We start from the raw sequence: 526163 nt of genomic DNA on the forward strand, positions 1-526163 counted from the left end.
TCAGTTATGCTAAAAAAATGTCGGAAGACACCTAAGCACTTCTTATAAGTTGTGAATCCGAAAGATTGAATGTCCAATGGAACGCCGCGGAGTGCTCCGCGGAGTTTTGTGGCGCGAGTAATGTGTTTGAGTTGTGGCAGAAGCACTGGCGACGATGTGGATGCTAGAGGCGGCGCCGTGTTCGTTGGTGGCGAGACGAGCAGAAGCACCGCCTACGATGTGGATGATGGAGGCAACGGCATGCTCGTCGGCGGCGAGACGAGCAGAAGCGTCTGAGCGCGCGCCAACGTGTCCGTCTTAACCGGCGCGGGGCCCGTAGTGGCATGGGGCTGCGGCGGTTAGTTTTATCGGCACGCTGGCGCAATGCCTCCTGTACCAAGATGCCTGTCAGATGGCTCGCTCTCCCATTGCGGCCGGTCTGCCATCGTAGCCAAACGCCATGCGGTGGCGCTCGCCTCCGACACTATTTTTTTGGCTTGGTACGAGCATGGTTCGGAACCGCCTGATTCAAAGGGAACACCTACATCATCATCATCATCAACGACAACAACTCGTGCTGGGCTCTCGGACCTCTTGGCGCGGTCGGCCGCTCACAACTGAGCGCTAATTTAATTTATATTTAACGAATTTTAATTTTAGTTTTTGGTTTACGGTTTAGCATCCTATTGTAGAAAAATACCAAATTACTCTCCATGGCCCTAGTTCATAATACCAAAAGAAGACTAAGACAAAAGTGTAAATATACCAAAGAGCTGTTAGTCAGCGCTGCTTAAGTGTGTCTTTCTTTTGTGTGCGGGGACTTGTGTAACTGTTTTGGGGGTGCGCTATTCCTCCAGTACTGCACAACGTCATCCATAGCCGATGCAACTGGCTCTCTTATTGCTCTTGATGCTAGGGATGACACTGCGCTAACTGATTCGAACCACTATTTGCACAGCCCTACTGGTATCACAATAGCAGACAACAAATATCTGCCGCGGCCGCAATAGGGACAGTTGGGAGCGCCCCTCGCAGTCGTTTCGGTGAAGGGGGAGAGGAAAGAGGGAGAGGGCACGGCAGGATGCCCGCCGCTCTTATGACAGGCATCTTAGTACAGGAGGCGTTGGCTGGAGGCACTAGGGAGCCTTCATACCACGACCAACTTTATAATGGGCGACCAGCTCACCTCCTCCTGCCCCAGCGCGCCGCTTTTTGTTTTGCTTGTTCAGTTCTTTTTAGTTCGCCTAGTTCCCGCTGCTCCCGCTGGCGCTGCTTAGAATCTCCACTTTCCCCGCTGCATCAGTACGCTCGGGAAGCCTGGGGAGGCTAGTACAGGCTGTCTTTTGGCACGGGCACGCGTGGTTGCGTGGATTTTTGGGCTGTAAAATAGCTCATGTTAATGGTAAAGTGGAACTCAACGACGGGCTGTGAGGGTCTTCTGCTGTGTGCCGCTGTGCAAGTCAAGCACGCGGACTTCGACGGGGGTCGCTTTCCACGAGTTCCCGGTGACGGAGATCCGGAACGACTGGCTGAAGAAAATCTCTTGCCAAGAAGAAGGCAAATCAGTTACCCACCAAACTATGTAGCATAAAGAGAAAATAGGTTCTCTTCCTGTTCATAACACAAAATAGGTCGTGATTCATATAAGTTTACAGCGTCATCCTTTACACGCCGTTTTGCGAATGTTGGACGCTGTATTATAAACTTCCTCATTTTGAGCGTTTAGTTAAATATGCAGTGATGCTGATACACCTACGTACCGGATCAGCCGTCATTCATCGGAAGGAATGATGTTCACGTGTTAATGTTGCGAGCTCGCGAATTTCCGATGACGCGGAACTTGCTGGCAGGCTGTATATTTTAATTATGAGCATGTTAGACGTCGCTTGTTTATCTGATACTGCTTACTCTATTCGTTACTGTTTTCGAGTTAGTGCGTCACTAATAGAGAAGTTAGCTGTCTGTGTCCTAGTGAAAATAAAAGAATAATAGTAAATATACAGCTTGTCCCTGTCTCTCCTATTTTAACCATTGTTATGAGTCTGCCCGGGTCTATTTTAAACATTTTTACGCCTTTTGCCTTTCCTACGGCATTATTTCAAGAGATTGAATATACGTTTTTTTTCATGTATACAATATAATACGTTCATTACTGGCCTGGCAAAAAATTTACGAGCGGACAAGAGCCATACCTTAAACCGAAATCTATTTTTATTGAAATTTTGAGTATTTCTGGGTGTGCATTCTTCACAAAAGGTATCAAACTAAAGCCGGTCGTATTAAGTGAGAATAAGACTGTACGTGTGGCCGCGCTATAGGACTCGAAGTTATACTGATAAGCAAACACTCCTTGAGGTCTCCGTTGGCTTCACATGAACTTAGCTCTTCTCAAAGGAAAAAAAAAACAATTAATAGACCGGCAATAGAAAGCGCTGTCGCTTTACTCTGTTTACAGAAAATGTCAAGAAAGCTATGCGGTTGTCGACAGAAAAGGTTACAGTCAAACTCGTGGGTTTTGTCAACACAACCGCCGCCCGTCGCGTGTGACCGCGCGCGCATTTAGAGATGATACGTGGCGGCGCCTGGTGGATTTCGCTGTCCCCAGCCGTGGTCACGTGGTATTTTCCGGTACACGCGCTCCCGTAGAGAGGGGAGAGCTGACCTGGTCGCCCTTTATAGAGTTGGTCGTGCTTCATACACTTTCGCCACGTCTGTCTTAGGGTGGCGGCATCTCGGCCATTTCTATGCCCAGAATGCACGCTTCGATCTCGTTCGGAGCGAGCACTTAGCTCTGCCCGGTGCTTTGGCACCACTTAAGGCCCATTCGGCACGTGCAGGCAGTTTTCAATGCAGCAATGGGTGTCTTCAACCTATGACAGATGCACATCGAGGCACCCTAGGCGGCACGGACACGCAGCGCCATCTGGCAGCAGTCGTTGAAACTGACGCTTCATCAGTTGAAGCGAACGCTGGAGAGGAGGCGACCTCCTCTCCTCCGTTCGCTCTGCTGAAGTAGGAAGGGGTGGGAGGAGCTTCCACTTCGTTCTTGACCGGTTGCCGAATATATGTACCGTTTTCGCGCTTCAAACTGATGACGTCGGCTCGCTCCAAGGGACAGTTAATGCTTTCGCCTTAATAAAATAAACTAATAAAAGCTTATGCCACCTGAATCGCGAACCTGAGGGAAAAATTGAATTGCCCCTGCATCTTTCACTTTATTATTAGTTTTTTTATGGACGATCACCAACTGAGCAGTTGCGACCTTGAAGCTCTCAACTAACCTCTGTTGCCTGAATAAGAGCACCATCGAGCGCTCCTTGAGAACATCAGTTTTCTTTTTTATATGGCTTCATGTTACCTAAACATATATTCGCGACTCCAACTGTCTATAGGTGGCACCACTCGTTTTTCAAAATGGCGGTTATAGTGAGGGTAGGAGGTGCGTGCTGGTGTACCAGTTGCTGAGCCTGTCTAGTGTGCCGGCTTCACTGAGTGACACAAATTCCCGTGTATACAAGGAAGCGAGGGTGTTATGCACGCAGGTTACCTCTTTATCCTAAAAACAAAACCAGTGTTTAGAGTAATATTTACGTGCAGAAGTTATGTTTTAATTCGGGATCGAAACCGAAACTACCTCCTATTTTGGATTTCAGTTCTGAATATAAGTCATAATTCCGGTTCCTCTCCTAGCTCAAGATGTGTCTCGCAGCGTAATAAACTTGAAGAGATTGTTTGCGGAAGCTATATTTTGTGACATGCTTGTCTGATCAAGGCACTTCAATATATTTTGGAGAGTTCAGTGTCGCTTTAAAAATAAGGTGTTTCATGCACATTAGAGGTAACATAAAATATTGTATTTGTTAAAACATTGTGCTGATATGTGTGTTTTGATGAATTTTCTCACTCAAATAATTGTCATGTGGAATATTGAACTGCGGGTCGTTTAATGGGTTTTGTGAAATTTGGATAATTGCTTTAGCATTATTCCCAGCCCAAGCCTAAGAGAGTCTAACCAAATTTTACAAAATATTGCCCCTGGTGATGAGTTTAGAATATGTTCACAAAACATATAAATGAGGAAACGCTGATCTTACTACAAAAAAATAAAAAAACGGAATCAGAGTCTGAGAACGGAAGTGTGTGTGTTTTTTAAGGCAATGCGTGATGCATATGACTTTATATTACATCCTATGTTTATGTCTGTCTTGATAACAATGTCAGAGTTTTCTATTTGCTAAAAACAAAACCATATGACACCTTTCTGTAAAGACTGTTACGGTTAGATGACATTTTAATGATGGCAGCGTTTATTGGAGGCCTACATTATGCAGTTATGTATTATTAATAAACCAATCAAGCTATTATAATACATAGATTTCAAGCTCTAATATATTTTGTTATGATATAATTTCAAACGTGCAAACAGCTATGGCAATCCAAAGTTGTCAAATTGTCATCACTGATGCCAATTCCAGTATTTTTAATGAACAAGCCATGCGATAAAAAATAGTCTAAAATCAATGAAAACATTCTAGCTAGTCGGAGAAATCCATGTAAAATAATATTAATTGTAGGTAAAGCATATGGTGCAGTCAAAATTGTGACTTGACAGTTGGCAAAACTTCAAAATTTGCCGCCAATCTTTTCGTATCAAATGCCCCAAAATAAAAAAAATTATACAAAAAAAAAAGAGAATTTCGCTTTTTTCATTACAAAATCTTCCAAAATATAATAATTTTATTTTATTTTTATGCGCCATAATTTTGCCAATCTCAGCCTTCACGGTTTGAAGGGACGCCTAGGCGATTGCTTGTCTGCTCACTGCTGCACATTTTGTTGGCGTTGGAAGACTGGTGAAACAGTAGTATTTTAGTAATGCGTATACGAGCGAACGCAAGCACTGTGTTTGCATTAGCGTTGCGTGTTCCACACTGCGCGTATCTGGAGCCCAAAAATTTTATGGTCTTAAATTGGCGCTGGGCAACGACGCGCACGCGCGGCGTTGAGCACAAAATTCTAATGCAAATGCACTCCGCTTGCATTAGCTTCTATACGCAATACTAAGACTCTCTAATAAGGTACAATCCCATACCGGCTGCAGCACCACATTGGGACAGGGAAGACTGCTGCTTGCATTCAGAAATGACATTTCGCGAGCCATGATCGCGAGCAGTTCCGCCGTGCCCGCTGAGCAGGAGAACCGGGGGACCCTCACTAGAGCGCTTCCCAATTCCGCCGCGAGAGGGCGAACAACGAGCTGCAGACGCGATATAGAATGGTGATGGCTCAGGCGAGCTTGTGTAAGTTTACCGTTTTCTTTGAGCACCCGAGACTAGGTGAAGAATGTGAAGGATCCAAAGTGATAGGAACAGAAAAATGAGGACAGAAAGCAATATCTCAAATTAGGCTGACTCATTTATTCAGATGCCTCTTCATATAACAACGTTCTCAAGGTCGTCGACCAACCAGCCACAAAAAAAAGTTCAGTTTCGAAATCGCTGCACAAAGGATTTGGACTACCTCTTATAGCCTTGTCCCACTAGAGCGACAAACACCGATTTTTGTTTGGTGACGCCACAAACTTTCGTGTCGCTGATGCTGTCCCACTGTAACGACCAATTGTTTGTCCTTGGATTTGAAGCGCAGCAAGCAGTCCCACCGAGGAGCATCTCTCGGAGACAAATCTATCCTCCGCTTGTACCCTCTGTTGCCTCTCTTCCCTCCTTCTACCCTTCCTCCGGTTTCTCCCGTGGCTCGCTCTGCCGCTCGACCTTCAGAGAAGGCTTTGGTGGCTGGCCACTGATCGTTCCCGCGGTTCCCGTCGCTCGATTGCTCGTAGCGGTCGTAACTTGCTTTCTGGCGGCCGTGTTACGAAAGGGAATTTTCTCTGGCTAGTTTCTCTCGCGAAAACCTGGTGTGCGAGGTGGTGCTTAAAGACGCCGAGGTCTGTGCCCCTGCATCAGGATGGATACACCGATGTTTGAAGACTGACCAAAGTAAGACCGCTCTTTGCGAAGTAGAACACGACGTTCCGACAAGCCATTCCGGCAGGCGAGAGACCTTTCATCACGTTCTGTGATAATCGAGATGGTCTACTTCCCCAAAAAATTGCCTGCCCTCGGTTATTTGGATATAAACGTCCTAGAAATCGGCGTGAAATTCCACGGCGCCCACCTTGAATGCCTCGAACGACTGAAATAATGAACGATTCGGGAATTCTAGTTCTGAGAAAGTATGATGTCAACTGTCACGACGGTTTACGGAAAGTCGCCAATGCGAAATGAAGACTAGCGGAAGCTTTAATTAAGAAATAACGTAATCGTCTCCACTTTCACCCTGCTTGTCTGCACACTTTCTGCCCAAAGAGCGAAACACGAAAACTATGTCACCAGACTCTGTTTGTCTGTGTATTTTGGAGTGTTTTGTTGGCAACTTCAGTTCCACTAGGAAACAAGTTTCACTGTCCCCGTGTTCTGCGTCGTATCCTCCAGGTGGAGCGGCGGACTCCGACAAACAGGTTGTCTGTCTGTCTGTAGCTCGTCGTGCGTCGCTGTCGTGTGTTACTGTCCGTTGCTCTAGTGGGGCGCTCCTATTAGAAAACTAGTCATCTTCCAAAAAACAAAAATAAACCAAAACAAAAACCATTCGACCCTTTCTATTATTACCATTTAACATGAAGTTGCTCTGAACGGGCACGAAAGAACCGGCCTCTTATTTGCTATTTGGACCCGGATATTCCTTGCAGGCCAACTACCAAATTTAAACAAATATAACAGTGGGACAGGTAATCATGATGTTTAAAACCAGAGATTGTGGTGAGTAAAAAAATGAAAAACTTCCAAATCAAAGAAGGCAACAAGAGAAGCCTTGTCAAAAGCAGTTAAATTATTTGTCTCGCTCCTTATATACCCCCGAATGACACCAACAACTCCTCTCCCAGGCATACACTTCATTCGCAATGCACCGATTGGACTCTTAGATCCAGCCATCGAATGACCTCTTAGAGATGTCCACAGTCATTCTCGATACAATCGTCACCAACGTCCTTCCCAGACACATTCTTTGTTCAGAACACTGCGATTAATCTTTAAACACAATATACATTAAGACCCTTCGTTCACACTACACGGAAAAAAATCTTTGACACATCCAACCATAAACCACCCCAAAAGACATCTATGCGCGACACACCTTCAAAACTTTAGCGCGGCATCGGTTCTTGATCGGTATTCAAGCGTGCAAGGCACAGAGACTTAGCACTTCGGCGTACCAAGGAAGCCTTGATCACGCCGCGAGACTGGCGAAACTTGCCTTCGATGAGTTGTGCCTCTTTCCTACGGCACTGCGCTTTCGTAAAAATTTCTCTGTGTAATGGCAAGTCTCGCCGCTTACGCAGGGTTTTAAAAAAACTTCTTTGGCGAATGACGACGAATGAGTAGAAAATGTGTCTTCAGGACACTGCTCCTAGCCTCTGCAGCGCTAGTAAGCACATGATTTCGCCGCATGCAAGATGTCCGTCCAGTGGCCGCACTTGCGGAGCGGGGAAGCGCGATCCAGCAATTGTCAGAAATCAGTGAGCACGCGAAAAACCTCGAAAAACCAAAACGCGAAAAACCTCGGAGGCCATGGCTCAGTGCGCGGAGATAAGGATCATCCTGCTGGAGCGCTGCCATGCTCTGTGTACTAGAATACGTGGTATAGTGTTGGGTCTGAAGCGGCTCTTGGTGTGGTGTAGGTCAGATCGCAATAGGTGTCAACACCGGTGCTTCGGCAGTAGCCCCTCGATGTGTTTGCGTTTGTCTTGCAAGTAGCGTCAAATGCGCGAGCGCACGAGGCCCATGTCTCGAGCGGCCCTTGGAAGGGCGGCGCAACACTGAAATGAGCGGGCCTTGGAAGCGAATGGCGGCGGAGCACCCGCTCATGGCACGTGTCTCGAGCGCTTCCACAACAATGGTTGGCGGTACTTGTAAAAAAAACGCTTTTATCAAGGGGCTTTAAGTAGGGTCAGTATGGTGGAGGTTGTGCCCGTGCACCACGTGCAAGTGCATGTGTGGCGGCACGTACGGACTGCAGCGACTTTCTGCTGCTTTGTCGACTGCAGTGCCAAGATTGTTGTCTACACGCGCAGCCTCGCAAGTTCCCATTGTTGAGTCACGCCGTTCCAAACACTACCCCGTATTCTAGTACACTAGCCAGGCCGTTAACACTCGCTCCGCCAAGAAAGCGAGCATTGTCGTCATCATCATCTTAGGCGCAGCGGGTAGCCGACTCGATGGGGGCTCTAGATAGGCAGTCGGCATCGCTGTGCTTTCGGCCCGACTTGTAAACCACGGTCCCATCACCATACTCTTGCAGTCGTAGGCTCCATCGCGCAAGGCGTCCCGATGGGTCCTTAGGGCTCTCTATCCAGCCTAGAAAGTGGTGGTCGGTGACCACTTGAAAAGGGCTCTTATATTCTAAATTTTGGGCGAGATTCCGTGATATCCCGGACTAGGGGTTCTCGAACTAGGTTCCATGGAACATGGGTTCTGCGAGCTAGTCTCACGAGTTCTGTGAGCACCCACATCACAGTGCCCCCCCACCCCCCTCCCTAATTAGTTTAAGCTTCCACGGATGAGCCATGAATTGAGTTGGTGTTGCGGAGAAAGCAACCTCACCCTTCGCACTAATATGTAGATACAGGGTGTTTCAGGAAACTCAGGCCAAATCGCTCCTGCGGAAACTAAGCATCGCACAGAAAAAAGGTTGATGCCGTGTTGGTGTCTGCCCAAGAGCCTATTTAGGAAAAATAAGAACGGTTGAAAAAAATAGTTTTTGTTTTGTTTTTAGAAAGTAACTTTTTATTTATTCATTTTACGGCCATAGTTTCAATTAGAAACTTACTCGGCATCATCAATACGCATTATATCAACCCTTTTTAGACAACTAAAGGATGCCGAGCGTTTTACTATAATATAATATAATAACTTTATTCACCATATCACATATGGTGGGAGCTGGAGAAAAAAGCTGACAAAGCTGCTTGACGGGTCTCCAGCCCCCTGAACAGGTACACAGCGGGGCCAAGTTACATACAAGCAAGAAAAAAAAAAAAGCAACAGCAAAATAAACAGAAACAACCACAAAACGCTGTTATGGTAAAACAAAAAGATGACTAACAAGCCGTCAACTTCACAAAAGAAAAAAAAAATTGCATGAAGACTAGACGACTGATAAACAACATATTTATATAAAAAGTAGATAGTCACGTAACTCACGTAGGGTCAGTGTGGTGGTTGAAACACCCTTCCCTCTTTCGTAAAAAACAAAAGTGAAACGCGCGCGCGTGCGATTCGCCAGGCGATAAGGAACGCCTCGCTGTTCGAAAGAGAAAGAGCATGCCATTGCAAGATTGAGCTTTGACTTTTTGGTTCACCTCCGCCATGCGAGGAATGACTCGAGTTTCAAAGTGCGATGTCACCGTGACTCGAGTTTCAAAGTGCGATGTCACCGTGACTCGAGTTTCAAAGTGCGATGTCACCGAAAGGCGTCCGATACGCGCGCCCCAAAAGAGTGAAAATTTATTCTATTTGTTTTCAGCTTCGACTTGCGTCAGCAACTTCAGTACACTCAGACGTCAAAGGAGCTGTGCAACGATATTCAGTTGGAATGTTGTTCACTATACACGAGCAGGCTGGCACTAGTGGGAGTCAAGGATACTCGCACGCAACTCCGCTGGCCAAGAAACTCCTTTGTTGCGGTGTAATTTCAAGGACAAAAGCGATAATTTTCATTCAATCTCTCCTTTGCAAAATTTCATGACGTAACGTGGGGATCGCAGTACACCCATATGACGATATTTGAATGCTGTTCATAGTTTGGACCCGAGCATTGCGTGGGCACTCGACTTGGGCTCGTGACAATTGCTAGCTCGAGAAGCATTCGGGTTGTGACCTGTGTCCAATCGCTGCAACGACGACAATGGCTGCGTTTACATGTATGCGACCGTTGCGCATCGAATCGAGATTCGACTATTTTGATTGGTACCAGATAGTTAGAAGAGGAAGAAGTAGGAAGACAGGCTGCGTGCGATTGGTTCCTGCTCGGTTCGATGCGCTACGATCGCTATCCATGTAAACGTAGCCAATAGCCGAGCCATAACAATATCTGGAACTCAGCGCGTGCCCTGTGCTTTGCCAACCCCAGCGCGTGGCTATGATCTACATTGGCGGCATATAATCGGCTCCAGATCACGTGGCGCACAGCTTTTGCAAAGGCGAGGACCCGAAACATGCACTTGTTCGCTCGAGAGAAGTGTGTTTCGGCGTCTCGCCGCAGCGGGGCGCCAGTCACTTGGCTCTCCTAAAGCCCCTCGATGTGCTTGCGTTTGTCTTGCAAGTAGCGTCAAATGCGCGAGTGCACGAGGCCCATGTCTCGAGCGGCCCTTGGAAGCAAATGGCGGCGCAGCACTGAAATGAGCGGGCCTTGGAAGCGAATGGCGGCGGAGCACCCGCTCATGGCACGTGTCTCGCGCGCTTCCACAACAATGGTTGGCGGTACTTGTAAAAAACGCTTTTATCAAGGGGCTTTAGGCTCTCCTTTCATTCGTTGTCTGCCATTCCACCTTTTCCATTTTCGCGGTCGTTTCCGGTTTCGATCTGCCAGGCTTTGTCAGTATATAGGAGGCTATGAGATAACATAAGAGACCGTGTGATTTTTTCTTCTTTTCGTACGCAAATGTTTGTTCATAAGCAAAACCAACCTCTAAATTTCGAAAGTACTTTGTATTTTCAGCAGAAATCCATTGAAAAAGTGTGTAAACTACTGATTACCGAAATCAAAATGTAATTTAGAGTTTCTAAATTACCCGGAAAAGTAGTTAGACTGCAGTTGTTTGACAGGAGTTGTTGAATTACGTACAAGTCTGGTTTAAAGACTGTCGAGTGGCAGTCATTGGGCACGATGAAGTGATGTCAATTTAATGTTTTACGAGAGACGAAGGCGATTTTTAGCTGATTCAATACAACAGCTCTTACTAGAAAAGAAGTAGGAAAAACGTGAAAGCAACAGGAACATCGGTTAATGACGTCGCCGTTGTTTCTACGCCTGACCACGTCATCGGGTCGGCGGAAAGGTAGAGTTTGCAATTAATTAAACTACATAGTACTTTATTTTGGCGCAATGGAAATCCATACAATTAAAACGGTATGTGTTGATTTTGTTTTACTCCGTATGGTAATTAAGTAGTGGATACATTTTTTTGAAGTCTCATCTCATTAACGTATTGGATTTGTCTGTAGGCAATAAAATTGCATTAATTGAAGACATCCAACGACCACCCGAGGTTACCGAGGGGGGGGGGGGGGGGGAAGGGGGGTAGAGAAAGGTAGTTTATTTATTTGAATGAAAAAAAACATCGCTGTAGGGGCACAAAGAAGCTAAAGAGATGCCGCCAACCGAAAAATGTTGCACATCCCGACACTCAATGGTGACATAAGTCGGAAAAAAAACACACACACAGAAAAGATAACACAACCAAGTTTATTGAGCAAACGCTTTCAGTTGTAAACGAAAGCCTAGTTTTACAGCACATTATAAACACCCAAGAGCAAAAAGAAAACAATAAAAATACAACAATGGATAAGCAGTGTAAGAAATTGACGCTAATAAAACAAATTAGAGAGGAAAACATAGGAGAACAAAATAAAACGAACGCTGCAGTCGTGTGTGGCGAAAACAAGACACACAATCGAGGGTATACGGATGGTTGTTTGCGCGAGTAGAAACGAATAACTGGTGGGTAATATCACTCGATTATCTGTAAGCTATTAAGAAAAAAAATGAAAGCCGTTTACAACTCCCTGTAACCCCGAATGGGAGCGCAGCCCTTGAGGAGGAGGAGGGAAGGGTACTGAGGGTTACCTGTTCTCGGGGCGGGGGGGGGGGGGGGGGGGGGGGGGGGAGGTCATACGACCTTGGGCACGTGACCCCCAGAAAAATTTTTCCGCTAAATCTAGCGGGGAAATGTTTCCGCTAGATTTAGCGGGGAAATTTTTCCGCTAGATTTAGCGGGGAATATTTTCCGCTAGATTTAGCGGGGAATTTTTCCCGCTAGATTTTTCCACTAGATTTAGCGGAGAATTTTTTCCGCTAGATTTAGCGGGGAAATTTTTCCGCTACATTTAGCGGGGAATTTTTCCCGCTAGATTTAGCGGGGAAATTTTTCCGCTAGATTTAGCGGGAAATTTTTTCCGCTAAATCTAGCGGGGAAATTTTTCCGCTAAATCTAGCGGGGAAATTTTTCCGCTAGATTTAGCGGGGAAAATTTTTCCGCTAGATTTACTGGGAAAATTTTTCTGCTAGATTTAGCGGGGAATATTTTCCGCTAGATTTAGCGGGGAATTTTTCCCGTTAGATTTTCCCGCTAGATTTAGCGGGGAAATTTTTCCGCTACATTTAGCGGGGCATTTTTTCCGCTAAATCTAGTGGAGAAAAATTTTACGCTAGATTTAGCAGAAAAATTTTCTGCTAAATCTAGCGGGGAAATTTTTCCGCTATATTTAGCGGGGAAATTTACCCATAATGCACCGCGCGGTTACGCCGACGGCGACGGCGACGGCGACGCCGACGCCGCTCAAGCCGGAAACGGGCCCCTAAGAGCTGCGCTCTAAAACATGGAATGAGATCCGTACATCTTGAGAAGAACATATGGAGGAGACACAGCGGTGAAAAAGCTACTGCTGCAAAGCATGAAATCACGGCAGTAACTGTACGCCGCCAGAACTCGATGTCATGAAAACATCACTAAGACAAACGTCGTCATTCACAAGAGCGAGAATATAAATTAAAGCAGTTCAGGCAACTGAAGCTCATCCTAAGATTCAAAGACGTAATTACACTACGCGTTAAACGAAATCAGGCGTCGACGTGCGTTAAGCGCGAAACACACGTACGACCAAACCGTCCGATCCGACGTCCGACCGCGCAATACGACGGTCGGAGGCGAGGGTTTCCAACGCTCTCCGATGCTACGGAACCCCCTCGCCCCCCAAGGTCATTCCGGCAGTCCGCACGTCGGATCGGAAGGTTTCGTCGTACATGTGTTTCCCGCTTTACTGAAAACGTACACACGGCATAGTACAGCTGAATAGACTTGCGCTTGAGGGACCGCGACACCTGGTTCCAAACACCGTCCAGCTGGCTGATCTGGATATTAGAACGGTCAAGCGCAGTGACCACTGTACGTGTCGCTTCTTGGACACCACTAGTCCCGGAGCGCTGACACCGAACGAAGGTGTGCTCCACGTACAACAAGGCTGACGCAGCGGCCGGGTTTCGCTGCTCGACCTGCAATAAGCAAGAAGGATATCAGTGACGAGGATAATTCAAACGAGATGCCACGGGTGGCCAGACGGACATATGCAAAGGGTCAATTTTAACCCAAGAACCGCAATAAAAAAAGGGGGTTGGCGTTTTGTTTTATGATTTTGTTGATCTCAGAGCGGTTGCTCATTATGTCACTGACCCTGATGTTCGTCATTCGATGGGCCGAATGTGTGCATGGCCGCACGAGGCCGCCAGAACGCAAGTTATTTTTTTTTCTTTTATTCCATCTTCTCTACTGATCTAGCTAAGAAAAAGAGGGCTACGCGTACCAGGGAGCCGCACTTGGACCCGCCAAGAGCCGTTGCCACCTCTAATCTAGACCCACGAAAACTGGAGCTAAAGCGTGCGGATGTGAGGTCTGCCGCGACATGGAACTTCGAAACACGGAGTGGCAAATGATTGCTGTCGATCTGAGACGTGCATGTACAGATCTGACGGGTGTGTCGTCCCGCTGTGCGCATTGTTTACAATATCCAGTGACGAATTATTAAAACTATATAGCACTGTGTTTCAGTGCGCTTCCACCAAGCTCTGGCTTTTTGTAACAGCGAGCGTTTGGACCGTATGTCATAAACCTGCGTAGCTCTAGATGGTCCCGACCATAACGGCCCTGGGCAATGAAGTCCTGAAGCTCAAGCTTGGACAAAATCGTCGCAAGTGTTTTTGACACTTTTTAATTGTTTTAGTGAATCACAGCTCTGATGTTTAAATCAACGTACCTTGGAGGTACTTTCCTGTCACTCAGTAGGAAACAACGCAGGCAGCGACGTTTTTCCCAAGACTATCTATTATCGTTCTCACACAGCTTCTATCTAAGGCGGCAAATATCTCGGAAAGCCTCGCACGTGTGGGATCGAAATAGTCACAGCTCGTGACCGATCATGTCTAATAGGGAGTATTCTGGCGGCCATATCTGTGTGCGCGAATCCTGAGCTCGTGCTGATGGCGAGCTTCCACAGTTCTTTTGCAACGTGCATTCCGCACCATCGAGAGTGCCGGTCTTAGCGGCCTATTGATGTGAGCTCGTTCTGAGCATGCGCTTTAAACAGCACCCACAAATATGGCGTCCAGTGAATACTTCCTTTTTTCTGAAGTGTACAATCGGCGCAATCGAGCTTCAAAAAGACGCCCGGAGCAAAATGCAGTCGTCGTGCACATAATGGCACCATTCTGTCCCTATGGGCGCGTTCAGTAGCGGCCCCGGAGTCAAGGAGTCACAGACTCCTTCCACTGGACGGCCAAAAGTCACTTCCGGTGCACGTAACTCCGGGGCTTCGGAGTCAAGCTCCGAAGCACCGAGTCCGGAGACGGTGCACGTAGAGTCAAAGGAGCTAAAATGACGTCATTTTCTGACTGGTGACGATTTCCGCCGCTAAAAGAGAAAGAAACAAACACGATGGCGGGACAAGCTGCTTCGCTTCTGTCGCGGGTGTGCGGTTTGCTCGCTTTTGTTAATGAAAAGTGTTCAAGGTAAGACAAATAACGCGTTCGAATTTCATTTTGAGGTAAGGCTCTTTCGGAAAATGCATTGGACCTTATTTTGTTTGGTTTGAATATGCTAATAAACAACGTAAACGTTCATTTGACGCCGTGTCTTGATCGCCGTTGCGCGCAGACGCGCTCAACAGAGCAAGGCAGGTTATGACCGCGACTTTGGAAGCCGGTTGGACACTCACGCAGAGCATGATACCGATTAATGTTTTGTTTGCGTAGCTAAATCGGGGTGCACGTTGGCTGAGGCTCGCTTCGGACGACAAAACCTTGATCGCCGAGCGCGGCCGAACTTCCCGTGTGTATACGAGTTCGTTACGAAGGGCAGAACAAACGTACGGCCGTATAAGAGTATCGCAACCGGCGGCGTAGATTCGCCGAGCTCTATATTTTGCGTGTGCTGACGACGTTTTTCGTTGGCTTTTATGACAGTAGCTGCCTTTGCACCGCCAAGCGAAGGGCTCGATCGCGTTGCATCGCTTCGAAGAGCAGCGCTGATGTGTACAATCACCCGCTTTTTCTTCAACGACCTTGTAAAGACTTAATACCGGCGTCAAACAAAAGCGATCGTGCTCGCCATCGTCTGCTTCCAGTTTATTCGGAGACCGTCTGGCACAGGGGAGGAAGCGGAAATTGCGTAGAAGCAAGTTCGGAGCCGCGGGTTTTTTTGCCGTTCAGTAGGCGCTCCGATGACTCCAACTCGAATCACTCCGTTCGGAGGCAAGGGAGGCGCTACTGAACGCGCCCAATGCCGTCACAAAACATGGACGCTATTGTCCCGTGCATGATATAGTTTTAGCAGTGTGTCGAACCGAAAAAAATACGGGTTCGGTTACGGTTCAGGTTCACGTAAATTAATTTTGTTCCGGTTCAGTTCCGGTTCGATTAATTCGATCCGCGAACCGGTTCGGAAATTATAAATGACAAATTGCAACATCAAAATAAATTACAAATAAAACATCTGAAATTAGCACATACGAAACGGGATACATCGTAGTGTAAGGCTCAGGAATTTCTACCAGGAATAGTTTCTTTATGTGCACTCAAAGGTTACCTCACCGACGTTTACGCATTCGGACTTCATCTAATTGGGTCCGACGCAGTAGCTGTAAAATCCGCGACCTCCTTACAAACCCACTTACAAGTAGAACTCGCTAACTATCCTGCCACCTCGGCGTGTAAGCAATTGAAAGAACAGTGGGGAGAAAATACAGCTTTCTTTATTTGAACTAGCCTTCGGTAACTCAAATTAGACCCTTAAAGAAGTTTTCATTAAACAAGATACGGAATATGAAAAACACTTCACCGAACGCAACGCCAGAAGGACGTAATAGGATAAATATTAAAATAGAAAAGTTCGCTGTCTCACAAATATGTTAGCTTCTAAGTGCCTATACAAAACCGGATGCATTATTATCAAACTCCGCAGCCTTTTCTTTTGTCATTCCGATGGAAGCAAGCTTCAAGAACTCGCGCGTTCTAGAAACGTGTTATGAAATGAGCACACAGCAGCATTTAGGATTTACGAGATTGTAGGAAAGTAAAATCCCGTGACGCGATTTTTTTTTTTTTTTTTTTTTGCACAGCCTTCACATTCTTTTTCTTCTGTGCAAGCCGCGACCAGCGCAATAGACCCTTCCCGAAATTCAGTGCCATCTGGTGGTTTGTAAAGCAGTTTAGGTTTTGCCATATCAATGGCGGAAATGAACTTGTATCGGCACCGCCACATTCGCAAGTCAACGGCACGCGAGGAATTGTTCAGTGTGAGTTCTTTCTCAATCACTTTCAGTTCGATGGTGACCAAGAACCTGCATTCAGAACAAAGCTCCAACCCGCTCAGATGCCTCGAGAAAATTTTATACACCAAAGTGCTTTAAAGCCGATTGTGTGCCGCCCACAGATTGACTGGATCTGAGTTATTAGAAATAAACGCTTACGTAGCTCTTCCGTTCCATTCCTACGTTGCGTCGTACTGACCCCCCGAATGTACAGGCCTCACAAGATCCGCTTTGGAGCTTCTTCAACGTCTTCCTTTATCAGTCACTAGAAGGCCGCCATTGGTATGGCACAGATGCCGTTTCACAGATGATGATAGTGATCAAAGTGGCCAGACTGAATTTCGGAAAGGGTCTATACTGGTTCCTATGTCAAGATTCATGGATGCAGCGTTTGTCAAGATTCATGGATGCAGCGTTTATATTCCTAAGACTGAGTGGAGAAGGAAAATATGTAAGCGAGGTGTGTGTCAGTTGACGGCACTTAAAAAACAAATGGCATTGATAGCACATTCATTGTCAACAGCGCGTGGCCGAACCGTTTTGACATGAGCCGGTAACCGTTATTTTTTTTTCCGGTTCGGGTTCATCGCGATAACAATATAACGGTTCGGGTTCGGGTTCAGTTCCGGAAAAAATACCGGTTCGGTTCCGGTTTTCGGTTCGGTTCGGTTCCGGTTCGACACCCTGAGTTTTAGTTAATTACAAGATAAATGTCAGTCGACAAGCTTCCTAGAACGCTACGAAAATAAAAAGCGCGAAAGACAAGGACCAGAGGGAGGCTATACACAGGACAAGCGCTTACTCTCAACTGACGTTTTAATTCAGAAGATGAGGAGGACGAAGACATTCAAGACCTTAACGTTGAAGGTTACAAATATTTATGAGGAAGGAGCGAAAGGATTTGAAAAGACGGAGAATTAAAAAAAGTAAAAAGGGAAATTGGTAAAAACAAAAGGAAATGGTGGGCGTGATTAAAGTAACAGTGAAAATAAATTAAAAAGAAAGAGGAAGGTAAAGCAAATTTAAGAAAATTTAAGGAAAATATTTTATGTACTCTAATTCTTTTGATGACAAAGTTACCGATGGAGCACTGATGCAGGCTTCTCCTTTGGTCGCAATGACTTCAGCCTCAAAAATCTCGTGAGTTCGCTTATCAGGACACCTCTTCAGAATCCTTTTTCTGAACAGTTGCGCGTCGCATCCACAGTCTTTCACATGCTTTTAGAGATAGTGAATGTTCTCTGAGCCTTACGTTGATGCATCTTCCCGACTGTCCCGCATAAACCTTCCCACAGCCTGAACGGGATCAAATACACTACTCCGCTCCGACAGTTGACGTATTTGTCGTGGTGTCTAACGCCGCATTTGTCAGGCTTTGTGCTCGGGGTGTTGACTTTGGGGCAGAGCTTTTTTAGCTTGTCGGGGTTAAAAGCACAACCGGCACATCGTATTTGGAGGCAATTCTCTGGAAGATATGAGAGATGCGATGAATAAAGGGGACGACCGCCGGTCGACTTCTTTTTAGAGCGCAGCTCTTAGGGGCCCGTTCCCAACTTGAGCAGCGTCGACGTCGGCGTAACCAAGGTCACCCCAAGGTCACGCGGCCTCCAAGGTCATCCCAAGGTCATGTGACCCCAGACTTGTACCGTACGCATTACAAGTAATCAAATTACTTGTAATTGATTACTTTTTGGAGTAATTTTGTAATCAGTTGATTAGTTTTATTAGGCAGTAATCACGAGAGTATTCTGATTACTTTTTGAAGTAATAAAATTACTTGTAACCGTTACAATTTGTCCACGCCCCCCCTCCCCCCCCCCCCCCCCCCGGGCACACGCCTTTTTTTAATGAAATGACAAAAATAAAATTTGCTTTTTTCCGAATGGAAAAAAAAAAGATTTTGGCTGAGCTGCAGGAAACGAGGTCAATCTCTTTCTGCAGTTTCTGTGGAATGTCCGTTTTTTTTTTTTGTGTGTTTTTTTTTTTCGATCTGAGACTGGGAGTGGGGAGCCCCAGTGCGTGACAAAGGCCATTCAGGGCGAAGTTTGAGGAAGAAGAATGTAGCTTTGTGAGTCCTTCGTTCAAACTAGCCCCCTCACGCACACACACACAGAAATAAAAAAAAAAATAAAAAAAAATCATGCTTAGGGTACCTACTCGCAGCCCGTAGGAGAACCAGAACCGAAGAATGCCTAAAGCGGATGCAAAATATAACGAAGGCAGTTGAAATATTTCTCCTGTTCCCCTACGTGGTCTTTGTGACAAGCAATGTTTCGAGTTGAGAACTGGTCGGGGCGATCTCTTCCGCTAATGGATACTACACATGATCCATTTCAAATCCTGGAGCTACTGCTCGTTTGTATAACATGCGAGCTCATCCACATGTGAATAATAAAATGAGCGACGCAAACTTTGAGCGACAACCCTTGCTCAAGCTTAACAAGATCTAGAACCCCCTCCGCCCCCGCGCCCCCCCCCCCCCCCCCCACACACACACACACTGGCGAACGCCCAAATCATTAAACGCCTTCAAACGAATTCTAAGCTTGTGTCCGCATTGTGAAGGTGCAACGACCACGAAGAGGGAGCCAGTTTTTTTTCTTCACTACTTGTGCAAATGTGAAATATAGGTTGGAAGTAGTTAATTGTTATGAGCGCTAAAGCTGTGTCTTCACACAATAAAGTAATCGGAAAAGTAACGATTACTTCTTTAGGTAATGTCCAATTACTTTTGCCGTCGAGTAATCAAGTAATCTAATCGAATACTTTTTAGCCAAGAGTAATAGTAATTGTAATCGATTACTTTTTTTTAGTAACGTGTACAAGACTGTGTGAGCCCCAAGGTCACGTGACCCCCAGAGGTCACGTGATACCCAAAGTCACGTAACCCTCCGAGGTCACGTACCCCCCCCCCCCCCCTCCCGAGGTTACGTGACCCCCCGAAGTCACGTGACACCCCTCCCCCGAGGTCACGTGACCACCCCCAGGGTCACGTGACCCCCCGCCGAGGTTACGTGACCTCCCCGATGACGTTCTCGTCACTGATGACGTCACCGGCATCCGCATCGTCATCATCACTGATGACGTCATCAGTGACGTCACTGATGACCTCACCGGCATCCGCATCGTCATCGTCATCATCACTGATAACGTCATCAGTGACGTCACTGATGACGTCACCGGCATCCGCATCGTCATCATCACGGATGACGTCAACAGTGACGTCACTGATGACGTCACCGACATCCGCATCGTCATAATCGCTGATGACGTCATCGGAGTCCGCATCGTCACTGATGACGTCATCAGTGACATCACTGATGGCATCATCGGCATCGTCACGTGACCCCCCAAGGTCACGTGACCCCCCAGGTCACTTCACCCCCCCCCCCCCAGTACCCTTCCCTCCTCCTCCTCAAGAGCTGCGCTCTAATTCGGTGCTACAGGGAGTTGTAAACGGCTTTCACTTTTTCTCTACTTTTCTTGCTTCTTATGGTTGGTTTTATCATACATTCAACAACGTCAAACATATTTTACTTGATTTTTTTTAATTGATCGAGTAAAAGAGAAACCATAGAAATTAGCCGGGAGGTATCGACTGACTGGCTACTCTGGGGTGGGGAAGAGAGGTAAAAAGATGTGAAGAAAAGTTCAAAACACAAAAAAAGCAACATAAACTTATTTTACATTAAAGTTTCTGGATGAGACCAGTCGCGGTCAGGAATCGCAAAAGGGACTTTGTCACATGTGTGGCGGTGGCTTCGTTTCTCCACAGTCCCAGTATCTTGTCGAGGGTAAGGTCTTCTTGAGGGAATAAATTAATATCTTTTCTTAGTTGTGTCCCTTCAGTTTCGTAGTCGGGACAATCCAGCATAATGTGTATCAAATCTTCCAGAGTGTTGCAGTTGGGGCAGTCTGGCGAATGGACCTCTTCCTAGAAGCGTTCTGCGCACGCGCGAGCGCCCGATGTCAAGTGGCGGAAGTCGGCACGAAAAATCGAGGAAATTCGGAAGGAGGCTGTGGATCAGCGAGTAGAACACGTAATTGCAGCACATATATAATTGTGTTACACACACGCACAAAAAAAAGTGAACGGAAAGAAAAACACGACGTTTGGGTGTCCCTTGATCGGTGGCGTCGTCCCATGGACGTTTGTTTATGGTCTTCCCCAGGATGTTCACTGTTGTTTTTATATCTGATCTTGTATATGGGGCTTTTACTTCATTGATGGAGTTACGGGCATCTGCTGCTACAGCGTCGGCTAATTAATGTCCTGGGACGCCGCAACGACTTGGTATCCACTAGAGGCATACTGAATGACCGTCGCGTATCGCGTCCCAGTGCAGTTTTAGGATGTCCAATAACAGTATCTGTTTGGAGTCTTGAGGCTTTGGAACTGGAGTGATAGAAGAGATGATCAGAGTCAGTGACTATTGTCCAGGAACGAGGGGAAATTGCCTGAATGTGTCTTAACGCTTCGCGAATAGCTGCAAGCTCAGCAGCTGTCGAGGGCATCCCATGAGAAAGTTTGTAACTAATTTTAAGCGAAAATGCGGGGATCACAATACCAATGGAGGACTGGTTAAATGCCGTGGACGCGTCGGTGTATACATGACACGTAGAGCGGTGCTCATAATGTATGTAAGATAAGGACAGTTGCCGTCGGAAGACAGCGGGGAGCATTGATGTCTTGTCAATTCCCGGAATAGCACTGCAGATTTTGATTTGAGGTATGTATTGTCCATGGGGAATGGCGAGTAACTTATGACATTGAAAAGATATTGGGAGAACGTGCTTGTGGTTAAGAATCACTTGGGCAATATGGCTGTAAAAACATCTTTCGGAGATGTTCGCTAGATGGTGGGTCTTATGCCGTGCTAGACGTCGCAAATGATTCCGGAGCGTCTCCTGGGTGCGAAGAGATATCATGGAAAGACTGTGGGACTCTGCTATTGTATCTGTGGTGGATGTGTATTTTGGAACGCCAAGCCATACTCTGAGTGCCTGCACTTGAAGTGACCGGAGCCTTTTCATGTTAGTCGGACTGAGGCCATGTAGTACAGGAAGGCAGTAACGAAGAATGTCAGCAAGCAAGGTGCTACAGAGGCAGAGAAGTGCACTTGTTTTAGCTCCCCAGGTCGTGCCACTTATGAACCGTCCAAGGTTAGTAAATCATGACAATTTGACTTGAAGATGAGCTAGCTGGGCGTTCCAAGTCAGGCCACGATCGATAAAAATCCCCAAAAATTTGTGAGAGGATATATAGGGAATTGCAGTACCGTTAATTCTTAACGGGATCGGTCTGTTTTCATTCGCGTAGAGGCGAGAGCGGCAGATGCTTTAAGTGACCGTTCAAGCCCACGCTTTGTTAGAAACTCGGACACGCTTGTGAGCGCACAAAGCAGATGAGTCTGTATACACTTAAGGGAAATAGCGAATGTCCATAGGCATATACCATCGGCATATAAAGTAATGTGAATAGATTTTGAGACAACCACACTAATCACTAATACGAATGAGGGAAATGTTAAATAGAACGGGACTCAAGACCCCACCTTGCGGCATTCCCTTTATAAAATGTTGGCTTGTATCTCCTTCGTTCTTGTGCATGAAAATCACCCTGTTATGTAGGTAATTAGCAATCCAGTAATAGAGACGACATTTTACGCCAATTGATTGAAGACCTTGCAAAACTGCTGAATGACTCACGTTATCAAAGGCTTTCCTTACATTAAGAAAAACGGCTGTGGTTAGTTAGCACGAAGTTTGTGATTTTCAACGTGGCTAGTTAGATTCATAACATTGTCAATGGAACTTCGGCCCTATCTGAAGCCGGTCATTATATCTGGGTATATTCATTCACACAATCAATCAATCAATCAATCAATCAATTTTATTTACATCATCGTAAGATAGTGATGTGGGCTGCAGAGGCAAAAAGTCCAAAGTTTTGACTTGACGAGGCCTCTGCAGCCTTACAATTGGCATACGGTAACAAACAACAGCAACCAGGGAAAAACAAGCGACGGTGACATGGGATGAAGAAAAGAAAAAAATAAGAAAGCACTTATATACTGTATTTGCTGCTAGAGGAAGGATTTGGCCTTATACACAAAGAACGACAGCCTCTAGTGACTGGATGTATACAGGAAACAAAATATATAAAACGAATGTATTGACAGCTCACAAAGACAATTTACTTTTATTTGTGAAAACAAAGTTTTCGAATTTCATTTAGATGTAGGTTTTCAATGTTTGACTAATTTTGTTTTTCAACTTTAAGACAGACGGAAGATTATAGCTTAACATTTGAAACCCATAGTTCGTGCGATTTAATGGAATTTTCCAGCGCTCCCTTTACCTAGCGTCATGAGGTTTGGAAATGGGAGTTAAATTTGAAATACAAATAAAAAATGGTTCATTACATCGAAGGGTGGATCTATATCGTGTGAGGAGAGTATACTCATATGAATCAAGAATATATGTTAGATGCATCTCTTTGAATAGAGGAGGAGTGTGTGTGTCAAAAGACACATTTCGTATTATGCGAACAGCCTTTTTTTGAAGAATATGTAATTTATTTAGGTCGAACAGGGTTGTAGTGCTCCACACCAAGCTACAATAATTTAAAAGGGGTTCAAAAAGAGCTTTATATATAAGCAATTTTAAACGACAAGGCAGTATGTTTTTAAACTGGTACAATTTGCCCAGCACTTTTGAAAGTTTTTTTTCGCTATATTGATAATACGATCATTCCAAGACACGTGGTTGTTAAAATAAACTCCAAGCGTTTTCACATTTTGAACGAGTTCAATTTTAGAGAGGCCAAGAACAATATTGAAATTGGAACTAACATTTCTATTCTTAGGTCTGAAAAAGACCGCCTTACTTTTGCTCATACTAATTTCTAACGAGTTTACTACACTCCATTGATATAGCTTCGGTAATGTGGTGTTTGTTTCATACACAAGTTCCTGTATCTCAGTGCCTGAAAAAAATAAGCTAGTACCATCAGCATAAATGATGAAAGAGGGGGTCCTACTGATGTTACCGATATCATTTATATACAAGTTAAATAAAAGAGGACCTAAGAGGCTACCTTGTGGTACTCCAGATCTGATAGGTTGAACGGTAGAAGTTTGACCATTTATTACAACACATTGCCGCCGAAAATTAAGATATGATTTTATAATATCGAGTGTTACCATGAACTCCTTAACATTCGGGCTTTTTAATGAGAGTAATATGCTCGATACGATCAAACGCTTTAGAATAATCTATGAAAACACCTAAAATTAATTTTTTTTTCTTCGAAAGACTTCAAAATTAGCTCCTTCTGTTGTAACAATGCCAATTCCGTTGATCGGCCTTTACGAAAACTGAACTGAGAGTCTGTAATTGGTGCAAATTTTTTACAGAAACTTGTTACTCTATTATGAATGATTTTTTTCTAGGCATTTAGAAAACACAGGTAATATTGACATAAGGACAGAACGAGCGGGTTGGTAGGGATAATTAAACTTGAGGAAAAAAACGAGAAGGGACGGACAAACACAAACTTCCAACTGGCAACAACATTTAATGACACCAAGAGTTTGCTATACAGAAAAAGGGGGGGGGGGGTGAAAAAAGTGGTGGAAAGGAGGAGCACTATGCCGTCAAGGGTATGTCGCTGTCGGGAACGTGGGGGGAGAAAGCTCCGAACTAAGTTATCTTATCTCTTTCCCCGAAAGGGCAATGAAGTGGGAAGCGATGTTGTTCTTGGATCGACACATGGTGAAGGCTTCTAGAATCTTCCGACCATAGCTCGAGGGGTGACCCCCAAATCTTGTAGTAGAGGGAAGGACCGCCGAGCATGAAGTACATTCCAATGCGTGTTTGGCGATCGGGTGGTGAATAACCTCTGAACCGTTGGAGACCGCTTTTTTAACCTCGTTCGCGTGCTCGCCCCGTTTGGCCGATGTATCGGGTACCACAGGACATAGGAATTGAGTAAACACACACTTTTCGGCAAGAAACGTAACAGGTTTTGTGGTTCTTTTGACAAGGGGGCGCCGGTCCGGGGCTGTTGACTTTTTTTTTTCAAATAGATGCCAATTTAAACTTACACGAAAAAACTACGTTGGTGTTGAAGCCCTGCGCTATTGATTTCAGTCGATACGAAATGTTATGATTGTAAGGGATGCACGCGAAGCGGGAGTTTGGAGGCGGCTTTTTTGATTGAGGCCCTGTGACAAGTCTTTTGATGGTAAGCTCGATCAAGTCGTTTGGGTAACCTGCCTTGAGAAGGCGGCCTATCTGATTGGACAGACTAGTTGCGGAAAGGTGATGACACAACCTGGATTTAGCAGCAGCAATAAGGTTTCGAGCAATACCAGTTTTTACGTTTTTTGAGTGCCAGCTGCTGAACGGCAGAACAGGCTTCGCAGACCTCCGCTGATTGAACCAGCAGATCCCGACACTGGTGGGGACTGTTTCAATGTCGTTGGTTGCGGACACGTTTAACCTTTAAGAACTGTTTATTGAATGCTTAATGACGAGTTACATTGTGGTGCGTACTTCGCGCCCCGCGTCTGATATGCCTCTGCCTTCGGCCCGGAGGTGGATGGCGCCAAAATACATAGGAGGGTGGCGCCATCTAGCGACATGTCTTGTAACATCCTCTTTTGTTTGAGATGATTATCCTACAATAAAGTCGATAAAGTCCTGAAGTCTCTTGGGGAGAGTAGTTGACCTTTTCGGTCGTACTGGTGTAAAACTTGAACTTGGCTGAGGGCCGGGCTCCTGCGACTTCTGTGTTGGCGTCACCACTGCTGGTTCGAGCTGTGGTAGGCTTTTTGCTTGAGGCGTTGCATGTTGATCACAGCCATCTTGAGGTTCCGAGGGGGTCTCGGCATCAGGTTGTTGGTAATCTGGTATGCCTCTAATGTGCACTCTGTTGCGCCGCAGTACGCTGTCACCAACTTGCACCTTGTATGATCTATCACCACATTGTTCAGTCACGGTTGCTTTTGTCCACATCCCATCTTTGGTTGGGCGAACAGTTACTTTCTGTCCTTTCTTTAACGGATGAAGGTCTTTGGCTTGTCTGTCGTGGTAAAAAAATCATCCTTCGTTTCTTCTCTTGTAATCGCTTACTGGCATTGACAACCCGTGGCTGCAACAGCTTCGTTGTCGTTGGCAGCGACGTTCGTGTACGTCGGCCCATGAGGAGTTGAGCTGGGCTTGCCTTCATGTGTTGCAACGGCGTGTTGCGATAATCCAGGAACGCCATTTGTGGGTCACTATTGCTGTCGTCAGCCTTCTTCAAAAGCATTTTGACGGTCTTCACTGCGGACTCTGCCATGCCGTTTGATCTTGGGTATGCAGGGCTTGACGTTGTGTGCTCAAAGTTCCATTCTAATGAAAACTTGTGGAATGCTTCACAGGCAAATTGTGGGCCGTTGTCCGTGACAAGGACTCTTGGGATGCCATGCCTTGCGAAGTGTGCTTTCAGTCTTCGTATTACATGAGCTGATGTTAGCGAGTTGAGTTGGTCGACCTCCCAGAAGTTGCTGTAATAGTCCACTGTGACTAGCAGGTGTTTGCCTTTGTGCTCCAGTATATCACATCCAACACGCTCCCAGGGGAAGTTGGGTTCTGGGTGAGGCTTTAGTGTCTCTCGCTGCTGTGCTGGTGTATGCTTCTGGCAAATCTCACAAGCTGAGATGTGGTCCTTTATCTCTGCATTCATGCTGGGCCAAAAGATGCTGTCCCGTGCACGTCGCAGAGTGCTTTCAACACCCATGTGTGATGAGTGCAGCTTTTCTTTCATCTCTCGACGTAGTGCTTTTGGTACAACCAGCCGTTGTCCTTTGTACACTATACCGTCTTCCACCACGAGCTCATCTCGGAATGGGAAGTACATTCTGATTTCTGGTGGAATGTTGTTCCTGTCCTGCGGCCATCCTGCCAGGATCACCATTACCAGTTTCTGCAAATTATCATCCTTCAACGTTGCCTTGCGGATCTGTTCTGCAGTTTCTTTTCGCACAGGTAAGTGGTTGATCATGTTGATGTCTTCCAGTTGCTGCTCACAGCCACCGTCCTGCAGAAATGCTCGTGACATTGTGTCGGCCAAAAGAAGTTCTTTCCCTGGTCGGTATTGAATGTCGATATTGTACCGTTGGGTCTGCAATATCATTCCTTGCAATCTTCTCGGGACCTGATCCAGCTGCTTCTTCATGATGGCTTGCAGAGGCTTGTGATCTGTGATCACAGTAGTGAGTCTTCCAAAAGTGTACTGGTGAAACTTGTTCAACGAGAAGACTATTGCAAGCATTTCCTTTTCAATTTGTGCGTAACGTACTTCAGTTGCGGTGAGAGCTCTGCTTGCAAAAGATATCGGCTGTCCCTCCTGAAGAAGTGCAGCTCCTAGACCACGCTCACTGGCGTCGCACTGTATCACAAGTGGTTTCTGTGGGTTGTAGTATGCCAACACCGGTGCCTTTACTACCAAGTTTTTTGCTTCTTCAAAAGCTTCAACTTGCTCCCTCTCCCATACCCATGGTGCATCCTTGATGACCAACTTTCTTAGTGGTTCTGTAACATGGGAGATCTTTGGTAGAAAACGTGCAAGGTAGTTGACCATCCCACAAAAGCGCTGCACAGCATTGACGTCCGTAGGTGGGGGCATCTCTTGAATGGCCCTGACCTTTTCAGGGTCGACTCGTAGTCCTTCTCTCGTCAATAGGTGTCCTAGAAAAGTCACACTTGAACAATGAAGCTCAGTTTTGTCTCTGTTGAGTCGCACGCCAATCTTCTCACACCTTTGTAGTAGGCTTTCAAGCTTTTTGTCATGATCTTGGCGAGCTTCACTTTCAGCTTCCCCAACTCCAAACACAAGGATGTCGTCTGCGACACACAATACACCATCTAGTCCATCCAGCGCTGACTGCAGTCTTTTTTGAAAAATTTCACTACTGACAGCAAGTCCAAATGGAAGGCGTAGCCAGCGGTAACGTCCCATTGGTGTCTGGAAGGTGGTGAGTACACTTGACTCTTCGTCCAAAATGCACTGCCAATAGCCGTCACGCAGGTCCAGCTTCGAGAAGACCTTGGCTTTAGCAACTTCGGGCAGAATGTCGTCCAAGATTGGCAAGGGGTGTCGCTCTCGCTCCAAAACTTCATTAAGAGCTTGAGGATCAATGCAGATTCTTATATCACCATTTTTCTTCGTGGCAACAACCATTCGGCTCACCCACGGGGTTAGTTCGGTGACGCTTTTGATGATTCCCCTTTGTTCTAGGTTTCTGATTGTCTTTTCTAGCTGCGGTTTAACACTCACTGGCACCCGACAGCCTGTCACCGCCTTTGGGCTTGCAGCAGGTTTAGTCACCAGGTGTACAAGTCCAGGTAATGAGCCTAAAGACTGTCCGAAGACGTCGGAGTGTCTTTCCATGATCTGTTCCAGTGCACCCTGTGCACCTGCAGCACTGATGCTGGCAACCAGACTGTAATTCACTGTGATCAGTCCCATCTGCTCGGCTGTCTTTCGTCCGATAAGGGGTCTGAGGTCATCACGCACCACGACAAAGTCAACAATGTGCTTGTGTCCATTAGCAGTGGTTACATTCAACCTCGCCTTGCCGTATGGCACTACCTTGGTACCATTCCACATTCTCAGCGTTGTAGACGTCGGCATTATCTGATCAGGCGACACATTTCTCTTAGTGATGACATTTACAGCAGCCCCGCTGTCAACCTGGAACCTTATTCCTTTTTGGTTCAGATTTAAAGTCGCAAACAGTGGACTTGGTTTGCCGCTTTGCACCATCAGTATTTCATCTGTGTCGTCTTCTGGCTCCAAACTGGCAACAGTCTTGCTGTTTTTACACACAACTGCAAAATGGTTCTGTTTTTTGCATTTGTTGCATGTTTTGTTCCATGTTGGACAAGCATTTCTAGCACGTGCATGATCGCTTCCACAGTACTTACAATGCTGTACTGCTTGATTCGAACTTGTCTTTTTATCTTTTGCTCGGTCAACAGGTGGTAGACGACGGCGTCTGTCTTTCACTGCATGAACTTCCTCAGTTGCTGGTCTGCCTTCCTTGAAAACTTTAAGTTGCAGCTTCGTTGACTCATGCGCTAGACATACCTTGACAACCTTTTCAAGCGACGGTTCATCAAGTTTTAGAATGTCCGCTCGCGCTTTCTCGTCATTCACTCCGCAGACGATCTGGTCTCGAATCATCTTCTCCTTTTCAGGTCCGAAGTTGCAGTCCCGAGTCTTCAATTTGAGATCGGTTAAAAACGTGTCGAACCTCTCGTCGGGGAGTTGTACTCGAGTGCGAAAGATGTAGCGGGAGTATACTTCGTTTTGCCTCGGTAAGAAGTGTGCATCCATAAGCCTCACCACGTGCTCAAAATCATACTCGGGGTGAGGTCTTTCTTGCGTTGCGCTTCCAAAGTCTAGCGTATTATAGATGTCCAGTAGGCTTTGTCCACCGATTGTCAAAAGGAGAGCAACTTGCCTTTCGGAGGATGTTCCACTGACATCCGTAGCTTTCATGTAGAGCGTGAAGGCTTGCTTGAAGGTGCGCCATTGTTCGGCAGCGTTGCTGTCGTTCTCGAACTTCGGCGGCGGCGGGATCCTTTCCATGTCGTCTTCAGTGGCTGCACTAGTGGACGAGCGCGTTGACTTCTACCACTTCTGACACCCTTTTTTCAATGTCGTTGGTTGCGGACACGTTTAACCTTTAAGAACTGTTTATTGAATGCTTAATGACGAGTTACATTGTGGTGCGTACTTCGCGCCCCGCGTCTGATATGCCTCTGCCTTCGGCCCGGAGGTGGATGGCGCCAAGATACACAGGAGGGTGGCGCCATCTAGCGACATGTCTTGTAACAGGGACCAATCTCAGATCAGGAAACTGTAATCCCTCAGATGAGGGGGTCTCTTTCGTGAACGTGAGCCCGAAGGAGTTCTTCTGGAAAACGCTTTCAATCGCTGCGGTATCTGAATTAGTCGAATGAAGGGTAAGATAATCATCTACGTAGCGATAAACCCTGGCTTCGGGAAATTCTTGCTCAAGGTTTGATTGAACCTTTGTGTCAACGTGAAACATAAAGAGTTCGCTTAGGATGGGCGCTAGGCACGACCCTATGGCTATGTTCCAAATCTTACCCGAGTAACCTGCCTCCTACGTCAACGGGTAATACCACGTGACATCGCGAGTAAACGATCCGCGACTCGATTTTGGAACGGCCAGGATAATCACCTGGATACTACGCGGATTGGCTTCGTCTTGGGCGACGGCAAAACGAAAACACAGTAGCGATGGCAGAAAATAGCAGACGATCCTTTTGATCATGGAGAAAGCACCCGAAGAACGGTAATGTTAATGACGACGCGGTGTATTTTGAGGTGAATCCACCAGCTCCTTTTACTCACCTTCGTTTTGAGATGCATATTGAGATCAAAATTCCTTACTCCTTACAGCTAGACATAAAAAAATGTGTTTTTATTAATCAGCGCGATCGCTGCAATTCTAGTCACGGTGCCCTAAACGCATATATTCCACGCATTGTAATTTGCACCGATTATATTTTGCGGAAATATATTCCACACGGTGTAGCGGTACAGCGCGAGGGTGCTTTCTCCAGAATGATGTGAAACTCACGTTCGCTTTGACGCGAATGTGATTACAGTGAAATTTTCGAAGCCTTCACTGCTATACAAACGTTATCCTCTCATTACACACACTCTGGAGGAAACAAAAATACTACATTATCATATACCGAGTTCAAACATTTTCGGCCTTGAACGTGAGAATACGGCATTCCCCCAACGCCGAGGACGACGATGCGGAGAAGCTCCTGTTTACGCTCGCACTCAGATAATAACAAGTACACGTTCCCGGGAAGGTGGACGGTCTGGATGTAATGCAGTCAATTCCTGCGTTGACAACACCAAACCGCAATAACCACACATGCTGCACCTAATTCTTTGTCATTTCGAACGTCCGCCACCAAAACCAACGGAGCAAGCGAGCTTTGACGGCTGTCGGCGCAGAATGCAGACGACGAACAGATCACGTGACGTATTTACTCGATTTGATCCGATTTTACCCCCCGATCGAGGAGGGTAGCGCGAGTAATTACTCCGGAGTAAACAACCCGCTTTTGAAACGCGAGTTCTGACGTCATCGAGTAAGCTCGAGTAAGTTTTGGAACGCCACGGTACGAAACTTTTACTCCGGAGTCGGATCGAGTAAATTTTGGAACACAGCCTATGTGTCGTGTCCAGAGACGGAAAGAGGTCTGGCAACACTGGGTCGAGGAGAGACGCCATATTAAAAGAGCGGGAAACAAACGTTCGTCTCGATCTCGTCTTTAACGTTCTTGGAGGTTCGCACACGGTACACGACATGGTGGCAGCGGTGGCGTGATCGACCACGAGACCTCGAGGACGCCTGGAGTCGGTTTCCGATGGCAAAAAACCAGTCGGGGCCTTCTAAAGCGGGAGATACCGCGGCACAAGCGGGCGAGGCTTCGTTCTTCAATAGCGCGGCACAAGCGGGCGGTGTTCCGTTCTTCAACCCGTTTGCCGTTGAAACTCCGGAGAAGCTCGACTTCAGAGACCCAAACGACTGGAGGAGGTGGATCGCACGATGGGAACGCTATCGCATCATCTCCGCGCTCCATCTACGAGACCAAACGACCCAGGTGAACACATTTCTCTACGCGATGGGACGAGAGGCCGAGGACGTTCTATTTTCACTGAAGCTGTCAGCGGACGAACTAAACGTCTACGATACAGTGAAAGACAAGTTTGAAGCTCACTACATTCCTCATACGAACGTCATATTTGAACGGGGAAAGTTTAACATGAAGAAACAAGAAACGCACGAGACAGCTGAAGCATTCATAACAGACTTGCACAGGATGGCAGACACCTGCGACTACGGAAGCCTCAGGGAAGACCTGATCAGAGATCGGCTGGTCGGGGGCCTCCTAGACAAGAAGTTGAGTGAAAAGTTTCAACTGGACGCAAGATTAACTCTACAAGGGGCGATTGCGGCGGTTTGTAACTCCGAAACAGTTAAGCGTCAACAACAAGAACTGCGTGGTCACGAGGCAGCGCGTGCCGACGTCGACGAAGCTCATAAGCGAGGAGGCCGTTATTGTCCACCGTACCGCGAACATTCAAAGCTACCGACAGTGACAGAAACATCGTGGTCCTGCAGGTGGTGTGGCGGCACTCTGAGACATAGCAAGGCGCAATGCCCAGCAACGGGGAAGAAATGCAATGGATGCTAGAAAACTAGCCATTTTCAAGCGGTATGCATGGCCAGAGAACGTCCAACACAGCCACGCTCAAGCAACAACGGGAGGCAAACTCCACTGTGGAGGAGCTATTCGTGGGACAGGTGCTACACTCAACGAACGGACAACCATGGACGGTAAGAGCCAGAATTGGACAAAAGACGCTGATATTCAAGGTCGACACCGGTGCGGATGTCACGGTGATTCCAGCCACGGAATACGATGAACGTGCCATGGGTACCCTGACGTGGCCAATGATAAGCTTCTCACGGCAGGAAGAGCACACCTCCCCACCCTTGGACAGTTCATCTCGACAATCCAGTGAAACAACGAGACAACCCAGCAGAAAATCTTTGTTGCTGAAGGTCTCCACTGTGCGTTACTGGGACGTCCAGCGATTCAAGCCCTCAACATGCTTCCGGCACTGTATGAGGTCAGCACTACCAGCAGCCATTGTCCGAAGGAATACGAGTCGCTTCTGGAGGATCGTCTAGGAACAATGAAGACGACGTACAAGATCGCACTTCACCCTGATGTCAAGCCCTTTGCGATCACATATCCTCGACGTGTGCCTATCCCAATCCTTCCAAAAGTTCGTCAGGAGATACAGCGAATGCTGGATTTGGGAGTGATCCAACAGGTAGAGCACGCGACGGAATGGTGTGCGCCTATGGTAGTCGCAAAGAAAAAAAGACGACAGCCTGAGGATCTGTGTCGACTACACACCTTTCATGATGTTTTCGACATTTTCCTTCTCAGACATGGTGGGGTTCACACGTTTGCAAAGCGCCAGAATGTCCTGAACGTAGGTGGTGATGGACTCAACTGAAGATTGGGCTCTCGTTGCGAGTCGCTGGGTGACGTTCTCCTTGCGGCTCACGGGACAGCCGAAGACGTCCGATAGCCGGGTCTTAAAGGCATCCCATGACGCTATCTGTTCTTCATGATTGTCAAACCACACTTTCGCCGTGTCGCGGAGGTAGAACACGACATTGGCAAGTTTAAGTGTGTTGTCCCAAGCGTTATGCACACTGACTCGTTCGAATGTGCGAAGCCATTCGTCGACGTCGTCGCTTCCGAAGCCAGCGAAGGTGGGGGGATCACGCTGACGGTAGGGTATGGAGCCAGTACGGATGGTCGGAGCCGCCGCTTGCTCACCTTCTGCCTTGGAAGGCGGTGTAAGCACCCGATGACTTCGAAGATGCGTGATGGCAGAGCTGTAGATGGCTTGGACGAGGGACCCCCGCACCTCCACCAAGTATGTTACGGTGCTGGAAGGAGCGATGGGAACGGGATGCCCTCCGAACGATAGTTTTAATTCAAAACTGCCCGCTGCAGCGCCTGTGTGCACGAGCCACTGCCGATGGCCTGTCGTTGTCTTCGTCGCCGTCTATGTATCAATATATATATATATATATTTTTTTTTTTTTTTTGCTTTTCAAAATCGGAACAGGGAGCATATGTGGTTATTCCGTATCTTAATTTCGACTCACCTCGCATTTGGTAGACTGTCCGCCTCAGATACGGATCCGCGTAACTTCGCAGCCTACACAGGTATGATGCGATTACCCTCAATTGGCTCATTAAGTGATCTATGTGCACATTCCAATTCAAATATTCGTCGAGATGTATGCCCATGTATTTCGTTTCTGTAGCGTACATTAATGGCGAGCAGTGGCAGTTCCTACATTCTGCTGTATGTAAAAAAATCGGTTCCCTAAGATTAATACGTTTTTGATGGGCCCTGAAGCACATGAGAGTAATTTTTTTTCTTGAAAACCAGGTCATAAGTTGGTTGATATCCCGCTGTAGAGAGGACACTGCAATATTGTAGTTTTCGCTTGCCAATGTTAGAGCCGTGTCATCAGCATACTGATAAATGTTCGAGTTCAAACGGAGCAAAGCGAAGTCGTTCACATATATATTAAAGAGCATCTGGCCTAATACCGATCCCTGTGGAACACCGTAGTTAAGGTCTACGGCCTCATTGACATTGTTTCCAATTTTGACTCTGAGTGCGGTTGTTTGAGGGCTTCTCTTATAAAAAGAAACCCTCAACTCCCAGGCACGGAAATTATAATGATATAATAGAACCATAGAAATGACGACGTTTGAGGTTTTGGTACATACGGAAGTGTTACTAAATAAACTTTCAGCGGAGCTTGAGACGACGCCTTCTGTCTTTCTGGTCCTGTCCCTTCTATTTTTGGTTCTTCTAATTCTCCACCCAGTCTCAGGTGCATGGTTCAAGAAAATGACCTTATCTCGTGTTTATCGGACTCTGGCTACACACAATCCTTCTTTAATGATTACACTTTCGTACTTATTGCTTAACACGTGCTTTACTGAGACAGCAATTGCCATGGCGGTCGATGCATGGGGAGCCAATCGTCAAGATGAGCGTGAATGGGCCGAATCCCGGACAACCTCTCCCCGGGAAAAAGCTTAGCGCACAAAAGCTTATCACTTCTTTTCTGTGATCTGGACTCGTTACTTTAGGACTGTACCTAAACGACGGTTAATGAAAGGAACGCTGTATTTTATTGCCGGTTTTGATACGAGGATCGAATTTCTGTTCCTCCGAACCGATAAGTCCGATCAAAAATGTACTGAGCTTTCACCTTCGTTTAGTAGTCCTTATAAAACATTACTTTTAAGCGAAATTAGTGGCTGACTTTGAAAGGGTCGCATTAAGAGCGGAAACAACGACACCTGCGCGGTTTTCTCTTAAAATTAGTTGGCGCATGAACGAAATACAGTAATTCAAATGACCGCTACTACATGCTCAACTGCCACAATCCACGAGCATAGTGTTAATTGTATTCGGGAGGATTGACAAAGATACCGTCAGCGGCGCACAAAAATAGCCATGCATTCAAAAACCCTCTACCGAAACGACCACGTATCGAAATGACCGCCATAGCTATAATTAACCATTAGAAAAATAAATACCTCGTAAATTATATGCACGGTTCATTCCATATCTGTCGGATCTTCCGTCTCGTTGAACATTCAGGCTGATTAAACATTCCGTCCCGCCTGTCACGTGACCGGTTGGACATCCAGGCCATAAGCGTTTTTGTGTGTGTGCCGGCTAAAGCAATCAAGCACAGTGAATACGTCAAGGTTCAGGGGCTTGCCTTGTATGACGGCATACAAAATCTCTTCGAAGGCAGATACGCACACATGCATGAAATCTGGGTCCGGACATTTCATCGAACACCGTTTCACCGAAGCCGTTTTATCGAACGCAGTTTTATCCAACGCCATTTCATCGAAGCCGTTTAATCGAAGGCCGCGTACTTGAGCAGTAGGAATTCTACTGGGTGTATCAAGGAGTGGCCAGGCTCTTTAAATCGACCGCAAAATTCGGTTTCTTAACCTATCGCGCTACGGCTTTGTGCAGCGTTGCCCACAGATGGTGCATTTTTTAGAGCGCAGCTCTTAGGGGCCCGGTTCCGGCTTGAACGATGTCGCCGTCGCCGTCGGTGTCATGCATGCGGCATGCATACATGACACCGACGGCGACGGTGTCATGCATTACATTACATGCATACGACGGTGTCATGCAACGGGACATACATGAGATCGGACTTCGCCCGATCTCATGTATGTCCCGTTTAGACTTGGTAGCAATGCACTTGATTCTGCAGGGAGTGGATACTTTACTGCTCTGTGCTGTAACCGAGCAGCTTGCCGGAGAAGTTGACGCACTACTTACACCTGAGGATTTCGTAGCTTTAAGAGGAGTAGAACAGGAAATGCCCTTGGCAGATCAGGTAGATCTTCCTGGTGAAGCTGCAGTCTTGAAGAAGGTCCTGTGATAGAGGCATGTGTGGTGAGCGCACAGTCGGAGGGAGAAAACGGGACTGTAGAGTCTGAGGACGATCGGAGTGACGTACATGAAATAGAATCTGAAAGTTGCCTTCAGTTTCGAACAGAACAGAAGAACGACGAGTCGCTGAAGCCACTGTGGCTACAGGCGAAAAAAGGGACTCATGGAATGCAATTGTGATCGATGGAATGCTGTTCCATAAAGAAAAAAAAATAAATGTCAGAACTGTGAAGCAGTTAGTTTTACCTGAAAACAGGCGGAAGACAGTGTTAGAAGTAGCCCATGACAAACCAGTTAGCGAGGATTTTGCTGGAAAGAAAACGCAACAGCGAATTAAGAATTCGTTTTGCTGGCCGAACACGCAGGAGCGGATAAGTAAATACTGGAAAGAGTGCCATTACTGCCAGGTGAACGCGAGACCTAGGACCGGAGACCGTGTGCCTATTACCCCGCTGGTAAGACCAGATATTCCATTCCAGACCGTTGTAATGGATTGCATTGAACCGTTAGATTCGGCGTCGTCGAGGGGGCACAAATATGCCTTGTGTCTGGTCGATGTGTGTACGAGATGGCCAGAGGTGGTTTGTATAAGATCGCCAACGGCGAAGGCAGTGTGTGACGCACTGGTTGAAATATTCGCGCGAATGGGAGTGCAAGAGACAGTCTCGTCCGATCAGGGCACAAACTTCACGGCTGAGCTCACACAGGAGTTGTTGCGTAGGTTGGGGTCGGCACCGAGGTTCTTCACACCGGAACACCCAGAGAGCAATGGACTAGTTGAGCGATGGAATGGCACGCTGAAGAGGATGCTCAGACAAGTGATCGCGGAACATGGGCGGGGATGGGTTCGCCTAGTTCCTTATTTACTTTGGGCCTACCGCGAAGTCCCGAATAAAACTACGGAAATGTCGCCATTTGAACTAATGTATGGACGCGCGCCGAATGGACCACTGTCGGAGGTCGAAATTGGCACCGATCATAACCCTTTGCAGTATTTGGCGTCAGCAGCACCAAATAGTTCGAGGCTTACTGGTTGGGCGCTTGCGTTGCAAAAATTTAACTTGAATGTACGGTATGTAAAAGGGACGAAAAAACATCCCTGCTTATGCGTTGTCAAGGCTGTAGTGGGGTGGAGTTTTGTTTGTGGTTAAGATACTTTAGACGGTCTTAAGCAGTAAGTTTGTCAGTTCTTGTGATCATTTACGCCGAATGGACGGGAATGTGCGCGCAGTTCGCTTGTTGTTCTAAATATTACGATTGTAAAGGGATACACAAATTATGATTTTCTTTTTATTGGAAAAGCAAAAAAAAGGTAGGGGGGCGAGCCATGCATGCATCATGCATGAGGCAGCAGATTCAGCGCCGTCGTCGACGGGTTATCGGGTTGTGTGATTGTTATATTTTTGTTACCCGTGGTGTGCGCTGATTGGCGCGTCGAGGAAAGGCGACGTGACGACGGAAGGAAGAATCGGCGAGACGAGGAGTTCTGGGGCTGGAGCTGGTTCAAGCAACACTTATAGCTCGAATAAAGCGCTTTCCCCCCAAAGGCTGGCTCCCTGCCTTCCCGGGTCCCACGGCGCCCAAACCACAAGCCGTGACTGTCGGCGTAACCGCGCGGTGCATTATGGGAAATGTCCTATAATGCACCGCGCGAGCCTCCCCCCCCCCTTCGTGGTCACGTGAACTGGGGGGGGGGCACGTGACCCCTCATCCGAGGTCACGTGACCCCCCCCCCCCCCCCGAGGTCACGTGACCCCCCGAGGTCGCGTAACTCCCCTGAGGTCACGTGGCCCCCCCCGAGGTCACGTGACCCCCCAATGACGTCATCGTCACTGATGACGTCACCGGCATCAGCATCGTCATCATCACTGATGACGTCAGCAGTGACGTCACTGATGACGTCATCGGTATCCGCATCGTCATCGTCACTGATGACGTCAATGGCATCGTCATCGTCACGTGACCCCCAGGTCACGTGACCCCCCCCCCCCCCCCCCCTCGAGGTCACTTGACCCACCCCCCAGTACCCTTCCCTCCTCCTCCTCAAGAGCTGCGCTCTAATTCCGCGTTACAGGGAGTTGTAAACGGCTTTCACTCTTTTTTTGTAAAATTTGCAAAGAGTGAGCTTACCTGAGGAAAATATATCGCACAGGACGAGCCAACGAACGAGCATACGGCGCCGAAAGCCGGCGTCTTTAGCAGACAACCTTTTCGACTCAAAAGCGGAGTGCGTTCCGCAGGCGGCGACGGTCGCAGAAACAAAAACAGGCGCGGTAACAAGGAACTGCAAAGCAGACGACATCGGTGTCCCCAAAAAACAGTCAAAATATTCCAACAAACCATTTTTCTAATCGATAATCTGTCCATTCAATATGTTTTATTCGTAAGGATGATCAAATAATGCATCGGCAACTGATATCAGAAAAGTTTGCGCCGCTTTTGAGTCGAAAAGGTCGTCTGCTAAAGACGACGGCTTTCGGCCCCGTATGCTCGTTCGTTGCCGCAGTTGGCGTCGCGACCGCTTGCGCCATCTTTTGTCTCCCGTGCGAAACGGCGCCGTATTGTTTGACGACCTTTGGCTTCGCCGCATTTCCGTAGAAGCTAAGCCTTTTCCTTTCTTTACCTTTTCCTAAGATAAGTAAGCTCTTCGCAAATTTCACAAAACAAAAAAAGAATGCACCATCTGTGGGCAACGCTGCACAAAGTCGTAGCGCGTCGTAGCGGCGTCGGCGTCGCCGTCTTCGTAACCGCACGGTGCATTATGGGTAAATTTCCCCGCTAAATTTAGCGGAAAGATTTACCCGCTAAATCTAGCAGAACATTTCCTCGCTAAATTTAGCGGAAAATATTCCCCGCTAAATTTAGCGGAAAAATTTCCCCGCTAAACAGCGAAAAAAATGTCCCGCTAAATCTAGCGGAAAATTTTCCCCGCTAAATTTTCCGGAATATTTTCCCCTAAATGGGAGGAGAGCAGGAGAGGAGGAGGGGTATAGCCTCCTTTCCTTACCTTTCCCTCCTCCTCCTCAAGAGCTGCGCTCGAATTCGGCGTTACAGGGAGTTGTAAACGGCTTTTTTAGTAAATGACGATCTTTAATATGGCCAATAAGAAACAGGAACACTTACGGCATTTTTTTTTAAGCTGTGATCATCAGGTGCAGTGATGAACGCACGTCCGTTCAAGAGCGTATATATTCTCGTCCTTGGAGAGACCTTCAAAACGAAGCCGTCCTTGGAGCTGTCTCCGTGTCCCGTGATACGGGGAAAAAAGACGCGTCTCGCCTCTTTGTTGATTTATTGTAACTGACAGAACCATAGACCTGCCGGATATTCGACATACAGTATATATACTGCATGTCGAAGATCCAACAGGCCCACGGTTCTGTCGCTTACAATAAATTAACGAAGAGGGGAGACGCGTCTTTAAAAATAAAAACAAAGCATATATGTTCTTAAAAAGAAAGATATTCTCCTAGGATCAAATGAAAACACACATAAATCGACAAATACAAAATAAAAAAGGCGATGCGGAGAATAGCTGTTTCCCTCTTACGAAAGTACCTTTCACGCGTGAATAAATAGAGGAATGAAGTGGGGAAAAGTGTGTGACCGAGAAACGCCGCCTACCTCGCCAGTAAAGAATAACCGCCGAATTCAGAAACCTCACTCAAACTACACTCAAACTGAAGGGCCCCTCCACTTCCTCGAGGGAGACGCGAGGGCCGGCGCTGGCCAATCGCGAGGACGGATCCGCCGTCGCGATTGGCCAGCGCCGGCCCTCGCGCCTTCCTCGAGGAAGTGGAGGGGCCCTTTAGTTTGAGTGTAGTTTGAGTGAGGTTTCTGAATTCGGCGGTAAGTATCCACTCAAGTTTTGATATGATAGCTACCTTCTATGATTCAGTAGCCAACGTTTAGGTGGACAAAAAAATGAAGGCCGTTTACAACTCCCTGTAACGCCGAATTAGAGCGCAGCTGTTGAGGAGGAGGAGGGAAGGGTACTGAGGGGAAGGTATACCCCTCCTCCCTCCTCCTCACTTCCTCATCCTGTCTGCTACTCCTCCCTCCGAGCGGCGTCGCCGTCGCCTCACGAGGGTCACGTGACCTCACGGGGGTCACGTGACGTCACTGGGGTCAGGTGACCTCACGGGGGTCACGTGATTTCTAGAGGTCACGTGACGATGACGTCATCAGTGCGATGACGATGCCGATGACGTCATCAATGGCGTCACTGATGATGTCATCGGTGACGACGATGCTGATTCCGATGACGTCATCAGTGACGTCCCTGATGACGTCATCAGTGACGTTACGCGTCCCATAATACACCGCGCGGTTACGCCGACGCCGACGGCGACGCCGCTCAAGCCGGAAGCGGGCGCCTAAGAGCTGCGCTCTAAAAATTGACCGGGTACTAATTTTATTTCTGGTTAATTTAAAGCGGCGTCGAATCTCTTTTAAAAGCGATAGTAAATTATGTGAACAATATTGTATTACTCCGAAATTCAGTAAAGGAAAATTCAATGAAACGGCGTTCGATAAATCGGCGTTCGATGAAATGTCTACTTATTCGATGAAAGGGCGCTCGATCAAATGGCGTTCGATCAAGTGTCCGGTACCCCATGAAATCAACGTGCTTTGGAGAAGCTCGAGGCGTGGGACTGCCATCAGGCCTGCAGCCGTGTCTCTCGTGTGATGTGTGGGTGCAACAGAGTATACAGACGCAGGACTATATATATACGCACGCACGGTTGCGCCTCCACCTGTGCGCTCCATGTAAGCCAAGTGCCCGAAGAATCGTTCAAAAACGGCGGGCGTTTCCGTCGCTTCGAGCGACCGCCACCGAACGGCGCGCCCTGTTGCCGACACCGGCCGAGGTCCAAGTCCGAATCCCCGGGGAGCCCGAGTCCTCTGCTCAGTAACACGTGCTCTTTCGACGGCAGCGAGCGCAGTGCCCAGCTTCCCCGTGGGTTCAAAATAGCGGCCCGCGCGCTCCGTACCGCGTCTCCGTCAGGAAGTCCCCTCCCCGCGACAGACCAGAGACAATGCCGGAAACGCTGACGCGGTTCGCCCGGTGCCGGCGGTGCGCCCGCATTTTCCTGACGCACCTGGTGTCCCAGGTGGGACTCTGTCTCCTGGTGGTGGCGTACGCCATCGTGGGCGCCCTCATCTTCCAGGCCATCGAGTCCGGCAAAGAGGTCAAGCAGCGCCTGGAGGTGTCCCAGCTGCGGCGGCAGTGCCTTTTCGCCATGTGGAACGTGACGGAGAAGCTGAACGTGCTGCACGACGTCGAGTGGATGGCCAAGGTAGGCACGAAACTCAAGGAGTTCGAGGACAAGGTGGTGCTCGCAGTGCGCAACGACGGCTACGACGGCAAGGAGGTCTACGAGGAGTCCATGCAGTGGTCCTTCTCGGGGGCCCTGCTCTACAGCATCACCGTCATCACTACCATAGGTAGTACGGGTACACTTCTTTTCATATGACACTCTCGATGTTTTTCCTTCTGTATCCTCATTCCTCGCTTCGTGTGTCTCAAGCATGCGTTCGGAATCCGCTACCGCGTTCTATGTCAGGGGGACGACTGTTTCAGCCGGGATGCACCTTCTTGTTCATCGATTTATTTTTGATCAATTTCGCGTTATAGAGACCGGGTTGCCGACAAGCCCCGCGATGACGAGGAAACCTGACGTGTAAGACACATGTAATTTGTGACTTGGCAACGTGCCCGAGGCTTCAATAGATATAGATGCTCTTTATACAGCAACTTCTTTCTAGAGTCTCGCAACTCTAGCTACGTTTGTATGCACGTGTCTTTACGCAGTTTTAGTATAGCGTTGCCATAAGGAACGGCATTGCTACCGCGAGCTCTCACCGGGACCCTGGGGCTCCAAAGCATGCTCTTTGGCTTTCTAAGGCTTCCTTTCAACATGGTGACATTCAGCCGCTTCACCACGCAAGTATTTTTTTTTTTTTTTAATTTAAGCGTCATCATGCTCGAGTACAACCGAGAGCGGTTGCACAAAAGGTGAATGTTTTGTATAAAAACAACTATAGCAAGAATATCACTTATGCTGGCAGAATCGTTCTTTAAAATATTTATCGAGCGAGTTCGAATTCAACCAAGAATGCGCCGTAGATTGGAGAAGGCAAATACCACTGTGTACCGAATTACCTTGTAAAATGTTTTATTTCAACTGATTACGTTCGAAATTATATCCCCACACTCTCAAGAAAAAAGGGTGTCAAAAGGTGCATTCTTACACCCTTTATCCCATATAATACACCCCAGAATTTCAATTCGACGTACAGTGCCCTACAGTCGAACAGAGGGCCCGAAATTTTACGACCGGCTTGATAGCCGTGTGGTACAACATTTTAAATAGCTAAAGTACGCATCGAAGACCACTGAAAGAAAACACCGTTTTTTACAGTAGGGCCAAGAAAACCCGGATTATTTTTTTCGTGTTCAGTAAAACGTACACTAGCTATTTTAATAAGTTATACCACACGGCTATCAAGCCTCTCGTAAATTTTCGGGCCGTCTGTTCGACTGCAGGGCGCTGTATGTCGAATTGAAGTTTGGGGGTGTATTATATGGGACAAAGGGCGTAAGAATACACCTTTGGACACCCTTTTTTCATGAGAGTGCAGGGCTCCATCCGAGTGGCGTTTCTATTTTGAGTAGCGGCATGTAATAATAATAATAAATAACAACAAAGGTTTGTGACCTGACGTAACGGCAGTTTTGGCTCATAAGTTTATGACTTTCACTGCGATGTTGGACTCATCTGGCGTAACTCTCAGAAGCATCTTCAAGCTGATAATTATTGGTTTTCTTGTAGGGGTAAGCAGAGTGAGGCCGATTATACGCTGGATGTTCAGACAGCGAGAGATCGGTCTACATTAATATGGTGACACTGGTTCACGCTGTAGATGAAAAAAGTAGCCAGGAGTCCGACTGCTATAGCCTAGGTTCTTTTAGGTGCTTCACGCACTACTGACACCCGAACGCACGATAATACGATGCTTGACGAGCCCTCGGCCCCCGTTACATTCGACAGCGGCGACTCTCTAAAATAACTACGAAAACATAAAAACTAACACTCGCGCACTTAATGCACAATATGAACAAAATCAAAGGGAAAAGAAGTACACATTCACACCACATACATAAATCAATCAAGCACAGATCACAGAAAAAAACAAAAAACAATTTCATCACTACGTAACCACTGATAACGAGTGTTGAAAATAAAATCAGCCATAACAAAAATCGTACACTAATGAACGTATTTCATTCATTGATAGATTCTCTGAAAAAATAATATTGGAACAAAAATGTTTAGGAGTTTAGGTAGCCTGAATGATAACATTTCCTTGCCGATGTTCAATCGACAGGTAGGTACGCTCCAGCGCTCAGAGTTTCGAAAGCGATAATGGAGTGTATGTTCTCTTAAATGTGATAATTGGGTTAAGTAAGTATTAGCAGTAAGCAATTCATTTCTAAAATTTACTATAATTATACATTTTGTGAATTAATAATATATTATACATTCAGAACAGAAAGAAAATAAGAAAACCACAAGCGCGACATTTGGCCCAAAAAGAAGATATATTCGTACATGTAGGGATATTGAAACATTGTGGCATATTTGAGCTTCGCTGATCTACGAACGAATAAGCAATAACAGCTTCTTTTTTTTTTTTTTTTGGTAACGATTGTAGTCCGTTTCAGCGTAGGTCGAGCAGCGACAACCGTCACGGAGCCCCTGTTTTTTGTACGTCTGCTATCAGCGACTGAACGAATCGGTGAATGAGATCCTGCCTTGATGCCTGATTAGTTTAGCCAGCGACAAGAAAGAAAACGGGACTGGTTGTATTGGTGCTGTTTGATTGACTCCATCGGTTTTGGCTGCTCTCGAACTTGAAGAGAAACGACAGCTGCAATAAAGCTCGAGCTATTCTCAGCGGCGCCTCACAATCAGCACAAAGAAATGGAATGGCCATTGTTTACTTAAAACCGAAGCGGTACTGTATTTGAAGAAAACATTTATGTCGTCCGCATTTCGCCTCCAGGATCGCGACCATCGAGATTAGTTCTCAATGGGTGCACGGAGGCTGCAGAAAATCATTTTCCAAGTACCACCGAAGTCCCTCCTTCACGGAGCGTGACGTCATATCCCGAATATTCGGAACCACCGCTTCGCGTGTCTTCAGCGCTTATCGAAGCTACGCGCTGGTGCCAGTGCGGGGAAAATACTTGGCAAGCTCGCAACGGACCATGGAAGTAGGAAGCTTATGGAAGTGACACGACGCCAGCAGAGGTGAAGCCGGAAGTGTGGAGGAGCACGGCCCCAACGATGACCAGAACCACGGCTGTTCTGGTCGTTGTTGGGGCGTTTCCCTCCACACTTCTGGCTTCAACTCTGCTGGAGTAATGTCACCACCAGTTGCTTCCTGCCTCCGTGCAATAGACCGATCTCACGCGCCAGTTGGACTACGCCGCCGCTGTTCGAAGTTCCAACCCCGTTCGAAATTATCGAAAGCACAGGGTGCGGCGTTGCGGCCGTTTGGACCACCACATTTAACACGCAAACGTTGTTAAAAAAAACAGGTTTCTTTTTAGAGCCTAATTAAAGCTAGAAAACAAAAACAAAATGTGCGCTCCCAGGATGCGTGCTGTAAAGCCCATCTATCCTGGGAAAAGTGGCGCCATTCATTTTTGTGGAAATGCTCAAGACACGTGCCGCGCGCTACTTCTGGGAAGAACTAGGAAGAACATGGCGTCTGAAATCTAGCTCAGTGCTGCGCTGTTCCGCCATGATCCTCCCTTCTGCCAGTCAATAACCTACGCTTCAGAGTAACGACACTCGTCCATATTGTGGCTTAAAGTCATGGTTGCCAGTTATCTGAAAATGTATATAAAATCATAGGAAGCGCTTTTCTCCTCCACAAATATTTAAAGGAGCTGTGCAACAATTTTTGTACTTTGCGCAAATACCGCTTAGAAGGAATCTCTGAGATTAATGACCTATGAAACACGCGTTCGTTTTTCATCCCACGCAATAGAAGTCCCAGAAAAAAATTAAAGAAAAACGAGCAGCGTTCACCCCCTCAACTCGCAGCCAGAACAAGCGGCCACGTGATCTGGAGCCGATTATATGCCGCCAATGTTGATCATAGTCACGCGCTGGGGTTGGCGAAGCACAGGGCACGCGCTGAGTTCCAAATATTGTTATGGCTCGGCTATTGTCGTTGTTGCAGCGATTGGACGCGGGCCACTACCCGAATGCTTCTCGAGCTAATAATTATCACGAGCCCAAATCGAGTGCCCACGCAATGCTCGGCTCCAATCTATGAACCGCATTCAAATATCGTCACTTGGGTGTACTGCGATCCCCACGTTACGTCATGAAATTTTGCAAAAGAGAGATTGAATGAAAATGATCGCTTTTGTCCTTGAAATTACTCCGCAACAAAGGAGTTTCTTGGCCAGCGGAGTTGCGTGCGAGTATCTTTGACTCCCACTAGTGCCAGTAAGCTCGTGAATAGTGAAAAACATTCCAACTGAATATCGTTGCACAGCTCCTTTAAAGGAGCTATGCAACAATTTTTGTACTTCGCGCAAATACCGCTTAAAACGGATTCCTAACGTTAATGACCTATGAAACACGCGTTCGTTTTTCACCCCACGCAATAGAAGTCCCAGAAAAAAATTAAAGAAAAACGAGCAGCGTTCACCTCCTCAACTCGCAGCCAGAACAAGCGGCCACGTGATCTGGAGCCGATTATATGCCGCCAGTGTTGATCATAGCCACGCGCTGGGGTTGGCAAAGCGCAGGACACGCGCTGAGTTCCAGACATTGTTTAGGCTCGGCTGTTGTCGTCGTTGCAGCGATTGGACGCGGGTCGCAACCCGAATGCTTCTTGAGCTAGCAATTGTCACGAGCCCAAGTCGAGTGCCCACGCAATGCTCGGGTCCAATCTATGAACTGCATTCAAATATCGTCACTTGGGTGTACTGCGATCCCCGAGTTACGACATCAAATTTTGCAAAGGAGAGATTGAATGAAAATGATCGCTTTTGTCCTTGAAATTACACCGCAACAAAGGAGTTTCTTGGCCAATGGCGTTGCGTGTGAGTATCCTTGAGTCCCAGGTGTGCCAGTAAGCTCGGGTAGAGAGAAAAACATTCCAATTGAATATCGTTGCACAGCTCCTTTAAACACTTCGCGACAGAGCAAAGCAATATTACATGAGCTTCCTAACACCAAATCGAATGCTGAGAAAGTCGAATTTTTGAATCATGATGATCGGCAGTTGTGTCTGCTCTGTACAAGCACCAAAATGGCGGCGCCCACAGCAATATTGGGGAACAGAGTGCCGACCCTTAGCATAGCTCATTTAGTGGCGAGGTCCACACTTCTGCGCGGCGAGTCAAAAGCAACAAGAAGCAACCGTTACCCACCCGTGAACTGTACCAAGGAGTTCTCTGTCTGAGCATGTGACGCGGCTCTACTACTCGTCCACAATCGCGCGCCAAGTGCACAGCAGCTGACAACATTGGCAATGGGTAAGACAAGAAAAGACACTTTACGTCAGTCTGCCTGTCAGCGGAAAAAAACCACACAAATACACAAAGTCATGTTGCACTCGAGCTATCCTCGTAAAGTCCAATAGTTGAAGGCGCTGCCGGCAAGTGCAGCCTAAATTCTTTTGATAAAATTCCCGCTTAGAAGTACTGCCAACCATTGTAGAAACGCGCAAGACACGTGCCAGGAGCGGGTGCTCCGCTGCCATTTGCTTCCAAGGGCCGTTCATTTCAGTACTGTGCCGACAACTGCTTCCGAGGGCCGCTCGAGACATGGGCCTCGTGCACTGACGCATTTGACGCTACTTGCAAGGCAAACGCAAACACATCAAAGGGCTTTAGTCCAGACCACGTGGTCCAGACAGATAAAGGGGGATCGGCGGCCGAGTGCAATGAAGACAAAAAAAAAAAAGAAAAAAAAAAAAGGATCGGTGGCAGAGTGTGCTAGCGCACACCAGCTCGAAGCACGTGGAGCGAAAGCTCGCGCTGCGGAACCCAGGAATCATGGGTTCAATCTCCACCCCCGCCCGTGAAACGACGACGAAGTGATCTGGTGGAAAGACGCTGATTGTTCTACTCCGGCTAATTCCGGCAAATATAAAAGATTACAAGCTCAAGAAAGCCACCTAGATCAACCCTTGACGACTCTACGATGCCCGTGACTGGCCCGGGTCCAGATGTGGCTGAATGTGAAATGAACGACAACCAGATGGAAGATCTGACGGCCTCATCGAGCGCCGCTTCATCCTGCGCAGAAATGTCTGGTAAGCTTGAAGACTCATCGGAAGCCTTCCAATTTCCAAAGCGCCGCAAGAGGCCAAGTACCGCCATCAGCTCCGTATCATCTGGCGCGACCATAATCACAACAGCACCGCTTCAGCCTACCCTCACCGTGATTCTGAAGCCCACAGACACCGACAAGTCACTTGCGAAGATCAATCCTCTAAAGATCTCTGAAAAACTCGAAATGACCGCACCAGATGGCGTCATTCTTGTTAGACCAAATCGAAGACTTAACCTTCTTGCAATTGATTGCAGAAACACAGAATCAACGAAAGCTCTACTTAAACTTGAAAGCATCGGAGGAATACCTGTGCAAGCCTACGCACCGCACTCACGTGAAGCAGCCAAGGGAGTAATCTACGGAGTGCAGGAAGACATCAGTGACGTCCAGCTAGAATCTTCGGTTCGGGCTACAGCTCCCGTTCTCTGCCTTCGGCGTCTTGGGAAGTCAGAGGTTGTGAAACTAGTATTCAGCACTAACACCCTACCTGCCTACGTCACCATCGGGTACACGAGGTACAACGTTGAGCCCTTCATTGAAAAGCCTCGACAGTGCCCGAACTGCAGTTCGCATGGTCATATCCGTGGCACCTGCTTGAAAACAAGTTGCTGCAGTCGCTGCGGTGGAGCTCACGACAGGAGCAAGTGCGACACAGAAGACCCTAGATGTATAAACTGCGGAAAAAACCACGAATCAACATCTCGTCAGTGCCCCAAATTCAAGCTTGAACAAAACATATACCAGTACAAGAATTACGCTGGAGTGGACTACAAGTCCGCAAGATCAGCCATACTCTCCTCAAATGAAAAAAGTGGAAGCAAACCCACCTGACACAACTGAACGTAGGCACCATCAAAACCACGTTGCTAATAACTCAACAGAAGTGGCCAGCACATCCTCTGTTAAGGGTAAATACCAATTGAGAAAACGTAACACAGAAACGACAGGTCGTAGTACTTCAGATGACAAATCAAACACGTCTAACACACCAACATATAAACTCAATGACGCTAAGGAGTTTCCAATCCTTCCCCATCGGGAGCCTCCAGATAATATTAATTCCAGAGACCAAACTAGAACATTGCGAGAGAAGTATCCAACGAGTCCCTCTCCCCCGAGCTTGGGACACACACTGAACACAGTAGCCACGTTTATTCGTAGCATTGTTCTCACTTGGCACTCTCCTATAGCAACAGCTTTAATAACACTTCTTGATTACATCCTTCCGCTCATTCAGCTATGGTGTCAATAAGTACACGTCAATTGCACGCCTCCGCCGACATTATCACACAGTAGGCCCATGCAGTCGATTGAAAGATTACGTAGTCGAGCAGCTATCTTTCAGTGGAATGCAAGAGGTCTACGTAATCGCTTATCAAATTTTCGCCAGTTTGTTTTCAAATATCGTTTTCCTGTTATAGCAATATCAGAGTCACGAGTCGGCTCAGGCATAAGACTATCAGGTTATGAGCTCTTTTATTCCCAGAGAAGATCGGGTTTAAGCAGGGTACTTCTTGGAATTAGGAAAGATCTCACCTTCTTTTTGCATACTGTTTCACCACACCAAACTAACGAATACATTGCTGCAAGTTTCCGCAAAGGAGCGATCACTTTCACGATAATTGCGGCATACATTCCACCAGGTAAAGCATTCGACAAGCTTAGACTAGAAGAAATAATTAAAAAGACACCAAGCCCACATATTCTGACAGGCGACTTTAATAGCCATCATCCAATGTGGGGCGGTAAAAAAGCTAATACTCGAGGAAGAGCATTAGTTGATCTGGCCGACAAATATAATCTTAAGGTTCTCAATGACGGAAGTCCCACGTATTTCAAGGGGGTGACGATGAGTAGCCCACTAGACATTTCACTGGCATCTGCCGGTCTGGCCATTAAGACATCATGGTTAGCCGACATCGAAACCCACGTAAGTGATCACGTCCCGACCTATATCACAATAAACAAATTTTGCTGCGTAAAACTGGGTACAAGTTTATCCTACACTAACTGGGAAAAATTTCAAGAAAAACTAGAAACAAAGTGTCATGAGATCGCTACTACTGAAGACCTTGCGCACGTCATTGCGTCCGCAAAATCAGAAGCTACAAAGTCGTACAAAATGGCGAATTCGCAAGCTGCTGTTGATAGCGAATATGAACGGCTTCGCGCTATTCGCCGTCGTGCAGAACGTAGAGCCCGAAAAACAGGCAAATCTGAAGACTTGAGAGCATCACGGCGAGCGCAAAACCACGTTCAACGGCATTTAGACAAGCTCTCAAAGAAACGATGGAGAAATAAGAGCGCAAGCCTAGATCCCAGGAAGCCTTTGACACGCATTTGGCCAATGATGAAAAGCCTTCGTAATAAACCGCAGCAATTACATCCCTTCCGATCCATAGCCTTGAGTCGAAAACTCACAGAAACCGCCGTGGCAGATGAGTATTGTGCAAAGATCACCTGTTACACGTCAAGCTCTAAATACAACATCAGTATCAAAGATCAAATAACACATGCTTGTAGCCTAATTAATGTCCCCTTTACGCTAAAAGAGTTAGAAATCGCGCTTGCATCATGCAACACTAAGTCATCTCCAGGGCCAGACGGAGTTGCTTATTGTGCCTTAACTCATCTTGGTGAAAGAGCACGATGTCTTTTACTGGACTTTTATAACATATCATGGGAATCTGGCACTATATCAAATGAATGGAAGGTAGCTCGTGTCCTGCCTATTCTCAAACCTGGAAAGTCGCCTCTTGACATTGATTCCTATCGACCAATCGCACTATCAAGCTGCATTGGAACGATAATGGAAAAAATGGGGCTTACGCGGATCGAATGGGACCTTGAGAACAGGGGCCTATATCCACCCCAGATGTCCGGATTCCGCCGCGGAAAAAGCAGCATAGACAATGTACTAAGTTTGGTTTCTAGTATCGAAGAGCTGAAAATGCAGAAAAAGAAAACAACCGCTCTTTTTATTGACATCAAAGCGGCATTTGATACAGTGGAACACGATGCAGTACTTTTTGACATGAAAAAACATGGGATTCGAAGGACCTGTAGTGACGTGGATATCAAACTACCTTAAGGGAAGAAAAATTTACATTTCAACACAAGACGGTGACACAGGACACCATGAAGTAAAACGAGGGGTGCCCCAAGGGGGTGTTCTTAGTCCAATTCTTTTTAATATATCGCTCATTAGTCTTCTCAAACTTCTTCCAGACACAGTGCATATATCTTTATATGCTGATGACATTTTTCTTTGGGTATCGAGCAAGTCTTTATACATAAATCGGGCACGACTACAGAAAGCGATTAACATTGTCATAAAATATCTCAAGTCTCGTGGGCTACATATATCTCCCATAAAGTCAGCCGCTGTTGCCTTTACAAAAAAGGATACCAGCAAATATCCCATATATGTGGAAGGAACACCGATACCCTATGTTCCTGAATATACCTTTTTAGGTGTAACTGTAGACAGATATCTCACTTGGGGACCTCATATTAAACGGCTGAAAAATAAATTAAACTCTTTCACTCAAATAATCCGAATGATAAGCGGAACAAGGTGGGGTTGTTCCGTCTTAGCAACGATGACCCTGTATAACTCTCTCTTTGTAGGACTCTTACGGTACACCTTACCAGTTATGAACGGAGCCTCAAAGACTGTTATTAAAGATCTTGAAAGTGCCCAGGCACAAGCACTGCGCTCTTGTCTGGGCCTGCCAAAATGCACATCGAAGAACGGCACACTCGCTGAGGCTAGGGCACTTCCACTTTCAGCCTTAAGAATTCAAGAAACAATCAGAACTCACCTTCGACATGTCACTCGCAATACACATCACCCCCTTAGGAATATTGTTCAATCCAAACCTTCCTCTAGCTTCTCCAAAATCATTGCGCTCCTGAAAGACTATCTCCCCAACTTATTTGAGGCTGCATAGAATCCGACACTTCCGCCTTGGATGTATCCCCCATTAGAAATTATAGTGAACATTCCAGGTATAGGAAAGAAAGCAGAGACATCAATCGCCGTGATTACACAAATAGCCTTAGAATATATATCGAACCTATTCACTATCTGTGCATATTTATACGGATGGGTCTACCACTCTAACTCCTGATGTATCGGTGTATATATTCCATCAACCAAAACAACTATTAAAGCAAAACTAAGTCATATGACGTCCTCGACTGCTGCAGAGCTTGCGGCGATCAGAACAGCCATGCAGCATATTATTCTCCAAAATCCACACCAATGGGTGATATTCGTCGACTCTAAGTCTGCTCTTCTAGCTCTTTCTTCACTTCGTAAACAAAGTCCAAACATACAACTAATTCACGCAATCCGGGAGATCCACCAAAACGCTTTGGTTAAGGGGCACAATATAGTTCTCCAGTGGGTGCCAGGGCATTGCGGGATTACTGGAAATATTTGTGCAGACAACGCAGCCAGAGAAGCTCACAAGGAAACTGCTACTTACCTCATTCCACTTTCAAGAACTGATTCCAACACCGTCACTCGATCAATCGGCAGGGAAATAACATCGTCGTTATGGACAGACCCACATTATTACTACAAATACCTAAAACACATTGACCCCAAATTAGAATTTTGCATGCCACGAAACCTCTCAAGAGCTCAAGAGACAACACTTCATCGACTGCGTCTCAACGTCGCATATACGAAGAAATACCTCCATCTTATTGGCAAGGAAGAATCACCCATGTGCTCGTCATGTTCTTCACCCGAAGACAGTGACCATCTATTGTGTATATGTAAGAAATACGATTCTGAAAGAAAGACGTTAAAAATACAGCTAGGACTAGGACCAAATGAAAAACTTGAACTGCACCACCTTCTTGGGCCGTGGTCAACGACTGGAGACGCACATAAGGCCACGAAGGCACTAATTCATTTTCTCTCTCATACTCGATTATTCAAGCTGCTATAGAAGTTGTTGTATATAATGTAAATACGCACTATTTTATATAATTTTTAAACTTTTCTTATTGCTCTGTTTTTTTCTTCTTTCCTTTCTTGCCCCCCCCCCCCCCCCCCCCCAACCCTACCCCCCTCGCCTTTACGAAGTAGCAAATCAGCTTTTAAGCAGGTTGACCTCTTCGTGACTGTAAATAAACAACTATTCTCTCTCTCTCACCCCCGCCCGTTTAGATTTGGATGAGCATCGTACCGTCGTGCCGTCGTGTATCACTACTGCGTGGTTCACGTTAAAGACCCCAGGCGACCGGTTGTACTGCACTCGCTAAATTTCTCATCTAAAGCTGGGAGACAAGTCGCCCGTTGAGGCAGACTATGTTCTAGGCTGTCTAAACATACACACACCCCAATTTGTTTCCAGACAGATAAGGTAGCACCGATTCATTCCACCGTGGCATAGTCTGACTCACTGTTGAAAGAGGTGTTCATAGTGAACTCCCGAGGTTATTTATGAAGACGCTAAAGTTATTTAGAGGTTCCTTTGTTTTTGCCTAAAAATTAGAAAGGTGAAAAAAAAAGAAACGTACGCCTCATTTTTGGGTAGAAACGTATTTTCTACCTATTGATGGCCCGTTTTGTTTTCTTACCAATCCGCAAAATGGGAAATGTTAAATTTACAAAAAATTTTTTCGGTCGCCAAAACGCTAACGTCAAAATTCAATTGGCATCTCAGAGTAAGCACCTGTTTGTTGGTTAAGAAAATATGTTGTAATTGTTCAAAATAATAGAAATCATGCTTCCTTTTTCCATATCTACTAGCCACCAAACCAGGTCTACAGAGAATGAAAATATCTGAAATAATGTTTTATAAAATAAATGTTGTTTGGAATAAGTAGTATATCCTTCTTTGCAATGCATTCAAATATATATATATATATTTTTTGAATTTCCAAATACATATTCGGTTATCTCTGTTCAACGCTGCACGATCTTACAGTACTTACGAGCAACGCTTGTAGCGTATGCAAGCGTTTGACCACGCGCGATAACATAGCACACACAAAAAAAAACAACAAAAAAATAGACTCAACAAAAGTCTCGCCTTCAGGGCCTTATCAGGCCTTTCGCTAGGAGTCTGCTGACGTATAGTTACACGTGCAACACGTGCTGGCGTCTGCATTTATAGAACTGCTTGAAAAGAAAAATCAATTCTTTCTATCTTATGTTGATTATGTACTTCTCATTACTCATATAAAAGAGATGAGCGCCTGCAGTGCATGCACTTAGTAATGTTTTTGATAAAACTTGTTTTTTGGCCCGTGTAGGTAATTTACGCATTGCGGGAAGATTAAACTCTGAAAATGGGACGCAAGCAGTTGGAATAGAATGCGAAAATTTGAGAGGAGGAGTTAAACTAGATCAAAAGATTAAAACGAGAGAAGAAATTTCTCTCTCAACGACGTCTACCTGAGCCTAATATTGTCAAAACAAAAACGTACGTTGTGGACACCTTGAGGGTTTATTTAATTGAAAAAGAAGCTGTCAGAAAAAAATAAGACAATGGTCTTTTTTTTGTTTGCTGCCAAGTGTGTTTTACTTCTATATAGATGTCGCATGCGCCCACAACGTTAGTTCTATTTGTTTTGACAATATTAGACTTAGGTGGACGTCGGCTGATCCACTGCACAAGGGCGGAACAACCGACATTGAGAAACGTTAGATTCTGAAACTTTGGATGATAAACAGAAATGCTGCGAGCGCAAGATTGTTTGTACCTTTGGCTTGATCTCCCGCTGCACGAGTACTGTTGCAGCTGACGTGCAATGGAACACAAAGAGCTGACGCTTGTATCCATAATTATCCAGGGGTTCCACAGCTTGCAACAAAGGTCAAACTTTCAAAGAGGTCCACTGAACTTGCCAGAAGCCCTGTTCGTAGCTTCAGCGTTACATGTGACTCCTGTCTTATGTTTTGCACTCCCGTACACTGAAGGAATATTTCCTCTGGGCGTCCACTTCCGCTACCAAATAAAGCGCGAGACACTTGCTCGAAAAATCCATCCGATCCGACGTCCGATCCGGCAATACGACTGCCTGGTCCGAAAAGTTTGGTCGCTTGAGACGTCGGATCGGCGATCCGGCGTGCGTCCGACGTGCCAGATAGTCTCGCACGGCGGACGGACTGTCGGAAGCGTCCAGCCAATGACAGCACAGGTAGCGCTAGCGTCATGATGACGTAGTGAGTGCTGCGGGACGAACGAGAAAACGGGACTGACCTGGGCGACGGGAAGCCTGACGCGTGAATTCCGCTGACCCATTTGATCAAGATGGCCCCAGCAAAGAATGCGCGCGCTAGCGAGAACGATCGCTCGTTTGAGCTGAACCGTCAATCTGGGACCAGAGACCTGCCCTGTAGCAGAGCTGGCCAAATTACTCATATTTTGTAATTAAATTACATTACTAATCACTTTGCTGAAAATTGCTGAAATGTAATTAAATTACATTACAAATTACCACAGCCAGAAAGTGATTAATTACTATTACAAATTACTTTTAAAAGTAATGACATTACTTTCGCATTACTTTTGTATACTTTTAAATATAAAGGAGGTATTGATAACTTCCTTTTACAGATAACTTCATTTACATTATTTACACAGTTCATGGCACACAGCTAGAACTCTGTTGCATGTTTACCGATGGACAGAGGAACGCAGGCGACTGATCCGTTTCCCACCCCAACCCGGACAACTATTTTTGGAGATGACTGAGTATTCTACGCGGATTATCTCTGGGTGGGGGGAGAACAATTGTCATTGTTCGCAAAATCGCGTCGAGGCCGTTCTACCAGGGGCCTTAGTTCGACCTACTTCCCCTCCTTCGTTTCCCGAGAATGTCGAGCAGAAAAGCTCGAATGGCAGGCACTTACCAGCCCTATTTCTCACAGTGGAAGTTAACATAGAGAGGGTACGCAGCATGCATCAGAAAAAGTACGCGGAAGCTTTCAAGAGGGGCCAGAAAACGTCGAATGCAAAACCGCAAAGCATAGGTAGAGAATCGCGCTGAGTGGGTTTTCACAGTTCAAGAGAGTGGCAAAAAATGTCTAGCTGATAGCGGGCGCGAGACTCGCGCCAGCCGCATTAGCATCAGCAACATAGCGGCGGTCGAAGAGCGTTTTTTGGAAAGGTGTAGAGGAAAAAGAAAATGTAAAATAAAAAGAAAAGCGCTCTTGTGTATTGTGGGCAAAAAATATGCCTGGTGCGAAAAAGTAATTAGGTAATTTAATTACAATTACCGTCGCTGGAGTAATTCATTACATTACTAAATTACCTACTACAAAAAGTAATGAATTACATTACTAATTACTGGAACAAGTAATTAAATTACAGTAATTTCATTACAGTAATTACATTACTGCCAGCTCTGCCCTGTAGAGGAACGCGGACCTCTACTGGAGCGCTTGCCTGGGCGGAGCCGAACGGATCGTCGGTGTCGCATGGAAGGTCGAATTCGTCGGAAGCGTGTGCCTCGAACTGTCGCGTGCGGCAATTCGGAGCGGCGTTCGGACTGTCGGATCGGACGTCGGATCGCACGATTCTGCCGTTCATGTGTCTCGCGCTTAAGATGACATGATCAAGTAAGGAGAAGCCCAAAAATTATTCTCACTCGACTTCCCAGATGGAGTTGTACACACTGGTACAACTTGTACCAGGAGCAGTACACCGTGGCCGCGGTAGGCAGCGGTAACGATCTTCTAAAGGTCCATAAACAGTTGCGTTTCAGAGCGTTTGGTTGTGTTTGACTGCGTTGCGGCTGCGAAAAATAGGGACATCCCTGCTTCGTATGTCGCGTGCCAAGATACTCCTTGAATTGAATTCCACGCTTCATACGAAGCATACATGTGCTGGTGTCTCGCTTCCGTTTCTTGGCGCAGCGCAGTCAAACGCACTAAAACGCAACTCCGTGTATCGGCATTTAAGCAACCTATTATGCATGGCATTAATTCTTATTGTTCTTCAGACTCCGGTTTCGGCAGCACTTGCAAGCATCAATATTTTCCCCGGGTCATCAAGGAACACGACCGTTCTCACTGATGTAACACATAAAACCAAAACATTCGTTTGTAGGTAGGTTGGTATTAATTTGTGCTCGTAAGCGCAGGTGCTACAGAGAGGCACGTTGCCCATACAATGAATTCCGGAGAGGTTCGTATAAGGGGTGATAATGATAATATTGTGCGATATAATGTGAGGCACTGAGAATGTTCAATGAGGCATCACGAAGGAGGGGTCTAAGTTGATCGCAGGTGTGTGGTGGCTTCGTGACAAAGTTGGGGAACCTCGGGTCGGTCACTAATGGGCACGTTTGTTATTCTTCTTTGCAACTTCTTAAAAAGTGCCGACCAACGGAGCCATCAATTGTAATTCTGTTGTGTATATGTTTACACAGCGGGAAGTTAGTCAGCCCTGAGGGCGTCTGGTCTCTTCGTTGGAGATGAAAGACAGTGCAGTATACCGCTGCTTGTCTGAAGTCTTCAACGTGCATCACGCAATAGTGATCTATGACAGCACGCCGGTACGATGCTCATCCAGATTGAAACAAACAGAGGCGGTGGATTGAATCCACGATCAGTGAGCTTTACAGCGCGAGCTTTCGTTACACGTACTACCGATCCACGAGCAACGAGACATCGTGGTCGAATTCGAGCTCGAGACAAAAACAACAACAGCAACAGCAAGAAAATCTCCGGTTTGAGGCAGAGCCGCGTATTTAGAGAGTTTGGTCAATGGGAGGCGCGGTCAGAGCCAGGGCGTGCACCAGACTCGGAAAAAAGGCTTGGCGTGCTCTCTTGACCAACCGGAAGCCGAAAAGAATTCCCTAGCGGTGGTAGCGAGAAACAGTTCTGACCAAAGGTTAATGTTCGTATATGGTTTTATTAAGCGCGTAAGAGTGAAGTGTAGTAACTCTTCGGGGTTGAAAATAGGATGCACGTGATGTTTTGATCAGGATCATGGAGGAAGATGTAAGAAACGAATGCGCCGCTCAACTCGCTCGGACAGAGTGTGACGTCTCGGACGGCAGATTCCCGGCCCTCGACGCTGGGCGTAAGGATTATGTCGATCGTTCCGCTAGTCGCACTCTTCCACCATCATTTTGGATGAGCGCGATTGAAACATCACGTGTATCATATTTTCAGTCACCGAGAGTTACTCCGATGCAGTTATCATGTTTGTTTCTCACGACCACCGCCAGGGTATTATTCCCGGCTTCTGGTTGGTCACACTCGAATTTGTGAAGACGCCCTGGAACACGCCCAGCTCGCTTTTGGCCAATGGCGCCTCCTCATAGGTCTCCTATACTTCCCGACGAATTGCCAAACTTTCCACATATACGGCTCTGGTTTGAGGCATTTAGTACTAGTGTCGCCATCTCGTTTAACAAGTTGGAAATAAAATTATCGTGATTTTATTTACACAAATACACAAATACAACAATACTTTGTTTTCTCGTCGTGGTCTTACAACTAAGATTAGAGGCACTCCTAGTGCGTACGACCAAGCGTTTTGTCACGTTTGTCTTCTAAATAATTGTATTTTCAAAAATGCCTCAAAACGCGCTTAAACAGTCAAAACGGTCATATTTCTGGATTTTATTAAAAATCTCCAGCGTTCTCAGGAAAAACTCTAAGGGCCGTACAACCTTCGTTATGTCTTGATAAGTAACCTCCAAAAGAATGAATACTCTCGTACATTCCTGAAACTCAGGTTTGTGTAGCGAAATTTGCCCATTGAGTAGCGAGCGGTTGAATCCCCCTTAAAGCCCTTGACAGGCAGTCGGTGTCATTGTGCTTCCGGTCGGACTTTTGCACCACGGTCATGTCGAACTCATGCAGTCGTGGGCTCCACCGGGCGAGGCGTCCGGAGGGGTCTTTCAGATTCGCGAGCCAGCAGAGCGAGTGGTGGTCCGTGACCACGCGTAAAGGACTTCCATACAAATATCGGCGAAACTTTGTTATTGCCCAGACGACAGCAAGACACTCCTTTTCAGTCGATGAGTAGTTCCTCTCCGCCTCAGGCAGCGTCCGACTCGCGTCTGCGATGACTCGCTCTTCCCCGTCTTGCATTGACTAGTACCGTTCAGAGTCCGGTGTTACTGGCGTCCGTGCGGATCTCTGTTTAAGCGAGTTGGTCGAAATGGCCAAGGATCGGGGGCGTCTGGAGTCTTCGTTTGAGCTCATCGAATGACCGCTGTTGTTCTTCTGTCCATTCAAACATTACGGCGTCCTTCGTGAGGTGCGTCAGCGGTGCGGACAGCTTGGCGAAGTCCCGAACAAACCGTCTGTAATAGGCACAGAGTCCGAGGAATCTTCTCACGGCCTTCTTGTCAGACGGCGGCGTAAATGCAGCTACGGCGCGGGTCTTCTCGGGGTCAGGGAGAACCCCCTTGTTGTTCACGACGTGGCCAAGGAACTTTAGTTCACCATTGGCGAATCGACACTTTGTCGGCTTGAGTGACAGGCCGGCGGTCTTTATGACTTGAAGAACGGCTCGAACTCGTCTCAGGTGTTCGTCGAAATCCCGTGACAATACCACGACATCGTCCAGGTAGGCGAGGCAGCTCTGCCGTTTCAGATCTGCCAGCACGGTGTCCATGACACGATGGAAGGTGGCTGGTGCTGTGCAAAGTCCGAGCGGCATCACTTTGAATCGTACAGTCTGTCGGGAGTGACGAAGACAGTTTTCTCACGGTCACGTTCGTCGACTTCAATCTGCCAATAACCACTCTTGAGGTACATCGACAAAAATATCGGGAGTGGCGCAGTCGGTCTAACGTATCGTCGATCCGGTGAGCGGATAGACGTCCTTCTGAGTGACAGCGTTCAGTCGACGATAGTCCACGCAGAACTTCAGGGTTCCGTCTTTCTTCTTTACAAGGACGACTGGGGACGCCCACGGACTTCTTGAGGGTTGAATGATGTTGTCGAACATTTCCTGGACTTGATCTTGAATCACCTTCCTTTCCTTTAAGGAGACTCGATACGGCGACTGGTGGACAGGGAGCGCGTCGTCGTCGGTAATAATGCTATGTTTCGCTATAGTTGTTTGGCGAACTATTGGCGACGTGGCAAAACAGTCCCTGTATTCGGCGAGGAGTTCAACCAGTTGCCGGCGCTTCGAAGCTGGGAGCTCGGGGTTGATGTGGAGCTGCGGCGGCGACGTGCTCTTCTGCTGTGACGACGAGGTTTCCTCGGAGATGGCGGTGACCACGGCTGGCGCCTGAATCTCTTCGAAGTAGCCCACGGGGGTACCGTTCGTTAGATGCTGCGGCTCCTCTCGGAAGTTTGTCACGAGAACAGTCGTACGCCCTTCTTGGAGATCCATTACGCCTCGTGCGACGCCAATTCCTTTTTCAAGGAGCAGTTGGACGCTGCATTCCAGAAGAGCTTCACCTTGCATAGCTGCGTCGGTTATGACGGTGACAAAAACACTCGACCGCAGAGGCAGGTTCACATGGTCGGCAATAACTCGGATCGCGGTCGACGCCGTGGTGGTCTCCACCGGCGGCAGAACAGGCTTTCGCAGCGTCAACTGGTTTGCCCCGAGGTCGATGACGGCGCCATACTCGCAAAGAAAGTCCATTCCGAGGATAACGTTCCTCGCACAGTCACGCAGAACGACGAACTTCACAGGGCACGTCTCACGGCGGATCTCGACGGGAGCAGTGCATCTTCCGACTGGTGTAATGAGATGTCCCCCGGCGCTTCGTATTTGAACTCCGTCCCACGGCGTCATGACTTTTCGAAGGCGGCGGGAGAGCCTTCCACTCAGGACTAAGTAGTCCGCTCCGGTGTCCACGAGTGCTGATGCGTCGTAACCGTCAATGACGACGTTTATATTGTCGGACACCGTTGCAGGGACGTCGCTGCGATGCGTGGTGTCGAGAAAGTTGGAGCGCTCCGGCGTTCTTGGAGGTTCTTTACTTCGGTCGTCTTCGGCAACGCCACCTCCAGGTGTTGCCGCACTTAGTTTTCCCGGCGATGCAGCGGAGACAGGCTCTCTCGGTGAGGTCGGGGCGCTGGAGACGCTGAACGTCGTGGCGATGGGGAGCGGGATTCACGGCGGAGAGACGGTGCTGAGGTAGGCGAGCGTTGGAGGTACTCCTCGATGTCGCGAGTGCGTTCCCCGTACTTCGGGCGTGGGTCGTTCGGGTGGAACCCACGCAGTTCCATTTGCCGATAGGGACAACGGCGGTAGATATGGTCGGCCGCCCGCATTGGTAGCAGATGGGTCGTCGATCCGCTGTGCTCCACACGTCGGTTTTCCTTAGCGCCCGCTGGTATCGGCGGTCGTACTGACGTCCTTCGTCGTTTCGTCGGGGGTACGCCTGCGTTGGTGAGTCTCGTCGTGGCGCCACCGTGTAATGTTGAGCAGTTGGCGGCGGTCATCGTGCCACTGCGACGTAGGTCAGCGTCGGCTCATCGGCTGCGGCCACGCTGACAAGGGCATCCGGAAGGAACGCTCGCTGCACCTGGTCCCGAACAACCTCGGCAATGGAGATTGAGACCGGGCGCTCAGCAGACGGCAGAAGCTTCTTAAGGTCCTCCCGGATGACGTCGCGAATAAGTTCTCGAATGCCCGGAATGCCGTGGGCAAGGTCGCAAGGGACTGCAGAACCGCGCTGACGTCGGGTATTTTCTGGTAGTGGCGGCTCGGGCTTGCACAGCACGCTTGATGTTCGATGCCTCCGGAACCAATCCTTGAACGGTCGTCGTTGGGTTGCGTACGAGTTCACCAAAGATGTCGTCCTTCACGCCAGGCATCAAAATGCGCAGCTTCCTTTCCTCGGTGGCCTGAGGGTCGGCGCAGGAGCTCAGGCGGAGCACGTCTTTCACAAAGCTCGTGACGCTTTCATTGCGGTCCTGGGTCCTCGACTGCAGCAGGTCTTCGGCCCCCTCCCTTTGGTGTTGACTGGCGATTGTTCGCTTGAGCTCGTTTTGCAAATGTCCCACGAGGTCATCGAAGCTTCATGGTTTTCGAACCAGCGCCTTGCAGTTCCTTCAAGTGAGAAATAGGAATTTTGCAGGCGCTGTTTGTCACTCCACCCGTTGTGGCGAGCCACACTTTCGTACTGATTGATCCGGTCTTCGACCTCCTCGTAGATCTCGCCGAGGAAGAGACCAGGGGTGCTATGTTGCGCTTTTTGCACTCCCAGGAGACTTGGAAGAGGGAAGTGACGTCAACGACACAGCAAATGCAGATTGGATGTTGACAGAAGAAAACGAAATCAACACCCAATCTGCGTTTGCTGTGTCGTTGACGTCACTTCCCTCTCCCTAGTCTCCTGGGAGTGCAAAAAGCGCAACATAGCCCCCCAGGCGTCCGCGGAGCGACGAGCAGGACGACACGGCCGGGATGTTGTTCTTTCGTTTCTCGGACAAGAGACCAAGTTCGGGGGACTGACCTCTGGTACGACAGCTTCTTCGGGCTTTGGCGTATTCGGCGAAGGGTAGCCTTCCGGGGCTGAGCACGTCGCTTGGCCAGGATGTTTTCGGAAGAGTACGCTCAACGGGCATAGAATGCACTACCCCGCACCTCCACCAAAATGTCATGAATGACAAGTGATGAGGCGACGAAAACTGAAGTAAACCAAACGTTTAATGGGGCAAACTTGTGCCCAAACCAAAAAGCGAAAACAATAGAGCGTCGCGGGCGTCGATGGCGGCGTAACAGCCGGATCGAACGCGGGGGCGAGACTGACTTTGGTTCGTCACGCGAAGCCCCTTATGTACGCGCTTGGGCTTCTGGAATAATCAGCGTAGAAGGTTCGACGCGTAGACCATTCGGACCTAGAATGAACAACAATGTTCTCGAATTCACCAGAACATTGAACTGAAAGAATAAATAAAAGACGAGTAACTCCCAGGAATCGAACCCTGGCTCTTCGCGTGGGAGGCAAGCACGATAACCGTTTGTTCACGGACGCGCTGCCTACTTGGCGAGCTGCGCTCGCGGCGATATCACCATAATTAGGAGCGAGGAAGGAAGAAGAAGAAACAGAGCGGCGCGTCTCCCGCGTCGCTCTGTTTCGTTTCGACTGGCTGCGACCGGTTATCATCAGCCCTGCGACCTCCAGCTCTCCTGACAATTTCTGAAAGTCATTCAGAACCACCTCTGGTGAGCCGGACAACCTTTAGTTGCCCACAGCCTCGTCTTTCGGTTAACCGTGGGGCGGGGTGTCGTTAAGCCTAAAGTGCACGATCAAGATGGCCTCTCAGCAGCCATCTTCTAGCCCTCCGGCAAAGGCGCTGCCATCACATCATTCAGTGGAAAGCAGAGATGACCTGGACCTTTTTAACCACGTCGCCGCGGGCACTGTGGTAGCCATGGACGTCAGCGCTACTAACCCGGAACATGGCCTGCCCGCGCTCGAATTCCCTAGCACCTCAGCACACACAGTGCCCGGCACCAGTCCCGCGACCACAGCCACAGCTGCTAGCCCGCCTTCAGTTGCAAGCACTGACTGGAGCACCCATCTTGCGGCCGCAGCCGATGACGCGGGAAATCCGTGGCTCTCGACGTCTCGTAAACGCCGACGTCAGGCACCTTCGGGGACAACTACCTCAGCCTTCGTCGCCTCCAACCAAAGAGTTCGGCAGACCCCCTCTGCAGTCCCCCGTGGGGAACGACGTACCGTGATTCTGCGCCCATCGCATGGGATCAGCGTGGCGTCACTCCCACACTCGCCCATCCAAAAATGCGTCGTAGAAGCGGCAGGATCTTTGTCGCACAAATGCCGAATACGGATACAGACTCGGGCCAATCTTATCGCGGTCGACACCTGGGAACCGGAAATCATTCCCAAGTTACTGGGAATTACACAGATAACTTTTGGCACTAACAAGATGGTCCATTTCCGACCATACGAACCCCTGCGCGAGGGATTGTGTCGTGGCGTCTTCCATGGAGCAGACCCATCAGACTCGCCCGAGGACCTCTTGGCAGAACTATCATGCTCCACGCACAAAATCCTGGCAGCCAGACACATGGATGGCGAAGGGAGGACAGTCATGATCACCGTTGATGGTTCCACACTTCCCAAGGAAGTGCTCTATCGCCTCCACCTTAAAAAAGTGTTCCCCTTCCAAGTGAGGGCCATCCTATGCACTCGCTGCCACCAACTGGGCCACCAGCATGATGTGTGTCCAGCAGCGCAGGCCGTTTGTGCCTGCGGAAGACCACCACACCGCCACGAGATAGATGGGTGTCACGAGCCCCATCAATGTGTGTTATGTGGAGGCTCTCACCTTGCGACTGACGGTACCTGTCCTAAGGTGAAACAGGCTACAGCGCAACGCCGCAAGCGGTGGGCTCCTCCGCCGCAACGCAAAAAGCGACAACGGAAAACGCTGCAAGCCAAGCCCCCTCCGCCTCCCTTTGCCAAAGATCACGGGGATTTGGAGACTATATGGCCACCACTAAGACCATTGACGCCAACAAAGCAGACACACGAGACTACAACCCTCCCGCGCGCCCAAGCATGGTCGCGGCCACCAGTCTCACGAAGTGTCCAAGTCATGCCCAGACGTATCCCTCCGCCCAGACCACCACCGCCATCGTCAGAATCCATCGCGAGGGCAAGAGCTGACACTACACGTTCTCAAAAACGTCCTCAGAAAACCCAAGGTGCGCAAACCACTCTTGCTGCAGACGACCAACCCGCAACCCGTATCGAGCTGTCACTTTCACAACTCGTAAAGCTAGCGACTGCGACCATCGAGAAACTCGACAACCTCACCACTCTTATTGCAACCTCCCTTCTCGCCACCCACAATGACGTCGTGCCCGACAACAGGAGGCAGCGCAGACGGCGCTGATTGTGCGCTTACCGGTCGGCCGTCAGATCCTTTCGGCCCAGGATTAACAGTTCTGCAATGGAATTGCCGCTCCTACCGACAGCACGGTTCAGAACTCAAGAGACGGCTGGCCGCAAGCGCCCATCCCCCCGACATAATCCTACTACAAGAGGCCAGGGTGCCAGAGCCCAAAATTGTAGTGTACCGGGCCTTCAGTACCCCTACCATCATCGTCGCCCAGAAGGGCCCACGTCGGAAAAGAGACGCACAGGGAACCATTCCTGTGCCCCAGGCACATGCCCATGTGCTACTGAAAAAATCGATCCCTGCTGCCCAGCTCGATACCTCGTGTTACAGTTCCGAGCAGCGCGAAGTGACGGCGGTATCTGCGCGCCTCGGAGACAAGGATATCGTAGTCGTCTCTGTGTACTGGAGACCGCATAGTACCACCAACGACGAAGATGCAGAATGGCTCAAGCTCTTGTGTACCCGCACTATTCACCCTTTGCCTGTGCTGATCGGAGGTGACTTTAATGCGCACCACACGTCGTGGGGGTCAAAATCAAACACCGTACGAGGCCGAAGCGTAGCAGACAACGCACTTGTGGCAGGCCTCGTGCTCGCCAATTCGCCTGACGCGGTAACCCGTCGGGCCGATAGTCAACAGCAAGATTCTACATCGCCAGACGTAACATGGCATTCTCCAAGCCTTAGGTGTTCATGGGCGGTGGTAGATGACACCTGGGGTAGCGATCACTTCCCAATTATCATCGGCCTCGGTGGGAAATCTCGCGCTCTTGCTACACGCACCGTAAGCACAACCCGATGGGACGACTTTCGCGAGGTGCTCGCAGAACTACCGCCTCACGAACCACTTTTCAATCGTATTATTCAAGCCAAGGAGATCGTGACGCGGTCAGTGAAGGTAAGCGCCGAAGCTCCGACTCCTGATCAGCACTTGCTTAATTTATGGGAATCAAGGATTAAGGCCCAACACTGCTACCTAGAGGGCGGCAAACTCCCGCCCGACCGCACACGCTTTAACCGTGCATCAGCAGAAGCAAAACGCTATTCTCTCGAGCTCTCGCGGAAAGAGTGGCACGACCACTGCACGTCTTTCAACGGGCGCACATCACCGGCCAAGGTCTGGGCGACGATGCGTGGTATGACAAAGAACCAACGTCAACAAACAACTGGAGAAGACATGGCCCTCCGGTTGGCAATCTCCAATGAAGAATTCGCGAGCAAAGCTGGCCCCGTATTTTTTCCACAGGAATGTCCAGCGAGTTATGACCCAGCCAAGGTTAGATTTTCATTCCCTCCACCTCAAGAACCCATGGACCCATGTATGGAGCGGCCCTTTACCATGGCAGAGCTGCAGGGCGCACTTTTCTCAATCACAAAGCTGCATGGTGCTCCGGGGCCCGACATGATAACTGTCCCGGCCCTTCGCAACCTTCCGGAGGCAGCGATGCAAGAACTTCTGGACATCTTCAACGAGTCCTGGGAGCTGGGTCAACTTCCCGCCATCTGGCGCCACGCCTCGGTTATACCAATCCCAAAACCAGGCCGAACTCCAAAACAGCTCACAGATATGCGACCCATCTCTCTGACGTCACATGTCGGGAAGCTTATGGAGAGGATGGCGCTGATGCGGTTGGAATGGCACATTGAAGCAAACAACGTCCTCCACCCGTGCCAGACTGGCTTCCGCCGGGGTCTCAGCACGCAGGACTCGCTGGCCCTCTTCGCTGAGGATCTTGCCGGCAAGCACCCGCGCTACGACATCAAAATAGCGGTTGCTATAGACGTGAAGAAGGCTTTTGATAGTGTTCCACATCCTACAGTGATGGCCGCCGCATCCGCGGCGGGCCTCACCGGCAAGCCTCTCCAGTATATCAGGGCGTTCCTCAACGGGCGCACCTACAGTGTCTCAGTAGGAAATGCACAAGCTCCTGCGGCTCTCTCGAGCTAGGAGTCCCACAAGGCGCGGTGCTTTCCCCGCTACTGTACAACCTAGTGATGGCGGATTTGAGCCACCGCCTCGACAAGATCCCAGGCATCCGCCACACAATTTACGCAGACGACATCACAATCTGGACGACGGGTGGCCCAGTTGGCCCTCAAAATGATTCCGCCCAAGAAGCACTGGACATCGTCGCCGGATTTTTGATAGAACGCGGTCTAACTCCGTCACCTGATAAGATGCAGTACGCCGTGTTTGGAAACACCAACGCACGCCGAGAGGCGACCCCGTGCATCGAACTCAAGTTCGGGGGCTCAGCCATCACCGCCACAAACGTGCTGCGTGTTCTTGGTGTCGACTTTTCCGCGCACGGCCCACCTGTGACGTGGCTGAGCAAAACCAAAGCCTCCGTAGTACATATGCTGCACCTTATCCGTCGCACCACAGCTAAGGACTGGGGCGCCGACACCCACACATTACGCATGCTTGTTAGGAGCCTCATCCAAGCCAAGATGCTTTACGGGGCACAGCACGTAGGCATCACCAGGAAACAGCGTGAGGACCTAGAGGTCCTTAATCGGCGTGCCATGCGTATCGTCACGGGCCTGCCGAACTTCACGCCGGTTGACACGCTGCAGGCCCATGCTGGACTCAACACCATTGGAGACCTGTTACACGAGGCATGCCTAAAGCAGCACATCCGCCTTTCAGGGTCCAGACCGGGACGATCCATTCTCGGGTTGCTGGGCCTGCGACCCGTTGAGGGAGTTCCACCACCAGCCACACCCCCTCCACCTTGGAGTCTGCCATGCCTGACCTCCGGCAAGCCGACGCCATCCCATGCTGGAGGCGGCCATCCGGGCCGCCGACGATCCCAAGCTGCGGCGCACGAACGTGACGTCAACGCCGACGGCCCCGAAGTACGCAGATATTACTGTGACGCGGCCGCGGATTCCGAATCCGGATCTACTGCCGCAGCAGCCTGTTGCCTGTCCTTGGGATCGACCACTGGTGTCCGGCTTCCACCGGGGCTTGACTCGCTGGAGGCTGAGCTCCGGGCGATCCTGCTGGGAGCGGAACTGGCGCTCCGCGACACCGCCACCAGAGGGCTATCTCCCACCGAGATCATCCTGCACACAGACTCTGCGGAAGCGGTCAAGGCATGTGTTTCTTCGGCCCCCCCTCGCTCTCCAACGGTCTGCTCCATCCGGGCGGCTGTAGCGGGAATCGAGTTGGTCCTGGGATCGGCCGCACACATCAGGGTCGCTTGGGTTCCGGGCCACGCGGGCATAGAGGGCAATGAAGCGGCGCACCGGCTGGCAAGGGCGTTCTTGTCTCTCCCCTCGGCTGGTCAGCCGCTTCAGAGACCCTTGGATGCGCCGTCTGGCTCCGACGCTAGCACAGGCCCTTCACCACCACAGCACCCGCGCACCGAAACTAAGCGGCGCCTGTCCACCCGGCTGCCTGAGTGCCCGACCTCCATCCCTAGGGGATACCCGCGGGCGGCCGAGGTCCGGCTACGCCGAATCACAACCGGCTGTGCATGGACACCGTATCGCCTGGCCCGCTTCGGGCTACGTTCGCCAGAGTATGCAATATGCGACCGGTGTAGTTCGACTTCTACATCGCCACCTCAAGCCAGTCAAACCGCCGGGCTAATCCCCGATACTTCCATTAACACCCAGTCTTCAGCGCATCTCGCCACCCTACGCCACCTGCTCTGGGAGTGCCCGGCAAGGCGAAAGGAAAGGGACATAGCACTCGCGCAGCTCGGTCCACCGCCAGGAATGACGTTCGAGGCCTGGACGGCACCGACAGGCCCCACAGACGTCAAGAGGCGCGTCTTCAACTCACTCTTGGCTTACGTGAGGACGGCCGGTCTGGCCAGCCTTCTGTAAGCCCTCTCCCCCTCCCGCCCTCGCACCCCCTCTCCCATTCCTGCATCCTTATTCCCTTCCCCTTCACGACAAGGCATGAAACCGGTCGCGTCGTACCCCTTCTAAATATGAATAAAACGTACCCAACAACATAATTCCCAAATCAGTTTTAATCCGTTAGCGTTAGAACGCTCGTTTTGACGAACACCCGGTGGTGTCTTTCGTTTGTCAGAGCCGGGGAGAGGGGGACGAGGAGGGGGAGAGGGTGACACGTGTGACGCTTCCATCGGTCTGAAACGCTAACGTCAGCACGAGTCAAAGTCTCCCTCTGTTTCCGGCATTAACAAATTAATAGACACCGCCGGGTTTGCGTCAAAGTCTCCCTCTGTCGTTTTCGTCAAAGTCACGCGCAACGCCGCGTGATTTTAATGAGGAGGAGGTGCCGCGCAACGCCGCGGCGCAGTGGAATGCGGGCGTGCTCAGTTGCCGCTTTGCCATCGTCGGTTGTTCTTAGCTTTGGGTTTCCGGAGGGCCGTATATTGGGAGAGTCTGGTCAGTGGGTGTGCCGATGAAGGTGCTGGATAGGAGAAAAGGGGAGGAAAGGGAGGAGGAGCGCCGAAGGAGCGAGTGAGGAAGAAGGGAGCCAAGGGGAGACGACCGCCATTTTGACGCAACATGCTGTCGACAGCAGTCGACGCAGAGCACTCTTGAGGCTACGTGTCGTCTGCTACGGGCTTATTTCTTATTCGCCTCAATAAGAGTTTGCGTTCAAATGCGGAGGAACTTTATTCGTTAGCTTTGTAAGCCACCAAGGAACAACACCATATCATTTTTGTTTCGTTTTCGCTAAGTGTCCAGACTAGAGCTCCTGTCACGTTTCCTGTGTCGCCGGATGCCGCAACAGCACGGTGAACACAAGAGGCAGGGGGACACTTGTCCACTTTTATAGGTTCTTGGGATGGGAGGAGAGCGTGTGGGTCGCCGCGGTCCGTCGAATCAAACGAGTTTCTTTCAACTGAAATTTGTGTTCACAATGACATATTATCACTTAACGCAGAATTGTTTTATTGTTAATTTGTTTTAATACCTTATCGGGTCTTAGAACTCGCAATATGCGGCATTTCACAACCCTTGGTCGATGAAAACAGCAGCGTGCTTCGCGGTCTCTCCTCATCGGAACTATGGTTGTTTTAGTTCTCAAAGACGATCACTCTTGGCTCATGAGCCTTCAGCAAGAGGTTGTAATATATCAAATTAGTTCAGACTCTTCCGATTAAAATCGTTATACTTACCCTTTTTAGATATTAAGATTTCTATCAGTGGCAGTGACACTCCAGCAACTGAGCATGGGCATGCATATAAAACAGAGAAGGGGAACCGGCAGGGCTCGCGTGGAGAACGTGCATTAACAAAATGGTATGTTGTTTTTGTCATTTATACAGCTAACGGTCGAAATACTAGGTGCCATCTTGACCCACCGATTACTGGCCCACTTGGAGAAGACATCCCGGCTGATCCGTGGACTGATTGCTCTTCTTGCGCTTTTTAGGGCGCCCGTTTCGGGCTTGAGTGGTGTCATCGTCGCCGTCGCCGTCGGCGTAACCGTAGCGCGTCGGCGTAACGCGTCGGCGTGACGCGTCGGCGTCGGCGTAACCTTAACGCGTCGGCGTCGCCGTAGTTGTAACGCGTCGGTGTAACGTGTCGACGTGACGCGTCGGCGTCGCCGTAACCGTCGGCGTGACGCGTCGGCGTCGTCGTAACCGTAATGACTGGCCCACATGGCGCGTTTTTCCGGGCGTCTAGACGCGCGTCTCGGCTTGGAGCTCGCACGCGTGCGCCCAGTCAAACCACACGCAGCGCTACCGGGAAGCGCTTCGCGTCTGCGTTTCCGAAGCGTGTGCCCAACGTAGCCAAACGCGCTTAAGAAACTGAAGCAAATTTTAAATAGAAATCGCGCGTTAAATGATGGATACATGTCGTAATATTTAATTTTAATAGTAAGCACGAATATCTATTACAGCAATTGCAATGAAGCTCAATTTCACTCATTTTCATTATTTTTAGTGCGTACGCCTCATATACCTTTAGGTATGCCATCGGCATCAGCATCTCCCGCGCCAAAACATTTTTACAGCTGGCCGCTGCAGAGGGTGCCTTGTTGCGGTTGTTGCCGGTAGCATTAATTTTGTACCCTTGTCTCTCGGTTGTCTCCGTGTCCTTGTATTCTTTACATTTCGCCTGTCAGAGTGCAGGACGTTTTTGTACTTTGTTAACTCCTCTTTGTTCCGCTGAAGGAGCGTCAACCTCTCCCGCGGAGCAGGGAGCAGTCCCTGGACTTGTGCAAAAGGTGCGGTAAACGTCCGCGGGGGAAAGGACGTAATTATCCAAGTTCACCCTGCTGCGAGCGCTGGCGTTTTTATTCAAGGCCGCGGCCGTGCACATTTTGTAAACTCCGCGCGCGCGCGTGCGTGCGCGTGTGTGTGTGTGTGTGTGTGTGCGCGCGTGCGCGTGCGTGTGTGTGCGTGTGTGTGTGTGTGTGTGTGTGGGCCCGTGCGTGCGTGCGTGCGTGCGCTTCGTTTTGGAATGGTGCAGGTTTGTTACCCGTTTTTGCGCGTATATCTGTGGTCACTGGTGATCACTGCAAGCTTGTGAAGGGCCTCCGCTCGGGCTTTGCGGCGTTGAATATGGAAGGTCGGGGTCATGTTCCTGGGTAAGGGTGGGATCCTGAGCCGAGATCTAATTTCGGTTGGTATCGGCACGATTAGAGATGCGGTATTTAGAGGGGGGTGGGGGGGGGGGTAAGCCAAGCCTTTCGAGAACCGCTCGTCCGGTTCTGGTGCCCGCCAGGCGCAGCATCTGAGCGGAGCGGTGCGCCTCAAGCAGCTCGTCTACTGTGTTGTGTAGTCCTAGAGCCATGAGGCAGACAGTTGGTGTTTTGGGGGGGGGGGGGGGGGGGGGGGGGGGCAGGCCATGTGCCGATTTGTACGCCGACCGGAGAAGCAGATCGCATTTGTCCCTGTCGGTCTTTCGTAATAGTAGATACGGCAAGGAGTATAGGAAGCGGGACTCCACGAAAGCTTTGATGAGTCTCACAATGTCTGCTTTCTTCACTCGTCCGCTCCTGTTGGATATGCGTCTGATTAGTCGAACAGTCTGGGTGGTGATCGAGTGTAATTTTAGCATTACGTCCGTGTTTGGTTTGAAGCAATGAAAGATTAAGCCCTGTATTCGAATGGTTCTGACCCCCGGTATGGGTTGGTCGCCCACCCTCAGGTCCAATCGCTGTACTGAGCCTTCTGTGTCCGTGAGACGTGTGCTCTCGTCCTTGATTAACTGTTCCGATTTATGCGGAGAGATGTCGAGCCCTGAATTCGCGACATATTTATATGTGACATCTATGGCTGTCTGAAGCGTCTCCTCCATGTCCGCGTCACTGCCCTTGTTGGTCCATAGCGTGATGTCGTCTGCGTTAATAGAGTGACCGAGTCTGGGTATTGCAAATGCTATATGACTTGTTGCAAAAAAAAACAAAAAGCGCCAAGGGCTGTAGAAGACGTTTTATTTGACTTCCACTTAGCTAGTTTATTTAAGAAGTTTCGCGTTATCAATATACATGCTCTATTTAGCTATAGACTTGTCACTAGTCTAAAACTACAGCCAATTAGGGGTACAGACTTTTTGATCAACCTTAGACAGCTCTCTGAAACTGTTTACGCGTGTTCTACCCGTCGTGCGGAATGTTGGGAGGTGGTCACTGCAAGAACGAACTATGGCACACAAATGCTTAAACGTACTATCCCAAAAATACTTAACCTACTTCAAGATAAGAGATTGGAATTCAGTACATTGTCTCTTAGAGAAATTCGACTAATTTTCTTTACAAATGAATCTGAGTATGAACTGAACTTTTGGGGTCTCATTACTTCTTGCTGCGAATAGGTCACTTTCCTGTTATAGCCGATGATAAAATATATTATCTCCAAACACGCTGCGTTAAATTGTAGTAATCAAGATTGGTTAATGTTTTGTTTTGTTGACTTGTCAATGTTCCGTCAAGCTGTCCCACACAGCTTTTTTCCTTGATCGCCATCATCAACGTACGATGGAAATAAACTCTTTATTATTAATTTTATTCAAAAGCATTTAATTCTGATCAGTACTCAAGGTGTGCTTGAGCGCAGCGCCACCCGTTGCTTACAGTGCAATTGTTTTTACAATTTAATATTCCTTACATCACTGACATTCTTTTATATTATCGCCATGCGTTCGTTTTAAAATGTTCGGTTTGGTTTGATTGAACTTTGTATTTAAATGAGGATAGTTTGTTATACTTGGCCTTGAGATTGCCATCCTTCACCCCAAAAATGTTTCGAAATATCCGTTCTCTATATATCGAACATAGAGTTCCGCATCCCACCAAATAAGCATGAATCAAGAAATATTGACTATTTTATTTATTTGAACATTTTGTACCCCACAAACATTCCTCCCGAAAGCATATAGGTTGGAGATAGTCCGCGCTCCCCCTTTGCTCCATGCCCCGTGCAAAACCAACTGCGTGTGGTGCAGGGGAGCCAGCGGCCCCCCCCCCCCCCCCCCCCTTTTCCGGGGGGGGGGGGGGGGGTATAGTTGGGCATTTCGGGGGGGGGGGGGGAGGGGTTTCGACCCCCCAAACTCCCCCTCTGCCTACGCCACTGACGTCAGGAAAGCACTTATTATTACGAAAGATTGGGGGAGGTATCTAGAAAGCATCGTCGCAGCACATATTGTCCGGAACCAGAGCTGCCGCTAGAACAATCACGGCACGTCGCGGAAGCCAAAGCTCGGCGAGAGCGGCCATTGTAATGTCGGTGTTGATAAGATTTTCCTTGTCTCTCTCTCTCTCTCTCTCTTGAATTTGTGCGAAACGTTAAAATTGTCGTTTTTTTGCTCTAAAAACAAAACAAAAAAAGGAAGTCTATTTTTTGAAGCGTTTACAATGAATGAAAAGTTCGCATATAATTAATTTGCTTCGCTATTTAAAAAAAGATAATATGACATCAGTTGTGGTTTAGTTTCGGTTTTGACTGTGTCCCGGCGCGCATCTCAACTGGGGTTGCTAGGCTTATATACTGTGTAACACCGAACAACTTAGTTAAGCTCAATGACAGATGAGAGCTGTCAAGGATCGTTGGCTTATCTACAGTTGAGAGCACTAGTGAACTAGGGTTTAGGGTGCCTTCATGTGCGCTTTGCTTAGGGTGATGACATCTGGCCATTTTGGTCTGAACGCTTATATTTCTTTTTTTTTTTGTTTGTTCTGAAGCGCGTAAATTCATATTCATCTCACGGATATGAATGGGTTCAATGCAAGGAAGAACTTCATTTTCATGCAGTGCTGAGACGAACTACTTCGTCAGCGGGGCGACCGACACCTAAACCATGTTACACCCCTCCATGGCCAAGTGGAGTGCGGCTGCGGCATGCGGGGATTTTCTAGAAATAGTCTATTTCCTCAGAGAATCGGGAGCGATCCGAAAGCTCTCCAAACTCGGGCCTTTAGAATGGTGAATTCAAGCGCGTGCTTGCGTGCTCGCGCGCGCGAGAAAATACCCACAAAAGAGCGCTCCAATACCGCTCCAAATCTACCGAGGGAATTTCACATGGGAGTGAGCTAAGTGAGCGGTGCGTTTTTAGTCGGCGTCCAAGAAGGCTGTCGAAATAGGACTTTTACTTTTTTGTTGTTGTCAACTGGTATTTTATTTCCTTCATCAAAGAAACCGCCAGACGATATCACGTGACCCCTGTTTCTTCCCAGACGAAGGTCTTCCTTTTTCCGATTCATTAAATTTAACCACTTTATTCCCCGTTCTGCGCTATCCCTTCTTCGTTCGTCCCCCCTTCTTTTGTCTACTGAGAAACGTTCTAAATGTCCCCCACTTGACAAGTACTGCGCAGTTGGAGAAATTCCTCCCCGGCCCTCATTTCTTCTTTGTTTCCACTTGGCTTTAATGCCAAGAACAAAGCGAGGTCGTCGTGGAAACACAAGCGGACATTGTACATCCTTTATGCGAAGGGCCGACAAGGGGCGACAAGGGGCTTTGTGCGAAGCACTGCTGCGGTCATCGACCCTGGTGACGACCGAGCGCGCGGGCACCGAAATAAAGGCACCCTCTTTTCTTACTGCTCGCTTTGGAAAGATGGCTCCGCCAGGATTTTCGCCGAGATCTAGATTCGCAAGAGCAAGGGGGACGGAACTACATGTACTATCTATATATTTTGTATCCACTTTCGCTCCACTTGGGCGCTCGCTATGAGGCAACGAGCCTTGTATTGTGCTGCGGTTTAAGCGTGTTTTTTTAAATGTTTTTCGCTTTTGTGTTGTGGCTTAAAGCCGAGGTTTTCCTCGAAATTTTAAACGTCGCGGGGAAAGTGATTTGGGTTAGTGCTGCCTCAGCTGCGTGCTTTTGTCGTGTATCCTCGGACCCATAGATGTTCGGGGTCCGAGTGGCGTGACGGCCGTCAGTGTTGCCAACTCAGAAATAAGAAAAAAAAAAAAGAAACCCGCTAAAATTGTTAAATTTTACACGCACACAATTTATTGCTATAATTAGCCTAAAACAGTACGATCACTAAAATAACAGTACGATGATTAAAATAACCTTATTAGGAAGCTTTGTTGTTCGATACTGGTTGCTTCTATACACAGAAGAATGTCCATTGCATGATCTTACTTCAGTGACGTAATTCACATAATTTGAAAACAAAAAGTCAAAGCCGTTTACAACTCCCTGTAACGCCGAATTAGAGCGCAGCTCTTGAGGAGGAGGGAACGGTACTAAGGAGAGGGTATACCCGTCCTCCTCCTCCTTCTCCTCCTCCCCTCATTACTCAATCTCGTCTGCTCGTCCTGTTCGCCTTCCATTTTTCTCCTCGTCTTTGTTAGCGCTTTTAATTTTTATATCATAAACTGACTCACCTGCTTCGCCACTTTAGTTCACTTTTCTTCAATCTCCTCCGGGGGGGGGGGGTCACCCGACCTCGGGGTTAGGGGGTCACGTGACCTCGAAAGTCGGGGGGGGGGGGGGGGGGGGGCACGTGACCTCAGGGGGGTCACGTAACTTCGGGGGATGGGGGGGTCACGTGACCTCGCGGTTACGCCGACGGCGACGCCGACGCCGCTCAAGCCGGAAACGGGTTCCTAAGACCTGCGGTCTAAAAGAACAACATTTATGTTCCAGGGTATCTGAGTCCTCTAACGTTGCTTGGAGCCTCCAATAACCGATCTCAAAGCTTAGAATCCTATTACCCTCTTGGCTTCTGAACTGTGTGCATAGTTCACGGAGCCCATTTCATCTGGAAAACTTGGAAAATGAAATCATACATTCACGCACAAATGGACCTTTTTTCCACATACCGACGGCACCAGGCGGTGGCTGCACGAACTAAAAATCGAGGAAGTGTCCTACCTGCGCTACCAAACGATAATGGGAGCTACACTACCAGTTTCTTCGCTCTCTGACCTGCGGCGCGCGTGCCCAACGCTACTTTAAAGAGGGGCATCCGTGGCGTCCACCTAAACGTCGTGTTTTTCTTTCCGTCCATTTTATTTTTTTTGTGTGACGAAATTATATCGATGCTGCAATTACGTGTTCTACTCGCTGATCCACAGCCTCCTTCCGAATTTCCTTGGTTTTTCGTGCCGACTTCCGCCGCTTGGCATCGGGCGCTTGCGCATGCGCAGAGCGCTTCTCGGTAAAGGTCCATTGAGGCATGCTTTGAGGTTTGTCAATGTAATTTATCAATGGCGTGGCTCGTTACTCTCACTGACAACAATTTTGCTGCCAGTTAGCAAAAAAGAACGACCACATGTCTCTAACTTACCACTGAAATTAAGTTATTTATGAATCATAAATATAGATATTACTATATCTAAGGCCACCAGAAAAAAGTGCTAACATGACTTAAACATCGCTAAAAATTCGGCCGCCCGCAGGACAGCTATTTCTCCTACTAGACGACTTCAAAAACCACTAAAATTAGCGGAAAATCCTCTTAATCGGGAAAACAGTATTTTTTTTTTCCCGAGCAAACTGCTCGGAGGGGGAAACGGGGGAAATTCGCGCTCACGCTAGAAAAGTGCTCGTTTCAAATAACACCAGGGTACCCAAACGTTTTGGCTGAGGGGACCGGATTGGGAACCTGTTGCAATCTCGAGGGCTGGAAATCAGTATAAACGATGCAATACTAAATAAGTAAGCCTAAAAAAGATAAAGTGGCGAAGCAGGCGAGTTGGTCCACGACTTATAAAATTAAAGGTACTAACAATAGACAAGGACAATAAGAGAGACAATAAAGCACTGGTCCTGTCCGCCTCTATTATAGTCCTTGTTTATTGTTAGCACCTTTAATAGTCTAAATAAGCATTTAAATACAAAAAAATAAAGGTAAAAACTTAAGGTTGATAAATGCATATACTTTATTTTTAAGTGCAATGTTTCATTATTTATGACATTACAATATAATTGTGACCCCCATATCTCAACAGATATAAATCAAAGCGCATAGGGACTCTGGCATATTCACACAGGGCAGAATACTAATAAAAATGGTCGATGAGATCAGGTCACTATGCGCGATATGGACGAGAAAGCAGAGGAACATTTTTATAGTTACGCCTACATGAAGCAGAGAACTACGAATAGTAATTCTGGTGATGAGAAATGTACAATAAATATTATGCCTTGAGAACCGCCGTTTTGATGCAGTTTTCTAGGCATGTGCGAATAGTGTATTTTGAGTTCGAAGACATCTGGAGTGAATAATGGTTTTTGACAAATATTTTTGAATCGAATATCGAATAGTTTTTACAAGTTTTTTGTATCGAATACTTGTGATGAGGAGTGACGAAGACTCGGAAACCATTTCATCGTAGTTGTATACTGATGTTGCTCATTTTCTAAAACTTTTGTTTACTAAAGTCACGATGGATTCGTCAATGGGAGAAAGTACGTCTTTTAGCTACTAATTTCGGATGAGATGAGAACTGTCCTCGAGAAAAAATGTAGCTCGCATCTAAAATGTTTTCATCTAAATATGCAATCCGCAGTAAAAAAAAAAAAAAAAAAAAAAAAAAAAAGACGTTGAATTGCTTTTTGATCAGTACGGTGTTCTCTTTGATATCATAATTTTTACTGAGACCTTGTATAACGGCAACTCGGATGTCTTCGGCTTACCTTCCCATGATACGGATGCTTCAAACCGCACTTCGAAGCGCGGCCGGGGGATTCGCCATTTTGATTAAAAATGATATCGGCTGTGTACTGGTTAGAGGCTATTCTCTAATCTCGAGATATCTAGAAGTGTTGTACTCACGTAGCAGTAAAAATATTGCCGCTGCCTTTTATCGCCCACCTTACGGTAGCATGCAATCCTTTTTTGCATTTCTTTTCGTTTTTCTTTATGTTTGCAAATGAAAATCAATGCAACGTCATTTGTGGTGTTGATGTTGACGTTGATATGTCTTCTGACAGTGCTTCAAAAAAGAAACATGGGAACTTAGTTAGCATGTACGGATGTGTCAACACGATTGTACATACCCCAAAAATTACCTCACAGTCATAAACTATTTTAGATTTGTTTATAACTAATTTCCATACAGATCGAGTGAACAATGAAGTTGTAAGTTGTGACCTGGGGGTCCGTCTTCCCATCTTTTGTGTTAAGCTTAATATATTTCGAAAGCTAATGGAATAACAACCTGCGGCTTTCCGAAATATCGACAAATATCCTCAATGGTTTTAGACGGGACATGGCAGCTGTTGTTTGGGATACGGCGCTTACGCAGAAAACTGTTGATGATGCCGCAAACTTATTTTTTAGAACAATTTGACAAGCTGCATAAACATCGCTTTTCATATAAATTCATAAAATATTAAAACACAATTCACAAACCTTTGGTAACCTTCAGTTTGATCAAAATAATCTTAAAAAAGGTGTACTATATAAACGTTTGTTAAGACGCGCGACCCGGATATTCTAAAGGAATTAAAGTCTTATCGAAAGAGCTTGACCAGAGAGCTAAGGAATGTAAAAAAAAATTATTATTCTTCCCTGTTTCCGTCGGCAAATCGTCACATTGACATGATGTGAAAACATCTCGGTTCGATAGTTAAGGAGACTCCTGTAACAACTGTCATGAAGACATTGCAGTATGGAGGTGTAAGTTTAATCGGCCAAAATTTGGAAAATGTGTTTAATGACTATTCGGTAAAGATATCTGGTAGTGCCGATATTAATGACCCTTGAAAATATACTTGTCAGAGGAACAGAAGATCCATTTTTTAGAACCAATTGTTAGTTCAGGAATCACTGATGTGATTTTGCACGTAAAGACATAGCGGTATCTGTGATGCTGATGGAATGCAAATTCGCCCAATTAAGCACGTTTCCGACCTGATTGATATCGTGTCAACCAATGTTTTTAATCTTTCTTTTGAATCGTCTGTGTCTCCCAGAAGAATGCAAGTGGCGCACGTGTCTGTACTGTACAAAAGAGTAGATAGAAATGAGTGAAGTAACTGAAGGCCTATTTCCATATTGCCCGTATTATTGAATGTTTTAGAAAAGTTCCGCTGTCACCCTCTAGTAGACGTTTCGAATAAATGTGGTCGCATAACTTCATGGCAATATGGTTTTACGAAACACGGTTCAACAGAGACAGCCACACTTGATCAAAAGAAATTTATTTTTTAGAAGTTTGAAAGCAAACAATCGGTTATAGGAGGGCTCCTAGATTTTACAAAAGCATTTGACTGTCTTAGTCACGAGGTCTTATTCGAAAGCTTAAGATTCACGGCATTAGACATGCCCTACTGATTTACAGTCATACCTACAACGTTGCCAGCAGTATGTTAACATTAGTGGTCATTCTTCCACTGTAAGGTATATTGCCTCTGGTGTTCAACAAAGAAGCGTATTGGACCTTTTCTTTTTAATTTGTACATTAATGATATCATCAACGTTAATAATAAGGTGAAATTTGTATTATACGTACTCAATAATTTTGGCGCGTAGTTGATTCAAGTAGTCATCCTGAAGTGTCTCATCGATAACAACGGCGTTTCAGTTCCACAGTCAGAGTGTGCTCAGTTCCTTAATTAATCCTTTTCATTGGTGTTTACTTGTGAAGACACTACGTCATCTCCCACCTTAAACAGGCTTCCTTTCTTTTCAACACTTCTCTCTCTCTCTCTCTATGTCCGAAATAGTCACTGAAGAGGCTGGCATTTTGTCTCTACTCAATAAACTTAAATTAACTTAAGTGCCTTCCTCAAACGGTTGAGACAAACCAGAACGGGAATCAGCAGGAAAAAAATGTAACGTCCTGATATTACTGCCAAATTTAAGTGAACGCAAGTAAACAAGGGCAGTTTTCTACATTTTTTACGTTGTTTGCGCGCGCCACAAAATTATGAAGCGAAGACTTTGTCAAGGTTCCCTCGTCAACAAAAGCGGATATAAAGGCGCCGCTTCCCTTCCTCTGCGCCCTCACCCTCACCTACCCATTTTTCCCAAGTGAACTTTTCCTGCATGAATAGCTGACCTCATATTTAGTATCAGCTTGTTTCCCGTCCCTTCTTCGTCGTGTTGAAGACGATTCTGGTGTCCGAGGGATGTGTTTTTCGTGCAAGCTGACTGTAGCTTTGGATGATATCATACGCAGTTGCTGGTGCTCGTTCTTGTTGATTGAATGCGCTGGTATTTTTGACATAGAACACAAATAAATGCCGCATGGATAACCTTTTCTCGTGGGGTACGGAAATCTTTTTTAGACTGTTTTCTCGCAGCGGGGACGAAGTTAGGTCCTCATAGACACGGGTCAAAATACAGAGCAACCAACTTGGGTAGCTACGCGGTCACGCTTAAGGCGCAATTGACAGTCCGCTCTGAAAACGGCGAAGCGGAGAAAACGCTCACTCCGGTTCCGCTCAAACGTCCACGAAACGTCGTTCTATCAAGGTATGTCCGCGGAGCAGAGAGCGATGAGGGTGTCAAAGGACTTATATGACTCTAGATAGTCATCGCATCGAATCCAAAGACAACACCGAGCGCCGAGCGCATAATTCCAAATATTGAGTAAACTAGTTCATTTAGATATCCATCTCAAGTCAAGCAATCGGAAGGGAATATTTATTTTACATGTTTTACAGCATTCATTAATCTCTGACGGCTTTGTATTTCCCACTTCCTGCTAAGCATTCGGGGTTGCGACATTCCGATACTTAACAGTGCCCATACCTTCGACCTTTTCTCTTTTGCGACATCCGATAGCAATATTAAGAATAAAAGACCAACAACGCACAAATTAACAGCTTCAAACTGATGCATGAACAGCCTCCACGAGCAAGCAGGCTGGATGGCGAAAGGGACTTATGTTAGCAAATATTTTGAGCTAGATGGCGCAACGTGTCACACCAAACTTGATTGCCCTGGCGCTATAAGGTAAAGTGGGGCAAAATGAGACAAACAATTTTAATTTCAATGGTGATTTATATTTTTGCTTTAATATATATAAAAAACACACACACAACCTGGAGATATTCTTAGATGTCTTGAATCTCGCTCAGTAAACATTTCTTAACTGGAGCAAGCGAAGCATCAAACAAAACTCCAATATCTTGAAGTCACACAATGTCTCATTTTGCCCCGCCCTGTGGGGCAAAACGAGACAACGTAATGGGGTACAATGAGACACGCTTAAAAAACTTGATATGCGTTCACTTTTTGCAATAAAAACACTCGAAACACACTGTGTGAGCTTCAGTACACTGTTCATGAGCCCACTCCTTTCATTCTATGCGCTCGATCCATACCAGACTTGTGAAGTAATCCGTTACTTTTTAAAGTAATTTTGTAATTCCCACGTTGCTTTTTTCGAAAGTAATTTGTAATATAATTTTGTTATAAATATTTGTAACTGATTACTTTAATTACTTGTTGCTTTTTAAAAAAAAATTTGAGCATAATACAGTAAATGGCGCAATACGAGCAGAACATTTAGCAGCATAAAGAGAACAAGTTCTACAAAATAGAAAACATCAGGAAGGGGAAAATATCTGAAACGAAAACACGATGTTTTGTTTGACCGGTCACTAAAACCACTAGAAAAAACGGGCAAGGCATGTACAAATATACGAAAGACAAAGGTCAAGCGAGACAACGCCGAGTAGGCTCTTCGTCGCCTTCCATCGTTTTTTTTCTTCTTCTCCCGGGCAGGAGAAAGTTCTTTGTGTTTATTTGTTTCTGTTCTTTACACCGTTTCACCCTTTCCAACTTCTTCGACGGCTCCCGCCACCTGCACAGACATCAAACGCAGGTCCGTACCACCTCGATTCGCGGGTTCACAACTCGCGTAACAGATGATGTAGCCTCGCGTGAGGGGGTCGAATTCACTTTGTCTTTGATGCGCGCTACTGTATTCTAGCATGCTCTTGAGGCACGGCTGAAAAGCGCCCAGGGCGAGGCTAAAAGCACCGTCTTTATGGGTAGGGACTATACTGCCTTTGGTTTACTTGTCTGGACATGGTGGTTGAGTCCACTCCTCACATTACAGTCGACTGTCAATATAAAGGGGGGGGGGGGGGGGTAGGCCATCTAAGGACTGCTGACAGAGAGAGAGAGAGCGAGGACGCGTAAAAGTGGTGTGATCCTCTATTGTTTTGTGAGACCGACGGCTACTGCTTCTGTCGCTCTCTATACCCTCCGCTCCTCTGGCCTCCACGAATATTAGTATGAAAGTGAGAACCGATGAACGATCGATAACCCGTAACCGCCACTTTTTCTCTGACTGGTAGAGTTTTCCGTCATGGAGTGTCCGTCGCCTCGATGGCCATCTCTTAATGAGACGTTCAAAATTCAGGGCATTAATAAGAACAGAAACCTAGAGCTTCAGTGCATACTTTGCTTGCCAAAAAGAAAGACACGCACACATTGTCATCAGCAAGAACAACAGACTCAAATCTACGGAAACACATCAAGGTAAGCTGGGATACCTGCATTCTGCACTGGCTATACATTGTAACGTTAGAACCAAGTTTTTCTTTTTTTTTCTCTTGTGAATAACAGGCGAAACACCGGAGTCAAAAGAGAGCTTTCATAGATCGCGTCTTTAGCTCCGAATCTCGTAGCGGAGGAAGACGCTGCTACTGAGCATGCGCACCGCTAGCTTTGTCCGCACAATTCCAGGGATCATCATCCGGAGTCCGTAAGCCAGTGGGATGGCGGGTGTGGTAGCAGCTTCCGGTGCCTTGTCAGCTTGCAGGTGAACGGAGTGCACCTACACTCTTTCTCTTCAATACAACATTTTATTTTTACAAGGACTACAATACTACCGGCGTATGAGAAACGAAAGTAGTGTTGCAGAACATTTTTGAAAAATCTCAAAATTGTTTCTATTACTTCCTTGATAAGTGTACGGAAAAAGTAACTTAAAAGTAATTTGTAACGTAACGAGTAAAGCAATCCCTTACTTTTCAACGAAAGTAATTTGTAACGGCAGCCCATTACATTTGGGGCTCGGTAAATTGTAATTGTGATTCATTACATTTTCAAGTAACGACCACAAGTCTGCCAACCAGGGTGCGCATCTCAAAGCGAAACCTCGCGCTCAATTTTGCGCATTTTTGGCGGGGGGTAAACACGTCAACCTCAACTCAATATTTGCTGTCTCCGGAAAGCTCGTGCTCAAAGCTTTGATATTTTACATACGCAAAGTCTGGAGGTCAGGACACGTTTCGGTGAAGGTTGAACGTACTGAGATTGCTGGTCTAGGAGACAGATGGCACTAAACACAAACTGTCGCTAAAGCCCCTCGATGTGTTTGCGTTTGTCTTGCAAGTAGCGTCAAATGTGCGAGTGCACGAAGCCCGCGTCTCGAGCGGCCCTTGGAAGCACGGTAGGGGTGCAGCACTCCAATGAGCGGACCTTGGAAGAGAATGGCGGCGGAGCACTCGCTCGTGGTACGTGTCTTGCGCGTTTCCACAACAATGGTTGGCGGTACTTGTGAAAAACGCCTTTACCAAGGGGTTTTAACTGTCGCATTTTGCCCCGCCTAAATAGGACCAGCCTAAGTGGTACAACTAGTGCCAGGTACAACAACCTGTCGCGAATGTCGGCCAGCAGGGGATTCTCAAACGTTCGTGCTGGTGTCGCATCGGTGGGCGCATGGATCATATCCCGCGCGCCTCTCTTGAACTCCTGTCCGTCATTATCCTTATCTTGAATGTTGCAGACGGGATAGGAGGAGGTTCCCGGAACCTCACAAGGATTAGTGTCGGGAGGATGCGGTGCTTTTTAGGCAGTTGCAGGTGATGTGTGTGTATACCCCGGTGTTGGGGAGACATGTAGACCCAGGGAATTTTGAGAGTGACTTGTGCAGGGTATGTAAGGACAGTCGGGCAACGCTGCAGCATATTGTGTGGGACTGTGAACAACGGGGGCATGAGGCATCGGGGACCCAGGACTGGCCGGAGGACTTCAAGGATGGTGTGATGTGTGCGGACTTGGAGGGACAAAGGGGTTTCGTCCAGCGAACCCGGCGCTTGCTTCACCGGCAGACTGTGCGTAGGTGTGTTGGTGAAGGGGTGACGGAGGGGTAGGGGTTTTCGCAGGACCAATAAAGAGGTTTTCCACCACCACCTTTTTCCTCTTCGTTCGTCGATTCTCTAGGCGTGCAGAAAAAGCAAGTGAGAGAAGTGTTGAAAAAAAAAAAAAAAAGGAAGCAACACCGGCAACACCTTTCTCTCTCTCTCTGCACTCCTCGAAAATCCATGGAGGCTTCGAAGAATAGACGCTTTCAAGCAGCTGTGCGTGGGCGCCGCCATAACCCACCTGCAGTTTTTGTTCCCTGTTATTCCGTTCGCTCCACTTAATAATTACCTCAGCAGGACAGGTTCTTGCCTTTTAGATGTTACTGTGTCCTTCTCCCTAACATAAGCCTTTGTGGAGGCTCGTCAAAGCCCGCTTCAGTAACTCGGCATCACGGTACGACAAAAGAAGGTCGGCTATGGCGGCTCAATCTGGCGCGTGTTGAAAGCGTCTATACACCTATCTAACCAGCCTGTTTGATTTTGCCACCGCTGCTGCATTGCACCGAGGGAACTTTAGAGCTACAGAACCAAGGTATCCTCGGTTCAATCCCCACCCCTGCCCTTTCCGATCTGGATGAGCATCGTACCGGCGTGCGGTCTTGTATCACTACTGCGTGATGCACGTTAAAGATTCCCAGGCTAGCGGTTGTAGTGCACTGGCTAAATTTCTCATCTACAGCTGGGAGAAGAGTCGCCCATTGAGGCAGACTAAGTTCTAGTCTGCATAAACATACACACAGATCAATTTTTTTTTCGAGGGAACTTTCGTCTTTCTACACGTGCGACAACCTCGCCGGAGTTCCGCGTGTGGAGTACGAGATGCCACAATCCCTCGCATGCACGGCCGTCTGCCTCGTGTGAACTAGTTATGGTGGCGTCACACATGCGCCGAACATTTAGTGATATCGGTCTATTACGTGTTGGCAAACTATGCAATCCAACATGGACGCACCTCCACGGTACTCCCCCTCCAGTGAGGAGGCGGACATTTCCTTAGCACCGTCACATGATGCCCCGGGGAATCTTGTGGGTGATGGGCGACAGCAGGTAGCGGCGTGTGTTTGAGGATCCGCGAGGCCGAGTTTTGCTGGCCAGTGTACATGTCGTCCCGAACGTGTCCTTGTATGTGGTTGTTGTGCGTTCTTGGAGCCGTTGTGCAAGCCATCGAGTGGAGATTGAGGATGTAGGTGGTGTGGTGGAATCGGCGTTGGAGCTGACGGCGTTTCCGGTTGGTGTTTGACACTTGGCGGTGTATTAGGTGGAGCGCTGTCCAAATGGGCATGTTTCACGCGGTTCAATGCAACAACTTGCTGCCGTCCGCCATTGTCCAATGTTATTGTCTGACCCTTTTGGGAGCACCTCGTACGGGCCGTCGTAGGGTGCTTGTAACGTCTTCCGCACGGCGTCATGTCTCAAGAAGACATGAGTACCTTTAACGCCCTAAACGTTCCTTTCAAAATACGCCTTGACAAATCGCTTGTTGGTAACAAAGGCTGTTTTTGTTAACAGAGAATCTCAATCTGTCGTCGAGCTTTATGCCCTCGAACCAAATTCGTAGCAAACAAAACGAAACGGGTCTTTCAATTCTTGTCGATTCAAACATCGCGACAAAAACAAGATCCATTCAGTCCTATTCGCTAACATACGAAGCGTCATCCTGAAACGCGACGAACTTCATGGAATCATAGAGGACAGCTAATAGGATATTGTTATCTTAACAAAAACATGACTTAACCCCGGTATTGGCGATAGCGAGATTTTAACGTGTCATGCTCAACGGAATATCTTTCGTCATGTACAGATGCGCGAAGAGGGGGTGGTGTGCTTATCGCCATAAAAAGAACATTCCCTGCTTTGATGTCGAAATCATAGATAGTAGCATTGAAATTTCCGCAGTATGTGTCTCTACCCCTTCAAACAAGATTATTCTTGCTGCTTGCTACAGACCACCTGACTGTGATGACCTTTTTTCTGCCAACCTGTCATCCATTTTGGTTCAGATTAAACCTCGATTTCCCAAAGTTGGTTTGTTACTATTTGGTGATTTCAGTTTCCCCCAGATTGACTGGGCAATTTTATCAACCAAATGGTCTCGCGCATCTGCATATTTGCTTGTAATGTGCCTCACGCTTAACTTGACGAAAGTTGTAAACGAGCCCGCAGGCTCGTCTAACATTCTCGATCTCATATTAACGACATCTTCTGACCTCTTAAAGTAAATCCAACTCTCTGAAGGTTTGAGTAAGCACAACATGCTGCACGTTATTCTTTCATTACTTGTTGTTTTGAATAGTCCGATTTTCAAAACTTTCACGACTACAGTAAAGCCAACTATAAAGAAATAAACAACGAATCAGAAACAATTAAGATGATACCTTCCAATCCGAGTTTTCTCTAAGAACTGTCGAAGAAAATTGGAATCTTCTCAAAAAGAAAGTTAACATGATGCAAACATATGTGCCTACTATACGAATTCGCACCGACTCAGTTAAACCATGGTATAATAACACATTAAGGTCATTATGTAACGAGAAAACGACCTTTCATGAAAGTTAAGCGAACTAACCTACCCTGGGGTTGGGAGTCTTACTGCGCTGCTCTCAGAAACTACACGAAAACCCTTAGAGCACCGAAAACAAAAAAATGATTTCTCAAAATTTACTGACCATTTTTCGCCCTAATCCGACAGATTTCCGGAAGCTTATCTCACCAAAAGCAGTCCCAGGACCATAAATCTGAACGACCGCAACAAGCAACCAGTCAGAGAGAGTGACTGCCCCGAAGTGTTAAATGATTACTTTTCTTGAATATTTACAAACGAACACCCGTTAAATATTCCAACCCTACCCCAAGAACGTTATAATCTTATGTCACCGGTCACTGTTAACACAACCAGAATAACTAAACTCATTGAAAAACTTAAACTTACGTCCACAGCAGGCCCGGACAACATCAATGCAAAAGTTTTTAAAAATACAACTGCTATGTCCAGCAACTTTCTTAATCTCATCTTCAACCAATCACTCTCCCAAAGCTGCCTACCCCTTGACTGGAAGATTGGTAAGATTCTCCCAATCTTCAAGCAGGGAATTCAGTCCTTAGCCTCTATCTATCGTCCAATATCTGTAACCTGCATATCGTCTAAACTTCTAGAGCATATTTTGCATTCACGTATCATGACTCACTTGTCCTCAAACAATTTTCTTTTCAGTCATGAGCGTGGCTTTCGCAGTGCAAGACCCAGCTGTGCGAATCTGTTCACGAATTGCACACGAACCTTGAAAATCATGTAAGAGCAGACGCCATTTTTTTCGTACTTCCCAAAAGCCTTCGATCGTGTTCCTCATAAACGTCTTCTCAACAAGCTATCATCACTGCAATTAGGCCCCTTCCTACTTTCCTGGATTAGTCATTTTCTCGTACATCGCGTTCAATACAGAGTCACTAACAATCACGAATCGAGACTTACAACTGTTACGTCTGGGGCTCTACAAGGTTCCGTTCTTGGCCCCATGCTTGTTTGAATGTTCAATAACGATCTTCCGTGTACCATCTCCTCTAAAATTCCACTTTTTGCAGATGATTATGTCATATATAACAATATTTCATTAGTAACAGACAAAACTACTAGCTTCAAAACGATCTAGAGGAAATTGGCCACTGGTGCAGAAAATGGTTGATGTCGCCCAATAGATCCAAGTGCTAATTAATCCAATTCACTAAAATGCAACCCCTGTTAGCATATGAGTATACCATAGGCAACGAAGTTACCAAACCCGTTTCCATGCACAAATATCTTGGCATCAGATTAACTACTAACCTTTCTTAGAAAACCCACATTGAAACCATTTCTGCAGATGCACCCAAGACTCTTGGATTTATCAGACGAAACATATGAGAGACCCCTCCACACATTCGACAAATGGCTTATGGAACGTACATCAGACCTAAACTAGAGCATGCAGAAACGATTTGGAGCCCCAATCAATCATACTTCGCCGATACCTTAAAAGCAGATTGATTGATTGAAAACACGTTTATTGACCTTATATTGCGCGGAGCGCGCTGCGGAGGTCAGTTAGAAGGAGGATAAGGGATTAGGAAGCGGGGGCCAAAGAAAAGGAGAGGAGGAGGAGGGCAACACTTCATGGCTTCAAGGCCTTCGTCGACGAGGGAGGGGGAGGCCGTATCCTCTTGGCTGTAGCCGGAAGGAGCCGGTCCCCCACTGGAGGCGCAGTTGGGTCTTTAATGAAGGTGAGTAGTGCCTCCCAGAGCTCCAAAGCATGCTTGGGGGATATGGTGGTGTCTGGACATGCCCAGGCGTTCAGGGATGCGGGTACTGGGGCGTTTGTGATGAGGTCCAAAGCCTGTGTTCGTGGAGTATTATACAAAGGGCAAGACCACATGAGATGGACCAGGTCTGCCTTAGAATTGCAGTTCTTGCAGATGCCAGAGGCTGTGGAAGGTCCCGCCCCGTCGTTCCCGCGAAACCGCTGTAAGAGATGCGGTGTCAGCAGGGTCCCTGTCTGAATTTGCCGAATCATGACGGCTTCCCTACGAGAGAAATGTTGGGAGGGAATCTTAGGGATGGATAGCGGGTTAGCGGCCATGGAGAGGTAGGTAGCTCGCTGGGCTTTGGTAGAGCGCAAGTCGTGCCAAGGGTTGGCAATTTCCTGTGAGGGGTAGCCTAGAGATGAGGAACAGGAGGGCGACTCGTTTTATTTTATCATCATATGACCGCTTCACCAGTGTTTCTACGTTAAAAATAAACTCAGTCTAACCACTTTGGACTACCAAAGGAGACCCTCCCGGCTCTGCCTCTTCCACAAAATTTATCATCATTGCTCCGACCACAAGGACTCAATTCTATTCTTCCCAGAAAGAATATCATCTCCCATCAATGACTCCTGTGCTATCAAGCGAATTTTCAGTAAGACCAATGCTATTAATGAATCCTTTCTACCTCTCACCATTCCCGAGTGGAATCACTTGCAATCATCTGTAGTTAACATTAACGACTCCTACTGCGTTCCTAAATGCTCTTCAAACCCATCTTGTGTGAGTGCTATTTTGCTGTTTCATATTATGTATAACTTTTGCTGCACTTATTTATTTTTTCTTTGTATTATTCTCTATTAGTGTGTTTTTTTTTCTTTTATGGTATTAAACTGCCCCCTTCCCCTTATGTAATGCCCTAACTGGGCCTTTAAGGTGAAATAAAGGATTGAATGAATGAATGTCGCCAATTCATCGCTGATATATACACAGACTGGCGGCGGCTTTGGCGAGGTGCTGTGACGCGGAGCTGCTTCGTAGTTTGGTGGTGGAGCTTGCGGGGTCAGGACAGGTATCGGCTGGGTCTGACGCATAGATACTGGAGGTCACGTAGACCAGCTCGGCCGCGCTGCAGCCGAAGTCCCTTTTAAGTGACGTGCGGATGCCAAGGAGCACGAGGGGCAGCACCTCTGCCCAGTTTTGAAGTTGGTGGGCCATGAGATAATCCTTATTGCGTATGAAAGCGCTCCACCATGCCGTCGCTCGGGGGGTGTGGTCTGAGGTCGTTCGAATTCTTCGTGACCACAGGAACCTCACGAGCTCAGAGAAAAGGTTGGATTCGAACTGTCGGCCTCGGTCCGTGGTGATGGTTGACGGCAAGCCGAACCTTTAAGTCCTTTGCGCCATGAGCGCACGTGCCACGGTCTGCGTGGTGATGTCAAAAAGCGGAATCGCCACGGGCCAGCGTGTAAAACGGTCAATTCCGGTTATCAGATAGGCTTGCCCCTGTGATGGTGGCAGCGGTCAAACAATATCTATGTGGATGTTGTCGAACCGCGCGTCTGGGTGATCGAAGATTCCCAGGGAGCTGAATCTTGGCGCTTTAACACCGTAACCAGGTGCGGGCCCACTGACGTCCGTCTTTATTGATACAGGGCCACACATACCGGAAAGTTAGCAGCCGTTGTGTAGCTTTGAGACCGGGATGGGATAGTACATGAAGAGCGGCGAAAATCTGCCGACAAAATTGCTCGGGTACGTACCGGCGCGGCGATCCTGTCGACGTGTCGCATTTGACGCTGGATGCATGACACAAGGGAAGTGGGACCTCGCAGAACGCGATCCGGCCGGGTGATATGTGAAGCTCTCGAAGTTCTGCGTTTTCGCGCAGCGCGGCAGCGAGAGGGGCTACGACATTTTCAGTACCGTGGAGGTGACGGATCTCTTTCTGGGAATGACTCTCTTCGTCTGGCCTCAAAGACTGGAACTCTTGGACGACAAGCTTAAAATGAGTCAACACACAACAAACAAATTGTCAACCTTCCGCCATGTCCTGGAAGTGTCGTAGAGACAAATACGCACGAAGGAGCTCGTGACCGAAGGTAACGTAGCACTGCTCCGTGGGTGTCAGCTTCAGGGAGAAAAAAGCAAAGCACTGTCCTTTGTTCGTTCATCTCCTGCTGAAGCGCCGCACCAACGGCGGTATCCGAATCGTAGGCGATTACCGAGAGATGGCATGGTGTTGGTGGCAAGGAGTTCACGAGCACAATCAAAAGCCGATATGTGGTGTACTCGTGTCATGTGAGTTAGGTTGCTGAGCTGCTCCTGCCCGAGAGCATGCCTTGCAGCGGCGCAAGCTCGGCGGCGTAGCCCGGTAGAGACCGGCAGTAAAAGTTTACAAACCGTAGAAACTCCAGGAGTTGCGTAGTTGTTGTGGGCTTTGGGAACTCCTGAATGGTCTGTACCTTGATGGGGAGTGGACGGATTACCGCCGCAGAGTTGACCGTGTGCCCCGAGAAGTCGAGTGCCAGCTTGCATAACTCGCACTTCCTTACATTGACTACGAGTCCATACTCGTTAGTATGGCGTAAGAAAAACGCCAACGTTAAAATATTTATATAACTTGGCACTTATAAATACACAGACACACACAAAAATTGAAGTGTAATCTTGGAAGTATTTGCAAGAATATGTAACGAGTAACGTAGTTACGTTACGAGTAACGTAAGTACGTTACACGTTACTCGAAATAAGTAACGTAAGTACGTTAAACGTTATAGTTTTGAAAAAATGTAACGAGTACATTACAACGTTACCAGAAAAAGTAACTAGCTACTTGGAACGCCGTTACTTGTAACGAGTTACAACCAACACTGGGCATAATATTGTTGAAATCACAAATATCACAAAATTCAAAACATCATCTGAATTACTACTTTACAGTACTCAGAATTGAGGTATGTGTCCGTGGTATTTTTTTTTTGTATTGTATTTATCGATATTGCTATTGTTCTTAATTTTTCTAGATTCATGTTTTTTGTGTAATAAGTGCGCCATTGCATGTTGCATTTTGTTTCATCAAATTCTGTATTCCCCCTCGTATAATGCGCTAACCCGGCAACTTGAAGTATGTTATATTTTTTTAAAAAAGACGTAGAAATCCACTGCCGAAAATAATCCCTGGAGAAGGGGAACAAGAGGCACAAAGGAGAAACACAAATCTCGAAACACAGCTAGGTTACTGGTGCGCTACCGAATAATCGGTCCTGCACCAGTCACCTAGCTGTGCTTTGACACGGCCGTTCGATTAGGACTCCCCTTGGGAGCGGCCTGCCGTATGCTTCACTCCGCCGGTGAGAGCGATAGTTCCACTTTACCCCGCAGCGCCAGCCGTGGCGCTCGTTATCGGCGAGACAGGAGCAGTCCGCCCGGCCCGGACCGGTGTGGCTATGAAGATTGTTTTTCGTGAAGCGGCAAGTCTCAATTGAAACGAGTGCCAGGCTGCATTAGTGATGTCACAAATCTGTGTAGAATAAAAGTACACGATTCTTTCTGCGAGGAGCTCACGCAGCTGCAGGCTGCGCGTTAGAGCAGCATTCAGCTGGCAGTATGAGCGAATAGTCGTTTAATTGTTCCCGTTAACTGTTGCCCCGTTTCTTTTACCAGTTATAGTTGGATATAGCTAGGCCGTATAATTCAGGTTTGAACCGATGACGGAGCACGCTTGAGCAGTGCCTTTTATTTATCTGTGAAGGACAATAAGAAACGGACTTCACGTGCATTACTTCAACAAAATAGACTTTATTGTTCACAAAGAGATCAATGGAGTTATATAGCTCACAAGCGGAGTACCGTTCGGGAAAGTGGCTTCCGCGAAAGCTTCAATATATTCTCTAGAGAACTGTTTAGGTCACCAGCCCAGTTTGCCAAAAGGGGTCTGAGGAGCTTCCTGAGAAAGAGCTAGCAGAGCTCTTCGCTGTGGTACGGGTCTCCGCAGTTAGTGCACCACATCAGCGGGCAGTCCATAAGGTGTGGAAGCACAGCGCTTGAGAGGACCTTGCAAATCCGTCTACAACGACGAATCCCTGCCGACTGTAGAGCCCTCTCAACAAAGGTGCAGACGAGCTTGCACAGCCAGACAGCTTCAGGTCGTGGATAGCTGAGTATTCCTTGGTCAAGGCTAAACACGAACTGATATGCTCCGTCACGTGATGCATTTCCCTTAAGTTGCAGCTTGCATTCAGGACACGTCACCTGCAAAGTTGAGCGGGTTCTACATATCAGCCTTCCTTTTTTTCACTCAGACATTTCTATCGCTTTGCTAGGCTGAATGTTTCAGCTAGTTACTTTGAAATTACTACAATTTCTACAAATAAAAATGGTCACCTATTGTTTGCAAACGAAGGCCACGTAGCCAGTCATGTAAGTTAACGGTGCGAACTCAAGTTCAGAAGGGACTTCATTGTAGTTCATCAAGTGCTGAATTTTCCAAAGCACACCAAGAGCTGTCTCAGGAACTGCAGAATTTCCTGTCTCACGAGTGGAGCTGGCACATTTCAGCGCTGTCTGGCACTCAGAACTAGAGGGCACATCTCCACTTCTGGCAGCCTCCAAAATGCCAACCTGCGCGCCGAAATTGAGACAATTTAAGAAACTTGATCGGTGTGAACTGAGAGTGTTTTCGAGAAGTTTAGCGCCGGACATAAGATCAGTTAAATTGCAATATAACGAACGAACCTTGAGCAGCTTTTCTGCCGTGAAAACTGCTGCTCTGGCATCAACTTGGTCGATACCACCGTTGAATTGGCGGAAGCAGCTGAACAGAGACTCAACCGGGTCGCTGTTGAGAGGTCGCGTCAGAACGTACTTGAAGCTGAAATGAAAAAAAAAAAAAAGAAGTGAGCAAAAGAATACATTCTAGAAGCAAGTTTTTGTCTCACTAGAGCACTATTTTGCTTAAAAAGTTTGTGCTCACTTGAGGTCAGTCAGGAGATACTCAATGACGGCGGCCGTTGACCTGGTTGTCATTATGGTTGCCTCATATGTCTTTTTCGTGAGGGACTTGACCCAAGACTTCGTACTTTCGAGTTTAATATCCTCGAGGTAGCTGATGAAATCAACTTCAAGCAATTAGAGCCGATCGTCTTCTGTTCTGACGAAAGGCATTTGTCTGGATTTCCAGCCAGAGATATCATGAAGGTCGTACCACATTCCAACCGTTTTCATAAATGTGATGGTTGACCTACAATCCTGGAATTTTGGAGCCCTCTAGTGGGACTGAGGATTCTTCTGCAGGTAGTCGAAGGTGCTGATTACTACTGGTGAAAATATTAACGTTGCGCGGCACACTTTCATCATCTCTAGATTGTTTGGTTCCACATGAGCTCGGCTCAGAAGTCGCACTAGATTGACCAACAGATTCTTCTGAATGTTGTAGAGGGCTTTAAAAAAAAGCCACCTTTGATCATCTGTGTTCCGTCAAACATCTCTCTTTCTAGCAGATTCGTCCTGAGGTTTTTGATGAGGTGATTGGGGTCAAAAGAGAGGAACAACGGTTCACCTTCACGTACCGGGTGCGGCACAACATGCTGGAGCGTGTTGTCGTCAGACATCTGTCAAAACATCACGGTGTGGGTCTGGTGGTTGTCAGTGACGATGCGAACTATCCGAAATCCTGCCTTTTCAACCGCGTTCATGACACTGAGCGCAAAAATCCGGAGCTGGCCGTGCTTCAGATTTCTCGTAAAGAAGTAGCCGACTGAAATCACGTAAGCTGTGGAAAGCCCACGTAGCACGAAGCAAAGGAGCCTGTTGGCTACTTCAGTGGCTGTTGATCGAGCTTCACATCTGATGTCAACAAGCCCAAAAAATTATGTCAACTTGTCGATCATAAATCACTTTCTGCTGGATCGACACTTCGTCAATGATGAGGCTGCAGTAGGGCTCCTTCTCTGAGCGCAGAGCTTTTCTCTCCACTTGCAGCCGTTCTTTGATGAGGCTCGTGACCCCGGTCTCTCCCGTGGACGACCCGACAAACCTCTGCAACGTACTCGGGCAGGGCAGTTTAAAGACATTCCTTGCGCTTACGTGGTCATTTCCTTTACATGATGTCGCTTTCCATAGTACGCATTCTCTCAGCGTTGGTTCTTGCCATGCTGGTCTCGCCTCGTCAAAATTCATTATTTGTTCCATGACAAATTTTGCAGTCTTGTCACCTTCCGATGCGGCTTCTGAAACATTCATAAAGGCCTGCACAGCTCTGTCCTCTTCATACTACTTTAATCTCTCTTGAAATTCGTCGCAGATTTGTCGCTGTTTTTCCATTCGCTCCTTCAGCCGTTTGGCTTGGATTTGAAGGCGGTGCGCGTTTTTCCTGGCATCTTTCAGGAAGCCTGTCAAATTGAATGACGTCTGACATTCTTCCACTTTAAACTCTTTTTGCAGGCAGGGTTCAATAGCTTCGCACTCGTCAACAGCAGGTCTTATTTCTGCAGGGGACTGCATTTGCCTTGTTGACTTTTACCGCCCGCATTCGACGTGGACGCGTTAGATGGAACACGAACAAGCGTTCTGCGTTTCTTTGAATCTGCTGGTTGCATGTACGACGGATACAACAGCAAATGAGTCGGTACCGCTGTCGCTCGCAGCAACTTCCGCTTCATCCCTACCTTGTAGTCCCCCTCCTTAAAATGAAGGGAGCACACGACGCTCCTGGAGCTTGGTTCCCACTGGCTGGCCTTCTCGCTGCCTTGTCGTGAAATGTTCTTCAACCAGGCATCCCGGAAGTTCTCTCTAGAAGGCAGCTCGTGATAGCAGAGTTCCGGATTTCTCGCAGCATTTTACTTACAAAGCGGAACGCGACAGTTTTTAGACATCGCGGGCTCCGCGACCCACCTCCACACTTCAAAAACTGTGGAGAGACAGGCAAAAGGCGGCTGTCTACGTCTCTTCTTCTTTCTCATCCATCAGTGGCTATCGCCACAAAACTATACTCTGTTTCATGCTAAGTGTGAAACGCTGTCAAAGCTACTGGCGCGAGCATGGGGCTTGATCTCCTTGATCATTTGCACGCGTTCTCGCGCAAACAAGACCATAGATGAAGCCACGCGCTCGCGCCAGTAGCTTTGACAGCTGTGCACATTTAGTATGAAACAGAGTATATATAAAAACGCGCGAAAAAACGATCAAAAACACAAACTAGTACAACACAGGGTGACACTACGATATTTACTCCGCACAAAGCGGTGCAAAGGTGGGGGGCAAGCGAGTTTTGCGGCCTTCTGCAACCGCGGCAGCGCCTCGGTATCAGCGAAGCCAATGACGGGCAGATATTTTCTCTGGGTCGCGGAGCAAGAGCGCGTTGGGCGCCTTTTCTAGCTTTCAGCTCACGAGACCACTTGCCGATATGCAGCGCTTCTGCGGCACATGGGAGAGGTTCTCCTCTCACGCGCGCTCTTTTGTTTTCGAAAAAGAATCGCCGGGCCGCACCAACAGGGGGGATCAAGCGGCCGTGGTTTGGAGATTTGTGTTTGTTCTTTGTGCCTCTTGTTCCCCTTCTCCAGGGATTATTTTCGTCATTCTTGTTCAGCTCGCTTGCACCTTGCATTTAATTGCATTATAAAAATACTCTCTGCCAGACTTCAGTCACCGCGATAGCAGTGGCTCGAATGCCGCGTGCCAAGTTTCTCCTTGAACTCGTTGCCACGCGGCAATAGACCTATCGCTAAATAGACCCTTTTCAAAAGTCAGAGTCCTCTTGTGGCAGTCCAAAAAGCTCCAATATTGCCGCTCTAATGGCGGTGATAGGAGATCAAGCGCGACTAAATCAAGCACCCTCGATTTCGTGTATCGAAGATGACGTGAAACGACCAACATCTTTTCCTTTTGCTGCTCTATGCTTTCGAAGACGTTCGACTTTTCTGGTGTGGAGAAACGGTGTAGTTCCGCCATTAGAGCGTCGGGTCGGGCTCTGCACAAGGTGGGTAGACTGACTTTCAGAAAGGGTCTATTACCCAAGCATCAAGGAGAATGCAGAGAAGGGTGTTCCACGCGCCGAACGTGCCGGCGTCTGCAGCAGTAACTGTTCTAAAGCAAAAGCCTAAAACTAGAAAGTGAACATATTCGGCAGAGGTCTGTCTGGTTGGGTGAGAATTAAAGTTCGAAAATGTGGCTCCAACCAAACCTCGCAAGGAAACCCGACGTTTCGAAACCAACTCAGTTTCTTATTCAAGGGTGCCTGAAAGCATGCAGAACAGCAGCAGCTGCTAACCTCTTCGTCTTCAAAAAAGAAAAAGAAAATGAAGTTATAAAAGGAAACAAAATCGGAAATTAAAAAAAAAGTAAAATAATTGTTTTAGTTATAAAGACGGTCATCTCTTCAGCTTTCTCGTCAGGTCACGGAGGTAATGTATAGTGGCCCAATGTTTTAATAATATCAAGCGAGCGTCGCCCGCCGGGACGGCCAGCGCCGTGCCGCGGAGGCGTGCGGCGACACGGGAGAGATTAAGCGCGTGCGCACAGAGCCCTTTCTGGTGGGAGCGTCGTCTGCTATAGGCTATTCCGTTGATCGCACAGAGCCCCTGGGGCCCTATGTTGCACGTTTTGGACTCCCACGGCTATTATGGAGAAGGAAGTGACGCCAACAACGCAGCAAATGTAGATTGGATGTTGATTTTGTTTTCTCCTGTCAACATCCAACCTGCGTTTGCTGTGTCGTTGACGTCACTTGTAACGTGTAACACGTGTAACCGCGACTGTTGTTACTATATTCTTTTGCGTCATGCCACCCATTGACATTCTCACAGCACGTTCCGGTGTTTCTATAGGCACTCGAGGAGGCATAGAAATTTGCACGCGCCCGCTGGTCAAAGAAAAGCGCGACTACTCGGCTACGTAAGCTATAAGCTAGATGGCGACAGCAACAACGCAGTTGATAATACAAAACACTAAGCGGAAACCCTGTCGATACTCCGTTTCACTTTGTGTTGTACCGCAGCCGACGCTACGAGCCATCTTGGCCAGTCCATCGCTAAAAGTGTGTCACGTGGCCTTCCCGTTGGGTACACCCGCAGGCGATACGAAGGTGAACGCCGGACCGTCGACCGGTCCGTGCTATCAGCGCCGTGACGCGGCTGCCGTGGCGACTCGCTTTCTTATGGCGCGCTTCACCGAGAAGTGCCTGGATCGAGCGCTGTTCTCAGCTCTGCTGCCACTCCCCGCAGAAAGCGCGAAAATTGGGAAAGGAGCCTTTCAGACGCTATCGGTAGACAATGTGATATAGTAGTTTTTTGTTGTGATATGTGCTAAACCGGAAGGCTGCGGAACAAATCAAAATGTAACTTATACTTTCCGTTTGTTGAAAAAAAGAACACGATTTTGTTTTATTTGTGTGATGTGTCAGCAACCGCGTCGAACTTGCGACGACGTTATATTAGCAACATTATAAAGAGGACATCATTATTAATATCTTGTGCATGCAAGCCTCCCCCCAATTAATTATATATGATTTGCGATATATAATTCACGTTACTGCATACTGAGGGCTATCGTGGCACGATGATTGTTTTATTCACTTTAAAGCACGTGTGCTTATGTCACACGAGCACACGTCGATCGCGAACACCATTAAACAAAGGGTAGCTCGCAATTTCAACCATTCCTTTAATGGGATTCGGACTTCCGGCTAGGCAAAATATGTGGCAGGAACCAGGTCCCCTTTTTTCTTAATTCTTGACAGTTCCGGTTTGACGTCCGACAATCTTTGTCGGATTTGAGCGGGGCCTTAGTAAGGGGCCCTGCAACAACTTTTTGATTGGTTTTTAATTAACACCGAACTTGAGCGCACTGAACGTAGTAACTTGAAGAAACTTTTCTCAAATTTTGCTTTATTTTAAAAGTTATAGGTAAATTAGAATGACAAAAACAAGCAAAAGATAACCTCCTTCATGACGTCTTAGGTCTTGGCTTGAGGGGCCGTGAACTAGAGGAGTAGTGAGCTCATCGAGCGCTCACGGCTGCCGCATCGAGCGCTCACGGCTCGAGAGGGCGCCACTAAAGCACATGTTGGATAGGCTGTATGATGCGAGCGGCCAGGGCGGCTCGCATTGCATTTCTTGCGCGATTAAAGACTAATTCGGCATAACACTTCATTGGCCACAAACGACAGCAAACACGGGGTAAAGATCAGTTCAGAAAGGGATCCACTTCGCGCTGATATACCGCCAAATGGCCAAATCGCCAGCCAAACCCGCGCCGAAAGCCTTCGGAACGCTCGGAACCGGTGGGATCCTTGAGTCGGTATACGACCGCAGCGCCGCCGCGTTCATCCGGGACCTTTCTACGCTCGCCGTTTGTCGGAGTCTCATCCCACTAGCCCTTTCTAGTATGCGCCGTTTTTTCCGCCGCTTGGTGGCGGGTTTGTCGACGGGTCTTCTGAATATAGATTTCACATTTAAATATTCTAAGCTTAAATGGTAAAACAAAATGGCTAGGTGGCGTAAGCTACCGCCCGATCCAAAGGGCTCAGCCGTATTCATCCATCCATCCATCCATCCATCCATCCATCCTTCTCTTGTTTCCGTACTTTATAAACTGCATTTGTTTCTTTTCTGATCTAGAATACTGAACAAAAACTACTTTCATACATAATTGAAACGGTTCGCGACACTTATATTTTATATCTCAAAAAAAAGAAAAAAAAGAAAAGCTTTTAGCGACTTTGACCAGTAGTAAGCCCAGGACCAAAGACGTCACATATTGTGCGCTTTCGGCAACGCGGGTCGCCCTCGTAGGTGGAGGAGGTTTCCGCGTCGTCCGGTTAAAATATGACTCACTGATATTGCCACGCGCAGGGTCACGGACTTGTAGAAGATTCTTGTTTATTTTTGCTGCGGACGTACCTTTTATCGTTCATCCCTGCTTTTGTTGTTCTAGAAAGTGCGTGTTCATTTTCGCCCCGAGCGCGCTACGCTCGAACCTTCTCCGCCGAATCTTCAAGATAGTGACTCACTCTAGATAAGAGGCCACCCGCAAACTTGTCGAATCAGTTTCGCCTCAGCGTTCGATCTTGCTGCTTCGCCGCCTTCGACGCCCGAGACGCTCTGTTGTTATCTTTCTTTTTCCCTTTATTTTTGGGCACAAGTTCGCCCCATTAAACGTTCAGTTTACTCAGTCATTCGCCGCCTCGGGACTTGTCGTCCTTGACAATATTTAGTTACTCCCTCCGTGCCTGCTGGCTTGCCCGAACCCCAAGAGACGTGGAAACCGCAAAAAAAGGTAGACGCTTAAATATGACTGCAGGGCCCCTTTAAGAAGTTTCCCTCTCCGTGAATTAAAGATTGAATCCTGTGCGGCAGACTTCCGTAGAGGTGGAGCACCAGGTCGTCGTTGTTGCGCAGGTCGTTCCACTCTCGTTGGACGGCTTCCCAGAGTTCGTTTGGAGATGCTCTGTGAAGCTCTTGAATGACCAGTTTCGACTTTGTGATGCCAAAGACGTTTTCGACGATATTGACGTCAGCGCCTTTGGGAGGCTATGTCGGTCCGTAAGAAGCGTCTTGATGGAACGGGAGGTGTGGATGGGACTCAGGTCGTGTTGAAACCAAAAGTCTCCATCAGGAAAGGGCCCATCTAGTACGCAGGAGATCAAGACGGAGTCAATTATGTCCGATTGAACTTCCGACGTCAGGCGCCCGTCGATCCTGAAGATGGGCCAAGTCCTTGGCGGGATATGGCATCCCAGACATTCCCGCACCTACGACCACTGGCGGCCACTTCCTGGATAAAGTGGGGGTCGTATCTGCAAGGCAATGGAAGCGTTGTTGTGTTTTTTAGTCACCGCTGAACTTGGCTATCACTGCTTTGGGTAAGGCTAATATTTGTTTGTAATTTTCAAGCTTTAGCGGCGGGCGGGAAGCTTATAGCTGGCCACTGATGATTTCTCAGAAAGTCTTGGTCACTAATCGCCTTGGACGTTGGAGGGGGAAAGGTGAATCTATAAAGGCCCGTTCACACTCTTGCAACCGAGTACGACCGAGAGAGACCAGACCGGTTTTTAAGCCTCTTGCGATCTCTTAGGACCAGCTCCGCTGCATCGCATCCGGTCTTAAGAAGTCGCAAAAGGCTTAAAAACCGGTCTGGTCTTTCTCGGTCGTACTCGGTCGCAAGAGTGTGAACGGCGCTTTAGTCTATTAGCTTAAAGGGGTACTCCACCGATTTTTTGAGCTACCTCAACTAACTATATTTGCTGACTCCCCGGCCTTTACTCTCTCCGGTATGCTATTTAGAATCGCGAAATTCATAATAGTTATTGCGAAATCGGCAAATGAAAATGATGCAAAAACCAACATTCAAATATACGCGCGCTTTTCAGGGCCGTGACGTCAGTGGCAGGCAGGCTTGCCAGTCGAGCAAGCAGCCAAAAAATAGAATATGCCAATCATTTGTTCCGTGCTGGAGCGCGGGTACTGCAGCGAGCTTCCCAAGCATTCATTTGACACCATGAAACTGCTTCGAATCAGTTTAAAACGAAATCTACAGTCCAAAGAGTGAACCCTGCCTTCCAATGACGTCACTTTTTCATTGTTGCCAGTAGAGACTTCGAGCTTGAAAAACACGGTGAGGACCAAAACTGTAAATTCAATAACTTCGCGAAAAAACAATATTTTGACCTAATATTTGGGATACTATTTTCGCGATGTTTGTTGGTTAGTTTAGCAAAATTTCAAGCAAATCGGAGACAATGAAAAAATCGGTGGAGTAGCCCTTTAAAGGCCTGATAAAGCTTACCGGAAGTTTTCAGGCCTCCAAACTCGCCTCTGCTTGTCTAACTGGGTGCAGAACGTAGACTCGTCGCTTAAGATGACGTGGGTCCAGTCCTGCACAGTCCAATTCCGAAGAGAATGGGCGAAGTCAAGCCGCAGCTGCTTGTGCCTCTCCGTCAGCAACGGCGACTGGCAAGCTACACGGCTGTGTAGGCCAGCATCGTAAAGGCGACTCCGAACAGGAGTGTCGCTGATCTCGAGTTCCAGTGCGTCCCTGATATCCCTGGCAGCGCGGAAAGGGTCGCCCAAGGCTGCCTCGAGGATGTGATGGTCCTCTGTTGCTGTAGTTGCGCGGGGACGGCGACGGTGGGGGGCATCGTCCAAGCGTCCATCGTCATCTCGAAATGCTGCAATAATCCTTTGGACGGTTTTGACGGGCCTTCCAACTCTGCGCGATATTTCCCGCCGTGTAAGTTCTTCCTGAGCAAAGACAATGATCTGGACGCGCTCATCCTTTGGAACTCGAGGCGGTATTTCTGCTGAAGCGCTCGAAGACGAACACTGAACTGAAAAATAAAGGTTTAATAGGCGAACTTGTGCCAAACGAAATAAGTAAACAAAGAGCGTCGAGGAAGCAAAAAAGCAGGCGGCGATTCGGCGGTTCCGCGGCGTAACAGAGAGCGAGACTGATTCGACGAGGTCGCAGGCAGCTGCTTATCTACAGTGCGTCACTATTTCGAAAGTTCAGCAAAGAAAGTTCGAACGTCGCGCGCTCGGGGCGAGGATGACCTGGCACTTTCGAGAACGAAAGACCAGGGGGAAAGTTGCGTCTGGCGTGAGAATGAACGCGAATCTTCTAGAAGCCCGTGACTGAGCGTTGCTTGCTCGGCCCTGCGGGCGGCAATATTTATTCCTGAATCACAGCCCATTTCACATTTTTTGCAGTTTTTAGCGATCGCTCATGAATGAAGAAAGCGGTTGAGTCACGTATAAACCATGCCAAACAACGTCCGCTCTAGTTCACGTGCAATGTGCAAATCATATTCCGGCAATGACGTGGGCACGGCGACCACAAAAAGCCATGCCGAAATCGAAACACACTTCCACGCTTTCAGCAGGGAGTAGCAGCAGAAATGAGAAGAGCGCTCGATCCAGGCACTACTCTCGGTGAAGCTCTCGATAAGAGAGCGAGCCGTCACGGCAGTCGCGTCATGGCGCTGATAGCACGGACCGGTCGACGGTCCGGCGTGCACCTTCATGTCGCCTGCGGGTGTACAACTGCATGGGGAAGCATGATGTCACGTGGCAGGGTGAAAGCACTGGATTGGTTTTGATGGCTCGTAGCATTGTCTGCGTTATAGAGTTTAATGCATCGTTGCATGCAGTTTGTCGCGTCACCTTATTTTTAATTTTTGTTGGAGTTCGCAAATGTAAACGTAAACGTGAAATGAAAAAAAAAAGTATTTAAACTCGAGATGACGCGCGGTTTATGCCACTCCTGAGCAGTATCACGCAAGGAAGCGCTGTTCAGATCTTTGCTCAAAGGCGGTTAGCTATGCCAGGCAGATAAAGAAAAGGGGCTGTGTGCGGTCAACGGAATAGCCTAGCAGACGATGCTTGCAACGAAAAGAGATTTTTGCGCACGCGCCTAACCTCTCCCGTGACGCCACATTTCTCCGCGGCACAGCGCTGGCCGTCCCGGCGGTCGACGCTCGCTTGATATTATTAAAAAATTGGGCCACTGTACGTACACGAGTCGGAAACCGAGAGAAAGAAGGAGAAGAAGACTATTATTGAAGACCTAAAGATAATTGGCTACTCTAATAGCTTAATTGAGCGCATCGCCCGACGCCAGGGTCTTGCCATACAAAACCTGATGCCAGTAGAAGACACCAGCTCCCTCGAATCGCGCGCATCAGCGTTCCCTACGTAAAGGGAACCAGTGAAGCGCTCGCACGACTACTGGGAAAGAGAGGTATCCTGGCGGCACACAAACCCACGTATACACTGGAAGGTTCATGCCGAGACCGAAAGATCGTCTACGAAAAGAAAGAGCGCAGGGCATGGTTTACACCATTCCATACGCGGAGTGCTCCGCAACATACATCGGCGAGACGAACTTTCTAGAGCAAATCCGCCAACGCAAGGACGACGTGCGGAAGTTTGACTTAAAGCCACCCCATCCTGGAAAAAGTGGCGCCATACATTGTTGCGGAAATTGTCGAGGCACGTTGCGCGTGCCACTTCTAGGAAGACCATGGCGTGTGAAATCTATCTCAGTGCTGTGCTGTGCCGCCATGATCTTCCAAAGGGCTGCACGTTGCACGTGCCTCGTGCATCGGCGCACCTTGTGCAACTTTTGAAACATGAAGGGGTTTTAGTTTGACAGTGAGCGCAGCGCAATCGCAGATTATTGCGATACCCTAGGCCAGGCGTGGCCAAGCTACGGCTCGCGAGCCGCATGCGGCTCTTCGCATGTTAAGGCACGACCACATTGGCGTCGCGGAGCCAATTTTCGGCTTCAACGGCGCGACGTACAACGCTGCAGAGCCAACCGCTCCTTGCTCGGTTCAGAGCTCGCCGCCGCTTGCCGCAGAAGAGAGGAGCCAATGGGAGGTGGCGTAGATAGTGACGTCGCGATGCCATGGCAACGCTCAAGCCGGTCCCCCGCGCGTCTTTCACGTTCCGAAGGACGTGTTTCGTGTCGTCTACTCTCCGAGAGTAGACGACACGAAACACGTCCTATCTACGCCACCTCCCATTGGCTCCTCTCTTCTGCATCAAGCGGCGGCGAGCTCTGAACCGCGCAAGGAGCGGTTGGCTCTCCCTATTTCCCCCCGATGCCTTCCCCAACGGAGCGGTTCCTTGAAACAGTGCGACTGTTAACCGCTCGGAAATTATAGGAGAGGAATTCGGAATTACAAGTGAGTTTCTCCGTGGCACTTGTTGCATGTCGTCTGTGTTGTGACGGATGTCGTGTTGATTTAGTAGCACTTTCGAAAGTAGCCTTCATCTCTGGCGCGCCGCCGGGTCAGCAAAGCCCCGGTGGCGCGCCAGACCTGTCCTGTCCTTCGGTGTTTCGGTAGAACCAACTCGGCCGGACCCAAAACCTGTACCTCCTTTCCTTCAGAGCGCGGCGACGTCGCAAGATCACCGAGCAGGCTAGGATAATCACATTCACGCTGATCACCAGGTCATTATGGACTCCTACCATGTAGGCAGCGAGTGCGGAACGGAAGAATCTAACGAAGAGCAGACGACGAAAGAGCGGGAAATCCGACGGGAGGCGCGATCCCGGGATCCAGTGCTGTCACGTGACGCCCGCAAAACGCAGGCCAATGTGGACCCCTCGCGTTGGGACGCCGGACGGCGGTGCCAACCGGCGGCGCCGTTCACGCTAGTGTGGTCAGGCCTTTAAAGTGCGGCTCGCGGCTACCTCGCCCCCCATCCACACACACTCGCCCGCATAGCTCACACAAGCACTTCCCCAAAAAGAAAAATAGAACGCATGTTATATAGAAAAAGGTTGCGGTTCGGTAGTCTTGTTCTACTGCGACCTTATGTACAGTTGGACAGCTGTTGACTCGGATAGATTGAAAATAGTTGGAGTTTCGTTTACTGCTCTAAACAAAAGTCCCCCCCCCCCCCCCCTCCCCCGCGGCTCTTGGAAGTTTCGTGGTGCTGTTTGCGGCTCTTAGGACGGGTCAGCCCGGCCACCCCTGCCCCAGACCATCGCATTGACTTAGCGAACACGCACGTGGTGGACACAGAGCCCAATTTCCGAAGACTTTTCTTGGAACCGTGGCAAATCCAGACATAGCCTCCTCTTTACTGAGAAATCCTGGCAGGTCGCCATGAGACGTGGCCGCCGAAAGTGAAAAGGTAGAGTGGCATGCACCGCATGCGAGAAGAGTGTTAGGAGAGTCCAGAGCCGTATATTGGGAGAGTTTGGCCAGTGGGAGTGGCCTGGTGCGGCGACGAAGGCGCCGGAGAGGAGAAAAGTAAATGAAAGGGAGGAGAGCGCCGAAGGAGCGAGAGAGAAAGAAGGGAGCACAGAGGAGACGACCGCCATTTTTTAGCAACGCTGTCGGAGAAGAGCACTGCTGAGGCTGCGCGTCGTCTGCTACGGGCCGACTTCTTTTTCGCCTGAATAAAAGTTTGTGGCCATACGCCGAAAATTCTTAATTTATTAGCTTTTTAACCCACCGAGAAATAAAAGAATGTCATTTTCTTGCCAGAGCCAGCGATATAAAAGGCAATAATCGAGATTTAGGTGCCGATCCCACGCATTCCGCCGGGAGAATGATCGAAGATGGCGGCCCTCCCCACTCAGCTGGGAGCAGTCGGGAGTTCACGCGCATGCGCTCATGCCTCTCGCTCTGCGCCGCGTGCTGATTGGCTCACTCGGGAGGAGCGCGTTACGGCGGCGAGATCATAGACTGACCAAACTCTCCCCATATACGGGTCTGGGAGAGTCTAAAGCCCCTTGATACAAACGCAAACACATCGAGGGGCTTTAGGAGAGTCATGTAACGGGCGCCCCGCTGCGGCGAGACCCCGAAATACGCTTCTCCCGAGCGATGTAATGTCCGCCCATACTCCTCGCGCTCTTCGCGCGTCCTCGCCGCTGCAAAGGCTGTGCGCTCACTACCAGCTTCCCCGTGATATGCTGTGCTACCAGATCCTTGCGATCCAAATCTGCGACTGGGCGCTCATGTCTCCGTCGTCTATCTGCCAGGCTTTATTAGTATAGAGGTTGCTATAATCCAGCATACGCTAGGAAACCTAAACAGGTCCCTGGGCGCATTGCCCGCTGTGTACGTACATGGCCTCCGTGAGCTGACGAGAAAGCTGAAGAGATAAGCGTCTCCATAACTAAAAAAAAATATTCTACAGTTTTTTAGTTTACTATTTGTTTCTTTTTTAATTTTTTTTTTTTTTGGGGGGGGGGGGGGGGGGGACGAATAGGTTTGGAGCTGCTGCTGCTCCGCGTGCTTTCAATCACCCTTGAAAAAGGAACTGAGTTGGTTTCGAATCGTCGGATTTCCTTTAGAGTTTTCGTTGGAGCTACTTTTTCGGATTTAAGAGCCTAAAATAATATGCTTTTATTTTGGTTATTTAATTTAAATCTATTTTGCGGGAAAGGCTTGCGCGTGCGGCGCGTGGAACATCATTCCCGGCATTCTCCTTGATGCTTGGATAACTTAGCAATAGAAGCCTTGCAGCAACTGGGCATGGGCGCCACCATAACCGACCTTCAGTTTTTGTTTCCTCTTATTCCGTTCACTTCCCTTCGTCATTACCATAGCAGGCCAGGTCATTGTCATTTTAGATTCTACTGCGTCCTTCTTCCCAGCATTGACCTTTTTGAAGACTCGCAAACGTCCGTTTTGGCGGCTCGGTATCTCGGTAAAACCAGAGAAGGTCAGCAATGACTGATGTGTTCTGGCGCGCTTGTAAAGCGTCTACAGGTCTATCAAAGCACGGATCTCGTGATGGCTTGCGCTTGAATCTGTTTGCACACTGTCTTTTGTATGATGTAAAAGCAGTGTGAGCCCGGCTTAATGCTACCACAAAATACATTCCCTCAATCGGCAAGCAGGTATTGCATGTAGCGTCTCGGAATCCTCCGTGAAGAGACGGCGCAGGCCGAGGCGGCTGGTCCTCGTGCGGCGTACTTAGGCGGCGGTTGGCTCGGCCGCTTGGCCCGGATTGTCTGACGCCGGGCACGATAGGAGACAAGGCCTGCACATGACGTCATCTTAAGCACGCTCGACAAGAGCGTCCGTCTCAGCGTCGCCACGTGCTGGCGTCGTGAACGTTGTGAGACGCTGCAACACGCGCTGTCGACGATCAAGCTATACAGACGGCGCCACGCGGATCCACTGGTAATGACGTTTGGGGGCATGTATTCCAGGTGGTATTGGTCGTGGCCACCCAAATACCTGCGGCGTGTCGAACGAAGCATGTGCTCGAGCAATAGCGGCCGCCGGGATGGCAACGTGCCATTGCGCCGTCCGCCCTAAATAAACAACCGAGCGCTGCCGCGAGATGCGCCGCTCAGACAAGCGACCACGCCGTTCATTCGACGCGGCGCGACAGCCGTTTGCCGAGGCTCCTTCCGGGACCTCCTCTGGGAAGCCGCCTTCGGAAAGTGCGTCTGTGCGCCACCAGATATTTCTGGGGGGCGACCGGATCAAAAGAAAGCGCCTAAAGGAGTGTTTGCTTTGAAGCTGAGTGTATCTCGGGAAGCTTCTTGCTAAATCACCAATTCACCAAAACGACACGGAGTATCGCTTTGCAGCAGCTGTGCATTAGCGCTGTCATAACCAATCTGCAGTTTTTGTTTCTTGTTATTCCGGTTACTTAACTACATCATTACCATAGCAGGCCAGGTTATAGCCATTTTAGATTCTAAAGTCCTTCTCCCCAGCATTGGCCTTTGTGGAGGCTCGTCAACGTCCGTTTTAGTGGCTCGGGATCTCGGTAAGACCCATGGTAAGACCTCAGGTAAGACGAGAGAAGGTCAGCAATGCCGGATGTAATCTGGCGCGTGTAGCTTTCTGCGCACACTTCACGAGGTGAAAATGCGCTTGCACAGCTTTAGTCTACGTTCGTGCACGCGCTCCCGTACCTTTGACTACAGCCACAGAAAGTTGTCCAAGAGTATGAGGGCCGTCGAGATTAAAATCACTGGATCCTGGGAAAGTAGCGTCATTGCCTTCTCTAGTTGCTAGCCAGACACAAACGGATACTAGCATACAGACGACCAAAACCTCGCAAGGCGATTGCCTGTTTACGTTGCCACGAAAATCGCCATCCCGGTGTATTCATATCTTCGAAGCTTCCAGAGGGTCGTTCAAACCAGTCGCGCCAAGATCACCATGGAGCATCATCGTATTGGAAGCGTTCCTCGCCAGTATAAGCGTCTTTGGCACTGTGTATGCAATCAACTTATCAATCATGCCTATCTCCACGGCTCTCTTACAATTAGATTGCCCTTCTTGCGTATTTCAAAACAGTAAACGTATTTTTCAGTGCTTCCAAGCACTGACGCAGCATGTAGTGGTTGAACGAAGTACGCTTGTTTCGCCGGTATGTTGATAGCAAAATCTCGGTATACAAGAAGCATCTCCATCAAGCTATCCGTCACTAGTGAATTTAGGTCGGCTCAACAAGAACGGAGGGGTCAGTGAGAAATTGCTCATTTCACGGACCAAGATTGCGACTACACGGGGAGCTTGGCGCTACCTTCCCAGGATCCAGTGACTTTAGCCGAGATAAATTTGGACTTTTTTCATATTTGGTCTCTCAACAATACTGTGAAGCGAACCTGCCGTTTTTAACTTCTCTGCCACTTGGTTTGGCAGCGGATCATCGCATGATGAACGATTGGCGACTTGCTCAAAACTGAGCAGGGAATACGACCGGACGGCAACAATACTCAAGTCAGTTCGCGCCGGAAAGTCACCTAAGCAAATCATTGCGTGGCATGGGTACCTGAAAGCAGAAGTTTACAGAATTGCCAAGAAGTTCAGATAATCTGTCATCCAGGAAGACGTTACGGCAGACTGAGCAAAGCACAAAAACGGTCGATATTCGTTTGAATTTTCCAAATTTATCTTGCCGACCCTGTAGTTACGCGAGCCGCACACGATGACGTCTGCCACAGTAACTGTTCTGAGACGGGAGGTGAATCGCAGGGAGAAAGGGGGGTTACTGCTCGTGGAAGCAGCGTCTATGAGCAGTTCCGTAACTGAGTTGATCTGCTTGCACGGGGTGAATGACGTCACATCGCCGAGCCCTGATTGGAAGGAAAGTGGGTAGAGGGAGGCAAGCATTGCCTTTCTTTCTACTCGCTGTCTTCCACCAATCAGAGCGAGCGAGACCATCGTCTGCTTGTCACCCAGAGGGAGCAGAGGCCGGGTCAGGAGTTCGGGCGCCGAAAGCCGGCGTCGTCTGCTTGTCCATAGCAGGGGCCGTCGTACTTTTTTTTAACGGCATTTGAAAAACCTACAGCCCTTTATGAAGGAAAACTTCCGAATTCAAGAACGCTCCTTTTCTCACTCGTTTGCAATCCACCGTTTTAGGAAATCACCGGTTCGAGATTTTTGGGCAGAGAACGCGCGTGCACACCACGAGTGCTCTCACGAGATCTCGCTTGAAAACATGCCATGGTCGCTCGTGAATCCATGGAACGCGAACATGTTTTCATACCAGAAACTCTAGAACCATGATTTCTAAAGATGTCGAATAGAGAATGAAGGAAGCGACGGGGCTACCTTACATGCTTCCTTTCCTTTCGCTTCCAAGAGGGCGACGTTCTGGGTGATCGGCGACGTTTCCCATGTCGTCGATTACTGCTACAGTGTGGAGTGATCGAAGGTGGCGCCTTATGACGGCTGGCACCGGAAGTGGCCAAAGAAGCGACCGCGCTCTCTCGTCTACCATTCAACGCGGCCGCTTTGGATAGGGTTAAGCACTGCCTCTCGGTGTTGTGTCAAGTTGGGTCTTGGGACCCTGTCCAATTAACCAGTAAGATCCCAGACAGTTCATCGACGGTACTACGCATCAGCGAATTCCAAGAAACGTCAGACCTACTCTTACGCTCTGAATTACAGCAAAACGTACGCCTAAAACAACAAAAACAAAAAACAAAACCTCTATCTTGTTTTGAGAGATTATGCACACCGAATCAACAGTGAGTGATTCGAATTCAATGAGTCCCCACGGTGTTATTAATCGTTCCGGCTCATCTAAGCAAGCGCGTGTCTTTTAGGTGCGTAGCGAAGGAAATAGAAGATCAACGCAGTCGCCATGCCTGCAGACGAACCATCTGTGGAGTGAGGATGAGCGATCGCAGGCGTCGTCGCGTTGAGGGAGGACGCACGGTGCAACAAGCATTGGACGCTTCATGAGGTTCACGACTCCAAAGGAGCTTGTTCTACTCGGTGTTATTGAACCAACGCCTCCTGTACTAAGATGCCTGTCACTACAGTTTGTGTTCACATCAGTATCAATCATGCCATCGAAGTTTGTAGTGACTAAAAGGCTTCAGAGATTCTTATAATCTAGTTTTTTATACTATATATTAACTCGTTAATAAGAGTCGAGCATACGAGTTCTGAGGTCAGAAGAACTACAGGTGAACTGTCAATCAGGAAGACATCTATAACGCGGTATATTCTACCCTATATGCAGTCATGGGCACGTTACTGCTAAAGTATAAGTGTTGCAGTTATAGTTACTTAGGGAAGGAAAGTAACCCTGCTACAGTTAGTTACAAAATTGAGAGTAACTTGTTACAGTTACAGTTTGTTAAGTAACGGCGTTACTACGTCTTTACTTTAAAACAAATATTAGAAAACATTCAAAAGGATTTTTCCTTAATATGAATTCAAATTGGCATATATATTTCATAAGACATTCTGTTGTTCACGGTAGTAAATCAAATTTTGTGAGAAACTAAGATTTCCCCAATAATCCTATTAACATGTTTAGTTACTCATATTTCAATTTTTACCATGAGGAGCTCCTTAAACAAGATCACAATTTAAGAGTATTGGGGTAACTCCGCTATATGATTAAGCATTTATAGTTTCTTCTTTATCTGAATTACGGGCGACTTCAGTTTTTCAAATTTTTAAGCTAGCAGATACCTGCTGATGATCCATGAAGAACTTTAAAATAAGCAGGACCGCCATAAGGTATACATCAATAGAACATCACGCGTCTAAATCTCGGGAATATCAAATCATGGGGTGAGTTTACAATCGGTTAATTCTAATTTCAAATTTATTTGGTAAGGCCAAATAGGGCGGAAGCAATACAAGTCGTGCAAAATGGGAAGTCAATACTAGTATAATACCCCTGTCAGACGGGCATTTTAAAGGCCTTTAGAACAATCTCCTTTATAAAATCGGCGAACCAACGCACGCCGTTGGGCACGTGCGCACTCAGCATCGTGAGCTGTCTGGCTGATTTTATAACGGAAGTTAGTGAAAAAGAGCTTTAGAACGCCGTCTGACAGAGGTATTAGAGGCTTGCTCTCAGATTTGTAGAAGTTTTTTGATGCCATTCCAATCCAGTCGTCCGTCGAATCGTTTCTACTGCGTACGCACGATCTTTCATGAAGTACAAATCTTCCCTTAAAAACTTGGAGAGCAATGCTGCGGCAACATCCCTCCGTTAAACCCGCTGAACACGGCAGCGGTGCAAAAGGAAGCACTGATCGAGGTACAAACGACCACTGCGCGCAGAATCCCAAACGGCTGTTGCGATCTTTTCATTGCCACTTCCTAACGTCATCGGACACGTTTGTGCTCCTCCATTTCACCACCCCAAACCAGAAGACCACCCTGAAAGTATAGGACGCGAATATCTGTTTTGCGATCTTTTTTTTATAAGGTTATTGATTTCTGTGCTTCTTTTTTCTATTGTGGTTGATGTGAGTGGAGGGGCTCGTGCCTCTTTTTGTGACACTAAAACATTTTTTTTGTCTCGTGTTTGGCTGCCTTTGTGCAAGTGTATATTCACCTGTGAGCTTGTGTTTCTGCTTATTTGTACATTGTGTACACAAGTACCAAGTCATCTTATACTAAAATGTACTATACCCCCCCCCCCCCCCCCCCCTGCTATAATGCCTCTGGCGCTGCGGGGTAAACTGAAATAAATAAATACATCAACTGATGCCAAGTGCCCCTGGTCTTGGATAAGGGCGCGGTCTTTCGATTTCAAGAAAACACAGAAATAAGGAGGACGACACAGACGTTTTGAGTGAACACCCTTTCTGAAGTGACGGGACCCGTGAAGCAGAGCAATGCGGGACAATAAGTTGGTGACGGAAAGCAAGGCCCGTAATTGGGTTGCGAAAAAAGAGAGAACAAATGGGCCGAAAGTCGAGACCCCGAAAGAGTGTATCTGGGAGTTGGACAATTTAAATTAGAGAGGAAAGAAACGTATGCTCGGCGGCAAAAAGACGAGGTTTGGAAAATCTGCTCTGCCGTAAGCCTGCGGGCGGTGGGGACGACAATCACCAAAGACTATCCCCCAAGAAAAACACTCACTCCCTTTGCCGGTCGAAGAAAAGAGAAACGCTTTAGAGATACCGCGCTTTGTTACATCTGCGTGCACTGTGGGCGATGTATCATACACGGCGGGCACGGAAACAAACGTCATCATCACCCCAGTTGACGGTACCAGCTTGGCCAAGCAAGGTCACCCAAAAGTTAGTTCATTTTTATTTTTCCCTCGTGCTCCAGACGGTTTCTGCAGCAGTTTTGCTGTGCCCTTTCCGTAAAAGTAATTGGGACTCTTTCACGAGTTGCGAGGCAATTTGGTGGTCATGTTCGCCACGATTTTGCACATAAATCTAAGCATTAACTGTAACAAAGTTACCTTTTACAGTTACTTTGGAAAAAATAGTAACCCTGTTGCAGTTACAAGGTGTTTCTACTTAGCAGTAACGATTTACAGTTGCAAAGTGTCTGAAAAAGTTACTAGTTACCGATATCGCGTTACTAGTAACTAATTACTGCCCAAGACTGCCTATATGCTAAAATTGCATAATGTATGATCAATAGCTGAAGCTGACTCTGCACCAAATCTAGTTATACCCGTGCCACACGGGCAACTCAAATGCCATTTACAACGAATGACATTAGAGTTTGTCTTGTCTTTCGTGGGCACGCAGTGGACCACACCTACATCTGAGCCAGCAATCTGAACTCCCATCTTCCTCTCGATCTCAGTGATTATTTCAGCTAGACGTTAATCTGGGTTGTGCTTAATCCTGTTCACCTCCAGATTTATGGGACTGTATAGCTTGATTTCAACGAGGTTGCGCTTTACGTCTTCAAACTATTTGATACGATCCTTGTTTTCTTTTTTTATTTCCTCTTGTTCAGTTCTCAGTTCTATTATTTCTTTGGTTACGTTAGCCATTGTTACCTTAAACTCTTCAAAAACTTAGTTCATGTTATCTAATTTCATCGTCAGTTCAGTAAAGAGTCTTGCCACTTCTTTTATAGTGCCAGGTTGTTCAACCGCCATTCTGATCTTGACGAACGGTTCAAGCTAACACTGGAATTCAGCAGGTGATCCAGCCAAAAAGAAATAGGCAAGAACAAACGTAACAGTACCTCCAAAATACAATGCGTAAGAGTGCGGCCGATGCTGTCGTGGCTGGACCGCCCGTCGAAGTGTTGTGGACAGTCCAATATCGCCTCTTATATTGGGCTGGGCAAGGAAGTCGGGTGTCTTGCGTGGACCGGAAGTGAATGGCGTCAAGGGGCGCTTTTTCGGTAGCTCGGGTTTGCTTTGTCAGTGACAAACATTTTGAATGAATGATGATTTTACAGGCCGTGGCTACCAGAGCATGGGAAAGGCTGAGAGCGAGTGCTCTTAGCATTCTATGGGAGCTGCCTAACTTATTTGCTACCACATTTCGCTCTCCGAGCTTTGGTAGTGTTATCAGAGAGTCAGGGAATGTCTACGCTACATTTCGTTAGAAACCGCTCTTAACACATTCTTGACGTCTATAAATTACAAAACGCGCATTACGTCGCAAGCTTTACAAAGGAGAGACGAAAAAATACTTCGCTTCTATATTTGAAATTCAACCGGGTCAAATATGCTTCTGGCTGCGTGTACATGGCGTTGCGTGTAACCTTACGTGCGTCACGCTTGCGTCAGCGTTCTCGAGAAAATTTCTAAAGATTCAAAGCTGGTTTCGCTGCATGACTCCTTTAAATGGAAGTAATAAAACCCATAGTTCCCACCTTCTCTATAGCGAAAGTAACAATCAAAGCTCAAGATGCTACAGCGAGCACTAAATAATCTGAAAACATTACAGACATCTATGGAGCGGAGTTTTTATTTCTGATCGCTGCGCTCCACTCATCACCCATTCTTTTGTCTAAATATAAAAGGTGGCCGTCGCGGGAACGAATAATATATCACGAACGACCACCCATCTGCATAGTCTTGAAAGTAAATAAAAGAAGAAAAAATGAAGCTTGGAAAAAAGGGACGAAGAAAAGCGAGGTGGGGAGGACGGTCATTCAGCGTCGACCAGTTCGCTGCAGTTGAGGCTCTTCGAGTCCGGCTCCTTGAGGTGCTGGAAGTAGTCCCGTGCAGCGGTGAGCCTGGCGTATCCCTTCCACTCGTCCTGCGGGCACAGTTCTTGCCAGTCTTCGTAGTCCACGTCAAAAAAGGCAGTGCCGAACGTCGCGTTGCGAAACTCCACAAACGCGCTGCACAGCTGCGAGGATAAAGGAACCGGACCAAACATATTTCTTAAGATGGATGATTGGTCAAATTGGCTATCCATACTTATAATGTAGAGCACACAAGAACAACTCACACTGAAAGCGCTGAATGCGTGGTTCCTTTTCACTAGCGTGCCTGTTTCAGTCTGAATTTTTCTTGTGCGCTCTACATTGTAAGTATAAAAAAACATATATATATATTGTATACGCCGTTTATGTTCCAGCTTAGCTCAGTAAAACGTACTTAGAATGGGATTAGGCTCCACCGTATCTTTGTGAGCGCTGCAGGAATATTCGTCTACGGTGTGCAGCGGGGACATCGAGTTTTTCCTTACTCTATTCAATTCTTATTTAATGAAATATTCCATATATGCTACCTGGCGCCCGGACCGGAAAAAAGGCTATACTCTTACACCCGTTGTTAATGTAATACACTCAAAAATTTCAGTTGGATGTACAGCGCACTGACTTTCAACTGACAGTACAAACTTTCGTGAGCGGCTTGATAGCCGAGTTGTAGAACTTATTAAAATAGTTAATGTACGTGTGACTAACTGCAAAATAAGCAATCGGGGTTTTCTCGGCCCTACTGCAAAACGTCAGTGTTTTTTTTTTGTAGTCCATGATACTTGCTTTAGCTGTTTAATCTGGTGTAATCCACCGTCATCGAGCCTCTTGTAAGAGCTGAAGCCATCAGTTCGACATCAGTGCGCTGTACGTCCAACTGAAGTTTTGGTGTTTCTTATATGGGACAAGGGGTGTAATAGCTACACCCTTTTTGTTTAGAGTGCGTAGGTATTACATAAGGGGTGGCGGAAACTAGAAATTCACAAGTTTAAACGACGGAGCTCGAACCATAGAAATGCACAGGCAATGCACAAACATTACAATTTAAGAGAACAAAAATCGCATAGTATAGGGTGGAAATTATTTCTCGAGCTTAGGGGGTTCTTCAGCTATGCATTCTTTTGCCTGTCAGTATGTTTTCACTCTATACGTGTTGAGTTACTCGCACTCACTGGTCGTCCTTGGCTTCAGAGTCTTCAATAACCTCGCGCCCACAATTGGTCACGTCGACTCACCTTCCAGAGTATGGTGAGCGTGTCGTCGAAGGTGGCCGTGTATCCGTTCTTGTCAGAATATGCTTGCGTGAAATGTTGCGTCTCCACGGTCTTGTAGGCCGAGTAGTCGTCGGCCAGCTTGCACAGCTGCGATCGAAACACGCTGCGAGTGAGCGCCAAGGTGCCGCCGTCATTTCAAAATTTTTGTCACTAGGGCGGTCGATGGTGCATGCATCAGGTTAATAATTGTGTCGATTTCCCGCAATATTGTTTCGTGGAAAGGTCCTGGGAGTGTGACACTGCTCACGATGAAGGGTCAGCGGGCGAAATAAACAACACGGACGTATAGCGAGGTAACTCAGCCCAGAGCCATCAAAAGGGGGACAAAATGATGCTTGGAGTGACGTCCGGCAAGCTAAATCACACATACTGGTGACGATCCATAATGTGGTAGTCTATTTCAGTCCTCCCTTTAACAGCGTAACTGACCCGGGATTTCCCACGCGTCATTTGTTTTGCCGCTCACCCTGAACGTGGCTGTGCCAGCTCTTGTTACCGCATCCCGTACAGCAGCGTGACTCCGAAAATGACACTTCAAGGACGCGTGAAGCCACACAACTCTACTATATGGCGTGCGACAGTCTGCCTTTGTCCGTTCTTTTTATCCGGGCGGAAAGCTTCCCTCAACCCACGTCCGCTTCTCTCCGCGACGGAGGCCCAGAACGTGCTCATCACGTGGGTCTGGACAGCCACTCAGTTGGCTGTCAACAAGGCCTCCTCTGCTATTCGAGGTCGGAAAGGATACGAGGACGAGGAGGCAAGGCCTCTTCCCTCTAGCAGAACCTCAACGGCCGGACGTATACGGCGGCCGCGGGCTGAGGCACACCGTTGACGGAACGTGTGACGCCTAGTCTGACGAGCACTGACTCAACAGAAATGCGTAGCAGGAGAGAGAAAAGCAGTGACGTTCGCGTGGTTGATATCCAAATAGAAGACGGACGTCCCAACTTGGACTTTTACTTCATATGCCGCTGAAGTTCTGAAGCATCCTGTTTGGACAACCTTTTAGGCTAAGGAACAACGTCGTTCGACGCATTGGGATGCGATTATGGAGGATCGTGCTCTACTATATAATCCCTGACAACTGAAGAAAGGCGGGGCGTGCTTTTTATCGTCCCACTTAATGAGATGATGGCCTAGAAGAATGCCCAAGAACGAAGCGAGAAGCGTGCCACACGCTGCTTAATCTCTAGCGGACATCTACGTAACTCGTTACTAGTCACGTCAACCTAGTTCCTTTTTTTTTCCGGTAACGAGTAAAGCATCTAGTTACTTTTCTAGATAAAGGTCGAGTAACGTACTTAGTTACTTTGAAGGCCAAATAACGAGTAGCCGTATTTCACAACTTTTGAGGAGTTACGTGCGCAACGCGATTTACTGAGGCTCATTTTATTTCTAAGCTGAGTATGCGTCTATTGCGACAAAGGCAGAGGAGCAACCTGTAAAACAACTAAACAGTATGACGGTGTTTCAACGTTTATCGCTGAACACATAAATCGAACTCTACGGCTGGGATTGTTCTTCACCCTTCTAGAAGGTTGAACCTTCTAGAATCATGTACAGACCGAATGTAAACCCGGAGGTTGCCGTTACGGGAAGGCACAGAACTTATTATTATGGCGATAAAACCCGAGACTCAGGAACACAGAAGGGGACGAACACAACACAACGACTTCTGTGTTCCTGAGTCTCGGGTTTTATTACCATGAATCATCACCAGCTCGCTTGTTTTTTAAGTATTATTGCACTTACTATCACCTTGGAATTTTAGAAGCAGAGAAAACAAAAGGAAGAGAAGAATACCAGATTCACCATTTTTTTTTAACCACAACACTGCCGTTCCTGCCTGTGGCGTAGCCAGGAATTGTTTTCAGGGAGGAGGGGGGGAGGGGGGGGGGGGTTAAGCCCCATAAGTTTTCCCCCTGGCTATGCCACTGGTTCCTTCGGGCGCATCAGTAGAACGACTCTTCAGCATCGCCGGAAATGTACCTAGTCTCAAGGAAGCGGGGAAATATAACTAATAAAAACTTGCTACTGCTGGAGTGTAACGACTACTGAAAAGAATACAATAAACCACGAAACCAAAGCAGCTGTGTATTTGGTCATCAAAGTAACAATAAAAGTAACTTGTTACTTTGGAGGTAAAGTAACGCGGTTTTTTTAAGTATCGGGAACGAGTAACGTATTTAGTAACTTTTTTGGGTAACGTGAACATGTCTGCTCTGTAGGCATTGCTAAAAAGAAGAGGCGTTGCTTGTTATGTTATTCTTTCTTTCTTATCGTCTAATGATTCTCTGATTGCCTGCGGAACGATAAGAAGATGCCTCACCAGGCCAAATGTTTCTTAAGCAGTGACGTTTCCCGGCCCACTATTTACGCACCGGCAATCGGGGGTTTTCCGACGCTGATATGTCGGCCGTTCTGTCGTACGCACACATGTCTGGCCAATAAAGAAACACTTCAATAAAAAAAAAATTTTTTTTTTTTTTAAAGAGTATAGAATGGACACACATTGCTTTTCAAGCTCTGCTACCTTGCGACCTATGAAAAAGCAACGCAGGTGATTACGACGTCTGCCGTGTCCACCTGGGTTACCGTGACGCCGCCAGAATCTCGGCAGGCATGATGACACGAGTATGGCGTCATCAGGCGAAAATCGAGGTACCACATCTTTGGACGCGCTAAACGCATCAGTCGGAGACACGCTTCAGGCAGTGCACTAACACCGAAAACTTAGCCTTGGCGAAAATGAAGCGGGCCATTGGCCCTCTTACCTCATTAGCGCTGGTGACGTTCGTATTGGTGCTTGGCGCTCCGGCGTCGAAGAGGTTGTTGACGGAGTGGTACCAGCGGACAGACATCGAAAATGACGTCATGATCGTGGTCTGTCGCAGGAGCCTCTCGTGTTGGAGAATGTAGTGGAGCGTCTCAACCTGGGGCCGAGTGGCAGAGTGTTAGCTGCCTATAATCTTAAGCGCGCAACTTTATTTTCTCCAATACTGCCGTATAGACTGACTATCGACAAACAACAAGAAACAAAGAATGGAAGAATTTTGTAATTTTCGCTAACGCAACCCCAAATGTAGCGGTGACGGAGATTTGCTTTTTAAACTTGGTTTTCTCCGGCCCGGGCCCCTCACACACGCACATTTGATCCGGAAGTGTCGTTGTAGAGACATTCTGATCGCGAGTTCTGGTAGATCGTTGATACCCGATACTCCGGCGACGCTTTTGCGCATGCGTCGTGTCGTTATTGGGTATCGGTATCGGAGGTAGCTGAGCGACCTACTAAAACCCCCTTGTAACGCAGTCTTTCGAATACTTAGCCTCACAGTGCGGTTTTTAATTTATACCGGTGCGAATGCACGAACCCCGTTCACTTTAAATCAGAAATCACGAAGTGAAGAGGAAATTGGTTTCTGGATTCACACGCCGTGGCTGGCTCAGCGTGTCAATATCACAAATAAAAAAGGTCCTGATTCATAGAGGCGCTTCTTTGTCGTGTACGCACTATTCCTGGCTGTTCGTTGGAAGGGGGCTTCCGGTAGACGCTAGGTCCCGTGAGCGTGGCGTTGGCTCTGGAGTCCCTCTCGATGATGTGGGTCCTTGCGACCAGGCCGTCTGGAGTGAACTTCCTTCATGACACAAGAGCCGGGAAAAAATCATAAATTAAACGAGCGAAACCTGGACGACACAGGAGGATGAGGCACATGCTAGATGGCGAACGCTACATACGGTGACATTACAGCTGTTGCCCTGTCTCAACTTTTTTTTTGTCTCGAGATCCTTGCTTTTGGAAGCTGTTATTCGTATTATGTTCAACTTTTACCAACTCACCGACTTCACCACTCCAACTTTGACAAGAGTGAAGACAAGTAAAACAACAACAACAACAGGCGGACTCTTGCGTGCTGCTTGCTTTGTTTAGATTACGCTGTAAGATTGAACGTGGAATTATAAATCGAAATAGTTCGTTTTCATACCTGCAACGAAGAGCGTGCTGGTAATGGTATTATAAATAATAGGAAGAACATAAAATAAAAACGGACAAGGCTTTTTCCCATGTCATCTTGTCTGTCTTGATGTTTTAGGTTCTCCCGATTATTTATATTTGTTTTTGTTCTTCCGTGTAGCAGTTGAAGATTAAAGAAAACATAAAAATACTTGTAGCAGGAAGGAATAACTTAACAAGTAATCTCATGAAAACCTCAAACTGGTAGCCGAACGAGCGCCGCACCAGGCGTGCAGAAATAAAGTTTATTCTGTCTCTCTCTCTCTCTCTCTCAAAGTTGTAGCCGAGGTTGGTCTACGAAGTATAGCCCTGAAGATGTTATTACCCGTTTTTTCATGGCGGCCGCCATATTCAATTTTGACGTATACGGTATACTCCATCTTACAAATGTCTGCAGTAAAGACAGAGGCACAGGCGCGTGAGTATAGCTCAGGGGGATTCTTTTGTTTGAACGAAACTATATCACAGCTTGCCAAAGCCACACCCCCTTGCCCATGCCTGTGTCTGCGCTGCAGATGTTTGTGAGATACAGTATAGCCGAGTTGAGACAAAATAGCACATCACTTTATTCACCGACTGGAAGGCGCCAGAATTCAAGGGGTTGGCTAAACTTTTATTTATTGTAATTATGCCTAAATTATTTTATTTAGTCTTTGTCGCGGAAACGGTCTGTTGGCGACGCCTGCAAACGAAAGCGTCGCTGAGGTCGGCTTGCCACGATTGGTCAAAGGCTGACTATAACGTCAGCAAAGGGTTTCTCATCGACAGAAATAAGAGTAATGTAAGACCGTCAATCTCGACGGCGTTGGCAGTGTTGGTTTCAGAGCGGAATGATTTCAAGCTGCCACCTTGCTCCTTACAAACACCATCAAACTTGTTGTTCGCAAGGTAATAACGTCATGAGAGGAAATCATACGAGGACGCCACCAAAACAGCTCGCCGCTAATACCTTGTTGAATCTGCTTTGTGCCACGTTGGCAGAGCGAGCATCATCCTTGCAGTGCCTCAATGCTGTCCAAAACACGTGGGCGAACACAAAGCCATTCATTTGACGTCTTCTTTGCACGAGAGCGCGTACGAATGAGACGCGAGACGAACATACGTTCTCTCGCAGCAGTGTGGCGCTAAAGCACTGTGGGAACTACGCTAGCCTAGGCAACATGGCATTGAACAATTTGGCCCCAACGTGGACTGTAGCTGTGAGGTTTCTAAAGTCACCGACAGAGAGAGGACGGCTGGGCGTGTCTTCCAAATGCCTCCAACACGCGCCTTATGCCTTCTGCCGTGCTTCGACCGTGCGCGCGCGCTCGATTGTGCACGAGGGAGAAAAACGAAGGCAAGAAGCTCGCCCTGGAGGAGAGACGAACTGAACAGCCTCCCTGCAGTTCTCCCTTGGCAGGGAAAGATTTCTTTTCCAGTGTTTCAACTGTCTGAAATTAGAATGTCTTATTTGTAGCACCCACCCGCACAGTCATACTGCAGGGTATGTCCGATACTTGGCATTTACTGAAAAATACCGATTGTCCGAGGTCAAATTGAACTTTGGCGAATCGGTGGTAAATGTAAGGAACGTTAGGTTGACTGCTCGGTGTTTATTTTAATTTTATTTGTTTACTGTTTAGTTCGTATGAATAGCTCGCTTTTGTGAGAATAAGCAGTCAGAAAGAGCCTGAAGCTACCAAGGAAACCGGATACTTTGTTAAAGGGATTGTCCGGTAATATCCGCAGGTTACTAAGCTTTTGCGCTGGCCACGTAGAGAGGGTCTAATTATATTCGTACGTAATTTTTCGTACCTAATTTTTATTTTATTAGGCAAAAGCCCAATACTCGCTAAATTAATTATGAACATCAATACGAAGCTTCACGCCAAATTTTGCCAGTAGGCATGGCTGGTCGTGTCGTGACGTCACAAGAGAGATGTTAACGTCAGAGTCGGGATCGATGACTTATTTCCGGTTTCGATCAACGTCGTTGACGGTGCGTACAAAGATCATCGTCGAAGAACTGAGCTTCCCTCAATACCGCAATTTTTGTTCTTCTTAAAACGAGGTTGTTCTACTGAGACAGAAATCAAAAGCTGATGTGGCTCTCTTTGCCTGATGTTACGTCAGAGTTTCCACTGTTGTTAAAGAAAACGCTGTGTGTTTTGCAGGTGCAATCTGAGAAGTTGGACTATGTTTAAAACTGAATTACTTGTGCGGCGGAGGATTAAAAGTTCGAATATTGTGCGGATGATATTCCTAAAAGCAATGATAATACAATTTAATTATTTTCTGATCGACAAAAGTTTACCGGGCAATCCCTTTAAGCCGCAAGTCTGGTGTACTTCTTTCTTCGTTCACTCTTCTTCGCGTTTTGTGTTTTTTTTTTCACACTACACTACAAAAATAGTAAGCATAATTTCATGCGATGCATCTGGGAAAGCAATCTATGGAAATCTACAAAAAAAATGATTTTGCAAAACAACAACAACAGCAACCTCTTGGGCTTATGTCAAAGATATATCAACGTCAAATACAACTCACCGTGATAACCCACTGTAGTACAAAATGTCTATAATCTAGATAATATTTTGGGTTATGAGAAGTGAATTTTGGTAGTTACTTGAGGAGTGCAATCAGTTTCTTGTTTGGGACAGAAGAATATGGGCTAAGAATCGTGACTCCTAGAACGAGGAAGCCTTGTCCGCCCGGTTTACGTTTGTTCGTTTGGCTGTAGTGCTTTTGTAACTCTCTGAAGGCCTGCATTGAAAGAAAACAAAATGCTTTATACCCTACCCACTGATTTTGCCACAGGTACAGATACATAGATATACTGTGTAACTGAAAACTTATAAAAAAACATAGAAATAACGGCGTTTTTTTAGTCAATTTAGGTCAACGATCTTGTGGTCTTCATTGGGTTGTAAGTTCGTGTCTAACACACTCTCACCACTAATTGAAGTTATTCTGTGATCATTATTATCTAAATCACAACATCTATTGGTCGTCACAACGAAGAAAATATTGCGAAGTGTTTAGCACCGTCCCAAATAGCCACGTCTTATTGATGTGACCTGCCTTTATATAGTGTGCAGTCTTCTAAGCTGTCATCTATTATGAGCCGTACAATAGTTAAGCAGCAGGTCTTTCTGTAACGTGCAGAATTGTTTTATTATTTATTCAACGCACGTTTTTATTGGCTGTCATTGATTATATATTGTTCAGCGTTGCAACATGTGCAACACTAATTATATTTTAACACATCATGTGCTTATGGGCTGGATTCCCTGCCAAAAGCGTTACACGCCGGACAATACGAGAAAGCATACACATCTTATAGCGTATAGAATCATTTAGAAGCCATAATCCTAGTAAATTTGTTTTGAAATGGCGCGATAGTTTCGTGGATAAGTCGATTTATATGCGGATCCCTTGGATCCGCCCCATTCGAAAAGCCCCCCCCCCCCCCCCCCCCCCCATGGCTAAGACTCACAGACGTGGCTCTCTTGGCGTCTCGAGATTCAGCTTCCTCGTTGGCCTTCCGCGTTTGGAGCATGCGGTCTGTGACGATTACGTCTACGGCATTTCTTGCCTTGTCAAAGTGTTCGACATTGATGGCAGCAGCAATGATAGTGATTGCTATCAAGAGATGTTGGAAGCTGATCATTTGGACTGCGACCCGCTCCAGCAACGACGAGTTACAGACGAATTTGCCGTGGTGTTTGTCGGCGGGAATATCTCGCAGGCGCATGCAGGGTGGAAGGTCAACGGGCCAGGGGCGAGAGGGAGAAAAGCGTTCGGGTTGCCGAGTTGCGTGAGTGGTTTTGATCGTACCGCGGCGAGGGGGAGAGCTTGGGCGATTATGGGGGCGCCTAGAATGGGACAGCGTCCTTGGTCGCGGGGTTTATGGACACCATGGTGTGATTAACCTGGGCAGTGTTAACTGGTCGCCAGATGAAAATTATAAAAATTTGTAAATTGATTATTGCAATTACCAGAGCTCTAAAAATCGCGTAACTCGGTGTATGCACTAAGAAGCCTATGAAAATTTCGTTTCAAGAATAATCTATCCTTTTAATTTTCGTCTCCTTGGGGATACTTCAACAAAAATTAAAGGGATACTTCAACGACATTTGAAATATACCCGTCGTGCTCAAAAAGTGGTCGAATATGATCCACAGAATTCGTAAATGACAATCGCACGTTTGTATTTTGAGCCTGATGTCTTTATTTTTTGTTATAAACGGCCCACTCTGGCAAGGACTCGGAGAACAGCCAGTGGAGACCGCGTGACATCCAACCCATTCGTGACGTAGTTCGTCTCGGGACGAGCAAAGCTACGGCGAGGCTGACATCGAGAGGATGGCCTAGTCGTTCCAGCCACCGAAGCGACTGCTTTTGTACAAATTTTGAGTGACAGGTTAATTTTTTATAATATCTAGAGAGACAATAGCGACTTCTGGGACACACAAAAGGGATTCTCGGGAAGAGGGGAGTTCCTCCTTCACCTAATCTCTCGTCGTAGCCGGAGGCGAGACACTCACCGTCACTAGCTATCAAGGTACCTAGACGGGCATTACAAACGAGGCGTTAGCGACATCCACCAGGTGCACTGTGCTAATCGTTTAATTCGTTTTAAATTTCCTTTTCGTGTCTTTTTTAACAAGATATTGGTGTGTCCGATGTGATACTGCTCCTTTGGACACATATAGACCAAAAAATAAGCGCCGAAATTTTGTTGTAGTATCCCATTAAGGACCGTAAGAACGGCATCTTCTGACAAATGTGGCATTCCGCGGAAAATGCGAACATTCGTGCCGGCGATTAAATGGACTTAGCGCCGGACTTTCAGATTATATACTGAGAATCGGAACACAATTCGTAAATTACACACGATTTATACCTTGTCTCCACGCTGCAAGTTTTTTTTTCATTGTTTAGTTCCCTTCTCGTCTTGTGCGACAATGACGCCTTCTGTGCTGCATTTATGCAGGGTAGAGAATAAAATTACTATGAATAAACTGTGATTTAAATAAGATTAGTTTCACAATGATGGTTCAAATCAAACCATGGTCGCAAAATTATTCCCGGAAATGTTTTTGTTTAGTTTTTGGTTGTCTGTCATTCGATGGTTTTGACGTGCAATGGTTTTGCATCTAAATCAACGAATTATCAAACAAGAAAGATTAATATTAGGCTAAACACGGGCAAAAAAAAAAAGCGCTATTTTGAGTAAGTCGGAGCGTTAAGCTTGATTTTTTCCTTCCACTTAGTTCGTCAGGTACGCAACGTCCTATTGCAACAAAATCAAAGTAGAAAAGAAAGACTTTATTCAAACTTGAAATATAAAAAAAAAAAGCTTCTTGGGTAACTAAAAATCATTATGCTGTGTTTGTTCTAGTATGGCGGGGATCGCATAGCAATAAAAAGTTGCGAATTGAACTTTGAATTTATAATATTTTTTTTCTTACACACTGTTATCAGTGATCCAACGAGTTGCTCGATCCATCTGCCACGTCGGAAAATAGATTTAGTTGTAAAGACACCTACTTCTCTGTTTACAGTGATTAAAAAAATAATCTGACTTAAATCAAATACCTATGATTTAGATCGAATTAGTCTGACTTATAACTAGCAAACCTGAGATAAATCAAATAACGCTTATATAAATCAAATAAGCTTATTCTAAAAAAGAACAATCATTTAAAAAAAAAACATTTTATTTTATTTTATTTTTACGTGATCCACCCGAACTCCGGGCTCAAAACAGTAGTTCACGAGGCGGCTAGTCATTCACGCATAAACCAAACAGATATTCGGAAGAGTAGGCGACGAACCCGCATCGAGAGTCTCGCAAACAATCGACGAACAGGGCAAGTTTCGCCAGACAGAGCCGCGCGAGACGGGAGAAGTTTCAGGAGGAATCTGCTGCAGCGGCCCCAGCTAGCGCTTTCGACATCGGCAGCTTCAACGCAAAGCTCGGAGGAGAGAGAGCGCTGAACCCACTACCCCCTCTAGCCCACTGTAGAACCAGGCTACACCCTCCGAAGCGTTACGTTACGGTAAACCAATCAAAAGCCAATAAAAACAAAAAAAAAAGCAAAATGAAGAGTCACGTACTCTCCCTCGCTCGTCAACCACAGAGTCACTATAATGTACACTAGGGCTGTGTTCCAAATCTTACCCAAATGAATCCGAGTTACTCCGGCGGGTCGTATTACGTGACAGTACAGATTGAAAAACGCTGGACGGGGGTAGGTTTTAGAACGCCAAGCGTACAAGACCCTTACGCTGGAGTGAGATCGAGTAAATTTTGGAACACGGCCTAGAGGTCCAACTGGCGCTAGTGTGCGGTTTCGAATTGAAGCAGTCAGCAACAACTATGAAATAGACGGATCTCACTAGACAGTTCGATTACACCCCCGCTGTCACAATGCATCGAGGGAATTTTAATCTTTTTGCACGTGCGACAACCTCGCTGAGGCTTTCGCGTGTGGAGTACGAGACGGCGCAAGCCTGAGCATGCACGGCCGTCCGCCTCCTGCGGACTGAAGTGATGGCGGCGTCACGCATGCGCCGAACACTGAGTGAGATCGGTCTATTATTTTTTGGCAATGGATTTCTATGTGAAATAAGTGAGAGCGTTTTCTCCTCGCGCTTGATTATAAGAGCAAATATCATAAATAATTCATATGCACTATATAGCCTGGAACATTTGTCAGTCACGTAGACAAAACTATTGACCAGTTACGGCGTTTTCCTTTCAAAATCACGCCATTAAAAGCGATGGGAAAATGACCATATTTATGAACACTGTCGGACACAGCGCGAACACGGTATCGGCGCTTCTCTGCAGGGGGCCTATGTGCCAAAGCAATGGATGGCATCACGAAAATCAAGAGGGAGACGTCAAGATCTAAACACTGGATCAGTACCCATCTGTGCATGCAGGCGATGAAAACAAAGCGAAAGCCAGGCAACGAGAGCGACTTGCAATAAATAACATTCGTTTTATTCTCTCCGCTGCGTGTGAATGGGTGCAAAGGTAAGTAAGTTCCTGCATTCAAAACTCATATGTCTATGCTTGAAAACTTTTAAAATAGGGGAAGGAAGAAAACTCTTATCGGCCCTATAAGGTCAGCGCAATAATAAAGAAAGTAACATCGTTTATAGTGCGCGTACTTTTACTGTTTTACGGGGTCATTTTATTGGCATATAAATTTCGCACATTACCAACACTAGAGTCATCGGGACTTTTGCGCTTGAACGAGCCGTACGTTCTTTTCGACGGCTATCCTCGCTTGTCGCTTGTCTTTATACACTTTCTGTAGAACCTAGGACATGGCCCTGAATACTGGGAGGGTAAACACCACTCACTGATCGAACAACATATTATACTAAGTGAAGCAATCCCACTTTCATAATGATAATTATGAAATTATCATTATGAAAGTAATTATCATTAGTTACTTTCTATTCGCTACGACCCAAGTAACGAAGGTAATCCCTGTTATTCTCGGCAAAGATACAAAATGCACGCGTATTTTCCATAGGAATGCACAGGAGCACGGCAAGAGTGGACTGGTTGCTGTCTGCTTCAATTTCAAACCGGAAGTCCCATAGGCACTAGCACCAGTAGAACCTCTAGCATACATTACTTTATGCTGTCATGGACGCGCATCCGGTTCCCCGTTCCGTTTGGAGACAAAATCTTGTTTTTACTTGTTGCAGAGCGGGGGAAAGGGGGGGGGGGGGGGGGGCAGTCGTCTTAAAGCGTAGCTCTTCACATCATCCCACTACCTTACGGAGCGGAACTCTACAGTCAAGGCCATGGCCGCGCAAGCGCGGTAGCGGCTTCTTCGTTGCGGAGGGCTTGGTGGAGGGAGAAACGCGGTCTACGAAAACTCCCTAACGCAGCAATGAATAGCGCATCGGGTTTATGACGTCAGGACTTGGCAAAGCGGCCACTGAATGACGTAGCGAGCGCGATAAACATTCTCCCCTCGCGATCCTACTACAGGGGTCGCCTCGCAATCCAAGGGCATTAAAATCTCAATCGCTACTCGCACTGTCGGAAGAAGTAGAACTCACGGATACTTTTCAATGTAGCAGATGTACACATCCAACACTTCACTCCTGAGTAAATTTAAAATTCTCTTGAAAATTCTGAAAAGGGAGCACATGAGTGTGCCTTGTGTGTAACGCATTCGAGACCAGCCAAAGCACCCCGTAGTCAAGCATAGCAGATAATTACGCATGGGATAATCACCCATTCTGTGCTCCCCGGGTTCAGAAAAATGGTCGAGGCAACTTGAAATATTTCTATAGCTCTTGTCTCACTGTACAAGGTGGGGATAACTGTGATTTAAAATTCTTAAAAATAATTTCACTCTAAATAATAAACACCCGTTTAAAATACATGATCCAATCAATAATAAAAAAATAAGAAATACGTTATGCTTATGCTCATGACTGGAATGTTTATGCTATTGGAATTTCGCTTCCTTCCGTAATATATATCCCTAGACGTCTGACAGTATCAGTAGGTATAAATATATATATGAAACCTTGACATAGGTAAATACATTCGCGACCAAAACGAAGCCTCCGAGCTTTCAGTCATGATCTGATAATGTTTCGTTATATCGAGGTTTGACCATAAAAGTAATCATGGACACAAAAAAGTATGAATGGCCACTCACTCGAAGCAGATGGAACACTGTCTCTAAGTGTCCCGTGCCGGCATGTTTCTTTGTGTGAACGTCCAGCACTCCATAGTGGCGGACCTTCATATCCCAGTTTTTTTTCATCGTGCGACGGCCCCTTTGATCTGAGAGGTCCTTAACTGCGTGATGTTCCTTCCTGGTATAACGAGAAACAAGCGCAAACAACTAACATTATTTAGAAGATCTTATACATTGACATTTTCTAAGCTGCACCATTACGAATGACGAGAATAATCCCTGAAGAAGGGGAGCAAGGGGGACAAAGTACACACATAAATCTCTGAATACAGCTAGGCGACTGGTGCGCAACCGAAAACATCCAAGTGGTCCTGTTTGCTGTACTGACATCCAACTCCTGGTTAGCTCAGTTGGTAGAGCGTTCACTGGAAAGGGGGAAGTCCCTGGTTTGATACCAGGACCTGGCGGATTTTTTTTGGTCACGCACCAGTTACCTAGCTGTGTTTGGAGATTTGTGTTTGTCCTTTCTCCCCCTTGTTTCCCTTCTCCAGGGATTATTTTCGTCAATCTTGTCCAGCTCGCTTGAAACTTTGCATGAAATGCATTATCATCATAATCATTACGAACTCGGAACTCGAGCAGGTTATTTGAATAAAAAAAATAATAGAACAAGCTTTGACCAGGCTTTTTCAAATTTCCCATCATACAATTGAAAGAAACATTGAAGTTCTTTTTGAGATCCCCTCTTTATGGTAATAACTCAATATACAAGTTCTAAGCATCCTAAAAGAAAAACAAAAACAAAATTACGTATTCCGCTGCCGATTTCTTTATTAAAAAGTGACCAAAGTTCCCGACAATTACCGTTGGCGCGGAACGACAGATGGCGCCACCGAACCTTGCTGAATGTGGTCGAACGACGGACGACGCTTATCCACCGCTTGCGAGCAGTGGGTCCCCGCGTGGACGAGCGGTCGACCAGTACCACTCGTACACGCAGGAACCCATCACTCGCGAGTGGTTGTCAAGCGCCGTCCGTCGTTCGACCAAATTCAGCAAGGTTCGGTGGCGCCATCTGTCGTTCTGCGCCAACAGTAATTGTCGGGAACTTTGATCACTTTCTTAATATACAAATCGGCCACGCGTAAATGTAATTTCAGGTTTTCTAGGATGTCTTGAGGTGGCAAATTCAGCTATGACAATAAAACGAGGATCTCAAATGGCACTTGAATGCCTCTTTAAGAGCTTGTAACTTTTGCACTGACACACATTAGAACGAATGACTAAAAAAAAAGACACGAATACTTTAAGCAGCCTAGAACTTAAACGTCATAGACTACAAACTGACATTTACCGGTACGACGATTCTTAAAGAAAAAAAAACACAAAAACATTACACTTTTTTGTTAAACATAACTTGCAGATTATGTAAATGTATTTAATACTTTCTTCTAGATGTATATTACACTCACTCTTTCAGAAACATTATTGTGGGTACTGGGTTTTGGCTATATTTACTTAACATTTTGATTTACTTTAATATATGCTGATAAGCCCAACACAGATTGTTGTTGTTTTGTTTACATAACTTTGTACAAACGGGTATATTTGTATATAACATATGAGCACGTGCTGTTTATTTCTATATGCATTTCGTACTATTTCCATTTAGCAGGTTTGTACAGATGTTTCGATGCGGACGGTGCTCGTTTGGCGTGGTTCATAGTGTTATGTCTGTATGCGTGTGCAACTGCTCTTTTAATTTTTATTTTTGCTTGATCGGAGCTCTGTACAGTGGCGTGTTGCTGGTGATGTTAATGCAAGTTGGGCTTTTTTTTATTTCCACTACTGCTGGACCTTCCCTCTGGTGTTTCTTGTTGCTTTCTTAGACAAGTATAGTTGGTGACAGGTTAAGAATTCAGGGGAAGCTCCTCCCATTTATTTCCACTTTAGCAGAGCGAACTCTGAAAAGGAGGCAATCTCCTGTCCAGCGTTCGCTCCACCAGAATGGAAAAAGGTATATGAATTCTTAACCTGTCGCCAACTATAGTTTGCTTTTTGCACAAATGACCATTCAAAAAGAGCGTTTCCTCCCTTTATCTCTCTCTCTTTCTTTCTCTCTTTTTCTATTTCTCTTACGGCGAATTCGGGTGTTCAATCGCCGGCGAGACAGAGCCGGCGGAACCGGCAACCAGAAACGCATCGGCGGCACACCACGTGACCCTCAGCACCCGAAGACGAAACGCCAGACGGTGGCAGTTTACTTCGCCTCTTGCCCGCGGGGCAGCGTAGCGAGAGGGTGTCGCCGCCGTCACCTACGTCCCAACGGCTTGGATTGACTCGACTAGTGGCTGCTAAGTGACTTCAGATCAGTTTCGTTCTTTCGTTCATTTTTTCTCATTGACCTTCTCTCCCATTTCGGAAGTGACGACACCGGATACAGTCTGGCACATGCTCGCCCGGCCGTTTGGAGCTCGGGCGGAAAAAGCGCCGGATAATTGCCGGTGCTTGCCGGAGAACCACCACCCGAACGGTGGGCGCCGGCCGGAAACTGACCACGCGAATACTATTGCCGGTTTTCCGGCAAAATATGTTGCGACTCACCAACCGAATTTCCCATTAAAATAGATAGGTTGATTTAAAGGTTGATTTATCGAGCATACTCCGTATTTTACGAAATTTTGTCTCGAGAAATATTGAGACTACCAAAACTTTGGAATAACTGTGGAATGTGTAAATTCTCACCGAGAAGGGAATAGTTTCTTTCAATATTCATAACAAAACAGATTTTGAAATACAAAGAGCCTTAAATTATATCAAAATAGGCTTAGGGTTTATACTGAGTGCTTGCAGAAAGAGAACTCTCAAGCGCGAGACACATGCGCGCAAATCCACCCGATCCGACGTCCGATCCGGCAGTACGACTGCCTGATCCGAAAAATTTGGTCGCTTCAGACGTCGGATCCGCGATCCGACATGCGTCCAACGCGCAAGGTAGTTTCGCACGGTGGACGGATTGTCGGATGCGTCCAGCCAATGACAGCACAGCTAGCGCGAACGTCATGATGACGTGCTGGGCCTGTCGGGACGAACAACAAAACGGGACGGACGACGGGAAGCCAGACGCGTGGATCCCGCTGACCCATTCGAGAAAGATGGCTTCGACAAAGGATGCACGCGCTAACGAGAACAAACCTCTACCTTCGCTCGTGCGAGCTATACTGTCAATCTGGGACCAGAGACCTGTGAACGGGGACCTCCGCTGGGGTGCTTGGAGCTCGTGAAAGGAGCCGAACGGATCGTCGTGTCGCATGCAAGGTCGGAAGCGTGTGTCTCAAACTGTCGCGTGCGGCGATTCGAAGCGGCGTTCGGACTGTCGGATCGAACGTCGGACCGGACGATTCTGCCGTCCGTGTGTCTCGCGCTTCAGTTGTCGCGACGACGTTTATGGCGTGCTGTCTCCTGCCTTGGACAGTTAACTTTAACTTTAAGTTGATAAACTTTCGGAAACAAAGAGTGCAATTTGGACACGCTATAAATCAGCAATTCAAATGAAAATATATGCGACACTTCAGTACAACGATATGCAGTCACATGTAAATCGACACTAAAGAAACGGCGTTTTCTCAGGGTTAGTTGAATAATTTCCTGTTTAAGTGCTTCATGTTCGACATAAAAAAAGACTGCGTTACGATGAACTGTATACAGGACTTCGTGCTATCTATTTTATTAAGCAATAACGCTTCATAGAGAACGGCATTCATGCTACGCGAACACCGCCAAATACCACGCAGAAGAAAACACCCGTCTGTTCACCATTCCACAGGAATCATCCTGGCAGTTGCTATTTGGATGTTGGAGCGTTTTGTGCGTTCTTCTCTCCCTTGACATATAAATGAGGTAATCTGACGTTTTGTTTGGACTGCTGTGTTACGCAAAAATAGGTGTACCTCCACGCGCGCCTTCTGGGGGTCTGGTGTGCCGCCAAGAAGATCTATTGGGTTCGAGCAGCGGCACACAGCACGCGAGTAGCGCTCCATCTGAGCCACGAGTCGATTAATTTTTGCGTAATATCATCCCCACCTTAGGAACTTGTCATAAATCATTAACATCTGTTGGTTTGAATATCTTTGTACGTCGGGCTGTTTATGATCATCGAAACTGGTCGTATATCGAAAATGGCATGTTGTGTCTATCGTCACTTTACAGTCACAGCGAGCGCTAGCCTTAGGGGCCATTTAAGCACCCTCATCCAGGTCCCTTTACAAGTGGCGAAAAGGAAATCAGGAGGAAAGGCGGGGACGTTAGCAGGCAATCAGCGCTTTCGGAACCACCTTGCAGCTCGTATTGCAAACGGGGCCCATGATACACGCGACCCCAATCGAGCAGTTGGAAACTCTCTGTTATACAGGCTCCTTAAAGTGTCCAGGCGCTTCGCCTTATCCGAATGAAGTTTCTGCGCAGGGTGTAGTGCCCACACCTGACATGGGCAAACGCGGGCATGAAATGCGCCGAGAAAGTGTGGGAGAAGAGGAGACGAAAGAGTTCACGTCACAGCGCCGAGCTCTAGTTAAAACGGTTAGTGGGTAGACCTAAAGCTAGGAGCCTCAATCTTCACTGCCATAGCCTCCTATATACTGAAAAAGCCTGGCAGATCGCCATGAGAAGCGGCCGCGAAATGGAAAACGTGGAGCGGCAGACAACGAATGAGAGGAGAGCCCCGTGACGGGCGCCCCACTGCGGCGACACGCCGAAACACACTTCTCGCGAGCGAAGAGGTGCGTTTCGGGTCCACGCCGCCGCAAAAGCTGTGCGCTCACGTCCAGGTTCCCCGAGAAATGGCTCTTTGATGCTCTGTGTTACCAGATCCTCGCTCTCCAAATCTGGGACCGGGCACTCTATGGCTCCGTCGTCGAACTGCCAGGCTTTGTGAGTATAGAGGAAACTATGCCATTGCACTCGTCGAAAGCGCTCGAACGCAGGACGCCGGCGTCCCGCGCTTAGCTTTCGCACTCGAACAAGTTCGACGAGTGCAGTGGGGACAAAGGCTGGTAGTTTTAGTCTACCCACTAATTATTCCAATCAGAGCTAGGCGTTTTGATATCCCCGCCAGCTCTAGTATCCTCTTGTCCATCACTATCTCGGCGCATAGATCAACGCGCGGCTGACGTCACGTGGCTGCGGTGGCGCTGCTGTAGGCAGAGCATATAGGAGCAGACGCTTCAGCTCATCCGAGGTATCTGAGCAGGCGTCATGCCCACACCTGGTGCAGGAAAACACGGGTTTGTTCGCAAACAGCGTGTTGGAGGGGTTTGCGGTGAGTGGCAGGCCTTCTTACCCGTGAGCCACGGCTATCCCGTATTGCGTGCTGAAGGAGTCCTTGGCGGACGCGAGGAAGTGCTGCGTGCGACCGCTCGAGTCGTCGATGAAGGTGTCCGCCCTCCTCGTGTAGTACGAGTCGTAAAAGAGGAAGTCGCACACGCCGTCCTTGGGGTAGCTGCCAGCGTCCTCCGAACGCCGGCCCAGGGTACACAGCAGGGCCCGGCTTCCCATCGGCTTCGCTGTCCGATGCCATCAGAAACACATACACACACAGACAAAAACAACAGCAACAACGTGTCTTTATAAAAAAAAAAATACTTGGTTCTTTTTGTTTTTACACGAAACATTCGGAGAGTCAATAGACGGATCTCACCAAACATTTGGCGAATGCGCGAAGCCGTCGTTACTGTAATTTACAGGAGGCAGACAGCAGTTCCGCAGACGTCTCGTACTCTGCCATGAGGTTCTCACACGTGCAAAACGACTAAAGTTCCTTCGATGCCTTGCAGCAGCGGTGGCGCAGCCAAACTGGGTGGTGAGATCGGCCTATTGTTGCGATCTCCAGAGTGATCGGGTCTCGAAATTCTCCGTGTTGAAACTTTCCGACTTAAGAATGATATCTGTGATGTGATACTGCAAGGTATGACGTCACATGCATGCGAGTGTAGGGTCATGAGGGCGATCCTTAGAGTTGAGAAGTAGATTTAAAGTACAGCGCCGCAAAACTCGTAATGCGGAAGCTAGTTAGTTAAAAAAAAAAAAAAAAAAAAACAGTGATGAAGTAAAAAAAAGTTTTATTGCGTTGATATGTCGGTATGATGATAACGTTTGTGGGAACTCGGTACAGACACTTGAAGCAAACAAAAACAACTTGACAACTGCGACTGCTTTGTAGGTTCATTATCATTGTTTTGAATAAAATGGCTGGCCTTACTGCACAGTCTGTATCGGGGAAATGTTTGTTTTAATTTATAGTAATCTTTTAGAACAAAAATAATGTAAAAAAAACTTGAATTGGCGAGGATGCCTGTTTTAGAATTTCACCTAATCTGTTTTAATATTTATTTCCGACTTCTGTACTTCGTTTCCAGATACTTACACATTCCTTGATTATAATGTACAAGCAGCGCAGAAAACGCGAACGGAGCAGAAAACACAGAAACAGGACGAACGCAGCATTTGTCCTGTTTGTGTGTCTATTCTGCAGCAGCAGTGGCGCTACTTTATGATCTATATTATGACCAACGAATACCGACTAGCTTCACTGTCGACGTTACTCCAGGAATTCCGGTCTAATACAAACAGATAAAGGGATTTGCAACTATAATATTAGAACTAGAACGCACAGGAAGAACTTACTTTATATCGAAATTAATGACAGCCCTCGGATTGAAGCGTTGCATTTAATCTCTCACTACCCCTGCACAGGTCGCACATTTAGTGATGTCACATACCCTTCGTCATTAGCCAAATGCTGCCCTTAGATTCTTGTAATCTGCTGTCCGCACATTACAAACAGAAATAGCTGTACAGAATTTAAAAAAAAAAAAAGGTGCTGGGAATAGACCCTTTCCGAAATTCAGTGCCATCTGGTGGTTCGTAAAGCAGTTTAGGTTTTGCCATATCAATGGCGGAAATGAACTTGTATCGGCACTGTCACTTTCGCAAGTCAACGGCACGCGAGGAATTGTTCAGTGTGAGCTCTTTCTCGATCACTTTAAGTTCGATGGTGACCAAGAACCAGCAATCAGAACAAAGCTAGAACCCACTCGGATGCCTCGAGAAAATTCTATACGCCGAAGTGCTTTAAAGCTGATTGTGAGCCGCCCACAGATTGACTGAATCTGAGTTATTAGAAATAAACGCTTACGTAGCTCTTGTGTTCCATTCCTACGTCGCGTCGTACTGACCCCCCGAAAGTACAGGCCTCGCATCATCCGCTTAGGAGCATCTTCAACGTCTTCCTTTATCAGTGACTAGTAGGCCGCCATTGGTATGGCACTGATGCTGTTCCACAGATGATGATAGTGATCAAAGTGGCCACACTGAATTTCGGGAAGGGTCTATTTGTCGCTTTCAAGGGGTACGGAAACGAAATGACGTGAGCTCGAGCTCTCTATCCCTCGTTTCAAAGTCGGCCAGCGAAAAGCGCAATGCGCATCGCGCTCGTGACGTCAAGAGTTCCTGCACGGCCAAGGCTACTGTAGTTGCGAGCCTTGGCGCTTGGTGGCGTCAACGCGTCACAATCTCGCCTAGAAGAAATATCCGAGGACTGTACGCCCCATGGCATAGACATAACTTGCCCGTAACGTCATTCGCGGCCATGCCGGTTTTTAATGGGCCAGTATTAGCGGCGAGATGTTTCGGTGGCGCCCTCCTATGGTTCCCCCTTGTGACGTCATTACCTTGCGAACAAGTTCGATGGTGTTTGTAAACAGCATAATGGAAGCCTGAAATCATTGCGCTCTCAAAGCAACACAGCCAACACCGTCCAAATTAAAGTTCTTTCATTCCTCTTATATCCGTCGATGGTATACCCTTTCCGACGTCATAATCAGCTTTTGGGCCAATCGTGGAAGGCCGATCACAGCGACGCTTTCGGTCGCGCACGTCGCCAATAGCGTTCGGTTCAGCGTGTTAGTTTCGCACCGCAGAAGTAGTAGCTCGAGGGAACCAGTAAGTAGAAATAACCAGTAATGGGCCGAACTTTTTCCGAATCTTGAGATTCGGTCAAGCCGATGTTTTTCCGAACTTTTTAAAGATTCGGAGAAGAAATACAACGTTGTTAGGCTGAAAAGTTCATCTATTGTTTTCTTAAACCAAAAAAAAAGAAAAGATTTAGGTTTCTTTATTGCATATTGACACAGTTATTACTAAATAAGGTGATATTCTACAAGGTAATAGTACCAGTGCCATTTTTGTGTCTTTACTGGCAATTTTGCAATGACTTTCTGCAGGAGTGATGGGACAATAGAGAGTTTTAGAATAGCGAGCCCCTAACGTTTGGGTTCCCCTAAGAAATTGAGGGTCCCAAACGCAACGAGGTTGTTGTCGACTGCTTATAGACTAGGGGTTTCGCAACGCAGCGCAGCGTGCTTACATTTCCCGCTTGCAGCGCCGATGCGGCTAAAGAGCGTAATAATAAAAAAAAAAAAAAAAAAAAAAAAAAAAACTATAAAAAAAGTAAAACATATGCGGTTAGCACATACATTTTGTTTACAAATAATAGTTAAGATGAATACCGATCTAGCCGGTCAAAACAAGATACAATCTAAAATGAGTATAAATGTTGTTGGCTGTATTCAGCCAAAACAACCCAATCAGTTACGCGTTCTAATTTGGCGCTCGTTCTCAGATTTTTTGGGCTTTCGTGTGCGCTTTGATTGTCTGTCGACGAAGCTGGCCTTCAACTATGCTGCAACTGAGACGAACGCGAGCGAGCATACTCTGCGAGAAGCTCCTATATTTATATTTGAGCTGAAGCAACTTTGAAGCATGTATCGTGCGTGCCGCGAACAAAATCCACTCGGAGGTGCACGGAGTGGCAATACGTTGCCATGTCAAAGGCTACCGCGTCTCTTTAGGCTTAGGAACGGCCAGAATCAGGGACGATCTTTAAAATGGGACGAACCAGTGCTTATTCTTCGTGACTTGAGCGAGATACAGCAAAGCGAAAGCCGGTAGCACCATTCATTGACAATGAAATTCGTTACTACTGCAGCACTACTGCAGCGACCATGAAGAATTTGCTCCGAAGCGAGCGGAAAGGGCGCCGCCATGTTTGCCGACGCAACCCGGCCGCAATGTAATTGGGAACCCAACGCTATTTCTCGAGTTCTGCGTTGGGGGCGAGTGCCAACCCAAAACACCAAACTGAGTTTGGGTTCTGCGCATGCGCACTGGTGAGCCCCTATTTCTTTGGGGCCCCCAAGCTTTGGGGCCCCCTATTTTAGAACTCTCTAATAAGGTTATATAGTAAAAGAAAACGAGAAAGGACGGACAAACACACTTTCTCGTTTTCTTCCTCAAGTTTACTATCCATACCAACCCGCTCGTTCTGTCCCTACAAGGTTATATAGTAGGGGGCGCAGTGGCGGAGTCACGATACTCGAGTTTCGGTTTTGAGGCCTCCTGAGGGCAAGCCTACAAGCATGTACTATCGGGGAAAAATGAAATGCGAACAGAGGAGCGCGTGGCTCACGGTACAGGCTGCGCCCCCTGGAAGTGAGCCTAGAAGCGAGGGTGCGTGGCCTACTTCGATGTGTTCACGCCCCTCGATTGGCGCTCCCCCAGCTTCGGCAGTGCGCCTCTCAGTGCGCTGAGAGCTGTCACCGCTATCTTTGCCTGCTCGGCGAGTGCGGCGAGCTTCTTTGCACCGCACGCGCTGACCCAGCAAAGATAGCGGTGATAGCTCTCAGCGCACCAAGAGGCGCACTGCTGAAGCTTGGGGAGCGCAGAGGGAGGGGCGTGAACACGTCGGAGTAGGCCACGCACCCTCGCTTCTAGGCTCACTTCTAGGCGGCGCAGCCTGTACCGCGAGCCATGCGCTCCTCTGTTCGCATTTCATTTTTCCCCGATAGTACATTGGTGAAATAAAGGCGGTAACGCTGTGTTCTAACTTTCTCTGCGAGTCACCGTTTCGTGCGCGAAAATGAATGCAACTGCTGTTGAGCCTTCACCAGAAGAGATAAGAATGTTAGTGTAAATATGCATGTTTTATTTGAATCTGACTTACTTACACTTACTGCCAGCTTTGCATGAAATTGTGTGTGTCACATATTCGCACAGTCTCGTTTATAACGTTTAAAATGCCGGTTTCTGATGTAGGACACAACCGGACGTTTCGGAAGATGGGGAGAGTTAGGAATCTGGGAGGCGCAACGTCGAAAATGATAGTTTTGTCTTGTTTTATGCGGATACGTGAAAGAAGCGAAATAACGCTAATTAAAATAAAAAAGCAATAGTATTTTGCTGCGGCACAAAGTACTTTTGAGCCGAAAGCAGGATTGCTTTAATTGCGAGGTGTGCTTTAAGGTACTTGTCAGTCAATCTTGTAACTACCTCGTTGCATCACTGGAAATATCAAATGAAAATCATGTTATCCGGAAAGTACCGCATCATTTTCACTTGCGCAGTGAACTGCGTTTATTCCTGGTCGATCTCCTGTTCTTGAGGCAGATAATATGAAAAAGAACCACACTCACAAAGACTGACAAACACAGTTACCATGTCGCCTACTCCACACCTCGCCGTAACCGCTGGGAGTGCTACACTGCACAATGGTAACCGCACGATCGCGCGGCGACCATGTCCAATCCATGGCCCCGTCGCGTGCTAGCGCGTGCGCAGACGTTTGCCGAAATTTTGCCGAATTTTTGCCGAAATTTCCTTCAAAAACACGTGCCGAACTTTGCCGAATTTGAGTTTCGGCAGATTCGGCCCATCACTAGAAATAACCACCATATGTTTGAGCGCGCTATTCACAGTGCCGAGCAGTGGGAAGCTGCGCTGTCCAGCTGGGATCCGGACGACCAGAGTAATCTGGTCTCGCGGGCCCGAACCGCAGCGACAGCTACAGGGGCCCTGGAACGAGGGCTCCCTCGTCTCGGAAGAGCCAAACTAATTGTTTACTAAAAGTTTTTTCTCTCTCTCTCACAGTGTATCGAGGGGGGGGGGGGGGGTATGGTTGGCCTGGCAGAGGTTCTCGCATTTTCAGATCAAGCTCCTACCTAACGTCTGCAAATAACGGCGATCTAGATGGTATGGAATACACGTTGCGGAAGCACCCTTGAAGCTCTACTGGCGGCCATAGCTGTGAGCGGACTGCTGAGCGCGTGCTGATGACGAGCATCCAGAGTTCTTTTGGAACGTGCATTCCTCCCCATTTAGATTGCCGCTCTTAGCAACCTTTTAATATACGCTCGTTCTGAGCATGCGCTCTAAACAGCGCCCGCAAATATGGTGCCGAGTAAATACCCCCGTTACAACGTAGTAAACGCGTTAGCGTTCTCTGCCGACTCACATTCAGGAGTATGCAATTCCGCGAGCGAGCCATACTGCCGCGAACTGGCGTTGCTTCGAAGAAACTCATGACGTGGCGGCATTCCAGCGGAGCTTCACAGAACGCCACCAGACGCACTTTTGAAATCTGTTATGTCATTTTAATTTTTTTTTTTTACTTTTTTGTTGGCGGTTAGGAAACGCTATAGTTACAGGTCAAGAAGGCAGCGGCAAATGCCCCTCAAAGGGAATCATATATCCCTCCGCCACCTCCGCATCCAATAGCGTCCCATCGTTTTCGTGACGTCGCGGACAACGTGGGAGGAGGGTCTTGCCTTCCTGTAAATATTTCCCTTATCTTTCGACTTTGACTTAGCCTGTGAAAGCCGCGAGAGGGAGATTGAAGTTTTCCCCCTCCGATGGGAAGAAATACGACTTTTGGGGGGTGAGGTTCCCCGTCCGATGAATACAAAGGCTACCTGAAGGGGCTCGATTCCCTCTCCGATGAATACAAAGGTCGCTTTCTTAAGAAATAGGGGTCAGAGACAACCTGGCATCACTCTATAGCCAATACCTATCCATTGAAGCGGAGCAAGGGGCGTTTCCAGTGAACTATTTTTTCGACTGCGGAGAGATTTGAAACCGGCGCATCACGCTTGTGGGAGGAGCTTCTCTTACCTTCTTGACTTGTAACCAACTTAGTTTAGGCTTTGTTTCTGAATGCCGGCACAAGATATAAGGTTCTTCGTTTGCGGGTAGAACCCGATTTTGCCCGATTTTTACACACCGAATATGTTTCTTGAAAATCAGGGTGGACTCGATTTCTCCCTGAATTCGAAGATTACTCTGCTACCCAAAGTTTTTTATTTTTTTTTTTTATTTTATTTTTTTCAAAGCAAGGAGTTCGCGGAACACATGCTAGCTCCCCGACCTCGTGGTAACGTTGCTAGATCCCATTGGCTTAAGCGAACTCCGGTCGGTGACGTAGTTCGAACCCCCAAATATTTCACTGATGTGAGCCTTTGATCGCGAAGTTCCTATAAAGCGGTCTTTTCCCTTTCCTTTTTGAGCGCACACAATAGAAGGAAAAGGGGGCGAGACTGCGCTCCAAACTGTGATTTGGTAGGAACAGCGAATATCCTGAGACAGGCGGCATTGTTTCAGTGCCACCTTTTGGGGGGGAAGAAAGGAGACTGAAAGAATGTCACTGGGACGCGATTAGAGGTTGAAGGAGGGAAGCTCTTGTTATTTGTGAGAGCGACAGGGCAAGTAAAATTTACGAGTTGGGGCCGTAAGCTCGTCAAACACAAAGTTGGAGCCGAAAGTTTGCAGAGCGCGCCGATTGGACGCCGGCGATAAAAGCGCAAAGTCATCGTTGTGATGGTCCAATCAGCGCGCTCCGTGAACTTCGGCCCAAATTTTGTGTTTTGACGAGTTTAGAGCCCATGGAGAAAAGGAAGCGGCCGGAAGCTTGTTCTAAACAAACCCTGAATTCCAGAATGTTTTCTAGAAAACCCTCATCTTTCCCCAATTACCAGCTTAAAACATGGTCCTAACTTTTACCCTTTGATTTTGAAAACAAAAACAAACAGACAAATGTATAGATGAATAAATTTATAAACTAAACCCGAACTTAGGAATTGTTCCACATAAAAACCCTATTTCTCCCTGATAATCAGCTAGAAATATAGCTCCCGATTTTTACCCTGCCATGTGGTCTACCCTAAAGATAGACCACATCTGAGTGAAGAAAGCAGTGCAAAAATTTCGTTTTTGTCCTTTAAAGGAGCGGTGCAGCGACATTCAGTTGGAATGATTTTTTCGCTTCAAACGAGCTTATATTGGCACTAGTCTGAACCAAGTATACTGGCACGCAACGCCATTGACCTAGAACCTCTTTGTTGGGGTGTAAGCTTAAGAATTAAAGCGAGCTTTTTTCTCTAATCACTCTGCAACATTTGATGACGTAATTTGGCGGTCGCAGTTTTGGAATAGTCCCCCAGTGGCGATATATGAATGCAGCTCATAAACTGGACCCAAGCATTGCGTGAACACTCGATTTGGGCCCGCAGTAATCAATAGCTCGAGAAGCATTGGTGCAGTAGCTCGTATTCGATCGTTGCAATGACGACAATAGTCGAATAATAACGTTGTTTGGAAGTCAGCGCTTTGGCGGCATGTAATCGGCTAACGATCATGTGGTCACTTTTTCTGGCTGGGACTGGGAAAATGGAGGGGAGGCGGCTGCTTTTTTCTTTTTAATTTTTTTTTTGCGACTACTATTACACCAGCGAGAAATTTAACTCGTGTTTTGTAGGGTATGAACGTCGGGGATTCATTCTACGTAGTAATTACGCAAAGAACAAAATCGTTGCACTTCCCCTTTCTCATCCTCGCAACTTGTGGTCATTGAGTCAGAAGCTACGGCAACATGAAATTCGACATTAAAATGTCTTTTTCGCGAGTGCTCGGAGTGTGAATGACGCATTTCCAGTGATGATAGGAGTATTAAAAGTTCTGAATTCCAAAGCTCTCAGCTTTTAATAGTATTCCTACCGGCACGAGAAAAACAGCCTGCACACTTCCAGTTTTCACAAGGAAGATAAACATTAAGGGTCCGCAATTTTGAAGCGCGTGCGGTTGTCACCGTTGTGCTTAAAGTAAATAACGAATTACGCGTTAGTTCAATCAAGCACTATTCTAGGATTCGAACGGCAGTAAACTTCTACGGTATTTCTTATGACTTTAGGAATTCTCGTAAACCGGTCTACCGTTACTCATCACCACTGGCACCGTTCATGCAGTTCCTACAAGCTAGTCCTTTGACAGACGGGTGTTTCCTTATCAGATTGTACAGTGATGGTGCGGGTCATTATTTTAATATTTATGTAAACAAATATATTGTAAAGTCATGTCCTTGGGAGGAGCCTTTAACTACATGCGAACGCTGCAGCCATTTTTCTCCCGAGATGTAACACTTAAGGCTCGAGGCCTTGAGGTTGCCTAGGTTTCGCTGTTACTTTTTTTCCACAGCCGTCAATTTCACACCGAAGCCTGCACGTAGTAATACTTTTTTACACTTGTTTTACGAAACGTTTACTACATGTAAACATATTAAAAGTTACAATCAGATGCAGGTGGAAAACAATGTACAAAATACGTTAAATAAATACGTTTTAGAGACACATTAAAATAAAATTATCATGTTTAAATGAATCTTACAAATACACATGTAAAATATGGTTAGCCTTTATTGCAGTTATGTTATCATTGCGGAAACGCAGTTCATTTTTCAAAATGGAGCAAACTTGCACGCCAATATTAAAAAAAAAGCTCAACTTTTTTATTTTTCTTTGAAGTCTCCTTACCGTTTACAGTGACTTGAACTAAATTGCAATGGCAAAGCATTGAGTTACGTATGACCTCCCCAAAAGAAAAAAGGACAACAAACCACTCAAATTGAACTAGCTGATCATCGTTATTGGTCCTTTGCCGCACGATGCCGGATCCAAAGAGACATTTTCTAAAACTGCCAAAAGCTGTACAGCGGTGCTATTCTATCGTAGGTTTTAGAAAGTCATGCTCTTCCTAACTTAGTTAACTTCTATACTGGGAAGGCGTGAGCGTGCTGCGCGTGCGGCGTAGGGAACGTGGAGTTTTTTGTCACGCACACGAAAAATCCACGGAACACTAGCCATAAACAGCTTCGCTGCAGAAACGAGCCTTTCGAATCGCCATGCTGTCTGATGAATGTTGCTTCCTACACCGCTGACGTGTAAGAAGGTATACATCGGTCAAAGAGGCCGTTGTATAAATGACAGATGCCGTGAACATGCGTGCTCGATGAGGGCTTCACCGTCAGAAAACTTGTCAGTGCACTGCGATAGGTGTGGGTTTACTTCCGTTTTAATCGAGACCAAGATTCTTGAAAAGCATCGTCAACAGACGACTACAGAGATTACAGAAGCCTCTTGTATTTCAATGAACAAAGAGAAGTAAGTCAGTGCTCCCTCGATAAGTTTATATTACTGTAGAATTGCGTTCATCAGCAGTTTTCGACCTGATGGCAGACTTGTACGCAGTTCAACTACTCTACTGAAGTTACTGTAGTTCAACTACTTTTCTGAGCAGTTTAGTAGCTTTCAATTACATTTTTATTTCGGTAATGAGTAGTTTACTTTAATTACTTTTTCCGAGTAACTTCTACTCATTTTACAAATTACTTTCGAATTTTAGTGGTTGTTTTGCCTATCAACAAACATTCCTGCACAAAAGAGATGAGATGTTGGAATGTCAGCTGCTATTTGCAAAGAGGGGGAAGCACGTGGCGCAGGGAGGGGGGGGGGGGAATGTGGTTTGGAAAGTCCGAGCCCCACGAGCCCCCCACTGCAACAACACTGCTACGAGGCGTGGGGAGTGAACAGACACGACACAAGAGAGGCCGAGTAACTGCGGGATGGGCGCCGAAGACTGGCGTCTCTTTGTGTCCCGAAGCTCAAGGAGACTTGACCCATTTGAAAATGGGGCTGATCTCCGCTTCTCCCCAACGTAGAAACTCTCGCCCACTACAGGAGGTGTACACACTGCAGCCTCAAGGGGGCAACAAAATGCAGCACCCGCTCTGAAGCTCATCTGGTGCTCTCGTAGTTTGTGCTGTACTCGAAGAATCGCGTCCTAAAGGGCAAAGCAGTGATGCCCTTTTTGCGTTGCCTTTCCTCCGAAAACTCAGAATATGCAGATCTTCAAAGATTCGAAGGTCGTTTGAGAAACCTTAGTAATCCCCCCAACGTGTTTATATAAAAAATAATGAACAAGCAGTGTTGGAAAGTACTCTAAGTACATGGTGGCTCAAAGTACTACTGTTTAGAAAAGTGGTGCTTTACTTGAAGTACATTCTCTGAGCATGTACTTGTGCTTTCCTAAAGTATTTTTCTGGTATTTTCCGAGGAAAGCAACACTCCAGACTTCATTGTACATTCCCCGAATTCGAAAACAAAAAATGTCGTATCGTCATCCATGGGCGTATCAACCGCGGGGGGGGGGGGGGGGGGGGGGGGGTCTGGTTGGTTTTTTACTTAGAAACAAGTTGTTACGCAACTGTCGCCATGTGAAAACGCGCACTTTCGAGACGTCATCGGGTTATTTCTCCGAGTGAAGTAATGGCGTCTATGAGACCGACACAAATAAGTGCCTTTTAAGTTGATTGTGTCAAATAGCTTTTCAGCGAGAGTAAAACTCCTCTGTGACAACTTGACTTCATACAATATTTGCTGCCATTTCCGTAAATAACTGATGCACCACCGATTACCCCTGGAGCAATGCATACCAATTAAAAAACACTGTATAGGGAATGGAAGTGCATCATGAAAGATAGTGTTAAAAGTACTTGTACTTTACCTTGAAATATATTGTATTTATAGTACGTTATTTCAAGTACATTGCACTCGGTGTACTTAATACTTTACTTGAAATACTTAACCTCTCATTTATTTTGTACTTTACTTCAAGTACTTTTTAAATTTACTTTACCCAACACTGTAAACAAGCAAACACTGAAAAAAATGAAGCTCAGGCAGTGCTCAACCTCAAAGTAGAAATGACGAATTCGCAGTACATCACTGACCAAACAAAGAAAAAAAGTACAAAACAATTAGGCACGCAGAAGCAGAACCAGCTATTAAAGCATTTCTGTGAAAAAACAAGCCGCTTCATGTTTGGCTAGCACAGTATCGCTAACAGATTGAAACCTATGTGTTTTCTTGTTACCATAAAAAAAGAAAAAAAACATAAAAATAACTTCGAAAGTAATTTGCCACTTTCTTACGGTAATTAGTAGTTCTCTCAACTAGTTTCCATTTGCGCAATTTCTACTCTACTCAAATTACTTTTGTGGTCAATACTCAGTAACTTAACTTAATTTCTTTTTTTTAGTAACTTTTACATGTCTGCCTGGTGGTTAGGTGATGTAATGTGACGTATTTGATTGCACGTGACCACGCCGGTGGGCGTTTTTTTTTTAACAAACAGTTGAAAGTCAGCGCTTTGTGCCTGTACACGTTCCCTGTCCGTGTCGTTTTTCGCGCAGTTTTTTTATCCTTTTGCAATGCTACACCGACTAGCCCAACTTACCACTGTGCTGTGATAGAGTCGTGGTCCGTGTCATTTGCATATTTTCGTAAAATATTTATGAAAGTCTCAGGAAAAGCACTTAGCAATATATAGAGGATGTTTGACGAGACGCGGGTCAAATCTTTCTATGAAAATGAAGCATCGTACAGAAAAAGGGGCTTTACGCAATTTTGGTTCCAGCCAACAGGCAAATTTAGGGAAAAAAATAAGTGTTTGATATAATGAGGTAATAACTACTTTTCGTAATTAGCTTTATAATTAATAAGGTGAGTGGTACTCTTTGAATTACATGCATGGCGGGCATAATTAAAAACTATTAAACCAATCATGTCGTTTAACACCTCACACTGGGGTTCAGAAAAGAAAACATTTTTAGTCGAAGGCATAGACACAAAAGGGCACGTCTCAAGACGCTGAGGCGTTCCCTTCTGTGCCTGTGCCTTCGACTAAAATTGTCTCCGTTTCTGCGTAACAGTGTGAGGTGTTAACCGACATAATAAGCGACCACCAGCTCGCCGGTGCACCTACAGTCTTTTCACTGTTAAATCCACCCACGTTCTAAAGATAGAAGTCATGCGCAGCCTTTTACGGCGCTTCGTAAAATACACTCAACTCGGACGTTTTATGAAAATGGAGAGCGGGGGGGGGGGGGGGGGGGGGGGGGAGTTAGTTTCAGAAAGCAACGCAAGGAAACGCAAATATAAATCTAAATTGGGTACACCGCGACGGTTTACACCCTACGATAGAGCAGCATCACTTTAGAAATTCTCTTTTGAGTCGACGTCGTGCGGCAAAGGCCCTAGACGGATACAAGCTGGCTCAATTTGAGTGAACGTTTTTTGTTTTGTTTTTTCTCTTAAGGAGGACATATTTTACTCAATGTTTTGCCATGACAAGTTAGCTGAAGTCACTGTAAGCAGTTAAGGGGAGTTTAAAGAAAATAAAAAGTGGAGTTTTTAAAATAGTGACGTGCAATTTCGACACCTGTAGAGAAATGAGCTGCCTTTCTGGCGCTAATAAGAAAAATACAATAATGGCTATAATCATGTTTCTTACATAGTCATAAAATTACTTTAAAAACGATTTGTTGGTATATTTTGCGTCGAATTGTATGAAGCAGTTCGTTGATAAATCATTTATGAACTAATCTAAAACATGTTTCTATGGTCTGTTTCGCAATTTGGTTTATTAAATTTTTTATGATTATTTTTAATATTCTGTGAACATGTATTAACCGTTTAATAAAATTAGTCGAAAAAATTGTTACTACGTGCATGCTTTGGTGTGAAATTGACGGCTGTGCAAAGTACGGTAGCGAAACCTTGGCAATCTCCACGCCTCGAGCTTCGAAATTTTACATCTCCCAAAGAACATTAGCTATGGTGTTCGCATAGAGAAAATGGGCTTAACATATATTTTTACATAAGTATAAACAAAAAAAAAAAAAAAAACGATTCGGACCATCATTGCACTATCTGACGTGGAAACACCAAGAAGTAAACCCTTCCATAGTTTTGCTCTTGTGAGATAAATGATCAGCAATTTACCTGTTGTGGTTGTCATGATTGTTGAAGCCTTGGGATTGTTTTTTGTGGTAAGTTTCGAAGCGGCTTTCAAGGTAACTTTGGCGGTAGGCTTGGAGGTGGCTTTCAAGGTGACCTTGGCGTTAGGCTTCGGCGTGGCATTTTTGTGGGCTTGCTTTATGGGTTTTCGTGTAGTCTTATAAACGAGTTTGCTGGTGGCCTTATGAATAAGCTTATCAACTGCCTTCGTGGCTACCTTATTTTTAATGTCCTTAGGGTTCACATTAGAAGTGACTTTTGTGCTAGCCTCATCTTTGATTTTCTTGAAGCTCGCCTGTTGAGTAACTTTCTTGGTGCTCGCCTTATGAGTGACTTTCCCTGCACTAACCTTATGAGTGACGCTTTTCGTGGTCGCCCTATCAGTGAACTCCGCGGTAGTTGGCTTATGAGTGGTGATTGCCAGCGTTGTGTCGGTAGCCTTTGGTGACACTTTGTTGACAGCTGTCGTTGGAGCAGGTTGCGGATTTTTCGTAGCAACCTTGATGGAATTAACAATAGGAATTAGAGAGGCCCTTGGTGTGGTCCTCGAAATAAAGTAAGCAAATGTTACGCTTGCCTTTGATGGCGTTCTTTGAGTTGAGCCGGGGGTGACTGCTGTAAGCACATTCCGCGAAGACTTCATTGTTTTCTTGACAGTTGGTGTTTTCTTTAGAAGCATATTCTGGGTAGCAGTCGACCCGCCTTCAGTGGTCTTGATGGAAGTCGATGTTTTAACAATCTCGTTTCCAACGCCATCTTCGTTCGTTGAGGAGTTGAACTCGGAAATGTTTGTTTCAGTGGTGTCCAGATAAGTTTGCCTTGTCCTGCGCATTAATCGGCTTCTTGTACTATGTTTTCGAAATCGGTACGCTTTTCGAGCTGTCATGACGACGTTCGTTGAAGCTCCAGAAGGTTTGATCTTCAGCAGCTTGTCCACGGTTTGATCATCGAACTTGTTTTTATGGGAATCGGACGCTGACAGGTTCGTGACATCTTCGTGTCTTCTTTTGGGTTCACTCTCTCTCCACACAGGTTCTTCGTCTCCTTGCATTTCAGTTTTACCTGAAAGGTCGGAAGATTAGGAACACGAAAGAACAATACTACGTTTCACCTTAACTAACCGCAAAAGTTAAAATTACTAGTTGGTAGCTATGACTAGATCTGCTCGATGCGCGGCTACGAGCAGAGGGGGTCATCTAAGGTTCGCCGAGGCCTTCAATGGGTTGTGCAACGATATTCGCTGAAGGGTTTTCACTTTACGCGAGCTTACTGGCCCTACCGGGACCGAAATATACTCGGACGCCACGCCACTGTTTAAGAAACTCCTTTGTTGCAGTGTAATTACAAAAACAAAAGCGAGCGTTTTCTTTCCATTTCTTCTTCGCAAAACTAAGGAGGTAGCTAGGGGGTCGCCGTACCCCCCCAGTGACGATATTTGAATGCGGCTTATACATCTTTGCAAGTGGGATCCCGGCTTAACCTCGAACCGCGCGCCAAGGTGAGGCGGACCTACTCTCCAGCCAGGACGTTCGCTGGTTGTCGTACAATGTTGCCAAGCGTCTCTCACCGAAGCGCACACCACTGAGCGCAGAAAGAAATTTAAAAAATAACTATAAAACGTACACGTGTCGTCTTCGACCGCGAAAGAGCACGGATAATTAAATAAAATGCCTAAACCGGTAACAAATCGAAAAATTTCAAAAGATCTGAAGTCTTAAGGCGCTCTTCAGAATCCGCCACAAGTCGCATGGCCTTTGCATCAACGATGGCTGCGCTCAAGGCAGCTCTGGCTTCCACAACATGCAGGAACAGAGGCTGCGATCGTTATAGAGTCAGCTCCAACCCTTAAAGATGCCCCGTCCTACAATATGTGATGCTACGATTTTGCGTGGATACCTCCTCCTGCGTTCCGAGACAGTAAGTGTGCCGCTAACGTTGGCCATCGGCGATGCAGCAAACGGCACCATCTTGTCATCGCGCACCCCACTGACGTGCCCCTGGCGCACCCCAGCATGGCGGAAACGGTACGGGGCGCCAGCATTGCTCAAAATGGCAGCGCACAGGAGCCTTCCTTGCAAACGTGTATAGAATGGACCCGAGCAGTGCGTGAGCACACGATTTTGGCTCGTGATATTCAATAGCTCGACAAGCCTTCGGGCAGCGGCCCGTGTCCAATCGCTGGAATGACGACAGTAGCCGAACCACAATAATGTCTGTAACTCAACGCGTGTCCTGTGCTTTGCCAACCCCAGCGCGTGGTTACGATTAGCATTGGAGGCATATATTTGGCTCCAGGTCACGTGGCCGCTTGTTTTGGCAGCGAGTTGAGGGAGTGAACGCTGCCCGCATTCCTTTGATTTTCTTTGCGACTTCTATTGCGCGTGTGATGAAAAAGGAAATAACGCGTGTTCTACAGGTTATTAACGTGAGGAATTTGTTCTAAGGGGTATTTCCGCAAAGTAGAAAAATCGTTGCATCGCCCTTTTAACTCAGTAGAGAGATTTAGTACACCGTACACGGCTGATCGTGGGTAGAGTGGGCGCATGCTCAATCCCCGCTTCATAGTGGCGGCACGAGCTCCCACTAGATACGCAAAGTTTAGCGTACGGTATACTAAAAGTTCATATTACCGGCGGGTAACCGTTAACCTTCGGTAACTCTGACAAGTAGAGTTGCTTGTTAGAAGGGAGAAACATATGTAATAGAGTGCGCTTATTTTTGCTTTATTTCCAAAGGTCATGTTCACTGCCAAAGATACGCATAATGGGCTGTTTTCGCTGAACACTACTTATACTGACTTTTGTCGGGAACGATTTCGCACCCAAAATAGGAGCGCATGCAAACCTGCCCTTAGCACGTTCATCCCCTCTGCGTGCACGCACATGAAGCGCGAAATTGTTTCTACGAAAAGTTGAAGGGAGTCGCGTTTTGTAATGGCCATGTCCCAATACACTCAGTTCACCCCTAAAGGGACACTGAACCGAAATTTCGAGCAGGATGGATGGGTGGAAACAAAGCTGGACAAATAGGCGGGACACTGCAAAACCCAAAAACATCACTCACACAGCGATATCTCTAACGGATCGCCAAATTTTTGGAAAAGAAGTGCGTGATTGAACGCGATCGACGAGACCGACGAGACAAAGGACGTCAGGATTCTCACTCCTCCTCCTCCTCACTTCGTCCCGTCGAGCTGGTGAACCGAAGCGAGGAGGAGAGAAGCGAGGCCGCTTCCCTTCATTCTCAGATTTTCCCGGAAAACAATGACGCCAAAGACCTCGCTCGATCGCGCCCTTCCTTTCTAAGAGTACGGCCATCCGTTTGAGACATTGATGTATGAGTTATGTTTTGTAGTTCGTAGCGTCCCGTTTTAACGCTCCTGCGGCCTTATTTTGCAAAATCAAAATTTCGGTTCAGTATCCCTTTAAATGATACGATATCGGGTTGGAATGTTCATCAATTTGCAGAGGCGTACTGGGCCTTGTCTTGCCCAAGCACACGCACACATATCGCCACTGATTCAAAGCTTCTTTGTCGCTGTGAAATTGCGAGGATAAAAGGGGACTATTTCTTTCAGTCTTGCCTTGGCAAAGCTTGACTACGTGATTGAGGGATCAAAACCACCCGCCTGACGACAGTTGAGCGCGGCTCAAGTATTGGCACGAGAACTGCGTGAGAACTGGACTTCGGCTCGTAACAATCAATGCCTCGGCGGACACTAAAGGTAGTGACTCGCGTCCAGCCACTGCTGTGATGAGAATAGCCGAACTTTAACAATGCCTAGATTTCGGCACCCGTTTTTTGCTTTGCCGACCCCAGTGCGCAGCTATGATTAACGTTGGCGGCATAGGATAAGCACCAGGCCACGGGACCGCTTGTTCTGGCTCCGAGTTGAGGATTTGAACAATGCTCACATTTTTCGAATTTTGTTGGTGACTGCCATTGCCCAGTAAGAAAAATGAAAGCAAGTTTATTCAGGCATTAACGTTAGGAAGTGATTCTAAGTAGTATTTAGCGAAAGTAGAAAAATCGTTTCATGGCTCCTTCAGGCCAGACTGCAGCCAATGCCATAAGCACGAGAGTTCAAGGTCACTGCTTTCAAGGGGCCCTGCAATCATATTTAAGCGTCTATATTCTTTGCGGTTTCCACGTCTCTTGGGATTCGGACAAGCCAGCGGGCAAGGAGAGAGTAACTAAATATCAGTGCGTCATATTTTAACCGCACGACGCGGTAACCTGCATTTACGGGGGCGACCCGAGGTGCCGAAAGCGCGCGATATGTGAATTCTTCGGTCCTCGCCTTGCTCCCAAGCAGAGCTGCTCAAAGTTTTTTTTCTTAGTGGGAATACAAAATATCAGTTGCGCGATCCGTTTCAATTATTTATGAAACTAGCTTTTGTTCAGTATTCTAGATCAGAAACGAAACAAATGCAGTTTATAAAGTACGAAAGCAAGGAATTACCCGTCAACATACCCGCTACTAAGAGGTGGAAAATGCGGCGCATACTAGAAAGGGGTAGTGGGATCAGTCACCGATGAGCGGCGAGCGTAGAAAGGTCCCGAATGTACGCGGCAGCACTGCGAGGATCCGACGGGTTCCGAGCGTTCCGAAGGCCTTCGGCGAGAAGGTTTGGCTTGCGGTTAGGCCCTTTGACGGTATGGCAGCGTGAAGTGGCTCCCGTTCTGAACTGATCTTTACACCGGGTTTGCTGTCGTTTGTGGCCAATGAAGTGTCATGCCGGATTTGTGTTTAATCGAACAGCAACGGCAATGCGAGCCGCCCTGGCTTCCCGCTTCATACAGGCTATTCAGAACATGCTCTAGTGGCGCCCTCTGGAGCCATTGACACGGAGTGCGGCAGCCGTGAGCGCTAGATGAACTCACTACCCCTCCTCTAATTCACGGCCACTCAAGCCAGGACCCAGGACGTCATGAAGGAGGTTATTTTTTGCTTGTTTTTGTAATCTGTATTTGCCTAAAATTTTAAAATAAAGCAAAATTCGAGAAACGAAAAGTTTCACTAAGTTACTACGTTCAGTGCGCTCAGGTTCGGTGCAAATTAAAAACCAGTGAAAAAGTCGTTGGAGGGCATCTTTAAGCTTTCTTCCCAAGAACGAGCGCTCGCGTTAAAAATGCCTGTTTCAAAGCCAGGTGCGCGGGCTAGCTCACGCTTGTTCGTTTGTTCTTGGTGATAACTTATCTTACCGGCTCCAAACATCCTAGAAATCCAAAAATTACGCTTGTGCGACGTCGATTTCCATACTAAATGTTAAATGTGATAAAGGTTCGTACTACCGCCCCTTTCTGAGCGGAAAAACACCTCCACTGCCGGCGCCTCCACTTGCGATTGGCTGACGCGCACCCAACGTCAAGCCCCCAGCGCCTCCGCTGAATGCTGTGCTCCAGATTTTACAGCTCAGGGAGGGGCGTGGCACGATCTTAGATCACATTTTTAGTAGAGAGTAGACGTCACAGGGGCATAATTTTTCGATTCCTGGGCCCACTGATCTCTATTGTAGTAGGCTGGATCGCGGATGGGGAGCCCGTAGGTGTCGCCACCGGCGGCCATTGCTTGACACCAGGCAATACACGCAAGTCAATGGGAGAAACGCACAAAAGTAAAAATATTGAAGCATGTAGGCTGTGCTCGGGGGCGAATTTTTTGTAGCGTGCTGCGACTCTTGTGTCGGGTGTTTGGAGGTCGAATCGGTATTTGTCAAACGTTCGAACGCCGAATAAAAAAATTCAAACATACCGGAGCACCCACGGCTGAGCTGGCAAACTTGCTCTCGTTGTGAAGTACACAAAGAAATTTGCCGTCAACAAGACCGTCCTCGGGGAAGCCCAAAGGTTGATGAATGACAGAGAAGTTCCCTCTCGACAGCGGCTTTCCGGTAGTGAGCGAATTCCGCGTAGCAAAGCCCTCGAGCTTGTCGTCTGCTAAGCCCAACTCAACGAAACCGCCATCGACTCCGCGGTAACTCTAGGTAACTCTCGCCTCATTGAGCTGCACTACAGCGGAGTCACTCTCGATCACAAAATATTTATTTATATAAACTGCGAGGGCTGTCAGTTTTTAATTTTTGTACGCAATCTATTTGACGGGCTTATTGAAAAGCATCCAAAAAGTTTCAGTGCCGACAACAGCTTAGAAACGGGGGAAACGGCACTTTTTCTTGTTCTTCCCATAGAGTCCCATGCTTTGGGTGGTGTCAATCAATGGCCGCCGGTGGCGACACTCGGCCCCAGCTACCGAGGCCGCGATCCGCGATCCAGCCTACTACAATAGAGATCAGTGCCTGGGCCCGTTTGCTCGAAGCGCTAACCGCAGCTAAAGTTAGCCGCAGTACCTAAGAGAGCGATTTTGAAATCACGTGACTGTCTCGGTAGGGATGCGGGGAAACATGGCGGTGCCCCGGTGAGTGAGCGCCGCTCGCTTTGGAACTAGTATGTAACTGTAGCTGAAATATTGGGTGCGTTAGTCAGCCATGAATGGTGTAGGAGGCTTTCAATTTGCCTTACCTCACTTAAATCGCAAAGCATGAGCAATGACCTCGCCGCATTTTTTAGATAGTCTTTTGATTCTGGTCATTCCTAAGCCTAAATGACCGCGACAATTGTCGGCATGGCAACGTCTTTGGAAAGCGGATTGCCTTGACTCAATCGGACGGGTATTGATAGCACAAAAAAACAGACAGCATCCCAATAGACCTTTTCTAAGTTACCAAAGCATCGAGGAGGAGGAGGACAAAACATATTTATTAATCGTTTTACGCTGTGGGGTGGATCCTCAATTCAGGTACCCATGTGCCGTCCTGGCTCGATCGGCCCTCTCCACCAGCAAGAGCTGATCTTGAGGGAGGGAGCTGGACAGCAGTGTCTCCCACTGCTCGGGGGTAGGGGAAGGAAAAGGGGGTGACATGTCTGGGTTATTGTCGCACTCCCATATGATGTGTCTCAGGGTGCCGGGTTGGTTGCAGAATTGACATTGGGCATCGAATTGTGGAACGCAGGAGGTGTAATTCTACGGTCCGCGCGCGCTAGCGTTCCTCTTATAAAAATTCGAAGTAAATAATCAATATAAGGCTTGACGAACGCGCGTGCAAGGCAAAATTTGTTTTAGACTTTTTGCTTTAAAACAATTACTACTGGAGACGCCAGCACGTGCAACGCGTGTAACTACACTCGTAGCATGCACCTCGGTGCTTGGAAAAGTTAGAAAAAGGTCTATTGGGACGCCGTCCGCTTTTGAGTGAATCAATACCCGGCCGATTGAGTCAAGGCAATCCACTTTCCAAAGACGTTGCCATGCCAACAATTATCGCGTTCATTTAGGCAATTAGGAATTGCCAGAATCGAAAGACTATCTAAAAAATGCGGCGGGGCCATTGCTCATGCTTTGCGATTAAAGTGAGGTAAGGCAAAGCGACAGCCTCCTACACCATTCGTTGCTGACTAACGCGCCCAATATTGCAGCTACAACGACATATTAGTTCCAAAGCGAGCGGCGCTCACTCACCGGGGCACCGCCATGTTTCCCCGCATCCCTACCGAGCCAGTCACGTGATTTCAAAATCCCTCTCCTAGGTACTGCGGCTAACTTCAGCCGCGGTTAGCGCTTCGAGCAAACGGCCCTGGGATGCCAAGATCCCGTAGAATGAGTTATCACCAAGAACAGACGATCTCAAAAATGTAGTTTGTTCGCGTGTAAAGGTGAAGGACATATAGAGCGAGAAACATAAACATCCGACACTGGCTGGGTTTATATGAATACGATCGTAGCGCATCGAATGGAACAGGGACCGATCGCACGCACCCCTGCCTCCCTACTTCTTCCTATTTTAGCCATATACTGACAATCGATATAGTCAAATATCGAATCGATACGCTACGGTCGTATCCATGTAAACGCAGCTTATGGGTGGGTTTACATGGATGCGATCGTAGCGTATCAAATCAAGCAGGGACCAATCACACGCACCCTGTCTCTTTACTTCTTCCTCTTCTACCTATCTACTACCAATCAAAATAGTAAAATCTTGATTCGATGCGCTACGGTCGTATCCATGTAAATGCAACCACTGGCTGCGTTTACATGGATGCGACTGTAGAGCATCCCATCAAGATAGGACTATTTTGGTTGGTAGTTGATGGGTAGAAGAGGAAGAAGTAGAGAGACAGGGTGCGTGTGATTGGTTTCTGCTCGATTTGATACGCTACGATCGCATCCATGTAAACCTAGCCACTGACACGCCTCGCACGTCTAGCACGTGAAAGTATTTTAGGCAGGCTTGCAATCATTCGTTTTTACTTAACGAGCACCGAAATACGGCAAACATGCCAAAGGTAGCTTCGCGTGCGTGCTGCACGTGTTTGCGAGTTGTCGTCGTCGGTTGTTTCCGCTGATCGCTCTCAGAAAGTTATTGTAATGCATGCTAGAGGTTCAACTGCTGCAAGAATCTATGCTACTTCCGGGATGCCACTCGAAGCAGATAGCATTTCAGTGTATCTTTGCGGTGCTCCCGTGCATTTCTAGGGGAAAACAAGCGTACATTTTGTTTCTTCTCCGGAAAAGAACATAGATAGCCTTTGCTATTTGGGTTGTGTCGAATAGTATGCACCCTTATTAACATTATAAAAGTGTAATTGCTTTAGTTACAGCACTTTTCGTTATCGGTGAACGATGTCAAACTTTGCTTTATGCAAGGCCCAGACCTCTGTTCATAGCAAGTGTGTAAAAACGAGCACGTTTCTGAGTAAAATACCAATCGAAAAGAATGTTGAGTGTGTTTAAAGTTAGCCTGCAGTGCGATGTATGCTTATGTATTTCCACTATTCGAGTTCTGTCAGTATATTGTCACGGGTGGTGACCAAAAGAAAACAGGAAATAAACAAGAAGAAATAAACGTTTAATGTGGCGAACTTGTGCCAAAAATAAAAGAGTACAAAAGATAATAATAGAGCGTCGCGGGCGTCGAAGTCGGCGTGGCAGCAGAGTCGAACGCTGGGGCGAGACTGACTCGACAAGGTCGCGGGCGGCCTCTTATCTAGAGTGCGCCGCTATCTCGAAGATTCGGCGAAAGCGGTTCGAGCGTCGCGTGATCGGGGCGAGAATGAACACGCACTTTCTAGAAAACAAAAGCAGGGATGAATGATAGAAGTTACGTGCGGTACATGAATAAACGGGAACTTTCCGGAGGACCGTGACCGAGCGTTGCTTTCTCAGCCTTGCGCGCGGCATTACTCCCCCCTTTAAAAGTGCATCGCCCCGATGCAGTGTAAAACAAATCAAAATAAAAAAGAACGATAAACTAAAGAGTCTTTTGGAGCACAAAAGGTCCACAGTCCTATCGAGCGTAGTACGGCTTCAGGCGCACGACGTGGACGACCTCAGGTCGTGGTGGGCGGCGTGACGATGTTCGTGTTCCGTCGGGCATCACCTCGTAGTTCAGTTCGCCGAGGCGACGAAGTACCTTGTATGGTCCAAAGTACCGTTTCAGCAGTTTCTCACTGAGGCCGCGGCGACGGATGGGCGTCCATACCCACACCCTATCTCCGGGCTGGAAGTGGACGTCCCTGCGACGAAGGTTGTAGCGGCCGGCGTCGACGCGTTGCTGGTCTTGAATCAGGAGTCGGGCGAGCTGGCGAACTTCTTCGGCGCGTTGAGCAACCGCCTGGGCGTCGTCGTTCTCGTTGTCAGATGGCTCATGGGGCAGCATGGCGTCCAGCATGGTCGTTACCTTCCGACCATGTACCAGCTGGAAAGGGGTGAATCCAGTGGTCTCTTGAACCGCCGTATTGTAGGCGAACGTGACGTAGGGCAGCACCTCGTCCCACGTCTTGTGCTCTACGTCGACGTACATAGAGATCATATCGGCGATTGTCTTGTTGAGTCGCTCCGTCAGCCCGTTGGTCTGCGGGTGGTACGCTGTGGTGCGGCGATGGCTGGTGTGGCTGAGACGAAGGACTTCTTGCGTCAGCTGGGCCATGAATGATGATCCACGGTCTGAGATCAGGACTTCGGGAGCGCCGTGCCGGAGGACGATGGATTCAATGAAAAACTTGGCAACTTCCACAGCAGTTCCGGAAGGAAGGGCTTTCGTTTCGGCATACCGCGTGAGATAATCTGTGGCGACGATGATCCAGCGATTTCCCGACGTCGACGGCGGAAAAGGGCCAAGTAGATCCATTCCGATCTGCTGGAAGGGTGCTGTTGGCGGAGGAATTGACTGCAAGAGTCCGGCCGGCCTCGTCGGAGGTTTCTTTCGTCGCTGGCATTCATGACATGATCGCGTGTACAGGTGGACGGTTTTGGGGAGCTTGGGCCAGTAATACTTTTCACGAATACGTGCCAGGGTCCGGCTGTAACCAAGGTGTCCGGACGTCGGGTCGTCGTGGCAGGCTTGAAAGATCTCCTCCCGAAGGTCGGTCGGGATTACCAGCAGCCATGGCTAGTTGTTGTTCCCGAAGTTCTCTTTGTAGAGTACACCTTGTCTAATGGCGAAGGTCGGCAGCGCTCGTGAAAAAACACGTGGCATCGCACTCCCGCGCCCTTCCAGGTGCTCTATTAGTGCGCGCAGCTCAGGATCGTCTCGTTGACGCCGGGCCATGTCGTCGATGTTCACTGCGCCCAGAAAACACTCGTCGTCATCGTCGTCGCTGCTGCCGGAAGGTGTTGCGACGGGAGATCTGGACAGGCAGTCGGCGTCGCTGTGCTTGCGGCCTGACTTGTAGACGACGGTCATGTTGAACTCTTGTAGTCGGAGACTCCACCGCGCGAGGCGTCCTGACGGGTCCTTGAGGTTCGCAAGCCAGCAGAGCGAGTGGTGGTCCGTGACTACCCGGAACGGGCTCCCGTATAAGTACGGACGAAACTTCGTGATTGCCCAGACGACCGCAAGGCATTCTTTCTCAGTCGTGGAGTAATTTCTCTCCGCCTTGGTCAATGTCCGACTTGCGTAGGCGATGACTCGCTCGGTGCCTTCTTGTACTTGAACCAAAACCGCGCCAAGCCCTGCGTTACTTGCGTCCGTGTGAATCTCGGTTTCCGCATCCTGGTCGAAATGTCCAAGAACAGGAGGAGTCTGTAGTCGTCGCTTCAGCTCGTCAAATGCCTGCTGCTGTTCATCGGCCCATTCGAACTTCTCGGCGTCCTTCGTGAGGTGTGTGAGCGGTGCGGAAATTCTTGCGAAATCTCGAACGAAGCGCCGATAGTAGGCACATAGCCCAAGGAACCTTCGGACGGCCTTCTTGTCTCTTGGCGCTGGAAATGCTGCGACGGCACGAGTCTTCTCGGGGTCTGGGCGGACACCTTCGTTACTAACCACGTGGCCGAGGAACTTCAGTTCGTCATAAGCGAACCGACACTTTGACGGCTTCAGGGTGAGTCCGGCGGTCCGTATGGCTTGGAGAACTGCTCGGAGTCGTCGCAAGTGCTCGTCGAAGTCGCTGGAAAACACGACGACGTCGTCGAGGTAGACGAGACAGCTCTGCCACTTTAGTCCTGCCAGTACGGTGTCCATGACACGTTGGAAAGTTGCTGGCGCCGTGCACAGTCCGAAGGGCATCACTTTGAACTCGTACAGTCCATCCGGCGTGACGAAGGCTGTCTTTTCTCGGTCCCTTTCGTCGACTTCGATCTGCCAGTAGCCGCTCTTCAGGTCCATCGATGAGAAATATCGAGAGTGGCGCAGCCGGTCTAGAGTGTCGTCGATGCGGGGGAGTGGGTAGACGTCTTTCTTCGTCACCGTGTTCAGCTGCCGGTAGTCTACACAGAACCTAAGCGTCCCGTCTTTCTTCTTAACCAGTACGACTGGAGAGGCCCAAGGACTGCTTGAAGGTTGAATTATGTCGTCGTTCAGCATTTCTTGAACTTGCTCCTGGATCGCCTGCCTTTCTTTAACGGAGACTCTGTATGGCGATCGATGCACCGGGCGCGCGTCGTCCTCGGTAACGATGCGGTGCTTCGCAACGGTGGTTTGGCGCACCTTCGACGACGTGGCAAAGCAGTCGCGGTATTCGGCGAGAAGGTTAATCAACTGTCGTCGTTTCGGGCCCGGGAGTTTAAGGTCAATGTCGAGCTGCGCTGGCGACGTACTGTCTTGCTGAGGTGGCGAGAATTCGTCAGTGATGGCGGCGACAGCGGCGGAGTTTTGGAGTTCCTCGACCTGGCCCACGGCTGCACCTTTTGTGAGGTGTTGCGCTTCCTTTCGGAAGTTCGTGAAGAGGACCACAGTGCGGCCATGCTGAAGTTCAGCAACTCCTCTTACGACGCCTATTCCTCTTCCCAGAAGCAACTGGAGGCTTCCTTCGAGCAGAACTTCGCCGCAGAAATCTTCGGTGATCCCGACGGGTACGAAAACACTCGACCGCGGCGGTAAGTTCACGTGGCTGGCGAGGACTCGAACCGCAGATGACGTCGCTTTGGGTTCCTCCGGTGGTGAAACAGGCTTTCGCAGCGTCAACCGGTTTGCTCCGAGGTCGATGACGGCGCCATACTCGCAGAGGAAGTCCATTCCGAGGATAACGTCCCTCGAACAGTCTTGCAGAACGACGAACTTTACAGGGCACGTCTCACCGTGGATCTCGACGCGAGCGGTGCATCGCCCGACTGGTGTGATGAGGTGCCCACCGGCGGTTCGTATTTGAGGTCCATCCCACGGCGTCGTGACTTTTCGAAGGCGGCGGGAGAGCCTCCCACTCAAAACTGAGTAGTCTGCTCCGGTGTCCACGAGTGCCGATGCGTCGTGGCCGTCGATGATGACGTTTAGGTTGTTGGACACCGTTTCAGGAGCGTCGTTTCGGTCTCCGGTAGCGTTCGAGTGGGGGCCCTCCGACGTTCGTGGAGGATCTTGGCGTCGGTCGTCTTCGGCAACTCCACCTCCAGGGGTTGCCGCGCCTAGTTTCCCCGGCGTGGAGCGAGGGGTGACAGGCTTTCACGTCGGGGTCGGTGCATCGGCGAAGCTGGACGTCGTGGTGACGGCGACCGGAACTCTCGGCGTGAAGCAGGCTCGGGGGACTGGGGTCGTCGCAGGTACTCGTCGATCTCCCGAGGGCGTTCACCATACCGGGGGCGCGGGTCGCTTGGATGGAATCCGCGCAGGCCGAGTCGTCGGTATGGGCATCGGCGGTACACATGGTCAGCTTCCCCGCAGTGGTAACAGAGCGGGCGTCGGTCGGCCGTCCTCCAGACGTCTGTCTTCCTCGGCGCAGGTCGCTCTGGGGGAACGTGCGCCTGATCTTCCGGCCGTCGGGGGTACTGCGGCGTTGGGGCGTCTCTTCGGGGTGGCGCCGTGGCTTGGCGGGAAGCTTGCGGCGGTCGTCGGGCCATGGCGGCGTAGCTCAACGTCGGTTCCTCCGGTGCCACCCTGGTGACGGGAACCTCTGGTTGGAGCGCGCGATGCACTTCTTCTCGGACAGCCTCGGCGATGGAAATGGTTGGCGGACGGCTGGTGGTTGGCAGCAACCTTCGACGCTTGGCTGCCGCTGGTAGTGGGAAGCGCGCGCTTGGAGGGCGCGCTCGATGTTTGTCGCCTCGCTGACGAAGGCGTCAACGGTTGCCGGCGGGTTGCGGACGAGGCCTCCGAAGATGTCGTCCTTCACGCCCCGCATCAAAATGCGCAGCTTCTTTCCCTCGGTGGCCTGAGGATCGGCGCGGGAGCTCAGGCGGAGCACGTCTTCCACAAAGCTCGTGACGCTTTCATTGGGGCCCTGGGTCCTGGTTCGCAGTAGGTCCTCGGCTCTCTCTCGGCGGTGGTGGTTGACGAACGTAGCCTTCAGGTCGGTCTTGAAGATGTCCCACGACGTCAAAGAGGACTCATGGTTCTCGTACCAGTGCTTGGCGGTTCCCTCAAGCGAGAAGTAAACGTTGTGCAGGCGTTGCTCGTCGGTCCAGCCATTGTGGCGGGCAACGCGTTCATACTGGTCAATCCAGTCTTCGACGTCTTCGTAGAGTTCACCGTGGAAGGGGGCAGCCGTCCGCGGTGCGACGGGCATGTAGACGACGGGAGAAGCGGCGGGGGCTTGCGACTGGTTGGCCATCGTCGTCTTCTGAGGCTTGGGCTTGTCCAGGAGCAAACCGTACTCAGGATCCTCTCCCTTGGTGCGGCGGCTGGTCCGAATTTCAGGTTCTGTGGTGAGTGGTCTTCTCACCGAGCCGGGAATCGGACTTGCACTGCGGTCCCTTGGAGGAGAACGCTGCACGGGCATGCGGTACCCCGCACCTCCACCAAAATGTCACGGGTGGTGACCAAAAGAAAACAGGAAATAAACAAGAAGAAATAAACGTTTAATGTGGCGAACTTGTGCCAAAAATAAAAGAGTACAAAAGATAATAATAGAGCGTCGCGGGCGTCGAAGTCGGCGTGGCAGCAGAGTCGAACGCTGGGGCGAGACTGACTCGACAAGGTCGCGGGCGGCCTCTTATCTAGAGTGCGCCGCTATCTCGAAGATTCGGCGAAAGCGGTTCGAGCGTCGCGTGATCGGGGCGAGAATGAACACGCACTTTCTAGAAAACAAAAGCAGGGATAAATGATAGAAGTTACGTGCGGTACATGAATAAACGGGAACTTTCTGGAGGACCGTGACCGAGCGTTGCTTTCTCAGCCTTGCGCGCGGCAATATGAAATAACACTGTCGTCCATCATCACAAGCGGTTAAATACATTCAAATGTATGTAATAATGCACGTACGCTGCGAAAGGTATCTCCTTTTATTATTTTCTATGGTCTGAGATTAAATCAATAATTATTTATATCCAATGGGACTATATATTACTTCGCCTTCACTTTATTTTAATTGACTACATGCACAGGGAGTTATTGATCCACTGTTACTGCATAGTTCTCGCAGTCTCTTTTGGTCTTCCAGACGTCTTCCGTTCGTTTGGCACGTAAATTCCCCATGCAAAAAAGTGCCTACGCCGTGTTCGCGCTAACAGTGTCCGACGGTACACATAAATGCATGTATGAAGCTGATTTACGGTTGTGTTTCTTGCCATGAATTTTCAAGAAAAACACAATAATTGACCAATATTTTCATTTCCATGCTTGAGAAATTTTCCAAGCTCTTTACTAGATTATAATTATTTGTAATGTTTACTCTCATAATCAAGTGCAGAGAAAAATGCACTCGTTTTCCCGCATAAAAATGCATTACGGGAAATCAATTTTCGGCTGGTTGCAGACTGCTTCAATATAAATAGCGCACTAGCGCTATCTAAACCTCTAGATTACAATAAATTAAGTATATATGGTGGCTTTAGTGGGACGCGGTACTAGCGCGAGCACTTGATCCTAACAATGTATGCAGGAGTTGACTACGGAGAGCTGCCCCGGTAACCGTTGGTGCACATGCCATATGGCCTATGCCATATGAACTGTCGTGACTAAGTACAGTCATCGACCGATTTTTCGGACTCAGAGAGGACCCCGGAATCGTCCAATAATCAAGTGGTTCGAAAATGGATTTCTACCCCCCCCCCCCCCCCCCCCCCCCCCACAAATATCAAATTTCCTCATATATTCCGCTACGCATTGACCACTTTCCACTTGCTTGATGGCAATTTTAAGTTCTCGTGGAGTTTCCGCTTTATATTGGTCACTTTTCACTTCTTTGATGATCTGTTTGATCACAATGCTGCGCTTTGTCGGCGCCTTCGTTGTCACAAGCAGCGAAGTTGAACTTGGCGCCATTTGGCGCAATTTGGAGACCGCGTTCAGTCCACCAAGCTCGCTTCAATACTAAGCCTATCGGCAAAATACCTTCGCGCTCAAGGACCAAAAGAAGGGCAGACGGCCGTTCTTATCGCGGTCGCACTCGAAAAACACAGACCACGAGAAGAACTTGAACAACCATAAGTTTGGTGCCTTACCATAAGAACGGGCAGACGGCGGCCGTGTTGGCTATAGTGGAACCGGAAAACCCGACTATAGCCTCAACCCAGCTTGTTTATTACGTAGGATGTGGTATCGAGGCTGCAGGGCAAAATCAAAACAACCAAAATGGCGGCGACTAAGCTCGCGGCGCAATCGCGGCGGCTATTTTGTGGCTGTAAACTGAGGGGATCACGCAAATTAAGTTTCAAGTTTCTTTTATTCTCTTCAAGCAAGAAGAGAGGGAGGAGGGAAAAAAGCAGTACAAAACTGCTTGACAGTGCCCTCTCCTCCCCCAACAGCAACAGCAGAAGAGGCACTCAAGACAAAAAACACTCTCAAGAGTACACAGTCAGATTTCTCACGAAACTATTAAAGATAATATGCGTTTGTTAGAACAGTTTTCAATTGTAATATTACGCGACAAAAAATAGTTTAACATTTTGGGCAGCTGGTATCTCACCATCTGATTTCCATAGTTTGTTCTCGAGCGCGGGACCGTCCAGGCGTCAGCATGGCGGGTGGCATACGAAGTGTTTTGTGAGTGAAGGCAGGAAAGAGAAAGAAGACTGTTTCCCGGGTGGTTTATCGCTGCTTTATATGCCAGGGCAAGTTTATACTCATAATGATTCGTGATTGGAACAATTCCTAATTTCTTGAATAGTGGTGCCGCGTGGCTATCATGTGCTTCGTTACACAAAATACGAACTACTTTTTTCTGAAGTATATGAATACGATGAATATTTGCAGAAGTAGTATTTCCCCATACCAAGAAACAGTAATTAAAACAAGAGTAGAATAAAGAGTTATAAAGAAGTCGTAGTACAGACTGGGGTAATGTTTTTTTATGTTTATAAATTATACCCACCACCTTCGATAGTTTTTTCGCTATCATCTGAACTGTTTCATCCCATCGCATGTATTCATTAAACATGACACCAAGGACTTTGACGCTCTGCACAATTTCTATACCACGTGAATCTAAGGAGAGAATCTGACTTCCGCTCATTTTTACCCCCTTTGACCTGAAAACAACAGCTTTCGTTTTATTACTATTTATCACTAAAGAGTTCTGGACTGTCCACGTATAAAGTTTTTCTAAAAATGTATTACCTGTCTTCATAATGTCCGAAATATCGGACCCTGCAAAAAATATACTAGCATCATCTGCATAGATTATCATGTTTGCTTCATCGTCAATGTTAGCTATGTCGTTAATATACAGGTTAAATAAAAGAGGCCCTAAAATACTACCCTGTGGAACACCTGCATTAAGTTTTCTAGACTCAGAACGTTGGCAATTTATTACAACTCTTTGAAAGCGAAACTGTAAGTAACTCTCGAGTATTTTCAGGGCTATTCCCCGAATACCAGAAAGTTCTAGTTTTTGAAGAAGAGTTTTATGATTAATGCGATCAAAAGCTTTTGAAAAATCGATAAAGATTCCCAATGTAAGAAGTTTATTTTCAATGTTGTTTAGAATTATCTCTTTTTGGTTAAGTAACGCTAACTCTGTCGAGTACCCTTTCCGAAACCCGTACTGCCGGGGACTCAGAATTGAGTGTTTCTCAAAAAAAGTGTAAAGTCTTTTATGTATGATTTTTTCCAATCCTTTTGAAAATATTGGTAAAATGGACACTGGCCTGTAATTACTAAGATCGTTCCTATCACCTGCTTTATATATGACAGAAACTTTTGCTATCTGCATTTTACGCGGAAAAACACCAGTCTCGAGACATACATTAAATATATGAGTTAAAATAAAAGCAATAGACTCTATAACATATTTAATGGGCTTTATTTGAATGTCCTGAGAATCGGAACTTTTGCTGTTTTTTAGACTCATAAAAATTGAAATAACTTCTTCCTCGCTAGTTGGAGAGAGGAATATGCTGTCAGAAAGACATTTAACATATTTTGAAGCTTCAGCAGAGTGAACGCTGTTAACTAAATCGACAAAAAAATTATTGAACGCGTCTGCAAGAGCTTTACCTTTTTTAATATCCCCATCAACCGCAAGCTCGGTTGTTTCTCCAAACTGACGTCCTTCATGCAATATCGAATTTAACTTCTTCCACAAAACATCCGTTCTCTTTTCATCCCGAAAAAGCAAAAAATAGTATGACCGTTTGGCTCGCCGTAGCTCACTTGTTATCTTGTTTCTTTGACTCTTAAAACTTGACAATACAACTGGATCTCTTGTACGCATAAATTTTCTATAAAGTGCATCTTTTTTCTTCATCATTTTTAATATTTCAGCTGTGACCCATGGTTTTCTACACTTTTTATGAACTATATGCTTTTTGTACTTAAATACACGGTTATATATATCACAAAACGTTTCAAGAAAACTCTCGTATGCCTCGTCTGCCGACACCTTAGACAGAACCACACTCCAGTCTGTTATGTTAATTTGTTCTTGAAAATATTCGAGACTTTTTGTACTAATATCACGGTAATGAAGGTTAGGCACACATATTTTCTTGTGTTTGATATCATCTAGAGTTATGAACATAAAAATAGGGAGATGATCACTTATTGTCGCCCCTATAACACCAGCATGCGCATGTTCCTCGGATACATTTGTTAAGAAAATATCTAACAATGTTTCATTCGCACTACTATAACGAGTTGGTTGACAAATGGTACAGATATAACCATACGACTGATAAAGCGTGAGAAATTCTGATTGCTGTGTTGATGGCAAAAGCATATTGATGTTAAAATCACCCCCCACAACAAGCTTCAGGTTGTTCTCACCGATAAAAAAAAAGAGTTCATCTAGATATTTTAAAAAACAAGACATGCTGCCACCGGGAGGGCGATACACGACACAAAAAACGTTATGCGCGTGCTGCAACGTCAGAATTTCATAATCCTGGGTAATTACCGAAAATTCATCTATAATACTGCAGTGCAGGGTATTTTTTACGTACACAGAAACTCCCCCTCCTCTTTTGGAATTTCGACATAAACTATAGTTTTCATAGTTACTTAAAATTTCAACAGTATCATCTGGAGTATACCATGTTTCCGTTAACATGATAACATCAAAAGAAAAATCGAAACTCTGCAAAAATGCATCTAACTGATCAAATTTATTACGCAAGGACTGCGCGTTTAAATGAAACAGGGAAAATACAACGCTGGTTTGGGACCTAAACACGTTCCCAACCTCACTCGGCAAGAAACTGATTTGGTTAGCCATTTCAAAAAGAAAAATCAAAATAATGACAAATCTTCAATATTTCTACTCCAGTTTCCGCAAGTCATCTTCGTTCCTGATTACGAGCACGCGCCCTCCATCTTGTTTCCTCAAGAGTACATTGCCATTCCTGTACCAGGCATACTTGTAAGCGTTTGCCCTTGCCCATTCTTTTGCAGTCCAAAGTAGCGATCGTTCGTGCCCCGTCAAATTTTCCAAGAGGAAAACGTTTGTTTCCGCTTCTTTCAAACTCAAGCGCTTACGGAACCATAGATCCCGTGTTATCTGGCTTGCGAAGCGCACGATAATTCCAGGGACCTTATCAGACTTCGAGGCAAGTCTGTGCGCTGACACCATATCACTAGCGGTCAACTCTGGTACGTTCATCATTCTTGCCACACTGTTTACCTTTTCCAGTACGTTCTCTCTCTCAGTCATCGGTACATTATGAAGTTCCAGGTTTTGTCGGCGTGACCGCCATTCAAGTTCATTCACCTGTTTCTTTAGTTCTTTGATTTCTGCCTTTGCATCGCTTTTTTCAACTGTTTCAACTCTTTTCCTCAGTTCTTTTATCTCCTTATCGTGTTCGGTCATGTGGCTTAGCACCGCGTCATACTTGTCTGACAGCATCTGAATTGAATGTTCTATTCCATCCACTGTGTCTTTAAGATCTAAAAGGGTGTCTAGCTTTTTGTTCATTGCTGCGAGTGTCATCATGACCGCAGAGGGATCCAGATCGAAGTCACTTTTTTGTTTAGCGATCTGTCCACTTCGCTGCCTATTTAGCCTGCAGGTTTGACAGCGCCATTGTTTATGCCAGCTATCACCTTTCGATTTAAACGTTGATTCGGCTATCCCAGAGCAATCACCTAAGTGGTACGGAAACTCACACTCGGAACACACCATTTTTCTATCTTTGTCTGAGACGATAACTTTACATGACATACAAATGTCATCGGTACCGTTGGCCATTTCACACGTGAAGTAGCAATTAAAAAAAAAACAAAAAAAAAAACAAAAAAACAAGATCACTGACACAACAGCAGCAGCAGCAGCAGCAAAGGCGACAAATAAACAAAAGAACAAGTATAATAAACTATTTCCAACCTGTGATATAGCAGATGACTGTTTTAGTGACGAGGTTGTCTCAGCGCCACTGCTGCTGCTGCGAAGTGAAGCTCCCTGGTCGAGCTCGTCTTTTTGTAGCCTGGTCCCCTGGTGGAAGGCAGCAAGTTGACCAATCCCACGAAGGTTGCTGTTTCTGCTGGCGTCCTCTGCCTTGTGGTGACTTGCAGCTTTCGTTTTGTGCCTGTGATATAGCAGATGACTGTTTTAGTGACGAGGTTGTCTCAGCGCCACTGCTGCTGCTGCGAAGTGAAGCTCCCTGGTCGAGCTCGTCTTTTTGTAGCCTGGTCCCCTGGTGGAAGGCAGCAAGTTGACCAATCCCACGAAGGTTGCTGTTTCTGCTGGCGTCCTCTGCCTTGTGGTGACTTGCAGCTTTCGTTTTGTGCCTGTGATATAGCAGATGACTGTTTTAGTGACGAGGTTGTCTCAGCGCCACTGCTGCTGCTGCGAAGTCCTAAATATCGAGCACTAAGCTTCATGGCGTCCAAAATTTCGATCAATGTCATATATTAACTCGATGGGGTGAGTGGCGGTTCGGCAAAAACGTCCGAATAATTGGACGTTACCTAAATATCGGCGTCCGAAAAATCGGCCGGCGGCTGTTGTCACAAACTCGGAAACGGAGAGGTGGTCGAAGACATAGTAATGATTACAAATGATTGTACTACTTCTAACATTTACTTTTATTACTACGTAATAAAAGTAAATTAGCAAATGACTTCAAAAATGAATTGAATAAAAGTAATTACTTGTGGTGAGTAGCGTAAAAGTAGCGGTAATCATTCGAACCAGAGATCTGCCGTCTCCTCCTCTTCTACAGCTTATGCGCGTACTATACTTATAAACTCAAGTTACATAAAAAAAAAATGGGTTGACTATTCGTTAAGATTCTCATTGAATTTGGTCCTGCTAATATTTACCAGAGTTCACTTACCTGACCCCATGAACATGTAGACACAAAATGCCATTAACAGGACCGATGCAGAAACGGCTGATAGAATGATGACCATTGTTTTATTTGACCTGGAATAATCACATTAAGATTTTCGATCTCCAACCACAAGCATATTTTGATATCTGGAATAATCTGGGCAGACCATGTGAATTTCGTAAAGGAAGATGTCAATTCCTTAACGTTTGATCACTCCAGAATATCAGGGCAGATGACTTATATCGCATTTTGCGAACCACACCCGTGTACACCCACCCACCCCCCACCCACACACACACACGCACACACACCCACCCACACACACACACCCACCCACCCACTCACAGACACCCACCCACACACACACACACACACACACACCCACCCACTCACCCATGCACACACACACACCCCCACCCGCCCTCCCACACTTACTCACCCACCGACACCTACCCACCACCCCCCCCCCCACACACACCTACCCATCCACCCCCCCCCACACACACACCTACCCACCCACCCACCCACACACACACACACATACCCACCCACCCACACGCACACACCCGCTCACCCATCCACACCCATTCACCCCCCACACACACCCACACACCCACACCCACCCACTTACCCACCCACGCACACACACACACCCATCCACCCACCCACGCGCACACCCACACCCACACCCACGCACCCATACACACACTCCCCACACACACACACACCCACACTCACACACACTCGCGCACACACACACACCCACACATAACCACCCCCCCCCCCACACACACACACCTACGTGCACACACACGCACACACCCACACAAACACACACACACACCCGCACACGCATGCACACATACACACACATACAAAAGCTTTTAGGAGCGTGGTTATCTGGCAATGGTCACAAGACTTTCGGTGCTACTCTACCGATGGTGGAACAGTATTCTGCCAACCCTGCGGGAAGCAGGTGAAAAAACTCGTTTGTGCTCAGTTGCGCTGAACTGCGCTAAAACCGGGTTTTAGTCGGTTGTGGCCGCTTGCGACCGATTATCTGCGCCTGCACAATCGGTCGCTTCCGGTCACAACTGGTGCGAAAAATGGTTTTAGCGTAACCGAGCGCAAACGTGTAAACCAGAGCTTCAGGTTGCACTCACCGAAAGAAACGAGAGTAAGGTTTAGCAAAGCTGGCATCTCTAATATACGCAAGTGGGTTTACATGTGCATTTTACTGTTCAGCAGGAATCTTGCCAGACAACAAAACCTGGTTCATCATAAAAAGAAGGACGTTTTTGATGGTTTCAGAATTTCGGCACGGGTCTCCAACAAGAATACCATCGATACCAGATGACCTCCTTCACTTGATAACGAACAAAATTGACCGTAATATGTGTTCATAAATGGCTGTAAGAAGCAGACGCAGATACTCTGGTGGTCTGATTTGTATCGATTGACGTTGCTCCGGAATTCCAGACGATTCTCGATAAAGCGGCAAAGAGCTCATTAAAATATTGATGAATTAATTGCCAGTCAGAGTCGAAAAGTCTTTCTAAGAATTCAAGTGTTGGTTGTCTAGATGCACGCCCCCCCAAAAAGTAAATTAGGTTCCAGGTTTTGCGTGATTTTGCCATTGTCTAAAAAAAAAATGTTTCTGAAAGTAAGGTCGTTTCGAAAACGAATCATCGCATTCACGATGTTTCTTTCGCAACAAAATCTGCTTTTAACTCCAAGTTATTAGTTGTAAGACGAGAGCGAATGTGCAAAGCCTCCTTAATCGTAATGGCTGTCAGAATAGTGACGTTAAACTAAGGCTTATTTGAACGTTGCTTTAAATGAACTAGTTTTCTTGAGGCAGCATGAAAGGGACTGCAAAGTTCTAATGATGCATTGTATATGTTTCAAGAATTTTTGGACTGTAGGAAGTCTTCTCAGTTGAAAGCTGCAACCAAAGCGTCAAACTTAATGGTATCAGCAATAGTTACGGATGCGCAGTTGCCTGTGTTATTTTTCTTTCGAGCACCTTGATGTTCCAAAGAACAGCCTACAAAGTAGTGATCGGAAAGCTTTTCGGTGATTACTGCAGATCGTACAAGCACATCTGAGTCACGAATGTTGACGTGATCTATGCAAGAAACTACGAGTCTACCCGAAAGCAGCTCTTTTTTGTTGGGAGGCTAATGGTACTTTGCATTCCATAATCCAACAAGAAGCCTAAATAATGACAAACTCTTCATTTGTGAGGCTTCAGCGTGTCAATATTCAAAATCAAAATACATAATAATAATAATAAAATAAAACCAGCACCACAGCCTGATGCTGCTGCAGAGAAAGAACTCCTATTTATGGACTTGCTTACTTTCTAACAATGCTTTCAGCCATTACTGCGAGGTGTTGCGCGCGTACCTCGATGATTCTGCTTCCTTTGGAATAATTCATATTTTTTATCACTGCACAGGTTTCCTGGAGCAGCTGAAGACGTGTGTGTGTATGCTTACGTTTCATCTGAAAAGAGAAGAAAATATCAAGAGATAATGATTGGGATGACTTAGTTTTTAGTATCAGATATTGTAAGGCTGACGGTGTGCTGTTCCAAAACCGTGATGGATTTTTTAATTGAGAAATAATATTCCCTGCGTATCGTTTTCCAATACCGTGGTGGAAACTAAATTTTTTCGTTAATTATGATTCGCTAAGAGTATTGGAGTGCCAGCTTTAACCATTGCACTCTAATACGTAATCAAAATCTCCAACATCCTCAGGAAGAAGAAAACTCTCTCGCACCTCACGTAGGCAAAACAATGTGACAGCAAAGTGGTCACTAGGTAGTTGAGGAAAATGGGATTGGTTAGACATATCACGACAAAGGCAATTATTTGTGATCCGCGCACCTAGTGGTAAAGTATACGCTAAGACATGTCTGGTAGAGCCTTATGGTGTTTCTTCGTGTGACCTAATCAAAATGAGCACCTGATACATTCGCGGGAGAGTTAACATACCATTTCCTTGCGTGGCGTCGGAATCTGACGGCTCTTCCGGAAAGAAGACATCTGCGTATAAGAAAACTTAGTAAATTTTCCTCTTTAAAATAGCTATAAACTTAAGACAATTCCGAACTTGTTTTGGTGAGTTTTCAGTCTGGTGTGGCTAGTCCGGCGGAAGCAATCTTCCACCGGACTAGCTTTACAGAGCTCTGTACACTTTGGCTTTTATATTGGATATTATATTTTTTTTAAGTTTAGTATGTGCCCTTCATTTCTGTCGCAGAGTTGCTTTGTGAGTAGATGCGTTATTGTAACTATATTTAAGCAAAAGACTGGTTTCGGGACTATAATTTTTCTCGAGTATTCTAGTTTTTTTGTCTGAGAGAAAGAAGGTTTGAAATCGTCATTGTATATCAATAGGTTACATGAAATTCGTTTTCAAATTTACGACATGTATATTGTTTAATATAACACAAGCCCACTACCTTATAAAAATACTAATTATCCTTTAAATTATTACTAATAACGAACACCTAATATTCAATGTGAAAAAATACAAACAAAGGAACGCTTTGTTTTTTTCTTTAGAAAGTTGCCTAACCTTATTTTTACGTCGCATGAGGTCCCCATCAGGTCGGGCAGTGACGTACTCAACACTGCACAAAACTTTTGATAAACCGGCTGGAGCCTGACAATTTCAGATTGGATTATAATTAGAGCCTAGAATGTGCGAGCTAAGGAATATTTGACCAAATAAGAAATCGGAACGTTCCAAAATGAAGCCATAGCTAGCAGCAGATATTATACAACTAAATTCTGCTTCCCAATATTACTCCATAGTTGGGAACTACGGAGGTTAAATAAGCCCCATGTTTTCTTTCTTTTTTATAGGACGAACAGCTAGAAATAGCAAAATCCTTCTGATAGTTACGTGCCGATAATTGAAACACCTGAATATTGATCATGCAGCTCAACAAGCATACATGAAGACGGCGTAGTGGAATTAGTACCAATGGGACGGATGAGCTCCCTAGAAAAATATTTCCTGATGTCCGGGTCCCACTAGAGCGACAAACGGAAACGACCGACACCTACCAACGCGAAGGCATATTTGGAAGGCTTGTAATGATTATTGCTTACTTAACTAGCACCGATAGACTGCAAGCATGTCAAAGCTACCTCAGCGCGCTTCATGCAAAAGCGGTGTTCATTCTTTCTTTTTTTCACTCTAGTGGGACTCGGGCATTATCGCCTGTATAGACGATTCCACCAGAAAGAACGGAGAGGAAAATGTCTTCTCTCCTCTCATCCCTGCGCGTCGTCTGCTCCATCGACTGGGCAGCACCTAACTTCCGGCTGGCGTGCAGCCACGGACGCAAAAGTGCAGATTTAGATATTAAGGTTATCTTACTTTGTTATATCCGATAAAGAAACTAACCGGTCACAATGATGCAGTCACCTGCCGCGCAAGTAAAAGGAGAGAAGTAAATACTATGCTGGCAACAGTGCAATCGGTATGTCGTCTCCGGCAAAAAAAAAAAAAAAAAAAAAGTCTTAGCAATAGCTTTTTGCCAGTTAGAGTTCGGACTGATTTAGGACTTTAGCAACTACCGGTGGAAAGTGTAGAATAAAAAAAAAAAAGAAAACATGCCTAATAAGTATAAATCAACAACCGCGCGATATGTTTTTTTTTTAACGAACAATAAATTTGCACCGATCTCATTGCCCGATGGCCGTGGATAGAGAGACCTTATAGGGCTTACATTATCTCAGATGCTTATAGTGGTGCATTTATAACCGAAATTACGTTTTGTTATATTTACGTCTTGGGAAGCGACAAATGCGTACGCAATTACGCACCACCGTAAACCCAATGACGCGGGTGCGTCGGCATCGTGGATTGTGCAAAAGTTGTTTATTGTTATTTATAAAAGATAAGAGTAAAGCAGCTAACTTCAACATAACGGCGCATTCCTGGCTAACAAAAGCCCATCACATTTGGCTGGGAACACATAAGGAAAACCGCTCTGGGTTTCAATATCTCCAATCCCGGAGTTCGTTGTTCGTTTTCCTAGTGCACCAATACCTTTGTTAGGTCATTTCAACTATCCTTCCATAGATTGGTTTAATCTGTATATTTCCGTTAGTCATTTTTCTTCAGAGTGCAGTGAATTAGGTAATACTTGTTTCGATTTCAATTTGCCTCAAATGGTAACGCAACCTACATGCGTTACAACATCCATCGCTTCTCTGCTAGACCTTATGTAAACAATATGGTCCGAACTTATCTCTTCATTAACGCACATTCCTGCTCTTACATACCATTTTCTATTGCCTCTTTTGTTAGATATTTCTAAATGCTATAAATCTGAGGAATGTAAGAAATTTAATTATTATACGAGGGCTGACTTTGATGCTCTTAAAAACGAACGAAACCTTTTTCTGGGTGACTGCATACAATGCTTTGAGAAGTGTTCAGTGGAAAGTAGCTGGTGCTTATTTAACGAAAAAGTAACGCAACTTATGAGTGCTCATGTGTCCTTCCGCGCCATATCATCATCACCTGAGTCACCATGGTATAGTGTATCATTGAGGAGATTGGCAAATAAAAAGAATAAAATACTTCGTGCTGTTGCTCTCGAACGACGAACAGCGCTGGGCAGCGTATCAGCTTACTGCCGAGGCGTATAAAAAAGCATTCGATGCTGCGAAAGCCACTTGTTTTAGTGTTACGTTGCCATGAATGCTATTAAATAATCCCCGGCAGTTATGAAAATTATTTCCCCGCCCCTAGTTACGATGTAACGCTCAGAGACAGTGACGGAGCAGATGTACCGGGTAAGCGGTGCCCTTTTCTACTCAATGATGTGTTCGTTAGGTTTTCTTTTTCAGTACTTCCTGTACAGTACTTTCAATCTGTGAATTTCCCAAATGCATCCTGCTATTGTAGACTGTGGAGGTATAGTCAGCAATATTGAAAACATAAGAACGTGAACTACAGCTGGGGATAGATAATATTAGGCGGTGTTTTGGAAAAATACTAAAGTGTATTCCACCATTATATTATCGAAAATATTCACCCAATCACTTGAAGAAAAAGTAATACCAAGAGATTGAAAGATGGGGAAGGCGATTCCTCTGCACAGAGCTGGCGATAAACATGATCCTGCTCATTTTCGTCCCGTCTCTTTAACGAGAATTCCATGCAAAATTCTTGAACACGGAATTTATTCTAATCTTGTTAACTTTGTAGACTGAAATTCGTTTTTTTCTTTTAAATTCAGCGCAGTGTGTCTTCCGAATTTTCATTCTTGTGAAACTCAACTTCTAACATTTACTGGTGACCTTCACGTCATTCTCAACCAGGGTTCCAGGGTTAACTGTATGTTCCTTGACCTCTCAAAAGCTTTCGACAAGGCTCCTCACGTACTTGTTTTACATTAACTTCATGACCTAAACATAGACATTAATGTAATCGCTTGGATAGGATCGGTTCTAACGAACGGCTGTCAATTTGTTTCTCGTCAAGGGAGCCAGTTCTTCATGCTCTCGCGTTAACTCCGGTGTCCCACAAAGAACCTTCCTCGGTCCACTATTATTTTTCCTCTATATTAACGACCCACCTATGCATATCTTTTCCTCTATTAGCTTTCACGCTCACGACTGTGGTATTTATAGAACATATATTAATAGCGATTTCGACATCTCTGTCCTTCAAACTGCTATGAATTACGTAACCCCCTGGTGCATAGAATGGCTTATGGAACTTAACATTTCTTAACCTAGGTTTATGAGAATGTCTCGTGGAATAACGCTACACCATTAATCCCCTACTACATTAATCAGTCTATCCTCCTTTATGGTTCCTCCTATAAATAACTCGGTGTTCATTTGATAAATTTCCTTTACAGGAATGCTCATGTTGAATATGTCACTAACAACGCTAATCTCTTATACGTTATCTAAAAAAAAAAAGCTCAATTTCTTTTTAAAGGAATTTTGTACAAACTATAATTAGGGCTCCGTGTTTTCGGATTAATGTGAAAAACTCCGAAAAACGCCCGCCGGTAAAATTTTTGACAATCCGGATTTATCCGATAAACTCCGACTTGTTATGTGCCCTGCGACCCCCAGCAAAAAAAAAAAAAAAAAAAAAAAAGATTTTTTTTTTTTTTTTGCAATTTTAGCAGCGCAGGATTATTGGTTCTGGGAAAATGACACCATATATTATCTTTCAAGCCTCGGACCGTTGTCAAAAGGGGGTCTTACGGCTTGTCTCGTCAAGATTGGTTCAGGGAAACAGGTCATCGTACCATTCGTGTCACGACAAAAGTCACTCTTTTGGTTTCCAGTTTGGGCCATGAGATTTGGGATTTGGAGAAAGAAGAGGGTATGTTTCTGGGGGTAACAGTGAAAGCTATGTATCATAGAGGTTGTATAAAATAGGGAAGAGGGGCAGTTAAAACTTCTCTATTACATCCTTAACCACTCCACCTCAAGCGGCCGCGGGATAGATTATTGGGATGACTACGAGCTTCCTTGCGGCTTCCTCCGGCAGTTTATTGATTTTAAGGTATCGACGTTTATCGAAGCCACACTTGAGTGCGACTTTTGTCGTGGGACAAATTAGTATTACCAATGACACCAATGCCAAATTCATCTGAAGAAATCTTAATTGATACAAGCGCGTTTTATTTTTTATCTGGCATACGCTTGCATCCGGTTATTATTTATTATTTTTAATGGGAAACACTGCGAAATTAACCTCCGAATTTCGGAAAATTGAGAATCAAACAAATAAAAACTCCAATAAGCTCCGACTCTTTGGCAAAAGATAAACTCCGGAAAACACCCTCCTGGTTTGACGAAAAATAAACTTTGAAAACACGGAGCCCTAACTGTAATCCGTACGAAACTTTAATATGCAGCCTCTATCTGGGACCCTGGAATCACCCTTACATCTGCTCTTGATTCAATCCGAAATAGTTCTGCTCGTTTTATTTTTTTAAACTATCACTGCACAGGAGCACCATCTATATGAAATCATCTCCCTCCTTGTCTAGCCTCTCTTTTTATAGAAAAAATATATAGTTTATGTTTATTTCACAAGGTTTATTGCTATAACCCGGCACTTCCTCGAACGTTATTTTTAGAACCATCTTATATATCATCGCGCAAAGATCACCAACTAAAAGTAGGCATATCCCATTCTAGCACCTGTATAATCGTTGCTTCTTATCTTCCCCAGATATCTATTGATTTGAATCGCCGTCCACCATTAATAGTCACAATAACTGACACCGCTGATTTTAAAACTGCAATTACAATTTTTGTAAATAATGCTCCTTAGCGATGTTTGTACTTCTTTTGTATTGGCGTATTTCTAGCCTTCTTCATTGGTATTAAATATTAATGCATTTTTGCCTCGTTATCGTTGTAGTCCAGTATATTTTTAATACTCCTCCTCTCTGTAATGTCCCCGGGCCCTGAAAGTAAATGAATAAATAAAATAAAATATTTACGCTTGCATGGCGTTTCACAGAAACCAAGCAAGGCTTTTTCGAACACAGTATACTGCACAATGAGGATTCTGTTGTCTGCTGACATAATCTATGCAGCGGTTGAGGGGAGTATACTGCCGGTGCAACTCACCGAAGATACGCTAGCAGATAATTTACTGAAATAAATAGGCAGAGAACATAAAACTGATCCAGGAATATTGAAAAAAAAAGATGTTCTAGAAACGCGAGTTACTTCATAGCGGCAGCAGCGAGCGAGCGTTAGATGCTCGGTACAGTCAACGTGCTGCCTACGGGTACTGCCCAAACATGGAGAACCGCCGGTGTGTCGTCTGTTATTGGGATCGGGCGCGTGCCCTTTCTCTCTTCTACCCCGCCGAATTTCTTGTAATGCCCGAATGTAACAAAATGATGTCGCCCTGAGAGCACTTAATGAAATGGCATATACGACACACAAGTAAAGAAAATAATCGTACCCAGAAAAAAACGAGTTAGCGCACAGTTTACGTCCGCGAGACTCAATGGAGCGATTTGAAACATGCTTCTGCATCAGGGTAGATGTCCCGAAATAGATGCATCTTCAGGAACCGCTGCTAAATGTAAGCGAATATCGCACTAAACTTCTGTTTGTTCGGCAACTTTTTGCGACATAGGTGTCCCTCATTATTCGGGCCTTTAACAAAATGCTGTTTCGGGAGTTCCGTTTTTTTTTACGAGCGATTGCGAAGTATGCGTTTATTTCGGGGTCGACGTCTTGAAATGGTAGCATGTTTAGAAATTTCCCCGAACTTAAAGTGTGTTGCGCGACGCAAATATTGCCTTAAAGGGCCAAAGACAACCCGAGGATAGATTTTTTTTTTGTCTCAAACGCCTTAAAAGCGCAGTAATGTAGACAGTTGGGCAAGTTGGTATATATTGAACATAGTTACAGTTGCGCACAAAAGAACAGGGACAGAGAAGAGGAACAAGTAGACGACATACAAGCCTTAAAAACGTCTGACAAACCACTAATAAAAAAAAACAAAAAACATCGCCAAAAAATTCCGAAAACTTCTGCCGCGCGAAGGAGTTCGTCAAAGTGCGTCTTCCTCCCTGCAATTCGAGCTCCTCCTCGCTTTTTATTCTGGTGGCGTAATAGACCCTTTCCGAAATTCAGTCTGGCCACTTTGATCACCATCATCATCGGAAAAATGGCATATGTGCCGTGCTAAGGGCGGCCTTCTGTTTACTGATGAACGAAGAAGTTGAAGGTGCTCCTTAGCAGATAATTCGAGGCTTATACATTCGTGACGTTAGCACGATGCGAAGCAGGAATTTGAAGCAAGATTTGCGTAAGCGTTCATTTCTAGCTCGGGCCCAGCCAATCTGTTGGAAGCATTAAGGTGCTTCAAAGCCCCTTGATTTGTAGAACTTTATCAAGCCGTGTACGTGGGTTGACGTTTCGTTCTGACTGGTTGCATCTTATCTGTCGTCACTGAAAAAGATTGAGAAGGAAATGTACTATGAAGCGCACCCTGTCGTTTGCCGTTGACTTGTCAAAGTGACGGTGCCCGACAAAACACGGCAGACTCCATTTTCATTGCCGCCATTAGTACGGCAAAAGTCAAACTTCCATTATAGCCACCAGATGTCACTGAATTTCGGAAGGGTCTATTGGCGAAGGTATTTTGAAAGGTTTAGAGGTGTCGCAAGTTGCATGTGTGTAATAATTGTTAGTGTAATTCATAAAATACGTTTTTTTACGACAAGTGTAAAGGCACTAGAATGCTGACTTCAAACAATAAAAATCAGAGACCGGAAGTGCTATTGACGTAACGTCGGCCGTCTCCTAGCTTTTCTTCATACTCTCAATATGGCGGCACCCGGTGGCGGTGCTGAGGGCTTTGAGACGGGTGCTCACGATGGAAAATCAAAATCGGTGCGAACAAGCTTTTTTTTTACTTTATTGTTTGCGCCGGATATTTTTTGTATAACCTCTCACCTTTTCAACATCGCCACTCACGTCGCTCACCAAGACCTGCTACACATCGTTTTCTTCCTTTCTCGAAATCGTTTCTGATCGACTAAAGGGGTATGCAAACAAGCGCCGTGCCCGTGGCGAGCCGGAGAAGGTTTGCTGCAAAGCCGGGGGGACTTCACTCCTCGCCACGACACGTTGTGTCAAGCTACGGCGCCTCGCCCCGTGACGTGTTCCATGACGAAACCACTGAATGCTACCAATAACGTTCACGAGCGGGGTTGAGAGGAGGTCGAGGCTCTTTGGCAAGGCTTTAGTGGAGTCGGGCGTCGGCGCAATACCATCTAGAGGACAAGGCCTGCGCGTTTCCACCTCTAAACGTTATCACTAGCAGATCCCCTCAGCGCCCCCTAGGTGGCCCGGACGAGCACCATCGTCTGCTACATCGTCTGCGACATCATTTGCTCTATCGCCTGCTTCTGTGGTCCTGCTCAGAACGAGCTCACATTAATAGGCTGCTAAGACAGGCAATCTTGATGGTGTCGCCCGAGCTCCCATTAATAGACTGCTAAGACTATTAATGTGGTGTTGCATGCAAGTACCTGGTGCCGCATGCATGTTGCAAATGAACTGTAGAAGCTCGCTATCAGTTCGCGCTCAGCAGTCGCGCGCACAGCTGTGGTCACCAGCAACGTTACTAGATTACCTCAGTTGTGGAACTCAAGCGGAAGGGGGTACCCCCCCCCTTCCCCCCCCCCCCCCCCCCTCTCACTCACTTCAATCCGCCTGGCGTCGTTCGAAGCGCCATCTAGATTTTCGTTTCATAACTGTGCGTTCCAAAGAGCAGAACTGAAGTGCTATCTAGACGCCGTGCTTCGAAACGTACGTATCCCGATTCCCACAGAATTCACTGCAGCTACCAAAGCAGCCGTCCGGCGGGGCATCGAATGACGCCAGGCGAGTCGTGGTGAGTGAGGGGGAGGGCTACTGTTCGTGCCTGCACCGTCAATGGGCAGTTCTGTAACTGAGCTAATTTAATAACGTTGGCCGCCAGTGAATGCGACGTAGTTGTGTCGTGGCCCTACTCTCCTCAAGCTTCAGCGTGTTTTCCGCTTGGGGCGGGTCGACGATATAATAACCATGACGTAATGCGCAGGCTTTGTCGCCTAGGTTGTATTGGTCGGCGTCCCCGGATCAGCCCGAATTCCCGGATGCAGCGAAACGCGCAGAGCACGAGGACAGAGGGTCGGTCAGTCGCTCAGTCTGGCACGATGGAAGCAGCTTTAAACGCGATGGAGGATAGCTTTAAATGGACGTTTTGATGCCCGTAAAACTGGTACAATTATCATTCTAGCGTTTAATGCCATTAGAAGACGGCGTGTGTTTGGGTCTTCAAATCATTTCGTTGATCTTTTTCCAATGGTTTAAAACGACATTTTAATATTTTTTCCACGTGACTCGCTCGTGAGGTATCGAAGGTAAATATTCATTTTTATTTTCTAGAAAAAAAAAAAAGCTTATACGAATAAAGTGTCACGTGTAACGCATTAGACTATCGTCTTATTGTCATTCAGAGCGTAAGAAAAACAGGGCTTATCATGTTCAGGCTTCCTGAGTTGTGCTTTTGTTGGCCGCAATGTGGCTGCGCTATGAGATGTTCTGAACTGGCCGCGCTCGTTTCCTAATTAAGCTTCGAGTGGCCATAGGCAGTCGGATCAACTTACCCGAAGACATCATCATGGTTGCTTCGCTCTTGTCCTCTTAAATAGAAGAAATGGGTATAAGTTAATGATGTTTTTATTGAATACACTTTAGCATTAAAAACTGAATAATTTACTAAGTCACACGTTTCGACGCAGTCAAGTTGCAAAAAATAACCCAACCTGTTACGCGTTGAATCCTATGGATGACGGAAGTATGCCATTTTTTCGCTACTTGTCACGAGCACGCCAACCCGATGGTAAAACTATTTATTCTTAAAGTTCGTCTTTTTTGATATCTGTTCGCGAATTATATAAGCTGTCAGCTATTCCTTGGAGCAGGCCACTTTGCTTAAATTCTTTTTTCTTCGAGTAATAACACCGCTACTCGTAGTTCTCCACGTGCGTAAAGAACGCCCCATACGGAAGGTTGCGCACACAACAGCAATGGGACGTCTGAATGTTAAAGCTGGATAGGAAGTGACCCACCTGAAGACGCCGTGACCTCTTCACTTTCGTAATCTAAAAATAACGAACGCATGCGTTGAGTGAATTGTGCATTTTAAGCGAAGATCCACGTAACATAGCTGGAATTAGTGAATACAAAATTTGACGCAATTTGTCACGAGGCAATTTAGTTTTTCTTATTTTCTTGTTACTCACCTATATTCCCTTCCATAGAAGATGTTGATTTCAAAGACCCCATCCGACCGGATAAAGACTACAGCCTGAATATGGCTAACCTATTAGATATTAGCACTGTTCTCGCGCTCGATTTCTGCTCAGAATCAATCAATTGTTAACAATTAACGAAGCAAGACCCCATGGCTAGGCTGGAATATATACAACATCGAAACAGGCCATGAAAGGTAAATGACGCATTTAATATCAACAGTTTCCAATTTCGTGTGTTCGCATACCAAATGTATGCTTTTCACGCAGCGTAATAAGTTAAAACTACTAAGTAAGCTACGCATGAGAGTAACGACCCCTCAGTCATCTTAAAGCTTATGAAATTAGTGTTTTCAGTTCTATAAAACTTCATTCGAAATGGCAGAAAACGCTTTTCTGTCTTCCGGAAATCTCAAGACAGACTGGAACAGAGCTGAACGATATTTATAGGGAGTATTCATGCTGAGCGCGTGCTGATGGCGACCTTCCACAATTCTTTTGCAACGTGCATCCCGCACCATGAAGAGTGCCGGTCTTAGCAGCCTATTGATGTGAGCACGTTCTGAGCATGCGCTCTAAACAGCACCCACAAATATGGCGTCCAGTGAATACTCCCTACACAGAATCTAAAGCTCAGATTGTCGTATTTGCGAATCGTAACTAGCTTGTTGCGTTCGCTCTGCACTAGGCAACAAAATGGCGGCGGCGGCGCCCGCATGACGGTCGGGATATAAAGTTTTTGATACTCGAGAACAAGCTGTGAAACGCAGGTTGTCGTCTGTCGTGTACAGCCGTTTTGACAGTGCGAAACAAATCTGCAGAAGGCAAGCCGCTTTCTGACTTTGAGAGCCCTTGGGCGTCGGCGTAATCACGCTCTGCACGAGCAAGACGCAAGACATCTAGTGCACAGAAACGCCTGCGCACGGAAATATTTTTGGGCTCAAACGATCTTCCACGGAAAGATGATTATACCAGATCTCTCTTCAAACGCTGTGCACTGCAAAGTGCTACGACGAACGAAAGGCTAAGGATCCCAACAAAAGAAAAATCCTTCAATTACGTTCGAGTCTTCAGGTGTGGCACCTGAAGTCTCGAATTGCGTATTGCGTCTTTACTCGAATTGCGTATTGCGTCTTTACTCGGTGGCTTTGGATCGCCATAGCATGTAACTCAATTCTTCGGACCCACTGGAAACGGTTCGCTGCAATCAGTTTGTAAACGTATCGCGCTGCGATTCACTATAGGTCAGGCTAGGTGGTGGAATGTTGGGGTCAAAATATTACCTTATTTCTAAAGAGAGAAAAAAAAATAGCTGTCTCTCTACGACGACATTTCGCAGACGGTTTCACGAGGGTGCTCCCTGATTTGTGTGTGCTGCCGACAGACGGGGCAGCGTGAGACACGAAAAGGTTAGTGTGCCCAGATTTCAGAGTGTTTTGAACCGCTGGATATGGGCCACGTGGAAGGGTGGTAAGCTGGGCTAGTTGGTACGAAGACACCTCGTAGCATCCGGGCGCAGCCGATGCTACGAGCCATCGAAGCCAATCCAAGGCCATGTGATTGTCACGTGACCTCGGAGAGGGGGCACAGCGACTCGTGGAAAGCGTATCACGGGCTACGGCCACAGAGCGGCATTAGGGGGTTTTCGTAGACCGCGCTGCCCCTTCCGCTAAGCGTTCCGCAACGAAGAAGTTGCTACTGCGCCTGCGCGCCGATAGCCTTGACTGTGGAGTTCCCGCTATCGTAGCGGGTTGCGGAGGGCCTTGCGGGACGGCGAAAACGATCTACGAAAACTCCCTATTGGCTGGGATAGCTCGTAGCATGCGCTGCGTCCGGACGTTAGGTGAAACGGAGTATAGAGGGACTCTCGGTCCCGCTGAAGAAAGCGTAGTCAAAACTTACAGAAGATTGTCTGCTGAGCTGGGCGCCGCCGAACCCTCGACGCTTTTGATACCCGTCGGTGTCATTTCCCAGAAGGCACGCATTGCCTGCGAAATGCCGCCGTAAACTGTTCGAAAAAGGCTTGTTTTTGCTTAATTTTTAAGCTAATCCGTTGATATTTTCACGCTTAACTTCCACCACCTAACTGCAGCTCTGAAGGGAATCGCAGTGTGATAAGTTGAGAAGAGAAATTTTACGGACCATTTAAAGTGGGTTCGAAGCACTGATTTAGAGGCTGTAGAAAGCTTGCATTTACGTAATTTGATCCGCTATGCCGGTGACCTACCTTCGGCGAGCGATCTATCTACCGTGTTCTGTTTACACTTTAGAAATGATATGCTTCGATTGCAGCGATAGGTAGAAATGACAACCAACGTACACTTTCGCATTTCGATCATATTGACAAGCACGAAATCTCACCGTTCAAACGGGCACAGACACATCCAAATACAGTTTATACTTTGTTTACCACATGATTTGACATGGTATTTAAAAACCACCATCAATATTTGAAGCCTTGAAACAGCGTATTTGCAGAGAAGAAAAACATATATTTCCAGAAAGCGAATTCCAAGATCCCGCTCCTCAGTAACGTCAAGAGTGGTTTATGACATATTTTCCTTTCTTTTTTTGCTCCCCATTAACCGGAAGTATCGTTATTCTTGCCCTTTTCGCTCCTTGTCGTCTCAGGCATTGGTTGGCATCAGGCGCCCGCTCTCTGATTTTCGCTCCACGCCCACAATGTGAGCGTAAGCAACGACGGGTCAGTAGCGAGTTTCGATCTATCAGGATATTGGCCAGCTTTAGAATAACGTCCGCTAAAGCTTTGCGGGCGCAAACAATAGCGTCGTCGCTACTGCGCATGCGCCGAACGCTAACCACGCTTCGCGTGCGCTATTTTAGCGTACGCTATTTCTCGAAAATGGCGCGCGTGGGCGCGCAATTTCTGAAAGTCTTTTACGCCCCGCCCCATCAAGGAGGAGTCGTGATGAGAACTTGGCTAAAGCCAAGACCAGCACAGTTAAAAAGTGAAAGACGTTTACAAATCTTCGTAACGCGAAACTAGAACTAGGGATGTCGCGAACCACCCTAGGTTTGATATCGAAAGGTTTCGATATTTGCGAAGCGAACTGAGGTTCGATTTCGAAAAATTTCGATATTTTCGTACCGACCGAGGTTCGATTTCGAAAAATTCGCAACTTTTGACCACAGCGGAGTTTCGAATTCGAAAATTTCGAAGCTTTCAGGGTTTCCAAGATTTCGAATTCGATATTTCGAATATTTTTTTACTTCAGGTTCGATAAATTCGAAGTTCTCGAAATTCTTTGTAAAAAAAATTCGAAAACTTCGAACGCTTCGAATTTTTATAGACATGAAGTTCGAACAATTCGAAGATTTCGAATTTCTTTTTGCATAAAGGTCGAAAAGTTCGAAAGTTTCGATTCTCTTTTAACGCTAAACTAAAAAAAATAAAAAAAAAAAAAAAACTTCGAAGATTTTGAGATTCTTTCTAGTCCAAGTTTTCAAAGTTCGAAGTCCGATTTTCAAGTTTTTCCACAGTTTCAGTTTCAAATAACGTTTTCACGACTCACTGGTTTTCACGAAATCAAGTTTAGAAAAGTTAGGGTGTGATATCTAGACTCTGCGAAGTTGGTCACGCAATTAAATGAGACGACGAGTGTCCCGGACGTGCTAGAATATTTGCCAGTGCAGAATTGTGACCGCCAGCCCGGGGGGGAGGGGGGGTCTTTAACCTGCATCACGCAGTAGTGATTACACGAACACACTGTTTTAGGAGAATCTTCCAGTTCGAAACGGCCAGGGGCGAGCAGGAGGTTGAGGTTGAAAAAAACCTTGAAGCGACCTGGCAAACTAGCTCGCCACCCCTTGCACGCTGGTAGTAATCCGATCCGCTGAAGTTTATAATTGTCTTGGAGGTTTATTTTCTGGGACGGAGGAATCGCCTCGCAAAAAGCACAAAAGCCGACACAACTCGAGGTCGAGGAGCGTTCTACCATACAAGTGGCGTCGGAAGAGGAAAAACGGGGGGAAAGAGGGTAGCAGGGGGGGGGGGGGGGGGGGGGGGCTTCAGCCTTCTTCTCCCCCTTGCAGGTATTTCGAACTGTTAAAGAAAACAATACGGGGAAAGAGGGCGTGGTCGAGCTTATTTTAATCTGAAATTATTTATGCATATGTATAGCTACTGTCGCTCTTCACTGCATAAAAAGTTGCGTAGATGGTCATTGTTAGAAACTCGTTGTCAGAAGGCACTGCTCGTCACATGCTTAGTGGTTCGGAAGTTCGAAGCTGTCTTTTCGACCTAAACACCTGTGCCGATAGTAACAAAAAAAAAAAAAAAAAAAAAAAAGAAGAATAAATGCGGGAATAAAAAGCAGGAGAAAAAAAAAACTATCAAGAATTCGTCGGAAGTGTTCTATTCTTGCATATTCAGAGGTTCAGAACTTCGAAACAAGTTTCTTTTACCAAAATGTGTACAGGCTAAAAGAAACACGCCCCAGGAACGTGAAGCGAAAAAAAAAAAGTTTCCTTTTAATGACGTGCTGAACTTGAACACTATTAGAAATCTTCTCCCATGAGTTAATTTATTCCTTAACGTGAAAAAAACAATAAATATATTATTTCGTATTCTGCAGATGGCAATGATATGTACTGTCTGTGGTGTTAATTTAAATGCGATACCTCAAACAACTTAGACGAAAATAAATATCAAGTTTAGGTTATAATTGCATGCAGATACATGTTTGGACATTTCTTCGAAACTCACGTTGAATAACAATAATCACATCTTAAGACGGCACTTACCTAGGCTATACATAGATCATTCTTTAAAAAAGTATAACATATCTACCATAAATAGCTCCGGCTGCAACGTGCTTCAAATCTGGCACAAACGATAATCGTCAAAAACCCGTCGTCCTTCCTCGCCCCTTCGGGGATTTATTTCTTTAAACCTAAGCACGCCAGAACATTGAAATAAACGACATTGTCTTTCGTAAGGAACGCAGCACCGCGTGTAAAAGTTCGAGAAAAAAAAATTACGAATGTACCCCACTACTTGAAATCAAATGAAACCGTCCCCCGGTCTTTCGAAGTTCGACGAACGTCGAACTTTTACCCTAAAAGTTCGAAGTTCGTCGAACTTCTGACTTTCCAGAATCCGAAAGTTCGAAACTTTTCGAATTCTCTTGATAAATAAGTTCGAAACTTCGAAATTCATCGAATTTTTTGGTCAGTCAAGTTCGAAAGTTCGACGAGCATCGAACCTTGCAGCGCAATAAATTCGAAAGTTCGGAAAAGATCGAATTTTTTAGCGTAATAAGTTCGACGGTTCGAAAAGCGTCGAACTTCTTAGCTTAACAAGTTCGAAAATTTGACCTCCGTCGAATTTCACGATATAGACAATTCGAAAAATCGAAATCTTTCGAACCTTTCGAACCGCTTGATTCGATCATTGAAACTTCGATTCGAAAAAAGTTCGCGGCATCCCTAACTAGAACGCAGCTCTTTAGGAGAAGGAGGGGAGGGTACAGAGGGGAGGATATGCCCCTCCTTCTCCTCTCCTCCTCGTCCTCCTTTTTTCTCCTGCTGCTGAATTTGTTCATGGGTCGAAGATAGGCGCCGAAAAAAGACAAGGCAATTCGGGCCAGTTGGGGCATGATCTTTGATCATGAACGAACTGGCCCGAATCGCCATCTTAATGTTGTTCATGGGTGACGTGACACGAAGTCGTGACGTCATTTTTCCCGCTATATTTAGCGAGGAAACTGAATTGGTGTTGAGGTCACGTGACGTCATTTTCTCCGCTAAAGTTAGCGGGAAAACTTAACCCACTAAATTTATCAAGGAAATATTCCCGCTAAGGTTAGCGGGGAAATGTTGCCGGTAAACTTAGCGGGGAAAATTTTCAGCTAGATGTAGTAGAAAAACTTCTCACTAAACTTATCGGAAAAAATTTTCCGCTAAATTTCGCGGAAAATTGTTCCGCTTAATTTAACGCGAAAATTTTTCCGCTAAATCTAGTGGAAAAATTTCTCCGCTCTTTAGTGGGGAAACGTCCCATAATGCAACGCGCGCGGTTACGCCGACGCCGACGCCGCTCAACCCGGAAACGGGCGCCTAAGAGCTGCGCTCTAAAAATGGCGGCTCCCAGGATCGCGGCTGCGGCCGCTTTGACGTCGTCGCGAGCGCGACGTCAGCGATCGCCGGCCACTTGATGCTTGCGACGCGCGAACATTTGTCGGCGAGGGTACGATGTGTGCATGGTCGCTACACGACCTCTGTTGTCGAGGCGACGCAAGCGGACACGACCGCTCCCGTCGCATTCTCATATTTGAACGAATATAAAATGTTACCCTGGATAAAACAAGATTTTTTTTATTTCTCAAGTTAGAGCATTTCGTGTGTGAAATAAAAATGGTTACTGTATATTGGTGGCGTTGCAAGCGCGAGATGCTTGGGCTTTTGTCCTTTATGGCATTCTTTCTGTCCCAATTCAAAAGGTGTAAGTTTGCATAACTTGAAATCGGATGGGAACACAGTCTCCACGCCAAACGTCTTCGCAGACGCCTTTATGCTATGAGAAATATCGTAAAATTATGAGATAGCAGCTCGTCGGTTCCTCACACTCGGTTTATTCCGCTTAGTTCTGAGTTGAATGAAAACTGATCGTTTCAGAAAAGTTTCCTCATACCCTGCGCTCACCAACCTTCCCCAATGCCTTTTTAACGCTTTGCTCATGAAAAGCGCACAATACCTTTTCAATGCATTACTAATCAATGATTTCGCAACTCCCGCCTTAGCAATCTTTTAGAGTGACGACTCTGTTAATGAAGCACCGGTTTAGCCATTTTTGTTTTACCATATTCACAAGAAAAAACATATTTTACCAGAATGCGCAAGTTCAAAAACTGCATCAATTCTCCTTTCGTTTTTCTACCGTGAACTGCAACTCCGGACCGTAAAACTTATTATCTTCTCAAGGTTCTCCGAATTGCCATCTTCAAACGTGCCGACAAAAATATGATCGATATAACTTCTGATGAAGTCCACGTCCGGTTTCAACTCAATCATTTTGTCAAACAACACACTATATATAAACTGTTGAGGTATTTCAGCTAACAACGGAGCGATCGGCGAGCCTATGCTCCTGGATCAATTTTCTTTCTGGATGAATGTTCAACTGTCGTACTCGAGGACTGCTGATTGCAAATAGAGATGTCGCGTCGATGCTGCGTCAAGGACTGTTCCAGCACTGGCCCATCCGAAAGTGTCCTCTGCAAAAGCTTTCAGAGAATGAAGTGGAAAAGAAGGCGTGGCTGGAGGCGATTCCTGCAAGGCAACTTTTCGGTGTATGGATCGCGATCTTACGAGTCTGTGTTGACGAAGCGCCAAAAATCTGAAGCAGGCGAAAGTACCCACGACACTGCGAGGTCCTCATCGGGATCTTCCGGCTCTGGATAGGGCGTGTCGCACGGTTCCAGATGCCAGCTCGTCTAGTACCGAAAAAAGACACCGGACCTTTCGAGCCGACTCTAACATCGCGCCCGCTTGCGGCACAACCATCGGATCTTGCCATTTTGAGAGATAAATGCAAAGATGGTAAAGAGACGACAGGAGCCGACGTTGACGCGTTGACGTCACAACGCGGCAACTTCCGGAATTTGATTTTGACATATCAAAACCAGCGTAGTCGGGCTCAAGTCACGTTCGTACGAAATATGTTTCAAGCACGCCATTATTAAATGTTGTCAGAACGCAACTTATGCAACCTCGAAATTTATTATATTCAATCATTGATGACGTCGCGGCACGTGACAATAAAAGTGATCGCAAAGAGCTGTCTGGTAGGAGTCAAGGACGCGTTTTTTTTAAGGGCGCGCTCGCGCGCTGCAAATGTTTTGTTTTTTACGTTGCAATTTTTGTTTTGTTATACGGCACCATTCAGAAACGTTCAAGGCAGTAAAAAAAAAAAATGATTTTGGGGTGTTGTTTTTATTTAATTATTATCCTGCTATCCTTCGTTTCATCCTACGATGGACTAAAGGCCAAAGCCACTGGCCGCCAGGTCCAATCACGTTTCACGCTAAACTATGACACGCTTAGCATCGATTAGGTTTGGACGAATAATGCTCCAAATCCAAAAACGCTGCGTCGTTTTTTTTATAGCTTCAACACTGCAAAGAGCCAGTACGCCGTGGTTTTTCTTGTGATGTAAAATTATTGAGTCACTCATTGCTCGATCCGAACCACTGTCGGCCAATTCCCACCAGTTATCCGAGATGCGGGCACCGATACGTGCTTCGAGGCGAAATACCACACAATGTCTAAGTGGCTCGTGATTGGATCTGGCGGTTCGTAGCTTCTGCCTTTAGTCCATCGTGGGGTGAGACGAAGTATAAGCAATTCCACTCTAATTTCATTGACGTATAGTTTTGATAATGTCATTTTAGTTATATGTGGCGAACAGAAGAATAATCCCAACATTTTCTCTGACATCAAGTTAGGCCGAAAGCACACCAATGCGTTGATCAAAGACGTCACAAGCATGTCTCAGAGCACTTTTATCAGGAACAGCGAACGACTCAGATGGAAGGAGAGACGTTTTGGCTTGCGACGCGGAAGCATCGCATGCCAACATGGCATGCGATGTTGGCATGCAACAAGATGCGACGATTCAGCTGATTCGATTGGTGATATGTGCACGGAGTTCCCGATATACGAGAACCGTGTTTTTCGGCTCTGGTTGCTAAACTAAGCATCACAGAGCTCGAACTTCGTGAGAATGCGACGCTACCGGTTGGGATAGAACGCGAGCGTTTGAGTACATGACGTCACGTGGATTAATAGATAATTGAGAAATACAGAGTTTTTCTATGAGCCAACGTCCAGCTAAGGCTAATATCGTCAAAACAAGAAATGACACTGTGGGTGCTTGTAGGATCTATTCCAGTAAAGAAAAATTGTAGGATCTATTCCAGTAAAAAATTTTTAGCCGAGAGGTTGTTTTCTCTGGATGAGATGCTACTTTGTCCTACAGTGTCACTTGTTGTTTTAACGATATTAGGCTACAGGTGGACGTCGGCTCAAAAAGAAATTGTGTTTTCCTTTGTTATTTTCTTATCAAGTTAACGTCATGTTCTCCAACTTTGGCCTTCTATCTCAATTGGCAGCGTCACATTCTCACGGAGTTTGAACTTTCTGCGCTGTATAGTTTATTTGCCCGGGCCAGAAAAAGACGGTTGTCGGTTCTCGGAAACTTTCTGTACTTGGCAGCTGCAGTTTGCGAAACGCTTATTTCACGCCGAAGGCTGGAACGGTTATAGTAAGAGAAAGGGTTAAAGTTGAAAAATGTCGGCGATCTTTGGTTCGGGCTACCTCTGTGTCGTCGTGCTCCCGATAAAAGCCCTTAAGTGCATCCATGCCGATTGCTGGACCATTTGCGATCGATCAGATATTGTGAAACGGTAGGAGCACTCACCGCTGTCTCTCATTTTTATGCCCTCTTTTGACCTATGACAAGTCTGCGGAGATGACGGCGATGTATATCCAGTGGAATACTTGCGGGTGATGAGAAGCCAGCCGGTTGGAACGAACGTGGATGGTGGGCTACTTTGTCTTCGTCCGAGTGTGCGTTCTGACCCCGTGAGATTTGCACTGCGGTAACTAGCGAAGTACAGGCGCGAGGTCAACGCTCTTGATGGGGCTGATCTCGCGCGGCAGTTGGAGCCGTAGAATCATTATGTGTTTACCCTCACTAAGAAGCAAAGTCACCTTATTTATAACTATGTTTTTAACAGCATTCTAGTTTCCAGAGCCGACCACGTAAAGTACTTGGGTGTAACGCTCAAGTTTGCACACAGATAATATATGTTCATCTGCCTTTCAAAAGCTTTGTTTTGTAAGGAGCAAACCGAAACTGGCACCAGCATCAACAAGGTCGACTGCATACAAAACTCTGATTAGACCAGTGTCGGATACGCCACTGCGATATGAGATCCGTGTACCGAAATCGACTCTTCTAAAATTGAATGTATTCAGGGCCGTAACCAGGGGGGGGGGGGGGGGGGGGGGTTCTGACCCCCCCTCGAAATTTTTTTCTGGGTACGGCCCTGGTCGGTGCACTGGCAGCCAGCCTCTCCACCTCTGCGCACGCGCAGTGGCGCCGGTCGGCTACCGGGTACCCAACCGGGACCGGTTCTCCGGTTTGCTGTAACTCTCTATTATATGCCACCGATGCACATGATTCATAGGCGAAAATCAGGTTGTCCCCGAAACCCCCCCCCCCCCCCCCCCCCCCCGAAATGTTTTTCTGGGTACGGCCCTGAATTCTATTCTTCTTTACGGTATGTAAATGTTAATTCAATATGATTCGATGGGTTTACACACGTACTCATCAAAGTAGGCGAACTAATATAAGCTGTAGAAGGAGGTGGAACTGCAGTAATAGGTACTAATATTGGTATGTTTTGTTATTTTTAGTTATGTGTGCAATAAAAATGCAGAGGCTCCTGTCGCGTCCCACACACAAGCCATCATTGGCTTATGTGGGCTTTATATTGTATTATTTTCAAACAAAGTAAATAAAGATGGTTTTTGTATTGTATTGTATTATTATTGTACGTATTCAAAACCAGAGTTTGCGTTTTATATATGGCAGACACAAAAAACCGATTCTGCTTCTCAAATGCTGTCATATTCGAAAATCAAGTCGTTGTGTTTCCGATGTAAGCTATCTAAACTAAAGCTTTTGCTTTGTATTGGGAAGAGGCCAACTGGGTACCGACTCTTCCACGTACTTGCTCCCTTCGTTCAAACTCTCCACAAGAACAAACAATTTGCGTCACATCCGAGCCTTTCGATCGTCGTACAATGTGTTTAAATAATCATTTTTTTCTAAAACCCTTTTTAGGGTGCATTACTTGGCACATAAAGGGTGTAAGACAACACCCCTTTTTGTAGAGTGCGAGTACTGTTGACCGCTTTCAGCACCAGATGATACCAGCACATGCGGCGACGCGGCAGAACGCGTGTGGTTCTTGACAGGAGTTTTGATAAGATCCGATGGCAGCTCCATCTGCCGAAACGGGCAGAAGTGGGTATTGAATCTGATTATTCAACAACAAAAAAATAATTACTCGTTAGTTGCTTATTTAGCCGGAGCATAATCTGCCAGAACTTGGCGACACGGTTACTTACTGTAGAAGAGCAATTTAGCCAATGCAGTACGACTGTTATAGCCCGGGGTCTTTAACGTGCACCACGCAGAAGTGATACGCGACCGCACGTCGGTACAATACTCATCCGGATTGAAACGGGCAGGAGTGGAGATTGAAACCTGCGACACTTCCAATGTATATATGCTTCAAAACCTCCAATATAAGCTTCGCTTATATATACGCTCTAAACACGCGTCAGATTGAGCCGCCATAGCCGACCTTCTGTTGTCTTATCTAGATGCCGAGCCACTGAAGCTGGCGCTGACAAGCCTCCACAAAGGCCTATTCCATGGAGAAGGAAATAGTAGTCCCTAAAGTGGTAATAATTTCTACTGCTGTGGCAATGATGCAGTGAAGCGAACGATATAAGAGGAAACAAAAACTTGAGGTCGGTTATTACGGCGCCCATGCACAGCTGTCTGGAAGCGTCTATTCGATGTGAGAAGCTCGCTAAGGGCGCTGCTGTTTTCCTCACTATGGGCAGGGGGCGTGCCATTCACGTGGTTATGTTTTAATTTTTATAGTGCATAGAAGCTTGGCCTTGAACGCGCTTGCGACAGCAGAAAAAGTTGATGTGTCTTCACTCTAGCTTGTGAAACAAGTCCACCAGGTGGCGATACTCAAATGTCTCGCCGCGCATAGGAAGCTCTGACCCAGGATCCCTGGAATATGGTGACTATAAGAACTCGAGCTTTCGCTCCACGTGCTCCGAGCTGGTGTGCCTTTCCCGTATAAAAGATTCAAAGTAAATAACCAAAATAAAGTGTTGACTAACGCGTGTGCAAGATGCCATTTGACTTGGAAAAGTTACTACCGCCGAGGCCAGCACGTGCGGCGCTTGGAACACCACTCCCGGCATTCTCCTTGATGCTTGAGTAAATTAGCAATAGGTCTATTGGCGTGTTTGTGGATCATGCCGTTTTAACAACAGCAACAACAACAAAAACGAGTAAGTTAAAATATGAATTGTTTTTTGTGTGTGTTCCACTGCGAAATATTTCAAAATCAACATGCTCATTTTCCTAACGCACGTCAAGATCTCTGTCATCTATGATATGGTCCTGCCCTGGACGCTTCGTATCTTTAACCAAATAATGTATTTGATCAGACTGACTAGCGTCAGCCTGCAGATTCCCGGAAAATCCTGGAGAGTCTATCCACATCTCTCCCTCCATTTTGAGACTACCGCTCAGCCATCTATAGGGCGTTCGAGTTGCGAATACTTCGTTAAACCTTAAAGGTGCACCGACAGGGTACTTATGCTCGCCGAGGTTTTTATTCGAACACTACCTATAAGAGCGCTACCATCCAGAACACAATTTGTGGCTCGAAATTGGTTTTCTTTCTGCCCGAAAACAACTGGTCGAGAATTGAGCAGTTTCAGTTGCGCTCACTCTCGTTTACATGGCCACGTGCCGTTCAACAAGCGTACCAAATACATCCGAAGACGTGGGACATCTAACGCGCACATTTAATATTAAAAATAGAAAAAAAAATAGGAACCCTGTTTTTGTGGCCTCCAAAAAACTGCAAATACGTTGATCGAAAAAAAAAAGAAGTTCGCTCAGGCAACAGAAAGTACATGTACTACGTCATTCTCAATATGGCGATGTACCACGGGCTGGACGACACGATTGCGGTGAGCGACGGGCCAACTCTGCGACGGACGTGGGGCCGCTACTTTGGAACTGTCGTACCGGTTAATCGATCCTCAAGCGGAGAACATCGAGGGGAAGGGATAGAAGTGCAAAGCAATCGTGCGAAAAACGGTCCACGCAACATAGTCACTTTCCTCCGCTTCACGCACCAAAAAAGCGGAGGGGAAAAAATGCGCGATCGGGTGTAGTTATGTGACTTCCGGCAATTCTCCACTCCTCTACATCTTTTCTTCCTCCTCGGCACACATCGTCCACATGTCGAGGTCATGAGCTTGCGTGCACATGTTTTTGTTTCGGTTTCGAGCAGTTGAGTTTTTTTATATTTTATTAAATATATCAGTGACTGTAGCAAAAACAGTTGGAGGCCGCTTAAGCTTCGCCTTTAAGAGCGGATTGCGATAGCGTTATCGAGCCCCGTCTGCATCGCCTTCCCATTCGCTTATCTTGCTCTTCCTGCCAACGAGCAGGAACTGTGGCGGACTACATGGCCTAGTGAGCAGTGCGTCTGGCTCGCAACCGAATTGTCGTGTGTAGTGTTCGATTCCCACCTAAAATTCTTCAAATTTTTGTTTAAGGCAAATGAATAACTTTATGAAGTGAAATCATTTGAGACACGCGGCGAAATTTAAGTGGCAATACATCTTATGTTCTTAATCACTTTCATTTCACGCGTGACGTCATGAAAGATGTAGTTGTGTTGTCCCTGCTTTAATTGTTTATTCTTTCTTCATCCATGTCATGTTTCACGTGTGCTTTGTGGTTTGTTTTAAATTCCAGCGCGGGGTCATGTGGCTGTGACGTCATGAGACCTATTGACCAGTCAGGATTTTTTGGTCGCTCCGTCGACTTCGGCTTTTCTGGATCACGAGCTCGTTAAGGCTATCGCGTTAATACAGACCCTTTTCAAGAGTCCGCGCCAACGACTGCCCGCCATTGCTTGCTCACATACTCTGAGCTTGTATTGGACACGAGGGTAACGTCAGCGTTCGGCGCCAACTCGGCTCAGCTCGTGTTGGTAACGAGCGCTGACGTCACCGTTCAGCGAGGCCTCGGAGCCAATCACGCGCTTAGTGAGCAAGCAGGGGTGATCGAACAATGTTGTTCGATGGTCTTTTGAAAGGGGTCTATTGATTGGGTTGTATCCTGAAACCGTAATATATCGCCAGGCAAAAAAAAGAAAAAAAAAAGAAGGGGGGGTATTAGTGTGTATTTAGGTCAGACTCAGCCGACCCCGCGAGTTGATGGGACAATCAAACGGCGTCGAAAGCCCACCGCCATGGTGTTCGTCGTATTTCTGTACGTGTTCTGTCATCGCTGAACCAATTGTAAGCAGCTAAAAGCCCAGTGACTTGCGCTTTTGACGCTGCTTGATTGGGTCCCATTACCTTGTAGTGTAGGCTGAGGCTCAAGTTCGAACAGCCTGTAAATTTTTCGAACTTGAACGCGAGATTTGATAAATGGTCGAACGAAGTTCGGCTAATATGCGCATGCACGGAAATTGAGACACAAACGTCTAAACTCGGCTTAAGAGACATCGATCGTCACAACCCGGAAACAGGCTACCGGGGACCGACCCAGCAAAAACGGAATTACGGTCAGTGAGCAGTTACACTATCTGTCTCGGCGTTGTCTCTCCACGGAGGGAGTTTTTTTGCGTACCATCCGCGAGGCCCACATTGTCGAAAAAGCAGGAACAGGGGTGCTGCGTTCCGTGACCTTGCGCCCGCACCATTTGCCAACCATCCATCTCCGTCCGAAACGTATACACGTTTACAGAGACACGTACGGCGAAGCTGCAGCAGCAGCATCGCGGAGTTGAGGGTTCATTGTGTTGTCCTTTCAGGCTGCGGGAATGTGACGAAGATTGAACGAAGTGGCCGATGGTCGCCGAAGCGAGCTCGGGGACTATGGGAGAATCTTCCGCACGGAGTGTTTTTACAATATGACGGGTTTGTTTTGAAAACGCGCACCACAGAAAAATAAAAAAAAGTGTGTGTGTGTGTGTGTTTGGGAAAGGGGCGGGTGCATCGGCAAAGCAAAACTGCATCTCAATGGTGCTCCCGCGGCTGGCAATGGGCCAGAGTCCGTGGTTGCTCGGTCGCGTTCTGGTCGCGGAAACGATTGTGGGCTTGCTCGCGAGATCGTTTCAAACTTACGAACTTTTTTTTTCCTTGTCAGAGGTGTTCATTGAATTTCATGTTTCGACAGCATTTTGGCGTGACTCCGAAGGATTACTCAATGGCAGAATGAAGTCAACAAAAAATGCGATTCATCTACGCAGATGATTGGTTGTGCATTGGCGTCTTGGTTTCGAGAAAGGGCAAATAGTTAATGCAAAATTCAAAACATGACGTTGCGGTCAAGGCGCTGTATGCCTTACATTGGACCCAGTCTATTTCATTGAGCTGTCTGGAAGCGGACTTCTGCTTCGTTTTTCAATTAGTGTTGCCGGAAGTCGTCGTGTTTTTTATACAAAACTTTAGCGCCTCAAAAGGATCATATTTGATCACCCATGGTTAAAATATATAAAAAAAATATGGGGTTTCCACTGGACACCATATTTGAGTGCTCTGTTCATAGCGCATGCTGAGAACGAGCTTGCACTTCTGGGCCGCTAAAATTGGAAATCTCGTTAGTGTAGAAAGCACGTCAGAAAATCACAGTTGAAGCTCACCGTCAGCTCGCGCTCAGCAGTGACAAACACAGCCATGGACGGCAGTGAATACCACCTGGCCGAACGCGTTACAACGCGGAACTCCGGTGTCCGACGTTTGGCTTTCGCCTTCGAAAGGATTCGACGAGTGCAGCGGAGACAAAGGCTGCTAGCTTTAGGTCTACCCACTAATCCTTCCAATCAGAGCTCGGCGTTCTCACGTCCCTCGCTGTCGTCTCCTTTTTTCTTTCTTAGTTTATAGGTGCCTAAATTTATGATCTGGAGAGAACATTTGGTCGAAGCGTAGCGCCGCGGTCACTTCCAATGTATCATACGAACGACGGTCCGCAGACGCTGTTTCTATCTTGTGTAATCCAAACACTGTCTGGAGGCATGTTAGAAGCTTGTGGGAATCAAACATGCTTGGAACATGTTTCATGCGTGTAATTCTCTAATCTTGTCTTATCTATGATGTATGAACTGTCTGAGTGTGGCTAAACGCGTGACATTCTGACCCTTTAGTCTAGACTCTGCCTTAAAGGGTACCTGAAGAGGTCGTTGAATTTCAACAAACAGTAAAAGCGGCAATGTAGACGCCTTAAAAATAATGTATATTATGTCTTATTTTGATGATAAAAAGGTACACCCGCCGGCAATATGAAGGTGAACGCTGGGCCGTCGACCGCTCCGTGCTATCAGCGCCATGACGCGGCTGCCGTGGCAGCACGTCATGGCGCTGATAGCGCGGAGCGATGGACGGTCTAGCGTTCACCTTCATATCGCTCTAAGAAAGCGAGGCGTCACGGCAGCCGCGTCATCGCGCTGATAGCACGGAGCGGTCGACGGTCCGGCGTTCACCTTCATGTCGCCGGCGGGTGTACATTGTAAACAGACGGGACAAAAGAGGGAGAACACACAAGCTCAAGCGCTCAACTTGCAACTGCAGTTTAATCGTCAAGGTGCCACCCTATATACGACGACCAAACAAGAAAAGCACACATGCACCCAATGACGTAGATTAGATCGCAGCATAATCATCGCGAATGTGCGAATGTTGTCGTTGTGCAAGGTATTTCCACTTTTAATCAGATAGCGAAACAGACCGGGTGCTTACACAATCGTCCTTGAAGGGCGCAATCCTCTGCACTTTGATAATTTCTCTGATCAGGGCATTGCCGCTCCTTCCAATGCCTCAGGACCTTTTAAAAATGAATACTTAAAATGATAAAACATCGACGACAGGGACGAAAAAAGGACTTCTCCCATCCGGAACGTCGCGATACTACGCTGTTTACATGTTAACAGTGGTATCTCAATCTATCGTTCAGACATCTGCTCGTCTGCCCTACGTTTTGTTTACCATTGGAAAGCGGAATAAAATGAACAACTTCTTTTTGTGTAATCAACAAATCGATTTTGAAACTGTACTTTTTAATCATCATACCTTACCAATACAACCAAGCTTCAAGTCAGAACAGTTTTATTTTGATCTTATTAGTTAGAGTATCGTAATAGACAGTTAAAATTTCGACCGACACCCGCCCGTTTCGGCGCGCCGACAGTAGGACAGCGCAGACAGGAGAGAAGAAAAAACTCGCCGCAGACCCTTAAGACTGCTTACGTGTAGGAATACGAAAGCATTCCTACACGCAGCGCATTCCTACAAACAGCGCGCCACGTCTTCCCTTCGCACACGGCGCACCGGCGGCGACATCGCGCTCAACCCCGCCGGCTTCACAACGGCTTCCTTGACGAGGCATCCGGGTTGCTGTACTTTTCTTTGTTTTTTATTTTTGAGGCGCGTGCATCCTTCGCGTATTGGTGCGACCATCTTTCGGGCACAACGCCGCCGCTTTTTCGCGTAATGGGACAAGTAAGGCTTTCGTCTTAAAATTGCAAACACTTACGCAACCCGTAAGGTGAAACATAGCGACAGCTGAGATGCGACGTCGGAGCCACTAAGGGTCTTATATCGGAGCAGATGGACTGAATAAACGGGAAAGGTGGGAGCGCGCACCACCGCATAGGCATTGGAAGAAAATTGCATAGCGATTTCGAACCAAGGGTACGGTTGTCGAGTTTCATTAATGCAAATAATCCCGGTGCAGTCTAGGCTTTGCTCCATTTTATCGCCACAGCCGCCTTTTCGCGTCGCCTACCTCGCGTCTGCAGCGCGAGTGGTAACTTCAGCGCATTCCTGCGCTTGCCACGTGCTTCAGGTCGTCCTAAAATTGACTGGTTTGGAAGTTTTTGTTGATGCTGAGCGAGCTTCAAATTAGAATTATGTTCATTTTTCACGAATAAAACAATAATTAGAACATTTTAGGAAATGATTTCGCGAATTAATTTGCTTGTTTATTGTTACACCAGATAGCCACCATGGCTTAGAATTTTTTAATTAAGAAAGTTTATTTTTTCTAGAACACTCCATTTGTAGGAATGTTTTAAAATATTAGGAGAAACACCCGCTGTGTATAGGGGTGTCGAGAACCTGCCGTGGCTCGAAGTGAGTCAAAGTTCTTAACTTCCGATTTGCGGTTTGGAAAAAGTATGTTGGAAGTTTGATTACCATGCGCATGCGCGCAAATAATAATATATAAAAAAACCAAACGAGTAGGCACCGTTTTGGGGATGAAGGATGCACTTGTTAACAAGTCAACTAGATTAGTAAAGCGCATAGTTTTGCTTAAAAATTGCGTTAACATTGGACATTATTCTTCAAAATGTAGGATGGGTTACTTTAGAAATATTGTTTTCGGAATATTTTTTTTTCGTTGAATTCGGACAAGAAAGTTTAAAAGCTGGAACTTGGTCGATTTCTACAAAGAGGTCGAAAGGTCGCCGAACCAGTCGAACATCGAGTTTCGACATCAAACTTACGACATCATTAATCCCATATAGTTTACAGTTTACTAACTGCAGGTTTATAAATGCAATGAGAGAGCAGCACAATACAAGTAAGCGCGTCTACGACAGCAATAATATAATGATCCGGACTGTACTAGTATACGACCAAGAGAGTCCCGCCGGGAAGATTTCGGAAGCGGAAGTCGATCGGCGCTCTGCACTTGTTTCCGGTGTGGCCTAGTCGGCGAACCATAACTTCCGCCATCCGTTCCTGCGACCTTGCCGTCGCCGTCATTTCTGTCGTCATCATCATCAAGATCACCGTTATGGCCTTTTGGTTACAGATCTCCGCTTTCTTCCCACGGCTCGAAGTGATGTGGCGTTATAGAACGTACATCTGACTTTCGGAAGTTTCGACTTACCGAGGGTTTTTCTTTTTCCTTTTTTCTTTGAGAGGTATCCAGGGGCGATCGTACACTTTTTCTACTTATTTATAGATAGGCAATTCACTGATAGCATAAATCATGGTTTATACAGAGTCTTGCTTTGTTAGGCTTATTGTGCACTTGCACGGCAGGTCTACATCTCCGGAGAAAACCTAGTACGTCGTAGAAGGGCAAGGAGAAAATGCCGTGAGAACGAGACGTCGGTTCAGGAAATCCGAATGGGCATTCACACGACCGAGTCGGATGTAGTCGAGTCGGTGGAGTTTTTCTCTCCTTGAAAGTGCTTCTTTCCTTCGGGGGCTGATTGAACTAAACACGAGGAAAGAGAAAAAGAAAGGCAGCCCACATGAATGCTTCTGACCATAAAGGCCCGTTCACACTCTTGCGACTTCTTAAAACTGGGTTCCTTAAAACCTCTTACAACGAGAGTGTACATTGGCGCCATCTATTGGGTAGCAGTGTAAACTTGGCGGTCCGGCATATTTTCGATTTCTCTCGAGCATTATCTTTTCTTTCATGGCTCGAAAACCTTTTGTCAACGTTATAAAAGAGCCTTTCTTACAGGTATTCCGCACATTTGACCTCGGAAATCCCGGAAAACCTTTGCTCTTGTGAAATGCAGTTCCAGGGTCACCGCATAGATGGCGCCAATGTGCCAGTGTGTTCTCTCGTCCTAAGAAATTTTAAGAGGTTTTAACAAGTCTCGGTCTCTCTCGGTCGTACTCGGTTGCAAGAGTGTGAACGGGCCTTTTTCCTTTCCCAAAAGAACGGGGACCGGTCGCTCCGACGGGACGACGGGTATTAGCCCCGAGAGCGAACACGAGCGTCGCCGCGGTCGCTGCGCCCTGATTGGGTGAGGCGTACCGTGACGTCAGGGCGATGACTCCGCTCCGCGATCTCGCATCGGCTCGCTTCCCAGCACCGGTTTCCTGGTTTGGCGTTGTGTGCCGCAAGCTCTTCAAAGCGCTGGACTTCGTTTACCCGGTGTACAAGTGTTGCGTACCTAGCAACCAAGCTGTCGCCCACACAAACCGGGCAGCGCGAGCCATGCTCTCGAGCAAGGGCAAGCGCGAGGCAGCGAGCACTAGGAACTGATCTGGGCGCCATACCGGTCCTGCCCGTTCCGTAGCAATAAAGAACGTGATGAATATAACAATTGGCGACGAGGAAACGGCACGAACTCTACGACGGTAAAGCCAGGGAAGCATGGCGACTCACGGCTCCGTGGAGGAATTCTCCGGCAAGGGATGGTCGTCTTGGGCAGAGCGACTGGATTTCTACTTCCAAGCTAACGGTATCGCCGACGGCGGCAAGAAGCGCGCTATCTTGCTGACGCTATGTGGACCGAACACATTCGAAACCGTCAAGGCATTAGTGGCACCGGCGACACCGAGCGACCACTCATTCGAAGAAATCGTCAGTCTGCTGCGTGCCCACTACGATCCCCGCCCGTCGGAGCTGTTCAGTCGCTGCAAGTTTCAGCGCCGGGACCAACTGCCGCACGAAACAGTAGCCGCCTACGTAGCAGCGTTAAAAGCTCTCGCGGCAGATTGCAACTTCGGCACGTTACCGGCCCAGCCTCCTAGGGTTCCAACGTCGGAATCCACAGGGGTGAGTGCGACTGCAACTCCTACCGTTCGGCCCGATCTGAGATCAACGATGCTACCCATCGACGTAATGCTACGTGATCGTTTTGTCTGCGGACTGCAAGACGACAATCTGCAACAAAGATTGTTTGCCGAACAAGACCTCACGTTCATCAAGGCATTCGATATCGCTGTGCGGGCGGAAAACGCGAAAGACTATCAAAAGAAAATCAAAGCTGACTTCAGCGAAGTCAACAAGACCGCGCGCGCACAAACAGCTCCACCAGGGCAGCGCACACCCTGTTACCGCTGCGAAGAACTCCACAATCCCGAAACGTGCGAGTCACGCACCTCGAGGTGCAGGTTTTGCAAGAAAGTCGGTCACGTTGAAAAAGCCTGCTTCAAGAAGAAAAACAGCAACAGCTTATCAAAGGCAACTAGACGATTGCACGTTTTTGACTCCTCAGAAGAGCCACGCGATGTCGCGATTACGGAAGACAGCATTTTGCATGACCTAAATGCAATGACAGGGGTGAGGAGAGCACCCCAGAAACATATGGTATTGTTGGACGTACAAGGCGTGCCACTGCTATTCGAGGTGGATTCAGGGGCAGCCTATTCTATCATCAATGAAGACACGTATCGGGAATCATGGCCCCGTGATCTGCCACCGCTTCACCCCGCCAGCATCGCGCTGCGAACATGGTCAGGAGAAGGGTTGCAGCCGCTGGGGACAATTAATGTCAGCGTGCGCTTCAAGCAGCGCAGTGAAAAACTTCCTCTATTGATAATGAGCGGCCCAGGATGCAACCTCCTTGGTCGTAATTGGTTCGCCCCGCTAGGCATTAGCCTCAGCGGCATTCACCAAGTACTTCACGAACAGAGCCTGGTAGTCATACTTGAACGTCACTCAGCAGTGTTTGATGGCAACCTAAATGGCTTCAAGGGACCAGCGGTTACACTAGAGTTGCACGAAGGAGCACAACCTAAGTTCCTAAAATCACGAACGGTGCCATTCGCACTCCGGCCAGCCGTTGAAGCTGAACTACAACGTCTAACGGACCAGGAGGTGATTGAGCCCGCTCAACATTCGGAATGGGCCACTCCGGTCGTCGTCGTGCGCAAAAAAGACGGTAGTATTCGACTCTGTGGCGATTACCGCAGCACTGTGAACGCTGTAGCCCAAGCAGCATCTTACCCGTTGCCGACTGTCACAGAGGTCTTGGCGAAACTACGCGGCGGAAGAATTTTTTCAACAATAGACCTGACACAAGCATATCAACAGCTCAAGGTCACTGACGATACAGCCAAGACTCTGACTATTAACACAGTCAAGGGGCTTTATCGTGTCAACCGACTGCCTTTCGGTGTTTCCGCCGCTCCAGCAATATTCCAAAGGTGCATGGACACGACCCTTGCGGGGATATCAGGTATCAGTGCATACCTGGATGATATCATCGTCGCTGGGTCCACACAGGAGGAGCACAATCATCGACTAGGCATCGTTCTCTCAAGACTTGAAAATATTGGTCTTCGTGCCAACAGAAAAAAATGTTTCTTTGGAGTCCCGGAAGTAACTTTCCTCGGTTTCAAGATCAACTCAGCAGGCATCCATCCAACGGATGACAAGTTGAAGGCGATTCGTGATCTGCCAGAACCGACTTCAAAGACGACGCTACAGTCTTTTCTCGGGATGCTCGCCTTCTATGACAGGTTTCTGGAAAACCGAGCAACAGTAGCGAAAGACCTGTATACCCTTCTAGAGAAGAACAGGCCGTGGAGCTGGGAGGCTCCTCACAAGAGAGCATTCAGAAAGCTCAAGGAACTCATCTTGCAGCGGACCACCTTGGTCCATTATGATGAGTCTAGACCTCTTCTACTCTCCTGTGATGCCTCACCGTACGGTGTTGGTGCCGTTTTGGCACAGCTTGACAGCGCAGGGCGAGAAGCTCCAATAGCGTTTGCTTCAAGGACTTTGGGAGACGCTGAGAGGAACTACTCGCAGCTGGATAAGGAGGGCCTCGCCATTATATACGGGGCAATCCATTTTCATCAGTACATTGCCGGACGACACACAATCATCGCCACGGATCATCAACCACTCCTCGGCATCCTGGGACCACAGAAGCCAGTACCTCAAGTGCTGTCTCCACGCATGATGCGATGGTGTGTCAAGCTGGCTGCCTACGACTATGAGCTAGTGTATCGGCCGGGAAGGAGACACCAGAACGCCGACGCGTTAAGTCGCCTTCCCTTACATGATAGGGAGGACGAACCCTGCCCGCCCGGAGACGTGCTGATGATCGAGGCGCTGCCGGTTTCGCCGCTCACGGCGAAAAGAATCGCAAAAATGACACTTCAAGACCCCACCTTGTCTCATATCTTCAAGGCGTTGCAACAAGGAACGCTTGACCGCCTCAGGGGTGAAGAGTTTGCTCCCTACAAGAAGAAAGTGACAGAGCTGTCCACTCAACGAGGATGCGTTATTTGGGGCTCGAGGGTGGTCATTCCCACACAGGCACGTACCGAAGCAATGGATTTGCTCCATGCTGGACACAAGGGCATCGTTTCGATGAAGACGTCAGCCAGGAGCTACTTATGGTGGCCAGCTATCGATAAGGACATTGAACATGCAGTCGAAGCATGCCGAATCTGCCAGGAATCCAGGCGTATTCCGATGAGAGCCGCTCTGCCAAACTGGGAACATGCATCTCAACCATGGCACACCATACACCTTGATTTTGCCGGCCCGATGGAAGGACACATGTTCCTCGTAGTTGTGGACTCATACACAAAATGGCTGGAGGTGAGAGCGATGACCTCAGCCACGTCCACAGCTGTTATTAGAGAACTGCGTGCTATCTTCGCGACATTCGGATTGCCACGGAAGGTGGTGTCGGACAATGGGAGCGTGTTTGTGTCAAGGGAGGTACTCGATTTCTACCAACGAAACAGTGTGGAGCCTGTGACAAGCGCACCATATCATCCGGCTACCAACGGCCAGGCGGAGCGGATGGTCTTTGAATTGAAGCAAGCACTTCAAAAAGACAAAGTCGGCAGCTTGTTAGTGAGACTGGCAAGATTCCTCTACAAGCAGCACACCACTGTCACATCCTCCACCGGGAAAACACCCGCGTTGCTAATGTTCGGCCGTGAACTGGCATCAAACATAAGCCGAGTTACACCAGAACCAGAAACATGCAACAAAGGAGAAAGCGAGGAAGGAAGAGAGGTGACGACCCCTTCACGCCGCTTTGTTGAAGGGCAACCTGTGTTTGCTATCAATTTTCGCGGAAAACCGAGGTGGCTAGAAGGAACACTACTCAAGCAGCTCGGTCTTCGATCTTGGCTTCTCCAAACGCCGTTTGGAGAAATCCGCAGACACGTCGACCACATTCGAAGACGACTATCTGGAGTTACGCCTCCAACATCTGGGCCCCATAGTCTCTTGGCAAGAGGCTTATGCGAAACGATGCCGCCAGCACCGTGGTTCACAGCAGCAGCAGCTGAGGCCAGTGCCGCCACTCCGACTGTTGCTGCTGAGGAGCCGCCTGCAAGACTACCGGCACAGCATCCAACCGTTGCTGCTGAAGAGCTGCCTCCACTTCTACCAGTACAGTCTCCAGAAGGAGCTGCACCGGATGTTCCCGTCCAAGTTGATCGGCGCACCAGCTCTCGGGCTAGGCGCCCACCTTCAAGATATGGACACTCCATCTAAGGGGGAAGATGTGTTGCGTACCTAGCAACCAAGCTGTCGCCCACACAAACCGGGCAGCGCGAGCCATGCTCTCGAGCAAGGGCAAGCGCGAGGCAGCGAGCACTAGGAACTGATCTGGGCGCCATACCGGTCCTGCCCGTTCCGTAGCAATAAAGAACGTGATGAATATAACAACAAGACGTTGAGTTAGGCCGATATTGACGTGCTTCCGTACATTTTATAAGCCTGCTTGTCCCCTTTACCTTCAAAACTGGATTACAAATCCCGAAAGCTATCGGCGGAGGCAATTCCGCCGATGAACCTCCCCGTCCGTCCACACGACACAAGGCAATTTTGCGAAGGATCGGTGAAGCGGTGGCGCAAGTGTTTCAGACGCTGGAATTCTGTTCCTTGCGGGTTCATGATTTAGGACGATATTACATCCCGCTTTCAAGGCATTTGAAGTGGCATTTATATTATGGGCCTTTGGGTGGTCGGCAAATTAGCTCGTGACTCCGACTTTGCGCTGCCACTCTGCATGCGCTGGTTCGCAGATTTTTTAAAGGCCCTGTGTCTGATTATCTTCGAAGTGCTCGTGGAACAGGGCTGTTTTACATTAATGTAGCTTCTTCGTGAATTAATTATATAGTTTATACACGTATGCAGGCATATTTCTTAGAAGATGCACAATTACTGGAAATTAGATTGTATGGTAGCAGCAAAAACGGCCGAATCGCCCGCAGTTGCCTGTATGATATGTATTGAACTGCCCAAAATATGCACAGCAATAGTGCCGTAATTTGGAATGTTTATACGTTTTCCTGAAATTTTTATTCCAGCCTTGGGTATTCGGAAAATATACCGTTTAGTCTGAATTGTCATTTCGAATTAAAAGAGACACTGCTGCAGGTCTCCAAAAGCTTCCTCAGCCTCCAAACTCCCTACAGCTGGACTCTCTGACAACAGAGGAAAACAGGAGTAAAAGCAACCATTCGAACATCTGTCCACTGGTAGATGCAGCACTAATAGCAGAAAATGTGGAACCCGTGAAGGGCGACAGTCTGCGTGAGAAAAGCTTCTGGTATTTTAGCTTCAGCACAATTCGATTAAAGTGAAATCATAATTTTAGGGCTTAAGGGACTAATAACGAGCTAGACACCTTCGCTTACGTTTGTTATACATTACTTGAGGGTTGATATAAACAAGTTTACAGATACCACCCGTGCAGTCCATTGAAATACTATTCGAATCCAGCAAAAGTCAAATGCGAGCAATGTATATAATAAATGTTCCTTGTTTTTTTTACTTTGCCCCTGCACTTGGGCTGTGTTACTTGTGATTCTCTCCCCATGGCCCACACTGTATTTAGCATGTTGCCCGAGCAGCATGCAGCTTTTGTGCTTCGGCGATCTTGTTCAAAAACAGATACAAAACAAAAAATAGCATACATAACCTGCCAATTCATTCAGACAGTCAGCAGCATTTATTGTGCGAGATGTAGATCTATAGTGATGCTCCTGCAATTGTGGCCATATTTCTTTATTTTCATATACCAGCTGCGATTCATGCGTTGCCTGCCCTGTCAACCATGCCTAAATCGTTGGCTGAAGTTTCGCCTGTAGCTACAGGCCCCATACCTCAATACAAGCACATAAAAAAAATTACACTTCCTACGACAAACACGCAAAAAAAAAAATTAAATGGAAACGAGCGCGTCGACAGCTAGGGTCGTCACAGAGCCTCCACAGGGTGAGCGGGGTGAGCCGGAGAAAAATTCTCTCCTCACCGTGACGTCACCCCGGTTTGCCGTCAGGAGGCGCCACGCGAACTTCTCGGGGCTAATACTATGCGCTCGGAGAAACTCAGGGGAAGGGAGAGACACGTTGGTACGTCATAATGCCCGGCTCTGATTGGAATGATTAAGACCTAAAGCTAGCTGTCTTTGTCTCCACCGCACTCGTCGAACGTGCTAGAACACGGAACGCCGGAGTTCGGCCTTTGGCTCTCGCAATAGAACGCCTTCGACGAGAGCAGCGTGGACAGTCGACTAGCTTTAGGTCTACCCACTGAACATTCAAACTAGATCTCGGTGTTTTAACGTTCCCGCGCGCTCTCGTCTCCTACCCTCCCTCCGAATTTCGGCACTTAGAGCCGTCAGAGATTCTCCGCGCTGCTCGCGGACTCGGTGGATTAGCGAACATCCATGATGTGGTGCACGGAACCTCAAACCCCGATGATGTTTAATCCTCTCCTCGCTGTGAAACTCCGTCGTGAGGGTTCATCAGCTCTCACAAACGTTGTATTCTTAAAGTCATGGCTTTACTAAAGGGAACTACATTAAGGGTGATACTACGAGGACTGTAAGTCCTTGCAATATCAACCTGAATCTAGTGTGCTGATCGAAACTATGTAACTGAATGTAGTGTGCTCGAAACTATGTGTTGATTTGTGCTGGAACTATGTAACCAGCACAATTCAATGAAAGGGGCACAGTTCACTGAGGGAACTTCTAACATAATTGAATGTCCCATACTTGCCCGCCATGAATATTCGTGCGCGGTCATAGACTTAGCCGCCCAAAGACGTTCACATTTAATTTACAAACGAAAAAACGAAAAACAAAACACACAAAAAAACAACGTGAAGCACTTGGAGAATGTCGTTTCGTCATGTTTGGTATATCAAAATAATTCTTAAACTAAAATTGTTATGGAGGTTTTTTCTACAAAATGCATTAGGCTATTTGACCAAATGCAGTTTTAATAATGAAAGCCTTTTACAACTCCTGTAACGCCGAACTGGAGCGCAGCTCTTGAGGAGGAGGAGGGAAGGGTACTGAGGGGAGGGTATACCCCTCCTCTCTCGTGATCCTGGGGATCACGTGACCTTGGGGGTCACGTGACCTTACGGTTACGCCGACGCCGACGGCGACGCCGCTCAAGCCGGAAACGGGCGCCTAAGAGCTGCGCTCTAAAAGGGGGAGAGAGTATTAACGTCCCCATATAACAGCGTTCATTTTGTTATAGAAGATGCTGTGGTAATTCAAGCCGACATTTGTGTTGTAATGTCCACTTCAGCTAGTCCATTCAAAAAACTAGCCGCACATCAAATGTTCTTATTCGTAACCTGCGAGGTGCTCTCGAAAAATTAAAGAAAACAGCCTACTGCTGCCTAGGAGACCGGCACTTGAATACGCGTGTTTGGTTGGACCCGCACGAACTGGAAAAACTCGAGAACTGTGCCGTAAGGTTTGTGTTGGGAAATAGTAATGGAATTGCAAATGTAATAGAAAATGAATACATATTTGAATGGGAATCCCTAATTGTAAGGAGAAAAACCTACTCTTCAAGTTTTTCTATTTTTAAACACTTAACGAGAACAAGCAAACATTTCAAGTCGCTTAGATTATTCAATAAAAACCAAAGAAATGTTTTAGCGTACCAACTATGAGTAATATTTGTTTTTTCCTCGCTCAATCACCAAGGGAGGGCATTGAATGAGCCTGCCATTATATGTGCTCACATGAGATTCACTCTTTCAGGAATAAATTCCGATTTTTAGCTTGAGTGGTTCTAACTTTATTTTTGCGTTTAATTAAGGACCGTTCTTGTTTTGTCACCTGTTCATGCCTATGAAACTAGTTTTTTAAAATTATTATTGGGCTGTAAATGCATTGAATCCCACGGCTCCGGAAGGTGTTGATGTAGATGAGCAAATTATCAGTAATATAACTCTCTTTAACTGTAGTCACACCTCTTAAAATCACAGTTTTTTTTTTTCATGCAATAAGTTAAGGTTAGAAAATTATCACGCAAATCTAAGCAATATAACCGCATTCCAAAAGTTTAAGCTCTCTACACTTCGACACTCGGATCTTTTCCGCTCACTTTGTCACCTTTCGCTCGGGAAAACCTTAACGTTGCTAAAGTTGAAGCTTGGGCGAATTGGTACCTACTTAAGAATCTGGCCTCTCGTGCGGTTTTAATTCGCAACTTTAACCCTGGAGGCACAATCACATCTGGAGCGTCTACTTTCCCACAAAGCATTTCGATATTCAATCGCTGCAGTCTACGGGTGGAGCTCGAATAATCTCAAAGCACATAAACTTAAACAAAAAAACAAAAAAAAAAAAAGAAGGAAACTGCAGCGTCACTCTGAGCATAGTAACATGTCATGCTCAGTGTCAGGGCGCAGAAGGTCTGAAGATATAATCGCGGTCACAACAAGCGTTTTGCAGGAAAAAGGATGCTCCAGACGTCATAGACCCGCTATAAACCTTTCCAGCGCTAATCGCTCGGGCGAAGAATGCTGAGTCACTGAGGGGTAGGTGCATGCGCTGCGTCACATATTTCGTGGAAGGTAGCGCACGCCGCCTTTCACAGCCCCGCTGGCAAAGATGGCGGTACACTGAAGGCGATTAGTAGAAAGGTTTATATTCCATTGCAGGTTAGAGAAAGCGGGACTAGCTCTTCCTCAAAAGAACTATTTCCTCCTTAGGGGAGCGACTGCGGTAGAGGAGGAAAGTGGGCTGGAGGCCAGTCAGGGCAAGGAAAGAGCTTTGTGCAAGAGACTTGCCCTGGTATTCTAAACTGGCAACAGATTATAAAGAACTAGAATATTCCCCACACATTTCCTTGGACGCCAGCGTTTCAACTACACTTTTGCTTTGCCAGCTGGTCTGTTAAACCTCCTCGAAATCCTGCAATCGCTAGGCTTTTCGGAAAATCCACTTTCACTGCGAAGAGAAACATTAGGAAACAATGAAAACACAACGGAGGGGTCCTGATTTACGGTCGCTGCAAACTGAGATTTCCGCGCATTGCCCCTTTCCTTTGTATTGACAAGCTGCTTTTTCGTTTCGGCGAGCTTGCCTCCCTCTTCCTACTCTCTCAATTTTTTTTTGTGCAGTGAGGATGCGGTTGCTACTCTCATGCGGTCGACAATGTTCTCGTTGCTTGCCACACCCTTCACATAAGCGCGGGCGACTTTGCCACCGCACTTTCTCTTTCCGAAAAGGCAGCCTTTCGCCGTCGTCGTCCCCCCTTCCTAGATTTTTGCTGACTGCGCTAAGCGTCCGCTCGCCACTTTTCGTTTTCTAGGTTCCGAAAATAACTGGGACCCGTGTGAGAACTACCCGTTCGCGAAACGGTGTGCCAGACCTGTCTCCTAATTTGTCATTTCGGGCTATTTTTTGCTGCGTTTTAGGGGGGCTTGTTTGTTTTCTTTGCAGCCTGCATTGAATTTTTGGTTGCTGCGGAGTCTCGCGAGCTTGAGCGATCGGAGTGACACGGTGACTGAGTGAGAAGACGGAAAGAGGGGTGGGGAGGTGATCCCGTGGGCGTGCGAAGTGACTGAGCGCTTCATCGGAGCTGGCAGACGACGCGCTTCCTAACGGTCGGCGGCATCGTCTGCTACTTCCGTTTCTTAAGCGCCGTCTGCTATGCGTTTGCCGCGGCGTGCCAGACGATGTGCTCGCTGTGCCAACGACCGCGTCGCCTGACGTCAGGGAGCTGGTTTGCGGCGGTAGAAGCGCGACTCCGAGCTGCCCGGACGCGCTTGACTGATGAACTGCCACGTACGTGACCCGACAGCAAATATTTACAGCAACAGAGAAAGTGAAAAAGAATTAAATAAAAAACAAGTTTTTTTTGGAACTTAAACGGGCCTATTGATGAAGCCCCTTTCGTTTTGACGAGACATTCCTGGACGATGGCGACTACCCGTTTTACTCGGGTGCGGAACTCCAAATCTCCTGACATTTCGCTTTGACGCTTTGAGTATGCAGCCTGGCAGATTTGGTTTCTTACAAGATTGATGGCATGAATTGAGCTTTTTGCACGCGTTGTTTATTAGTTGGCGTGTAAACTAACAAGGCGGATTCCTTTGCTAATATACTGCTTCGGGGAGATTACCGCGGGCCTGAGAGCCACTCAGGGACGTGAGCTGGAATATGGACCCTCTGAGTCAGAGTGCCTCGTTTCACAGGAATAGCTACCCTGTTTACGACCAGAATGTTTGGCGTCCGCATGCTTGTTGATGACGAAACGTCAATGAATGCTTGAGTTCTTTGGTTTTGTTTTAGTAGGGCTTTGCTTCGTACCTTGTTTTTGGCTAGGACGACTGAAGCCTTTAAAGGGTCTTGGTCTCAGTCGAGTCTTACTGTAGCGGTTATATGGCGGCCGCCTATGCGGATGTCCTTTTCTGGGTTTTAAAATGGAGAGAGAAATACGTAACAATCAGTATATTTGAAAAATACAACGTAAGGTGTTTGGACATGTTTAAATAAGGAGACATGGTTACGTAGGAGCTAATAAACAAAATATATTTTAATGTTTCCCTCTCTTTCCGATTTCGTAATTACAAAAATACAAAAAGACGATGCGATGAGTCCATGACGTATATATAGTTTTGTACTCTCGTTTTAAATTTTTTTAACTTCTCATGAGCCCAAAAAAATGACGTACGTTTCGCTACTACTGGACCAAGTATAATCTGTCCTAATTAGGTTACATTTTTCTTCTAAAGTACGTGATCTGTGCTGTAGCTGTGTCACGATTCAGAAGCACCGGATAAAAAAAGGCTGTGAATAAACAAAGAAACTTTACCTGGATTTGTGCGCTTGCTTCGCTACCAAGTTACAGTCTTTAACAATATGAAAGACCCTTCCGACGGTGAAGTTTCAGGCGACTATGCAGGATTCGCTTTTGCCAGGCCTACACCAGTTTAGGTAAGGAATCATATCAACCTTCGTTCTATTTTTCGTTATAGATATGAAGGGAATACGATCAATGGGTGTTTATAGCACAGACGAATAAACTATTTAGTCGAATTGTTTTTTTATGCAGTTATGCAGCTAAACCTATTTGTTGTATGCAAGCTTAGACAGCGAGAGGATGATCCATTTCAAGGGGCGTTTCATATCCCTCATTTGCAGGGCCGCCAACCCGAGGGAAACTTCCCAGATTAAGGTAATATTCCGGTCTATGCGGGAAGGAGGTAAATCTCGCTAGTTTGAGAGAAATTACGGGCACCGTATATATCAGAAATTTTATAGGTCAATTATGATTTTATTTAGAGATAATATTGAATTTGAGCGGCTTTGGCTACATTTAGGCTATTACCTCCTGCCATTTAGCGGTTTGTTGTGCAACCATTTGGAAACACTGAGGAGCACTCGAACAAATTTTTTGGGCAAAAATAACTTTCATTCATTTTTATTACCCCCGTGAAAGCTATGGGGGAAGAGATCAGCCTAGTGTAAGCTCCTGAGAGCGCCGCTGTGCCTTATCGAAAAAGAAAGCCTGAGTACAAGAAGCAATACTGCGATGTCTGGAGACTCTAGACTCATTATCACTAATATTATTTCGTGAAGTGTCGTGCACGAAATGGTAGTTACTGCGTGTCGTGTTCCCTGTGCTCGAGTTCAAGAACCGTCGATTGTGTTACACCTTTTGATTTTGACTGACTGTTGTAAAAAATCGCTATGGAAGTTTTTAAGCAGTACCATGTTCTGACGGCGTGCATAACATCTGAAATGAAGATAGGGTTTCATTCGTTAGTTTGAATCTCCCGGTAATTCTTCCCTTTGCCAGATTTGCTTTGGTCGCGGGTTTTGGTCTCATGAACTCATTTTTGTGAAGCGTACGGGAGGCGTAAAGGTTACATAATATATCTCTCATCGTAAAAATAGAAGTGAGGCAAAAAACAGAAAACGACAACAACGAATTTTTAGTAATATGTAATTATTTGGGCAAGCGAGGAAAAGGTTGGCAGAAATAGGGAAAATTCAGGCGTTCACTATAAAAATTGTGGCTTTCCGTGTTGGCAGACATGCTCAGTTGTAGGTAAGAATTGTAGCTCTTGCAGTGCATCACGGAGTAGTGTCGCGCTACATCAGACGGTGCTGGCGAAGCCGAAGCTACAAGCACGAACATGTTGCTGTGCGCGAACCCGTGTCCTCCTCAGTCAACACCACCTAGAATAACCCAAGCATGTGCAGCAGAAGTTTGACGTCATCAAAAGAGAAGCCAGAGGTTGGCCACCAGTGCTGTCTCGGCTTTCGGCCGGGGCTCGTTTCCAATCAACGCGTCGCATGATGCTCGGTACTTGACTCGGGTCCAGGAGCGCAACTTCGTCTGCTTCCTTTGCAGGGGTTGGGGCGACATCGCAACACCAAACTCTGATTGGCTCTGGATGAAGGATAGCGGGTAGACCTCAAAGCAAGCTGCCTTGAGGTCTACCCACTATGTTTTATTCAGGGCCAATTAGAGCTCGGCGTCGTTTTGACGTCAACGCAACTCCTGGGCAAGAAGCAGACGAAGTTGCGCCCCGCATAGAAGGGGAAATGTGGTGCCTCCGACGTCTGCTGGACGCATAGTGACGTTCGGACGTACGATACGTGAGATCATTCAGGAATAGAAGACCAAGTTGATGTTCGTTTTAACATTTTGCGACTTTAGAACTCGGAGAAGGCAGAAGGAAATCAAAACAAAGCAGGGGATGGCCTCCTTTTGTGTTCGCTTTTTTTATGCGTTCTCGACGTCGTATAAGAAGAGAGAACTTATCGTGATGCTTTCGGGATAAACGAAGCGTGCGGGTCGGCACGACCGTACACCGGAGCAGCCATGCATAATTCCTCTCGCCGCGATATGCCCTTAGATTTACTCCATAGATGTGACGTCACTGCTCCGAACAAACCGTTACTAGGAGCGTTGTTATTGCCGAATACATGGGGCTCGATTTCGCTCCAAAAGAACGATAGGTCAAAAATCGGAGGTGGAATTGAAATGTCTAAAAAGAATAGATATAAGAGTAGCAATAATGATCCCTGGAGAGGGGTAACGAAGGAGACAAACGACAAATACAAACCTTGGCTTTAAGGGCATTATCAGCAGGTATAGAAAGCCTTTCATACTTACCACGACAGAATTTTGACGAAAGTCGGTTGTTTCTGAAATATTTGCGATGGCGACTTTCGGCCCTCGACACGTCTCGGGATGCCTGTTGTAAACGGCGAACGCATGACGAACGCACACGGAATGACTGAAGTATTCCGTCCGCAAGAGTTTGAATTGCTTGCATAATAATACCACTTTGATATCGTATTTATTGAAACATGGCTGGCCCAAGAAAACGCATCTCGTTTATAATAGCGAATTGTAGTTGCCTGCTAAACAGGATACTATCTGACGAAAATCATCACACGCATGAAGATGTGATACAAATACAACGAGAAAAGTATCTGTTTAGAGCATGATATCAAAGTAGCTTCGGGCCCTTTTTTTGATTTTGCAGTTGACGTGCATTGTAATAAGGAGAAATTAGGCTCATAATTTGGGTGTGCGTTTTGTACCTGCAGGATGACCTCTACGTGATTGTAAATAAACAGCTATTCTCTTTCTACCTGCGTGTAATCATCTCACTGAGAACGAAAGATAATCCTACTGAATCTTCTAAAGGTGCCCTGAGGAGGTTCCTGAAATCACCTAAATATGGCGATGGCTGACTATGCATGCTCTAAGCATCCTAGAAATCTATAAATCATATAGACGCGCGGCCGATTTCACTATTAAAATCGCGATTTAAGGTCAAACACACCGAGGTCCTCTCCGGTGATGGGAGGAGCATTGTGCCGGCAGTCAGGACACGTGACCAATGGAAACGCGATATTTCGTTGAGATTGCAAACGCTTTTATTGCAAAATGAGTATGCTTGAGTATATGATAAAAGCAAATAAGAACAGCCAGCAGCCAAAAATTTTAATTTTCCGCGGAGAGGGAACGTAATACTCCAATTAATTGTCTCACAAACAGCGCACTAGGTTGTTTTTTTTTTTTGTGTGTGTGTTTCGCGGGAGTGATGTGTTCGTTTATCAGCTCTCGAGCGCACGCTCGCTGGGTTGAATCGTAGACCGGGCTGTATGGGAAACGAGCCACGCGCATTCAAGATATCACTCCGCGGTTCCACCCGTCGGTGGCGCGAGAAGCCCCCCCCCCCCCCCCCCCTCTTCCACCCAAAAAGAGAAAAAAAAATAGCCGTTAGTATTTATAACGAGAGATAAAATATCACGTAACGCTAGCCATTCCTACGCAGGACTAGCCGGCGATAATTCGTCTGCTGCGCGTAGAGTAATCAATCGTTTTCATCGCAATACCGTGCAGCGTCTCGCTGCCGCCCGTCACGCTACTACCCCTTCTAGCCTTCATAAGGTCAGTATTCAGGCAAAGCAACGCGTTATTTTTCAAATCATCTAAATGTGGATGTGCTCGTATCTTCGTTTTACTTTAGCATGGACTAACTAAAAAAGGCTACAAGCGCGAGCTTCTTGCGTCTGATGGCGCCTCGGCTGCACAAATGCTGATGAAGCACAAGGACCAGCCAGTTTTGGGTAATGTATATCTCAAAAGTACTTCGAGTAAAGCACAAATTAAATGAGAGATAATTTTCTTCAAGTAAAGTAGTAAGTACACTGGGTGAAATGTGCTTGAAGTAAAGAACTAAAAGCGCAATGTACTATCAGACTAAAAAGTACAAGTATTTTTTAACACAATCTTTCACGATGCCCTTCCATTCCCTTATACAGTGTTTTTTTTTAACTGGTATGGATTGCCCAAGGGGAAATCAGGGGTGCGTGGCCTATTTTCGGAAGCGGCGACGAATATTGGATAAAGTCAAGTGGCCACAGGGTAGTTATTTTCAGAAATGGCGCCAAATACAGTAGACCCTTTGACGTCTGGATTTGGCGTCGCTTCCACTAGCTTGTTGCACCCAAGCGGGCTAAATGTACTAGTAGAGAGCATGACGTCAGCCCTGTAACTTCCGTGGCCAATTCGCTCGTAGTGGAGTGTCCTCTCCTTAATAAAAAAAATACAGTGAGTGTGCAGGCGAGCTGGTGATATTTATATTATAATGTGACACCTGGGGGCCTTAAAGGCCGAAGACCAGACCCGAGATTCTGCAAGGCAGAAGATCCTCCTCGCCATGATGGAGGAGGAAACAGGCAACGGTGGACAAGGTAGAAGGGGGAGAGGAGGAAGAGGGGGGAAAAGGGGAAAGCGCGAACTGGTCGTCGGTCTTTAAACTCGTCAAACACAGTCTGAGCCAAAAGTTCGCGGAGCGCACCGATTAGACGTCGGCGACAAAAACGCGAAGTCATCGTCGTGATAGCTCAATCGGTGGCTTCGGCCCGAACTTTGTGTTTGACAAGTTTAGAGGCCCAGAGATTGTGGTGTGAAAAATGAAGGAACTTTCAATTCACAGGAAATGACAAAAGAGAACGTCTGAAAACGCTGTGATGTTCTCCTCTGTTGTTTTTTTCTCTGCCACTTGAAAGTTTAATTGTTCCGCACCACAGTCGCATGTGCTACCTTATGATTAATTTTGCTCTCTTGATATTTCTTAACCTCCTCGCTCGCGCTGACCGAGCGAGAAGTGGCGAGAGTTTGATAAGCTACGCGAAAGACGCCGTTTAGAACAAACGGAGCGATGCGTCGTCTGGTCACGTTCCTGATGAGATTGGAGTATCCCTCCCAGTATTCCTTCAGAGTTGACAAAGCGTCATTTTGTAATACAAAATTAACGAAACCAAATTTTGGAAATGTATTTTGAAGTCGGGAGTAGTACTTTCCTCGGAAAGTACCAGAAAAAGGCTCGAGGTTCACCTAAGCACTTCTATGAGTTGTGAATGCGAAAGCACGCACACCCATTTTCGCTCCCTTCTTTAATCTGCGGCGTACAACGCGCTGACCTTGGGCGTGGAACGGTGGAGCCGCTGCCTTGCGGACACGCAGCGCCATCGGGTGAGCGATCGTTCAAACTATCATGTGCCTTGCGACGTGAGGAAGGAACACACAACAACGTAGTTGTAAAAATATTCCAAAAGCCGGGAATCATGATGATCTTCATGTTTCCCGCATGGGAAACGAAACGTTCGATTAAATTGTTTATCTTTTTATGTAAAGTCCGCGCAGTTTCTTTGATCACCAACGTAGTTCCCTGCAGAACGAACCCCTAGGTTTATTCCATGCGCCGTACATATTGCCACGCGCCGTATCACCGATAAGAGGCGAGCGAACACGGTGATCAGTGATAACACAGCAGTGTGATAACCCAGGGGCCCTAATCTGGACACTTGGCGGAAAAGTCGGCGACAAATTCGGCGGCTATGATTGGCCGGCGCCAAGGTCAAGTGTGGCATTGGCCAATCGCGGCCGCCAGATTTCTCGCCGTCGTTTTTGCCAAGCGTCCAGCTTAGGGCCCCTGTCAGGATGACACCACATAAAGTGACGCGCAGCGGCCAATGGGAGCCTCGCCGACGCGCGCCAGCCAACGGGACTGAAGTGTAAAGGGAGGCCTTGGGCTAGCTTTGCGCGTGGTTCCATTAATTTGCCGCTTTGCATGGTTTCAAAGCGGATGAGGTCGGCTCGCTCCATGAGACAGGTAATGTTTTCGCATTAAAAATACATTGGGGCTCCAATCCACGCTGTGAAGGCGGTTGGTCAGCAAAGCTGTAGTATCACCTGCAACGATTGTCTACTGCACTACACGAAATGCCGCCGCCGGACGCAGCACGCCGCCGCTGGTCGTGTTGCCGTTTCTTTCCCTTTGCCGCTCCTAGTGTTCACGCTGCTCCTCGGGAGTCCTAACTATGCGTGGCTTATTCGTCGCGGTGCTGCAGCAACGATAAAATCTGTTGATATACTCCGTTTCATCTTACGTTTAAGCGCAGCGGATGTTACGAGCCAATCGGAGGCCGTGTAAGTGTCACGTGACCTTGGAGAGGGGGCACAGCGACGCGCGGAAAGCGTACCACGGGCCACGTCCACAGAGGGGGATGGGCTAAGATAGCTCGCAGCATCCGCTGCGGCTGGACGTAAAGTGAAACGGGGTATAGGCGGGTTCTTCTTTCTTATATGAAACCCTAGTGACGTCACTTCCCACGTCGCAGGCTGCCATCGCCGCGGCAGCGGGCGCCGTTATCATCCATTATGCGGTTCGCACTTCACACGAGGGCTTGGAATGACGTCAACCCCTTTTGAAGAAGCTGCAAACCTGATCTTTACCGGAACGCGTGAGAGGGTGTTCCTATTGGTCACACGCGCCTCATCATGCATCATGTGGTTTTGATGCTTGTTTTGTGGTTTTCTTTATTGAAACGGATACTGAGCTGTATGCTGTATGCCTGATTTCAAAGGAGATAGTCTGTTCTGCCTTCAGTTTTTCGCCGGGAGTTTTTGCTTACAACGACGACACGAAAATTTCCTTGGCTGGAAGAGGTGCACAGCTTCGCTGTAAAATACTTTACGTAATGTACAAGTGGATACTCAGAGAATGCGCTTCAAATAAAGTACAAGGTTTCTAAACATACTTGAAGGAATACTTTTAGTACAATGTACTTAAAGGACTTCTAAACACTGGTACCAGTACAATACAGTGAAAGTAAAAAGTAACAGCTCGTACTTGTAGCTTTTGTATCTGCAGATACAAAGGCTACAAGTACGAGCGGCGATGTGAGGAGTATTGTGGCTCTTTGACTGTATTTATTTGTTTCCTTAAGTTAGCGTTCTAGATAAGGTGTCGTGGTTAGTACGTTCGGGTATTGTATTTAATTATCTTAAAGTAGCTACGACATTTTAGCAACAAAAAATACGAGAATATAAAAAAACAATAAACAAAACAGTATACCGTTCACGTATCTATGCATTGGTTGCTGCGACCCGAATAAAAATTATCGAAACATTCTCAGTACTCGACCAGAAGCGATACATTTACTGTTTTTGGACTTTCTGCGCTTCCAAATTTGACTGGAGAAATAAGTCGAAGAAGTTCACCTTTTCCGGAATTTGTGAATTAGACGAAAGGATAATTTCCGCGCTCGTTCAGTGAGTGTGTTCATCCGTGCGTGAGTAGGCGTTGGTGACTGCGACATCGCCCGCTTAAATAGCCGAGGGCTGTCGTTCCTGCCTTTAATTAAAAATAATCTCCACTAAACCGCGTGGCCTCGATCAATGATATTGGCCACGTGTCTTGGGACTATAGCGGTAGTAAGATGAAAAAAAAAGAAAGAAGCAACAAACACTTATCCGGGTCATCGTGTTAATAAACAGACAAATTAACGTCGCTCGCTCGCTCGGCCCGTTTCGCATCCCCGGAAATCTATTCCTGTGCACCTCCCCCCGGTCCCCGCGAAGTACCCTTTTGTTGCAACGACAAAATGAAAACAAACAAACGGCCGCACCGCTTCCACGCGCTTTTTCTTTGGCGCGGAAACGACAGGGGCGGAACATGAGGCTTCACTTAAACGCGAGCAGACGTGATCGCTCAGCGTTATAAACCCACCCCGTCAGTCCAACGCCGAAGGAAGTCTGACGTTTTATTATTTCAGCTTTCGACTATCGCGGAACTATATTATTGCGACGTGGGCGTCATTTTTGAAATGGCACAAATCAAAACGTTTGGCGGTCACACGAGCGCTTATTATCGAATTTTTGCGTCGCGCGTATGTTTAGACAGCCGGAAGTTAGTCAGGCTTCGTGGGCGTCTGGTGCCTTGGCTGCAGTGGCGTCACAAGAAGGGGGGGGGGGGGGGGGGACCGCCCCGGGTGCAGCGCTCAGCGGGGTGTCGCGGCGGGCCACGAGAAAGCGGGGGGGGGGGGGGGGGGGGGCGGGGGGTCGCGGCGGTCTACCGCCCATAGAGTTATTATAATGTACGCTAGAGGTTCAAGTGACGCTAGTGTGCTGACGCAAATTGAAGCTGACAGCAACCAATCCGAAATTGACTTCCGGTAATGCATTTCTATGGGAAAAAACGAGTGCATTTTCTCTCTGCGCTCGATTAGAAGAGTAAATATCACGAATAATTCGTGCGTACTAGGCGCATTGGAACATTTCTCAGTCACGCAGATGAAATAATTGGTCAGTTACGGCGTTTTTCTTTCTGATTCGTCGCATTAAAAACCCTGCTAAAACGGCTTCGTACGTGTGTTTATGCGCACTGTCGGACACTGTTAGCGCGAACACGACGTCGGCGCTTTTCAGCATGGGGGATATACGTGCCAAACGAACGAAGGACATCTGGAAAGCCAAGAGAGACGGCAAGAACTACTCGCTAACACTGGATCAGTAACTACCAGTGCACGCACGATCAAAATAAATTGAAGGCCACGTAATATATTCCGATTTTAAGTAAGTACCGCTTTATTCTTTCTGCTCTGCGCGAAGATGCTTGTTCTACATTTAAAATATCACCCGAACGCTCGAAACCTTTGAGAACAAGTGTCTGCATGCAGGCTTAAAGGTGCCCGGCAGATAAAACAATACGAAGGGGCACTTTTCACGGCCCACGTACTTTATTGTTAACGTTTTGAATGTCTTTATCCGCTCATGCACGAAGGGGTCATTTTCATATAGTGAGAGGACTGGCTTATTAGCAGTATATAAGCGTCACCGGGATGCTGGCGAGCCTTGGACGCTACTCTATATTCCTTTCGGTTGTTATTTTGCTTCGAATCGTCGCATGTTTTTACACACCTGCTGCGGTATACATGTTTCGGACGGAAATGTAGCGAAGTTAAACTTCGTTCACTTATGAAGAAAATGCGCTAACTAAAGCAATTACACTTTTACAGTGTTAATCAAGGTACATACTATTCGCTACGACCCAAATAACCAAAGCGTTCAGTGTTGTTTTCCGTCGAAGAGACAAAATGCACGCGCGTTTTCCCATAGGAATGCACAGGAGCACCGCAAAAGTAGACTGGTTGCTGTCTGCTTCAATTTGCGTCCCGGAAGTCGCACAGACACTAGCGCCAGTTGAACCTCTAGCGTACATTATAATAACTCTGCGCTACCTTCCCGGGTGCTGCTGACGCTCGTGACGCGACTGCTCGGCTGTATGCGGAGCGCAAGTTCGTCTGCTTCTTGCATAGGGGTTGCGGTGATGTCAGAACGCCGAGCCCTTATTGGCCGATTGAAAAGAAAAGGATTGTGGGTAGACTTTAAGGCATATCAAGCATTGAGCTCTACCCACTATCCTTTCAATCCAAGCCAATCAGAGCTCGGCGTCGTTCTGACGTCACCAGAACTCCTTCGCAGGAAGCAGACGAACTTGCTCTCCGCATAGACCGTTTTACTGAAGGAGGGCGAGAGAGAAGAGGGGAAAGGGCTGCCGGCGCTTTCCAACACCTCCTAGAAGAGAAGGCCGCAGCGCTCTTCTCGTGACGTCGCAAAGGAAAGGCCATCGAGGGCGCGCGTCGAAGCGAAGCTAACGCTGGTGGATCGACCGCCGTCACGCGCTTTTAGTCACAGACGCGTATCTTATTAGCTAAAACTAAAACTGCACGTAGCAGCGGGTCCAGAAAACATTTTATTACACGGGCAAAGCGTTACACCGCCAAATAATCGGTACAAATGGCACGAGGTTCGCATATAAGGCGTCTTTTGAAAAATGAGATTGTTTTAAGTCGAGAACATTGAGTCACGCAATTATTGCTGTAGGAAGGCATATTTTATGCAGAAATACTTCGACAAAATGGCGAGACACGCAGCGATTGGACACAGCAAAACAGATCATTGTTAAAAATCAGGTAGACGTAGTCAACACGTACGCGGCTAGACGAGTCTCACTTGCGACACTTGTCTAGCCGTGTCAACGCGTGCAGTCACTAAATTCTTGCATTATGCCCCGGCCACATGAAAAAAAAGTGATGCAATTTCGACGGAATGACATTATAGGGTCGACAAATCAGCTTACGACGCTCGCATCACTCAAGACCGCTAGCTGGTTAAATCCCGTATTATTTAATGAAAATGTGATAACCTTTCTGTGTGGCAGGTGTATTAAACTTACTTGTTGCAATCAACTAATTTACTTCTCCCTATAGGCTCGAGCTGCCTTAGGACAAAATATAACTGATTTCGTATACAATAATACGATTGTCTTAATAAAGTTAAGATTCTAGTAAAAACCCGGTAAGGCAACATTAATATACATAAACACATAAGCACAAACAACCCACTTTCAATAATCACACAGACTTGTTATTAACCATCCAGTTAAAACTAGAATATCACCACGCTTATTTACAAATTTCGACGCAACTACACATGGATAACGACGATGAACAAAATTCCATTATATCACAAAAAAAAAAAAAAATAACGACTGCACCACTTTAATTGTGTCCTACATGACATAGAAAGCCCGTAAATAAGTAGTTTCTCACCTATCGATCGTAACCATACGCCCCTGGATATCCGTCACGAAACCTTTTGAACACCAACTCCAAAAGTCTATTGTCGGGAGAGATATCTATTGATAATCGCCCAGTGTCATCGTTGGCTAGTTGCCACACATGTCATTCAAGCCATAGCAGGATTTGTTCTGCGAATCCACGTAAATGCCGTAGCATCAAGCGAACACAGAAGAACCACCCGAGACTGCGGCGACGACAGAAAATACGACGGGGAGTATAAAAACATCGACACACGAGAGTAGCGGCAGCAGTGGGACGAAAGGCTTAACGTTGTCGTCCCATCTCTTGCTCGTGTGCGCTCCCTGCGGCGATGATTCGATTCGTCTTCGGTATCCTTCCCTTCAGAACTGTCTAAGCGTCCCTTTTCAGACAGTCAGCAGCTCACACATAACGTAAATTTACCAGAATCGGAACCCGCATAAGGGAAGAAGCTGTCGTATCGGATACCCGTTCATTTGAGAAGTGTGGGGAGCTGCGGGACAGCGCGTAGTCACGCGGTTACGAGTGTAATCATAAATATAAATGTGGTACTTTCAACCTTGGTAACACGTTGTATATTACGTTTATATTATATATATAATAAATTGCACGAGACTGCGTTTTTAAAACGTATATTAATGTCGGATGAACGCACACAAACACCACCGCACCACTGGATAAGAATCTTTTTTTTTTTCACTGTGATACCAGATATTTTCTCACGTTCTTGCGCAATGGCCTTCCTTCTCCGACATTGTGACGTAACCACTCGGAGCGCTGCGGCCTTTCTTCTATGAGGTGCTTTCACTCTTTCTACCGCTCCAGCACGGGGGAAAGCGCAGGTAGCCCTTTACCCTCTTCTCTCTCGCACTCAAAAATGTGGCCAGTGTACCCTTACAACCACTGCCCCGGGGGTATTTATTGTGCACCGCGCACGCGACCGCACACGGATGCAATTCTTGTAGAAATCTAAACGGACAGGGGTGAGAATTGAAGTTATACCCAAAGGGAATATAAGCCCCGCACGTGACCTCATCATGAGTAGATCCCCGGCCCGTCCAAAGCGGCCAATAGGCTTGCCGAGAGTAGCCTCCACGCGTCTCACAAAGCGTGCTAGCCTCTCACGAACGCGACGCTACGAAGGACGCGTGCGACGCTTAGCGGCTACTCTCGGCAAGCATGTTTGTCGCTTGGGGCGGGCTTGAGAACCACCGAGGATGACTTCATGCGCGGAGTTTGTCTTCTAGCTCGTGTTCATCGATGCGTGGGTTGTGCAGCGCGGGCATTTTGCTCCACGCTCCGAGCTACCGACACGAGGCGCAACCGAAAGCCGACGCCGCGACGCTCGCGGCCACACTATGGTTCCTGGAGCGCGTCTTCGACTGGTGTGTTTAGCGTCCTATCCCGCCCATACATCAAAAGTGGCCCCAAAGTGGCAACAAATGACGTCACAGAAGCCGAAGTGTCATGCTGTTGCATGTCGCGATCCTGGCGGCTGGTTGTAGAAATGCTAACGAGAAGGCTGCGAATAGTCATGGCGACCCAACTTCTGGGTGCCAAAACTTCCGTGGACCGCCACACTTGAGAGCGACTGGGAGCAGATCAGGCATCTGCAACAAACACCACCGCTGTTGGGACGCCGCCAGGATCGCGACCGGCGACAGCATTACGCTTGTTTGACGTCATCAGGCGGAAATCGAGGGACCACTTTTTGGGGCGCACTGAACGTAAGCTGAAACGGAGTATAGGCACGAACGAAAAATGAAAATTGATGATTTGTCGAAATCGATCGGGTTGAAAAAACAAAAACATATATTTATACGGGGTGTTTATTTTTAAGCTAAACAAACTCGTTTAAAGAAAGAAAGAAAGAAAATATCCGCGAAAGCTATTAGCGACGTGCGCGGCCAAAAGCGCCGCTGTGGTCAGCTTTCCACGATTGGCCAAATCATGGGCATATGAGGAATGTCAGATTGTCAACTTTGACGGTGTTTGTTTCGGATTGCGATGGCTCCTAGCTTCTACTGTGCTTTTTAAACACACCATGGAACTCGTCGTCGCACCCGATGGTAAGTAGCCAGAATAACAAGTGGTGACGTCACGGCGAGGCAAATCCCAGTCGTGACGTCACGGAGGGAAACCATAAGAGGGCGCCACCGAAACATCTCGGCGCTATGGCATGGAGGACAAAATATAAGGGGCTAATCATTACGATAAGTCGTTTATTTCGCTAATTAACGTTTTAATTAGTGAAAATTGACCTGTAGTTTCAAACAGAAACTTGATGAGCGTTATCGAAAACCACTAAATCGGTAATTTATAGAATGTCTTTCAGCGCGACGGAAGTACTGTAGCGCGCTAAAGTTACCACTCGTACAACAGGCACAAGGCGGGTGCTACGATAATAGGGAATATTCACAGGACGCCATATTTGTGGGTGCTGTTTAAAGTGCATGCTCAGAACGGAGCTCACATCAATAGGCTGCTAAGACCGACACTTTTGATGGTGCGGAATGCACGTTGCAAAAGAACTGTGGAAGCTCACCATCAGCACGCGCTCAGCAGTCGCGCACACAGCTATGGCCGCCAGTGATTACTCCCTATAGACGCTTTGCAGCAGCTGTGCATGGACGCCGCCATAACTGACCTTCAGTTTTTGTTTCCTCCTATTCCGTTTATTTCACTTCATCACTACCATAGAAGGCCAGGTTATTGCCACATTAGATTCAGCTGTGTCCTTTCCTAAAGCATCGGCCTTTGTAGAGGATCGTCAACTACCGTTTCAGTTGCTCGGCATCTCGGTAAGACAAGAGAAGGTCACCAATGGCGGCTGTAATTTGGCGCGTGTGCAAAGCGTCTTATAGACGCTTTGCACACTTATAGACGCACTGACGTCACGCCACTGGGGTGGCGCTGCTGTCGGTACTGCGCGTGCGCAAACGCTTCACTCGTCCCGAATTCGGTTTCTGCAAACGCGCCGTGCCCACCCCAGGTCTGGGCAAAGCGGGCTTGTTTGGAAACGCTGTGTTGGTGTATAGACGGAACAACAGGCGAGGAGGCGCTATCACCCGCGTAGCCTTGCTCCTGCTCCTCGAGCGGCAATAATAGCGCTCCGCAGTGCTTCCCGCCTACTCGATGTCTTTCTAATATTGACTGATTTAGTGGTTTTCGATGACGCTCCACGAGTTTTTAATTAAAACCATATATTTATTTTCAGACAGTTAAACAGTAATCACTTTTTGGTCAATTAGCCGTCTGTCGTTACGACCAGCCCCTTATATTACGTGTCCCTCGCCGTGTAACTCACCTGCACAAACCGCGTAAGTGTAATTTTCGTAGCCTTATTGTTAAGCTTAAAAAGAAACACCCTGCTGATATGAAGACCCAGGAACAGCGGCAGCTTCACAAAATCGAAGAGCTTTTATTCCCAACGTGCGTTCGATGCGATAGAAAAAATGCTAATGGTAAACAAAAAGGGGAACGAGGTCCACGCTCGCCGTCCACGAGCGCAGGCCCCGATCTTCGTTTGCAGGCTTGGCATTCTGCTGGTCACCTCTTCTTCGCTGGTAGTCGACCAGTTTGATCTATTTTCAACACTATCCCTACCGCGAGATGTGTCACGTGCTCACTTGCAGGGGATAAAGGCGTTGAACTGGTCGGTCGCTAATCAATCCATTTTGCAGTTTTACCTGGCAGGACCGTATGTTACCGTCTCTTCCTCTGTGGGTCTTCAGCACTCTTCCCATTTGCCACAATTGCCTCGGTGCATTACTATCATGCACAAGAACAACGTCGTCTACACTTAGGGTTGACGCAGAAGCTGGTTGCACATGGTGCGCCGATCGAAGCTTCAGCAAGTATTCGTGCTGCCAGCGTTTCCAAAAATGTTCCGTTAAGGCTGCGGTCCCACGGCAGCCATCTTGAACAAGGCGTTAGTTCAACCAATAGATGGCGACACGTACCCGTGGGGTGGCCGAAACATTGGTTCACAGTGGGATGGCTCGAGCACCATCACGTTCCCCTCGTGGCCTTGCTCGCGCCGCTGCCAGCTGTGCTCAGCTAGCTCGAGTAGCGTGGCCCAGCAAACGAATGTATGCGAGAATGTCAGGCTGGGTATAAATTGTTCTCTGATATAGGGACATGCGGTTCGGCGGTTGTAACGGGCTTTCGGAATAAATCTTACCAAGAAGGAATCAAATGTTGATTGACGTGTCAATATTCTATCAATGAAAATTTCCTCCGCAGGAATGCACGCTCAGTAGACTCAATCTTCCAAGACACCAGTGGAAGCGGACGTCAAGTAAACTGCTTCGCGATTTACGGTACTTACCTCACCATTTTATTGACGACTAAAATAACGCCACGAAATATTGTGTTTCACGGGGTCCGGAAGATGTTGTAAAGGTTGTTACACTATATTTCCCAGAAAACAAACGCCGTTGCAATATTTTCGGAAGTACCGACAGACATAATGTTGTAAGTACAGCTTAGGAGGAATATGATGAAAACCACCAGAAGAAATAGGAAGACGTTTATTTGCAATGATGACGCTATGAATGAGCGGCGTTTAGCGACGGCAAGTTATGAGCGTTCGGGAATTTATAAGTTCACGTGATTGCTAACTATGAACATGCGTCTTTATCGGGAGATGGTGTTGCGGTGATGACCTGATATCGGACGACTCATGGCAGACGAACAAGCAAGTTTCTTCGCAGCGAATGGTAAGTGTCCAGTGTCAAACACAACACGTGGCTACCGACGTTGTCGACTTTTCGAACACTTACCGCTTTCGACAAAAGTCCTGGCACCTGGGCTAACTTTCTGGAAAAACTCGAAGTCTTCCTTGAGTCCAACGCCATCATGAACAGTAACTGAAAACGATCCACTATTTAATCGGTGGGTGGCGAAACGTATCCGCATCTGCGGAGTCATGGGCGACGCGTACTCTAGGTGGTTCTTTTGGATTGATGCTCCGTCTTCGTTGTTGGGTCGGGCAAGCAGGTCAATCTTTTCCCAAGCAAGATATCTCCTGGAGTTATTGGCTTGGGCTCCGTGGTGTCTGTGGTGTCCATTGTTAGAGGTCGGGAGTTGACTATCTCTTCAACTTCGGTCAAAACAGTGAACAATTCTTCAGAGGTTAGACATGCCCTCCCTAGCATTTTCCGTAGGGTGGCCTTTACCGTTCGCACGAGCCTCTACTACAGGCTGCACCAAGATGGCGCTCAACACGTTTACTTGTGCTTCAACTCATCAGTGCAAGAAGCGTCGTGTAGTGGAGCTTGAACTTAGAAGCCATGTCAACATGGACGGATTCAAGATCGAAGCGATCGAGATCCCAGTGATATGTCAAGACATATCTACGTAAACGACGGATTCAGTCTTCGTAGCTGACATGGAGAAAAATGGAGAGTTGATTGCCGATCGCCTCATGTTTCCAGCGGTTACCGCACAACCAGTCATTAGTATTTTGACTGGCTCCGACCAAATGTGGGGCTTTATGACTGGTGAAGTCAGTTGAAGTGAGACCTGCAGCACCCTTGTTGCATTAAACACCAAGCTTGGTTGGACTCCAAAGACGGACATTCATCCTGAAGTCGCAAAAAATCCACTCGAGCTTGGTCGTCTCTGTCCTGCAGATCAACGGTACAGAACAGGTTGACGGCGCTCTCCGATCATTCTGGGAGTTAGAAAGCCTGGGAATCACAGATTCAGAAGACTAGAAGTTCGAAACAGGCCAAGTGATGCGCCATTGTGAGCAGAATATTTGCAGGTCTGGCTCACAGTACGAAGTGGCATTACCGTGGAAGGACAATTTAGGTGTCCTTAAGGACAACAAGCAAGTAGCGATGACAAGACTTCGGAAACTAGTAGGTCGACTCTACCGAACTGACTCTCTAATCCTTCATTATGCTGAAGCTATCAGAGAGTATCTGATAGCGGGTCACGCTGAAGTGGTACCGAACGAGACAACTGGTGCAGAAGGCAGACTATTTTACATGCCACATTGAGAAGTCATCAGAGAAAATGCACTGACGACACGACTTCGAGTATTTTTCGATGCATCCTGGCACGCAGCTGGGTGCAAGTCTCTGAACGAAGGTTTAGAGAAGGAGACAACATCTATCAAGACCTTCTTGGAATTTTTCTGCGATTTCGGGTGAGCCACTTCGCCATAACCTCAGATATTCAGAAGACATTTCTTCACATATTTGTCACAGAAAAGGACAGAGGTGCATTCCGTTTTCTCTGGTTTCAAGATCTACCGTCTTTGACCTTTAAAAGTGAAGAGGTACAGACGTGAAGGATGACGAGGGTTTTGTTTTGTTGCAACCTGTAGTCCATTTGTTCTGACGGCTATGATCCTGCAACACCTGAAAAATCTGCCCACTGAAAAGAAAAAAGTGGCTGACGTACTTCGTAACTCCTTCTACGTGAACGACTTGGTTACTGGCACAGCTGCCGAGGAGGAAGCCATCAAGTTGTACCATGACGCCAAATCTATTATGCAGAATGCAGGAGTGACTCTCCGAAAGTGGACGACGAATTCACAAGTGCTGAGAGATGTGCTATTTTGTGAAGAGGCAAGTCCGGAAAACACCACGCCTATCCTCGAACAAAGTGTCACAGGAAGGCGGTAGGCCTCCCGAGTAACGATGTGAAAGAAGGGGACCGCTGACCGAGCGATAGGGCCACGCTCTGGTGGAGAGTCTTACCAATGAAGAGAGACGGAGGCGTGTGTCGGATATATAAATGACGTTTAATTTGACAGGGGTAGAGTAGATATTTAGGCGCTATATAATATGCAAAAAATCACGTAGACATCAAACGGCAGAAGCACAGGTGCGCACAGTATAACAGTTACAATTTCATGCTTGGGGTTGCCTAGACAGCACTAGAAAAATACTAAGTTTAAGAGAGTCCAAATGATAAACTAAAATAGAAGGCTAAGTGAGTGCAAAGGAAAAGTCTCATCTGGCGTAGAGGTGCTGGCGTCTCCCTGCGCGGTCCGTCCGAGGTGGAAAAATTCCGGCGGGTGGCTTGGCACACCGTGGGCGCGGCTCACTGGCCCCGCACGCCCACTTTTTGCGGTCGCACACTCACCGGAAGCTTCGTCCGGTGCCTGGCGTGGGGCCGTCGACAGGGTCTCGCCGCATCCTTCGACGTCACGATGCGTCCGTCCGCCTTAGAGTTTTCTCTCGCACTGTCAGTCCTGGCGACCCCGCGGTTCCCGCACTCTCTTTGTTCCCACGGTAGGTTGTTGCCCCCTCAGTCTGACCCCTGACCCTAAAGCAGGGTTCTTCTAAACACTAAGACCCGCCAGGCAATTCGAGCGCTGACGAAAAACACATTCCAACAGCGAGCCGCCAGCTCGCCTCGTAAATCTGGGGCTGCAGAGACGCGTGTAACCCCCAAAACCACTCTACGTTGGGTATACCAAGAAACACCGAACATGCGGTCGCTTCAACGAAGCGCTCCCTGCGTAACCTGACACGCGCCTGGCCGCGAGCTCATCCGCCGAAGGCGGTCGTTTACTTCCTTAGACATTATTCTTCTGCAGACGTCGGCTCGACTCCTGTCGGTTTCTGGAACAGCCGGTTTCTGTGACACAAAGAACAATGAAGGTTCTGGGAATTGTCTGGGATCCAGAGAACGATGTCTTGAAGTTTTCTTTGCCAATTTTACAAAAATTCCTAGAGTTGAATAATGGCACTAAACGATTTGTTCCACGAGCAGTATCTAGGATTCTCGATCCCCTGGGAGTCTTGTCGCCCTTCACAATCCATGTGAGGACATTGTTTCAGAAGCTATGAGCGAGAGGAATCACTTGGGACAGTGCTCTACCCGAGGATCTGAAGAACGAGTGACAAGAATGGTGTCGTGACCTGCCAAAAATGGATGCACTTCTCATCCCCAGATTTGAATTCCAAGGAGGACAGGCCAAGGACACCCGGATTCATATTTTCTGTGACGCAAGCCCAACTGCCTATGGAGCTACAGCGTACGTAACAAAGCAGTCATCACCACCTGAACGGCCTAATTTTTTACTGGAAAAAGCTCGGGTTGTTCCAATCAAGAAGCAGACTGTTCCTCGCCTGGGACGTATGGGAGCCGTCATCGCATCGAGGCTTCACAAATATCCTGAGAAGACCATCCCATGCATTCCGCATGACTATGAATTGTGGACACTAGCATGGATCAAGAGCGACCCCAGCAAATGGAAGACTTTCGTGTCCAACTGAGTTACAGAGATACAAAGGGACACCGATCCTTCTCATTGGAGGTACTTTCCGGGAAGTGACAATCGAGCGGATTTGCTTACCCGTGGCATCACAGCTTCTCGACTGGTGTCGAGTGATTTATGGTGGTCAGGACCAAGGTGGTTTACTGAACACGAAAATTAATGGCCTGTCTTGAGGTCGAGTAACGAAGAGGACACTAACTTGTTGAAAGAAAAGAAGAAAAGCAGTCCATGTGATCTTGCAAACAGCACCACCTGAGCCACTGTTAGATCTTACGAGGTACAGCGAACTTCATCGGGCTTTAAGAGTGACTGCATGGTGTCTTCGATTTCTGAAGAACTGTCGAAATGGCAAACCGTTAAGTGGACCACCGAATGCGAAGGAAACCACTGGGGCCGAACTACACTGGATCAACAACGTTCAGAACAGTACTTACTTAGGCGAGATAAAATATATCTTGAAGAAAGAAAATGTTCAGAAACAATCGTCTCTAGCAGAGATGAGTTCATTTTTGGATAAAGACAATATCATCCGGGTTGGACGCCGGCTTCAGATGCTGCCAGCATCGGACAATGTGAAACACTCAATCATATTGAGTGTGCCAAGTGAGCACTACTTCACAACCCTGGTGGTACAGAACGCCCACTGCAAGGTTCTTCACGGAGGAGCACGAGACACGTTGGCGCAACTCCGAGAACGATTTTGGATTGTGAGAGGGAGAATGTTGGTGAAGAAAGTCATCTCCAGCTGCTGTTTATGCAAGAGGTTCCGCCTCACTGCTGACACAGCCCCAACGGCTCCACTTCCCCTTGACCAACTGAAGCAAGGCGCGCCCTTTGATGTTGTAGGCTTAGATTTTCCAGGTCCTTTGTATGTCAGGGCAGCAAGCGGCAGCATGAAGTAACACGTTGCATAATAATAATTGGGTTGTGTGTGTGTTTATACAGCCTAGAACTTGGTCTGCCTCAGAGGGGCGACGAGTCTCCCAGCTGTAGATGAGAAATTTAGCCAGTGCGGTACAGCCGCTAGCCTGGGGTCTTTAACGTGCATCACGCAGTAGTGATACACGACCGCACGCCGGTACGATGCTCATCCAGATCGAAACGGGCAGGGGTGGGGCTCGAACCCAGGATCCCTGGGTTCTGCAGCACGAGCTTTCGCTCCACGTGCTCCGAGCTGGTGTGCGCTAGACCACTCGGCCACCGATCCCCCTAACACATTGCACTTTTCACTTGTGCAGTGTCTCGCGCCGTTAATCTTGAACTTGTTTCTGCGATGTCCACAGAAGCTTTTCTAATGGCCTTTCGGTGTTTCACGGCACGGAAAGGATTGCCAACAACAATCTATTCTGACAACGCACTAACATTCAAGAAGGCATCAAAGGATGTATATGCTTTGTTTAGAGCGATGCAAGAAGAAGATTTTACGTCTCATCTTGCCAACAACCGAGTAACATGGAAGTTCATTATTCCCAGTGCCCCATGATGGGGGGCTGGTGGGATAGGTTTGTGCGATATTTTGATGCGAGCTCTTCCACGCGCCATCGTCGTGAATTACCACAGAACCGCTCATTTGTCTGCGGCGACTGCCATGCCTGGCCCCAGCACTCAGCTTGACCGCTCAGAACTGGATCGACTACTTGATTTTCTATCTGTCGAGGTCGAAAGTCGGGAGAAGAGAGAGTTTAAGATCACAGAAACGAATAACACAAAGACTACGAGATACATGGACGACATAGCTCGACGTGGATCGTCTAGACCGACCTCATCGGTGCTCTACAAAAGACCCTCACTACAGAAAACGAGATGTTGTTTCTGAAACGGAACAAGCCATAGTTATGTAGACTGTTTCTTCTGGTCCAGGGGAAGAGACCGTCGAGTCGTTCTTTTAGTCTTCAGCCTTTCCATGGGGATCCACTGCGCTGCCAAAGCTTTTCGTGTGGTATCCCGGTCTTGATTCCCGGGTTTCGGCACCACATTTGTTGATATGGAGACCCAGGAACAGCGGCAGCTTCACAAAACTGAAGAGCTTTTATTCCCGACGTGCGTTCGATGTAATATAGAAATGGTAATGGTAAAAAAAACAAAGGGGAACGAGCTCCACGCTCGCCGTCCACGAGCGCAGGCCCCGATCTCGTTTGCAGGCTTGACATTCTGCTGATCGCCTCTTCTTCGCTGGTACTCGACCAGTTTGATCTATTTTTAACAAAGACAGACCGAGTGCTCTAGCGCACATCAGCTCGGAGCACGTGGAGCGAAAGCTCACGCTGCAGAACCCAGAGATCCTGGGCTCAATCCCCACCCCTGCCCGTTTCGATCTGCGTGCGGTCGTGTATCACTACTGCGTGGTGCACGTTAAAGACCTCAGGCTAGCAGTCGTACTGCACTGGTTAAATTGCTTACCTACGGGGGGTAACAATGTCGCCATGTTCTGACAGACTAAACTCCTGCTGTATAAACAACTAACGGCTAATTTGTTTTGTTTATATAGACAGATGAGGAAGTGTAGATGTCGGAATCCAGAGTTTTGCCCAGCAGTTTGGCGAGGGCATGTTTTGGGGTGTGGCCCTTCGAGGAAGCTGGGCTCTTCCGTGCATTATACCAATTGCCCACCCGCCAGTCAATCATAGGGCTTCTTGCCCGGCCCTTCTTATACCTCGCTTCTCACTTTATGACTTCTTTGTTTGGTTTTTATGTGTCGTTTGTTTTTGTAAACTCACTTTGGGGGGTTGAATCTTCTGTCGCGGATTCTCTTCTTTATAATCTGAGTCTGGGAACTCGCGAAGAATGCAGTACTTTTATGATTTCACTTTGAATACCCCGACAAACAAATTAAGACTAAAGTTACTAGAATATCGGAGAACAGCGCCTTGGAGATAGACTTTACCCGTTACTCTGAGTAAGTTATTTTATTTATTGTTGGTAGCGCTTTTTGTTTTGTTTTCATATATATTTGTTTTCAGGCGCAGTGGAAGTGCTTGTAAATCTTGTTTGCGAAACTAGCGTCTGGAAGTTTCCTCACATAACTAAACGCGGGTCGTACTCTCTTTTTATGTTAATTTTTTATCTTTTATTGTGCGTACTTTGTTTTGGTTTCTAGATGCTTCGGTCATTTATTCATGTAGGGGTAAGATTGCCTCAAAAGCTTAGGTTTCACAAAGTGTTATTGCCTCATTCGTTTCAATTTTTTTTGGTTACTATACGTATTCGTTTTATACACAAACGTACTTTATGAAGCATTGCGAGCTCTGTCTCTCCCTTACAAATACTGCGCAGATTGCTCAAGTGTAGCAGTATTCGTTGTAACTGAGACTAATATTGCATTTATCTGGGGTTCGGACTCGATCAAAATGTGATTCAGAAAATATGCTTTAAGACATCAAAGGTGAAATAAGCCTAAAAACAAAAACAAGTCTGTAAAAAAAAAAAAAAAAAATTGTGCGAAGTTTGGAATCTTTGGAAACCATCTTATACTATTTTCGAGAAACGAAAACATTTATTGCGCGCAAACAAGAGTGACCGATTTAAAGCCAAACTTAAGCATATTCGGAATTTCCGTATTGCAAATCCTGTCCCGCCGTTTATTTAAAAGAAACTTGACTGGAATTATTTCCTCAAATTCCGATTTTCGTGCACCCTTGGTAGATCATTTCTTTTTGGTTTGCACTCCTGTTTCACCCTTAATTAAGCTAGTTCCTCATCAACCTAAGTATAGTTCGGGATCGAGACTCAACAAAATGTAGGCTATTTCTCTCTGGCCCAAACATAAACGGGAATAAATAGTTTCGATACGGCTGATGTTTTAGCTAAAGTTGAGGCTTGGGCGAGTTGGTACATACTTCGGAATTAAAAACAGCGCGGAAAGACGAGGACCAGACAAAGAAGCAGACTTGTACACGTTACTGAAAAAAAGTAACTGATTACAATTACAATTACTACAGTCAAAAAAGTAACCGATTACCGTTACTGATTACTGCCTCCCAGAAGTAATTGAACAATTACTGCAAAGTAATTGATTACTTTTCAAGTTACTTTCACGTTACTTCTTATTGCGATGACAGAAATACACAAATACACAGTAAAATATTGCGTACACAATTTTGTTTGGTTATTGTTCCCTTTTTTGTTTTCAGACCCGGACCTTGTCGTGTAGCTGACGCGTCGACCTAAGGAACAAAGCTCACTAAAAAGTCAATAGCGAGTTCCCGCTTCCCGTCGACTTTATCAGCAATCTGCAACGAGATCCGGAACTCCCCAGCCAAGGCTGGTGGCGCGCTGGTGAGCGTGGCGCAAAAGAAAAAAGGATTTGCCGACTAATCCTAGTTTTATTTTTTTTTAGATGTTAAAAAAATGTCAATCATTTTTGCTCCATGGCTGAGTGACTATGTTGATTTTTGTGAGAAAAAAAATTGTGGAATGAAAAATGTAATTGGTAATTGTGTAATTCATTTTGTAATTGATTACAGAAAAAAGTAATTGAATTACTCCGAGCGTTACAGCTTGACAAATGTAATTGAAGCGTTACAAAATTACACTTAACTGTAATTGATTACAAGTAATCAATTACTTGTAACGCGTTACGTACAAGTCTTCAAAGAAGTGACACGGACGTAGCGCTGATGTTTTAGTTTCGGTTACCGGGAAAAAAAAAAAAAAAAAAGCAGCGCCAAGCACGACGGGACACGTCATTTTAATGTATACACACGGAGCGCAGTAGCCTCGAACCTCGTACATGTACCTCCTGCACTGGCGAAGAAAAGTGTATAACGGTGCAGTTGAGGCTGTATCTCGATACACATGTCGGGACAGGTGCAGGTACATAAAAATCGAGCCCTGCGAGTGCAATTAATATTGAATCGCCATGGAGAACTTGCTCTTCTTAGAACCTAAGGGGCTTCTTGCATGGAAAGACACAGAGGGAGAGGCTGAAATGATAGCGCCCAGGGACGTCAGAGCTCTGCTTCAATGACTGGGGAGAGACGCAAAGGTCTGTGTGTCTCTCTGACCAGAGCGAACAAGAGCGTCGTCCCCTCCTCGCGCAGCGCCTCGCGTTCGGACGCGTAGTCTTCACGTCTACCCACGAACTTTCCAATCAGAGCTCGGCGCTTTATACCCAGCCGACGCTACGAGTTAATGGGACCAATCAGATAGCGTAAAAAGCTCTCCGTCCTTCCTGTACGCGATTGGTTTGGCGATAATAAAACGCGCGAAGAAACGCGACGAAGAACATGATGATGCGCTTTTGACGCTGTTTGATTGGTCACGTCTGCTCGTAGCGTCGGCTGCGTCTTGACTTAAGATGAACTTGCCCTCCTCACCTCCTTTCCTTTTCTCGGTATGCGAAGCGCCAGATCTTGTGCATCTTGCACGGGAGTTGCAATGATGTCAAAACGGCAATGTCTTATTGGCTGATTAAAAAAAAAAAAAAATAGTTGGTAGAGCTCAGTGCATCTTGTATTGATGTCTACCCACTGTCCTTTCAATCAAAATCAATCGAAGCTCGGCGTTGTTCTGACGTCACAGCCACTCTTGCGCAAGAAGCGGATGACTTGCTCTCCGTATAGCGTGCTGCCAGATTTGCTGGCGGTATTTTTAACGCCACGAAGACTTTGAAACGACCGAACCGCAGATTCAACAAAAAATGAAATAAGGTTTTTCCCATCATTTTACGGAAGTGACAAACGCGTATGTGATGAATCATTGACGATCACAAATGACGAAGTCACTTTTATTGTAACATCTGGCACGTGTACGCGCGACGTTGCATGTATACGCATGCACGAAGTTGCTTTTGTGTGCACTATTAAGGGAGTGAGGCTCGTAGAAGATACTATGCAAAAATATTTGGTTGTGGGGATATTTATACAGCGTGTAGTTGGTCAGCCATTTAAAGTTGCGACGAGTCACACGCTGTAGATGAGCAATTTAGCCAGTGCAGTACAACCGCTAGCCCGGGGTCTTTAACGTGCACCACACAGTAGTGATACACGACCGCACGCCGGTACGATGCTCATCCAGATCGAAACGGACAGGGGTGGGGACTGAACCCAGGATCCCTGGGTTCTGCAGCGCGAGCTTTCGCTCCACGTGCTCCGAGCTGGTGTCCGCTAGCCCACTCGGCCACCGCTCCCCCTAAGATACTATGCATGTGTTCCACAGACCAGCAGACACAGGTGGCAGCGTGAAGTCAATCATTGGAATGCTGCGTAGATCTGTGTTTTCATTGCGTTCAATGTTGGTTTTTCCACGGACATTATTCCAAAAGAAAAACCCCGTTAGCGCTCGGTGCATTGACTTCCACGTTTGTTTAGCTGACGAAGTTTATGACGAGTTTCAAGAGCCTTGTTCTAGCCAACCAGTGCGTGAGAAAAAAAAAAAAAAAGTTAGCAGGAGATAAAAAGCTTTCCGTTGCTTAAGCTGTGAGTGACTCTAGCTCTACTTGATTTCACTTTAAGCGCTGCTAACGCTACGAGTTGATTGTACCCATCCAAGAGATGAACCAATCACCTACATTATTGGTTTAGCAATCATAGAACAAGTAGGACACTTAGCGAACACCATGGCGTTGAACGTTTGACGCTGTTTGGTGGTCTCATCGGCTAGTAATATCGTCTGCGTCTGGATTTTCATTGAAACGATGTATAGCCCCTATTCATGTCTCTTCTGTCGATGTTTTTTTTTTTTTTTTTTGGTTTGTTTTCGTCATGCCGATTACCCGCGTAAGCCCCGGCGCCTATAGATGTTTTTAAGCAGCTGTGCATACGCCTCCCAACACCAAACTTCAATTTTAGTTTCGTTTTATTCCGTTTATGATTACCGCAGCAGGACAGTTCATTGCCATATTGGATTTTGTTTTGTTTTCCAGCAATATCCTTTGTGAAGGTTCGGGAACACCCGTTTCAGTGATTCGGCACCTCGATTAGACGAGAGAAGGTCAGCCATTTCAGCAGTAATCTGGAGCGTGTTTAAAGCGTATATATTACAGTTTCTAATTTCTGAAAACAAAAAAAGACGTCGTTTGTCACAGTTGTAATACCTTCCGAACGTGGGATACAGACAGTGCCGAATTTTTTAGCGCCGAAATATGCTGCTGCGCTTTCGTGACATTGGTGATCTTTTTAAGAGATTCGTGTCTCGACGACCAAAGAAGGCTCTGCTTCCGATGGCGACAGGTGAAGGCCAAGGCGAGGACGGACCCAAGGAAGGCCGTCGCCACAATTCGTGAGGGAGAAACTCTCACCATAAACGGTGGGTAGAGGCTTACAGGGCTTCTCTCCAGGGCGAAAAATGACGAGGGCTATTACGGAAGCACACGCGGCGTCTACGTATTCAGCAGGAGAACTGGACGTTCTTTGAACGCGTTTCGCAGTCCAGTACACGGAAATGATATCACGCACAAGGCGAATATTAGAATAGTCTATAAAAAACAAACGCTTTTACTGTTTAGCATTGTTCATCAACACGCCTACTTGCCGGAGACTCGAACAATTCACACGTTATTGATGTGAAGACATCTTAGATGAGACACGAGAATACAAAACCGTAGAAACCTATCTCACGGGAAGTAAAAGTGCAAAGTCATTGTCTGCAGCCATAAGCAGTGGCACCGCGGCGCGAGCGCGTCCGTGTTTGTGGGATAACACGTTTCCGCTTAAGTACGTTCGAGCGTTTCACTTTTTCATCACGTGCGCCTACGTTGCTCGTTCCTGGACCAACTTGGCAAATCCAGGCACCAATCAAATTGCCTCGTCGAACTGCATCCGGTAAAAGAAAACTACAAAACGACCGAAAAGTTCTCAAACGCCTTTTTCAACGATAAAAGCATTTCCCGCCAATGAGACAAACCGACGAATCTCCGGGACCATCTGGCTCCCTGCATACTCGGTCTACCGGTGAGCTGACAGCGGCGTGAGAGCAGCGCACTCCCCGGATCGATCAACCGCTTCCTTTCGTCGCCTGACCCCGCGTTCTATGCGTGTGTTTTGGCATAACCGCCTCTATACTCGCAAAGCCTGGCAGTTCAACGACGGAGTCATACAGTGCCCGGTCGCAGATTTGGAGCGCGACGATCTGGTAGCACAGAGCCTTTTCTCGGGGAACCTGGACGTCGGGGCACAGCTTTTGCGGTGGCGAGGACCCGAGACAGACTTATTCGCTCGGGAGAAGCGCGTTTCGGCGCCTCGTCGCAGAGGGGCGCCATTCACGTAGCTTTCCTCTCATTCGTTGTCTGTTGCACCACCTTTTCCATTTCGGCGGCCGCTTCTCGTGGCGATCTGCCAGGCGTTTTCAGTATATAGGAGGCTATGGTTTTGGGTGGAAGCGCGATCACGTGGCGAAGGATTGACGTATGACTCATTCAACGCGTACATGGCGTCCATCGCCCCCGTCAGCTTAGGGGGGAACCGAGTATAAAAAGCGTCAAATGGATTTGCGATCTCCCAAGACTCAATCGCAGAGCGGCAGAATGAGTGGATTGCGAGCACGCCGTACAGATTGACGACAATAGGGAGTTTTCGTAGATCGTTTCCGCTGCCCCGCCACGCTCTCCGCAACCCGCTACGATACCCAGAACTCTACAGTCAAGGCCATGGGCGCGAAGGCGCAGTAGCGGCCTCTTCGTTGCCGAGGGCTTAGCTGAGGGGGAAACGCGGTCTACGAAAACTCCTTAATAGCGAACAAGATGAACCGGAGTCCGTTTTCTCGTAACCGTAGCAACGGCTCTGGTCGGATTCCGTTTCCCTTCATGTCTGACCACAGCCGTGGCTAAGGTCCAATGGAGCCCAGAGCCGTGTATTGGGAGGGTTTGACCTTTAACTCATTTGAATAGGCGAGTATCATATGGTCAACCACAGGCTGCGAAACAGCCCGTAGCGGTGTTCGTGAGTTTTAAAAGTGCGACTCGACTAATTTAAGCTGTTTTAGAGTCGCTAGAGTAAGAAGGTATAACTCTTGGTGACTGAAAACTTGACGCATGTGACGTTTTCGCCACGAGGTAGAGGGGTTTAGAGCGATAAACTGGTATTCCGTTCACCGGGCAAAAGTGACCCCACTTGGCTGCCGCCATGTTGTTCAATTTGGACCACCGTACCAAATCCTGAGGCTTTCACGCAAAACTGAGCCGAGATTCGTATTGCGATCGCTGTAAACAACACGACAAACTTTTTGTCTTTTTATGCTCTTAGCCCCAGAGGTCAGTGTCTAGCACAGATAAAAACCCAAAATACAGCACCGCGGCTGACGGCATCTAGCGGAGGAATTGCGAAGCTGCCCGACTTTTTGTCGTAAAGTCGGTACTGTTATTAAAGATGAATAGGCTACTATTTGTGAGCGGTACTTCGTTAAAGTCTAGACGTGAAACAGGTCACGTCTCTAGTGGTAAAAAATGTGCAACATGGCGGCGCCAATCGGGGGTTACTTTCAGTTGCCCGTTTATCTCTCTAAGGCCCTTTACCTCGGGTTTTCGTCACGCCCATATTCAACGGTAGAATAAACAAACGTGCGCTTCAAACCTGAGCTAATGGCGTACAGTTGCAATTATTGCTGCCAATTTGCTATTGACGCCATTGTCTCCGAGACGCCGAGATGAAACGCTGCTATTTCAGGCTTTAAATGTCGTTTTCAATATTGTGACGTCGCGGTCTGCTGATTGGTCGAGGCTGTGTCGCACGCTTAGTTCACGCTCTAACCGCGGGGGAAAAATCCGGCGCTGGCGGCGGCCTTTTCCTCCGCCCGTTGGTCAAACTCTCCCAATATACGGCTCTGATGGAGCCAGTCTAGCAGCGCCCAAAGCATCTCCCTGTCGTTGCCGCTTCGCTATCGCCAGCTAAAGCAAATGACGCTAAGGAGGAACCCAAAATAATAATTATTTGCGAAACAAATGAAAAAAAAAAGTTTGTGAAACGTTTTTATTTAGACAGCGTGCTTTCAACTGCGTTCAAATAACCTGAGGGTTGACTGAGCGCTTCGTATAGGTATTCGAGCCTTGCCAACATAGTTTAGGGTGCTTCTTTCCTAGCGGAATGAATTCAGCGGATCTGTGATCAACGCGGATAGAAAGGTTGAGTCAGGGAGTCACGACGCCTTTTGAACCCTAGCGCCGAGTTCGAAGTGGGCTCTTGAAGCTTAGTTACTCAAGGGAGCGAGGTGCATATAGATAACAATCGGGGCTGCCGCGCCGTATTTCTACGTCGTCTACCGCAAAACTGTACGGGCGCTCGGTCTATGGCTGTAACTCGAGCTTTGGTTTTTCCTCTTTTGCAAGACTCTCTCTCTCTCCCAAAACTGTACGGGCACTATGCAGTAGAGGAACGCCTAGTAGGAAGATTCGAGTCGGTTAGTATATAGGCGGAATTAACTTACGAGCAACTCGAGTTAATATAAATTGCCCGCAAACGACTATTTAATCTAGAGTACTAAATAATGAGTAGAGGATAGGAGTTGCGTACGATGTCCGGCATAGTTTCCTGAACAATGCTTGCACAGCAAGAGCGCGGGTGCTTGTCAGAAACGCTAAGGACCCGGAGCTCGCTGAAGTAGCTTCTGTTGCGTCGAAAACTCTTTAAGAAACTTGATTTCTTTTTTACTGGATGAGCTCAGTACTTAGGCATATTGTCACGAATGACAATTGATGAGGCGACGAAAACAATACAATACAATACAATACAATTTATTTTTCTTTTTTGAATACATTTCGCTCTGTACCCGCGTAAGCCAAGAAGGCTTGTGTGTGGGACGCGGCAGGTGACAAACAACCATCATTTTTAGAGTTTTAACTCTTTCTATGAGTTTAAGCAAACCAAACAAATTATAAGAAAAAAAGCAGCTCATACATACACGTGCATTATAACTGGTGGAACAGGCCTCTATTAGTCACATAGTGCTATTTAGAAATATATCTCAAAGCATTGTTTCAATAATCCATATAATTCATACTGTGGTTACGGTCGTATATTGGCACTTTTTATTAATTCGCACTTTGCTTAATTTTTCTTGTCATTGACCATATTCTTGCCATTTTTTTCATTGCATGTGGATTTTTGCACTCAATCAACTAGTTCGTTAAAAAGTTTAGGCACATAATATTTTCTTGTAGACTCTCCATACTTTGCCTTTATTAATGGCTCAAAATATTTCCTATTTGGTCGTAATATTCTTTCTTTAACAATTTCTATTTTGTGGTTGTTGATTTGTGGTTGCTGAAGCAAACTAAACGTTTTATGGGGCGAACTTGTGCCCAAAACAAAATAGAGAAAGGCAAGCGTCGCGGGCGTCGATGGCGGCGAAACAGCAGGGTCGAACGCTTGGGCGAGACTGACTCCGGCTCGCCACGTGAAGCCCCTTATGTACACGCCTAGTCTTCTGCAACAATCGACGTAGAACGTTCGGCGCGTAGAACATTCGTACTTCGATCAGACGACAAGGTTCTCGAACTTACGAGAATGCTACATTGAAAGAATAAATAAAAGAAGCGTCCACTCTCAGGGAATCGCACCTGGGGCCTCCGCGCGACAACCAAGCACGGTAACCACTCGGCCACGCACGCGCTCGCTCGCCGACGGGCGTGGCAATGTAAACACCTGTCGAAAGCTACAATGGAAAGTTTAAGCTACTGCTGACAAAACTGCTACACTTTAGTCTAGCCGCGGAACGGAGGCTATCGGGCAGGAGATCGAACTATAGGGGACGCTTTATCGAGCTTCTTGTCCCCACAGCCCGGTGTTTACTAACAAAGCATAACAAAGCATCTCGAAGAGGACTATCTGGCCACAGGCGCTTCGCTCTGACCAGTGTTTTGGTCGCGTGAAGCGAGGCCTTCGAATCGTCATCTTTGCTTTCTCTGATCAAAAACAAACATGAAAATTCGGTTTGTTGTCCCTACAGCTGAGGCGGGTCACTAGAGGCGTGACGACTCGATTTCCTTCCCAATAAAAGCGAGTGCTCATGAATTTAAACGCCATTCCGAAGCTATGCTAACATGCCGCAAATACTTGCGATAAAAACGACCTTTAGAAAGCGTCTCATTGTATCATAGAGTTATTGTAATATACGCGAGGGGTTCAACTGGCGCTTGCGTTTATGCGACTTCAGGGAGGCAAATTGAAGCAGACAGCAACCAGTCTATTTTTTCGGTGTTCATGTGCATTCCTATTGGAAAACGCTCGTGCATTTTGTCTCTGCGACGAAAAAGAACAGAGATAAGTTTTGTTATTTGGGTCGTACCGAATTGTATGTACTTTTATTAACATTATAAAAGTGTAATTGTTTTCGCTACCGGATTTTTTTTTACCACTGAACGATGTTAAACTTCGCGATATTTCAGGCCCAAACCTCTGTTCCATGGCAGGTATGTAAAAACGAGCGACGATTCTAAGCAAAATAACAATCGAAAGGAATGTAGAGTGTGTTCAGGGTTAGCCAGCATTCCGGTAATGCTTATATATTGCTAATATGCCCGTCCTAGTGCCACTATGTGAAAATGACTCCGTCATGCATCTTTACGAGCGTTTAAAAACCATTTTTAAATGTAAAGAATCAACTACGTGGGCTATGAAAGCTGTGTCTTTTTACTATTTTATATGTCGGGCAGCTTTTTTCGGGCACCAGTTCTCTGGCTTTTCTCTATTTTCAACGATTTCGAGCGTGCGGGTTATGTTTTGAACGCAGAACAAGCATCTTCGCACACAATAATGAGCAGAAAGAATAAGGCCGTACTTATTTGTTGCAAATTGGACTGTATTACGTGGCTTTCAATCTATTTTGATCGCCTGCATGCACAAGGAGTTACTTATCCACTGTTACTACGTAGTTCTTGCCGTCTCTCTTGGTTTTCCACATGTCCTTCGTTCGTTTGGCACGTATAACTTCCATGCTAGAAAGCTCCGACGCCGTATTCGCGCTAACAGTGTCCGGCAGTGCCCATTAATAGATGAAGGAAGCGGTTTTAGCACCGTTTTTCATGCCACAAATTTAAAATAAAAACGTCGTAACTGACCAATTATTTCGTTTGCCTGACTGAGAAATGTTCCAAGCTAGCTACTGCGTTATATTTATTCCTGATATTTGCTTTTATAATCAAGTGTCGAAAGAAAATGGACTGGCTTTTTCCCATAGAAATGCATTACCGTAAGTCAATTTCCGACTGGTTGCTGTCGGCTTCAATGTGCCGCCGAACCTCCAGTTGAACCTCTAGCGTGCATTATAATAACTCTATGCATTATATGAATGGAGCGCGTGGGAAACGCAACAAAAAAACAACAAAAAAACTAAAGCTTGTTTTATATGACTCTTTTCCAGAGCAATAATATTGCGTTGTCGCTTGACTGTAAAATGAGAGGTCGAGAAATATTGCAACAGTCTGGATGGTCCGATGTAGCTGAATAGTATTTCTTCTCTTTTCAGTGAATATGTTTAGGTAGCCGTTCTTTTGCGCAAGCAGGAGGTACTTACTGGAGATGGAGACAGCGCTCGCTAAGCAGATTGCTCAATCCAGGAATGGACTGCTTCTCCCAAGTCCTCCCGATACGTCAGCAGGAATTGCGTTTTCGTGCATCGCGCTTGAGATCTTGTGTTTTGCTGTCGCTTACTGCTTTCTGACGTTTTCTCACATCCATTGGGAAAATCACTTTTCTTTTTCTAGTTCTCGACATACGAATAGGGTTTAAGGTAATCGAAGTAGGTGGGAATGTCTCGGAAAATTTCTCCCGGGAATGCTTTCCCAAATGATTAAATTTGAGGGCTAGGTGCATTGGTCCCTTTTGGTCGTTTCGCGCGATGGGCTTTCAACACGACAGCCTAGTCAACAGAACACTGGAAGCAATTCTTCGGTCTCGTATTCGTAGCAAAATTTGTTATTTGGCACGAACATCGTAAAATACAGGGAAAGGAAAAAAAAGAAAAAAAAGAAACGCACTCAGTCGGTGTGTTTATTTTCTTTCGTTATTGTTATATTGCTCAGTGGCGAAGGACGATTATTTCTGGGCAAGACTGTCATTTCGTTTTTACTTTATGGCATTTATTCTCTATGGTATTTTGGTTCTAGTGTACGTTTACACGTCTTTGTAACAAAACACAAAAAACAAAACTTTTACAAGCGAGAAAAAGAAAAAAAGGTCGCTGAAGTAAGAACCACAGTTGTAGTATATTTTGTATATACGTTTGATCCCGTGCGACGCTTGACGCGTCCCTGATGTACACGTAGAGAGCCTAGATCTAAGAGATGCAGCAACTGAAATCACGGAGAGCGATTTGTGTTTAATGGTGGACGCTTCCTGCGCAGATTGATCGCCAATGCGCATGTCTTGCTTTGTCGTGTGTCGAGGGGAGAAGCGGGCAGAGAGGAGGCGATGCTTGCAGACGCTTTCGTCCCTTACTCGGATTGCAAACGGGGCCCATACACCACGTGGTCCCGATCGCGGAGTTGGAAACACTCAGTCATCCGGGCACACTATGTACACGTACAGTACGGCCCTTTCGCGGCTTCCTGAAATTCTCTCGCCTGCTCGCCCCGCTCTTCTTCTTATTGTTTTGCTTTTTTCCGCTGGTACGAGCCAGATTCGCCGACCCTGAAACAACCTTGGCGAACTCGTCTCCTTTTTTTAAAAATTTATTTCTTACATTTGTGCGTCTTTGTGCGTGGCCATTTGATATCTTCTCAACATGGCAGGAATATATCACCATCCCTCGTTTTGATTTCCGCTGCACACGAACTCTGACCTTTACACGGACGTTTTTCGGGAAACGTTCAGACTCCTCGGCATGTTTCTGCAAAAAGCATAACGGCACGCTATTGCATATCCGTCGACTACTTGGCATTCGCATGCATTATGCTCACTGGGAATATGTGTCTGTCCCTTTCCACCCCGGGTTCTTGGATCTTTTTCGTTTGTGCAACGCACGTCTTGAAGTCAAGCTGTCCTTTGACCTCATTTCGTAGGCAGATTAATGGAAGGAATTAGACGTTCTTTCCCTTTTTTGTTACGAAAGAAAACAAATTAAGCTGGATAAGTTATGGATACGCAACGATATAATAAAATAGCTCTACCGTTGCATTACAGTCTATTCGCTTCAACTTTCGAGCGTTTTGTAATGCAGATGACGTTTTAGGACCGGTTCCTAGGTCTATAACGTCACTAAAAGTAGTCACGAAATCCTGACAATACGGCGAAATCACGTGACATAAATTTCGTGGGAAAACGTGAATGGGGTTGTGTATCTTGACGACGTGAAGATTCCCCGCTAAATTTAGAGGGAAAACTTTCCGCGCAGATTAGCTCATGTGATGTCACTTGACCCCACAAGGTGAAGACACGTGACACTGAATCATGTGACGTGACGACACGTGGCACCATGACGTGACAGCATGACGTCATGCCGAGGGACACCGCGACCTGCATCCCAACGTTACTAAATTACCTCAGTTGTGGAACTCCCGCGGAAGGCGGATCCCCCCCCCCCCTCCCCCCTCACTCACTTCAGTCTGCCTCCCGCCGTTTGAAGCGCCATCTAGATTTTCGTTTCAAAACTGCGTGTTCCATAGAGTATGGTGGAGCGCCATCTAGACGCTGTGCTTTGAAACGTGCGCATTGCATAGAGTACACTGCGGTTACCATAGCAGCCGTCCGGCGCCTCGAGTGATGGGAGGCGAGCATCATGGCGCAACATGGGCCCTGATTCAACAAACCTCGGACATTTCTCAAGTCTAAACGATACATGCACGAAAGGCAAAAACGGAAACCGGCACGTTTTCGAACGATAGAGTCCGAAAATGACAATTCTTTAGTAACTCACAACGTTAGTAGAACAACTTAGTTGGGAAACTGCCATAGAGCCTGTTCTGAAAAAGTGGCACCGATCCCTACTCGAGAACCGAGCTAATGGCGATCGTGACGCTGCCACTTCTCCCGCAGCGGCCACTCGGGGAACTGCACGGCTGCTTGTATTGGTTCGACAGTATCGCACTCGGTGGATTCCGCTGTGCCTGTTCTATTTTGGCCTTAATCAGCCATTTTGGCGCCGAAACATGTACGGTGGATACCCCATGTACCGTATATGTTTCGGCGCTTCAGAGAGGTCAGCCCCCGCCTCCCAGGCGGACGTGCCGCGAATAACTACCGAAGTTAGGACGCCCCCAGTACGGGACGCGCTACCTCAAATCACCGGCGAGACATGGTTGTATAAAAACAATATTAATTGTTCCGCAAAACCTCTTAAACTAAAGATTTTAGAAAAGGTCCCGCTTGTTATTATGCACTAATCTCCAATAAAAGTTCCTACAAAAAGAGTTCTTTTCCGTTGTTTTTTAGGCGAAAACATGCTTTCTGAAACCTCAGGGTGACCACAGTAAAGAAAAAAGATTTAGCCGCCATCTTGGCACCTCGAGCAGGGGAGTTTCGGTACTCTGGGAACATTTAGTGACCCTAGCAGTAGCCACATAAGGCAACTTTTATGTTTCAACTCGTCACTAAAGGGTGGCGCTGTTATCGTATTTAGCTCGGTATCGGTGGACGCCGGTAGCCTAGGTTTCAAGGTTGAGTTTCCGAACTGAGTGTTCTAGTAACGTTGGTAACTCATCACAAGTAAGAGTATGATAATCTAGACGGCGCAGTTACAACGAATCGCATGGAACGATGCTGCGTGTCTTCAGTATACGAGTGAAAGATGCCTACTACTATTTGTGCGTGGAGAACATGCTGTAATTATCCTGTAGGTGGACCCCGGCGCGCACCAGTTCACGACTCGCGTTCGAAGAGCTTCGTCAGTTTTACGCGTTAAAACAACTTGAAATCGTTTCCTTATATTCGATCAGCGTATTGAAATCTTTCAAAGAATCTAATCACTAACTTCTCTCCTACTCTTTATGCACTTTTCCAAGCTTATCGAACTGTAAAAAAATACTGAGTTACTCAACTGTGGACGGAGGTCCAACCCCTGATGTAGCAGAAGAGAGCTGCGGCACATGCCCAGAATGTGCCCGATACAGCCCTCTAAACAAATGTGACTGCAAGCAGAATGCAATCATTCCATGTGTCGATAAAACATCCCAGCAATCGACTTCTGCGGATTGTAATATATATATATATTTTTACCGTGCTTTGACCCATTAGATTAGTCAAGTTACAACAGGTCATAATTGTTCTGAATAATGATAAACGCTACAATAGTATATAGAGTCGCGTATGGTACGGCCGGCCCCGTGCTTATTTTAAAAGTTCGGTAACAGTGCTCGTTTCAAAGGCTGATTGGTCTTGTTGAGGCTCTTGACGCTCGAAGTGACACGATCGAAGTTGATTGGCTAATCGGGACGAAAGGATAGTGAGGCGGAGCTCTCACATCAAGCGAAGGGGTTGACCTAGTTTGCTAAGTTAATGCTGATGACAAAAAGAGTGTAGAAGTAACAAGTAAAAAAATAAGCGGTTATCTTTTAATGTTTTCATGAGGAAACGTTGGAATCTGATCTCGCTGAGTTGGGAATAAATAACAAATCACTTTATTTGCCGATTGGAAGCTGTCATAGCCCAAATTCAAAGGGCGATCGAGCCAATAATTCTACTTTATTTTTCATGGCTATATTTTGTAACGTCCCCCGCCCTTCCCCACCAAAAACAAAAAAAAGTAAAGGCGCATACATCACCATTTTAATACCCTCCTTCCTTATTTTCTTTTCTAGACTTAGCGCTTCATCGTCTTCTTTTTCTTTGAGGCTTTCGCCGCTCTCCCTCACTTGGGAGTTCATTCCTCCCGGAATAATATTTATAGACGTTGGTGATGGCTGCCACTTCTACTGTGTTGTTGGGTCCAATGTACCACAACGTTTTGAAAAGCTCTTGTTGCACTGCTGTTTTGATGACTTGGGAACACCCCTTAAAGGCCGACGACAAGACACGGGATTCTGCAAGGCAGAATATCCTCCTCACCCTGGGGGAGGAGAAACAGGAAACGGTGGACAGGGTAGAAGGGGGGAGAGGCGGAAGCGGGAGAAGAGTGGGAAGCGCGAACTGGTCGTCGGTCTTTAAATTGCGAAGCAGATCTTTGCAAGCTTTTCCGTACCAAGACCAAGTCACTGGCTCGTAGCCTTAAAAACTTATTATTTTTTCGCATATCAGAATGCTTTTTCATCGGACACCGATATTTTTCTTGTTTAGCTACAGTCTTTTTGCATTCTATGATTGTCCCACAATCCCGATAAGGTTGTGAGCCTTCAGCAGCGAAGACTTTCCTGAGATCACGAAGAGAGGGGTGCACCCTAAACCTGCTGTGTAGGACCAATTATGGTGGACTACAACAGCGTCAAGCGAACATTTCTAGCCACATGGGAAGTTGGAATACATGTTCATATAATGTGTGACGTCTTACTCCGCTAGGCCATTTGCAGAACGATAGTATGGGCTGTGAATCGCGGAGGATTATCCCACGGCCCTCTGCCCAACATTTTAGCTTGCCTCTATGAAAAGCTGGTCTATTGTTCAAGACGACAACCTTGACGTTTTTAAACCTATCTCTGCTGAGCGAAAATATCGCACTGTTAACGTCTTCGCTACCTGGTTTTGCCGCCACCATTTGGGTGCACTCATCGATGCACAGTAGACATGCTTGAGGTTTCTTCACCCCTTCGTCTTTTTTTATTGATCTCCATAAAGTCAAGGTGAAGCACTTCGAACGGTGTCTTGGAGTGTTCAGGTAGCCGTCATTTGGTCTGTAGGTTGTACTTCGCTTTGTTCATCTGGAACTAATGGCAGGACCTGAGACGTATTGTCTTGTGCGTCTTTCATATGTCGCTTGGTAAGCTTCATATAAGTTGATCAGAACTCGTCATGACCACTTGACTCTGGGATTGTGTAGTGCAGCTCTAGAATCTGAGGAAGCTTTATGGACGGAACCTAAAACTTTCAATTTGTCCCCAGTTTCAGGTGTTCAGCTTTTTTCCAGAGTTTTAATGAATTCACCGCTTCAGGTGAATCTGTTGGGGCTGGAACCAGAAGTTGTGACATCGCATCGACGCCTTTCAACGAAGCACCACACAGGGACGATGAGATACCTGGAAATTCAATTGCTGCGGCTCATTAATCCAGAGAGCTAGCTTTCTTTTTGTATAGTAGGAAAGTGAGTGCTTGATGGTCTGTAAAGAGTTTAAATTTCAAACGTTCCAGGCAGGAACGAAAGTTATGGGCACAAACAGCGTTAAGGACGAGGATTAATAGAAGCATTGGACATGACGGACGCTGACTAGCAACTCACGTTTTAATGCACAAGAATAAGGAACGAAAGTACCTCACCGGCTTCAGCAGTGCTTTCTTTTGAGCGGTAGTTTAGTTCACTTCTATCTTCGTAAAAGTTGAACTTGTGTCCCGCGAAGTAAAGCTGTTGAGAAGCCGGATTTTCGGGGTCAGGTTGGGTAGAGCACTGCACCTGTTGAATAAAGGGAAGTGTTTGTGTTGAGTTAGAATGGTAGCTTGAAATCAGGGAAGCAGAGAACATGGTCAGATGAGATTATCTCAACCAGGTACTGATATGCGCATTGGCACCCCTGGTGTCAGTCACACTTTGCATTCCTCTGAGTTAACGTGGCGAGGCAGCGACAGTTTTAAGCATAGTCTTGAATAAATCCTCTCAAGTGTCCGGAAAGGCCGAGAAACAGATGGAGAGAGTGCACATCGTAGGGCCTCATAAGTTGTGGAATCGGGCTACCGACACTCGCTTCGTATTTTGGGCTGTTCCGTCCAGAACTTTGCCTAGAAATATAACTTAGGTTTCGAAAAAATCACTTTTCTTAAAGTTGACGTTGAGCTTGGCATCACAGAGGGCGAACAAAACTTGTGCCATATGCTTCTTGGGGTGCCTTTCTCCCTTCAAATATATGATGATGTCATCAACATAGATATTGCAGAACCTTCCAATGGAAGGGTGCAAGACTGCGTTCATCACCTTTCGGAACCAGCTGGGTGAATGTTTCCATCCAAATGGTAGGCGCGGTTGTACTAAGTGTTGAATGGCGTTATGAACGCCGTAAACTTTTCGGTGGCCTCTCGAAGAGGTACTGGCCAGTGCCCTCTGCACAAACCTATTCTTGAAAAGTACTTACAGCCTCCTGTGTCATCAATTATACTGGCGATGCGGGGCATTGGAAAAGTAATAAGTGATGTTTGTTGGTTCACTGGTCGGTAGTCCTAGCAAATGCGGAATGTGCCTTCGACCTTTTGAGCGATAGTGATGAGAGATACAAAAGAAGAAACAGAAGGTCGGATAATGTCGGAATGTAGCATGTTCTGCAACTCGTGCTCTAGCGACATCTTCTTTTATCGCGTGATGTTGAGTTTTTTTTTTCTCACTACAGACTATTCTTCAAGCTCGAAGGGTACTTGAAACCTGGGAGTACAAGGTATATATCTCTTGCTCCGTGTTTTCGGAGTTTATTTTTCGTCAGATTCGGAGGGTAATTTTCGGAGTTTATTTTTCGTCAGATTCGGAGGGTGTTTTTCGGAGTTTATTTTTTGCCAAAGATTCGGAGTTTATCGGGGTTTATATTTGCTTGATTCCCAATTCTCCGAAATTCGGAGTTTAATTTCGAAGTGTTTCCTATTGAAAATAAATATGTAAATATTAACCGGATGTAAACATATGCCAAATAAAAAATAAAACGCGATTCTATCGATTAAAATTTCTTCAGTTTAATTTGACGTTTGTGCCATTGATATTGGCAATATTAATTTGTCCCACAACAAAAGGCGCACACAAGTGTTGCTTCGATAAACGTCGATACCTTAAAATCAGTAAACTCCCGGGGGCAGTCGCTACGAAGGTCGTAGTCATTCCATCAATCTATCCCGCGGCCGCGCGAGGTGGAGTGGTTAAGGATGTAATAGAGAGTTTCAACTGTCAGTTTTCTCTATTTAATACAATCTCTATGGTCCATAGCTTTCACTGTTACAAAATCATACCTTCTCCTTTCTCTAAATCACAAATCGCATGGCTCAAACTGGGAACCAAAAGAGTGGCTTTTGTCGTGACCCGAATGTACAATGACCTGTTGCACTGAATCAACCACGACGAGACAAGCGGCAAGACCCCTATTGACAACGGTCTGAGATTTGAAAAATAATTATAGCGCCATTTTCCCAGGACCATTGACGCCGTGCTGATCGAAATGTAAAAAGAAAAAGTATTTTTGCATTTTTTTTTTACTTTTGGGAGGGGGGGGGGGGGTGGCATTGGCACATAAACATTCGGAGTTTATCGGATAAATCCGAATTGACCAAAAATTTAACCGGCGGGCGTTTTCCGGAGTTTTTCGGATTTATCCGAAAACACGGAGCCCTATATATATCTCACTTCACACACCAGTTCTGGACAAGCTTTAGAAACATCGTCAGTTGACTTGATGGTGCGATGTGGAGTGGTAGTACCTTATGAGTTTGTCGGGCATCCACGTGGTGGGTCAACCGAGTCCGTATCATTCCAGTAAAGATTTAGCTTCTGTTGTTTCAAGTCTGGGCGTGACAATAGGAAATCGTACTCCACTTTGCCAATCGCCAAGGCTTAGATACACTTTGCCAGACAGGAACATGACTGTCACGTCCACCCACTTTGAGTGTTTTTTTGTGTGTTGCTATTATAGCTTCGAACACTGACTGGCCTTCCTTTGAATATATGGCTTTGTTCAATCTTGCCTTTCTTTCTTAAGGGAATGGAAGCTCCAGTATCTACAAGAGCTTGAGTTGATTGTTTATTGATTGAAATCTGAATATGTAACAACCTAAATAAGCTAGGCGTACAGTCTCGATTGGGGTCTTCGGGTCGAACTGCCAACTCTTCTTTATAATGTTTTTTTTTGTTGCGTTCTCGTTGTCAGTGACGGATATGGATTGAGACACTTGACCATCCGAAAAGTGCACTGCAGACGAGTGAAATGGAGCCTGCGGAGCAGGCTCTGTGGATTGTCTGCGCCACTGATCCCCTCTTCCAGGAACAGAGGTTGTTGGAGAGCTGGTGCCGGGCTGTCTGCGCCACTGACCATTTCTTTCAGGGACAGAGGCTGATGGTGCTGGGGCGTGAGGGCTTGCTACCGCTCTGTCATCTTGGCGGGTAGAAAAAATCTTGCAAGGCCTGCGAGTCCTCGATAGCCTTGGGTGCTCTAACTTGCACTTGTTTTTGCGAGGCAACCCATAGATAGTGACCGCAATAGTAGCGGATGTTTGTAATTTAGGCTTAGCAAGCTGCAATAATGTTTTCTTTAAAATATAATGGGCCAAAATCGCTGCTGCCGCCATGCTGTTTCTCAAAGAACTGCGTTAGCATTTCGCGCAGCGGTTATATACAACAAAGAGTAGTGAATGCAGCCTCTCGGCGCTTCTTCGTGGGGTGACGATTCCAGAAACCCCTCTCCTTTCTTGTGCAAGCAGGTCAAATCACTTAGCACGTGCCTGAAGGACGGCGTCCGCACAGGATTGACTGGTTATAGAGGGGACGGCTCGACGTAACACCTAGCAACCGAGGTGCAGTCGGGGGCAGCGGGGCTAGAGCGTTCTTGGGCAATACCACCTAGAATGATCAAAGTCTGTGCAACAGAATTGTGACGTCATCGCAGTGATATCGAGTGAAGACAAAGATTGCATACGAGTGCAGCGTCAGTGCTCGGCTGGACCTCGTGTCCAATCAACGCGTGGAAGGACGCTCGACATCGGGCTGGGGCTCAGTTGCTGAGTTGGCGCCATCCGACTGGGATGACGCTCCAGGGAGGTGGAGTGGGGCGTTTGGACGCCTTTATTACTCTAGATGATGTTGACTTGGGCCGCCGGCGGGGCGCCGCTAGGCGGCTTGTACGGGTGGCCCAAGCTGAGTTCATTTTTCGTAATGAGCTACCCGCAGACTGTCGCAGCGAAGCGACGTGAACGGGGGTACCTGGGTGGGTTAACACGCGCCCCAGTGATACACCCGCCGTCCCACTCTGCGCGGCGCCAAAATCGGCGTACAGAGCCGTACATTGGGAGAGTTTGGCGGATAGGCGGAGCAAAGACCACCGCCAGCGCCGAATGTTCCCCCCGCAGTTAGGCCGTAAACAAAAAGTGAGACACGGCGTCGACCGTTCAGTAGACCGCGACGTTGCAATATTGGAGAGGACATTTAAAGCGTGATATAGAAGCGTTTACTCTCGGCGCCTCGGTGACTACGGCGTCAATAGCAAATCAGCAGCATTGATAGCAACTACGCAGTTTACTCAATTTACTCTTGTTTGGAGCGCAGGTTCGTTTATTCTACCGTTTAATATGGACGTGACTAAAACCTCCGGTGCGCCAAGTTTTCAGTCACCAAGAGTTACACCTTTCTACTCTAGCGACACTAAAACGGTTTAAATTAGTCTGTGTCGCATTTTTAGAGCTCACGACCACCGCTAGGGGCTGTTTCACGGCTTGTGGTTGGCCACGAGATGCTCGCCTATTAAGACCAATGAATGGCCATGCTCTCTTAATACACGGCTTTGTTCAAATGTATTCAAATGTGCACCCTTCTGCCATCTGTCGGAGATTGCGGAAGGTGTTTCCTAGCCAGTTTCCATTGCCAGCGGGGCTGTGGCGCCATCCCGTGGCGACGTTGCGAACTTTATATACATGCGCTCCAGACCAGTTCAAGGTCAGCGCATGAACCAAAGCGCGAATGCTTCTAACGCAATAAAATACTCTAGGGCAGTACCGAACACGAAGCGGAAGTGCACGACGTGATCCCACCTTTCTACCGCATTTCCTTGGAACTTGTCAAAAGGTTGGATTTCCATTCGGCCCAAGACTCCTCTGCGTTGTCAGTCAAGCCCAACGTTACTAAAGCACTCAGTTGGGAAACTCGCCGTCGAAACCTGGGCCGCTGGCGTCCACCGAGACCGAGCTAAATGCTACAACAGCGCCACTCTTTATCGTTTGTCTGTACTCTGGTCACCTTGAGCTTTTTGAAAGCCTGTTTTTGCGTAAAAACAAACGGAAAACACTCTTTTTGTATGATATTTATTGGAGTTTTGTACAAAAAGAGGGGCGCGTTATGTTTTTAAAATCTTTAGTTTGCAGGGTTTTGCGGCACAATTAATATTGTTTTTATACTACCATGCCTCAGCGGGGCTTTCAGGTAGCGCGTCCCGACCTAGGTGCATTTTAACTTCGGTTGTTGGATGCGGCGCGTCCGCCGGGGAGACTGGGGTGGCACCACTGTAACCTCTACCGCTGTATCTGTTCCTAAAGCCAAAATAGAAGTCACGTGCAGTTCTTCGAGTGGCCGCTGCGGGAGAAATGGTAGCGTTGTGTTCGTCATTAGCTCGGTGCTCGGAGACAGATTGGGGCCACTTTTTTAAAGCTGTCTCTATGGGAGTTTCCCAACTGAGTGTTTTAGTAACGTTGGTCAAGCCTAACTCGGTTTCTTTGGTTTGGAGCCATTGAGTGGCTCCAAACCAAGGAACAAGGCGCATGTTTTGTAGGCTGTCTCGTTCGGAGGTCCAGGCGTTTTTCTCGAAGGCGTACTCGGCTGATTTCATCTGATATCGTGCAAGAAAAAAGTATAGGTCCCTCAAGGACTTATAGATATATGGATATATCTATCTTATTGAAAAATGTGTGACTAGAACTACGGACATCTTTCGGTCTTTAGGTTTGGGCTTCGAAAGGTGGAAGGTAGGTCTTGCCGCTTTTGCAGTTTTCATAAGGACACGTTTTGGAGCCTCGAAACTTTTAGATTACTTTTTTCACAACAATTATAATTTCTTTTGCTGCTTTAAAACCTCGCACAAAAAGGTTAAAGTTCTCTAGAAGGTTTTTTTTATATTTTCTTTTGCATCTTGCACGTTTGACAATAATGGGCCAAGTTTGAGCGAAGCTATCTTTCGATGTACTATTATCTAAGGCATAATAAATATATCAAGTCAAAACTTGTATCTAAGCCTATGTAAAATTTATAATCTTGTTACTTTAAATATGGTTATATATACAAAGCACTGTAAACTTAGAAGAAAAGCTAAAAATACAAAAGACAACGTCATTTAAAAAAAAACATTTTTTAAAGCTGTGTTTTGATATGAAGAGCATTTGGCGTGTTTTATGGTTTTATGGTTGGCGTGTTACATGGTTTCGTCATATTACGCGGTGCGTTAGAACGGAAGACATATTTTGTCCCTCCATTCAAAGACGAAGCGATATGAACCGTTGCCAAACTTTTTAAGTAATTGTTATGTATATGCTTGGAACGTGACTTTATATAGTATTTATAATATCTAAGTTTATGTGTCATTTAGTAAAAAGGAGGCATGACTGGTATGTTAAGATAATTAAAAAAAGTCCATGCGCACGTCCAGTTTACTTATGAAATCTCAAAAATGACAACTTTCATTTAAAAAAGCTAGTTTATATATTTTTTTAACAAGCATATAATTCAGTTTTACATACCTTTATGTCAGGCAATGAAGGGGCCAGATGAATTATTTTCAGAAACCCAAAAGGCCGAGTGCGAAATTTTGCTTTCTTTTCATGCGGCTGCATTTTCACATATATGCGAGGCTGGTTCAGAAGTTATTCCTTTTTATTTGAAGCAATAAAAAAGAATAGAAATAAACCGTAAAGATGAATAACATGACATAGCTATTTCAGTATTATGAGGTTCCAGTAACGCTTATGGTGATAGAATAAAAAAAAATGGATTTTAAGTGAGGTTAACTTTACTCTTGAGGATTCGCATTTTTTTTTATCACAACCCTGAAAGACCCGTCTCTATTTTGAGACTTCATCCACAAATGGAATTATTGAATGTTTTTAGCAAGACTAAAAAAAATTGCATTTCTTTTCTTCTTTTTTTGTGTGTCACGTTATTGGGCGAGGCACGCTGCTTCACGTTTGAGCAGTAAGGTTTCAGGGCACCAGTGGTCGGCATTTTAGGTCGCCCTCACTCACCCTCACCCTCACAGCCACACTCACCTAAGCCCCTCACTCACCCTCACCCTCACAGCTACACTCACCTTCAGCCCCTCACTCAGCCTCACCCTCACAGTCACACTCACCTTCAGCCCTTCACTCACCCTCACTGAACCTCACGGCCCTCACGCACTCACCGCCCTCACGGCCCTCACGGCCCTCACGCCCCTCACCGCCCTCACGGCCCTCACGCCTCTCACTCACTCATGGTCCTCACGCCACTCACCGCCCTCACGCCACTCACCGCCCTCACGGCCCTCACCGCCCTCACGGCCCTCACCGCCCTCACGGCCCTCACGCACTCCTAGCCCTCACGCCACTCACTGCCCTCACGGCCCTCACCGCCCTCACGGCCCTCACCGCCCTCACGGCCCTCACGCACTCACAGCCCTCACGCCACTCACCGCCCTCACGCCACTCACCGCCCTCACGGCCCTCACCGCCCTCACCGCACTCACGGCCCTCACCGCCCTCACCGCCCTCACGGCCCTCACCGCCCTCACGGCCCTCATGCCACTCACCGCCCTCACGCCACTCACCGCCCTCACGCCCCTCACCGCCCATGCGGCCCTCACACCCCTCACGCACTCATGGCCCTCACGCCACTCCGGCCAGCTTCAGATGGGGCAATTTCGCCCAGAAACTTTACGTCGCAACACCAGCAACGCGGGCCGCCCGCGAACACACGCAGCAACCAATCGCTGCAATTTGCTATCGTCATCATAACATTTTATTTTTCTTGCACTATTTAGACACAATTACGCGTTATAAACGTGTTTTTATGCATTTAAACCTCGTTAACAATACTAATGCACCTTTCTTAAACAGTTTATTTCCAAAAAAAACGATCGATTTCTAACCAGAATCAAGTCATTCGGTGTCATCATCACCGGCACGAGGTATCGCGTGAAAATTTTGCGTCCCTGATTGGATGCAGCCGCATCAAACGTATTTGAACTGCTCCGAGTTGCTTGCTTATTTCGAGCCGGACCCGATCTCAGCAATTCGTGTCGATCTAGGGAAAGCTAGAGAACAACCCGCCATCAACACCGAAATTGCTGAGAAAGATGCTCGATCTGAAGGGGGCCTCACGCACTCACCGCCCTCACGCACTCATGGCCCTCACACACCTCATGCACTCACCACCCTCACGGCCCTCACGGCCCTCACGCCTCTCATGCCACCCACTGCCCTCACGCACTCATGGCGCTCACACCCCTCACGCATTCACCGCCCTCACACCACTCACGCACTCATGGCCCTCACGCCACTCACCGCCCTCACGCCCCTCACGCACTCATGGCCCTCACCGCCCTCACAGCCCTCACGGCCCTCACCGCACTCACGGCCCTCACGGCCCTCACCGCCCTCACGGCCCTCACCGCCCTCACAGCCCTCACTCACCCTCACACTCATGAATTTTCCTGGTTCAGAAACTCACTCACCCTCACCTCACCTGTGAAGATGAGGGTGAGTGAGGGTGAGTGAGGGCCCTCATGAGTGAGGTTTGCCGAGGTATGCAGGGCACACGTCCGGGGCCTCTACACGAGGGAAGTCATCAGCGCATCAAATCGTGTCTAGTTCTGATGACCTGAGGTTGTTCAAGGAGGCTTGGTGCTTGAGGACTCCTGCCACGACATCACACGCACTTTTGCCGTGCTCCGTAGATGAAAAACTCAATTTGGTCACCTCCTGTTTCTTCGCCATCTCGTACAGTTGAAACCCATTTTTGAAATGACTAGCTTCCCAATCGGAGATGTGGGCAAGTTTTTTAAATATTGAGATGTTTTCCTCCAGCCACTCTTCAACTGTGCGGAGAGCGAACAGCGCGTGTGCTGTATTGTGTACAATGTGGCCACTGACGACTCTGAAGCTATAGATTTTGCGCTCCGTTGTAGTGACGCGGGTGAAAATAGGCACCATTTGGTCCTTTAAATGAAAGCATTCTACCGCTCGCGGGAGGACGACGCTACAGTTTTCTGCAAACTCAAAATGTAATACGATGACACGAACCTGGAGATGTGACTCTTTTTAGCTTATAGCAAGCCGCTGAGCATGTGGAAGAATTGTTAACGGAAGCACTTTCTTACGCACTTGCTGACATCATTGAAAAGCACGTTACTTTTCATTAGTTTTTTTAGCAGTTGACCAGATTCACAGAAAACTACTTCGATTTCTTTGACTTTGATGCCAGGGTTACACCATTTCCTTTTTGGCACACCTTGCAGGTCAGCGAAAGGCACCCCTCAGTTGGGTTAGTACACAGTCAAAGTCTCTTAATGTCTTAGAGACTGAATTATTGGCTACCTGGGTTTGATATTGCTGCAGGCAAAGAGATAGTTTCTTCCGCTTTTGGTTCTAATACACAGTGTCTAACAAACTGAGATGCGATATCGGACATGTGGATGGCATAGAATAAGATGCGAAGCAAAACGAAGGGAAAGGCTGCCGCTCTCGCAGGCGGTGGCACGAGGGTTTTATTTAGATCTGGTAGCGCCTCCAAGTAATCGCATGTTATCTATTGCTTCTTCCTTTTTATCACGTCCGTGGTTCCTAATATGGTGGTTGTTTTTAATGTTCCTAGTGACTCTGCACTAAATAAGAAAATCACGAAAACTATCTACCATTAGCGAAGCTAATACCTCTGAAAGATGGCCTAATGTACTTCGAGTGTATTTCGAGTATACATTATAGACACTAATTTACTTTAAACGTGCTAATTATTTTTAATTGTGCACTTAATACGAAAAATTTATTTTCGTAACTATTTTTTAGAACTTATTCATTAAGTGTATGTGTCAAGTACACTTTAAATACACCGCACACTTAATGCAGACACTATATTCCAGATATTTCAGTTGTATTTTGTAAAGAAAAAGCGAATACTTAAAATTACACTATTCATTTAATAAAAGTATAATTTACGAATATACAGGTATTTTTCAAGCTTGAATAGAACCATATGTTTATGTTCACTGATTAAAAAAGTTAATGAACAAATTTTGCTTTATTAGCCAAATGATCATTACAATTAGCCCCCTATACTATGTCCCTCTGGCTGTATAACTCGCATCTACAAACCGCATAAGTGCAACTTTCATGGCTTTTTCTAAGCAAATTTGTAAAGCTTAAAAAAAAAAACACCCTGTATACTTTAAATAGACTCTAGTGTTTTTTAGATGTATCATTGTAAAAATAGAATGAAATACATGCAAAATATTTTTGAACACCTAGAAAGGAAAAACGCCAAAGAAAGATCACTCGTTTCTGTCCCACATCCCCGTCTTTCGATCTCGTCTTTGGCAGCACAGACAACTGTTAGGCAGAGCCTATTATACTAGGATAATTTGGCACTCTATTAGACATGCCGACAGCACAACTCGAGTCGGGTAGCCGTCAAATCCGGCTGATGCCGTAGAGTGGCATCGAAGTTTAGACCCACTGTCAATTAAGGACGCCCGGCATGCGGTGACCTGTCATCGTAATCAAAGTGTTATCGTTAATGTAAGCGTCTTTTGTGCTGTACACACTATCAACCGCTCTAAATTACTCATCTGCCACAATCTCTTAAAGTTATATGATCATGCGTTATTTCTTTTTTTTTTTTGTCAGAAATAAACTATCAATACTTTGTTTATTATGTCACGAAACTGATCACCGCAAAAAATTCAGTGCAACGGCGGTCGCCATCTAGCAGAGGCGCTGCGAACCCATTCGCACGATCGCCAGGTTCTTATTTGTTTGAAAGCACCATTAAACAAAATCTTATGTGTAACGTATGGTTTTAGAAATAAATGAAAGATGACCAGTTGTTGGTGTGGGCAAACAAGGGGCTTATTTGTATTTAATGCAAAGGTGCAGGCGAGCCGGACAGATTAAGCGATAATAATAACCGGAGACGAGGAACAAGGGGGACAAAGGACAAACTCAAATATCCACAGAAGAGTTGTGTTTGTGTTTTGTGTCTGTACTTTCACACGTTTGCCACGAATCAGTTCTTTTTTTTTTAATATGTTTTTAAACAGGAATGCGAAAGCGCGGAGGCAGCATCATCTTCGCATTTGATATGACGATGATGATGCCCGTGGAGCTTCGTGCACGCGACATCTCAGGAAAGATGCCTCACAGCGACTTTTGTGGAACCTTGTTTCACACAATGAATTACGTCCTATTCGTAGGTACACGCGCAATTTATTCTATTTCCTTCGTCCACGTGTATGCTCACACAACGGTGCTCGGGGCGATACGCTCACTCCAGATCTTTTTCCAAGGCCACGGGCAGCCCTTGATCTCCGTCCCAAAGTGCTCACCACGGCAAGCTTGCTTCCCTCAAAGCCTCGCGATAAGGCGGCGAAGCTATTCATAAATTATCACTGCCCTCGCCGTCTGGATGGGACGCTATAAAGGTGTTGCGCAAGCCTGATTCGCAGACGGCCACTTTTTCATTTGCGTATTCTCGATTTTCTCTATATCTCTTTTTGTTTTCTTTCTTCACGCGACAAAACGTCCCGTTTAACTGTGACGTCATGGAACACCATGTCGCCACGGGGCACTGGGACGTCACTTGGCACCATGACGTTGTAGTGAAGCGAGATACGACGTCACGTGGTTTCGTGTCATCGGGCGAGACGACGACGTGACATTGCGTCAACGTGATCTTATCTGACACTGTGACGTCAGGTAATAGAACGACTTGACATCTTGACGTCCCATAACACCATGCTGTTACGTGGCATCATGATGCCATGCAAAGTTATCGTCATTACGAACCAGCGCACAGGTAGGCAGTTACTCCAACCGTTTACTGTGCGCAGGTAACTGCCAACCTGTGCGCTGGTTCGTAATGATGCCTTACCAACTCGCCCAGTCTGCAGTATTAAAAGTTATTGTGTTACTTGACACTGACGGCCTTATATAACTATTCACAAAACCCTCGCAATCTATCTTTCGGTAGCCTCCTTAACATGACGCAAAAAAAAAAAAGAAAAAAAAAGAGCGAAGAGGCTTTAAAAGCTGCGCATTTAGAAAGCCTTTGAGAAATGCCAAAAACAAAACAAAAACACCAGTCTTTTATTTTAAGTATACTTTTGCCTTCAGCAAACGTCAGCCGAGTAGAGTAACTGATTGCAGCTACATAGTAATTCGGCTTCCTGCTTCGTGATTGGCTCTTCGGGCTTTTCATCGGCTAATAGCGCAACCTCGTTGGCTGTGGAACTCGAGACTCGCCACGAATCCAGCTTCTTAAATTTGTTTACAGCTCATGGCATGGCAAGTGTATATTGACGGCACCGGAATCATAACTTATGGCGTCTAGGTTATACGTACGATGAATTGCACGCATAGTGAAAGAAGGGAATAATGCATCTAGGTTTGCTTAGTCCGGATTCGAATTAAAGTAATCTGCTGCTCGATGATAAGCGTAGATGTTGTTTACCTTCGAGCTCCGATTCGCTGGAGCAGTCGATTAGCGGAATTCGAAGGTTTGTTTATGAACACTCCGGAGGAAGTTCTATTCTCTCCGGAGTTATGGGCGGCCTTGCCTCATAAACTGAGCAAGCAGTGGCTCTGATAGGGTTTATTTATATTGGGCGATTTGGGAGGAGACTCTTCGTCGCTTAATGGCCTCGGCTTCTGGAGGCCCCTCGCGTCCTTTTTAGTGCCAGAAGTGTTTATCTCATTTTTCTACGACGGAGACTGTGTACGTGAAGCCTGCTTCCAGGTTAGACAAAACAGTATTTTTTTTACCATAGACGTTTTTTTTTTTTATTGTCTATTTTTTTTTGTAGACTGTGAACGCGCGGTACTAAAGGCGATTTAAGTAGTCCGAATTGTTTGCATGACATATAAAAATGTCCGAGAACTAGAAAAAAGACATCGAATTGTAGTAAAGATGTGACAGAGATAGGATGCATGCTTCTGAGTAGTGTCTAACGTGCTTTTTTTTTAAATTATTTTTGTAAAGGCGCGTACGTTTCGGCGTGACATCTAACATTTGTTGGACTCGTTTTGCCTGTTTCTCCAGGCAAAACTAATGTCTAGTATTTCTTAGATTGAGCGTTACTTTACTTCAGGATAGCGACAACCTTCGTGGAACGATCGTTGTCTCAAACGTTTGGCCAGCCTCTTCTTTTTTTTTTACATTCTTAGAAGTGCACGAAAGGGTTATTCACTTGGTATCCTTTGGGAACAAACGTAAACTTCATTCCTAAGTCATAAAAACAAAATGTTTTTTTGGGCGCTCCATTTACATGTAAGACACGATCAGAAACAGCCATGCCTTCCTCTTCGTGTACCGTATGCGCCATGGGTGTAATATTGGGGGTATTCACGTGAAGTTAATTCACCAGTTTGTTATTTCATGTCAGAGGGACGAGAAGTTTGTGTATCGCCACGTGGTGGAAATTTTTCACAACCCAGATTGAGGATACATAAAATTCCCCAGCATGCTGGTGCAAGTACGTGGAAGGCCAAGCTTTTATGCCCTATGCACTTTAAAACATAACCGCGACGGTAGCACGTGTGCTGCCTAGATTGAGAAAAACGATAGCGCCCATAAAGAGCCTCTCACCGCGTATAAGCTTCCGTGCACTACGCATTTGAGTGCTTCGCTTGGACCTTCGGAATGCTAGGCCCCGGCACGCGCCAGACAGCTCATAAGAACAAACTGCAGCGCGAAATTGCGTCAGTGAAAGACTATGACGCAACCCTGCTTCCGGATCAATATCTCCGGCGTAATCCATGTCGGTGACATGCGTCCTCTTTCGTCCTATGTCCGCTGTGTCCTGATATGCGCAGGAATATTTTTTTTCCCGATCGTTCGAGTTCTTTCGTGCCGTGATCGACTGAACAACCCATAACTGCCGGGGACATTAAAGGAGCATCTGTTTTGACTCGATTCTCATACAAAGCGATCTCTGCTCGAACTTCACACGAGCCGGTGCTCGAGAAGTCGGCTTGTGGCCGAGTGAAATCGCCCCGGCAGACGTTTCGGGGTGTGTCCGAAGAGAGAACAAACGACGTAAGCTCGTCCTTAAGCGTCCCAAATACGTTCCCAATTGCACTTCTTCGGTCGGTCGCCTAATAAGCCGTCTGCTTGCCTCTGAGTTTTACTAGCGACGAAGATTTCAGCGCTTACCTACATACACATTACCGCCAAAGCCGATGAGGAATCGCTTACGTACACGCAAATTGAGGAAATAGCAGAACGTGTTATCGGCCAGGTTGTTTGAAGTTGGATTTGGTAGTTTTCCTACACACTGTTTGGCGGCGTGTCAGGAAGCCACGTCGGGCCAGAAACCTTATTTGGAAAGAAGATCCAACTATAGGTGTCACTTTGTCCAGCTTGGCTTCCTCAGAGATTCCCGTTTACCCAACACGCAGCCTGCGTTTGCGCCATCTTCCTCCATCGGGCGTGGGGCAAAGATGGACCACAAGTGCAGCGTTAGGTTGGAGCGCAACTAGTCGTCGAATAATTCTTATTGTTCTCCCACAGGGTTAGTTCTCAAGTTTGCCGTTACGTGCGTGGCGGTTGGATAAAGAGAGGATATACATAGATGAAACTGTTTCCGGGTGGGTGATGTGGGCACACACTTTGCATGGGCTGTCTGCCTTTCCTCGTCAGTTGGAAAGTTTGGTTAAGGGTTATGAGTGGCTTCACATCACGTGGGCTAAAAAAGAGATATGTCGAGCTAAGAGAGGCGACTTTCGAGCTTCCAATTATCGCTCCGCGGTCAATGCGATTCCGCCCATAGCTCCAGGAATGCCTCAAAACAAATTCCGAAGGAAACAGGATGGGCGCGATCGTCCGCGCGTTTCTGAAGTTCTCGGTGGCTATGTCAACTCTATTAATGCGTTAGCATTAGTACCCACAGGAAGAAGCTGACAGCGTCCGTCTGTGGACAAAACAGTGGAAAGGGAAGCGCGCCGCGTAGAGGGGAGCAGAGTAGCGAGGGAAAAAAGTGAGAGGGAAGCGACGTCACGGGGTGGAAGCCAATGAGCGCGCGCCGATGCTGGGGCGAATCTGAACTTGCGGGTGTGCGAAGCCCGTACGCCTTGGCTTGTGCTACGAAATGGAGTGTGAACCGAGTACTAGCCCTGTTCCAAGTGGGTGGGAACATATTAAAAGAAGATCCATCGGTGGATCCAGAGGGAGTGCCTTAGCATGACCCTTGGGAAACGCCGCACACGTCCTCCTTTGGGAAACCCAGACACTCACCGCGTAACGAAGCCAAATAAAGGTAGCAAAAACAGAGGGAACAAAAAGGAAAAACCAAAAAGAGACTGCCAAGACAGGAAACGGATGGGGTCAGCGTTAGTGTTGCCCAAAGCGGGGCGTGTGTGGCCTTTCGCAAGGCTCATGGTAACGCATTCCCTAAAAATCCAACAATGGATCTTCCTTTCATTTTCTTTCTGCCATCCAGCATCAACTACTCAGTGGCGACAGCTGCTTTTTTGCCGCTAATTTGGCCGTGATGCAAAGTTATTGTCGGGCTAACAACGCCATCCACAAAATTAAAATAACGATAATTTAGGGAAAAAAACATCAGCGTGATCCTGAAACAGACCGAGCAGTAGTAAAACGAAGAAGCGACCGATATTGTGTCTAGTAATGATGCGCTAACGTGAACATTTCGTGACTGCATTTTGATTGTGCGCTGTTCCGCTAGAGCCTTAGCTGGAGCCAGCGTAAGCGCGGGGACCGCGACCGTCTTTCCACACGCGAAGACACGCCCCGCATGCCGTGACACGGCTTCGCAGGGCCCGCTGCTTTGACGGAGCGCAGTCATTTATTCCTGTCACGACTTGCACTAGACGGAGCCATGGATTTGAGACTGGTCTCATCATAGAAACTATGGTCGCTACTATTAACCACGATCCTTAAAATCTGAGATGTATTCTACTGCAGTCACCTCTGCCTTCAATGTCTAAAGATTCGTTCGCTAAAACGCTCGAAGAAACCGATCAAATTGCATTTTTTGGAAACAGTAGTTACCGCAAAGTTGACCAGCTTTCAAGGTAATTTTGACTCTTGGTCCGGCTGCGTGTTGGCTTCTTGAGAAGACCACGCTTTGGCCTCCCGCTCTAGTTGCGTTGCCCACAGCACCGGTACTAATTGCGCCTTCTACTCCGTTTCACCATACGTCCGAGCGTAGTGAAGGCTAGATCACATGCAAGTGCAGCGTGTCGCCCCCCCCCCCCCAAATAAGCCTGCCTCACCTATTTCGGTAAACCCGGGGAACACAAGATGTATTGCGTGTGTATTATGCGTGCGTTACGATTTGCTATGTTTGGCTGCGGGGAGCTTTAGGTGATTTCGGATGCGCTGCACACACAGCACGCTCCTGTAATCTCCGGGTTTATCAGTAGGATAGAGATATGCTTAAATTTCTTCGGGAATATTTTTCCTCGGCTTCTGCTTTTTTGGCCTTGAACTTTAGTATTCTGGGGTTTTCAGGAACACCATATGTAAATTGAATTTACTCGCGAGGAGAGGAGCTTTACTGTGCCCTTTACTCTATCAATTGATTTTTGTCCCAAGATTAGACGTCATACGCTCGCTGCTTTTTGGTACGTTAGGGTACTCCCCGTGATGTGGTGAGTCCACGTGGGGAAGTAGGCCTCGTCGGGAACCAGCTGAGCGGGAAGACGGTCGCTTCCGACCTAAGTATGCCGGATTAAGTATAACACGCCCCCGACGTTCGCCTCTGTACTAGGTACGCTGGACTAAGCATGAATCACCACCGATAGTTGCCTGCAGTCAATGCTTCATTAAGTATGACTCAGCGCCGATAGTCTTTTGCGAACTAATGCCCAAGTTAGACAGGCTAATTTAGTGCACTTCAACCAAATGCACTTCATCTCACCGAATATCACTTCAAGTGCTTCGGTGCCACCCGGGATAAATGTGTGTCTCTCGGAAATGACAATAAAGGTGTTTAGAGTACTATGGAACGCCTAAATTGTTAAAGCAAAGGCGTGTATCTCTCAGCAATATTTGGTCTTTTTAATGAAGCCACGTTGCGAGACGACGTTCATCACGTTCAACAATCATCACAAGCCAGGATAAAGAAGAAAAAGATAAAGAAGAATCAAACTTACTTCAAGCCGAGTGAGTTCTTCTATGATGTACAGGTGCTTCTTTAAGGGCAAATTTCATGTCTTCATGGCTGCCTTCACTACGATGCAAACCATCCCTCTGCGATGTTTGGGTTTCGGTCGCTTGTTAGACATCAAGGCAGCTTACAGGGTTCCAGGCATCTCTTTCCACGGTACAATCAATTTCTCCGCCCATTTGGGGTCGAGGTGTGAGCTTAACTCAGTGCTTGTACTGGGTGATGGTGTACAATACCTTGTGTGTGGTTCTGACGCTTCACGAGAGAAACCAGCGGCCGTTACCCTGTAAATATAAATAATAATATTAATGATAATACTATAATGAGGCATCTTTATGTCTTATAAAATTTGATGCATGAATACGAACACAGAGTCTGCGTTTCCGTTTATGTTATTTGTGGAAGCAACGTTTTAATGCGAAATGCCCCCCCCCCCCCCCCACCCCCCTTCTTTCTTTCTCCCCCTCTCTCCCAAACATTTAGTGGTTTTCTACCACAAAAATAACGTATACATCGCCGAACACTCCGGGTCCGGCAAATATAGCGCTAGCGGTCCGGAATAGATGGAAATGTTTTAGACCTAAGCATTATCTTATCTTATTCAAAAGTGAAGTTTTTTTCTGAAACTTGCAATGGGGAAAATGGGCCCATGTATTCGTGGATTTCGGCGGGCACCACTTCCCTCTGTAAGGCCCCTAGGGCCCGGAGAGTATATGTAAGTAAATAAATAAGCTAATATGCATTTACAGTAAACTTTATCCCTCAGTCGCTGCTATTTTGATCAGTAGCCTCTGTGGAATTCTAACACCAATAGACGGCTGTAAAAGGTACAAATTATGCAATCTACCTGAGTAGTGGCACAAAGTTGACATTTTGCCTCATTATTCCAAGGCAAAGGATCTTACCTTCAGCTCCAAAACAAGCAGGGAGTTTCCACATTTTAATTGGTTTCAGGCAACCCGCCAAGTCTGCTTCACACACATAGCTAAGGTCACTGCTCTTCTCAACACCAAGCTCTTGCAAAGCTTTCATTACACCACTGCTTTCCGGTTGCGTCAGGTTGCCTAACACACAAAGTATTTCTTTCTTGACTGAATTAATCCTAGAAGGAGATCATGTGCTTCGCAATTAGGATAAACTTCTCGAACACTATTAAGTGGAAGCGGAAGTTAATCTTTCAGAGATGCCACAATTAAACAAACGCACTCACCCATATCACTAACTTTGTAATAGTCGAACTGTGGCATGAAAATCCGAGAATTCTTCAGCAGCATAAGAAAAAGAGTACTTACTTAAAAAAAATAGTCAGAGTGCAGGCGAGCTGGTGTAAGTTGAACATAATTGTAAACCTGAGACTGGGGCAGGAAGAGAACACAACAGAAGGTAGTAAAAGAGGAGGCAACGTCTCAAATTACTTACTTACTTAACGCTAAACCGTGAAGGATTTCCCGAACACATGTTCATGCGACTGAAGTGCCATTAACGTTCCATGCGTGTAGGCTGTTCTCATGTAGGTCACTTCATCTGTCACACTAGCACCTACTAATAATACACCCAAACTCCTGATACACTGCTACAATCCAATAAAATAAGCCTGCATATTAAAGGGGGTACAGCTTTCATAGTTTACAGTGGGACTGAAAAAATATGCCAGAATGCAAGTAAGCTTGATGTAACTGATGCCTCTACACTAGGGACTTTAAAAGTTATTTGATTTAGAGCTGCCCGCTTCCGGGTTGAACGGCGTCGCCGTCGGCGTAACAGCCCCGCTAAATTTAGTAGGTTAAGTTTCCCCGCTAAATTTTGCGGGGAATCTGAATTCATGTTCAGGTCACGTGACGTCAATTTCCCCTCTAAATTTAGCGGCAGGAAACGAGGAGGAGCGGGAAAGGAGAAGGGGAGAGAGGAGGAGGGGCGGGTAGGGAGGAGGAGGGGCATACCCTCCCCTTAGTAGACTCTCCTCCTCCTCCTTCTCCCCTCCTCCGCCTCAACAGCTGCGCTCTAATTCCGCATTACAGAGATTTGTAAACGTCTTGGAAGTTTTTAGTTCTCGCACACAGCTCTAAGTAAGAGTGCTTTGACTCGAACCTCATTGTAAACGTGCTGATCAGTGAACCGAACTCCAGATGAAGGCCTGGATAGCGTAACAGAAAATGGTAATTGGAAAGCAAACCTTTAAGGGAAAACAGCTCATGTCTGTCAGCTATGTACTCTTCGATTAGCACTTGAAGGTAGGCAACAATTAAATAAATAAAAATAAATAAATGCCTTTAGTTAATCGTGGTGCAGTAACAATGTCTACAATATTTCGTAGTGTTCGAAAAACACTACGAAATAGTTATAATGCAATTAAACGCAATTAAACGTCCTTTGTCCCTCTCGTTCCCCTTCTCCAGGGATTATTTTCGTCACTACGAAATAGCGCAACAAATTCCAAGTCGAATAAGCATCACTTATGAGTGTTACTCCTTTCTCGTTCACTTGAGTTGGCTTGCTGTTCGCATAACCATTTTTGTAAGGAAAGAATACAATCTGATCATCTAAATAACTGTATTAAAATCACTTCCACGCGGAGACAAAGTATTTTAAGGACAGAAAACGATATTTTGCAATGACTCCTTCAAAAAAGTCATGAGTTATGCAAAGAGGCAGTCTTGGCAAGCAGACGTGAAAGAACAAAACAAAACTGAGGCTCTTGAGAGTGCTGTTTCCCTTAATCCCTCGCACTGTAGTCTCTTCAACAGTAATTACTTGCATTTGAGCAGTATAGTGGGCAATCGTACGCAATTTCTGGACTTGAAGGGGGCTGCGATGAAATGCATCTCTTGTTGTCAGGCAGTACCCACAAAAATGAAGGGATTTGCTGAAGTTTTCAATGAAGCCACCAATAAATTGGCTTCCTAGGTTATCACCCAGAATGCATGCCGGAGTACCTTCTCTAGTATTGCGATTAAGGGCAAGACCATTTTTTCAAGGTCATCCAGGTCCCGTATAAGTCATACAAAATTTTATCATGATCAAACTCTCTCGTGCCACTCTCATTAAAAAGAAAGGTAAGTGAAGGTGATCTCTTGTGGATTGGTTGTGTTTCGCTAAGTTAGCAAGCGTAAAAATACCCACCCACCACTTTAAGCTTTTTTGTTGCTGAACCCAAGCGGTTAACAACTTCAGACGTATACTGGTACATTATGATTTTGAGTGAGGGGGCGTTGACTTTAAAAATCACGTTTTTTGTCAGCAGCCACGATCAGAAATGTCATCCAAAAGGCCGGGAAAGTGGGACTCGTTCCGAGGCTTGGTGAATACCTGGCTAGGAGGCGTTTTTGGTTTTTTTTAATTAGGACATACTGAGTAAACCGGTCCTTTTGACGACGACTACGTCCAAAGTACAGACTCACGATTCGCACATGAGAAAAGTGATTTCTAAAATACGATGACCGCATGTGTGCTGCACGAGGGGGGTCGCATTCATATTAAAAACATCATTGGACTCAATGTCACGCATAGTTTGGGTAGCTTTGATTGAACCATGCACGTTTTGAAGGTTTTCAACAAGTTTGTCGAGCAACCATTTTTCGCTCAAGAGATGCAGACGTTGAAGTCATCAATGATTTCTTGAACTGTCGATTCCGGCATAAGAAGCTTTTATTCAACTTCAAGTAAAAATGAGCGAGACTATATTCTATGGCCTCTTTTATGTCTTCCTCAGACAGACACTAACACGTTGTAGTTATCATCACGGGAATTCACCACGTTAACAGCACCGTCTTCGTTAGAATCTGCACGAATCGACGAAGTCAAAGACTTCTCAAGCTGAAGCGGGTCTGCAGGCGATGCGCCGCCGCCCAAGAAAACGCGCAACTCGTGAATGCGCTCTGCTGAAATGTGCTGTGAACCACGATTTCACTCTGAATACATTCTGGCAGTTGGGGTACGAACACGACACCAACATAGCATCTGTGGTGTGGCCTCTAATATGTTTTAGCAAAGCATCCCTTATGGTGCACTCGACTAAGCATGTTGTCAAAGCGCACTCAAACTCCTCGAAGAAAACCGAACTTCTCCTTGGACGTTCAAATGCCTATAACTTCTCAGATTATCACCTAAGGGCAGCACACGGAACAAACTGGTGACAGCATTCTTCGTCAACACACGAAATAATTCGAGAGCGGAAATCGTGCTCGTCTAAGTGTCTTGCGTAACCAGCAAGCGTTCTTGAACCAAACTTTTACAAATTCTGCAAGTAAACATCTTAATTGGGTACCATATTCATGCCACAGTTACACTATCATCGCCAAGCAAGCAACACATTATGGAGAAATACCTGTCTCAAGAATTCAGTTGCTTTTCGCTGCAACGCTTCAGGCTCACAAACCGCCGAAAACGCCACAAACGAACCAGTACAAAGTGGCGCGGAGACGGGTGGGAAAATGAATCGTGCGACCGCTTCTTCCACATTTTCCCGGGTTGTTGCAACGGCCCAGCAGCAGGCCTTAACCACCTCAACGCAAACGGCGCCTTCTTTCCATTGAGTTCTTTTCTCCACGCCTCTCGCCCGTCGCATTGTCAATTGCTGTATTTTTTGTCAGTTTCTTACAGTTGCGGCAGTTATGGTCTGCGTTGGCGGCGTTACGTGTTGAAAGGAAGGACGAAGAGAGGAGGTGAAGAGGCGAGAGGATCCTCTCTGGGTTCCCGCAGCTCCCTTTGCTGTTTTCAAAGGTGAAGCATGGCGATCAATTAGCGATGCGTGTTCTTTCTTTCTGTTTGCTTGCTCCGTAGCGTTTTACGAGTTCCTCGCGTTTCCTTCTGCTCATCCACGGTGCATTTCAGGTAAATATTTTCAAGGCGCACTCGCAGTTTTTATTAATCGTACACCGCCGTAAATTATACGGTTATTTTTTATAGTGTACAAAATGGCTGAAAAGAGGGGCGCTGCGGGCGCCCTGGGCGACCGCCGAGGTCGCCTACACCTAAGGCTGGTACGACGGACACCAATAAAAAAACACTGCGCAACAGTAATAGCTGGAACTTGAAAACGAAGTGCAAGAAAAATAACACATGTGCGATGGTTGGGGCCGCTCACCCTCAAAAAGCGCAAGTGTCGACGATGTAAACAAAACATGAAGTCTCAAGCGTTTTCGCTGCATTTAGACCGGAGCTGAGACGCCGCCACGCACGGGGATGCGTTTTCTTTTTTTGGGCGTCCATGTTTATCACCGCGACGTTCCATTACAGGGTCCCAGTTCATGATAACACTGCACGCGCGAGACGAACTTCCACTATTTTTTCCGGCCTGTCGACGTCCGCTTTTGCAGCCATGGTTGCCAGCGATTCAGCGGCGGGTCGGCCGGCTTCAAAATCACGACCGGCGTGCAATGCGCGCCAGGAAGCCCCATGCCCTCAAAAATGAACTTCTAAGGGCATATACCGGCGGATCGAGATTTGGGCGATCTGGATCGAGATCTGAAGTTGGCGCTTCTCCAATACGACGAGCGAAACACACCCGCGTTGATCCCCAATACCCAGTGGTAGACGCTCCCTCCAAAGAGTCGATCCCGGAGCGAGTCAAAACGAGATGAATTCGCCATTAGTCCGTGTGGTTGCATTTGCGTGTCTTTTAGCCTTCGACTGTGCTCTGACTTGCGGATAAACCATAAAGTGTAGAAATGCCGCCTATTGGCACAATAATGAATTGGCAAAACAAATAATAATGCCAAAGAAGAAGGAAGACTTTACTTTTGAGTCAGCTTGGGACTTCAGTTACAACATGGATTAAGGAAAATATAATGACCGACGTGAAAATAAAATAAGAATTTATTATACTATTACGATTGTGCTGCCTCTGACAAGCCCGTTGATTTAGAATTAAACAAGAATAAGCGATGATAACTTTTTGCTCGACAAATACTTTTCCATACTGCGAAAAGATTTGTAGTTGAAGAGGAAACAAAATGGTGAACCGTATAAATACTTCATTTCTGAACAACAGCAAGTGTGAATAAAAACACACACATGTTTACACTTCAATAAACGTTAGCGCACATTCATCGTTTGTAAAAAAAAGAAAAAAAAACACTAAAAAGAAACTAATCCTTGTCATAAAACTAATCCTTGTTACTTTAATCGCGCCTAAAAAAAAAAAAAAGAAAAAGATTGACGTAAATTTTTTGTTTGCGTTTTGTTTTGTACTTTTGTAAGAAAAAAGTTTTGGTTTTGCTCAGTTTGTTTCTTCTAAAAAAACTAGCATTTTGACACCGTCTTGGCTTATGGAACAAAACCAAATAAGAGCTCAATCTTGAATACAGAGAGATGTGTTTTGTTTAGCACTTCTTGAGGCCAGGGAACTGGAATGGTACTCTCGGAGAGGTTGCCATTAAATAAAGACTTGCAGTCAAAAAAAGTTTTATATTTTTTTACAGTTTAAAGTTATTCAATTCCATTCCCCAGCTTCCCATGTGTTTCAGCGATGAGCATTTTTAAGCAAGTTTCTTTCAGTAAGGAGATATTTTGGGCAGATTAGATTTATCTTCATATAATATTCGTTTCTGTAGTAGTGTAGAACGGGGTTTAAATTTTACGCGGGTCATGAACTCCCGATTTGGCTTCTTTCTGGCGGAAGTTGTTCTTCAACACCGTAAAAATACGTGTGCGTCTATTTTTTTTCGTAAAGCTGTCGCAGAGAATATCACTGGGATCTCCGACAAAAGCTGGACAGGGCCCAAAAATACGCTTATACCAAGCCATGCAGTCGGGGTTGTGAGGCAGGTCATTACGTGAGCAATTCGAAACGTCAAGCTCCGCGCCAGTTTAATGCTTTGATTGAACTGATCTAAGAAAATGACACAGATCACAGGTGCGACGAAAGTTTCGAAGCAAATACCTTCTTTTTGCTCGTAATAACCGCCTCCAAAAAGAATGAAAAAAGCCGAGTGCAGAAAAATACTTAAGAAGTTTCAGGAAACCATATAGTTCCACGCCACAAGCGCTCTGGAACTTTTTGAAGTTTTATCTGCAATTACTTTCTTTCCTTTTGGCGGCGGTAATTACGTGCCAAACGAAGGTATCTGCTTCTGATCTGTGTGATTTTCTTAGCTCAGTTTAATCGAATTGTCCAGATTGGCTTGGAAGATAAACAAGTACGTGAAGTCTGTCCGTATGTTGACGACTATTGGGTGATTTTGCAATGTTCTGGTAATCTTTTGACGCACCAGGTCGTTGAGAGTGTGCTAAAAGTGTTTAATGACAGTTCGAACGGCTTAATATTTAGTCGCAAAGTCCAAGATGGCTAGATTCCGCAGTTTCTAGGCTTGACACTGCAGTTCATGGGACACCACGTATGTTGGTGTTACAACCCGCGCTCCAGAAAGAGAATCCTCCCATAGAATTCGTCACATTCAAAATTAATGAAAAAGGATGTTCGTCTTGTCTTCAGGCCGCACTTCAAAAATCACGCCACCGTGTTATGCGTGACTGTCTCAGCCTACAGGTTAATCGATTAAGAAGTGTAGGATATCGAACTTCACTTTTGCTTTTAATTTCAGAAACGCTGCTGAAAAAAAAAAAATCAAGGACAGCTGTCAGGATATAAAGAAAACAACACACAGAAAAAACAAGGCATCAGGTCCTATCCGCACAAAATTTCACGTGACTTTGAAAATGTGTCAAAAATGTTTGATGTGCCGCTCGTGTTTTCGGCGCCACGCAAGTTGGCGCAATGGCCGCGGATCAAAGAAAACAAGAACGACGCGCTCCAATGCCGCGTCAGTCATGCCAAAAGACTTGTAGAATGCAACGTAGGTGTGTTGTACAAAATACCGCTGACAAGCGGTAGGGTGTACAGAGCGTGACACTGCTAGCGCGAACAAGCGATCGCCGGTTTGTTCAATTTGTCTCTTTGAAACCAAGGGATGTCATCCAAGTTATTATTACTACGGAAAGATCTCATTTGGTTCTGCAATGTAAGCGAAAACATTTCGTGCTCGCTAATACTATTCAGAAGTAAAATGCGAAAATGCGCCGATGTCGTGTTCGCGCTAACAGCGTCACGATGTGTACATCGGCCAGACAGGACGGTGCGTAACTCAGAGGGTGCGCGAGCATTACTTGTCATTGCAATCAACAGCAGCAGGACGCCTATCGGGGGTAAACAGAAGCACGTAAGCGCGTCTTGGGAGTAAACAAAGGCACGAGGTGCACCAGCAGTACATGAACTTGCAAGCTCCTCTGATCCTTGCGCACCTCCCCACTTTAGCTCAATGTTTCACCTACAGCGAAGACACCGGACGCCGACTGAGGATGATGACTAACGTCTCGGTGTTTAAACAAACACGCAATAACTCTTTCGACTAAATCCCTATTGCAAACAAAATCAAGAAGTAAACACTATAAAGCTGAAGTATATTCTTAGCGCGCTATATTCCCCGGAACACTAGCTGTCCAACAGCCGGATTGGAGACAAGGTCGAGTGATGCTAATGGCGAACCAATAACAAACGATTTCCGAGTCGTTAGGCTACGCCGATACGACCATTAATGGAGGCGCAAATGTCCCATCCTCGGTCGCGCCGGGGCATCTCCAAAGGATTCGGAAGAGCGCGCGGACAATCAACGTCGATCTACAAACGACCCCGAGCGGAAGCTGAACGGTCCGGGCACCGTAGGAGCAGTGGCCCAGCGCCCTCCGGGACATTACACTTCCCTTTGGCTATCAGGACGCGTGAGGACCGCCGCTTCGTCTCTGTCAGGGTGCGGCGGAACGAAGTAGGCAATAGGACTCGCGTGCCTCTCATCTGCGTTAATATGTACGTGCTCTTTTGTGGATGCCTGTGTGTATACATTGGGAAAGCACGTTCCATCTAGAGAGAATACCTTTTCTGAATGAGCAATTTCTCTTGTCTTGTTTGTTTTTTAACGCACCATGTAATGAAGGGATTACTTTCCCGTTAAACGCGTTACAGTGGAGTGCAACGAAAAACCGTTATACGCATACCAAGACAATATGGAGCGAACGTAGCCTAGGGTGCCATCATGTACGTTTTGTTCAGGGTGATTGATGGCAACTGACTATTTTGCTCTCGACGCTTCTTGTTTCTTTTTTACCTGGGGCACGTGCGAAAACTTCTCCCGTCAGGAGCTGGATTATGTTACCGGCAATTTCTGTTTATTTTATGCTGTCAGCATCAGGCACTACGAAGACTGGCATCACTGAAACTGAAGGACATTGAGGTAACTAACGTAGCAGATAGCAAGCCATGCACGAGTTGCGGAAATTACCTATGCATACAAATTACGTAGAAAGTACACCTACTCGCAAATAAATATACGTTATCATAATTAGTTGTAATTAAGGATATTTATCAAACAGTTCGCCCGACGCCTTTGCTCGGCTTCACCAGAGGGGGGCGAGCGAGAGCGCAAGCAGCTGAACTTTTGCCTAATTCACACTGCCAGCATAAAGGTATTTATTTATTGATTGCACCATAGGGGCCCAAGCATTACAGAGGGTAATAAGGGCAGAAGCTCAAACGTAATTAACAAATGCTTAATACGACTTAAAACTTAAAGCTTAAAACGGACAAAATATATGGGGAAAGGCAGTTCCATTCACGAAACGTTCTAGCGATGAAAGAGCCGAAAAAAGAACTTGAGTGACGAATAATTGTGCCAACTTTGCAGATGTGGTCGAGGAGAGAGGAGACGTAGACTGGTTCACTTATTAGTTTTTTTGTAGGCTAGCATTATCGCAATATACTTTATCAAATAAACACACACTAGAGATAGTGCGGCGAACTGAACGAGCAGACAGTGAAAGAATGCATTTTACGGACGCACCACTCGATGTACTATGATAGTTTGATTATTGGCTACTTTCAGCGATGGCGGTACCACGGCGTGAGAATCGCTCTCTCTAGCTCTTAAATGATCGACTTTCGAACGAAAATGCATGTTTACCCCTTCCTGATGTTAAAGTATGAGGTGCGGCTCTTATAATTCTTGTATTTCCCCAAAATTGCCATTACCTATGCGTCGCAGTGGCAGCCTCGTCCAGCGTTTCTACGATGACCATCCAGATGCAGTGTTGTAGGCATTAGGAAAAGAAAGTAACGAAATACGTTACTCGGTGCTCGCAAAATAAAGCAATGCGTTACCGACCTACGTTTCCTCGAAATAAAAGGAACGGGTCACCGTTGCCGTTAGCGATTACAATCAACACAGGTTACTTTTGCGTTACATTTTATTTAGAAATTGATGGTAACAGCATTGTTTTTGCGACACCGTTTTTTGACATAAAAACAAAGGGCATGGACGCTGTTTTTTTTTAAATTGGGTCTTTATGCGTGGGAAGGGACATGCAAAATCTTGAGCGTGTCTGGAAGAACGATTATAATATTTGGAGAAGGAGAACCAGGTGGACAAGGGACAAACAGAAATCTCTAAATACAACTGGTGACTGGTGCGCGATTGAAAAAAAAATAAAATAAAGTGAGTGCAATAATTAATGACGTGGCAGTTATACTTTGCTACAGCTTGAAGGGGCACTGAAGTCGATTTCGAGGTCGTCCTTTTGCGGTGAAAACTCAATCTAGACGCTCTAAGCATCCCAACAAACCCGAAACCACAACTGTGCGTAGCTTATTTCCTCGTTAAAAGCGATCAAAGATCGCGACATGTCCTTTTTGGAAAGGAGTTTCTTCCGAGTAAAGTGGGCGACGAAAGGCGCTTGTCGGCGAGTTGTAAGCGATGGCTTCACCCGCGCAGAAAAAGAGGAGTCTTATCCGAATGTGCACCTATCGACTCTCTTCGAAACGAGTTATAATAAAATCATTCGAAATCTGCGCGTTTTGTAGTGCTTTCATTGGTCCACACAATGTAGTCCGCGAAAGAAAAGAGTCCACATGTTTTTCTATTGCACTGAGATGAATAGGCGGTTTAGTAATATAGGACTTGGTATATGTGGGAACTAACACAATTTAAACAATATAAGACCAAAAACGACCTTTTTAAAAAATGACTTTATTGCCCCTTTAAGTTCAGACTCAGCCGACGCTACGAGCTAATGATACCGATCAAGAAGCGTTAAGAACACTATTCACTGGGTCTTTTTGGTTTATAATTGGTTCAGCGGTGATTGAACATGTACAGCAGCATGACGAACACCATGGTGGTGCCCGTTTGACGCTGCCTGAGTGGTCCCATCATATAGTAGCGTCAGCTGCGAAACGAAGTATAGAAACACGAGAAAAAAAGAAGTCTACATTATTCGGGTATTGGGAAGATGTAGCGAGTCACGTAACTAGGTTACCCGTCCCTTAAAATAAGCCTCCAGAGTACGTTACCCGTTACTGTTTTCCAAATATAACGAGTGCGTTACTATGTTACCGAAAAATGTTACGCGTTGCCGGTGACGCCGTTACTTGACACGCTTTACCGCCAACACTCTGACCAGATGACGGCCATTGTGATGGAAACTAGCGCGCCCCCTATACTGCTTGGTGGGAACAGCGCAAAAAAGACGTAGGACCAGGACGAAGCAACACATAGACAGGGCGCTGACTTCCAACTGAAAGTTTATTGCTCTACGAAAAGAGACATAAACACGGAAAGGAGGAAGGGGAGAAAACAAACAAAGCAACCCGATAACATTCGACATCAGACACGCCCACACGCTTTCTCAGGAACCTGCCACACTTTTTTTTTTTACAAAATTAACCTCGTCATTTGCAAGGGCAACAGAAAGAGCACTCGCATTAGTGATGCAAAACTATCGATAAATTGACTATCGATACTATCGCTAGTTTTTCCAAACCTATCGATAGTGTCGCAGAACAATCGACAGTCGACTATCGGTATCACTATCGATTGTTTTTTTTTTACTATCGATATTCAGATATCTCCCGACTATCCAAACTATCGAAAGTTTTGTGCCACAAGAGAGAACACAGTTGCCGCACCACCGCTCGCCTCCACTCCTCCTCTTTTTGCCCAAACCCCCGCCTTCGTCATCACTGAAAGCTGAGCCAAAGTTGGGATGTTAAGTTCTTAGGCTAGTTGGTGTCCCATGTGAAAAAAATAAAGCGAGAAAAAGAGAAGAGGGAGCGACGCAAACTACTAGTGTTGCAAAACTATCGATAGTAAACCGTCGACCGTACCATCAATAGGTTTACGATAGTCGGCTATCGATAGTTTTTCAATAGTCGATTAACAATAGTTTTCTGATAGTTGTTTAACGATAGTACTATCCATAGCTTTTCGATAGTCGGCTATCGATAGCCCTATCGATGGCATTTCGATAGGCGACTATCAATAGTACTATCGATAGCTATTCGATAGTCGACTATCGATTGTAGAATCTATAGTTTTTCTACTATCAATAGTCAGATTTCTGGCGACTATCGATACTATTGATAGTGCTATAGATAGGTTTGCACCACTAACTCACACACTTGTGAGCTCCAATAGACGCCATAAAATACGCTTCGTTTATCTCCCTCGAGGTCTTGTTTATGGGACGATACGAAATCTTTATATCATGAAATGACGGCGAGCAGCCATATCGATCACAATGGACCGCTAAGTTCCCTGAGGGCGAGGAACGCAAAGAAAGCGAATGCTCCTTTGCCCTTATGTTTACACACCTCCAAGTCTGACCAATATACACCCGGCCGCAGGACAGGGGGATCTGGTACACGACTCCGCTTGCACAAGCGACGTACGGGGTGCGATGTTTGACGGCACACTGAACGGAAGGGCGTCCTTCTCTGCTCACAGCGGCACAAAGGCGGGACAGCTTAGATGACGCCGAGAAGACGACAGGCACCTCAAACTTACTGGCAACGTGCTTGATTCGGTACGACAAGGCATGGATATACGGGAGTACAACGGGTCTGGTGGATGCCCTTTGTTTTTTCCTAGGACTAGTGTCCCACTAAACATTTTTACAAGGGACTCAGGAACACCCTCAACAACCGCTGAAGGGACCTAAAAACACCAACAGCCTAAAAAAAATCGCCTGCCGGCAATCTTTTTTAGGTTGTGTGTAAGTTTATGTATATAGGGTATAACCGCAACGTCTGTTTTTTGACATTGAGAAAACTCTTCAGCCCTCTTTAGTATTGTCCAGGAAGACCACATGTCAAATATTACGATCTCGCTCCGTCCACATATTTAATAAACTGGCCAGCAAACTTTCAAATGAATCAAGTTGCCGAAATCTGCTAACTCAAGCGTGCGGCAAGACGCGCAATCAACAGCGCAGTCAATACCACGGAGTTGGAGCAGCCAACATTGAGCCCCTACGTCAGAGTCATGCCTACGTCATTCTCGCGTTTTGTTTGTTTTTACTTCTCGGAGCAAAATTTAACGGTGACGTCGTGAGTTTCTCCACCCGGTGTTGGCTCGGTGTCCACGTGATCACCGAAACACGGATACGGTAGTTCGCGCTGCCTTAAGCGCTTCTCGGAGCTGAGACCTGGGAGTTGGGAGCAGCCTGTTTCGTCTCGCCGCCGTTGTAGTTTAAGAACGACGTTTTGTTTACGATACGAGCGCGGGTCGCATCTCCGATGCCTAGCTGCGATGCCTGGCGAAAGCTCCATAGTCTCACAATGTTGCGTTGCTGCCTGCTCAAACTACCAGCTGAATTAACCAGCCCGGGAGTTGTCTTTCAAAAGTTCCCACACGACAGCGCGCATCTGTATGTATGGAAGGACATCCCGTGCCTTTGGAACTCAGGGAAGCCGTCGCCGCCAGATCGCAGGACAATAATCTGTTCTAATTGCTTGTGCGCATGACACTAACTAATTTGCTGTTACCAACTAAACAGAAAAACGTGCGTGAAACTGTCAGTTGTGATGGGAAACCAAATGATTGTGCACTGGAGCATACTTATCACATCGTTCGTAATTTTCGCTGACTATTTAGCTATTGACAACAAACATGTAGTGTGGCGTACAGCTTCATAAATTGTACACGATTCAGACTACTAAAGCAGGAGACACAGGCACGGTGACACGACCATCGCGTCGGCGGCACTACACGCCGGGCGTTCCCCAGTGTACGAGTATATATGTCTCGCGCCTGTAGAGAGAAGGCGCGATGACTCAGCAATTTTCGGTAAAATAAATGTCAACTTGGGCGTTTATGTGCCAGACCTACGAAGGGCATCTAACACGATCCAGCGGAGGCCCGATGGTTAATTTGGACCACCTAGGAATCTTGTGATGTGTAACCGAGATGTCGGTGTCACGGCGCCTTCGCGGCAATAAGCCCGCATCAAATTACAAGCACTTCCGCCGTGATTCCATCCCGCCAAATGGGAATGCGCAAGTTGGGCTGCATTCCGGAAAATTTTGTTGCATTTCGAAGAAAATAGGAATGCAATACACAGCTTTAATCGGCGTTGAAAACCGGCAAGGGCATGGGTGTGCACAGCCTGCTTCATTGTCCAAAATGTTCTCACCGTGTTACGAGCTTAGGATGCATCAATTCGCGCGGTGTCCACATAATATGGATGGTCCCTTCCTGTCGAAAGCTTTGCTGTCGCCAGACTTTCGGTGACACGTTATTTTGGCGTTTAGGGGGAACGATAATATGGCACGTCACCTTACACAGCAGAGCGTCGTGGGCTGTGCGATGGTTGTTGTAACTAAGCTACATTGCATCAACGTTATCGTGGTTGTTGTAACTAAGCTATATTACATCAACATTATTAACGTTATCGTGGGGGCAAGATAATGCACTACGCTGTTGAATCTGCTGCAGTTCATTCGTTTCTTCGTAAATTGGCCGTGGCACGCTCGTGTATACATATGTGTTGCTTGGTATTTCTCAGCTTCTGCAAATGCTTCTGAAATATGTGTTTGAGAAAACTTACATTTTCGTAAGAAGCGCAAGCTGGGGCCGCAGTGGTGTAGACGTCATTGAATGTTGTAGCAAGCTATATTGGCAAAAAGTGCGGACCAGACGACACATGCGCTTTGCTCTACGTTCGCCCGCTGTCGCGTAGACGATCCCGTGGCCTTTCGGACCACGTGGTTCGACGTGACGTGAACATGACCCTGACGACACGCGATCAATATTGCCTGTCGCAACCGAAATTTTGGTTTTGGCATCTGCTGATATTGAAACTGAGATCGCAGAAATAATATTCCACATTTCGCGAATACGAAGACGTAGGGCTGCTTAGTTGCGATTTAAAAAATCGAATCCTACATAAGCCTAAAATGTTTGGCATTGAGTGGAGTTGCCCTTTAAAATCGATTCCTTTGCAAATGATAACTCAGCCTGCGCTCTTAGGTCGCATGCACACGCCACGTGCGCAGGAGCGTAAACTGATTTGTCGAAGAGAATAAAGGTCCTTTAGCAATCTTTATGATGGTGTGAATGCGGTACAAGTATGACCAACGACACGAGAGTTTGTCGGCGAAGGAAGCTGACTCCTGACTGACGAAGCCCAGCTCCCTACATTATCTCAGGAGGTCACGGGTCGGATCATAACTAGGCTTCTGTGCTCTCGGTAAATATTGATAAACAACAAAAATTTACCCTTCACCGGTTTTATCAAAATCTGGGAAAATCGACGAACCACCAATAGACTAGGGCTTGCATACGAAAACACAAGCTTCACGGAAAGGGTAAATTTGTCAAGGTCTCTGTCAAGGCCTTTATTTTGTGTTGAACCGTAGCACAGCTCCCAGTGAACTCTTTGCGAGGCTGCTTCTTCCTTAGGAACCGTTTTCAAAGCGTCTGGTTCACTTGCATGTTCCGTGGATTAGTGGATCCCATTCACTGTTTTCTTCGAGCGACGATAAACCTCGATTTTTTGTCCGACGTCATAACGTTAATGCCGAAAAACACCGAATCAGTAGAGAAAAAGACAAACACCGAAAAGCACCTTCGATTTTGTTGAAAGATAAACTCTGAAAACACGTACACGTAGTGATAACGCGCCAACGAATAGCGCAGCGGGTGTAGGATGTTACGACTTCGCACGGCAACCAATACACCGTTCTGTATGTTTACGAATTCGCAGCCCAGCGTGCGATCTGCAGAGCCCAACGCGAGCGTGTTTGTGGCTTCGGAAAGTGAGCAGGGCACGTGCGAGACGCACAAGCGCTGTAAATGGCACCGACCAGAAGCCCGTTTTCAGCATGGCCCATGGTTAGCGCAGTACATGATTAAAGCCACTGAATCCCGGAAAAGCAGCGCCATTGCCTTCCCTGCCTACTACCCGGACACATGGACACAAACAAATACGAACACACAGACGACAAAGCTGCCAAGGTGATTGGCTGAAAGATCTCGGTTGCCATGGCGATCGCCATTTTGGTCCCTTCAAAATCTCAAAGCTTCGATGATGCTCCAGTATGGAGCATCATCGTATACTGAAAGCGTTCCTCGCCAATATAAGCGGCTTTGGCACTGTGCATGCAATAATATTTATCATTCATGCTTATCTCCCTAGATCTCTTACAATAATATTGCTCGTCTTGCGTATTTCAAGAGAGGAAAAGTATTTCCAATGCCACCAACTACAGGCGTTTGTTCGGCGTGCCGATCCGGCGAAGAAACACGCGCGCGCGTACGTTTTAAGACAAGGCAGTGCAGACGACGGGGGGAGAAAGGCGAAGAAACAGTGCGCAACAGATCCGACGTCTCCTCCCGATTCGAACAGCCACGCATGAGCAATCGGCGGGTCGGCCCGCCACTGACCACCGAGGCCATGGCCTTATCTCTCCGCCATATTTGCATCCCGAATGGCAAGAGCGTTGTCTAGCGCCGAAATGAAAGGGGAGAGACTTGCGGAGAGGAGGAAAGAGCGAGAGGTTCCATTTTCGGATTTAGGACTGGGCTTGGCTTGGCGTTACTTTCCGCATAGAGGGGCTTAAATCCGTATGACGTAACAACGCCCCCGCGGGGCACGCGGGTGCGCTGTCACATGGTATGTTGTGGGCTTTCTTTTTCGACCGAAAAAATAAAGCACGTAAAGCGTACCATGCTGCAAACACCTCATTCGGGTGCTTCTCAAGAGGCTGTGCAACTTTTCAATTGACATCCAAGCCCTTAGATTAATCCAGTTATTTTCGCTCGCGTATAGAGCACTTCGTTTGTTTCTTTTTTACCGTGAAACGTTTGCGGTCGGTGATTGCTTCGGATTTCTTGAAGACACATTTCGTAAAGCACTGGTTTTTCACGTCCAATAACGCAACGCGCGCAATGTTGCGTTATGGGATGTCACAGATCTACACACCAATTCTGTTTCTTTGCTAAATTTAGCGGGGAAGTTGAACTGGTGTATAGGTCACGTTACATCAAGTCACGTGACGCCCATTTTCCCGCTAAATATAGCGGGAAAATTAATATACCGTTCCCAACAAACCAATTTTGTTTCGCCGCTATATTTAGCGGGGAAAAAACAGGCCACATAACCTGATATCACGTGACCTATACTAAGACTGTTTACATTTCGCTGTTTACACAACGCGGCATTTTTTGTCTTCATTTATTTTTCAAATCACCGGTGCATTTCGGTGAACTGTCTCGTGCGGACGGTCAGAAACGGCTTTTATCGACGGAAAAAAATCGCGAATAGAAACGAACAATAACAATCAAGACTAGAAACGGTTCGACTTTAATTTCCATTTGAGACATAATCTTCCTCATACTTCATCACTCTAATATACACTTCGTTTCAGCTGAAGTGGTCCGGCAGGGCATGGTCAGTGCACACGGCGTGGTTCCAGACCTCTATGTGGCCATTGCTGTTTTTGGAACCCACTACAGAGCGCACGTCTCGCTCATTGGACGCCATCTACGCGTACCATTTCGCTGGTCACCGTCAAACAAACACCAGCAAGCGAAGTAACCTTAGTGTTGGCTAGGCCAAAATACAGGCAGGCATGGCGGTTAAAGCCTCTTCATTTTAAAAATGTAGCCCAAGGTGCGTCGATGCTCGAGACACCTGCAACGTCCAGCCCTTGGGAAGATCATGGCGGCACAGCGCAGCACTGAGCTAGATTTCAGACGCCGTGTTCTTCCCAGAAGCATTTACACATAAATGAACGGCGCCACTTTTCCCAGGATAGAGGGGCTTTAATGACGACCGGGGTTGCGCGCCGACTGGTGGCGGCTCGAGTAACTGACGCGCTAAAAGCGTGTACGCGGCCTACATCTACGGTGATTTAGTTTTCCTCTAAATTTAGCGGGAAAATTAACGTCACGTGACCTACACACATATTCAGTTTCCTGGCTAAATATATCGGGGAAATTGACGTCACGTGAACCGATGTCACGTGATGCTAGAACGCTTCACACTGGGCAATTGCCCAGTTTTTTTTTGACATACAATATTTCTTTTTTTAAAGTCTGGTGCAAGTTGGTTGATACGTACGGTATATCACCACGTGCATATTTCGATGTATATACTTGCACACCGTACTTGATAATTGTGTTCTGCCATGTTTTGTGAGGGCCCTTTCGTAAATCGTTCACGAGAGCTTTTGCGGTACTACCGGGACCTAGCGGGATCTGGTGAGGTCGTTCTCAGGGTGAATTGAGCGCACGCGTGTAAGGTCCACAATTCCTCAACTCAACATGTACGGAAGGTCCTTATTACCAGAGGCTTCAATGCCCAACATCCTATTTAGGGTTGCACGTATTTTAAACAACCGAGGAAGACGAGTACTGGGATTTTATGTCCTGTCTAATTCTACTAAACTAGCGATGATGATCCGACACATTTAAGTGATATTAAATGTAGCAGCTGCATAGCGTTAACATTTGCCTCTCACGAACCTAGATCGAACACATCGCGGTTAGTGGACATTCAAACACAGGAGGCCACTCGTATACCAGTACATATTACCGTAGGGCATTTTATGCTCTTGAGAACAGCTGCGTTTTTGGTTAACTTTCCAGTCATGTGATGGCTTGAAGCTAAGCTAGTTAGTTCATTGCTCTAAATAATGCCAGCTGAGCATGAAGGAAATATTAAAAACATTTTAGTGAAAAACCCGAGACTGAGGTATTGACAGACGACGACAATCTGCGTGCCAATCGGTTTAGCAAAAATATTCAGCCTTCAGAAGCTATTGCAACCAAATGGTGCTACAAAATCATAAATGTTTCCGCAACACGTATCGTGATACATGAAGAATTTATACGTTTAGAACATAAAAAAGACGTAAACAATATATGAAATTTTCGTAGAAAATGTGGCACCCTGATAAACTTGGGAGTAAACAAGAAAACTATAGTGGAAAAGTTTAGTCAAGAAATCCACTCATTTGAGTAAATGAATCTTTGAATTGTATTGATCATGAATGAACGGAAAGCAATAAAAAGGAAGATAAGAGGGTAAGCTATCTTTTTCGTCCTCTCTTCGTCCCATTTATTGTTTTTCGTATATTTCTGTAACAAAGATGAGCAAACCCCCTTTCGACGAGGGAATTATAGTCGATTTTTACTCTCTACTACCCCGCTACGACGTGTAGAGCAGGAATCAAATATAGAAATTATCGTCGCGCGCAGACATTTAGTTAAATTAATTTAATGTACCAGAACAAAAAAAAAAAAAAAAAAAAAAAAAAAGAAAAGAAAAGCTGTAGTAGCTGCTTGCGATTCTGAAAAGATGTCGCGGTGGTATGTCAAGGCCAAAGGCGATGACCTTGTTTTCGAAAGTTTTGGCAGCCTCCACGAGAGGAGAAATGCGGTTTTAACGAGCCCTAAAGAAACTTTCCAGCGGATTTTGCGAGCTTCGCTCTCAGACAATGTGTGAAGCCGGGTTTGAGCAAAAATTAAGTTCCCTGTCGTGCACTAAAATGAGCAGTCGTCCGTAACATGGCCTTTGTGGTGTTGTGTGCTTGGAATAAGCCGAAGAGAGAATTGATGAAAATGATAACATTAAACGCTCTTGACAGACTTTGTTGCGTCAGAAAACTGCGAACAATAGCATCCTTTAACCAGCATCGAATGCTTTATAAAGAAAACCTCTACTCTGAGACATTTGTTTTCCGTCTGTGCGTTCGTGGATACTATATGGAAGGGCATGCTATCACAAAGAGGTTGGTTACCATGGTAAAAAATGCAGAACAATGTGCGGAATTACTCACTCGGAAATAAATCCTTATGCCGGATGCTTCTCGAAACGTGGGCTAAATTACCCCTGTAAAAAGTACGCATCGTGCAGAAGAAACAAAATATTGATGTTCTCTTGGTTTCTGGCAAAGGGCCTATTTGCAGAAGTAGGTTTTATAGGAAAACGTTGGGCTCCCAAATATTTTCGAGTAATTAACTTTTTAATTAGACAAATAAAAAGCATGGTTTCTCCAAGAAACTTACGGAGAATCATCAACTAAATCCTCGCACTTTACAAAATATACGGCATACACAACTAGAACGCAGTTTAAAGTTTCCGCTTTATATCGAAATGCGTCACTTCTCCAGCGGTCTTGCTTCGCGGTGACCAAAGCGCGCCTCTAGCGTGCGACGCAGCGCATTGGCAGGAGGGAGGTGAAGCCAAAGTTAGAGTTAGGCGTTTTGTTTCACCGGTTCGCGCCACACTCCCATTTCTTCTACGAGGAAGGTGAGGTGGTGGTTGCGCGCTTCGGCCGTAGATAGGAGGACCGCCTGTCAAAATAATGCACCCCCATACAAAAACTCAAACATAGAAACCCGTCCAAATTAAGTATTTTTTTAAGACGTTATCAAATGCCGCGTCCCTTAGAGTTTTGCAATTCTTTCCGATTTAGTGGTCTTCGATGATGGCCAGAAAGTTTTCAATCGAAATCATACATTTAAATTTACTAACTAAAAGGTAATTACTCAAGAGAGATTAATAACCCAATACTACCGAAAGTTAGAATTTTTTAATAGGCTCTTTAGCGGAAAGTATTAGCACGAGAATCTTTGTCCTGTGGGAGGCGTATTTTTTTCAGGATCGATTGGATCGGCGTTCCGAGAAACGCTCTGCGTTCTAAACCCCCACCATAACCAATCTCAGAACCTTTTGGTCCGCACCTCGATGACGCGAGACATCAAGGTGCCTTACGTATACAATAAAGTTTTCCCACTCCGGTACTTGCCGTAGTTAACGGTGAAGTCGGCAAGCCAGAGTTGAAAGGCTGGAAAGGTTGCCGCCATCTATGAGTGACGCCGACAACCAGACAACCGGTAATCCGGATGTCTGGTGGCCGCCGTCGCTCATAGATGGCGGTAGCTGCCCAGAGTTCTGTGCCATCATTTGTTTGCTGGTGTACATGATCCTGGAGAAACTAGCCCTTAACAGCTCTGCTGTAAAAGAAACATAAAAATATAGCTTAACTAAGCAGTTTAACGACGGGCAAAAAGGCGTCCATCAGTACCTCACATCGAATACCTCTGAAAATTTCTTGCGTGGATAAACCGCGTAGAGTTGCAGCTCACAGTAGTCACCTCGAATCCTGGGCTTGGGAAGTAAAATGAGTTGCAATGGCAGCTTGGGCGTGGCAAGAGTCGGTCAAGTCCTGGGCCATAGCCATGAGCCTTCTTGCGGAGCTCTTACTCCAACCAAACCTCAGGTTTCCCTGGTCATCTTCTCTGTGTTTTTTTGGTTGGGTGTGTATGTTTATACAGCCGGAAGTTAGCCTGCCTCAGAGGGCGTTTGGTGTCTCAGCTGTAGTTGAGCAAATTAGCCAGTGCGGTACAACCTCTAGCCGGTGGTCCTTAAAGTGCACCGCGCAGCAGGTGTATCAGTGTTGCGCAGGGGGCTCCAGCAGCAGCTGGGAGCGAAGCGCGAGCTCATGTCATAAAGCCACGAGCGCCAGTTCTCTTCTGGTGTCCAAGCCGTTTGGACTTTCAATTATTACAGTAGGCATTTCGAGAATCCGTACCCAGAGCATTGCTGAATGTGGCCAGGGCGATCAGAAACAACAGCACGAGACGGTACAGGCAGTGCGCGCCTTTTATGATACTAGCCAGTAGCGCCCTCACATGTTCAGTTTCATAAAATCAAATACTTTACTGGGGGGAATATATTCCACTCCCTTCATTTGCATTAATCAAATCAAATTTGGGGTTTTTACGTGCCAAACCAACGACGGGCATCTGGCACGCCCCAGCGGAGGACTGAGGATTAATTTAGACCACCTGGGGATCTTTTGACGTGCAACCGAAAGCTCGGTTACACGGCGCCTTCTCCGCAATAAGCCTCCGTCAGATTGCGAGCACCTCGGCCGGGATTCGAACCCGCCACATGGGGATCCGTAGGCCAGCGCTCTCGCCTCGGAGCCACGGAGACGGCACTTCATTTGCATTAGACAGAACGCCTACAGCGCCGAATCCAGTCCTGACGGATCTGAGGTCCGCGTCAGTCCACGCGCATGTGCACCTGGATGTTCGTGGCGGCTTAGACGGTGTCGTCTCCGATTCCACCTAAAGGACTTCTATGTTTCAAAAGTAACGGAAGCTGCGTCGATGCACGAGGCACGTGCAACGTGCAACCCTTGGAAAGATCATGGCGGCACAGCGCAGCAAAGTATTTGGCGCAGCACTGAGCTAGATTTTAGAAGGCATGTTCTTCCTAGAAGTGGCGCGCGGCACGTGTCTCAAGCATTTCCACAACAATGAATCTGGTATGTAGAACGACCATCGTCATCATCATCACCATTTACCGCCCGATAGCCGAGACCTCCCCGACGATAGATGGCTCTCGCCAAGCCCAGAAAACCTGTCCACGCCGAGGCTATTTTATTTGAGAGGAGTGGAATGCATTCCCCCTAGTAAAGTATTTGATAAAATCATATTCCTCTCACCCCTAGCAAAAGCACGTAAGTAACAATCCCAAACCCATTGAAAAACTGAAGCAAAACAAATAGTAGCACTTGGTCGCTAAAGCGAGTAACGCACCACCGGCCGACGCACCCTGGTGCCTTGACGGTGAGGCGCGATGATAGACGTTTGGCAGGGAAACTCTGCGCGTTCTGGAACCCTTGACTACCATGGTTTTTCAACTGGAACCCTTGGTCAGGATCGTTCTGGCGTCGGACAGGAAATTTCAGGCGCGTGAGTGTACCCTGCATTGTTCAACATGTCAGCAACAGAGCCTGGAACGTTAGGGTCCAAGTCTGAATATGTGCCAGACGATTGGTTCTTCTCAATGTCCGGCAGTAGTTTAGCCTGCCGGAGATGGGCATGGTGGCGCGTCCAGCGTCGTCCGTCAGCCAGTTGGAGGTCTGATAAAAATGTGCCTTGCGCTTTGACCACAGCCGACAGCCAAGGAGGGCCTGGACGAAAGGTCCTGACGAACCTCTGGTCCCTAGGGTGTCCTTAAATCCGAGGTTTTGTTTCTTAGTCACATTTGATTTTCTGCTTGAGCTGCTTCTGCTGCACGGTTGTCGTTAGGTCAGGTCGAAGCAAGTCTATTGCAGTCTTCATTTTCATTTCGAGCAGTAACTCAAGAGGGGCTGCATCCCGTGACTTTATGAGGTGTCGATCTGTATGTCAGCAACAAGCGTGCATTTTCTGCAAACAGGTGCCCATGACGAGCCTTCGGCAACTTGGTTTTTACCGTTTGAACAGCACACTCTGCAGCCCCATTAGACATTGGGTGGTACCGCGGTACCAGCATCCATCTCAATCGAGTTTTTGTCAAAGATGTCGCGTACATGTCACTTATGAATGCTGGCCCATTATCTGACATTGCAATCTGTGGCAGGCCCTGGTTTGATTACATGACTCGCAGGCACACGATGGTGGTCTCTACCGATGGCGTCGACAGAGGGAACACATCAGTCCACTTGGAAAATGCGTCTACTGCAATAAATAAATTAGTGTTTCTGTATGGCCTTGCGTGGCCCACATAGAGTTTCGACCAGGGCTTGTCCGACAATGGCCATGGCATGACTGGTATTGACCGCCACGCCCTCTGTTGTTCCTGGCAGATGGGGCACTCCAGAACCGTACCCACGGTGTCATCCTTCCTCGTAGGCCACCAAACGTGGCTCCGCGCAACGACCTTCACCTTCGACACCCCTAGATGGCTCTATAAAGAAGCTTCAGGACGTCATCTTAGAGTGGTGCAAAAACTAACACACGGTTGCCCCAGAGCACACAGTTCCCTCATACACTCATCTCAGTGAAGCGAGTTTTATAAGGCTTTCCCTCAGGTCCCAAGTTCAGCCGGTCGCGGGCACACAAAGTTTCTCTCACTCGTGGAACCAGCGGGTCCCAGGCAGTGGCCTCTGCCACGGCAGTCGATGACTCGATATACTCTCACCAGCTTAAAGACATCGACAGGGCAGTCAACAGGAAAGTAAGTTGTGGGCAGTGGCAGGCAACTCAGTCGTCTGCATGAGCGATATGTCTCGATATGTCTGCCAGGCCAGTAGTTCAGCGTATAGCGGTAGCTAGATAGTAGAACGGTCTACCACAGCACCCTTAGATAGCAGGACTAAGGAACAGGCTTATCCGCTGCGAGCAAACCCAGTAGCTGCTTGTGATCCGTGGTGGCATTGAGAAGTTGGCCGAACAGATAGTGCCTGTACTTTCTGACTCAAAATATGAGGCTGAAAGCTTCCTTGTTCCGCTCGCTGTAGTTCCTTTCCGCAACTGCCAAACTTCGAGATGCGAACGGAATCAGACACTGCGTCACCGATGCTTATCGCTGCGCCAGCACAGCCCTAAGCCAATATGGGGAGGCATCAGTAGCCAACAGAGTCGGCCTTGCATCATCAAAGTGTGCTAAAACTCTATCGGAATCCATCAACTGCTTACTTTTCCGAAATGCGTGCTCTTCCTTGGACATTTACCACCAACCCTGTCACGAGCAAGCGGTTAAAGGGATTTGATACACCGGACAACTTTGACATGAACCTTCTATAAAAGTTGATCAAGCCCGAATAGTTCTGCAGTTCCTTTACATCCCGGGGTGAGCGGGTGCTGCTAACACGGCTTACGTTTTGGTAGGATTCGGTTGCAGACGAGCAGAACTGATGACGTGCCGTAGATATTGTCTCTCCTTTTTGTGAATAGTGATGGACGGGGTGCTGACGCACCCACTCGCTTGTTCTTCGATAGCAAGCGCCTCGAGCATCTCGCGCGCATGAGTATTGTTATTGCTGGCTAGGATGGTTATGTCCTTGAACGCTGCACTGCAGTGGCAAGTCCTGCAATGAGCTGCAAGGTGCCCTGCCGACGTTCCTTTAAGGGATGCTGCGTGCTCGCGGGCTCTGTCGTTAATGCATCGGCCCGTCTGGCCGATGTAGCACTTCCCGCATGAAAGGGGAATGTTGTAAACCACTCCTGTCATGCATGGTACATATTGTGTTCTGTGGGCAATGTCGCACGTTTTTTCTTTGCCTGTTCTGTTGTTAACTCGTCTGCACATGGAGTACGCTTTGTTAGGCGCGGAGCATACTACTTGGATCTCATTCCTCGCATCGATCTTTTTCAATTTGTGCGTAATCCCGTGAACGTATGGTAGCACAGCGATCTTCCTTCGGGTTTCCTCGTTTACTTTTTTGCCCGACTTTGCACTCTTCAAGTTTCTGCAGATGGCCTCACAAACGGGTACCAAGATACTTGTTGGGTGTCCCGAATTGCGTAATCGTGACATCTGTTTTCCAAAGCTCTGCCCTATCTGGTGTTTACATGATTTGTTTAAGGCAGAAACTAACGCCGTGCTGGCGATACCTCTCTTAATAGTTCTTGAGTGGCCAGAGGTAAACGGCAGAAACCCTTTTGCTGACCGGGGTTCGTACCTCTAGCAAACGTGCCCTTGTTGGAAAATTAGCGCGAGGTCTAGGAATTTGATATTTTTGTCCACAGGTGATTCATGTGTGAACACCAATTCGGGGAAACTTTCTTGAAACACTTGCAGAATAGTATCCTTGCATTCTTCACTCTGGTCGTCACCTTCTGTGGCACAAAGTACTAAAAAATCGTCCACATATCGGTAGATGGCTGTGACCCTTGTATCTGTCAGATTACTTGCGATGATCTTTCCGCATGCCCCCAGGAATAAGTCACACAATTGCGGCGCTACCCGAGACCCAATACACAACAGAACAGGCAAAGAAAAAACGTGCGACATTGCCCACAGAACACAATATGTACCATGCATGACAGGAGTGGTTTACAACATTCCCCTTTCATGCGGGAAGTGCTACATCGGCCAGACGGGCCGATGCATTAACGACAGAGCCCGCGAGCACGCAGCATCCCTTAAAGGAACGTCGGCAGGGCATCTTGCAGCTCATTGCAGGACTTGCCACTGCAGTGCAGCGTTCAAGGACATAACCATCCTAGCCAGCAATAACAATACTCATGCGCGCGAGATGCTCGAGGCGCTTGCTATCGAAGAACAAGCGAGTGGGTGCGTCAGCACCCCGTCCATCACTATTCACAAAAAGGAGAGACAATATCTACGGTGCGTCATGGTCCAGAAAATGGCAGTATGAGCTTGTGGCGGGTGAATTTAAAATATTAGTTTAGGTTTAGGTAATGTGAAAATTTTGTAAACATACACATGCATTATTATATTAGTATAATAGGTTTTAATATGTAATAATTTTTGTTGGTGTCTGAAAACACGCAAGGAAAAAGAAGTTCCCACTAAATAATCGTTGGTGGTCAGCTGTCTATTCTCTCCTGTCTCAATTTCTCTATATCTTCCCCTGGTTCAAGCTGTCAAATATATATACGAGTATGTACCAACAAGCTCCACTATCAACTGATGACGTGCCCCAGATACTCCACCATGAGTGCCAGGAACTCGCCTTTCGAAAGCTTCAGCCGCAATCTCGCTTTTTTTCAGTAACCGAAGGACTTCTTATCACACACTACAGCGCACTAAAGCAAACGTACACTCACTCCTTACACAGAAGAAGAAAGCAAAATTCAAACGAACCGCGCTGACTGACAACTTGTTTTTATGTACTTTGTCTTCTTCTTCCCCTTGCATTACCAAATTTCCCGAATCACGCGCACCGATCTCCTAGACGTCTAACAATTTTTCTCTTTTTCTGCCAGGTTTGAAGATGGTGTACTGATACAGCTTCAGTGTGCTGTAGTGTGTGTTAATATGAGCAACGAACTCGCCCAAGCTGCTACGTTACCAAGGACTTCACACACATTTTTCCAATGGTCGTTGTCATTGGCGCCGGTCACCCATATAGCGTCAAAGTATGCCGTGACATGGTCAAGGTCGTGTGGCAGGTTCTCCATCTTCCGCTGAAATAACGCTGTGGCTGACGACACCTCAAGGGAAGTCTGGTAAACTGGCACAGGCCTTTCGGGAACTTATAGTCACATACGCCTGCGAGTCTTCGTGCAGCTTCTCGTGCTGATACGAGGTTCATAAACTTGGCTCCCACCATTAGCCTTGCAAACAACTCCTCGGTGCGAGGGGTCGGATACGACTCTAACTAGGGTGACCACCCGTTCCGCGACTCGCGGGACTGTCCCGCATAGAGGGCTCGCGTCCCGCGTCCCGCAAGAAATTCCCAAATCTTCAAAAAGTCCCGCATTTCACATTCTCGTAACATTCACTGCGCGAATTATGGCGCTTCCGAACAACGGGCAACGGGGAACCGCGGAGGTCGCTGATATATGTGTGAATCTCGATGGTATGTCATTTTCTTGCCAAGCACTGCGAGAAGCAACCGTCGTTCTTGAGGGAGACTGACGCACATGCGCCGTTGTGCCTCTCCCCTTGATGGAAAAATATTGCAAGCGAAAATTGCTCGCCGAAAGCTGAAAAACAAACTATTGTATTTAGTTGCAAATCACACTGTATCATGCAAAAGGGTTGTTGTGGAAAGCTTTTCTGTTTTTGTTTTTGTTTTTAGCGAAGACCGGTCACAGAAGGCAAAAAACCTGCAACTCACAACGGTCAAAAAAACAATAACATAAGGTTTTATTTTTGTGTCGGAACATGTTAATATAAGAGTAAATATCGACAGGAAACAATAAGCCGAAAAATATTTACTGTTTTTTTTTTATTTCCTTTTGATGCATTGGGGTCTGGTGCAGTCGATCTTTATGTTTTCAACTTAGATAATTTTAATAAAATATTTACCATGATAAAAAACAAAAGTATATCACTGTGAATGAAACTTATCTTAGTTTAATTGCCGCGTACAATTTTCAGGATTTCGGGGTGTGCGCGTTGGTGAATTTCCCTTCATACTTAATTCTTGAGTCGTGAAAATACCGTCCTCCTCTTACTCTCCTCCCCCCCTCCTCCCCCCCCGGTCAGGGTGTCCCGCATTCCACCGGCAGGAAGGTGGTCACCCTAACTCTAACACAATCACGGGATTGGCCATTATCTTAAAATCGCCGCACAGGCGAGCACGGCAATCGTGCCTCAGTACGTTAACAATGGGTGCGGCCCATTCGGATGTCTTCACCGGTCGCATGACGCTCTCAGCCTCAATCCTATGCAATTCATCTATAAATTTGTCTCGGAGCACAAACGGAACGACCCGCGGCTTGAAAAATTGGGGCCTAGCAACTTGCACAATAATATGGGCCGCAACGCCGTCAAAAGCCTCCAGCCCTACCGACAATACTGCCTGAAACTGGCTTACAGCGTCTCTTACGGACGCCACAGTGTGGATGACTTCTGCTGACTTCGCTATTCGTAGCTTGAATTCCTTCATCCAGCTTCTCCCGAACAGTGTAGGACACGGGCCATTCACGACAAATAGGGGCAGCACTCTCTCGGCCTCGCCGAGTTAACAGTTGCCTGAAGCTTGACCATCACCGGCATCATTTCGCAAAAAAACAAAAAAAACAACAACAAACAAACAAACACACACACACACACAAACTCCTGAGCTGAACGTCCTGTCCGATGGCTCCAGCGTCGTTGAGGGAAAAAGCTGAGTAAACTTGCTCTCTCTGATGGTTGATACACTGGCGCCGGCATCCAACTCCATGTCCAATGTCACTCCGTTGACCACAACTTTAGCACACAGTGGCTGTGGTCCGGCCGCTTAACATATCCATATGTTGTACGCTGCTTCGTGCGCTCTCGGCCTGTCATTCGACGCTGCCACCTCGTCGTCCGGGTTGTGGACGGGTCGTGGTCCGTTCCGGGGGCTCACTTTCCTATTTGAGACGCACTTGATTTGCAAACTCTCACCAAATGCCCTCCCGCTCACACTTGTAGCAGACGCTTCTCACATGCCGGCATCGAGGGGCCAGACGATTTCCTCCACAAACAGAAACCACTTGCCTGCTGCTTCATCTTCACAACACTCTCGGATTCCGCAACCATGCTCCGCCTGAGCTAGTTGGGCGCATTATGCACGGGGACTTTCCGAGCAGCCTCCATGGCAATGGCGGTATTTCTTGCGGCCTTAAAATCCCGCTCGGCTGTTTTCAGTAATCTAGTCAGCATTATGACGTTTTGACGCCACTCACAATTTGATCCCGTAGCATCCGCTTGCAGAAAGCTGCCAACCTGTAGTCGTCGGCAAGCTTCTGTAGCGATGCGATGAACTCCGTCACAGCTCTTCGTCGAGCCGATGCCGCAAAAAAAAAAAAAAGGAAGAACTGAAGTTGGCCACCACCCCCGACCCTCTGGGTGAGTAATGCTTGTTCAGGGCGTCAAAAATTCTAACCAAAGTGGTACCGTCATGACTCGTTTGTATGGACCCCATTAATATACCCCACTATATGGACAACATTTGGGGGAAAAACGAGAAATTCATGCATTTTGTCTCGTTATGGACAACTCAAATTATGACACTTGCTAGTGAGCGCGTTGGTAATGATCTAGGTTTAGAAAGAGTTATATACGCAAAGACAGGGGACGGGACAACACATTCAACCAAGGTGGTGTCCATATTAACGAGACAGCACTGTATCAGCAAGGTAATATGATACTTGCACCTCGCCGGGAAACTTTTTTAGGACAACCCAGTTCCCAATTGAAGGTGAAATATGACATAAAGAGCCTTTGAGTCGGTTATGGCAAATACTTCAAAATGAGCCCTTTTTGAGACAACCGGTCTCAAAGCGGGGGTGGTTCGGCCGTTTTTACGCATTCGTTCTTCCTTTGAAACTTAGATACACGCGTCTCGCGAGCGAACTCTTCTTTTCAGGACAACTGGATCTCTAAACATATGCTGAATATAAATTGTGAACCTTTCTAGCATATCCAGGTACTATGGCAAACACTTCAAAATGAATTCTTAAAAAAAAAAAACGGTCCTAAAGTGGGGACGGTTCGACAATTTTTACGCATTCGTTCATTTTTTTATATTTGGACACACAGGCCTGCCCAGAGAACTATTTTTATGATAATCTACTTAGCAAATAAAGTCGGAATATAAAATTTAGATTCCTCTAGCAGATACTAATATTATAGAAAAAAAATTCAAATCGAGTTCTTTTTGAGAAAACCGGTTTCACAGTGGGAATGTTTCGGTCGTATTGACGCACTCGTCCATCCTTTGAAATTCTGAAACCCGCGCCTCATCCTGAATCTCATTAATGTCGGCTGAAAACTTAGCTGGTGACGAAATAAAACGTGGCCCTCGACTATAAGTTGCTTCTACGGACAATTTTTTTTTAAAATGCGCTCTCTTTGAGTAAACTTGTCCCGAAGTAGACATGGTTTGATTATTCTCAGACATTCGTTAATCATTCCGAATTCGGACACGCGCGTCTCATTCAGGAACTTTTTGAAATCGACTGAGTTCTCAACTGGTCACTAAATAAAAAATGTATAGCTTTTGACTGCGAGGCGCTGCTATAGAAAATGTTCTCAAGTGAGCCATCTTGGAGAAAAGTTGCCTCGAAGTGGTCATGGTTCGACTGTTTCCAGGCCTTCGTTAATCATTTCAAATTTGGCCACCCACGCTTTGTCCGGGGATGTTTTGAGATCGGCCGAGTCCTCAATTGGCGACGAAATGAATAGAAGGCGGTGCTATTGAAAAATCATGGGGTTTGGCCCTCTTCGAGCAATGTGATATCATTAGGACATTTCAATGTGTCCTTCTCACGATTTCTTTTTGCTGTTCGTGTTAAGGGCGATTGGGACAATTAAGGTAATGTAGACATCTAGTAGATGCCTAAATGTTACTTTTTACATGTAAATGTTAAGTTCACAAGAACTTAACATTCACTGTGCTCGTCCTTTTTGCCGTTCATTTTGCCTTCCTTCATCGCCGTAATAATAACCTGATAAATCGTTTATTCATGGCAGTGCTCCCATTTCTTACAATAAAAGTACCTTTGTTATGATTAATAATGAGGAAGATTACTTAAAAGAAATTGTGTTAATATAATTGTAATGTTAATATAAAGCAGCAGTTTTTGTTTGCTAGTGTAAAGATGCCAGTAGCAGAATACTGCAAATGATCATAGGCCTTTACACGAGAACGAGTGCATACTTATTATGCTAGTTGGTGTCAGGAGCAAAAGATAATAAGTTTGAGAAAAAATGAAATGCACCAAGATCAATATTAATTCTTCGTGTTTACTTCAGTCTAATGACAAATCTTGCATTTCCGTTTATTTTTAAATTGTGTTCGTTTAAACTTCGCTGATTCTCAAGAATGTGCGTGAGGTGCCTCCGATTTATCTACTTTTACAGATGTATTAAAGATCTCAAACACTACAGAATTTGCCATGATATTGGGGAGGAATCCTTTTTAATTTATACAATCATAATGATTTATTTATACCCAAGAATAAACTGTACACTTCGATTAGCTTGAGCGCTATCTGGCAATCAATAAACACGTTTATTCGAGTGACGAACTTGCATTTTACATGTAATCGTCACGACAATTTGGCACAAAAATAGCGGTATATAATAGAATGGAGTAGTAACATGTCAAATTGTTCAAAGCTTACCGGTTAGATGTTGTGGAGACATTTGTATAGTGAATGCATAGGCTTCTACGGGAGCGCTGCCGTAACCCTCTAAGAGATGACGCAAGCATACGATGGCACACATTTCTGGGAATACAGCGTGTTCGTTTATATAAGCCCCCTTGCGCTAGAGAAAGTCGTAATAGAAAACAACTGGACATTAATGTACTTCGCTAAAATGTCTTTATTTGCTAATGCTGCATTTGAATAACGACTGTTATTATTGATGCTTTATTATTAGTTTGAACTGAAGCAATCAAGGAATGATAGGAATCTAAAAGGCAGTAAGTATATAAATCACCACACCACGTTGGGTTTTGTTATTAGAAAATTTGGCCTAGTGCAGGGGCCACTTCCAAGGTATGGAATACGTCAATTTAATTGGAAAGGCGGGAAAAACGTTAATTTGCAATCGTGTATACATCGTGCAGGTTAGTATAACGACTGATTTCACAACATACACTTAAGCTTTACCTAACACAGATATTATAGTCTGTCCTAAAGCGTGTTCGAAATTCGGGCCTGGCAAGTTTAAAGTACCAGACAAGTGCGACGAAACCCTTTTGTCCTGCATCATTCGAACAACAAAATTGAACACATTCCCGGGGGAAACGGCGCCACGGGTGCCAATTTAGCGGCGACTTCAAGCAACAGAAGACAAGTTGAAGCTTGTGTTCTGTTACTTTGTATTCATGTGGAGATTAGAAACAATCACAAGAAAACCCAACATAAAGCTGCCTGAATCAGACAGGTAATTAAATATATGATATCAAATTAATTTCCAGAAACGTCTCGCATTTGTTGATCTCTTCGCCAGTCGAAAAAGTTGCGCTGCGACGAGGCCGGTCACTTAGCTTGCATTGACGTCGCATCAGAGGCCATTGAGGTGGCCTTGCTGCAACGTGGCCGGGCGAATAACTTCCCTATGAAAGCATTTGTGCACCGCGCTGAACGTTCGAATCAATACATGGCCTGCACGTCACACGCAACCGATACGCACTCAGCGTCATGGTCATCCCAAACCGCTGAGTGCATCATCGTGACGTGACAACAATGCAAGTCATGTATGGGCGGAGGAGGAAAAAAAAAACAAAAAAGACATACGGTAGCCAGAGCAGGCCGAATCATTCGAGAAGGTCAGAGAGAAGTACGCAGAGCTCAAGGTTAGCGGACGAGTTTTATTTGCGCACATCTAGGGCCAGCCCCAATAACGCTTGAAGCAGTCATTGCGGATTGCCCGCGCGACACACTTTGCTCGGAGACGGGAAGGAAGCTGAGTATGAAGTGGATAAACCTCTTAACTCAGGGCACAGATGCACAAACTTGGGTTGCGAACTGCTCGGCAGCCGCACACGTGTAAGTGCATTGGCTGTTGCGCGGAAAATGCGGTTGCAAATTGTACCGTAAGGGGATCCTGTTTGAAAAAAAAAAAAAAAAAAACAGGAAAAAAGAAAAAAAGCAATTGCGGTTGAATTATCGAAAAAGCATGTAAAAACGTATAGGATGAGAGTTATTGCGCTGGCGAGCTGATGCAGTCACACACACAAGGGAAATAACAAAAACGAGACAAGCAAAAACGGAAATAGGAGAAACACAGTGAACTTTCAAAATCTCAACACAATAAAATAAAAAAAAAATAAAAAAATTAGAAAAAAAAAACGAGTTTAGCGTTTAAAGCTCCGGATTAGGGAAGGCTGATCCATCGACAACCTCCAAAGAGTTTTCGAAGTCACATATGGTTTTAACGGCCTATTCGGTATATGCTTCAGACGCCGTTGAGTCATTCAGCATGTTCGCGATATCTGCTTTTTCTTCTTTCGTTTTTTTTATTTTTTTATTCCGAAAATCTTGGGCGTACTCTTCCTCTTCGCTTCTGACAGCCGGGAGCCTATTTGAGTTGTGTGGAGTTGAGTGCAAACGTTTGCTTTTTGTTGGGGCTTGTCCCTCTTTTGGGTGGAGAAAACGTCCTGATTCGTGGTATAGAAAATGTCGTTGATTGCGAGCCTTTAAACGACGGCAGCCTGCCTGTGTGGTGTGACTCTTGACGCAGCGACGTTCATGATAGATTTTCGATTCCATGCTTGACTAGTTCGCTGACTCGGTCTTTGTCTTTCTTCTTTATAGTCAATAAAAACTAGATGCAGTTACAAATGTGACCACCGTTTTTTACTCTTTGCGAAACAAGCGCAGATAACGTTACTTCCACATACGGAAAGTTGAAAAAATAACAATGTCGCCCTCGTAACGAGGCCTGTCGAATGGTCGTGTATTTCCCTCTCGTGCATCACGTGACCTTTTTAGGTCCATCTATGAAGTTTAAATGATTTATGCACACACGTGGGGTGCACCTGTTCCTATCACATGCGAGTTGGGTGGCTGGATGTATAAGATGGGGCCGTATATACTGTCATAGCCACCTCCATACTTAAAAGCCTGGCAGTTCGACGACGGAGCCATATTTGGAGCGCGAGGATCTTTTTAGCACAGGACATCAAAGAGCCGTTTCTCGGAAACCTGGACGTCAGCACAGCTTTTGCAGCGGCGAGGACCCGAAACACACTTGTTCGCTCAGGAGAAGTGTGTTTCGGCGGCTCGCCGCAGCTAGGCGCCAGTCACGTGGCCCTCCTCTCATCCGTTGTCTGCCGCTCCACCTTTTCTATTTCGGCGGCCGCTTCTCGTAACGACCTGCCAGGCTTTGTCGATATAAGGGAGGCTATGATACTGTAGAAATTTTGCGATTACGGGCCTAACGACACGTCTTCAACTAATCCCTACATTAATTTATTGACTAAGCAAACAATATGCTCAGATATCGTACGTTTCCGACCCCATAAACAATAGTATATACCTAGTACGACTGAAACTTGGAGTCACATCGTAACCCACCTCTTCTTTTTCCCTCACTTCTCTTAGCCTACACGAGTGTTTTCCCCGGACCGGCATTCCCTTTTTCTCATTCTCAATAGTACAACAACAACAACAACAAACGAATGAAGGGGTTATAGAAAGAGGATTGATCAAAGTAACGCTTCTTTAGAAATGGGTTATTTGATCTGCACTTGGACACAAAGATGTCAGTGTCCACAATACAATCGGCGAATGTCGATACTCTGGCACAGCTTAGGTGGCTCTCAGCTGCCCTTTACAGGGGAGGCGATTCTCCTGTGCGCAGGGTACGGCAATATCGCGCCCAAGACGCCCGAGGGCAAGGTGGTCACCATTCTGTACGCCATCGTGGGTATCCCGCTCATGCTGCTCTGCCTGTCCAACATCGGTAACATCCTGGCGCACAGCTTCAAGTTCTTCTACAGCCACGTCTGCTGTCTCATCTGCCACAAGGCCGACGCCGCCAACGCCAAGGTGTGTGCGCCGACTTTCCTCCCATCACACGCTTGTCTTTGGTTGCAGTCAAGCGCGTTACGAAGTCTTGTGCAGCCTTCTGCTTCCTTGCGACGAGACAACGCTAGAGAGCCTACATTTCAGTTCCAGCTTTGTTATATTTATTGGGAAAAACAACCTTTCAGTGGCAAATGCTGTATTGAGGTACCCTTTAGCATACTTTATATTGAACGTTCAGAACGCTGCCCTCAGAGCTGCGGAGCATTCGGTGCTCTTTATCGCTCTAAAGAGCTTCATTTACTTTGGCATGGAAAAACAGGTGTGCAGAACTTTCTAGGTCGTCTCCACGGAACACAACACAAGACATGCCGCATAAAGTGCGTCTTCACTCTGTAGTCCGAGCAGGAAGCAGTCTCATAAATAACAAGAGCAGGCACTGGAACGTCAGAAATGCAACGCAGTTTTAACATTTGAGTAACTTTCTCAGTATATTGCATTAAGAAAATTAGTAATGAAGCATGATTCATAGTCTAATGCTTCAATAGATTTCATTTCAAAATGCAGGAATGGTTTAGAATTCTAACTGCGAGAAATTGTCCAACTCTGGACAACTTGCCTGTTTTCAAATACAATAAAAAAAAAGTTTCGTTCCTTTTTGTGGGCGACCTAGTTTTTTTACGTGTGTAGCACTATTTAGAACTATATCCTTGGCACAAATAAGCTCCAAACTAATATGTACCGTGCGTCTCTGAGAAAAATTAGGCTTTTTCGTTACCGCAAAAAACAAACTCTGCATGGTCAAACGCTTTGTCTCCACCAAAATGTAGCGCTAGCGGTTTGAACCAAATGCCAAAGTTTCAGAGTTTGTCATTATCTAGTGTGAAGGGTTTAGGTGATTTTCATAAATTTACAAAGAGAAAATGGGGTCCGTTTTTATGTAGCCAAAACCATTCATCTGCATGCATTCGCATGACGACTCCGAATCCGACTTTGTGGCGCACTTCATTTATTTGTTGATATATTCATGTTACCTCGCAGTGGCTAAATGACATTATTGCGAGTAGGGGACGCTTGCACATTTTCATAAATTTACAAACGTTACCGTTTGTGGAGGCGCTGGTTTTACTGACTCCAAAAGCAGTTGCGGGGATTTACGCCGATATATGTATGTATATATGTAGTCTTTTATTCAGACAAAAAGAAGTGTTGGGGGCTGGGCTGACGGGACCCCAGCCCCTAGTTTTTACTGCACTCAGCAGAAAACAAAACAAACACTTAAATGAATTATTTTTACCGACGGGCATTTGCACAAAATATAATTGAATGCAACTCAAAAGTCGGGATACGAACTGTAGATCATGTGAGACTTCAAAATATATGTTCCAATGTTATCTTTGAATGTCCGAAAATAATCGTTGTTTTGCACCATTTAAACTATGGTAGGGTGTGTATTGAGTGTGTCTGGAATAAGATACGAAAGTTGCTGGAAGCCATACTTTGTACGAACCTTGCTTTTTATGTAATGGCTACATCGCAGACTGTAGTTTTCTGTTTTTTAATACGTTTTAGAAATAGTGATTTATTTTCTGTGCTCTAGGTTATTTGCTCTACAGTCAATACCTTATACTCGCGAAAAGGTGGCATTGGGCGATCATATTTTTGGAGGTTTCGAATAAAACGAACGGCCTTTTTTGCAGTACAAATACCTTGCTTATAGTTGTTTTTTGTTGTAGTTGTACCTGATTCTATTATAATATATATCATCTGTGAATAAATAAGAGTGTAGTACAGTTGTGACTTTAAGCACTTTGGTAAGAATTTACGGAGCTCATTCAATGACCCTACTGCTCTTGATAAACAGCATCTCAAATTCTTCTCAATATGTTGAATCTGATTGAGGGACTCTTGAAACAACACACCTATAAATTTAAGTGTTCTTACGCACTTAATTCTTACTCCTTCTAAACAAATATTTAAGTAATAGGAAACTGGTTTAATTTTAGATTTAAAAATTATATATCTTGTTTTACTAGCGTTATAAAAGCAACTGATTATATTTTAACCAAGCAGATTAATTTTCCAGCCAGTTATTGGAAACTTTTTAAGATGAAGCAGGTCTCTACTTGAAAAAAGTCGTTCGTATCATCAGCATTAAAAATAATATTGCGTGATATGGGTATAGTCACAATGTCATTTCTATATAAAAGAAATAATAAAGGCCCAAGGATAAAGTCTTGCGGAACACCGTGTCAAATGGGTGCCAACTTTGACTTACAATCATGTAGTGTTGTATATTGTGGCCTCTTTTCTTCTCGTCCCTTTTCCGAAATACCCCAGTCTCGGGTTAAACAAAATTATTGTTAACTTCCACCAGCTCGCCTGCACCCTTACAATTTTTTCATTATAAATAACTACGAATTATTTTCAGCGCGTTCCCTCTGATTCCAAATGACTAATTTTTGTAGCAGATTTTGGTACTTAATTGTTTCAAACGCTCTTTTTTAAGTACACGAATATTCCATTCCAATAATCATAGCTTTTTTATATATGAATTTATTTTGTCTTTATTCTGCATCAGGGCTGATTCTGTTGATTGTTCCTTGTGAAAAGCAAAATGGTGATCAGTTATCAATTTATTGCTTAATTTATTGCTCAATCTTGAGTTAACTACGTTCTCCGCAACTTTCAAGAAAAGAGGCAAAACAGATAAGGGTCTATAGTTAATAAGATTTTCAAATAATGCAGACTTTTGCAAGTTCTATTTTAACTGGAAAAATACCCGAAACAATGATTTGATTACGCATATAAAGGGGGTAACACTAAGTCTATTGTCGCCTTGATTGGAATAACCTTGATATCGTCATCATCGCTCAGGCACACAGACATGATGCGTGTTTCTAATACATCAGTGGGATGAAGAACTATTGAGTTTGTGATATGTGGCTGGTTTGTAGAGTTGTAATTAAATATTCTTCTGGCAATCCACAGGCACCAGACAACAACAACTATTTGATAAACGTTTTCCCCAACGAACTCCCGGCGTATGTGTAACCCTCAATTTCTAACCCGTCTGATTTAGATATGATTTAATTATTTAATAACTATCATGTATTAAACGTGATTTAATACAACATGATTTAATGCATTAAATCATGTCAACATGATTTAATGACATTAATTTTTTTCATAGTGTTCCAAATTTTAGTATGGTCCTTATATATTTCTAAAAATTAATTTTGATAAAATGTTAATTTTGCTTTTTTAATATCGTCTTTTGTTCGTCTATTTTTGTCGTCACTTAGTAAATTCTTATCCTCAGTTTTAATAAACTTGGAAGATATTTTATCGCGCGGTACTATTCGTTTCTAGAGCTCACGTGTAACGCAAGGTTTCCTTGACTTTTTTTATTTTCTCGCTTCAAGTAATGGAAAGCTTTGTTGTAACACTCTTGTAATTTTGTTATGAAAGAATCGTAGGCTTTCCCTAAATTTGGTTAATTTAATATGTCATTCCATGTTTCTAAGCAGACATGGTTGTAAGAGCATTCTAATGTATTTTGATTTATATTTCTACAAAATATTCTATTATTGTTGATGGACGATTTGTGATCAGACTTTTTCAGAAAAACAAACAAACAAAAGGGCACATTGTCACTCAGACATGCAGTTCGTACTACAGCAAAAACATCGGAGCTGAGGTAGTTTGTGATGCAGATATCGATCAATGTTTCCATACATTCGGTTATGCAATTAAGGACATTGATAATATTTTCGCTTTTATTTAATTGAACGTTTTTTAACAAATTCATATTAATAGATTCATTTCCTAGCAGATCAATACTTAGGTCACCTATTAATGCTCTTTGTATATTTTTTAAGGTAACGTATTCTATTAACTTTTCCAAGAGTTTAAAAAAAACCTTAACACACCAGATGGCGGTCGATAAATCACAGCAATTATGACATTTCGACACCTCTTAACCAAAGATTCAAAATCAACGTTTACACGAGTAAATCCAGAGAGTGCGCAATACGTCATTTTACTCTGAAAATACAAGGAAACACCGCCCCCGCAAGGAGAATCGCGGCAAATCGCTTCACAATTGTAACTATCAAATTGAGTATCTTCTTCACCAGAATGCCATGTCTCAGTGAAAGCTATTTTATTAAAAGTACACCAAAGCGATTGTAGATATAGACAGACATCATCGAATTTATTGCGGAGACTACGTGAATCAGTTTAAACATGTTACGATTCGTGAAGTTTTTATTTATAAAGCTTCAGAATGAGGTCACGTCATAGTAAGCATCCTTTATTCTCCGAAGGGACATTGCTAATTTTATATTCAAAACACTTTAGACGAGAATAACGCCCTTAATGGATTTTGGCAAGATCGCTTTTATTTTTGATGCTGAAAGGTCGGTCACCTGACTACTCATCATCATCATCATTTATTATTCCTTGAAGGCCCAGGGGGCATTATACAAGGGAGTGAACACTTAAAAAAAAACAAGTAACAAAACCATTTATCTACAAAAACACGCTGTAATCTAGTTATGGGCTAGAAAAAATAAGGTAATGACTGCAGAACATTTCTTAGTATCAGATAAGGAAACAATTACGTCAGGCAGTGAGTTCCAGTCGTCAATGGCCAATGGTAAAGTAGACATTTGGTGAGTGACTTCCTTACAAACATCTTACTACCCTTTCGCCATGCAAACCGAAAATGCAGTTTGGTGGCCTTGGTTTTTGCAAACCAGAGCAGTCTTTTGGTTTGGCTCGTTAGGTTTTTCATCCACCAAACATCAGATTTGTTCTGCTTGAGCAACTTTCTATTTTCAAACCAACGGTCTCGAGTCATTCTGGTTGCGAAACGGATGAATACTGGGGGAACCTTATTATCTGGCTCCCCGGTGAGTCTATGCATGACCTCAATATATCCCTCTGTGAGCTCAGCAACGTCTAGAAGGTTCGCTACCTCTTTTAGTCTGTCCAACAGGGTTTCATTTGATAGGCATGGGATACCATACACCTCGAGGTTTTGCCTCCGACTGTACTGCTGTAGCTTGTTTACTTGTTGCCTGAGTTCTTCCATTTTTTTGTGTGTCCCACTGTTTCGATCTTTTCGGCAAGCAATTACCTTCAGCTCTCTGATATTCTGATTTTTTTTTCATTTCTCCAAGTATTTGCCAGTACAGCAAGTAGCAAGCATGGAACACGCAGTTCCACGTGTTTCGTTAGTGCTGCGATTTGTGCCAAGGCCTTCTATACTTTGTTTCACTTTAAGCCTGGCCGCAGCCGATGCTACAATCAGACAGAGGTACTCAAGCAGCGACAAAGTGCATCGTCACTCAATTCCTTGTTTACGTGATTTCCCATGAGCGGGTAAGGCGCAAGAAAGGATCGCGCCTCCTTCACTGTGCGCCATTGCCCTAGTCGGTGATGGCTAGCGTACAAAGAGTGCTGTGACGGTACACTTTGGGGCAATCGAATTTTAGCAACGGCTACGGTCGGACTTCAAGTATGACTGAGTGTAGACAGCAATATACCGTACCCGATATTTGATCTTCTTGGGTTGCGATCCGCTCTGTTCGAACAGATCAACACGCAGAACGCCGCGACGACCCAGATCCCGTCCGAAGTGCTGGACGCCGTGGTCAGCGTGGCCAACTCGGTCCACAAGGGCCACAGCGTCGACGACGGCACGCCGACCAAGGAGCTCCGCAAGGACCCCCTGTCCCCGCCGGGGAGCCCCGAGAAGACGGCTCCCGCCGCCCCTGCGGCCCTGTCGGCCGCGAGCAAGGCGAACAACGGGACCGCTACCAAGCATGTGACCACGTCGTCTGTCCCGCAGGATCGCATTCCCGTGTACCTGGTAAGTGGGCCTTTGCTTCTCCCAAGCGCGTGACTGGAACCCCAAGGAGGGCGCTAATAGACTCGCCCTTTACTTTGTTTACCCTTAAGTCAGAAGTGAGACCCTACGGTCCGATGGTACCACCATGGTGCCATCGAACCGTAGGCCCAACGTCATCTTGCTCTAGGCGCTCTGTTAGCGGCTGAATTAATCGAGCGCAGTGACTGTCTGAACTATGCTTTTAGTATGTCTGCCTGTATCTGCATGTATTCGAGCCTTCGACTGCGCTCTGACTTGTGATTAAGCAATGTTTAGTAGGTACTTATAAGTTGAAGGATTTATACCTGCGTCTGAATTTTAATTTGAGAAGCCTCGTTTCTACGTGAATTATTTTCTTTTATTTTCGCAGAAGCCCAATCGTCGTGACGCATTTTAGCAAAAAATGTGTTTACAAACGTAAAAAGAAAGTTCACTTATATATATTTTAATGACGTTGCTATAAGTGTATTTAATGGAGGCTGAGGGGATTATACGATGAACCTAGATGGCGATATAGCTTCAAGAAGAGTCTGTGCCGAGTCCGAGCGCGATGAGCCCGCGCCCATTGGCAGTGCTACTTCCTTCTTACAATATATTAAGATTCATAAAACTAATGTAGAAAATGTCTTAATAAAACATCAACGGAGTAAACAGATGTATAAGTGTCTATCTAGCAACTCAATTGGGCTGTAAAAGAAACTCTTCAATACAACCGGGAAACAAAAAAAAAAAAACAAAAAAAAAACACAACAAGCATCAAGCACAAGCTAGAAAACTACTTAAAAATACTTCTTAATTTGTCAAAAGTTCATATTTAGGCATCCTATTGTACTCTTCGATAATTCTTGGAAAAAGGAAGAAGGAAACACATCAACGTGACAGGAGTACTGTCGGATTTTGTTCGGGTGGTCCGCTCTTCCTGATATACAAAACGGTTCATGTAAAACATATCTCTACGTATTCAAGTATATTGCCGTAAATGTCATCTAGAAATTTTAATATAAATTATCTTCTTTGTTCGCTAAGCGATTCCCAATGCAACTCCTCCTTCATGATTATAAAGTTTGCTCCGATTTCAAAGTAATCTAAAACAAATGTAGCACATTTATTTTGAATATTTTTAAAGTTTGTCTATTAAATATTTTTGATGAGGGTCCCAGACCACTGAAGCACACTCAATGCATGAAGGAATAAATATAATAAACCCAGTTTCGTAAATTTGAATAAGAGCTTGTCGAATGTTTCGTCGAATAAAATGCAGCATCCGTATTGTCTTTAAAGCTATCATTTCAACATGACTCTTCCACGTTCCGTGACTAGATAGCAAAACACTTATGTACTTCACGTTTCAGCAAACTTTAATTATTTCATTATTAAGTAGATGCGCCGAGCTAATAGAACTCCTTTTTTAATACATTTCGTGTGAATTCCCTTTTTAACGCTTAAAACCGTCCTCCATTTGTCACACATAAATGAATTTTTGTCAATATACTCAATACAATACAATACAATACAATATTTATTTTGCGTGCTTACCAACAGCCGGTTGGCCTTTGCGGTAAAGCACAATGCAAGACTTACATTTCCGTTACAGAAAATATATCCCCAATCAAACCGATTTTAAAATCATGCACATGTGTAAAGCATATAGGGCAAAGTTGTACAAAAAATATCAGTGCGGCTATACTTCGTGTTAAGGACATGTTGAATTCGTGATACAGGTGACAAGTTAAGGTGATCTGGATAAAACACTCTACGATTTCTAGAACTTGTGTAAACAGGAATGCGAAAATGTGAAGAAGCAAGCAAAGCAGAACTGTCTATCGATCCATGAACCAACTTATGCAAAAACTTAGCATCCCGGATGGACCTTCTGTTACATAAAGTACTCAATCCTAGTCTAGTTAAAATCAGATTGTATTCAAAATAAAATTTGCGACCAAAATATCTATCGTAGATTATACGTACAAACCGCCTTTGTACATGTTCAATACTTTCGCTTGCTGAGCTAGATATATTATTCCAAACGACAGATGCAAATTCAAGTTTAGAGCGTACATGGGTGCTGTAGAGTCGCAACAGACAGTGGTGACTGCTGAATGGTTTAGTTAAACGAGCCATTATTCCCAACGCCCGCATGGGCTGACCGACGATGGAATTAATATGTGAGTTGAAAGAAAGGTGGTCATCCACAAAAACCCCTAGATCTCTTACTAGTTTGGTCCTACTTATAGGCTCAATTTCCATAGTATAGTCATATGATAACGTGTTACGCCATTTTGACAAAGACATCACTTGGGTTTTACGGGGGTTCAAAAGTAAATTGTTTGAAATGCACCATTTCTGTACTGACGAGACATCCTCTTGCAGCAAAGTACAGTCGACGAAACAGTCCACCTGCCGAAACAGTTTAACATCGTCGGCAAAATTTAACACCTGCGAGTGCTTCACGGAGGATATGAGATCATTTACAAAAATGTTAAACAACAAAGGACCAAGATTGGAGCACTGAGGCACACCCGAAATAGATATGAAAGGACGCGACAGGTAGCCAGAAACTCTAACACAGTTTTGTCTTTCATGTAAATAACTCCTGAACCAGGTAATGTACTCAGGGCCAAGCCCGTAGTTCTTGAGTTTCAGCAATAACAATTCATGATTAACCCTGTCAAAGTCTTTCGACATATCCAGATATACTGCATCTACCTGTCCTCGACTCTGGACAATTGGCATAGAATAATCAAGAAATGTGCATAAGTTTGTTTCCACGGATCTTCCTGCTAAAAAACCATGCTGAACGGGAACAATCTTTCTTTTAAAATAGTTATACAAACGGCTGTATATCACCTTCTCGAACACTTTTGAGAATGCATTTAAAAGGGATACAGGACGATAATTAGTGACGTCGCCACAATTGCCAGATTTGAAAATTGGCCCAATAATTGAGTATTTCCAGGTGTTTGGAAAGACACCCTTCTGGAGCGACATGTTAAAAACCTTTTCGAGAAGAGGAGCAAACACTTCACAACAACCCTTCACAATAAAATTTGGAATACCATCGGAACCTGTCGATAGCTTAGAATTTAGTTTACCGATAGCCGAAACCACCTCATCAACCGTAATACTCGTTAAAGGTAAATAGTCATCAGAATCCCATGTCACAGAAGAAGTAGTGTTGAGGTTAGAAAAACATGACTTAAAGTGCTCTGCAAACAGCTCACAGACAGACTTAGGTGACGTATGAATACCAGACTCATTATGTAGCGTTATACAGTTTGACTCCTTCCTGGTATGCTTCTTCACAAAGCGCCAGAATTCTTCGGGTCGCTTGTTTAAGGTAAGCTCCACTTGCCTACGGTACAGATACTGGTCATTAGCGAGGAGTTTTTTTGTTAGTTTACGACATATGCTCTATTTTTCATACCACACGTTTAGTTTTGTATTTTTATACAATCTATGATAATGTAATTTTAACTCAGATATTTCTATCGTTGTAATCATATATGTATATATATATATATAGGTCTAATGTCTGCGATAGGTCTAATGTTTTATTTTATGCCCAATTATACAAGGAAGAGCTAGAAACCCAGAACAGAACACAGCGGAACATCACAGGTGAAATTTACATAATTTGATTATTCAGCATTAATAACACGCCATGCATTTGTCCGCTTAAATACTCCCTCAACCAAGCATATACGTTCCTATCAAGGGTATGTGAGCTAAGTTTTGTAAAATAACAATTCATGGTTTACAAAGTCGAAAGCTTTCCTGAAATCTACAGAGTCTATATTTTGCCTGTATCACTGCCGCCAACAAGAAAGTGAAAAACATCAATAAGAACATCGTAGAAGATGCTCAAGAACAAATTCCATACTGATCTCGGATTAGAAAGCTTTCTACATTCAGTTAAGTTACTATAAATCACATGTTCCATGGGTTTTCAAGTTATGCACGTTAGACATACGGGCCTATAATTTTTGCACACATTTTGGGCTAATAATTTGTGTATTGGTACCACATTTGCCATTTCCCATTTCGTAGGAAGCTTTTGATATCTTAATGGTTTGTTAAAAAGCGCGCAAAAATTATTCGCCATATCGTCCACACAGTTCTTTAATACATTCGGTGAAGTGTTATCAGGTCCAGTTGATTTGTGCACATCGAGTTCTTGTGATAAGAACGCTATTCCTTTATACGTTATTTCTATGGGCGACATAGTATTGTTTCATTACCGGTTGCGTGTTTGAATAACGGGCTGCGATAATACGCATTCAAAATATAAATTGGGAAAAAGAGAGATACGTAGCTTTCATCTTTTCACTCGGGAAATTTTGATCATTTATTGAGAGAGGAAAAACAAATGTAACAATTCAAAACGAGCATGTTGGTTAATAGATACAAAACTTGGAAGTATAAAACAGAGAGGACGAAGACGGGAACAGGATATCTTTCACATGTCCTGTTCCCGTCCTCGTCCTTTCTGTTTTATACTTTCAAGCTTTGTAACAAATGTACTATACTTCATGTTTGATCTTACGAATTTTCAAGATTCCTAAATGTTAATATTTAGTTTGGCATCCAAATGCTCGCAATACGTGGGTTTGGATGTTTTTACTGTGGTTCTAAAAAGTTAATTAATTTTAACAGAGCTCCCTTTGTTCGACGCTCCAACCTTGATCTATAGATCGGAGGTACGCTCTTAGTTTCCTACACCATTTAAAAAGTAAGTGCCATCCATTGATAGCGGCCTTAACTTCAGGAGCATGGGCCCATAAGCCATCGTTAAAGTTATTGATATTAGCACAAATGGTTCGTAGCATAACAGAGAGTATATCCAACCGGGGGGCGATTCAATGACACACAATATGAAGCTAATTGAAGTAAGCTTATTGAAGTCTTCAAAATTGATGACAGTGGCGCAATGCTTACAAAGAACGCATACCTATACCACGCACGCAGAGACGTAAGAAATATTGCAACAAAAACAAATGTACAAGATGAGTCGAGATTACAATTATAAAAACAAATATTTAGTTTTCCAAGCAGTCATTGTGAGGCAGGGTCAGAATTCGTTGGCGTTGTCCGTTAAGGTCTTTTGCTCCAAAGAGTTTTTTTCTAGCTCCCTCGCTCCTTTTGTTTTTCTCCATGACCAGCGATCGTGAAGGGATCCCAATGGCCGGTCAGGAATCAGTAGCAGCCATAGTCGTTGAGAGCTTAAACGAAGGCAGGGCGAAGCCTAATGTGCTTTTTGCTGGGCAGTTCTTATCGACCGGGATTTGATTGGAGCGAGACCACTATGGCCTGACCCCGGCGTGCGTTACTTCCGCTGTAGGCGACAGAGAATTCTCCTGAGATGCCACGGAAGTTGGAAATGGGTAGCATGGTGCTGGAAGTGACAGAATCACTCGTGGTTTTAGTGTCGTAGCAACGGGTTTCGAATGAAAGTTTTCTAGTCCTACACGAAACGACAATTTGGCTACATCATTGACTGTTCAAGAAACGTAGCGCGTGGTCTATACTGATATGTGATTGATTTTTAACATGACCGGCAGTCGCCACGTCCCCCGTTACTATAGAAAACGTCATTTATTGCGCAGATGATCGGGCGTCGAGGTATAGCGGTCAAGAAAAGGCGTCGCGTGTAGATTTACCGTCGTAATGCAGGGATGTTTTACGCTCGGTTGTTTCTATTTCTTTACATAGTGATCAACTTTTAGTAGCATTCAATGCGACCTGGAAAATAATTCACCGATAACTTTCAGCTACTTCTCAATTATCTTGAGTTCTCTTCTGTAGGTACCCTTTTGAGCTGCACGGTTTGGTAAAGTGTAATAAGTTATGAAATAATTAAACGCAGCACGACAGAACACAGAGAGCACACCTTGTGTGCTCTCCATGTTCTGTAATTCTATGTTTAATGATTTCGTAAGTTTATACTCTTAAATAAGGTTGTTTTTTGTGGCCCTTGTGCTGTTAAAACTGCAATCATCATCATACAGGTGAGTGTTTTATTACTGAAAATGAAAGCTATGAATATAAGCTCGCCGAAATATAAATTTCACTATAGAGGTATCCTAGGGCCTTTGATTGTTAATGTGGAATTCAATAAGAAATATGTTCACATCGAAACAAAGACGATTTAAAAAAAAAAAGAAAATACGTTGTATAAGTATTGTTTGGTGTAATGGATATGTTATGCAGAATATCTGCCACAAATTGTGAAGAAAAGGTGTGATGACACACAGCAAAACTAAATCTAAAAACAAACACAACTGCAGGTAAGGCATGAACCAAATAAATTATCCCATTTCAAAAGAAGCCAGTGTTTACAAACCGCAAAATAAGAGAATTCTCGTTCTTGTTTTTCTAGAGGTTTTAGAATTCTTGGTAAGAGAAAATACACTTTATTTGAAATGGTTGTCAATTCAAAATTACCTTGTTGGTGAGGCAAAATGATACAGTTGAAGGCGTCTTACTAACCTTTAACTAACATAACTAATGACCTTTTTATGTGCTATTAACACAACCAATCTTTAATTTCTAAGGAATTACGTCATATTTCGAGCTTGAACATCCAAAAAATGACATAATTTGAAAGAACGAAATGCACGGAGGTCGAGGGCAGAGCGCTATTCTCTTATTGAGTAGTGATATTCACCACGTGTTTGCAGCAATTTTACGCACACAATTTCTGTAATTATCTTAGTGCAAAAGCATCTGTAGGCGGTCAGGGACCCGTCAAGCTGTACCTGACAGCTTTTTTCCCTGATCGCCACCATCTTATGGTGGAATTTATTATTATTATTATTACTACTAGCCAAGTTGCTATCGCGGGCCATAACACAATTTATTTTTCACCTTTTAATTATATTTAGACATTCCGCAGGTATTTCTGATGGAAATATATGAGCACGAGTCCTTCAAATCCGATTCAGGTGATATCTTGGCTTCATCGGCGTCTGTACGTACGTACATTCCAACAACTTCATAGACACTTAGCAGACCGCAGATAAGATTGTTAATTGTATCGGAAGATAAAGGAGAGGCGCGAAGATTTCCCAAGCCTACATCAACCTACGCAAGTAATCGTCAAAAAGAAAATGACACTATGAGTGAGAGCCTACTGAATTTTTTAAGCACTGGTCAGCAAGAAAGGCTGTATTGCTTTCTTGCTTGTTGGTAGGTTTTTGCATTGACATAAATGCTGAAGGCACCCAAAAACCCATTTTTCGGTTTGGTGATTATTTAAGTTAGGTAGACGTAGGCTCACAGAGAAAAGCTGTTTCGCGCTTTTATATTTTAATCCAGGTAACGTCCTGTTCTCAAAGTCTCCTATTCTATTACAACCTCTAGCGCTACATTCTCGCGGAGTTCGAGCATTCTATGCGTTATTTATACCAATCAATAAATTGGGTTTATTTTCTCCAACAAAGCCGGTATATTAGTTTGCTCAGTCGATAAGAAAGAGAAACAGTACGACAGTGATATAAGGTAAAAAGCCGAAGCGCTTGTGGTAGTGTGTTCTTCGTTTCGTAGTGGTGTTGCTTCTAGTGCACTAAAAATTATGAACCAATTTTTTTCTGTCCGGCTTGGCTTTCATGGCAGCATAGCAAATAGGTGCCTTGAAAATAGAGGAGCTATAACTTATGGTGCTGTTTGAGGTTTGTTGCTGTAATCTGTGCATGCAGCTAAAATGCGAATATTTTACATCATGTACGACTTATTTTTTAAACAATCCGGCTCCAACTGCTCTGTCAACAGCAGAACACAATATTAGTCAACAAAAACATTTATTCCATAACACATAATCAAGCATCCACTACTCCACCGGCAAGTGCATACCTTTGAGTAAGATAACATCATGGTTGAGGAATTATTGATTCGTGTTAACCATTCTAGAAAAAAACAATACATTACTTTTATAAGGAATAGTGCAAGTTGAATGACGATTTATAGTCTCACCTCCCTCTCTCTTCCAAGGGGAGTGCTGTAACTATTACAAGCAGAACAGAACCAAACTCGAAACCAACAACGATTGAAAATTTCCATTCGACAGGAAAGGAAACGACAATTCAGAAGAGGGACTAGATACCGTGTTGTGCGCCTTGCTAATCTTTTCACGCGTTTTGTTTTTTTTCCTTCCCTTACCAGTTTCGGGTTTAGTTATGTCAAGCCTACGGTGCCTTGATGTGCGCTTTGCTTAGAGTAATGTCTTTCTAGTGCCCTTGGCCGACAGCACGCGCTCTCGAGAAGTAATGCAAATAAACATCACGTAACAAAATGCCGCGGTCGCACTGTCAATGCCAAGAGCTCGTGCCGGGAGAAGCGCTTGCTCGCGCTCAGGGAAAAATAGGGAACAAAAGCGTAGGGAAAAAATGGTCAGATGAGGCATCCTAGTCAAGCCAACCACTCTGGATCCTTGCATCGTCTGGCTTGTATGTCTCAGTCCTTTTTCGGTGCCTTTTTAAAACATCACACTTGCTCATTGTGTCATTGACAGGTCCTTTTGCTGGTGACCGGTTACATCTGCTTCGGAGCCACCTTGTTCTCGTTTTGGGAAAAATGGAGCTTCCTGGACGGCGCTTACTTCAGCTTCATCACGCTGAGTACCATCGGCTTCGGCGATTTCGTCCCGGGGTCTGCACTCTTCGAACAGGGCGCCACATCGACCACGGGACAGGCCAAGTTGATCATCTGCTGCTTTTACCTGGTCCTGGGACTGGCCATCATCGCCATGTCCTTCAACCTGGTTCAGGAGGAAGTGCTACTCAAATGCAAGGACCTCGTGCGAAGTCTCAAGAATCTGGTGTCTTCGGACGAGGCTACATCATCGGCGTCTTCTTAGCAGTCCCCACCACATCTCTTTTTTTTGCACCGGCGCTATGGACCATAGTCTCTGCAGGTGAGGGACTGTCTTCGATGGGTTGGACAGATAGGGTCAAGGTGGTGTTTACCTACTGGAAAGCCTCGACATTAGAAGAGCATACAGGTAGAATACAGTCGGGTACAAGCTAAAATGTGCCAATAACCACCATCACGAATCTATAAACCACGGCATTAAATCTCCCTACGGACCAGTCAGGAAATGCAGTATCCATGACGGGCCGCATGACGTCAGCGCAGACGTGCGCCTGGGTTACGGGCTATTTGCGCATCGCGAAAGAACAACTTGGTGGACGCTTAAGCTTCGCCTTTAAGGGTGGAACACAGTAGTGTTATCGGGCCCCGTTCGAAAAGCCTTCTCATTCGCTTCTCATGCTCTTCATGCTCTTCCGGCCAGTGAGCAGGAAGCGCGGCGGTCATGGCCTATACTCCATCTCATGAGTTGCGTGCTGCAAAGGAAAAAGCACAAGCCCGAGCGCCTGCCTTTCAGATTTCCCTTGCTTTCACGAGCACTCGCGGAAGGAAAGCAAATCTAAAAGCCATGTGCCCGCGCCTATGCCTTTGCCTTTGCTGCACAGAACTCCTGAGACAAGTCAGCAGCCTTCTGGCTCGCCACCAAAGTGTAGCGGGTTCGAATCCCACCTAAAATGTTTCAAATATTTCTTTAAGACAAATGAATTACTTTATACAGTGAAATCATCTGAGACATCCTGCGATCTTTAATTGGCATTGCATGTCATGTTTGTTAATCACTTCCCCGTGAGCGTTGAGGATTGTCTGAAATTCCCGCGCGAGGTCATGTGGCTGCATGACCCTGTCAATCAATCGGAATTTTCGCGTCACGCCACCGACGCCGGCATGTCTGCCACGCCACCGGGGCCGTCTTTTCTGCGTCACGAGCTTTTTAAAGGGATACTTCAACGAAATTTGAAATATTCCCGTCGTGTTCAAAAATAGGTTCAATATGATCCACAATATCCGTAAATGACATTCGCACGTTTGTATTTTGAGCCTGGTGGCTGTATTTTTCGTTATAAACGGCCCACTCTGGCAAGCGCTCGGAGAAGGCCCAGCGGAGACCACGTGACATCCAACGCAATCGTGACGTAGGTCGTCTCGGGATGAGCAAAGCTACGGCGAGGCTGACGTCGAGATGATGGCCCAGTCGTTCCTGCCACCGAAGCGGCTGCTTTTGTACGAATTTTGAGTGACGGGTCAATCTTCTATAATCTTGTAGGGGGACAATAGCGACTTCTGCGACACACAAAAGGCATTCTCGGGAAGAGGGGAGTTCCTCCTTCCTCTCATCTCTCGTTGTGGCCGGAGGCGAGACACCCACCGTTACTGGCTGTCAAGGTTCCTAGACGGGCATTACAAGCGAAGCGTTAGCGACATCCACCAGGTGCTCTTTGCTAATCGTTTAATTCGTTTTAAAATTCCTTTTCGAGACTTTTTTAACAAGATATTGGTATGTTCGATGTGATGCTGCTCCTTTGAACACATATAGACCAAAAAATGAGGGCCGAAATTTCGTTGTAGCATCCCTTTAAAGCTATCACGTTAAAATGACTGGTGGTAATGATCGTGTGGGAGAGGCTTCTGAGGCAGTTTTAGATTGTATGTCACTGTAGTGGCAATGTTCCTTGCCTTCTTCGTATGTTATATAGTACCACCTGCGGATTACCAGGTATAGCCATAGCCCCTCTATACCAATATGTAGGAGTTTGTGTTATATCATAATTGAAAAAGATAACACCCCTCGGCTAGCTCGCTCCTTCGTTTTTGCCCTCTAAGCGCAGTTATCTTTTCCTGGTATACGTTATATCAGCTCTGCTATAATGGGGAACGCAGGGACAGAACGAACCAATCAAGATGACCGGTTCTTCCCCCCTGAGTGGTTTTATGTGCAATGAGATCATGAGATTTTTATGTCCAATATGATCATGAGGTTTTTATGAGTGTCCAATGCAGACATTACACAAAAAGAACAATATCGGCCGGAATTACAGCTGCATTTATTAGTAGGAGGGGAGCAGGAATGAAAGCGCAATACGCATTAAGAGCTCGCGTAAACAAGTGCCAGCAAAATCAAGAGACCGATCCCCCCAGCAAGTTTTGTTACTCACTCGTGATACAATGCACCCAGGGAACTTGGGTTTTTCTGCACGTCCAACAGCCTAGCTTCGAGACGCGCCTGAGCAGAGCACGAGATGGCACGGACTGTCGCGTGCACTGTTTTAAGCCTCATCTGTACTGGAGTTGTGGCGGCGTAACGCGTGCGTGTAACGTTTGAGGGAGATCGGTCTGTGATAGAAGGTGTTCCTTTTTAAGCGTAATATATTTGCGCAAAAAAAAAAGTCGTTAAAGATACACTAAAGTGGAGGGTGAATTATGCGGCCAGGGGTACTCATATTGGTGGCTGTTGTCACAATACATCACGTAATGAACTAAATGTTTCGAACTTTTCAATTAGTGAAGATAGACACATAGTTTTAGTAAGAAGCTTGCTGACGGTTATCGAAGTCTATATCTCTAGAACAGCTACTTTTAGAATGACTTTGATTGTGTGGGAAGCAAGGAAGTGCGCTAAAGTTACCTCTCGTGCCACAGGCATAAGGCTGGGGTGAACGAATTCGGAGCTTAAGAGGGGGAAAAAGCTCACGGACGCGTTATCACACCGGTAACATTGATCCTGCTGGACGAGTGGTAACGTTTGCGCTTCAACGTGCCTACCACGTGCTCCGATTCATTGTACTATTGAGTGATTTAGTGATGGTAGATGATGCTCAGCAAATTTCTAACTAGAAACATGTTTATTTTCAATAATTAAAACGTTAATTTGCATATTTTAGTTACTTAGCGGACTGAACGCTACGATCAGCCGCCGATACTATGACTTCCTGGCCGTATAACTCACCTGCATAAACCGCATTAGTAAAGTTTTCGTGGTTTTTTTTTATTACAAATCTGTTAAACTTAAAAAAAAACACTCTGCTTAATGCTACGCTGTAACTTTTTTGGAAGACATTAACTAAAATATTTTGTTGAAACTGTTCGTATTCAATACAAAACAAAAAAATCTCAAACCCAAAGCTCGGAAACAATCAGTTCCCAACGTTTTGGGGTCATTTTTTTTTTCAGGGGGGTGACTAAATGGAATGAGACAGCGAGAGCTTTGAACTCTCCATCCTCTTCTACCGAGTCGATGTTTTGTTAACATGACACAGGCCCCGGACGCAAGTAGATGGTAAGGCACCGAGGGACTTGATAATGTTCCCCGGTGGGTTTTGAATATGCCACGACTCCAAGAACAGACGTTTTCGGATATGTGGCTCCGTGTTTATCACGTGCGCGTTCGCTAAGTTGATGCGATGACCAAGTACCTCATAATGTTCGGCCGCTATGCTCGCGAGCGAAATTGCGCACATCGTTCTGGTGCTGGCGCATGATTTCGATTGCGAGCGTAACGCCGTCGCCGAACAATGTGAGGTACTTAATCCTCGGATCGACTTCGCGGACGCGCACGTGATAGACACGGAGCCACAGATCCGAAAACGTCTGTTATTGTAGTCGTGGCATATTCAGAACACACCGGGAAACATTAACAAGTCCCCCAGTGCCTTAACATCTATTTACGCACGGGGCCTGCGTCATGTTAACAAATCATCAACTGTGTAGAAGAGGAAGAAGAGGTCGAAGCTCTCGCTGTCCCATTCCATTTCGTGACACCCTGAAGGAGTCAAGTCGAACCCGAAACGTTGGAAACTGATTGTTTCTGAACTTTTGGTTTGAGATTTCTTTGTTTTGTACTGTTTCTCCGAACGAGACAGATTTCTGTCGAAGAGGTTTATTTTGTTGGTATTCATCAGAATACGTAAATGCACTGCTTGAGAGTACCTGCGTATAAGGAGAGCTGCAAGCGGTAAACGTTTTATATATTTTTTAAGCAAGACTCGGCACTATATTTAGAGCTTTAGGAATCTTTATAACAAACGAGACAACTCCCTCTAGACGTATATAAGAAAAAAAAAAAACTTGCTCGACTCTTTGATATATTTAAAGTCTTAATTATTTTAATAAACCCTGGAGCAAAGAATCTATCGTGCGTGCATTATGTGCGTACGTTAAATTTTTATGCTTCGTTACAGTGAGCATTGGGTGGTTTCGGATGCGTTGCATGCACGATCAACACATGAGCTCCCCTGGTTTATCAGAGTGGTTAAGGAAAATATGAATTTACTGGGGGGGGGGGGGGGGGGGGAAGCAGAGTGTGTGTGAGGAGTATGCTTTCGATGGGAAGAAGTTTCCACGAGTTCTGCTCCAATCAAAGGTGCACCTAGCGCACTCGGATACACACGCTGCGCTCTCCCCGGAAGTGTTAATTATGATCCGCCCAATGGCGTCGCGAGATCACGTGGGGGGCTGCGCCCCGTCAAAGGCGAGCCAGTGGGTTTGTTGGTAGAATGTTCTTTATTGGCCTCTTCTGGGCTCCGATGGACCTCTGCTGCTGCAGCCTCCCCTAGTCAGAGATTCCAGTCTCTCGCGCTCCTCTTTGCTTACCCCTTGTGGCCCCGGGCAAAGGCGAGAGGCTGAGGATCGCATGGGCCGGGGCTCGGTTCCAGCCCTAATAATTTGGGCTGTGTGAATATTTATACAGCGTGTAGTTGGTTAGCCATTTCAAAGTTGCGACGAGTCACTCGCTGTAGATGAGCAATCTAGCCAGTGGGGTACAAACGCAAGCCTGGAGTCTTTAACGTGCACCACACAGTAGTGAAACACGACCACATGCCGGTACGATGCTCGTCCAGATCGAAACGGGCAGGGGTTAGGATTGAGCCCAGGATCCCTAGGTTCTGCAGCGCGAGCTTTCGCTCCACGGGCTCCGAGCTGTTGTACGCTAGCCCACTCGGCCACCAAACCCCCCGATTCCAGCCCTTGGTGAATCTCGCTCATGATTATTAATTATGGCTAAGTATATATTTACGCGCTTTGCATGGTTATGCGTTGTCACGTAAGGGCCACGTAAGAATTATGTTGCCTTTACCGGCATCTAAGCTATCACACCAAAACCTGGGAAGTCTTAGCACGAAGTGAATAAAACGAGACAAGGAAACGTCAGGTATATATTTATTGCAGAAAACATACTTGCCAACATTATTTCTCGATCCTTACGCTATCATGTAAATACTTGTAAAATCGTACAAAAATAGAAAGTACATACGTCCACATGGCTACTCTCTGGAGGATAAATCATGATCCTACGAAGTAAACGACAAATACCAAACCGTTATCACAATCACAAGTACATATTACCGGAACTCCATTATACGTTAGCGTCGGCCAGACTCAACATATCCTTGAAAAGCTTCAGGGGCACTAGGCGGGGTTTAATGGGGCTCATCCAAAGAGCTAATTTTGTCAGTAATTAAAAGTCGCTGATCGGGACCAGCCGTTGTGGCCCTTCCGACAATGCTAGCATGATTCCGGACGTGAGAATCATCATGACGTCCTCAGGTGCTAAAATGTACTGTTCGCTGAAAGGGTGCAGTTAATAATTTTGCTGGGTATCACTGGAGCGCCACTCGCATCTTGCGCATTCGCAACGTCTCCACGCCTTGTGCAGGGATTTGTATTAGGAACCGAAGACAAGCAACCTGCACCTGCGACGGTCGAGTTGGCGTTATCAAAATAGTTTTGCACAATGTTTATATTTTCGCCGTTAGCTACCACACGTTATGAAAGAGCAGACGACATGTCAGTTTGAATGACCGACGCCGCACCTTCACCGGCTTCCTCTGAAACCCACGAGGTGGCGGTTCGATCTCTGAAAAGTGCGTGTATACGAGTTCTTTCAAACCGACATCAGTTACTGGATCTGTCGATCCAACGATTCTTCTGAAATAGGCATCCCATGTCTGCATTCAATGTGCTAAAAACTCATGTCCCTGCTCGCGGACTCACCGGTACTTGTAGAGGACCTTAAAAGTATATGATAGGCCAAACGCAAGCGGCTGTGTTAGTTATTTGAAAGTGGTCACACTTGTGCAAGAGGTTTGGGAAGTGTTTCCGAAGTCATAAAAAACCTATGGTTTGGCCTCTGTGTTTTCCAGCCATACATGGCTTGCATTGACGTCCCATCAGCTACCATTATGGGGTGCTTTGCTGCTGAGCACTTTCCGCAGCACATATTTCACACCAATGAATTTGCTTTTCTCAGCCAAAATAAGTGGAAATGACCACCAGCATACTGCGATGACGTCACGGGCAAGCCATGTAAGTGAAGGGTAAGAACAAAATACGGGAAAAATTGAGAACAAAAAAAGAAGACATATACGCATCGGTAAAATACTACTGCTACTAGTGTATCATTTGCGGCGAAAAGGCTGCCTTCACAGTCTCATTTATTCGCCGTCATGAGATTTATCTGTCGACACAATAAGATGCAAAGTGAGTTCAACTACTGCCTTTGGTCAGCATGATGAAGCCATACGTTTTGACAAGACATTTGGTAGAAGTAAAAATTTCAGGATCCCTTGCAATAGATTGTTGACAGAAGATCTTAAGCTGTGTCTGAAATATACAAGGTGTGTTTGCATCGAATATGACGAAGTACTAGCAAGACTGTCCCGGACAGTCGTGTTTTCATAAAAAAAAGGGGGTTACTGTCAAAGTGGCCAGGGGGCTCAATGTCTGATGAATATCACGCGTCAGCGATGACTTGATTCGTCGTGGGTGGTATCACTTGGAAGGCGTAGGTGAGCTTCTTGCTGCGGCAGGCGCTGAATGTGTTGTCAAACTTAAGCACGTCTGGAAACAACAAAGATTGAAATTAGTTGATAAAAGAAGTAAGTTCAGGGAGAACTCAATGCGTCGAGACACTGAGGGAAAGAAGGAGACAAGGGCACCAGGGGAAGTCAGAAGGCCGAGCTCTGCTTAGAATGAGCAGTGGGTAAACCTAAAGCTAGCTGCGTTCGTCTTCATCTCCACCGCTCGCGTCGAATCCGTTAGAACGTGGCACGCAGGCATCCGGCGTTTGGCATTCACATTCGAATACGTTCGACGAGTGAAGTGGATACAAAGGCATCCTTTGACTTAGTGCATGTTGTTGGGCGAGTTGATACTGGGTTTTATACGCGTGTCAGACGGCGTTCTAAAGATCCTTTTCACTAAGCTCCTTTAAAAAATCGGCCAATCTGCTCGCGATGTTGAGTGCGCACGTGCCCTACGGCGTGCGCTGGTTCGCCGATTTTATAAAGGAGCTTAGTGAAAAGGATCTTTAGAACGCCGTCTGACCGGGGTATAAAAAACATGGTAGCGCTTGAGAGGAGGAGAAAGTAGGAGACTGGACAACATGGAGAGCTGGCTTCAACTGTTTAATCATCGTAAATTGGGAAGTATATACGGCATGCAAGTTCATCTGTTCCTTAAGCACCTCTGCGTTTGTTTCCCCCCAAATCCGTCCACTAGCCTTTCTTTCCCCCCGACCTTAACCAATGATGGTGAGCGCTTGGTTGCCTCGTCATCGTGCCTTCCCTACGCGTGATCCATGTTGTCCTTTGATTGACGTGTCCTTCCTTGCGTTTGGATGCTTCCATGACGGATTGTGGAACACCTGCTGGCCGTATACACTAAGAACATCGCACTCTCACCCAATCCCAGACCTCGCCGCCGCCCGCCAGAAGGCTACCTTCTCATCTATGAGGTCAATTGAGGCAACGCTGACACAGCGGGTATCAGATATTTTGACGACTTCTGCCTCGATTATCTCCATTACGGTCTTATTCTTATGCCTGGTAAGAATGGTGCACGTGTTGAACACAGGCCCGATGCTGCAGTCGTGGCAGTGAACTGAGAAATGGCCATAGCTGTTAACGTGTAGGTTATGCTTGCGCAACTTGACATTTAGACATCTTCCCGTTTGTCCAAGGTACTTCTCTCCGACTTACAACGGAATGCGGAAAGGGTTCGCAACGACACCTTCTGCGCAGGCAACAAAACAAGCGGGCTTGTGTGTTTCTTCACGCAGCACAGCGAGGCTTTGTGGAAAGAATTTGTCAATAGACATAACTTGGCGAGCTTTTCCGGCGCAGAAAAAAACGACCTGTGTGGTTATACTATTAGCTATTTTCTAAAGGTTGTGCGCAGTTTTGTGCATATATGGCAAAACTACTATCTTTTGTTTTCTTTTGGTTTCACCTGGAGTTGAATTTACTTTTGCCCTCAGCTTCTGTGGAAGCCCTTCCGCAACCGATACCATCGCATCACACATCACAGATGACAGCCAAATTATCATGAAGTGAAGCCTAACTCTGACACTTCTTTGGCGAATTAGGGCCAAAATACCCAGAGTCTTGTCAAAGGAGGTCCGATTTGGCTTTATGTTGGCTTATTCGGGATTCTCAAGGCCCGTAACTACCGGACCATTGCCAAATATTGGGCCAAAGCTCTGTGCTACATGGAACTCTTTAAACAAACTTAAAATGGGATGAGTGATATGTTAAAAGGGGCTTATTTGCTCCAGGCGGGTAAGTCCAATATGCAAGATGCTCAGAGAATGTGAGTTTGATGTCGAGATACTGTATGTCACTATCTACGGGTACCTGATACGTAAGTTGGAGAGGAAGGTTATCTACAAAAACCGCAAGAGACTGTCCGCGTTCGAGAGGAAGTGGTGCATATATCCTGGTAAAGAAGGACTAAAAAATCACGAACAAACTTAAAAACCTTTCTTACAATAAGAACAGTCAGGCGGTCCGAAAGGACCGCCTGAGTGCTTTTAAGCCCATCATGACAGAGTCCTTTAGGGACGCCTGAGTCCTTTTAATGTAAGAAATTTAGATTTGTTGATGATTTTTTATTCTTTCTTGACCAGGATACGCCCCACTTCCACTTGGCTGCAGTGAACAGGTTCTGGACCGTTTACGGAGATGCCCTTCCTCCTCTCCAACTTAAGCATGAGATACAAGTAGGTCGTGTTATGTAGTTTCTCGACATCACGCTCACCACCTCTAAGCATCATGTATGGTGGATTTACGAGTCTAGAGCCAATAAGCCCCTGTTACCATATCATTCATCCCATTCTAAACTTGTCAAATGATTGATGCCAATTTGTGCCTCACAACACCCTTTGATGGTCGTGCCACTATGTGATGCATTCGAGTCTGTTGGAGCCGTCTGAACGCCTGTCATCTGCCAGGTTCCCGAAGGCTGTGCTGGTATCGGTTGCGGAAGAGCTTGCACAGAGCCTGCTAGCAAAACTAAACTCTAGTTGAGATTAAACCAAAAGAAAACGAAAGATATTAGTTGTTCCATATATGCACAAGAATGCGCACAACCTTAAGACTGCGCACAACCTTAACATAGCTATTCGTATAAATACAAAGGTCTTTTTTTTTCTGCGTCGGAAAAGCTCGAGAAAGTTGTGTAAGCTGACGAACCCTTTCCACAAAGTCTCGCAGAGCTGCGTGAAGAAATACAGGAGCCCGTTTGTTAACTGTGCGGAGGGCACGTGTATCAGATCTCGTTGTCATGCGGAAAGAAGTACGTTGAGCAAACGGGCAAATGTGTAAATGACAGGTTACGCGAGCACAACCTCAACCTTAACAGCTATCGAGATGGCCATCTCTCAGTTTACTGTCAAGCTTGTGACTGCAGGCCTCTGTTCAGCACGTGCCTTGTTCTCGCCAGGCATAAGGATAAGACAGTAAGGAAGATAATCGAGGAAAATTTGACGAAAAGACCTGGTGTAGGCTGTGTCAGAGTTGCCTTCGTTGACCTGATAGATAAGGACGGAGAGTGCGATGATCGCCGTGTATATATTTCCCAATTTTTCATGATTGAACAGTTGAAGTCAGCGCTTAGTGTTGACCAGTCTCCTACTTCGTCCTCGTGTCAAGCGCTACCATGATTTTGAATATGCTTTGTCTCCACTGGACTCGTGGAACACGTTAGAATATAGAACGCCGGCGTCAGGCGTTTGGCTCTCGCAGTCGATTTCGTTCGATGTGTGCCGTGGAGATATAGGTGGCTAGCTTTAGTTCTATACATTAATCATTCCAATCAGAGCTCGGCGTTCTGACGTCCCCGAGCTCTCTTGTCTACTCCTCTCCCTCAGTTTAAGGGCTTCCAGGCTACCGGGATACCTCCATACTGTATCGTATTACGTGTACAAGTTTATTGCACGGTGGATAGTTAAGACGTAAATGTTATATTCAAATCTGTTCACCGTTGTCACTCTTGTGCATGTTTGCCATTAGAAGATGTAACACTTTGATTATAAATTATTCATGCTTAGTTTTTTATTCTTTTTTTCTAGCTCTAGCTCTCTACCAAAATCGAATGGGTTGTCTCGACTGTAGCACGTCTACGTGGTCTTTTCGGCCATGAAAGAAACGCTAATTTTACTAGCCACTGGTTGGATAAACAAAATTGTTTGTCATTTCAAAGATGTCGCACAGAGTGCCACAGTCCGTTGTACCAGTCGGTGGTAGCGCATCGAAGGGAGAAGTAGCTTTAAGAAAATTCACGAGACAAAATTTATCACACCATTGAAAGTACTGACTAACGTTGTATCGGAAAGTTTTTTTTTATACTTTATAGTTTACACGTACAGTGCGCAACACGCTTTGCAAGATAACAAAAAATGAGCTTGTTCAAATTTTATCTTGAAAGGGTATGGTGGCCTGCACGAAATGCTACAGCGTAGGTTTGTGCCCCGAATGAGCCCGTTGCACCAGACGAGCAGCTCTAGTGTAAGCTTTTGAACTCTTAGAAAAAACAAAACGAAAAAAACGGCGCTTGTATATTTTTGTTTGCAGGGTCACGATCTGCACGTAAACAATTTTAACTAGTCATACGTGCGCGTTGTATTTTTTCCATTTAAAATTCCAACTTTTGAATAGTTATACACTGGGGAGGGTATTTCAGAGGAAAGTTGCTACACTGTTGCTGCTGCCTCGTTCTTGGAAATGCGTTGAGATTGCAACAATGGGTCAAAAGAAGCCTGTGGCTCCTTTTGAGCGCTCTTCGGGCGGGGAAAAAATCATGTACATAAACCATGAGCGGAGGGAATTGAAACTTTTCACAAAGGTGTCTTTAGGTAGTACATTTGCCATGCGGAGATATTGTAAGTATTGATTTCGGGAGAAAAAAAATCGGCCTAAAAATCGAGAGGTTTCCTACCGACGCGGAGGTAAATGTCTACAGTCTGGCTGAAGATTCTGCTCGAAGGTGGTACAGCACGCGCTCCGATTTCTGGAATTGCTTTCGGGTGGTCATCTCGAAGCTTTCACGTTTTTTAATAAATACTGTGGCATTTGTGAGCAGCAGCGTCAGCTAGTTTGATTTTTACAGTTTTGCTTCGTCTGCATATAGTTTTAGAGAGTTGCTTCTTCAGACGCACGTCAGAAGATTCCAAGGTGATCGAAATTAATCCTACGCGTCCCAAATTGGTTGGGTTGGCACGCAAGACCCCCAAATTTGAATTTAGCTTAAGAAGCGCAGGGTAAATATTCTATGGGTACAGGGAGCTAGTGAATATTATTAAATGTTGGATTAATTTGAGACTGGGGTAGAGAAGATGCGTCAAAACGTAGACGATGCTGAAAATAGACAGTACGACGTCTGAACAGAGAGACGTCGTCCTGTCCATTTTCTGTCTCTTTGAGACGTCGTCCTGTCTATTTCTAGTCTCTTCTACGTTTTGACGTTTCTTCCCTACCCCAGTCTCCGGTTAATTCAACATGGTTAAGCGCAGGGGTTTAGGCACATGCTCGTTGATCCATAATTAGGTGTTCTTATCGGCGGCGCAGAGGCTGCCGAGCAATATTGAGAAGCCAGAAGAAATATTCATCGATCGTTTTCCTGATTTATGACCAGGTTCCCAAGCACCCTGTTGTACGCACAGGTTCCGGTCTCCTGGCAGAAGACACTGCCGTCGCGGGGCCGCAGGTGCGAGTCCTCCCGCTCCCAGGGCTGCACCACAACTTCGTCACCGCTGCCGGAGGCCCTGGCGGTCACGCTGAAGCCGATGTCGTGGTCCTCGGTCTCGAACTGCCAGCACAGCCGAGAGCCCCCCTGGTCCACGGTCACGGGGACCTCGAGGCAGCTGCGACGTTCCACGGACACAGTGGTGCTCTGCACCGAGTCGGCACCGTTGACCGAGTCGGCGCCGTTCAGGCTATTGCGGCGGACGTACTCGTCTTCCCGAATCGGCGTCCACACAGTGATCTGTGCCAAGAAGAGATGAGCGTTGAAAACAAAGACGAGCGTGTGAATGTGCGCTCGCTCGCGTGCGAGCGAAGGTGTGGGGGGTATTTGGGACGAGAGGGCATGAGGCCGTACGTTATCAGCACTAAAATGTATAAGTTTAGCCGCTCATACGTATGCGCCGACTATTCAATGTTTGGCGCAAGAGGAATATATGCGCCGATAAAGTGAGGAAGGGGAGGAGTGCGCGCGGAGACATCAGAACGCCGAACTCTGATTCGAACGATCAACGGGTCGACGTGTCTTCACTGCACTCGTCGAATGCGAGAGCCACACGCCCAGACGCCTGTGTTCCGCGTTCTAAGGCGTCCGATGAGTGCACTGGAGACAAAGGCTGCTAGCTTGAGGTGCACCCACTAATCCTTCGAACCAGAGCTGGTCTCTCTGACGCCCCCGCTCGCTGTCCTCTCCTTATCTCCCTCACTTTCTGGGCGCATAAACAGGCGACACCAACACTTGGCGTCCAAAGGCGGTCCATATCAACACCTCGTCGCGCCTCGGGGAAGGGGGTGAAGGCACGTCTCGGCAGCCTGAGACAGCTGCTGGAAGCTGAAAGTTGTACAGAGAAGTGGAGTGTCGCTCACCAAAAGCGACAAAAGAAAGAGAAGAAGATATTGTCGGAGAGAGAGACATAAAAACTTCTCCATTTGGCTAACACTATATCCGTCGCTGCTATTTTATGGTGGACGGTATTCCCAGGTGGCTACTGGGAATTGCCCGCAATGCTTTCAACTTTGGACTTATTACGCCTCTGTACGCTCTTGAGAGGCTTTTTTCGCTTCTATTTTTAGCGCTTAGACGGACATGTTTCGTGCCTCCATAGCAGCCTCCGACCATAATTCGAGTGACGTTTGAGAGGACTGAACGCTGATGCAGATAACATTCAACGAGAATTGTATTCGGCGGTGTGTGTTGGAGCCTTGTGGGTTGAATTAGCACACGTATATGGCAGACTATAGACCAACAGGCGGCTCTGACACCACGCAGCTGCGGTGGTGCTGCTGCCTACCCACGCCCAAACGTATCACTTGACGCGATTTCCTGCGCACGCGCAGTGCCCACACGTGGAAATGTGGACTCGTTTGCCACTTGCATGTAGTTCTATATTGGGTCAAAGAATCGGAAACAGCATGCCGGGAGTCGAAAATATATACGCGCCTTACACCCGTGAACTGTTCTACAATGTGCGACCGCTTCGGCCACTTGTAGATCTGCATATATTGCTCGTCCCGCAGCATCATGACCATGTCTCTGGTGCAAACAATGAGCCATCGAATGCAATGAGACAGCAACGTCCCTTGTATGTTGTTCTCTCGCTGATTTCGCGTAAATCGGGATGACACGGAGGGAGGTGAATTGCTTTTGGTGTAGATGGTTGAGCGTGTTGGTTATTAATTTACGATAAGGAAAGAGGGACATTAAAGACAAACAGACAAGACAGGCTTTCGACTTTCAACAAAGACGTTTACTGGCTCGACTTCGCCTCCTGAAGCTCGACGGGGGCGTCCGGGTGGTTGAGAGAGAGGGTGGTGGGTGACCACCAGCAAATTTGGTACCACCAGCAAATTTGGCCGTGGTATAAGAACTATAGTGTCCAGAAGTAAATGGCTATTTCATGCGTTCAAGGAGGGCTTGCGAATGAGGTCATTCAGCAGTATTGGTGGCAAGCGTGTGTTTTTACTCGGCGAGAGTTACTCATTTTATTATACGTTGTGAAATCATAAACCCCGACAATAGGGCCTGCTTCAATATCCATCTTAGCTTCGCACGTACTGAGAGCCGCGCTTGGCTCGACTCTACGAACTTCGAAGCCTTTTCGAGCGAGTGGAGTATTACACGTTTTCCTCGAATAGCGGCACACGCCGAGCGAAACAGCGACTAACAGCATGGGAAACGTAGGGCCTGGCTCATTCTATTATCAACTTTGGGATTTATTCTTGGGGTTCTTTCTTTGGCAGTTTTTTTACTGCCAAGATGTCCAGAATTCACCCCACCCTGCATTCCTTAAGCCAACAGTGACCCCTGACGGCATCAGTCTCATTTCTCACGTGATTATCAGGAAGAGCGCGGGGCGCTTTCAAGCATTACGGTGCAGCATGAACAAACGTTTCGCCGTGGTAGAGTGCGAAAGCTTCTTGCTTTGATAGGCACCGCAGCTATGTGGGCGGGAGTGCCTGACTGAGCTATGCACTAATTATTTCAAACAACAAAATGTATAGAAGTATAGGTCAGGAGAATGTCAGCTGCACAAGCTGCCAGGAGGACCAAGATTTAGCAGATACCTTAGAAACTAGGTCTACGCATAAGCGCAGAAAACTTCGGTCCTAGATCAATTTAATTTTAATATTCACTCTTTCATCTTTTCGGAAACTATAAAGATGCTAGCAATAAAAAACGGTTTAAGCGTAGATATGCAAGACAGTAGAAATAACTAGCGGCTTTGCAATCATTGCGTATTCAATAGTAATGGTCGTCGCTCTTTACTCGAATTCAACATATAAAGCTGCACTTGTGCACGCTTTGTGCACATCGGCTGAGAAGGGAGGAAAGATGGACGCAGACGTTCTGCTGCACAAATCATAATTGTACTTTGTGCAGCAGCGATACTGAGACTGCTCTTGCTGCAAGATCAGTAAAACTGTAACCGACTCAGGGTATTGGTGGCCGCCATTGTTGAACAAGGACTCGGCGATTTTCGAGAAACTGCAAGAATACGTGTTGTGTAAAAGTGAAACAACGGACATCATCGAAGTCGAGTGCCTGCATGGTTTGTTGTGGCAAATCATGGTTAATGGCGCTGGCGGCCGACGCTTGTGGACGCTTCCTGATTATGTGCATGAGCTCTATATATAGCAGCGATTATTCCTGTACAGATAAGTTTCCTCTTGAGCTTGACGTCCTATGTCAATGCAGAACAGAGGGAATTTACGACAATAGCACGCATACTTCCATGCAGACAAAATGATGCTAAGCCAAAGCAAGTACCATACGTTCATTTGGTTAAAGGGGCTTGTACGCTAAGCTTCTGTACTTAAAATAAGAATGCCATACTAAAGTTTACCAGAACATATAACTCTTGAAATCAACGGCTGCCTTCGCCCAGACAAAAAATGCATCGAATTACTTCAAGTCATAGTGAAAAAGCATTGATTCACGACTACCTCACTAGGAAGACATGTTCTCTAGCATGCCATATGCTAAGTAAGCTTGGTAACTTGAGATTTAGAGCTTAAAAATTCCTTAGCATCACAAGATTCATTTATAACATTATCGAACCAACTGTTAGATCTCTGTGGTTTGGGCTGACTCAGCAGAATATGTTTTGTCAGTATATACGAGTTTATAAATGCTTCTGTGACACAAGTCTCGTTGCACTGTGCCTCCCATAGTTCGGTGTGCGGAATCAAGCTGCCAAGTTTACAACATGATACGCGAGACAACGAATATATTCATTATGTAGACTAAGCAACACGAAGTGGAAAAACCGCATGGGGTCAAACTGAAGTCCCACTTTATGAGCAGGGTTCGGATTTTTCGGTATGCACCGATAAACACCGAAAAGTAACTCCTGAGCCAGTTTAATCAAAATAAAAAAAAATATATATATAGCCAGAAGTAAAGCTGTTCTTGACTAAGAGAACCCCAACAAATCTTCAAAGAAAAAAAAAACCATTATCTACTGCATTTTTTTTTTCTACCTTGACTCAAAACACAGCTTACAGTAAACTGTTCGCGAGGCAGCAGCTTTCTTTTATTCTTCGGGAACCACATGACTTGTCTGGTTTCATTCTCTAATTTCGACGTTTTCCAAGCATTCAGGCCACGGACATGCTTTCAGAAGGCTGGGAAATACCACGGCTGTGTCTTTCTTTGTGTTAAAAATAAGCCACAATTAATGTCTATTTTTGTCCAACACCAAATATGAATACGAAAAAAAAAAAAAAGCACCAAACGTATTCGGGATAAATAAGCTCGGAAAAAGCACCCGAAAATTTTTAAAAATTTGAGTCGCTAAAACACAGAACCCTGCTTATAAAAACCACTTTAAAAAAATGTTAACTTATAGGGCTTTACAAGCTTCACTCAATTTTTAAAGGAAGAGAAAAATAGTAATTCGGGGTAAAAGTTGCGCCGCTTAATTTTCGATGAATATTAGGGGCGTTCCATTGTAACCACGACCGATATACCGAAGAAATATACTAGCACAATGAGCGTGGTTATTTTTATTTTTCGTTCACGTTTATCTACCTAAGACGTTGACAAACTGTTCCGCGTGTTTTGCACGAACGCGCACAATATAGTATTGACGTACAATTTTATGTTATTTAACGTTGCTTTGCAATACCATTATTTTTTCGTCTCGCAACAAACAGAATATCAGTTTTCTGCGCGTTAGGCCGATATTGCAGTGCACTCTCTCTTTCCCTCTCTCTCTCTTTCTCATTTTGAGGTTTCTAAGTAGCAAGAAAAAGTAATTCCATGAAATTTTGCTGGCGGCCGAGCTAGGGCAAGGGTTGTCACAAGCGTGTCTGAAAGAAGTGCCCATCCTTCCCTTACTTTTATGTTTCGTTTTGTCATTTTGTGGGGAACAAAAAATGGAAAGAAGGTGACTATACATGTTACACTTAAAAAAAAAAAAAAGTATATTCTTACACTCCTTGTCACATATACCACACCGCAAAACTTCAGTTCGACTTACAGCGCACTGAAATTGAACTGACTTCCCCAACTTTGGCGAGAGGTTTGATGACGGTGCGATATAGCATACCCAACAGCTAAAGTACGTATCAAAGTCTACAGGAAAAAACAAAACAAAAAACACTGAGGCTTTACCATAGAGCGAAAAAAAAAACCGATAACTTTTTTTTTGCAGTCAGCCCCAGTTACGTTAGTTAATTGAGTAAGTTGTACAATTCGGCTTTCAAGCCGCTCGTGAAATTTGGTAGTGTCGGTTCAACGTCCGTGCGCTGTACGTCCACCTGAAGCTTTGGGGTGTCGTATATGTGAAAAGAGGTGTAACAATATACCCTTTCTTTTTAGAGTGTATGTATTGATATAATACGTAATTTTCATATTAAAAACGGCGCATTATCTGCGCCAAACGTACAGCACTCCATTACGTATGCATAACGTTTGATAAGCTTACCAGAAGAGCGATAGCCAAGAGTGAAACTAAGTTTCTTCAGAGTGCGATGACCTATCGACCTAATGCTTTGAAGCTTAAAACGAATAGAAGGACCAACGCGTAATCTGTGTAGCAGTGCTAATAGTGTCGCATGCTTTCCGGGTCGTCCTGATATGCGATCTCACGGCCCTATTTTTCTACGCAGTTTTTCTCCCCGTCGATGAAACACGTGAGAATAAAACGATATCTACGAGCGTGGATTATGAGCTTCGTAGCCTTTCTATGTATATCAAAGTTCTACCTTTTCGTATGTCCAGGCTAGTGACACAAGCCCGTACAAGTTAGCTTGCAGAACGAGATAAGTAATCAGTACCGGTGGCTTCAGTGCCGGACTACGAAACATATATACGCGACGGGGTTGAAATGATTGTCCGAATCTCGCGGATTTAGGCATATTTCTCTCCGATCTTTAGGGATTAAAATAACGTTAAAGGTGGGTACACACATTTACGTTTGAGCGTGCTCGGGTGGGCTGCATTCTCTTGTAATCCCTACAGCGTGCTAGATGTCGGAACGTTTCCAACTGGACGATCGGGGTGAAATCCCGTGTTGCATGGGCAACGTTTCCAATGCGAGCTGCGAGGGGGTGACAATAGCGCTGATCATGTGCAAACCTCTCCACCTCTCCCCCCCTTTTTTCCTTCTCGTCACGCGACGACGCAACGCCTGCGTACTTGGGAATAAGTTGCCCAAGATTTGCCTACCATTAAATTTGCAAACGGTGTCCACGATTTCAGTTGATCACTCTCTTACGTCAGGGCTCTGTAATGACCGCTTGACACACTGGCGCCATCTTTTGGGTAGCCGTGAAACGCGTCCGCCGTTTCACTAAAACCGTGCAGTACAGCCAAAGCCACAGGGAAGCGAGCGTGTCCAAACCTCTTCAAGGGGAGAGAAAGGAGGATCAGGAGAAAGGGGCTGGGATTCCCAGCCTTTCTATCCTGCTCCTCCTTTCCCTCCTCTTGAATAGTTCGGGATACACTCTGTCCCCAGTAGCTTTGGCTGTACTGCACAGTTGTAGTGAGACGGAATATAGACGAGAGATTTCGTAGTATTGGGAAGAACAAATCCACGCACTGTTTATGAGATATTATCGCTTACGAAATTGTCAGATTTATTTCGAGTACGCCATGATAGAATGATGCGTAAAGAAAACATTTATGAAAAATATATCCATTCATTGGGAAGGGTTCCAGGGCTAGCCTATAGATGGCGTCAGGTGCCAGTACGAGTTTCAAGGAAACGCGAATCACCCGAGCACATGCGGACGCAAATTTGTTAACAAGGCTTTATGCGTCAGCTGAAAGATATTGCTTGCTCCTTCATCCCCACCCGCAGCTACGTGGAAACCCTTTCGTTTCAGCTGCTTCGTTCAATTTATCTGCACCTCCAGCACCTGCGCAGAAAAGTGTAGGACCGTGTACTTCCGGTGTATGGATGGAGATACGACCGGAAGTACACCGCCCTACACTTTCCTGCGCCGGTGCAGGAGGCGTGGGTAAATCGAAGGGAGCTTTTAATATCTGACCTCACTCTTTGAAGTTTCGCGCTCATGATTCCGCAGTTTCGGAGCTTCATGTACACCCTCTCTAGCCGGTGCAAATAAAGTTCAGTTCATAACAGAAACGCTGTCTTTGGTGTGTCAAAGCGCTACAAAGATGGCGGAAAAACAAGTCGTTTTGGAACATTTCAGCATGGCGACCTCCGCAAGAGATTGACGGACTAAATTCTGATCCGAAGGTATGCAAACCCTCTTCTGCAACTCTTCTATTCACTCGCTAGAGCTTCTGAATGTTCGGAATCAACTTGTTAAAAAAAGAAAAGGTGTATTCGATTGGTCTTTGGTAGCAGTGTATCCAAAACGATCGATCATAATTGGAACTACTCCGCCTCTATATGACCGTAATAGTGTAAGTAGCCGGAACCCTTGGTTTAAGTCCTCCCCCCTCCCTCTTTTCTCCGGCGCCAATAAAAACGATTTCCATTAAATAAATTAAAAAAAAACATACAGGGTGCTTTTCAGAGAGGAACACGACCTAAAAAAAGTAAACTTCCTTTAGGATGTTTTTAAGCCGTAGGGCTACGTTTTGGATCATCTGAGTGAAGAGGCGAAAGCAGTTAATTAGTTAAGTAATTAACTCGAATATATTGCTTGACGTATTCAATTTTGAAATTTGGGGACACGCTGTGATGGAGAATGACGATAGACCTCCCTGTATTTCAGCCGTGATGTGAAATTATTATAAATTTGTAATGTGCGTGACGGAATGAGAGATGTCGTCCTTGTGCAGTGCTTCCAACCGAAAGTAATCTGACTTATCGCGCCTGTAATGTCGATAGCCCCGCTCTGCATGCGCACTGCTCACAATGCCTGTGGCGCGGACAGGTGTGTATCCGAGCTGGCGCACAAACGTCGCCTTGTCGGTCTTTATCTACTTTTGTTTCTGGCGACGACGACATCAAGAATACGTAAAGCCTCTCGATGTGTTAGCGCTTGTCTTGCAAGTAGCGTCGAATGCGCCAGTGCAAGATGTCCGCGTCCCGAGCGGCCATTGAAAGCAAATGGCGGCGAAGCACTGAAATGAGCGGCCCTTGGAAGCGAATGGCGGCGAAGCACCCGCTCGTGTCGCGTGTCTTCCGAGCTTCCACAACAATGGTTGGCGGTACTTGGTAAGTGTGGATTTTATTCAGGGGCTTTCAGAATACGCAGGTTACGGCGATGACGCGTCGTGTCAGCTAGGGTGCCTTTATGTGTGCTTTGCTAAGTGGGATGACATGTGACAATTACGTTTCGAACGCTTTTGTTTTTTGTTTTGTTTTTTGTTCCGGAGCGCGTGAGTGCGCATCTATCGGCACGATTTGCTGTCACTGACAGTGCTACCATGGCGTTGTGTTGTCAGGTGTTCCTATTTTTCTCGAAAGCGTGTGCTATCGGCATCGAGTACTACAAAGAGCGGCGTCACCCTAAAGAGAAGGGCTGTGTTCCAAATCTTACCCAAATGGATCCGAGTTACTCCGGCGGATCGTATCACGTGAGAGCACAGATTGAAAAACGCTGAACGCGGGTAGGTTTCAGAACGCCAAGGGTACAAGACCCTCACCCTAGAGTAAGATCGAGTAAATTTTGGAACACGGCCAAGGACACCCTTAACCTAAGACTGCAGCCAATGACACAAGCATGACAGCTCGATGACACGCGGCCTTGAAGCGTTGTTCGGCACAGGAAATGCACATCTCAAAGCCAGGAGCGCGGGAAAGCTCGCGCGTCTAGCTTTGGCTGCCGTCTCATTAAAGGCCGGTTCTCACATGCAGCGAAGCGCTGATGTAGCGTTATTCACCTGTCGTCGGCTACTTATCGTCTGCCATGAGCAACAGTTTTGACGGTGCGATACAAAGCTGGGGAACGCTCCCCTCAGCGCTACGCTTGTAACACTCCGCTGCATGTGTGAAGAGGCCTTAAGGGCATAGAGAGTATAGTATGGGCTGGCTCATAGCGTTCCGTCAACACGCGACGCGCGCGGACACGCGCAGTTGGTTTGCCGGCAAACGAGTACGGCAACTTGACAACTCGGCCAACGTTCATAGTTTTCCACTATACTTCGTCTCACCTTAGCATGGACTATTGTTAGCCGCGCATGCCAAAAGCCCGAGCTAATTGCTCTGAATGAAGCCTCGGCGGCTGCACGAGCGCTCGTGCAGCGAGCGCTCCAGTCAAGGCAGTCGAAGCTAGCCGCTCGCGCTTGCACAGCCTTCGCAGTTCGTCCGTGCTAAGGTGAGAAAAAAGAATAGCTTTCCACGGCTCGTCATTGACGCTCGCGAAATCTGAGTTTGCTTTGGTAAGAGTGCGATAGACCGATCTCGCCAGCCTACGCCAGCCAGTTTGGCTACGCCACCGCTGCTGCAACGCATCGAGTGAACTTTAGCCCTTACGCACGTGCGAAGACTTCGCTGTGGCTCTACGCTCTAAAGCCTGGTTCACATGCAGCGGTTTTGGCCCTAAAGCGGCGCGATTCCTACTGTCGCGGCGCTCTGGCCAGCACCAGCGGTTGAGCGGCACGAGCGCCGCGACGGCAGAAATAGCGCCGCTTTAGGGCCAAAATCGCTGCATGTGAACCCGCTTAAGGAGAGGCGACGGCACGAACCGTCTCGTGCACTGCCGCCGCTACCACCTGCCTCTTGCAAACTAAAGTTACGGCGACGTCACGCATGCGCCGAACGCTTGGTGAGATCGGTTTAGTCTTCATTAAGAGAACTTCAGCGTGCTTCCGACTTGAAGAAACAGTGTTTTTACTGACGTGTGAATTGCAGCGAGGATCGCCAGTCTTTTCGTCCACGCAGTTTCCACCCCAGTGCTTGGGTAGCTGGTCTGGATCGATCTGCTTGAGGAGGGCTTCCTTCCACTGGTCTGCAGACCACACGCGGAAAATTTGTAAAGTGACATAAGTTGTACACTCTGTGAAATGTTCAAAAGAACGAATGCAGGTAGGCTAGAAGCGTACGATGTTAAATGCACAGCCCTCATCACCGTGCGAAACCTGAAACCTCGAGTTCTTGCTTAGAAACGATACGACTCCACCGGGACACATGGTAAAACACAGATTTAGGCAATGTCACAACTTGATGTTGCAAGTGATATACAAAATGTATAAAATCCCTTCGTTCGCCTTGTAATTGGCTGGAAAAATTGGCGCCTGCACGCTTCACTTTTAATTAATCATCAAAGGTGTATTTTAGTGATGGATTTAAGCTTGTAAAATTTCAGTGCCCTTGCTCTCTTCTTGAGAAAAACACCACCTTTGAGAAATAAAACAGAGCAAAGGACGAGGGACCAGATGAAGAAAGACACAGGCGCAGCGTTGTGTGTGTCTTGTCATCTGGTCTCTCGTTATTTGCGCAGTTTTAATTCTGAAATATGACATACCTACTAACACAAGCCTGAACTTTAAGGAAAACACTTTTTGATTTGGGCGGACTGTGACACGGACGCATAAGTGAACCGCGGGTTGTGGTTGTGGCGCCATCTCCCGATAGACGCCGTGAGCAGACGACGCACTCGATCGGAAGACGACGATGACGTCGTCTGCTCAAGGAGCCTACGGGAAATGGCGCCAGAAGCACTGATCTCGGTTAACTCGGCCGTCCCGCTCTGAGTTTGCCCTTGGCCATGTCAAGGGTGTTGGTCTCCTTTCTTTTAGGAGAGTTTTGCCTCGAAACTTTATAAGGTGATATACACCTTTAAGATCCACTATTTCAGATTTTTACTTCCCCGTGCCAATTCTTCTGGTCTATCTTAGAGCCCGCTTCGGCATTACTAACACCCTACCAACGTTACTAAAACACTCTGTCGGGAAACACACCCTTGAAACCCGGGCAGCTCGCGTCCACCGAGACCAAGCTAAATACGATAACAGCGCCACCTTTTAGTCAAGACATGATCATTAATTTATATTGCTACTGCGAAACGGCAAGGCGAGATGTCGCCACCGGCCCTTGCGCGACTTGACCTGAACCGGTACCTGCAGACACGCAGTTCCCGGAGTGGCCGCTGCGGGAGAAATGGCAGCGTTGCCATCGCCATTAGTTCGGTCAGCGTTACTTGAATCACTCAGTTGGGAAACTGCCATAGAGCCTTATCCCAGTACCGAGCTAATTGCGATCGCAACGCTGCCATTTCTCCCGCAGCGGCCACTCTGTGAAGTGCACGGCTGCACTCACTGGTTCCGTCGAGTCACGGTAGGGCCGGTGGCGCCATCTCGCAAGGCCATGTTGCAGTAGCCATATAAAGCAACTTTCATGTTTCAACTCGTCGCTAAATGCTGGCGCTGTTATCGTATTTAGCTCGGTCTTGGTGGACGCCAGCGGCCCAGGTTCAAGGGCGAGTTACCCAACCGTGTGTTTTAGTAACGTTGGTTCGTTTGTCGAGTACCGATAGAAGCCACTTTTTCAAAGCAGGCTCCTTCGAAGTTTCCCAACTTAGTTGTTCTAGTAACACTGCACCCTATACAGGGCGTTCACGCCGCTTTCGGCCACTATGACAGGGGAGAAGGGATACTTCCGGCTCTTCTACACGTACAGGTCCCCTCAAAGTAAGACGAAGCGCTGGAACGGCGACCGAACTGCATCGCCGCGCTATCTAGCAGCGCCGGCTGCAACTGATAGGTGCCGTCTGCGCATGCGCGCGTGCCTTCCACGGTGTCCTCCGTCTTTCTTGTTTGATCCTCGCATTATCAGCGTCTTGAGGTTCCAAACGCTGTTCCGATAAACACCGCTAGGTGTTCGCACGGGGAGATAACGTCGAGGGAAAGTGGGAAACGGCCAGTGTTGCCGATGAGCACCGCCCCTGTTGCTATCAGGCGGCGATTTTAGGAAGAGCGTTACACAAGTCGAACCACCGATAACGTGTGGGTTGGAAGAAAAAAACGGAGGCCTCTTCGGAAGGCATGTTCGTATGTGCAGAAGTAGCCTATCAGTTGCAGCCGGCGCTGCTAGTTAGCGCGGCAATGCAGTTCGGTCGCCGCTCCGGCGCACCGTTTTACTTTGAGGGGACCTGTACCTTGTGCTTGGGTGGGTGTGCGACAAGTCTTGGTTCACTAGCAAACAAAAGAGCCTTTTCAAAAGTCCATTGAGCGACAAAGGCGGTTGCCGTTGCAAGAGCAGAAAGCAGGTGATTTTTTCCGGCTTCAGGCCCAATGCTGACGCAACCCGCATGTTCAAGACATGCTCAGAGTACCTGATCTAGCAATGACAGACAGGAGATGGCGCGGGCTTTTAAAAAAGGCTTTATTGCTCAAGAGCTACGCTCTAGAAATGCCCCAGTGTCGTGCTTTTGCGTTGCCGATGCGCACCAGCACGAACAAATTGTCACAAGTAAAGATTTTTTTTTTTTTAATTATCCCGAGATGAGGGACGCCACCAACACCGTCGAGCCTGGGCAATCGCAGGGCGAAGGCATTAGGAGATGGCGAGCCTATTTCGATGTGCTGCCGACGGATGGCGCAACGCGACAAGCGCGAGGATGCGACACCAACGGCGCTTCGACCGACCATCCCCGTACAACGCCAACCGGGTCATTACGGCACGCATAAATGCAAGGTAACACGGTTGTCTGGGAAAGAAACCCTGAATACCAAGGCGAGCGAGTCAAAACATTAGAAAATTGGTCATGACAGAGATTCGCTTTGTGCCGAAGAAAGCGTAATAAAAATGTTCGGAGAACGTTTTTATTACGCTTTGCAATGGATTGCAAAAACCATGACCCGGATCGGCAGCCCCTGCGGGGAAGCTCGTCGCGTCCCTCCGGCGCCTGGAGGAGGTAGGTGCCAATCGCAGATGCCTTGCCGCTCACGAAGTAATTCAGCACGTTTAAGAACTTGCAAGTTTTAAGTCATTCACAGGTATATGAACCAGGCGGCTCGAATAGGCAATCGTGAAGATAGGTCCATGATACCTTCGGCAGCTTTGTCATTTCTTTTTGGAACAAGTGCTCTTTCTTTTCACCCAAGGGATCAGGAAGGCATGCCGATCCCGTATACGGAAATTTCAGGAGATACCGCAGATAGTCGTCGGCGGTGAGACTTATAAAGTACGCGCTACTCATTGCGGGTCCTCATAAACAAGCAAAAACAATAGCCCACCAGTTTGCTTTTGTTTATCTCCGTACACGGTCTTCATTTCAAAATATGATCCTTGGGCGAAAAGAAGATTAGGTACATTTTGCCGTTAGTTTTCAGAAAATAACGGCCTTATGTCAAACAACATGAAATTTTTAAGTCGCCGAAAATCGTATTGACTTAGGTGCACCGTAGGATGCAAAGTATTTTCATTAATGCGAAATTTACGAACGCCCTGTTTAACATGCGCGGCATATAGGGACAACATCTGATGTATCAGTTTAATTAAGGAATACTTCGGAGAAGTAAAACTTGGGTTTAGACTATAATGTCCACACTGATTAAAAGGTTAAAAAGCGTGAACAAAACGAGGACAATGAACACCCAAAAACGACAGGACAGATTTGGAGAAAACGTGGACCATTGCAAGTTAGAGTAGCCTTATTTTCATAACCTGATATCTATTTCCATGCGCTTTATTTTCTGATATCCAAGGTCTTCTTGCAATGCACAAAGTTAGTTATTAGTTTTTGTTTTGTCATAATGCCTGACCCAAAGGGACTTGGTTAAAATGTTTTCTTTAATTTGTAGGGTCGAAAGGGACGCACGAACTTCGACAGCAGATGTATAAGGTAGAAACTAAAGCGGTCATCTCACTACAGTAAAAGGTAGAAGAAACATCCTTGGTTCAGAAAAAGAAAATGCAATGCGAGCAATAAAGCCCATGCCCTTGGAACCTGCCTAAGGAAACCTCGCTTCCCTAGAAGGCCGTGTGAGGTTATCCAAACAAATTTAAACAATCGCTCCTGAAACCAGTCGGATTAACAACATGGGCCTTCCATGCATGATGGGACTTAGCGGACAAAGGTCGCTGGCAATATTTCATACCGCTGCTTCGAATCCCTCGGGGGCAGAATGACAAGCAGAATGGCAGAGCCTTCAGTTAAAATCCGGTACAGTCAATTAAAGGAAGACCCATGTTGTTAATCCGACTGGTTACTATTGTAGGGACACAAGAATTGGCCAACCGCCTCGTACGATAAAAACTGAATTTATAGAATCACCCGTGGTCTCGCGGTCGGTGCTTGTAGCTCGAGCGCGGCAAGCCCGAGCTCTTGCGCCGGCGTGGTTGTCCCGGCATATGATTCATAAAATGCACGCTGCAATATCCCCCCCCCCCCCCCCTTAAAAACATTAAAAAATACAGATGGGAGCATATTCAGGGAATGTTCATGAGGTCTGGGCATTTGGTAGCAGAAAACGTACGCGGGAGCTTCGTGGCTGTGTCGAGGCGCCGCGTGAAGAAGCAAAGTCATGTGAGTGTGCGAAAATAGCAGTGTTGTCAAAAGATTACGTATGTGCTTCTTGTGACGATTCTTGGTAGGCTGGTTTCAAGTGGTCAATGGATACAGTTTCTTGTCGGCCATTAATATCAATCGTTAAAAGTTTATCGCCACGAGTTATGACTCGATATGGGCCATCGCAAGGGTGCTGAAGTGGCCTTCGCACAGCATCGCGACGAAGAAAAACGTGTGTGCATGAATGTAGATCCGTTGAAACATAGACGGCTGACTGTTGTTGGGGGTGGGCAGGGGTAGGTCGGACGGTGCGCATTATCCGCTTCAACGCGTAGCTCGTAGGATCCGGTGCTGGATCTTCTGGTCTGTTTGAAAAAAATTCTCCTGGAAGTCGTAAGATCGTGCCGTAGAGCATTTTCGCAGGGCTGCAATCGATGTCAGTCTTTAAGGCTGTGCGGAGCACTAGAGGAACAATAGGGAGTGCGGAATCCCAGTTCGGTCCTGTATCTTGGGCCCGAAGTGCGGTTTTGAGTGAGCGGTAAAACCGTTCTACCAGTCCATTGGATACTGGATGATATGCTGCTGTACGAATGCGCGAAGTTCCTAAGATGGTCATGAGTTCGCGGAAAAAAGCAGACTCGAACTGGCGACCGCGGTCTGTTCTAAGGTATGAAGGCACGCCGAATCTGGACACCCAGCCGTTGATGAAAGCTTCGGTGACCGTTTCTGCACGGATGTCCTGGATTGGGATGGCTTCGGCCCAACGTGTAAAGCGGTCAATGCAGGTGAGCAAGTAAATATAACAATTAGATGGTGGCAGCGTTCGAACTAAACCTATAGGGATCTGGTCAAGTCGAAGGTCGGGAGGGTTAAAAGAAGAGAAAGGCGAAACTGTGTGTCGACTTATCCTTGAGCGTTGGCACTGGAGGCATGCTCGGGTCCACGCCATGACGTCGCGGTTCAGCTAGGCCAGATAAATCGAGAAGATAAAAGTCGTCGTGCGGCGCGTATTCCAGGATGTGACAAGCAGTGGAAGGAACCAAAAACTTGTTTCTGGAAACTAGATGGAACGAAAGGGCGGGGAGTGCCTGTCGACCATCGCACAAACAACTGTCTCGCCGTGCGTTTCTGAATGAATTTGCTCGAAAATAAGATGAGGAGGTGTAGTGCGAAGTTTGCTGAGCTCTTGATCATCTGCCTGTTGTGCCAAGGCTTGGTAATCAACAGATAGTGGTAGCAAAATTGAAGCCATGACGATGCGAGAGAGAGCGTCTGCTACATTGTTGTCTACGCCGCTTACGTGACGAATGTCAGTGGTAAATTCGAATATGAAAGCCATATGACGAATCTCGCGAGGGGAGTGGTTGTCATCCGTTGATGACAAAGCAAATGTAAGGGGTTTGTGATCTGTGAGTACGTGGAATTCGGCCTTCGATGTAATGACGAAAGTGCTTTATGGCCAGGTAGACCGCCAGCAATTCTCGGCCAAAAGTGCTGTACTTCGTTTCGGGCGGTGTAAGCTTCTTTGAGAAAAATGCTAGGGGTTGCCGTTTGCTTTTGACATATATTGCTGCAGCACAGCTCCTGTGGCTTCATTCTATCGGTCAACCATGACGTTAATTGGGGCGTCGTGATGGGGATGAAGCAGGATTGTAGTTGATGTGAGGTGTTCCTTGATTTGTTGGAATGCATGGGAAGTTTGTTCTTTCCACACCGACGGTGTGGAGTCCTTTGTTTTGCCCTACAGAAGGTCAGTTAAAGGATGAAGGGTGTGAGCACATTTTGAAGTAAATCGTCAATAAAAATTAATTAGACCGAGGAATTCCCAAAGTTTGCGAATGTTCGACGGCGGAAACACATTGACGATAGCTTCCACCTTCGAAAGCAAGGGAGAAATTTCTTGACTGTTAACGTGATGCCCGAGGAAGTCTACCTTGCCGACGCCGAAAGCACACTTGCCTTTATTAATATACGATGCCGTTGTTGACAAGTCTATCGAAGAGGATGCGAACATGTTGCCCGTGTTGTTCATTTGCGCTGAATACCAGAATGTCATCAAGGTGTGAAAAAATGTGAGGCCGCGAACCACAGTGTCGATAAATCGTTGGAATGTTTGGGCAGCGTTTCTCAAGCCAAATGGCATGCGAATATGTTCGAACAGACCAAATGGGGTTTCTATAGCTGTTTTGGGAATATCTTGCGGTGCCACTGAAACTTGATGGTACACCTTCACGAGGTGCACTTTTGAAAAAATCTTGGACACTTGCAGTGATGCAGTTCAATCCTCAGTGCGTGGCAGCGGGTACCTGTCAGGGACGGTCGCATTATTAAGATCTTGGTAATCTCTTCATGGTCGCCAGCCCCCAGGTTCTTTTTCGGGGACCATGTGTAGTGGAGACGCCCATGGACTGTTAGAGGGCCGAATAATACCGAGCTATTTCTAACATATGCGCAAATTTGTCTTTTAAAATCTTAAGCCATGCTGGAGGCAAGCATCTAGGACGAACATACACTGGCGGTCCAATTGGTGACCCGGCGTGTCAAAGTTAGGCGATGTCAGTTGCGTGTAGTCTTTGAGAAGGGTTTCATACCTTGACGGTGGAAGGAAATGAATGGCAGCTTCGATATTCGGTTTTTGGCATATGATTGCATTAACGGCTAGATTGGTGGTATTATCCAGGAGCCGTTTGCTGTGCATATTCACGAGCAGGTTCAAACGCCGAAGAAAATCTGCACCTAACATGGGGTACGAAACGTCTGCAACTAGAAATATCCAACGGAATGTTCCTCGAAGGCCGATGTCCAGCGCCAGGGATTGTTCTCCGTAAGTCGCAATCGATGATTTATTAGCAGCTTGTAAAATGTAAGGAGTTTTGTTCCTACGTTTTGAGGGGTCAAATGACACTGGTAAAACACTCACCTCAGCCCCTGTGTCGATAAGGAAACGTAATCCTGTATTACGATCGACGATGAAAAACAGGCGACTGGGTTGTAGGTTGCCACCACTAGATGCCTCTAGTGGTGGACAAGTTCGTTTCCCGACGCCGAGCAAGGTTAGTGACATCGCCGAGCGTCGTCACCGAAAGTCTTGTGATACCAGCACAAACCTCCGTTGTTCTGGCGTGGTCGCCTAGGAGACGAAGAGTATCGTAGCCGGGGAATTGAGCGGCTCCGGTGGAAGGCAGGAGGTTGGGAGACGAGAGCTGCTACTTGCGCTGTAAGCTCGAATATCTGCTAGAGAAGTTCCGTAACCACATGAGATGCCAGGTGGTCGCTGACTGCGTGTTGTGGTCTCGTCATCGCAGTCGTTTCTCCGGTCGTCCTGTCGATCGAAGTTCGACTTCGATGATTCTGTCGGCCAGGTGAGCCAGATCGTCAAGGCTCATGACTGGGGTGGAAACGAGTACCACGCGTATCTTCGATGGTAGGCGTTGAAGAAAAACCTCTCGCAGCAGGGAGGTATCAAAAGTTGGCAATATATCACCCACGAACTGCTGCAGTCGTCGAAGAAGCTAGGAGGGCGTTCGGTCCCCGAGCTCTTCGGATGTTATTAGTTGCTGGAGCCGTCTTTTCTCCGATGCGGATGTTTGTTTGATCAGTTCCTAGCGAAGCTTGTCAAAAGGCTGATTGTTTGGAAGCGAGAGGATTAAATCTCGAATTTCCATGGCCACCTCGGGAGGAAGAGACGCTACGACGTGATGGAATTTCGTAGGTTAGCTGGTGATCCGAGCGGTGATAACTGCGATTTTACTTGCGTGAACCATACCAGAGGGTCCGCTGGCCAAAATTTCGGAAGTCGAAACTTGACGGCGGCGACATTTGTGGTAGCGGTGTTCTCGACAGCCATAGCGGCGTATCATGTCCGGGTCACCAATTGTAGAGACACAAGAATGGGCCGATCGACTGGTACGATAAAAACTGCATTTATAGACAATTGCAAGCATGGTGCCACAAGTGGTGCGCCATACGTGTAAGCGCGTGCAACGCGCGGGTGAACGTAGCTTTGGCAAGCTCGTAATCGCACGGGCGTGCCTGCTCGAGCAGAGACATGGCGGCGGCCAGTCGCCCAGCTTGCAATCGTCTATAGAATCGTCCGTGGTTTCGCAGTCGGTGCTCGTAGCTCGAGCGCGGCGAGCCCGAGCACTTGCACCAGCATGGTTGTCCCGGCATATGAATCATAAAATGCACGCTACACTTTCATACATCTCTCACGCTGGTTTTCATTAGTTCAAACTCCTCCCACGCGGCGTAAGGCACCTTGACTGCTGGCTCGTGATGCATCGAACGATTTGACTTACAAGAGACACGGATTAGAGCACAGGATACGAGCACTCCCGTATTTCCTATACCAAGATGAAAACTCACATACCGCTTCCTTCCAAGCAAATGTAAATACCTTAAAATAAGTTTGGTGTTAATTTTAACTATCGTGACCATTTATAGCGTTGAAGGGGTTCTCCGAGAGCATAGAAAACGAAAAAGGCACTCACCCTTGCCATAGACGGAAACCTTTTGTAGCGTGGTGCCGTTCAGCAGCGGCTTGACGAGGTTAAAGAACACGGAGAACAGGGACGGAACTGCAGAAAAGAAATAAGGCGAATTTCAGTTTTAAAAAGTAGTTGAGTGTGTATGAACAAACTAAGACTGCGCTAAACAACGCTCGACTTCATCTAGTGCCAAGATTCCAGCATGGCCATTGCTCAACTTATCTATGGTGTATTAAATAATGTATCTGCATGAATATCGGCATAGATGACGAGGCTGCAGTTCTTGCCCACCACGCTTGCCGGCTCCGGAGACTCACGTCGCTCGTTCTCGTTCCATCACGGCTTAAAGTTAACAAAGAATAGCCGCGGAGAATATTATTTATATTTCTCTGAATTCTAACAGCTGTGGCGTAGTTTGGCGACGAACATCAGATCTCTCACAAGCTCCAAGGTGAATATTTCGCAAGTTCATTAGTGGATTATAGGTACGTGTTATTTTGTGTAGTTTTTGCCTTTTCATTGTTATTTGCTTTGTCTTATTTACTGTGCCACACTCCACTCTGTAATACCTTCGAGCCCTGAGAAACATAATAAATGAAATGAAATAAATGAAATTTATTTCATTTATTTTATTTATTTCGCGGTACACTTGCAACCTACCTTACGCGCGATCGATAAAATTATCCCCAAGTTACCCTTTCATTGTTTCGAGTGCTGCTTTTAAGAAGTCATTCTAAGCCGGTAATGAAACATCCTGTATATATTTGTTTCGCACCAAGCACCGTTATTATGCTTTATTTATGTAAGGCTAATGCGGTGTTCCCATATTTTGTTGTACATGCCTCATACGATATACCGCATGTATAGTCTTTGCAAAATACACAAAATAGCGTAACAGGCGAGATATAGTGACGAATGTTAAGGATAGAAGTAGAACGAGGTGGGCATCAGATAAATTCACACTACCGCAATAGACCCTTTCCGCAATTGCTGCTGGCAACTCTGAGACGCATGTTTTTTTATGCTGGAGATTAGAACAGGCAACATTGTTCACGGAGTGCGCCGCCATGACCATATCGGCCGTCGCCGTAGGGAGTGCGAGTAAAGGCGCTGCACACGATCTCCTATCAAGTTGGAGTTTAGCTGCGATTACAGAAGACTTTATAATAAACGATGTTAACGAGTAGTTTTCCGCTCTGAAGACGAGTGACTGGAGACGGTAGCCTAGCTATAATCCGTTACCAAAAACTACCTAGAGCTGTCATCGGTGGAAACGGCGATATTTTTTCGCGGGCGAATTTCCAACTTTGCGTTAGCAGTTGCTGGCACTTACACGTTCCACGTTAATTGTTTTCATAGCTTGTGTGTGGTGTGCCCCCCATTATGTGCCTTCCGTAACCAACGAACTTGCCCTCGTCGCGTTTTCCGGCGATAGTCAGATTTTTTTGCTCACAACCGTATCTCTCAGAAAGCAAATGAGGATACAGTGAAAGGGAATACCACGCACCAAAGTTCGTCAGAATCGAGCTCGTGCTAAGATGATTTTATGTTGAGATAAATACTCGGTCTAGCAATATCGTCGTTGCAGCACGACAAAAGTATGCCCCGATATTTGTTTTCAAACAAGCTCGCTACCGCCTGCTATCGGCGGACCCTTCCGCGCTTCCAGTTTTCCTCTTCTTTTGTTTTGCAACATTTTGCTACCTCTAATACTTTCTACAATGCGTGCAGATTCTTATGTAATTATTAGAAATACTTCTTTGGAAAAAGATTTTCTTACCCGGTCGCTGTGCGTTGCTGAAGAACAAATGAATATAGAACCGGAAATGTACTTGGGTAGAGAATACCAAGATGCCCTCGTGATATCAACTCCCGCCGAATGCTGTCAATAAAAACGCGTACGCGAGAGCAGTTTTTGGAGGCTCTGTTGCGACAGTACTTGTAGGCCTGCTTCGGTATACAGAGCTAATTTTCAATTATGTAAAAGAAAACAAAACAAAAACTCCCACTAACATTTTTTTTTTTTTAAATTATAAATAACGCATTTTTGATTTTTGTGAGTATATGTGATACACGTAGGCATTTTCTTGTTTCTCAATGCGCTAGGATCATGCTGTGCAGATAGATTCGGGAAACAATGTTTCACCTTGTTTTTGTTATTATCACTGACCCCTGACTTTGTACTGAGTGGGATGATACTAAGCAATAAAAAGGCATGTTTCGAACAGAGTAGGCAGCTGCAGGGGCGCAAGCACTTGAAGTTCTCGCTAGATATTTATTTTCTTATCAATCCTGTTGGTCATTCGAGACCCAAACAGAGGTGAGCGTTTCTAATAAAAAGAGCCACAACGGTGGTATAAACGCTTTGCACACGCGCCAGAATACACCACCATCGCTGACCTTCTCTGGTCTCACCGAGACCAAGCCGCTAAAGCGGGCTTCGACGAGCCCCCACAAGGGCCAGTGCTGGGGAGAATGACACAGACAAATCTAAAATGAAGTAACCGGCGCTGATGTTGTAATTATGAAGCGAAGTGACCAAAATAAGATAAAACAAAAGCTAAAGGTCGGTTTCGGCGGCACCCATGCACAGCTGCTGCAAAGTATCCATAACACATTCAACAAAGGGAAGAAAAAGGTTGCATTGGTACATTCAATACAACAAGTAGCACAACGACAAAACTGATAATTTTATGCTGAAATATTGTACAAGGTTTATGTCACGGTAAAGCATCGATGTGAGACTCTGGGAAAAACACTTCGCGGGGGTGTACTATTTACGACTGTTTCTGGCGGCCGAGGGGGGCCAGCCTCAGCACCGAGGCGTAGTTTTCAAACGATGCTGCTGGATGGCGCAGCATTTATGGAAGGGGCGGAGATTTGCTAGGCGGTGCAAACCACCGCCCAATTGAAGGGTTCAGCCCAATTCATCCATTTTTCCATCAGCTCTATGTACAGACTAGCAACATTTTTCATAGGATAACCTTACCGTCCGCGAAGGCTATACTTTAAAGGGGGAATTCAACGAAATTTGAAATATATCCGTCGTGTTCAAAAATAGGTTGAATATGATACACAGTATCCGTAAATGACAATCGCAAGTTAGTATTTTGAGCCTGGTGGCCGTATTTTTTGTTATAAACGGCCCACTCTAGCAAGCGCTCGGAGAAGGCCCAGCTTAGAGCACGTGACATCCGACGCAATCATGACGCAGGTCGTCTCAGGACGAGCAAAGCTACCGCGAGGCTGACGTCGAGAGGATGGCCTAGTCGTTCCAGCCACCGAAGCGGCTGCTTTTGTAAGAATTTTGAGTGACGGGTTAATCTTCTATAATCTTGTAGAGAAACAATAGACCCTTTCCAAAATTCAGTGCCATCTGGTGGATGAAATGGCAGTTTAACTTTTGCCATACCAATGGCGGCAATGAACCCGTAGCCTGCAGTATTTTATCGGGCACCGTCACTTTTGCATGTCAACGGCAGACGAGAATAAACTTTTCGGTATACAGGTTTTTCTGGATCATCTCTTCCAGTGTCGATTCCCACAACGATGCAACCAGTCAAAACGAAGCGCCAACCAAGACAGACGCCTTGATAAAGTTCTTTAAGGTAAGGGGTTTCGAAGTCGATTTTGTGCAACTAACAGGTTCACTGGGCTCGAATTAGAGAAATGAACACTTGGGCAGCGCTTGCATTCGATTCCGGTTTCGCAACGTGCTAACGTCTAGAATGTATAGGCCTCGAATCCTCAGCCTAGGAGTATCTTCAACATGTTCCTTCATCAGAAAGCCGCCATTGGTATGGCACATATGCCATCTTTCAGATGGTGATCATAGTGATCAAAGCGGCCAGACTGAATTTCGAAAAGGGTCTATAGCGACGTCTGGGACGCAGAAAGTGAATTCTCGGGAAGAGGGGAGTTCATCCTTCCCCTCTTCCCTCGTTGTGGCCGGAGGCGAGACAATAACCGTCCCTACCTTTCAAGGTACCTATAGACGGGCATTACAAACGAGGCGCTAGCGGGATCCACCTGATGCTCTTTGCTAATCATTTAATTCGTTTTAAATCTCTTTTTGTGTCTTTTTTAACAAGATATTGGTGTGTCCGACGTCATACTGCTCCTTTGAACACATATAGACCATAAAAGCAGCGCCGAAATTTCGTTGTAGTACTCCTTTAGGAGTTAGTTCACCGTGACTGCTGCGTCTGCTTATTTCATGGTAACACAATAACTTGCCTAATGATCTCCTTGCATCGAAAGCGATATTACGCGGGTACAACCAGGCCCAATAAAAGGCCACTAAGAATACGCTACGAGGAAAAGTGAAGACGGTACGGGCGCGAAACGACATTGTTTTTGTCGCGGTCGGAAGTGCTTATTGGAGGAAAGGAGTCGACCCGGCGGCCCGGTCGTCTAGACTAATGAGGTAGCTTGTCCGGTTTGTGTCTGCTACAGGATATGTCTTCATATTAACCGCTCATCCCTAAGCTGACAGTGCGGCGGCAGTGACGAGCCCTCCGGACCAATCAACAGCCGCCTCCTTTTCATTGCCCGAAGCCGGCCTCTGGGCCTGGGGAGGGCCGGGATCGTGATCACGTGGCGAAAGATAGACGTGCGACTTGTTCAACGTGCACGTAGCTTCTATCGCACTGTCAGCTTAGTGGTGGACATAGTATTGATGGGACATATACAGAAACCGCCCCAATTGCCGGTGCATAGAGGGTGTTTTTTTTTATTCTTACAGATCTGTTTAAAGAAAGCCATGAAAGCTACACTTATGCGGTTTGTGTGAGGGAGTTATACGCCCAGGATACGTTATGTCGGTGGCTAATCTTTGCAATAAGTCGGCTAATTAATTAAAATTTGTTAATTATCTTTTTAATTCGTGAAAATAGACGTATGGTTCCAATTAGAAACTTGCTGAGCGTTATTGAAAACTACTAAATCAGTTATTTTCAGAAAGACGTTCAGCGCGTGAGAAGCGTAGTAGTGCACTAAAGTTACCACTGCTGGAGCAGGTACAAGGCTTGCGGCTGCGGCAATGCGCCCGCGCGATTTTTCCTTCTCTTATCTAGCCCAGCCTTGTATCTGCTCCACGATTGGTAAATTGAGCGGACTGTCGCGCTTTTCATGAGCTAAAAGTCTTTCTAAATATTACTGATTTAGGGGTTTTGGACGACGCTCAGCAAATTTCTAATTGGAACCATGTGACTATTTTCACTAATTAAAAAGTTAATTAACGAATTTTAATTAATTAGCCGACATATAGCGAAGATTAGCCACCCCCATAATGTCCCCCTGGACGTATACCTCACCCTCACAAACCGCATAGGTGTGGCTTTTATGTTTTTTAAACAGATCTGTAAGAAAAAAAAAACAGAAAAAAAAAAACACCTGGTGTAATTTTTCTTATCGGACTTTAATTTATCCTCCTGCATCTTGCTCCTGACGTGGAGGTTTGCGAGAATAAAGATCTGACCTTATACAACTAAAAAAAAACTCAACACTCTTTTTAATAGTAGGATCGTTCGTAACATTATCCACGCTGTGTGTAATGTACATGCGAAATTCAATGGGGCATGCGAGCCAGCATCAAAAGAAAGGGAACTCATTAGCATTGGGCATACAGATACGCTTCGTTTTTGTTGTTGTAACACTAAATGCTCTACTTGATGGCAACGTTTTGTGGTTGTCCCCGAATAGAGTTCCTATTTCCCGAAGCATTTGATGAAGTTTATAGGATAATTTTCTCTTCGTGTTACGCGGCCCAATGCATACCGGTGCGAAGGCATTTTTAACAGAAGCATAGATCTGCGTTTCGGTTCATTCTGGGAAAGTGTTTGGTAACGAAAGTCAGGTTACTCTGCGGAAATGAAATACCGGGTAATTTACAACGCGACATAAAACTGGAGTTTAAAATTTTTTGCATATTTACAAAAAGTTGCGGACAACTTAACTTCTTTTGAGCGAGTGTCTGAGCGATGGGCAAATATATACACATTGGGATTCTTCAATAATTCCACTCCTCCAGTCTGGGCAAGCGCTACATTAGACTTGAGAAGGAACGATTATTATTCTAGATCACTAGTAACTCGATTGTATCCTCTCGATTTCTTCACGGATACGCATTTTTCATAAACAACCCTTTCTGTAAGAAAAAAGACACACAAAAAACCTTGCCAGTTGGCTAGCTGAATTCACTACCATAACATTTTATATCACTATCTACCAATATACGAGCGCATTAAAAACTTAATTTAAAGATAGCTACATCGCCTGGACTGAAGAGGAGTTAAAGTACAATGGTGGAGGGGGGCGGGATGCAGACACGAAAATCAAGAGGATTCAAATGATCTGGAATACGATCAAAACAGGTCAGTCGAAACACAACCAAAACATCCGAGTTTTTGAGAAGCGAAGCCGCGGCTATACTTCACTGCACTCTGCGGCAAACTGCGGCGGACGCTGCGAACGACCGAAGCCAATCCAATGGCGTGAGGACATGTCACGTGACTTGCAGGAGGGCGTAAAGTCACGCGATTCGTTCGCAGCTCAAGACTGACTGGGGTGGCTGGCAGCGTTCGCTGCGGTCCATCCTAGGGTGCAGACGGAGTGTCCTCATCCAGAGTAGTAAACAGAGCCTTTGACGCGCCACCAGGGCGTCATTAGCGGGATCTCCGAGCGACCCTGAAAACTCGTTTATTTTTTTTACGTAACTTCCGCACGGCTTCACAGCCGATAAACACGATGCATGCACGGTACGAACGGCCGACAGCCTGACCTTGTCTGGGCCGCCGCCGACGCGAGGTCGACGAATGTCTGCGATGATTACGGGGGAGAGTTGGCGAGGTTGACCGGATCAACGCGCCTACTTTCCCGAGAAGTTGTTCGCTACGAAGCCGTTGGCCGAGCTACTCGGGAATCCGGCGAGCCGCATAACTTAGCCATGCGAGAAGGACAGGTTAGAGACCGGGCTGTTGAAAGGGCTGTTGAAAGGACTTCAGCGAGAAGTCCCTCGAAGAATCAACAAACCATCGCGCGCCGAGGACCACGCGCGGGGCCGAGGTTGTGCGCTGATTCATCGAATCTTTAAAGTACGATCTTCCGAAGGTAAGATCCGTAAAGCCGGGTATTATTCTCTCCGGGCTTCACTAGGAGGGGAATTTATCAAAGGAAGCCCAAAAGCGCGGCTAAACTTTGGAATAATGTTCGTTGTTAACCGAGATCAGGGAAAACATTTAATTCTTTTTGCCTACAAGTAACTATGAAAAAAAAAAAAAAAGACCTATCTAAAAATGTGTATCATGAGTAGTTTAGTTGCATATATTACTGACGGAAGCGATCGGTGACGTGATTGATACCGGATTAGGTTTATTCAATTACGCTGAGAGTGACAGTAACCCGGCATTCGTATGTTATTTCGTAGTAAAGCGCGACAGCAGGATTTAAGACATCGCTTTAAGGTACCGAGAACTGAAATTGGGTACTTTGCCGTAGGCATTATCTCAAGCTATAGACGAATTTCTGTCGAAGTTCTCAAGCTTGTCACTTCTGGCTGATATCGTAATGCAAGAAAAGTAACAAACCCCCCCCCCCCCCCCCCAGAAGCAAAAAAAAATATGAGAGCAATTCCCTCACTGAAAGAGTAACAGGCGTTCCCCGATATATGATAAATATTCAAAACCTGCAACAAAAGTATACGCCCCCTTTAGAACTGCCGCCATGCTTTTTAATCCCACACGTGACACATGTAGATCGAGATGCGTGCTGTCACGACAATACAACTGTGGCTAATTTGAACCTAAGCGAGCGCTTTTTCACGCCACTGACCGAATACACCGAGTACTTTTTAACACCCGGGTCACTGACCTCGAAGAGACTAGAGTCACTGAATGTTCCCAGAGTACGGAATTTCATTCAGTCCCCTTACCGGAAGTCAATCCTTCAGAATCCAGTTCTGATTGGTTGGTTTAGCCTGCGACGAAAGCTATCAGCCTACCATTTTGGAGACAGGCCCAAAACCTAACTCCGGTGCTTTAAGTCCGGCGGCCAGTGGCCAGCGAGGACAGCCAGGCCGTCTCCCGGGCTCGACAACAGGAGAGGCACCCGGCGACCGGAGAAAAGATGAAAGCAAGTTACGTTTGCTTCCAAACTTCCCGTTGTGTGATTTCTTGAAGAGCAAACGGAGCATGCCCTAATCGGGCGGCATTAACCTATTGAGCGACCCGCTAACTCAGTCATTGGTACCCCCACTTCCACCCTTCGCCGAAATGCTTCTTCTGTGGGTGGTGATGGGTGATGGGGACCACGTCACCTGGGAGTGCAAGAAGATCCAAGGATTGGACCCGATTCCCAATCCGAGGAGGGGGAGCTGGTACGCAGCACTCCGTGTGGTGACCATGATAGTCAAACTTGGCTGATTCGGAGAGCCACAGCGCTAACGGCCGCGATTGGAACCCCTGAATAGAGGTACCCAGCCAAGTCTTCTTTCTCGATCAAGATTAGTTTCTTTTCCCGCCCTTCCCACTATCCTCCCGCTCTCATGCAATAAAGCTGTTTTCAATCGAGTCGAATCGACACTAGATGCTCCGCTTTCAGCGCGAGCTCGATGGCTTCCGCAATGCTTTGGTTGCGTGTGCCTGCGCGTTCACACTTGTGTTGGCAAAGGCAGAACGCTCGCGCGGAAGACGGAGCTTCTTGTCCCAGCTTGAGAAAGGACACGGGTCTTTTAGAGGTAAAAGATTTCTAAACCTTAATTCTTGTGAAAACAGCGATGTTGACCTTTAGAGCACTTACTTTTTTGAATCTACCACCTTTCTAATTTTGTGGATGAATATTTGAGCTATAAATAAATTTACAATGTCTATATAGGCTGAATGTACGTTGAAGTTGTCTCTGAAGCACCATTTTCACAAAACACAATTTTTGGAGTTGTTGGAAATTTGCAGGAGGAATCTCTGAGCATCTAGTGCAGGTAAAAATATAACTTTTCCTGAAACATGCAGCTAAATGCGTGAAGCATACAATGTTGAGAGCAGATTTGAAATATAGGTCTAAGAAAGTTCTTAATTTATCTTTTGTTTTATTACTTGTTAGCCACACATTGAACACTGAACTTCAATGTTTGACAAAATCACTAATAGGTTAATTTTAAAAGTGTTTTGAACAATGTAATATCTGCACATCGTAATATCTAGCCATGTGTTAAAGATAATATTTTGTTGAGTAGTTTTTCCTCTATTGTTCCTCCAAAGAAAAACAAACGAGTTTTAATTATCTTGAGGACAATTCTACTGACTGAAAAAATGACCAGATATTAGAAATAAGCACAAAAAATTCAATAAGGTTGTCATTGGGTTTGCTCTTAAAATAAGAAGGAAAACAGCTCCAAGACCAGCGTTGCTCCTTAAGGGTGAACGGAGCATTGTGCTCGTTGTGATACGCTGCAAGCCGTGCAGGCGATGACGCGAGCGAGGCGGCGCTGCCTGGATGGCAACTCCGTCTCACCCTACGAAGGGCCCGAAGGCTGGGGGCTGGAGCACTAGCTCAGAAAAGCTCGTATCCGCCTTTCAAAAGTGTGTGCGAAAGAAGTCCCCAAATACAGATTACGAAGAGCACTACATTTTTGCAGGTGGTTCTCTGTCGTGATTGCGCGCTATTTTATATTTGTAAAGTAAATGCATACGGTAATTAGTTGCGTAAACATTCGTGCCATATTTCGTAAGCATGTCTACTGTTTAGAGAAGTTGGAGGGCGCGCGGGCAACGCTGACATAAAGTGGTTCGCCATAGCCAGAATAGTCGAATTCAATTTTTGTGTACGTGCTCGAACCCGCATCTCCCCTCCGCTCGTGGTCCGTACATACGCTCCGGTGTCAAACACTCGATCCGAGTCTTCATTTCTTAACGTCCACTAGCTCTGATCCCGGGTTTTCTTCACCCCATCGCTTTCAGACGGTATTTAATCCCTTCGGTAGTCTTCAAGGGTAGCAAGAAGGTGGAGCCGCCGCGAGAGCTCGATGAGCACAGGAAAAACTCGCCTCCGCATGACGCCTCTTGGCGCACTGACACGTACGACGGAGCAAATATACCACGTGGTTTCTACCAGGCTCATGATTGGACTTGGCGGCCTGTAGTATTGGGCTTTAGTTCATTGTAGGACGAGACGGAGTATAATTATGGGAGGATGAAGGGCCTTGTCCTCCAGTTGGGATTGGTTTAACACAGAGGTCTCCAAACCCCAGCCCGCGGACCATACCCAGCCTGCAGAAGGATTCCGACCGTCACGTGGCAGGCCGCGGTCCTTCCAAACAGACCCGGCTCGCTTCCAGCAGATCCAGTATTTCCGGAGAAGAAAGATGTGTGCCTAAAACCCGAATGCGCAAAAGAGGATACCAGAAAGAACGAAAGGCATCGTAACGGGGTTCCCTCACCAGGTCTGAACATTATCATTACCATTCTTAGTCCCCGACTTCGTGTTTGTCCAGCTGTGTTAAAATTTCTTTGGGTCCTTACGCACACTGTGGCACCATTCGCTTTACCATTCTCATTAGTATTGTGCACTGCGGGAATGTACGGAAGTTTCCACGCGAATTAATTTCGTGAGTTTTTGTGGTCACAACTGTTGTGTAGCATCATAATTAGGTAAATATTAAATTTAAAATTAAAGTATATGTAGTCATCCAACTTAGGTTTTCTTTTTCTTTTTTTAACCTAATTTAACATTTATTCATGCGTTTAAATTCTTACCTAGACCTAGATATATTCATTTTGTTTTTCCTCGTTTATAATTACTTTCTTTTTCTTTGGCCCTCGAGACTTTGACAGACCTCTAATTCGGCCCCTTAGTAAAAACGTTTGGAGATCCCTGTTCTATAACACCTGTAGCGACCACTTTAGTGGCCAGCTGACGAGTGTTAGAAGATTAATTCACCCGAAAATTAACGCCATTCAAGTTTTGCATCGCGAAGGTGGAAATTGATTTCTCGAATATCCCCAATTGACAAAACAACACTCCTAAAAAAGATAGTTGTTTTTAATTAAATCTTGTTTTGTATACACATTTGTGCAGCGTATTAGCATTATTTATGAGAGACACGTAGGATGTCGTGTACGCTGTAGATTGTTTAGTCTTGTGTCGCGCGTGTAACCCACTCACCGTTAATCACGAAGGCGTGCTGCAGTCGCTCTGGGTAGTTGGCCTCGTACATGCGCAGGAATCCGCCCAAAATAGCCAGGGCTGCGAAACACAAAGAAGCCAGTACCAACGCTTAAAAGACAGGTGCCGCCTAACTCGCCCCTTGTGTGAGAGAGAACAAAGGAAGTGAAAATGGGACCATCAACGTTCGAATAGCACACATATCCGCTTAAATAAATGGAGGTAAACAAGATTTGTATTCATTTAGCTTTATGACTATTTGCTGGATCGCGCTTTCCCGCTCCGTGAGCGCGTCCGCTGGAAGATCCAAATGGGCCATCCTGAGCCCGCGTAAAGTGTTACGGGGGAAGCGTTGCGGAGGCTGGGCGGTTGCGTGCTGAAAGACACGTCTTGTGCTCGTGTGCCATCACTCGCCAACGTTTTTGAAGACTTAATATAAACGGTCCCAGCTGCCTTTGAGAACCTATCGAAATTCGGACGAAAGCGCGACACTGCAGAAAGAAAAGCGCAACTCATCGAACGCGAGTCTCGCGGCGAGGCGGCGTGACCAAAGGACGTGCCTTGGCACGCGTAAGTGCTTCGTCTCTGTGCCTTCGCACGCTTGGATACCGATCATGAATCGACGCCATGTGGATCTGTTAATCCTTAGGGAAAGTTTTGAAGCTGTGTCGCGCGCACATGTCTTTGCTGTACACATATAGGTTGCGGAGGCCTTGATTGTCCAGCTGTCCTTGCGAGTTTCTATAGATAATCAATGATTGCTATCGGTAAAAAAATGAAATCAGTGGTTGCTATTACTCATTGCTAACCATGATTATGTTTGAAATCTACTAAAATGTATCCAAATGAATCACGTCGAAAGGAAAAACAGATAGAGCAGTGCAGGTTCTGGTCTGCGAGTGCCGAAGACAGTCGTCGAAGTAAAGTAAAACGCTGCTCCAAGGCCACATCCTCTTCATGCACGTTGCACTCGCGGAACTTTCCCGAAGCGCTAACACATCCAGACGGCGTTAATTCTTGATCGTTACCTTAGCATGTGAAGGCACAGAGACACGCAGCACTTCGGCGTGCCAAGGCATGTCCTTCGATCAAGCGGACTGACCGCGATACTTGCGTTCTACGAGTAGTGCCCTTTTACTACGGTGCTGCGCTTTCGTACACATTTCCAGGGGTGCTCAAAGGCAGCCACGACCGTCTACACAGGGTTTTCAAAAACTTCTTCGGCGAGAGAAAGCGAACGAGCAGAAAACGCATCTTTACGCACGCAGCCATCCAGCCTCTGCAACACTTCAGCCGTCTGACTTTACACAGGCCTGAATTTACTCAGGCCCGACAATATGCCTAATTCAAAGCTTCCGGTAGCCGGACTTGCGCTGCAGCGACCAAGCGGAATTGCGCGATCCAGCAAATTGTCGAGGAGATTAATGCATGCATTGCCCAGGGCACGGATACTAAAATACGCAGGCGAGCCGGTAAATTAACTTCATATTTTAAGAAAAAGAAAACAGAAACGAAAAAATAAAATAATAAAGACGGGCACCACTGCTCGATGGTGGTGTGATTACCACCACTCCTGTGTGTGTGTGTGGGGGGGGGGGGGGGGAGGGGGGGAGGGCTGTATAACCATTCAGAGGGTGGCCCACTGACTTCCACTAGAAGACTGGATAGCGCATGGAGCAAACAGGTATGAAGCCACCGGAAGTAAGTGGCTTGTCCCTGAAGTGAGCTAATGACAGGCTTTCCAACTCTGCCGAGTGTTGTTCCAAACAATGGAGATAAGAAGCTTCTGGACGCGATATGACGCCACCAGAGTTGACGCAAGGGGAAGACTTCCTGTTTGGATGGACACACCTCCAACGCTGACCAAAATTAAAATACGCTATTGGACGGACATGGGCAGCCTTGCTGGCGTTCCCTGAGACCTTGACCTCTACTTCCGGCTTCGTTAGGGATTTTCTCGTTTGCTTGGTTTAAGCCGGTATGTCGCCTTCTCTTATTCCTACCTCCATGATTCGAACAATGACCAAGGTGCTTGCTTTGTTGTTGCTCTGTCAAGAGAGTCTGCTCGATGCGCATTAACAGCTCATGCAGGCCCGAGATGTCTTCTGCGAAGCCATTCGAGGTACGAGAATTTCGAGATTCCAGTTGATTAAGTGTGCATGCCCCAGGTTCAAATACCTCAGTCTCAAGACTGAATGTAAGAAGGCATTATTAAAACCCACGTGGAAATGCGAGAGAGCGCGAAACAAAACTTTGACTAAGTGTACTATAAAGTCCAGCAGACACTAGACTTCTGGTACATGCATCGGACTTCCGGTGGCTTCACTCACGCCTGCCTCGGAGCGCGGCTGGGAGCACGCCAGCAAGGGGTACACGAATGTATAAAAGTGGCGATGTGAAATAAAAGCGGTAGTTGTGTTTTGAGACGGTGTGTGCGCTTGTCTATTATTTTATGTCTTCCCAGTCTCGGCTTTTGTTCCATTATATTTTAAAATACTAGAAATTTGTTTTTGTTTTTCACTTTGAGAATTGTAGTAAAAAAGCACCGCATCTCGCCGAGCGTTACCAATTTTCCTCTTCACGCGCTATATTAAACAGACAAGGAACTTTCAACGTCTTCCTCCTTAGCTTTCCTCTTCAACTTAAAAGTGATATAAAAAAAAGAAAAGATAGAAATGACCACACGAAGTGTGGTGCGATTGCCAGCGGTAGCTGCCACGCTGTGATATGTAGCCACTAACTCGACTCCAAATATTCGTCGACGGATTGATTGTTGACGATCGCGTATGTCCCAGTGACGCACTGCTCGTGTCCAATCCGCGAACTGGGTTCGGCTGACGGGCTTTGAATAACGCGGATGTCTCACCGAGAGAAGGTGAAGAGTTTTTGAAGGAAAGAGGAAATAGTCCGCTATATTTCTAAAATTTTCTACCGAAAAGCAGGGTTTTCTGCACTCTATCCTTGGGTACAAATTTTATTTTAACCAACTAAATTATATGCAATTAGTATAATATCGATCGAAAATCGCTGGTTGCAGCCAAGAATTCATTTCATGGTCCCTTTAAGATAGTACTTTACGTGCTTTTGAAATCTATTATTTGCTACTTTTGATAAACCTACACGTTTCAGACGTAAAAAGCCTCGTTTGCTTGTCATACGTATGAACTTCTTGACTTGACGATATAGACGCTGGGTACAACCATTTTCTATAGATCCGTGGCTGTTAAGACCGACATAAAGGCTGCCGAACAAAGCTTAGAACGCTACACTTTCGCTCACTTTTGTGTACTGTATGAAAACATTTTGTTTTCTAAAGCTAAGCGCGGTTTACGGTTTAAGGTTTAACAGTGTTCGAAAGGGATCGGGGGCTCCTTCCGGTTGATCTCTTTTAGTTCGGTAATTAGATTTCTGTACTCCAAACAAGAATGAAGTGTCCTGGAATTTCTGTAATGTATTTTGGACTCCTCTAGGCGATAAGCACAAAAATATATTTCAGGGCATAAAAAAAATCTTGTCATCCCAACTTTCTAGACGCTGACGCAAATATTAATTTGAAAAAAAAGTCAATCACATAAAACGACTAACGAAATCAAAATAACAGATTCCAACTAAAGTACGACATAAATGTGATAGTCATCATGCTTACCGTCGCCCGTGAGTGCTTGCATCATTGAGAAGTCCGCGAAGTCGAAGATGACTGTCTGCGTTTCCACATGCTTACCAAGCTGTAAAAATCAATTGAGAAGCGAGAGAATTGTTGACTTAAACGTTTAGTGGTGAAAACCGTTAGTTAAAAAAAGTGTCTCGGTTCCCAGTTTTTATTTTTTCTTCAAAATTTCAAGTTAAAACCCAAGTCTTACTTGTGTGAAGTAATAAAACATTCGTGCTTATGAGCAACTAGTTTTTCGATTTGTTTAGCTACCTGTCCAATATCGGTAAAACGGCTCCTATGCGCAAAAACTACCTAAAACCTTACGGAGCTGTAAGAAGCCATACACGACCACTTTTCATTACATGGAAACATGTTCGGACTTTCGGCTGAAGCGACGTCATCTAGCCGCGCGGATATGAGTTAGTGAAGCAAATGCTTCGCGCTCATGGGAAGCTGGGGAAACTGGGGAAACTCCTTGCACCCCTAGAACTGTTCTAAACGAGAGTTTAAATTTGATTACTTTCTGAAGACGGGAAATGGACGGGTTGTCAAGTCTCTTTTTAACCTATTTCAAATTAGTGAAATATAAGTGTTGTAGAATAGAGACAAAGCTGTGATGAAAGCTACATTAGGAGTTATACAGCCGAAGAATACTTTATGCAGTAATGTAAACAGTTGGGCGAGTTGGTATAGATTGAACATAGTTACAGTTATGCGCAAAAGGGCATGTCTGTCGTCTACGAGTTCCCTTTCTTTGTCCCGGTCCTTCTGGGCGCAACTATAACTATGTTCAATAAAAACCTTATGTGTACTGTTCTATTAAACCGATGTTTGTGACTATTATCCACGCTAGGAATTGCATAAAATACATTGTTTACTGTCTGTAAATAAAGAAAAAGAAGGCATACCTTTACTGCTCACTATCGTGTTCAGGTATAAAGTGGAAAATATTTTTTTAGAACATCGCTAGAACAAAAAAGAAATGTAATTAAATAGTATAAATATTGGTGCATTTTATTATTCGAAACGTTAAGTTGCAATATGACTACTGACGCTACCTTTCTGTTCCGTTTAAGTTTGACGTTCTTGACACGGCGCTACTGAAATTCCCACTTTTATTTCTCTCTTTCTGATCACGGCACCGGTGTCGCCGCTTCCGACTTGTGCACAAGCATTGTTGACCCGTTTCGCGAATACTTCCTCAATCCGGCTCTTATGCGCTCTGTCTACGATGACCGCAGCCGCATGACTTTCCCGGTGTACCGTTTGCTTTCGTGTTGTTTTGTTTTTTTGTTGTTTTTTTGTGTGAAGAAAAAGAAGCAGAATACGACAACGAAGAAATAAATAAAAAATAAAATAAAGCGAACCAGCTGTGAATTGAATCGGCTTAAAACAACTTCCGGCTTTCTAGCGTGCCACCATGGCCTACCGCTGCCACGTGATGACGATTTTTTCTTTTTCTAGTGCAGGAATTAGCAACATTTCGTAAAAAAGCTTTACCTTTGCTAGAGCATAAAAACCAGACGACAATCCTCACACTATAAATTTAAAAAAAAATAACAAAACGTCAAACAAGCTAAAGATGTGGACGATAAAACAAATGGTTGTTTTCTTGCTGTGTTCTGCAAGTACAGTGCTCAGCAAACTTATCTGGAACTGATTCTAAGCCTACCCTTGGCTTGTTCTATTTTATTTTTTCTATGTGTGTTTCCATAGCTCGCGCTAGCCCCAAGCTATTGCTCTTTGTGTCCCTTTATGTCCGTAGCATACCTTGAGTTCACATAATATGCGCAGTTCTCTCATATTTTATCCCTTTTCTGCGTTCAATATCCCACAAGTGTTCCGTATAAGTTTGACGAGGACTGTACATTGAGGCGACAGCGAAGGCGCTGCATGCACACTCCACTGCTCACGTCTCCTCTCATTCTAGCTGATGGCATTCGTGCAACTTCGTGACGTCTTTTGACACCGTGACGTCACACGACACCCGCTAAATTTGGTAAATAAATATTTTCGCTAAATTTAGCGGGGAAACTGTGGCGTCACGTGACGTCACGCAACACGATCACGTGCGCTCTGAAGCCACGCTGTGACTTCCCGCTAAATTTAGCAGGGAACCTTTCCCGCTAAATTTAGCCGAGGAATTTTCCCAATATATTGAGCGAATGATTGGTACCTGTTTAGGGGGTCATGACGTACACGAAGCACGTAGTTCAAATATGAATACAGTGCAACCCACTAATAACGATACCACATATAACTATGTGCCGCTTATAACGATCAGTTCCTTGTCCCGATTCAACGATAATCGGTTATAACGACTGGAATTTCGGGTTTTCTCATTATCGTTACAAGAGGGTTGTAGTGTATTAAGAAACAATACATTCGAGACCTCCAAAAGCATACAAGCCCGATGCAGCTTTTACACAGACGAAAACGCAATGGCACGCATATAGTATTGCTTTTATTATCCTAGAAAGGCTTCAATGATACTTTATTTGCCACGCGTTGTTTTCTCAGATGAACAATACGAAGTAAAAGAAAAGGCTCGTTGCTGATTTTATCACATTTTCCGCGTAAAATGAGGCTACTTGCTCGCGTTTTTTTAGTTACAGACCTTGCCACTGGTAAGATTACATTTTTTCTCCCTGCACGGTTTGTCGCTAAACGTAGGCAAATAAAGAAAATATCTGTAAGCGACCAATGACATGTCTGTGGTACCCGGTGTGGATCTTTAAAGCCCTCCCCACCCCTTCTGTGCACTCTTCCATGCTGTTAGCGTATACATTTTGGCGTTTAAAAGTGTGTCGCGAAGCACCAGATTTTACCGCCTAGGTTAGAGCGCCAAAGGGCATTTGTGGCCAAAGTGGTAGCGTTGGCGACAGTCCTTAAGTTTGAGAGAATAAAATGAAAAATGGCCGATCACTCGCTCGCCTTAACAGTGTTGCTTATATACAAGAGCTGTACAACCACCGTTACATCCTCGCTTACTCATTGCGTGGTGTTTGCTTTCTCCTTTCTTCTCTCCCCGATCTGCCCGAATAAGAAAAACATACTTTTGGTCGAAGGGCGAGTGCACGTATAAACTTCGATACAATGACCCAATTTACCCGCAAATATGAAAACCTCGCGCGATGCAGTAAAGAGGGTGGATACATTTTCTTCGTCCTTCTCGGTTTGCCAAAAGTTTATGTCTTGGAGCTATAGCTAGGCATCTAGTAGTTCTCTTTTATCTCGTTCTGAAAGGGCAGTGTGGACCAGGCGATGAGGACATGAGGCGATGTCTTCGGACGGGCTCACACCAAGTGTGAGCGCCGAGCGTGCGCGGGAACCAGACTGAGCTGAGCATCTGCGCACGCCGCGTGTCGACGTCAGCGCTACCGCAGCGACGTGTCGTCAGAGCCGCATTGTGGTCTACAGCCCAGGGGACGTGTCGAGCTCACCTTTTTGGTCTGTTCCTCCATCACCTTGACTCCAATCTCGCATCGATAGGCCATCAGAGTCAGAATGTCCTTGGCGGTACAGCCACGCATCAGTGCTGCGTGACGAAGAATAAGAACGCATCTGTTTCTCGCTCAATTCACCAACACGGATTGGTCTTTAGTTACACAAATCTCCCATCCAGTCACGTCTGATGTAAACCTTCGGATTGAAATTCAAGCACAATAGTCCTTCATACACGTACACTGGAGATATTCCAAGCAGTGGCAAATCTTGGATACTCTTCTACGCCTTTCATCCGATGATCCTCCACCGCTGCCCACACGAAAAGGGCTAGCCACGCACAAAAAATAGTCTTAGACGTTTCTAAATTGCAAGTCCGTAAACGAAACTCATAAAATAATATCTCGCCATATACGCGAAGTCCGCGAGAAGAATAATTATATATAACATATCAAGAGTGGTTAAACTCTCAAGTGTCAGCCGACATGGTGGAGTGTGGAGTCTCTAAAACGGGGATTCAAACACGGTTTCACAATTTTGCCATGATTTATGGCTCTTTACTGTTATCTCAATACAGACATGCCTCATTAATATGAACGCATCCATTTCACCGAAAATCATTCAGAATGTACAATGTCACTAGGAACGAGACAAAAAATATTCTCAATACATATATATATATATATACTTATATAGGAAGGTATTGGTGTTAGTGAAATCCGTATTAACGAGACATTAATGTATTTGCTTCCACCTGAAAGACGCATGGGCTGTGTATCACTACGACTAAGTTATAACTACAATTAGTACTTGTGTTCGAGTTCAAGCAATTCGGATAGGGAGTTATTCGATCCGAGTGAAACTAGAGCGTAGAGCATGGTTTTCCACAAACAAAGCATTTTTGCGAGAAGACATTTCGTGTAAACAATTTTGAAAACACCAGACCTAACTGTATACCTTCTGTCAATTTAACCTCCGTGTAGTTGTACCAGTAAAGTATTATATTCATACATCGAAACTGAGGGCTCTAAGAAGAAGAAAAAAAAAAAAGGAACGTTGAACGTTTATAGTATATACTATTTTTGAAAACAAATAAAGGAAACACTAGTCACCTATCCTGATAGCATCTTTTTAGTTTTCATACGTATGCAAAAAAAAAAAAAATACTGCGGGTCTAATTTTTTTAATATATATTTTTGACTTCATAATATAACACTCCTGGTCGAATTCCTACAGTAGTTTTTGTAACTACCATTGTTGACTTTGTACACGCCAATGAAAAGCGTTAATAATTTTTACAGGTTACAAACTTATACCAGAAATGACTAGGAAAGGACAAAAGGATGAGACAAAGCGCTAAAAAAAAAGCAGCTAACCAACTGGACCAACGGAAAATTTAACTTCACGTAATACCTACACTTCCAATGCGACCTCAACTCGTTTTAAAGGCTTTACCATAACTAGAATAAGTTCTAGAATATCTGCAACTGTTTTGTATGAGAGGCATATAAAAGAGGCATTAAGCGCATCTTTTTCACAACACGCTGTTGAAACCGTAGTTTAGAAAACGAGTCAAGAAGTAAAACGAGAGAAATGAGGGGAGGTACAGTTAGCTTTTTGCCTGACTTACATCCAGAAATGAACACCGCTTACTTCATTTTTTCTTCTCTCTACCTCATTTATAGAATTGGGGTGCGACGGATACTATGAACCTGTATTTGAACTACTACCTACATTTTATAGTGACGTTGGCAAAGGGATAGATCCAGACAGGGCCACCGTTCTTGTCCACGCCGTACAAGCCCCCTATGAGGTTCTTCGCCAGGAACTGTACATGGCGAAAACAAGATAGTCAATAATTCAACCAGTCAATTCGTTCCCGGTCTCTATTGTATCTACTCCCAAAAAATTGGCCTTCGCGCATATTAGCACCAGGATACATTTTGTGTGAACAAGGTAAGAAAGGTACGCAAAAGTTTCAGTTATCTATTTATTTAGCAAATACCCTAGCGGGGTCCGAGCAAAGGGGGGGGGGGGGGGGGGGGTCCGAGCAGGAGAAGCACGTGATCAATAAAGCTAACAACACTTTTCTTTTGATACAGCTACGTAAAAATTTAAGAAATAAAAATTAAAAAAATAGCACACACACCAATATTGCAAGACCGTTGAAATTGCAAACGTCGCACAATAACCTTCGACCTAAAATGAAGTACAGACTTGTGCATTGGCGGCATTACATGAACTGCGCACAAAAACCGGAAAAATAAAGTTTTGATACATAGCGCATTTAGAAAGAACAGATAAAGATGCACAAGGGGGAACCTTATGGCACGGAAATGCACTTCAAAAAAGTGTCGTCATCTTGAAAAGCTGTGGGAGGTAATCGATTCTAATTATTATTCATGTTGGAGGTAAAAAAAAGAAAACATGCATTAGTTCTCGCAATAAGAGGCTTGGCAGATTGTTAGTATTTGTTTAGCTATTCGCTTGTTTGGAAGATTAGGACTGGGGATGGTTTCAAAGATAATTTATGCAAATAACGCGAGTGAAAAAACATTAATTTGGTCACCTTTCTGCACACGTCGAGAGGTTGAAGGCCTGCTACGTTTAGCATAGCTGACACGGAGTCCAGTGTACGGTATCTTTCGTAAATAAATCTAACGGATAGTGACATAACGCTTTTCTAATTTAGCAATGTCACCCTTCTGGTGTGTTTTCCATACTTTACAACCGTATCCGAGGGGAGACAACACAACGGTTTTGTAGACCAGTAGTTTGACTTCGCTTAGAGCACTGTTTAGCCTTCGCCTAAGTAGGACCAGTTTGTTAAGGGCCGCTGAACAAACTATATTTATATCTTTTGACCACTTGATCAGACTTACTGTAAGAGTTAACCTCAAGTATTTTAACTAAAAAACATCAATAATAATCAAGTTAGTTCCAATGTTACATGTAAACGGCTGATGAATATTTTTTTAAACTTGTTTTTCTAAGATAAACAGTTTTATCACAGTTAATATTCATGTCCCACTTATCACACCATCCAGCTACTCAATTTAATCTACAGTCAATGGTTACCTGCTCTTCTAGATTTGAAATCTCCGAAAAAATAACACACTCATACGCGAACAATGGCAGTGAAACATTTGGGCAAACGTATTCAATTAGATCATTAACAGATAATGAAGAGTAGTGGCCCAAGGATGGATCCTTGATGCACACCTGATTTAACTTCTAGAAAACGGGAGGAATTTCTATTTACAGCAGGAAACTGCCTTCGGATTTTCAGGTAAGCCTTAAAAGGCTCCTAAAAAAAAAAAAAAAAAAAAAAAAAAAAGTTTTTTAGGCCTTTTGGTTGGAACACCCGTATCAAAAAAATTATTTTTTACGCGAAAAAAATAATTTTTAGAACAATATTGACGGCGCGAGACGAGATTTAATCGGTAGTCACTTCTTGTCCAGTGGTTTTCTCTCTCGGAATTTTGGGCGTGTGAAACAGAGGTGGATCGGCTTCGTCTTCAGGTAGAGGTGGAAAGAGCAAATGACCAATCCGCGACGTCATTGACTTTGCGTGCAGAATTTAAAAGAAATCTCTCGCCGTCAATATTGCACATGACCTTTTTTTTTCCGCGTAAAATTTATTTTTGACACGCGTGTTCCTCCAAAATCTTTAAAAGAAAATTTTTTTTTCTTTTCAAGGTCCTGTCTTGTGTTGAATTCGAAGTTGTTTTAACATAAAAAAAAAAGATTGCCATGCGGTAGTTTATTAAAGGCCTTAGAGTAGTCGAAAAATATAGCATCGATTTTGCCAGATTTGTCGATTACTCTTGAAAAATCCTGTGCTATAGTTGTTAAGTTACTTGATGTGGAAAAACCCCGCCTAAACCTGTGCGCAACGTAGATTGTTCTTATCCACATACTCAGATTGAAATCATGTGTTCCATAAGTTTACACGAACAGCAAGTTAAGGATAGTGAACGATAGTCGCAGTGTACTGATGAATCGCCCTTTCTTTTAAAAGAAAGCGCGCCTGTAGCTCCAGCGCGAGCTTCCTATCTTCGAGAATGCTTTGCCGTCTCGTGCCCCTCAAGCTCGCGTGCAGCCAAAGCAGGGCGGACGGCATGGAGCGCGTTCTTGATGCCTAGCGTTCGAAAGACACGTTCTGCCGTTGCCTTCTGCCATAGCCTCCTCTATACTAATAAAGCCTGGATGTTCGACGACGGAGCCATAAAGTGCCCGGCCGCAGATTTTGAGAGCGAGGACCTGGTAGCACAGAGAATTTTTTGGGGAACCTGGTCGTCAGCGCACAGATGTTGGAGCGGCGAGGACCCGGAACATGCTTTTCAAACCTGACGACAAAAGTAGCTGAAGCGCGAGGAAGGAGAGGAGCACGAACGGACATTCTATCGCTCGGGAGAAGTGTGTTTCAGCGTCTCGCTGCAGCGGGGCGCCCGTCACCTGGCTCTCCTCTCATCCGTTGTCTGCCACTCTCCCTTCTGAATTTCGGGGGCCGCGTCTCGTGACGATTTGCCAGGTTTAGTCAGTATAGAGGAGGCTATGCTCCTGGCAGATCGTCACGAGAAGTGGCCGCCGAAATGAAAAAGGTGGAGCGGCAGACAACGAATAAGTTGAGAGCCACGTGACTGGCTCCCCTCTGCGGTAAGACGCCGAAACATATTTCTCCCGAGGGAACAAATGTGTTTCGTTTCCTCGCCGCTGCAAAAGCTGTGCGCTGACGTCCACGTTCCTCGAGAAATGGCTGTTCGATGCTCTGTACTACCAGATCCTCGCGCTCCAAATCTGCGACCGGGCACTCTATGGCTCCGTCGTCGAACTGCCAGGTTTTGTGAGTAGGGAGGAGGCTATGGCTCTGCAGTGACTGTAGTTGGTGCACCGACTTACGAGGACCAGACACACGTTATCCTCAAGCTTTGAATATTGACACAGGTTTCTCTCGCAGTAAAAAAAAAATGGGATGAACTCGGCTCCTTATACAACTTTAGAACACAAAAGTATATATTGTACTTTTGGGACGAACAAAAAAGCACCCTGAAATTCATGTCTTAGAAAGTCAGATGAGAGAGCCGAGCTGACTTAGCTCAAGGTATACATATACGACTAATTGCGATTAGATATCATATATCTAACGCAACGCCTAGTTGGACTTAACCTTGACATTTACTTTTTGTTCTGTTTCTGACAAGTTTCACGGCAGTGTTGTAGGTATTCCGGAAAAAAAAAAAGTAGCGAAATACGTTACTCGTTACTTGCAAATAAAAGGAACGCGATACCGTTACCGTTAATAATTAACGCACGTTATAGTTGCGTTACTTTAATTATACATTAACACGTTTTACTCTTTTGACGTTACAGGTATGCGTAAGAGCCATATTTCAAGAAACATGTTCCATCCGGAAGCGCAACATATAATCTTACGGTTCCACCTAAATACTTCCAAGAAAAAAATGCAAAATCTCGAAAACGTATGACTTGGCGCCTAAAGAAAAAAAAAGTGTATTTTTTTAAGTCTCTGGAAGAATATGTAACGAATAACGTAGCTACGTTACTCGTTACTCTAAATAAGCATCCTAAATATATTACAGGTTACCGTTTTGAAAACATAACGGCTACATTACAACGTTAGCAGAAAAAGTAAGTCGTTAGCGGTGACGCCGCATGATTTAACGCGTTACGGCCAACACTGCTTTATGGCCACTTTATTTGGCTTCAGAATGAACCTAACTCAAGGCACGTGTCGGGGTTTTTCAGTTGGGAGCTGCGCACAATGGGTTCATCCTTAAACCAGATCGAGGTGATGGAAACCTCGAAGTTTTGACACCCCGTGATGATTCAAGAACTTCTGTACCAGAGAGTAATAAAATGAACATTCAGTGTTGGAATCACGCTATGTCAAGCAAAATAAATAAATAAATAAAAAGAACGAGCATATACATTTGCTGGTTTTTTAATGCTGCGCGATTTGCAGGCCATTTTTTATGTTGACTAAACTTTTAAACAACGAAGGCATTCATATAACGCATGCGCACTAACGATAAAATTAATGCACGTTAGAGAGAGAGAGAAGGGTTTATTAAGGAAGGACAGAGAGGTTAACCTGAACGTAGGTGCTGGTTGGCTACTTTGTACTGGGGAGAATGGGAAGGGAGAAGAAAAGTTATGACGACGGAAAAGGTATGACGAATACACGTTAGGGCGGCGCATCAATGCTAGGATCGAATCGAATACCTACTTCCGCGCTTTAAATCTCGAGACATGCGAGGTGCTTCGGAATGCTTTATAACATGTGCGCAGCATGTGATACGCTATCAGCTCACCGGAGGTGGCGTGTACTCTGTGAGGAGGCTGTCGATGTTGTTGGACTTCCTCCAGGCCAGACTCTAGAAACAGATAACAGACATGACTAAATCAGTAACATATGGTAATAAAACGTACGCGTGTTCGTCTAAACTAAAGTCTGCGAAGACCAAGTATGTTCGCGAAAGGACTGTAATGCAGGTGTACTTCTCGAGCAAAAGAATGCGAGTGACTTGCCTTTTTGAGCATTTCCTTTGCTTGCTGGATGTCGAAGTTTCGTGCTGCCGAAACCAGGTTGAAAAGAGAAAAAGAGAACAAATACAACGGGGTGAAAAAGACATAATTATTACGAAGAGTAGCTATACTTACACGGCTTGGAAACAGGATACATAGAAAGAAGTACAACGCGAGAAAATACACGAGAAGTATAGAAGGATTACGAAGGGCACAGCGCTGTTTCCTTCTAAATGCCCTCGCCTTTTTGAGTTGTTTTATTTTGCTTGTAACATGAATTGACTCGCACAATTAAAAACGCTTGAAAATCGCGAACTCAAACTGTAAGCAGGCACGTTACACATGAGCAGTTTTTACAGCGGAGCTGTTAAGGGTTAGGTTCCCCAGGATCGTGTCCGTGTATGTCGACACAAACCTGCTTGGACAGCTACCGCCATCTATAAGCGACGGCGGCAAGCACACAACCAGTATGGTTTCCGCCGTCACTCGTAGATGGCGGCAACCTTTCCAGCTATGATAGAAGAATGGATAGTTGGGCGCGTTTGTGGGAATTCGTCGGAAACAACACGAAAAATAGATGACGCCGGAGAAGAAACACACAGTGTATCGAGTACAGTTCCGCTGGTCGTCCTTCTTCACGAGAGTGGAAAGGCTGGACGATTTTCTAAAAGCGATACTGTTGAGCGTACCGCTGAAAAGTCATCGATAAATTCGGAAACGCGTGGCTCATTCGGTTCACGCTTCTAGGTTCGTGATTCGTTGTTCGGACTTCTTCTCGGCCGCAATAAACTACTTGAAATAAAATCTATGTATGCAACCCTGCGCGCGTTGCATTATGGGACGTATTTGGCCATACCGTAAGGAGTACGGCCGGCCGCGTTCCATACTTTTCTGGCCGCCTGAATACAACTCCGGGGTGCAGCGTAACCCTCCCGGATCGTGCATCCTTTAAAAAGCCTAGGACATTGGGGAGTCCATGGAACAGAATGATCGGCCCAGAATACCTCCCTTCCTCGCGCTAACGTGGTCCCTTATTTACCTCCGCAGAACCTCAGACACGTAGGGAGCCCCCGAGAAACATGCCCTAGCGTTTTGTCCGTATCGGTAGGCCACACCTACGGCATCACAAATTTAAGGAAAGTCACATTGGAAAATGCGAACAATGTATTCGATCGTGACGGGAGGTCGTGAAGACAGGTTGGGAAATTAAACTCGAAGCATAGTGGCCAATGGGTTCCCTATGTGCTAGCCGAGACATTAGACGGCTGGGATCGATTTAATTTCGGGAGATGTGACCGGTTTCGGAGCGTATAACAAGCTGCCTTTCTTCAGCTGTCAGTGACTCCATCGAGAAGCCGGTCGCGGGATAAGGTTAGCCACCCGATGGCCGTGTTCCAAAATTTACTCGATCTTACTCCAGGGTAAGTGTTTTGAACCTTGGCGTTCTAAGCCTACCCGCGTTCAGCGCTTTTCAATCTGTGCTGTCACGTGGCACGACCCGCCGGAGTAACTCGGATGTATTTGGGTAAGATTTGGAACACAGCCGATGTCATTTGGCGGGCATCTCGCGCTCGTATTTACCGGCTGAGTGCACTCACGCGCTTAACTTTCCCACCTGCCTGAGCCGATGGAGGCATTAGCTGTTATCAGAGCCGCATGTGTAAAGAGTTTGGCCATTCCTTGGGAACTATAAGAGGCGCCATTGGCCGAAAGCGGGCTGGGCGTGTTTCAGGGCGTCTTCAGAAATTCGAATGTGACCAACCAGAAGCCGGAAATAATACCCTGGGGGTGGTCACGAGAAACAAACCTGATAACTGCATCGGAGTGACCCTCGGTAACTGAAAATATGGTACACGTGACGTTTCAATCACGCTCATCCAAAACGATGGTGGAAGAGTGCGACTAGCGGAACGATCGACATAATCCGTACGCCAGGCGCCGAGGGCCGCGAATCTGCCGTCCGAGCGGTCACACTCTGTCCAAGCAAAACAGAGTTGAGCGGCGCATTCGTTTCTTACATCTTTCTGCATAATCATAATCAAAACAACACGTGCACCCTATTTTCAACCTTGAAGAGTTACTACACGTCACTGTTACGCGCTTATTAAAACTATATACGAATATATACCTTCGATCAGAACTATTTCTCGCTACCACCGCTAGGGGATTCATTTCGGTTTCTGGTTGGTCAAGAGAGCATGCCAAGCCCTCTTTCCGAGTCTGGCGAACGCCCTGGCTCTGCCCGCGCCTCCCATTGACCAAACTTTCTCTATATACGGCTCTGGCTTTTATCGATCAAGAGATAAAAAGTAAAATCTGGCTCATTCTTTTGAAAATCAAATGGAGCGATATTGGTGGTGAGCCTTTCGTGCTCGCGAAGCGTGGCATATCGGATCCGAGGTCGCGCCGAAACTTGACGCGGCACTCGTTTTCGATACGAGCCGCGTTGACGCCAAACTCTGACGCAGCCGTCGTTTCCGAGACAGGCTCAGAATTCGTGTCCAAAAAATGGCAAGCTCGGATCATTGGCTCAGCACATATTAGAGGGCGCGCACTTTTAAAAAAGCTCTATTCAAGTATACGCGGGTCAGGTCTCATTTTTTTTTCAAGGGCAGGCTAGTTTAGGTTAAGTGCAGCGTGTCACTTTAATCGCTGGTTTCATTCGAGAACTGGTGGCTGAAGTAGTTTTGCACGAAACATATGCGGTACAAAAAGAAAACTGAGATGCTGAAATGTTATCAAAACAATCATAATTGATTTGGATTGTATTCAAGTTTGCAAGGAATAATTAGGGGCAGTTTGGAGAAGTGAACGCGTTCAGCTACAAGTATGGTTATCCTGTCTAACTTTGTGCGCTCGCTTTTGTGTTTGCCTTTCCCTCATTTTCGAATTAAAACGGAAACACAGCACACGTTGGGCTGAAGACAATGTTGATGTTTTACACGTTTCTCAAGAAAAAATACTGAAGTCTGTTATTCTTCAAACTGCCAGAAAGCAACCTAAATGAGTTAAATGTTTTCATTAAAGCAATAACGTTATTTCAGCTATCTTAGAAATAGGCAAAGTATTGTTACTACTAAAACTTTTATCACTATGGATATTATAATTATTGTTGTTATTATCTTTCTTATGATTATAATGATAATGATTATCATTATTAGTATTATCATTATTATTAATGTCTTTAATTAAAGTTTTTTTAAATCTCTCGTGCGAATAACGGGTTCGTAATAAGTCTGATTTCACGTATTAAATCGGTTCATTTATGGTGGTACATAAATTTATCAGTGTTCGGTGCACATTGCATTGCATAGAAATGTTTTATTGCGCTTGTTTATACACCATACACAATTTTGTAAGGTAGACTTCAAAATAACGGCTTTATATTTCAGAAACAACCGAGCGTTAGTGTTTAATTTACACGCCGTACCTTAAGCATATATCGTAGAATGGATCTTCAATACATAAGTCATCTAAAGATAAATTGGTCCTGAGCACACGCACTCATTAAGGGTATGGGCAAACCGACAGTTGAAGTTTTTATTAATGGTGTGCTTCTTTCTTTTTTGCCCGTGCACCGTTTTTTTCTTTTCTTTTGTTTTTGAGTCAAAAAAGAGAATAGGCTATAATTGCGGGCAGGATAGAAGCTTTAAGATGGTGTAAGCTGCTTTATTTTTTACGTGATATTTTCAATTTTATGTTTGTAGGTTCATGATACTTTTTTTTCGTTTTAAAATAAGCGCGGAAGGCCAAGCTAGAGGAAAACCGAACACTGCCTAGGCGGCAGAAATCCGCACCAAGGTCAAATGCACCCGCACGTGCCATGAGATCTGAATTAGGTAAAGGTCCCGGACTGGGCGACTTAACGTTTTAACAACTAATGCCCTCGGCTCGAATGTATTAGAGAGGGGGTATACGGTATCTGCATGACCCACTATTTTGTCAGCACGTTTTCCACTGTAGCGATAGACCTTTTTCGAGAGTGCATCTAGCAACATTGATGGTCGCCACTTCTCGAGCGAGAAGCGCGTGATTGGATGCGAATCGACGCCGAACGCTGACCCGGTTCTGGTGTCCAATCCATGCTCAGAGTACGTGATGAACCAATGACGGAGAGGCGATAGCGAGGCATTTTGAAGAGGCTTTATTTTGTGCTGACAAACACAACGTCCATGGTGGAAGTAAGAGTTAAGGGGACGCTCGCTCTAAGCACACACGCATACGTACAGTTGGGGAGAATGTAAGCTGAAACGACCACGATCAAAATGCACCAATGGGGCTGCTGCCTCAACACGATAGGTTGAAATAGCAACGAGAGCTGTAACGCGAACGAAAGTGCAGTGGCCACTCAGGCACGTAGCCAGGATTTTGTTTCGGGTGCAGGCCCGCCCATGACAAAATGCTGTATGAGGGGGAGGGGGCAAGGGCCGGGCCCCGTGCCTCCCCCCCCCCCCCCCCCCTGGCTACGTGCCTGGGCCACTGCTATGGGACACGTACTGCTCTTTTTCCGCGTTTCAGGAAGACTTCGATATGACTTCCCTTCGCTGTTTGCTACCACCCACCCGTGCTTGTCGCAACCTTCATAATGGGAGCGCGCGCGGTTCCTGCACCAGTCCAATATTTTTTCTTTCTATGTCGCAAAAAGTGATGACAACTAGAAGTGTGCCCGGTGGCAGCAGGTGAGTGGAAGCGGCGCGTGGTTTTTAAGCTTTACGTTGCTGAGTGAAATAGTAAGACAAGCTGGTCTGCCAGCTGTATCTTTCGTTGATAGTTCTCGCGTACGGGCAGTGCCACCGGTGTCTTTAGGTCGTCACCTGGTTGTCTCAGCTTATTTCAACGACGAGAAAATAAGGTGATGTACAAGTGGTGACTTCTCCATCATAGATATAAATGTATGTTGGATGTCACATAAGCATCATCATCATTGCCTCTGCGAAAGTAGGATGATCATAACCATGACGGTCCGTCGTCGACTGCATGATTTGGCGAAACAAATCACACTTTGTAGAACAGATCAGAACTTGAGACAGTGAGAAAATCGACAAGGTCGTGGACAGGTCCACCGGCTCACCTCTAAGCCATCTCAGACAGTAGTAGTCATCGTCGTCGTTTCTCAGAAGGTCGGCACAAACTTCTCGGAACTGGTAAAGAAACAATGATGAAAAGAATTGAGAACATGCTACCTCTAACTCATCACAGTATATCAACATACAAGCCAAAACCTGCCGTGATTGACAAACAAAACACAAGAAAATAGCTAACTCCGTGGAGATTCCGAAGGTTACTACATTGCTCTTTTTAGACGCGTCAATGCATTATATTTTGACAATCTTTGGGTGTAGGAGAAGGAATACACCAATAATTGCTTGAAAACGCCGTCCGACGGAGCCCCCAGCAGTCTGCTCCAAGACGCAGAAACAGGGGCGTTAGACGTTTTAATAGAAAAATTGGCCGCCCATGAGTGCAATTTCAGATTTTATGGGGTGCTTAGACCACGTAGATTGGGGTATCACCATAAATAAATGATCTCTGAATCCACTTGAGCGCCCCGTTAAGTATCTTGCTAAAGCCAAAGCGATCTCGGAAGGTGGTCGAGGTTCGAGAAACTGCTGCAAGCAGGATGACTCTGCCAAGAAGGCCTGTATAACCCTCCTTTCAAGAAAATGACCTTCCGTAAGTTTATAAAATAGCGTTACCTTCCTTCCGAAATCTTCAATCACATTTCGTATCATTCAAGGGAAAAAGAAAAAAAAAACAAAACAAAAAAACAGCAGACACAGTTTTGTAATTCCTAATACTCAATATAAAACAGAACGTACATAAATCCGAGACAAAGAAGAGGCGGAAAAATAGAAAGCAGAATACGCGATATTTTTAACACAATGTGTTTTTAAAGGGCAAGGATTTCAGGGTAAACAAAGGAATACATAATTAAAAACAAAGATCGAAATTCCGAAAGTTCTTCAATGAGAAGCCAACCTGGGACTACAAAATCTAAGCCCGAAGCCCTGTCATTGCGCCGAGGGGCAGACTTCTAAAGCGATCATCCATTAACGTCCCCAACTTTCTTGCACATCAATGCCTTGCGAATGTCTAACAACAATCGAATGACAACAAACATCGCAATGTTCCCCGGGAATATTTATGAAACTTTTGGACGCGTATAGTTTTTATTCCACGGCTCTACAGTTTCTTTGCACTGAATCCTAGAGGCACTTTAAACACGCGGTAGATTGAGCCACCACAGCCGACGTTCTCTGACTTCCCGAGATGCCGAGCTACTGAAGCGGACGTCGACGAGCCTCCAGAATGGCCTATGTTGCGGAGAAGGACACAGTACCACCAAAAGTGGCAATAACCTGTTTTACTGTGGTAATGATGAAGTGAAGCAAACAGAATACGAGGAAACAAAAACTGAAGGGCGGTTATGACGGCGCCCGTGCGCAGCTGCCTCAACACGTCTACTGCCACATTCACAAAATTATTCATTTCTGCATTTTTTTTAACAAAAAAAACAACAAAAAAACTTAATGTTCCTGAGGATTCTAATTGACTGGCTATCATAGAACGCAAATCAATTAGAATTTGGATATTTCCTTGAAACTATTTATTCCACGGAATATCCCAGAAAGCTGTCCCTGTTTGCCACGCCAAGCGCGGAAAGCGAGTGGATAATCGTGTCACCACTTCACTTTGTTCCATACACAAGGGCTCGGAAGAAAAGGGTGAAAGGCAGATACACTAGGCCTGACGTGACACAGTCAGCCTAGTACATTGCATCAGTAGACAATGGAAAGCACGAGTATTAAAAACCATATGACCTTGTGACGTGACTTCATTCCACGAAAAATATTCAAAAAGCACCGGGGGAGAGAGGGAAAAAGAACGACAACAGTTAATTTTGTGTATAGCGACGTTTTCCGTGGGACCAAGGAAAATCAAGCATTGCGCCGATGGATTGGTCACTAAAACCTCACTTTCATTTTGTCTAGTCTCACGGGTAACTATTCTTCGTTTCCCCATAAGCCAGAGAGGCAGAGCGCAGCGAAAGCCAGAAGATATTAACATACATTGACACAGATTAACAGACATAGTAGAAACGCATGGTCACAGCACATTAAAGGCATGACTGGTTTGGGCGATGACGGCACACGCTCCCCAAGATATGACAAACGCCGTAAGCTTACACTTTTGGCGCAGCTACATCGGAGCCATTGGCTAGTAGCGTCGACTGTACTCAAACAAAGTATAGCTAAGAATATATGTTGGTACATGTTCTTGTTCTTGTCTGCATCTAGTCTCCTTCAATAGACCCTTTTAAAAACTCAGTTCCGTCCGGTGGCTGAAAAGCAGTTTCACATTCGAATAACTAATGGTGGTCATGAAACTGTATTGCGGCGTCACTTTCGCACGTCAACGGCAGGTGAGAATTGGTTCTTTGATTACCGCATAATTTTGGTCTTATTTCTTTCAGTTTCGATGATAAGAACATTAGAACGAGCCAGTACAAAGCGGCGGCCCATAAGAGCCTCGATTAATTTTGAGCAATTAAAAAGCTTTGGAGTCAAACTTGTGCCAAGAAATTGATTGGACCACACTCCGAAATAATATACCTTACGCAGCCGTGGTATCTAATTCGTGCGTCGTGGTGGCCTCTCGAACCTAGAGGCCTCATACGTCCTCGGTTTGGTAGTATCTTGAATTTTTTACTTCATTATCCTCAAGAAGGCCGTCATTAGTTTGGCACAGATGCCACACACCGAAGATGGATGAATGCTAACGGCAGTACTATTTATCTCTGGGGTAGCTAAACCAGAAAACCAGAAGTATGATTCCTCTCTCGCATTTGTAAGCCAACTTTCTTCTACGCATTTTTGGAACTATGACTAGGCAGTGTGGGATATCGCCAGGATGGCCTTTGGGGGTCGGGCAAAAGACCTTTAAAAAGATCATCCCCGCCCCTTTCCCCGGCGAGGCAGTCGCCTATTTTTTTTTGTCCAAACCTTGTCGCTGTTGCATCAACACCGGACCCACTGAGATAGAGGGTTAAGGCTTCGGGCCGGAGCCACGTGGGAGGAAGCCCCAATTTTATTCAATCCCAGTTGTGTCGGCCGTGCTATACATGGTTTCAGCTTAAGACCAGACGCAGCCAATGCTACAAGCGCGAGCTCCGGGCTTTGAGCGTCCCTGCCAAACACACACGCTCGTGCAGTGCAAGCATTGTTCAGGGTATGCTCGCGCTTGTAGTGTCGGCTGCCTCTTTCAGTTGTACGGTATTCAATCTCCCTAGATAAGTTCCACCAGTCTTCTAATCTCCTTTTTGTGATTGTAATTCCATTATCATCCACCATTCTTCTATTGTCGTCTGCAAACCCTAGCGCTCCAGCGAAATCCGTCGTCCGCGCTGGGGAGGCGGGAGCAAGGCCGAGCACTGCAATACTGAGATACAGTGAACTTGAACTCAAAATAAAACACTCTCCTCAAAAAAATTAAAGACGTTTACAACACCCTGTAACGCCGAATTAGAGCGCAGCTCTTGAGGAGGAGCAGGCAAGGGTACTGAGCGGAGGGTATACCCCTCCCCGTCCTCTTCCTCCTCCTCCTCCCCTCATCCATCAAGCTCCTCCCCTCCTCCTCCCCCTCCCTCCTCTCCTCTCCTCCTCCTCCCTCTTCCTTCTGCGCTTCCCCCTCCTTTGCCCTCTCCTCCTCCTCCTCCTCCCCCTCGTCCTCCTCCCCTCCTCTCTCTTCCCCTCCTACTCCTTCCCTCCCCTATATCTTTCTCCCACTCCTCCCCCTCCCCGCGCGGTTCATCATGGGGATGTCCCACAATGCACCACGCGGGACCCTCGTGAAGTCACACGTGACGTCACGAGTGACGTCAAAAGAGTCCCGCGCGGTGCATTATGGGACATGTTTCATTATGCACCGCGCGGTTACGCCGACCGCGACAGCGACGGCGACGGCGCTCAAGCCGGAAACGGGCGCCTAAGAGCGGCGTTCTAAATAATATTTTTTTTATTTATTGCAAAACTAAAGTACGCGTCGTCCAATGGTCATTCTTCGTGCAAATGTAGCGCTAGCCGGCCAAACCACACGCCAAAGTTTCAGAAACTAGCCGTAAACTCTAATCAGAATTGATAGGTGATTTTTTGAAAATTTCAATGGTAAAGTGGAGCCCGTTTTTGCCGGTTTTCGGTAACTACAGCCATTCAGCTCCATTTATTAGGAAGGTCCATCGGCCGCAATCTTCCCATTTAAAGTTTCAGAAAATTGTCTACAAAGATGGACCACATGAAGAAAGAATAACGATGGACCAGACGAAGAAACACACAGACACGGCGCTGTCATACACGATGTGCCTCATGGATAGGACGTTGCTTTTTCCACTTTCAGTGTTGCTAGCACACTATAACTGAGATTATGATAGTAATCAAAGTTGGCAGACTGAATTTCAAAAACGGGTCTCTGTAGTCTTCACTCTTGTATTATCGAAAAAAGACACGCTGTCAAGGGAGGCGTCCCCCCCTTCTCGGGGGGAGGTCACTTCCTTCGCGGAGGTACTTCCTCGAGCTGGCTCGCCCGCGGAAGCACACGGCGGTAGCAGAGGTCCACAAAGCGAAGCGTCGCTGGCACGTAACCCCGATCGCCGCCACCGCTTGCGTCACATGACGGCGATCCTTCGGTTCCGCGTGACGTCACAAGGTCGGAAGCGTTTGCTTCCTTCCCTCCGCCTCCGTCGGCCATCGCCCAGCCGGAAGAGTTGGGGGACTCTCCGGGCCTCGTTGGCTTCCGCTCACAGAACTCGCTTTGCTCTCGCCGGATCTCTTCGCGTACCGCTAAGATAGACCAACTCAAAGCAGACAATCTGACTGGCAGATTGCCTGCGTTGAATTTGTCTTTCACTGTTTGGTATCCCCTTGGCTCCAGAATAGACTTTTCGAAAAATGCGAGACCTCGCACAGACGGGAATTGTGGGACTGTTCGGATGCACGCTTGTGCCCAACCGACTCGAACCATTCGTATCTTTTAGAAGCGGCAGAATTCATTCTTTCAGGGCATTACAAGCTAAGAACGAACAAAAAGTAAAGCGAACACAAAAGGGGGTCATTACGCACTCTGCTTCGCCTTTCTTCTGCCTTCTCTACGTTCTGAGATCGCGAAATGCTAAACCAACGTCAGTTTCATCTTTGATTCCTGGACAATCCCACGTGAAGCAATCGGAACAACTCGATGCGTCAGGCAGGTGGAGGAGGCGCCAAATATTACCTGGAAAGATCTATTATCTTCTGTTGCATTCAACAAAGTGGTTATTGGCAAAATTATCTTCGAGCTCTCTGTGCCCGACCAACTACCTGTCATTGGGTCGTTGGTTCGAAACCACAGCTGCTTCCAGGGCCGTCTTGGTAGCTGCACTTGATTTCAGCTTAAGTCGAGACGCAGCGGACGTTATGAGCTGAAGGGACAAATCAAACCGTGTCAAAAGTGCACCATCATGTTGTTTGTGATAATTCTATACCTGTTTATAATCGCTGAAGCAATCGTAAACATACGAGACCCAATGACTCGCGTTTTGAACGCTGATTGATTGGTCTCATTAGCTCGTAGCGTCGGCTGCGTCTAGACTGAAGCTGAAACAAAATAGAACTGTCTTTATATTAAAAAAAGAACTACAAGAAAGAGAAAGAGGAGAGCGCCGAAAACACGAAGCTGCGACAAGACTGCGTTGATCCCTCACTTAGATTCTGTTAAGGCTGGCAGCAACACATCCACAATGGACATTGCCATGTAATTTCTCAGCCTGAATACTGCCTTTTTTTTTTAAGCGGAGTCTCCTTAAATTGTGCGTGGATTATGTCGGTACTGCAGCGTACCAGGAATTATAGGAAGTGACTGTTCTCGCGCTATGATCAATTAAAAAAAAAATCACGTAAACCGGGTACGCCGCGAAGAGACCGCCAGACTCCCGCTAAACACCCACCCGTCCATACTTGGTTTCACCTCAAGTCCAGACGTACAAGCTGATGGGACAAATCAGACAGCGTCAATCACGATGTTCGTCACGTGTCTGTACCTTCATCGCAGAACCAGTCATAAACAAACAAAAAAGTGACTTGCGCTTTTGACGCTTCTCGCTTGGTCAGACTAGCTCGTGGCGTACGCTGCGTCTGGACTTTTAAGCCGCATGATTATTTTAGTCACGTCGTAATTAGTGAGCGCTTAAGGCAGGTGCTGCACACCACACGCCCGTTGAATGTACGACTGAAGCTGTGTCCGTCGCTTCTATCGGAGGTGCGATTTCACATGCTGTCAATTGGTGCTTCAGATTCGAGTAAGGAGAAACATTATTCTAGTCTAGAGTCACCAAATAAGCAGAGTACGGCGACGCTCCATTCTCCGGTTGTTTTCTGGGCGCCGCCTTTTTCTCAAAAGGGCGCGTCATCCCGTAGAAGCTGCGCCACTTATCCGAATCGGCCATTGTTTGGGCACGTACCCTAAGCGTGTATTGAACGGCACCGTTCGACCTGAATTCGCTTCAGCTCGTATCCAATAAGAGCACCGTATCATCGTTCAGCAGGAATCGGGCCTAATCAAACGATTCGTGTCTAAGAAACGGCGACCGCCAATGTTGCTCGAAGGACGTTTAAAAAGTATCCATCGGAGATAGTTACAATCACAAAAAAATGCGCATTTCGAGCTTTAGACAATGTTCAGAAAGCATAGGGGAGATCGGTTTAAAGCCTGTTCACACATCCAGCGGAGCGCTACAAGCATAGCGCTGACCTTGCTCTAAGCGCGTTCTGACGGCAGCGTTAACCGGCTTTGTATCGCATCGTCCAAACTGTTGGTCATGCATGGCAGATGATGAGTAGCTGACGACACGAGAGCAGCGCTACATCAGCGCTTCGCTGCTTGTGAGAGCCGGCCTTTCCTCTGCCGGGAGCTTTCTTTCGCATTCCGGGGGCCGAAAAAGCATCGTCTGGGATTTCACATAGAGCTTCGGATAATTGAGACGAATAATCTGAAGCAACAAGATGGCCCGAATGGCGTTACACTAAAGCTTCGCTTAATTAGAGGCCCTATACTGACCAATGTGTCCGGATGATAGGAAATTTCAGGTTTGACGTTAGCAAGCCCGCCCGAGATGTTAAGAGGCGGCATTTGTATCTCCGCCATAGAAAGACAGTAGTAGACAGGCAATGCACCTGTTCAGCACCTTCCGCCAAAGAAACGCGCAGACATCGGGGCGCCAGTCAATGGCGTAACCTGTAAGCACGCCTTCATTTTCCTGCGTAAGTTTCCGTCGGCCTCCAAGATGGGTTTCGCTTCAGTCCCGTTGTCCTTCGCACGCGCACATAACCCTACGCCTTCGACCGAATACTGATCTCTTCAGTTTTAGGTCTCCCAATCAAAAGCCGGAAGGCGCAATTAGAGAAGACAATGGTGTGCTTGTTATTCCCCACCAGCAAAAGTACGGGGACCGGAAAGTGCCTCCGACGGCTTTGTTTAGCAACATCCCATTGTAAGAACCAATACGTCGGGGTGTTCTCCAAATGGCAACAAAAAAAGGCATCGCAGGGTCGCCCAGTAGTAATACGGGTTGTCGCGCTTCTGGCGGTCGGTTACAACGACGATCAAAGATAGGTATCATCGTAGTCGTGGCGCCCAGACTAAAAAGCCTAGCTAAGCAGATTTTCGGATTAACCATGCTTTACCCGGGATGCTATTTATTATCCTCAGATTCAAAACAGCTATTGAGAAAACGCCAAATGAATGTTACCCTTACAAAAATTATAAATTATCAACGAGTTTAAATTGAGTTTCTGATGTATTCCTTAGAATACATAAGAAACTCAATAGAAATGCATTGATCAATTTTGTAAGGGTATGCCAAAACCAACATTAAACTTTCCAAGCGCTGTCCAGTCAGGTGACGGCACAAACTGTATAACACGCAAGTCAAGCAGGCAATGTAAAAATAAAACAAACGAAAAAACATTGCTGGTTTTTCTTTAGGCTGTTGTGAGTTTTTCTAGCATTTACTTCACACCATCGAACGTCTTGTAAATCGTCATGAACAAGCTGTACCACTCTCATATTACAACATTTTATGTCACGTTCTCAGCGGTGTAAGTAGAGACTCAGCTTCTTAGACCAAATATAAAAACTTTCTAAAAGCCTAAAAAAGCTTATTGTGATTTGTAATTTGAGGTACTAGTTCAAAAATGTCTATAAATCTGCGACACCGCTTGTGAGACAAAGCAGTGACTATACAAATTTTGATGAAACCCCCCTTATAAAGGAGGGTTAAAGGGACGAAGCAAACCAAATACTGCTTCGAAGGGCGTGCCTATCAGTGTCATACATGGCCGTTCAGTAATTCTAGAGGCAGCACTGGCTGAATAGGTGCACGTGACCCTTCTGATCCTTTTAACTGCGTGATTCTCGCCCAAATGTCCGCTTTGAACACCCGCAAATCGGTGGGGCGTATGACATCTTCATAACTGGATATTCATTCTGACAATTAGGAGGATCGTGCATAGTTGTGGCGCGCTCTTGCCGTTTAGGTTCTCTACTCGTTCAGACCAATGACGTCATCCACACTGTAAAACGTACTAAATGTTCTGGACTTTTTTCGCCTGCAATGTCCAAAATTCATCAGATTCTTCTTTATTTTTTTAATGTGTTGCTCGAGTCCCACAAACTGAATCAAGCAAACGCGATGCGAAAAAAGGGGAAAAAAAAAAGACAAGAACCGCTTTGCAGGGTTTATTCAAGGGGGGGAAGGGGGGGGGGGGGACAACTGAAGCCATGGGTATACATTGCATTTGCAGCTTAATGGTGGACACGGTAGAAGGCCGAGAGGCTGTGCAAAGCTTGAAGCCCCTTGCAGACTATCGACGCTCTCGACTCCTCCTCGCACCTTGTGTTGCAGACGCGGCCCCAGACCACGGGACCCAATCGAGCAATCGGGAACACCGTGAAATCAAGGAACCCAACGTCCCATCCAACGACTGCCATAGTTTCTGCCCACTGGCTGACTCCATAGCGAACTGCAGCAGGAACTGCAGAATTCCAGCGAAGAGATCTTCAAGGGCTAGGGCAAGTGCGAAAACCGGAACTCGATCTTACCGTCGGGCCGGGCACCGGCCAATATGTGAGCGCCCCGTTCGGGCTCGGGTCGGGTTCGGCCTATTTATGTAGGGCTCGGGTCGGGGCGAGATTAAGGTCGCGGTAACCAACAACCCGACCTTGCTAATTCTAGAAATTTCACTTTTTGAACTGCGGTCTACAACCACCACAATTAAACTTTTATAGGGAGTTTCATCCACTGCGCTTAATTATGCTTGCTACATGATTGATCGTCATGATATAGTTCTTGCTCCTTATTAAGGATATGTAGTGCCCTAAATTTTAGTCCAGGAAATTACCAAGTGATACCAATTAGACTCTGCTCCAGTGTCAAATTTTCCCTTCCTAAAAAATTCACTTACACGTAATCTGAATTACTGTGTCGTTTTATTTACTTCGATAAGTAGTGAAATTTTTTGGAAATCAATACTGTCATTTGATATCCACACGTTCATTATAAGCACCGTACCTGAGTGCAAATAAAATATAAACGTTGTTGGCTATGAAAAGATGAATTAACGTCAGTGATCAAGCAAAGTAATCATTACGAAGCCGTCGAAAGTCAAAATCGTTTCCCTGGCACCGGGATTCAAACACCGGGACTCCTAATTAGTGGTGAGGTATGCTAACCCCCGAAGCACACACAAAAAAAAAAAAAAGAAAGTTGGTCGAATGTGTGAACGTTGCGCGCACTATCGTGGCTATAAGGCAATGTACTAAAGCGGCCTGTGTCCTGTCTCCGAACATCAGCCGAAAACTGAATTACGGGACCGCCATCGTCCGCGTGATCGTCAGTCCTCTTCTAGACCATGCTTAACTTGATATCAACTGCAACCTTTCTTCATTTCTGTTCGGGGTCAGATTTACAACCATAGGGTACCCAGGCTCGATTCCAAACAAGCGCTTATTTTCTTGTAATTTTTTTTTAGTGACGGCCGCTTCCGTCTTTAAGAATGACATACATCCTTTACAGAAAATACTAGCAACTGTCCGTAAATCATTCTCTTTGTTAAAAAAAAAATTAAAAGAAATGTGGGTTTAGCTTCGTTTTTGGTCGGGCTCACGTTAAAAATAACAGACGAGCTCGGGCCGAGTTTTGGGCTGTGTTCGAACCGGATTGTTTATAGGTGGTTTCTGGTTCGGGCCGGCGTCCACGAACCATAGCCGGCCTCGGGGTTTCGGGTCGGGTTCAGCTAGGCCCGGACTTAATCGGACCGAGCCGGATCGGGTCGCGCTTTCATATTTTGGCCCGATCTGATCTTTATTAATGCAGCTAACTGCGGCATAAATACAGCCTTCACGGGATACTCGAAAATCGAGTGGAAAAAAGAAAGACGCGGTCAGCACGCTAGTCGGAGAACCATTTCCAGGTCTCATAGGAAAAGATGCGTCGCCACAAAACGCATGTGGCCTTGCCGACGCATTCAATCATGGCCTTTGTTTACGTCCACGTATGTTACCTTAATAGTGCACGCTCGACAAACAAGGAAAGGTGCGTTCGTTTGGCGTGCATCCATGGCCAGGTGGCTGCTTTCTTCATTTGGTAATCTCGATGGAATAGTAAACAGCTAGTCAAAGTACACCTACAAGCACTCAGATACATCGGACGGCATCTACGAAAACTAAAACAACATAAAAGAGCTCCATATTTTCTATCACTCTCTTCACCTTCCGCCAGCTTCTCACACATATTGATTCCACAAACGTTTCGTCATCAGCACGGTCGCGCACTTTTGGTAAGAAGATTTGGCATTTAATTGCAATAACTTAAGCATGCTCTCATTTCTTGAAATTTACTCTGATATTCGTGACATGTTCGATTTCTCAGCTTTGCAAGAAAACATACGCCGTATTTTCTTCTGGTGTGAAACATGAAAGAGGAGTTTAAGATGACTAATTGTAATCACGCCCGTTTTTCGCGCAAGCGACACTCTGTCTACTTTAAATACGTTATCAGAACAATTTACTTACCAAATTGCTCTGAACTTAAAGGGCAACACCAATCCATTTTTACGATATTTGGGTTATAATCTGATTAGTCAAAGTCCGCGGCCCTGAATCAGGAGATGTAATTATTTTTCGGTCGTGTGTGTAGTTTTGTAGGTATCACATATCAAAGTTTCGTTCCGGCGGCACGGCGAAACCAAAACTACCGCCTCGAGCAGCTTGGCAACAATGATAACCAGCCGTGCGTCGACGGCGTGACGTAGATCTCATCCCGCGCTCCTGAGATGACGCACTGACACGGCCGGCTCAGTCGCACGTGAAGTTTCAAAGCAGAAGGTAAATTGCACATTTTATTTTTTGCCGCTGCCCTTTGTAAATATGCACCATATGTAATGTGTACAAGGTGTCACAAAAAAAAAAAAAAATTGCAGGGTATTTTTTTTTACCGCAAAAATAAACTAGGCATCGCCGAACGCTCATTCTCCGCCCAAAGGTAGCGCTAGAGGTCACAACAAGATGCCAAAGTTTCAGCCCGATCCGATACGTTATTCAAAAGTTATAAGTGATTTTCTGAAAATTTGAATGGGAAAATTGAGCCAATTTACGCCCGTTTTCGATTTCTGGTGCCATGGATCCCCATGTATTCGAAAACGCCGTCGGCCGCCATTTTCCTATTAAAATTTTCAGAACATCACTTATAACTTTTGAATAAGGTATCGGATCGGGCTGAAACTTTGGCGTCTAGTTGTGACCTCTAGCGCTACCTTTGGGCGGAGAATGAGCGCTCGGCGATACCTAGTTTATTTTTGCGGTAAAAAAAAAAAAAAAAAAAAAAAAAAAGTGTAAATTTTTATTTTTTACACCCTGTATTTATAAATTTGCCGACCGAGAAACGAATCCGAGTTCTATAAATAATATGATGCGGTCAGTGCCGGCGCAGCCTGACTGCACTTGTTTCTTGGTCGCGGACCGAGAGAAAAATAAATAATGGGAGAGAGATGGACAGATGGTACCCACACGCGGTCTTAGTTGACATGGCTAAGGTGCCTCTATATGTACGCTAGTTAGAGCTGATGCAACCTGACGCGACTGCAGCGACCGGCAGCTCGTGCTGGAGCAGCCGGCGGGCGGTACGCGAACAGCGACGGCACTGCATCGTTCTTCAAAGACGCGTGTTTCATGGAGTAAACCCGCAGCAGTCAGCAGCCGCAGATCCCGTGTGTAAGTGTCTGGCGTAAAGTGCCGTGACCAGAGCTCCGCGTTGGAGCTCGGAGTGCACGGTCTTCCGAAGTCTATCCGGCGAAGGGCACCGACCTACACCTTGTACCTCTTCCAATCTCTCGGGAACCGCAGCTTCGGGTTTTGCACCGGATTGTTGGTGCAACCCACAGCACTACAAGTCGTGCTGGGCATTGCCCAAAGCGAGTCCGGCCGGTTTCTTCGGCTCCACGACAGATGCATGAGCAAGCAACACCACTTTGCTCAATTCCGCGCACATAAAAATAGGTGAACAAAGGATAATGCGGTAAGCACATCCTGCCGTCGGCAGAATCGCAGAATACCACGGGAAACGAAGCGTCCGCGACGTCCGTACAAGAGCGTAGGACGAAACCTACGTCATCGCTCAGTGTTGCTCCACTAGCTCATGCTTTGCCGGTGTTGCTCACCCGCTGTAGGGCCCCTTATTCAGCTGGTACAACATTTTTAATAATAATTTTAATCGGGAATGCGGCGTAGGTTTGACGTGATATTTTGGGTACGATCGTATTTTGATCCCTCAAAGGCCTCAAAGCGATATCAGTATTCGCGACTCCAGCGACCTATGGGGGCGCCACTACCAAACAAACATGGCGGCTGAGTCCAGGTCGCGTCGGCTCGGCTGGGGCGCCTGAACAGGTGGCGCATTCAATTTAACAGATTTTCTTTTGTTCAATACCCAATTTTATAGGTATTTGGACTGAGACGGTTAAGTGTAGCCGGTGCACATAAACTTTGCACACCATAGTTTTGTTTTCTCGGTGTTTTTTGTTATTTTCATGTCAAACTTTCGTTTCGAAGATTTCGTTGAAAACCGAAACTATGGGCTCCGGAGAGACGATACTATACTAATTAGTTTTGATCATCTAAGGAAAGCGGCGAGGACTACAGAATTGTTCCACCGAGAGTAATTTTCAGCTAACTCGCATGCCTCGACCATGCGACTTATCTGTCCGCGAAATCGAGGTTTTGTGCGTATCCGCGTTTAAGAAACAGCTCCAGTTGTCTGCTCGGTCAACAACACAGGCTGCAGGGGAAAATTACGAAAATTAAGCAAGCGCTTCTTGAGCCAAGGAGCATGTTAACCCGCCGGCGCCCCACTAAGCAGCTCATACTCGTATTTCAATTCAGGTTTTAGTAGCAATCGAGAAGTCATTTGGACGAGCGGGTTACGTATTATATTACGTACTATATACCACTAAAGCGATATTAGTATATTCTTCGGGTTGAAATATGAGCTTAGTTGACTAGCCATTAGGTGAACTGCTGAATAAAAGTATATTAGACAGACAGAGGGATACTACTTAAACTTAGCCAAATGGTTCTAGCCGGCAGCGCGGAGAAAACTGAAGAGAGTCTTCATCGGAGATTCACGCAGAACCTCTCTTCATTGAACTTTGCTTCGAATCCTGAACGAAGAAAATGAGTAACTTTTGTGGCCGGTCAATTTGAGCAATGTAGACGTATATTGCTGCAGGCTTCGACGGGGATATAATATAAATATGGGAGGCGCGATAAATCAAAATGCCGTGACAGGTTCTAACGTTGCGAGACGCGTCCCCCACCTTCTGAAAAACATAATTTCCCTCATTCATCCTTTGCAGCGAACAGGTTTTCCTGAATGAAGTAATTGCGAAATCAGCCCAGCTCCTTCAGTGTGATCCAGAGGCTTTTTCGGCGAAAAGCAGCCAAGAAGAATAGCCAACGCACCGACCGGCGTGGGTGGCTCAAACTTGAAGCTAATCAAACACAACCAAACTCAAGAGAAGCAGCTATCGAACCTTCCCATTCACTTGACTGCAACATTGGTGTTCCCTCCAGTGAAATGCCTCGTCTGTCGTCCTCAGTCCACTGTTCTACATCCTTATAAAGAACCCACTTATCAGTTACCAAGCGGTCGTCACATTGAAAGTGATTCGATACAAGCAAGAAATCAAAACGTTTTCCGTGATTCCTCCCCATCCAAGAAATCGAAAGCACGCGACCGTGTGTTGTGGAGTGAACGGGCTTTCAAACACGTGATGGAAGCAAACAATCTGCTGAGGCTTCACCACACTAATTAACACTCAGGCAAAATAAATATTCGGACCTTTGTCAAATTACATCGTTCACCACCGCGCCGACAACACGCGTCCGCGAAAGCCACCAGAGACGCGAAGGGGCGCGGAGCGACCTTGTCCGGCTGGTTCCCGGTTTTCCCGCTTGGTGCCGTCCGTTTTGCTGGAGTCGCGAATAGGTATAGGGCCGACTTTTTGAGAAGCGTTGCCCTTGAAATACCTCGTGTATATTTTACAGAAAATCTTACATGGATAAAATACGTTGAATATACAACTACAAAAGCCACCAGAATGCTGACCTTTATTCGACGTAACATTAAAGATTTTCCCAAGTTTATTAAATTAACATTCTAACATATATTAGTCAGATTTTAGAGTCCGCCTGTGTATTCTGGGATCCCCTCAGCCCTACCTCGTGAACCTGTTAGAGGCAGTTCAAAACATAGCAGCTCCGTTTATATCGAGTAATTATAACTTTAGATCAAGTGTTACTCAGTTAAAAACAAAACATTTGATTTAATGCCTTTATTCCAGAGAAGGCGGTTTATGCGGGTAAAAGTTTATTACAGCATGTTTCAAAACCACCTCGGTATCGACAAAACCATGTAAATGTTGCTTCACCACTACTTATCAGGATAGCGTGATCACTCAAAAACATGCTAGAGCACAAATGCAGAACCGATGTGTTTACATACTCTTTTTGTTTTCTCCATATACAACAAGCATCTAAAAATCGCTGCTTGAACAAATATTTCCCACATATGACACCATGTTTTTTTACCAATGTGCTAAATAATGATGCATAAAACTGAGTCTATTTTTTTTTCTTAATGTTTGTGTCGCTGAACACCCATCTCGATTTCCTGAATTTTCGTTCTCTTTTATGTTTTCATGTGTCCTAGGCTTGTGTTTTGTATTTTTCTCCATTGTGTTTTTACTTCTCCTTATCCATAATTATTTCTTAAGGCGATGCGAGGTATTCTAAATAAATAAATACACGAATGCATTTTAAAGCTCACAGTCTCCTCGGCTCGCCGGCACGAACAACCTTGTGGGTGTTGTTAGAAAAATGTAATCGATTGAGATTATCATTACTGATTCCAAAAAAAGTGCAAGATCAGATTACCTGGTTACTATAACTTCTTTAAGATATGAGCGCAAATGGTAAACGAATATCTTTATATTACATTTATTGCACTTCTGAAATCGTCAACGTTGTTATGTCGTTTTGTGTTCTAAAATAGACCATTAACTCCAGCTGGGCGTTCCGGGTATTGAATTAATGTTCTCTCAATATAACAAAGACCTTCCCTCTTGCGCAAAACAAGAAAAAAAAAAACCTTGATATTTTTTAACGCCATGTCTGATCTACAGAAGCGATGTAGTCAGTAATAAGATAAAGCAACCCCCCCCTCCCCCTTTACTACTAATTTTATTTACTATGATGAGTATATCTCGAAATGGCTCCTGGGAGGGAAAATTAAATAAAACTGTCGAATATAATAATTACTATCAAAAATAACCGATTGTAACCAACCTGGAAATGCGTACCGAGCACACCCGGAAACGAGACTCCCCCTTCCCCGTGAGCCTCTTACAGCTTTAGCTTTTAAGGCCCTTTTTCCGGCGATATCCGGCGTTAACGCAAAAACTCACGTTTTCACGGGGAGGGGAGCGACGACGAGAGAAAGAGAGTGACGGCGCTCCGCCGCGATAGAGCTCCCCCTCTCTCTTATATTAGCCCCTTGCAGGACCATGTCATCTCTGGCGGGCAAAATACGGAGTGTATCGGGGGTTTTGCTCAGAAAAACATATTACGAGCGTGGGATTCCCCAGCCTGGAAGGAACATAGGCGCTACCCGTATGCTTGGAAAATGTCCCCGTGCCAATAAGAGAAGCCAACCAGACCACAAGTGTGGTTTCCCAAGGAAGAAGCAGTTCGCCAGCAGTTCAGTGCGACCTCTGCTACTGATCAGCGTAAAAAAGAGAGATGGAGATCGTTGGGTTTCCCTCGCTGCTACCTGCCTCGGAGGATGACTCAACGCGCTCGTTCAACAACACGTAGTTATTTATTGAACGTCATTGTTGCGAGCCGCGACAAAAAAAGTCCCCGCTCATTGTTCTGCGCCGGCATTTATTCAGGCGGAGTGCCGATCGCTTGACACGGAGCCGTGTATAGAGAGAGTTTGGTCAATGGGAGGCGCGGGCAGAGCCGGGGTGTGCACCAGATGCAGGAAGAGGGCTTGGCATGCTCTCTTGGCCAACCAGAAGCCGAAAAGAATCCCCTAGCGGTGGTAGCAAAAAACAATTTTAATCGTTTTAATAAGCGCGTAAGAGTTAAATGTAGTAACCCTTCATGTCTAAAAATAGGGTGGACGTGATGTTTCGATCATGATCATGCAGAAAGATGAAAGAGACGAATGTACCGCTCGAACTCTTTTTTGCTCGGACAGGGTGTGACCGCTCGAACGGCAGATTCCCGGCCCTCGGCGCCTGGCGTACGAATTATGTTGGTCATGCATGCTAGTCGCACTCTTCCACCATAATTTTGGATGACCGTGATTGAAACATCACGTGCACCATATTTTCAGTCACCGAGAGTTACTCCGACACACTTATCAAGTTTGTTTCTCGCGACCACCACCAGGGTATTATTTTTGGCTTCTCGTTGGCCACATTCGAATTCGGAAGACGCCCTAGAACACGCCCAGCCCGCTTTCGGCCAATGGCCCCTTTTCATTTGTCTCCTAGACTTCCCAATGAATGGCCAAACTCTCTACATATACGGCTCTGGCTTGACCCATTGTAGCTGGCCACCTCGCGGCAGAGGTGGCGAAAGGTTATTTAACATACATGGTCAAACACTTTGTGGCACCGGGTTTCCCACAAGATAAAGATTTATTTCCGGTTATTACTGGGAGAACTGTAATAGAGCGATCTGACAGCCAGTTTGATCGGGCCACCGATGCCACCATGCCTCGTGGGAAGTGTAGTCTGTGTGCACGTGCGACAACCCTGCTGCGCTTCGGCACTAGCAGAGCACGAGGCGGTACAAGCTATCTCGTGAGCTGGCTCCTGCCTCCTATGAACTACAGTTGTGGCGGTGCCACGCATGCATGATAAGGATATACTCCGTTCACACTTAAATGAGTCCTGAGGAGGTTTCTGAGATCGCCTAAATGTGCCGATAGCTCACTCTGCTGACTCGAAGCATCCTAGGAGTGCCGAAATCATGACGATACGCTGCCGATTTTCATAATAAAAAACACAGAAAAAAAACAATCAAAGATTGGAACGACAGTGTCCTATCGGAACACACCGATTTCATCTCCGGCGATGGGAGCAGCATTGTTCCGGCAGCCATGACGACATGATGTCACCAATGGAAACGCGACATTTCGTTGAGATTGCAAACGACGTTATTACAAAATGTGCATGCTTTTGTAGATGATAAAAGCAAAACCCGTGTTACTTTTATTTGCAAGTAACGTATTTCGTTACTCTTTTTTACGGTAACGCCTACAACACAGCATGAAGCTACCACTCTGTACGAGGCGCTTAGTTGAGCAAAACTCGGCATAAACTTCACTCCATTTTATTGTCACGAGCTGTTTGGGGCATGCCGAAGCCGAACATTCCAAGGACTTAAACGGCACCTTTATATGCGTAGCACAAAGAATAATCTAAGTTTCGTCACAGTGACATCGAACAACAATACAGCGAACTAACGTTCAGTATACTCAGGCTCCGCATCAGTTTCTGGCTTAAATTCTACCGTCACCAGCCATAAGAGGCCGCCATTAGCATGCACGGAAGCTATAGACCGACACGCTGTTTACAAACAAGCCCGCGTTTTCCCACACCAAGTGCGGGCACTGCGCGTGCGTAGAAACCGAATTTCCATGAAGTGAAGCGTCTGCGCATGCGCAGTGCCGTCGACAGCGCCACCACAGCTGCGTGACGTCAGGGCCACGTGTTGGTCAATATATACCTTGGTGATGATACTCATCCAAATGGCTAGACTGAATTTCGGAGAGCTTTTCCGTTCCTGAATTCGCATATAATCAACTCGGTGCGATTACTCTTTGGTGTCTATCTGTAAATACCGATAACCCGGAACCCTCACTAGGGAATGAAACGAGACAAGTACAAGTTACTGAAATGGAGGAACTAAATACCGTTTCCCGCTACTCACACAAAAAGTAACCAAGTACGCCACTCGTTACAAAAATTCGAAAAGAACGCGTTTCAACTGCTTGCAAATAACGCGTTATTCTATCCCTACTCTCAACGTGTAGTTTTTGAAGAAAAATACACGAAAAAACTGCATATTGTCACGAATGACAAATGATGAGGCGAAGAATAACTAAAGAAACTAAAGGTTTAATGGGGCGGATTTGTGCCCAAAAACCAAAAGGAAACGGAAGATACCAACAGAGCTTCGCGGGCGTCGAAGTCGGCGTAACAGCAGCATTGGACGGTGGGGCGAGACTGACTGCGGCTCGCCACGCGGAGCCTTTTATGTACACGCGTAGGCTTCTGGAACAATCGGCGTAGAAGGTGCGGCGTGTACAACCCCATTCGGACCTAGAATAAACAACAATGTTATCGAATTCACCAGAGCATTAAACTGAAAGAATAAATAAAAGACGGGTCGTTCGCAGGATTCGAACCCTGGGCTTCCGCACGAAAGTCAAGCGCGGTAACCAATCGGCCACGCACGCGCTGGCTCGCTGGCCGACGTGCGTGGCATTCTTGCGACGCGCTATTTGTAATGCGGTAGGTTTGAACCGAGCAAACTGCTTTTTGCTGCACGGCTACAAAAAACGCCATGGTGCAGACCACTGAACGTTGTGCACTCCGTACATCTGCACGTGGCGTAAACACCCAATCGGCCCATCGCTTATCCAACAGCGTTCCCTTTCGACCTTGACTTTGGAGGGGGAAAAAAACGGCGGAGCGCTGTTCGGCTGCGCTAAAATTTTATGCCACCGTTCGGAGAATATTTTTGTTTCCTTGGTTCGGTACCCCGTGGGTCGATTATACATGTCGAGGAAGGGACGACGGAGCGTGACGGGAACGCGCGGCGCGATCCTAATCGGCTGTTGACGTGCTCGTGCTGCATCCTGCGGACTCGTACGCGACGAAACCAAGAAACCGGACAAACGCGACTGACGCCTCGATGGCTCGCCCCGTGGCCATTTCGGTCGTGCAAGAAAGTGGGGTGCAACCGGCCGACGGATCAGCTTTTATGCGGGATGTGTTCAAAGCTAGTATACTTTTTTTTTTGTATAGAAAGGAAAATCGTGCATAAAGAGTGTTACGCAAAACTGTAACACGCAAGTTCCGCGCTAAATTTACGGCTTTTATAATTAAATTAAAACAGAAAAAATAGCTCTTCAAGACTAGCACCACGAAGACCGGGCGAATAAATAATAATAATTTTAAAAAAAAGTTCAACATCAGCATGTAACTTGGAAACAAAATTCGTGGGACGCTCGAGGTACGCCTCGATGGCCTTATCGGGCCCCGTTCGCAAGGCCTTCTCATATAAACCCCCGCTCGTTCCCAGCCGTCCAAGCTTGTGGTCGTGGTCTAGTCGGTAGCGTCGCGTGCCACGTGACGTCACACGTGGCTGTGACGTCATGACCCTATCGAACCGCTAAATTTGTCGGGGGAATTTTCCACCATAATTTCGCGGTAAACGTTTTCGACAAATTTTGCGGCAAACCTTTCCGCGAAATTTGGAGAGTAAATTTTGCGCTAGATTTGGCGGTAAAATTTTCCCCTAAATTTGGCGAGAAAATTGTCCGCTACATTTGGCGAATGTGAACATTACAGCCACGTGTGACGTCACACACGTGACGTCACACGTGGCTGTGCGAGTTGCATTATGCGATTCTTTGGTCCCACCGACGCCAACGCCGACGCCGACGCGGGATTTTCTGCGACACAAGCTCCTGAACGTTATCACGTTAAAGCAGTGGGCATTACACCCACACAGGTGTCAAATGTCTAAAATGTTGGAGGTTTACCAGCACGCCTGCATTTCTTTGTTATTTTTCCTTATTGCACCTCGCATTTTGTGCACCTCAGCGTTATCATGAAGATAAAGTATATTTGCTATTTTTGTTGTAATTTTATTCGTTTGCAACGCCAATTAAAGTTTGACGCTCTTTCTGCTGATTTATACATTAGCAGGTCCGAAATTGCACGGAGCATAAAATAAGCTGTAACGAACATTGCGCCTAAGAATACGGATACAAGTGAATCTCGCAATTGACGTTTTTTAACCCTAAAAAGAAAAAAAGAAACACAAAACAAAAGTGCGGTGATCAAGTCGATACAAAAACAAACAAAAGGCGTGCGTGTCGAGGTCTTACGTATTTAATAAAGATTAAGAAAGAAAAGAAAAGAAATGGGACTATGTCTGCTTTAGGTAAAATTAATGAAGATAATGCAAGGATGCAGCTGAACTGTTCAAGAACTGGCATTTTTTTTAACTCTAAGGAGTGGGAAAACAGAAAGACAGGATGTTGCCCTGTCCTTCTGTCTTTCCACACTCCAGGGTTAAAACGTGTAAGCTCGCCTAGATCCTGGCATTAGCTTCAATAATCTTTCAAGGCGTCAGTTAGCGAAAAACGGAACAAGTGAAACGCGATTAAACACACTCGCACATTTGCATTTAGTACCCGTATCAGACGAACCACTTCAGCTCCTTTAGTGGGAAGGACAATTCTCCAAAAAGGAGAAGTTCGTGCCACAAGGTTCCACTAAAGAGTCCTTTAGTACAAAGGAAATACTCTCGACAGTAGGGGCTAACGGCATTGGAGGCGCAAGCTGGCGCATAATTTTCTTTCGTGGAGTTAGAACTTTCAAAGACTGACCTCAATATTGGTCTTCAAGCGTTGACTGACCGCGCTGTACCATTGAAAAGCTGTCGTTGATAATTATAACCTTAAATGTGTTAGGGACGATGTGTATCTTCTTCCTCCTCACGCGTCTCGGTCTATTGAACAACTCGCCTGCGCGCTCGCTCTTCTTTCGGGTAATGCTTGTATGAAGCATTAAACTCAGATACATATAATTTTCAGAGTTTAACTATGGGAAGATGCTAGTTTTCACCAATTTCTAGGTTGTAGAAAGCAAGCAATATTTTGGTACACTGTAAATTTAGTATACTGTCGTGGATGCCACTGTCTGGATATGACACGAAAGACTTTTGCGAATGTTTTGTTTCATTATTATTTTAATTATTTCCGTTCTAAAAACTTTCGGTAAAAAAAAATTCACTGTTAATGTTTTAGACGATTTTAAAATTTTAGAATAATATCTAAAGTTTTGGTGTTAACTCCGTGTGGTGAGCCCCGAAGGAATCAATGTCGGTGGTAAATACCATTTTGACGTCCGTGTGAGAGCAGCTCCTTTAGCAGAATACCCTTTAGCCGAAAGGACAGTTAATAAAAATGAGCTTTGGGGCGTCGTCTGACACGAGTAAACGTTGCTCGCACACTTACAGTGACGAGAAAATACGTGCATGCAATGTGTATTCATAGGACATAATTATTGTATCTCGTATTTTGCGCGCTTAAAGGTGCCCTGAGGAGGTTTCTGAGATTGCCCAAAATATTGCGATAACTCACCCTGCTGGCTCTAAGCATCCTAGAAATCTCTAAATCACGATGATACGTGATGATACGCGGCCAAGTTCCCTGATTAAAAAAAAAAGTAATTAAAGTTTGTGACACATCGATGTCATCTCTGGCGATGGGAGGAGTATGTTTAATCAGGACCACTGCCAGCATGTTCCGAAACCAGGACCACTGTCAGCATGTTCCGAAACCAGGGTCACTGTCAGCGTGCATGCGCTCGAACGCTCGACAGCTGAGGACCGAATACATCACTCCCGCAAAAATACCAACGAACGTAAAGAAGAAAAACAGTGCGTTGTTTTTGAGACGAATATTGCAGTATTCTGTTCGCTCTCGGCAAAATTAACATTTTTCCAATACTATTATTTGCTTTTATCATTTACATAATCATACACCTTTCGTGTAAACAGCGTTTGCAATCTCAACAAAATGTCGTGTTTTCATAGGTCACATGCCGTCCTGGCTGCCGGAATCATGCTCCTCTCATCGGCGGGGATGACGTCGGTGTGTTCGATCTTTGGTCGCGTTTTTAATAGAGAAATCGGCCACACAGCGTTACGATTTATAAATTTCTAGGATGATTAAAGCCGGCAGAGTAAGTTATCTTTATATCTAGGGGATCCCCGAAACCCCCTCAGGGCACATTTAAAACGCAGTCTGTAGATTGGCGAGAATGATATTAGTCTTGACACAAGAGATACCTTCGTGCATGATCCACACTCATTCAATGAACAGAGTTGTCGAGTTTCTACCTTTTATCATACGTCACGCTCAAAAACAAAACGATTTGATAAATGTCGGTGACCTTGCAGTAAATGGCTAGATATTAGGACAATCGTGTCCACTTTATTCACAGATCAAGCTACATTGACTCACGCTACCGTACTGCATGCTGGGGAACACGTCTTAGAACATCTTCCCTAACTCTGCAGCTAGAATCAGGCCAACAATCTTCGGAATCGTTCTTAATCTTTTTAAAATTAATAACAATATTAACACTACCACAGAAAAACATGTTTGTTTTAATAGTATTTTGGTAATTTTTTGTGTAGAAATGGAGGTAAAAGGAGATTCAAACACTGATATTTTCTAAAAAAAAATATTCATCTCCGCCCAAGAGTTCTCAGTATTTATGTATTTATTTTACTTCAAGAACACCCCAGAAAAGGGGAATCGCCTGGGGGATGGGGTTTTACGCAGCAAAAAGACCGGCAATTGTAAATAAAAATAGAAGAGAAAGATACAAGACAAACAAGAAAACCAGAATTTGAACGTTTGGACGTTACTCGTTTATTCAATTGTGCGTCAATACAATTTGTGAAACTCTTACCAGGTTCTAGGATGATCAACTATGTACAATTGCCGCGAACAACCGCCATTTTTAATTGTGGGTTAGCTTAATTACTGGTTCAAGCATTTCCATAGCTTTTTTTTCTGGTTGGAATTCGGTGGAACCATCATCTTACGTTTATTATAATTAAATGGTCTGACTGTCAGATAATGTGGCAGTTGTGTCAGTCAAAAACAAAAAGGCCAGGTTCCAATCTAAAGAAGCATATTATATGAGATGTTACTTCGGTTGTTGACAGGGTCAGAATTTAATTGTATGAAGCTCAAACTAATTAATACTACTCCACTAACCAAATCCTTTCACATGTTTTCTTTGTGTAACGACCTTAAAAGCGAACTTCTTTCTACAAGACAGGGTAAGCCTAGCAACAAGATTGCTTGTAACCCCGCCCTCACGCGGCAAGTTTATTCGTACTTTAGCACGGTACTTAATTGTAAAACTGGCAAATGCAGTCCAGCATTCAACAACATTACCATCCTGGCAAACAAACAAGAGTCCGGTTGTACGTGAGATGCTCGAGGCACTGGCCATCGAAGAACACAGGAAAGAATATGTTAGCAATTCGTCCTTCACTACTCACACCAATGACAAACAGTATTTGCTGTGTGCCACGCCCAGATAACTCGTAGGAAGAGCGGGTGACTGTAAATGTAATACTTTTCTAGTGTAAGTATTATTTAAAACTAATATTTAATTTATGTATATATGTGGAGCTTCTAAAAAGACGATGCACGTGCGAAGAGGAGGAGTACTAAAGCAAAGTTGTTAGTCAGCATATATATTGTCCTCTCCTTTCTACGTCCATTTCTGTAAGTTCAAGCTGACGCCTGATTAGCATTTAACTACTCGGGTTCGCGTGGAAAAGTCGTGAAAATATTTACGTTTGTTTCCTGTCGTTTCTGGGCAACGACGTGTGATACAGCGTTGGTATCCCCAATGAAGTTTTCAATAAGAACGTTTGCTGAAGCGGTTAGGCTTAGAACGGCCGCCGTACTTGACTTGATCAGCTCGATACTGTTAGTTTATTTTCGTTCGTTTTTTTATAGCCCCCCCCCCCCCCCCCCCCACACACACCTCAAGTTACATCGGAAAACTGTCACGATATAACGCAAAATGTTACGACATCTTCGGGGTGGTTGCTTTGAAACGATGCGAAAATGCTAAAGTCGACACCTTTAACGTGGTCCGCTGTGCATTATTTGCTCGTGTAACGTCGCCACCATCAAGCTGCTTCACTTTACTACGTCTGCTTGTGATAGAGTGAATACATAAAGGCTGTCTACTGAAATAGTGCCTGAAGGTAGTAGTTGTTAAACTGAGAAACGTGGCGTCCTTGCCAGGTCCCTTCTTCGCCCGATCAGTTTCATATTACATCGGGTACAACTGCCCGGTCCCACTTCGCAAAAAAATAAAAATAAAACAAAGTCATCAACGTGTACTGTCTTTTGCTAGATTAGAAACTCGAGTGAGGGGATGTTCGTATAGCAGCGATCGAGATTTGGTCATGTGCTCATTTCTCGACAGCAAGGGGAAGTGAAGTGGGCGAATAATACTTCTGGACTAAGCTTTCAAATTTGCGCCACTGAATTCCTAACCTGTAATAAACTATATATAGTGTTTAATTTTATTTCGAACAATTTGTTTTTGTTGAAGAGGGTAAATGTAAAACGAAACCCCTCTTCGCTATGTATCTGTCAAGCACGGAAAATACTGGATGAAGATATACTCTGCATGATAAGACGGCTAATTAACTAGAACGTGCTAAATAACCTTCTAATTATAGGTTTTAGAGGTTATGTTGTAATTGCAGTTTTGGCGGCAATTACTATTAAAGGCCAGGCAAATTAAAATTAAAAAAAAAATGCAGAAGGGTAAGAGTGTTTTATAGATATTAATCGATCAATGATAAAACAAACACGACTTAAAGAACGAAGACAGGACAAAACAGTACAGAGCAAGACAGGAAAAACAAGACATGTTTTTCCTGGCTTGGTCCTCTATGTCGCTTTCCTTTTACCACTAACTATCCAGCGCACTCCAATTCCTCGAATATTTGACGAATTGTCACGTTTGTGTGCCCGATATAAAGATAACCCACAAAACGTGCGCCGCAAGCCTGCACTAAAGGGTCTTGCATAGAGACTTGGAGTCAAGACTCGAGTCACTCCTTCCCCTAAACGCGCCATGCGACCTTCCGGTGCTCGTGATTCGAGTAACACCCTGGAGCTCCGTCCTCGGACTTGAGGCTCGTGGAGTCAGAAAGTTCTACGTCCGGAGAGGTGACGCTGTTTCGCCTGGTCCCCCCGACAGCAGACGACGATCGCGGGCAGCTCGCGCTTGAATTGGTAGCCATTTTGCTACTGTTGGTTCATGTGGCAAAGGTATCTGATAAACCGACGGACGTATCATCGCAGAAGCAACGAAATACGATTTATATTGTCGTGCGTTCTTGCGATGAAGTGGGAATGTGTTGGTAGTCTTGGGAAATGCGATAAATTGTTGGAGTTGTTACGCGTAAATACGTACACAGCTTTGTAAACGCTATTTGTTACTTTCCCTCCTGGCGTCCAGCAGATGTCTGTTTTGTTCTTTCAATGTCATTCTTGTGATATGCGCTTATGGCAAGCAGAGCCTTGACATCGCAGCGGTTCTTGTTTGCACCGTACATTGAATTTGTTCTTTGTTACTGAGGCAGTTTCACTAAACGATTCCATAGTCGCTTAGCTAAAGAAAGCAGCGCAGTTCCTGCATTCCGATACGGTACGTACTGCTGCATGTACAAAAGTTCACGATCCGAATCTGCTTACGTTTCTTCCAAAGCGACGACTAAGCAAAACAAATCTCACAACGCTTTATTGACAGCAACACAGTCAATTGCATTCCGGTGTACTTATAAGAAGTTGCATTCGCTTCAGTCCCAATTTCATGGCGTTATAAAAAGCCAACAACGACACAAGCTGACGCTAGAGCATAGAGTTACTATAATGTACGCTAGAGGTTCTTCTACTGGGGCGCGTGTGCCGACGCAAACTGAAGCAGACAGCAACCAGCCAAAAATTCACTTCCGGTAATGCTTTTCTATGGTAGAGAGTGAGTGCATTTTCTCCCTGTGCTTGATCATAGGAGCAAATATCCCGAATAATTCGTACGTACGTACTAGCTTGGAACATTTCTCAGTAAGGCACATGAAATAATTCGTCAGTCACGGCGTTTTTCTATCAAATTAATTGAACTGAAAACGGTCCTAAGATGGCTTCGTACATGTATTTTTGTGCACCGTCGGACACTGCTAGCGCGAACACGACGTCGGCGCTTTTCAGCATGGGCGATATACGAGCTAAACGACGGAAGGACATCTGGAAATCAGGGGAGACGGCAAGAACTACACAGTACCACTGGTTCAGTAACTACTCGTGGATGTACGATCAAAATAAATTGAAGGCGATGTAGTATATTTCGATATTAAGTACTTAAGTACTGTTTTATTTATTTTTTTTTTGCTCTGTGCGAAGATGCTTGTTCTATTTTTTTTTTATTGAAGTCTTTATTTCTTTCGGATCAACCGAAAGGGGAACAGAGACTAAAGGCAGAAAATGCCTGACGAAGGTCTCTGTCCCCTTTGCAGTTCGTACATACGGTACACTGTATAGTAAACACTCATGCAGTTGTAGAACAATCAGCAATTCAAATAATGTCATAGCTTTATAATACATCATCATGAGGATCGCAACTAGTAATATAGATTGTGAAAGAAACTTTTTCACAAGTTCAAAAAATAAGAACCATCAAATTGTACATGTATAAAAATGGCTATAAAACAGTGTCACTGCCCACCAAGAGTGTCCTCAGCTCTTTTTTAAATTTAGAAAAGGAGTTATTAAAATCCACGAAGGTCCCAATTGAATTTAATAATTTGGTCACCTGATAATCTTTAGTTTGCTTTCCGTAATTTGTTCGAATCTGTGGGGGTCGTCTTAAAGAGTGCCGAAAGGTGTATCTGTGCTCTACATCACTTGTATTTTTATCATAAAGTTTCTCAGTTTTAATACGTTGCATTAACTTGAAATCATAAATTTGGTTAGCCTTGAGTATACCATGTTTTTTAAAAAGTGGCTCAGTTGGAAGGTCTTGCATATTTCCCGTGTAACGTTCAAATAACCGCAAAATTTTCTTCTGTAATTTAAGAATCTTATTGTAGTTTGTGAGCGTGGTGGTGCCCCATACTAAAATACAGTAGCATAACTTTGAGTAAAAAAGAGAGTAATAAATTTGTTTTTTTAACCATGTAGGGATCAGGTTTCTTATTTTATACAAACATCCAACTGCCTGAGAAAGCTCAGCAGTCAACTTATTTACATGTGCATTCCAGCTAAGCTCCTGGTTAAACCAAACGCCTAAAAGTTTTTGTTCGGGGACTTGCTCTATAATCGTGTTTTCGAAATACAGAGTTATTGGAGTATTATCATGTTTGTTTATTGGAGCAAAAATTATATACTTGGTTTTCTTAGAATTTAGTTGTAGTTTATTTTTATTGAGCCACACTGCTAATTCAGCGAGATAGCTATTTGCCATTGACTCTAGGGATGCTTTGGAGGCAGAGGCGAAAAATGCGTTCGTATCATCTGCGTATATAATCAGTTCTGGAGATCTAGGAATAGCAGTAATGTCGTTTATGTAAAGGAGGAACAACAAGGGGCCTAGGATAGAACCTTGGGGGACACCATATTTTACTTCCAACGTGGTGGGAAGTAAAATATTCCACAATATTACCCGCACGCTCGACATCTTTGAGAACAAGTGCCCTAAAAAAGCTGCCCGGCAGAAAAAACAACATAAAGAGACACCTCTCATAGCCCACGTACTTTATTTTTTACGTTTTCAATGTTTTTATTCCCTCATAAAAACGCACACCGGAATGCTGGCGCACCTTGAATACACAAAGTTCCTTTGTATTGTTATTTTTCTTTGAATCGTCGTTTGTTTTTACACACCTGCTGCAGAACACATGTTTGGGACTGAAATGTAGTGAAGTTAAACATCGTTCACTGATGAAGAAATATGCGCTAACTAAAGCAATTACATTTTTACTAGGGTAATGAAGGTAAATACTATTTTGTACGACCCAAATAACCAAAGTGTTCCGTGTCATTTTCCGGCGAAGAGACAACATGCACGCGTGTATTCCCATAAGACTGCACAGGAGCAGCCACTTCTGTGACACACAATGTTTGTCACGGAAGTCGCATAGACACTAGCGCCAGTTGAACGTATAGCGCACATTATAATAACTATGCGCTAGAGCAGCTGCAGTGTTAGATTAGCGTCTTCTGTGTTCTGCTTTGTCGTCGTGCAGCCATCTTGCAATGCCCCCCCCCCCCCTCCACGCACACACGCACACGAAAAAAACACAAACAAAACGGAATTTAGGGGGCAAACTGTATTCAGAGGAGCTCTAAAAGCCTGTTTAGTGGACATTCCGACGGAGTGAATCGAGTCGTAGTCATGGAGCCTCCCCTTAACGCCTCCAATGGCGCTGAGAGGAGTAACGTAATGTTTTCAATCCTAATTGTGATCGTCATTGTAACCACCATTCTGAGTAGGGCACACTTTAGAGCACATTGTTTAAATCTGGCGGACAAACGCGAAAATTTATAGATTAATAGCGAGTTCTAGAATATTGTATGCAAAAGCTTTACGCATGCAAACAAACAGGGTCGAAGACATGCGCCAACCCAAACTGTGATTTTGGCTTGGCGCTATTCTCTAAAAAGGTATTATTTGAAGAAACAAATTATTACAATTTTGAAAATTATTTAAATTGGTCCCTCCAGTAAGTAATAACCGCCAATACTGGAACTGCAGCATGAACCCTGAAACCAATGTTCAAGAAGTTAATTAACATACTGTAGTAAATTAATCAGATGACCATGGATATTATTCCATCATCAGACGTTCATGGGGCCCCAAAAATACAAGGTGAAGGCCCCAGCACTCGTCTAACTCTCACCCCTTTAAAAAGAGTCTGCTCAAGTTATAATTAAACATTGTCTAGTTACACATTTATATCCATCAAACGAATTGTTCCTGGAACTAACTTTTGGGATTCCAGAGACTCAAATGTTGTCATCCCTGCTTCATATCAGCATACTAGCACAGTATGTTCTTTCTCAAGGTTATGTTTCAACAATGCTGACAGCTTCGCGTTTTCTAACGTGTTGTGTTCAACCACAAGGCGGTAAGAACAGCTGATGCTTGTCATTTAGTTCTGACTGGCCTGAATCTCGCTATACTCGTTTTTACCTGAAGAACCGCAGTAAAAAAATCCGGCTTCTCGCGGAAAATTACGGATTTTCCCCTCTATATGGAGAAACAAAATACCTGTAGGTGCATTATGGATTTTCTTTTCTCTGTGATTTTGTGCGCTGTACTGTTCACTATGACATCATTCCAACTCGCCGAGCTTCCCACCCTTCTGCAGAAGAAGAGCTTTTGAAACAAGCATATTCGGGGCATAACTGTCAACAATATTTAGGTGAGAAGTTGTCACCAAAGTAGTGCCCGATGTCCGGAAGAAATACATATATTTTGTTTATTTAATGACAACTCTCGGTAGAGAAAAACTCCTTGACAGAAATCCAACCAGAAACCGAAAACGTCGGCACTCTTTCTTTCTCTCTGCCTCTGTCTCTCTTTCTTTCTCACACGCACACATAACACGAGAGACCAAGAGTGAATTCCTGAATATCTGGATGGGAATGACCTTTGAATATCACCCTTAATTTTCAAAACGTGCAAGCGACATGGGTGAAATCCTCGGTCAATGGCAGCAGGGCAAACATGTATGTCGGTCGAACTATCAATAATGCGGTGCAGGATAATATATGCACAAATATTCTAATGTCCGGATATTTAGATAACCGAATAGAAGAGTAACATAGCCGATGATTCGAACATGCTGTTATCCGGTTTTCAGATTCTAAGAATGCGATAATTCGAATAGCCGGATAGCCGGTTATATAAGAAAAGGTCTGTACTCTTTTATACTACATTGGTGTTTCAAGTCAGCAGACGGGCTCATTTAAGCACTTTCGAACAACATCGATCGCGATGCTGAAGTTCATTCAAAATACCAATTAAACGCGAATTTCAAAAGAAACGTTTCGAGAAATAATTAAGATTTCAGTGCTATTTTCTAACTCTTCACACGTGTGTGCCATTGCGCGAACATAGCCATGGAATACTAGGAGGAGCGTGCCAATGGGGTAAAAATGATTCGCTTTGTCCTATGGCCCAGGGCGAGTCAGAAATACATACTCGCATTCAGAAGATGGTGGACGTCTCTTGAGAGATTATTATTCTTATCATCGAAGAGGCTTTGGAGGGGTGCTCGCATTTCCGTCTGACTCGACCAACCATCCAAATCTCGCTGAAACAGAACTCAACAGCCTATCCTCTAAGGCAGCAAGTTAAGAGCGGCCCTCCAAAGCCCTACTGATAGGGTGGTTGAGAAACAAAGTCCTATTGGACTTTATGAAAGTCCAATAGGACTATCGTAAAGCGCTGTAGGCAGGAATTTATGAAAGACTTCGCTGAAACATCCTCGCTATTCACTGACGCTTCTGTAAGCAATGTCGCCCCTCCTCTTTTCCTGCGGTGGAGTCAAATCAAAGTCAAACTTGGAGGTTTTACATGCCAAGCCAATAAGATGTACCTGGCACGCCCCACGGAGGACTGAACCTTAATATCGACCGCCTGGGGATCTTCTAATGTGCAACCGATATCTCGATAAAGTGGCGACTTCTCCGTCATATATGCCTGCGTCAGATTGCGGGCACCCGGGCCGGGATTCAAACGCGCTTCCTCAAGATCCCTAGACCGGAAATTTGCCTCTACGGTGAACTCCTTGACCCACATAATATAAACTGCATATTGTCGCTTTTTGCGTCATGTAAACATAATGTATGTAACATTTAAACAATTCAAAACCGTGGCGCGCGGTTTATCTTTTGTGAGTACATCGTTCAGCCAGTGTGTCGTCCATGAAATCTAGCTTATCTTTGCCCCTCCTTTCTCTGCACCGTAACGAATCTCCTATGTCGCTTTCTCATAAAATTGACTACTCTATCGATATTTTAACAAAAAAAAAAGAAAAAAAACTTATTTTTCCAAAAACTTATCCTATTTTTAGAACAATTAAAGACTTGTTTGTTTTAACGAAAGGGCGCGTGAACATTATCTAGCTCTTTTTAACAAAGCGGGGCGACACCTTGCGGTACACTGCATGCGGTGCGGGTGTGATCCCCTACTAGAATTAACACAAATTATTAAAAGATCAAATAACAAGGCTGAGAGAGAAATAGTTGAAGCGCATTTTATAGAGACCTCAGGTGACAACTGCGTCAGCATGCCTTCGATTTCACTGTATGACAAGGAAGTTTCTTTTCTAGATGGTTCTGTGTAGTCACCTTGCACTCACACGAATATTTAAATCATTGTCATCTTTTGTTTTTGTTTATGAGTTGCTTTTATCGCATGGGGTTGGCATGATGTGAAAGAGTGTTCAGGCATGTGATTTATTTATTTATTTATTTATTTATTTATTTACCCTCAAGGTACAGAGTACATTTTAGAGGGGAGTGAGCAAACAATAAATAAACGTAATTAATCAACCAAGGGTGCTGTTAATAAGTGATTGCTTAAAGAGTGAAATATCATTAATATCTGCAATAGAAGCGGGAAGGTGGTTCCAGTCAGTCGATGTGCGAGGTATGAACGAGGTTTGCCTGAATAAAACCAGTTGGAAGTTAGCGCCAGTCCATGTTGTTTGTGTCTTTTCTTTGTGCGGTATTTTTTTTTTTTTTTTGCGCTGTTTAGTTTTCGAGATTACAATGAACCAACTAGCCCACTCCAAAGTTTTTATTCTCCCTCCCCCGCACATCTCCTTTCACCAGGATCATCAGTATACGCTTCAGAAGTTTGGGATCCCCACCAGCAGTACCTGATAAATAGTATAGAACTGATACAAAACAGAGCCGCCAGATTTGTCCTTAATGCATACTCGCGTGGTCAAAGTGTAACTGCCATGAAACGCGATCTTAACTGGCAGCCTCTACTGAATCGTCGTAAATGCTTCCGCCTGAAACTCCTTCACAGCATATATTACGATCAATGTGGAATTGACAAAATGCGTTATTTACTTCCACCTCACTTTATCTCTCGGCGCCTGGATCATAGCAGAAAAATTAGGCCTTTTTCCAGCAGAACAGACATTTACAAATACTCATTTTTTCCTTGTACAATACTCAACTGGAACAATTTACCTGAAGAGATCGTCTCAACAAGCGTAAGCTATCAATTTTATCAGGCATTGTCAGATTCTTAAAACCTGTTATTTCTACAAACTTCAGCTTTTTCTGTATATATTCACGAGTGCAGTGTCTAGTTTTACGCTGGTTTGGGTTTACGTTTGTCTTTATTTTCATGTTGATTTCTCCTGGTAAGTCACATTTTGAGTTTTGACTGTTTAGGCAATTTAAGTGTTCTTTGGTGTCATGTTCATTTTGTATTTGCCCCTCCCCCGCTATAATGCCCTCACGGGCGCTGTGGGGTTATTTCAATAAACAATAAACAATAAAGTTGGAATTCCGCAGTGTCGCACCTCCGCCTACCTAGACTCTTTTATTCCCAGGTCGTCATCTCAGTGGAACCACCTTCCGGCATCTTTAGTGTCCATGTCATCAATTGGTTCTTTTAGAGATGCATTACCCGGCCATTTTTGTCAGCATGGCACCCTGACTCCTTTTTGTCTCGTTAACTTTTTGTAGTTGTTCTCTTTTTTTGGATCATGTTTTGTTACTTGCCCCTCTCCCCTGTAATGCCCTCGGGCCCTGGAGGTACTGAAATAAATAAATAAATAACATAAACATAATAGACTGCAGACTTTCGCTTTTTGCATCCCTCTACTCTTCCGGTTTTCTTAATGTCCTCTCGTTGGTTTGCGTCCCTATTTTTTTACGCTCTCCTGGGAATGCGCACAAGTTCGCACGAACTCATTGCATGTCCCTACTTGTCCAGAAAAAAAAAGAAAGCTTCCTGCAAATTGTTACGGGCAGGAAAAGTAAAGACGGCCAAAGTACCGGCAGTTCTCTGGGCCACGGCATGCTATGGAGTTTGAACACACGCCTATAGGGAGCGCTACTTCGTCCGCTTGTTGCGCAGGGGTTGCGGTGACGTCTGAACGCCGAGCTACGAAAAGTACTAAAACACAGACAAGGATGAAGGCGAGGTGAACAAACACAAGGCGCTATTACTTTGTTTGTTCACCTCGTCTTGGTCCTTGTCTGTGTTTCGGCGTTAGTACTTTTTAACGACTATATATGAACCAATTAGCCCCCTATTCACTTTTCCGAGCTATGGTTGGCTCTGATTAGAAGGATAGTGGGTAGACCTCGATGCAGTTAGCATTAAGATCAGTATTTAGCAAAATGGACGATTGGGCTAGTTCGTAAGAATTTATAATAACTTACAGCGCGACTGGGACAAGGACAGACAGAGAAGGAAACACTGGACAAGCGCTGAACTAGCAACTGATTCTATTGAAAAGAAAATCTATTTAAAATAAATTCTTTTCGATAGAATCAGCTGCTAGTTCAGCGTTTGTTCAGTGTTTTCTCCTCTGTCGGTCCTTGTTCCAGTCGCGCTGTAGAGTCATAATGAAAGTCAGTATTGTCAGAAGAAAAGTAGTGACACGAGAAGCAACTTGTTTTGAGTAACAACGTTGTTGTGCACGCGTTGCTTGGCGCCTAACGGAATCCCCCATGGGCCTGCGTATGACATCATCATTAGTGAATTCCCGTCCCAATTGACAAAAGAACATGTGGCGCCATCGCGTGGTAGCGCCACGCTCGTTGCGCGACCACCCAAGACGAGCCGGTGGAGACGCTCACATCAGCTAAGCGACGCTGCGTACTACGTCATGACTCCTTGTCTTCGGAATGCTAGTGCGTCAAGAGGCGAAGTTCTTCGCTTTACTTCATTCAGAAGCCGGAACTTTGATAGGCTCAATCGGCGTGCTCACTCGGCAAAGGTCTCTCCATCGAGTATCGCCTCGTAAAATGTACCAATAGAAAAGGAGTAACCGATTCTCATTACGGCTACTCCCGATGAGAATATTTGGCATGGTTTTACTCGAATACTCAATGCCAATCGAAATTCAAAGGTTACCTCCCAAAGCAAACATTCCTCTTACGACCTCTTGATCGGGTGAACGATACCATTGGCCCCTCCCCTCGTTAGATTTCTCTCGTTTTAATTTCTGAGACGGTAACTGATACCAAATTGAGAAGCAATCTTCACGGAGAAGCAATGAGGCCGCCGAAAAAGTTTCCATCGATGTATCCGATAATCACTCGCAAAGCCTGCAGTAGTCTGCTGAAGTAAAGCTGCCGCACTTTGCGGCCATTGTCGCATTTAGAAACAAACGCGCAGACTACAAACGCCATGTCACAGGCGTTCTTCGCGTTTAATGCTATCAGCTTTCGGTAATACGCGCCTAGGAACACAAAAGATACTGCGATCTAGCGCTTTCCGACAAGCTTGATCGGCCCAACTGAGTCGTAGCGCTCGGGATCAAGAAAAAACTGAGTATAAGAAGTGCTGTGGTGAAGCCAAGTGAATCTACCTTCTCTCTCATTCATTTTAACGAGACCACTGCGGAAACTTTCATGACCAGGAATTGCATAGGGGCAATCCTCTGCAAGCATGCCTGAAGAGCTACCGCGTAAATATGCGCTACGTGTTTGGCAACCAAGATTATGTTTTTGAGGGAAGCTGAAGAGCTTCCATAGAAAGCGCGATTAGTGTGCTCGGTGTATAAACACGTAAGAAACGAAATCATAGTTTTTTATGCAACAAGAGAGGTCAAAGAAAAATCACCCTCCACCGGAAATTGAAGAATTCAGTTGATATACATTTTTCTCCAGTTTCTACCATTTTACTTGTCAGTATGTGAATTTAAACATCTGGCAGCACTTCACCTTAGGCATTTCACTGCTCTCCCTCTCTCTGACGCCAGGAGTAGTGCGCAAATCATAGCGACATTCTTTGCAATTTATGCCGTAGTTAAGCTTCTTTGCACCTCACCACACAGAAGAAATGCAGCTTTAAACTCGAAAGAGATGCAGCTTCAATTGTTCATAATGCAAAAAAAAAAAAGTAAATGTCCTTTTAGTTTTTAACTAAAGCTCGGTGAACTTGACACGTCACACACACACACAAAAAAAAACATTTATGGACAGTTTTGAAGGATGCATTGTCAAAATGACGCTGACAACTACTGCGTGAATAATTTTTCAAGAAAGCTGTCGATTAGGTTTATATTAAAATTATTGAGCTGAATTTTATGAGAGCGCTGACGAAATCGCATGTGATACGCGCAGGTCCGTTCTGTTCGGTGGGTCGTCTCACAAATACAGTACGTTAAAAAAAAAAAAAAAAAAAAGACGCCTGCATTGACCGGAACGCAGTGCAGTGAGCCTCATGGACTAGAGACACAGGCTCCAAGAATCGACCGGACGGTCTGACAGAGTCGTTCTCGATGCAGCTCGCGGTAACTCGCGTACAAAAAAAAAAAAAGTTGACCGGAAAATATTAACTCGTTATCCGCAAGCTCGAAGTCGACTCCCCGAACGACAAGGTTTTCCTCGTACCTCCCATAACATCCCCGTAAAAAAATTTAACATAAGAAATAAATAAAACATGGCTACAATCATAAACATGCGTGAAGTCAGCCTCTTTAGGCTTTTTTCCCCCTCGATTTCCGCCGGTGCACTCAGTCATGTCAAGATCATGTCATGCGCATAACTACTAGTGCGAGGAAGGGCAACTTGAAGTGCGCATTTCCGAGATATCCCACGTGTCGATTTGTTTTTCTTATAGTTTTTTTCCGAAGCTTGTACTTCAGCTTTTAGGGCCTTTCGCTGTTTGCCGCCGTGTTGCGTTTATACTTCGTTTCCCTTTAAGCCCGACGCAGCCACCGCTACAAGTTGATGGAGGAAATTAAACAGCGTCAACAGCTCACCGACATTGTGTTCGCCACGTTTCTGAGCGTGTTCTTTCATCGCTGAACTCTACATGTACAGGAAAGGCCCAGTGACATGCGTTTCAACGTTGTTTGATTAGGCGAATCAGCTGGCTGCGCGGGATTCAAGGTGAAGCGAGGATATCGCCGATCTAACGAGGATTGACTTCGACGAGGTTCGGAGTTTTCCGACCTAGGGTCAAGTCCAAGTACGATATGCGATATGCACGTGCGCAAAAAAAAAAACTTAAAGAGATGGCGCCACGCGGTGTAAGGGAGTGCAACATTTATGAGATGAATAGATTCATGATGAGCTAACTATTTGAACGGTTAAACCTCTATATTATGGCTTCGATAATTCTTAAGCATTCGTAGTATCTAGTTTGTCTTAGATGCGCGCGTGTACACAGGTTCGAATCAAATAGCGCAGTGTCATTCGCAGCTTTAACAATAAGGACTTTTAGCGAACCGTTACCGCGTTGCTCGTACCGCACTACCGGAGCCTTTGAATGGCGCGTTTAAGCTCGCACCCGGGTGATGCCGCGACCGCGGGGCGCGCTCTTAAAAAGCACGCTTCAAAGGCACTGCGATACGCGGTAACGAGTCGCTAAAAGTCTCCACTGCCAAGAAAATCGGATGTCGTGGCATTCTCTTCCACTGCGAAGGTTTTGTGTGATTCGATGTTATTAACCTCCAACTGGCATTCGCACGCCCCTAATTTTTAAAAATGTCATGAAAACTATTACACAGATCGTGTTTACCAGAAAGTGGAAATTGAAGTGAGGTGTAGTCAGATAAGACTGTCCAGTACTCGAACGTGGTCGAATTTCTTCAGAAAAGCAAGAAGCTTTGCCAAGCAGTTTTGGACCCAAGTATACTCGCACGGAATGCCACTGGCCAAGAAAATCCCTCGTTGCGGTGTAATATCGAAGACAAAAGCGAGCGTTTTTATTCAACATCTCCTTCGCAAAACTTCATGAAGCAGCTGGGGTGTCGCGCAATATCCCCCTCATGATCAACACTGCGTGAGCACTTGGCTCGTGATAATCAGTAGCTTGTCAAGCATTTGGGTAGTGGCCCGAGTACACTCGCTGGAATGACGACAATAGCCGAACCATGACAACGTCTGGAAATCATCGCGTGTCCTGTGCTGTGCCAAGCCCAGCGCGTGACTATGATAAACATTGGCGGCATATAATCGTCTCCAGATCACGCAGCCGCTTGTTTTGCAGCGAATTGAGAGGGTGAACGCCGCTCGTTTTTTATTTATTTTTTTCTGCGATTTTTTTTTTTTTTTGCAAGTGGGGGAAAAACGAACGCGTGCTTTATAGGACATTAACGTCAGGGATTCTTTCTAAGTGGTATGTGCGTAAAGGATGAAAATCGTTGTATCGCCCCTTTAAAAGCAATGGCTTCAAAAACATAAATCGCAAGAACGAAAGTCAGCAAAATACAAGCCGCGGTAAGTCAAGACAGTTCGTAGCCTCCCGATGTCTAGAACAGTCTCGCTATTACGAGTCGACACCCCTGACAACATGCTCTTTGCACAAAACAATGCCGTCACACACAAGCGCGGTGGCATCGGCACACTATCTGGAATCCTTATCAGTATGAAGAAAAACATCTCCAACGACTGAATTTCCTTGTGACGCTGGGTGACTGACCCTTGGGAAGTTCTGCAAGGAACGCTTTGAAGGAGTCACATTCTGGCACGTGTGCCGTGTTGCGCATTCGAAATGACTCTGTTCAATATTTGTCCATGAGTTGATTACACTCCCTCGTTGGTTTCAACGGATGACTCAGAACGAGTGTATTGCTGTGAAGATGAAGATACCAACGGGACAATAACGCACGACCATCTCGGGCGAGGCCCCACGTGCCGGCTCAGCCTCCATAAATCATTCTATCGTTTGTCATCCCTGTCCTCTATGCTGTCGACAGCATCATGCTAACAGTATCATTATCCGAATTCAATGCAACGACAGACAAACATTTCTTGTTGAATTTTAAATACAGCTTGTTAGAAACTTTTACCTCACCTTCGGGCGTGTCCAACTGATTAAAATAGGAGATTATTGGGTTGGCGAACAATACCTTGGCATTTTTGACAACAACGACTGTTTAGGTCAAAAAGTCGCATGCTTGATTCAACTTCGTAGGTTGGTGTTTTAGCCGTACGGTTCACACACCAGAGATTTATTACATTTATGACCGGTTATTGTTGGCAGCAACGTGACAATTAAAGATACCACGGACGCTATTTTTATATATATAAATAAAATAAAACCGCTACGTCCTAAATCTGGCAAGTGCAGACCCCCTTATGTCATAATCTAAAGGGACTATGCTCCTTCCCCGCTCACGTTATCGAAAACATTAATAACTGCTAGTCGTTATATTTCAAATAGACGAAGGATGTTTTTACTCGAACTTTGAGGATTCAGCCTGCATGAGGCCAGAGATATCACAGAGGCGTATATTCGCAGTCACTTGTCACTTCTTTCCTTCCAATTTCTTGCGCGCTTATCGCTCATACTTTGTTGAGTGAATTAACATTGGCTGCCAAAAAAGTGCGACCTATCTCTGAACTCCGACCTACTTGGCAGACACAACAAAGATAAACCCGAGATAGTTTATCGTTTCCTGGCGCGCTTACACACACGGTCCTTGCCCGTAGGCACTCGATGGTGTAGGTGTCAACAGACGCAGCATTTTATCAAAGTTTATCGGGTTTCCTGAACAAAACAAGCAGAAAAAAAATTTCAGTTCACGTGAACCTAATGGTGTTTCTCAATGTCCTCCCGGTTAATCGAGAGGGGGTAGTCACTGGCGGCCATAGCAGTGTGCGCGACTGCTGAGCGCGTGCTGACGGTGAGCTTCCACGGTTCTTTTGGAACGTGCATTCCGCACGATCAAGAGTGCCGGTCTTAGCAGCCTATTGATCTGAGCCCGTTTTGAGCAAGCGCTCTAAACAGCCCCACAAATATGGCGTCCAGTGAATACTCCCTATAGGGAGTATTCACTAGACGCCATATTTCTGGGTGCTGTTTAGAGCGCATGCTCAGAAGGAGCTGACATTTCAATAGGAGGTATTCACTGGACGCCATATTTGAGGGCGATGTTTAGAGTGCATGCTCAGAACGAGCTCACATTAATAGCCTGTTCAGACCGACAACCTTGATGGTGCTAAATGCACGCTCCAAAAGGACTTTGGAAGCTCGCCATCAGCACGCGCTCAGCATTCGCGCACACAGCTATGGCCGCCAGTGAATACTACCTATACTAGCACATATTCTTTTGTTAAAAAAAAAGTAGCCGGAAACGAAGTGTCGTCGTAACGCAGTCAGCGTCAAGAGCTAATGCCGGGAGATGGTCTTTCACGCGCTCCATTTAAAGAAGAGGAGTGAGCGTTGGGAGGAAAACAGCCAGATCTTATCGCCCAAAAGAATAACTCCTGCACATTTTCTCGATTTCAGGGTTGCGACTGTTGAGTGACACCTCTGAGTTACGAGGTGTAATTTTTTTTTCTTCTCTTCAATGCCTCGTGTTAGCAACCTTTGTGGTAAGTTCCATGGCCCATCGTGTGACCGAAATTTCTTACGGCGGTACCGCAAAACATACTTCTGGGGCTCTAAACTCGTAGAACACAAAGTTGAGGACGAAATTCACGGAGCGCGCCGATTGCACTATCACGACGATGACTTCGCACTTTCTCCGCCTGCGTCCAATCGGCACGCTCCGCGAACTTTCTGCTCCAACTTTGTAATTGACGAGTTTAGGGCCTCTGGCCTAGTCGCAAGAGTAGTTCCGATCAGTCAGGTAAGATGCTATGGCTGTTTTACTGCATCGCTTCGTAGATATCAAATATTTGTAAAAAATATTCACACACATTCATAAAGTCGCCGGCCGAAAAGCGAGTTCGCTACAATGAACGCAGGCTCAACGGCGGGCTCACGACGAGCTTTCCCTTACCTTTTGAAAACAACTAGAATATCGGCGGTGTGCAATGCACGTTGCAGAAGCGCCGTGGAGGCTAATCATAAGCTTGAGGTGAGTATAGGAAGTATTCACCGGCGGCCATAGCTGTGTGCGCGACTGCAGAGCGCGTGCTGATGGCTAGCTTCCAGGGTTTTTTTGCAACGTGCATTCCACACCGTTAAAATGGCCGGTCTTAGCAGCCTATTAATGAGGGCTCGTTCTGAGCATGCTCTCTAGACAGCATCCACGAATATGGCGCCCAGTGGATACTCCTTATAGAACGGACTAAACTATGGCCGCCAGTGAATGCTACATACGGCAGCTAGGGGCGCTTGGGCCGAGCAGCGAATCAATAATCTTCACGCGCGATTGCCGAGGAGCACTTCAAACCACGGTCGCTAAAGCATAACACAACAAGCAGAAATTGTCCGTTGCGATGGCTCAAAACGCAGCAGAAAAACACGGCGAACGAAGTGGTAGTACCAACAAGTAACCTCCTTGGGTACGAACATGGCATTGGGGCAAAAGGTTGTTTGACAAACAGCCAACCCGCTGAATGCCCGCTGAGAAACTTGTGGTATCCTTTTTAATATCGGTTTTAGAGTGGATAGCGCTTTTTCATTGGTGAAACATTTTGGCAGGGCTCGTATGTAGTCTTCGTAAATCGATATCAGACATTTATTTTGGTTCAACTTCTGATCGGAGTTATCCTTAAGCAAAACGCACACGAAGTCACCGAGACGCTGAAATCTACGTACCCCACGAATCAATAAGATGCCGTGTTCTCTTAGCATCTATTTTCGTCTGTCCTTGTCTTTAGGCGTTTTACTCGAAGAATCTACAACCAACTAGCTCACCTTGCCTTCTTAATATATAAGAAAGTCATGGCGATGAGTGCGACAACGCTTCATGATGTGCAATATTCTGAGGCTCTTATTGGCTTACTGCAGTTTTCACGGCCTTTTGCCGAATTTAGCTTAATCGGCATACAGTCATGGCATATGGCGAGGGCCGCAGTTAACAGAGAATGGAATAAAAACCACTGTGTCATAACAACCCGAAAGGCCAAAAGAATAAAGCATTGTGCCACACCTAACGCTCTGATCATGCACTTTCTAGAGTTTTTCGTGATATTTTGTTTTAGCGCCTACTTCAGCAGGTTAAACACGGCTAGTGGGCGTTGTTTCCGACAGAACTTGAACGGCTTTTCTAACGTGAACAGTTCTTCGTCTATCACACGGTTCTGATCAATCAGTTTATGAGCTACGGTGATTCCAATACTTGAGGCTCGAACAAACGTAGGCAACTTAGTTTTATACCTGTCGTAGTTTATTCGAGCACCTGACACGAGTGCCTTCAGATGCAAGGTTCTTTGCATCAGCGATGCAACGTTTGTATCAATTTCTTCCGCAACAATTGTAAGATTACCTGCCACCTTTTCTGTCGCAGAAAACAAATATTCACGGGGGAGATCAATGAGAATATATCTTAATCGTTACGCAGAGCAGAAAATCCACTGGGCGAACATTTTCGCCGCGTTGAGTATGGGTTGGATTTTGTTCAAATTATAAATGGCTTAAATTGAGAAGAAAAAATAAAGGAAAAAAACAACAGAAAACGTACCTGTTGCAAGACTTGTTCCTGTTTGGGACTCAGGTCTCCCACGTGTCCGCTCATGTTGAAGCACCCGGATGTCGTCTGCTAGAAACTCAAGATCGAAACCAGGAGCGACGTCTTCCTACGCCGACCGCGATCGGCACTCGTGGATCTGGCGCGCGAAGCACGAACTCTCGCTAGATGAACTCTTCGCCGAACCCCAAACTGCTCGGGACAGTCGGTTTCCAGCACGTAATCCTTGGCGCTTGCAAGGACAAGGGCGAAACCGTAGTGCGCCGAACAGTCCTCGAAAGTCCCTGGGGCAGCTTCCTTCGGTAGCCAGCGGCTGCGTGCAGAGAGAGAGAGAGAGGAGAGCGAATTCAGCGCTGCAGTCTGCAGTCCTGACGGCGGAAATGGAATTATGTCGGCTCGACGACCAGCTCGCGCGACTTTCTCTCGCCCGAAGAAGCTGAAGAATAACGCACAAAATTCAAAGCCCTAATGGTCGAGGGGCCTCGCACGAGGAAAGGGAAAGGAGGAAAAAGGAAACACATTTCTCTCTTTCTCCGTGTTTTGGTTATTTTTTGTATCGTTTGGTTTCTTTTTTATCGTCCGTGGGACGAGCCGGCTCTGTCGGCTGCGATCGGGGGAGGGTCGGACAGTTACCCCCTCGCCCCCCCTCCGAGGGGCTGCGGCCGACGCCGCTTGGTGTCGGTGCTATGCCCCGACTGCTCCAACACACCGTTCTGACGTCACGGCTGCGCAGAAGCTTCATTTCACGCGGTTCCTGCGCAAGCACTGTGGCCACAAATGGTGGGGGCCCGTTTGCCCACACCTCGTGGCTTTGGATAATGCGTGTTGGCCTGTTGTTAAGACACCTCAATGTGTTTCTGCTTACCCTAGTGCTAGTGCCACTACCTAGTGCCACTAAATAAGTTACGCTTCAGAGTAAAGACACTCGCCTATATTGTGGCTGAAAATCACGGTTACCAGTTATCTGAAGGTTTATATAAAGTCACAGGAAACGCTTTTCCGTCCACCATAAATGCTTGAACAGTTCGCAACAGATAAAAGCAATATTACATGAGTTTCCAATCTTATGCTGAGGAAGTCGCATTTCTGAATCGTGATGATCGACAGCTGCGTCTGTTCCGCATAAGCACCAAAATGGCGGCGCCCACAAGAACGTCGGGGAACGAAATGCCGATACTGCAAGCGCAGCTTATCTAGTGGCTCTAAGTTGCACTTTATCAAGGGCGGTGGACTGCGCCACCTAGTCCGTGCAGTTCGACAGTATTAAAAACTCTTAAATAAATTTCCCGCTAGACATGTGCTTAAAAAGCCTAAATTTAGAATTCAAAGTGCTAGAGTTTTAGTTTTATGAATGAAGGATTATTAAACAAGAGTTGAAATGGAACGACAGGTTTACTTCAGCCCAAGCACTCGTGTTGTATCAGCAATTCCATACTGCACATCCAGACGCAGCGGATGCTACAAGCGCGGGCATGCGAGCCTGAACAGGGCTTGCACTGCACGAAGCCGCGTGGTTGGCAGGGACGCTTATACCCTTGTTACACGGGCACACGTAACTGCAGTTACAGTAAGCCACAGTTAGCGCACAATACTTGCCGACAACATTCTGCGGCTATGCCGTCAAAGCTATGGGCGAACGTGCGCTTGAGCATCTTGAGCACCCATCGAAGCAGTGCACGCGCGCTCTTCACTTCTAATGAAATAGCTGCCCGAGAGTATAGTGTGCTAAATGTGGTGCCGTGTAACTTCAGTTAAAGCTGAGTTAACCGCGGTTAAGCGTGCCCGTGTAACAGGGGTATTAGAGCCCGGAGCTCGTTCTCGTAGCTTCTGCTAAGCTCACACTTAAAGGCTGCGTTCCAAAACTTACTCGATCCGACTCCGCAGTAAAGTTTTCGTACCGTGGCGTTCCAAAACTTACTCGAGCTTACTCGATGACGTCAGAACTCGCGTTCCAGAAGTGGGTTGTTTACTCCGGAGTAATTACCCACGCTACCCTCCTCGATCGGGGGGTAACGTCGGATGAAATCGAGTAAATGCGTAACGTGATCTGCTCGTCGTGTGCTTTCTGCGCCGACATCCGTCCAAGCTCGCTTGCTCCGTTGGTTTTGGTGGCGGACCTTCGAAATGACAACAAATAGGTGCAGCATGTATGGTTATTGCGATTTGCTGCTTTCAACGCAGCAATATTACATCCAGACCGTTCACCTTCCCCCAAGAAGTTATACTTGTTATTATCAGAGTGCGAGCGTAAACAGGAACTTCTCCGCATTCTCGTCCTGGGCGTTGGGGGGAATCCCGTGTTCTCACGTTCAAGGCTGAAAATGTTTGAACGCAGTAAATGATAAGGTAGTATTTTTGTTTCCTCCAGAGTGCGTGTAATGAGAGGATAACGCGTGTAAAGCTGTGAAGACTTCGATGATTTTATTGTAATCATATTCGCGTCAAAGCGAACGTCAGTTTCATATCATTTTGAGAAAGCACCCTCGCGCTGTACCACTACACCGTGTGGAATCAATTTCTGCAAAACATAATCGGTGCAAATTACAATGCGTGCAATATATGCATTTAGGGCGATCGCGCTGAATAATAAAAACACATTTTTTGATATTTAGCTGTAAGGAGTAAGTAATTTATATTTCAATATACAGCTCAAAAGGAAGGTGAGTAAAAGGAGCTGGTGGATCCACCGAAAAAGAAAACGCGTCGTCATTAATATTATTGTCTCTTCGAGTGCTTGTTTTATGATCAAAAGGATCGTCTGCTATTTTCTGCCATCGCTGCTGTGTTTCTTTTTGCCGTAGCCCAAGACGAGGCCGATCCGCGTAGTATCCAGGTTATTATCCCGGCCGTTCCAAAATCGAGTCGCGGATCGTTTACTCGCGATGTCACGTGGTATTACCCTCTGGCGTAGGAGGCAGGTTACTCGGGTAAAATTTGAAACATAGCCAAAGTAATACTACACGTGGCGGGTGCACGCGCAGTGTGGCGTATTAAACGCGTGGATTGGCCGACCTGTAATGTCACTTGGCTTAAAGGGGCTGCGCAACATTATTTGGTGGGAACGTTTCTCCCTTTCCAACATCTTACTGGCACTGGTGGGCCCTAAGAATACTCAAACGCAACGCCACTGACCAAGAAGCGTCATCGTTGCGGTGGAATTCCAAGGATAAAAGCGGACCTATTCTTTCAGTCTCTCCTTCGCAAAACTTGATGACGGGGCTGCGGGGACAATGCAAAATTTGATGACGTAACGTGGGGATCGCAGTACACCCCAATGACGATATTTGAATGCCGTTCATAGATTGAACCCAAGCATTGCGTGTGCACTCGATTTGGGCTCGTGATAATCGATAGCTCGAGAAGCATTCGGGTGGTGGCCCGTGTCCAATCGCTGCAACGACGACAATAGCCGAGCCATAACAATGTCTGGAACTCAGCGCGTGTCCGGTGCCTTGCCAACCCCAGCGCGCGGCTATGATCAACATTGGCGGCATATAATCGGCTCCAGATCACGTGGCCGCTCGTTCTGGCTGCGAGTTGAGGGGGTGAACGCTGCTCGTTTTTCTTTAATTGGAAAAAGACGACGAAGAAGTACAGCCAAAGGATATCTGCGTACCTCGCTCCAAGGAATCTGGCCTAATTTTTCATTACCGCCGGCACGACAAGACGAAAACCTTTTTCGGATCCTTAACATAATCAGCAACGAGAATATCCCTTCATCAGCACATAAGGTGGGTCGATGTGGAACCCCAAGCCTGGGTCAAGCCGACCCAGGCTTGGGGTTCCACATCGACTCAACTAACATGGCCGACCAACCTGGCATTCGAATGGAAACCAATCAATTGGACGCAGAGACCAGTCATGACGACTCAGCTACAGAAACCTCGATGGATGAACTAATCGAAGAAGACAACGCTCCCAACGATGCTGAATCTCTGGATGCAGATTTCAAAACGGTGAGCAGCAGAAAGAGCTTTAAACGAAAGAAAGGACGCCAGAACGGCAACAGCTCCAACTCAACCGATGACACCATCCTATCTCAACCACAACGCCAGAGTGGTCTGACCGTTATGTTGGCGCCTAAAACTCCAGAAACTGTGCTAACAAAACTGAGTAGCATAAAACTTTCCAAAGCCCTCAATGAAATCATTCCCGAAGGCGTCATACTCATACGATATAACCTACGCCTAAATCTCATCGCTGTCGATACTCGAAATGGTCAGTCAACCAACGCACTTCTCCGTCTTAGCAGCATCTACGGAATTCCAGTCACGCCTTATGAACCGCGGAATAGCTCCTCTGTTGTCGGTGTCATCAAAAACGTCTCTTCTGACGTAACAGACGCTCATCTCAATACATCGTTACAAGCAAGCTGCCCCATATCGAGTGCTCGACGCCTGGGGAGCACTGAAGCTGTACGAATAGTATTTTTATCCCCATGCTTACCGACGCACGAAACGCTAGCACATGTAAGATACCCTGTGACGCCTTTCAAGGATCGCCCTATCCACTGCTCTAAATGCGGAAGCTTTGGCCATCGCCCAGCGGTGTGTCGTCGCTCTGCAAGGTGCAGTAAATGTGCAAGCGAAAGCCACACCACGGAACAATGCAAAGAAGACCCTAAGTGCGCAAACTGCGGAGAAGCACATCCTTTCACATCCACAGAATGCCCGAACTGGAAGCGGGAGTGTGCAATAAAACAATATCAGATGGAGAAGAAAGTAGACTACATCACAGCACGTACAGTAGTTTGCTCTGGAATATACTCGAAACCTGCAGTGGAATACGCCCCCAAGAAAAACGAGCCCGGTAACCGTAATGTCCAACAAACTAAGAAAACCCCGTCGATACCTGGCTCTAGACGTGGTTCAAACCAACTTGCAACAACTTCACCGTGCGGCACTCCTCAGACACCGTCAACAACAGTTCTACAAGTCCCAACAGCTGCCTGTAGCTCCACTCCTCAGAAAACGTACACAGCAGCGCTACAAGGGGAACCAAGACAAAGCACGGTAAAACCTACTCAACATCCAAATCCCGTGCCAAACAACACAGGTGTAGAACCCCCCAAGCAAGCAAACCTGCATGAGAGTCAGCCTTTCGGCGACAAGCCCACGCAAGCCTCCAAGGTATCTGCACCAGCCGAAAAATCCGAGGGCATTGGAGCTCTCCTTAAATCCATCTCTGAAGTAATCCGCAAAATTCTTCAGCGCTTTACATCCCCCTACGCGTTAATTGCCCTTAAGATCATGGACTCTTTCCTACCCATTATTGAGACATGGTGTGGTTAAAACACTTGGCCTTCGCACCATTTTTTTTTATTATCATTGTGTCATCTTTACAAAATTTTAAGTCTTGTGCACTATTTCAGTGGAACGCACGTGGATTTTGTTCAAAGCTGTCTGATTTCCGTCAGCTAATTAGGGAACATCAATTTCCTCTTATTACTTTTTCCGAGTCAAGAGTTGCTGACTCATTTCGCCTAAATGGCTATCAAATATATCATTCCGAAAGAGGCGGGGAGCAAAGTAGGTTATTTCTCGGATGTCGAACTGACGTTACAGTAGTCGAGCACATTATTGCTCCCCATCCAACAAATGAATATGTCTGTGCCACAGTAGGACTTGGGAAAACCAAACTGACTATAATCACAGCCTATATCCAACCGAATGTCCCTTTCGATTCAGGAAGACTTGATAAAATTTTGCGAACTACTCCAACCCCTCACGTCGTCTGTGGAGATTTCAATGCCCACAATCAACTGTGGGGTAGCAGAAAAACAACGTCACGAGGTACAGCTCTTGCCGACCTCATGGAAAAATATGGGCTTCTCTGTCTTAATGACGGAAGTGTAACATTTCTAAAAAATGCGAAATCAGGAAGCTGTCTCGATGTTTGTTTCGCATCCAGTGACCTCTTCAACAAAATGTCCTGGCACACGGACCTTGAAACGCGAGGAAGTGACCATTATCCAATACTCATGGCATTAGAAGGCATACCCTCAAGGAAGAAACAACTACAATCCATCAACTGGGACACATATAGAGAAATGGCAAACCAAGGCATAACAGCTGCGACAAGTGATGATGAACTAATTCCAACTTTATCATATTCCCTTACTGAGGCAACATTTTTTTCCTTTGTGCGTCAGGTTGAAAATGCATGCGATCAAGAATACTTAAGACTACGTGCTTTAAGACGGAAAGCAGAGCGGAAAGCTCTTCGTACAAAAAACCCGGTAGATATGCGAGCTTCACGACGGGCACAATTACACATTCGCAGACATCTAGAAAAAATTAGCAAAAAAGAGGTGGAGGGAGATATGTAGAAATCTCGATGTTCGTAAGTCATTTACATACATATGGAAAATTATCAGAGGTCTAAGGAGAAGCCCCCAGCAGCGATATTCATTTAAAGCACTCTCACTACGTGAAAATCAAAGTGAAGTCGATACTGCGAAGAATTACAGCGCTTTCCTAACAAGTGGTGGCATACATAGTAGTACTATCTCGACTCCGGGACCTACCACACCTGCTGCAACAAACGAAAGTCTAAATTTGCTCTTCACTATTGATGAGCTAAATGCAGCAATTCAAGGTGCAAATAATTCAGCGCCAGGTAGAGATGGCATTACGTATAACGCCATGGCACACCTATCCCAACATTCCAAACTCAGACTTCTTGAATACTACAACAATTCCTGGATCAAAGGAGCCTTACCACAAGAGTGGAAAATTGCAAAGATTGTGCCGATTTTAAGCCTGGTAAGCCGCCCACTAGTCTCGAATCTTTCCGACCCATTGCACTCTTGAGTTGTATAGGAAAGCTAATGGAAAAAATGGTACTCGGTAGAATTTCATGGTTTTTAGAACAAAACAAATGTTATTCAGAACAAATGAATGGCTTCCGCCGCGGACGGTCATCTACAGACTGCATCATTGATCTTACAACAAGTGTCGAAGAAGGTAGAGCCGAAGGTCACACGACCACTGCACTGTTTTTAGATATTACAGCAGCATTTGATTCTGTTCAACATGAGGCAATATTAATGGCTCTCGCAGATCTAGGACTTGGAGGACGCATTTATAAATGGATATACGATTATCTCAAATGCAGAAAAATTTACATTGATACTTCAGAAGGAAGTTCCAACTATTTTGATGTTGTGAAAGGAGTACCTCAGGGTGCAATACTAAGTCCCACCCTATTCAACATCACACTGATAGCATTAAAAAAGCATCTTCCCCGAAGAGTTAGTATTAGCATATACGCTGATGACATCTGCGTATGGTCTACTTCCCGCTCTAGGCTAACTGTAAAGCTGCGGTTGCAAAAATCTCTCCATATATTGGCAAGTTTTCTAGGTTCCAAAGGCCTCCAAATCTCTCCCAAAAAAACAGTTGCCATGGCATTTACGAAGAAATCTATGAAAAAGTATCCGATCTTTCTAGGCGGACATACAGTTCCTTACGTCACAGTACATAAATTCCTAGGGATCAACATTGATCAAAATCTCTCATGGACGAAAGAAGTTAATTCTCTAAAAAAGCGAATCACGGGAGCAACCAATGTTCTACGCTGCCTTGCAGGAACAGCTTGGGGATGTAACTGCAGATCAATGATTCTACTGTACAAATCTCTGGTTGAAGGACTAATAAGGCACTCTATTCCACACCTAACAAATATAAGCCTAACGAGTAAATGACAGCTTCAAGGGACGCTTAACAAATGCATTCGAATCTGCCTTGGTCTACCAAGAGGTTCATCTGGACCTGGCACGGTAGCAGAAGCCAGATGCCTTCCTTTGGAAGTATTACAAAAACAAGAAATAGTACGAATTCATTTACGCCATAAAACTCAGCATAAGAATCACTATCTTTCTAAAATACACATAAAACGTCCAAACTCCAGCTATGGGGATACTTTAGGTCGAAATATTGACAATATTCCCAAGCAGGCAACTTTTACTGACTACTCCAAAATACCTCCATGGACGCTTCGAAAAATGGATATTAAACTAAACATCCCCGGAATCCTCGCAAAGCACCAACAGAGTAGCTTAGTTATGCTACAACTTGTAATGAGTTACATATATGAAACTTACACTAGAACAACGCACATATATACCGATGGCTCAACAACGGCGACGACTTCATCGTCAGCATTCTTCGTTCCATCGAAATTTCTTGCAAGATCTTGTCGTCTAAACCATCATACATCATCAACAGTCGCTGAGCTTCACGGAATTAAGGAAGCAATCAAGTATATATGCCAACAACCACCACAAAAATGGACCTTATTTACAGATTCGAAATGCGCTTTACAGTCGCTTAGTCCTATTGGAAAGAAATCAATGTATTCGATTTATTCCCTAGAAATAGCTGAGTACCACCACCTAGCATTCGAATACGGTCACCAAATAACATTTCAATGGATACCAGGACATTCCGGTATACGGGGTGACGAATGCGCTGACAAATCAGCCAAGAGGGCCCACCAGCACATCTCAACACGAATGGTTCCTTTTACGAAAGGCGATTGCACATCTCTGACAAGACAAATAGCAAAAAATGCACGTGAGATGCTTTGATTCTCACCAGATTCTAACTATAAATTTCTCTATGACATAGACCCTTTATTAACAACACAACTACCAAGCGATCTACCACGAAATTTAGAAACTCTTATACATAGACTTCGCCTCAACTGTGCATACACGAAGAACTATCGCTTTAATATAAAACAACGCGCGACCCCGGACTGTGAGAAATGCGGTGCGCCGGAAACCATCAGACACATTCTACTCACATGTCAAGCATATGAAAATGAACGCAAAGTTTACAAAAATTCTACAAATGCTCTGGACTGTAGACCTTTTGATCTACCAAAGCTCCTCGGACCTTGGCCTGCTAAGACACAACGAGCAGCCTTAAAAGCTCTCTTTAAATTTCTCGAAGACATTGACTTGCTGACAGTGCTTTAATTATTTGTCTCATCTTTCCCTCATATCCCATCCTGAAACTAGACACTATAGCGTGTATATATTTTAACGTTTCATCTCATCATCATCGACCCTTTGTCGATCGTCTTTCTGTCCCCCCTCCCCTTCCCCACCACAGAGAAGCCTGTTAGAGCGCAAAGCTCAGACTAAACTCTCTGTTTCAATAAAGATATTCTCTCTCTCTCTCTTAATTTTTTTGGGGAGACTCCTATTAGTGGCGAGATGTTTTGGTGGCGCCCTCCTATGGTTCCCCTTTGTGACGTCATTACCTTGCAAACAACAACTTCGATGGTGTTTGTAATGAGCATGGTGGAAACTTGAAATCAAGGAACACTGCCAACACCGTCAAAATTAAAGTTCTTTCATTCCCCTTATTTCCGTCGATGATAAATCCCCTTTCCGACGTCATAGTCAGCGTTCGGCCAATCGTGGAAGGCCGACCACAGCGACGCTTTCGGTGGTGCACGGGGCTAATTGCGTGAGGTGAAAAACGAACGCGTGTTTCATAGGTCATTAACGCCAGGGATCCGTTCTAAGCGGTATTTGCGCAAAGTACAAAAATTGTTGCATCGCCCCTTTAGATGGGATTTAACGTGCCCGTCTGACAAGGGTATAAGACAAAATATACCGTAGAACTTTTTTTTTGACGTTTGAAATTTAAAGTATTAAATTACAATAGGCGCTAAGACAAGAAATTTGAAGGCTTGGGCTATATGTAATTCTGTACACGGTTTGTTATACATGGCTCTGTTTGGTTCTATTTTTCTGCATTTCCCATAATTTTGAAGGTACATGTTATCTTCGTGAAAAAGCAGCGCACAAGGGACATGGACAGACAGAAAGGACTACACAGGCCAAGCGTTGACTAATAACGAATTTTCCATTGGAATGTGTAGATGGGATTACGTTCGCTCAGGCACAGGGCGCACTATGGATGTTGGACGTCTTTGTTTTTTGTTTCCCACTCCACGTGCTAACCAAGGTCCGGAAAATGAATCTCGCTGTTTGTTAGAGTCAGTGAAGGTTGGCTCACGCAAGATGGTCTGTTTTTTGTTACGTAGAAGTTCTCTTCATTTTTTTACAGGTTTGGTCTTAGTGTTTAAAGAGGCACTGATAAGCGAAAGGTCGTATTTCTTTTTCTTGTCAAATGACGATGCCAATTTAATCAGAGACACGCAGAAAAGAAATGCTAGAACACGAAAAAAAAAAAATTTACGCACGTGTGCGCTTTTTATTTTGGTGCCCTTCTCTCCCGGTCCTCGCCACCGAACCGCTTCTTTTTATTTGTATCGTAATCGAATATGAAATTCAGAAGCTTTGTAAGCGACATTTCTATAACATTTATGAACGCCATTTGTAAAACAGTTTTTTTTTTTACGCAAATGCCAACGCACTAGGGTCTTTCTTTTTGAAATACCGATAATTGGAGTCTGAAGCGATGTCACCTCCTGGCTCTTTATCCTGCCTCGAAAATAATGGCGGCGCTCAGTGCATGCTGCACTCAGGATGATCGGTGAGTCAGGGATTTGCACGAACTTCTATTTTTTAAGCGGTCAAAATAACTGAGTTTGGTGTCTGTGTACCGTAGTTTCGGTTGTGACTCCGCCGGGGCAGCCTTCCACATAGAGCCGGAGCGACGTGGCCCCTCATGCCGCTCACAATTCTCCATCGAGCGTTCTCTTGGACCTCATACCGTTTCAAAGAGCCTGAGTTCGCTGAAAGAGCCCTAAACGAACTTCAAACTCGAAAGCCAAGCGTCGTTGCTCACAGCGATAGGTGGCACGCACGGAGCAGTTAATTGCGGGAATCGGGTGAACACGACATGGAGGCGTAAGAGAAACTCGAGTTGCAGGACGACTCAATCTTTGACGTCACTGCACTGGCGCGGATACCGCGGGAACTTCTAATTCGGCTTTTGTACATTTTTTTTTCTCTTCACAAATACTGTGTTCCCAAGTTTCGAATTTCGTAAATCAACTCCAAACATCGTGTTCAATCGTTTCGAACAAAAAAAAAATGTTTGACCTCTCAGTGCTTTTTAAACAATGCGGTGGTGTTGGAAAACCGCGGTTCGCACCCGCAATCTCGACAGTGCATCGTTAAATGCGAGCATGCAATCTCTTTCAAGAAGCTTTGGTGTTCTTCAAGTCGGATGTTTAGGCATCGCCCCGTTCGCCCAATAGGGGGCATTCACTGGACGCCATATTTGAGGGCGATGTTTAGGGCGCATGCTCAGAACGAGCTTACATTACTAGGCTGCTAAGGCCGGCAATCTTGATGGTGTGGGATGCACGTTGCAAAAGAACTGTGGAAGCTCGCCGTCAGCACGCGCTCAGCAACCACGCACACAGATATGACCGCCAGTGAATACTCCCAATACAGGAGTGCCCGCACGAGAAAGGGAACATGGAGACTGTCCCCTTTACGCAGGTGGCGAATTCGATGCGGAGCTTGACGTTGCAGCTGTTACGATCCGCTCGTCTCTTTTTGCCTTTGTGTCGGTTCACCACGGAGCATAATCGGCCTAATTTGTTGCGGCCAGAAAGAAGCACGTTCACTCCGTATGGAGATGCCTTTTTGAGTCCATGTGACATGCGGGGAATATATGGAACACGACCAACTCTATACTTACGACCACTCAATCTGCAAACACCCAAGCACGCACCTTTTGGAGGGCTGAGTTTCAGCGGCGCCTCGTGGCAAGGCCTGGAACTCTGTATATTTGTTTCGTATTCTCCGCGCTGCACCAGATTGTTTTGACCTCCATGGTGTTGGCGGCGCGCTGTCGCAGCCGATACCACCTGGTGTTGACATCGCAAACTACAAAAAAAAGCGAACTAATTAACTAATTAGCCTTTACATAAAGAAAAGAACATTTTACAGCGTGAACGCGCTTAGAACCAGAAAACGCGATGAGCTGGCACGGACCCACTGATAACGGAAGAACCCGACGAGGTAGGAGCATAGAGACCATATGGTAGAAGGACCGAGTTTTTGTGCCTCCTAGTGAGAACGCCTCACAATAGGCGGCGCTAAAACTCGACCCTCAGCTGCGAGTAGGCTCTTCCACAGGGAGCGCTCAGATGGAGTGGTCGTAAGTACACAGTTGGCCGTGATATGAAGTGACTGAGAAAATGTTTTATTTTTAGGTGGAGTACCTGGAGCCTTTGAAACTCGTCATCGGCTACAAGGGGAGGGGAAGGAGGGATTGGGGCTAAATGTAAATATCAAGTCCCGCGTACTTGGTGAACTGTATCAGCGAGTCTAAAATTGCTTTTCTGTGCTCGGGGGTGCCGTCTGGAAGAACCCATTCCTTTAGGCAGGATGGTCTTTCTTGTGGCGGTAGAGCATTCAAAGCTAATTTCCGCTTGATGTCACTATGGGGACAATCGCAGACGATGTGTTTGATGTCTGCCAATATTTGACACTGATCGCCCATGTCAGTTTCGGCATCTTCCCCGTTGTTGCTTTTGCGGAATTTATTCTTCAAGGCCGGTGTCATGGCGGTTCCTGTACGCAACCTTCGTAGGCATACACGCTCCCACCGACTGCAATATGTCGATGGAAGGGGATGTTCGTCTGGCCTGCGTAGATCGGCGAGTTTTTCCTTCTTCTTTTCCTTCTTCAACTGCACAGCTGGAGCTGGACAGGCCTAAGCGTTTTTCTGCTAATTTGTCGCAAGGTTCCAAAATGGCTGAGTCCGGAAACCCAGAAGCTCTGATCCTTTCAATCTGCAAGTTGAAGCCTATGTTCATTTTGTGAATACACGACTTGATTAATGCGGATCTTAAACAGGAAAAAGCTACGCCTTCCTCGATTAGTTACGAATGCGCCGACTGACAGTCAACATACCACCTTTCAAATGTGATTTATTGGAAATGAAACCACCCTTCTTTTACAGCAAGGCAAATGAAAATTATGTCTGCAATATTGTATGCGTTTTACTCTTGGGTGCATTAAAAGATAAATAAACGTTATTGTATAAATCTCGTCACGGCACTTTTAACGCTTGTTGTCTTCATCTAGTCATGACAGCACGGACGTTTTCAAAATACGTCACTGCTTAAGGAATTAATAAAAACGTCGGTATACATGTGCTCCCATTGTATGAAAGAGTTGCGTTTGTTCTCTGAGCTTACTGACTTAGTCAAAGCCACCACACTTAATTACATTGAACACATGTAATGTCTAAGCAAGGACATATCCGAAAAAGAAAATATCAAAGAAACCCTTTAGACATTTCTGAAGCAGTCGGAATTTTCCGCTAGCAGGTATATTAACTTATGACCCGCCAGACGAGCATAAGAGATAGATAAATATAGCGGGAAAGCCGCTAAGTTCGCAACACCACGCGGAGACAAGTAGCGGCGTAGCACTGAAATGAGCGGCCCTTCGAAGCAAATGGTTGCTCAGCACCCGCACAAAAACGATTGTCGTTATTTGAAAGAAACGCGAAGCGTGAATTTCATCCAGTCGCCTTAGATATGGTTTAGGGACCACTCCAGTAAATACAGATCCACAGTCCCGAACGTGCATGCCTGTCGCTTCGTAAAGTCAGCAAGAAATGCGCGACATACGCCCGAAAGGTGAGAATGGCACCTAGAATTGCTTTCTGGGCGCTGCCCTCTTTGCCTACGGCGCTGTGAAGGGCGTTCGGAAAATGCGCGGGAGCTCTCTGCTGCGGAAGATCAGAAGCCGCGCAAGCGTTCACAGATCAGTGAGTCAGCATTTTGCGCCTTGGTGACAGCGCTGGAGATGTGCACAGCGGTGCATGTTTGTTGCACCACTTCATAGCTGTAGCACCGGTCGCGGAATGAGGCATGAGCAGACAGCTCGCCCTCTTACAGAAAGAAAAAAAGAAACAAATCAGCTTCTCGAGCACGCCAAGTGCGTACGGCTCGCGTTACAAGGCACGTTTATTTATGTACTACGAGAATGTGTATTGCGCAAATTTTCACACGTGTGGCCTCGGCGATTAAGGAAAATATCACAAAGACGTACTGCTGTTAAAAACAAGAAAACAGGAAAAAAGAAAAAAAAAAGAAAGACAATATTAAAAAGAAAATACAGGCTCGCACCTTGCAGCGCTTTAGAAAGGTGCATTGACTGTGAACGGAACAACACGATGAGAGGCAAATGTGAAAAACATTCTTAGGGATGTCAATGACCGGGAAATTCATTTTATGTTACCTGTTGCCTGCGGTGTTAATCTTCGAAGTTCCCAATGACGCGAACCTTAGCAGGTAAACCGCCATTACAAATATCGACATTCCTCTTCTTTTTCCTTCTTCTTTATCGCGTCCCTCTTTCATTTTCGTTCCCTTTCGTGTTCTTAGGATGGGGTCTGAGTTTGATTACAACATCATCCTTAGTGTCTTGCTTGCTTGGTGCCATTATCGCCCATTATTAAATGGATAAATACGGATGAGTGAGTAATCATAGGCTAGTGTCTCTGGTAGCGTTCGGGGCATCGTCAGACACTGTTAGTTATCTTCATTTATCTCACCTTGCTATATCTCTTCGCGTTTCTGCTTCCAATAAACCAGCTCAGCTGCAAACTCAAGCTCACGTAATTTGGTCGGTCGAAAATCAACTAATATAATAATAAATATCTATGCAATAGCTTCATGGAGGAGCAAATTTGGTTACATATTCTGAAGCTACAGTTAGGCAATAAGTTCGTTTACCAGTTCGGTGCTAATGAACGAATAAAGAAAAACAAACGTATTTTTAAATTTAATACCAAAATGAACACCGTCTTTTCAGCTCACCATAAGCGTCACACTAACACCAATAAGCCTGCTGATTTTTACAGTTTTCATAGGCTATATAGAAAATTACTTCCAGCTTCCATCATCATGCCATTTGGAGTCGCGTTATTGGAGTTTTCTTTTTATTTTTTTGCCATCTTCCCTCTGTGGCGTCAGCATTCAAGTCTGTTTTCATGACATTAGGACAACGTATTTGTACATTCAAAGGGTTGCTGCATAGTTTCGATACAACAAAGAATAAAGAATGATGGCTTTGAGACTGTGAAAAAGGAATGACCTTTTTCAAAACAAAGCTGCCGCTACTGCGCGAAAAATGTTTGTACCCCTATTCATGCTGAAAGCAAATAAGCGTGCGGTCGTTCTCAGTGCGTATGCAAGGTCTGCGGCGTGGGTCACCTTATTTTTTGCAATGCCAGCTCACATGTAACAAGAAAATTTGCTATAATATTTTAATTGAAAGAGAGCGCCCCTTTTGGATTTCGGTCGTCAACGCTGTGTCCCGTGAAGAAATAAGCTTGAATAGCCGCCGTGGAAAAAAAAAAAAAATCTGATGGCTCGCCATGGCGCCTTGATTTTGTTTTCCCGGCAATTTAGTCGCACCTAAATTACTCCGTAAGACACGGTATTGGAAGACGATAGCCTCAAACCCCCGAGATAAAGGGGAGCGAGAAATGTGGTCAGCTTTAATTCCGCCTGAATAAGTAAATCTAGACCTGTTTATTAGAGTGGAGTATCCCTCGATAAAAAATAAATACACTAAACCTATACTTATTAAAGAAAAATATACCGGGTGTCTCATTTTTAATCGGACAGATTTATTACAAAACCGTAAAAGATGCCCTAATACGTACGGTTTGTCCGGGTCAGTTATACGGCCAGAGGAACAGTATGTGGGTGGCTAACCTTTGTGATAAGTCGGCTATTTAATTCAAATTCGTTAATTAACTTTTTAATGAGTGAAAATAAACATATGATTCCAATCAGAAACTTACTGAGCGTAATCAAAATTACTAAATCAGCTTTTTTTAGAACGACTTGAAGCTCGTGGAAAACTCGGGGGCGTGCAAAAGTTACCACTCGTGAAGCAGGCGCAAAAATAGCAGTGGGGGAAGGCGATAACGATCTAATCATCCGCGTTCCGGCGCTGCTAGCCTTGCGCCTACTTTACGAGTGGTAACTTTGACGCGCCCCCTTGTTTCCCACGGGGACGCGCCAAAACTTCTAAACCAGCTCTAAAAAGAGTTGGTTTAGGGGTTTCGGATGACTATCAGTAAGTTTCTATTTGGAACCATATGCCTACGTTCACAAAAATAAAAAAATAATTAACGAATATTAATTAATTAGCCTACTTATCGCCAAGATTGGCCGCCCACGTATTGTCCCAGTGGCCGTATAACTCACCTGCACAAATGGTATTAGCCCATCCTTTACGAATACTTTGTGCTAAATTTGTTCGAACTAAATTAAACACCGGGCATATTTTAGTAGGAAAGCTTAATGAGAGTATAGATTAAGTATGCGAAACGCGTAGTTGGAGGCTGTACTAAAAGTACGCTCGTAAATAAATAATAAAAAAAAAAAACTGGTGCATGCACTTTGCTTGTATTGATTGTGCTATCAATGCGCTAAAAATGAACCATTGAAATATACTTATGAGAGTTGAAAATGAGAGCTCGCGGGGAAGCCAGAGAGCTGAGCTCTACAAGTGGAATGCACAGTGGGTAGACGCAAAGCTAGATGACTTTGTCTTCTCCGCTTTTATTCGAATTCTACTTTTATCACCTTTGAAAAAAACACGTTTCTACAAACATTTATAATGCACTGGGTCTAGCGTTGCTCCCGTAAAAAAAAACAAAAACGCCTACCTCGCGGTATATAAATGTTCACTTGCAGAAAGGCTCAACGGACAGGTTTTGAAAATTCTCAGATACGTGGAAGATTTTCTGGTAATATTTATTTCTAAGCAGGGCGAAAAAAGTGTAGACATGGTTTTCCATCTATTGGATATTTATAGAGAGTGCTCTGGAAGTCTAAAGTTTACGTTTGAAGTTTAACATCAAAACTTCTTGCACTTTCTGAACCTAAACTTGCACCTAGAACAGAATCACGTATGCTGGACTTACGAACCGAGGACAAAGAAGTGTCTACATAGCTATGATTCCACGCACTCTAAGATTGTAAAAGAGAGACATTACAAAATCATGCCTGAGAGCTTCTTTAACGAAATCTTGTTTTCGTAAAAGTTCCATTTGTTTTGTGAATCAGAAAAACAGGCTGATTTCAACGGATTTCCCTACGGATGTGATACTAGGGTTAGCAGAATCGCTTATGACTGTCTTCGAACAAACGCTCGGTACTTTCTACAACGCTTGGCGGCAACCTACATCCCGACCGGTGGTAATAGCAACTTTTAACATTTCGATAGGACCAAGAAGATGGCGGATAAATATAAGATTCCTGTAGTCTTTTCGGCCTGGTCTAAGTTTTCTGCATTGTGTGCTGCGATTGAGAAAGCAAGAAGCAAACGTGTGGTGCGTGAAATCAAACATCGTTTCAAATTCGTCACATGCAAGGTCGCAGTTGTGTATAAATTCCCATTTTCTTACGGTAAGGTATATACATAGGACAGGCAGGTTGGTGCATAAATGTTAGAGCTAGGGAACACTGTCTGTCTTTGAGGTCTACGCCATCGGGTCACCTGGCAGTTCATTCCAAGAAATGGGGCTGTACACCTCCATTTAGGCTCACTGAAATATTGGCAAGACACCCCCAAAAAAGTGACCAATGAAATTCATGAGGCATAGCACATTTGTCTACGCTAGAGCCACTAGCTTATTTAGTGGCACTAGTATAGGCGATCCTGATGTTTCCGTTAGTGCAGAGTCAGTTATGGTGTGTAATAGAAGGTTTAATCGTAGAATGGGAACGTATGTATACAAGATGGGGTTTAGTTTGTACAATTTCTAAATGTGTTAGATATTCTGTAACAAATTGTATTTATTTTTAAATTTTTTTTAATTATTTTTTCTAACGGCTGATTGAAGAAGTGTACAGCTGTGAATGATTATTTTTTCCACTTGATTCCCTTTATGCCTTGAAGAATGAAAAGAAAACGAAGTCTTGAAACAGCGCTGTGCTTGTCTTTTGTGTTGTCGCCCTTTGTCTTTTTTGCGCTGTGTTCTCCTGTTAAAAGTCAGAGCTCGGCACGCTGGCATCTCCGTGCCTTCCCATCTCCTCTCTCCCTCAGTTAATAGAGTAGCTTCTTTTATTTTTGTAGTGTAAATTAACTTTATTTGCGCTATATTATAACTTTAAGATTACTTAAATGTTACGGAATATGTGCTAAATCGAGCAGGCTGCTTGGCAATCGTTGACGGTGGATATCGCGTCGATGAACTGTGAATGTTGTATCTGTCTTCTTTGTTTCGTTGATCGGTTGGAAAAGGAGATAGCTGGGAGGAGGTATGGGACTTTATCAGATATTTACAGACGTGATAATTACCTAAGTAATTTTAATGCTTCTATATAATTACAGCATGTCTACGCGCCATATGAGGCGGTTACTACACAAACGATTTATTCAACATACATTGAGTGCAATATTCGATTAAGACGTTTTACTAAAACTAACAAAGTACTTATATCAACAGATCTCAAAGCCAAGTTCATCGGACATCATTTTATTAATGCCCCATCAAACAGGTCTTTGAAAACAAACTAATCAAGGAAGATTCAGATGGTCTGTGGCAACGCTCCAAGGTTTATAAAACTTGCTTTTATCTCTGCAACGTGGTTTCTTCTAGTGAACATATTCAGAACCAGATTTATTCAATGGGAAGCCTCTTGTACAAAACAAATGAGAAAAATTTATGAAAAAGATATTAAGAAAGAGCTTATAGATTTACAGTTTCTGAGTACATTAACGTAGTTCACATTAGTACAAGTATCTAACGTTTTTACACTCTACTGGTACCGATATATCTATCCCGCATAACGATGAAGGAGCAACACGAACATCAAATAAAAAGGTTAAGAACGTTGTGTATTTTTCAGATTCTCCTTTGAACTTGAAGTGCAACAGTCATCATCCTCGCCCGTCAAGGGAGGATTCTGTGTTGGCTCAAAAATGCGTTATTTTATTGCCCATATAGGTACATCTCGGCTCGGATGTCTGAATCAAGAGATCTCGATTCGCTCCTTTTATAAGAAGTAAGATCCCCCTACTTCTGGAATATGGTGAGCGGACCGATATCACTAAGCCTTCCGCGCATGCGCAACGTCACCATAACTGTAGTTCATAGGAGGCTGGCGGCAGTTCAAAAGGCGGCTCGTTCCGCTTCTTGCTCTGCTCGCGCAGACCCTTAACGGGTTTTTTGCTCGTGCAGAAAAATTACAGTTCCCACGACGCATGGTACCAGTGGTGGCGTAATGAAACTGGCTGTGAGATAGGTCTATAGACCATATGCGAAATTGTTCGAACGTCTGGAAACACTCTGTGCGCTGCCATCTTTGTTGCGTCGAGAATCCTCTGCTGTTTGAAAATTTCGTAGCGTTGCCGGAAACAATAGAAGCCAACTGCTCACCGTCATCGATCGTCACCCACACCTGCGAGCTAAGGGTTAGTATTGTTTTACGCTCTTCTTGAGCATGTACGTGCCGTCGCCCCACCTGTCGCTAGTTTCTCGCCGCAACGAAAATGGCGGGCGCTCACCTCAGCTCGAAATTCAACTTTTAGTGCCGGCGAAGGCACGGGTGCGGGCGCCTGTTTTTTGAAAGTGCTTCCTCTGCGCAAGTGCTTGTGCGAGCGAAGGATTCTTCAGAATGACGCTTTCGTGCCTAGCATTTGCCAGGGCTGAAGCCAACGGGTGAGACGGAGCATCTTTTTTGACGCCCCACTAGATGGCGCTGTGCGTTTCGCATTCGGTCTAGGAGGCTCATTGAACCTGCTCAAGCACAACGTAGAAACACGAGGACACACTTGAGAGGAATGCGTACACGAGACGGAATTACAGAAAAAGCAAAAAACAATTCGAGTCCCGACGCCGAGAAGTAAGAGTTGAGTCCGGCGGTCGTGGCGGTCGCGAGCTTTGCTTTCTTGGCTTGTTTCCACACGTAACCAACGTACAGACGCACGTGATGGTTCACTTTTGAGCAAAGAAATAGATTGTTTTGATCCCAGAAATTCCCAATCTTCTCAATCCTAGGAATTTTTCCCTCCTTCTCTAATTAGTTTGCGCTCCCATTTCTCTTCTCAGGACTGTTTTTCTCATTCTACAACACACTTCCTTTGATCCTTCTTTCTCACAGACACGCGCTCTGGTCACAGCGCACGTCCATAAGGCTTTTGATTTCACATCCCATCACAACATCCTCAAGGCCGTTGCCGAAACGGGCTGTGGCCCCAACCTGTGTACATATACCATCAGCTTTCTCCACCAACACACAGGCACTCTTCATCTTGGCTCTGTTACCATGCCTCAATCTGACCCGGAGCACTCCGCAAGCAGCAGTCCTCTCTCCCACCCTCTTCAGCCTTTGCATGTGTGCTCTCGCACGACACCTCACGGACGTACCCAACTTACACCTTATATTTTACGCTGACGACATCAGTCTCTGGTGCACCACGGGCGCGCCTGGAGAGGTGGAGACCGCTCTGCAGCAGGGCCTCGACATTATTTCCACCTTTCTCTCCGTGGCCGGCTTGAGGAACGAACAAGGGAGATTTGAACGTCTGCATCGCCCAACCTACATATCATCGCATGCACAATCGTCTTATCTCCCTTACTTTCAACTCACAACCCATCCCTGCAGCCCCATTTTGTCGCGTTCTGAGAATACCACTCTACTCAGATAAAAACGTAGTCTCTCAACCAGGCTCTCGCTACCTGCAACACAGTCATGCACCTTCATGTTGAAAAACAGCGCGACTGGGACGAGGACACAAAGAGACGAAGAGAACACAAGACAAAGCGCTGACTATCAACTGGTTTGTTAAGACAGTCGTGAGAACCAGTTGATAGTCAGCGCTTTGTCTTGTGTTTTCTTCGTCTCTTCGTGTCCTCATCCCAGTCGCGCTGTTTTTCAACATGGACTCTCATTAACTCGCCCAGTTATCTATCCTTATCATGCACCTTGTTCAGCGTGTTGTCGAACGGCCCTCTGTCCTCCACGAGGCTCAGGCCTCTTCTCTTGCCCAAACTCTCGCACTCAAGAAAATCCTCTTTTACGTTCCATATCTCACTCTCACCTACACCAATATAGAAAAATTGGAATCCGCTACGAACAATTTCTACAAAGCAGCCCTCCAACTTCCCATCAAAACCTCTACACAACGCATGGTACTGGACTATTTATCCCATATATTCCCTCAATATCCACCAAGACAGTCAACTTGCTCGGCTATCCTCCACTCAGCAAGGCAGATGAATTTTTCACAGGCTCAGATCTCTCCCATGCCCATATCCCATCACGTTCATGACCTCCCACATGTCTGCAACCTCCACATCACGTCAAATCCCCGAAACATGTCCTTCATCTTACAACCCGAACGCAAACGGGCCCAAGCTGGTTATTACTAACCGCCTCCATGCATCCAAGGCATCTAAAAAGTATGTTCGGTCATAGCAAATCATTCATAATCATAACTAGGCACAGTTAATCACAGCCATCAAAACTCACCGAGGGGCTCAGCAGGAGTTGAGCCCCGGACCTTGCCATCCTCAATCAGACGTCTTTGTTAAATAGTTCGTATCACCTTGAAGGCTGGTTCGCACATTTGTAGCGGTTGCGTTCGGATGCAACCGAAACGATCGTATTGACGAAAACACCGCAACAACCCTTACTCATGGATTGCTTCGTGAAGTTAGTCTTTGAGTCGCTTCCTATGCTGTGTAGGGCGAAGCGAACAGCTGTCGAGGTGACTTCGTCGTTACGGTCGTTTCGGTTGAATGCTAATGCAACCAACCAGAAATATGAACCAGCCTTAAGTTCCGACAGAGCGATGCTACAAGTTGATGATACCAATCAGACAGCGTCAAAAGTGCACCATCATGATGTTTGTCATGTTTCTATACGCGTTCTATTATTGCTGAAGCAATCGTAAATATAAGATTCCTACTGACCTACGCTTTTGACGATGCTTCATCGTCAATAGCTTCATCGTGGCATCGGCTGCGTCTGACTCTGGACTGAAGCTGAAACAAAGTGTAGACCAACTCAACTCAGTGACGTCACAACACTGGGGTGGTGCTGCTGCCAGCTCTGCGCATGTGCAAATGCTTCGCCTCATTAAAATCTAGTTTCTGCGTACGCACAATGCCCACCCCCGGTCTGGACAAACGCGGACCTGTTTACAAACAATGAGTTGGTCGATAGGCGCCACAAAGGCGAGATGAAAGAGAGCGCCAGTAGCTGGACTAAGTATGGCTTGCTTCCGATGGTCACCTGGGGTAACTCGCGAATGTTCGCGGAGTCCACCATACTTTGCCCTCAGTGGTCGTCGTTGGCAAGTAATACTTAGTCCAGGATACTCAGTACGCAGGCGAGCGTTGGAACACGCAGCCGGCACCCGAATGACGTAACGGTGCTCCCCACGTTGACTCATGACATCACGGGGTGGGTCATAACGTACAGAGGGATAGAGCAGAGGGCCTATGATATGGTGACTTGAATAATTGAGTTCTGTGTATGTATATCCAGATGTTAGCCTCGATGGGCGTTTCGTGTATCAGCTGTTGATGAGAAATTTAGCCAGTTCACTACAGCCGCCATCCTGAGGTCTTTAACGTGCACCACGCAGTAGTGATACACAGCCGCACGCCGCGGCGATGCTCATCCAGATTAAAACGGGTAGAAGTGGGGTCGGAACCCCGGATCCCTGGGTTCCGCAACGCGAGCTTTTGCTTCAAGCGCTCCGAGGTGCTGTGCGCTGACACGCTCGAACACTGATCCCCCTCAACTTCAGAAAGTAGTCAACACACTCTAAAGGCTCTGTTATACTCCGACGTAACGCGCGCGCAAGCGAACGCTGGCTGAAGTCGGCTACGTTACGTCAGTCACGCCGCGCGCGTCAGAAATTCGAAGAAATTCGCCTACTTTATAGACGCTTTCAGCGAGTCAGTTACTCGAGCTGCCACCAGTCGGCGCGCCCTTCGCGCGCTTTCCGGGCCGCCATAGCCGACCTTCAGTTTTGCGCCGTTGCTCCGCGTTGTGTGCTGCACGGGCCACTACCGGAGCTTCGTTTTCGTGTTCTTTTACGTTCCGCGTTGAAATCTTGGATTTTCTTTAGGTCTTTTCGATGTTAAGGACTTTCATTTAATCATTTGATACTTATATTTCGACATAGCTCTTGTATTTTCTTATTTATGGAAGGAATGGAATCGGACAGCGAATGGGTCGACGATACGAGATTATGAGGCTTCAATGACCATGTAAGTTCATCCCATTCTTACGTTTTTGTCGCTAATAAAGGGCAGTCGACACTATTACGACATATGTAAATTGCAACTGACGCAGTAAGGCTGTCACAGTCGTGCTTCTCGCTGCATGTGCGCGCTCGTTTTCGTAAAGCCGACCCGCATGTAAGCGATTTTGCGTTCGACGAGACGAGCGGCGGAGATTTCTCACCGTCGCCCGTCGCATCGCTCGGTTTTGGGATTTCTAGAGAACGTCGCTCACCGTCTTGGTAGCTTGCTCCGTCGCTTCCATGCGGTCTGCCTCGTCGCGCGACTGACTCAGCGACAGCGAAGCTGGTCGCCGTCGCTTATCTGGTCGCTCGCCAAATCGCTTACATTCGGTTTATGCTCGATTAATTTCCATGCACACAACATTGAACCATGGGCGCCTCGATATTAAGTATAAACCGCATAGAAGCGATTCGGCGAGCAACGAGACAAGCGACGGGACCCGCTTCGCTGTCGCTCGGTCACTCGCGCGACGAGGCAAACCGCATGGAAGCGACGGGAGCAAGCGACCAAGACGGTGAGCGACGTTTTCTAGGAATCCCAAAAAACCGAGCGATGCAATAGGCGATAGTGAGAAATCTTCGTCGCTGACTCGTCGTTGTTGCCGTTGCTCGTCTCGTCGCGCGAAAAATCGCTTACGTGCGGGTCGGCTTTACGGAAACGAGCGCGCACATGCAGCGAGAAGCACGACTGGATTGCCTCACTGCGTCAGTTGAAATTTGCATATGTCGCAAAGGTGTTGACTGCCCTTTATTAGCGAGAAAAACGTTAGAATGAGATTAACTTACATGGTCTCTGAAGCCATAATCTTGTATCGTCGATCCATTCGCTGTCCGATTCTATTTCATAAATAAGAAAATACAAGAGCCCTGTTGAAATATAGATATCAAATGATTAAATGAAAGCCCGAAATACCGGAAACACCTAAAGAAACAACGCGGAACATAAAAGAACGCGAAAACAAAGCTCCGGTTAGTGGTCGGTGCAGCACAGAACGCGGAGGAACGGCGAGAAATTGAAGGGCGGCTATGGCGGCAGGGTCACGTGACGTCAAGATGGCGGCGCCCATGAAATGTTGCCTGAAAGGGTCTATACTCCGGCAGCCCTGGCGGCTCCCGCGGCGCGCGTCGGTGGGCCGCCGGCGCGGCGCATGCGCAGACTCTGACAACGAGGGCACGTTTCCTGCGAGAGTGCGCCACTTCCGGTTCCTTTTCGTTTCGAATAGCAGACGAAAATATTCGCGCTTCTTGAGCGCCAAGATCGAGCGATGGCGTGGACGTACTTACCTTGCACGACGAAAACTCGAACTTGCACTGTTGGTGCACCGCCTGCGCCGCAAGCGTAGGCGGTCAATGTACATACGGTACATCTTTGACAAGCGCGCGGTCTACGGTACTCAAGCTTCCTCGTGTTGTAGACAGACAGGTGAGGACGAATTCCCTTGATCAGCTTCTCGACCGACCAAGTCCGATTCTTCAAACATGACTCCTCACGGAGCGGTGCTCCCGTCGTCTGCTATTGTTCGTATTCGCCGCGCTTTCCGCGCGAGGGCTGCCGGGAGCCAGCGCGCGATGCATCCTGGTCCGGCGCCGCTGGCGCGGCCGGCGCGGAATACGGCATGCTCCATTTTGGCGTCGAGGCGGTCAGGCTGCGTCTTACGCCGCCGGTCGCGTCGGTTACGCCACGACGCCGGAGTATAAAGCGTCTGGTTTTCGCCGACGTGACGTCGCTGTGAAGCGCTCGCACGCGCGCACGCGCTACGTCGGAGTATAACAGAGCCTTAAAATTTCTTACGCTTATCGTGACGCAAACCGCCAAGTTAAGCACAAGACGCACGTCCTTGAAAATTTAATTACGTTTTAGGCACCACGTGATGAAGATTAAGCGTGCCCTTTTACATCCAAGCGTAACGGCAATTTGAAAAGGGCAATCGACTTTGTTTTCCCGCGCGACCAACTTAAGCGTGATGATCGTAGAACTCACTCTTAGATTGTAGAGGGCACGCGCGTGCTATCTTTCCTCATTACGTTTATATATACAAAATGTCACTTTTTATTTGAAAAATGTTTTTTTCAAAAATACATGTTTACTGCTACGTGACTGCCGTCTTTCCTACGCGTTCCTCGAGGTCGGAGGACCTTCCAGGGGCGAACAACCGTTACAGTCCGGTGAAAAATGAACTAGAATTCGTTTATTAACCTTTTATTAGTGCAAATAGACATATGGTTCCATTTAAAACTTTCGGACCGTCATTTAAAACCACTAAATCAGTAACTGTCAGAAAGACTTTGAGAGCGCGAGGAGCGCAGTAATGCGCTAAAGTTACCAATCGTGCAACAGGTGCAAGGCTGAGGCTATGATAAGACTCATAAGAGACGTGAAATAGCACGGGCGTCTTATCGCACCAGTAGCGTTGTATCTGCTGCACCTGCTGCACTGCTGCGCGTGAGAAGCCCACTACTGCGCTTCTCACGCGCTCGAAGCCAAAGCAAACGGATTCTTGCTTGTTGCCAGAATGGTGATGTAGCTGAGTGCTGCACTGCATTTGCAAGTCTTACAGTGAGCTGGTCAATGATCTGCTGCTGTGCCCTTCACAGATACTCCATGTTCTCTAATTCTTTCGTTTATGCAACGGCCTGTTTGTCCAATGTCACTTTTACCGCACGAAAGGTAATGTGGTAGAAAACGTCTGTTTGGCAACTGTGAAGGGCATAGCCGCACGTCAGTAACCAGCTTATTATAAGACTTGCAGATGCAGTGCAGCAATCAGCAACATCACGATCCTGGCAACAAATGAGAATTCGTGTGCACGTGAGATGCTCGAGGCACTGGCCATCGAAGAATACGGAGAAGAATGTAATAGCACCTCGTCCATAACTATCCACACCAAAGAAAAACAGTATTTGCGGTGTGCAACGCCCAGATATCTCGTAGAAAGAGCAGGTAACGGTACATTTATTAATCTTCTTGTGTAAATATTATTTAAAACGAATAGTTAAATTATTTATATATGAACAGCTTGTAAAAATCCGATTGCACATGCGAAGGAAAGTACTAAAGCAAAGTTGTTATCCAGCTGTTGTCTATTATCCTGACCTTTCTACGCCTGTTTCTGTAAGTTCAAGCTGACGCATCACTCATGTGTACCAACTACCTCAACTTAAGCCTGTAACTATGTTCAATTCTACTCATTTGAGCCCTCCTTTTCTTAGTATTCAATCCATTGACCCGATGACTCCCAGCCACTTAATTGCCACCACCACATGTCAAGGCAGGCTGCTGGTGCGCAGTGTCAACAGAAAGATCCTCTTGGACGATGTCTTGCAAATGTTCGGCTTCATAGCGCCATCACAAGGACCTGCCATACGAGTCTAAAATTATCAGATCAAAGACATGGTGACAACAGCGTCATCTCAAAGACTTTCTTTGTGTGAATTGTTTCAATTGACGATCACTTGACAATGGCAAAAACTCAACAAAATTCATGCGTATTCTGTTGTAAGGCCACACATGGCAAGAAAAGAAATAGATAAACCCAAACAAAGGCCTCTCCAGATCATAAGGGACGTCGACGTCTCATGCAAAGCCAGACATATACTCGAAAAGGGGCCCAAGTTTGCTCTACCCCCGGCTGGAGCCCATTGACAAAATGGCTCTTTTCAGAACTATCGCATCGAAGACTCAAGATGCTGCAGCACAGATTAACAATCAAAAAATAGAATGCATTGCAAGCCAAAAAAAAAAAAATTCTACAATAAGAATTATGAGCTTGGACTCCACTGTAGATGTGCTATGTACGAAAGATCTCAAACTATAGGTTTCGGATAAAGAAGGCGGACTTGTAATCTTGGACTCAGATACATACGAAAAGAAAGCTTCTGCTGCCATGGCAAAACACTTTATTTCTGTAGAAGAAAAAAAAAAGTAAAGCAAGTGAACAAGCGGCTATGCAGATTCTCGACAAAAACAACCTGACCACGCTTTGCACACCAATCAGCAGGTCATTTACTAGCTCAATGTAAGACTCGCAAATGCAGTGCAACATTCAGTGCCGTCGCCGGCACTGAATGCCTCTTATAGTGCCGTCGTCGGCACTATAAGAAGAGTTCTTCCAACACGCATCATTTGGCAGCCGCGACGGCACCTGTCACGTTTCCTTAAGAGAACGCTCCTTTACAGATCGCTTGGACCGCATCTACCGAGATAATTCCGCTACCCTGCAATCATCGACTGCCTGGGTAAGAGCAAGTTCTGCAAGTCACCGGTGGACGGCAGTGCTGCTTCTCTTCCGCTGCTACCGGCATCCCGGCTTGGAAGTTTGCGTCGCCTGGACTGGCTGGCCCTACAGTATCGCCCGCCGTCGTTGGCACAACAAGAGGAAGAGCTCTTTCAACACGCATCATTTGGCAGCCGCGATGGCACTTGGCACGACTCCCTAAGACAACGCCCCTTTGCAGGTTCGTATTTTATTTCGGTGATTTCTCTTCGTATGTTTGCAAAATTGCCGTCGCTGCTGCCACTTGTGTGTTTTTTGTAACAAGGTGTGCACTGCAGCAATGACGAAAGACATTACGAAACTTTTTGCGGAGCTCAGAGATGAAATGAAAAATGAAAGGAAATTGATGAGACAGACACCAGAGAGAGACTTCCGTAATGAAATTCGTGAGCTCCGTACTGATATACGGGAAATGAAGTCCAGTATAGATTTTATAAACGCTGAATTTGAGGGTATTAAGAAGAAGCTTGAAAGTGGAGCTACGGCTGATTACGAACTAAAAAAAGAAAACGAAGAGCTGAAAGCTAGGTGTCTAGCAATTGAAAAAGACATGAAAGCAAGCCAAATGAGTATTGCACAACGCGAACAACACTCACGCGCGTTCCTATCTTGAAATGAAAGGAGTACCAGTAATCGCAAACGCAAATCTGAGCGAAACGCTGAGTCAGCTCGGAGAAGCAATCGGCGAACCGATTGATACCGTGGGCGTCGAAATCTGTCATCGAGTCCGCACACGAGAACCCGGAAAGCAAAACATTATCGTGCAATTTATGCACAGGGAAAAGCGCGACAGGGTGCTTGCAAAGACCCGATCAAAACGGATCACGAATGAAGACTTGGGATTTTCCGCCGACTCACCCGTTTTTGTAAACGAACATTTGTGCCCAACTTTAAAAAAAAGCTACTTGGTGAGACTATTGCCAAAAAACGCGATGCCGGCTAGAAATTTGCATGGGTAAGAAACTAGAAGATCCTAGCCCGCAAATCAGAGACTACCGACTTCGTGTCGATAGAACGCGATGACGATCTCCTGAAGATTTGTAAAAAGTAAAAATGCTCGGATATGGTTTGACTGCATTTTAAACATTTGAAATGGCAGTAACTGACTTGTTTTTACCAGAAAATTTTCGTAAAGACGTAAATAAAAACGTTCCACCTTCTGAAACTGTTCCACTTGAATGTTGTATTAGCTAGATCTAAGTCTGATGATTTCATGTTTTTGTTTTCAGTCGTTTTAATACATGTTCGATCTGGTAATGGTCACTGAAACCTGGTACCAAGACGAAGCAATTTTTTTTATTCTTCCCCACTATCAAAATTTTTATCATAACTGTGTATCCGGATGTGGGGGTGGTATCGCCATGCTAGTTGCAAATTATGACTGAAATTATTGAAGAATATACCTTGGCTACAGATGATTAGGAAGTACTCTGCGTAAAACATAATCTTTACATTTTTTCTGTTGTATATCGCCCACCAAGTGGAAATGTGGCGAAGTTTTTTTTTACTTTTCTAAACAGGCTAGTATGTTATGCAAAAGAATGCAAATATTATCTTTTTTAGGCGAAGATTTAAATATTAATCTTTTAGAAGAAACCTCAAACACTGCTGTATTATTGTTGTTGTTAACAGCAAATCGTTTCTCGAATGTTATCACTCATCCGACTCGCATTACGTTTTTTACACGGACAGTAATTGATTTGTTTATTACAAACTATGAAAAGAAAAAGTTCAAAGCTGGCGCAATAGCTTCAGACATAAGTGGCCATTTGTCTTTATTTATGCTAGTCAACACAACACGTCAACCGCGTAAGCAAGACGCAACTACAATAACATTCCAGAACATTACACCAGCTACACTAGATATGTTTCGAAATAAGCTAATTAACAGATATTGGGAAGATGTATTCCATACTGGTGACCTGGATAGTGCATATAACAAGTTGATAAAAGCGTTTAATCATATATATTTTGACTGTTTTCCAAATAAAACCGTAGAACTTGCTCGAAAAGGACTGAAGCCTTGGATGACATCGACACTCTTAAAAAATAGTACGTTGGAAATACAAATTTTATCATTGATTTCTTGCGACTCGACATAAAACAGTGCAAGCCAAATTTAGAGAATACAGAAATAAATTAACCACGGAAATTAAAAGAACTAAAAAGAATTATTATTCTAATCTTTTTGATGCGGAGTGCCTAAAAAAGGCCTATATACTATGGAAACGCATAAAGAGTGTTTTAATACCCCGTGCAGATTAAATCAGATTGAAAATATAGAACATAATTGTGAAGTTCTGAATCGCTTGAATCTGGCAAATTTGTTCAACTTTTTTTTTGTGAATATAGGTGGCAGTTACTATAACCCAGAAGCGTAAAAAAATATCTTATCAACTCCCACAATCACTCTTTATATTCCAAACGGATGAAAGTGAGGTTTGTTCCTCTATCATGTGTATCAATATTAGTCGGAGTCGTGACGCAGACGATCTACAAATTAGGCCAGTAAAATACGCAATTGGTATTATTGCCCCGTGCCTAACGTTTATATAAAACCTCGCGCTATCATCTGGTATTTTTCAGCAAAACATGCAAGTTGCGAAGGTTATAGCTTTGTTCAAAACTAAAAACAAAAACGAACTAGGGAATTATCGTCTTATATCTATACTTCCACTATTTTCTGAATGTTAAGAAAAAATAATTCACTCGCGGATTGTAAATGTTTGTGACAAACATTCTCTTATAACAGAATATCAATTTGGCTTCCGGAGAAATCGGTCTACAGAAGCAGCATTACTAGTTAAAAGAACTCTAAAATACTCCACCTCCGACACGAGATTACTAGCTTATAAAACTATAATTCGGCCTATGTTAGAATACGGTAACGTCATATGGGACCCATTTACAAAATTAAAGTTGACAAAACTAGAAAGAATTCAGAACAAAGCCACTAGGTTCATATTTAATTCATATGGAAGGACATCAGTACAAAATCTTGTCCAAAGAGGTGGCCTCCAGCCAATCAATGAAAGAAATCGGGTGTTCAGATTAAAATTTTTTTAACAGATTATTCATGGGTATTATAATATTAATGTGCAAGATTATATAACTTTTCACAGGGCTATTTTACGAGACAAAGACATAGTTTTTCCATAGTTCCATTCATGCCTCGTAATAATTGTTTTAAATATTCGCTTTTTCCACGGACCGTGGAGTAGTGGAACGAGCTTCCCCAAGAGACAATTGAGCAGGAATCTTTTGATTTGTTTGCCGCGCGTTTAGTATAATAATTTTTTTTTCTGTCTGTTACTGTGTGGCGGAGGATGTGAGTGCCTGTACAGTTGACTTTGTGTATTGTGTTTCATTATGCTTGTACCCCACCTGCTATGATCTCCATGTGAGATTAGCAGTATTACTAAATAAATAAATAAATGTGTACTTAGAAACTTCTAAGAAAATAAATTGACACTTGGAATATTTATAGATTTGAACAAAGCTTTTGATTGCATTAATTGCACTACTTTGCTAAAAAAAACTATTTGCTTATGGTATCCGAGATCTTCCGCTTGCACTTATAAAATAAAATCTACAATATCGCTCTCAGTTTGTGGTAATAATTAATGACCAAAAATCGACTCTTTCATACATATCGTCCGGAGTTCCACACGGAAGTATCTTAGGGCCCCTTCTTTTTGTACTGTATAATAATGACTTAGTAAACATTGATCCAGGTTGCAAATATATCATCTGTACGGATGACACTAGCATATTGTTTTCAGACAGTTGTGAGCAGAGCTTAAGAAATAAAGCCAATGCCTTTCTTTTAAAGTTAAAAGCATTTTCAGAAAGGAATTGCTTAAACATAAATGTATCAAAAACAAAAGCAGTCGTGTTCCGACCACGTGGTTTGGGTTCAAGACTTCCCACACCCCTCAGCTTTGGATCTTTAAATATTGTGTTTCTACATAGTATTAAAACGCTTGGAGTTAGTTTTTCTAAAAACTTGCTATGGAATGATCGCATTAAATATCTTTGCGCTAAACTAGGGAAACTAGTAGGAATTATGAATAAACATAGTCATGTTCTTCCCACGAGTATAAAAAGAGTGCTATACAATTCGTAATTCTATTCCCATTTGTGCCATTGTAACTTAGTCTGGGGCAATACCTCGATGTAAAATTGAAATGCAATACATTCACTCCAGAAAAAGGTCGTAAAAATAATTGGAAATGTTCCTTACTTACATCCAACACAAACATTGTTCAAATTCTACAAAATTCTTAACACACATCAAATGTATGATTATCGATTAACAATCACGTATAAGTATGCGGCAAGTGGACGTGACGATATAATCTTTGAACTCGCTGATTTAAAAGAAAAAAGTTACTATTACTCATCTAGGCATCGCCAGCCTTGGCAGATTCCGAAATGCAAAACCAATTACGGTAAGCAGAAAATAAGCTACACGCTACCTATGTTATTAAATGATTATTTTATTCGGAATATGGAGGTTATTCAGCTTTCGAAGAATAATATCCTCTAATTGTTTTTTTTAAATCCTGATCATGCATATGTTATATATGTTCATATATAAATGCACAAAAATTGAAATTTTCATTGTAAATACATTATGTGTCGTGTCGTAGCTGCTGAATGGGGGTCCGGAGCTTCGTCAGGCTGCGTTCATGCAGCTTTTTCTCTGGTTTCCCATTCACCACATGTCTCTGTGGTGAAGAATAAAGTTATTAATAATAGTATTATACTTACAATCTAAAATAAGTAAAATGTTGTTGGCTGTGTTCAGTTAAAAGAATCCAATCCGTAGCGCTCTAATTTGGCGCTCGTTCGCGGATATTTTGGGTGTTCGTGTGCGCTTTGACCGTCTCTCGCCGAAGATCTAGGCCTTCAACTATGCCGAAACTGAGACGAACGAGAGCGCGCATACCCTGCGAGCAGCTGCTCTATTTAGATCTGAGGTTGATTGACTTTTGAAGCCTTGAAATACTTTTTTTCAAGCTGCAGGTCGTGGGGATTCCTGTGATCTCCATTCGCCAATGGCTGTGATAACGGCCGCGCGTCGGAACGCTCGGCCTCTTTCGCCGTGAGCTGCGACCTGTTCGTGAAACGGAGGGTCCCTTGTCTTGAAGGACCCTCCTCTCATTCTCTCACGAGGGCCTCTTTCTGTTCCCCCGCTCGGAAGCGGATCACTGCTGACAGGCGAGGAAGTTCCACCATTTGTTTTCTTACTTTCGGGAAGGGGAATCATCTGGTGATCACGGAAGAGATAGGGCGATGCTTCCACAATATTGGCTCTCCAGAACCCAGCGTCTGGCATGTAAGGACCTCCTCTTACTTTGCCAACGCGGGGGGAAGGCAATTTGGTTGGGGACACAGTAGTTAATCTTAAGAGCGTTGTAATAAATGCTCTTGGACTCTGTGCTTACTCTGGTACGAGTCTTTTCTTCCGCTATATTCGAGATAGTGAGACAAGGTAGACGATCATTGGCACCGATGGATGCAGTTTATTGAACCGACCAGGCAATAATGTAGCCCTAAACGTCGTCTATATTGCCGCGGAGATGTGGAGACCGCGCTACTATGTTTGACGGCTCCTTGGAGATCGCCGCAGCTGGAAGTAATCCTTTGGCTACTTTATTGGTACCTCTGTTGGTAGCTAATAGTAAACCGTACAAGGTATATTGCCACGAACGACATACGCTCGGAGCCACAGAGTAGCAGTGCGTTGCCATGTCGACGGTTACCGCGTCTCTTTAGGCTTAGGAACGTCCAGAATCAGGGACAATATTTAAAATGGGGCGTGACCACCGCTCATTCTTTGTGACCTGAAAGAGCTAAAGCTAAAATAAAGGCGGTTGCAGAATTTATTGACAATGAAATTGGCTAATACTGCAGCGACCACGACGAATTCGCTCCGAGGCGAGTGGAAAGGGCGCCGCCATGTTTGCTGACGCAACCCGACCCCAATCAGATAGGGGCCCCACGCTATTTCTCGAATTCTGCGTTGCGGGCGAGCGCCAACCCAAAACCCCAACCAAAGGATAGGTTCTGCAAACGCGCAGTACTTATCCCCTATTTCTTCCGAGCTCCCTAATCTAGAACTCTCTTATGATGCGCAAATGTAGGGACGCGCTACCTGAAATCACCGGTGAGACATGGCTTTATAAAAACAATATTAATTTTGCCGCAAAGCCTTGTAAACTAAAGATCTTCGAAAACATCACGCGCCTGGCATTTTGCATTCAACTCCTAAAAAAGTTCCTACAAAATAGATTTCTCGGTTTATTTTTTGCAAAAACATGCTTTCTAAAAGCTCAAGGAGACCACAGTAAAGAAAAAAAGATTGAGTGCGCCGTCTGGAACCTCGAGCCTGGGAGTTTCGATACTCTGGGAACATTCAGTGACTCTAGCAGTAGCCATATAAGGCAACTTCCATGTTTCAACTCTTCACTAAAAAGTGGCTCTGTTATCGTATTCAGCTCGGTCTCGGTGGATGCCAGTGGCCAAGGTTTCAACGGTGTTTCCCAACTGAGTGGTCTAGTAGCGTTGGCTGTTATCGTTTGTCCTGTCCTTCCTACGACAATTTGTTTAAATTCAAGCTTACGCATCACTAATATGTGCCGACTAGCTCAACTTAGGCTTGTATTTAACATTGGTATGTTGGTTTTCTTGCTGTTTCTTTTTGCGTTGTTGCTCGTGTTTTGACTTCTCTTCGAAACTGCAAGGGAGCAGAGGTCTCCGTCCAACTGTTTATACAACTTTTGATACGATAGCCTTCTTTACTTACCCCCCCCCCCCCCTCCAGATTTCATGAACCTTTCTTGCCTCCTAATGCGCGATTTCCTCGATAAATTTAGTGGAAAACTTGACATCACGACTTATACGCAAATTCAGATTCTACGCTACATTTAGCAGGAAATTTTTGATGTGAGGTGACCTGACGTCACTGGACCTACACACCAATCCAGTTTACTCACTAAATTTAGCGGAATTTTGTGTTACGTAACCTAATGTTACAAAACCTACAAACCAATTCATTTTTCCCGCTAAATTTAGCTGTAAAATTGACGCCGTGTGACCAATTCCTTTTTCCCCGCTACATTTAGGAGGAAACTTGATGCAACGTGGCCTAACGTCACGGGGTCTCCAAACCAATTTAGTTTCCGGGATAAATATAGCGAGAAATTGGATGTCACGTGACTTGACGTCACGGAACCTACAGACCGATTCAGTTTCCCCGCCAAATTTAGCGAAAACCTTGCCGTCACGTCTTCTTTCATCAACCTCTAGGGCTCTAGGCTCTAGAGGTTGTCCTAGAGGTCGTCCTTCAGGTCGTCATAGACGTCGTCCTGGAGGTCGTCCTAGACGTCATTCTTAACGTCGTCCTCGACGTCGTCTTAGACACCGTCCTTGGCCTAAAACAAGAGAAAGAGGTAAACATGACGAAGGCTGTCGCCATTCATAGGCAACCAACAATAGTGGTTTCTGGAGCCAATTTTTCTCCCTGTTTCCTTCATTTATGCATGGAAGTGAGAAGTAATGTAAATGACCCTATTCTGTGGCCACTACAGCGCGTTCGACCATGTGCGAAGCAATAGACGCGGCAGAATATTAAAAGAAAATGTTTTCTGGGAGCAAAGTGGCGGAGCAGATGGCAGTCGTTTTTCGACTTTTTCCTTCCTCATGAGGCGGAAAAATGCATTTAGCATTTACTTTCTTATTACTTTTCTGTGCGTGATTCTCTCGACCCAGCCTTTCCTCATGAAACACATGGAGGAGGCAAGCGACAGAGCCACCTAATGGCGAACTGTTCTAAGGCCGACTTAGCGCTTTCCACTTTTGCCCTCTTGACTTGACACCCCCTCGCAGCTCCGGCAAGGATTATCTCCCGTGCAGAAAACCGACGTTGTACGTCGGCCTTTAAGCGGGAGGTAACGTCGCAAGAAGGAAAATAGTTGGATGATAATAAGCCCTTATAGCTCAAACAAAAGGCTCTCATGAGTGACGAATGAAAGTATATACCATGGCGCGGCTATGAACTGCACTTTGACCTTGTCGAGTATAGTGGCTAGAACTCCACTGCTCGCTGCAAACACTGCAAAAAGGTATACGCAGCCGGGAGGTCCTCTTCCTCCAACCTTCGCAAGCACCTCGGAGTGAGTTTCGACTTGCATTACTGGACACTACCGGTAGGCATGAAGGAGGAACGATGGAAGGCTGAAACAGCGCTCTACAGCCTCAACGACTTTCTCATCATAGGAAAGTATTTTTACGCCCGAATACTGCACTGCAGTTCAGCGCACCCGTTGAGCGCTTCTTTACCTAGGAAAGGGATGTGCATCAAAAGGGAAAAGTAAAGTGATGCTAAGTTTGAAAGCACTTGCTGCTCTGTTACATGAGCTAATAAGTATTTTTTTTGTTCATGTTTTATCGAACCAGAAAATGCTCGATTTAACAAAGACGTGCGACGGTAATATTATATATCTCAAATTGTGAAATGAGGTTTCTCAGAGTTCCAAACAAATATAAATCTTAGATTTTGTTTGCTGTCATCAATGTCCTCATAGTTAAATTTAAAAAAAAGTATCTTGAAAGTAACAAAGTTACTATGACGAAGTAACTGTAACCCGTTACTTTTTTTAAAGTAACTGCAACTGTAATATAAATACATTTTTGGCAAACTATCTGTAACTGCAACTAATTACTTTTTAAAACTATCTTACCCAATACTGCCGGAAACATTACTAGGCACACTTTTCGTCAGCCAGAACCGTGGAGCGGTAGTGGCGTCGGCGGCTCCACGATCTTGTGAAATCATTGCCTCTATATATATTGCCCTAACAATTTCAGTCACCTGCTGGACTTGCTTTGAAATGTAGCACCGACGCATTTCTGTATGCATGGAGGATCTTCTTTGACATTCATAAACACTCAAGGAACGGTAGGTACTTAAAAAGTTTTCTAAGCTTTCGTCCCAAATTGCTGAGAACCAGCCACATGTACACTTCCAAGGACGAAGGCGAAAGCTCTGATAAAAAAGAGCCTGAACACGAATCAGAACCTGCAGACGGCAGTAGTACTGAAATAAGAGTCAAAATGAAGGTGAGCTGGTGAACAATCATAATTAAAAACTGAAAGACGTCTACAAATCTCTGCAACACGAAATTAAAGTACAGCTCTTGAGGAGTAGGAGGAGAGGGTATGCCCCTCCCCCTGTGCACCTACTCCTCCTGCCCTTCTCTCCTCCTCTCCTCCTCCCCTCCTCCTCCTCCGTCTCTCCCATCCTCCTCCTCCTTCTTACCTCCTGCTCCTTTCTTTGACACACCACCGTCTCCAAACCAGCCAAGAATATAGCTGTCATTTACTTCCACAAGCTTCTTCTTTGTCAACTTTCATCCAAATTATACAAATTGAACAGTAGGGTTACTCACTACAGTAAGAAAGCCTCGAGCACATGAACGGAGTCTTCTTCCTTGCCATCTTTTTCTTTGTTGTTTTCTTTCTTGTCGTATTCCAATTAATACATGTCCTCACAAAAGAAACCATTAACATCGAACACAGGTCTCAGGGAAATGTTCAAATGTCAATTGCTCATGGAAGAAAAACATTCAGAAAATACAAAAGTCACAACCTACTTGCGACTAGGGATGTCGCGAACCACCCTAGGTTCGATTTCGAAAGGTTTCGACATTTGCGAAGCGAACTAAGGTTCGATTTCGAAAAATTTCGATATTTTCGTACCGACCAAGGTTCGATTTCGAAGAATTCGCAGCTTTTGTCCACAGCGGAGTTTCGAATTCGAAAATTGCGAAGCTTTCACGGTTTCTAAAACTTCGAATTCGAATATTTCGATTATTTTTTTACTTCAGGTTCGATAAATTCGAAGATTTCGAAATTCTTTGCAAAAAAAAATCGAAAACTTCGAACGCTTCGAATTTTTATAGACATGAAGTTCGAACAATTCGAAGATTTCGAATTATTTTTGGCTTAAAGTTCGAAAAATTCGAAAGTTTCGATTCTCTTTTAACGCTAAATTAAAAAAAAAAAAGAACTTCGAAGATTTTGAATTTTTTTTTAATCCAAGTTTTCAAAGTTTGAAGTCCGATTTTCAAGTTTATCTACAGTTTCAGTTTCAAATAACGTTTTCACGACTCACTTGTTTTCACAAAATCAAGTTTAGAAAAGTTAGGGTGTGATATCTAGATTCTGCGAAGTTGGTAAGGCAATTAAATGAGACGACGAGTGTCCCGGACGTGCTAGAATATTTGCCAGTGCAGAATTGTGACCGCCAGCCCCCCGGGGGGGGGGGGGGGGGGGGCGGGTCTTTATCACGCAGTAGTGATTGCACGAACACACTGTTTTACGAGACTCATCCAGTTCGAAACGGCCAGGGGCGAGCAGGAGGTTGAGGCTCAGAAAAACCTTGAAGCGACCTGGCAAACTAGCTCGCCACCCCTTGCCATAGGTCGGCATTTTAAGCTGTCCTCACTCAAACTCACGATCACTATTTTTTCCTCAATCAGAACTCACGCCCACTCACGATCACGATTTATTCAAAATAGGATCATCACCCGGACTCACCCTCACGGCTCAACGCAAAACCAAAACTCACTCGCCGTCATCATCACGGTCGTCACGCTCACAGATCATCACGGTCATCACGCTCACAGGTCATCACGAATCATCAGACTCACAGGTCATCACACTCACAGTTCCTCACGGTCCTCACACTCACAGGTCATCACACTCACAGATCCTCATGGTCCTCATACTCACAGGTCATCACGGTCCCCACGGCACTCACACTCTCAGCTCCTCACGGTCCTCACTGTTACAGGTCATCATGCTCATCACACTCACGGGTCCTCACACTCACAGCTCCTCACGGTCCTCACACTCGCAGGTCCTCGCGGTCCTCACACTCACACAGGTCCTCACGGTCCTCACACAGGTCTTCACGCTCATCACATTCACAGGTCCTCACACTCACAGGTCATCACGCTTGCCGGTTGCTTTCTTTGTGCTTTTCTTTTGTTTCTCTCAAGCCTTTGGTTTGTCTTCGCGTGAGTCGTGCGGCGGGGAAACTTCTGAGCCACTAATCTAATTTGAAAGAAATGTACTATGTTAATGTTTATGCTCCGCACATTTCTACCAAATTTCGTAAACCTGGATGAATTACGAAAGAAACTAAATGCAAGCTGACTAAAGTGGGTGCGTTTAACTTTCGCCTGCTGACAAGGGCGGCGGGAAAACAGAAACGCGCCTTCCGACAGGTTACACAGACAATGTCGCAGTGATTAGAGCATCGCCTCGCTGTGCATACCTCGCTCATTTGTACACAGATAAACAATTACTACATATGTCACCTCTGTTTCTTTTCTTGTGCCACCCACAGGTACTTCTACGGAAGTTTATGCAGAATTTATATATAGTAAACATATAGGCATTGACCCATTTTTTTGTGTGTGTGTGTGTGTGGGGGGGGGGGGGGAGAGAGAACGGTTATATTGGGTAGGGTGGTTGCACGTGACGACGGTTTGAAATCTCACCATAATCCCTGTTGACAGTGGTGTCTGTCAGTCGTATGCTATTCTATGAACAGAGGCCGCGGTGGCCGAGTTTTCTTCTCTCTTGAGTTGCTTCTGATTTTGTTGATCGACCGTGCTTGCCGGAGTAGGCTGCGATTTAAGGATTATCATCGGCTGGCATTGTTTTTCAGTCATCTCGGCCTTTATAAAATACTGTCAGCATTCATTATCTTGATACATGCAGCCGCCCTTGAATTGATTTCGTTTGGATTGGTTTGACTTTGGCATGACTTTGCTTGGTTTGGTTTGGAGTGGTTTGGGGGTTTGCGGCCGTCCCCATGTGGTTCTTTGTCGCGCTCTCGATCATGTAGGGCGCGCCACTTTTCATGCGGCAAACCGCGTCATTCTTGACGCGCAGTTTTATAATGGGCAATCAGTTCGTCGAACAAGGTTTCATAGACAGATTGTTTCATCGACACTGCGATGTTTCATCGGCAGATCATTTCTTCGACATTTGTTTCATCGATGTGTCATCCGAAGATCGTTTCTTCGACATTCAATGCTCGACAGAGCTTATTACTCAGCCACCATATTACTACATTTCGTCGACACTTTTTTTTGTTCGTTTTGTTTTACTCGTACGTCTAACGACATTTCTCTTTCTCTCTCTTTCATCGACGCGGCGTTGGCTCCTTGACGTCATGCGTTCTTCGCGTGTTCGCAGCGCACTACGGTGTCCGCTTCGGACAGGGCGCAAGTGGCGCAAGCGCAAATGCTCCTCACTCTTTGTACGCATGCAGTGCAGTGTGTTGTGCGTGGTGTTGGCTGTGCGCTTTCGTCGCTTACGTTGCTGGAGTGGTGCGTGCGGCGCGGCGGCCTTTTGCTCACGTATGGCCGTTTGGCGTTTGGCCGCGTGCTCGGCCTGTCTAGCGGATATTTGTTTACGAAAGGAGCGTGCCCTATAGGGGGGGGGGGGGGGGGGGGGGAAGCTGAGGTTCGGCGCTCGGCAGCCAGACGGTCGGACGTAATTGTTGCTTTCTGTCGTGCTTTTGGCCGCGTGCACACTTGACGCTCGCGAGATGCTGAATCATTCCAAACTTTTTCTAAAAGGAGTTTTTCTCGACGCAGTGGTGGCTTAGTATACCGCTCATTTTTTGTAGCGGCATGTGAGGCTTATTTTGTGCCCAGTAATGCACGCGAAATTCCAAAACTGACGTTTTGCAAGTGTTCCGAAATAGGTAGTGACGTCGACGTTAATCTGTCGGTTTCGGTAGTCTTTAAAAGTCCAATGAACAAGGTATTTGCATTGTTATAGAGTCGGAGCATAAGGAGTTTGAGCGAATATAGGGGGCGCTCCGATCGATCCAACATGGCGGAAAAGAGGGGGATAGATTTGCGACGCCCGTAGATCGGTAGCGTATAAATTAAACAAAGCGTGCTGTTCTCTGTTTGTTTGCGTGTGCGAGACGATCATCGCTTCAACCAAGACCTACCGTGATGCTACAAATGAAGTGTTCAAGCCAGTCGAAGGCAAGCAATCTTGCCATAGTCAAGATATGTGTGCAAGTGTTCGACGTGAGCTCTCACGCTGGTACAGCTGTTCTCAAGTTGAACCGAATGTACTTGGGTTCAAAGAAAGGTGCACATCAACAATGTTGGCGCGTTGAAACTTTGACGCGTACTTTATCTAAAACTAAACTTATCGGTCTGCGGCTACAAATATTTTCGTTGACGTTGCTTAGATGAAGTAACCATTCAGGCCTCGCATTAAACGGGGTTGCGAACTCTTCGGTTGTTCTAGTTCATTGTGCTAAAAAGCGGTTGGATGGAAAGTATGACATCTACAGCATACAAGGGACGATTGAGGTCTTTATCCTGCGTTCTATGTATGGAAACATCGGTATCCTTGGTGTTATATTGCGATCAGCTGGTTGCCGATCGTCCTGTTTTTATGCATAATGTAAACAAGCCCCGGAAGCGCCAATCTCATTTCGATGTGTTTGTGCACCCCTACAAGCCTCGTTTTGGCTCTTGTGGAAAGCTTTATTGTAATAGCAATAGTCTCATCGGCCGTTCGAGTTGTATGTACCATGGCGATATCTGCTGTGAGTGATCTGCAAAATAAACAAGTCTGTATTAAATGCCAGAAGAAGAACAAAGGTAAAGCTTTTTTTACTTTTTTTTTCTTTTTACAAAAGAGGGCAAAGCTTCTGAAACAAGAGCAACCTAAGCTGATATTTGGGTGTGCTCAAGAATGAATGGCAAAAGGTGCTTATGCTAAGTGGTAGATGTACACAGTTAATTTTCTTTTGCCTCTGCATTGTAAATTGAAAGATATGTATCAGCAGAAGGCACTGTCCTTTTGAAAATGTATTTTATTAGGGCAAAAATAGGTTTTCATACACAACCGAAGAGTTCGCAACACCATTTAATGCGAGGCCTGAATGGTTACATCATCTAAGCAACGTCAACGAAAATGTTTGTAGCCGCAGACCGATAAATTTAGGTTTAGATAAAGTATGCGTCATAGTTTCAGCCTCAAACGCCAAACATTGTTGATATGTACCTTTCTTGATGACAACTGCACCAACGTGAGAGAGCCCACGTCGTCGAACACTTGCACACATATCATGACTAGGGTATGGCAAGATTTCTTGCTTGAAGTGAAGATCATCTCGCTACGACTAGCTACGACCACCCACCGCAGCGATGCAGGCGTCGAAGGGGTGCACCGCAGTCAGTCGCCGTCACCCGACGCTGCTCGTTTGACATTCACGGCTTTCCGCCCAGGTGCTTCGTTTGTACTTGGAACCAAGTGTTATTTTCTGTGCTTGTGTCTGTGCTCAGTGGCTGAATATGGGCCTCAAGAGCAGTTCTTCAGGCTCAATAGCATTCGCCGAAGAACTTGCGAAGAAAATGCCACCCAGAAAAAAAAGCACGAAGACACAACGCACCAGCTTGGTGGACTATGCACTGGTCGCGGAAACCAGGCCCTGCGGAGTATACACCAAATGCAAACTATATAAAAAAAACATTTTTAGGCTCAAATTGGCTTCTGCGGACTAAACGCCTGGACACTGCCTGTTATCATGCATTGTATATTCACCACTGTTTGTTGCGGCTTGAGACTGCCTTCCTGTAATGATGCAGAGGGGTCAACTGAACCTTGAAATAAACATATTTAAGCCCATCTAGACACGATGTTCCTTAAAGCCAGATGGTCAGGGAAAACGTGTGCCATTAGCGAATTCGCCAACAGCGCACCAATGGTCACAATCAAAACTCACCGAGTCAATGGGCAGTTTTCCACCGCATTATTGCCGTGTAATCACCCATTTGGTCCATTAAAAACCTTGAGGCTGTAGCCACCAGCACACCCATTCTAGATCTGGAAAGCTTATGCTGTAGACGAAATTCTCGTATCACATTTTTAGCAAACTGAACGGTCCCACCTGTTACACTTTTAGCTTTGGAAGTAAACCAGTTCACAATACCACCAGTGGCATACATCGTGCCAAGCATTAGTGCCGCGTGTGGCAGCAAAATGTCCTAACTAGGGAAGCAAACTTAATAGATCGTATCGATAAAAACACCTAGATACGGGAGAAATTATCAATCAATCTAAGAAGGACCCTCGAAAGGGAAGCTTTCTCGCCGAACGAACATTACTTTTTATTGGGCGTTCCGCAATGTAAGGCCGAAGACAGTCACTCCGTGATCGGTACAGAAGCATTTGCTCAGTAGTCGGTCGTGCGTGATAAAAACAACAGCAAAAACAAAGGTGGATTAGAAACGCGATACATTCGCCTTCGCACGGAGTACTTAAACTTAAAATCGTGTCAACATAAAGCGACTATGGCCCGCCATGCTAGCAGCTATCTTAAATTTTACCCGTGTAGTCGTCACACCCGTGCACCAAACGAAAGCGTTGCTGCAAGCCCCTCCGCCGTCAACTTTGAATCGCTGTTGAGTCTGAAGAACTGCTCTATGAGGTCCATATCCAACCACTGAGCACATACACAAGCACAGGAAATAAAACTTGGTTCCAAGTACAAGCGAAGAATCCGGGGCGGAAAGCCGTGAATGCCAAACGATCTGCGTCGGGCGACGGCGACTGACTGCGGTTGCGCTCCTTCGACGTCTGCATCGCTGCGGCGGGTGGTCGTAGCTAGTCGTAGCAGATCGTGTCAGCTCTGTTGCTCGTACCGGAACACTAGAGCCGCGTAATATTCTTGCTGCCGAAGTTTATAAGCCTACGTTCGTGGCCAACGCATTTACACAAAGCCAACGCCCAGCTAACCTATCCCCCTCTTTCTCTTTCGGCGACCGGCCGCCAGGGCGGTGACATCGTCGCTGCAACTCCTCAATCGTCTACGTCGTCTTCTTTGCCATAGGGCAGCTGACCGATTCTACGTGCGCGAGCTCTCGCTGGAAGCGTAATCCTATTTATATAGTGCTCATCCGTGTGTGCTGTAGCGAATATTTCAGGCCCAACATATCAATAGTTTATTGTTATCAACCAGGAAAACGCAATATCTGTAAACACCCCCCGACAAAGAAAGAAAACGAGAGCTCGCCGTTCGCTTTGACCAACGTTGGCTTTGACCAATAGACCGATCTCACCAACCGTCTAGAGCGTGCGTGACGCAGCACTAGTTGTACTTCACAGGAGGCAGCGGTAGTGCACGATACGGCTCGTCTCGTGCACTACCGTGGCGTTTACCCTCGTGCGGAAAGACCACAGTTCCTGCAATTCATTGCGACAAAGGAGGCATTGCGAAACTGGCGATGAGGTCGGTCTATTATCCCAAGCCCGGTTCACAAATCTGCGTTTCGAGCGACAGAAACGACAGAAACAACACGAACGACATGACAAAGGGGACGATTATGTTCGTATTGCAGAGCGTGACAGATAATGCAATGAGCAGCTTTGTCAAGCAATCATGTGTCACGGTGTCCCGGTGTCATGTCGTTCATGTCGTTTCTGTCGTTCCTGTAGCTCGGAACGCAGATGTGTAAACCGGCCTTTACGAGCCTACTCTGATGGTACGCTTGAACGTCACGGAAAATCGGTCTCCTCGCCTTTTCGAGGTGTCGCCACGGGTAGAAATACTGGCGGGGTATTAAGTGATTTGTTCGGCACACAAGCGTCACTACAGGTTATTACTCTGTCAACATTGCCTGAATCCTATTCTAATTGTAAAATAAAATATCGAAGGTGTCTTCCCGGGCACAATGTCCGCCTATATCAAAATCGAACTTGGCGGTTTTTTTTAAATACAATATTTAGCATTATTTCGCGCATTAAGTTCCCGGAAATTAGCAGCACATTCGGGAAATTGAAGTTGAGAGTTTTTGTTTTTTTTCATAACTCGCGGAAATGATGACAAACGGTTTCTCCGGACATTTAGTTGCACATTCACAAGATATATTATAATTTATGTTGCATAATTATCAAACCCGCGGCATTTCTGTAACCATCGGTTCGAGACAGAGTCTCTGTCGCTCGGTTGACAAGTGTTCATTCAACGCAGTAGCGCACTTCAACGACCCGCTGATCAATCTTGCCGTCCGCTACACCATTGTAAAAATTCATTACGGGTTTGTATCATCGCGATATGTGTCATATGCCTTCCAGCAATAAGAAGTGTTTCAGAATTGAATTGTAAAAAGTTGGTTATCAGGTATATTATTTTTGTTTACAAGAAATTCTTGCCTCACTCTGAGCACCTATGCATTCGACCATAACAACGTAAAAAAGAAACATGAATAAACAACGGCCAAGGGGAGCACAGCTTCACGCACGAAGCCCGAGAAGCCCGGGCAATTGGCGCCTCGGAGTCGCGTCCAGCCGGCGCGCCGGCAACCGGGCCGTGGCCGTGGGGCAGGCGCCGCGACGTTGCGGCCACTGCGCGCCTCCGTCACCGAAGGCACACGGCACACGGCGAATTCTGCGAATCCCGATGAGCCAGTAGATTTATTGGAGTAAGACACATGGCAGCGTGGCAGCGTCTCACAGGCGTCCATTCTAGATGCCACTTGTCTCTATGCGACGCTCTAATTGGCCCACTGAGTCGTAGCTTCCACAGTTTGCTAAGTGTGCCCTTAGGCAACCAGCCCAACCAGCAATGCAGCTTGGAAGTTGGCACGACACGTTGCGCCATCTAGCGACTGAAAAATAAAACAAATTGGATAGTTCAGGACGGCCTGGGTTGCGAGGACTGTGGGCGGGCGCATTTAGAAACGACGTGTGAACGTGGCACTTTGGATCGGCGTGAGCCTTTTTAGAACTGTTTTTTCATAAAATTAAGTCTCAACTTCACGTCTCTATGACCTTTCCCGGTTCCTGTGACGTCTCTCCTAAGCCTTGAGTTTCCCCAAAAATAAACGCCGCCATTGCTGCGAGAAAGACTGCCACGGTCGTGCAGGTGACCCAAGCGTCAGACTTTACCGCTTCCTTTTAAGACCTTGGGAAGCGACACGGCGACAAAGTGGAATACTGGAGTGCGATGCATCAAGTAAGTGAATTTTACATTAATTGTTGAAGTGAACGAAAATAGATGTGCAGGCTTGAAAAGTGGTCTGACAGACTCCTTTTGCAAAATAACGTATTTATACTAGTTTTTTTACGAGTCTCTGAGACAAACCATTTAGAGAAATACAGTAGGAAAAATTGGGCCGATTGTTGCTTCGCTTTGACGTCGAGAATCAGGCGATCAGGTCTTCAAGCGAGATGCCCTTCGACCTGTTCCGGCACTCGTAGTTGTAGGCGTGCAATTGGTTGCGACCGCGCGCCCCGTTCGGCACGCGCGGTCGCAACCAAAACCTTTTAAGCTTGCAAGCTTTTAAATAGTGGATTTTCGTAGAACAAATTTTTGTTTGTTTCGGCTACCAAATTTAATGCTGAGTCTGGTAACAAATGTGACGGCGTGCAGAAAACAGTAAGCAATTTTTTTTTTCGAGAAAAAGCTCATGCGAAGCGTAAATATCCTTCTCACACGCACACTTTTTTGCCTGTCGCCAGACTTGTGCACTGTTCTCTAGCACGGAGAGTTTGGTTCTAATTACCCACATTTTATTCTAGTGTCGTGGGGGCGCCGGGGGAAGAAGACGACGGTCGAGCAAAGCGCGAGCGGGGGCCAGCCGGCGAGGAAAGAGGAAGAGCGTGCTGCACGAGGCTGGGGCCGGGCAGGAACGATAGAGCCGTTCTGGCTGGTCCGGCCCATGTCGGTCCCCGGAGCGTTCCACCAGCGATCTTCGGATCAGGAACGGCGGAAACGGCGAGCCTGGCCTTATCGGCCTAGTCCATTGCGATCCAGGAGTGGTTCTGCAGCGAAACTCTGGCTGTGATAGCCCGGAACAGCTAGCGTACGCAGTGCGTGGGAAGGACGATCCGCAGGCGTGGACACGGACTCCGACTGCCAGCTATGAACGACGGGCGACAACTAGGGTCGGCGGGTCCGGACTGCCGGCTCTCGAAGACGGGCAACCGGGAAGTACAGTAAACCCATTCGCTGCCTTCTCGTTGCGTTGTGTCTCTTCCTGGGAGACGAGCGAAGCACAGACCGATCGGGCGGCGATTATTATAGAGCGACGCCGCGAGCGCACGAAGACAGTTCAAACAGGTGTCCAAATGACAGCTCCAGATTATGCTCTCAACACTTGGACCTATCAAGGCTCCCGATGGTCTTAAAAAACCGCATAAAATAAAAAGGGACATGGCGCGCACGTGCACACGGGGACTGCTGAAATCGGGTTCGTCGCCGCTCGCCACGGCCCGACGGGCAGACTAGCCACTGGCCGACCCATTAAGAGAGACCCCTCCGCTTGTGGCGCCGAATGCAGCACTCTCGTGGCGCCGCCTGGCCATTGCCGGCTGGCTGTCATGCACTTGCGCCATCTTGCCCCAAATGAAACTTAAAAGCATGATATCGCACAATGCGAAAGACCTCACTCGAAGCTTCGATCGATCATGACACCGCCTTTGTCGCACTTCCTGAGTGATGACTCATTGCGAAAGGTACGTTGAGGTGCGCGGAGAAATAAAATTCCGGGTGCTGATGAGGATCATGCGAGTCATTTAATTTTATTGCAGCTGTGCGAACGTTACAGTTGACGCAATCATAAAATTCTGTGCCCACTGACACCAACTTGACAACAGGAACCGAAATACACACGAACCTTTCTATGCCACAGAGATAGGAGCGCTAGCCGTTTGGAGCGCTTCCCCAACTCCGACGTTACCGCGCCGCCTCGAGGCGCCGTCAGTCCGTTGGCGTCTCGCAGTCTACCTTGGTTTACCGTGAAGCGAAGAGCGAACGCCGAGGAGAAACGAAAGCGACCCCCCCCCCCCCCCTTTCCTCATACCCCCTCTGCCCTCTACAGCTGGTTGAGACATTGCGGAGGGCGCTGGCAAGGAGGAGCCTGCGAGAACAAGCACCCTCCCCCCCTCCTCCGCCCTTCACAGGAACCGGCGCGTTCACATGGCGAAGGAGCAGGCGAGCGACACCCAAACCAACCCTGAAGGCCCGAACCCCACGGAGTAGTTGCGAAGCGAGAGTCTCCTCGCCCACTAAGACGGCCCGGGAGCTCACGTTACCAACCCAGCTATGAATATACCAGCGCTCACCGCGACTCATCATGGCCATGGTCCTCAGGCTCACGCCATCACGCAGACTAATGCGATCACCGGACTCATATCCACCCAAAGACTCACGTCTTGATTCAGGCTCATGCTCATGAGCCTCGAAACTCACAATCACACTCATGAGTACTTCACTTAACGCTCAAGCTCACACTGACACACTCGAGAGTTTTAAGAACTAACAATCACACTCACGGTCAAACTCGCGTTCATGAGTTCGTAGGGCTCACACTCGCACTCACACTCAAAGAGTTTTAAGAACTCACAATCACACTCACGATCAAACTCACGCTCATGAGTTCGCAGGGCTCACACTCGCACTCACACTCATTAGTTCTCAGAACTCGCGATCACACTTGCGATCAGACTCACGATCATCAGTTCTCAGGACTCACACTCACACTCACACTCATAAGTTCACGTAGCTCACGATCACACTCACACTCACACTCACAATTTTTAGAGACTCGCGGCCTCACTCACGATCACCTCAAATCTGATGGTGAGCGTGAGTGATCGTGAGTGATCGCACTCATGAGTGAGAATGCCGAGGTATGCCCCTTGCACGCTGGTAGTAATCCGATCCGGTGAAGTTTATAATTGTCCTGGAGGTTTATTTTCTGGGACGGAGGAATCGCCTCGCAAAAAGCACAAAAGCCGACACAACTCGAGGTCGAGGAGCGTTCTGCCATACAAGTGGCGTCGGAAGAGGAAAAACGGGGGGAAAGAGGGTAGCAAGGGGGGGGCTTCAGCCTCATTCTTTTCCTTGCAGGTATTTCGGACTGTTAAAGAAAACAATACGGGGAAAGAGGGCGTGGTCGAGCTTATTTTAATCTGAAATTATTTATGCATATGTATAGCTACTGTCGCTCTTCACTGCATAAAAGATTGCGTAGATGGTCACTGTTAGAAACTCGTTGTCAGAAGGCACTGCTCGTCACATGCTTAGTGGTTCGGAAGTTCAAAGCTGTCTTTTCGACCTAAACACCTGTGCCGATAGTAACAAAAGAAAAAAAAATAATAAATGCGGGAATAAAAAGCAGGAGAAAACAAAAACTATCAAGAATTCGTCGGAAGTGTTCTATTCGTGCATATTCAGAGGTTCAGAACTTCGAAACAAGTTTCTTTTACCAAAATGTGTACAGGCTAAAAGAAACACGTCCCAGGAACGTGAAGCGAAAAAGAAAAAAAAAAACAGTTTTCTTTTAATGACGTGCTGAACTTGAACACTACTAGAAATCTTCTGTAATGAGTTAAGTTATTCCTTAACGTGAAAAAACAATAAATATATTATTTTGTATTCTGCAGATGGCAATGATATGTACTGTCTGTGGTGCTAATTTAAATGCGATACCTCAAACAACTTAGACGAAAATAAATATAAAGTTTAGGTCATAATTGCATGCAGATACATGTTTGGACATTTCTTCGAAACTCACGTTGAATAACAATAATCACTTCTTAAGACGGCACTTACCTAGGCTATACATAGATCATTCTTAAAAAAGTATAACATATCTACCATAAATAGCTCCGGCTGCAGCGTGCTTCAAATCTGGCACAAACGATAATCGTCAAAAACCCGTCGTCCGTCCTCGCCCCTTCGGGAATTTATTTTTTTTTAAACTAAGCATGCCAGAACATTGAAATAAATGACATTGTCTTTCGTAAGGAACGCAGCACCGCGTGTAAAAGTTCAAAAAAAAAAAAAATTACGAATGTACCCCACTCCTCGAAATCAAATGAAACCGGCCGCCGGTCTTTCGAAGTTCGACGAACGTCGAATTTTTACCCTAAAAGTTCGAAGTTCGTCGAACTTCTGACTTTTCAGAATTCGAAAGTTCGAAACTTTTCGAATTTTCTTGATAAATAAGTTCGAAAATCGAAATTTATCGAATTTTTTGGTCAGTCAAGCTCGAAAGTTCGACAAGCATCGAACCTTGCAGCGCAATAAGTTCGAAAGTTCGAAAAAGATCGAATTTTTTAGCGTAATAAGTTCGACGGTTCGAAAAGCGTCGAAATTCTTAGCTTAACAAGTTCAAAAATTCGACCTCCGTCGAATTTTACGATATAAACAATTCGAAAAATCGAAATCTTTCGAACCTTTCGAACCGCTTGATTCGATCATCGAAACTTCGATTCGAAAAAAGTTCGCGGCATCCCTACTTGCGACTAAACGGACAAAACGTTTTGGTGTCTCCGCCCGAAGTCAAAGGGAGCATGCTTATACAATTTCCGGCGCTCATGATCCTAATAGTTTCTTTGTCAATTTTTTAAACTCATACTTTCCTTTTCCAAGAACAGTCGTCTGCTTCCACTCTGGGTAACATTTTTCAAATTCACTCAGGTGTTTTACAATCTCATAGCTGGCAGACGAAGAATTCACCGCTGTCCCGTGCTCCAATATTCAGTCCTTCAGGCAGCGGCCAGTCTGACCTACGTATGAGAACCCACAGCCCATTGGTATTTCGTATACTACTGCCACCTCACAAGTGGTTGCCGCATCTTTATGTTTTTTGGCAACTTTGCTTACGTCCCGAAATAGGAGTTAGCCTACTTAATTTGAAATCATTTTAAAAATAACTCGTACACCATGACCTTCTGCCAATGCTTTCATATTGTGTGATACACCATGAAAGAATTCACACTTATCACGTTCCTTCCTAGGCTGTGGTTTTGCCTAAACTAGCCAGAACATGTTGCAAAACACCTAATTGAACGCTCAAATTATACCTTGAGGTACCAAACCTCGACATCTGAAACGATAGGCTTCGTTGTGCGTGGTGGAAACGGAACTTATTTAAGGAACTTTTGAGGAGAGAACATACCGCACCTCTTTTGACGCCTTTCGCGTGGCAACTGTGGAAGGGCAACACAGCTGTGGGTGCTAGCAGCACCAGTGTTGTACGGAACGGTGTTCCTGGAACGCGTTCCTTTTAGAAGAAACGAAAAAACGCCGCCGTTCCATTTTGTATCGGTGTAACTGGAACGGGAACGCGTTACATTCTTACTGGAACGGGAAAAAAGAACGGTGTTCCTTTTTTTGTGTCCAGTGGGGAAATTTTTATTTTATTTCAAATGAGAAAAATTCTTAAAGTTTAAAAACGATTTCTTTACGAAGAGCAGGATCTCGTTAACTTTTTCGTTCGATATGTTAGGGTTTATTTTGTGTGGTCCTCGCTTGGTAACAGTTGGGCGCAGGAAGCTAGTGGGCATGGATTATTTTTCAGTGCCCGAGACTACGATACAAAAAGCAAAACATTGTCGAAGGAAAAGACAAAGAAAGAGGGACCTCTCAAACTCAGCTTTCTTTGGTGCCACGAATCGTTATATACCCAGAAGCCTAAGGTCAACTACAGCCATCACTCAAGTTCTACAAAAATACCGAATGTTACAACAAAAGAACAGACTACCAGACATCGAACACACCCTTGTGTCCTGAATATTGGTCAGTTAAAATACACAAAAACAACCCTTATTCATTACCCCCTTGTGCTTCGCCTTCAAACTGAACAACTAAACCAACCTTCACGAAGAAGGACTTGTAGTTTTCAAGACCGACTCTCTGAAAGCACTAGTCTTTTCTTTACTTGCTTGTCTTGCCGACAACAACATCGAGAAGCAACTGTTGTTAACTTCGAACAAGGGACTTTGTTAGATTGAAACATGTGAGGATGTTTTCAAACGCTCGTGCCATGTGGTGTAACAGTACATTTGGCTTGTCTGAATTTCCCACCAGAAACATGAATATGTTTAAAAACAGATTTTAAAGGTGAAAATATCAAAAAAGGAAACCCTGCTTCCGCATGTTTTCTTCTTCTGGTACCCATTCCATCACGGCATTCAAATACGTATGCTCCCATTTGATGGGATAGATAAGAAAAAAAAAAGAAAACTTTCCTCGATCTAATTAAATACTGTATGGTAATCAGCAAAATACAAAGGTACCGTGTATGTCACGATAAATACCATTTTTTAACTGAATCGGGAACGAGTTCCTTTTTCACATATGAAACTTGTAAAGTGAACGCGTTCCAAAAATCAGAAGGAACGAGGAACGATATTTCATTCCTGTTTTTGAGGAACGTGTACAACACTGGGCAGCACACGACGGTGACTAGCTTCCATTGGGCCTTCATCCTCATCATCATCGTGTGTTTATTCCCGTGTCCATCAAAAGCCAATGGTGTGTGATATGGCACAACATAATCGATATGTAAAACGTGGCCAGCTAAAGGTATTCGATTTCATGCAGGTAGTACAATGCAATCCTTGCTCATTAGACTTACCTCAATTACTAAATTTCTAAGGGAGAATTAAAATAATGGAAATAAACTTTTTCTCGACCTGCGCCACCTGGCGGCATACCAGGTTTAATAAATATAAAATAAAACAACGAGGGGCGTGATTGGCCAAACGTTTCTCAAGTTCTTAAAGCCAATTAAAAAGAAAAGCAGGGAGGCAGATGAACCTTGGCATTGGAACGAACTTGGAAAAATCTTGCGGGCATTTATGATTGTTCGTGTTTCGTTTTTTCCCTTTTGTTATTAAGTTATTAATTGTTGTTCCGCTTGGTCTTGCCTCTTGTCTTCGGTGTTCTTGAAGACGAGTTAGTTGTCTTGTTCTTGTTTTAGAATTTTCGTACTGGAATATGTAAGGAAATGAATTGGAAACAATTTAAAATGTTATTCTCTCTCAAGGATTTATTTAATTAATTATGTATATCTGCGCATCTTTGTATTCTCATGTATGTTTTCATTTTATTTATTATTTGTCCGTCTACTTATTTTTATGTTTGCTTTTTTGGGGGGAGGGGGGAGCAGAGATCGTTCTATTTCTTCGTTATATTTAATTTTTTTCTACGATTACTTTTTTTATAAGAGATTATTTTTTAGAGCTATACATACCCTGGTGTAGACATATTTCCATATTTACATTTTCCTCCGAAAGAGAAGGATCACACTTATAAAGCTTCTTATTTTCGTCCGGTATTTATATTTATAAACATTGATTGATTGATTGATTGATTGATATCATAAGTTTCTATAAATCTTTTTTTTTTTTTTGGAAGGGGGGGGGGGGGATTGGAAGGTATAGGGTTGTGTCTTGAAACCCATAGAGTTATTACAATAAACGCTAGAGGCTCAGCTGGCGCTAGTGTGCTGTTGCATTTTGAAGCACACAGCAAGCTGTCAGAAATTGACTTCCGGTAATGCATTTCTATCGGAAAAAGCGTGTGCATTTTCTTTCTGCGCTCAAATATAAGAGCAAATATCACGAATAACGTGTACGTACTGGGCACATTGGAACATTTCTCAGTCACGCAGATGAAATAATTGGTCAGTTACAGCATTTTTATTTAAAATTCTTCGCATGAAAAACGGTGTTAAAACCGCTTGGTACGTGTATTTATGTGCACTGTCGGACACTGTTAGCTCGAACACGGCGTTGACGCTTTCCAGCATGGGGGATATACGTGCCAAACAAACGAAGGACACGTGGAAAACCAAGAGAGACGGCAAGAACTACGCAGTAACACTGGATAAGTAACTCCTTGTGCCTGCAGACGATCAAAATAAATTGAATGCCATGTAATATAGTCTGATTTGCAATAAATAAGTACTGCTTCATTCCTGCTCATGAATATGTGCGAAGATGCTTGTTCTGGGAATTCAAATCCTCACCCATCACCCGCACGCTCCAAATCTTCGCAGGAGCCAGAGAGCAGGTGCCCGATAAAAAGTGCCAGACATAGGAAATAATAAAACGACACACCTTTCGTAGTTCAAGTGCTTTATTTTTTGCGTTGGAATGTTTTTTTAACCGATCGTAAAGATGCACGACGGAGTCATTTTCATCCAATGACAGGACGGGCAATTAGCAACATAGCACCACCGAAATGCTAGCAAACCTTGAAGACACTCTACATTCCTTTCGATCGTTAGTTTGCTTAGAATCGTTGCTCGTTTTTACATACCTTCCTTGCAACGGAGGTTTGGGCCTGAAATAGAGTGAAGTTTAACATCGTTCACTAGTAAAGAAAAATGTTGTAAGTAAAGCAATTGCACTCTCACAATACCAATAAAGGTACATACTATCCGGTACAACCAAAATGACAAAAGTTATTCATGTTATTTTCCGGCAAAGAGACAAAATTCACGCGCGTTTTTCCATAGGAATACACAGGGAGGCTGGAAATCTAGACTGCTCTGTCTGCTTCAATTTGCAACCGGCAGTCCCATAGACACTAGCGCCAGCTGAGCCTCTAGCGTTTATTGTAATAACTCTATGTTGAAACCGACACTAAATATTTATTTGTTTTCATGAACATTACCTCTTTTTTCGTACGTTGTTAGTTGTTGGTGATTGGTCTTGAGGTGCTTAAGAAAGAGATCAACCTCTTTTTCTTTTTATTGCCCTGTCTGGTCTTTGTTGCCCATCCCTGAACATTGTTGATCTAAGAATACAATTTTTCGTTCCAGTTTTGTTCTTGATACTCTCATTATTTTTGCTGAAAAGCCCAGAACCTGGACCTGGTCTTAGGTCCCCCTAATCTACTATTGGGGATCTTCTCTACTGGTGACTGTTCTTCGTGGGCGGTTAAAGGAAGCCCAGGGAAGGACTTACCCCTCAGAAAGACGCCTCCCGGGGGCGAAGGGGCTGTCCCGCAGCTGTCCATGCGACTGATCGCGATAAGAAGACTTGGCAAGGGAGCCACGTTTCGCACACGAATGATTGTGCGTGTGAAGCCGGAAGCGGAGGTCGAGGTCGGTGGAACCGCCCCCATGGGTGGCCAAGTCCGTCCAATCGCGTCTTTTGGTTTTGGTTATCGTTGATTGGGTGTCCCTCCAAATCGGAAGTCTCCCACAGCTCCACCTCTGGTGGCGTCCTGTTGCCTCGAGAAGCTTCCTATCTCCATGCCAGAAACGAAACTGAAGTAGTACCTGCATTGGTGGATGAATGCATCTGGCTGAACCCGTATATCGGGCGGTAGCTTGCTCCGCCTAGCCAGGGTGTTTGCTATCGACAGTTAACCTATACCTATTATATTTCGTTATCTAATTTCTAGCTCCCCCCTACCATGGAGCTGTTTAAGAATTACCCCGCTGAGGCATCGTAATTTTTGTTTAATATTTAGAAATCAGTTAGCTTTCGAAAAAGCATCAGCAAAATAAGAAATTGGTTGTGTTTGGTAGCTGAACATACGAGGTAATTGACTCAACTCGGGTTATTTATGTCGACATTTACGCCGATTGGTTCTTCTATTTAATATTACGAATACAAAGAAACCATCTATTTCCCACTCGAATTCGTAAGACTATGAGCCTTACAATTTTGAGCTGCCAGCTGCAAGTGGATCTACTTTTACGAGGAGCATCTTCAATTGAGCAATCGAAGATTACAAAGAGGGTTCCCTGTTTTCGGTAAATACCATTGAACTCTGAATTCTAGCCACCGCGCCGCTTCTATCAAAATGGAGGAAAACCGAAAGAAAACCCTAAATGGACGTCTTCTTAAATAAGAAAAAGTCACTCAGCCTCGATGATGTTGACAAGGACCAGACACGAGAGAATGTGGCCGCCACATGGTATGACGTCGCAATGCCTCGCCGGTGCATTTTGCAGGGGCTTAATATCTATAGAGGAGCTGTGCTCGCAGCTCAGTTGTCGCAGTATTGGACTGCCACAGCACTGATCCAGGGTCGTGTTCTGTCAGGGTCGTCTTTCTTGTGTCCTTTCTCGCTTTTAAAACACGAAATCCTTTTTAACGCTACCCCCAATCCCAAAACTTTTATCCGTCCGTCCATTCGTGCATTTCCCGCTAAATTTAGTGGGGAAATTGATATCACGAGACCTATACACGAATTTAGTTTCTCGGCTAAATTTAGCGCGAAAATTGATGTCCTGTGATCTGACGTAACGGGACATCCAAACCAATTCCCTTTCCCCGCCAAATTTATCGGAAAAAATTGGCGTCGGGACACATGCACAAACTCAGGTTCCCCGCTACATTTAACGGGAAAGGGGCGTAACGTGACATCACCTTACGTCACGTGTCCTATTTACCTTGGTGAAATTTGGGGTACGCGACCGATATGTGAACTCAGTTCCCAAGCTAAATTTAGGGGAAAAATTCACGTCTTGTGGCCAAAACACCAATTCAGGTTCCCCGCTAAATAATGCGGAAAAATTACTTGACGCGACTAATACACTGATTTAGTTACCCGATACATTTTGCGGGAAAATTCACGTGTTGTGACCTATATCACTAGTCCAGTTATCCCGCTAAGTTTACCGGGAGAAATCCATGTCACATGATTTGATGTAACGTGACCTATAAAACTATTCAGTTGTATAGGTCACACCACAAAAGTTTTATTACATTAGATGCACTATGAATTTATAGAAAAAAGTTCGCTGCGAAGTTTTTATTGTTTGTATTGTTATACTTTTTATTTGTTTTAGTGTTTTATTCATTTAATCTTGTTTATTTCTTTAATTTTTATTTTCTTTCCAATTTATTATTATTATTTCAAGTGTTCATGACCGTGTACTGTTTTCTCTTACACAAGCCCCGATCAGCACCAAGTTTTAAACAAACACCAAATGCACACATAAAAAAAAGAAATTAAGAAGTATTATTTTTGAAAACGCTGCACTCTAGTCACAAACAGAGAGTTTTACAATAGGGAGTTTTAATGACTCGGGTCCCTCGAGCACCATGGAGTATCGTTCTACTCACGCGCATATATTCTGCGCAGGCGCAGTGCGTTGCCCCAGTTTTGGGTACTCTAACCGTTGAGCTCACTGTTCTAAAACTCTCTTATCAAGGAACGAGTCGGGACCAAGAAAGCTCCGTCTCTCTTCCTATCTCTATCATCTCGCATCTCCACTATCGCTTGATGACGGAAAGGCTCGAACGAAAGATATGGACAGAGATTGGAAGGAGGTCACCTGAGAAATTGGAAGCGAGCTAGAACAAAGCGGCCGAAGGTTCAAACGTCAGTTGTGGTGTCATATGTTGCGCTGTGTATCCGTTATGTGGCGGGCGTGAATGAAGGTTGTTGGCTATCCTTGACGAATTATCCTACCGACGTCGCTGAGACGAGGGCTGCCGTCGAGAAGGAGGCGGAGGAGGCCCCTCCGCCTGTTGCTCGCTAGGTCACGTCAACTCCGGAAGTCTTTACCTCGTCCGTCGGCCGTAAAAATGGCCCAAAAGGTCGACAGAAACACCGGGAGAGAAGCGGGATAAAATAGGTGAACGGCGGAACACCCGAAGGCTACGCTCTTGGAAGACAAAAAAAAAAAAAAAAAAGATGCAAAAGTAAGTCGACTATTTGCGAGGTAACCTGATAGGATCTATTCAAATCACTGACATCGACACGGACGCGCTGAAGGCTGAACGTGTTTTCGCAGTCGCGGAGGCTCTATTCAGAACGAAAGGGAGGGTTCGTCCTCGGGTTTTAGCGGAAAAATACTGTTTTAGAATTCCCTCCATGGAAACGAAACTTGGCTCGTGAATTTGTCTCGCGATCTGGTGGTGTCAGTAATCAAACCTATAACCTCGGAAGCTCAGCCCCAAAATACTACTGCACGGGTGGCTACTATCCGAATAGTCTGGCTTTAGAAAAAAAAAATCAGTCAAATCAAGAATAACAGGCCCGAAAGAACCCATCGATGGCCATCACGAGAATTTCCGGAAATGTGGGATGTGAGAACTTATGATGCTTAGAAGAGAACACTGGCACATTCGAACGTTTTATAAGCCTCGATGTTAATGCCAATATTTTGTGAATATCACCCCGCCCTGACGTCTCTACGGCTGTGCTGTGCGAAAGCACAATGATAATATTTTTCATCCTTCAGCGGCCGTAATCCGGACACGACGAAAAGGACGGTGAGAAATTCGGCGACCGAGAATGGCCAACGCCGCATTTGAGCTTGTCGCCGGCTAATCACAGCCGCCCAATTTCTCGCCAACTTTTTCGCAATGTGTCCAGATTAGGGCCCCAGGTGTTGACTTCAACAAGTACTACATTAACCTTGGATCGTAGATATAAATTGTTGGAATGCCTATACTTTCATGTGGGTCATGACAGATACTTGGCGCATTGCAAGGCTCGGGGAAGAAGGGGTAAATTGTATAGGATCCTAGGAACACCCCACTTCTCCCCGTCCCCTCCCCCTCCCATCCCCTCTCCCCCGCCCCCCCCCCCCCCCAAAAAAAAAAAGGAATAGGTGTATTTTGTGCACTTCATGAAAATATAAAGGTTAATATCTTAGATGTTTCAGCAACAGCCCTTGTTTATACACAAAAGAACGACGATAAAAAGGAGGGTAACCCAGTTTATAGCCTATATCGTTTACGATATTTCCCCACATAGTAAAGCGCCGTACTCTTTTGATAGGAGCAATTGTTTCAAGCCCAGCGACATGCAGTTTGACAAGGAGAGGGCAACGAGTTGTCTACTCCCTGGACGTATTCGTGTGTTTCCCGCACGCGAAGAACAAGCTTATTAAACCGATTGTTTTCCTCACAAAAAAACAAACAAACTACGTAGTGTAATATTCTCCCTGTGTTCGGTGTGCTGTTTTGCTGTTTTTCTTTACTTAAAGTTGCGCCCTCACCTTTCACGTCGTGTCATACTTTGAATGAGGAATAGGATATGTATCATTTTCAAAATTTTCTCTGTCAGAGAATTGTTTTTATGGAAGCGAATATAGTATTGTGTACGCTTGTTTTTATGTAGGCATAAAAAATTTTGCTTTTTCCTTTTTTCTTTTGTTCCTTCTACAATCCTACCAAAAAAAAAACAACCAAACTAGACGCTGATGTTTAGACAACTTAAAGTCGACCTCCTTTTGATGCACGGCGTCACTGGTTTACGTTTTAAATAAGACATTAAGCCTGTCCAGAATGACTGCTATCCTAGGTTTTTAACGTACATCATCCAGTAGTGATACATGTCCGCACACCGGTACGATGCTCTTCCAGATTGAAACGGGCAAGGCTGGGGATTGAACCCAGGATCCCTGGTTTCTACAGCGTGAGCTATCATTCCTCCTGCTCTGAACTGTTGTGCGCTAACACAAACGGCCACCGATCACCGAATAATACAAAAAAAAAATAGTAAAACGCCCCCAGATAACAAGGATGGCTACGCGACTGCAGATATCTTCACCCACAGCAATCTTTATGTGATTCTTTCAATGAACGCACCATTGATGTGAGAATAAAGAGTCCCTATGAACACGTTTAAAAATACGTGAGGAAACTAAACCACGCCAAAGCCTTGAAAGGCAGCCACAGTTTGGGACCAACTATATCTTAGAGAAATGAAAATGTAATGTGATATATTCATGAGTTTGTGTACCATTTTCACTTTTGATCCTCGCTATCAAGTAACATACTTAGTTACTCCTTAGCAAGAAGCCACTACTGTATTTAACTAGTTTTCACCAAATTCTACATGTCTAAATTTCCTGAGTAGATTTTACTATAATTATGAAGTTGGATCACTGTAAAATTGTTTAACGGCATGTTTAATATTCAGGGTATAAAGAACAACGGGAACCTTGAGTCACTACCTTCCTCGTTTGCAAAATATAAATATTCTAGCTTCGCCAGCACACCAAACTAAAATCTACACGAACACGTCAAGGTAAGCGAGTTGTAGCTATATCGATATACGTCTCGCAAATTTTAAAATGTTGTTCAATACATGATGCATATTAAAATTTACATTTAAACAGTCAATCCAAAAGAACGTTATGGCCTACAAAGCAACATTGTTCTCTCCTACCTTAAATTTCTCTGCATATTCTTCTTTGTTTCCATTTCTTAATTTTATTATACTGCCAGCTGTAAAGCCGAAGTAAGCCATTAGGAATTTTATATACTAGAGTACTCTTGCATACTATTAAGCATTTTAAGAAAAGCACACGTCATTGCTATATTTTCAGCATTTGTGATAGACTGTTCCAATCGTCGATACATTAATAAAAAAAAGAAATTCCAACAGAGACCGTGTTAAAGCGATGAGGCATAATAAATTTGTTATGTTTCGTTTCAAATTGTGTTATCAAAGTTTGTTTACGCTGCGTATTTGTGAATATCAATAAAGTAACGATCCAGTTTAATATAAATAATTTCTTTCGGGTCAACATCATCCTGGAACTTATTGGCGAATCCTCCCCTCGAAGCAGAATGGAATTGCCCGGAGCACTCGCAGCGCCCCCGTCAGCCACCGCCTCGGCCACGCGCTCCCAGTGGGTCTTTCATATCGCCGGAGACAGTACAATCCCATACCGGCTGCAGCACTACGTTGGAACAGTGAAGAGTGTTGTTTGCGTTCGGAAATGACATTTCGCGGGCCATGATCGCGCGCAGTTCCGCCGTGCCTGCTGAACAGGAGAATCGGGGACCCTCACTAGAGCGCTTCCCGTTTCCGCCGCGGGAGGGCGAGCAACGAGCTGGAGACGCGAATGTCTTGCATAGTAGGGAGAGAGCTTTGAAATCGATAGCGATTTAAACTTTTATTTGTATCTTTAAACAAGCTGGCGAAGTAAGCAGCGTGACTCGTACGTCGGGCTGTCTTAATTACATGATTGGGTCACTACTACCTTCAACAATAGTTTATAAATGCCTGTTTTGCGCTGTTTTTGCGCTGTTTTGTAATATGTCGTTCAATCAAACAGCCCAGGAAGCTATCCTGTTATAAATGCCTGTCTTACATTTGAGATGACTGAATAGCTGGGATAAAAATTGCAGAAATTAAAAACCCAAAAATTCTTACGCTTCTTTTGTTCACTTGTACGTTCGCGTTGAATACGGCTTGGCTATCTGGAATTTTAATGTGTTAACTAATTCAGGCGCATTAAGAGCTTACGGAGAAAAATAATTCGTGCATTATATATGATCGATACCTTTAGCCTAATTATTACATTAGATACAAAAGATTATACAGACTGGTGATTATACAGACTGGCGCGGGCACGGCGGCACTCCCCTGGGAGCAATGGCTAACTCTATCATGTTCTACGTGCAGGTGAGCAGAAATTACAACTTGCACTGTAAGCGTACCAGCAACGTTTGCCTTTTTTTTTTTTTTTTTGCTGCCGTGCCCTTGGACGTGTGTACCGCTGTTCCTTGAGTGTATTGCTGTAACTCTTGACCTGTTGCCATGCGGGGATATCGAATCCAACCCAGGCCCGGATGATGATCGTAGACCTACGATGGAGGAAGTGGTCAAGGATATCTTGGCTGAACAGAATGTGATCATAAATCAACTTGCTGGGATAGAAACTATACAACAAACATTTGAGAAAAAATTTGACAAACTGGCCAAAAAGGTTGAACAAATTGAGGTCACAGTCGAAGAAACAAAAGAGCTTAGAAATCAGATGACGAGTTTCGAAAAAAAAAAAAAAGCCACGTCGGTGCGAAGCGAAGTCATTGAATGCCAAAAAAAGTTGTCGACTTAGAAGACCGAACCGCCGCAAAAATCTTATCGTTTTTCGTGTTCCCGTAGAGGCCGGTGAAATGGCACATATACTTAAATCAAGGGTAGTAGAAGGTGTCTTCGCAGAAAAACTCAGAATTCGTACAAGCTCTGTTGAACGATAGCATCGGGCTGGGTGAAAGACAAATAGGAGCCGGCCCGTTATTGCTAAGCTCTTCGACTGCAATGAAAAGGATAATCTTCTAAAAAAACGCGGACCTCTAAAATGTAGCAAAATAACACTTGAACAAGATTATTCATGGGTGACACTTCAAAATCGCAAACAGCTGAGGAGAAAGTAGCAAACGAAATCGTGATAACGGGGAAACGGTTTTTCTGATACATGATGAAATAAAAATAGGAAACGACATTTTCGAATGGGATAACACCAAAACGCAAATATGCAAAAAAAAAAAAAAAATAAGAACGGATCAGCCAACCAACCAAAGAAATGTAAAATGACGCCAATCACCTTTAAACAAACACCCTAAGCAATCGTTGAAGATCTGAAGTCTTATTGCTCGGAGCATCGTGAGTAAAGTAGATGACCTGGAACTTATCTTGCAAACACATGATCCCCATGTTGTTTTCATTACCGATACGTGGCTACACAGTGGTATTGGTGGCAGCGAAATGCGAAGTTATCCCCTTTTCATAGAGGATTATTAAAAAAGATAGAGGATCAAGGAGCGGTTGCGTTGCAGTTATATTTAAAGATTGGGTACAATTGGCGCCATTGAATTATGTTATCAGTGGCGAGGTATTACGGTGTTGCTTAACATTCCACGGAAACATTTTTACCTTAGGCGCCGTTTACAGGCAACCAAATACCTCGCTAAAAATTTCAGAGAATTTATATGAGTACATGGCGCTGCACTTTACCAATAAAACTAAGGTTTTTTTAACAAGAGACTTCAACCTACCTAATATTGTTTGGACATCCGGTAAAGAAGGTAAAACAGAAGTCGCATCCTCTGAACTTCTGTTAAATACCTCTCTTTGTTTTAACATGTCACAGCTAGTGAACGCCTCAACCAGAGTATCAGACACAAGCCAAGCAACGTTAGATCTGCTTTTTGTTAGTAATGCGGTCAAAGCTGATGAGGTCGATGTTATTGACGGGGTCTCTGCTTATAAAATGCTGGTATTCACTATCCAACTTTCTAAATCGCCGTCCCAAAACACTCGCTCATGAAATGGGGCTCGAGATTTTTAAAACGTGGATGATGCGTCCGTTACCTGCTACCCAAAATGATATTTTGATGATTTTAGTCAACTTTCTCACGTCAGTGAGCTATGGGGAAAATTTAAGAATATTTTATCGCACTTTGTATATCATTTTGTCCCATCAAGAAACGTGAGAGCAAGGAGGGCCCATCCTTGGATTACGATGGGAATCCTACAATTAAAGCGAAAACTAAAACGCCGAAGGAACTGTCGAGTGAAAACTTCCTCGGAGATAGCCGATTGAGGAGGAAAGTTAAGGAATCTTATCATAAAAGCTAAAAAAAGCAATTATGGTAACGCACTCTCACGGTTTCTAAAGGAATGCCCACAAAAATTTTGGGACTTCTTTTCATTACCTAAGGAGCTAGTGACTTCCCAAATTGCAGTTAATAATAAAGCTATTTCTTCAAATTGCAGCTACATTTAACAAATACTTTCAGTCCGTTTTTTCTGCGTCACGCAACCCATCGGAAGACCCTGCCTATGTTTCTTATCAGTCAGAAATTCCGGATCTTGTTCTGTCGGAGAGTGGTATCTTTAACTTATAAGTTATAACAATGTATGCTCTCCCCCATTGGCAGTTTATTCATGTGTACCCCAAGGCTCGGTTTTAGGACCACTCTTCTTTTTAGTTTATATTAATGACAAAGATTCAAATCTACTTTCTTTGGTATAAGTTAAACTTTTCGCGGATGACTGTGTGATCTTTTCGAAAATTACTGCAGTTCGCGATGAAGAGTTACTAAATGCGTCTTTGGGGGCAACCAATACATGGTGTACTGCATGGGGCATGGCTATTATTTTAATAAGACGGTGTTTTGTAGTATTGCCAACATGAAAAAAGTGTTAGATTTTCGTTATATTATAGGGAGCAAGAACTTGCAAAAGTAGATGCATTTAGGTATTGGCAGCAGCGACGGCCAACTGTGCACTTGCCCTAACGCTGATCTACGTGCTCGCAGATATCCCGTACTGTTGCATCGCCTGTCCCACCGGACGACGAGCAGGACCTCTGCATCATATTGGAAGCCCCCTCGTCATCTACTTCACCACGTGCCACTACGCGCTTATCACGTCGACCATCTACTGATCTTCACGGACAACAATATCATAGCGCCGACATAAAGGAAGACGACCACCAACATTCCGGGAATTGGCAGCAGCGACGGCCAACTGTGCACTTGCGCTAACGCTGAGCTACGTACTCGCAGGTTAGTTCCACACCCTGTGGTCTATAAATTTGTTTGTTCTTGTCACTGCTGCCACAGGGTGTAGTGCTCTTTGTTGGATTTTTGTTGTTTGCTCACGAAATGGCAAAGGACCTTACGAAACTTGAATGAGTTAAAAGAAGACTTGAAGAAAGAAGTTAGAACGCTGAAAGACTCATTCGACTGGGACGTCAGGGCTGACCTGCGCGAAGTTAAGTCTGGCATGAACTCCATGAATGGCCATTTCGAACAAATTAAACAGAAGATAGATTATGTTCTAAGGAAAACATGAACTTTAAAAGCCAACACGACAACCTTCGTCAGACAAACGAAGCTATGCAAAAAGACATAAAGCAGTGCCAGGCTAGGCTATTTCACTGTTTGCAATATACGCGAAATGAAAACTTAGAAGTTAAAGGCCTGGCAAAATTTGACAATGAAGACCTTGAAGCCGTTTTGGCCCAGATTGGTGGCCTTATCGGTGAGCCGATAGCGCCCGCCGACGTTAAAGTGTGTCATCGTGTACCAACACGTATTGCTGGGGAAAGTAACATCATCCTCCAATTTGTAGGCCACCTTAAACGCGATGCTGTACTTGAGAAGGCAAAAAAAAAAGTTAAAGCTGTTTACAACTCCCTGTAACGCCGAATTTGAGCGCAGCTCTTGAGGAGGTGGAGGGAAGGGTACGGGGGGTGGGTGGGTCACGTGACCTTGGGGGTCACGTAACGATGCCGATGACGTCATCTGTGACGATGGCGATGCGGATACCGATGACGCCATCAGTGATGATGACGATGACGATGCGGATGCCGGTGACGTCATAAGTGACGTCACTGATGACGTCATCACCGATGATGACGATGACGATGCGGATACCGGTGACGTCATCAGTGACGTCACTGATTACGTCATCAGTGACGATGGTCACGTGACCAACTCGAGGTCACGTGACCTAAGGAGTCACGTGACCTGTTGCATGCAACCTGTTGCATCTCTGAATTGCTGCATCTCAGGTTGCATACAACCTGTTGCATCTTTTCTGAAATGCTACATCTTAGGTTGCATGCAACCTGTTGCATCTTTTCTAAAATGCTACATCTCAGGTTGCATGCAACCTGTTGCATCTACATTAAGTTGCATGCAACGCGCGGTTACGCCGACGGCGACGGCGACGGCGACGCCGCTCAGGCTGGAAACGGGCCCTTAAGAGCTGCGCTCTAAAAGGAAAAGGCGTATCAGATCCGTTGATCTCGGCTTGTCACCGGTTGTACCAGTCTTTGTAAATGAACATTTATACCCAGCGCTCAAACTTTGCTTGGACAAGCTATCGGCAAAAAGCACGAATTTAACTGGAAATTTGTGTTGGTTACAAATGGAAAGATCTTGGCCAAAAAGATTGACAGTGCCCCGAGCATTCAAATTGTGACTGAAGATGACCTTGCCAAACTTTGCTAGGAACTGATGTAAGCTACTATCACACTACATGCCTAGGCGGTGTCACGACTTAATTTTGTCACCAGACGTAATAGAATGTTTAGAAACTAGGAATAGTCTAGCAGCCTCTCATCTCAATGTGCGCTCTCTCAAAAATAAAATGGATCCATTAGATACCTTAATTTCTCATTTTCAATCCCAGTTCGAAGTCTTTTTCTTCACTGAAACATGGTATCATGATAACTATGATATGTATGTCTTAAAATGGTATAAAATTTCTTATTTAAATTGGTACAAGGAACGCTGGGAGGTGTTTCTATTTACGTTCGGCAAGACATCTGTTGTGAAATTCTGGAAACGTACACTGAAATGACTGAAGACTGAAATATTAATAGTGAGAAGTAACAATCTAATTTTCTCGGTAGTATATAATAATAATAATAATAATAATAATAATAATACATTTATTTGTGACGGAAGAGCATAATCGAGGCAAAGTGCAGGTTCGCCAAAGCCATCATGGGCTTGTGCGCCCAAACCAGCTATAATAATAATAATAAAATTTATTCAGTAGTGCAGGTGTAGCCAGTTGAGCATCGGGCCCGATCAAAGCCATCAGGGACTTGTGGGACCAGGCCCTTCACTGGAAAATACAAAAAGGAAGTTCGCACGGAATAACATCACGTGCAGGAAAAAAAAGCAAATAACATACAGATGATTCACTTGACAGGATGTAGTCGGAATGTTTGTGTCAGTGACTTGGGTGAAGCTGTGAAGATGAAACCATAGCAAACGTTGTCTTGATCACTGTGTCAATTACAATCATTAAAGTCATAAGAGAAAAAAAAACTCAGGCATGAGTATTTTTAAACACTGCAAGAGTACATTCGAAAACAGAGTCCTTGAATTCATGGGTCTTTCACTCAAATATTTCATATGTTCAGTAAAAAAAAAAACACTTATAAGTAGAAAGAAAATCATTAAGTCAACGGGTCGAAGACAAAAAAAACTTCACGCAATAAATGCAGTCGTCATTTGACATGTCCAGCGATTACCACAAAAAAGCACGTACAGCACCATACTACAAAAGAAAAGGAAAATAACATGGGAAAAAGTTACTATCTAGCCACATCGGCGAACATGTTTCTCAGAGAGGTCTTCAGCGTTTTTTTTTAGGTAATGGCAAGCAGAGCAACTGGAACGTCGTTAAAAACTTTTGGCACATAAAAGGAACGCATGCTTTCGCCATAATGAGTTCTCACTCGAGGACATTGAAAACGCAGAACAGATCTAAGCTCGCGAGATGGACTGGCCGAGACCTTGAACTCACTATCCCAGAAGTGTCGCCAAATTACTGTTTGTAGAAAGAGTGAATGGAAACATGGTAGCTTAAGTGAAGCAAACAAGCTCGTACTAGATGACATGTGTGTGTTGTATGCTACACTCTTCAGAATTCCCTTTAACGTACGATCAATTCTTGAGTGCCAGAAGAGTGGACAGTTAAGTAAAAAATACAGGAAAATACCTTAGTGTACTATAGGCTAACACATGCATAATGCTCTTTCTAATTGACAAATTTCATGAGAGATCACTGTCGAAGTGAAGACCTAAATATTTTACGGAGCTAACATATTCAACAGGGGTACAGTTAGAGCATGAACAATTGGTGTTGTGGAGAAATAGCTGAGAGGTCAAGCTTACATTTTTTAAAGGGCTATGAAAGCACGCCAGCTTCGTTTTTAAAGCGTTTACCCGAAGCTTATTGACAAAAAACCAGTCCATTATTTTAGCGACATCGATCTGAAGCATTTCAATTGCGCGCTCGTACACTAGATGTCAAGAAAGTATAAGGGTGTCATCGGCATATTGAAATACTTCAGAAGTTGTGATTGACGTTGAAATATCATTTACGTAGAAATTAAAAAATAATGGAGACAAAATAGAGCCTTGTGGAACTCCGGAAGTTAGAAAAGCGAGGGAGCTGCGTACGTTACCAACTGAAACAACTTGGGTACGATTTATTAGAAAACTTTTTAACAATGCATAAAATGGGCCACGAAAGCCCACTCTGTAGAGCTTGTCTAAGAGGATATTATGGTTTACGGAATCGAACGCCTTGGCAACGTCGATAAAGAGTGCGCACACAAACATGTTATTGTGAGAGGCAGACTGTAGAATGTCCGAAAATTCTTCAAGAAGATTAATGGTACCCCGACCAGTGACAAAACCGTATTGATGTGGCGAAATTATACTGTATTTCTCAAGAAACCCAGACACAGCAATAAATACATGTTTCTCCAAGATTTGTGAAATGCAGGACAATATAGAGATAGGCCTGTAGGATGAAACATGGTTTGGTAATCCACCCTTAAAGAGTGGAATAACCATGGCCTGCTATAAGTCGTTTGGAACTTCTCCAGTTTCGAGATAGTTATTTATCATTACAAGGAGAACATTCTTCAAAGAGTCATGATTTCGGCATAAGTCACGCACTGTTATTCCATCGACACCGGCCGACCTAAAGCGCTTCAAGGCAAATAGGTATGACCGCAGTTCTGGCTCAGAGAGAGGTGGAAGAAAAGCGGAATCAGAGATAGATGAAGTGCCGTCTGTAGGATCCTCATCACTGTCTACCGAGAGTGCGACTGAATTCGCGAAGAACACATTAAAGGCATACAGTAGAGGTAAAGTCCTACCGGAAATGTTTTTGCAATGTCTCAGTCGAGTCCTTTTTTTCATGTCTACGAAGCTCATTGACAATTGACCAAGTTTTTCTGGAATCAGCACGTGCGTTTGCAATCCTTTTAGCATAATATTTTCTGTTTGCTGATCGAATAAGGACATTCACCCTATTTCTTTGTATTTTACATTCTATTTTAAGATTGGCATTGTTCGGAGAGCACCGAAACTTCTTCCACAATGGTTCTTTCTGCGTTATACTGTTAATAATATCTGAAGTAAGCCAAGGCACTGAGGGTTTACGTTTTTCAACATATATAATGGTCATCAATAACTCCCGAAAATTTCTAATGATGTCCATAAACACTGAGTGCAAGTTTCTGCTGTTAACCGAGGATAGGAATTCATTCCAATCATATTCTTTAATTAGTCGATCAAAAGTGTTTAAGTCAACCCGCTCTAAGTGGCACGGACTCTCAAAATTATAACCTTTTTTGGAGGGAAAAACACATTTACATGAGTCAAAAAAATGATCTGCAAGCTTTTGTAAAATGACAGCGGAGTGTATGGAAGCATCTGGAGCTCGGACGTTTATATGATCTAGCAGGATTATACAATATTTTCATTTAATACTTCTTCACGGGTCGCACTCTGAACGCTAGGTGTGATTTTATGCTCTGCAAGTAGTGATAAATAATCACAAACACATTTTTTTAAAGTTTTGAGGGTGTCAATGTTGATATCTCCCACGAAATATAAATGTGCTTCAGTAGACAATTCTTCCAAATTTTTCCTCAGCTGCTCTAAAAAGCGAGAGCAGTACGACGAAGGAGGTCTGTAAAGTGGAAGCAAGCAAACCGTATAGTTAGAATTAGAAACCTTTAGCATCAAGCTCTCTGAGTGTTGAAATTTGACATCAGTTTGAGTTGTTGACCATAAGTTTTTATAAATACGCCGATTCCTCCTCCTCGAGTAATTGGCCGTGTGAAAGAAATTTTGAAATCCTAAAATCGTAAACTGTGACAGATGATCAGCACTGACATTGATTTCTGTTAGCACAATTGCAGGGTGATTTCAGATAAGATCGACCAAAGGATGGCTAGTCGACATTTTCAAATCAACTGATGTTTTTATATGTTATTGTCTAGTGTCTGGTATGAACGAATCCAAACTTAGTTTTGACTAGAAAAAATACTTGGGGACAGGAAAAATCGTAAGGCATGAGGTGGTGGACAGTTGCTTTAACGCGCACTGATGGAGGGGGCCCGTTTGAGAGTGAATAACTAAAGCGATAACATTAGGAGAACTCTAATACGTTTTAGGCGCAAGCTATGGGTATAGCTTGCTTGTAATATAAAGTAGTCATATTTATTTAAAATTTATTTATTTTTCTAAAAATTGACAAACATGCCTGCTCGAACGACAAATGGCAAACTTTGGAGGTCTGTATCTCATGAAATAATTTAATCATTATGATATAATTTGCAGATATTATTCTACTAATATATAGCTAATATTTAAAAAATAACTAAGGTATCTGTATGATACAATAGTTAGGATATATTTAGTTAATTCCGATGCGAAAAAAAAACACCACCCTCGATTTTTTTTTAAATTTAAGTAACCTGTTATACTCTATTTCGGCATTCGTTTCCATTAAAAACATGTTGCATCATTTTATTGAGAAAGAAGATACAACTCCCCAAAGTAGGGTCCTTTTTCAAAGCCTACACTTAGCAGTGTTTTATACAAGAACTGACTCTGAGTTCCAGTTTCATGAAACCAACACACATCTTTTATATATTTTTATTCAGATGAGGCCAATGATAACTAAAGAAATCGTTCACACACTTAAATTAAGGAGAAACTACTGTGTACAAAGAGGTATCATATTACGGACTAGTGATCCGAGAAAAGATCATGCAGCCATCGGCCACTAGGAACTTTGTTTACTTTATTCTCCTGCGACACTATATGCTATTCCCTCTTCCGCTCTACCTTCATCTCTCTCTCTCTCTCTCATATATATCCCTGATATATATCCAGAACAAAAACATGTTCAAGCATTCCCTTTCTGCGTGGTAGTGTTCTGTGGCTAGTAAAAATCATTTCCTCGCAAAGCTCACGATTATGGCAAAATAGTTGCCGGAAACCGCAGACGACACTCGTCGCTAGTGCTGGCAAAACGGCCGGTACGATCTTTTTTTCGCATTTCCCCGCTCGCTGTCAAGGACAAGGGGGTTCGCTTCAACCAGCAAAACATGGCCGCCGACGCCTGTTTACTGAGCAGTCATGCCTGTCGCCATCTCACTGGCTGGCGTCATGGGCGATAATATCAGGCACAAAGGGACACACCAACCGGCAGCATTATCCCCAAATACTCGAGCCTCGCGTAAATACATAGAGTGTAAACGCTGTCGCCATGTTATCGTAGTAAGACCCCCCCCCCCTCCCCCAACGGGGGACTGCAGTACGCGACGGCGTACTAACACAACGGCGACGATATCGACATCGCGGGCTCCGAATTTTCCCATAGTTCTACTCCACGGGCATTTCTCGAAACGCTTGATATTGTGTACGCCCGCCTGGAAGGATTTCAGGCGCGTAGTTAAGATAAGGCGGTTCTCCGCGGCAAAAGAAAGCAATTTCACAAAAGCTTAAAAGCGGCGGCGACGCGTGTGCGGTGAACGCTTGTAGTTTTGGTGTAGACAGGGTGTGTGTGTTCTCGTTGTTGACACCAGCCGGCGATAAGGCACTGCAGGCGGTAGCTCAGTACAGCAAGGGCTAATCCGAGTGACCATCAACGTAACCCCACCGCCAACCCCTCGCGAACCGGTCGCCGACATGGCTCAGGCTGTGTCATGAACCACGTGGTAGAAGCTCGGGTGCTTTCATATCAGCGCGTTGACGGACGACAGTGCGATTCCGGAAAGTCTTTTTCGAAGGCCGCTGACCACAATTTTTTGTCTGGAGACTTTCCCTCTTTCTTCCTTTGACGTGGATCAAGCTTTGCCGACAGCCTCAGTTGTGACCTCTCTTTTCAAATGTACGTTTGCAGTGAGTGAGCTCCTCAGCCTCGGACTTGTCACTTATGCACCCAGTAGTTCTTTCACTTGGCAATTATATGCCATCAGTTGGGGTTTAATTTCTGTTATTTATGTATATATTATGAAGACGTCCTGGAGCTCCGAACGAGTGTTTTGTGCAGATTACTTTTGCAAACACAAAAAGACTATACCAAAGCAGCGGAATTTTCGAAGTGTTGGCGAGTTGGACCTAAACTCGTTGAAGCAAATTCTTCCGCCTGACTGTTCCACCAAAGTGAGTGCGACGGACTACCTGTGCTACCATTGCTTCATGCACATCACTAAGGAGATCTCGATGCGAAGCTCAGAGCAGTGCCCTGACATATTTGTGCCAGCTGAAGAAGCAATTGAAGATCTAAATCGCAGCATACTACCTACAGATGTGTCGCCGCTGAGACAACCAAGCGTCGTAAGAAGTCGGGACAGGCCTGCCTATGTCAAGAGAAAGCAGACAGAACTGGAGCAGGTTGCTGTCAAGAATATACGCTCAAGGCTACGAATTGCGTACGACAGGGACGCACCATCGGGGTCGTCCGAACCAACATGCTCCACATGCACTGAGTGGGTGGACAACTTTCGGCAGGCCTTTGAAACCGCCATCTCTCCCCGGGAACGTTGTCAACTGCTTACACTCCTGCCGTCAACACTGACGAAGAATGAGGTTCAAAAGATGATTCCACAGGCCTCAATGTACCTCATCAGTAAATCCCGAAAACTCAATGAAAAGCATGGCGTGTGGTATGAGCCGGATCCTTACACGAGGTGCAAGGTGAGCCCTGAGAACCTGTCTGCTGCCCTAGAGTACTTCACGAAAGACGAGCTACAATGTTCGCGCCAAAGTCCCAACCAGAAGGACGTCATCTCTGTCATGCTCAACGGAGAGAAAACGTTCGTGCCAAAGTGCTTCATGACACGCTCAATACGAGAGGCCTTCCGTATATACAAAGACAAGCATCCCGATTCCGGCGTTGGGCTAACGAAATTTTATTCGTTGCGCCCTAGATGGGTCCAATGTATTCCACACCAGGAAGTGTGCGTTTGTGTGCGCTGCGCCAATTATTATCTTTGTATTGCCGCTCTAGAGAACGTTACAGGCTCAACATTCAACACTGGTGAAATGAACTCGGCATTTCTGTGCGACCCAGCAACAGAACTGTGCCTTCAAGGAGACTGTGATCACTGCCCAAAAGGCCAGTTTCTTACACTCCAGGAACTTGATATCCCGGAGGATGAAGAGATTGTGCTTGCAACATGGGAGTCCGGCGACCTTGTGAAAAAAAACTTTGGAACCTGAGACTTTTCTAAAAGTCATCCAAGTGACGGTTGGAAGTTGGGTACTTCACAACCATATCCGGCAAACGCAAGGTAAAGCGATCTACGATGAAAAACAGTGCATGCAATGCGGGAGCATTGTCTTTCATTTTGACTTTGCTGAAAACTGGACCATCGTGCTTCCTGACGAAGTGCAAGCATATCACTGGAAAAAAAAACAAGTTTCGATATTTACATGTGTAGTGACGACAAGAAAATCTACAAACAGCTTTGCCATCATCAGTGAGGACCTGTGCCACGACGCCGCTCACGCTTGCTTGGCTCTAGAAAAAGTGAAGGAGTGGGTTGAAGACAACGTTGCGGTATACTCGTACGTGACGTACGTAAGTGACGGCGCCGCCAGTCATTTCAAGAATCGCTACCAGCTTCACCAATTTGCAAAGGACGATTGCCCACAAGCCCAGTGGTTATTTTCTGCATCTGGACATGGGAAAAATGCATGTGACGGAGTTGGCGGACTCGTGAAGCACCAGGCCACGCTGAACAACCTGAGAGAACGTTCAGTAAGCGCAATTCAGACGGCCAGGACAATGGTGAGCGTTCTATCAAAGAAACTGAAAGGCGTGCATCTTGTATATCTGGACGAAAATGAGGTTGTTCGGTATCGTGAACAAAAAAAAGAAGAGTGGCTGACGGTGCGCGCCTTCCCTGGCATTCAGTCTTGGCACGCGTGGCGGCTCAGCAAGTCATCAACAGAAGGGACCTGTGACGTATATGTAACACGGACAGTCGGATCTGCTTGGAAGCAACTTTATTAAATGGGTACAGCGAGGAAAACCTTAGCGTAAAGTGCCGAATTTGATTTCCCAAGGACTGCTCATTTTGAATGCAGGGACATCTTATTTATCACATTTTTCTTCACGGGGTATTTAACCTACTGTTTTTGTTGGTGGTTACTAATAATTTTTATCTGATCACTATAAAAAAAATCCCAAAATGTTATCCTCGAGCAGGATAAAATATATCGGCTTGCCACGATTCATTCATACACCGAGAGCATCGAAGCTGCTCCAGTTAGGCACTATGGCATCCGTCACCTGAAATTGTTTGTAATCGTAAATACACAGCCAACCTAAATATCTTACTATTATATCTTTGTTTTTGTGTGTGGAAGTAAAGTTATTTATTTTACTCTAGATGTAAAATATACCGGAAGGTACAACTTCACACTGCATCATCTTTTTTCAAATCATTAGTCTCTAATATGATACCACTTTGTACGCTTATGTAAAATGCTGTATATAGTTTCTCCTCCCTTTTACTGTGTGACCGATCGCTTTTTTTATCAATGACCTCATCTGAATAAATGTATATAAAAGATTTGTGCAAGTTTCATGAAACTGGAACTCAGAGTCACTTCTTGTATAGGACACTGCTAAGTGTAGGCTTTGAAAAAGGACCCTACTTTGGGGAGTTGTTTCTTCTTTCACAGTGCAATGATGCAACATGTTTTGAATAGAAATGAATGCCGAGATAGAGTATAACAGGGTACCAAAATTTTAAAAAAATCGAAGGTGGTGTGTTTTTTTTATTCGCATTGGAATTTTTCTTTGTTTGATTTTTTTCCCATGTTTGCCTAAATATATTGTAACTATTGTGTCACTCAGATACCTTATTTATTTTTTCAATAATAGCCATATATTAGTAAAATAATGTCTGCAAGTTATGTAATAATGATTAAATTATTTCATGAGATACAGATTTCCAAATTTTCCATTTGTCGTTCGAGCAGGCATGTTTGGCAATTTTTAGAAAACTAAATAAATTTTTAATAAATATTATTACTTTATATTACAAGCAAGTTGTACCCATAGTTTGTTTGTAAAAAGTTTTAAAATTCTCCTAATTTTATTGTTTTAATTATTCACTTTCAAACTTGCCCCCTCCATCAGTGCGCGTTATTGCAGCTGTCCACCTCTCCCTGCCTTACGATTTTTCTTGTCTCCAAATTTTTTTTCTGGTCAAAACTAAGTGTGGATTCGTTTATACCAGACACTAGACAATGTCATATGAAAACATCCGTTGATTTAAAAATGTCGACCAGCCACCCTTTGGTCGATCTTATCTGAAATCACCATTCATCAATTTGGTCCCTCAATTAATTAATAACTATCTTAAATTCATCCCAATATTTTCGAATTCTGCGAATGTTTATGTGTAAGACCATGAAAGAGTCGGTTGAAGAAGAGGAGAACGAACTTTTAAACGAGATAAAATCGGCGTACTGTAAAACACTAGCCATGTTGGTTATGTGATTAGGTCCAGGACACTTCTCTGTTGAATCCGTACCGGAGAAGCGCCGTCATCTTTTCTGGCACAAATTCGAGCATTTTTGACCCACACAAATTTGTAACCGCGTTCTTTTCCAAAAGCACGTGCTTGCCAGAAAAGTTCTCTGTTGGTCTGAGTTAAGCTGTCGTTGAAATACAGTCTTTCGGGTGGATTGTCACGAGACAATTGCCTGAGCTTACTACGAGCTTGCATCCATTTGTCTTTAGTGGCTACAGATGTAAACTTGACCAAAATAGGTGGTTTTATAGCTCGTTTGCCTGGTAGCCCGAGGACCGAGACGACATCAGCTGGTTGATGTCCCGGAATTCCTAGCTTGTCTGCCAGCCCCGCTAAGATGCAAGGGAGAGCCTCGTCGGGTTCGACGGTCATTCCATAAATTTCCATAATATGTTGGCGACCGCGTTGGTCAGCGTCGTTCAGCTCGGTTTGGAGGCTTTGGATAGTATGTGCCTGTTCGCAAACCGTGTCCTTCAGAGAAGCCACTTCCGTACGCAGCTCGTTCATGTCGGTCGCATGAGCAGACACCGTGGAGAGGAGGCTATCGTATTTCCTTCCAAGGAAAGAAATGGATGTTTGAACCTCCTCCACCGTCACTTTCATGAGATCTATGGTAGGCTTGAGAAGCAAAAGCTCATTCACCTTTGCGGGAAGCTCGAGACGTAAATTTACACTAGCTTTCAGAGAAAGTAATGAATCTAGCTTTTCGTTGATGGTCAGGATTTGCGCCGCGAGTGTCGTGGATTCGCAGGACGAAATCGAGTCAGGGCTAGTATCTACCCCGTCTAGATCAGCACGATTGTTCTTAGAACGGCAAACTTTACATCTCCATTTTCCTTTTTTGTCGGGGCTCATGGCAGTAAACGTGGACTCGGCAATGCCTGAGCGCATTGTCCCCAGATGATAGTTATGCTCGCAAACTGAGGATGTCTGGCAAAATGCCTTTTTTTCAAGCGTCGCAAACGAGGGACATAATCGTCGAATTATATTATATTAAAATAGGTAGAAAGAATGTAAGTACAGTAAGCACACTTAGGCAAGCTAAAACAGCTAAACAGTATATCAAGAGCAGCTTGGCACGGTCACCCAGAAAATGGAACTTCTCAAAGCACTGATGGTGGGTTACCGGCAAGGCGCGTTCGTGGATGTTCGCTGCTTGGTTCAGGGTTGATGCTGAGTCGCAGAAGGTTGCCGAAAGGCTCGGATGAGCATGGGCACCAACTGCTGACTGAATGGTCGATGAACACTAATGGCGGTGATGAACGGGGCCGCAGTCACGATCTTCGAAGCAGTAAATCAGAAGCCACGACTAAATGTCGATCCTTGAGCTGGTAAGATGAGGTCGACTAACTCCCCGTTACACCATTCAGAAGGCGAATTAAAGGTCATCGGATAAAGATTTTAAATTACAATTCTCAGAGTGGTTAGAACGAGTGCCTGTACATATTCACTTCCTCTTCTTCTAATAATTATGTATATAATAATAATAATAATAATAATAACTTTATTTCCATCAAATGAGGGGGGGGGGGGGGCCCAAAGGAAAAAAGCTGCAGTAAGCAGCTTGACTGGTCCTCGGGCCCCTTACATTGGTCAGCAGCAAGCAGGCGGAAAAAAAAAGCCGCCGTCAGCGTGTTCCGATAGGTTTGGTTTGTTTCTGAATAGATATGTCGACTTTATATCAGTAAATAAGTTATCCCTTTTTCTAGGAAAAGATTTCAATGTAAATACTTTGCGACACTCGACTCTTTCGTCACGATTGAATAACGTTGTAAGCTCAAATGGCTTCATGAACGTTATCCAGTCTCCCACTAGCATAAATATTTCCTCCTCAAGCGCCCTCAATCTTTTTATTACAGAGGTTTGTGAAAATGTTCATGACGCTGGTAAAATTGCTAGTGACATTAGTGACCCCATTCTCATATTCATATCCTGTTCCTATAGCACTTCCGTAAAAATATCAAATGGAGTTACATATGTCTCTCAGAACATATCCGAGCGGAATTTGGTAAAGTTTAGGACAAAGATCTCCCGCACTGACTGGAACCCAGTTTATTCTAAAACATGCGTAGATGAGGCGTAAAACGCATTTATTGACGTCTTCAGCAAACTTTATAGCGTGAACTTTCCTTGGTAAACACAAACAGTTGCTAAAAATATTCGGAAGCCCTGGATCACACTTCTGCACCTCGGAAAGCTAAGAATGAAGGATCGTTTGTACAGGTCCTTTTTATCGACGAGAAATCCCGATAAACTTGTCGCTTTCGAGCAATTTCGGAACTCCTGACGTCTGAGTTACGAAAGGCTAAGCAAGAGTATTATACGCAGCTCTTTAATAGAAATTCTAGAAAACGTCCAGAAATAATTTGGAAATCTATTCATGAAGTTTTTGCGCCGCAGTGGGCAGCGTAATGATGTAGGCGAACTTTCAATCAATGGCAAAAATATATCGGGAACGTTGGTGGCAGAACACTTTAACGCAGCTTTTGTAACTTTCAATCCACCACCACATAATGCCAATGCTTCAAACTTTACTGAACGCACAGTGCACGAGACACTTTTTCTAACGCCGACTGATGAACACGAGGAATACAACGCCTTTCCGGGTCTCGGCAACAGTAGAAGCTGCGATACAGATGACTTACAAGTTAAGCCTGTGAAATTTGTTTTTAATAACATCGCGCCTTGCTTGGTGCACATTTTTAACCTTGCCTTGTCATCAGGAACATTTTCCCGTAATATGAAATTAGCTAAGGTCTTTGTTATATTTAAAGTAGGAGACAGAAATCTCCCGACGAACTACATACCTATCTCCATAATTCCAATATTTTCCAAAGGGCTTGAAACGATTATTTTAAAACGCCTAAACTTTTTCTAATAAGCATTCTGTGTTTACGGATTGTCAATTTGGTTTCCGTAAAGGAAAGTCTACAGAATCTGCACTACTTCGACAAAAATAAATTATTTTGAAAAACACAAAAAATCGATTTATTACCCTTCGCATAATTATAGATTTTAGAAAAGCATTTGATTTCATCAAACACCAAGCTATATTAGATAAACTATACTGCTATGGTGTCCGTGGCGTACCCCTATCCCTTTCTCGCTCTTAACTTGAGCAACGCTGCAGTGTGTTGTGGTCAATGGTCATACATCACATTTTCTTAAGGTGCGATGTGTTTCCCCCAGGGGAGTATTCTTGGGCCTATGTTATTTAGTATATATATTAATGGCATCGTCAACATCAATAAACAAATAAAATATATGATATATGCTGACGACAGAAGCTTTTTTCTTGCTGAAACAAATATTGAAAAATTAATTGCAGACGCAAATTATTATATATTGAATATACTTTATTCAAACAAACGTCTTGGAGGATAGGGCAAAAGGAGACTATGGTCGCCTGACAAGGACCCATTCCCCTGTACAGTCCAGCAGCATAATGTACAGAAAAAAAACGAATCAAAACAATTATGCCTTTACACAAATTACACAAAGACGCAGCGACATATACAAATTGTGACGTAATAAAACAGAAACAAATAAAATACCAACACAGAATATGTTAGACCTAGAAGAAAACTTTTTATTGTGGTTTTAAACGTGTGTATTGTGTTAGAGCTATTAATCATGAACTGTATTTCAGGATGGGTATTTAACAATTGCACGATCTGATTAAGTATTTTTGAGTACCATAATTGCTGCGTATTTTCGACTGTAGGTAGTACGCATGATGGAAGGTGTATGTGGATGCCTTGTGGATGTAATTCTCTTGCACGAACTCAAGGTGTAGTTTAATTTTGTGGAACATGTATAGTGCCAATTTCTGAGTGAGAGATTGTTCTACTGTAAGAAGGGAGTATTTGATGAAATATGGGCGGGAGTGTTCCCGATATGATACATTGGCGATTGAGCGCATTGCTTTTTTTTGCGATACAAGTAACTGAGATACGCAGGTCTTTGAGCACGTACCCCATACTAAACTGCAATAACTTAAACGAGAATGAACAAGAGTATAATAAAGCTAGCGCTTTAACTAAACCGGAAGAATATATTTTAGCCTGCTTATTATTCCGATTTCCCGTGATATGTAGGGTCGAATCCGATCAATATGGTAAGATTAATTTAAAGTTTGTTTAAAAAATGCTTATAAACACTTGTGGGTTTTTACGTAACCGATTTCAGTGTTCCTAGATCGAATGTTGAGTTCTCGATTAATATTTTTATTTTTTGCTCTAAATATCATATATTTCGTTTTTCAACGTTTAATTCCAATTCATTTCGCGCCAACCACGTACTTAACTCTATCATCCAGCTGTTTGCTAATGTTTCAAGCTGATCGATGTTCGTACCCGAAAAAATACACTTGTGTCATCTGCATAGAGCACAATATCAGGAGTATGTGGTATGTTAACAATATCATTAATGTACATCAGAAATAGAAGTGGTCCGAGGATTGATCCTTGGGGAACTCCATAATGTATATTACCGGTTTCTGATCTTTCGCAACCTAGAGCGGTGTGTTGGACACGTCCTGATAAATGACTTTGAATGAGTTTTAGGGCAAGACCTCTTACGCCGTAATTATAAACTTTTTTAAAGAATTATTTCATGCTTGTTTGAATCAAAGGCTTTTTTTTGAAATCTAAACATACCCCTAATGTATAAAGCATAGATTCAAAATTAGTCAAAATTTTATTCTTAATATTCAGTAAAGCTTCTGCAGTAGATTTCCCTTTCTGCAAACCCTAATGCTGTTTTACAAGGAGATTATGTTTGCAAAAATGATCCGCCAGTCTGGAATTTCTAAGCTTCGCTATTTATTTTAAAAACATTGTTAATACGAATATGGGTCTGTAGTTGTTTAAAGTAATAATTGGCGCACCTTTGCGTATCATTGATACTCGAGCGATCTTTAGTTTCAGAGGAAATACCCCTGTGCCTAATATTTCATCACAGATTGCAGAGAAAGGAAGACTAATTACACTAGCAATTCCTTTTATAGATGTAACTTTCAATTCATCATCGCCACATGCGCCGCTGTTTTTTAATGAATTCGTCAGGTTAAAAACTTTGGTCTCCGTGGTTGATGATAAAAATATAGATCCTTGTGGGCGTGTCAACATATAAAATTCCGTTTTTTTAGCGACACAAGGATGACGTTGGAGTGCCTAAATGTAAAAATTGGGCATTGCACAAATTCGCAAGTGTCCTACCTGAATAATCAACACCGTCTATTCTAAGGACAGTGGGGATAGTGCTTCTCAACATAGACCGTTCTCTTGTTTCCTTCCGTACTTTCATTGGATATGTTGAATTACAGTCAATTTATTTTTCTAATAGTTTGCTTAAGACTTCTTTATGTCGGAACTTAACTTGTTTCCATCTTTTTTATTAGATCAATTTATTGATGTCTTTAGTTTTTATAAATGAATCGTAAAGCTGTTTCGTTCATTTATTCATTTGAAAAGAGATCCCGTAATTCAAGGTTTCCGTGACTTCTTATGTCTTTTGGCTTCTCTAAATGGAAATGCCTCCTCATAGGCACCTTTTATTTTCTCCAAAAACTTTTCATAGGATTTACTGGAGCGTGGCTCACTGTATATATCATCCCAGTTCATGTTCGATACAAGCGCAACAAAGCGTTCGATACTGTAGTCGTTTATATCTCGACGGTAAGGGCTACTGATATTCGTTTCAGTGCAGGTAATGCTTTCACATGGTACAAAACAAAACAGGGGTAACTGATAGCTTCAATCAACTGTTATTACACCGGATATTATGTCGTTGGTAATTACATTGGTTATACACAAATCAATTAAAATCTCAGTATCAGACGTAACACGAGTAGGCAGACCTATAATATTTTCAAGCCCGTTTGATTGCACAAGATCTAAAAATTCCAACTGCCATAATAAAAATAATAAACTTATTCTCTATTTTCTGTACCCACAAACAACTTTTCAGTCTCCACCGTGGTGAACAAAATACTAAACTACAAATTCCGCAAAAACTAAAATACTCAATATAATTACCACAAAAAAGAAAACTCATTCTAGGCGAAAGACATCCATTCACGAACAAGCAAGGTAAATTCCCGAAGACACGTGAAAATGTCAAGGTGATGTTCCTTATTGAAGGCCAATTGAATCCGTGACAAAGGGGATAAAGGGGACAAGCAAGATGGATAAAACGTTAATACATTCTGGCTGGCTCTTGATGGAACAAGGAAGTCAATGGATCGTAGTAAATCCACTGACCTGACGTGACCATGAACAACGTCATGAAGAAAAACAAACTCTCTGGGCTGCCTCCTCACAGCAAGTTTATATAATGCAAACCGGTGAAGTAGCGTTTCATAATGATAAAAAGACCTCCTTCCAATATAGCGGTCATACACAATTCTTATAAGCCGCTTTTGTACATTTTCGATTTCTGTTGCCTGACCACCAGATAATGAATTCCAGATTACCGAGCAACATCCTAACCGTGATCTAACTATTGACTTAAACAAATGCAACAAACAAGAGGGTGATGAGAACCGCCTACATAACCGAGAAATAATGCCTAACACTCTTAACGCAGCATTAACAGTTATAGACACATGTTCTTTGAGAAAAAGTGAACTGTCAACACGGACACCAAGATCCCTTACAAAAGATACCCGGGTTATCAAGGCGCCTTCAAGGTTAAAAGAAAAAGAAATGAATTCACGCTTTCTAGATAGTACAATATGTTTAGTTTTCTTGGAATTAAACGACAAGTTGTTTTTGAAGCACCAATTTGAAACATGTCCTATATCGGCTTGAAGGCGAGTGCAATCCAATACTGACCTCACACTTATAAATAGTTTAACATCATCAGCAAAGAGAATAATTTTTGCGTCACCAACACAGGAAATATCATTTCGAAACAAAATAAACAAAAGCGGTAATAGGATCGACCCCTGGGGCACCCCAGATTTAGAAACAAACTCGTCGGAGTAACATTCTTCTACACGAACAGAGTTTCGACGATCTTTTATATAACTAGAAAACCATGCGCACAGATGTGGGCTGAAACCACGCAGAGCAAGTTTTTGTAGAGGTAAAATCATGACTAACAGGGTCGAATGCTTTCGACATGTTGAAATAAATTGTATCCACCTGTCCCCTACTGGACACAATTGGCGCTGAGAAATTTAGAAATGAGCATAAGTTAGATTCTACAGATCTCCCCGTGAAAAATCTGTGCTGAGCTTCAGTTATCATCGGGCCGAGATAAAAGTTAAGACGCTTATGGACTACTTTTTCAAATACTCTTGCAAATCCACATAACAGTGACACTGGCCGGTAATTGTTTACCAATGTAGAATAACCGGATTTAAAAATAGGCAGAACTGTGGAGAATTTTCAAAGTTCGGAGAAATAACCCAGGGGCAATAGACAAGTTGAAAATATGCATTAAAACTGGAGCAAAAATAGAACCAACAACCTTTTATAATAAAACTAGGTATGCTCTCAATGCCGGTTGATAGTTTGGGTTTCAGTTCTTCTATATCTTCTAAAATATCTTCAATGCAAACAATAAATGTAGAAAGATAATCGGAACACTCAACGTCAACAGAACTAAAAGGGCTGCTCGCGGGAAAAAATAGCAGGAACTGAAATACTCAGCGAAACGAGTTGCAATATCGGCCTGAGAGCACAGATAACCATTATCGTCTGGGAGGCAAATATTTCACTTATTTTCACGAAAATGTTGCTTCGTAAAAGTGTCAACATTTTTTGGGATTTTCCTTTAGGTTATACTCGATGTCAATTAGGTACAGTTCGTTATCTTGTTCATATAGTTTTTTGACCAAACCGCGATAAATGCTGAATTTCTGATGCCACACATCTAATCTAGTTTTTTTATACAAACGATGACAGTGCAGCTGCTTTCGTGAGGCGATTTTTGACTGTCTTGAAAACCAGCAAGGGCAACGGAAAGAGCGCGTAAACCATTTCGGTATAAAAATATTGATTGCCTTCTTGACAATAGATGTCAAGGTTTCTGTTGCTGAATCAGCTATATGGTTACTTAAGACATCCGACCAGTCATACTGCTCTATAAATTTGTACAAGCCAAGATAATTCTCCCGAGAATAGCAATACGCTGCAGAACTTCTATTAACACGAGGCCTGCATGACAAGCAGAATTTTGTTTTGAAAGGCGGGTGATAAGCATTTACTGTCACTAACGGATTCGCAGCCGGAATTGTAGGATCAAGCGGAGCATTTCATAAACATCAATCTAGCACGTTTCCATGACTGTTCGCAGGTGCATTACACTGATAAAAAAAATATGAACGGAAGTAACCAACAGACTTTCCTAGAAGTCACACTTGATGAACAAGAGGCAACACCGGTTGACCAATCGATTCCGGGCAAGTTAAAGTCACCATAGATCAGTACACGAAATTTAGAAAAGTCAACTTTTTTCTGAACGGTTTTAAAATGTTCTACAAATTGTACATCATCAAAAAGAGGAGTTAAATAATAGTTACCAACTAAAAAGCTAAAACCATCACTGGTGGGTATTTCTACCCAGACACACTCGGCATAAGTTTCCAAATTCTTCCTCCGGCTGCACTGAGCTGAAGACTTAACGGCCACCTGTACTCTTCCCCCATATTTTATGCCCGTGTTAGCATAATCCCTGTTTCGTCGAAACACATCATAGGTTGGAAGAAAATAGCTGCTATCGGAAATGCCGGCAAATAACCATGTCTCGGTTAAACATATGACGTCAAAACAACTCAGCAAAATATTTGACATAAACTCACTGGACTTGGAACGCAAGTCCCGTGTGTTTTGATAATATGCCCCCAGTGACCTAAGCATTCACAGCAGTTTTAGATTCTACCACATAAGTTCGCAAACAATTGATGGAAGATCGATCCCTCTGTCCAAAGTTCTGATTTGTTCAATATTTCGAAATCAGATTGATTACATGCGATATGAAAGGATGAATAGGAATGGTATTTCGGTTTTAACTAAGTGACGCTAACAGATTTACGTTCAAGAAACGGAATTATGAGATCTTCAATATCCGACACATATGTGTTCGGATGTAACCTGGACACAAAGAGAGCCTTACTGGGCGGTTGGCGTGGCACCGCCTGTACCTTCTCAGACTTGGCTGTGCCGGTTGATGTGGGTGAACGTCGTTTCCGCATCCCAGAAATGAAGCCATCTTACTGCTCATTCACACTGGAATCGGATCCGCGTTCGCAAAGCGGTTGCGAACGCGGTTTTTTAAAGATCCAGTACAATTGCACGCGCAGTTGATGTCATCGAGTGCGCGTGCAATTGTACTGGATCTTTATACAACCGCGTTCGCAACAGCTTTGTGAACGCGGATCCGCTTCCACTGTGAATGAACGGTTAGTCGGGCACAGTAGCAGCAGGACGAGCATCGCGTCGAAGACCAGGAACTTGAAAAGCAACGCATCGCCATTCGCCAAGCTATCGTTAGGCTCGAGCGTTGCACCCTCACTTAAGGATGGCTGTTATACCGCCGCCGCGTTCGGTGGAGGCCGTCTTGCTGATGACTCAGATGAACGCATGGCCGCCGCAAAAGATGCGCGAGGTCTTGCAGCCAGAGGCAGTCGCTCGAGAACCCTCTTGTTCAGCAAGTCAATTTCCGAGCGTAAAAAGGTGTTTTCTGGCTTGAGGCTCTCTACCTCAGCCGTCAGGACTTCCAATTTCGTAGACATGTTGTGCAGCAGACGAACCAGGTCAGCCGTTCCCTAAGGAGCCGACCCATTAGCAGCGCTCTCCGAAGAAGCACTCAATTGTGACATATTCGCCCGGTCATGCCGGTCATCGTCGGTATCCGAATTGTCGTTCGACGAAGTTCGGCGGCGCCTGGTACACTCGGTGCATTTATAGGCATTCAAACCGCTTTGCATTAGCACTTCGTATTCTGCCTGGCCTACGCCAATGCATTTGCAATGATACCATCGATTGCCGAGGCTGTAGATTGGTTCGATGTGTTTGCTACTAGAATGTTTTGTTGTTCAAGATCGGGTATTGAACAACAGGGGACGTAGCTTTGCTTCTCGCATAATACTGCTTGAAAGAACCATCGGGCTCACCTTGCTCAACACGAGACCATTGCTAGGTCGGATCGCCAATTTAAAGCCGTCAGCAGGAAGGGGTAAAATTTTGGGCTTGAGCACCGCGCGCCTGGGTTGAAGATCCGGGCTTGGCGGCGATAGGTTGAGAGTCGACTTGGAAAGGCTTGCTCGCGTCTTGCGCCGAGTAGCCCGGCTGGCGACTTTAATCCAGGGTGCCATGTCGTGTTCCTCGTCGTCGGTAGCACTTGGAGGGTCTTGCGACATGCGCATGTCATTTTCGTCCTTTACAGCTTTGGCGGTTTACGGCTGGTGCTTTCGATAAACGCTTGAGCAGGCCGCTGCGGACTCCATCACGAGGGATATGGCCGCCGTATTTAGGATCCTCGCCTATAGCTTAGGATTAGCGGGGCATCCCCGCTTCAAAACTTGAAGTGACCAGAGGAATGAAAATTGTGCGCTTACGACCAAGAAATTGGCATCCGCGTGCTCCTGGTGGGTTCGGGAACGCGATGCCAACGTTGCTCAGTGTCTTGATGTAAAACTTTCCGCAGAACCAATGTAGGTTCCATCCGATCACTTAAACACCTCTTCTTCTTTTTCTTTGACTACCGGCAAACTTTATTCAATACTGCGCAATTGAATATCAATCGGTGAGATTAGAAAAGTTCGAACCTAAAAGTCAAATTATTAGTACTTTCGGAACGGCTGCCTGAAAAACGTTCGAAATCATGAAATTTCTCAAAGTTCAAGTTTTAAAATTTTAATGTCTACGATTTTTCCGACTTTATTCATAAAGACGTGCGGAATCGTCTAACGCGAACATTTAGAAGCCTTTAAATTTTCGAGCTGTTTAAGTTCTAACATTAAAAAGGTTCTAAATTGTCCAAGAGTATATTGTGGTAAGTTAAGCGGAACTGTAGTTAAGTGTGCCCGAGTAACTGCAGGTATGTGTTCCTGTAACAAGGGTCAAGCTGGGATATGTGTAAAAAGTGGATATCTCCGGTCCAAGTTTTAGAAATTAATAGTCTTGAATCATGGTGTTCAACAATGAGAAGAGATGAAACATGAAAATTCAACGCATTGCAAGAGACCACGTAAAAATAAAAATATCTGGAGGAATGACTAAATAAGTGAACGTAATACCTGGAGAAAAGTTAAGTAAATATGATTAGAAAAGGAAAAATAAATATAGCGATTATGAAACTTAAGGCACTGTGGGAAAAAATTTATATGAAGGGAACAGGGGCATACACTGAAAGGTGTGATGCTGCCTGAACAATCTTTTGGCAGTGGGGTACTGCGCATAAAATCAGAGGCGTAATCAGAATTGCGAATTCCACAAACCGTGAGCAAGTTATCGTTAGCAGCCTATGGGAACACAAATGAGAAGGCGCAAAGGGTCATGTACTGGTAGTCCTTTGAAAGCAGAGAGGCAATTAGTAAAGGGAATTTTAAACAAAAGTTAACTTCACTCTAGGATACGGTGGGGGGGGGGGGGGGGGGGGGCATCAAAACTATAGGAATTAAACGTGAAAAAGTCGAAGCAGAAAATCGCGAACCGAATTCAAATGCTGACATTTAAAAAAAATACACACTAGTAATGTGATTACGATCATAAAAAAAGGCTAAAAAATTTGTGAAGACGTTCTAGAGAATTCGGTAGCTCGAACGAAGTCTGAGAAAACTTAGCATGCTTTTTGCAAAGTTTGAGAGCTACTGTCAGCCACGCACTGCAAGTGGCTTTAAGAACGCTAGGTTTTTAAACGTGAACATTCGGCTGAGAACAGTCTGGTTGAGTCGAATATATAAAAAAAAAAACAATACCAACTTGCAGGGGGCATAAATCTACCCCTTGCAAGTTGGTGTAACTTTGTCCAAAAGTTGCGAAAAAGAAAGGTAATAGCCCCACTTGCCTGGTGAGGAACGAAAATTCATATTCTAACAGCAAGGCGTGAGTAATTTATAAATTCCGCCTGCGTGTACAAATGCTTATATTGGTCTGACAGGAAGATGCGTTAACCAGAGTTTGCTGGAGCATGGCCTGTCGTTACAGTCAGAAGTGGGAACGGCGAGGGGGGGGGGGGGGGGGCACTTATCCAGTTATTATGCTAGGTTTGGGTGTCGGCCTATCTTCAAGAAAACAGAGATTATTGATAGGGGAAGAAACCGAATAACTAGGGAAATGTTGGAAACATATGCGACTAAAGAAGATGGTACGAAATGCGTCAGCCAGACGACGCTGAGTTTACACAGCAAAAAAAAAAAAAAAGACTTCATTCTTAGACACGTGTTTATTGACCCCCCCCCCCCCCCCCCCTTTCGTGATATGTTAGGTATTGCTGGTTTTGTTTCTTATTATATTTCAGTTGAGAGTAAGCGCTTGTCCTGTGTGAATTTCTACTTTGTCCATGTTTTTTGCGTGCTGTTTGCCGTCTTGTCAAGATGAGGCGGTTGACGTGAAGCTCTTTGTAGTGCAAAAAAGACTCTTTGCTGGGCATCTCTAGAAGCGAACAGTTTGGTCTTGTGGAGCGAATATCCGATGTGTCTGCAGTGACGTCGAAAGTTGCGAAAGAATCTGCGTTTCTTCAAGAGCGCGATATGAAAGTCTGTCAAGAATTGTTTCGTGGTCTAGGACGCTTCTCGAAGGCCTACATATAAATTTGTAGGTCGGCTGCGTCGGGACTTCAGGTGGGAGGAAGTATAGTGATAACCAGATTGTTGCCCATAGAATGACCACTCATAGCGGAAACCCTCCGAGTGCCGTTCCCGCTGTCGCGGAACTCTCTCCGCAACCCGCTAGAATAGAGAGTTTTAGTAATACGTATAGGAGCAAACGCAGACCCCATATGTTAACGTTAACGTTGCGTCCTCCACACTGCGCATGCGCCATACGTACGTACTGCGGCGAGCCTTGCGTATGTACGCTCGCTATCGATTTTTGCGAACGTACGTAGCGGTCTCCTGCGTGCCATCTCGTTTCTCCCGCCGCGCACGGGAGGGCGCGAGACTAGTCCAGTTTGAAAAATGGCGGCGGTGAGGCAAACCAGCGGGAGTGCTACGCGCATTGTACGGGTTCGCTTTACCATTGAAGATGAGATCAGCCTCCTCAAAGAAGTCAACGCGACGAACCCTTTCGAGCACCCACAAAAGATGGGTGTCGATAACCAAGAACGTTGGCGACGCCGTCGGACCCAAAAAGGTGTTTACCGTGCGGTCGGTAGAAAAAAAAAGAAAAAAAGACAAAACGCGTACACAACAGGCACACGGAAACACGCACTTCCGTAACAAAGCGAGGAGAATCGGGGCTTTGGATTGGCTTGACCGAATACCCGCCTTGGATTGTTTGATGTAGATTACAAGAGCACATCTAGATGGCGCTACAAGTCTTTACGTATGCGTTCTTCTTCCGCTGCACTAAAAGTGCGTATTCGACGCGCTCCGTAACGTTCTGTCGACGCAACGTTAACGCTAACGTAGGGGGTTTGCGTTTGCCCCTATACGTATTACTAAAACTCTCTAATATCCGAAACTCAACAGACAAGGCCAGCGTCGCGCGTACTCAGTGGCGACGTCCTCGGCATAGAGAGCGGAGGAGGAAGAGAGGTTTACCAAAACCTTCTACTAGGGACTTTAGGTAGATCTTACGCATACGGGAGCTCGTGTTACCATATCCAAGAGCCGTCAATCTACGAAACCAACCTAATAAGGGGTTTTAGTAGAGAGTTCCAATAGGGAGTTTTCGTAGACCGCGCTGCCTCCTCCGCAAAGCGTTCCGCAACGAAGAAGTTGCTACTGCGCCTGCGCACCGATAGCCTTGACTGTGGAGTTCCCGCTATCGTAGGGAGTTGCGGAGGCCTCCGCAACCCGTAGCGGGTTGCGGATTGCCTCGCGGGACGGCAAAAACGATCTACGAAAACTCCCTGCTAACCCTAGAACGGTGCCCGATAACGATACGGTGCATGTCCGGAGGTGTCGGCAGAGTGTCGGTTGTCGTTATCGGAGGTACCGGAACAATCTACCCAAATTCTTAAAAGTTAACCAAGCACGCGGAACCGATTCTAGTTTTCCGTGCTGTCGAGCGCTGAAGCGCTCGGCCAACACCTCCTAGGTAACAAAGGCGTATTGCTGATAGGTATGTCATGCGCGAAGGCCAACGGTGGGCGCACACTGGACACGAGGATTGGGTCAACGTTCAGATCAAGCTTGAGTCGAAGTCGAGCTCTGACGCAGCACTCGTTTTCAAACTGTGTCCAGCTTTGGCCTTCGCAGGTGACGCAAACAAATGTCAGCACTCCGGCCTTGTCTTCTAGGCGTTGTTGGCCGAGCCATCGAGAGTGCACGCTTTTAATTGTTTTTTTCTTCTTTGCCGATAAGGGTTGGCGCAGCCGGACAAGTCCTTAATTTGTTTGCTGTGACACTGCCAATGTACCTGTGGGCACTGACAATTTACCTGTGTCCATTGGTAATGTTAAAAATGCCAATGTAAACAGGCACATTGGCAGTTGTACGTTTTGGCTAAATTTGGAAGCCTCACCTAACAGAAATGAACTAACTAAATTATAAATTACGGCAAGTATTTTTGTTTAATTTAGCTTGATCATACTTAGACACAAAATGACTTTATTTTTGTGTGCCTAACTTTATAATGATACACCAATATAAGATCACCAGACGGACCGTGTTTCCTGATTTCTTTTGGGTTCCGAATGAGACACCCTAGAAAAAAAAAAGTTCCTTCGTCATCATAGATAAATACGATTGTTTGTGAAATTCTGTATAAAATATTGTTTCTTCGTACGTTTACGTGCCTTGGAAAATTAATCATATTTGTTTAATAAAAAAAGAGGAACAGCGTTATCATAGGGTCACGAATTACGAGGTGACGAACAGGGAACAATGATAGGCGTTCACAATATATTAGCTTGTACCACTTTTATACGTTCCATCAACATTCAGTGGAAAACCTAGACATGTCTTTTCTTAAGCATATTTGGGATGAACCCACCACTTAGAGCTCAAAATCCTTGACAGAATAAAATTCTCTAAAATTATACCAACCACGAACATTTACGAAACAGAAATTATACCTCGTAAAGTTTATACGTGGACTTAAATTAGCTATTGGGTTTACTTATAAAAAAAATATCTACTTTGAGTTAGCCTTACCGGTCGAGAAGTGTCTGCAGAAGCCGCAGTAACAACGGCGGCAAAGAAGCACACCACTGAAAAAGAAGTCAAAAACTGTTCTTACTCATTATTATAAAATCGGGATCCAGAGAGCCTGTCCTGCGTGTTCATTCGTTATGCTTGGGAAGCTTTGTGTGATCTAGGTAGCGTTGCAGACACTCGAATGCCCCGAGTTTATCAGAACGATCGAGACAAATTTAAACTTACTAAAGGGTGAAGGGTGTGAGGAGTATGCTTTAAATGAGAAGTTCTCACGAGTTATGATTCTTCCGAGATCACGTGTAGTGCTTTGAGTTAGTTGTGGTGCCATAACTTCAGGCAGCCACTTGTTGTAACTGAAGTAGTCGCGAGGGAAAGAGGTTTATAAGGTTTATCTGAAGCCCCTTGAAAACCTTAGCGCTTCGCGTTTTATTAAATTTACGACGACCATTGTTGAGGGAAAGCACAAAACACGTGCCTTGAACGAGAGCCGCGCTACCCTTTTTTTTAAAGAACTGCATGAGACCTCGTTGTTTGGCGCATTTCAAGCTGCTTGCAACACAGACTCATCAAGGGGCTTATCGTCCCTACTGCGTTTTATACGCCTGCTGAGCTTTCCATTCACTCTCAGGAAAAAGTGTATATTCTTACACCCCTTGTCCCATATGATACACCAAAATTTTTTAGTTAAACGTACAGCGCACTGACTTAGAACCGACGGTTTGAACCTTCACGAGCGGCTTGATCACCGAGGGTACAACTTAATAAAGTAATCAATGTAGGTGTTACTTACTAAAAGAAAGTTTTTCTTGGGCCTACTGCAAAACCTCAGAGTTTTCTTTTCTTTAATCGTTGATACTTACTTTACTGTTTAACAAGTTTTATCTCATCGTCATCATGCCCCCCGTAAAAGTTGGGGCCGTCTGTTTGATATGATATGCGCGACGTCGAACCGAAGTTTTCGGGTGTATTATGTGCGACAAAATGGTGTACGACCACAACCTTTTTTCTACGGTGTTGGTACGTCATGGTCCGTCCAGCGGCGTCGCGTGATGGCAAGCAGAGCTACGCTTCGTCGCTCAGAAGCCACTTGGGCGCACCGAAGGTAGCCTGCTGAAGCCCCATAAGTCATACTTGCTCCTGTCCTAGTGAAACATCCATTTGTATTTGTAATTTCTTGTGTCCCATAAACACATATTAATCATACAAGATATATAAGAACATATAAAAAACATATAAGAAACATCTCACAAGATTCTTATATGGTTCTTATATGTTGTTTTACTGGGTGATTCAAGGAGCGGCCAGGCTTTTTAAATTGACCGCAGAATTCGGTTTCTTAACTTATCGCGCTACGACTTTGTGCAGCGTTGCACACAGATGGTACATTTTTTTAGGTAAAATTTGCAAAGAGTGAACATGCCCGAGGAAAAAGTAAAGAAAGAAAAAGGCTTAGCTCCTATGGAAACGCAGCGAAGCCACCGGTCTCCAAACGTTACGGCGCCGTTTCGCACGGGAGACAAGAGATGGCGCAAGCGGTCGAGATGCCAACTGTCGCCAACAAACGAGTATACGTCGCCGAGAGCCGGCGTCTTTAGCAGATGATCGTTTCGACTCCAACGCAGCGCGATCTTTTCTGGTATCAGTTGCCAATGCATTGTTTTATCATCCTTACTAATAAAACTTATTGAATGGACAGATATTCGATTAAAAATGGTCTGTCGGGATATTTTGACTGTTTTTTTTTCGGGGTACTGATGTCGTCTGCTTTGCAGTTCCTTGTTGTTACCGCGCCTGTTTTTGTTTTTGCGACTGTCGCCGGCTGCGGAACGCGCACCGCTTTGAGTCGAAACGATCGTCTGCTAAAGACGGCGGGTCTCGGCGACGTATGCTCGTTCGTTGTTGCAGTTGCCATCGCGACTGCTTGCGCCATCTCTTGTCTCCCGTGCGGAGCGGCCGGCGCCGCACTGTTTGAAGACCGGTGACTTCGCTGCGTTTCCATAGGAACTAAGCCCTTTTCTTTCTTTACTTTCTTCTCAGATAAGTTCGCCCTTTGCAAATTTTACAAAAAAAAGCACCATCTGTGGGCAACGCTGCACAAAATCGTAGCGCGATAGGTTAAGAAACCGAATTTCGCGGTCGATTTAAAGAGCCTGGCCGCTCCTTGAATCACCCAGTATATGTTAAATCTTTTTATATATCTTATATAGTTATTATACGGTTCTTTATGTTCTTATATGTTCTTATATATCTTATATGATTCATGTGTTTATTGGTCACAGACATTTCTCATATAAATGAGATTTTTCAACACGGTCCCGCTCCCTTTCATCTCCGTGTGGTGCCAAATGAACGTACATTTCACACAGTTCGTGGTTCGATTCCCTCACACAGCGTAGTAAGTCTCGCCTGTAACAATTAGTTATGCCTACTGATGATTACGTAGGGCAAGTTAATAATAGTGTACAGTGAATAGGGTACCGAGGCCGCATCAGATTATTTTTGAAATCTTGTACTACTGACAAAATGGAGTTTACCTTTTAGCTCGTCGTTTCGTTCAGGACAACGGGTCATGGTTCATATATATGGGGCACGAAAAAAATTATTTTTGAGGTTGCCAGTTTAGACTTTACTATATGTTCTTCTTAGAGGAAGGAGGGTAATGCTCTTAAAACATTTGAAGCTATAATCCCGTGGATGATTATGTAGGGGGGTGCAGATGAAGCCACCAACGTTCGCAGCGACTACGTTGAAGAGTTGAGTTATTTCAACTACCAACTCTCATTGAGGCATAATTTCTCTACATTATTTCTCGCTGTATAAATAGTATTGCCAATGTCAATAGCACCAACGTCAAATACAGCTGCAGAAATATCATTCGGTACCGGTGAGTTCTAATCAGGCAAGAGAACAAAAATCAAGATGATCTAAATCGCGATTTCAATCATGATCCAAATCGTGATTCAAATCGGACCGGTTTTACTCTGAGAATCTGAATTAAACCTTTTCGAGCAAAAGAATCAAAAAACATGTTTTATTTACCGTTTGAGGATAAATTGACACTCTTTATTAACATTTGTTTTTACTTTAAATACATGAATCATCAAGCCAGCAATATTTATACCAGACTTAATACGAGAACAACGCAGGGGTCTTCTTATCAATGCCGGACGTTGCGCTTTCTTTACTCCATTCGCCAGTTACGTAATGTCCTATGGCAAGTAAATAAGACCAGGAATCTAGAGAAGTAATGCCCTATACACCATTCCAATCATTACAAGTCCTCAGGCCAACACGCGCCAGTTCGTCTCTTCAGAAAACGAACAAATCCCGCGCCATACGCACAAACACTGAAAATGGAACCGGCTAGGAGCCCTTTTTCTTGGAAAGTTTTAATGCAAGAAAATCAGAACGAAAAAATAAACGAATAAAGCCCTTTCACTAACCTAAACATAAAAAGCAGTTTTTTTTACTTGGCGGTGTATACTGATTAAAATGTGTTAATTCAACTTTAAATGATAATTCTTTCTTACGCGTTCTTTTCAGTGATCGGACCGATTGATCAATCAATCAAACTGACATGTTTAAAATATATATAGAGTAATTAAGCTGGAATATTTTATAGCTACAGTGGTTTAAATTAAATTTAGTTGATTGATATCAAATAAATTAATGCGATTTAAATAAAATAAATACAACTGCATTGAAATGATACAAATAAAGTTTGTAGACGGCGTATATTTTGTTTTTAAATTTGGAAAACATTTGAAATACAATAACCTTTTACTCCGAATGTAAGATGGTTATGCATTTAGCGAAATTAAACATGAATAAACCCATAATATTTAGGGAAAAATAAGCTCCGAGAAACACCGTCTCAATTTGCGAGAAAAACTCTGAAAACACAGAATGCCATTCATGACTAAGTATGGCCTCTGTTCAAATGCATTGCTTGCCATCTGCTGAGTAACCTTTATGCTTACATCGTAAGCATCGGCCATGCTCGTAACGTTCTTTCTTCCGCTACACCCGAGCGTTACGCTTTGCGCATGAAATTAAGTTCCTTAACATTATTTTTGGGTTAAAAAAAACATTAGACAAAGTGCACAACAAAATGAGACTTCAAAAGTTCAAAATATATTGCAATGCACTCTGAATATATTTCAAACATAGAGGTTTGCTTCATAAGAGAGTGCATAAGTATTATACGTTTTGTTAATAGATTTTGATTGAAGGAGCTTGTTGATTGTGGGAGATCAGAAACACGATCCTAAAAGGTCTCTGTTAAGCGAATAATCGACTGAAGGTAACCGACTCGAATGTGAAACTGGCAGTAATTTTTTATGGGCTCAGGCGGTGTCGCTCAGCGGCGAATGTCAAGAAGCGAGTCCATTTTCTCGATTTTCATGCGCACGTTTCAACGCCATCTGTGTCCACTTTCAACCCCTTTGTTTTTTTTCAGTCGAATATAGCGAACATTCTACTGGCGCGCTCGCTCGCGCATTCGCGAGATGGATGATGCGGAGTGGAACCCTTACTGCCTGTGCCTGTGGACAGAGCTTATTGGCTCAGCTGCTAACACATATAGAATGGCCAGCGCTCGTCAAGGAAGCATGCAAGCTGTACGCCATGATCTCCGCTTTGTTTGTCAACGGAAGGAGAAAAGCAAAGGAGTCGTGATTTCTCAAAGAAATATCACCTGCTTCTGCTTCATACCGTTCACCTGAAAGGAGGTGGCCTAACTAGGAACTTTTCACACATCGTAAGCGACGAATGGCGCTGTGCAATGTAATGACACGAGCCTAAGCAACGCAACGTTCTTGTAAACGATCTACAAAATATTTATATTGTCGTTCTGATTAGGTTACACACTAAACATTTCAACACCCATATTCGTGTGGAAAGGGTGTTTTTTGTTACAAGCTCAAACCCTTTCTACACCATTTTTGCATGAGTTTTGAACATTCAAGGTGTGTGCAGAAAGGCCTACACCCTTCGTACATCTTTTTTTACCCTGCGGGTACCGAAATTGTGTAAAAAGTGTGCTGCTGTGGTACAGCCATGATTTCGAAGTCGTCGAAATCGAAAACCACCAAACTGGCAGACATGCGCTCCGAAAGGAGAAGTCAAGAGGCGGTCAGCTCAATTTGGCTGATTGAGTGAAATATAAGTAAACACAATGGGAAGCTGACATCGAATCTAAGCAACGCTCAAGTTGTTCTCAAGCCAGATGAATGCGAGCGTTGTGTACAAGCCCCTTGGTTGTTGACGTGCAAGCGACCACGAGTATAGCATCGGTCACCCACGCATCTTTGCTTAAAATGTTAAAACCACATCGGTTTTAATATAATATACTCCGTACCATCCTGAAATGTATTAAAGCGCAGGATAGATGTGCGAGACGGTACAAGCTCACAGCTTTGTAAAATACGGGAGCTGCGCGAGGGTTTGTGCAGTGGGACCATCTAACGGTGCTATGAGCTTGTGATCATAGGGGATATATGAGACACGATGATGCCAAGTGTTCACAGCGGGCTTTCATGATGTTTTCATAGTAGGAGATGGGGCGTGTGAAAAATTAACAAAAGGAATATGACAGAATAGTTAAAGTTTCGCACAAAAGGACGGGGCAGAGAAGAGGAACACGTCCCTGTCCTTTTATGCGGAACTGTAACTATGTTTAATCTATACCAACTCGTCGTCTACATTACTACAGGAACATGGTTAGCGACAGCGCGAATTAGGGTCGTCATGTAGGCTAGTGAATTCATGGTAATCGTAAATAAACAGCGCGCAAAAATAAATACAATGATAAAGGGAAGATGCGGACGATACAAGCGCTGGACTCACTCTTATACATTTATTGAAAAAAAAAACACTAACGAAATAAACCGCACTGTCGTTTAAGCATGTGTCGGGATAAGCAATTTCTTGTGTAGAAAAAACGACGTTTGGCTGACACATCCATCTTGACCCTTTTTTTGTTAATGTATACGCTTCCAATGATTTTCTGGTGGTATTATCTGTGCCTCTCCCGATGATGGTGATGTTGTTGAATTTGGGCTGGCATTTACATGCAGGACATTGTAAAGTCCCTTGATACTCCTTTTATAAGCAACGGCAACCAACACAAATGACAAAGCACATTCCGCTGGAACAAAACGGCAGCATTCAGTTCAAACCTGTGCTGTGCGCCACCATTTGCTTCCTGAAACCTGCACCGTCACGCAGTCGGCGCTTCGAGAAATGTCGCTACTTGTAGAATGCTCTTATTTAGGGACTTTCGCACAATGCAGAGGCAAGTGACCCCCAGCAGTCGACCTGAGCGACCAGTAATGTTCACGGGCTCTGTCATTCGACGAGTGTACTGCGGAAGAGTGTACATCGGCCAGTTTGGCCAATGTACATTTTCCGCAGCTTAGTGGGATCTTAAATACCACACCAACCGCACAATAAACATACTTGTTCCTGTATGTTGGTTGTGTGGTTGGTGTAGCATAAAAGATCCCACTAAGCTGCGGAAGAGCGTACATCGGCCAAACTGGCCAATGTATTAATGACAGAGCTCGTGAACATGAGTGGTCACACATGTCCACCACTGGGGGGTCACTTGCCTTTGCTTGTGCTGCTTGTAAATGCCAGCCCAAATTCAACATCACCCTCATCAGAAGGGGTAGAGATAAAACCACCAGTGAATTATTGGAAGCGAATGCAATAACAAAAGAGGGGCAAGATGCATATATCAGCCAAACATCGGTTTTCTATACAAGAAAGAAAGTGTTTATCTTGATACGTGCTGAAGCGATAGAGCGGTCTACTTCGCTGATGTTTTTTCAATAAATGTATAATTGTGAGTCCAGCGCTTGTTTTGTTCACATCTTTCCTTTGTCCTTGTCTGTACTTTTGCACGCTGTTTATTTATGATTGATAGCGCAAAAACAGACTGGGAAAAGTTAAGAACGTCTAAGTGCAACTGCCCCAGATGTTGGAGTTGAGCAATTAGAGAATTATTTGAAGAAATTGTAGAGGGTCACAGCCTTTCTTCTCCCACACCAGTATCAAAGACTGATGGGATATTGGCTCATACTAAGCCCTCTGTCTTTCAATCAATAAACACTCAGACCTTTCCACCTGACCCTGTTAGTTCATAACTCACGTGTTCGAAAATGAAAGACACATTTTGTTTTACATGGCCAAGATATAAAAATAATTTTCAAATAGTACCTGCCATATTCATTTTCTTTGTTTACAAACCAGGGTTTGCCTGCCTGTGGAGGGTGAAGATGCGAGCAACTTTGAAGCCCACCAACAGTGGCTTTGTGCTGAGGGACGAAAGCTGGCGCCTGACGAAGGCCAGGTTGGCCTTCGAATGGATGCCACTGTTTGCAAATGGTTACATGCACTGACACTGATGGGAGTAGAAACTCCACAGGATGTTTATACCTACCTGATGGATGCTAGGAGGGTATGTATTCCGTATTGCTCACAGATCTCTAAGACAACTGCTGAATTGTGCTTCCCCGCTCCGCGATTGCGGCCACCGGACCACCATCTTGGGACACGGAAATTGTACTTTTTGGAGCCTTATGGAGGCTGGAAGGCAACGTGCTGAAGACACGTTTTCAGCTCGTTTGTCGTTATCGTCAAAGACGTTTTTAAAACCTTGTGTAAAAGGTGGGAATTATCTTTGAGAACGCTTGGAAAATTTCACGAAAGCGCAGAATCGCAGGAAAAAGACACAACTCGTAGAATGTAAGTCTCGCAAGTCTCGCAACGCGATCAAAGCTTCCTTGGCACGCCAAAGTGCTGCGTCTCTGTGCCATCGCACACTTGGATACTTATCAATAATCGACGCCGTTCCAAAGTATTGAAGGTGTGTCGCGCGTAGAAATCTCTCGATTTCTACGCGCCACACTCTTTTTCGCGATTGCTACGCGCGATTTCTCGCGATTTTACGCGATTTCTACGCGCGAATCTCTCGATTTCTACGCGTAGAAATCTCTCGATTTCTATAGCCCAGCTGTTCCGGCGAGTTGCCGGAACAGCTGGGCTATCGAGAATAAGAAAGAAAATCCGTGGTCGCTATTATGCACGATTAACCATGGCTCTGTTCCAAATCTACTGGAATGAATCACATGACAGCACAAATAGAGAAACGCTTTGGAGAAAGATATAGGTTTTCGAAAGCAAAAGTTTGACAAGGCGAAATTTTTTTTAAACTGATCCCATATGGTTGTGTGCAATCCGTAGCAGCCACAGTATCCCCTGCCCTTCTTCCGTCGCCACTGGATCCAGCTCGTTTCTGGACCGCGAGTACCGCAAATTACAAATACAGTCGTAAGATTAAAGTAAAACTCACTTCTTTAGAGTGAAAACAAACGAATATATTTATATAAAACGCTGCTCCAGAGGTATATACGTCTTCACGCACATTGCACTCGCAAACCAAATTCACACTTCGTCGTTTCTTGAATGGTATACTCGCGTGCGAAGTCGGAAACGCAGCACTTTGGCGAGCTAAAGTAACATTGATCTCGCTGCGAGACCGTCAAGACTTGCGTTTGACGAGTTCTTCCTTTTTCCTCCGGTGCTGCGCTTTTGTAAGAATTTTCACGTGTTCTCCAAGGCAATTCTTTCCGTTTACACGGGGTTTTAACGAACATCTTCGGCGAATGAGAACGAACGAGCAGAAAACATGTCTTCAGCACGCTGCCGCCCAGCCTCCGCAACGTTCCAAAAGGCCGATTTCCATGTCCCAAGATGGCCGTCCGGTGGCCGCACGGGCCGCACTTGCGTTGCCGCGACCAAGCGGGGACGCGCGATCCAGTAAATTTTCATAGAGATCAGTGGTACTGCTTGCATGGAGTACTATACTATCACCATACAATGTATCTTAGTATTTGTTTGGCCTTTGGATATGAAATCTTTCTCAGTTTTCTAATGTCATTTCACCAGGGGCCCAATTTGGTCATCAAGATTTTATCCGGCTTGCACTAAGGAAGCTTAACTACCTCTAGCAGTCGCGTCGTCTGCTGACGTGAGTGAAGAATAACGAATGTGTCTGCTACTGATCGTACTCCGACAGAAATAAAACAAAGAATGCACTGTCAAGTCATCTGCGAGCAGAGCCGAAAATAGGCAATCGACTGCTATGAATTGCGTGCCAGTGAGTGTCAGATTAAAAACAAATCAAAATATGAAACATCGGCTATTTTACGAAAGACGCAACCGTTGTCCTGTGCTTCGTTCGGCTCTGCCAATTCGTTTTCTGGCCGTGTGTAACCTGGCACGCACCGGTGGTAAAACGAGGGCTTGGAACGAGCACCCATTTTGCCGCGAGACCGATCTCACCATACGCAAGAAGGTGAGAAGTTCTCACCGAAAAATTGCCTCGGTCAAAGCGAAAAGAAATCTCATTGGTCGAAAGCCCCGCCTGTGGCATCGCGTTCAATCACTGTACGGACCTAGTAAGATCTTGATCTCGATCTCAACAATGAGCAACATCAGGGCCCCAAGAACAGTTATTTCTTTCTCTCTTGGCGCTAGTTTTCTGCGTCTGTAAAAGCACATATGTATCAGCACATGTATGTGAACTGAAAATAGGAAGATAAAGTTAATCTTTGAAATAATTTATTGTTGGCTGGAATTAGGAGCAGTGTTCTTGGAAATTTGGTTCTGTCATGTTTCACGTTCTGTGAAATTAATCCAAGAATGTATGCATGCTCCATTTTGAGTTCCAAAAAGCGCCAGGCATAGATCGAGCTTGTGGAGACAATTTCGGAAGGAGTAGCATCCGTCGTCAGTCTTGCCACAGAGAAGGTTTGAGATGCAACAAGGAGCAGCTGGAGCTTATCACAATGATTCCAGTGGGCCCACTGGGCACCTCCCACTGGGCTCATAAAGCTTGAGCTTCAAGTATTGGATTTAATTGCTGAGTGCTCTTCCCATTGGCAAAAAGCCCCCAACATTTCTTTTTAAACTTAATTTAGGTTTTGTTGTAACATCTTTATATTCGCAACTTATTAACTTTGCCAATTTCGGCTTTTAGCCTGGCTCAGCTGGGAAGCTGAGCACTGAGTCGGAAACTATACCATTCTTTCCGGCCAGACTGTCCTTTATTTATTTATTCTCCATTCTACTGTTATGTCTTCACTGTACAGCCATGACAGGTGCTTGAATGGCAGCTCCTATCTTCTACATGTGGGTTGTAGGAAACATTTTGAAAGTGATTAGGTGTCCACAATCACGGGCGTCAGCAAAGGGGCGTAAGGGAGGTTGGGCATTTTGGCTTTCACCCCCATAACCCTAAAAAAATTAGGCTGCCCCCCCGTTTTCTCCAGATGCCCATGCCCGCAATCTAAGGCCACCGGCTATCAAATGAGGGTCCGCGGGAACCGTCCGTGGAGGCATTTCAGGAGTCCGTAAACCTCTGTGGGGCAATGATGTTTTGTTTTTTGTGATAATTTTTACAGCTCCGGGAGCACAATGAATATACAGAAGAATACCCATTGCCACTGTTCCTCCCATTTTATTCCCAGTAATCAAGTTCGCAGTCCCTCCCCCCCTCCCCCCCCCCCCCTTTTTTTTACGCTGCCTTGGGTCCTCATCACTTCTGCCGGTCTGAAAAGGGTCCGCGTCACACCCAATAACCACTGGAGTGGTGCACCGGACTGCTTTTTCAGAACTATCTCAGTGGTTCGTACCACAATGGTTTGATGCGCTAGGTGGGCAAAAATTACAAAACACAATTACCGTATCTTCCGGACAATGGATACTAGAGAAAAGCACTATTAAGCATGCACAGTTTTTTTTTAGAGCTGCAGACATTTCGATGTAGTTTTGGAAAATTCTTGAGTACAGGCACCACTCCTTTTTTTGTAGCGGTCTTATTGCACAGCTTTGATTACGAGTGTAGAAAAGCATATAAATGAATTGAAAGGAGTACCTGAGCCCAAAAATTGGTTTAGACATCAGTTTTTTTAGTGCACAGCATCTGCACTATGCACTAATGATTTTGTCTGGGTACCTAAGCGGAAAGGGTCATGTCTTTTTGTTTGTTTTTCAGACAACCTGCCACTGGTAAAATTTCGGGTCCTCTCCAGCAACGTCGAAGAGCCAGCAGCCTTCAAGCTCATATTTGTAAATTAAGACGTAAGTACAGACCTCACTATGAAAAAAAAGGAAGCTATGTAAGATATCATGAAGATTAGCTCTGCTTTTCTTTCCCAAGGAGTGTGCAAAGTCAACCAGATGAATGTGATGGCGGCTAAACAATCTTTCTCGGAGGCAGTGGCGTGAACAGTACACTTTATCTGTTGAGGCTGGAATCTATATGCTCCAAGCATTAACACTTCTTTTTGAGAACAGATGCAGGCATTCAAGCTGTCTTTACACTTATTTCAATGAAGTTTCCATGCACTCTTTAAAGCACAGGCATCGGCTAAGAGAGCTATGAGCCATAGGTACCATATGATGCCTTAATATGTTAAAGTGAAATGAAACCTTGTTGATATGTTGAAGTGGAATCCTGAAACAAAAACAAGTTTTAATATTTTTTAAATTTTTTTAATTTATTAAAGATTGGCATTTCCATTCCACCTCTTAAACTACGCACGCAAAAACTGTTTAGAAAAGAAAGTGTTTCTCGTGCCTGTTATGTGTTACTTCTATGGTTAATACTCTTCAAATAAACACACCTTCATTAATCTCTATGTTGTACGGCACAAATAATACCAGTTTGATTTAAAGGAATGCCGAACCACACATTTAGTGTGGTTCGACATTCCTTTTTGCCTGCCCACGTTGTTCACCTAATAGGTGGCGCACGATCTTTCGTGAATGGAGGACTATGACGTCACTATCGTTGAATGGAGGACTATGACGTCAATTTAGCGTGAATGGAGGACTATGACGTCGATTTCGCGCACACGCACCGAAACTGACGTCATAATCCTCCATTCACGCTTAAAATTGCAGTGCAATGTGTGGGCTCAGGGTAGAAGGTGAATAAAGACAGTATTTTCATCTCCACAATGGAGTCTGATGTAAAAGGTAGGCGATTAATTGGTCTAACAAGCACTTAGCTTTCACTTGTGGAGATAAAAAACCTTTCTTCTCCTTTTGCCCGGAGCCCATGCATTTAACTGACACCTTAAGCGTGAATGGAGGACTGTGACGTAAATTTCGATGCGTGTGCTCGTGCGCACCGGTGGTGGCTGCTGGCTCGTTGGAAGATCGTGCGCCACTTATTATGGACACTAATGTTTGGTTCAATATCCCTTTAACCAAGCTTTGCATAAACCCCTGGCTAGATGCATGCCCTAACTGGTCAGCATGCATCTAGCCAGGCTTTTGTGAGGCAGCGCATCAGGTGGCATTAATTTGAGCTGCTGGTTGCAAGTATTGCTTAAATATCAGTAACGCACAAAATAACAGGCCACTTCCTTCAGTTGTCTTTTATTTTGCACAGTTGATTTGCCTGCCCACGTTGTTCACCTAAGCAAAACAAAAATTGCCGTTTGTTTAGGCAGCACAACTTCTATGATAGAACAAAAAGATGTACTATTATATTGGTATATCAGCTCAGTATTACGAAAGGTGGTAAAATACCGAACAAGTTCAAGACAACCATCTCGTCCCCGATTGTCGGTATAAGCATTATCTGCGCAAAGGAAGTGCAATGAAGAGAGAGATGAGCACTGGTCAGTATTCAGCATGTGCTCTCTGCAGATGCCTGTGAGTCTTTTCAGTGGTATGCCTCCAAACATTTCAGGCTCATACCTATACTCTGTTATAACCTAAGAACGCAGGAGAAGCCCCTCTCTCATAACTTTCTGCTTGCCATCATTGGCGGTTTTCTCATCACCTCTCGAGCATCTTTTCTGCGAAACTGAAAAGAATGTGGGGTAGCTTCTTCCTCTCATCGTTCCTCCTTAACCTGCAGCATACTGTATTCTCGGGGGCAAGATAATTGCCTTATATCTTTTCTGCCGCCACAATTGCTGTGTATGGAGTAGCTTAGCATATTTTGGCAGAGGCTTTTGCCGCGCATTACGCCACCCCACGCCATGCTGTTAATTGGAACGTCGCGGTGTGTGTATGCAACGAGTCGCATAAAGCAGAGCACTTTCAAGCTACACAAATGCAACGTAGAAAGAACACCAATGGAGCGGAGAAAACAGAGCATGTTATTAACATCACTGGTTGATTCCCAATAAATCACAATTTGAATTAATAATTACTTTCCAGAACGTGCGTTCATGTTTACGCGACACGTGATCATGTTAACATTCCATGATCGCATAAACCTATATGATTGTATAACGTCATTTTCCCTTGCCACCAAGAGCGGGTAGCAATTACAGGCGGGCGAGCGCCATCACTGTAGAAGTTTGCACACCACCAGCTGCTCTCTCACTGTTAAAGCTCATGAGCACTCTTGCTCACACAGCCTTCAGCAGAAAATCTAATCACACCAGACAGCGTGCATTAATGGCGGAGGGCTGTGATGTAAGACAATCTACTTGCTCGCCTCCAGAAAATTGTGAACCCCGTCAGTGCACACCTTTCTTATCCCAAACTGACTTCGATAGCCATTATGTTTCAAAGTCGGTTTTAAATTAGAAAACCAACGGCAAAGTCAACTTAGAAGCCTGGAAGCTTTCCAAGAGATTTTTGGAGTTGGTTTCCGAAAGGATACATCATCGGTTTGGTGGGAGCGGGTGCTGAAAGTATTTCATACTGAAATTATATATGATTATTCGAAAGTCGACAAGGAAGCTCTTGTTGCCTCTTTTCGAAGTTTTGCATCCAGGTATTTAGACAATTTTAACAAAATATCGCTAGAGGCCAACTGGAATATGTTGAAAATAGAGTTTAAGAGAATAAAGTCGACTTTTGTTCTAAACATTATGCTAAAAACAAATGGTGAGCGACTATAGTTCACTAACTGGTTAAAAAGGCTATCTGATAATAAAAAAAATTTGTTTTCTAAAGCAAAGTTAAGTAATCTAGTTATAGACTGGTCAAAATATAATGAGTGCTACAAAAAGTACAAATGTGAAATTAGAAAAGCACAATATAGATATTACATAAGTGACTTTTTTTAAATTTATTAAAAACAAACCCCCAAAAAATTTGGAAGACCATCGGTCCTAAACAGGAGTGAGCTTTGACTAAGATTTATGACGAGCAAGGACAAGACCTCTCCAATCATGATTCAGCAACCGTTTTTAATTAATATTTTGTATCTGTTTTCACTAGGGATCAGTTTCCTTTGCCGTGTGATTCAATTTGTGTATCCCCAACCATATCATGTGAATCTGTCACCTTTACACAAGAAGGCATTTGGGCTATTATTGATCGACTCTCCCCAAACTCTGCACCAGGCGAAGACGATACATGTACCAAACATTCGAAGGTAACACGAAGCATATCTTGTCATCTAGTATATCTCATTGTCAAGCAATCTGTAGAGCTGATGTACCTTCCGGCGGATTGGAGACTTGGGAAAGTGCTACCAATTTTTTAAATCTGGTGATAAAAAACATGTTTCTAATTATAGGCCAATTTCATTAACAAGTGTACCACCCAAAATTATGGAGCATGTCATATATTCCCATGTCATTAGCTACTTATCTGACCAAGACCTAATTTGTACTAACCAACATGGATCCAGAAAAGGTCTTTCGTGTGAAACGCCACTTTTTGAATTTGTTACTAATTTGCACAAAAAGATTCACCCTCCCAAACCTACTAATGCCATATTTATTGATTTTGCCAAAGCTCTCGACTCTGTACCTCACCAACACTTGTTGTACAAGCTGTCTCAACTTAACAATCATCCTGTTATCATACAATGGATTGCCACTTTTCTTGAAAATCGTAAACAGGCTACATATATCGGAGAGAGCAAGTCTTCAAGATTATCAGTAAAGTCCGGTGTCCCTCAGGGCAGCGTATTGGGTCCGCTTTTATTTGTCATATACATAAACGAACTCCCTCTTAGCTTAAGATCCTCCATAAGAGTTTTCGCAGATGACTGTTTTATCTACCAGCGCATCACCAACCCTGATGATCCAGCACTGCTACAGCAAGACCTCAACGTGGCTTCACTTTGGTGCAGCACATGGTAACTGAGATTGAACACTAACAAAACAAGACATAACATTTGCCAGTCAGCCTTCTTCCACGCAAAGGAATTATTCCATTAACCACGAAGACATACAAAAAGTTCGAACATACCAGTACTTAGGAGTAATTTTTTCAGAGGACCTCACCTAGAACGATCATATCAATAACATCCTTTCAAGTGCATGTAAATCGCTTGGTTACATCAAACACAACCTTTTGCGCTCATCTCAGACAGTCAATATAACCGCCTACAAAGCATTTGTGCGATCCAAACTCGAACACGCCAACATCATCTGGTGGCCTCATCAAGCATACCTTCTTAACAAGCTCGATTCTGTTCAAAACCAGGCCATCACGCTACATCATGCATTACTATTCACGAACCTCGAGTGTCGCTATTATTAAAACCAACCTGGAGTTGAAACCTCTAACCGTTAACCGTTACAACCAAACTAGCCCGTCTTGCTTTCCTTCATGGCATCTACTACACATTATCGGAATTTCGTAGCGTCTATATCCAAGATCCATCTTACATTCTAAAACGCCACGATCATCCACTAAAAATTCAGTTTCTCTTCTCGAGAACTAATAAATCTCAAAACTCCCCCCTTTTACTTGCTATATCCGACTGGAATTCTTTACCCGCTCACATCGTCCATGGAACTCAAACCAATAAATTTCGCGACATTTGTAATTCCTATTTGTAAAGTGTGATTAGTGAATGTTTTTCGTTTTGTTTTGCTGTTTACCTTTTATTCTTGTGCACTGAATGCTGTATTTATTCCCCCCTCATGTAATGTATCCCAAGGGATACCTTTGAGAAAAATAAATCTGATCTGATCTGAAAATCCTACTCATCAGTGCAGCCTTTATTGCTCTCTGACTGAAATAATTATTCCTTTATATGCAGGAGGGAACGATCCCGACGACACCCTGGGCTGTCTTCTCAGGCACGATGTGGATGCAGCGAAGAGCATGAAGCTACACGTTGATCGAGTTTGGCTTTTCGAGGTGCAAGATGTAGAGGACGGCTCGACAGCGGTCATGACGGCGTACTGGCTTTCCGGCATCGCCCACACTCTAAGAAAAAATGACTATCCTGGATATTCAAATGGCACTTTGGACGCTTTGACTACCCCCAATAGGCGAATTACTAGCCTTTGGGCAAAGTGACGACCCCAAACCGCTGTGGAATGACCAATTTTCTGGAGGTGACAACGGGGGGGGGGGGGGGGGGGGGGGGGGGGCGGGGTCATTTTCTAATCTGACACTCACGTGCCGGCAGTTGTAAATGATATTAGTATTAAGATAACTACAGAAGGACTATAAATTTCATTCTTCCTTAGCTTTCCTGATCCTTTAAGATACGCCAAGATCACATATGTTTTGCAATTCGTGTAAATTGGTGGAATAAACATTTTGACAGCGCAAGCAGCAACACTGGTCTCAAATGGAACGTGGTATGGTGTACTAGCTGTGGCATCATAACAACAAACGACAGGGGAGGGGGGGGGGGTTGCTGAAAGGAGATCAGGATATCTATTTGCCGTATTTTTTTGCAAATAATATTTAAAAAATTCGATGATTTCATCTATATTCATCACATTGCTCTAGTTATGTATGTTTCTCCCTAGTCAGCAACCAATTAGGCCTCTGTTTAAAGTGGTTAATTTTTTTTAACGTTTTTATTAAAACAGCTTGTGCCATATACCATTTATGGAATTCAGCACACTTACTACGGAATATCAAATTAATCTTACGTTGAAGGACTTTCCTAAGAATGTAGATGACTGGCATTAATTGCTGTTTCTCTATCGCTCCTGTTCATGTTTTACATATTAGTTCAGTCAAAAGACACAAGTGTTCCAACATTTCCATTTAAGTTGAACGCTTTGGTTCAATTTGTTCATAGCCTGCTCATTTTTATAGGGCAGTGCAATGCTAAATACAAACTTTCCTATTTGTTTATTCATAAAACTTGTTTTGAAATTGTCTCTTTAAAATTAAGGCTTCCTTCTTTTTGGAGCGAAAAGCTCGATATAAAATTATACGACACATCTGGAAACTAAAGATATAGAAAATAATCAATTGTTGCCTTTACAGTCTTGTTTTCGATAGTACCTATATATGAGATGTCTCCACCCCGTGCTTGAATTTGCACTAACTTTTTGTGCTCCGTTAAAATTTGAGAAGTGTACAATTAAGGTTTCAGTAACGTTCGCTGCCATAAGCATATAAAGGGTGAACAGAAAAAAATGAGATCCCAATTTTAAATGATACGATAGAGATGTCTAGTCTGCTGCAATGTATGAACAGCAGTAAAAGCCCCGTCCCAGTACAAGCTTTTCAGCCTGGTTAAAGGAAGCATGCGCGAGCACCCAATAAGCAGTATCGAAGGTAGCAAGCGTGCACAGGAGGCAGAGCTTTTAGTGTTTTTCTTGTGTTGCAACAGACAATAGCTTTCCTCAAAGTATATCGCATTTTCAAAATCTAAGTATCTAAGAAATGCTCTTCATTTCTTTTAAATAAAA

The 526163-nt window shown here is 45.6% G+C and overlaps 5 protein-coding genes and 1 pseudogene across 5 annotated transcripts; 2 read left to right on the forward strand and 4 right to left on the reverse strand.

Annotated features, from left to right (window-relative positions):
* Nucleotides 1–27359: 27359 nt before the first annotated feature.
* On the reverse strand, nucleotides 27360–29304 carry LOC120851030. Its single transcript, XM_040223607.1, has 2 exons — nucleotides 27646–29304; nucleotides 27360–27506 (listed from the first exon to the last, which is right to left on the reverse strand). The coding sequence occupies exons 1-2, from the start codon at nucleotides 29254–29256 to the stop codon at nucleotides 27360–27362; spliced, it is 1758 nt and encodes a 585-aa protein (XP_040079541.1). The 5' UTR covers nucleotides 29257–29304.
* An 11370-nt stretch (nucleotides 29305–40674) lies between these two features.
* On the forward strand, nucleotides 40675–316058 carry LOC8041409 (potassium channel subfamily K member 15). The gene is made up of 4 exons (XM_040223608.2): nucleotides 40675–41205; nucleotides 301091–301278; nucleotides 306857–307132; nucleotides 315657–316058. The coding sequence occupies exons 1-4, from the start codon at nucleotides 40797–40799 to the stop codon at nucleotides 315999–316001; spliced, it is 1218 nt and encodes a 405-aa protein (XP_040079542.1). The 5' UTR covers nucleotides 40675–40796; the 3' UTR covers nucleotides 316002–316058.
* LOC8034182 lies at nucleotides 113322–127671 on the reverse strand. The gene is made up of 6 exons (XM_029978534.4): nucleotides 127521–127671; nucleotides 121442–121578; nucleotides 118336–118459; nucleotides 117599–117757; nucleotides 114786–114911; nucleotides 113322–113696 (listed from the first exon to the last, which is right to left on the reverse strand). The coding sequence occupies exons 1-6, from the start codon at nucleotides 127626–127628 to the stop codon at nucleotides 113493–113495; spliced, it is 858 nt and encodes a 285-aa protein (XP_029834394.2). The 5' UTR covers nucleotides 127629–127671; the 3' UTR covers nucleotides 113322–113492.
* Nucleotides 316059–321148: 5090 nt separating the features above from the next.
* LOC8041410 (SEC14-like protein 2) lies at nucleotides 321149–419215 on the reverse strand. The gene is made up of 12 exons (XM_040498897.1): nucleotides 418762–419215; nucleotides 376760–376829; nucleotides 371692–371735; nucleotides 371475–371537; nucleotides 366874–366967; nucleotides 365139–365233; nucleotides 361690–361768; nucleotides 358044–358124; nucleotides 346890–346976; nucleotides 337787–337896; nucleotides 327943–328267; nucleotides 321149–322846 (listed from the first exon to the last, which is right to left on the reverse strand). The coding sequence occupies exons 1-12, from the start codon at nucleotides 418813–418815 to the stop codon at nucleotides 322740–322742; spliced, it is 1209 nt and encodes a 402-aa protein (XP_040354831.1). The 5' UTR covers nucleotides 418816–419215; the 3' UTR covers nucleotides 321149–322739.
* Nucleotides 419216–479708: 60493 nt separating this feature from the next.
* LOC120851031 lies at nucleotides 479709–480436 on the forward strand (annotated as a pseudogene).
* A 12751-nt stretch (nucleotides 480437–493187) lies between these two features.
* LOC115316119 lies at nucleotides 493188–494120 on the reverse strand. The gene has a single exon (XM_029975421.2). The coding sequence runs from the start codon at nucleotides 494118–494120 to the stop codon at nucleotides 493188–493190; it is 933 nt and encodes a 310-aa protein (XP_029831281.2).
* Between the last annotated feature and the right edge of the window lie 32043 nt (nucleotides 494121–526163).

This window comes from Ixodes scapularis, unplaced genomic scaffold (assembly GCF_016920785.2).
Source record: "Ixodes scapularis isolate PalLabHiFi unplaced genomic scaffold, ASM1692078v2 PGA_scaffold1__304_contigs__length_218370807, whole genome shotgun sequence".
NCBI lineage: Eukaryota > Metazoa > Arthropoda > Arachnida > Ixodida > Ixodidae > Ixodes > Ixodes scapularis.

Excerpts from the sequence above, each read along its gene's own strand:
- LOC8041409 (XM_040223608.2), top strand. The coding sequence starts at position 40,797 with ATGCCGGAAACGCTGACGCGGTTCGCCCGGTGCCGGCGGTGCGCCCGC. Across the intron at positions 41,206-301,090 it reads CACCGTCATCACTACCATAG|GGTACGGCAATATCGCGCCC; the intron begins GTAGTACGGGTA and ends TCCTGTGCGCAG. Across the intron at positions 307,133-315,656 it reads ATCGCATTCCCGTGTACCTG|GTCCTTTTGCTGGTGACCGG; the intron begins GTAAGTGGGCCT and ends TGTCATTGACAG.
- LOC8034182 (XM_029978534.4), bottom strand. The coding sequence starts at position 127,628 with ATGAAAAAAAACTGGGATATGAAGGTCCGCCACTATGGAGTGCTGGAC. Across the intron at positions 117,758-118,335 it reads CCAACGAACAGCCAGGAATA|GTTGAGACGCTCCACTACAT; the intron begins GTGCGTACACGA and ends ACTCGGCCCCAG. Across the intron at positions 114,912-117,598 it reads ACGTCACCAGCGCTAATGAG|CTGTGCAAGCTGGCCGACGA; the intron begins GTAAGAGGGCCA and ends TTTCGATCGCAG.
- LOC120851030 (XM_040223607.1), bottom strand. The coding sequence starts at position 29,256 with ATGGAAAGGATCCCGCCGCCGCCGAAGTTCGAGAACGACAGCAACGCT. Across the intron at positions 27,507-27,645 it reads TTTTGGACGAAGAGTCAAGT|ACGACATCCTTGTGTTTGGA; the intron begins GTACTCACCACC and ends TGTGTGTCGCAG.
- LOC115316119 (XM_029975421.2), bottom strand. The coding sequence starts at position 494,120 with ATGCGCTCAGGCATTGCCGAGTCCACGTTTACTGCCATGAGCCCCGAC.
- LOC8041410 (XM_040498897.1), bottom strand. The coding sequence starts at position 418,815 with ATGAGCGGACACGTGGGAGACCTGAGTCCCAAACAGGAACAAGTCTTG. Across the intron at positions 361,769-365,138 it reads TGGAGGAACAGACCAAAAAG|CTTGGTAAGCATGTGGAAAC; the intron begins GTGAGCTCGACA and ends TGATTTTTACAG. Across the intron at positions 346,977-358,043 it reads GCACGCCTTCGTGATTAACG|TTCCGTCCCTGTTCTCCGTG; the intron begins GTGAGTGGGTTA and ends TCTTTTCTGCAG.